At 47.4% G+C, this 576,716-nt stretch overlaps 2 protein-coding genes and 1 long non-coding RNA gene across 12 annotated transcripts in view; 1 reads left to right on the forward strand and 2 right to left on the reverse strand.

Annotated features, from left to right (window-relative positions):
• Nucleotides 1-67,676: 67,676 nt before the first annotated feature.
• Nucleotides 67,677-362,808, reverse strand: LOC119954164 (sodium channel protein type 2 subunit alpha-like). Of its 8 annotated transcripts, none has more exons than XM_038779138.1 (29): nucleotides 361,695-361,762; nucleotides 269,533-269,616; nucleotides 268,077-268,391; nucleotides 262,403-262,521; nucleotides 261,204-261,293; nucleotides 257,980-258,108; nucleotides 242,459-242,550; nucleotides 239,908-240,177; nucleotides 232,452-232,515; nucleotides 227,936-228,077; nucleotides 219,347-219,559; nucleotides 202,774-203,025; nucleotides 198,984-199,110; nucleotides 181,259-181,497; nucleotides 179,159-179,332; nucleotides 177,042-177,398; nucleotides 146,377-146,829; nucleotides 143,074-143,115; nucleotides 142,117-142,155; nucleotides 139,687-139,810; nucleotides 126,575-126,729; nucleotides 120,435-120,608; nucleotides 116,074-116,196; nucleotides 109,979-110,263; nucleotides 100,015-100,068; nucleotides 83,836-83,973; nucleotides 78,845-78,949; nucleotides 76,274-76,544; nucleotides 67,677-70,109 (listed from the first exon to the last, which is right to left on the reverse strand). In XM_038779138.1, the coding sequence occupies exons 3-29, from the start codon at nucleotides 268,335-268,337 to the stop codon at nucleotides 68,704-68,706; spliced, it is 5,898 nt and encodes a 1,965-aa protein (XP_038635066.1). In that variant the 5' UTR covers nucleotides 268,338-268,391; nucleotides 269,533-269,616; nucleotides 361,695-361,762; the 3' UTR covers nucleotides 67,677-68,703. The 8 variants fall into 8 exon arrangements, with proteins under 8 accessions (XP_038635066.1, XP_038635070.1, XP_038635061.1 ...); XM_038779142.1 differs by having other exon boundaries at nucleotides 146,389-146,829; nucleotides 202,774-203,031; XM_038779133.1 differs by having other exon boundaries at nucleotides 202,774-203,031.
• A 126,890-nt stretch (nucleotides 362,809-489,698) lies between these two features.
• The window catches only part of LOC119954550 (somatotropin), a 90,585-nt gene continuing 3,567 nt past the window's right edge, over nucleotides 489,699-576,716 (forward strand). The window contains exons 1-4 of one of the 3 annotated variants that reach the window (XM_038779879.1): nucleotides 489,699-489,939; nucleotides 504,459-504,610; nucleotides 533,216-533,255; nucleotides 576,583-576,716. The exon at nucleotides 576,583-576,716 is cut by the window's right edge and continues 30 nt beyond it. In XM_038779879.1, the coding sequence (XP_038635807.1) occupies nucleotides 489,870-489,939; nucleotides 504,459-504,610; nucleotides 533,216-533,255; nucleotides 576,583-576,716 (396 nt within the window). In that variant the 5' untranslated portion in view covers nucleotides 489,699-489,869. Of the gene's footprint in view, nucleotides 489,940-504,458; nucleotides 504,611-525,724; nucleotides 526,055-528,687; nucleotides 529,710-533,215; nucleotides 533,256-576,582 lie in introns of those variants that run through there. The other 2 variants (XM_038779880.1, XM_038779881.1) reach the window with 2 other exon arrangements.
• LOC119954552 lies at nucleotides 519,179-521,727 on the reverse strand. Its single transcript, XR_005458260.1, has 2 exons — nucleotides 521,667-521,727; nucleotides 519,179-519,319 (listed from the first exon to the last, which is right to left on the reverse strand). It is a non-coding gene; the product is annotated as an uncharacterized LOC119954552 (long non-coding RNA).

The raw sequence follows: 576,716 nt of genomic DNA on the forward strand, positions 1-576,716 counted from the left end.
GTGCCTTGTATAGTTTGAGCAAGATTTCCCTATTTTTATATTCCATTGCCTTTGAAATAAAGGCCAACATTGCATTTCCCTTCCCTAGTACCTTCCCTAGTAGCTTTTTGTGATTTCTGCACAAGGATACCCAAACTCCTCTGAGCTGCAGCTTTCTGCAGTCTTTCTCCATTTAACTAATATTCAATTCCTTTATTCTTCCTACCAAAGTGCATAGCTTCACATTTCCCTACATTATATTCCATCTGCCCACTCACATAGCCTGTTTATATTCCTCTGCTGACACTTTGTCTCATCCTCACCACTTGCCTTCCAAACTACTTTTGTGTCATCCACAAACCTGCCATTCACTCACCTTGTCCAAGTCATCAATATATATTCTGAATAATTGTGCTCCCAGCACAGATCCCTGTGACACTCCACGAGTTACATGTTGTCATCCTGAAAATGCCCCTCTTATCCCAACTCTTTGTCTTCTATCAGTTAGCCAATTCTCTATTCATGCTAATATAATACCTCCAACACCATGGGCTCTTAACTTACTAAGCAGTACTCTATAGAACGCTGTTTGGATATCCAAGTATATTACATTTATTGGTTCCCCTTTATCTATCCTGCTCATTCCCACGTCAACGAATTCTAATAAATTTCTCAGGCATGATTTTCCCCTCCCATGAAGCCATGCTGACTCTACGTGATAATATTATATATTTCTAGCTGCTCTGCTATTACATCCTTTATTATGTGCTCTAACTTATTCACAAACTCAGATGTTAATCTAGCTGGCCTGTAGTTGCTTACATTTTGTCTTCCTCCCTTTTTGAATAACATTGGTAGATTTCCAATCCTATTAGACTTTTCCAGAGTTGAAGGATTTTCGGAAGGTTACTACCAGTGCATCAACTATCTCTCTAGCTACTTCTTTTACAGCCCGAGGATGCAAAGAATCAGGTCCAAGGGACGTATTAGCTTTTAGCCCATTAGTTTCCCTAGTACCTTTTCTCTAGTGATAGTTATTGTATTTATTTCTCCCCCGACTTTTGCCCCTTAATTATTTCATATTTTTAGAAATTTATTAGTGTCGTCTACTGTGAAAACTGACTCAATGTATTTATTTAACTTCTCTGCCATTTTCTTTTTAAAAAAATGTATTTTATTACAAAAATGTATCAAAACAGGTTACAGCAAATAAACAGCCCAGGAAACATGCTTCCCAGCAATCAACGATACAGTCTGTACAGATATTTGTCCCTTTTTCACCCTTCCCCCTCGCCCGCTTCGCCCCCCCCCCCCCCTGCGAAGAACAGCTCCTCAAACATGGTCACAAACATCCCCCACCTTTTCTCAAACCCCCCCTGAAGAGCCCCTTAACTCGTACTTTACCTTCTCCAACCGCAGGAAGTCATACAGGTCACCCAACCAAGCCGCTACCCCCGGTGGCAATGCCAACCGCCACTCCAGTAAAATTCGCCACCATGCAATCAGAGGGGTGAAGACCAAGACATTGACCTTCCTCCTCTCCATGAGCTCCAGCTTCTCTGATACCCCAAATATCGCCACCAATGGGTCCAATGAACATCGGCCCCCGAGAGAATAAGACTGGGAAATGATAATGGGAACCAGGAAATGGCAGAGGAGCCGAGAGTGGGGAGGGCTCTGCTACAGAGGCAGAGGCAACAGGAGGGGTTGGCGTTGCCAAACTTGCTTCATTATTATTGGGCAGATGTGGACAAGAACATAGAAGAACATAGAACGATACAGCGCAGTACAGGCCCTTCGGCCCTCGATGTTGCACCGACATGGAAAAAATCTAAAGGCCATCTAACCTACACTATGCCCTTATCATCCATATGCTTATCCAATAAATTTTTAAATGCCCTCAATGTTGGCATGTTCACTACTGTTGCAGGTAGGGCATTCCACGGCCTCACCACTCTTTGCGTAAAAAACCCACCTCTGACCTCTGTCCTATATCTATTACCCCTCAATTTAAGGCTATGTCCCCTCGTGCTAGCCACCTCCATCCGCGGGAGAAGGCTCTCGCTGTCCACCCTATCTAACCCTCTGATCATTTTGTATGCCTCTATTAAGTCACCTCTTAACCTTCTTCTCTCTAACGAAAACAACCTCAAGTCCATCAGCCTTTCCTCATAAGATTTTCCCTCCATACCAGGCAACATCCTGGTAAATCTCCTCTGCACCCGTTCCAAAGCTTCCACGTCCTTCCTATAATGAGGCGCCGAGAACTGTACGCAATACTCCAAATGCGGCCGTACTAGAGTTTTGTACAACTGCAACATGACCTCATGGCTCTGGAACTCAATCCCTCTACCAATAAAGGCCAACACACCATAGGCCTTCTTCACAACCCTATCAACCTGGGTGGCAACTTTCAGGGATCTATGTACATGGACACCGAGATCCCTCTGCTCATCCACACTACCAAGAATTTTACCATTAGCCAAATATTCCGCATTTCTGTTATTCTTTCCAAAGTGAATCACCTCACACTTCTCCACATTAAACTCCATTTGCCACCTCTCAGCCCAGCTCTGCAGCCTATCTATGTCCCTCTGTAACCTGCAACATCCTTCCGCACTGTCTACAACTCCACCGACTTTAGTGTCGTCTGCAAATTTACTCACCCATCCTTCTGCGCCCTCCTCTAGGTCATTTATAAAAATGACAAACAGCAACGGCCCCAGAACAGATCCTTGTGGTACGCCACTCGTAACTGAACTCCATTCTGAACATTTCCCATCAACTACCACTCTCTGTCTTCTTTCAACTAGCCAATTTCTGATCCACATCTCTAAATCACCCTCAATCCCCAGCCTCCGTATTTTCTGCAATAGACGACCGTGGGGAACCTTATCAAACGCTTTACTGAAATCCATATACACCACATCAACTGCTCTACCCTCGTCTACCTGTTCAGTCACCTTCTCAAAGAACTCGATAAGGTTTGTGAGGCATGACCTACCCTTCACAAAACCATGCTGACTGTCCCTAATCATATTATTCCTATCTAGATGATTATAAATCGTATCTTTTATAATCCTCTCCAAGACTTTACCCACCACAGACGTTAGGCTCACCGGCCTATAGTTACCGGGGTTATCTCTACTCCCCTTCTTGAACAAAGGGACCACATTTGCTATCCTCCAGTCCTCTGGCACTATTCCTGTAGCCAATGATGACCTAAAAATCAAAGCCAAAGGCTCAGCAATCTCTTCCCTGGCTTCCCAGAGAATCCTAGGATAAATCCCATCCGGCCCCGGGGACTTATCTATTTTCACCTTGTCCAGAATTGCCAACACTTCTTCCCTACGCACCTCAATGCCATCTATTCTATTAGCCTGGGTCTCAGCATTCTCCTCCACAATATTATCTTTTTCTTGAGTGAATACTGACGAAAAGTATTCATTTAGTATCTCGCTTATCTCCTCAGCCTCCACACACAACTTCCCACCACTGTCCTTGACTGGCCCTACTCTTACCCTAGTCATTCTTTTATTCCTGACATACCTATAGAAAGCTTTTGGGTTTTCCTTGATCCTACCTGCCAAAGACTTCTCATGTCCCCTCCTTGCTCGTCTCAGCTCTCTCTTTAGATCCTTCCTCGCTTCCTTGTAAATATCAAGCGCCCCAACTGAAACTTCACGCCTCATCTTTACATAGGCCTCCTTCTTCCTCTTAACAAGAGATTCCACTTCTTTGGTAAACCACGGTTCCCTCGCTCGACCCCTTCCTCCCTGCCTGACTGGTACGTACTTATCAAGAACATGCAATAGCTGTTCCTTGAACAAACTCCACATATCCAGTGTGCCCAACCCTTGCAGCCTACTTCTCCAACCAACACATCCTAAGTCATGTCTAATGGCATCATAATTGCCCTTCCCCCAGCTATAACTCTTGCCCTGCGGGGTGCGGCAGTGGTGGGAAGGAGAAGGGGTACAATGGGTTAAGATGGAGGAGGAATCTTATAAGGGGGCTAGTTTGAGGGCTACGGTGACGGCAACATTGCCAATGCCTCCGAGTAGGTATTCAGGGAGCCCAGTGGAGCAGTCCATGGTGAAGGTATAGGATCAGTTGAGAAGGCATTTTAGGGTGGAAGGGATGTCGGTGTTAACACCGCTGTGCGAAAATCATGGGTTTGAGGTGGAGGAGATGGATAGTGTATACAGGAGGTGGAGGGAAGTGGGGCTGGTCAAGGTGAGGAATCTGTATTTGGAAGAAGGTTTCAGCAGTCCGGAGGAGCTAAGGGAGAGAGTAGAGCTGCCGAGGGGGAGTAAGTTCAGATATCGGCAGGTTAGGGACTTTGTGCAAAAGGTCTGGAGGGCGTTCCCTAGGTTACCAGGATACACCCTGCTGGAGCGACTGCTGCGGATGTGGAAGGAGAGGCACTGTGTAGGACAAACGGGACCTCATCTTGTGCAAGGTTGAGCCTGATACAGTGTAAGGTGCTGCACAGGATGCATATGACTAGGGTGAGAATGAGTAGGTTCTTTCAGGGGGTAGCAGATGACTGTGAATGGGCGGGGACCAGCGAATAACACGTGCATGTTTTCAAGATTCTGGGTGGGGGTGTTCGAGGTATTAGCCAGGATAATGGAGGAGGAGGTGGACCAGGACCCTTTTGTGGGTGATTCTGCAAGCCCTTGCAGTGTGTGAGATTCTGGCCCCATCATCCACTGGCTCAGAGTGATTTGGAAGGAGTGAGGCAGAAATGATCGTATTAGCCCCTCTCTATAGTTGCCCTTCAATACTTGTCTTGACAATGCACTCTGACCTTCTCTTCCAGACCCTCCCTTGCTCTGAATCTCATTGCTGGTTTCCCTTTAAACTCTTAGGTGGCAGCTTCTGTCCATGAACCCATCCACTGTCCCTGCCTTCCAGCCTATTCTGGGGCTCTCTGTCACCGACATTCCCAATGCCAATCGTTCATTGGCACTTTTGCTTCCGCCCTTGTCACCCACTCACCTCCTGTAATACTCTGTTAACTGTATGTGTGTGTGTATGTCCAAACTTGGTCAAACATAATGAAAGGGTTGTTGAAACTGTCTTCTGTGACACATGCCAGAATAGTTACTCTGAAGTAAGCAATCATTGTCATTTTTCACTATTTCACCATTTCATTGTTAGGCTTTTGCTCACAGGTCTTGTTCTGAGAGTGTACGTTCACTGCTTTGGAGGAGATTTCCACTACTTTGGAGTTTATTGGTGCTGGTTGACAGCTCCCAATTGTCAACTTTCAGTTCAGCAAAGTAGCTGTTACACAATGATACCTGAGACCTCAGATGAGGAACAGAACGAGCAGCAGCAAGGTCACCACCACCATCAGCAGGAACAGTAACATTGTCCTCAACCACGCACCACTGGACTGAAGAGGTTGCTTGAGCACAGATCTCCAGTTGGTAGGAGATGTTGTGCTCAATTTACAGACACAGGATCAACGTCTTGGACTTGCTCGAGGCCCAGTGTCTAAGGAACCTTAGAGTTTTCTGTCAGGTGGTTGCTGACATTTGCAGCCCCTTGCAGGAATCATAGAATACCTACATTGCAGAAGGAGGCTATTTGGCCCATCAAGTCTGCGCCAATCCTTCGAAAGAGTACCCCACCTTGGCCCAATCCCCACCCTACCCCTGTAACCCTGCAGCCCAATTAATCTTTGGACACTAAGGGACAATTTAGCATGGCCAATCCATCTAACATGCACATCTTTGGGAGGAAACTGGACCACTCAGAGGAATCCCACGCAGACATGGGGAGAATGCGCAAACTCAACACAGACGTCACCCGAGGTCGGAAGCGAACCAGGGTCCCTGACACTGTGAAGCAGCAGTGCTAACCACCGTGCCACCCTGCTCAGTCGGACCAGGTGGGCGCAGTTTGCCAGTGACTGTGAATGTTACCACAACCTTTAATTTATTTGTTTCCTGCTCCTTCCAAGGATCTGCAGGTAACATTTGTAGAATGTTGCAATCGGTTGCCCACAGTACATGCCGACAAGTGACTAGAGTCCTCTTTGCTCTTTTTACGTGCACGTCGCAACTGAAGAGGTCAATCAGGAAGAGCATGAGAACAAGGAGCATGAAGTGCTGAGGGCCCATGAGCTGCACACAAAGCAGTTTAAATAGTACAGCCATCAGGCACACTAATTCTGAAACCATTTGGTATCCCATGTATCCATTTCATGACGACCGTTCCTCATCTTTACCTCTTGTCCAGCCATTCTTCACACAAGGGAGAAGGTTACATCAGATGGCAGGCAAAAATGGGTAAGAGGGGAGAACTGAACAGTGAAGTAAATGTTACGGTGCAGAAACATGAAACATGAATCAGAAATGAAACCCTGTAAAATTGTATTCAACAACCTTGGAATCGTTCATCCCTGTTACCATATTAGTAAATTGCTTTTTCAACTTCGCCAAGGTCTTGAGATATGGTGCTCAGGATTGAATGTAGTTGGCAGCATTATAACATTTGGACCTGATCCCAGAAGGGGTGGCCAGCAGTGGGTCAGTCATCCGAACGTTCCTGGAGCAATTTGGCTGTGGCTCTTTAATGAGCCTGGGCATTTATACCCCTCTTCTGGTTTTCAAGGAGAGAGGGCATAATACTGATCCCCATCTGACTGTGCAAATCAATGTTTCACACACGGTGGCTCTGATAGGAACTCAAATGGATTATGTGTGGTGACAATAACACTTCAAAGAAGGATTTTTACAGCACTGTTGAAGAGAAGGAAGTGGGGGGGAATACAATTGAGGGGTCCTGGGATTGTTTGGATAGTTTGAAACCAATTTCCTTCAGTACTTTCCGTGCTGGTAAGTCACTCCGAGCAGCCCGGTGAGACATTCCAATCACTGGCTGAACCCTACAGGTTCATGAGCTTCCCTGCTCATTTTTAAGTCAGTGCTGCATTCAATGTTTTCTTTCCCTCTCCCACACTTATCTTTATCTTCTCTTTATTCTTCTTTTTCCAGCAGCAAACAATTTAATAACATGAGGCTGAGTTCAACTACTTCTCGTTCATCACAATGACGTATTTCAGTAAAAAAAGTAACTTTTCAGAATATTTTATGACATTAATGTATTGTGAACAAGGAAGAGGTTAAATAATTCCAACCTTGTCCACATTACAATAAATCTAAACATGCGAAAAATGTTTCACTGATTTTGCTTAACATCAGAATTTGTACAAACGTCACAGATCTGCTGAGATTGAATTGGCTGCTTTCCTCCCTTTAATGGAGTGATGTTATTGTAATATGAAAAGAAAGAACCCCCATTAATATAATTAATAGAACATACAGCGCAGAAGAAGGCCATTCGGCCCATCGAGTCTGCACCGACCCCCTTAAGCTTCACTTCCACCCTATCCCCGTAACCCAATAACCCCTCCGAACCCTTTTGGTCACTAAGGGCAATTTAGCACGGCCAATCCACCTAACCTGCACGTCTTTGGACTGTGGGAGGAAACCGGAGCACCCGGAGGAAACCCACGCACACACGGGGAGAACGTGCAGACTCCGCACAGACAGTGACCCAGCAGGGAATCGAACCTGGGACTCTGGCGCTGTGGAGCCACAATGCTAATCACTTGTGCTACCGTGCTGCCCTAAATTTATATTTATAATAATATTTATACATGTTTTAATCCATTCAACTTCAGTTAAAAAAGTCAAGATATTTTTAAGTGAAGATGATTAAATTGAAAGCAATTTCAAGTTTCTAACTCATTAGTTAAATTACAATGTGCACAGCTGAACTCTACCACAATTGGTTCATGCATGCTGCTAATTATTCTTTAAACAATCTTCTTCAGAAAGCTTGTTTTGTGTCTGTAATTTCTGTTTAAGCACTGTGGAGAATTGAATTGTAATGTTTGTGGCTCTCCTCACTGAGGAGTGGCAAATTGTGTTGTGAAGGCACAAATACTTTATGCAATATTTCCACTTTATGTTAACTGAGCAAAGTGAAGTTGATGCCCATTCGAGGGAACCATGGGCTGGATTCTCAGTTTTTGGGACTATGTCCCCACGCCGGCGCCAAAACGATGGGGTTTTACTCCTGAAAATCCTGGATTAAAGGGCAGAAATTCCCAGCGCTGCAGGGGGCTAGCAGGGACCTGGAGTAAATCTCGCAGCGCTTGTTGAAAATACGGCCCCCACTTCCGGTTCAGAGGCCGCGCATGTGCACGGCGGCGGCCTCCAGCGGCGCGCGCCATGCTCCATGGTGGAATCGGATCACGGAGGTAGGCCCACAAAGGAGATCCCCCGATCGGCCATGTGCCCGACCCTCAAACTTCACACAATCATTCCCCCCCCTGACCAGGGCAGCTGACATGCGAGTATCCCGACCGGCTAGACCAGGTTAGTTCCACGCCATCGGGGCTTCGGTCGGTCGGGGGCAGAGAATGTCGGAGCGGGCCTCTGGCAATGGCCCCCGGCGGCTCGGCGTACACCCTGGTGACGCCACTTTTTGGTGCCTGGAGAATCGGCGAAGCGGCGCCGGACCCGATTTCCTCATCAAACTGAATTCCCCGACCCAGCGCCAGCCGCGATTTCGGCGTCGGGGTGCGCAGAATCCAGCCACATGGGTTTGAGCCAGGGAGGATGGACATGAAGTTTCGGGGATGGGACGAGCGAGGGGTGATGGAAATGGAGGGCTTATATTTAGAAGGGTGGTTTGCAAGTATGGAGGAGCTTGGGGGAGAGGTTTGGGATCCTGCGAGGGAAGGTTTTCAGGTACACGCAGATGCTGGATTTTTCTAAAAAGGTTACCCCCACTTTTCTGGTGGCACCGCCTTCCTTGTTGCTGGAGGGGGTGTTGCCAGTGATGGAGTTGGGGTCATATTGGCGATCTATGGGAGGCTCTTGGAGGAGGATATGGCATCGCTAGAGGGGGTTAATGCCAAGTGGGCGCAGGAGCTGGGGATGGCGCAGGAGGAGGGGCTGTGGTGTGAGGTTCTGCGGAGGATGAATGCCTCAACCTCATGTACAAGTCTGGGATTGATACAGCTAAAGTTTGTGCACAGAGCGCACCTGACAAAGTCGAAGATGAGCCGGTTGTTTAAGAGGATGGAGGATATGTGTGAGCAGTGTAGGAGGGCCCCGCAAACCACGTACATATGTTCTGGTCCTGCCCGAAATTGGAGAAATTATGGAGGTTGTTTTTCGGTTCCATGTTGGTAAGCTTGCATGTGAATTTAGTGCCCTGTCCCTTTGGGGCCATATTCGGGGTGTCGGACTTTCCGGACTTGCAGACAGGAGTGGGGCCAGACGTTTTAGCCTTCACCTTGTTGAACGCTCACAGGCAGGTCCTGTTAGGATAGAGGTCAGTTTCTCAACCCTGTGCCTCCGTACGGCTGGGGGATGTAATGGAGTTCTTGAACTTGGAAATGGTGAAATTTGCTCTGAGGGGGGCGAGTGAGGGGTTCCATAAGAAATGGGGTTTGTTTATACTGCATTTCAAGGAGCTGATTACCGTCAGCTGGTGGGCGGGCGCCTGGATTCAGGAGATAGGTTTAAAGGTGTTTACTATCTGAATCCGCCAAATGCTTGCCTCAAGGAGATTGTTGGCTTTCCTGAAGCTCAGGAATTAGAACTGACCAGAGTTCAAGCTGAAAAACTGAATGACAAAGGTGCCCTTGGCCTTATTACCATGCTCAAAATTGTAGCCGACCTTCTTGGATAGGGTTGGCCACCTGTGCATCATCTAGCCTCAGTTAAAGTTGAAAATAGGCAGATCGGAGGTGAGTTTCAGTGAGGAAGCAGGTTTTTCACGTTTTACCCCAAACCTGTCCAATCTCTGTGCGTTGTATTCCCCCCAGCACTGAGGTCTAACCCATGTTTTAAAAAGGTTCTGCATTCTTATTTCTCTCTTTGTCTCCATATATGAATTGTTAACCACAATTTCCTCTTAAAATGTCAAGACTGTGAAATAGTGAAACTGGCAAAGTAAAAGTGGTTAAGATAGTGGAATACCAAGAAGGGCTGGTATCCACATGGTACAGGTTTTGCTGATTGAAATTTCAGAAGGAGAATAAGAACCAGAACATACCTATTTTTGGCAAATGTGCATGTTAGAGCGAGACAGCTAGTCTAACTCTATTGTGCAAGTTCCCGAGGTACATGAGGCTTTGGGATTCACCCCCTTTGCCTCGAAGAACTTGAGCAAGCACCGTTCAGCACTAGCCCCTGTCGTGTTATTCACCCTGGGGTAACATGGACTGCAACACGATGCAGATAAACGATAAAGCATTCACCAAACGTGGGCGTTGGTTCAATACGATTTATTGAACTTCTATAACAATGCACATAGCTGGCTATGGGTTGACTCTCTACTACTCAAAGTATACTAACTCTAACTATCTGGACCAGGCTAGCTCTGATCCACATGTAGAAGGTGCTGACTGATATGTACACCCTGACTGTCACTACAGTTGTCACCAGTGGAAAGAGGCGGAGTGCTGATGCCTCGTGTGTTTTATAGTTGGATGCCCCCCCCCGGTGTTCTGTCTGGTGATTGGTTGTATTCTGTACTGTATGTTGATTGGATCACCTGGGTGTCTGTCACTGCCTGCTTTTACCTCATGATGTGCATGGGTGCATATTATGACAGTCCCCACAACGGGGGCTAGACAGAATGGCACCCATGGGGGTCGCCCAGGGATTGGAGACCCACAATTACATGCTCTTTGGGCAGGGTGGTGCCTTGGCACTGCTGGTGCCACCTGGGTTCTCTGGCAGTGCCAGCCTGGCACCTTGGCAGTGCCAGATCACCCTTTCAAATTGACAGGTCTGATCTCGGAGTTCTGCATCCCAGTGCTGAACAAAATTCAAAGGGCACTATCCAGTGGCCACGTTGTGATCGAACGAGACCACAACGCAGCCGGAGGATTCTGGGAGAGGCCTCCCAGGGGCTTCCTGGCAGCCTTTGCAGCTCGCGGGATATACATTTATGCGACCACCAATTCACACGAAACCAAGAGTAGAAGTAAACTGTGGCTTTAAGTGACTAGAACAGTGCCTGCCTGAAACTGGTCTGCTAGTGAGAGCCGGCTATAGGGCTACTGCTCTTTATACCTCCCCTCAAGGGGTGGAGCCCACAAAGGCACCAACATGATACATTACAGGTAATACCTTACAATGGTCCACAGGTGGAGCCCACATGGGCAACAGCGTGATACAGTTATATACACGGTGAATTGTTCCTGCAATACGTTCACCAAACATAAGTCCCTCGGGGCGTTGGAATCGGAACTCCGCCCAAAAGGGGTGGGACCAGACGGTGCTAAAGTAGTGTGGTGCATGTAACTCCATAATTCACACTGTATTCTATATACATGAGACCATGCATTTGTAAGCGCAGTTGCGTTGCCCTACCACTAGGGGGAGTAGCGCTGGGAATGCTTAGGAGTTTGTACAGGGCTCCACCCTTGGCTCCGCCCATGACTCCTCCCCCTGGACTGCTGTATAAATACCAATGCTCAGAGCCAGTCGTTCAGTTCATCAAGAGTTCAATGCGGAACAGGCTGGCCCTGTTGGAAGTAGATTAAAACCACTGTTCATATCTTAAAGCACGTGTCTAGTGAATTGATGGTTCCATCAATTTAATCTACTTAAGAAACAGTCAGGATCAATCATGTAATCAGCCCTCAAGCCTGAGTGACTGGAACTCGACCCACAGGATGCATAGAACATAGAACATAGAACAGTACAGCACAGAACAGGCCCTTCGGCCCTCAATGTTGTGCCGAGCCATGATCACCCTACTCAAACCCACGTATCCACCCTATACCCATAACCCAACAACCCCCCCCCTTAACCTTACTTTTATTAGGACACTACGGGCAATTTAGCATGGCCAATCCACCTAACCCGCACATCTTTGGACTGTGGGAGGAAACCGGAGCACCCGGATGCAGAGGCAAAATAAATTTTTTCTCATTGGCTGCGGTGTTTTAAAGCCTATCTGGCGGAAGCAAGCACAGCCGAAACAACGGAGGAGCAGAAAATGAGCCTACTTCATGCGAGGGTGAGCCACAGAATCTCTACTCAACTAAACTGTGCCGGTTCGTATACTGAAGCCCTAGCACTACTCGACAAAATGTATGTGAGGCCTGTTAATGAAGTCTATGCACGACACGTGTTCACTACTCGCTGCAATCGGCCTATGGAATCGCTCGCAGAATTCCTGAGAGAGCTTAAAACTTTATCTAGTGCCTGTAATTACCAGGCGGTTACCACGGCAGAACATAGAGAACTTGCTGTACGCGATGCCTTTGTTGCGGGCCTTAGGTCAAATTACATGCACCAGCGACTGCTGGAAAAGGGGGCCCTAAATCTTGAAGCGACTGTTGAACTTGCTACCACTATGGAGGTGTCCTTCCGCTGCCTCACCTCGTTCCCCGCGGACCCCGTGACCCCGTCATGGGCCCCCGACCAGCAACTACCCCAGGCCTGCGCCGTGCGGCCACCCAGCCACAATGCTGCCCTAGCCTGCCACTTTTGCGGCCAGAATCAGCACTCGCGGCAGCACTGCCCGGCCCGCAACGCGACCTGCAGCAGCTGCGGGTGAAAAGGACACTATGCCAGAGTGTGTCTGGCGAAGAAAGCCCCAGCCTCTAACCCTCCCACGGCTCAAAGCACTCGTTCCCTGAATTCACAGGCCCGCAGGCCCCGAAATGCTGCAGCCTGTATGCCGACTCCGCCCCCACCCGACATGTGCGACTCATGGGGGCAGCCATCTTGGCAATCCTCCTCCATGCGGCCGGCCATGTGCGACTCATGGGGGCGGCCATCTTGGAATCAATCCCCTTCAAACTCTGAAACTCACCTCGACGAATACGAACTCAGAGGGCAGTCACCACGGGGCCACTCCAGCACAGCTGATCGAGCCGCCGACGACCCGCAACTCAGCGCCGTCGCTCTGGACCAATCGCGCCCGAAGCATCTGCGAAACTCGATGACAGAGGTCCAAATCAACGGGTACATCACGCCATGCCTTTTCGACTCTGGGAGTACTGAGAGCTTCATACACCCAGATCTGGTAAGACACTGTTCGCTCCCCGTTTTCCCCGTGTGGCAAACTATCTCTCTTGCTTCAGGCTTCCACTCTGTCCAGATCCAGGGATGCACCGCCGCGACACTCACAATCCGAGGCGCTAGCTATGCAAAATTTCAACTCTACGTCTTGCCCGAACTCTGCGCGCCACCCTTATTAGGCCTAGATTTTCAATGTAACCTTAAGAGCCTCACCCTCAGCTTCGGCGGGCCCCTGCCCCCACTCACTATCTGCAGCCTCGCCACGCTGCAAATCTCCCCCCCTCCCCTCTTTGCCAATCTCACACAGGACTGTAGACCCGTAGCCACTCGCAGCAGGCGGTACAGCCTGCAGGATAGGGTGTTCATCAGATCGGAGGTCCGAAGGCTTCTCAGTGAGGGGATCATAGAGGCCAGCAACAGTCCCTGGAGAGCTCAGGTGTGGTCGTGAAGACCGGGGAAAAATTCCGTATGGTTGTCGACTATAGTCAGACCATAAATAGATTTACGCTCCTTGACGCGTATCCCCTCCCCAGGATTGCAGACATGGTAAACCAGATCGCCCAGTATCGGCTCATTTCCACGGTGGATCTAAAGTCTGCATACCACCAGCTCCCAATCCGCCCGGAGGACCGCCACTACATGGCATTCGAGGCCGATGGCCGCCTGTTCCATTTCCTCCGGGTCTCCTTCGGCGTCACTAACGGGGTTTTGGTGTTCCAACGAGCAATGGACCGAATGGTGGACCAGTACGGGCTGCGGGCTACATTTCCGTACTTGGACAATGTCACCATCTGCGGCTATGACCAGCTGGACCACGACGCCAACCTCCACCGTTTTCTCCAGATGGCTCAGAAATTAAACCTCACTTATAATAAGGAGAAAAGCGTTTTCCGCACAACCAGACTAGCCATCCTCGGCTATGTCGTGGAAAACGGAGTCCTGGGCCCAGACCCGGACCGTATGCCCCCTCTTAGAACTCCCTCTCCCTCATTGTCCCAAGGCCCTCAAACGGTGCTTGGGTTTCTTTTCCTACTACGCCCAGTGGGTCCCTCAATATGCGGACAAAGCCCGCCCACTCTTTAAGGCCACACTATTTCCCCTGTCAGCTGAGGCGCGCCAGGCCTTCAACTGCATCAAGGAGGACATCGCCAAGGCGGCCATGCGGGCGGTGGATGAATCCACTCCATTTCAGGTTGAGAGCGACGCCTCAGAGGTAGCTCTAGCAGCCACCTAAAATCAGGCAGGAAGGCCAGTTCCATTTTTCTCCCGTACCCTCTCCGCTTCGGAACTCCGACACTCGGCAGCCGAAAAAGGAGCGCAAGCCATTGTGTAGGCTATTCGTCACTGGAGGCACTACCTCGCAGGTAGGAGGTTCACCCTCATCACCAACTAACGATCGGTTGCCTTTATGTTTGACAACTCGCAAAGGGGCAAAATGAAAAACGATAAAATCCTGCGGTGGAGGATCGAACTCTCCACCTATAGCTACGATATTAAGTATCGACTTGGGAAGCTCAACGAGCCCCCAGGTGCCCTATCCCGCGGGACATGCGCCAGCGCGCAGATCGACCGCCTGAAAGTCATCCACAACGACCTCTGCCACCTGGGGGTCACCCGGCTCGCCCACTACATCAAAGCCCGAAATCTGCCTTTCTCCACTGAGGAGGTAAAAGCCGTCACCAGAGACTGCCCGATCTGTCCGGAGTGCAAACCGCACTTCTATAGACCAGACAGGGCCCACCTGGTCAAGGCTTCTAGGCCCTTTGAACGCCTCGCGATCGATTTCAAAGGGCCACTCCCCTCAACTAACAGGAACGTTTACTTCTTAGACGTCATAGATGAGTTCTCCCGCTTCCCATTTGCTAATCCGTGCCCTGATATGACCTCCCACACAGTCATTGTGGCCCTGCATAGTATCTTCACCTTGTTTGGTTTCCCCAGCTACGTGCACAGCGACCGGGGTTCGTCCTTCATGAGCGACGAGCTGCGTCAGTATCTGCTCGACAAGGGCATCACCTCGAGCAGGACTACCAGCTACAACCCCAGGGGGAACGGGCAGGTGGAGAGGGAGAATGCGACGGTCTGGATGACCGTCCTACTGACCCTCCGGTCCAGGAATCTCCAAGTCTCCCATTGGCAGGAAGTCCTCCCAGACGCGCTCTCCAGGGCGTCCGCCCATGTCCCCATCTCAATCTGCTCCCCCAGCTCCACCTCCCACTTAGCCTTCAGCTCCTCTACTGACGCCTCCCCCATCTCCTGCATTACCTGGTAGATGTCAGACACCTTCCCATCCCCGACTCACACTCCCGAAAGCACCCTATCCCTTACCCCCCGCGGGGGCAGCAAAGGGAACCCCTCCACCTGTCGCCTAGCAAACGCCTTGACCTGAAGGTACCTGAACATATTCCCCGGGGGGAGCTCAAACTTCTCCTCCAGTTCACCAAGGCTCGTGAACCTCCCGTCAATAAACAGGTCTCCCAACTTCCTAATGCCCGCCCTGTGCCACCCCAGGAACCCGCCATCCATGTTCCCTGGGACAAACTGGTGGTTCCCCCGCAGCGGGGCCTCCACCGAGCCCCCCACTTCCCCCCTGTGTCGCCTCCACTGCCCCCAAATTGTGAGGGTAGCCGCCACCACCGGGCTCGTAGTGTACCTCGTTGGAGGGAGCGGCAGCGGCGCCGTTACCAGTGCCTTCAGGCTCGTGCCTCCACAGGACGCCATCTCCATCCGTTTCCATGCTGCCCCCTCCCCCTCCATTACCCACTTACGTACCATCGAGACGTTAGCCGCCCAATAGTACCCAGAGAGGTTGGGCAGCGCCAGCCCCCCTCTATCCCTGCCCCGCTCCAAAAAGACCCTCCTTACTCTCGGAGTCCCGTGCGCCCAAACAAATCCCAGAATGCTGCTGTTCACCCTCCTAAAAAAGGCCCTCGGAACGAAAATGGGGAGGCACTGAAACAAAAACAAAAACCTCGGGAGCACCGTCATTTTAACGGACTGTACTCTACCCGCCAACGACAACGGCAGCATGTCCCATGGTGGAGCCTGAAGTACTCGGACCTCCTCCCATTTGTCGCTACACTCGCCATCGGGGCCTCGGACAGCAACCTCACCCATTTAATAAACCCCACCCCAAACCTGAACTTCTCCAACACCTCCCACAAGTACCCCCACTCAACCCTATCAAAGGCCTTCTCCGCATCCAATGCCACCACAATCTCCGCCTCTCCTTCTGCTGCCGGCATCATTATCACATTTAGCAGCCTTCGCAAGTTAGTGTTCAGCTGCCTCCCCTTCACAAAACCCGTCTGATCTTCATGTACCACCCCCGGCACCCAGTCCTCTATTCTAGTGGCCAAGATCTTCGCCAGTAACTTGGCGTCTACATTCAGCAGTGAAATCGGCCTGTATGATCCGCACTGCAAGGGGTCCTTATCACGCTTCAGGATCAAGGAGATTAGCGCCCGAGACATCGTCGGGGGCAGAACACCCCCCTCCCATGCCCCGTTGAAGGTCCTAACCAACAGGGGGCCCAGCAGGTCCGCATATTTCTTATAAAATTCAACCGGGAATCCATCCGGTCCCGGCGCCTTCCCCGACTGCATGTGGCCAATCCCACTGACCAGCTCCTCCAACTCGATCGGCGCCCTCAGTCCCTCCACCTGCTCCTCCTGCACCCTTGGAAATCGGAGCCTGTCCAAAAAACTCTCCATTCCCCCTCCCACCGCCGGCGGCTCCGACCGGTACAGTTCCCTATAGAAGTCCCTAAAGACCTCATTGACCTCTGCCCCCGCTGCATCACATTCCCATCTCTATCCTTCACTCCACCAATCTCCCTAGCCGCGTCCCGCTTACGAGGCTGATGTGCCATGATCCTGCTCGCCTTCTCTCCATACTCATCGACCGCTCCCTGCGCCTTCCTCCACTGTGTCTCCGCCTGTCTGGTGGTCAATAAATCAAACTTGGCCTGCAAGCTACGCCGCTCCCCCAGCAATCCCTCCTCTGGGGCCTCCGCGTACCTCCATCCATACTCAGCAGCTCCTCCACCAGTCTCTCCCTCTCCCTATGGGCTCGGATGGAGATCAGCTCCCCCTAATCACTGCTTTCAGAGCCACCCGCACCATCCCCACCTGGACCTCCCCAGTATCATTGACCTCGAGGTACCTCTCGATACATCCCCGAACCCTCCTACACACCTCCTCATCAGCCAACAACCCCACGTCCAGACGCCAAAGCGGGCGCTGGTCCCGCACCTCCCCCATCTCCAGATCCACCCAATGCGGAGCATGGTCCGAAATCGCAATAGCCAAATACTCGGCCTCCTCCACCTTCGGGACCAGCCCCCTACTCAAAACAAAGAAATCAATGCGGGAATAAACCCTGTGCACATGGGAGAAAAAAGAGTACTCCCGAGCCCTCGGCCTCCCGAACCTCCAGGGATCCACTCCTCCCATCTGGTCTATAAATCCCCTCAACACCTTTGCCGCCGCCGGCCTCCTGCCTGTCCTTGAACTAGAACGATCCAGTAGGGGATCCAGCACCGTATTGAAGTCCCCCTCCATGATCAAACCACCCACCTCCAGGCCAGGAATGCGGCCCAACATACGCCTCATGAAACCAGCATCATCCCAATTTGGGGCATACACATTAACCAACACCACCCTCTCCCCCTGCAGCTTGCTGCTCACCATCACATATCTGCCGCCACTATCAACCACAACCTCAGACGCCTCAAACGCCACCCACTTCCCCACCAGGATCGCCACCCCCCGGTTCTTCGAGTCGAGCCCTGAGTGGAAAACCTGCCCCACCCACCCCTTCCTCAGCCGGACCTGGTCCGCCACCTTCAGGTGGGTCTCCTGGAGCATGGCCACATCCGCCTTCAGCCCCTTCAGATGCGAAAACATCCGGGCCCGCTTAACCGGCCCAGTCAACCCCCTCACGTTCCAAGTAATCAGGGGGCACCCCGCCCCCCTCCCCCATCGACTAGCCATAGCCCATCGACTGCTCGCCCCTGGCCAGCACCCATTCGGCCCGTTTCCCACGGCGATAGAACCTCACCCCAACCCGCACCAACTCCTCCCTGGCCAATCCAGCAGCAACCCGGTATCCCCACCCCCCAGGCTAGGACCCCTCCTAGCCGCGACTCTCCCTCTGCGGTATTGTGTGAAGCAAATAATGGCATGATGGGAAAAGTAGTCAAGTTTTCTTGGTACAAGTGAATTTAAACTGATGTCATATAACCTAAGGCACAGAATACACAGAGACAGCCTGTCCATGGGAACCGGGTGACTCTGAGAGTCTAGATAAGGCTTGGAGCTAGAAGTAGTCTTAATACATAACAAGCTGAACAACTATTTCTTCCTGTTCCTAAACAACTTCGTCCCTTTCTTAAAACAAAGACAAGATAATGATATGAAACTCAAGTCCCCTGGAGGTCATCAAGGTGCCGCCATTGTAACGATTATTACTTATGTTTTACTTTTGATCAAATTCCTAACCGAGTTGTATTCATGTTATCTTGATCCTATAATGTATAAGAATCGCCTTCTTTTCCTGTACTATCGCAGACTTGGGACGGACTCCGCAGTTTGTAATTGACTGCCCTCCGACTTTCCAAGTTTCTGCCATTTCTGCTAGCAGTTCTAATTAGTGAATAAAGTTCAGTTTTGCTTAACTAATGAATCATGTTTGAATTTCTCTATCACAGTCAAGACGCGGGGAAAATATACAATACAACATTTGGCGCTGCGAGAAAAAATCCAATATCCTGAAGTGAGCTTCCATGAGGGACTGAGAAAAAGTGATCAAAGCCATGACCGGAGTAAAGAGACGGACGCTGGCACAAGGTAAGATTGACCTTGGTCTCTCTCTCTCTCGGATCTGTGCTGCGACCCCTCATCCCTGACGGAAGTAACTAAACAGGTGACGGTTCTCGAATCTAAATTTGACTGTGAGTACATTTTTTTTGTGTAATTAGCAGCAGGTCAGGGACCTTGTTGATCTCGTTTTTCATCCGCATCAGATTTATACAGGCTGTCAATAAATTTGGGTCAGGGACCCTTTGATTAAGTTTTCGGGTCAGGGACCCTGTCAGTAATTTTTTGGGGTCAAGGATCCTCCAATTTGATTTGGTACCAGAAATTTTGTTTGAGCGTTTTTTTGCCTGGGGCACATTTTACTGACATTATGCGACAAACTTTAGACAAAACTAGCGGCAACTCCCCTCTATTTTTCATGTGTTTAGAAACCCTTTCTCAAGAACGTAATATTCGAAGATTGGCTGCAGCGCTGCTTTAAACAATAAATTAGGTAACGATATCTGGCCACTAGGTAACACAGGGATCTTGGAACTTTGACAATAGCATTGATGCAGAAAAAAAAACAGTCCACTTAACGCAACAAACAATCACTATTAATGAGTTGGAGAGATAAAGCCCGCAAAAGAGATATTAATGAGTGTGTGAACGGTAAATTGAAAAATTGGGAGACTTTAAAATTGTAATGTGAACTTTGGGATAGAAAACAGTCAAAATGATAAAAAGCAATTCGGCAATAAGAAACCTCCTCTCACCAGACAAATAGGGCTAGCTCGTAAGATTATAGGAAAGGAGGATCCTCCCAGTTGCTCTGGCATGCCGATGTTCCCATATGCAAGCGATACGGAAGACGAGGAGGATTTGAACCCTGGACCCCACCCTCATTTTGCGCTCCCCGATTTTACAATTCCACTGTCCTAAGTCCTGACTCTCACTTCTGATCCCATTACCAATGAAACTCCTGCTAACGTATCCCCCTTAGTGACACGCACTCGGTCACAGACGCAAGCCGTAAATATCGAACAACCCTTCTCTACGGAAAACATGATAATTGACTAAAAGGTATTGATTAAAAGATCCACAATAAGGAAATTTTAGAAGTGAAGTTAATAAGTTATCAATTTAGAAGCATGCTGGCAATAATGACTGGATTTTAACATTGTTTTTGAATGAAATTTAGATGATCAGATGATGTTAACTAACTACTGCTTGGAATGTTGTACTGGCCTTATTATGATAACAAGTGGTTCTTCTGAAGGACAACAAAATGCGTACTCGAATTGTTTTAAAACTAATGGCAAAACATTCATATTTCCTCTTGCAAATGTTCCCAAAGTTGTTCAGTTCACACTATATCAGTTTAAAAGAAAGTAACTTTACGAATAAGAGTGATTGAAATATGAATAAGTTTTTAGATTGCGTGAAAAGACGTAAATGGCATCACGCCAAGTTCTCCGCCCCTTAGATTCTGCAGGAAACATTAACCATTTCAGCAGACAGTTGGTCTTTTCTGAGTTGACAAAGAAAAAATACTTCTCAAAGAATAGCTAATACCTCTAAAATTAATCAGTGCAAATTGACTTAAATGGAATAACACAGATAAAGTTTTCGAAAGAGAATGAAAAATGTTTTGTTCAAAATTTGTCCGCAAGGACAAGGGCTGAATCGAAGAGAGAGAAAGAGAGACAGAGGAAGAAATTGAAGGAGAGAGAGAGAGCCAGCGACAAGAAACAGGAACTGTTAGAGAGAGCGAAAGAGAGCGAGCCAGAGAGGCAGAGATGGAGAGGTAGGCAGATAAAGAGAAAGAGCAACAAGAGTTCCAAAGACAGACAGAGTTACGTAGAGAGGGAGAGAGATAGATAAGAAAGAGAGGGAAAGAATTCATATTTCATTTTTCAGACTTTGACTTTAAAAATTATGTTTCAAGCTGTGATTATTTGAAAGAGGTAAAGAGATATCGATGCCAACATGGTCCTTGTTATTAACTGAAACCTTCGCGATAAAAGGTTCCCCTTAACTTTGTAAGGCGGGTGGCATAGAATCTTTACAGTGTCACCTTCGAGCTGTTAATTGGTTTGCATGGAGCGCGATTACTCCATGATTTAAATTATAATCTCCTGCAGATGCGGATAACTCTGCTTAATAACACATAAACAGGGCAAAAAGCGTGCGGACCCTGACATAAAACATCACACACGTAATTTCCTTAATCAATTGTTAAAATTGTAATCGGAAGGACCATCTGGCATCAGACAAAGTGTGCAATGGGTAAAACTTTAGATACAACTTTTTAAAATGGCAGCGTACTGCAAACGCTGTGTGAACAACTAAAGGCCTATCAACAGTAATAGAAGCTCAACAAGTGATTTAGGAAAATAATAGGGCGTCAACTGCTAAAAAGTTAGTTGCTCTATGGAGGGAATATTGTCCAAAATTGAAGGATGCTTCCTTGTTAGCCAGCTGGCAGGATAAAGAATAAAAATTGAGTATAGAATTGACAGGTCTTGAAAACGGAATGCGCATATGGAAAAGAACCAAGTTAGGCTATCCACCTTGATTAGAAAGTTGCTAAAACACTCCATTAGTTTTTGTTCAAGAATATCTGAGGATGACAAATCTCCCAAAATGAAAAAAAAGGGGAGCAAAGTCAAAACAAGATTACGGTTAGGAACTTAACAATGGATTCTTGTCTAAAATAACTTCAGATCGTTTCAGGCCGTCCAGATAGACTCGGCGGTGGTTCAGTTCATTTGAAATAAAAAGAAATAATAAACATCCAGTAATGTCTCTTTCCAAAAAACAAAACTGGGTAAATAGCAAACATTGAAAATTGACTTAAATAAGTGCTACTCATAGCCCTCTCGCAGTAAAGATGTACAACAATTAACGACACCTGACCATATTAGGCAGACAGACACTGCAAATTCGGAGCGGTAATACATGCATTGATAATGGTATGTTTATAGAACTGTCTCAAATATGAGGTCACCAGCTGCAGAATTTAATAACTTCTGTGCCTGCGCCTGATTGCTCTGTGTTCTATGCTGGCAGCTAACGTTAACCCTGAGTACCACTGTTTAAAACACCCGATAGAGTCCAGATGAGAGAATATAGTGACCCAAGCCTTGATAACCGCATTACTATATCACCTATCCCGCAGGCTCAGCTTCGAAACTTTCCCCTATTCACTACTCCACAATGGTGGTCGACTGATTTTGATCCCTCACACTTTTCACCTCCCTTAGATATTCCCAATCCACATGTCACTCTTTGCTACGATCATACAGTAACCTCGCCCGATTTGGAGAGCATTTACCAAGACAAAAGAAGGTTTGCCTTTCTTGTCGATTTACCCCACAGCCTATGGCATCAGTCGAGACTTGTGTCACCCCACGTGACCCTTTCTGTCAATGAAGGTAACAGTGCCAAGTCCTTGGGATTTCTGGCAGCTGCACTACGAGGACAAGCTGATCCTTTCCTTAATGATAGTCAAACCCTACCCGCAGGCACTTTAGAATATTTTAAACGCCCATTTGTCCTCATTGGCACACTGCACCATCATCATTCAACCCAATCTACAACTCCTGAACTACCCACAGATTTATGGGCAGCCTCCAAACACGAAGTTGGTCTCACTAATGTCCCTCCTGTTGTTATTAGAATCAAACCTGATATGCCCTTACCCTCTATTTCACAGTACCCTTTGCGTCCCGAGGCTGAAGAAGGAGTCTCGGTCATGATTCAATCGTTCCTTCAACAGGGAATTTTGATACCATGCCAATCGCCCTGTAACACCCCGATTCTTCCACTTCCTAAGATAGGAAGACCATCCGAATAGCGTTTAGTCCAAGACCTCCAGCTTATTAATCAGAAAGTTGAACCCCTACATCCTATTGTCCCAAATCCAGCGATAATCCTTAGCAATGTCCCACCGGAATCGACTATTTTTACCCTTGTTGATTTGCAACATGCCTTTTTTGCTATACCCCTCGCCCCTGAATCACAGTATTTGTTTGCCTTTACATTTAAGAAGACGCAATACACTTGGACTCAACTTCCACAGGGCTTCATTCATTCTCCAACCCTTTTCTCACAGGCATTGCACTCCCAGTTAGCGACATTAGCACCTCCTGGTGGCTCCACCATCATTCAATATGTTGATGACTTACTCCTTGCCAGCCCTGATTTCACCGCTAACCAACGTGACACTTTTTACCTGCTCATCCGTCTCCATTCATAGGGATATGTGATCCCGCCCGCTAAAGTTCATAAAGGCCAACGACAAGTCAAATTTTTGGATGTACTAATTAGTGCTACTGATCGCTCCCTTACTCAAGAACGCATTACTCCTATACTGTAGACCCCATTTCCTACATTGCCCAAGCAGATGCGAGCCTTTTTAGGATTAGTGAACTTTTGCAGACAATGGATTCCTAATGTTACTGTGCATTCTAAAGAATTAACTCCGTACTCCTCTCAAAATGCTCCTCTTAAGTTTGAACTACCTGATTCAGCAAAGCAATCTTTTATTACCCTGAAAAATGCCCTGGCTACCGCCCCAGCGCTAGGACGACCTATGTATGACAGACCTTTTCACCCAAATTCTTACTGCTGTCCATTTGTTAGTCCAGGCAGCCTCCAATCTAACCCTTCACCAACCAGTACAAGTGCATACTTCACATTCTATCGTGGCTCTCCTAACGTCTTAGCAAACCCAGCATCTGACTCAAGCGCGATTGAGCTTCTATGAGGTTTCACTATTGCAAAACCCCTACCTCTCTTTTCATTATTGTTCAACCTTAAATCCTGCTGTGTTTCTTGAACAGCCCCCCGATAACCTTGAGGACCCACCACACGATTGTTTATTTCGGAATCACTTCCTTACTGCACCTCGCCCGGATTTAACAGACAGGCCTAGTGATAATCCAGATCTAATTTTTTATGTTGATGGCAGTTCTTCCATTTCCCCATTTCCCGTCCCACAGTCGGGATATGCTGTGGTAACCGACACTGACGTGCAGGAAGCAGCAGCCTTCCAGACCCCTGTCTCTGCACAAAAAGCCGAGCTATTCACCCTTACTCAAGCATGTATTTTGGCCACAGACAACAGTACTAATGTTTACACTGATTCTAGATATGCCTTTGGCATGACCCCATGATTTCGGCCGCCTCTGGCAACAGCGAGGTTTTCTCACCTCTGTGGGAACTCCCATTCAAAATGCTCTTTGGGTTAAAAATCTCCTCGATGCTATTCAGCTTCCCCGTCAATTGGCAGTTATTAAATGCGTTGCGCACACGAAGGGTGACACTCCTGTTCAATTAGGAAATGCCCGTGCTGATTCAGCTGCTAAAACTGCAGCTTCATCAACCTCTTTAATTGTTCCCAGTGGGGCTAATCAGGCTCTAAACCAGGTACCTGCATTGCGGACGAAGGGCATGCCAGAGATAGCTGAAGTTCAAAATTTACAGAGGGACGCCTCTGATTCTGAGCGAACAATATGGAAGTCAATGAGGTGTTCGCACTCCTTGACACGAGACCTCTGGCTGACTCCAGTTGGTCAAGTTTGTATTCCGAATTCTTTATTGCCGTTACTTGTTGATTATTTGCATTCTTGTACCCATCTTGGCAAGGAGGGAGTGGTACATCTACTCCTAAACACTTGGTGGCACCCAGATTTGAATACAGCAGCGCAAACGCGGCTGGATCGATGCGTCATTTGCATGAAACATAATAAGATTAAAGGTCCTCCGGGAACCACCCCCTTGCCAGATGATCCTTTTGCTTGTATACAGCTTGATTTCAATGAATTGCCAAAAGCACAGTGCTATAAATATTGTTTAGTAATAATCGATGTGTTTAGTAAATGGATTGAAGCCTTCCCCACCACTAATTGTATGGCACATACAGTAGTGAAGTTGTTGTTAACGGAAGTCATTCCTTGTTTTGGGGTACCCAAAATGGTGAGCTCAGACAATGGATCACATTTTGTAGCTCGGATCAATACTGAATTGTGCAAAGCCCTTGTAATTAAACAGCAACTGCACTGCGTGTATCACCCGCAGGCAGCAGGAATTTTGGAAAGAGCTAACGGGACTTTAAGAGAAAAATTATCTAAATTAACTGAAGAAACTGGGTTAAATTGGCTAAAAGTATAACCCTTGGCACTGTTTCACATGCAAGTGACTCCCCATTCGCGGACCGGACTGTCAGCTGCAGAGATAGTCTATGGTCGGCTAATGAGGACTCCCTGGGATGCCCATGGAAAGCCCCTAGAGGGAGTAGACCTCCATGTGATGGGGGAACAAATGCAGAACTATTTGAATCAATTAACACTTTCTTTGAAGTTTCTTCACTCACAGGTAAAACAGGTACATCTACCAGTAATGACAGGGACAGCCGCCCCTCGATATCCAGTGGTCAAACCCGGAGACCACGTGTTGGTGAAAAACTGGGACAGAAAGAAACTAGGACAACGCTGGAGCGCACCATTCCTCGTACTACTGACGACGCCAACTTCGGTCAAACTTGAAGGACGTTCAAGTTGGATACATCTATCCGATTGCAAGAAGGTAGTCTCCAACCCAGATGAGAACACAGGATGAAGATCTTCAGTATAATTTTTGGACTTTCTGGACTACTTAGCCTTGATGGCCACTTGGTAGTAAAAAAAACGAACTAAACGAGACCTGCCTTCCAATACCTATTTACATGTCATATCTTTACGCCAAAAAATTGAATATTAGCAAGTGTTGGGTTTGCACCCACATCCCTGTCCAGTGAAGGGAAGGAATACCTCACCAATCTCTCCCCCTTCATACCGCAGAAACAGTTGAATGGATTTTACGACAAAACCAAACAGGAATCAGGGGAGATAGGGGGAATATGAAAATATGGAGATCTGCTGGCTATGACATGGCTAAATTTTCAGCTTCGTATCAACCTACCTATAATCATGCCTTAACTCCACCCTCCCTCACTGTCCACTCATATAATGTTCAAGGTCCCATATGTTTTAATAAATCAGGGAAAGGAAAGTTAATGGGGCAAAGTAGGTGCAACCTACCAATATAATCCCCTGGATGACATCAGCTGATGATTTTACAGCCTACAATGGAACCTATTTCATATGCGGCACTAAAGCATATCCGTGTCTCCCCATTAATTGGACAGGGTCCTGCTTTTTGGGATATGTCGTACCCCAAATGCGCCACCTACCCACCCTTAAGCACTCCCCCTCGCGAGCAAAAAGAACAATTTCTAAAACGGAACAGGCAAGGCTTCCAACGAACTGATCTACATGGCTTCAGCATTGGAACATCTGGCAAACGTAACGGCAACAGAAGCCAGGGACACTAGACAGGCACTGGCCGAGGTCTCAGCTGAGCTAGTGGCTGTCCGGACCGTGGCATTACAAAATCGACTGGCTTTGGATTATCTGTTAGCCTCGCAGGGAGGAACGTGCGCTATCATAGGCCAAGAGTGCTGTACTTACATTCCAGATGGCTCTGAAAATATCACTAACCTGGCCGACCATATTAAGAAACAGGCTGCTCAAATTCAAGAAATTGGCAGTGAATTTCACGACTATAACCCGCCGGGTTGGCTAGGATGGTTGGGTCATGGATTATTTGACTGGATCTTTAAGGCCTTTTTTCTACTGCTACTAATGCTACTAGGGATAGGATTGCTTGCCTGCTTGTGTAAATGCATTTTCAAACGAATCATGGATATACCTATTTAGCTAGTTGTCATGATATGACAAAAGGGGGGAGTGCGGTATTGTGTGAAGCAAATAATGGCATGATGGGAAAAGTAGTCAAGTTTTCTTGGTACAAGTGAATTTAAACTGATGTCATATAACCTAAGGCACAGAATACACAGAGACAGCCTGTCCATGGGAACCGGGTGACTCTGAGAGTCTAGATAAGGCTTGGAGCTAGAAGTAGTCTTAATACATAACAAGCTGAACAACTATTTCTTCCTGTTCCTAAACAACTTCGTCCCTTTCTTTTTTTTTTTTTTAAATTTGGAGTGCCCAATTATTTTTTCCAATTAAGGGGCAATTTAGTGTCGCCAATCCACCTATCCTGCACATCTTTGGGTTGTGGGGGTGAAACCCACGCAGACACGGGGAGAATGTGCAAACTCCTCACGGACAGTGACCCAGGGCCGGGATTCGAACCCGGGTCCTCAGCGCCGTAGGCAGCAATGCTAACCACTGTGCCACCATGCCGCCAGCTTCGTCCCTTTCTTAAAACAAAGACAAGATAATGATATGAAACTCAAGTCCCCTGGAGGTCAGCAAGGTGCCGCCATTGTAACGATTATTACTTATGTTTTACTTTTGATCAAATTCCTAACCGAGTTGTATTCATGTTATCTTGATCCTATAATGTATAAGAATCGCCTTCTTTTCCTGTACTATCGCAGACTTGGGACGGACTCCGCAGTTTGTAATTGACTGCCCTCCGACTTTCCAAGTTTCTGCCATTTCTGCTAGCAGTTCTAATTAGTGAATAAAGTTCAGTTTTGCTTACCTAATGAATCATGTTTGAATTTCTCTATCACAGTCAAGACGCGGGGAAAATATACAATACAACACCTCCACTGTACACCCGTGAGCCAGCTGACTTCTGCTGACCCCGGCAGCTCCCGCTCTAACTCCGACCCCTCCCGATATGAGGTCCCCCTTCTCCTCTGCATCAGCTCCTTGGCACCGCTTCAGTGCGGGAAACACGGTCTAATAACCACGCCCCTCGCCACCAGCTCCACCCCCTCGTCCCGCAGCGCGGGAAACCAGAGAAAAGCCCGCACTTTCACACTGCCCCACCCCACCAACGCAGCTCCCAAACAGCAGTCCCAACCCAACCACCAACTCCATACAAACAAAGACACAGATCAACCACAAACCCCAGTACCCCGCTTAAAACACAAAACCATAACCCACATCGTCCGAAAACGAGAGAAAAGACAGAAACAAACAGAATAATCCGCTACAGCATAAACAATGGTACAGAAATAGAAAAACTCCCACAGCCCCCAATCTCTATTCGAGTCCAACTTTTCAGCCTGCACAAAGGCCCACGCTTCCTCCGGGGACTCAAAGTAGTGATGCCGGTCCTTGTAGGTGACCTACAGGCGCGCAGGCGGCAACTTGCCGAACTTCACCTGCTTTCCATGGAGCACCGCCTTCGTCCGGTTAAACCCGCTCTCCGCTTGGCCACCTCCGCACTCCAGTCCTGGTAGACACGCACTACCGAATTCTCCCACTTACTACTCCTCACCTTCTTGGCCCATCGCAGAACACACTCCCGGTCACTGAACCGATGGAACCGCACCAGCACCGCCCGCGGGGGTTCATTCGCCTTAGGCTGCCTGGCCAGTACTCTGTGGGCCCCTCCAGCTCCAGGGGCAGATGGAAGGATCCTGCCCCCACCAGCGAATTCAACATCACGGCCACATAGGCCGGCAGGTCCGACCCCTCCAGCTCCTCCTCGAGGCCCAGGATCCGCAGGTTCTTCCTCCGTGACCGAAGCTCCATCTCCTCGAACCGACCTTGCCACTTTTTATGAAGCGCCTCGTGTATCTCCACCTTCCCCACGAGGGCCGAAACCTCCTCCTCGTGCTCAGAGGCCTGCTGCTGCAACTCGAGTATCGCTGCACCCTGGGTTGTCTGGGTCTCCAGCAGCTTACTCGTCGTCACCCTCAGGGATTCCAACAACTCCCCTTTCAGCTCCGTGAAATAGCGCAAAAGGGCCGCCTGCTGCTCCTCAGCCCACTGCCTCCACTCCTCAGGGGCTCCACCGGCTGCCATTTTGTCCACCTTCCCCCGTTTTCCAGGGGAGCTGCTGCCGTTTTTCTCCTCGCCCCACTTCGAGTCCGCACCATAAATCCCGGGGGGTTTTGCTCCAGACCCCTTTATCCACTGGGAATCGTCGAATCAGCACTGTTTGGGGCCCTTAAAAGAGCCCACAAGTCCTATTAAAGCGGGAGCTGCCGAACGTGCGGCTTAGCTCCGCATAGCCGCAACCGGAAGTTCGAGACCATGGATTTGTAAGTGCAGTTACGTTGCCCGACCACTAGGGGGAGTAGCGATGGGAATGCTTAGGAGTTTGTACAGGGCTCCACCTTTGGCTCCGCCCACGACTCCTCCCCCTGGACTGCTGTATAAATACCAATGCTCAGAGCCAGTCATTCAGTTCATCGAGAGTTCAACGCGGAACATACTGGCTCTGTTGTAAGTAGATTAAAACCACTGTTCATATCTTAAAGCACGTGTCTTGTGAATTGATGGTTCCATAAAGTAGGTCTAAAAGCCTTAAGGCCTACCTACCCAGAATCTACCAGTCTCCCTCGAACCACCAGACTCTACAGTGAGATTTCAGCCAGGCGCCAGTCAGTACTGCTCCACAAGAATGTGGACCATGCGGAACAGCACCCTGGGGAGTCTCCCAGGCCATCAGAGGCATCTGGGTGGTCAGGGATAGTGCACGGTTGCCCCCTGGTCCTCCATCTGGAACATGGGCACCTGGGCACTCCCCAGCTGGCACCTTGACACTGCCATCCCAGGGTGGGAGCGATTCTCTGACCTCATTTCGCTCGAGCGAGAGCTTGACAAGGCCAGTGAATAATGGGAAAGACCAAAATCCAGAACCGCACCGGGAGCCAAACAAGTTTGCGATGCAATCAGCCAGCCCCCCATAGGCGTAATTGAGATGCCGCCGTTGCTTGGTGAGAAACCAATTATCACCATTTAAGCCCTATTTCCAAGCAATTAATGGTAGCCACCACATATTCATGGCCTCCCATGATTCATTGGCCTCTCCAGTCACGCTGGCACTGATTAGTACTCCTGTTTAAAAATGTGAACCAGGTGGAAGGGCTTCTGCGGGGATCAGAGGAGGTGAGTAGCCATCTTCGATCACAGATGAAAAAGCCTGGGGCACTGGGCTTGCGCCTAGTGCTCAGTGGGGCTGGGCCACCATGGGAGAGAGGGGGGGGGGGATGTCAGCATTGGGAGGGGAGAGGGGGACGGTCCACTGGTGGAAATTTCCCACTGGCTCTGCCAGCGAATTCCCCAATGCTGTTCAATGACATTAAGGGCACGATTCTCCGGAAAGATTTCTAAGTGTGGTAGCGAGAGGGCATTGCTGTGAGCTTCCCAGTGCTTGGCCCGGTGAGGCCGCCAACACTATTCAATGATAATTAGTCCACTTAACGAGGCCTCATGTGCTTCTGGCCCCAAATGAAGGCTCGCGAGCCGATTCGCCGGAACCGCGCTCGCCAGCCCCCCCCCACTAACAAGGTCGAGCAGCACTTAAGCAGCACTTACTCTGCCAACCCAGCCAGCTCGCAATGGCTCCGAGGAGACCAGCCCCAAGATTCAGGTGCGCTGATCTAGGGAGGCTCCTAGATGCCATGGAGTCCAGGAGCAATGTCCTGTTCCCCCGAGGGTCCCAGAGAGTTAGCTGTAGGGCAGCCAGTGCTGCCTGGGATGAGGTGGCGGCAGCTGTGAGCGCCGGGAGTGTGACCAGGAGGACTGGCCTCGAGTGCAGCAAGAAAATCAATGGATTACACCAGGCAGCATGAGTGAGTAGACACTGCCCGCCCCCCCCTCCCCTCCGAGACCTGACCTTCCCCATGGGAGCATCCATCCCCAACTCTCCAACCATCCCTCCACCCTCTTCCCCTTCAAACCCCCCAACTCTCCCTTCACCTCCCACCCCGCCCAACACCACTACTGTGTGTGGCTAACAATGCCCTCTCTGTGACTTCCGGTGGCGGCTATGAGGGAGTAAGTCGCACATTTGGTGGCTCTCGCTCCGATCTGACTTTAAGACCTTTTCCCCGACTTTTTTGAACTTTTGAGTGCTGGAGTGAAAAGCTCTAGATCTAGATCTAGAAAAGCACTCTAGATCTGAATCCATACAGATTTGTATGGATTTAAGGAGCAGAAGGGAGCGAAAACAGGCGAAGAAGGGGCTGAACAAAGGTGGTGTGGAAGCTCAAGTGGGAGGAAAGATGGCCGATGAACGGACCACGGAAAGGACGGTCCAGGCAGCACTGGACAACATGCTGCAGGTCATGAAAGAGAGCTTTGCAGCACTGAAGTGGGATAATTTGGAACCGCTCCAGAAAGCGGTGGAGAGACTTGACCAGAGGCTGGATGCTCAGGATAAGAAGGTCCAGGCACTGGAGAAGACAGTGGAAGAGCAGGCGGATTTCCAAACGGTAGCGGACGTGAAAATTAGTAAGTTGAAGGTGCAGCAAGCAAGGCTGATGGACAAGCTGGAGGACCTGGAAAATAGGTCTCGCCGGCAGAACCTGAAAATCATTGGGCTCCCGGAGGGGGCCGAGGGAGTGGATACCACGGCATATGTGGCAGACATGCTTCAGAAGCTGGTGGGGGATGATTTCTTCCCGCGTCCGTTGGAGCTGGACAGGGCACACAGAGTGCAAGCGAGGCAGCCACGAGGGGAGGGGGGCCCGGGCGATGGTGGTCAGGTTCCATAGGTTCGTGGACAAGGACCGGGTTCTATAGTGGGCCAAGAGCACGAGGAGCTTCTCATGGAACAACAGTGTCCTGCGAACCTACCAGGATCTGAGCCAGGAGGTGCCATAAGGAGGGCAGCCTACAGACAAATTAAAGAGATTCTGTTTAAAAAGAGGGTCAAGTTTGGGCTACTTTTCCCGGCGCGGCTTTGGGTCACATACCGGGAACAGCGACATTATTTTGACGACCCGGAGGAAGCGATGGACTTCGCTGAGGGGCATGGACTTGTGCCTAACTGAGGACACATGGACTCAAGTTAGAGTGTACTAAGGGATGGCTGCAGTTGTTCACAGATTGCCCTTCCTGTTAGAGATGTTGATCGGCATGCTCTTTTATTTAAAATTGGGGGTTGTGTTGTTCCTTGTGTCTTAATAAAGCTCGCAGTCTCAATGTTGGAGTAGATGCTTTATTGTAAGTTTGTTCTCTCTTCAGTGCTCAACTTACAGCTACCTCAATGCTGCTTGCCTGCTACCAGTTCCCCCTTCCGTGGTGTGTTTCCTCACTTCCTGTTCCTCTGTATTTATAGCTCTCCCGTGCTCCCTCTAGTGCTTGCTCAGTTGTATTGCATCTACACTGATATACAATCACCACATCCTCCCTTTTTTCTTTACATATTTTCTGTACATTGTTAAAGAAAATTGTACAAAACAGTTAGATTACTTACGATATGTGTATCTATACAAGTGATGGTACTATTGCATATTTTACAAAGCCAATTTATATTTATGAGTCCAATCTTCATAAAAACATTTATGAGTCTAAACTTGATGAATTTGTTCATGAGATTTTTTCTTTTTCGTTGTTGACGTGGTGATATTGCTATTGCAACTCCGTTGTGAATGTTGTCGGCGTTCTTGTTATTTTAAGTAACCAATACGTCATCCTGAGGTGTTTGAATGGTCGAACCACTGATGTTGACTGACATGGACTTTTTTCTGTGCTTGTGGTATCGATTTAGTGTGTCATTTGCCTTGAAAGCTGGTGTGCTTGCTTGTTCTGGAGCAGATGTGAGTTTGTGAGATTCGTTGTCATCCCATGGCATGTTTGTAGTCTTGTCATTGTTTTGCAGTGTGCTGTGGCATTGTCCTTCATGTGCAGAGTTGTACCGTTTTGTACAAGTCGTAGTTTCATTGCTGTTGTTTCTGTCTTTGTTGTTTTCATTGTCGTTCTTGTTGCTGTTTTTGTCGTTTCTGTCTTGGTTCTTGGCGTGCTTGTTGTTGTCTTTGTTATGCTTCTTGTTGTCTTTGTTGTTCTTCTTGTAGTTTTTGTTGTTGTGCTTGTAGTTTTTGTTGTTGTTCTTGTTTCTGCAGTGTTTCTTCCGATTTTTGTTGTTCTTATCGCGCTTCATGTTGCTTTTGTTCTTGCTGTTGTTGTTCTTGTTTCTGCTGTGCTTCTTGTGGTTTTTGTTTTTCTTGTTGTGCTCAATAAGTGTTCCGTGTGGATAATTTGAGTCGTTGTCACAGTTATTGGTGCGAGTGTCCTTTGTGGTATATGTTACATTGAACGTTTCGTCTAGAGAATGATCTGATGTTGCATTGATGCTGGTGACATCAGTCATTTGTGGTGGATTTGATTCCTCTTCTTTGCTTTCTTGGTGCTCCTCTTGTGGAGTCAAATTCTTAACGATTTCATTTTCTTGTTGGTCTTGGTGATCCTCTTCTGGAGTCAAAATCTTCATGGTTTCTATTGACGTGGTCTCTCTGGACTCTTGGTGCTCCTCTTCTGGAGTCAAAATCTTCACGATTTCTATTGACGTGGTCTCTCTGGACTCTTGGGTGGCCCTACTCTTTGCTTCTGTACAGACGAGCTGAGAACTGTCAGTCTCGCTGTGATCCTGCACCTCCTGTATGTTGAGTGTGATCACCTTGTCACTGTTTTTGCATGCAGTGGGTAGATTTACATTGTCTTCTTCTTGATTATGTAAGCTTGGTAGACTTTCATAGTCTGCTTGCGGTTGCTCAGAGACGGTGGGTTGACCTTCATGGTCTTGTTCATGCATGGTGTTCGCCAGGGAGTGTTTGCTTGCTTCCATTTTGGAGTCTTTCAACAAGCTGTCTGTGGAGGCTCGCGTCACTCTCTTTGTGGAGTCTTTCATCACTCTCTTTGTGGAGTCTTTCTGTGCTCTCTGTGTGGCGTCGTCTTCGTCTTGGGTATTGCTGTCATCCAATGTATCGTTGATACATTGGATGACAGCAATACCCAAGACGAAGACGACGCCACACAGAGAGCGATGAAAGACTCCACAAAGAGAGTGACGCGAGCCTCCACAGACAGCTTGTTGAAAGACTCCAAAATGGAAGCAAGCAAACACTCCCTGGCGAACACCATGCATGAACAAGACCATGAAGATGCTGTCTTCATCTTTCGAGTATTTAAAGCCATTATCTACTTCTCTAGCTTCATGTCCTGCGATGAGCAGTGCTATTTTATTTCGTCTGAGGCTGCTGCTTAATCATTAGCTATGATATATATATATCGAACACTTTTTAAAATCTTTTCCAGACATTACTTACATTACCGGTTATGTTCAGCTGAGGTGGGGTTCCAACCCACATCATTGAATAAGCGAGGTCTTCTCAAGTCAAATGTCCGGTAGGAGTTTTCCTTGCCATTTTGGTCTTTCTGTGTCTGCAGCTTTTCCTTGAGTAATCTTGTAGTAAGTGTCTGAAGACACTGCTGGTACCATGTGTTGTTCCTTGTGTCTTAATAAAGCTCGTAGTCTCAAAGTTGGAGTAGATGCTTTATTGTAAGTTTGTTCTCTCTTCAGTGCTTAACTTACAGCTACCTCAATGCTGCTTGCCTGTGTCCTGCTACCAGTTCCCCCTTCCGTGAAGTGTGTCCTCACTTCCTGTTCCTCTGTATTTATAGCTCTCCCGTGCTCCCTCTAGTGCTTGCTCAGTTGTATTGCATCTACACTGATATCCAATCACCACAGGGGTGTTCTTGTGTTTGTGTTTGCCTGTTTGAATGTTTTAAAGTTAAAGCCAAAGTGATAGTTAAAGTTTAAGTTGTTGGGTGCTGGGGGGCTGTTCGTGTTCTCTTTGCTTTTTCTTCTTCTGGGAATGTTGCTTTGTTCTTTGTTTGTTTTCTCTCTGTCTCGGTCCCAGAGTGATTGCTGGAACAGGGCTGTTCTGGGGAGGTGGTGTTGATGGCTGGGGGGGGAAGGGGAGCCGGGGGTCAATAGGTGGAGCCGGGGGTCAATAGGTGTGAGACATGGTGGCGCTGGAGTTGAGAGCCACCAGGCTAGCTGCTTTGAGCTAGTCAACGGGAGTGAGGTGGGGGGTGTGTATACAGCCAGTATATGGCAGGGGTTAGGTTACAAGGGGTTGTTGCTGGGGGGGGGGGGGGGGGGGGGGGAGATGATCTGCTAACGAGGGAGGGAACTGAACCAGGTTACAGGGAAGGGGTCGGGGGTGGGAGTTGCCAAGAGGCGGACAAGGGGAGGCGCGGCACATGGGCAGGGGGTGGGCCCAAGAAGGGGGATGGCTGATCGGCATAGGGGGGGGGAGGGGGCAGGGTGCCTTCAACCAGGCTGATCATCTGGAATGTTAGAGGATTAAACGGGCCGGTCAAGAGGACACGTGTGTTCGCACACTTACGGGCTCTGAAGGCGGATGTAATGTTACTGCAGGAGACACATTTGAAAGTGGCGGACCAGATTAGATTATGGTCCGGGGCAAGCTTGAGGGGGTGAAGGTGGTCCCAGTGAATGTTTACGCTCCAAACTGGGATGATGTAGATTTCATCAAGAGGCTGCTGGGGAAAATCCCCGACTTGGATTTGCACAAGTTGATTATGGGTGGGGACTTTAATACAGTCCTCGACCCCGACCGGTCGTGCTCCAGAACGGGCAGGGTCCCGGCAATGGCAAGGGAGCTAAGAGGGTTCATGGAACAAATGGGGGACCCATGGTGAATCAGCCGGCCGACGGGGAAGGAGTTCTCGTTCTATTCACATATTCACAAGGTTTATTCTCGTATTGACTTCTTTATTATGAGTAGGGACTTTTTGGAGGGGGTAAAGGATACAGAATACTCGGCGATCACTATTTCGGACCATGCTCCACATTGGGTCGACCTGCTGGTCTGCAAAGAAAGTTACCAGCGCCCACAATGGAGGTTAGAGGTGGGATTGTTGGCAGAGGAGAGGGTGTGTGAGAGAGTGGGGAAATGCATGCAGGACTACCTGCAGGTCAACGATACAGGGGGATGTCTCAGCAGCGGCGCTCTGGGAGGCGCTGAAGGCGGTGGTGAGAGGGGAACTGATCTCAATCCGAGCCCATAGGGACAGAACGGTTAGGGCAGAGATGGACAGACTGGTGCAGGAGATGACACGGACGGATAGGGAATATGCAGAGTCCCCGAGTGCAGAGCTACTTAGGGAACGCCGTGTGGTGATAACGCCGGAGACTGCAGGCGGAGTTGGGAGCGCTATCCACTGGGAAGTCCGTAGAGCAACTCAGAAAGGCCAGGGGTGCGGTATATGAGTATGGGGAGAAAGCCAGCAGAATGCTTGCACAACAATTTAGGAAGAGGGAGGCGGCCAGGGAGATAGGGACGGTAGTGGACGGGGCAGGGAACCGGGTGGGAGACCTGGCAGGACTGAACAGGGTATTCAGGGACTTTTACAGTAAGCTGTATACCTCTGAACCCCCCACGGGGCCGGAGGGGATGAGGCTGACCTTCCCAAGAGTGGGCAGGGGGATGATAGAGGGGCCGGGGGCCCCGATTAGAGCTGAAGAAGTAATGGGGGTCCTGAAGGCCATGCAGTCGGGTAAAGCCCCATGGCCGGATGGGTATCCAGTGGAGTTCTACAAAACGTTTGCGGGTATACTGGGGCCGGTGCTGGTGAGGGTGTTTAACGAGGCGAGGGGCAATGGGGTGTTACCCCTGATGATGTCGCAAGCCACTATCTCGCTGATATTAAAACGTGATAAGGATCCGGAGGTCTGTGGGTCCTATAGGCCAATCTCCCTGATTAATGTAGACACTAAACTGCTGGCCAAGATCCTGGCGTCCAGAATCGAAGACTGCATAACGGACATGATTGTGGAGGACCAAACTGGGTTTGTTAAGGGCAGGCAGCTAGTAGCCAATCTAAGAAGGCTACTCAATGTGATTATGATGCCCCCGGAGGGCAGAGAGGTGGAGGTAGTGGTGGCAATGGATGCTGAAAAGGCTTTTGACCGGGTGGAGTGGGGCTATTTATGGGAGGTGCTGGGACGGTTTGGGCTTTGTGGACTGGGTTAAACTGCTATATCAGGCCCCGGAGGCTAGTGTAAGGCCAAACAGGACAACATCTGAGTATTTTAGACTACACCGCAGGACAAGAACGGGATGCCCCCTCTCTCCACTGCTGTTTGCGTTGGCCATAGAACCGCTGACAATTGCTCTGAGAGCAGCATGGGGATGGAAGGGAATGGTCGGGGTGGGGGGGGGGGGGGGGAGGGATAGAACACAAGGTCTCGCTCTACGCAGATGACCTGCTTTTGTGTGTGTCAGATCCAGCGGCAGGGATGGATGGGATTATGGAAATCCTAGGGGAGTTTGGCCGGTTTTCGGGCTACAAGTTGAATATGGCAAAAAGCGAGATGTTTGTGGTGCAGGCGAGGGATCAGGAGAATAGGCTGAGGGAGCTACCATTTAGGCTGGTTGGGGAAAGTTTTCGGTATCTAGGGATACAAGTGGCGCGCGACTGGGGTAAGATGCATAGGTTGATCTTGTCCAGGCTGGTGGAGAAAATGAGGAGCGAGTTTCGGAGGTGGGATGCACTCCCGCTGTCACTAGCGGGGAGAGTACAGACAGTGAAGATGATGATCCTGCCGAGATTCCTGTTTATTTTTCAGTGTCTCCCTATTTTCATTCCGCGGTCCTTCTTTAAAAGAATCAATAAAATCATCCTGGGATTTGTTTGGGCAGGAAAGTCCCCGTGGGTAAAGAGGGGGATGCTGGAACGGAACCGTAGCGAGGGGGGGCTGGCGTTGCCGAACCTCAGCAACTACTACTGGGCGGCTAACATAGCCATGATAAGGAAATGGATGGTGGGTACGGGGTCGGTTTGGGAGCGGGTGGAGGCTGCTTCGTGCAGGGGCACCAGCTTGGCAGCCCTGGTCACGGCTCCCCTGCCGTTCCCGCCGGCCAGGTACTCCACCAGCCCTGTAGTGGTGGCGGATTTGGGGCCAATGGAGGAAGCATGCGGGGGAAGTGGGAGCGTCGGTCTGGTCCCCAATATGTGACAACCACCGATTTGTCCCGGGGAAGATGGATGGCAGGATTCAAGCGTGGCGGAGGACGGGGGTGGGAAGGATGGGCGACTTGTTCCTGGAAGGGAGCTTCGTGAACATGATCGGGCTAGCGAGGGAGAATGACTTTCGCTACTTGCAGGTGTGGGATTTCGTACGTAGACAGGTCCCGTCCTTTCCACGCCTTCCACCAAGGGGCATCCAGGACAGGGTAATTTCCAGGGGAGAGGCAGGAGAGGGGAGAGTCTCAGATATTTATAAGGAGCTTTTGGGAGCGGAGGACACAGGGACCGAGGAACTGAAACTTAAGTGGGAGGAGGAGCTTGGTGGGGAGTTGGAGGGAGGCGTATGGGCAGACGCTCTGAGGAGGGTAAATGGAACTGCAACATGTGCCAGGCTCAATCTGATTCAGTTCAAGGTGGTTCACCGGGCCCACATGACGGTGGCCCGGATGAGCAAATTCTTTGGGCTGGAGGACAAGTGTGCTAGTTGTGGGGGAGAACCAGCGAACCATGTCAGCATGTTCTGGGCGTGTCCAAAACTCAGGGGATACTGGCAGGGATTTGCGAACGTCATATCCCGGGTACTGAAAGCAAGTGTGGTGATGAGTCCAGAGGTGGCGATTTTTGGGGTGACGGAAGACCCGAGAGCACAGGAGGGGATAGAGGCCGACGTTGTGGCCTTTGCTTCCCTGATAGCCCGGCGACGAATACTGTTGGCCTGGAGGGACTCAAAGCCCCCAAAGACCGAAGTATGGCTGTCGGACATGGCAAGCTTTCTCGGCTTGGAAAAAATCAAGTTCGCCCTAGGGGGATCACTATCGGGCTTCGCCCGGAGGTGGCAACCATTCATCGACTTCTTCGCGGGGAACTAATCGTCAGCAGGGTGGTGGTGGTGGGTGGGGGTGGGGGGTGGGGGGGGGGGGGTGGTAGAATAGTGTAGAGTAGGGGGGAAGAATAGGCGGGTCTGTCTGCGAGAGTGGTACTGTTATTTGCACTATGTTTTTTGTAATTGGTATCTGCACACTAATACATATTGGTACTGTTAACAATGCCAAAAATACCTCAATAAAATTGTCTGTTAAAAAAACAATGACCTCTCTGTGTATCCTCAGGAAAAGCTCTCTCAGAATTGCCGGGAGAGGGCCCAGGCTGGCGGTGGTGTGCCAGACCTAAAAATCCTCACCTCCCTCTGAATGCCCCATTTCAAGTCACTTCAGCAAATCCATAGCCACTTGGAGGAGTCACAGGGGCTATCGGTGCAGGACATGTCGCCGGCAAGGCGTGGCACCGAGGCCAACACTGCTAGGATGGCGACCGCAATGGGGAGCCTGGTGCACGATGTCGGCACCATTAGTGAAGGTGTCCAAGGCATCTTGCAGTCGACAATGGTCAGGGCTGAGGGTCTCGCTGGGGGATGTCTCTCAGTCCTAGGCTGATTTTGATGAGGTTCTGCAGGACATGTCCTGCTCTCAGATGGGAATGGCCAAGGTGCTATGGATCTTGTCCCAGTCACAGGTGGGCATTGCCGAGGTCACTGAGGACCATCGCCTAGGGTGTCAACACAATGGTGTAGACCATCGGGAACCGGCAGGGCTGGCAGAGTTAGATGATGCAGGGGCAGCCAGGGCTCGAACCAGCTGCCCCTCCATTCCAAGGTAAACCCATGGGCCCTATGGGCATCGAGCAAGAGGAGGGGCACTGAATGCCAATCCGGACCAATCCCATGGAGTGGGAATGGTGGCCATCAGCTCCCCCGACTTCCATCCTTCTGATGAGGCTGCGTCTCACAGAGAGCACACGGGACAGTGTGGAACAGCAGTACCTGTACTGCCGACAAATGCGCCGGGACCCTCCAGCCCCAGCGCCCCCAGCGGATGCCCTCCAGGGGCACAGAAGGCCATGGGATGAGTTAAGCAGCTGGCTGCCTCCACCTCTGATGTGCATCATAGACGCAGCGGTAGAGCTAGGAGCGCCAAGCTCATCAAGGATCACTGAACGCACCGGGGGAGAGGCAATGGGGTGGGTGGGTAGGTCGGAGGTGAGGTGGGTGGAGGGAGAGGTTGGGAGGATGGGGGACAGCACCATTGGGAGAGCGGAGAATTGTATTACACATTAAACACCCTTATGCACAACCATTGTGACACCTCTGTCACTTTCTTTCACAATGCGGACCAATCTGGGTGGGTTTCCTCCATGTGCTCCGGTTTCCTCCCACAGTCCGATGATGTGCAGGTTAGGTGGATTGGCCGTGCTAAATTGTCCAAAAATGGTAGGGTGGGGTTACTGGGTTACGGGGATAGGGTAGAGGCGTGAGCTTAAGTGGGGTGCTCTATCCAAGGGCCGGTGCAGACTCAGTGAACTGAATGGCTTCCTTCTGCACTGTAAATTCCTTCTGCACTGTAAATTCTATGGTTCTATGGTTCTGTGGTGACCTCCGAATTCTTGGCCCATCTCTCCAGGCATCTCCCCCCCCGTCCCTGGGGACACCGTGTGTAGATGATGGGTGTGTGTGAACACTCAGCAAACAGGTGGGGTTCAGACTATGGCATAGATTAAGGAACACTGGTGCTCATCTCTCTGCGGGTTATCATCACCCCACTGCCCTCGACAGTGACCAGCTGATGGTGCCGACACAATCCTAGCACCCTGGAGTGATGTGACACATACTCTGGGAGGGTGGGAAATGGGAGTGGGGGGTGAAGGACATGGCATCGTCCTAATATGAGGGCCTCCCTGGCACCTTTGATCTTTTGGATAGATCCCGCGAGGCGTGAAGACTTCTGGGAAGCTCGCGAGAGGCGTTTCCCAGTATTCACACGTCACACTTTGCTCAAGTGAGAGCGCAACGCAACTGGCGAATCGCACCAGAGAGGGCATCGTTAGCCACACGGGTGGTTTACAGAGGCAGGTGGGGGTGAAGGAAGGCTGAGAGGATTGATAGAAGATGGTGGGTTGAAGGGGAGACAGTGAAAGTAGAGGTCTGAAGGAAGGATTGGGGTCACTTGGAGGATTTGGGGTGGGCGGATGCTCACGTGGGAAAGGTCTCAGAGGCGGGGGGGGGGGGGGGAAGCGGTGGTGGTGTCAACTCACACGGTGTATGACTTGCAGCACTCGAGGCCAATCACGCTTCCTGTGCTGATGGCCAATGCCACTTCATCTCAGACGGCACTCACGTTGAATAAGGAGTCTGAATGGGAAATACACGGTTGAAGCCGCTGATAGCCCCGTTTTGTACAGTGAGGAGCTCCGTCGCCGGAAACCTCCATAGTAGCGAGAGACCGGGACGCCATTTATAAATGGCGTCTCAATCTCCGAGGTCCCCAAAACAATCCCTGACCCACCCCAAATGCATTATAGGAGGGTCATTGCCTCCCCCCTGCACCCCTCCCCCCCAAACACCCAAGCCAGGCAACCCTTGTCCGATCAAGCGCATGCAAAAAATGCTAGCTTGGCACCACCATCTGGCAACCTGAAAGTGCCTATGCCAGCTGACAGTGCCAGACTGGCACTCAGGTGGCACTGCCAAGGTGCCAAGCTGGCACTAACAGGGTACCTGGGTGACACCAGCACTGCCAGGGAACCACCCTGCCCAAAGGGTATACAGCTGGGGGCCTCCAATCCTCTTGAATCCCAAAGCCTCAGCTACCTCGGGAATCTGCACATTAGAGTGAGACTAACTGCCTCACTCTGATGTGCAGATTTGCCAAAAAGGTGATCCCGGCTACTTTGGGCAGGATTCACATTGCAACGTCTCGCGTGATCCCATTGAATCTTGCGAGGTGTTGCAAGCCAGGTAGATCCCGGGTGCGGGGTCTCCTGACTTTCAATGACCACGCTGCGCCGCAGAAAGTTGCTTTTTAGGCGCAGCATGGCTGTTGGATTGTGCCGTAAGTGTAATTGAATATCGGTGGGGAATTTACCGGCAGAGCCGACGAGAAACTCCCTGAGAAACCCACCACAAATGAACTCAGAAATGTTGCCATTAAATTCCACCCATAATGAAATGAAATGAAATGAAAATCGCTTATTGTCACGAGTAGGCTTCAATGAAGTTACTGTGAAAGGCCCCTAGTCGCCACATTCCGGCGCCTGTCCGGGGAGGCTGGTACGGGAATCGAACCGTGCTGCTGGCCTGCTTGGTCTGCTTTAAAAGCCAGCGATTTAGCTGAGTGAGCTAAACCAGCCCCTAAACTTCTCTAATAAGAGAAAGACAGGACGGGGCATTACTGATCCTCAAATTTCAACTGCTCTTTAAGTGAGAAACATTTTTTTGCCATTCGAAAATCACCTCAATGGTGTTCGGGTTTGGGCTCCTTACTTCAGGAGGGGTGTCAAATCCATGGCAAGGTTATGGAAATGATTGGCTAAGATGATACAATGGATGGGAAGTTTACATTCAAGAGAATCTGAAGCTCTATGCACTGGAACAAATAAAATTATAATAATGACAGATGGAGATATTTGAAATCATGAAGATTTTCAATAAGCTCAGAAATTAGTTTGCCTTCTAGCTCCAATCGAGCATGAGTAACAGACCTTGCCCACCTAATACAAAGCCCAGGGCCCTATTTACATGAGGCCAGAGCCCAGCAGGTGCATCCCAAGACAGCTCAACATGAAGAAGGATTTCAATATCATTTGGTCATGAGAAGAGGCAAAAACAATTGAGGGGAAGGAAAGTGATTAGGAGGGAGAGGCGGGTGAGAGAGGGAGTGTTCCTCTTCCCAGTTCCACAAAGAGGTAACGAAGGTTTGAATGAAGTGTAAGATTTTCCTCATTAGCCACTGTAATCAGAGTGGTGAATGCTGTTGAGAAGAAAGGCTGCAATTTTGACCCAACGACAATGAAGGCATGATGATGTATATTCACGTCAGGATGATGTGTGACATGGAGAGGAATCTGAAAGTGCCAGTAACCCCAAGCACTTGCCTAAATGGTGTCAGAGATTGTGAGTTTGGCAGGTGCTGCCAAAGAAGACCTTGGCAAGTTGCTACATTATACCCCATAGAAAGTACACATGGCAACCACTGTATGGCAGTAATAGAGGGAAGCACTAAGAGGATAAGGTTGATTATTTCCTTTCCAAAATATTATTGTGAGCAAAACGACAGGAGATGGTTACTTTTGTTTTAAAAATGAGCCTCCCAGTTCAGGTTTTGAATCTTCGTTTTTTTGTCTGCTCAAAAAGTATTATGGCGGAATTCTCCACTCCCCACGTGGCGTGGGAGAATCGTGGGAGGGCCTCCCGACATTTGTTAGGCCCCCCTTGCGCCCCCAGCGCTTCTCCCCCCACCCCGCTCGGAACAATCGCCGCTCGCCGTTTTTCATCGCAAACGGCGATTCTCCGAGCCCGATGGGCCGAGCGGCCGGCTCTTCACGCCCGTTTCACCACGGCAGCAACCACACCTGGTCGCTGCATTCTTGAAACGGGCGCCAGATGCCCGTTTGGCACGGGAGCACCACGACTGTGCTCGGGAGGGGACAGGCCCGCGATCGGTGCCCACCGATCGTCGGGCCAGCTTCCAAATAGGACGCACTCTTGCCGGGCGGCTGAGGAGAAAGACGGCCACCACGCATGCGCGGTGCTCGCCATCTGCGCGATGAAGTCATCTGCGCATGCGTGGGTTGGAACCAGCAACCCGCGCATGTGCGGTGACCTCACAAATGCGCCGTTTTGCGAGTCATTTCCGGCGCGACGAGGTCGAGGCCGGGAAAGACGGAGGCCCGCTCCTAGCCCCCCGGGTGGGGATGAATTAGGTGCGGGGAGCGGGCCCTGAGGCTTTCGTGAGCCTTGGCCGATTTCACGACGGCCATCCCGATTTTTATCGGGAGCGGAGAATACCGCCCATAGTTTTTGTCTGGGTGAAAAGGTGTGTTTTGGGGCGCGAATGCCCACACTTGGTCAGGGATTTTCCAGCCCTTCCTGGTGACAGGATATTTTGGTTCCGCCAAAGGCAAGCCCCACTGTGACAGGTTCCTTGATGATGTGGCTCGCAAACTACGCAAATGGCCAGTGACTTTGATGGAACTGGAAAATCCCAACAGCGGCCAATGGAATACCCCCGCCTCTGGTTTTTTGGAGGAAATCTGATTTTCCTCTGCACAACCAGCCCTGCTGAGGATGGATTCCTAACTTTAAACGGGGCACAGGAATTGGAAAATACAAGTCCATATGCAGCGAGACCTGTACAATGGTCAGGTGTGGGCTGATAATTGGCAAGTAGCATTGAACCACACAAATGTCAGGCAATGACTATCTCCAACAAGAGAGAATGCAAACATCTCCCCTTGACATTCAATGGCATTCCCATCACTGCACCCCCACTATCAACATCCTGGGGGTTACTAATGACCAGAAACTAAACTGGGTCAGCCAAATAAATGCTGTGACTAGAAGAGGAGGCCAGAGGTTGGGAAAGCTTCAGTAAGTCACTCCCTGACACCTCAAAGCCTGTCCAACACCCACAAGGTGCAAGTCAAACATGTGATAGAGTGCTCTTCGCTTGCCTGTCCCACAATCATTTAAAGTATTTTGTGAGGGCCACGAAGAATCCAGCACGAGTTTTCAGGATACAAAGAAATAATATTTATTTACAATAACATATATCTCCAACAGCAGCAGCAACATCCCTTGCTGCTCACTCCTCTCTCTCTGCTGGTTCCAAACTGGCCAGCTCTATTTATGCAGGGAGTCTGCTAATGATTTCTCCGCCCCCCCCTCATTGGGGAAGCTCATACTCCCACAGGATTGTGGGATAGTCATTAGTCCCCAGCCAATGGTAAGCAGGCAGGTTATAACATGCCTCCCCCCCAGAGTCCAAGGAATCCACCGAAGACCCTGGCGAAGGAGGGCGTTGGACGCGTTTTGCCGCAGGCCGGACACCATTTGCACGAGGCACTGGATTGGGCGGCGTGTAACGAGACGGAGACCGGCGCTTCCATGATGAATGGCGTAACGGTTGTACATCCATGGCCCGTGGGCCCGAGGATTCCCCCTCTGAGGTGTCTTGTGTCTCCATCTCGGAGTCAGAGTCTGCTGCCTCCGTCATCTCGGTGTCTTTATCTCCACGCGGTTCTGTCACGACCTGCGCAGGCTTTGAGTGAGGCACCAGAGGAAGATTGTGAGGAATACTTTCCATTGTGTCTGGTCTCTGTGGCTGTAGAAACGAGCTCCTGGAGCGGGGAATCTTTGGAAGGGATAGTCTTCTGGACCGAACATGGTCTACATGTTTGCGCTGGAGACGACCCTGGGCTTGTACCTGGTAAGAGATAGGGCCCGTTTGGCGAAAGAATACGCCAGGGACCCACTGGGCACCACCAGCAAAATTCCGAACAAACACTGGGTCACCGGGTGTAAACTGCCGAATCGGTCGATCCCGAGAAAACCCATGTCCCTGCCGTTCTTGTGTGCGGCGTACTTTTGCGCCAATGTCTGGGAAAACCATGCTAAGGCGGGTGCGAAGTCTCCGGCCCATTAGGAGTTCTGGGGGAGCTACCCCAGTCACCGCATGGTGGGGTGATCCTATATGAAAACAAAAAACGAGCCAGTCTCGTGTCCATCGATCCGGAAGACTGCTTCTTTAGGCCTCGTTTGAATGCCTGCACTGCGCGCTCCGCCAACCCATTTGAAGCCGGGTGGTAAAGGGCAGTGCGGATATGGCGTATGCCGTTCATCTTCATGAACCTCACAAACTCCTCACTTGTGAACGGAGTGCCGTTGCCCGTGACCAGCACCTCGGGGAGGCCATGCGTACTGAAAGACAAACGCATCTTATCGATTGTTGCGCAGGACGTTGTGCCTACCATCTTATGCACCTCTAGCCATTTAGACTGGGCGTCGATTAATAGAAGGAACATGGATCCTTGAAAAGGGCCGGCGAAATCCGCATGCAAGCGCGCCCAAGGCCGCCCTGGCCATTCCCAGTGATGTAGGGGCACGGCCGGCGGAAGCTTCTGATGCTCCTGGCAAATGGAGCAGTTTTGGGCCACCTTCTCAATGTCGGTATCGAGGCCTGGCCACCAGACATAACTCCGGGCCAACATTTTCATTTTGGGCACACCTGGATGCCCATTGTGCAAGTCTCTGAGTATCAGCTCCTGTCCTTTTTCCGGGACAATCCCACGCAAACCCCACAAAAGGATGCCGTCTTCCACGCTGAATTTGGACAGCTTGGAGGAAAATGCCCGCAATTCGCCTGGGAACTGTCTATGCTGCCCACCATACAGGACTATGTGCCGAACCTTTGACAGGACTGGCTCCGTCTGGGTCCACTCACGGATCTGTGATGCCGTGACAGGCAAGGTATCCATAAAAGTTAGGGTTGCAACCACCTCACCTGTCGTAGGGGTCGACATGGGGCCGGTCGATAAAGGCAATCGGCTCAGTGCGTCGGCATTCCCTATCTGGGTTCCTGGTTTGTGTTCCAGAGAATACTCGTATGCAGCGAGCAACAAAGCCCAGCGCTGGATCCGTGCGGAAGCAATGGGCGGTATTGGCTTATCCTCTCGGAAAAGTCCCAGCAGAGGCTTATGATCAGTCACGATAGTGAAGTGGCGGCCATACACTTACTGGTGGAAATGTTTCACCGCAAAGACCACTGCCAGGCCCTCCTTCTCGAACTGCGCATACTTTTTTTCTGCTGCAGTCGATGTGTGGGAGACGAAAGCTATCGGCCGCTCGGCCCCGTTCCCCATCTTGTGGGACAGGACGGCCCCAATAACATACGGGGTTGCATCACATGTGATGAGCAAAGGCTTTCCAGGATCATAGTGGGTTAGTAACCCAGACGACGATAATTGTTGTTTTACCGGCCGGAAAGTGGTTTCTTGCGGCTGACCCCAAACCCAGGTGTGATTCTTCTTTAACAGAAGGTGCAAAGGGGCCAGCGTAGTTGCCAGATTGGGGAGGAACTTTCCGTAATAGTTTACGAGGCCGAGAAACGAACGAAGATGCAAAGTGTCAGTCGGGCGGGGGCCTGTTGGATCGCGCGCACCTTCTCTGCGACGGGGTGCAAACCTTTGCGGTCCACCCGATAACCCAGGTAGACTACTTCCTTCACCTGAAAGACGCACTTTGTGCAACGTAAACGGACTCCAGCTTCCGAAAAGCGTCTAAGGACAGCCTCCAAATTTTCCAAATGTTCCTGCTCCGACGTCCCTGTGATCAAAACGTCATCTAAGTAGACAGCAACACGTGGTAAACCTCTCATAATGCCCTCCATAACGCGTTGAAAAATAACGCAGGGAGAGGATACTCCAAAGGGCAAACGTGTATATTCATACAGGCCCCGGTGTGTATTGATCGTTACATATGGCCGGGAGGCAGGGTCCAGCTCCAACTGTAGGTAGGCGTGACTCATATCTAATTTTGTGAACGAGAGTCCGCCTGCAAGCTTTGCGTAGAAATCCCCTATGCGAGGCATTGGGTATCGGTCGAGTCGGGAAGCCGTATTCACTGTAAGTTTATAGTCGCCACACAAGCGAACTGTGGCATCTGGCTTCATTACAGGTACAATTGGTGCTGCCCAGTCTGCGAAACGGACGGGCCTGATGTTACTCAAGTCTCCAAACGAGTGAGCTCCCCTTCTACCTTCTCGAGCTAGGCGTAAAGGCACCGGGCGCGCCCGGAAATAGCGCGGCGTGGCTCCTGGTTCAACTTGGATACGGGCTACGGTCCCTTTTATTTTCCCCAAACCAGGCTGGAATACATCTGGGTATCGTCCTAGCACCTCAGTCAACCCTCCAGAAACTGTTTGGAGGATGTGCTGCCACTGCAACTGCAAATGGCGCAGCCAGTCCCAACCCAACAGGCTGGGCCCATGGCCGCGCACCACGATAAGAGGGAAACACCCCTCCTGGCGTCCGTAAACAACAGGGGTCTGTGGTAAATGTAATATATATATGTATATATGATAATTCACACTGTCTTTGTAAGCGCAGTAGCGCTATCCTACCACTAGGGGGAGTACTCAGGAACTTGTACTGGGCTCCACCCTTGGCTCCGCCCACGACTCCTCCCCCTAGTGCAGCTGTATAAATACCCTTGTCCAGAGTCAGCCTGAGTTCACTAAGAGTTCATCAACGGTTAACAGGCTGGCTCTGAAGTAAGTCGATTAAAGCCTAGATTCATATCGGAAACACGTGTCTGGTGAATTGATGGTTCCATCAGGGTCATCGTCGTTCCTGCAATGTCCAATGGTTCCACCATATAGGTGGCCAACCTGGCCTGTGTGTCAGTTAATGTAAGGGTCTGTATACCCTGCTTGATGCGGTCGAATGTCCTCTGGGCGATGACGGAGACCGCTGCGCCAGTGTCCAACTCCATCTCAAGCGGGTGACCATTGACCCGTACTGTCACTTTAATGGGGGTCACACGGGGAGCTGCCACACAATGCAGCTGTAGGCAGTCATCCTCCGTCTCCACGTCCTCGGAGTAGTCGCCGCAGGTTCATCCAAATGAAAGGTACGGCCCCTGGGCTGGCCCCAGTTTCGGTCAGAACGACGGCGCCTCTGGCGCCCCCAGGACCGGCGTCCGCGACGGAGTCGGCGCCTACAAGTCTGACACGGACATGTCTCCTCATCGATTGGTTCTGGAGAAGGCTCCCTTCGGGGAGTAATGTCCGACGGCCACTGGCATCGATCCGGATGTCGCCTCGCCCAAGGTACCGCAGGAGTGCAGGGGGACGCTTTCGGACGGAAGGGGTTGTGCCCCACGGCATGCACCTCCATTCCCTGCAGCTCCTGCACTCCTCGTTCTGCGCTATCTCGGGACAATACTATTTGAATGGCCTGTTGAAAAGTCAATGTTGGCTCGGCTAACAACTTTCTCTGGGTGGCCGCATTGTTAATACCGCAAACCAAGCGGTCGCGTAACATTTCTGACAAGGTCTCACCATAGTCACAGTACTCCGCAATCCTGCGTAGCCTGGATAGAAAGTTGGCAAGGGATTCTCCTGGGGTCCTCTCAGTGGTATTAAACCGGTAACGTTGGACTATCATGGACGGGGTTGGGTTAAAATGTTGCCCTACTAAGTTCACAAGTTCATCAAACATTTTGGTGTCCGGCGCAGCTGGGTACGTAAGGTTCCTCATCATCCCATCCTCGTCGCCAGTTTTGTGAGGGCCACGAAGAATCTAGCACGAGTTTTCAGGATACAAAGAAATAACATTTGTTTACAATAACATATATATACAACAGCAGCAGCACCTTCCCTTACTGCTCACTCCTCTCTCTCTGCTGGTTCCAAACTGGCCAGCTCTATTTATGCAGGGAGTCTGCTAATGATTTCTCCGCCCCCCTCACTGGGGAAGCTCATACTCCCATAGGATTGTGGGATAGCCATTAGTCCCCAGCCAGTGGTAAGCAGGCAGGTTATAACAAAGGGTTAACTGGCCAGAGGCGGATGTGCCATCACTCAGTTGGGAGGAAGTGCCACCTCAGACAGCTGTCAGCCGATCAGTTGGCAGGTCTCTAGTCCCAGCAGTGCCAGAAAAGTACGGTGGACAAGACTGGGACTGCAATCAGTCCTCAGGAAAGTTCTGGGAGTGCAAGGCCAGGTAAGTATGGACTTCTCAGGGCAGGGAGGGGAGGCAAGGCACCTGAGAGTGGGAAGCAAGGAGTGGGGGGATGTTGGGGTGTTGTTGGAGAGACCGGGAGGTGAGAGCCCCCATGAGAGCAGACCTTGTTGGGGGGGGGGGGGGGGGGGGGGGAGGGTAGGTGTACTCGATGTTGATATGAGGCTGTTGATGGAGGTGCCATTCAACCATTCCTGCCAGAAGCTTGATCAGGCTCATATTTCAGGATTCCCCCCTGCCCCGAACTCCTCCTGCCAGCTTGGAAACTGAGGCCGGGTGCAAAACAACCCTTCAGGGCCTCAAATGGGGCAAGGATGGATGGGTTGGACCAGGCCTCGCCTGTCCCACTGTTAAATTGTGGAGTGATTGGGCTGTTGGAGTCCAGAAGGATGACCACCTGAGGAATTTTGTGCGTCCCCTGCCTGTAAACCTAGCAAAGGGAGAATGTAAAATTTTGCCCCGTCTTTTAATACACATCTTTTTAACTGTCAAGAACACCGTGCAATTGTACAAATCACCACTAGATAGCATCAACGTGCCACTGATGTTGAAGCTGGCTGTCGAGCTAATTGTCAAAATTGTCATGCTTCAACGGTTAGAATCCTTGCTCAAAAATAACAGTTTATTAATGATGTATCCTGTCAGTACAAATGTACAAAATGCCAAACAGCAAATTAAGAGATACGGGCGGGATTCTCCGTCGGATGATTTAGAAATTGGGACATGCGATTGGGAAGAGACTCAGTTCTGAAATCGCAGCAGGTGCCGATTTGACGCCAAATTACAATTCTCTGTTGCCTCGACAGAGGCCGAAATCACATTTGGCGATTGGGCAGAGAATCCCTTTTGACACCGATATTGGGTGCGGCACCTGTTTTCGGATGCTTCGCTCCCTACAAAACAACGTCATCGGCGAGTACACCGCACGCCGTTGGGAAGGCCTCAGGACATCACCTGAAGGCCCTCCCCTGTGCTCCGCCCCCGATGGGCCGACATCCCGATGGCGTGGATCACTTGTGGTCTGCGTTTTCGTCAATCTCGCATGGCGGCTGCGGACTGTGTCCTGCACCGCCACAGTCGGGGGTAGGGGGGGGAGGTTCCATTGGCCGGTGGGGCTTCGGCGGGGGCTGGGGGGGACTGATGGGGTGTGGTCTGGGGGTGACGAGAGTGGTTGCAAGGGGGCACTATCTGGCAGGGCAGGTCCGCCCACGGCCGGCGCCATGTTGTACGGTGCGACCGCTGCATATCGTCACCGTGCGCATGTGCGGCCACGGACCCGGCAATTCTCCGCCGTTTCTGTCGGGAACGCCAGGGGTTTACATGGCGCGGCTGCTAGCCCCCACTCATTGTGGGGGCGGCCGACTTTTTCATCGTAAGACTAGACACATGCTCCGGACATAGCCTCATAATCGGAGAATCCAGCCCATGATGTGCATTTCATTTTTCCAGAACTTGTTGATCAATTTATGAAACTCACTTTGTAGGAGACGTTCATCTCATCCTTAGCCTCCCCTTTATTTTTAAGAATTTACTGGATTTTCACAATTAATTGCCCAGAAAACCTGAAAGAGAAAGTGAAGCCCCGCAATTTCCTGGTGAGTTTCCTTTTATCAATGTGATCATTGATAATTCAATGTCAGTCAGCCTCTTTCACCCAGAAATTGAACAATTTAAACTGTGATGTTTCCCCCCTTCAGGTGGTAAACTGTAATTAGAGATGTCAAAATGTCACATTTTACATTGTACATTTTTTCTTACTTCTCCCTTCTGTCTCACTTTCAGTCTTAATACAATATTTCTTTCCCTCTTTTTATTTCTCTTTCTGTACTTGATTTGACTCTAATTCATCCTCCTTCTCCATCACTCTTGTTCTTTCTTAATCCCCAAATCTCAATAGTTTAAGGAATACTTTGTTGATCCTATCATTTTAACTTGTGTTCCGTAATCCTTTCCAATATACTAGATGAGAATATTCTGCCAATAAAGAAGCTATCTAGTCCTTTGATTAATTTATGTACCATCGTCAAGTATATCGGTGTAAAGGGCAGCACAGTGGCACAGTGCATTGCTGCCTATGGCGCTGAGGACCCGGGTTCGAATCCTGGCCCTGGGTCACTGTCCGTGTGGAGTTTGCACATTCTCCCCATGTCTGCATGGGTTTCGTCCCCACAACCCAAAAGATGTGGATTGGCCACACTAAATTTCCCCTTAGTTGGAAAAGGTAATTGGGTACTCTAAATTTATTTTTAAAAAAGTAAATAGATGCAAGTCCTTGAGCTTGTCTGAGTAACTGAGAAACTTTAAGCTGAAAATCAATTTTGTAGCTCTCCCCTGGATCTTGTCCAAAGTCACTGCTGGCGGTAGAGGAGTTCCCAATGCGGCGGAGAATCCAGCTTCAAGGGAAAAAAAATTCTGAGTCCCCGGCTGGTGTGCAGATTTTCTACACCTTCATGATTCTCTGGCCACCTCGGCCGGACTCTACGTGGGCGTGAATTGGTACAAGTATTTGTCTGCCACGGTGGACCTCGCAATGGGCCAAGGGGGTATGTATTTAAGGAAGGTGCCCCCAGAATCCATCAGAGGAACCCCATCCCCCACAATGCAAATGCTGCCACCTACGACCCCAGCCCCCCCACCCGTCCACCAGACATCCCCCCACCAGACCCCCCCACCAGTGACCCCCACCAAACCTACCACCACAGAGCTCCATGAGACCCGTCCACCAGAGACTCCCACCAGAGATCCCATCAGAGAACCCCAACAGAGACCCCCATAAAAGACCCCGACCATAGACCCCCACCAGATACTCCCATTAGAGACCCCTACAAGGAGCTCCCACAAAAGACCCCCATCAGAGACCAGCGGTGGGATTCTCCATCCGTTCACGTCAGCCAGATTCTCCGGTCCTGCTGCAGTGAATGGGAGGTTTGGCTGAGCCCCAAATTCTCCGTCCTCGCTGGCACAGGTAGTGGGGCGGACTCGCAACGGAAAATCCTGGCCCCCATCAGAGACCTCCATCAGAGAACCCCACCACAGACCTTCCAGAGGCCCCTACCAGAGAGGCCCACCAGAGACCCAATAGAGAACTGCATCAGAGAACCTCCATCAGAGATCCATCAGCACCAGAACAGTGAGGCCAATCCAGGGGCATGGATGTGACTTTGGTGACCACAGTGGTGGAGGTGGATAGGAGGAGAGATGCTGTGGTTTCAAGAAGGACAAGAGACCCTCTTGGACAGATTTGGGAGCTGGTGGCTAGGGATGTCTATTCCCAGGGTGAGGACCTGAGGATCTGGCAGCATTATCACAAGAAGGGCAGTGATTTCATGTAAGTTGTCAAGATCAGTGAATGCATCTTCACATTACATCTTTTATCCACTACACCGCCAGCCTCTCCCATCACTCCATGCACCACATTCCCATCACTCACGCATCTGCAAACTCAAGACTGAGGCCTCATATTAGAATTCTCCATCTCACACTTACACACTACCAATGCTGTCTGCCTCACACTCACCTCTTGCTGCTACCACCTATCTCCAACTATTCAGTAATGCCGGACATCTATTTACAGCACAATATAATGAGTGAGACTTGGTCCTCTCGATTGCAGGGTAAGATGGTGTATGATAGTGCCCAGCTGGCAAGGGGCAATGGCGCCTCCATTTCCTGAGCCCTACAGAGGAAGTAACTCTCAGCATCCTGGAGCTGGTTAGAATAGAGCCTGAGGCATCCAGCATCACTGAGAACATTGAGGATGAGCGGGCAGCATGGAGGCACAGTGGTTAGCACTGCTGCCTCACAGGGCCAGAGACCTGGGTTCAATTCTGGCCGTGGGTCACTATCTGTGTGGCGTTTGCACGCTCTCCCTTTGTCTGCGTGGGTTTCCTCCGGGTTCTCCAGTTTCCGCCCACAGTCTAAAGATATGCAGGTTAGGTGGATTGGCCATGCTAAAATTGCCCCTCAATGTCCAAAAATAAAGATGGATAGGTTAGGTCAAGCAGTTATTGGGATATTGAGTTATTGATGACCACCTTATAGGTGAGTTGGGACGTCGGGGGGAGGACTGGAGGCCATGGTGGGGGATCTAGAAATTGGGGAGCCATTTAAAAATGGTGCCCTGATCTCTTCCCGCACTGGCGAGTGGAGCTCGTCAGTGCAGGAAATAGGGCTAAGTGTGGCCTTGGCGGGGCGTTCCTCATCGTGGTCCCTAAATGAAGCAGAGTCCCATTTAAAAGCAGGGTCGTTCTAGGTGCTGTCAATGCTGGGAAAAACCTGTCTAAACGTACTCGACATGGGACTCTGTTTCATTTCCATTAAATCGCGCCCTCCATCTTGTGTTATATACAGGAGGGGGTTAATTTAAACAGCCCTGATTTATCCTCACATCACCTGCCTGTAAACAGAAAGGTGTTTTGATTTTGATTTCTCCCTTTATAAGCAATGGCATGTTTCCCAATTCCTCTGTTTAGGTGTGATCAAATTTCTATCATTAATCCACAACAAACTAGGGAGCAGCACAGTGGCGCAGTGGTTAGTGGTTAGCCCTACTGCCTCATGGCACCGAGGTCCCAGGTTTGATCCCGGCTCTGGGTGACTGTCCGTGTGGAGTTTGCACATTCTCCCCGTGTCTGTGTGGGTCTCGCCCCCACAACCCAAAATATGTGCAGGCTAGGTGGATTGGCCATGCTAAATTGCCCCGTAATTGGAAGAAAAAGAAATTAAGAACAAAAAATCCACAACAAACTCGAGATATTGTGAACTCAGGGGGTTAATTTATTCACACAGACTCAAAACATGGGGTGTCACTATGCCCCCCCCATTCACCTGATGAAGGAGCTGCGTTCCGAAAGCTAGTAATTAGAAACAAACCTGTTGGACTTTAACCTGGTGTTGTAAGACTTAATGTCCCCACCGCAGTCCAATGCTGGCATCTCCACATCATGACCCCTGTGCAGTCATACAATAAAGGAGGGATGGAAAAATAAGTATTTACTGTCAAAGACCAAGAGTAAATAATTATTGTTTCACATGCCCAGAGTCCAGAATCAAAGTTCACTGGTGTATTCCCTCACAGAGGTCAGCAGGTTGATAAATAATGTTGGATAATTAACATTTCCAGTAGAGTTGATTTTCATGATGAGATAGGCATGCAGAGATGAATCTGTCTTGTAGGCAATGGTTTAGAGGTTCAGAGGTTTCAGTCGAAACAGTGTAGATAGCGACCTAGCATTCAAACCTGGATAAAGTCCCTTTTCTGAGTTGGCGCTTGGAAGATGGAAGATGGCAAGCAGATTTGCAATACAGTCAGACAGTTTAACAATTTCTCCCAGACACCCACCTCAACACTGTGGCTTTGACAAAGGGTGTACATTCCTTTGTCTGGGTTCCTGAGATTATTAATGTTCTCCGCATTAAGAATTTGAAAGGAAGGGCTCTTTATTTGAGCAGACTAGTAGATACTGGTGGCCAAGCCTGGTTTATGAATTGTAGATGACATTTTTACAATTTCCTTTGAATTTGGTCTTTGTGGCCCACAGGATCATTTGTGATAACGAGGTGCAAATTCCTTCAATACTGCCAGATTAGCTAATGTTGTTTGAAGGCATGGCTTCAGTCATTTTTTAAAAAGGTCATTGTGCAGTTTTAAACATTTAGAAATTAGCCATGAAAATATACATATGTATTTTGTAGAAGTATCGTGTGAGGTCTTAGCTCCATTACACTTTTGAAATAACTTGGTTTGAATTAGCTTATCAAAGGTTTTCTAAAAATCCAGGTAGATAATGTCTATCAGATGTTCTTTCATCCACTACTTGAGCGACTTCCACAAATAATCCTTATCAAATTTATAAGGCCAAAAATATTTATTAAGAAAACTGGTTTAGCACAGTGGGCTAAACAGCTGGCAGAAAAATGCAGAACAATGCCAGCAGCGTGGGTTCAATTCCCGGACCGGGCTCCCTGAACAGGCACCAGAATGTGGCGACTAGGGGCTTTTCACAGTAACTTCATTGAAGCCTACTTGTGACAATAAGCAATTTATTTATTATTATTATTTTAAGAAACCATCAAATTAAACCTCTGTGAAGCAGCTTTAGATGTTTTGGTACTTTAAAGGTGGGGTTACTGGGTTAGGGTGAAGGTGTGGGCTTGGGTGGGGTGCTATTCCCAAGGCTGGTGCAGACTCGATGGGCCAATGGCCACTGTAAATTCTGTGATTCCGCGTGATTCTGTATTATTATTTTTATGAAGTGGTTTGCGACATCCTGAGGTGTTGATCAGATGTAATATAAAAGCAAGTTTCTTCATTGCTCTCTGACAGCTGAAGGACAGGTTATTTTAAGAGGGGGAAAACTAACCTCCAGACTGATAGTTCTATTAAAACCTCCAGCTTCACAGAAAGAGATTGGGAACAGTATTAAGTCTCAACTTTGGCAGCATCCAACAGTAAGATAATTATGTTGAATCTCAGAAACTTGGGAATAATGGAACAGTGACAGTACTCAGGGGCACAATTGAAAGGTAGGTTTGTTGCAACAGAAAAAAGAGCCATGGGTATAATCTCTCTAATTCTCTGGGAAGGCTGTACAGAAAATCCAGGTCAACTAAAGGAAAATCAAAGCCTCCAACATCTGATAGGCCTTGGGAATTGATTCAGCTAACATATGTTGGAAAGAAAAAGCATAGCCTAAACAATATGACAGCTAGAGTAATATGCCTTTCAATGTGGGCCATTTATGAAAATGGTTTTCTTTGAATTCCTACCCCATGAGGGAGCTTCTTCCTCCCTTTACTTTATTCAATCTTTCTTTCCAGTTTAGAAATAAAAGGGTTGTGTTATCAAATGTCCTGTTACAGATGGAATTTTCTACCACGTTGAGGTGATCCAATTCAGAGAAAGTTACATTAGTACATGAGCAAGCAACAGAAGGTTATGTTGTGAGGGGGAGGAGGGTTATTAACACCAACTTGGCCAGTTGGGCTAAGTGGCCTGTTCCTGTGCTCGAAGATCGATGTAATTTTGTGCAAAAGAGAAACTGTTGCACAATGCTCGCCAGATTTACCTCAAAAGATATCAAAGTTTGCTGTACGTGTTTTAAAAGGAAAATGATGCACAGCTCACTGGGAAAAGAAGGAAGGATCTGTGATTGCATTAACAGATGCCTCTGCGTATCATGTTTGGTCTCCATGTGAGGAGGAAGGCTAGTATATCAGTGACTTGGCAGAGAAATGGCCACAGACCAGTATCAGACTCTAAAAATAGAAATGATGTCTGCTGCCACACAAGATGACTGCATAGCACTTGGAGAAAGATATCCAGTGCAAGGCTTAGATATTTAGACTGTTGTGATATGCCACATTCTACAATTCTGAAACCATGCAAATGCTGCAGTTTGTGCTTTGCTCAACTACCTGTAAAATAATGACTGTACTGAACCATGTGTAAGACATAATAAAATCCATTCACATCCCTGCATAATGGAAGGGAGTGTTTGCAATATTAGCAGGCAATGCTTAATGGCCTAGAAACTGGTCTTGCTGTGCCTGCTTATCAGGTAGTCCTTGGCACACTAAGGCCCCAGTCTAGCAGGCATGAATCCTGGTACTTTTCTAGCTCGAAGTACAATTCAAAGCCATCACCCCCATCACCCCCTTCTCAATATTGGATAGGGGAAAAAATATATATCCCTTGATTGTATTTGAAGCAGGCATGTGGTAGAAAGTATATTCAAATAAAGGGCTTAATGCCTACTTGAGCTGCCCTTTCCAAGACTAATATTTCTTGAGCAACAAGTGTAGGCTGCACTGAAGGAAACCAGGCCGAACCTTCTACTGCTAGGAGTACACAAGAATCAAAGTTACCTCAGTCTGGAGCTGGCAGGCATGGAGCGGCCCTCCAGGTACCAAAATAAAGAATGTGATTGGGGTCATTCACAGGTCATCGCTACTGCGCATCCACCCCCTCCTGTCACCGCATCCCATTGCCATTCATTGCCCACATGTCTACCGCATATCTCCAATTGCCGTACATCATCATTGGCAAATACCCTTCCAGTGCCACACATTTCCCATTATTGTTGACCTCCCATTGCCACTCCTCTAACAGCACCACTGATTACCACTCTACCCCCCCCCCCCTCCCCCCACTACATTTACAGTGCTCCCGGCCCCAGGTCTGTGCTCCCTCCCCAGATTCCCCCACCAACGCTCACAATTCCCAGACCCATGATCCCAACCACTGCGATCCAGGTTCTGACACTGATCCAGACACTGGATCCAAACGCCAGTCCCGGCCATGATTGAAGACCCAACTTGTTACCTCTCAGCTCTATTATAATGAGGTTTAGGGTCCAATATCGAGGATGCCAGGAAGCTCACAATTCAGGCACAGTGAATGCCTCCAATCACTCTGTGCATTCAACCATTTGGATTTCTGAGCCAATGGGTCCACACAATATACTGCTGTGTGTTAAGGGTCAATACTTCTGCACAAATAGCCAACAGATTACCGTTATGTAACCAAGTCAAGGTATTTGTATGCTAATATCGCATGCAATAATTTTTCAGCTTAAATCCATTAGCAAAGCTGTCTCAGGACTTAAATATCAAAGACTGGGCGACAGTCACCGGAGATCCTTTTGTGGGTAGAATCTGTTTTTGTATTCGAGGGTATAAATCATTGCAATATATAAAATATGAAATGTTTACTTCCTTTTCCGATCTGGAATTTACACAGGAACTCTTGGATTACCGGCTTCTAAATTTGTGTTCAAAATTGTACAAACCGGAAGGCAATTTGTACCAAAATAATCCTGTAATGTATCCTGTATGTCAGCTTCATTTACTGAGCAGATCAGTGAACAGAATACATGAATAAGTCCATCTGACCACTTACAACATTCAAACAAAACATTTGATCCCTCTGTCATCCTGTGTCTGATAGAAGCAAGGGAGTATTCCACATACTCCACTTAATAGACAGCTGCAGCTCAAATTTCTATCTTATAAGGCTGAAATATCAAATGGGTCTTTCCAAGTCTTACAGGAACTGTACACCCATTGACAAAACCAAATATCCTGTTGGACAACAACCTTACTTTATGTGTGTCAATATAATGGAAAAGGTTTAGTTGTTCTTTGATGACTCAGATAGTTAAGATAAAGAGTGAAGTTTAAAATCCAGTGAAGAGTATCGACTCGTGGGCTAGGATTGTACTGTTCCTAGGTTGTGGGTTAGGAGGCAGGGCGCTGGTAAAATGGTCGGGTGCTGCATCAATATGCCAGCTATTTACTAGTTTACCAGCAGCAGGAAGGGCAATGTGTTGGACCCCTGCCACCCAACTGGAAACAGTCCACTAATTAAGCTAATTAAAGGGTCTAATTGAGGGCTATCTTGGCATGCCACTGGATTTTGTCACTGGCAGAGTGCCCCGTGCTGTGTGATAAGGTTGTCAGCTGTATGGAAGTTGCTTCTCAATGGTAATCCTCGGAGGAGGGGTGGTGGTGACCCAATCACATCAAAAGGCTCCATGCTCAAGGTGGGTACCCCTGGTTGTAAAGGCTGGCCCCACTGCCCTGGCACTGATCACCGAGGCTTACCTACCTGGCCCTGGCACAGGAATACATTTTTACCTTTCCCAGAGTGTCTCAATAGTGAGGAGTTCTAGTTCCTCTTGCAGCCTTAGCAGCAGCCACCTCTATTGATGGTTCTGTCAATACTATTGAGGTGCCAGCCCTCTGATTCAGCTATAAGTATGGAGAGCCAACTCACTGCTCTCAATTGGATGGCAGGTATGGCGACTGGATCTTAACTGACCTCTGTGCATGGAACTGCTGCCCGGCCCCATGGGCTTGGGAACCACATTTAGCCTTGGCGTCAGGATTTAGGTTATGCTAGGGTTTGGACTCTAAAACTTGCAGAAATGTTCAAGGGCAGCACGGTAGCATGGTGGTTAGCATAAATGCTTCACAGCTTCAGGGTCCCAGGTTCGATTCCCGGCTGGGTCACTGTCTGTGCGGAGTCTGCACGTCCTCCCCGTGTGTGCGTGGGTTTCCTCCGGGTGCTCCGGTTTCCTCCCACAGTCCAAAGATGTGCGGGATAGGTGGATTGGCCAGGCTAAAATTGCCCATAGTGTCCGAAAAAATAAGGTTAATGGGGGTTGTTGGGTTACTGGTATAGGGTGGATACGTGGGCTTGAGTAGGGTGATCATTGCTCGGCACAACATCGAGGGCCGAAGGGCCTGTTCTGTGCTGTACTGTTCTAAAATTCTAAATTAGTTGCATCAGTAACTCAGCTGGAACATTCACAGCTCACTGTGGAATGGAGTCATGCAAAGCTACTTACAGCTGAGGTGGTAATAGGGGTGTTAGAACTGGGCTAAAGAACATAAGGGAAGGACGTCAGCCAAGTTTCCCATCTCTGCTTTCTGTCCTGACTCCTGTGGGGAATTGCTGAGTGAAGAACTGGATTGGTCTCAGCTGTGATGCGCTTCCTGGTTAAGCAACAAATGTTAGGATGACGTATGAAAAGGTAGAAGTTCCATTTATATAAATTCTGTCCATTATCACAAGACTGCTCAAAATGCTTTTCAGCCAGTGAAGTGCTTTTGAAGTAGTGTTGTTTTCCATTGAGAATAAAGAGGAGACTTTTCCTGAGGCGCCCTTTGTAGGTGCCAGGAGACCAATGAAGAAAATGTCCCTTTTTGCAATTGGTTGCAATGTTTACCCTAATCCAGCCAATCTAGAACTTATCTTGATAAAATGAGGGTGGGAAGAGATCCAGAGGAATTGAGCAATTAGGTGCACATTGGTACGGTCCAGCATCAAACTTTGGATAAAGAAAATGAAAACCAATCCATATTCTAGAATCATAGAATCCACAGTGCAGAAGGAGGCCATTCGGTCCATCGAGTCTGCACCCGCTCTTGGAAAGAGCACCCTACTTAAGCCCACCCCTCCACTCTATCCCCATAACCCAGTAACCCCACCTAACCTTTTTGGGCACTAAGGGCAATTTACCATGCCCAATCCACCTAACCTGCACATCTATGGACTGTGGGAGGAAACCGGAGCACCCGAAAGAAACCCACACAGACACAGGGAGATCGTGCAAACTCCGCACAGACAGTGACTCAAGCCAGGAATCAAACCTGGGACCCTGAAGCTGCGAAGCAACTGTGCTAACGACTGTGCTACCGTGCAATAATAATTATAATAATTATAAGTCACACTAAATGCCAACATCAATGAATGGATGAGTAATGGTGTGTGAGTTACGAAAGTATCAAAGAGATAAAGGTTGGAATTCTCGGATCATGGCGATTCACTTTTCCCACCAGCAACACATCCCTGCCCATGCGTTTCCCGGTGGAGTGGGGTGGTTTCAATGGACAATCCCATTGACAAGTGGCGGGAAGACAGAATCCCGCTGCCAATGAATGGTGCTTAGCCAAGAAACACACGGCTGGCGGACTGGAGAATCCAGCCCAAAGTTATTGAAAGGCAAATGTACCCGTGTATACTAATATGCTGTTGACATGGCATATTTATTGTCAATGGGTGTGGCTTTGTGGCGTTCAGGATATGTTATTAACAGTAGCCTGGCAACAAACATGAAAAACCAGTTATATTTATTTAGTAATGTATAGTTTATTACAATTTTACAGGGAAAATTTTCATTTTTTCCCCTAAAACCTTTTCCTTCATTATTGATACATTTTACATCTCCAAATTTAGCAACGTATATTACAGATAAGCAGCCTTATTACAGACCTGTGTAGACTTTGAGGTTTAATCCTAAGAACCAATGCAGTGCAGGTGCCATGTACACAAAACGCAGCCCCTGCAATGAAATATTGCAAAGCAACCAGGTATCCTAAAGCACAGCAGAAAAAAATGGGCAAGAATAGAAGAACAAATGTAATATTTATTTATCAATCCAGCTTTTTTTGGGGGGGGTAATATAACCACAGCAGTGAAACAACTATATTGATCGAGAGTTTAAAGTTGATTGTACAAATAGGAGGCTTAATGCATTTGTGTATAATTCCATTGTTTCCTATTGGAACAGAGGTACTAATCACTGTAGTATTGAAAGTAAGAAAGAAATTCTTCCCTTTACATCAGTACCTTCTCATGTAGATAAAATGTTATAAAACACTTTGTACCGTAAATTATTCAATGGAGTGGGGTGTCATTGCTGGCAAACAAGGAATTGTATACAGTTTTTCTTTGTTGTTTCTTGTTCAAAAAATAACCCTGAGTTTAAAGGTTGTGTGGGCTCAGGCTCCACCCCAGAAATCCTGTGCCATGCGTAGTGAGTGTTTCACTGTTGGAGGTAACATGTTTGCATGAGCTACTAAACTGACAACTGGCCATCTACCTTCTCAGGAAAACATAGCAGACCACAAGGCCCTTTTCAAAGAATTACCAGAAAGGTCTCCTAGATAATGGCTTGAATTTTCCAGCTGTTCACTGGAGATGGGATTCTCTGGTCCCACTGGCTATGCATTCCCGCCCGCGGGTTGCCCGGCGGCATGGGGTAACTTCAATGGGAATTCCCATTGATAGTGGCGGGAGCAGAGAGTCCCACCTTTAGTGAAAGGCATGCCGCCTCCCGCCCCTGGGAAACACACGGCTGGGAGGCTAGAGAATCACGTCCAATATTTATCCCTCAGCTAATATCATTGTAGGTTATCTGGTCATTTATCTCATTGCTTCTCTTCAATTTATTCATTCACAGGATATGGGCAGCCATTCTTAATTGCATTGAGAAGGTGTTTGTGAGCTTCCTTTTTGAACTGTTGGAGTCCATGTGGTGCTTCTATTCCCCACCCTCCCCTCCCCCCATGCTCTTCAGTGGGGTTCATCTTTCTGGGTCCAGGGAATGACGATACATGTCCAAGTCAGAATGTTGTGTGACTTGTCGGGGAACAGGGAAGTTGTGGTGTCCCTGTCCCTTGTTTGCGAGATCTTGTGCCCAAATTGGCAGCTTTGTTGCCTAACATTACAACAGTAACTACACCAAAAGAATATTGAGCTTTACTTCACAGATAAAAGGGCACTTGAGCTTAACATGAGGCAGACGAAGTGGAGTTTCAAAAGTATGAGAGGGGGATGAAGGTGTGGACAAGTTGAGAGAGGAACTTGCATAACTTGGGGCATAGGAAACAAAAGGTAAAGCTGATCTTCAAAACTTTGATGAGAGCAGGAATGTTGTGGAGGGTAAGGAGTAAGTTTAAATTTATTCTGCTCAACAATTCCTACTGCCAGGAGCCACTGCTGTGGGGAAATCAGTGCAAAATGTAAGTAAACTGAGGCTTCAATGCCATTTTATGCCACCGTGGCATGAATTTTAACTTTTGCCAGACAACAGGAGAGAAGAGGGCAGAATGATAGTATGGTCTGACCACCTGCATAATGCACTTAGCAAAAGGTCTGAGCCAGATTAATGAATGGACTGCATTTCCATAGAGTTGGTGCGCTACGACCATTTAAACCAGCATTCAGAGCCCGCATGAAATTACCTATCTGGGTGGGCAGTGGAGGGGTGGTTGGCGGTCAGTAGTGGGGAAGGGAACCCAGTGACTTCAACATGTGTCCGAATGGTAAGTGAGGTGTTGGTGGGATCAGACCTCAATGGGGTGTAACCTGAAATAAGATACCAATTTCCAGGACCAGCTGGAAATGGCAGCCAGAGGAACAGCAGCAAGAATAGGATGGCTGAATTCAGCACTGCCATATCTGGAGCACTACCACCCACTTTCTGCATAGCTGGGACAGTGAAAATCTACTTCTATACAGTAAAACACAGCCTAGTCTACAATTTATCCTGAGATGTTTGGCACACATTTCTAAAGCTGATTGAACATTGAAGAAACCTGTCCCTCAACAATAAAAAATGCTTGCTGTTCTAAAAAGAAATTGGGCTCCACGTGTCCTACATTTGATTTACAATCAAGATTAAGAAGTAACTTTTCAATACCATTGAAGGGCATTAACAGATGGGTTGGCTTGAATTCACTGTCAAAGAATCATAGAATCTCACAGCACAGAAGGAGGCCATTTGACCTGTGCTGGCTATCCAATTTGTCCGCACTCTAGTATGCTCTCCTCATAACCCCACAAATGTTTCCTTTTCAATGATTAATCCAATTCCGTTTTTGAAGTTGCTGTTGAATCTGCTTTTACCATCCATTCAAGCAGTGCATTCCACACCGTACTAACCATCAGACCACCGTGCTTCAACCGTCCTTTTGCCAATTATCTTAACTCCGCTGTCTTGCTGCTAATCTGCCCATCAATGGATGGAGCCAGTTTCTCCTCAATCTTCTTCATCATTTTCTAAGCCCCTGCTGAATTTCTTTATTCGCAAGAACTAACTCCCCAGCAACCTCAATAAGTATAAAACACAAACTGGTGAAATATTTGCAATGGAAAGAATCCATTCATTCTTTAACTTTAAACTGAAGTTTAGGATGCTGGGTTATATGCGTCACTTGGCTGGGGTGGGATAGGTTGGGTGGGTGTTTCTGAGCATACCAATGCCTGGGTTTAGGAATAAAAATCATACTGAGCATAATGACACATTCTGTGAATGCCTCAGGTTAATGATTCTTATAAAAACATAGGCAAACATGGAATTAGAAAAGGCTATTGAGCCTATGACTTGCACAGAAAATACACATGTATGAACTCAACCCTATTTATTTAATCTCCTGTGAGGAAGTCAGTTGGAAAATATAGCATTGGCACTGCTTTGGGAAGTAAGGGAAAAGTTCACTGTTCCTTAAAACGTAGTGAATTGGAGGGGAATTGTGGATTGTGCGGGAGGTCCATGAAAGAATAATTTTATTGTCTACAAGAGCCTTTCTGAAATCTGAAGAGCCTGGATTTGGTGAACAGAAATGCCGATTATTCCAGACACATTTTGAGCAGGAGGCCTCACTTCATTCATTCCCATCCTCCCTGTTTCTGCCTGTCCAGCAGGCCCCACATTTTACTGCGATTGTAGACTTTATCTGAGCATTGATAAGTGGACTTCTGCTTTATTTTTTATTTTTCACCTAAATTTGGTTCGTGATGCATAACTTTCAGTAAGAGAAAAGGGATGATCAGAATACGGATCAATCCATATACTTGAGTGGTTTAATTAAATCCATCATATCCTAAACCCTGCTGTAGTTTTATTGATGTACTGCTGTGTATCATTATTAGTGACCTATTGCACTGCCTCGCAACAAACTTTCTTCACGTTTTTGGGCTCAGTTATGAATGAAAACAGAAACAGCTGTGCCACATGCTGTCAATAAACAAGAATTCAACAATATTTACAAACCAAAGTTTGCCTGATACAATTTTAGATTTGTTTAGCACGTTTGACAACGCTATTGTAAGCAATTGCTTTTTTTTAACCAGTAATTGGAATTATGATGATGCAGGCAAACGCCTGGAAATATAAGACTATGAGCTCCAGATACAATTCCAATCTTCAGAAATTTAATTAACAGTAGATCAATTAAGAAAATAAATAGGAATATGCTGAAAATCAAATGATTTGGCATTTGCCTATGTACCACATCACCTGAGAAATTACCCTACCTTTCAATCATTTGTTGCTTCTGCCTGCCAAGTTCAATTACTGGAATACGTTTTGCGTGTGTTCTTTTACGATACTTATTCATATATTCACAACATAATCAGGGAAAGTAACAGAAACAAGGCCTTAACAAACAGGATTGCTGCTATTTATCATATTATTCTGTCTCAATCTGAATGGGCATTATGCCAGTGGGGGACAAGGGGCAAAAGGTCCCACAATGTGTAAACAGGATTAGCCATATTCAAAACTAAATGGGAGAGGTCACGGTGCAGGATCATGATCAATGCTTCTGGCTGAAGAAATTTCATCACTAACTTTAATGATACAATAAAAATCATTTGACAATCCGCTGCTGTAAAAGGAGTGATAGTGAGTCCAATTCATGTTTCTGCCAATTTATATTTCATTGAAGTTAGGAAGAGATGTAAAATGGTCTGCTGACTCACTATCGCCTGATTAGCACTATTGCACAAAGTTAAAATTACCCCTAATGAATCCTGGCTCCACGATTTCAAAGCACTATTTTAAAAATTGCCCGATTTTGCCCTTCAGAAATTTCTCAGTAGTCTTTTGAAAGCAGATTTAAGATGGCAACCCCAGCCTTAATCTGAATTTATGCTTCTTACCGGTTGAGGCTATTTGTTTAAACTGATCTGAAAACTCTGCATTAAGTCCAACAAGTTCGTTTTTCCGTGGGGAAATTCACACGACACAGAACTCGATCGCAGGTCTGGTGCGAACGTTTGCAAAACTTGCTCCCTTGCATTTTGTTCAAATTCAAGTTTTAAAATGTGTTGCCCAAGTGCGATCTACAAGTGATGAAGTCTCAGTGTCACAAGCTTATGGCAATGCTGACAAAACTTATGTCCTCTTAAAAGAGCCCAAGCAAAACTCTAGTAGGAAGTCTGACGTTCTCAGGCATAATCTTTCTTCAACATTGCAAATTGTATCTGAACCTGTTGATCTTAAACCTATATATTTTCCAGATTTCATGATGATCATGATATTGTCATCTCATTGGATCCCCACTGTTACATTTCTATGAAGTAGAGTCTTAATCAGATTCTGCCTGAAAGTGTCCATGTTTTGGGCTTGGCACCTCAAGAAAGGTATGTTAACTGTGGAGGAAGAGATTTAGAAGAATTATATCAAAATTTAGAGGGCTACATTAAGAGTACAGGTTACACAAAATTAGCTTGTATTCCCTTGAGTATAGAAGGTTGACGAATGATGTGGTTGAGATATTTAAAATGTTGAAAGGATTGGGAGGGTGGACACAAACAATTTACTCTTTTGGGGAAATCAGGAACAGGGGAATAATGCCAAAATTTGAGCTAGGCTATTTATAGTTGAAATCAGGGACCACCTTTTCACCCGTACCAGCCTCCCCGAACAGGTGACGGAAGGTGGCGACTAGGGGCTTTTCACAGTAACTTCATTTGAAGCCTACTTGTGACCGTAAGCGATTTTCATTTCATTTCAATTGCATTTCATGAAGGTGGGGGAAATTTAGAATTCTCTCTCCAAAACGCTGGGAATACGAGGACAATCAAATCTTTCAAGATTGAGATTGATAGATTTTTGTTAGAAAAAGGAATCAAAGATAGGACAGTGGAGTTGAGGTGCAGATGGTCTACTCTAGCTCCTAACATTCCTATCTGAAAATCCAGGTATTTATGGTGATTAGGAGTATAGACTTCATGGAAGTTGACAGTGTGGCTTGAGGTGAGGTGGTGTACTAGTACGAGGTGCATTCCACCCCCCCCCTACAATTTGAGGAAGTTGGATGCTTTATCTTTTACAGAAGTGATTAAATTGGGTAATAAGAATCCAGTGGCAATAATGTAGACTAGATTCCTTTGTTCTTCAAGAAAGATGATTTCTGGAGAATAAGGTCACTATGGTATATGGAGAGCAGGAGTAAATTAATATGGGAAACAGTATGCTGACCTTGGATTGCCTGGGGCGTGCTTAATTTCCCATGGGAGGGCAGGGAGAAATTTTCAGCAGTGGCTTCTTGAATTAGCTACAGGTCTCTTGTTTATTACCTATCCTGGGTGGCGGGGAAGGAGATGATGGCTGCACAGGCCTGAAATCAGCCACAGTGTCAGAAGTGAGTAACAAAAAAAGAGTCTAAGGATTTGTTCTTATTCTTCGCATCGTGAAAATAGAAACATTTTCTCTCAGGCTGGATTGGGTGGTTGGGGAGGGGGGTCTTGCGTGCCTTTCAGCTGTCTTATTTTTATTGGGATATCTTTTTTTTGTTATTAAGTTAGAGTACCCAATTAATTTTTTTCCAATTAAGGGGCAGTTTAGCGTGGCCAATCCACCTACCCTGCACATCTCTGGGTTGTGGGGGTGAAACCCACGCAAACACGGGGAGAATGTGCAAACTCCACACAGACAGTGACCCAGAGCCGGAATCGAACCTGGGACCTTGGCGCCGTAAGGCACCAGTGCTAACCACTGTGCCACCGTGCTGCCCTATCTGGGATATCCTGACGTTTAAACAGCACATCTGAGAAAAGCAGCAAGAGTTCCAAATCTGCCCTATTTACTAAAGCTACATTTAAACATTCTCTAGCTTCAACCTTCAAGCCAAATTCTCAGTACACAGCTGGTTGAAAATGCAAAGATCGCCGATGCTGTCTAGGATACTCATCCAGCATGGTTCTCCAAGAGAATATTCAAGGTTGTTCTAAACAATCCAGTGATTGAAAATAAAGTATAAACATATAAACAACATATACGAATTCATGAATTACAATCAATGAAGTGATATAACGTTATTTTATGATGGAAGAGAAAGACGATGAAGCAGTGAAAGATAGTGAAGCAGCAACTTAATTTGTTATTTCATCTTGGGCAATCGATCCCACTTTGGGAGAGAAGGGAGGGCACAGGATTTTGTAAATATACACAGAGACACCAGAAATCACTACGGCAGTAACAATACCTACCCTGAAACAATAACCTATCCCACACATGCTGCAGACAGAAATCAAAAGTGTCACTGTCTAATGCATTTACACCAAAGAACAGGAACTGAGAGACTTGCTGAATGCCATTCTACACTGGTGCCTTACAACATATGAAAATGATGGTATTTAAAACAGTATCCGAACAGCTGGATTTCATGAAGACCACAACACAACAATTAATTAGTGGCCTTTCTTTTTAAATTGTATTGTACAAAAAAAAGATGAATTATAATGAAAGTGCATCTCCAACAAACCTGAATGCTGCATACAGTTTAGACAAGTGGAATTTGTTAGATTAGTAAAAGCACAGTATTGAAAGAGGTAAAAGCATTTTAAGTTGAACAGCTTTGAAGTGAAACTAAAGAAATGTGGACTAACCTACTGTCTGACAATGTTTTTTTTCCCGGTAACTATCAAAAGACAATTCAGTGTTAATTAAATGCAGCATATCTAATATAAATCCAATCACTGGACAAGGGACAACCATATTTTCCTGGTGGTTTAAAACTTCTCTCTTCAGACACCAACAGTGGTACTCTCTTGCAGACAATACAAGTCGTGACACTGGAGAGATGCATCAGTTGCAGCTACACACTTTGTCATAGTGTTGATTATAGTCAAGAATGTTGGAAGGATTCTTTTTAATAGATGACATTTTTGCTCTGGCTCAAGGGTTGTAACTGTACTGCGGGGTCCTCCCAGTTTATACTGCAAAGATCAGGCGCACAATACACTTCCCACTTGCAGACTGGAATCTCAGTGCTAGAAAACTAGGGACAAAGTGACATTCTTGAAGGCACTAGTGCTATACACCTTGGTATCTTGTGCTGTGTTTCATAAGCTTGGCTCATTACAAGCACTTTGAACTCCAATTATACAATTGACTCTTTAATATCCTTTGTCTCAGAAATCCAATCTACTGATTCGGCTGCAGTTACTGCTGCTTCTAGAGGGGTTACAGCCGCTTTCAGAGGGGTAATTGCAGCTTCCAGAGGGGTAACTGCCATTTCCAGATGGGTTTTTGCTGCGTCTAGAGGAGTTGCTTGTGCTTCTAAAGGGGTTACTACTTCTATTGGAATTGCTGATTCGTCGACTGGAGTTACTGCTTCTTCTGTAGTTGTTGCTTCTTCTGTGGGAGTTTCTGTTACTTCTAAAGGAGTTGTTGCTTCTTCTAAAGCTAAGGGCGGTACACCTTCTTCTTCAGGTTGGTATTTACCATAGTGTTGGCTCATTCGAATAGCGAGCAAACCTTCTTTCTCTGGAGGCTCTTCATCAGATAGAATTGCTTCTGTTCCACTATGGCGGTACAAATAAGAAGCGTGTTTGACAGACCGTTTTAGCAAGTGACGCCGAAAAGCCCGTTGAATTTTGATTGCACAAACCTCCTCCTGCTTTCGTCGAAGTGTCGTGGTTATGGGTTCGTATGAGACCTTGGAAGGATTGGCAGCCATGAACTTCTCCTCCATTGACTCCTTCAGGGCATCCATCTCACCAGATTCACCCAGCACCTCCTTCGTCAGTGCAAAGAGTATATCCAGACAGTGGATTTTGTCACCCGAGACCATTGGTAGATCCATGGTAACCAGTTTGACTTTATTTGGCTTAGAAATCCTCAATGGCTCTTGCAGCGTATCAACAAAGTCGGACATCCGGGAATATTCGACAAACTGAGTGGCTTCCGGATCGAACTTCTCCCAGACCTCGTAGAACATTTCAAAATCATCCTCGCAAAGCGGCTCAGCACTCTCCTCAGTGGCCACGTTGAAATTCTCCAATATGATGGCGATGTACATGTTCACCACAATCAGAAAGGAAATGATGATGTAGCTGACAAAAAAGAAGACCCCGACCGGCGGATTTCCACAATTCCCTTTTACATCGGTGCCTGGATTCGCTATTTGGGGGTCACAATCGGGGAGGCCGCTGTTCATAATGGGTAAGAGCAGGCCATCCCAGCCGGCTGAGGTGGTGATCTGGAACAGGCAAATCATGCTGTTTCCAAACGTTTCAAAGTTGAACATGTCATCAATGGCTCCTTCCTTCTTCACGTACGCAAAATTGGACATTCCAAAAATGGAATAGATGAACATAACTAAAAAGAGTAAAAGGCCAATGTTGAACAAGGCAGGAAGTGACATCATCAAGGCAAATAGAAGAGTTCGAATTCCTTTGGCTCCTCTAATAAGTCGAAGGACGCGGCCAATCCTGGCTAACCTAATAACTCGGAACAGGGTAGGCGACACAAAGTACTTCTCTATTATATCTGCCAGCATAATACCTGAAACAAATAAAAAGGGGTGATATGAATAAGTATTTAAACTACAAAGAATAATTGCAAATGTCACAGTATGGAACAAAAATGGAAAGTGCATTGGGTTGGGTCAACATAAATGAGAAAGATATGTTGATTCTTCAGCTCCCACTGAAACATTAGATCACTCTCTTTGAGCTAGTGACCAACTCTATGCATTTCTAATTATTTCATTTTCTATTTAACTTATACATTTAAATCCGTTCCCCGAAATAAATATATGTAGGTAGATTTTGACACTGTGCGATATCCATCTTAGAATCATAGAATCCATACAGTGCGGAAGGAGACCATTCGGCCCAAGGAGTCTGCACCGGCCCTTGCTCCAATAGAGCACTCAACCTAGGCCCAATCCCCCACTCCTAGCCCCATAACCCCACCTAACGTTTGGGAAATTTAGCATGGTCAATTCACCTAACCTGTACATCTTTGGTCTGTGGGAGGAAACCGGAGCACCCGGAGAAAACCCATGCAGACAAAGGGGGAAAGTGCAAACTCCACACAGTCACCCAAGGATGTAATTGAACCCAGGTCCCTGGAGCTGTGAGGCACCAATGCTAACCACTGTGCTGCTTTACATCATCCTGCTTTACATCCATGCTCACTTCAAGACAAGGCAAGATCTACCGCAGTGCTTCTCGATAAACCACAAAATCTAGATGCAAAAAAAGTGAACAGTTTTTTTGAAAATGGGTCCGCACCTGCAAGATGTTTTGGCCACACTCACCCGGTGACCAGAAATCCTTGCCCGAGGTCAAAAGACATTTACATGGTCCCCGTCCTTGTGTCGGGCGCGGCTGAAAAATCCAGTCCAAACTTGTCTTATTTTTTCCTCGTTGCTGGCAGGCCTACTGGGTGGGATTTTCCAGTCACGCCCACCCCAAGACCAGAAATTCCCACCTGAGGTCAACGGATCTTTAAATGGTCTATCAGATTTTCCAACCCGCCTGCGACAATTCCCGCAGCAGGCGAGACAAGAGAATTTACCTCGCTGTATTTTTCCAGCATTTTCTGTGTTCTTTGTGTTAAACTCCAAACCACTCTGCCCTGATTCGATGGCTGTTGAATTGGTACAGAATAAGGTGACAAGGAGGAATGCATCCCTCCTTTTCACTCCAGGGAATCTCTCCATGGAGTAATGCCGTAGCATACCTGGAAGGAGGCAGTGAAAGAGGACTTGCGGCAGCCTACTGCAGCCATTGGAGCTGACTGCCAAGTCCATATTGCATGTTAACTGCAGGAGCCCTCGCAACACATGGCCCATCTCTGCACTTGGCTGGTTGCGAACTGGAGCTTTGGGCAGTCAGCTTTGCAAAGTCTCTGCCAGGGAGGTACACCACTCAGGTGCATGGGAGAAGTTTGCCCATGATTGATATGACTAGCACAACAAATTTTAAAAGAACCGGTGTGGCTTCTTTCTAAAGGAGGTGCATTATCAAAGGCAGAGAGAAAATGCAAGGAGGGGAAATCTTGAACCAGTAACTCATCTAAAATTCATTCCTCCGACGGTATCTTGTCCAATTTGCAGAAAAATCATCCAGGCACAGTTCGGCCTTAACAATTGCCTATGTACCCAATAGAATCCTACCAACACTCCAGATGATAAACATGGTCACCTTTGCCTTGAACGACGAAAAATCAGGCAGGAAATAATGCCAGAACGTGGATCAAATCTATCAAATCAAAGCAAACTGACCATTTGATAGCCTTTACTTTATCTTCTGTATAAGAGGAGGGGATTCCTATTGGGCTTCTCTTTACCCCAATACCATGGATACATCAAAGAAAATGGCAGTGACAGAACATTTGGCACAAAACCTCCTGACTAACTAAATGGAAACAAAATTGCAGATAAAGGCTCATTGAAGGCTGAAAAGTGAATGGTGTACATCTTAGCCTAGCAGTGGAGACTTCCGGTGATGGCGGGCAGGAGGCAGCCACACACTGGAGGGCTCCCACTCAGTCCCAGTCCCAGGGGCAACGGAGGCTGAAAGGCTGTAATAAGGCACAGGGAAGAGAAATGTCCAGGTTTGGGAGAAAAACGGCCGTGAAAAAGGGGGTTAACGAAAGTCCGCCGATGAGTGAAAAAGTTAGCGCAGGAACTGTAAGGAAAGCGGAGGCTGGAGCACCAGGGGAGGCCGCGTTGCTCACAGCAGAAGAAATGACCAAGGTGATGGCTGTGGAACTTGAAAAACAGTTCACAAAGCACATGGAAGCGATGAAGAAGGAGATGGGAGCAAGGTGAGACACTGAATGACGTGGAAGAGGTATTATCGCAGCACAGTGATCAACTCACCTCGATGGGGAAGGAGTTGCAGAAGGTGATAAAGACCAACAAGGGTCTGTGAGCCAAAATGGAAGACCTAGAAAACAGATCCAGGTGACAGAATCTGAGGATTGTGGGTCTGCCCAAAGAGGTGGAAGGCCTGAGGCAGATAGAGTATTTTGCCACAATGTTGGCAAAGCTATTGGGGGAGGGGGACGATCCCCCCATATGAACTGGATAGGGCTCATCGGTCGCGGAGTCCTATACCAAAGGCGAGTGAGCCGCCAAGAGTAGTAACTCTGTGTTTCCGTAGGTATAGCGTGAAGGAGAAAGTCCAGTGCTGGTCAAAGCAGAAGCAGATGGTGCAGTGGGCTGGAGCTGGTATACGCATATACCAGGACTTCACAGTGGAGCTGGCGAGGAGGCGGGCTGCCTTCAGATGGGTGAAGAAGGCATTGTACATCAGTAAGGTGCAGTGCAGCATAGTATATCCAGCTAAGTTGTGGGTGACCTACAAATCCAAGGACTTTTATTTTGGGACAGCGGAAGGGGCGGAGGAGTTTGCGAAGGCAGAAGAACTGTGGTACAATTGATAAATGGTCGTGTACCGATGCAGCCTCATGTAACTTAATTTTTGTCACTGCATGTTGGTGTATGTACTAAATGAGTCGACACTGTATATATTTGGACAAGGGAAGAGATGGGACTTTCATTTGCAATGATAGTTCTTTGGGGCTTGGGTGTGTATGCAGGGGTTGTGTGCTAAAGGGGATTTTTGGTTTTTCTGGGACCGGGCAAGGGGGAAGGAGACCCAGATGGGGGCCTCTACACTGTCCGGTTTAAGCCGGCCAGTGAACAGGAGTGAGGTGGGGGAAGGGGCTGCAGCCATCGGAGTCTGATGAGTCTAGCCAGGGTGAAAAGTTAGGGGAAGGAACCGAGGTTGGGGGGATTAATTTACAAGAGGAAGTGGAGGGGAGGAGCCTGGGAGGGGGAGTGGAGGGGGTGTCTACAATTCATGGGTGTAATTCACGGTACTCTTTCGGGAATTGGATGACATTGAATATTACGGGGGGGGGGGGGGGGGGTTGGGGAGTGCACTGTATATGTCAATGGTGACCATAGGCAATTCCTGATTCCTTTTACTTTTTCCCACCTTTGAAGGGTTTGTTTTATTTGCTGCTTATTCATAGAATTTACAGTGCAGAAGGAGGCCATTCGGCCCATTGAGTCTGCACCGGCTCCTGGAAAGAGCACCCTACCCAAGGTCAACACCTCCACCCTATCCCCATAACCCAGTAACCCCACCCAACACTAAGGGCAATTTTGGACACTAAGGGCAATTTATCATGGCCAATCCACCTAACCTGCACATCTTTGGACTGTGGGAGGAAACCGGAGCACCCGGAGGAAACCCACGCACACACGGGGAGGATGTGCAGACTCCGCACAGACAGTGACCCAAGCCACAATCGAACCTGGGACCCTGGAGCTGTGAAGCAATTGTGCTATCCACAATGCTACCATGCCATATATTATCATGTGGGCTGTTGTTTGGGCGTTGGTGGGGGGATGGGATCGTTGTTGTTCATAAGAGGATTGACATTGTATTCGTTACCGTTTACTGTTTGTTTGTGAGGTGTAACTTCTGAAGAAAATGTGAAAATGGAGAATAAAAATATTTTTAAAAAATCTTAGCTTAGCAGCCTGGAAGCCTATTTTTTGTGGGTGAATAGATGAATGAGAGCCATAATGATATGCCAGAAAATTGCTTGAATATCTAATGTCATTGATTGGGTGAATTGGTTTTAATATAAGCTGTAAAGTAACAGGTTCTTCAAGAGTAATGACAAAACTGAAGAAAATTCAGGGACAGTAAGCAAATGCGAATCATGCAGAAGATGTCTCCAACCATCTTCCATGATTAGTTACAAAATTTGCACCCTTTAATGTATTAAGCTCTTACTCAGGAAGAATCAGTTGGAAAATCAATCCAAAAATGTTGGTTACAGGTAGAAAAATTTATTTTTGAAACCTAACTTCAAGCTGATCTTTGGCCAATACTTTTTGTGATAGCTCAGTGCTGTGGTGATTTTGGATGAACAGCCATATTCCACCAGTCCAAGAACCGCATCGAACTTCAATGTCGCACTAGACAACCATGACATGGCAAACACGATGACATGATCAACATTCACAAATAAAGACTGGTCTCAGAAGTGTGTACAGCCCTCATAATTATCTAGAAAGTTAAGTTATTAGAGATAGTGGAGAGAATTAGTCCAGTGAGTTGGACTTTGACATTTCATATCTAGATTCTAACTCAGGCTGAACTGAAAGTCTTCTGCGTGTTAACATGAGTTATATTTGGAAAGTTCCAAATTTGTCTCTGGTACCATGACTCCAAAACCAAAGCTTAAAATATTTGTAATTCAGCATTAACTTGGCAATTGTACTAAAAGTAGGCCCTGATAGCTGATGTGAGAAATGGGAAAATGTGACACCAAAGCAGTTGATGTTACTCTGCAGAGATGCAAGAAGGATGCTCCCAATGGTGGTGTGAGCAGAACCAGGAGTCACAGCCTGAGGACAGGGGTAGGCCAGTTAGGGCTGAGATGAGGAGAACCTTTTTCACCCACAGAGCGGTTGGCCTGAGGAATTCGCTACCACAGTCACATCACAGCGTGGCCAATAAAGGTTGGGAGACTCTGCACCCAAGACCGACCCAACGCAAGATCCAACCTGACCTCACGAGACGTTGCGACCTAAATCCCTCACTTTTTGGCAAATTTGCACATTAATGTGCATATTCCCGAGGTACCTGAGGCTTTGTGATTCATCCCCTTTGCCTCAGGTGAGTGCTATTCAGCAATTGTCCCCAGAAATAAAGACCAGACAAATTGACACTTGTGGGGGTCTCCCAGCGGATCGGAGGCCCCAGCTGCATGCCCTTTGGGCAGTGTGATGCCCTGGCGCTGCTGGTACCACCTAGTCACCCTGGCAGTGCCACCTGGGTGTTGGCCTGGCAATGGCAATGTGCTCAGCTGGCATGGGCACTGCCAGGTTGGCACTGAAAGCTGGCATTTTTTGTCTGATTGGGATGGGGGTGCCGTGTGTCCCATAGTGCTGGGATGGGATAGGTTGGGGATGGCTTTGGGAGCCTCGGAGATCGGAATGCCATTTTTAAATGGTGTCCCGAAATCTTGCTCCACTTTGGAGTTCCGGCGAGCGGAAACGGGTCTTGGTGAGCAGAAACGGGTCTATGTGCGGCCTCGGCCGCGCATTCCCTGTTCAGGCCCCTTATACAATGCAAGTCGCATTGAATAGCTATGTGTTTCTCGGCACTATGAGCATCGGGAAACATGCAGCTGAATGTGCTCGGGAAGGGACTTTATTCCCATTTGGGTGAATCGCGCCTTGTATTTTTTCAAGAAGGGTTAGATATAGCTCTTGAGGCTAAAGGGATCGAAAGATATCAGGGGAATGTTGGAGCAGGTTACTGAGTTGGAGTGTCAGCTTTGATCATAATAAATGACGAACCAAGCTTGAAGGATCAAATAGCCTCTTTCTGCTCCTATTTTTAATGTTTCTATGTGATTGAGGCGACTATTGCGGCCCAGTAGGAGAAAATCACCCCATCTTATATAGGAGTGCTTGATGCAGTTAGAGATGGACAATAAATGTGAATCTAGCCAGTGACACCCTGAACGAGTAAAATAAAACTGCCCCCATTAAAATGCTTAAACTTAAAATCATTTTATTTCTACAATGTTTGACAACACATAAACGGGGGGCGGGGGGGGGGGGGGGGGGGGGGGGTGTCTCAAAGTATGTTTCCAAAAAACCTGGATCTTAGCTTCTGACTTACCCACAATAGAAAGAATCACCACAACAAAGTCAAAAATGTTCCAGCCAATGGTGAAGTAGTAGTATCTTAAAGCGACGATCTTGAGCACACATTCACTGGTAAATACAATAATAAACACCAAGTTGATCCAGTAAAGAATTTCATTTTTTTCGGCACTTTGATCATCTGTTTCAACCATCATCGTCACCATGTTGAGGCAGATGAGAACCATGATGAAGATATCAAAGGCTTGCTTGTTGACAAAATCAAAGAACACTCCTTGGAATTTATTCTGGGGGAGGGCAAGAAAGGACAAAGAAATGAGTTGCCATTGTATAAATACTTAACCTTGATTATAATCACCCTATTACATCTGACCAATATTTGTGCATGAACGAAGAAGGTATAGATTGTAAGATAGCTTGTACAATTGTACTGAATTGTCATTTTCCATTGATCCACTAAACCGTTTTCCATCTCCTCCTAAGTTTTTCAATAGGTTAAAATCAATCTGTCTCTTCTGCAAATTCTTTGAGTGGAATTTTAACAAGGGTGAGCATGTGGGCTTGGTAGCAACTGAATGGTTAAACACTGCAAACATTCAGGCACATTTGGAAGTCAACTCCAATTTACCATTTAACTCTGGGCTTGCTGTGTGTGTGCAAACCCCTCAGGAGAGGAGGGCTGTCAATTTTAATTTGTTAACCGCTCAATTACAACAGTATCAACCTAGTTTTTCAATATAACCATGGTCCCACGAGCTTCCAGGACAGCTGGAAGGGCTGAGTGGTGTGATGTTTGCCGTGGTCCTTGTGGTCTTTTAAATACTGGAATTGAAATTGCCTCATGTGGACTATCGCCACGCCCATTCATGTTAATTGATTAGGAAATCTGGAAATTATGCGTAACGCCTGAGTTAAAAATTTACTGACAGAGTACACTTATTTTTTTTTTTGTTTTTTTTTATAAATTTAGATTAGCCAATTATTTTTTCTAATTAAGGGGCAATTTTAGCGTGGCCAATCCACCTACTTTGCACATTTTTGGGTTGTGGGGGCGAAACCCACGCAGACACGGGGAGAATGTGCAAACTCCACACGGACAGTGACCCAGAGCCGGGATCGAACCTGGGACCTTAGCGCCGTGAGGCGGTTGTGCTAACCACTAGGCCACCATGCTGCCCTACAGAGTACACTTATTTGGAGTTTCCAAGCTGCTACAGGACCCCATCCCAGTACCTCGCAAAGTTAAAATCCAGCCTATTCTTTGCCAAGACTTCGAACTTCTATTGCACTTTATTTTACAGTGACCACAATAACCCACATCTGGATAGCACCTCTGCTGTTGTAAAATATCCCAACTCCGATTTTAAGGAATTCAAAACCCAGACTTGACAACATCTAATCACTGCTGTTCTTGTGTCAAACTCGTTTCAACATCAGTACCAGGCTGTGTTGTACACCTCTGCCCTTAACTCAACTTTCTCAATTTACAAGATTGTAAGGGATTAGCATTTGTAATTAATCAATTATGTTTCCACAGGGATGTACATATAATGTGCTTGTAAACTGACTGGCAGATTTTGAGCAGTGCTTTATAGGACATTGATTAAAGTTTAGAACTTTCTGAAAAGAAATCAAAGGTCATTTAATTAATGGGAAAGTTGAATAAAATTGGCACAGGCAATTATGTTAAAGGATAATGATTTATTTTATTAACAAAGATTTATTGGCACTCTCAGATGGGCTGGCTGCTGGGCTCCACAAAAAATGGCCTGGTGACGATTGCCTCTTTCTCACTCCGTATTTTACTGGCAATGTAGCTCAAGGTGGGAGCTGGGTAGGGTGAGGCATGAAGCCATCATCCCAAGCCTATGCTGCTGAATCTCCCTGTGAAATTAAGTAGGCTGCATATGTAAATGTCAGCTTTCCTCAGAGATTACCCTTCATTTCTGACTCAGAAGGTTCATGCCTCACTTCAGGAGCGCATAAGAAACAGGCACTTCAGTGCAGCACCGAGGGATTGCTACACAATTATAGGATCCATCCATGAGTAAAACTAAGCTGAGGCCCTGTCTGTTCAGGTGCAACTCTCTGAAGAAGAGCAAATGTGTTTCCTAGTGTCCCGACCAATAGTTATCCTTAAATCAACACCACCAAAACAAATTATATGATTATTTGTCTCATTACTCCGGGTAGGATTTCACGTGCAAATTGGCTATCATGTTTGCTGGCATTACTGCAGCAATTACATGTCAAACGTAATTCATGGGCTGTGGCATGCTTTGGGGTGCCTTGACATCACAAAAGGGGTTGAGTACACAACAGTCACTGCTTCTCATTCCTTTCTGGCATTTTCTCGGTACTGGGCAGAACGTACACACATCACTCTTCCTATCACCATCACAAGAACAGTACTGGAGGGAGCACCAACCAAAATGCAGGCAGGAGATTGAAGATATGTTAAACTTGATGCCCACATTTCCCCTCCCTTTTTTTCGCTAGCCATATAGAAGTACTTTGAACAGAATGCACTCCTCATAGACTCTCCATTTCCCTTCAAAGGGTTTATTGATAGTAGCTTAACACTTACATTTGGTCTTGGGATGGGTTTTTGTGGTTTCTTTGAGCCAAGCTTCTTCATGGCATTGTAGTATTTCTTCTGTTCTTCTGTCATAAATATATCTTTGCCTCCAAAGTAAAGATGAGAACACTTACAATTATTTTATGTAACTTTGCTAATATTCAATAAATTCAGTGAAAGACAAAGGAGTTCTAAGATCATAAGAAATAGCAGCAGGGGTAGTCATTTGGCCCATGAGCCGACATTCACTAACATAGGCCGGGATTCACCGACCCCGCGCCGAGTCAGAGAATCCCTGGGGGGGGGGGGGGGGGGGGGGGGGGGCGGCGCGAGAATCGCTCCTCGCCATCCGTTGCTGGCTCGCCGAATCCCTGGTACCGATTTTCTGCCGCCCGTGGGATCGCCGCCGCGCCGGTCGGGAGCCGTTGAGAGCGCCCTCCCCCCAGCGATTCTCTGGGCCTCGACGGGCCGAGTGCCCGCCGAGTTCAGCTGAGTCCTGCCGCCGCGGGTTACGTATGGTCGCACCCAGCGGGTCCTCGGAGTTCTATCTACGGGGGCCGTCCTGGTTGGGGGGGGCCTCCGAGGTGGCCTGCCCCGCAATCGGGGCCTACTGATAGGCGGGCAGGCTGGTTCCGTGGGAGCCTATGTTCCTCCGCGCTGGGCCCCTGTTGGGCTCCGCCATATTGCCCGGGTCCGGCACGGAGATGGGAACCCACGCTCATGCATGAAATCGCGGCGCCCATGGCGCGCAAGCGCGAACACGCGCCGGCCGTGGCGCGCTGGCTTTTGGGTGCCGGAGCTGCGGAGACCACTCCTGCGCCATACTAGCCCTCTGGAAAGTGGTGAATAGCTGCCAGATGAGGCCCATTGATGCTGGAGCGGCTGATGCTACTTTTCACGCCGGCGTCAGAACTTGGCCGCAGGATTGGAGAATCCTGGCCATAATAGCTGGTCTGATTGTGGCCTTAACTCCACTTTATTGTCCCCCCCATAATTGACGCCCTAGTAGATCAAAATTCTATGAAACTCAGCCTTACGCAAATTCAATGACCCAACCTTCATTGCTATTCCAAGGTAAAGATTTCGAAATGATCACATCTCTCTGAGAGAAGAAATTCCTCTTCATCTCCATCTTAAATGGGAGATCCTTGTATTTGATTCCCCACCACTGATCCCAGTGACAGTTCACTGGTTAGAGTTTGTCAAGTGAAAATAACCCATTCATCCAAACTCTCTGGGAGGGATTCTCCAGTTTGCCAGCTACGTAATTCTGCATTCCCGCCGCTTGTCAATGGCATTTCCTATTGAAGCCACCCCCAAGCTGCCAGGAAAACCACAGGCATGTGATGTACTGGGAGCGGGAAAAGAGAATCCCAACAGCTGGTTAATTCTGACCTCTGTTTCCTGTTAGTTCACCATATCCTCTATCAGCTCTACCAGGGGTTTGATTCCAAAGATATTCTAAATTATTTATTCTGGATTGTTTATTAATCATTGACTACAAGTACTTTTCAAAATAAATATTTGTTCTCAGGATTTCGGCGCTGCTGGCAAGGCCACATTTATTGTCCATCGCTGAGGGCATTAAGAATCAACTGTGTGGGATTGGAGTTATATGTAAAGCAGATCTGTTTAAAATGGCATGCCCCTTCACTGAAGGACATTAGCGAACCAGTTGAGGTTTTATGGTATTACAGTAGCTTTGGAGGGAAATTGATGTTTAATGAATAGATCTGGTTTAGTTTACACACAATCAAAGTATATTAATCGATCAACCTAACAGTATATTCATTTTGGACAGGCCCAGGTTAGTGAGGGGACAAATAGTTGGGCGGGGTTTGGGGTCAGTGATGATGGTGGACTTCAGCAGAGGGGAGGTTAGAGACCCCCGGTAACGATGCGGTGGTTGTGGGGGTGAAGTATGCAGGATTAGTAATTTTGGATCATGCGCCGCATTATGTCGACGTGAGGTTTGAGACTGGGTGGGTGCAGAGACCAGGATGGAGGTTTGATTCTGCGCTTTTGGCTGATCAGAGGTTTTGTGATAAGGTGGCATTGGCGATAAAGAACAACGTGGAGCTTAATCAAAATGGGGAGGTGCCTGAGGCCACGTTCTGGGAGGTATTGAAGGTGGTGGTTTAGGAGGAGGTTGTCTTCTTTAAGGCCTATAGGGATAGAGTTGAGAGAGAGAAAAGGCAGAGGCTGTTTGAAGTTATTGTAGATGTGGATCGTAGATATTCGGTGGCCCCAACTTTGGAGATGTTGGCGGAAAGGAAGGAATTGCAGGGCAGTTTGATAAGCTGACAATGGGGAAGGTGGTGGGTCAGCTCCGCCGGTTAATACGGTTCAATATGAGTTGGGGGAGAAGGCTAGTCGCCTGCTAGCCCACCAATTGAGACGGCAGGCAGTGGGCCGGAAATTGTGCGGGTGAAGGCGGCAGGGGGCGAGGAGGGTTGGTGACAGCGCCAGAGAAAATCAAGGAAGCGTTTGAGGCCTTTTACCGGCGTTGTATAGAACAGACCCTCGGGGGAGAACACAGATATGGGATGGTTTTTGCATAGGTTGGCATTCCCAGAGATTGAAGAGGAGAAGTGATAGACACTGGAGGCACCATTGGGACTCCAGGGAAGTATACTCACAGCCCAGTTGTGGTGTCATCGATCAAAATTTGGAACCAGTTTAGTAGGCATTTTAAGCGAGGACATATGTCAATACTGGCCCCTACATGTGGGAACCATAGGTTTATACCTGGGGGGATGAATGTGATGTATAGAAGGTGTTGTGGGTAAGGGACAGAGGGGTTATATTACCTGTTTGTAGAGAGTAAGTTTGTAGGAATATTCACGTTTAGAAAAGTTATTGTTTCAGTTGAGTGGGGGGAAGGGAAGACCAATGATATTGGGCAAATTGATCGTGCACCACTGAAGCCAATTAACAATTAGCCTCATTTTGGCCAATTATAATGCAATAACATCATTGATCACACTGTGGAATGTGGCTTGGAATGAACAAATAAGCAGAAGCTTTCACTGAACAAGTTGCACAGCAAGTGACTGCTGTCCACATGGGGGTAGAAGTTACAGAGGGAGAACAGCGACTGGGGCTGAAATTTTCTGGCCGTTTACACCAGAGGGATTTCCTAGCACTACTGACGGCAAATTCCTGCCACCCGTTTCCTGGAGACAGGAGGTGCATAGAATGCAAAACCCTGGTTACAGCGGTGGGATAAGAAAGCCCACCATTAGTTAATAGTGGGCCACCTCAGCTGCTGCAATATATGCCGTGGCAGGCATGGAAAGTCACGCCCCTATGTCAACCTATGCCTAACCAGAAAACAAGAGTCATAGTACGCTAGTCAAGTCTCAGTAGAATCTATAGACTCCCTACAATGCCGAAGGAAGCCATTTGGCCCATTGAGTCTGCACCAGCCCTCTAACAGAGCACCCTAACTAGGCTCAATCCTTGCACTACCCCTGTAATGCCACCTAACCTGCACATCTTTGGACACTGACGACCATTTTGTTAGCATGGCCAATCCATCTAACCTGCACACCTTTGTACTGTGGGATGAAACTAGAACACCTGGAGGAAACCCACACAGGCACAGGGAGAATCTGCAAACTCCACACAGTCACCCAATGCCGGGATTGAACTTGAGTCCCTGGTGCTGTGAGACAGCACTGCTACCCACTGTGCCACCCACCTCGCCCTGTATTTGCTAATATCAATCACAACGTCTTGAAAATTTCCTGAGTTACTTCACTAAACTGTCTCTTGTTGTCTGAATGTTTGAAGTCTCAAATGAACATTATCAGAATTTAAGTTCACATTTAAATTCAAATTGTGGATGATATGAAAATTGGCAGGATGTAAATAGAGAGATTAAAAGAGGATACAGACAGACTGGTCAGATGGGCTGATCAGTACCAAATGGAATTCAATCTGGATAAGTGTGAAGTGATTCACTTGGGCAGGGCAAACAAGGCATGGGAATACAGGATAAATACAGGAGCCCGGGAAGTAACAAGGATCAGAGGGACCTTGGTGTGCATGTCCCTTAAGGTAGCAGAACAGGTAGATACAGTGGTTAAGAAGGCATATGTTATACTTGCCTTTGTGAGCTGAGGCATAGAGTTTAAGAGCAGGGAGGTTATGCTGGAACTATAGAAAACATTGGTTAGGCCATAGCGAGAGTACTGTGTGCAGTTCTGGAATCCACATTATAGGAGGGTTGTTATAGCACTAGAAAGGGTGCAGTGGAAATTTACCAGAATGTTGCCTGGTCTGAAGAGTTTAAGTTATGAAGGGAGATTGGATAGATTGAGGTTGTTTTCCTTGGAGCAGAGGACACCGAGGGGGAACATGATTGAGAAATTATGCTGCCTTGGACCGGTGCAGACGCGATGAGCTGAAGAGCCTTTTCGGTGCATATGGAACTAAGACTCTAATATATAGAACTTACACCTTGTCTGATGGCAAGGAATTTAAATTCCAAACTTCCCATTGAGGTATTTATGCCACAACGTTTAGAGTTTATTTCGCTGTAATGTTGGTGATTTACACTTGTTTCCTATTTCAAGTCAGCAAACAATCCCAGGGCTGGAACAGCACAGTTCACTGCAGAATTGCTCATTTATATCATATTCCTTTTTCCATGCCAACCATTTTATGGCTTTGTGAATTTGGTGCCAAATTATAGCGGTATAGTGATGCTGCAATCACGTGCCCATTAAAGGCTTGATTGAGCCACATTTCACTTAAGATTAGCAGAAGAGACTCTAACACCGTCACTCTAGCTCAGATTTGAACAGAGCAGTGATGGGTGAAAGGCTGGTGTCTCAATGACTGTATCCTTAAAATGAAACCACCCATCCCATTCATATGTGAACATAAAATGGTAATTGGCCAATTTATGAAATGTGTTTATAGATTATCCACATCTATGCATAGATTTAGTATTTCATTCTCATCACTGCATCATGCAAAGAAGGGATACTTATCTTTTTCTTCTGTTGGTTGAAATTGTCAATGATTACGCCAATAAAAAGATTTAGGGTGAAGAATGCCCCAAAGATGATGAAGATGACAAAGTACATGTACATGTAGAGATTAATTTCATACGATGGTTGTTGTTCCATCTACAAAGGAACATAATCATTTGTTAACATGTCACAGAAACAAGGTCGCTTCTGAACTTGTAAATTAAAAACTTATTATTGCAAAACGTCATTCAAAAAGACCATCTTTGACCTTGAGGGTTGGGGTGGGGAAATGGGGTGACAGGGAAAGGGTGGGAAATATATCTTAGAAACATAACCACTTCTGGTTCTTGCCATTCTATCCTGCCCAGGATACCGAGACATAATGACCTTCTCTCTCTTTCTGTGGTCAACGTTACTGCCTTCAAACACAGCCAAAGAGTTGATTGACCGAGCACTCAACTCATAACCATTACCAGGAATTTGCTGAATACAGAACAGTTGCTGGTTTTGTTTACATAGTACCAATGACCACTCTTAGGCAATTCATTGTATTTTGTATCACATGATTATTAGAACAATATGGCATAATTTTCCGTTCAATGATCAGTTTATCTGCAACTCCCTCATGTATGGCAGGCCGGATGATTGTTGCTGCGCAATTGATCAATCAACCCCTTTAGCTCATTGGTAATTGGCTCTAAGATTCGAGGTAGAAACAAAATCAATGGGTAGGATTTTCCAGCCCTTCCCTTCCGGTCCTGATGAAGGTCTCACTGGTATAAATTGTGTCGATTAATGAGGGAGCGAATGGAGATAAGGAAAGAATTTGCATTTAAATTGTGCCATTCACAAGCTCAGGATTTTCCAGAGCAGTTTGCAGCCAATTAAGGTCTTTTGAAGATGTCACTGTTCGTAATGCAGGAAACACAATTCTAGAAAAAGCACAAGCTTGGAATTCTAACACAAAGAGAATACTAATCCAACCATTTCCATTAATACCTTTCAGTGATTAGAACTATGCTAAATGCTGATTTCCAGTGGTCTATAATTCAACTCAGGAACAGGCTCCAGAAAGCAGACAGCGAGTGCTATTAGTTTCTTCCCTGTCTTATAATACAAATAGCCACAGCAGTGTTAACTTCTAAATTTGCACAAAGTGGCAGAAAGTCTGGGTGCCACTGGGGACTAGTGGGTCAATAAACTCATTTTGCCTATAAAGAAGGTCCTGCATCATTTGTAAACTGACTTACAGGGTGGTTATTTTCTTATTAAATCTTGATCGTGGCTCATGATACAGTTGGCATCTGAAGAAGCCATGTAATGGGTACTTTATGAGCTAAAACGCATTTATGTTTTACGAGTATTTAAATATTTTATATGCCACAAAAAATCTATTAGGCATGATGGCGGGATTAAGTGGCAGAATAAATCACCAGAGATTTTTATAGATATATTCATTGCATTTATGTTACTGTCTGACAGATTGAAATTACTGCCAGCAGCATCATTAATAGGGCACCATGTACTGGCGGCACTAGGCCGAGCTGAGATCCTAGCAGCCGTTATATATTGAGATATCGCTGGAAGCAGCCTAATGGTCAAACAATCACTTTCCATCCTGTGGGATGAAAGTAGCAGGAAGTTGAAACAAATCACTGGCACCTAGTTCATGTGAAATTAATGTTATCACGCTGCTTTTATCAGTAATGATTTAAAACATTATCTTCTTCCACCCTGCATTTGCAAAAGCATTGAGGGAGCCCCTTTCTGATTTTAACTAAGCAAATTGGCCTTTGGGGGGCTGCTAAGGAGATAACTCATTGCAGCTGAACCTTGCTCCTTTTGTTCAGTTTTTCAATGGGCCTTTTGGTCAATTTTGAGGCTTTGAATTCCACTTCACCGTTTGAATCAATTGTTCCACTGGGGCAGCCAAGTCAAAGAGCCTCGGCAATATCATCGAAGGCCAGAAGAAGGTCTTAGGAGCTGCGTTTAGAAGATTACCAATGGCAAGGCTGAATGTCGGTTCAAAGTGGAGACTGGAAGGAGCAGCAAAATCAGATGCTCCATTTAATTAGCCATGAAATAAGGAAAATAACAGATCCATTAATTAACACTGTAAAATCAAAGTTTCCAAAGAGAGGAGAGTATTCAGGAAGGCAGTTTGAGGTAAAAACATTTCACAAATAAATTTTGATTTCAAACTTTAGAAATAAATTCACCAGAAATTTGTACCATGTTGTTCTTGTTGTAACTTTAGCGGGAGTATGTCAAGGGAGTCTATAGATTACAACATGAACAGAAATACTGGACAATCTCCAGTATTGTCCAGTATTTTCTGTTTTTGCTTCAGATTCCAGCATCTGCAGCAATTTGCTTTAATCCATAAATCAGGTGGCCCAGGTTACACTAGATCCTAACCTTGTTGGGGATTGCAGTTAGAAAGGTGAAGCCTCTGCTTTCCATGAGGCCTGTGGCACAAAAGAGACTGGAATTGATGGTGGGGTGGGGTGGGGGTGGGGTGAGGGGGTGGGGGGTGGGGTGAGGGGGTGGGGGGGTGGGGTGGGGTGGGGGGGAGAGTTCTCCTATCCCCTTACAAGAGTACCCATTGGACAGTATGCCAGTGAAAGCAGATAGATTGAGCAATTCCCGTGTAGCAGTGGGTCCAAGTCGCTGGACTTAGATAACAACTCTCTCCAAAGAATTTTCCCATTCTTATTATCCATACTCTTAGGGATGAAGGAGGCCAGGAAACCATTTTTCTGGGTTTGAGGGGAGACCTGGCCACCCCATCTCCCCCAGACCCAGGAATAAGACCCACTGATTGCAGCTTCCTCAAATGGCTGCCCCCGACATGCCCCATATGTAATAAGAGCACCTTCCTCCAATCTGCTACTTTAAGGTCAGTGCTGGCAATACCAGAGGGGTTCTTATTTCAGGTACAGCTATTTCAGATTTTTGTGACTGCTAAATGTTAGTGGCATGGGATTATTACGAGAAACCAATCATTTCTGATTATAAAGTATCATTTATTAATGTAATATTAACAGTTTCAATCGGTAAATTGAAACCTTAAAAAATGGTCGGTTCAGGAAATATAAAATTTTGATGGATAGTGGAAAATATTGGTTTAATATGTTAGTATCAGCAGTATATATCTGATGCTAAGCAAGGATCCTCACTATCAATACGACCACTAAAGCTGAAACTTTTATCAGGAACTATTATTTGTCTGCTAAATGTTAATATTTGAGAGTGTTTTTTGTGATTACATCATCAGGGAGGAGTCACTGAGCACAAGTAAGTACTGGGTAAAGTTTCATTAAAACTGAATGGTATTAGTGTTTTAGCATACTGTATTAGCTGGCACAGTAAGAGCCAAAAGCAATTGCAACATGGTTGAACCAGTTATACTCTTCGTAGTCAGATAGTGAAGAAAGAAACTCCAGTCTTTATTAGGAATAGATTTATTCATAGACATTTACCTCCTGACTCAGTAAAGTGTTTCTTTAAATTATTTTATTTACCGATTAATCAATGAACTAATTAACATTCCCATAAAGGGACACTGAAACAAACCAAAAACTTTATTGGGCACATATCAAATTAAATTAAATTGTTAGTCTTTCTTTATATGGGCTCAAGTGATCATCCAATCAATATCCTCCATATGTTTGTACTTAACCTGAATTGAAATAATTAGTCACATCTCTCAGAACTTTAATCCCAATGATTAGAAAGAATTGGTGGCATTTGGCGGGTTTTACCAGCTGTACACATCGGCGGGAAATTCCGGTCCCATGCCGGCGCACACGTTTCCCGGCGACAAGGGGTGCTGCCACCGGGAAATCCCGTTGACAATGGAGGGGTCAGTAGATCCTGCTGGCGGGCCACCTCAGTGGCCGGAAAATCCTGCCCATTCTATTTTTAAAAATAAATTTAGAGTACCCAATTATCTTTTTCCAATTGAGGGGCAATTTAGTGTGGCCAATCCACCTAACCTGCACATCTTTGGGTTGTGGGGGTGAAACCCATGCAGACACGGGGCGAATGTGCAAACTCCACACAGCCAGTGACCCAGGGCCGGGATTCGAACCAGAGTACTCAGCGCCGTAGGCTGTAGTCATAGAACATAGAACATAGAACAGTACAGCACAGAACAGGCCCTTCGGCCCTCGATGTTGTGCCGAGCAATGATCACCCTACTTAAACCCACGTAACCCGTATACCCGTAACCCAACAATCCCCCCATTAACCTTAAACTACCGGCAATTTAGCATGGCCAATCCACCTAACCCGCACATCTTTGGACTGTGGGAGGAAACCGGAGCACCCGGAGGAAACCCACGCACACACAGGGAGGACGTGCAGACTCCACACAGACAGTGACCCAGCCGGGAATCGAACCTGGGACCCTGGAGCTGTGAAGCATTGATGCTAACCACCATGCTACCGTGAGGCCCCTTACCTAACCATTGTGCCACGTGCCGCCCTTAGATTTCTTGCTGTTTAATGAACTTCTGCATTTCTATCATTTAACACTGTCTACACTTCATTTGAGCTTCATCAGTTCTAAAGAATTTTGGCAAGTCCTGAGGATGTGCAAGGTGCTGTAGAAACTGCAATTTATCTGCCCATCCATAATGCTTCCATTCAGACTGCAGTCAGCATCAGGTCGGCTGCACTCAGGAAAATGAGATCTTTGTGTGGGTTAACCATTAAGGATTGTTAGGAGCCACAGCCAAGAGTTTTTAAAAAAATACTTACCCCGTATATACTCGCGTAACATGCGACCTTTGAAGACCTAAATTTTGACCTGAATTTGGGGGGTCGCATGATACGCGAGATACAAAATTTCGGGTGTGAAGTACTGGTCAAGATTAGGCTGTTAGGCTGTTAAGCAGACCGTATCCATTAACGGAAAGTCAAATGGACATTATTATGGACATAATGAAATATAAAACAGGAATACATATGTAGGTTAATTAACAAACTTTAATAAAACTTTAATAAAAAACTATTAAAACAAACTTTTGCAGGTTAACTAAAATCCGTCAAATTCGCTTTCATTGCTATCAGTGTCATCATCAAATAAAGCTTGGAATTCTTCTTCATCGAGGCAGTCGTCATACTGATCATCTTCCAGGTCTTCAATATTTTCATCCTCTTCTCCTGTATCTTCGAATATAGCATCATCTTCACTTCCATCCAAAGCATTTGCTATTCCACATTTTTAAAATGCTTTAACAATCAAATCTGCATCTATCTCAGCCCATGCTTCTTTTACCCACAAACACAGTAGAGGCAAATCCGGAGCCTTCATATTCCCTCCCTTCGTAAATGATTTCTCTCCTTCCATCATCCAGTCATTCCATTTCTTTCTTATATTGTCTTTAAATGGCTTATTAATGGATACGTCAAGTGGCTGAACGACGCTAGTCAAGCCAGCTGGAACGATTGCTATATTGGTGTTTGATTCGCGAACAGCTTTCACAACAGAATCCACGCGATGTGACCTAAACATATCCCACACAAGTAAACTTTTTGGGCGTCGTAAACCACCTGCTCTTGATTCCCAAACTCTCTTCAGCCAAATCTTGCAACCATTATCATTCATCCAACCTTTTTCATGGACATGGACAACGATACCATTTGGAAATTTTACTTTGGGCATTAATTTCCGTTTAAAGATAACCATTGGGGGAAGTTTCGTCCCATCTGCCATACACGTTAGTACAACCGTAAAATGTGTCTTTTCATGCCTTGTAGTTTTGATAAAAATACTTTTCTCACCGACTTTATTAACGGTTGAGTTTGATGGCATATCAAAATTCACGGGTGTTTCATCCATGTTTCCAATGCACGATAACTGATAGCTGTTAGCTTTGTGATGTTTGATTACAAATGTTTGAAAACTAGTCACTTTTTCTTCTAATTCTTTTGGGAGTCTCTGTGCAATTTTTGTTTTTCTTCTTAACACAAAGTCATGTCTTTTCATGAACCGCGTACACCATCCAGGACTTGCAGTAAACTCACGAATGCCCATGTTTCTTGCTTCTCGTAAAGCATAAAGTCTAATTTTAGATCGAGTTATAATATAACCATTTTCCCGATTTTCGGACAGCCACTTTGAGACTTTATCTTCTAATTGCGGCCAATGACATTTCGACCCGCGATTAGCGCATTTATAGGAAGGACTTTCCATCAATTTCTCTTTCTGTTTTCTCCAGTTGCGGACACAGCTTTCTCCGACACCAAACAGCTTTGCAGCTTTAACGTTGTTGCTGTGTTCCGCTTCGGCAATGACTTGCAGCTTCAATTTGGCAGTATATTTCTTGGCAGATCTTTTCTCCATAGTGGCTAATGGTAGAATGTATTCGACCATTATGTGTTACGCGTTAGTTAACTGCTTATTACCGTGATTAGAAACCGCAAAACAGCTGGTTGTTTACGGCGGTTGTTAACGGCGTAATTTGGTATCTCATTTGGTGTCTCAAAAAAGTGACTCGCATGATACATGAGGTATAGCATAAAATCATGTTTTGGGGTCTAAAATTTAGGGGTCGCATGATACGCGAGATCGCATGATACGCGAGTATATACGGTATCTGAATCAAGAGCAAACATGCGTCGAGATGCTCCACTCCAATGCTGAAGACCGCTGCTAGCCTGCCCTTGTCCTTTTTCCGGGTTGCTGGACTATTACATAAGAACCAACCTGGGGATATACTGACTGAAGGTTGGGATTCTATTCAGCATGAGAAACCCAAATGATAGAAAGCGCCAAACATTTGTAGAATGATATCAACAGCTGGGAACCCAATGTATATAAGGCACAACATGATCTTTGCCATTTGTATCCCGTGCTTAATTTCTGCAGGTAGTCTGGTGTGAACTTCCTTCTGGGCCTAACTTTCACTCCCACACATTAGAACAGCAAAGTTCCAGAAGGCTGACGTTTAGATTCAGCTGGAATGTTCTTTATGTTCTTCAACATCTTCAAATTTTGGTGACTTTTTTTAACTAGGAGCAGGATTCTCATCGTCCCTGCGGTGGTCCCCTGCCATTGGCTGGTGGCAGGATCTTCTGGTCCCGTCGCTGTCAATAGGATTTACACTTTAGGCACACACCCACCCTGGCCACTGAGAAATCCATGGTGCGACCGGAAGATCTCGCTGGCGGTAACAGCTGGAAATTTCCGGCCCAGGTTTTGATGTTTGCTGCAGCATATTCACTGCCATTTACCTCGGGAACATGGTGATTGTTGTCCATGTATAAGGTAATACAAAATGTCAGCGAGCCATTTGACTGTGGAGGCTGCAGCTCGTGGGTCCAATACAATTCTCACTTCATGCCCACAGACATGCATGTGCAAGTGTCACAGGAAAATGATCAAGAGTGGAAACATTGACGAAAGAAATAGAAAAATCAGCCAAAGGATTCTGAGCCCAAGTTCCAAAGGCCAGCTAACTTAATACATGGAATCCAACCCGGATCTTACGATCATTCCTACTTATCCGTTATTTAGGTAAGCCTTCCATACACTGTAGTCCAGTGAATCAGCTTCTCAAGCATTCACCTAACATTAGTTATAGATACGATGTTAGGAGGGATATTAGAGATACATTGCATGACCACTTTAACACCCAACAAGTTAGTGAAGACTCATAACGTGGCTTCTGGAAAATATGACCATACTTTACAGATTCATTTTAAAGGAAGGCATTGGGTTGATGGATGTAGTCCAGTTGACACTGTATGCCTGGATTATGAAAAAAGTGCCATGTATTGAACTAATTAATAAGATAGAGCCCTGTGAGATTCGTGAGCAGATTTTGGATTAAGAATTGTTTACACTTGCCTAGTTGTCATTAATGGCAAATGGTGAAAGAGCTAGTGTATGCATAGCCAACGTCTACCAGAGGTTTGCAGAACAGGTAGATTATGATATTAATCAATGCACAATGCTGATTTGATTTCCATTTAGGAGTTCAATGTTTAACCAACATTAGCTTGCAAGCTAACAAGCATCAGAAAGGACCTTCCCTAGTGCTCTTTAAAGGGATCATCAACTACATGATGGTTAGTAGCTGATTGATTTTTGCCAGCTGTTGATATCATTCTACAAATGTTTGCCGCTTTCTATCATTTGTTCAGGTTGCAAAAATGCATGGGTTGTTCACAGATGTAGGTGCCCTTCCTCTTGGAATAGAGCAAGACTGAGAGAATGAGTAGAGGTCACGCAGAACAGGACAAGTTAGATGAGGAAGGAGGAGGGTGGGGAGAATGATTTTCAGCAGGAGGCCAAATTTTCCCAGGGTGTTCAGGAAGCAATTCTTCTATCTGAACCTCAGCAATGAACTGTATGTGACTCGTCTGCACTTCACTGAAAATGGCTAACTGTTGCAGCCACAATTCCAGTTGACCGAAAAGTGCAACCTGGTGATGACCATTTGTGTCTGGCTCCTTCTAGGTTAACACCTCACAGTTTCCCACCCACTTTTACATAAGGGCGATCACTGAACCTCTCTGTTTAAAGAGAGTTAATTACACTCTCTTTAACTTCTTTCAAGTTAGAAGCAGGCAGAACAAGAATGAGGGTTTTTAAAGATTGTGAGCTTTCACATTGGGTAGGATGCTGTTGACTGAATGCACATTGCTTTGTGGGTATCACGTGTCAATTCTGATGTGATGTACTGGAACAAAACGGAATTCCACTCCCAGCTGCTGTGATCATCGACAGGCCTTCAGGCAGTCAAACTCCAGTTTCTTGGTAGTCATTAATGCTTCCATTCTGTGGCAGTCAAACTGCACCAGCTGCATTTAAGCTGCCATACTAAATGGAAGGATGGCTACTGGCTGACCAAGACTACCTGCAGACAGCTCGGCTCATGACTCACAACCTATACACAACCTGTACAGCCTGAAGGGCACTAGCTAACAGGCTGAGGAGGAGAGGCATGAGGAGAAGGAAGAGGAGGACACACCAATGAGAGTCTCCTTCTAGCAGTGTCGTCTATGAAGAATTCATTAAAGTGCGATTCCCGTAACTGCAAACTCAATTCACCATTCACCAATAGTCCCGCACTCCTTACCTTTCCTCTGTTACTGACCATCAGCGATTAATTATGAGAGGTATGGACAGGGTGGATAGCAACAAGCTTTTCCCAAGAGTGGGGGTGTCAGTTACAAGGGGTCACGATTTCAAGGTGAGAGGGGGAAAGTTTAAGGGAGATGTGCGTGGAAAGATTTTTACGCAGAGGGTGGTGGGTGCCTGGAACGCTTTACCAGCGGAGGTGGTAGAGGCGGGCACGATAGCATCATTTAAGAGGCATCTAGACAGGTATATGAACGGGCGGGAACAGAGGGAAGTAGACCTTGGAAAATAGGAGACAGGTTTAGATAAAGGATCTGGATCGGCACAGGCTTGACTGTCACACTTGACACACTTGACTGTCATGACTGCCTGGGCTAGTGTGCGGTTAATTCCAGTCTGACTTAACTCCGAGTCTCAACACCAGTGAAATTAGATTTATTAAAATACCCAAGGTATTTGGTGGAGTCCAATAAACTACAGTCACCCGGTTTGAAACCTCAAAACACAAGTGATCTTTTATTATGAACAGCATCTTTAATTAAACTGACAGAAAATTTAGCTAGCTATCTACTACACATTTCCCAACCGCCCATTTTTTAACTTGCCCCATTCTTTACACACACATACATACAGACAGACCACATAGAGAGAAAGGGTAGTGGAAAGGGAAATAAAATATGAATGAAATAACAGGATAGTGATCTTTGATTCACAGAGATGACTTCCAGTCCATGACTTTCTGAAGTTCAGGCTTCTGGTTTGGTACTTCCTTTCTTCTGGGGCAGCAGGGTAGCACACGTGGTTAACACAGTGGCTTCACAGTGCCAGGATCTCAGGTTCAATTCCCTGCTGGGTCACTGTCTGTGCGGAGTCTGCACGTTCTCCCCGTGTGTGTGTGGGTTTCCTCCGGGTGCTCCAGTTTCCTCCCTCAGTCCAAAGACGTGCAGGTTAGGTGGATTGGCCATGATAAATTGCACTTAATGTCCAAAAAGGTTAGGCGGGGTTTTGGGTTATGGGGATAGGGTGGAAGTGAGGGTTTAAGTTGGTTGGTGCAGACTCGATGGGCCGAATGTCCTCTTTCTGCACTGGATTTCTCTCAGAAACATCACCAGCAGGAACCAATCTTTTGTTCAGGCAGAACACTTCCTGGCTAATCCATTGGTTGCCAGTTAACCAATCAAACTGATTCCCTCCAAAGCCAGTTCCTCCCATCTACTTAGTTCTAGGCTTGATGTGATTGTCTCAGGTGAGGTCACCGTTCCTGCAGACTCAGCATCATTTCAGGTTCATTGCAAAGGACACTCACTTTCAGGACAATAGAACAGTTATTTTACTTCAGCCCCTGAAGAGCAACAAGCTGCTGGTTTTAATACACTTAAAAGATCTTCAGCGTCCATCTGCAGACAGCAGGCGACAGAGAGAGAAAACACAGCTCCCTTCACTTCTGAACTCTGATCACTTCTGGAAGGCTCTCTCAGAAACATCACCAGCAGGAACCAATCACTGACTTTTGTTCAGGCAGAACACTGGGCGAAATTCTCCCCCCCCCACGACGGGTGGGAGAATAGCGGGAGGGCCTTCCCGACTTTTTTGACGCCCTCCCGCTATTCTCCCCCCCCCCCGCCGAAATCCCGACACGAATCGCTGCCGCCGTTTTTTTACGGCCGGCAGCGATTCACAGCTGTTAGAAGGGCCGAAGTCCCAGCCCTTTACGACCTTTTTACGAACGGCAAACACACCTGGTCCTGCCGTTCGTAAAAACGTCGTGACCACCTGGAAAAAAATAACCATGGCACCGATTGGCACGGCAGTACCACGGCCGTGCCAAGGGTGCCATGGGCCCGCGATCGGTGCCCACCGATCGCGGGCAGCGGGCCCGATGCCCGCGCACTATTTGTCCTTCCGCCGCCCCGCAGTATCAATACGCGGGGCGGCTGAGGGGCAACCCGGACCGCGCATGCGCGGGTTTCGCGCAAAAACGCGATGACGTCACCCGCGCATGCGCGGGTGGAGTCTTCCCACCTGCGCATGCGCGGCTGACGTCATATGACGCGTCAGCCGGCGCTAAGTCCGACAAGCGGGCTTAACGATTTTCGTTAAGCCCGACTTGTCGGAGCCTCCGACGTCGGGCTGCTAGCCCCGACGGGGGACCAGAATCGGTCCCCCGTCGGGAAGGGGCGCGATGCCGTAAAACCCGCCCGGGTTTTACGGCAGTTTGACGATTTCTCCCGTTTTGGGAGAATTTCGCCCACTGTTGTTGGCCAATCCATTGGTTGCCAGTTAACTGATTCACTCCAAAGCAAGTTCCTCCCATCTACTTAGTGCCGAAGAATCTGGCTTCTCCTACCCACAAACACAAAGCCTGAAAATATGGTACCTTGGCAAGCAGGCTGTTTTAAGCTTTGAGTCTTCTGCTTTTCTCTCTCTACTTAAAGGCACATCCGAATTATTGATCCATGGACCAAAACAATTAAATTGTGTAAAAGAAATGGGAACAAAGGAAATAGATGGGAAGGACTCTTACATGACAACACAAAGATATAAGCCGACACAAAATACTGTAAACAGCATTTATAAATTTAATCATGCCATTTTTCATACACAATTTGCATTCACTTACTGCCTGTCTTCCATGTGACTTTTCCTGTCCTATTGCTCCTGTTGATTGCAGCATGAATAATGACTTTCAGCAAAGGAATCTGCAGACTGCCTTGCCAGATGGATGGCCCTGGATCTGCTCTGCACCTTCCGACCAACACTGTACATGTACCTGCACCAAATGGACTGAAGTGGTTCAAGAAGGCATCTCACCACCCTGTTCTCAAGGGCAATTCAGGATGGGCAACAAATGTTGGCCCTGCCAGCGATGTCCACATCCGGTGAAAGATTAAATAAAAAGACAAAACGGCTTGGCTTCAGACTGAATCATCCTGACTTGGGTGACAGTGTTCTGGGCAGGCTGGCTGTCAGGCAAGGACATTGGCAGAGAGGCAGTGTTGGCAGCACAAGTGCTGTCATTCTGTGATAATGTAGCGAGTCTGTGCTGCATGGAGCTGTTGTCACTCCTGTTGTGTTATGCTGCTTCGGATAACACAGGCTGCTACTTGATGCAGTCTTAACTAAAGGATGCTCCAGACTCTGAAGTGAGTTCAACATGTTTATTAAACTATTAACACAGTTCTCAAATGAGTTTGACTCTCTGCCAATCTAACTGTAGTAACTCAGTCTAGCTGTACCAGCTTGCTCTAAGCCTCATGCTGGGGTGTGATGCTGCTGATCAACCCTGTCTAACTCTCTAGATGTCTGTCTGTGGAAAGAGGCAGGGTGTGAGTGCCTCATCCCTTTTATAGTGTTTATGTCATGCCCCCTTGTGGTGATGCCACCTCTGAGTGTCCAGACTGCCTCATTGGTTGTGTCCCATTCTGAGTATTCATTGGTTGTATGTTTACATATCATGACAACCCCCTCGGGTCAGTGCCTCAACGATCCTGGTAATCTTCTGGAGGACAGATTGTTGGACCACAGCTCTACCCTGCCAACCCCTTTGAAAACTGGCATCCACCATTCACGGTGGCAGCACTTTGAGCTTGCATGAGGGCAATATGAGCTTCCACTGCAGCACTCGCACACTTGCTGGAAGCTACTTGTGCTGAAGTGAAAACTAAGGCATTAGTCATTGCATGCTGTATCACGGTCAGGTCCACAAATGTGCTCATGGAGGTGGTCACAATTTCTGTGCAGGAAGGAGTTGGCTCTGAGCTCGACACAAAGCCCTGTGCCAAGTTGGTTCCAGACTGCTCCATGGTCGTTGACATTGAAGGCTGACTTTCTGGTAGGTTTCCCACTGAATAAAGCATTTTGTTCTGCATCTCTCTGCCTTCTTCTTCCGCTTACTCCAAAGTCTTCGTCTGAGTTTCTGTCATAAATCTCATGTGCAACGTCATCCTCTGGTGAGCTGGCACTGCTGCTCTGTTGTAGTCCACTCATGCTCAGTATCTCACTCTGTGCAGATCCCAGCTTTAATCCATCTGCTATTATACATGCATTGTCAGTACCTGAGCTGGTGGCTGTGAGTCTGAAATTAAATGATGCCATGTCTTCATGATCACTCTCTTGGTATTCTTCTACTGCCTGACAATGTTGTACTTCTTGTCTACCAGTCTAGGAACCCTGCAGTGAGTAATTCCCCTCCCGACTCCCCAAACTCTGTCCACCAGCTACAAGGTACAAGTCAGGAATATGCTGGAATACTCTCCACTTACCTGGATGAGTGCAGCTCTAACAACACTCAAGAAGCTCAACACCATCTAAGACAAAGCAGCCCACTTGATCGGCATCCCATCCGCCACCTTAAACATTTACTTCCTCTACAACTGGCACACAATGGCAGCTGTGCATGCCATCTACAAGATGCACTGCAGCAATTCACCGAAGCTCTTTAGACAGCAACGTCCAAACCCATGACCATCTAGAAGAGAAAGGGCAGCAGACAAGGGAGAACACCAGCATCTGGAAGTTTCCCTCCAAGTCGCTCATTGACCTGAGTTGGATATATATCTCCATTGCTTCACTTGGTCAAAACCCTGGAAAACCCAGCCTAACAGCACGGTGGGTGTACCTACACCACATTTGGGGCAGCACGGTAGCATGGTGGTTAGCACAATTGCTTCACAGCTCCAGGGTCCCAGGTTCGGTTCCCGGCTGGGTCACTGTCTGTGCGGAGTCTGCACATCCTCCCCGTGTGTGCGTGGGTTTCCTCCGGGTGCTCCGGTTTCCTCCCACAGTCCAAAGATGTGCGGGTTAGGTGGATTGGCCATGATAAATTGCCCTTAGTGTCCTAAAAAGTAAGGTTAAAAGAGGGGGGGGGGGGGGGGTTTGGGTTACGGGTATAGGGTGGATACGTGGGTTTGAGTAGGGTGATCATTGCTCGGCACAACATCGAGGGCCGAAGGGCCTGTTCTGTGCTGTACTGTTCTAATCTAATCTAATCTAATCTAATCGACTGCAGCGGTTCAAAAATGCAGCTCACCACAACCCTCTCAAGGGCAATTAGAGGTGGGCAAAAAATGCTGGTCGATCTATGTTCTCATGTTTGTAATCTGTACCATTGCACAATGCTTATTTTCAAGAGGAACTCAAGTAGAACTTCAAGAGCATTACTAATTGGTCCATCTTAACCACATGACCATGGTCAGCATGGCCATTTCCAGCAATTATTCCTAAAGAGCACACAGGCATATTTTTCTTTTAAATTCTCTTTGCCCAGGCTTTCCATTTTTTATCCACTTTCAATGGATCACTTGAACAATCCTTTTTAAAAATGAGTTCAAGCACCTATTTAAAAAGAAAAATTGTACAATCAGCTCGCAATCAGCTCAGAATATTTGTGCTTCTGAACCTCATTCTCCCTCTACTTTATGTGGTCCCAGCCTTCTCGGACTCTGTGGGTTGAATTTTTGGGTCTGAAGGGGCTGGGCCAAAAGCAGTAGGGTGGTTGGCCAGCTTGCTGGTTCCCTCACCCTGTTTCCTTTGCTGGATATTGTTGCCTGGGCAGTTGGGGGAGGGGGAGTTCATGATCTTGCGTGCTCCCCAGTTAAGGCCAATCAAGATTTCGAGAAGCTCTTTGAGAATCTGTTAACGGGTAATGTGGGGGCAGGTGTGCATTCTGAGATTTTCACAGCAGCTCAGGTGCTCATGTACTGCCTGGGACAGTCTGGGTAAGAGCACATTGGCTCTTGTTCTATCCATCGCCAGCTAGCTTTCTGAACATTCACAGGCCAACAATTTGGCAGTGATAGAGTCAGGCAGCACAGAAGGAGGCCATTCAGCCCATCATTGCCTGTGATGGCTCCTTGAAAGAGCTACCCAATTAATTCCAATCTCTTGCTTTTTTCCCTTCACAGCTCTGTACATTTTTCCTTTCAAGTATATTGCTCTCCACAAGGAAAGATAGAGCAGAAAAAATACATATTAAAATTAGATAGATGCCATAACAAATATAGGCAGTGTCAGTAATACAGTAGAAAGAGAGGAGACAGAAGTTGCACAGAATTATAGAAAACAATCTAGATTCAAATGACTCATCTGAGGGGACAGTTCTCAGTTGCCTCGCACCGCCATCAACCATAAGCCTTAAAAAGATAATAATTTTGAGCAATAACAGGAATCTACTCATTCAACCCTCCTACTTGCTGTTTGGCTGATAAAGCAAGATAACCCAGCGCTGGCTTCTCACGATAAACTCTTCTTTACCACAGTCTTTGCTGTGCTATTGCTTGTCTGTCTCTTATCAAGGGGAAAGCACCGTGGCCTCCGAGTAATCACCTGAATGAAATAATGAAATGGGAACCACTGCCAATCCCACATTGAGCAAAAGCTCAGACCCCTCTCTCCATCCCCCCTAAAAATCTTATTGATTCTGCATTTGATTGAATCTACTCACCAATTAATTATTCTCTTTTGGTGTGAACGACATTGAAGGGGAAAGCTACAGACCCAGTGGGATTTTGGCCAAAAAAACAAATCATCTAAAATTCTATTCTGTGCAAGAATTGGACACATGATTTAACGACGGGTAGAAATTATACATGTTGGGCTGTTGATCACACAGAAACATGGAAGACAGGAGAAGAAGTGGGTCATTTGTCCCTTCGAACCTGCTCCGCCATTCAATATGATCATGGCTGATCCTCTATTTCAACGCCATACTCCCGGGCTAACCCCATGCCCCTTGAAGCCTTTAATAGAAACAATACTGAGCTGAGGATGGAATTGTGAAAATACAATAGAACGTCTACATTGGTGTGATAATATTCCACCATCTACAGGTGCAGAAATGAGATGTATAGAATGCTCTAAGCATACATATTTTTCAATAGGAAGCCAACTAAAGGCAGTGATGGTTAACAATAGAAAGAGAGAGAGAGAGGGGGCGAGAGAGAGAGAAAGCGGGAGAGCGAGAGAGAGAAAGCAATCAATTTTCCTCTGCTTTTAATGGCGTGGGGTTAAAATCATTGAACATATTCAATCACAATCAAAAATTAAATTTGTACAAGCTTATGAATGTTTTAAATGAAAGCTTTTAACAGAGAGCAACTACTCACATCACGGGAGTCAACGGCTGCATACATTATCTCCATCCAGCCTTTAAAGGTTGCCTATTTGGAACAAAATTAAGAAGGCAGTGTACTACATCCTTAGTCACAAGCTATTTTCTTTCACATTGTTAATCAATATTAATGCTACTTCCCAGCAGTCAGTTTAAAAAATAGTAGACCACATGATATCAGAATGCCTTGAATATTCAGTATCATGAAGTTCTGTGGCATAACGGATCTTATATATTGTTTAGCTCTATATAGTGCTTTAAATTATTTGCAACATTAAAATATTGTAATGAAAACTAATAAAATCAGTAGAAAAAATTCTCTCACACAACGGGTGGTTTGGGTCTGGAATACAGTCTGGTGGAGGCAGGTTCAATCGAGGCATTCAAGAGGGAACTAGATGATTATTTGAGTAGAAACCATGTGCAGGGGTATGGGGAAAAGACACAGGGGTGGCACTAAGTTATGATGCTTGTTTGGAGAATGGCCGGTGCAGAATGGGCTGGAATATCCTCCTTCTGCACCGTAACAATTCTGTGATTCCAAGAAGATGGAAGATGACAGACATTCATTGTTGCATTATCGAATCTCACAACTGACAGCTTCTGTGCCTGTGCTGGTCCGAGGTCTTTAGCTGGAGCTGCGTATCATTTCCTTGACATTCTGCAATCATTCTTACAAATACCAATCAAATTCCCTTTCACGTGTACTACTAGGACTGAATCTATGTCTTCTCGTTAAGAAGAGTTAGTTGGTGACTTTATAGCACTTTATTTTACTATCCCTAGCTCGTTTTGGATCAGATAAAATTTATTATGTTGCCAATAACTTTGTTATTGTTATTCTCAAGTGGGCAGAATAGTGAAACACTGAGTGTTATCAATAAATATATTTTTTTAATTCTATCTTTTTTTTTGTGTACAGGTGCTGTATAACTTGCTTTGATATTTGTCTTGAACAATATTTTTGAGAGCTTTATATTGGGTTATCAGAAGAGGGCAGTCCTGGAGAACGGGGCCCCCAAGGCAACAGACCTGTATTTCTCTTCTGACACAAATTATCCTGCATTGTGCTTTCAGCACTTTCTGAGCGGGATCTTGTCCCCTCTAAAAATAATCACGGGGCAGGATCATTTCTCAGTCCCGAACCTACATTTGGCAATCATGGACAGCAGTCACTCCCAATCAGAGAACCTGCAGTCTTGGAAGCAGAGCAACCCCACCAGCAGAGGTGGCGCTGTAGGGGGAGTTCCACACGGGTTCCTCTCTCTTAAAGACACCTTCTCGAGAAGTTTGAGCGTTTATAAAATCAATTGATGGTATATCCGTGCAGGAGTGGCCTGCTGATGCCTGAAGATCCATCAGGGTTGTGGGAGGGCCTCATGAACCCTCTGCTGCTGCCAACCACCTCCAGGTGCCTGCCAGTTTTTGGTGCTCTGGCTGCCTGTCCAATCTGTCCAGAAATGGACACTTAACTCAAATTGGCTACCCACCACTACTGGAAATGCATCAGCCTGACTTAATATAATAGGCTGAGAGGGGAGGTAAAAGGGAAACTGAGACTGGCAAGGAGAGAATATGAAAACAAAATAGTAGTCAACATAAAACAGAACCCAAAGGGCGGCACATGGCACAGTGGTTAGCACTGCTGCCTACGGCGCTGAGGACCCGAGTTCGAATCCATGTCCTGGATCACTGTCCGTGTGGAGTTTGCACATTCTCCTCGTGTCTGAGTGGGTTTCGCCCCCACAACCCAAAGATGTGCAGGTTAGGTGGGTGCTAAATTGCCCCTTAATTGGAAAAAAAATAATTGGGTACTCTAAATTTATTTTTAAAAAACATAAAGCTAACCCAAAAATCTTCTGTGGCGTAGAAGAATTGTAAGAGATGGAATGAGCCCTATTAGTGACAAAGAAGGTGATATATTCTGAGCGGGATGCATTTTGGCAGAAGGGATAGGGAGTAGTAATATTTAAACGATTTGCAACAGAGTCCGGTGCCGAGTACATTTAGCCAGGTGTTTCCTGGTGCTCGCAGCTATCAAACGGGACAGCTATGAAATGGGACTATGTTACAATGCAGGGCCTCAGCGACAACGCTCCGTCGAGGCCACACTTAGTCCCATTTCCTGCACTGAGGAGCTCCGCTGCCAGAACACCTTAGTGCAGGAGGAGATCGGGACGCCATTTAAAATGGCGTACCGATCTCTTGACCTTCCCAATGCGACTCCCAGACCGCCAACTCATCTATAAGGGATGCTCTGGGCAGGGTGGCACCCTGGCACTGTTGTGCCACCCAGACACCTTGGCATTGCCATCCTGGCACCCTGGCATCACCAGGTTGGCACTGCCCCACCAGTACCACATGGGCACATTGGCAATGCCAGTCTGGCACCCCAGGCTTCCAGACTGATAGTGCCAGAGTGCAAGTCCAGCAGTGCCAAGGTGCCAAGTGGCATTAGCAGTGCCAGCATGCCACCCTACCCAGAGAGCAACCACCTGGGGGCCTCCCAAGTGCCATTCTGTCTAGTCCCCGTTTGAGGCGACCAATACTGAACGGCGCTCACCTAAGGTCTCCGAGGTCAAGTGGTTAGTCCCAAAGCCTCGGAATATCAGCCGAGTTGCATATTAGAGTGAGACTAGCTGCCACACTCTAATATGCAGATTTGGCACATACTGATCCCATGCACAATGGATGGGATTCAGATTGTGACATCTTGCAAGATACCGTTAGATTTCACGAGGCATGTTGAACCAGGTAGATCCCGGAAGAGGCCACTCCCGGCATCTACTGGCCACGCCGTGCTTCCATCCACCCACATGGGGGCACGACACAGCCGGTAAGTCGTGTCATAGACTAAATAGCATAGTTTTAAAGAATGTGTAGGAACAGAGGGACCTGAGGTGCATGTGAATCAATCTTTGAAGAAAATATTGAGAGCGTGTTTAGCAAATCATATATAATCTTGGGCATCATAAATAGAGGCACTGAATATAAAAGTTGGGAAGCGGTACTGGGCCTATATAAAGCTTTGGTTAGGCCCCAACTGAAGTACTGTGTGCAGTTCTGGTCACTACACTTTAGAAATGTGTGAGAGTTCTTGTGCAAGTGCAGAAGAAATTTACCACAATGGTTCCTGGATGGGGGATTTTAGTTACGGGGTTGGAAAAGCTGGAGCTGTTCTCTTTCGAATAAAGGAGATTGAGGGAACACTTGATAAATTTTTAAAAGATTATGACATGTTTGGATAAGGTAGGCAAGGAAAACAGTGTTGGCACTAGCTGGCAGTACAAGGATTAGGAGAGTTACGGTTTGGGCAAATGATGCAGGGAGAGTGTTTTTACACAGCGAGCATTAATGACTCGGAACTCGCTACTCATGAGTTGGAAGTGGAGACAATCAAGGATTTGAAAAAGGATTTTAGTTGGACACTGGAAGGAAGTAAATTTGTGTGGTCACGGAGATCGAGCTGGCGAGTGGCACTGAATAAATTGTTTACTGGAGAGCCAGCATGGACTAGTAGCTACCATCATCAGCCAGGACACCTGATACTGGAAAAAAATGTCTCCTGCAAAATAACCAGTCAGAACTAACATTACTTGTATTAACGCACACATTCACACATGGGCATGGATACATACACACACACATAAACATACGCGCATGAACAAACGACTACACATGCATGCATGTTATATGAGTTGGTTTAACACTGACTGCAACTGGATGCAGTAAAACTTGAAAACAGGCTTCCAACACGGTATATGGTTCAACACTGTTTTATTGAACCTGCTGATTACTGTACACAATCTGCTGTGGGCAGACACTCTATCAATCTAAGCTGCTAACCTCTGTCTGGCTTGACCAGACTGGCTCTGCGTCATGTGGGGATGGTGCTCACTGTACTGTGCATCCTGACTATCTCTGTCGCTGTATCCAGTGAGAGGAGGCAGAGTCTTGATGCCTCATGTGTTTTATAGTGGTAATATACCCTGCAGTGTCCTGTATGGTGATTGGTTGTTCTGTGTCCTGTGTGTTTATTGGTTATTCTGTGTGTCAATCACTGCCTGTCTGTATCTCATTGTATACATGAGTGGATATTATGACATCTCCCCTTTTTTAAATACATTTTGGACTGTGTCTGTACATACATGTAAGACTATGTACAAATGGTGAGTGAATGAACATATATACATAAGAAGGTGTCTAGTGTGCAGATCCAGAGCGAACTGAACACAATTTACAGGATTCAAGTCTATAGATTCAGTCTTTGTGGTTGGTGACGGATTCTTGTCGACCTCCTCAGAGGTGGAGGGAGGGACGCCGGCGCCTTGACAGGCGGGACTGCTGCCAGATCGGTGGCCTCGTGGTGCGAGATGTCCGGAGGAGGCATAATGACATGCGGAAAGGTGCGGTCAGGTGGTGGGCAGGCAACTTTGCGCAGTGCCCTCCTGTTGCGCGGAGAATGGAGCCATCAGTCATTCGAACAACAAAAGACCTGGGGTAAGCCTGTCTTACAACAACAGCTGGGGCTGACCAGCCTCCCTCAGGCAACTCGATGCGAACTTCTGGAGCCAGCGCAGGCAAATCAGTGGCATGAGCATCATACGTGATCTTCTGCTGGTCCCTCGATTGCTTCACTTTTTGCAGCACCATGAGGTGGTCAAGGTCTTGAACATGGATGGCTGGAACAGTCATCCGCAGGTTGCAGTTCATGAGTAGCTGAGCCGGAGACAAACCAGTCGACAGAGGTGTTGCCCTGTATGCCAACAGCGCAAGGTGAAAATCAGATGCAGAGTCAGCAGCCTTGCAGAGCAGCCGCTTGACAATATGGACCCCTTTCTCGGCCTTCCCGTTTGATTGCGGGTAATGGGGACTGGATGTGACATGGTTGAAGTGGTAGGATTCTGCAAAGTTGGACCACTCTTGGCTGCAGAAACATGGACCGTTGTCACTCATTACTGTGAGTGGTATCCCGTGCCTGGCAAACGTCTCCTTACAGGCCTCGGTGACTGACTTTGACGTGAAGTACGACAGTTTCACCACTTCTGGGTAGTTGAAGAAGTAGTCGATTAAAAGCACGTAATCACGTCCATTTGCGTGAAAGAGGCCTATCCCCACCTTAGACCACGGAGAGGTCATGATCTCATGCTGTTCCAGCGTTTCTTTGGGCTGGGATGGTAGGAATTTCTGGCATGTTGTGCAATTGAGGACCACGTTGGCAATGTCCTGGCTGTTGCCAGGCCAGTAAATTGCCTGCCGAGCTCTGCGTTGACATTTCTCGACCCCAAGGATCCCCATAACAACCGTTAACTCGTCCTTAACGTTAAAGAACTGGGGGCATTGCCCCTTTTGCCAGCCATTTGCGAGGTGTTGCATCACGCGCTGCAGTAGAGGATCTTTGGCAGTTTCTTCGTGTATTTGGACAATTCGTTCATCAGTGGCTGGGAGGTTACTGGCACACAACTGTACCTGTGCCTCAATGTGGTGAATGAAGTCAACCTGTTCACATGGCGTGGTGATGGATCGGGATAGGGCATCCACGATTATCAGCTCCTTACCCGGTGTGAAGACGAGTTCAAAGTCATATCAGCGGAGCCGACGGAGAATTCGCTGAAGCCGAGGTGTCATATAATTTAAATCCTTCTGGGTTATGTGGACTAAGGGCCTGTGGTCTGTTTCCACCGTGAACTTTGGCAGACCATCTACATAGTCATGAAACTTGACTATTTCTGTTAGGAGACCCATGCACTCTTTTTCCATCTGGGCATACCGTTGTTCGGTCGGAGTAATGTCCCTGGATGCATATGCCACTGGAGGCCAGGATGAGGAGTCGTCTTTCTGGAGGATTACCGCACCAATACCGTCCTGGTCTGTGGATATTTTGGTATCCTTGGTCGGGTCAAAGAACGCCAGTACTGGGGCTGTGGTGAGCTTTCCCTTCAGCTCAAGCCACTCCGCTTGATGTGCGGGAAGCCACTGAAACACTGTGGACTTTTTAACGAGATACTGGAGGGCTGTGATGTGGAATGCCATGTTAGGAATGAATTTTCCCAGAAAATTTACAATCCCAAGGAAGCGTAGTACCGCCTTTTTTGTCCTCTGGGGTTTTCATGGCTTTGATTGCCAGTACCTTGTCAGCATCAGGTTGCACACCCTGCTGGGAAATGTGGTCACCCAGAAATTTGATCGCTGACCGACCAAATGAGCATTTGGCCCTGTTTAGCTTGAGGCCATTCTCGTGGACCCTTTGAAAGACCTGTCTGAGCCGAGCTATGTGATCTTGAGGCATCGTGGACCAGGTGATCACGTCATCCACATAGACTCGCACACCCTCAATGCGCTCCATCATTTGCTCCATTATTCGATGAAAGACTTCGGAAGCTGAAATGATACCGAAAGGCATGCGGTTGTAACAATACCTGCCCAGGTTTTCCACATTGTAGACATCGCCTTCCTTTGGCTGGGCATTGCCGCTTTAAATGGGCGGAGCCACAATTTTGACACATCATGACGCTGACATCAGCGTGCTCCGTGCGCCTTCGCGCATACGCAGTGCGGTCGGCCGACGTTCGCACATGCGCAGTAGAGTTTACGGCCGCATCGTCCTCCCGGTCGTGGTGCGCATGCGTAGGGACCCAGGAAAAGCACGCAAAACGGCCTGCACCCTTTCTGCTTCATGGGAGGCCAGTTTTGCATTTTCTGCCGCCTTGATGCGGGGGTAAAGATTGCTGGCATGTTCATGGACAACACACGTTTCGATGGCAATGGAGAGGGTCATACGTTTGATTTTGAGGAGCTGCTCCTGCAGGGAGTCGGAATGGTCCCCGAAAACTATATGATCCTGGATCATGGAATCAGCAGTCGAATCATAATTATATGACTGCGCTAAGATACGGAGATGGTTCAAAAAGGACTGAAAAGGTTCATCCTTACCCTGAAGCCTCTGTTGGAAGATGTACCATTCAAAGCTCTCATTCACCTCGACTTTGCAGTGGCTGTCGAATTTTTGCAGAACTGTGTTGAACTTCGTCTTGTCTTTGCCATCGGCAAACGTGAGCAAGTTAAAGATGTGGATGGCTTGATCCCCCGCAGTCGACAGGAGCAGCGCAATCTTCCTGGCATCTGATGCTGCCTCGAGGTCAGAGGCCTCAATATACAAGAGGAACTTCTCCTGGGGGGTGGGTTGCGGAAACTCCCGGCCATTGCTTTTGTCATGATTAAATTTATCTACGCTTTTTACTTTGGAATGAGTATTCCAAGCTAGACCTCCAAGGTGGGTAGTGTTTTTGCTTATCTATGACTGGGGCATGTGACTCCCAAATAAGTTTCCAAGGTAGATGGTATTGTGCTCTCCACAGTGTTATGCACTTTGAAGATACTAAATTAAGCCTGCAATCCAATTTTGCCTGACCCCTGCCTGCTATCACTCTGGTGGCTACCAGTTTTTTTCTTCACGTGACCTTCCATGGCTGAGAACACCAACCTAAGCTCTCACCATTGTTGCCTCCCAATCTAAGATAGGACTAATAGGACTACCCTCTGCTTTAACCTCAACCTGACTCCCAGCTCTTGTGTCATGAACTCCCCTTTGCAACTAGAATGGAAACTGCACTGTGAACCCAGGTGTGATCTTGCTCTTCAAGTCTCCCTCCCCAACAGTATGATGAGCCATATAAAAGCAAAATACTGTGGATGCTGGAAATCTGAAATAAATGCAGAAAATGCTGGATGAACTCAGCAGGTGGGGCAGCATCTGAGGAGAATAAAACACAGCTAATGGTTTGTGTCTATATGACTCTTCTCCAGAACAGTCTGTAGGAGGGTCACCTGGACTCGAAATGTTAACTGTGTTTTTCTCACCAAAGATGCTACCAGACCTGGTGAGTTTATCCTGCATTTTCTGTTTTTATCTTAGCATAAGCCATATTCGAACCTTATTTTAAGACAGACTGATCTTCAGAACAAAAGCAAAATACAACAGATGCCGGAAACCTGAAATAAAAATAGGAAGTGCTGGAAATACTCAGTCGGTCTGGCAGCATCTGTGGACAGAGCAGGGCTAACCACTGTGCCACCGTGTCCTCTGGTAAAGCTGAGTATAGGGCATGGGATAAATCATAAGCTATATATGTGGATTTAAGTTTTACACAGCTCTTCAATTGTATATGTTTATTGAAGTTAATGATCAAAACCTCACATTTCGGAAAACAGGGAAGTGAAGTTAGTAGCAACTGCGGATACCTCTGGAGTGAGTGCAGGAATGAGAGTGCAGGAAGGAGTGAGGAAATGAGACACAACATTGAGGTGAGAGTGTAATTACAGTGTAAACAGTTTGCAGAGGCCATTTCCAATATAATTGTGGACAGACAAACTTATAAAGGCACAGTTAACATGAAGTGCATACAGTTGCACATTTTTTAAATGTAAATCATTCTCAAATGTTTATTCTAGTTGACATCAGCATTGCAATTTTTGACTCACAATAATGATGCATATATTCATCGACAGAAACCACAATTCAAGATAATTTTCCATATAAGGATCCATTGCAGCTCTGGAGTCTTACTGATGGTTAATTTATCTCAAATACAATCCATATGCTGGACATTGTTAAATTAATAATGAGGGGCCTGGATAAAGTAGATGGGGAGAAATGGTTTCCGCTTGTAAGAGGATCAAAGAAGAGGGCACATGTTTAAAGTGATTTGCAAAAAAGCAAATGTCATGTGAGAAAAAACTTTTTCACAGAAGGACTGGTCTGGACCTGGAATGCACTGCCTGGTCGTGTGGTGGAGGCGGGTTCAATTGAGGTATTCAAGAGTGCCATGGCAGTGTCCCTTTAAGAAATGTTTTCATCTTATCACATGGCTACAGTGATGTCATTGTGTGGGTGGAGCTGGGCTGTGGCTCTGGCGATTTACTTTTGTTTTTGAGTTGGGAGCTGGGCTTTGGCTCTGAGTTTTACATTCGCTTTGAGTTTGAACTGGTTTGTACAGCACAGGTTGAAAAAAGAAGTGTCTTTCTATCTTTATTTTAAAAGCTGTTTCCAGACTGTTTGATAACTTGAAAATAAATAACTATTTTCTGGAAGAAATTCAAACCTGCTGTTTTGGAAAGGATACAAGAGCATCCAAACCAGGTCTTCAGTGCTGTGCACTGGGCCACACCTTTGAAAAGGGTTTTCTGGTTTATGGGATCTTGTTATTAAATTGGAACAGTTATCGGGGGATTTATTGAGGGTTATGCATAATGTACTGTAGCTATGTGGGGTATTTATGTTGGTAGTTGATAAAATGCTTACTGTGTGTGTTTAGAAAAATGTTAACTAAATTTGTAGAATAAACTTTGTTTTTGACTAAAAGTGCTTAAGGCCTATGTTGAATAACACCTGAAAGGCAGGCCATTGTGCTCATTGTAACCAAAATAAACATTTGGAGGTCAGATGAACTCCATGATATACTTCGGAGTTTTCTAAACCCTGACCCATAACAAGTGGGCATTCAATGATTATTTGAAGAGAAACAATGCGCAAGGGTATGGGGAAATGACATGAAACCATATCGCTCATTTGCAGAGCTAATGCAGGCATGATGGGCCGAATGGCCTCCTTCTGAGCCATAACAATTCTGTGATTCTGTGATAAGGCTATAGATGAGGCAGTATGTGCCTCTGAACTATGAGAGCTATGAATCTAAAGAATGAATGTTAATAGGTTATCTGTCAATGAAAGATTATCACAATTATAGTAAACCCTGTCCTCACTCAACTTTTGTGACAGCGCATTGTCCAGCGGGGTAGTGTTGAGAACTTGAAGCTCTGCCTGATTTTCCCACCCTATTAATGAAAGTCACCAAGGATCATTTAATTGCCCCAACTGCCACCTTGGTGGACCATTATTGTCAGTGCAAACATGAAATTAAGTAAATCAACTGTTGCAACAAAGGTATGGGGTTACTTACCACCTGAAGTAAGGATAGATATCCTTGACCAACATTGTCAAAGTTGACCTTCAAGTTGACCCATCGCACTTCATCGGGCGCCATTGAGATGAGTTCATTGCAATCAGAACGGTTATTTATTTGATCAATGGGATATATTTCGGAGTTTGTGGTGTTTACGCATTTGAAATACTTTCCAGCAAACAAGTTCACTCCCATTATACTGAAAATCAGCCAGAAGATGAGACAAACCAAAAGCACATTCATGATGGATGGGATTGCACCAACCAGTGCATTGATGACCACCTAAAAAGACACAATATAAACTCAGGATTTAAAATACATCCAGGTTCCTCCAAATATACAACAAAGAAAATGCTCATTCATTGTGTTGTTAGTACATAGCATTTACAGAACAAAAACAGACCATTCGACCCATCCGTCCTATGCCGATGATTATGTTTGACATGAGCTTCTTTCCGTCTCTCTTCAATTCACACAATCGACATAATCTTTTTTCTTTTACTCATGTATTTATTTAGCTTCCTGATGCGCGATCAATAACTACTGAAACGAAGTAGTCCAAATTGAAGGCTTTAATCTACAAGATGTTTACCCAGCAGCTCGAGTACAGAGGAAAGATGGCTGCTGGGAAACACGGGTTCTTATACCCCGCCTCATTGGGCGGAGCTACCTTACATCTTGACCAATGAAAAGGCAAACACTTGGGCCAATGAGCAGCAAGCCTTCTCCACCAATGGGGGCTCACATTCCCAGGTATCGTAGTACCTCTAGTCATACGACCACACTTCCCCATAAATATATTTATGTTTTTCCCTCCAACTGCTTCTTGTGGGAGTAAATTCCACATTGTAACCATCCTCTGAGTAAAGATAGCTTTATTGGATTTATTAGTGGCTGTGGTATCTTTATGGTCTCTAGCTTTGAACATATGAACATGAAAAACAAAGGCAGGAGTAATCCATCCTGTTATTCAGTAGGATCATGGCTGATCTCCTGCCTCAACTCCGCTTTCCAACCCACTCTCCATATTCCCTAAGGGAGCAAGTGTCCGCCTATCTCAACCTTGCATGTACTCTACGAAGAAACATCCACAATCCTCTGGGATAGAGAATTCCAAATATTCCATCTGAGTAAAGAAATTTATCCTCATCAACGAGCTAAATTATCGGCCCCTTATCCTGCGACTGTGCATGACCCCCTGTCCCCCACCCCCCACTCTGCCACCATGTTCTAGATTCCCCAACCAGTGGATACAACCTCTCAGTCTACCTTGTCAAACCACTTCAAAACTTATAGGGCGTGATTGTGCCGCCTCAGGATGTGACGAGGTTGTTAAATCTTGCAAGAGGCCTCTGGCAATATTGGTGACGCTCGGGACACCTCGCGAGATCCATCAAGATCTTGCAGACGTCCTCACTGGGCGCGATCTAGATTTGCATATTTAAGTGAGTAGCTAGCCTCACTTAAGTACCTCTGCACCAGAGTCTCTCAAGGCCTGGGATTGAATGCTTGCACCTGGGAGACCTCGTCATGGTGCCGTTTAGCACTGGTCCACACAAATGTGGACCAGGCGTAACAGCACCTTGGAGGGGGGGGTTCCCAAGGGTCTCTCAGGTCATTCGAGGCCCCCGGGTGGTCGGGTTCTGGGCAGTGTGGTACCCTGGTACTCACTCTGCCACCTGGGCACCTTGTCACTGCCAGCCTGGCATCTTGGCACTGCCTCCCGGGAACTCTGGCAGGCGCACTGCCATGGTACCAGGCTGGCAGCGCCAAGGTGCCCGCCGGGTAGGTTGCCCTTGCCCGGATCTGACCCGCAGATGCTCTGTCCTTATGAGGTAGGGTGAGGGAAGCTTGAGGACCCCTTAATTAGTAAGTTGGGAAATCAGAGTAGTATTTAAAAATGGCGCCTGGTCACTTTCTGTACTGAGCTCGTCAGTGCAGAAAATGAAGGTAAGGGCGGCCTTGGTGGGGCTTTTCTCACCAAGACCAGAAAAGTCCCGTTTTCTGGCAGGGTCATTCTCAGCAGGTGCCGAGAAACACCCTGCTAAACGCACCCAAAACGGGACTCTGATTCTCCCCATTAAATTGCACTCTATGGGCGGCATGGTCGCAACGTGGTTAGCACTGCTGCCTCACAACGCCGAGGACCCAAGTTCGATCCAGGCCCCGGGTCACTGTACATGTGGAGTTTGCACACTCTCCCCGTGTCTGCATGGGGCTTACCCCCACAACCCAAAGATGTGCAGCCTTGGTGGATTGGCCAGGCTAAATTTCCCCCATAATTGGAAAAAAGAAAATTGGGTACTCTAAATTTATAAAAATAAATTGCGCCCTATATGTTTCAATGAGAGCACCTCTCATTCTTCAACACTCTAAAAGGTAAAGGCCCAATTTACACCACCCCTCAACATAGAATGACTCTCACATCCCAGAAACCAATCTAATGAGTATTTGTGGTGCCACCACCAAACCAAGAATATAATTTCTTAAATAAGAAGTCCAAAGCCCATAGCTAGCGCTCACACCAATGTCCTATACAATTGTCGCCAAATCTCCTTACTCTTGTTCTGCAATCCCCTAGCAACAAGGATCAACATGCCATTTGCCTTCCTAATTGTTTGCTATACCTGCTTGCTAACTTCCTGCATTCCTTGTATGAGTACACCCAAGCCTCTCTGAACATAAAGACTTGAAAGATTCACACTCTATAAAAAATATTGTTTTTATAATCAACGTAAATAACTTCACACCTCCCCACATTATTGTCTCTCTGCCACCTTGTTGCACACTCACTTAAACTCTTTGCAGCCTCTCTAGCTCTTTGCAGCCTTGTTGAGACAATCTCACCGTTGACATTCCCCCTCCGCCAGGTTCTGTATCATCAGCAAACCTGGACACATTACTCTTGGTCTCTTTGCCTAAGTCATTAATGTTGATCGATTGTGGGCCCTCCACCAGTAAAATGAAAAAATGAAATGAAAATCGCTTATTGTCACAAGTAAGCTTCAATTAAGTTACTGTGAAAAGCCCCTAGTCGCCACATTCCGGCGCCTGTTCGGGGAGGCTGGTACGGGACTCGAACCGTGCTGCTGGCCCGCTTGGTCTGCTTTAAAAGCCAGCGATTTCTGAGTGAGCTAAACCAGCCCCTTCTCTAATCAACACCAGTGCTTTATTTTCATTTTTAAATGTCTGCCTGAGAAAGATTACACAACACTCCAATTTACTTTGTAATTCCGCTGTAACATACTGGGGTAGATTGTCCATTTATTTGGCACTTAGTACGTAAAAACACGCTTTGCTTTCACTTAAATGAATGAAAACGAGAAATGACAGTCTCCATGATGAGTGGCTCATTTGCAACGTTAGTTTTGTGCAAGGTGGCAAATTGACAGTCGGTCACCTTTTGCCCACATAAACTACACCTACCCAGACCCGAACTCCAGGAGTGGGATTTTCCCACCCGGTCCAGGACTGGAAATTCCTGCCTGGGGTCAAAGGGCTTTTTGCTTGTCCGCTGAATTCTCCGTCTCGCCCATAATAATTCCTGCTGTGGTCGCAACTGGAAGATTTAGGCCCAGGGCTTAGACTCTGGAGACTGCTTGTAGTTCCAGCAGTAGCCACTACAGCTTCTGGTGCTGCAAGGACTTCAGGGCCGGGTTGCTCCCTTCTGGTGACTAAGTCCCCACTCCGGCGGGAGAACCGGCGCCAACCACTCCGGCATCAACAGCCACCAAAACTGCGGAATTCACCGCGCGGGTTAGGTGGACGGCTGAGGGATTGGCGCCGCTCCAGCCGGTGCCGAAGGGATGGTGCATGCACAGACCGGCCGGCATATTTTGACGCAAGCATGGGGGGTTCTCTTCTCTGCACTGGCCATGGAGGAGCTCTACAGGGGCCGGCGCGGAAGGAAGAAGTGCTCCCATGGAAGAAGACCCCGGTCGCCGGGCTAGGACAACGTGGGGGCATCCCCCCGGGGTCGAATCCCCCCCCCCCCCCCCCCCCCCCCCCTCAAGGACCGCCCCAGTCAACTTACCTGCCAGGTCCCGCCGGTACATGAGCTGAGTGATTCACGCCGGTGGGACTGGCCAAAAACGGACGGTCGCTCAGCTCATCGGGGCCCGGAGAATTTCTGGGGGGGGTGTGGGGGGGGTGTGGGCGCTGGAAATGGCCCCAATCGGCGTGGCGGAAATCCCGCCCCCAGCCAAAAACCGGCGCCTGAGAATACGGCAGCCATGCCGAGGCGGGGTGGGATTCGCGCCGCCTTCCGGCGATTATCTGACCCGGCAGGGGGTCGGAGAATCCCGCCCCAGAGCTGCCTGTCAATCAGATTGGCTGGACCTGCTCCCGAGAGGGGTGGACATTCTGCCTCCAGGCAATTGCTGCAGCCAAAATTAGCGGGGGGGGGGGGGGGGGGGGGGTGGTTTGTTCCTCTTTGAAGCTGGGGCAGGAAAACCATCATCTGAAAACTCCTGGCCTATGTACATCTTCACTGCTTCATCTTTACTTTCTACTCTTGTATCATTGTCCTCCCCCTTTGGCCTTGCATCATCATCTCTTTTGTTAGTTAATTATTTCTGCCCTCCACCTTATCAAACGTTTGTCACTTTTGTTCTCTTCCTCCACTTTCCCCCTCACCCCGATTACATTTCACTGTTTGAAAGCCGATCATCGCTATATACCTTGCATTTCTCATGGCGGATCATCACCACCGACACTGACCGTCAGAGTGTCCAACACTTCATAGAATCCCGACAGTGCAGAAGGAGGCTATTCGGCCATAGAGTCTGCACCAAACCTTCAAACGAGCACCCTACCTAAGCCCATTCTCACAGCCCATCCCCATTCAACCTTTGAACACTAAGGGGCAATTTTAGCATAGCCAATCGACCTAACCTGCACATCTTTGGACTGTGGGAGGAAACCAGAGCACCCGGAGGAAACCCACGCAGACATGGGAAGAACGTGCAAACTCCACACAGACAGTGGTCCAAGGTCGGAATCGAACCCGGGTCCCTGGCACTGTAAGGCAGCAGTGTTAACCACTGTGTCACCATGTGATGTACACAGAACATATAGTTGTTTAACTAGAAAGATGAGAAGATGATTTATTAACAAACACATGGAAAGATAACTAACAGATTAATATGCAGACAATGGCTACTAAATGAATTCAGAGAACTCTTCTGGAACTACTCTAAGTGCGACCCTCCTTTCGTACGTCTTACTACCAACTGGCGGGTATATAAAGTCCTGTGTTGGATGTCTATCGCCACCAGCTGATTGGAGGTCACATTGCCAACTATCTACAGAACTGTGCATAGGCATATTGACACACCGTGCTGCCCATATTGTTCCTAAACTTTGATATAAATAGCCCAGCAGCTTTCACTAGCTTTCGGAGCACAGCTCCTTCCTCAGGTGAATGAAGAGGTGGGTTCCAGAAACATATAGATAGACAAGTCAATGATGCAAGACAATACTTTGAATGTGAGTCTTCTGCACTGTAAATTCTATGATTCTATGTCTGAATAACTATAATTAAGTCTTTACATGCATTCAGCCTCTGATCTTCAGGTAAGCATTCTCCAAGGCAGCCCTCAGGACGCGCGATAACACAGAATCACAGAGCAGAAACTTATAGCCAGGTTTCGCACACATGAGTACGGCCTCAACCGGGACCTTGGATTCATGTCGCATTACATTCACCCTCCACCATCTGGCCTGGGCTTGCAAAATCCTAACAACTGTCCTGGTTTGAGACAATTCACACCTCTTTAACCTATGATTATCCCTCTCTCCAGTTGCTCCATCTGGACCTGTAAAGACTTCATTACCTGCAAAGACTCGCATTCAAAGTATCGTCTTGCATCATTGACTTTGACATCATTGTGTATATATATGTTTCTGGAACCCACCTCTTCATTCACTTGAGGAAGGAGCTGTGCTCCGAAAGCTAGTGATTTGAAACAAACCTGTTGGACTTTAACCTGGTGTTGTAAGACTTCTTAACATGAAGTGCGACAAAAGAGAACATTTTGCAGCAACTCCGATTGAAAAAAAATGTCATTTGATTGCAATTGAGATTAATTTACCCTCATTCCCTCAAACCGTGACAAAGCTCGCAATGGTCTCAAGGCTCTCAGCGTCCGGAGGGATTTAATGGGTCCTAATTCATCATAGCCAAGGATCTTTGCAGTCAGGCTGATCAAAGACACCTTAAAAGAGAGGGAAAAAGAAAAATAGAAGTTTTTTTTATAGCTGGCTACAATTTCCAGGTAAATACAGCAGTACGTTTGAGCTTTTACACAATATAATAGTGAAGAAAATGTTATTCAGACATAGAATCATAGAATTTACAGTGCAGAAGGAGGCCATTTGGCCCAAATAGTCTACACCGGCCCTTTGAAAGAGCACCCTACTTAAGCCCAAGCCTCCACCCTATCTCCGTAACCCAGCCACCCCATCTAACCTAAGGTCAATTTAGCACGGCCAATCCACCTAACCTGCACATCTTTGGACTGTGGGAGGAAACCCACGTAGACACAGGGAGAACGCGCAGACTCCGCACAGACAGTGACCCAAGTGGGAATCAAACCTGGGACCCTGGTGCTGAGAAGCCATAGTGCTAACCACTATGCCACCGTACTGCCCCATGAACTGAACAGATTCGCCTGTACTTCTGATGTGTTGTTTAGCAGCATTACTGAACCTGCAAGGTATCAGTCTTTGAACTCGGGAACATTGCATAGGTATAAATGCACCATACAAAGATCGTCCTGATCAAACTTCAGTTATGTGGATAGATTGGAGAGGTTGGGACTGTTCTCCTTGGACAGAAGAAGGATAAGAGAAGATTCCATAGAGGTGTTCAAGATTCTGAAGGAGCTGAATAAAATAAATATGGAGAAACTGTTTCTGCTCGGAAAAGGATCGCGAATGAGAGGACACAAATTTAAAGTGAAAGAAGCAAATGTGATGCGAGAAAAAAAGTTTTTCACACAGCGAGTGACTCGGGTCTGGAATGCACTGCCTGGAAGTGTGGTGGAAGCAGGTTCAATTGAGGCATTCAAGAGGACATTATTTGAATAGATACAAAGTGCAAGAGTGTGGGAAAAGACAGGGGAATGGCGCTGTGATGTTGCTCGTTTGGAGAGTCGGTGCTGACATGATGGGCCAAATGGTCTCCTTCTGTGTCATAATAATTCTGTGATTCTGTGAAGAAATGCTGGCTTAGCCAGTGACATGAATTAATAAAAAAATGTGTTGGTTATGATGATGTCATGTGCTCAAGATTATGTCGGGGGAGGACTCCGTTGAAGTTTGCTCTCCCCACTCCTTCCTTGTCCATCACACCCTTTCAGAAAGTTTGCCGACTCTGATGTTGAAATCTCTGAGGAGCATCTCGGGCTAGTGGTTACTCAAGGTCAAGGTAGAAGACCTCCTTGGTCTCTCATCTGTTGCCTCAAGTGTAGACCATATACACTGATGGCAGTGGCATGCTGATTCCTCATTAGGGTGAGGCATTCATTTATCCCACAGGAGATGCCACTGAGGTGTCAGACAAACTCATGCTTGATGGTAAAGCCCACCCCTTGGAGGCATGGTTTCTCTTCTACAAGGCCTTTCCACTTTGTACCCGCGATCTTGCTACTTCAGTTCATCTTCTCCTGTGCATCCTGTCTCACTTAAGGCACCAATGTTGATGGCACGGTGCCTGGGTTCTCGAGCAATGATTTAAAAAAAAGTAGAATTTACAGTCCAGAAGGAGGGGATTCGGTTAATCGAATCTGCAATGGCCCTTGGAAAGAGCACCCTACTCAAGCCCACACCTCCACCCTACCCCCGTAACCCCACCTAAGCTTTTTGTTTTAGACACTGAGGGCAATTTAGCATGACCAATCCACCTAACCTGCACATCTTTGGATTGTGGGAGGAAACCGGAGCACCCAGAGGAAACTCATGCAGACATGTGGAGAACGGACAGACTCCACACAGACAGTGACCCAAGCTGGAAATCGAACCTGGGATCCTGGAGCTATGAAGCAACAGTACTAGCCACTATGACACCGTGATGGTGGTGTCGCGCTCAGGTCTGTCACTGTTGGGGTTAACCATGAGAGTCCTGATGCTCCTGGTCCCAAATTTCATTCTCATGAGTGGAAGATGCCTGCCTGTGGTTTTTAAAAAAACATGAGGTAGTTGTGCTTGCCAACTACCACACGGTCTCAGCACAGAGGGTTCTGAGACAATTGGAGGTCAGATTCTACTCTGAGACATTAATACGATCTGTGCATGATCATACGCAGATGTGTGTGTAACCTATGACCAGGAATAGACTGAAGCTGAAAAAAAACAGTCAAAGTAGCAGCCAGACGCAGGCTGACCAAGAGTCTAACGTCCAACTCTGGCGTCTATCCAACAATGTGAAAAATTGCCAAAGTATGTCCTGCCTATAAAAAGCAGGCCAAATCCAATCTGCCCAATTATTGCCCCATCAGTCACCAGCAAAGTGATAATAAGGTGTCATTGATAGTGCTATCAAACGGCACTTACTCAGTAATAACCTGCACATTAGTGCTCTATCTATGGTTATTCAGGGTCACCTAGCTCTAGACTTCATTACTGCCTTAGTAAAGACATGGACAAAAGAGCTGAATTCCAGAAGTGATATGAGAGTAACTGCCTTGAACATCAAAGCAGCATTTTGACCAAGTGTGGCATCAATAAGTCCTTGGAAAATTGAAATCAATGCGTATCAATGAGACAATTCTCCACTGGTTAGAGTCAAATAGCTTTAAAAAAAATGGTTATGGCTGTTAGAGGCCAAACATCTAAGCCCCAGGACACCACTTCAGAGTTCCTCAGGATAGTGCCTAGGCCCAACCATCTTCAGCTGCTTCGTCAATGACCCACCCTCCAAACTAAGATCTGAAGTGAGAATGTTCAGCGTTGGGTTCAATTCACAAACCTCAGGTACTCCCCACTTGCCTGGATGGGCGCAGTTCCAATATCGAGATATTGAAGTGCTATAGGAATGCAAATATTTGGTTTCCTTTTCAGAAAATGCTGTCAAATGGGCACATATTTAACCAATCACTTCACCTGAGGATATTGCCCACCAGAAAACTGCCCAATGAGGAATTGAATAATCATGAAAACAATGTGCGAATTTAATTGAGGGAATGATTTTGGTGAGTGGAACTGCTTTCTAAATCTCTAAAAACACTGTGATATCATCCAAAGGGAGTGAAGATCTGGTTAGGGTTACAATACCACAGACCCAATTCTGTAACCAGGGGGTGGATTACCCAGCCTTCCCGATGGCGGGATCTTTCTTCCTGCTGATAGCGATCCCCAACAATGGATTCTCTGTAAAGTTCCGCCTCAGTATGGGCCTATGATCTGTCTCATTTTTAAGAACATATATAACTCCATGGTGTAAAGCGGATGTGAATCCACAACATGCACAAACTGTGTACCCAGAATTCAGGCGCGCTTCCAAATCCTGGACCCATAATTAGAGATCTCTCAATCTGAGTGATCAGAAACGCCACTCCTAAATTCCTCTCATGTCGACAGCCCTCGCAGTCATAACTGAATAAGGCCAACTTGTTCAAATTTGTACTGGGCTAAACTGGTCTGATATCATTTTGCAATGCTTGTCCTCAGTGGTTTCCACCTGGGAGTTAAGGTCAGTGAATTTATCCTCCTATAATCGGATGGGCCAGGGCAGAACGGTGGTGCAGTGGGTTAGCACTGTTGCCTCACGGCGCTGAGGTCCCAGGTTCAATCCCGGCTCTGGGTCACTGTCCGTGTGGAGTTTGCACATTCTCCCCGTGTTTGCGTGAGTTTCGCCCCCACAACCCAAAGATGTGCAGGATAGGTGGATTGAACACGCTAAAATTGCCCCTTAATGGGAAAAAATGAATTGGGCACTCTAAATTTAAACAAAATAAAAATAATTGGATGGGCCTATGATCTGTCTCATTTTTAAGAACATATATAACTCCATGGTGTAAAGCGGATGTGAATCCACAACATGCACAAACTGTGTACCCAGAATTCAGGCGCGCTTCCAAATCCTGGACCCATAATTAGAGATCTCTCAATCTTAGTGATCAGAAACGCCACTCCTAAATTCCTCTCATGTCGACAGCCCTCGCAGTCATAACTGAATAAGGCCAACTTGTTCAAATTTGTACTGGGCTAAACTGGGCTGATATCATTTTGCAATGCTTGTTGACAGTTTTCTGAGAGGGCTGGCATATGGGAATGCTTGGGGGTCAACATGCATCAGTACCATCAGAGGGTACTTTACACATTGAGCCAAGTTAAAATAATGTTATTTTACAATGAGTTATCGAAGGCTGACTCACAGTGAATGTTTAATTCAAATTAAACCAGGGGTTTTTTGTACACTCCGAGTAGATGTCTTCTTTCTTGGAATACTTACATCAACAATTAAGAAGTCAAGCCAGCACCATGCATTGGTGAAGTATGTCTTGAACCCATAGGCAAGCCATTTGAGCAGCATTTCCACCACAAAGACATATGTAAACACTTGGTCAGCATACTCGAGCAGTATCTTAATCACCTTTCTGTTTTCAATATATATGTCTTCAAATGCCTGCAAGCAAATAAACAGTTTAGACCTCTGTTCGCAAGAAGTTAGATTAAAACATTCAAACACAATTATTTAATTTCTTGTTAAAACATAATGGACCATATCTTCCGGCCTCCGGATCATCGAGGCTGGATATACATCTGAAGATGTGCCTCCGGGGGAGGCGGTGCTGTCGTGGTATTGTTGTTGGACTAGCCATCCAGAGACCCAGAATATTGCTCTGGGGACTTGGGTTCAAGTTCCGCCATAATGGAATTTAAACTGAATAAAAATAAACCTGGATTTCACAGTCGAAGGATGACCCTGAAATCATTGTGGATTGTCGCAAAAACCAAACTGATTCGCTAATGTTCTTTAGGGAAGGAAACCTACCGTATCTGGTCTAGGCTACATGTGACTCCAGACCCACAGCAATATGGTTGATTCTTAAATGTTCTGAAATGGTCTATCAAGGGAAATAAATGCTGACCCAGCCAATAATAAAAAGGATCCTGTGGAATTCCTGACTTGCGCATCTACATGATAATTGCCCAGAGCCCTCTGTGAATGTCTCCAACTCTGAGCTAGAGTCAGAGACTTCAGACAGTTCTGTGGTACTTAGATGGGTAGTGACCCAGGAAATAGTAGTCAGATTAAAACCTAGTGTAACACCCAGACAGAATAGAATTCCTACAGTGCAGAAGGAGGCTATTCGGCCCATTGAGTCTGCACCGACCCCTGGAAACAGCACCCTTGCTAGGCCCACTCCCCGTTCTATCCCTATAACCCCCTAATGCCAACTAACCTGTATTTTAATTTTAATTTTAGAGTATCCAATTATTTTTTTCCAATTAAGGGGCAATTTAGCGTAGCCAATCCACCTCCACTGCACATCTTCGGGTTGTGGGTTGAAACCCACGCAGACATGGGGAGAATGTGCAAACTCCACACGGATAGTGACCCAGAGCCAGGATTGAACATGGGTCCTCAGCACCATAGGCAACAGTGCTAACCACTGTGACACCGTGCCACCCTATCTTACCTGCATGACTTTGGACACACGAAGGGACAATTTAGCATGGCCAATCCACCTAACCTGCATATCTTTAGACTGTGGGAGGAAACCGGAGAACCCGGAGGAAACCCACACAGACACGGGGAGAAATGGCACACTCCGCACGTACAGTCATCCAAGGCCAGAATTGAATTCAGGTCCCTGGCACTGTGAGGCAGCAGGGATAACCACTGTGCCATCGTGCTGCCCTCGGATAACTAGGCAACTGGCTACCCCATTTACCACCTCTCCCATCTACCCACCTCACATATCATTTACCCACATCACCCACCAACCCATTCATTCACTTGCTCACGATTCCCCCACTCACTAACTCACTTCATCAATTCGCTCAGCTTCAAAGAGTGGGTGGCCCGACACGGTATTCTCTGGGGCTCCCGCGGTGCTCCATCTCCGCCAGGAGGAATTACCGACTGTTTCCGTAAGCTAACTGCCTCGCTCTAATATGCAGATTTGCCAAACCTGATCCCGCCCATTGTTGGCAGGATTTACATCGTGTTGGACCTCGCAAGGTGTGACGAGCCAGGTTGATCCCGTGAGCTGGGGTCTCCTGGCTTTTAACGGCTCTGCTGTGCCACGGTGAGCTGCTTTTCTGGCTCACCGTCACCGTTGGATTGCGCCCGTTAACTCTGGGTCTCAGCACAGATGCTGCCCGACCTCCAGCGTTTCGTTCAGATTTCTAAAATTGGCATTATTCTGTTTTCCACAATCTCTGTGTTGACACGCAAAGCTTGAAGGTAGCACTGCATGCTTTCAGTCCGAGTGTCATTGATTGGATCAAATTATACATTCCCAGCAGAATGCTGTGTTCCTGGTGTCCAATGACATCTCATGCATTTCTACTTGTCTGTGGACGTGTTGTCCACAAATGAAACTTACGAGTAAATGCATCCCAATAATAACAAACATCAATCTGCAAGATTAAACTATACAGTTTGCTGCACTATTCAAACTGCAAATTGTTATTTCCTGTACACTGTTTTGTTGTCCCCCTACTGTGACAATTAAAGGTTATAGAAGCAGTCAAGCAGCATTCGTCGATATGCCAACAGACAGTGAAATAGCAAACACTGATTTTTGTTTTCAACTGCAGGCTGGATTTTGCATCCCCCTCCAAAGCAAACGTTTTGATTGGCTTGACAGCTTGATATTTCCGTAGAGCTTATTCACTTTTATTTATGTCCACTTTTAATGACCCCAAAGGGGTTGTTGACCTCTCCCAAAGGGAACCTCACCACTCCAAAATGGGCATGTGACCTTTCCAAAAGGAGTGTCAGAGCTCTCCAAAAGGGTACCTTACCTCTCCAAATAACTTTGGCATCTTTTCCTCAAATATCTGACCTCCACTAGTTTTAGAAATTGCAGTAATGAAAATTGGATCAGTTTTAAGGTAGCTGCACTTTTACATGTGCAGCTGCCTCCATGCACCAAGAATGACAAATTACAACTGCCCCTATTCGTCCCCACTCCAGTGGAAATGGTGGGGTCCATGTTCGGGGGACAGGCTTCTAGAATTGGGGCTCTGGTACCATTTTGGCTAATTTGTGGAGCCCTTCCATCTCTGTGAAGTTTCAAGTCTAAGTCTCATTACGCTGAAAGCACACAGATAAAGTTAAGATCGTAATTAAATTTAAATATTTTGATCCTGATCATGAGTAATCCAGATTAGCAATATACATAAAATCTTGAACAATATTGGGTGATCTGGAAATTACATTGGGTCTCATGACGTTTATCAATTAAGAGATCCATTGAAGGAAGTGACCAGGGCAATAAGAGTTTCCCAACAGATAATAGCAACACAAATGGAGTTAATGAGATGCATTTGGAGCTGTCCAGGGAACAGGTGGGCCAAGAGTTGGAATGGAAAATGAGAAAATTGTTGAGTTACAGGAAAGCCAATTAATATAATTTATTTCCAGTGTCTTTGAAGTATAAGATTGGCAAATGGCGCTTCAGGGTCTTATAGACTCTGCATCGCCCAGCCTTGCCTTTTATCCCTCTCTCACAGAATATAGAGCTTGGGTCATGGCTGTGGATGTCTATACACTGAGTTGACAAGCTCATCTTGTGAGACTCTGACTAATTTCTACAGAGGCAGACATAACAGAAACAGTTTCCCTGTTTTGTTAGCACAGGAGGACCCAGAAAAGGAGAAGAAGACCTTGAATATAAGTGTGGTGGTGTAGTGATGCACTTCAAGAGTCTTAATTCCTGAACAAAAATGGATTTATTTAGTGATCTTCAAGAGCAGCAGTGTGTTTGCAGTAAACTCTAAAATACCTCTGCTAGGAGAACTCCCGCCCCCACGCCCTTTGGAGTAACCCCCACTCTGTGTCCTGATTGGTCACCCAGGCCAGATGACCCTTATTCTGCTGTGTTTTCCTTAAAGGGACAATCGTCAAAGGTGGTTGGATGGAATTAGCCAGATAGTAAAAGATAGCATAGAGTAAGTGCTATAGAATAGTAAAATGCCCCTTGAGGGTGATTATCCAATGCCCTTCCTTATGCTTTGGCAGTAGTTCACTGCTATGCTTGATGTGAATATTGCCATCATCTGTAACTGAAACAATAATCATGTGTCATTGTGTTGACCATGAGGATCACCTACACATGCAGTGTGTAGTTAGTAATTGGAAGTCGTTTCACATTGCCCAATCTTGTCACTTAGGATTGTGGGCGGCATGGTGGCAGCAGGGTGGTACAGTGGTTAGCACTGCTGCCTCACAGCACCAGGGGCCCGGGATCAATTCCAACCTTGAATGACTGTGTGGTTTGCACATTCTCCCCGGTTCGATGGCTGTGTCTGCGTGGATTTCCTTCGGGTGCTCCTACAGTCCAAAGATGTGCAGATAAAATGGATTGGCCATGCTAAATTGCCTCCTGGGTCCAGGAATGTGCAGGTTAGGTTGTGGGATACGGGGAATAGAAGGGGGGAGTGGACCTGGGTCGGGTTTTCCTTTGGAGGGTCGGTGCAGACTCGATGGGCTGAATGGCCGCCTTCTGCATTGTAAGAATTCCATGGGATTCTATGAGTGTGTGTGCATATTTGCTGAAAGGTTTGAAGGGGAGTTCAGAAATCACATGTTCATCAGATAATCAGATTAGGAATGTGATTTGATTTCAAGAATATCAAAATTTAACAACTTTCCGAAGTCTCAATCAAAAAAACGCTTGCCCTCAACAGGACTTTTTTACATCCAATTTTATATAACATGCTAGCAGATCTGTCACAGTGTTACTAACAGGGAGAACAAGGATTTAGCAAAGTGTGAAAGCAGAGCATGACAATTAAAGTTGACAAGAAGTAAGTTTGGCTCTTACAGGAAATGCATTCCACACACAAAACCGCGAATATACTACAGGCAGCATCTTACCAAAAAATGCCAAAGCATCAGCCTCGGCGAGAAAAAACATGCGCGCCCGTCGGCGGGATTTCTCATGGAACCTTGAGCCTCTTAGTTAAAAAAAAGTAAGTGGGTGTAGTTAACCTCATCACTTTGCCGAAACGGGGACTCTTCGAGCCAGGAACCAACTTCAAACAGGTCGGGGTCCATCTTTAAAGGGCACGCTGACCAGCTCTACAGCCGAACAGCACCCATGCCATATCTCGTATGCCTCGAGGCTCCCTCCCCCTCCCTCGTCAGTCATCACTGGCAGATCCCACCACCACCCTTCAATTCTTGCAGGCAGATGACTCCATAGAACTCTACATATATGCCAGCCCCCCCCCCCCCCCCCCCCCCCCCGCCCACTTCATGCGGCTCCCACTAGCATCCTGTCCTGGTACTTCCCCTGGCACAGGTTGACGCTGCTCGGTTGGCACTGCCAGGCACCTGGCAGTGGCCAACCTGACAGTGTCAACCTGTGCCCGGGCAGTGCTAGAGCGTTGCCCAGGTACGGCCGTCTTCACCCCCCCCCACCCACCCCGGGAGCTATACTTACCTTTGCGTCCCCTGGAGCGATCCCCTCAACTGTCACATGCCTGGCCAGACTAGTATAAATAATGCCAGCATGACTGGGTCAAGATTCTGTGAGAGGGGAGAGTCTGGAAAGGGTGTTTTCTAATGACATACTAATGTATCAAAATTAGGTTCCTGGGATCATGCTACACGATTCAGACTATTCCACTGGCAAGAGTATTATAGAACAGTACAGCACAGAACAGGCCCTTCGGCCCTCGATGTTGTGCCGAGCAATGATCACCCCACTTAAACCCACGTAACCCGCATACCCGTAACCCAACAATCCCCCCATTAACCTTACACTACGGGCAATTTAGCATGGCCAATCCACCTAACCCGCACATCTTTGGACTGTGGGAGGAAACCGGAGCACCCGGAGGAAACCCACGCACACACGGGGAGGACGTGCAGACTCCACACAGACAGTGACCCAGCCGGGAATCGAACCTGGGACCCTGGAGCTGTGAAGCATTGATGCTAACCACCATGCTACCATGCTACCCCCCCAGTAGGGGGTAAGATTCCAAAAGCTAATCACAGCAAAGAGAATTGCATTTCCCGCTTCTCTCTGGATTTTGAGGCTGCACCGGTTTTCTCACGGACAGAGAAACAGGTCTCAAAATCACTCCCTATAGATAATGAGAACAACGTAGAACCAAAAACCAAAATGGGAAACAGAATGGCCATACATAATTAACACTTAAGTTAGAGACCATAAGATGTAGGAGCGGAAGTAGGCCATTCGGCCTATCTTAAACGTGACTAGCTTCGTATTTAACCTATTCATAACTGTTGTGCGCAGAATAGTACAATACAGGACATAAGCAAACTATCAGCTTTTACTCAATGTATGTTTCTAAATCTGGATGCTTACAAACGATCATATGCAGCTTACACATCCTGCTCTTAAACATGGTGTTGTAATTTGTAGGGAAGGAGTTGAGCCTTACCAGAGCACCGCTGCTAAGCAGAATCATAAAGATGATAAACGTTTCAAACCAGTTGTGTTCCACGATCTTGAAGCAAGTTTTCCTGAGATTCCACCACATCTTTCCCCGATCACTCTTTAGGTCAATGTCCAGATGGGGACAGACTCTCAAACAGCCTGTACAAGCAGCAACAGTTCAATGTGATTATTGTAAACTCATCTGCCATCACTATTGGAACATCTAATATTTACCTTTGCGATGAATATATAGAAATACGGGGGTAACACCCCCCCCCCCCCCCCGCCCCCCCAAGCTTGTTGACAAAGGGTCATCTGGACTCGAAACGTTAGCTCTTTCTCTCCATACAGATGCTACCACATCTGCTGAGATTTTCCAGCATTTTCTCTTTCCGTTTCAGATTTCAGCATCCGCAGTAATTTGCTTTTACTGAGGAATACTTTTTTAAAAATGGTGGATAGTCGCATTTTGCTGGGAGGTTAATTTGACAAGATGATGATTCAAAGAATTTGAAGAGAAGAGATGTTACCATCTATCTTTAAAGAAAATCTGGCAAGTATGGGCTGTCCAATCTGACACGTATCCTGGCTCAAAATGCTCGAGGATGCCCTGAAAGAAAAAACCTGTATTTCTTTAGCAGCTTACACATCCTCAGGATGTTGTGAGGAGCGGTGCAGTCAAGGAATCACTTTTGAACTGTAGTCACTGTTGTAATGTAGACAAGTGGAGCAGGCAATTTGCATAGAACAAGGTTCCACAAACAGCAAATGATCGTAGTGATCAGAATCTGTCTTATTGATGCCGGGCGAGTTTTAAATGTTGGCAAGAGCACTGGCTGAAGCCATACATTTCTTTGAAGAGTGTCATGGGAAATTCATGAGTACTTGATATGATTAGAATGGAGGCCTGCCTTCTCAACCTTGCACCTCGCCTGAGGTTGGTGATCCTCAGGTTAAATCATCACTAGTCAGCTCTCCTCCTCAAAGGGGAAAGCATGGGACTATGGTCATCTGGGACTATGGTGACTTTACTTAATGGGAGCATTGTTTAATGTCTCATTCAAAGGATGCCATCTCCATATGTCACAGAAGAGTTACCCTTGATCAAGTACTCAGGTGTTCAGTTGTGGGTTTGCACCTAAAACCTTCTGAGTCAGGAACAAGCCTGGCAAAGGGTACCATATAACACTTGACGAATGATGAAATCATTAGAGCCAATCTGCGTGGCTATATGTGTAGTGAAAGGGGGAGATAATGGTTGACAAACCTCATAGAATTAAGATGATATCAGCGTTTGGATAAAGGAAATTTGTCATAGAGATTGTTCATTTATACATCAATAAGGTTTTTTGTGGTCAAATGCGCAGCAGGATCGTCAACCAGGTTTTAAAAACAAAGTACAGGATAGTCAGCCACTAAAGCGGATTAGCCTCAAAGCCTTATCTGAGAGGGTGTCACTGGGATCAGCTATAGCTTTTACTCTCAATGCTTTACGTCGATCATTTGGAAGTAGGGCTACAGATAAATTCTTCAAAGGTACAACACTCAAGAGCAGGCTGAATGAATGCAGACAGACTCGTACAGTTTGGCAAGGTAGGCTGAGACGTTGCTTATGACTTTCAATGTCAAGAAGTACAAAATGGTGAAAATAGTGAGGAGAATAAACACAGAAATTATAAACAAAATGAAATTGGTCTACAAGATACAGAGCAAAGATCTGGGAATGGGAATAACTTGTGGGCAGCGAGTTACAGGAATAGGGAATGACAAAGAGGATATTGGGTTGTACAGTGCATGGAATTGAGTACAAGATATTTGTAATTCTCCACCCCAGATTATTGTGGATGCTTGATTAGTTATTGGTTTATTCAAGCTGGAGATCAATAGAGTTTTGCGCTCTCAGGAAATCTAGAAATATGGGAACCTGGTGTGAAATTGTAACTAAGGGCTGGAGATCAACCATGATCTCACTGGGTGGCATTTTCCACAGCCCCCCTCCTGCCCCCACCCTGAGGCCTGGCAGAGGCAGCTCACTATTGGCCACTTGTGGGATCTTCTGATCCCGCTGATGTCTATGGCGTTCAGTGTGACTCGCCCATCCTGCTGCCAGGGAAACCGCTATGGCGGGAATGGCTGGAAAATCCTGTCCATTGAATATGAAACTGGCTTGACGGGTCATGCAGTCTCATCCAGCGGAGGGCAGCAGAACAGAGCTACTGATCAGCTGTTCTGGGAGAATTTGCATACGTGCAGTGCGGTCAGCCTAAGTTGAAAGGGAACCGGCGAAGGAGACCCAAGGAGTTTGAGTGAAGACAAGCATCCAGCAGAGGGCAGCAGAGCAGAGCTACTGATCAGCTGTTCTGGGAGAATTTGCACACGTGCAGTGCGGTCAGCCTAAGTTGAAAGGGAACCGGCGAAGGAGACCCAAGGAGTTTGAGTGAAGACAAGCATCCAGCAGAGGGCAGCAGAGCAAAGCTACTGATCAGCTGTTCTGGGAGAATTTGCATACGTGCAGTGCGGTCAGCCTAAGTTGAAGGTGGTTTGTGGAGGGGCTGTTGGCAAGTGACAGTTAAACCCGAAACACTTTGTGAGTGTTTCTCACCCTACCTCCTCCTCTAACCAACCCCCCCACCCCACGGTGGTTGGGAAGCGGGAGCAGGGGCCTGTCGTGAAGGTGAGTGAGTGCCTTTAAATTTGCTTAACCTTCAGCGGGAGCAGGGTTTGAGGTAATATCAGGTAAGCTCTTCCTTTCTTTTTCTTGTTTTTTTTAAAATCTAGAGGTGATGTCAGGGAAGGCAGTACAATGCTCCTCCTACAGAATGTTTGAGGTGAGGGACGCCGTCAATGTCCCTGCTGATTTCATCTGTGGGAAGTGCACCCAACTCCAGCTCCTCAAAAACCGTGTTAGGGACCTGGAGCTTGAGCTGGATGAACTTCGGATCATTCGGGAGGCAGAGGGGGTCATAGATAGGAGCTTCAGGGAAGTAGTTACACCAAAGACTGGAGATAGATGGGTAACTGTAAGAGGGACTGGGAAGAAGCAGTCAGTGCAGGGACCCCCTGCGGTCGTTCCCCTGAGTAACAAGTATACCGTTTTGGATACTTGTGGGGGGGGGACTTACCAGGGGTAAGCCATGGGGTACGGGCCTCTGGCACGGAGTCTGTCCCTGTTGCTCAGAAGGGAAGGGGGTAAAGGAGTAGAACATTAGTAATTGGGGACTCAATAGTCAGAGGCACAGATAGGAGATTTTGTGGGAGCGAGAGAGACTCACGTTTGGTATGTTGCCTCCCAGGTGCAAGGGTAAGTGATGTCTCGGATCGTGTTTTCCGGGTCCTTAAGGGGGAGGGGGAGCAGCCCCAAGTCGTAGTCCACATTGGCACTAACGACATAGGTAGGAAAGGGGACAAGGATGTCAGGCAGGCCTTTAGGGAGCTAGGATGGAAGCTCAGAGCAAGAACAAACAGAGTTGTTATCTCTGGGTTGTTGCCCGTGCCACGTGATAGTGAGATGAGGAATAGGGAGAGAGAGCAATTAAACACGTGGCTACAGGGATGGTGCAGGCGGGAGGGATTCAGATTTCTGGATAACTGGGGCTCTTTCTGGGGAAGGTGGGACCTCTATAGACAGGATGGTCTACATCTGAACCTGAGGGGCACCAATATCCTGGGGGGGGAGATTTGTTAGTGCTCTTTGGGGGGGTTTAAACTAATTCAGCAGGGGCATGGGAACCTGGATTGTAGTTTTGGGGTACGAGAGATTGAGAGTATAGAGGTCAGGAGCACAGATTTGACTTCGCAGGAGGGTGCCAGTGTTCAGGTAGGTGGTTTGAAGTGTGTCTACTTCAATGCCAGGAGTATGCGAAATAAGGTAGGGGAACTGGCAGCATGGGTTGGTACCTGGGACTTCAACGTTGTGGCCATTTCAGAGACATGGATAGAGCAGGGACAGGAATGGTTGTTGCAGGTTCCGGGGTTTAGGTGTTTTAGTAAGCTCAGAGAAGGGGGCAAAAGAGGGGGAGGTGTGGCGCTGCTAGTCAAGGACAGTGTTACGGTGGCGGAAAGGATGCTGGATGGGGACTCTTCTTCTGAGGTAGTATGGGCTGAGGTTAGAAACAGGAAAGGAGAGGTCACCCTGTTAGGAGTTTTCTATAGGCCACCTAATAGTTCTAGGGATGTAGAGGAAAGGATGGCGAAGATGATTCTGGAAAAGAGCGAAAGTAACAGGGTAGTTGTTATGGGAGACTTTAACTTTCCAAATATTGACTGGAAAAGATATAGTTCGAGTACATTAGATGGGTCGTTCTTTGTACAATATGTGCAGGAGGGTTTCCTGACACAATATGTTGACAGGCCAACAAGAGGCGAGGCCACATTGGATTTGGTTTTGGGTAATGAACCAGGCCAGGTGTTAGATCTGGAGGTAGGTGAGCACTTTGGAAATAGTGACCACAATTCGGTGACCTTTACGTTAGTGATGGAAAGGGATAAGTATACCCCGCAGGGCAAGAGTTATAGCTGGGGGAAGGGCAATTATGATGCAATTAGACATGACTTAGGATGTGTTGGTTGGAGAAGTAGGCTGCAAGGGTTGGGCACACTGGATATGTGGAGCTTGTTCAAGGAACAGCTATTGCATGTTCTTGATAAGTACGTACCAGTCAGGCAGGGAGGAAGGGGTCGAGCGAGGGAACCGTGGTTTACCAAAGAAGTGGAATCTCTTGTTAAGAGGAAGAAGGAGGCCTATGTGAAGATGAGGCATGAAGTTTCAGTTGGGGCGCTTGATAGTTACAAGGAAGCGAGGAAGGATCTAAAGAGAGAGCTGAGACGAGCAAGGAGGGGACATGAGAAGTCTTTGGCAGGTAGGATCAAGGAAAACCCAAAAGCTTTCTATAGGTATGTCAGGAATAAAAGAATGACTAGGGTAAGAGTAGGGCCAGTCAAGGACAGTGGTGGGAAGTTGTGTGTGGAGGCTGAGGAGATAAGCGAGATACTAAATGAATACTTTTCGTCAGTATTCACTCAAGAAAAAGATAATATTGTGGAGGAGAATGCTGAGACCCAGGCTATTAGAATAGATGGCATTGAGGTGCGTAGGGAAGAAGTGTTGGCAATTCTGGACAAGGTGAAAATAGATAAGTCCCCGGGGCCGGATGGGATTTATCCTAGGATTCTCTGGGAAGCCAGGGAAGAGATTGCTGAGCCTTTGGCTTTGATTTTTAGGTCATCATTGGCTACAGGAATAGTGCCAGAGGACTGGAGGATAGCAAATGTGGTCCCTTTGTTCAAGAAGGGGAGTAGAGATAACCCCGGTAACTATAGGCCGGTGAGCCTAACGTCTGTGGTGGGTAAGGTCTTGGAGAGGATTATAAAAGATACAATTTATAATCATCTAGATAGGAATAATATGATTAGGGATAGTCAGCATGGTTTTGTGAAGGGTAGGTCATGCCTCACAAACCTTATCGAGTTCTTTGAGAAGGTGACTGAACAGGTAGACGAGGGTAGAGTAGTTGATGTGGTGTATATGGATTTCAGTAAAGCGTTTGATAAGGTTCCCCACGGTCGGCTATTGCAGAAAATACGGAGGCTGGGGATTGAGGGTGATTTAGAGATGTGGATCAGAAATTGGCTAGTTGAAAGAAGACAGAGAGTAGTAGTTGATGGGAAATGTTCAGAATGGAGTTCAGTTACGAGTGGCGTACCACAAGGATCTGTTCTGGGGCCGTTGCTGTTTGTCATTTTTATAAATGACCTAGAAGAGGGCGCAGAAGGATGGGTGAGTAAATTTGCAGACGACACTAAAGTCGGTGGAGTTGTAGACAGTGCGGAAGGATGTTGCAGGTTACAGAGGGACATAGATAAGCTGCAGACCTGGGTGAGAGGTGGCAAATGGAGTTTAATGTGGAGAAGTGTGAGATAATTCACTTTGGAAAGAATAACAGGAATGCGGAATATTTGGCTAATGGTAAAATTCTTGGTAGTGTGGATGAGCAGAGGGATCTCGGTGTCCATGTACATAGATCCCTGAAAGTTGCCACCCAGGTTGATAGGGTTGTGAAGAAGGCCTATGGTGTGTTGGCCTTTATTGGTAGAGGGATTGAGTTCCGGAGCCATGAGGTCATGTTGCAGTTGTACAAAACTCTAGTACGGCCGCATTTGGAGTATTGCGTACAGTTCTGGTCGCCTCATTATAGGAAGGACGTGGAAGCTTTGGAACGGGTGCAGAGGAGATTTACCAGGATGTTGCCTGGTATGGAGGGAAAATCTTATGAGGAAAGGCTGATGGACTTGAGGTTGTTTTCGTTAGAGAGAAGAAGGTTAAGAGGTGACTTAATAGAGGCATACAAAATGATCAGAGGGTTAGATAGGGTGGACAGCGAGAGCCTTCTCCCGCGGATGGAGGTGGCTAGCACGAGGGGACATAGCCTTAAATTGAGGGGTAATAGATATAGGACAGAGGTCAGAGGTGGGTTTTTTACGCAAAGAGTGGTGAGGCCGTGGAATGCCCTACCTGCAACAGTAGTGAACTCGCCAACATTGAGGGCATTTAAAAATTTATTGGATAAGCATATGGATGATAAGGGCATAGTGTAGGTTAGATGGCCTTTAGTTTTTTTTCCATGTCGGTGCAACATCGAGGGCCGAAGGGCCTGTACTGCGCTGTATCGTTCTATGTTCTATGTACCCCATTACTATTGGTTATGTACTGAATGTAAATCACAGGATTTATAATTGTGCCACAATAATTGCAATTGGTGGACTTCCGGTGGCGGCGATGTCCGAGTGAGCCGCACATTCGGCGGGCCCTCACTCCGGCGGGCGTTTAGGGGCTGATTCCCCGCGATAGCGGGGCAACAGAGCTGAAGGAAGGCGGCGGTGACAGCGCTGAGGAGCGGGCTGCAGCACATGGAACAGCGGGAGTCCAGGAGGCAGAAGAAGAGAGAGCAAAAGGGGCAGATACAAGGAGCTGAAGAAACTTACCTGGAACCTAAGATGGCGGACACACAGACCCCGGACTCAGCAATCCAGCAGGTGCTGGATAACATGCTCCAGGTAATGAAATCCAGTTTTGAAGCGCTGAAGCGGGACAGCTTGAACCCAATCCAGAAAGCGGTGGATCAGCTGAACCAGAGGCTGGATGCGCAAGATGTTAAAGTTAAGGAGCTGGGAGAGGCGGTAGAGGAGCAGGCGGATGCGCTGACGGTTGCGGCGCTAGAGGTTGACGGGCTGAAGGAGCGGCAGAGAAGACTGCTAGACAGAGTGGAGGAGCAGGAGAATAGAGCCCGCAGGAACAACCTGAGGATGGTCGGCCTCCCGGAGGGGGCTGAGGGAGCTAATGCCGCAGCATTTGTAGCAGACCTATTGATGCAGCTGATGGGGGCCAAAGCCTTTCCGCGACCGCCGGAGCTGGAGGGGGCATACAGAGTGCAGGCGAGGCAGGGGCGGCCGGGCGGACCCCCTCCCCCCCCCACCCCGCCCGATGGTGATTAGGTTCCACAGGTTCGTGGACAAGGAGCGGGTGCTGCAGTGGGCAAAGAGCGCCAGGAGCAGCATGTGGAACAACAGTGTTCTCCACATTTACCAGGACCTAAGCCAGGAGGTGGCTCGGCGGCGAGCAGCCTTTAAGAATGTCAAGGAGGTGCTGTTCAAGAAGCACGTGAAGTTTGGTCTGCTGTTCCTGGCTCGTCTATGGGGCACGCACCAGGGTCAACACCACTACATCTCTGAGCCTGAAGAAGCAATGGACTTTGTGAGGGATCAGGGGCTGGTCCCGAAAAGAGGCCCCACAGGTGCGAATTAGGGCCCGAGGACTACTGTAGGAAGGTACGCCGAATGGGCCTGGACTGCTGTTCAACGGTTTCCTGGCTCAAAGGTGCCAAGAGGAACATTTGGGACTCTTTCCTTTGTTCATGGACATTGGTTTGGTTTTTTTTGGTTTTCTTCCTCTTATATTTTTGTTTTTTCCTCTTTTTTCTGTTTTTTCCTTTTCGGGCGGATTTGTACTTTTTGTGCGGCTCGCGGGGGACACTTGAGCCGGCACGGTAACGGAGGGGGGCCGGTCAGCAAGGGGGGCCAAGGACGTGGATTGGGGGGTTTTTGTTTTGTTGATGGCTGGCTTTTAACGCAGACCAAGCAGGCCAGCAGCACGATTCGATTCCCGTACCAGTCTCCCCGGACAGGCATCGGAATGTGGCGACTAGGAGCTTTTCACAATAACTTCATTGAAGCCTACTCGTGACAATAAGCGATTTTCATTTTTCATTTCATGTCCATGCCTTCCTGTGCCAGTGAGTTTGCTCCAGTGGGTTGGAGAGGGCGATGGGGAGCCGGCGAGTGGGGAGGAGGACGGGAAAACAATGGGAATGAGACAGGAGGGCGCCGGAGTGATGACTCACCGGGCTAGCAGATTGGCTAGTCAAGGGAGTCAGGTGGGCGGGAGGGAGATCACAGCCAGTGGATGGCAGGGGTGGGGGTATCGGGGGATGTTGTTAGGGGGGACGGGGGAGTTGTTCTGCTGACGTGGGAGGGACTTGAAATAGGCACTGGAAAGGAGATCGAGGGTGGAGGCAGCCAACAGGCGGGCCAGGAAAGGCGTGACGCACGGGCCGGGGGCCGGCCCGAGAAAGGCTATGGCTGACTAGCATGGGGGGGTTGTGCCCCCCGACCAGGCTGATCACTTGGAATGTCAGGGGACTGAATGGGCCAGTTAAGAGGGCGCGGGTGTTCGCGCACTTGCGGGCTCTGAGGGCGGATGTAATTATGTTGCAGAAGACACATCTGAAAGTGTCTGACCAGACCAGGCTAAGGAAGGGCTGGATTAGCCAGTTCTTCCACTCGGACTTGGACTCGAAGTCCAGGGGGGTGGCAATCACGATCAACAAGTGGGTGCAATTTTAGGCGGAGGGCATAGCCGCAGACAGGGGGGGGGAAGATACCTAATGGTAAGGGGCAGACTGGAGGGGAGAAGAGTGGTGCTGGTGAATATATATGCCCTGAACTGGGATAACGTGGACTTCATTAAAAGAGTGCTGGGGAAGATACCGGACCTGGACTCTCGCAGGCTAATAATGGGGCGGGACTTTAACATGGTCCTTGACCTGGCTTTGGATCGGTCGTGTCCCAGAACGGGTAGACTCCCAGCAATGGCAAGGGAGCTGAAAGGGTTTATGGAGCAAATGGGGGAAGTGGACCCCTGGAGAGCCAGACAGCCGACAGGAAGGGGCTACTCGTTTTACTCGCACATCCATAAAGTATATTCTAGGATAGATTTCTTTGTACTAAGCAGGGATTGTATAGGGGAGGTAAAGAACACAGAATATTCGGCAATTACTTTCTCAGACCATGCCCCGCACTGGGTAAACCTACAGATCGGGGGGCGAACTACCAACGCCCGCAATGGAGGCTAGACGTAGGACTGCTGTCGGAGGAGGGGATCTGTGAGAGGCTTCGGAGGTGTATGCAAAATTACTTGCAGGTGAATGATACGGGGGAGATCTCAGCAGCGACCCTGTGGGAGGCGCTAAAGGCAGTAGTGCGGGGGGGAGCTTATTTCAGTTGGGGCCCACAAAGCCAAGGCAGACAGGGCAGAGATGGATAGATTGGTCAGGGAAATGGGTCGGATAGATGAAGAGCACGTGGAGTCCCCGGGGGAGGTTTTACTCAGGGAGAGGCAGAGACTACAGGCGGAACTGGGGGCACTATCCACGAGTAGGGCCGTGGAACAGCTTAGGAAGGCGAGGGGCGTGGTGTACGAGCATGGGGAAAAGGCTAGCAGACTGTTAGCGTAGCAACTCAGGAAGAGGGAGGCGGCCAGGGAAATAAGTAGAGTGATGGATGGGGAGGGGCGCAAAGTGGAGGACCCGGCAGGATTGAATAGGGTATTCCAGGAGTTCTATCGCAAGCTGTACACTTCGGAGCCGCCGGAAGAACCGGAGGAGACGAAAAGGTTTCTGGACGGGTTAACATTCCCAACAGTAGGTGGGGGGTGAGTGGATGAGCTGGGGCCCCCGATTAGAGTGGAGCAGGTATTGAGGGGCCTAAAGGCCATGCAGTCGGGGAAAGCCCCGGGGCCGGATGGATACCCAGTAGAGTTTTATAGGAAGTTCTCTGAGCTGGTGGGCCCGATCTTGGCAAGGGTTTTCAATGAGGCAAGGGACAGAGGGACCCTGCCGCCGACAATGTCGCAAGCCACTATATCACTGATATTGAAGCGGGGTAAAGACCCAGAGGCATACGGGTCCTACAGGCCAATCTCCCTGATTAATGTTGACGCCAAGCTCCTGGCAAAGGTACTGGCAGTTAGAATGGAGGACTGCGTACCGGAGGTGATTGGGGAGGACCAAACTGGGTTCGTGAAAGGTAGGCAGCTGGCGGCCAACCTGAGAAGATTATTTAATGTGATAACGATGCCCCGGCAGGCAGGGAGGTGGAGGTAGTGGTGGCGATGGACGCTGAGAAGGCCTTTGATCGGGTGGAGTAGGACTATCTATGGGAGGTGCTCGGACGGTTTGGGTTCGGGGAGGGACTGGTGAATTGGATCAAATTATTATATCAGGCCCCGAAGGCCAGCGTCAGGATGAACAGAGAAGTGTCAGAGTACTTTAGGCTGTACCGAGGGACCAGACAGGGCTGCCCGCTCTCCCCGCTGCTGTTTGCGCTGGCCATAGAGCCGCTGGCGATTGCGCTGAGAGCCGCAGAGGGATGGAAGGGGATGGTGAGGGGCAGGGTAGAACATAGGGTCTCTCTTTATGCAGACAACCTGCTCCTGTACGTGTCGGACCCAGTGGCCGGGATGAGAAGTATACTGGGAATGTTGAGGAAGTTCGGCCAGTTTTCAGGATACAAATTAAATACGGCCAAGAGTGAAATGTTTGTGGTACAGGCAAGGGGCCAGGAGAACAGATTGAGAGGGCTACCGTTTAGGCTGATTGAGGAAAATTTCCAGTATTTGGGAATCCAGGTGGTGCGAGACTGGGGCAGGCTGCACAAGTTAAATTTGGCCAGGGTGGTGGAGCAAATGAAGGGAGAGTTTCGGAGATGGGATGCACTCCCGCTGTCGCTGGCAGGGAGGGTGCAGACTGTAAAGATGACAATCCTCCCTCGATTTTTGTTTATTTTTCAGTGCCTCCCGATCTTTGTCCCACAGTCCTTCTTCAAAAGAGTTAACAGGATGATCATGAGTTTTGTCTGGGCGGGAAAATCCCCGCGGGTGAAGAAGGCGATGTTGGAGAGGAACCGCAGCGAGGGAGGGCTGGCTTTGCCGAGTCTGATTAATTATTACTGGGCGGCCAACACCGCTTTGATAAGGAAGTGGATGGTGGGTACGGGGTCTATCTGGGAGTGGGTGGAGGCGGCTTCGTGCAGGGGGTCCAGCCTGGCAGCCCTGGTCACGGCTCCTCTACCGCTGCCGCCGGCCAGATACTCCACCAGCCCGGTAGTGGTGGCGACCCTGCAAATATGGGGCCAGTGGAGGAGGCATGTAGGGGAGATGGGGGCGTCGGTTTGGGCGCCAATCTGCGACAACCATCGGTTTGCCCCCGGGAGTATGGATGGGAGGTTTCGAGCATGGCGGCAAGCAGGGGCGGGAAGGGTGGGCGATATGTTCCTGGAAGGGAGCTTTGCGAGTTTGAGGAGCTTGGAGGAGAAATTTGGTCTGGTAAGGGGAAATGCAGAATCAGCGAATCCCTACAATGCAGAAGGAGGACATTTGGCCCATCAAATCTGCAGAGGCCCTCTGAAAGAGCACTCTACCTAGGTTCACTCCCCTGCCCACCCCATCCTATCTATGGGCCTCACGGTAGCATGGTGGTTAGCATCAATGCTTCACAGCTCCAGGGTCCCAGGTTCGATTCCCGGCTGGGTCACTGTCTGTGTGGAGTCTGCACGTCCTCCCCGTGTGTGCGTGGGTTTCCTCCGGGTGCTCCGGTTTCCTCCCACCGTCCAAAGATGTGCGGGTTAGGTGGATTGGCCATGCTAAATTGCCCGTAGTGTAAGGTTAATGGGGGGATTGTTGGGTTACGGGTTACGTGGGTTTAAGTGGGATGATCATTGTTCGGCACAACATCGAGGGCCGAAGGGCCTGTTCTGTGCTGTACTGTTCTATGTTCTATGTTCTATCCCCGTAACTCCGTAACCTAACCTGCACACCCTTAGGCACTGAGGGGCAATTTAGCATGGCCAATCCACCTAACCTATACATCTTTGGACTGTGAGAGGACCAGACCAGCCGAAGGAAACCCACCCAGACATGGTCAGAATCGAACCGGGATCCCTGGCGCTGTGAGGCAGCAGCTAACCGCTATGCCACCATGCTGCCCAGTCATCTGTAACTTATACAGCTCTATAATAATAATAATAATCACTCATTGTCACAAGTAGGCTTCAATGAAGTTACTGTGGAAAGTCCCGAGTTGCCACATTCCGGCGCCTGCTCGGGGAGGCCAGTACGGGAATTGAGCCCGCGCTGCTGGTATTGTTCTGCATTACAAGCCAGCTGTTTAGCCCACTGTGTTAAACCAGCCCCTAAACCAGCTCTGGTTGCCATATTACACTAAGGATATTGAATTAGAGGTTGCAAGAGCTGAGATTGTAAAGTAGTGCCGATTCTGCACGGTAGTATGGTGGTTAGCATAAATGCTTCACAGCTTCAGGGTCCCAGGTTCGATTCCCGGTTGGGTCACTGTCTGTGTGGAGTCTGCACGTCCTCCCCGTGTGTGCGTGGGTTTCTTCCGGGTGCTCTGGTTTCCTCCCACAGTCCAAAGATGTGCGGGTTAGGTGGATTGGCCATGCTAAATTGCCCGTAGTGTCCTAATAGTAAGGTTAAGGGGGGGAGTTGTTGGGTTACGGGTATAGGGTGGATACGTGGGTTTGAGTAGAGTGATCATTGCTCGGCACAACATCGAGGGCCGAAGGGCCTGTTCTGTGCTGTACTGTTCTATCTATCTTTACTTCTTGATTCATCTCAATGGTACACTGAGAATGGGAGCTCACTGTGCTGCAGTGGAGAGTGAAAGCAGCAAGTCTGGTACAATCTGTTGGAACTCCAGCACAATGGTTCATGTGTCTCATACATCTTTCCCTTCCCTTCCTTCTCTGCCGCCCTTTCAGTGTTTTTACCTTCCGTCAAACATGCTTCTGGTTCGGGATTCTCAGGATTTTCTTCTTTAACCTCCTCATCTCCTTCCTCCTGAGCTTTCAGGTCCACAGTACTGCACTGGGAAGAATCTATATTCTTTTTATCCTACACAGGGATGAAACAGCAGTGGACACAATATAACATAAAAGTAGAAATATGCTGCAGTAAAATTCTTTAATCAACGTATTCATGTGGCAGGGCAAACAACAAGGCAACAAGGCAGCCTTTCTCGGAGCTTCACTTCAAGTTTTGTTGCCACTTATTTTCTGTGAGCATATTTGTTCTCAATGTAATTAAGCTACTGGCCAATTACTATTGCTCTTTGCATGTGGATTATGCTGGTTTGGTCTTTGGTGATTATAAAGAATGCTGAAGAGCACTGTTACAATAGTGTCTGTGTTTGAAATGAAAAGCCAAAAGGGATTTGGAAAGGAATCCCAGATGGCCCATGAGGTCATCAGACTAGTTTCCATACCAAAGAGAATCAATGCTAGATTTTTCCATATCTTCTGATTTATTAGCCCACGATTTTTATATAATGATAAATAGGGAGTAAACTTGACCTTGACATCAATGGAAAAGAAACTTAGCAGCAGTGGAAAATGTACTGTTGATTTGCTATCCCCCATTTTGTAATATTGCCCAAGATTAATTTGATTTGTGAGACAGAGCTAGGCCAGCTACGCGGTGGCGTAGTGGTATTCTCACTGGACTAGTTAACCAGAGACCTAGAGAAATGTTCTGGGGACCCAGGTTCAAATCCCGCCACTGCAGACGGTGAAATTTGAATTCAATAAAATCTGGAATTAAAAGTCAATGACCATGAAGCCACCATTGTCGAGTGTCGTAAAAAAACATCTGGTTCCCTATGTCCTTTAGGAAAGGAAATCTGCCACCCTTATCTGGGTCTGAACTACATGGGACTCCAGAGGTTGACTCTCAACTGCCTCCTCAAGGGCAATTAGGGATGGGTAATAAATGTTGGCACAGCCAGTGATGCCCACATCCAATGAAGAAAAAACAAGATGACAGGCAGTGTGCTAGAGGTCCCCAGGAAATGTGTTAATATCTGCAAAGAGTCTCTTTACCCAGAACATTTCAAAAGCATTTTAAGTAGCTGTGCACAGTGTCAGCATCGGACAACTCATGGATTGATTGTGGAAACCAAAAATTCATGAAGCAGATGTTAATTGTTGCCACCTCAGGGTCAGAAGGTTAGACCTGCAAGCTGCAGGCCAGCACCCGAGTATATAACCTGCACTATAGAACTGAAGGAGGCCGCATTATTGCAGCTGCCATCCTTTGGTTGAGGTGCCATACTCCCTTCAAGTGGTTGATAATTCCCCCATTATTAGAGAAAGATTCATGCCCTCAGGATGTCACAATGAAGTTCACAGCCAATGACATAAGGCTAGGATTTTCTCAACCCGATGCCGGGCCGGGGAATCGTCGGGACCGGCAAAGAATTACGCCACGCCGCCCTGACGCCGGTCTGCCAATTCTATGGAGAGTGGAGAATTGACGCCATTGGCTCCGGCTCTGTCAGCCTGTCTATGCTCTATGGGCTCCCCCGCCTCCAGCGATTCTCAGCTCGGGATGGGCCGAGCGGCCACGCCACGAAAGCTGAATACAGCCAGCGCCGTTCACACCTGCTCTTACCCGGCGGGGCCTCGGCGTGGATGCATCCGGGGGCGGCCTGGTGGGGTGGGGGGTCCAATCCCGGGAGGGGCCTCCGCTGTGGCCTGGCCTGCGATCGGGGCCTACCAATCGGCGGGTCGGCCTCTCGGGATGGGGGCCTCTTTTGTTCCGCGCCGGCCCCTGTAGCCCTACGCCATGTTGCGTCGGGACCGGCGCAGGGAAGGGAGTCACTGCGCATGCGCGACAATCGCGTCGGTCCCACTGCGCATGCACTCTTTCCCACTGGTGCCACTGCGCAAGCACAGACGCGTGGCGCTCGTTTGATGCCGGGGATTAGCAGCTGGAGCAGCGTGGGTCGCTCCAGTGCCGTGTCGGCCCCCCATAGGAATCAGAATTTCATTTCTGCTCCTGAGGGCATGTTGACGCCGTCGAGAAACGCGACAGCGTTTACGACGGCATCAACACTTAGCCTCAGGATCACAGAATCCCGCCCAGAGTTTTGAAATCAAAATTACTGTTGCTGCATAGGCAAATGAGTTGTCAATGATAATATTCATCCTTGAAGAAACTTCAGCGCATTGTATTGTAGAAAAAGTCTAACATATACCTACAATAACCACAGACACCGCACATCAAGGTAACTATGTGTGTAAGCCATGCTTTTCTAGGTGATAATACACAAATAAAAAAAAATTCACTTCCACTGTTGGAAAGAAATTCCACGTAGCCACCAATTTTAGTGAAAGTCGCACATATATTTTTTTTAAACTTACAGGTTTGAGAACTTCTTTCTTTGGCAGTAGATTCTGATCCTGAAGAAAAACATCAAAATATAATTTTAGTCAAGTTACCAAACTGAAAGTTGACATATTTAGATATAGTCCTTCACGCCCTGCCTCAAACAATAGAAATATCAATCCTCTGACAATGAGAGATGTCCCACCTCACGCCGCTGGTAGGGGAGTTACCGATGATGCGGAGAATGCAGCGTTTTGAAAGCAAGCAGGATCGATGCCGGGTGCCAATCCGTTTCCAATGCTCCCGCTCCATGCTGGCGGTGGGATAGAGGTTCGTGCCCCATGCTCGCGAGGCGGGCATGAAATTCTCTGGTCCTGCGTGATTCTCTGGTTTTCTGGGCCGTGAATCACATGGGTGAGAATCACTACTGTTCTTGACAAACGTGGCCCTGACACAGTGGACCTCACTGGTCACCCTTGTACTGCGCATGCACTCTTTGCCGCTGGTGCCACTGCGCAAGCACAGACGTGCGGCACTCGTTTGATGCCGGGGATCAGCAGCTGGAGCAGCGTGGGTCGCTCCAGTGCCGTGCCGGCCCCCTAGAGGGGTCAGAATTAAATTTTTGCTCCTGAGGGGATGTTGACGCAGTCGAGAAACCGACAGCGTTTACGACGGCATCAACACTTAGCCTCAGGATCACAGAATCCCACCCAGAGTTTTGAAATCAAAATTACTGTTGTTATATAGGCAAATGAGTTGTCAATGATAATATTCTTCCTTGAAGAAACTTCAGCACATTGTATTGTAGAAAAAGTCTAACATATACCTACAATAACCACAGACACCGCACATCAAAATAACTATGTGTGTAAGCCATGCTTTTCTAGGTGATAACACACAAATTTTAAAAAATTCACTTCCACTGTTGGAAAGAAATTCCAAGTAGCCACCAATTTTAGTGAAAGTCGCACATATATTTTTTTTAAACTTACAGGTTTGAGAACTTCTTCTTTCTTTGGCAGTAGATCCTGATCCTGAAGTAAAACATCAAAGTATAATTTTGGTCAAGTTACCAAATTGACATATTTAGACATAGTCCTTCCCGCCCTGCCTCAAACAATAGAAATATCAAACCTCTGACAATGAGAGATGTCCCACCTCACGCCGCTGGTAGGGGAGTTACCGATGATGCGGAGAATGCAGCGTTTTGAAGGCAAGCAGGATCGATGCCGGGTGCCAATCCGTTTCCAATGCTCCCGCTCCATGCTGGCGGTGGGATAGAGGTTCGTGCCCCATGCTAGCGAGGCGGGCATCAAATTCTCTGGGCCTGCGTGATTCTCTGGTTTTCTGAATCACATGGGTGAGAATCACTACTGTTCTTGACAAACATGGCCCTGACGCAGTGGACCTCACTGGTCACCCTTGTACTGGGGGTGGGATGGGGTGTGGAGTGGGGGGGGGGGGGGGGGGGTGTGTGTGTGGGGGGGGAGGGGCAGGAAGAGAGAGGGAAGACTCAGAATATCGGGGGAAGTGATCTACCGCGGGACCTGACTCACGGGCCTCCAACTCAAAATGTGCATGGCAAAGGGTTGGGAATCGCTCCCTATGCATAAATCAGGTGCAATTCAGCTCGAGCAGGATAGTCTCCAATTGGAGAATTTTGCCCTATGATTTTCATAAAGGAAATCAATCCTTCAGTTTGTGTCTGCCATTGCAGGCTCAATTCATTTCATGCTATTTCTTACTTCCTAGAAGGACAATTTAGAAACCTGACCCTACACCTCAACTGACATTGCCATATAAATGCCGTGGCTGCAAGAGTAGTCCAGAGGCTGCGATCCTGTAGTGAGTAACTCACCTCTTGACTCACCAAAGCCTGTTCACTAGGCACAAGACAGGAGGGTGAAGTAATACTCTCCACTTGCCTGAATGAGTGCAGCCCTAACAACACTCACTATCCAAGAGAAAGCAACCTGCTTCATTGACACCCCATCCACAAATATTCACTCCCTTCGCCACAGTGACAGCAGTGTGTACCATCTACTAGATGCACCACAGGATCTCACCAAGCTTACCTCAACAGCACCTTCCAAACCCATGACAACTATCATGTGGAATGACAATGGCTCAGACACATGGGAACACCTGCAAGTTCCCCTCCAAGCCACCCACCCGTGACTTGGAAATATATCGTCATTCCTTCACTGTCATGGGTCAAAATCCTTAAACTGCCTCCCTAACAGCACTGTGGGTGTACCTGCATCACTTAGATTGCAGTGGTTCAACACGGTGGCTCACCGCATCCAAAGATGTGCGGGTTAGGGATTGGCCAGAATAAATTGCCTCTTAGTGTCCAAAAGGTTAGGTGGGGTTACGGGGACAGAGTGAGGTGTGGGCTTAAGTAGGGCTCTCTTTCCAAGGGCCGGTGCAGACTCGATGGGCTGAATGGCCTCTTACTGCATTGTAAATTCTATAACCTCAGGGGCAATTAGGGATAGGCAATAAATGCTTGCCTCACCAGCGGTACCTGCCTACCAAGAGTGAACTTTTAAAAACTGAAATTGCAAGAATGCTCTATGTTCTGTTGGCAGGAACTTGGACTCTGTTCCTTGACCCTACTCGGTGTCAGAACTGAGATTGGTAACCCTCAACAGCATAATGTTGGTTGGTTTTGACTGAAGCAATAATCCAATAATATTGAACCAAAATGTCGCTGACTATCTAGGGTTAAAACTTATAAACCACATCACAGAATATTTTTATTTCCCAGGAAATTTATTTCTATATTTTAACAAATCAAAGGGAAAAGTTCAAGTTTCAACCAACTGTTACTGCCCAATCATTCAAATATTGCCAAAACTCTTAAGATAAAATATTGCATCATTTCACTGACCTGTCTGTCAGCAAATATTTTAGTCACTGAATTATAACGGACAATAATGTAAGGTGCCATATTAACCTTTCTTCAGGAATACAGACACAATTATTCAGTTTCTTGCAAGGTAAAAAAAATCCCCCTGTTTCACTGTCTCCCTGAAGCATGTACTATTTCTAAAAAGTTAAACTATATTTTAGAAGGAACCAAAATCACATTTTATAAGTTGAAGTATAATTTCAGGTTTAAGGAATCACTTATTAGCTTTGTGGAAGATAAATCATCAATCTATTCATTCTAAGCTACGAAGTTACTGATGACATTCAAGTGACCATTACTACGAAGGGTGATCCAGTTGCCTTGATTATAATCCTCTTGTCTTGTCCAGTGCGAATGGCATGTGAGGTGAACTCAGGAGAGACTTGAGTCCACCACTGGCCTGAGGTTCCTCCATTCCTGTCCAATGCCATTTCAGTTTTGTCAGTGCAGACAGTGACAATCCAATTTAGATTTAAATGGCATCGCCCAATGACTATATCAGTGTTGCAATGCAATATTAATGACAGGCGGGATTTCCTGCCCATTCTCCGACGGGAATCTCCATTCCCGCTGCATTAAATGGAGTTTTGACTGAGCGTCTAATTCTCCGTTCTCACTGGCAGCGTAAGCAGAGTAAACTCGCAATGGAGAATCCTGGACGAGTGTCTGGGAGGTGCCGTTTGGTTGGAAGAAGCTGAAGCAAGTTTAAGAAAAATATTACCTTTGCGTTTCTTTCTTTCATGGGATGTGGGTGTTCTGGTGGGCTAACATTTATTGCCCATTCTAATTGCCCTTGAACTGACTGGCTTGCGAGGCCTTTTTAGAGGGCAGTTAAGGGTCAACCGCAATTGCTGTGGGTCTGGATTCACATATAGTCCAGACCAGGTACGACGGCAGATTTCCTTCTGGAAAGATCATTGGTGAACCAGATGGGCTTTCACAATAATCGACAACAGCTGTCGCTGGCACCATTGCTGCAGCCAGCTTTATTAACTGAATTTAATTTTTATCAGCTGGCGTGGTGGTATTTGAACCCATGTCGCCAAAGTATTAACCTGGGCCTCTGAATTAATAATTCAGTGGCATTATCACTACACCAGTCTCCTCTATATGAACAGGCAAAACAGGAGTGTTCCCCACCCAACATATAAAGCGAACTTGGGCGTCCCATCCCCTCTTTGTCTCTTGGTAGCTCTTCGGAATGCACCTGCAGCTCCCCACACCCAGTTAAAATAGAGGCTTAGATCTCAGCACACTATAGACAGAAAGAAACTATTTATACCTTAAATCTTGCTGAAACTGTCAATTTAAGTCTATCTTGTGCTCACGATTTAAAGAATGATTTTATTACGCAAGTGTATGAGATACACAAAACTCTAACCTTGCTTCTCACCATGTTAATGTCCTCAATATCTGCTTCAGAGCTTTGATCTTCCTCTTCAGCATCAGATTCAGCCTCAGCGATAGGAACATGCACAGTTAAGTGCGCATTGGCCAAGAGTCCCACTTGGTCACCTGGAGCCGGCAGGTATTTCCCTTTCTTTGTGGTAACCCCATCGAGTTTATAACTCTCTTCTTTTCCAGTCTCTGAATCTGTGTGGTTAAAATCAAGAGCTTCAGTTTTGGATGGAGATAAGTCATCTAATTGTTTCTCTTCCTGGTCACTTTTCTTCCTTCGTACGATGCTGGAAACAAAGCCTTTCACAAAGTCTACCGCCCTGGTGATCCTGTTGAGCGCAATTTGTAGGTTGTTCATTTCGGTGTCATCGTCAGGTGCTGTGAGATTATCTGCGCTGAAGGAGCTTAATAGCAAGGCCAGGAAGAGGTTCAGCACCTGCAGACAAAAATGTAGCCATCAATGATCGTAGACTTATCATTTAATATATACAACACATAGGAAAGGGGAAAAGAATGGTTGCTTTATTGCAGCAAAAATCCTGGGGATTGACAACATAATCACAATGGAGCTTTTGCTCTATTATTTTTCAAATGTCTTCTCTAAACCAATCGATGGTTTCCCAGTGTCATGTGAGAGTACCTTTAAGAAATGGGTGTTTATCAGTGATTCAGAGGGTGGGTAGAGCTGGGCTGTCTGTCAGCTTTTTACTTTCATTTTAGGCTGTTTGCTGCAGGGTGTATTTGGAGGACTGCATTGGGAAAGTGGGATAATCAGCTTTTATTTCCAAATTGGATTTACTTAAAGGTTACTGGCAGGTACCTTTATCCGAAAGGGCGAAGGAGATTTCAGCTTTTGTGACTCCAGATGGTATATACCAATTCAAAGTTAAGCCATTTGGCATGAAAAATGTCCCAGCCTCATTTCAAAGGTTAACTAACAAAGTTGTTTCAGGATTACCCAATTGTGCGGTATACATCGACAATCTGGTAATTTTCAGCCAGACATGGAAAGAATATTTAAAACATCTGATGGAGTTATTCGATCGACTTCAGGAGGCGGGTTTGGTGGTAAACCTAGCCGAAAGTGAAATTGGAAAAGCCCAAGTCACTTTACTTGGCCATACAATCGGACAGGGCCAAATGGTCCCACGGGATGTGAAAACAAAAGTTATTGGGGAGTTTCCGATACCCTCGACACAAAGGGAAATAATGTGATTTCTTGGTATGAGTGAATTTTATCAACATTTGCACCAAATTTTAGAAGCCTGGTCGCTCCTCTGACAGACTTGCTCAAGAAGCCTAACAAATTCCAGTGGACAGCGGAGTGTCAACAGGCATTTGATGGCCTGAAGGCTGTGTTAACCACTGCTCCTGTATTAGCCATCTCAAATTATACAAAATCATTCAAAGTGGCAGTTGATGTGAGTTGATGTGGGTGTAGGTGTGGTGCTTCTACAAGATGATGACAAAGGGCTAGAGCGGCCTATTGGTTATTTTTCAAAGAAATTGAATTCTCACAAGAAAAAGTATTCAACGATTGAGAAGGAGACTTTGAGTTTGGTGCTAGCTTTGCAACATTTTTACATTTATGTGACCAGCAATCCATCTGACACCATTATATATACTGATCATAATCCGTTGATGTTTTTGGAGCGATTCCAGAATAACAGTGTAAGGCTGTTTCGCTGGAGTTTATTGTTGCAGACATTTCATTTAAAAATAGAACATGTGGTAGGATGAGAATACGTAATAGCCGATGCTTTGTTACGAATGTGATGAACAGAAGCAGGTTCAGTTGGAGGAACAAGAACAAAAATGGACTATATTGTTATACCTGTTCACATGTTGTGTTTTTTGAAACAAAAATGTATATTTACTGTGTGCATTTCTTAAAGGATAGTGAAAAGGTGAAAAATCAAACCATCTTGAAGTTGATGGTTTATTTTTCTTTCTTGGGGGAGGTGTTATGTGAGAGTACCTTTAAGAAATGTGTGTTTATCAGTGATGTCAGAGTGTGGGTGGAGCTGGGCTGTCTGTCAGCTTTTTACTTTCGTTTTAGGCTGTTTGCTGCAGGGTGTGTTTTAGTTTCATTTTCGGAGCTGGATAGCTGCAGTCACAGCCAGAAGGTGTATGAGTCTCTCTCTCTCTGTAATCTAAAGATTGTAAATTGATCCTTTGGTGATTTAAAACTAATAACTACTCATAGAATAAACATTGTTTTGCTTTAAAAAATACTTTTCCATTTCTGCTGTCCCACACCTGTAGAGTGGCCCTGTGCTCCCCATACCACAATCTATTAAAAGTTGTGGGTCAGGTGAACTCCATGATACACTTTGGGGTTGTCTAAACCCTGGCCCATAACACCAGTTCTCTGACAGTAAGGGTTAGTAAAGTATAATTAACAACCTTTACTCCTGAGGGAAATCTATTTATTTATTTTTTGCCAGGGAAGTCCAACTAGTGTCCTGACTTCAAAACCTAACTATTTTGGTCCTTAGAGCTGTCACAATTAAGTCTTCCTGCGCTCATATTGCTTTTTTTCAAGTTTGTCCTGTTTGAATTTGGTAGTGCTGGTGGTTTCGGAAGGACTGTTGTTGTCTCTTTGCTGAACAAATCTCAAAATAAGAAATTGAAGTCAGTCAGTACAGAAATCTCTGATATATTCAAATTAATGTGAATAAGGGTTTAAGCTTCATGTTCGAGTTCCTAGACCTCCATGGTCCTTTTGAAGCAGGCCCACAAAGGTAAGGCCTGGGCCAGATGACAAGTATTCTTCTAATTGCAGTGCATCCCAAAGGTGTGCAATACCATTATATCCATTATTCTGCAATAAGCTAATGAATCCATAGATATAAGATCCAATTTGGTCTTGGTTTTCCCTCAGGAACTATAGCAGTATCTGATTAAACAGCTGTGACAAACTTCCCGCCAAATTAGCTGCAGCCTTCTCTTTTCAAGCCACACTTTTTATTGAAAATGACTTTGTATATTTATTGGGCTGAAAACACTGGGGGAGTTTTAAAAGACTGAACAACAACATTTCAGTGACTTAAAACAGTAGCTTCTGAGATGACTGAACATTAACACAGCTGTAACCTGTAAAGGAGCCAGGTTGTCTAGACGAGCCCATCAGAGACAATCACCTTAGAGGATTGTGAATGGTGCATCTCCTGACCCATTCACAAAACATCCAGATAGCACCTGCGCATTCAACTAGATGTGGAACAAACCAGTGGATGCAACTCTCCCAGCCATAATCTAATCATCCATAAACCATGCAACCAAGAGTCAACTCGGTATGAACATGTTTAGGTTACTGGCTAGTTGGTGAGAGATGTGCATGTGATGTGGATCGATCATGTGATGAGCTAACTAACCCTATATTGTGTTTTAAAAACAGTCTATCTGCAGACCAGATACTGGAAGAAGAGGGGACACAGAGGAGGGTTGAATCACTCCATCAGGCTCTGACTGAGATCCTACATGGAGTACTCCAGCCGCACAGAGCAGTTTTCACGCGAGATCTTGAACCCCTCTGAGGACAACAAATCAGTGGGAGGAGTTTATGCTGTCACTCTGACGGGGCGGGGCCTAGGCTCTACCGAGATCGGGGCGCCATCTTTAAAGGGCATCCCAATCAGCACAGATACTGAACAGCCCCCAGCATCCCAACCCCGCTCCCCCCACGTACACGTTAGGAGCCCCCTCACAAGCATGGGGAGCTCCCCGCCCCTACTACAGCACAAGCCACAGAGTTCTTTCCCCACAATGCCAACATCGGGGCACCCAAGCATCAGGGTGATTCCCTCTCACCCCACCCCTTTGCAGTTATATGGGCAACTCCCCTTTCATCCCCAGCTCCCTTGCAGGCATTGTGGTGACCCATTCTCACTCTCATCTCCCTTGGAGCCATGGGGTGACCGCTCCCCCCCCCCCCCCCCCCACCTTCTCCACCACAGACTCAGGAGCACACTTCCCCTCACAGGCGTCAATCCTCTCAAACACACAAAAGGAGAACCCCTCCCATGGGGCTGCCCAGAGGGCCCACCCCTTGGAACTGGCTCTGCGAGGTCGGGACTGCCAAGGGTTCCAACCTTTCAGTGGCCAACCTGGCAGTGCCAACGTGTGCCAGGGATCAGTGCCAGGGTGCTGCCTGGACATGTCCCACCCCCCAGCCCCCACCCCCCCCCCCCCCCCCCACCCACAGGAGCTATACTTACAATCTCACCGGTGAGAATACTGTTTTCCGATTCTCGCCGCATTCTCCGCCTGCGCTGCCGTTCTCTATGCCGGCGAACGCGGGCTGAGAATCGTCATTGGACAAGGTTCCTAAGAGGGCTCTCTCCCTCAATCCATCCTGCAAGTTTGAGCCCTGCCTATTTTTTGAACAGTTATATGCTGTGGGCAGTTTCTAAATACCAAACCAGCAACTACAGGAGACCAAATAGAAATCATCTATCAACATCCGTAAATCATTCCAGTGCAGAAGTCTTCAGCCCAGTCTAAAATCATCCAAGGTGTCACTCTACTGAATACGATATTAATTGACATTTTTTTGGGCTGTTCAAAGACTAAACCTATTCTCCCCTTTGTATCTTGCTTCAGTGTGCATGTGCAAACTCATGAATGAATCTGTTGGAGCATTTTTATTCCAATCAGGTGTTCAGTGCAATAAATATAAAAATTAATAGTTCATTAGACAAGTTCAAGGAAAGCCAGTGTGGATTAATTAAGGGAAAGTCACATTTAACTAATTTTCTGGAGTATTTTGAGGTGGCAATAGAGAGGGTTGATAAGGGATATGCTGTTGATGTGGTGTATATGGATTTTCAAAAAGGCATTTGATATGGTGCCATAAATTTGTGACAAAAATTCTAACTCATGGATTGAAAGGGAAAGTAGACACTTGGATCAGAAATTGGTTGAGTGACAGGAAACAGATTAGTGAGTTCCCCAGGGGTCAATGTTGAGATTGTTACTTTTCCTGATATATAATAATGACCCAGGCTGTGGTGTGCAGTGCATGATTTCAAAATTTGCAAATTATATGAAGATTGGACGGACTGTCAACTGTGCTGAGGATAGTTTTGAATTTCATATGGATATAGACATATTGGTGGATAGATAAACAAGTAGCAGATGAAGTTCACTGCAGAGAAGTTTTGGCAGGATGAATATGGAGAGGGAGTATAATATAAAGACAGAAACTTGAAAGGAGACGCAGGAACAACGAGACTTTGGTCTTTGAGGGTAGCAGGGGATATTGAGAGAGCCCTATAGTATCCTAGATTTTATTAATAGTAACATTGAGCCCGATCTGATGGCCGCGCTGTGTCCGAAAAGCAACTTGCCACGGTGCAGCGTGGGCACCAAAAGCCAGGAGACCCCCGCTTAAGGGATCTATCCGCTTTGCAACGCCATGCGAGATCAAACGAGATCTCGCGAGATCTTGCAATGTAAATCCTACCCATTATGGGCGGGAACGACACTTTAGCAAATCTGTATATTAGAGCGAGATATTTAGTCTCACTTTAATGTGCAGATTCCCGAGGTAGCCAAGGATCTATCCCCTTTGCCTCGGAGACTTTGGGCGAGTGCTGTTCAACACTGATTCTCAGAAACAGGGAGCAGATGGAATAGTACTCGTGGGGGCCTCCCAGAGGATCAGAGGCTCCCAAGTGCATGCCCTTTGGGCAGGGTGAAACCCTGGCACTGCTGGTGCCACCTGGGCACCCTGGCACTGCCAGTTTGGTAGAGCAAGCCTGGCACACTAGCAGTGCCACTTGGGTGCCAGCCTGGCACTGCTGAGGTGTCTGGGTGGCACTGTCATGTTGCCAGGTTAGCACCACCAAGGTCGGGGGTTGCTTCGGGAACCTCGGAGATTGGGGCACCATTTAAAAATTCCCCATTGAGGACCGTTATTTAACTTGAGCGCCGTTGTATAGTCATGTGTTTCTAGTCACTGGGGGCACCGGGAAACACGTGGTTAAACAGGCTTGCTATGAGACTTTGGGTGGGGTTCTCCAGTCTCCGATTGCGTTTGGCGATCGGCCGGAGAATCCCCGTTTGCACCGTGATCGGGTTGGCGCTGCTTTTGCGATGCTCCCCCCCCCCTCCAAAACGTCTCAGGACATCACCTGTGGCCCTCCCCCGATGCTCGACCGCCGATGGGCCGAGTTCCCAATAGCGGGGGTCACTCATGCTATTTATTTTTGTGAATCCGGCGTGGTGGCTATGGACTGAGCCCAGCACGGCCACAGTCGAGTGGGAGCCGTTCCGCGGGCAGGAGGGCTTTGGCGGGGGCTGGGGGCACTGGTGGCGGGTGGCGGGCCCTGTCAAAGGGGGGCAATGTTTGGCAGGCCGGGTCCACGCGCAGCCATTGCAGGCTGCCGCCTTGTGCATGCATGGCCACGTTCCTGGCAATTCTCCAGCCATATCCGCAGCTAAAGCTGGGGGCTTTACACTGCGTGCCTGCTAGCCCCCCACCAAACAAAGGATCGGTGCAGCTTTTGCGCTATTTTTTCGGGCGTAGAATGTCACTGTTCCCACGCCGGCGTCAGCACGTAGACTTCAAATCGAAGAATCCAGCCCCTTGTAACCCTTTAGTTGAATCGCGCCCATTGTGTACAAAAGTACGGAGGTCTTGTTGAACTAATATAAATCACATTAGATCTCACCTAGAATACGACATCCAGTTCTAGGCGATTTACTTGAGGAAGGATGTGAAACTATTGGAGACAGTACAGAGGGGAATTGCAAGAATAATGCCAGGGATAAACAACTGCAGCTATGAGAATAGATTGGAGAGATTGGGTCTGTTTTTGAAGGCGGAGAGGAGACTTGATAGAGGTATTCAAGGTCCTGAGGGGTATGGCCGGAGTAAATAATGAGAAACTGTTTTGTCCCAAGAGTACATCAAGAGCTAGAGGGCACAGGTTCAAAATAATGGAGAAAAAGTGATGTGAGAAAAACTATTTAATCCCAGAGGGTGGCTGAAGTCTGGAACAAACTTCCTGACAGGTGGAGGCAGGTTCGCTCAGGGTATTCAAAAAGGATATGGAATGCTATCTGAAAAAGAAGAATGTGCAAAGTTACAAGGATACAGCAGGTGAGTAGGAGTAGGTAGAATGTTCATTCAGCGAGTCAGTGCAGAGTCAATGGGCTGAATGGCCTCCTACTGCACTGCAAAGATTCTGTTATTCTTTTCCTTTGAAAGTCTTTTAGAATCCCAACAGTGCAGAGGGAACCATTTGGCCCAAAGGGTCTGCACAGAGCCTTTGAAAGGGCACTCCACCTAAGCCCGCTCACCCGTCCTATCCCAATAACCCCTCAACCTAACTTACTCATTTTGGACACGAAGGGGAAATTTATTTATTTATTTTTATTTTCAGAAATTTAGAGTACCCAATTATTTTTTTTCCAATTAAGGGGCAATTTAGTGTGGCCAATTCACCTACACTGCACATCTTTGGGTTGTGGGGGTGAGATTCATGCAGACACGGGAGAATGTGCAAACGGCGCACAGATAGTGACGCGGGGCTAGGATTGAACTTGTGTCCTCAGCGCCGTGAGTCAGCAGTGCTAACCACTGCGCCACTGTGCCATCCTCACTAAGAGGTCATTTAGCATGGCCAATCCACCTAACCTGCACATCTTTGGACTGTGGGAGGAAACTGGACCTCCCAAAAGAAATCCACGCAGGCACAGGGAGAATGTGCAAACTCCACACAAACAGTCACCTAAGGTCGGAATCAAACACAGGTCCTTGGCAACGTGAGGCAATAGTGCTAACCACTGTCCCACTGGTTCTAGTAAACCTGTGTGCGTATGTCTTCTACAGCCACAGGACTTAAACGGCTTAACACTCACTGAATTGGCAAGCATATATTCTTTTGAAATAAAACCTGCTCAGGTCAATTGGGAAATGAAAAAGAGGAGAGCCATTCTATCACTTCCCACCTGACTAAGTCTCCTCCTGGGTGACCCAGGCTTTCACCTAATTGATGGTCTCTTCATTTCTCTGTGCAAATTGTTTTCTTATGGTGTACATGGGATGTTGTTGCAGTATTGAGGATAACCGGTGCATGTTCAGCTGCACTGGCTGGTGTAGAGACAGACACAAAAAGGTAAATAAACAATTATTTTTGTGCAACTGCAGGAAGTAGGATAAAAGCAAACTACTGCGATTCTGGATCTGAAACATAACAAACATACTGGAGAATCGCAGCAGGTCTGACAGCATCTGTGAAGAGAGAAGGGAAGTCATATTTTGAGTATGGATAACTCTTTGTCAAACCTGGAGAGAACTGGAAATAGGGTCAGATTTATACTGTGGTGGGGGGGGGGGGGGCAGGGTATGGAGCAGTGAGGTGGATAGAGGTTGGGCAGCACGGTAGCATTGTGGATAGCACAATCGCTTCACAGCTCCAGGGTCCCAGGTTCCATTCCGGCTTGGGTCACTGTCTGTGCGGAGTCTGCACATCCTCCCCGTGTGTGCGTGGGTTTCCTCCGGGTGCTCCGGTTTCCTCCCACAGTCCAAAGATGTGCAGGTTAGGTGGATTGGCCATGATAAATTGCCCTTAGTGTCCAAAATTGCCCTTAGTGTTGGGTGGGGTTACTGGGTTATGGGGATAGGGTGGAGTTGTTGACCTTGGGTAGGGTGCTCTTTCCAAGAGCCGGTGCAGACTCGATGGGCTGAATGGCCTCCTTCTGCACTGTAAATTCTATGATCTAGAGGGCCAGCAATAGGTGGACATTGACAAAGATGTGAAGGACAGAAAGACAAAAGGAATGTAAATGGGGTGATTAAGGCTAAGAAGGGTGCTGATAGTGGCACATTAAGAGATTAGAATGTGAGGCAGCACGGTGGCGCAGTGGTTAGCATTGCTGTGTCACGCCGCCGAGGTCCGGGGTTCGATCCCGGCTCTGGGTCACTGTCCGTGTGAAGTTTGCACATTCTCCCCGTGTTTGCGTGGGATTTGCCTCCACAACCCAAAGATGTGCTACTAGGTGGATTGGCCACGCAAAATTGCCCCTTAATTGGAAAAAATGAATTGGGTACCCTAAATTTATAAAAAGAAAAGAGATTAGAATGTGTGAATGGCAGAACAAATGTGAGCAATGTGTCAAATGGCAAACAAGGAACAGGGAAAAGATGGCCCAAATGGGGTGGGGGGGGGGGGGGGGGGGACAATGGTGAGAGAAGAACAGATCAATGGAAAAAATGAAAATAAATTGATAGAAATAAAAGCGGAGTGAAGGTGGAGGGGGGAGAGTTCATAGTCTGAAGTTATTGAACTTAGTGTTAAGTCTGGAAGGCTGTAATGTGCTTAATCGGAAGATGAGATGCTGTTCCTCCAGTTTGTGCTGGGCTTCACTGGAATATTGAACATTGCAGTGGCCAAGGACAAACATATGGGCGTGAGAGCGGGACGGTAAATTGAAATGGCAAGCGACAAGTCCTGGTTGCGGATGGATCCGAGGAATTATGCAAAGTGGTCACCCAGTCTGCGTTTATCTCTCCAATGTAGAGTAGACTGTATTGGGAACAGCAAATGCAATAGACCAGATTGAAGGAGATGCAGGTGAAGGGCCACTTACTTGAAGAGAGTGTTTAGGCCCTGGGATGATGAGGGAGGAGGAGGTACAGGGACAGCTATTACACCTTTTGTGATTGAATGGGAAGGGGCAATAGGAAGAGGGTGAGGTGTTCGGGAGGGGGGGGGGGGGAGGAGTGATGACCCATGCTGCCCTGGGACAACCCAACAAAAGTTCCACTGCACAGCCACCACAGTGGGATTGGCCTCTTCAGCTAACAGCGTAGTCTGTACCAGGCTTGGGATGACAAGCGATAAATAACATTTGTGCGACACGTGGCAGGCAATGACCAACCTTACTAAGAGAAAATCCAACCTGCTACTCTCAGGATTTAACAGCATCTCCCTGATTGAACCCTGCACGATCGATAGCCTAGGGGATTACTGTTGGCTGGAAACAACCAGACCTGCCACACAAATACTGTGGCTACAACAGGTCAGAGGCTGGGATTTCTGTGATGAGTATCAACTCTTCAGACCTCAATGTCTTCTCAGCACCCACAGAGCCCAAGTCAGCAGTGTAATGGAACACTCTCCACTTGCCTGGATGAGCCCTCGCCAACCAAATCAATACTCTCATCCAAGACAAGGTAACCCACTTTTTGACACCCCTTCCACCACCTTAAATTTTCAATCCTCCAGAACCAGTATGCAGTTTCAACAGTATGCGCCATCGACGAAATGCACTGTAGCAATTTGCCAATGCTCCTTTAACATAACATTCCAAATATTCAGCCTTTATCACCGAGACAAACAAGGGTATCAGGCACACAAAAACGCCACCCCTTCCACCTGCCCCTCCAAGTCACACTGATTGCAAAATATGCTGTTGTGCCTTCATTAAAATCATGGAACTCCTTCCCGAAGAGCAATTCACACAGCAATGACTCCAGTGGTGGAAGAAGGCAATTCACCATCACCTTTCCAAGGGCAATTACGGAAGGGCAAAAACTGCTGGCCTAACCAGCGATGTCTACACCTGATGAACAAATAGTAAGAGACAACATGCCAGTTTCGAATGGGATGCAGGTGAGGGTGTACAACTTAACTGCGGCATGGCAATGAGGCCTGGGACTTCTCAAGGTAGAGTAGCCAGCAGAACCATGCAACTGAGAAATAAAGGGCGGGATTCTCCAGTCCCCCAGCCACATGTTTCTTGGCAGTATGCCATTCGCTGGCACCGGGATTCTCTTTTCCTGCCACTTGTCAATGGGATTTTCCATTGAAGACATGCCACACCACCGGGAAACTTGTGGGCAGGAGTGCGCAGGAAAAGGGAATCCCAATGACCATAGAATTCCGGCCAAAATCTACCTGCACTTTCCAAAAATAAAGCACTTCAAGTATCGTAAAGCAGTAATTTGAAGTTACACTAGCCAATGAAAGAAAGTAATGTGTATTATTGTGTACAGTGTATCATAAGATTTTAAATGCAGTAAACATGCATATTGGTGTGCTAAAGGAAAACAGGTGTAGTATGAAGATAACCAAATAACAGCCAATATTTCTATTTATCCTCTACAGGCATGTTAAGTACCAATGTACTGATTGATAGAGAAGCCAATTCCCCAGAGAATACCCTCTCTTGAACCCTGCCGAGCATAAGACATTCCAAGGGCATGATTAAATTCCCGCTGACTCTTATGGAATCCAAATGGAACCAGAGACGTAGGCTTGTGTATTTCCTTCACCCTTGGCAAAACTTGCAATGCATTGATCACCTATTGCACAGACTCTAGACTAACGGCCCCATCTGACAAACTTCCTGCGCACAACCTATATCTGGGGTGCAATCGTAGCGTTTTCAATTTACTTTCCATTTATTTATTTTCTGAAGTTGAAAAAAATTGGAGACCATATCAACAGTGACACAAAAGTATGCAGCTCATATTATGTGAGTCAGGCACAAGCCTTAAATAAATCACTTGCATCATATCCGTAAACATTTATGTTTAGCCACAGCATCAAGCCAGTCACAAGTAGCTGTCATATTTAAGACACTAGATTTTCAGGAAGAATCACAATATTACACTTGATATCGGTCATGTCCCATGTTTCAGTGTGAAATGCATCATTAGAGTTAAATTGTAATGTGTAAGCTTGCCTAACACAAGAAGCTGCACATGAAGGCCAAATTACTAAACCGTGGCATATATGGCACCTTGTCATTATGACAGCTGAATTAACATGTCAAGCTCCGTGGCTCCCTTGCCTGGTTATGCCCAATACGTGTGAGAATGAAAACAAAACATCATGGTTCTCGGTACAAGGTCAGAAAAAAGAGTTCTTCCCAATGAGAATGTGGGTGCTCAAGAAAGTAACAGAACCTGATACTGAGACAGACTTTGATGCTGGCACTGAACTGGAAGGATAATTAGCACTTTTACTAGGCTAGGCAAGGTTTAAGTTTCATGGAGCTTAGCTGGATTTTGACTAAATTGAACTCTTGGACTGATATTATTTTCAGCTATCAGTTCATTTGTAAAAAATAAATTTCTCACGTCTACGATTCCCCTCCTGTTGCTTTGAAGACATCTTTTGTACTCATTAAGGTGAAGCCCCTGAAATGTTTCCTACAGATATTTTTCTAACTTCATAATGCTGCCAGGGATGGCATATCATTATTTCAAGTGCAAGTCGGAAAACGAACCCTCTTGGATTACCACAGAGCGTGCTTAAGTCGGGTTCAGCATGAGAAGATGTTACGCTCAATCTATCAGGCCTCACTAACATGATAAATATGTTTTGGCTTTTGAAAAAACAACCCTAACACCAATGCGATTATCTTTTGAGTTTTTAAACCGTCCTCTTCATGTCTCTCTGAATGAGATTTACCAATTTCGTGACCAAATTAAAGGTTGCATCTTGGGAGAAAGATGATGCTCTGGGCCAAGGCTGATCAGAACTCTTGGAGCTGGCAACAGAATGAGAATCTTCACTTTCCATCAGGAGTCTTGACTGACATGAATTTCAGGGTGAAATTCAACTACGATGGGGGCAGGAAATGGGCGGTAGCAAATCATCCACCCATGATACAACCCGCCTGATGGAAGTCAATTGAAAGAAAATATAAGGCAGAGGTCGAAGCTTTCCAGCTCTACCCCCCAGCAGGGTCTTCCGGTCCCGCCGATGGTGATTCCCCACCATGGGTTCCCAGGCGGCGAAGGGTGCAAACAATGGGAAACCCCGTCAGAAGCGGTGGGACAAGAAGATGCTGCCGCCAGCCACCCCCGCTGCCAGGGGTGGGTGGCACCCTGCCCAGTGTGTAGAAGAGGTGGCTGTGACAACCTGCTTTGCACATTCACACCCTGGGGGAGTCACACACCAGTTCCTATTGGAAATGAATTAATATTCACAAAAGTGTCCCTTTGATTTTGTTAAACCCAGGCCCGAGAATCATTAAGAACCATGTGTAGACACCATTTATTATCTATTTCCTCCATGCTACAACTTTGCATGTTGTGATATTTTCATAGCGCATTACAAAATAAATTCATAATTAGGCTAAAATTACATTATAGCGAACAAGAAACTGGTTGAGTATATTAATACAAGTAAATATTTTGATAATAGTCTTTGCCTCTTGTGTATGCAATCAGTAAGAAACCTCTAAATCTACACGAGGAAGTGTTCCAGTGTTTATTTTGTTCCTCCTTTTCATTGTCCAGCAATCCAAACTGGACAACAACAACCTATATTTATATTGCACCTTTAGCGTAACATTTCAAAACAAAGTATGGCACTGAGCTACATATGGAGATATTAGGTCAGTTGGCTAAAATTTGGTACAAGAGGTATAGGTTTAAAGGAATGTCTGAAAGCAGGAAAGTGAGGCGGAGAAGCAAAGTGGTAGAGGGGGAATAAGCCACAGCTTCAGGTCTTGAAAATTGAAGCAACGGCAAAGAATGATGGCGAGATTAATGTTGGGGGTGCACAACAGACCCTGAATAGCTTATTTGTGCGAGAAACTAAATGAGGCTGAGAAAATTCCGAAGAATTGGGCCCAGGCAGCTAAAGTGCATGTTTCCATGGCTAGGTTTTCCTGGAGCAAGTTGCATCAATGACTCCGAAGTGGAGATGGTCGATAGCTTTAAGTTCCTGGGGGTCACCATCACCAGCAGTCTGTCTTTGTCCACTCACATTGATGCAACAGTAAAGAAAGGCCAACAATGTCTCTATTTCCTACGGAAGCTAAAGAAATTAGGCATATCTGCATTGACTCTCACAAACTTCTACAGATGAGCCATAGACAGCGTCCTATCTGGATGCATCACAGCTTGGTATGGCAACTGCTCGGCCCAAGATCGCAAGAAGCTACAGAGTGTGGTGAACTCAGCCCAACGCATTGCACAAGCTTGCCACACCCACATTGATTCTGTATACACCTCCCGCTACCTCAGGAAGGCAGACAGCATTATCAGAGATCCCGCCCCACCCAGGCTTTGCCTTCTTCCAGACCCTTCCATTAGGCAGAAGATACAGAAGTTTGAAGACCCGCACATCCAGACATAGAAATAGCTTCTTCCCCACAGCTGCTACACTCCTCAACGACTCTCCCTTGTACTGATCTGTCCTCTGTAAGAACACTATTCACGATGCCCAATGCTGCTCTTGCTCATGTATTTGCTTTATTTGGCCCCGTGTTCTGCACTGTAACCAATCGCTGTTTGTCGATGTACCATTTGTCAATGTACTCTGTTGAACATTCTTTTTTTGTCCACTATGTACGCACTGTGTACGTTCTCTTGGCCGCAGAAAAATTATTTTCACTGTACTTCTGTACATGTGACAATAAATCAAATCAGTCTTTCACCAGGGGCTATAGCTTGAGGGTCACCACTTTGCATCAATCAGAGCTGACCAGGAGATTCCCCCACACTTACCGCCAGCCATAGGGGTATTGGAAGGATTTACATCAATCTGCTTGGCCATGTTATGAATGCACCTTCCTTGGCCATCAAGTCCTGGAGTGTGACTCGAACCTGGAGCTTCTGGCTCACAAGAGGAGACGATACCCACTGCGCCACAAGGCAATCTCCTGCATGTGGGCAGCTGGATTTTAATGCGACACGTGAATAGCAAATTTGATTTGTCTTTGAGAAGAGTTCCTGTATCTGCCTCTATTTTCCAAGGCTGCCCCTTAGCAGGAAATGGGCATGCACCAAAAGTGTTAATACTGCAACACCCAACCTGGATGCAGAGAAGACATAAAATGCAGTCTGCCTGTGCAGAACCTTGGTGTCAGGTAGGGGAGAAGTGGGAAGAGAGGAGGAGAGGCAAAATGTTCCTAAGATCAATGGATAGAATATTGTGCACATCATGTAATTATGAATTATGATACCACACCACAAGTTGAACGTCCTGTTTTCTTTGTTAAAAGTCAATAAATGATACATTAGCTCAGCTTGTAGAAGCTGAAAATTCAGAGTTATTTCTCTAATTTCTATTTAAAAGAATAATGTTTTTTGCACACACTACGAGTTGAGTTTTATGGTTCTGTTGTGGAGGGGTGAACGACTATGAAATAGGCGAGCCATTCAAAAGTCCATTGACTTCGGCGGAACCGGGCGATCCTGCTATGGGATGGACCGTGAAATTCTACCCTTCATGTTGTCCTGTTCTCAAATCACACTCTACCAGTCAAGCAGTTTCAGTGCAAAACATTCCCTCATTTATCTCTTGATCACACATTTTGTAAAATGCCACATTCTGCAAGAAGATATAATTATTAACAGCAATGGGCCTCACTCCAAAGGTCATCCAACACTTCAGGTCAGTGGAGGCCCTGATTCACACTCAGCTCATATCAATTATGACATCATTCAGTTAGTACTTCTCATTCACTCAAAGGCATTGGCATCCCTTTTGTTCCTAGTTGCCAAATATAAGCTTTCAAGCATTGAATGAATGTATTGGCTCAGCCTTGTTAATGATCGCTTTAAACCAATTGGATATTTCTATACTAGAAGGACCACTTAGCTCTGATCTAAGCATCAAATCAAAACATGGCAGCATGGTAGCACAGTGGTTAGCACAATTGCTTCACAGCTCCAGGATCCCAGGTTCAATTCCCAGCTTGGGTCACTGTCGGTGCGGAATCGGCACGTTCTCCCCATGTCCGTGTGGGTTTCCTCTGGGTGCTCCGGTTTCCTCCCACAGACCAAAGATGTGCAGGTTAGGTGGACTGGCAATGCCAAATTGCCCTTCGTGTCCAAAAAGTTGGGCTGGGGTTGCTGGGTTACAGGGATAGGGTGGAGGTGTGGGCTTAAGTAGGGTGCTCTTTTCAAGGGCCAGTGCAGACTCGATGGACCGAATGGCCTCCTTCTGCACTGTAAATTATATGACAGCTATGATGGCAAAAGGCATTGCCAGCTTATTTGAAACTGCAAAGACCTCGTAACCAACATCTAGGCACTGAAGGAGTGCCAAATTTAGGGACGCTGTCTCAGAGACTATTCAAGCAACAACCTCACTTAATTGGGCTCACGGAATCGTATCTACCAGCCGATGTCTTAGAGTTCTCTATTACCATCCAAGGGTATATTCTGGCTCACTGGCAGAACAGACCAATCAGGGTTGGAAGCACAGGGTGCAATTCTCCGAAAAGATTGCTAAGTGTGGTAGCGAGCGGCATTTGCCGCGTGCTTCCTGGTGCTCAGCCCAGCGAGGCCTGCAACACTATTCAACGTTAATTGGTCCACTTAACGAGGCATCACAGTCTCCTCTCTGCAAATGAAGGCTCACCAACTGATTCGCCTGGACCGTATTCGCCAGCCCTCCGCTAACAAGGTCGGGTAGCACTTAAGCTGCACTTGCTCAGCCAACCCCAGCCAGTTCGCAACAATGGTGCCCAGGTGACCAGACCCAAGATTTAGGGACGCTGACCTGGGGAGGCTGCTAGACGCTGTGGAGGCCAGGAGGATGTTCTGTTCCCCCGAGGTTCCAGGGGGGTTAGCCATAGGGCAGCCTGTACTACCTGGGATGAGGTGGCGGCAGCTGTGAGCGACAGGAATGTGGCCAGGAGAACTGGCCTCCAGTGCAGGAAGAAGGTCAATGACCTATACCGTGTAGTATGAGTTAGTAGATACCAACCCACCCCCTCCCCCCTGAGACCTCTTCCCTCCCCTACAGGAGCGTCTTCCTTCCTTCACACACCCCTCCCACCACTGTGAACCACGCGTGTGGCTAATAATGCGCTTTCTGTGCCTCCTCAGGAAAAGCTCTCCCACAACCATCGGGAGAGGGCACCAACTGGTGGTGGCATCCTGGACATAAGAACTTCCAGGAACGTGCCCTGGAGATGATCGGTATGGCCGAGGACAGAGCTGTCACCAACACGGAGGCTGGTGGACGCCGCAAAGGTGAGGAACCACTGGGCTCCACCTGGAGGACTTGTCAAACATGAGTTGTTATTGCTTTACTGACTGACCCATCCCTACCACTGACCACATGTCTGTTCTCCCGCAGGTCCTCTAGCCGACGGCGCCAACCCATCCCGGGTGGCATCCTGTTCAACCTCCCAGGAGACCACCTCGGAGGAGAGCTCCGTAAGAGCCGCAGCACAGCTGTCATCCTTAACTTTCACCAGCGCAGATACAGGTACCTTCTTGGTAAATGTTAGTGGTCAGGCTTCTGGGGCACAATCTGGTGAGCACCACATTGCTACTGATGTACATCAGGTGGAGGCAGGAACCCCCAGGTGAGACAGAATTTGGATCTGCTGGATCCCAGGACCCAGCTGGGTCCCAGCCTGATGCTGAGCCTCTGGAACAGGGTTACTCGGAGATGATGAAGACGCTCAAGTAGGTCCATAGCCGCTTGGAGGAGTCCCAGAGGCTACGGCTGCAGGAGATGTCGACGGCAATACATGGCACCAAGGCTAGTGACCGCAATGGAGAGCCTGGTGCACAACGTTGGCACCATTAATGAAGGTGTTCAAGGCGTCGCGCAGTCGGTGATGAGCATGGCTGAGGGTCTCAGCAAGGAAAATATGGGCGAAAGACGGGACGAACGGCCGAACCGGTGGCGGGCGCGCGATGACAACGTCAGCGAAAACCGTCTGGCAGAAGCAAGTAACAACACCAACACCAGATCCATTCTCGTATTGCCCTCTCTGTATTGGACGTAAGTACTGTAATTGTTTCTCCGACCCAAATGTATATACACCTCCCCCCCCCCACCCCCAAAACAGGTGCCCACTTATATGTTAAACATAATATTGCCAACTGTACAGAGTTGCTGTTTTTGAGCTAGTGTACAATATCCTACCAGTTTTCCTTTTTTTCCTCTTCTGTATATATATATATATATATATATTTTAATCTGTGTACATAACTGCAAATATACTATGTTCAAAAACCCAATAACCCAATAAATAATCCATTTATTAAAAAACTTGCTGAGGATCTCAACACAATGTCAGCCTCGCTGGTGGATGTCACCCAGTACCAGGCTGACCTGGATGAGGTTCTGCTGGACATGTCCTGCTCTCAGATGGGAATGCCCGAGGTGCTGCGGAGCTTGTCGCAGTCGCAGGTTTGGCATTGCCGAGGCACAGTATCGCATGTCCCAGTCACCGCGGAGCATGAGGGCATCAACATGATGGTGTAGCCCAGGGGGAACCGCCAGGGCTCGAACCGGCTACCCCTCCGTTCCAAGGTGAACCCAGGGCACCGAATAGGAGGAGGAGGCGCTGGGTGCCAACATGAACCTGTCCCACGGAGTGGTGACAGTGACCACCAGCTCCACTAGGTTCCACCCCTCTGATGAGGCCATGTATTGCAGCCAGCACATGGTACAGGGCAGCATGGCTGTGTGTGTGTTGCCGACAAGTGAGCCAGGGCCCTCTGGCCTGGCCTCAGAGTCCCAAGAGGATGCCCGACTGGGGCATCGAAGGCCAGAGGACGACGTAAGCAGCTGACTGCCTCCACCTTAGGTATGCATCCTGGGGACACACCTAGACATAGTGGTAGAGCGAGGAAGGCAAAGCACATTGAGGATCACTGAGGGCACTGTGGCAGGAGGGGTGGAGGGGATGGGGAGGTCGGTAGGGGGTGAGGGGGCTGGTGGTGGGGGAACGCGCAGCACCATGCGGAGGGTGGGAAATTGCCAAACACAATAAACACCTTTGTGCAGAACCAGTATAATGCCTCTGTCACTTTCTTCTGTAATGTGGGCTGACCTCCGAACCCTTGGCCCATCTCTCCAGGCAGCACCCCTTCCACATGGCACCCACCGACCTTTCGGCTGTGGAAATGTCCCCGGAGCTATGTCCCATCCCTTGCGTGTTCGGATGCTGGCTGCTGCGTGCATGGTGTGGCCTCCTGCAGTGTGCAGGTACAGTGTCCAGGCATCAAGGTGTGATTGGGATGCTAGGCAATAATTCCCACATGCGACATGACACGCCCACCCATGGGGATCCACTTGGATTTTGTGAAGTGCTCACTTAACCACGATTGCCAATTCCCTACTCGCCATAACCTTCACCCGTACGGCCAGAGGCTTTAGCAGTCGGTGAGGGTTATGGGTGGTTGGTGGGGCAGATAGGCAGGGACAAGTGTTGCACCCGGAATGGGTAAAAATGATCCAGGGGTTAGCTTGTTGAGCCGCAAGCGGTTGCCCCCCGGTTGACCCCCAGCGCCTCCACCCCCAACCTTCTATAGCGGCCCACCCCAGTCGAGTATCCCCCACCCCCATCGAGCACAAGGGCAGCAAGCCCAGTACCCCCGGACTCTTTGCCTGTAAGTAAAGATGGCTACTAACCTCCTCGGCTCCCCACAGAAGCCCTTCCGTCAGGTTCATATTTTTCAAAAGAAATGCTAATCGCGTCAGCGTGACCACTTGCTGGGGAGGCCGCTGAATAAGGGAGTCTGTTGCATGTGGGGTGGCTCTCGTTCATTGTATGGAATTGGGGCTTAAGTGGTGATAATTGGTTTCTCATGACCACGAGATCACGATATCGGCAAGGGTTGCATCGCAAACTGGCGCCTGGCATGGTTCTTGTTTTACCACCATTGATTGCACCAGCGGAGTTCTGAAGGATATAGTTATCAGACCAGGCTTACAGTCAGAATAACATACCTGACCTTTTATTTTCTAATTTACATATCACAAGTGCATCTGTCTATGAGGACAATAGTAGGAGTGGCAACTGCACGTTGATGCCAAGGGAAAATAAAATCAGATACTGATTGGCTATGAGCCCCCTTGCGGTATTGGTGTAGACCAATTTTACACCTGTAGCATCCTATCAGAAACATTGATGGAAGCAGAATGTGCAATCATTTTATAAGTAAAGTGGATAATGCTTTCGGAATATCAAGGAAGGTCTAAAGGCAGCAGCCAAGGGAATTGGGTTCTATCTCTTTCGAAGAGTCAGCATAGGTGTAACGTGCTGCTTTCTACACTGTACAATTCTTTGATTCTATGGAGCCCCATCCCAAAAGACAACACCTCGGGCGGAATTATCCATGCCCCCAGGCTGCTTTGCAGCGGCGAATGCAGCCCGCCATTGGGTGGCAGCAGATTCCTCTGATGCAATCTCTGTAGACAGGGTTTCCTGTTGTATGCAACTCCCCACTGCCAAGCGATTCCTGGCAGTGGTTCGCCATCGGCAGCATCAGAATATCCCCTGGCGAGGACAGCCCGAAAATTCTGGCCCTCATAATCTCCTACTCCCCCAATTATTGACCCAATTCTCCCTTAGGCAGATACAAGAAAGATGTTTCCCCTGGTTGATGGGTTGTTATAACCCACACAAGACCTACGGGGTTGGACCATTCAGTCTCCCACGAGTCTCGCTAAGGGGGCGGGGAGCCCTAAATAATCCTTGGTTCAGTTCTGCATAAGGTCGGCAGGTACCGACAGAGCAGGCCCAGCTAGGATCCGGCATATATTGTAAAGAAACCAAGTTTTTTTTGCTAACTCAGATCGGACTCATTTATGGCCTACACAATGGGTGGTCTAAGAACCAGAGGACACAGTGTCAGAATATACGGTAGGTTATTTAGGACTGAGATGTGGAGGAATTTCTTCAGTCAGAGGGTGATAAATCTTTGGCATTCTCTACCCAGAGGGCCTTGGAAGCTTAGTCACTGAGTATATTCAACGCAGTGGTGGATAGATTTCTAGACACTAATGGCAATCAAGAAATATGGGGATAGTTCAGGAGCTGGGATCGAACCTGGGTCCTCAGTGCCGTGAAGCAGAAGTGCTAACCACTGCGCCACCGTGCTGTCCATCTGTGGAAACAGAGTTAACGTTTCGAGTCCAATATGACTCTTTGTCGTATCTCTGACATTCCCATCTGCCACAAATCTTCCCTTTTGTTTGCCATGAAACATGGGGATTGGCAGTCTGGAAACTTCATCGCGATTTGGTTTGGCCCATCCTTAAGCAAAGGGTTGTGTGAATTCTACGGATGACTGTGAGGTACCCTCAACTACATCCATATTTAATTAAGTATTCATCATAGACCTGATACTGTCTGTAGCCCAAATGCCAACGTTACCTGATAAGTGGCAGCCATCTTAAGAGATTGCTTGTGTCCAATTTTAAAAAGTATTGTCTGAAATTTTACAAGTTGACATATCAGTACTGGGCATATCAGTACTGGGCATGACATAAGTACCTTTCATGACCAAAGGATGCCCCAAAATGCATCTTTTGCACATGCTCTTCTTTGGTTTACCCTTTATTGTACGTTCCACCCTCCAGAGTAATTGGCCGGGGTTCTCCCCCCCCCCCCCCCCCCCCAGCCAGGTCGGAGAATCCCCGGGGGAGGCGCAAATCCCGGCCAGACGCCACAATGCTGTCTGCCCTATACTCCGGCGCCGTTTTTTCCGGGCAGCAGCAGGATTCCCACCATGCCAGTCGGGAGCCGTTGACAGCGCCCCCCCCCCCCCCCCCCCCCCCCCCGGTGATTCTCCTGACCCCGATGGGCCGAGCGGCCGTTCAGTTTTGGCCAGTCCCACCGGCGTGAATTACTCACCTCATGCATGGCGGGACCTGGCAGGTGGGTATGCGGGGGCGGTCCTCAGGGGGGCGTCCACAGTGACCTGGCCCGCGATCGGGACCCACTGATCTGGGGGTGGGCTTGTTCCATGGGGGGACTTCTTTCCTCCGTGCCAAGCTCCTGTAGGGCTCTGCCATATTGCCCAAGGGCCGGCGCAGAGAAGAGAACCCCCGTGTATGCATGGAAATACGTTGATCGGTCCGTACATGTGCGAGATTACGCCGGCGTATTTCCGCACATACATGAACGCGCGCCGTCCCTTCGGCGCCGGCTGGAGCGGCGCCAACCCCTCTGGCGTCCACCTAGCCCCCGAAAGTTCGGAGAATTCTTTACTTTCGGGGGCTGTTGACGCCAGAGTGGTTGGTGCCGAAGTGATTAGTCCCCAGAAGGGAGAATCCCAGCCATGACACCTGTACTATTTTACACACATGTCCCTACACCATGTCTCTTCCTTAAAGGGAATATCTCTCTGGTGGTTTCACCTGTCTCCCTGAATGGTTGAATGGTTGTAGAGCTCGTTCTAGGGTAACTGTTGCTCTGCGGTAAATTCAAGACAACTGTCATTTCTTGTTTCTTTTGTTTGTGACGTAGTTGGTGAGACACTCTCTTCTGTTGAGGGAACTCTGTCCAGGTTGTTGATGGCATTCTGGCCATCGAGATTAGGGCAGATCTGTTTCACTGAGCCATGTCGATCTTGTGTAATGACCAGGTACGATCTTTGTTACAGTGGTTTTTCAGTTACCACATTTGCATGGTTCTGGTCTCTAGTCCATAGCTCTCTCCTCTTCCCAAAATTGGAAGGTCTTGAGCTCTACATCACTGGTTGATCGTATGAGCCTGACTTGCTCGGCAGGCTTCTTCCTTCCCCCAAACCCAGCTGGAATATTGTCTTTCCCTGTGACATTGGGTAGAAAGCTTTGGGGCGAGGGAAGTTGAGTTTTAAGTCCATGATGCAATAGTTCACATGGGGAAACACATTACATAATGGTGTTGAATGAGCGCTCAAAGTCTTCATTGTTCTTCAAGAGGTCTTTGATGATACATATTCCTTGCTTAGCTTGTTCAATGGCCTTGGGGTATTTTGTGGAACTCGTGGCTTGCACTAATCCATACAACTTTACAAAGTATTGAAAGCAGTCACCAGTGAACTGTGGCCCATTAATGGAGATGACTACATCTGGATTGCCATGTGTGCAGAATATTTTCTTCATGGAATTAACAGTGACCAGAGGTGAGGCCATGTGTCCTTTGCACCTCCATCCAGAGGCAGTAGTAGTTGACAACTCGAAGAAAGATATTCCCATCATATTGAAACAGGTCCAATGGCAAGGCCACTGATGGGAAGGCCTTGATGGAAAGGAGGAGGGCAGCAGTGGCTCCTGTCTGTGAATGGAGCTGGTGACACTGCTGCAGATCATCTGTTCAATACAGTGTGAAATTCCTGGTCACCATACAAACTGCTGTGCTCTGGTTTGACACTTGATTATGTTAAGAAGGAGAGCTGATGGTATAATCACTTATATATCGTAGAGCAGGAGGCTGTCTGTGACATTGAAGAGGTGCCGCTGTCCTGCCTCTGGAAAAGGGTTTCCTGGGGATGCTGTGGCCATCCGTCCAGGCAGCATGTGCATGTCTGGATGCACTCTTCATCTGTTTTTCACCGGGCAAAATTTGCACAACTTCTGGCCTACTGTTGGCAGGAATCTGATGGTCAAGGCTGTAAAGGCTATCACTTCTGCAATGAAGGTTTTGTCTTTATATAATGGTGTGGTGAATGTAACTCTGTAATTCACACTGTGGTATATATATGAGACCGTACGATTGTAAGCGCAGTTGCCTTGCCCGACCACTAGGGGGATTAGCTCTGGGAATGCTTAGGAGTTTGTACAGGGCTCCACCCTTGGCTCCGCCCACAGCTCCTCCCCCTGGACTGCTGTATAAATATCGATGCCCAGAGCCAGCAGACCAGTTCATCGAGAGTTCAACGTGTAACAGGCTGGCTCTGTAGTAAGTAGATTAAAACCACTGTTCATATCTCAAAGCACGTGTCTAGTGAATTGATGGTCTCATCAAATGGTAAGTGGTGGATATTCTGAACAGTGTATTGGTCGTTATCCAACATTTACTTGGTACTTACTCCGTAGTCATAATGAATGGGTCTAAGCTGGAATTGCTGAATCCTGGATGGCATCTTTGTGTTTTCCCTGGTGTTTAACAATGTTACTGACGGCTTGTAATCAATGTCCGTCTTAAAATGGAGACCCAGTATATAATCAGAGAATTTCTCACATGTCCAAGTGGCTGCGGGGGCTTCCTTCATGATAATGTCATAGCTCTGTTCAGACCCAGTTAATGATCTGGATGCCGAATAAACCTGCTTTCTTTTGCCATCACTTTGGACCTGGACTAGTACTTCTCCCAGTACTGTTACAGGTGTATCAGCTGCCACAATCATGGGAAATTCTGTGTCGTAGCAGGCTAGGACCACTGAGGATGTTGGCATCCTTTTAATTTGTTTGAGCGACTTCCGCTGACGCCCAGTCCAGCACCACGCTCAGTCCTGTCACAAACAATGTCTGAGGGGTTCATTTGTCAGGGCTAAGTGAGGCAGAAATTTGCCTCATTGGTTGACCATGCCCGGAAACCGTTGGAGCTCTGTTACATTTCCAGGTGCCGGGAATTACTTTATTGCTTTTGTGTTCTGTGTGGCAATCCAAGTTGCTTGGATAATGTGCCCTAAGAACTTTATGGATGGCCTAGAAAACCACATTTGTCATTGAGCATCAAGCCAGCCTCTTGCAATGCTCGTAAGTGTTCTGAATCATGTTTCTGCATCATTGACCCAGGGATCAAAGGGTAGATAAAGCCGACAATCACCTGCCGTGTATTGGGCATTAACCTTTGGAATATTTCATGGCTGATGTGATGCCGACTGACAAGACAGCTAAAACAGTGCCATCCAAAGGCATAATAAAAGTAGTTAAGAGTTTTGATTTTCTGTCCATTGTCAGATGTCAAAATCCACTGTCTGACATCAAGTTTTGAAGATAGTGCTCTTTGCAAGTTTGACCAAGTACTCATCCACCAATGCCATGGGTGTATTTCTTTTATCTGCCTTGCTGAGTTCTGTTAGATCAACGCAGTTTTGAATAGAACCATTAGACTTAGGGACTGGTAGTAGACCAGAGCTGGTTTAGTGATGGGTGAAATGACACCTTGATGCAGCATCACCTCAATCTCACTCCTGATCCTTTTCAAATGTGGATGTGGGATCTTTCTCGACGTGAAAAGACAAAAGGGCATTTAACTTGGTTCCCGCGGCTCTTGGAGTTGGCTGTAGTGTCGCTATATTCAGCCATGAAACTCAGTCGGGTAACACTAAGACGCTAGCTCCTGTCTGAATTCAGTCAGATGCCTATTTACTTCAATATCAGTGTTCCAAAACTGTTTTTGATCTTCCTTTATTTCTCTGAGGAAGATGCATTCCTGGTTTTCAAAGTCTGGAGTTTCTTGAATGGAGGTTCTTTTAATAGGGTTTATGCTGGATAAACTCCTGTGTAGTTTATCCAGCATTTTCTGTTCTTTGAACAGATTTCTCCTGTCTTCTAAAACATGTTTAAATGCCTAACGTGCCCCGCCCATAGTACTGAGCAATTCAGAACGAGACACATTCCCGCCTGTGGACCTTCTTTCCGCTACAACGGAGACATTGTAATATGGCGGCTGCTGTCCTTTCAGGGTGTTTCCATGGTCTCTACCTTGCTGTACTTTCAGTCTTACAGTCCACAAATTGAACAACTTCATTGGGCTGTCCTTGGGCAATTTCCCTCACATCTTGAAAAAAAGATGTATTTGAGGATAGCAAATGTGGTCCCTTTGTTCAAGAAGGGGAGTAGAGATAACCCCGGTAACTATAGGCCGGTGAGCCTAACGTCTGTGGTGGGTAAAGTCTTGGAGAGGATTATAAAAGATACGATTTATAATCATCTAGATAGGAATAATATGATTAGGGATAGTCAGCATGGTTTTGTGAAGGGTAGGTCATGCCTCACAAACCTTATCGAGTTCTTTGAGAAGGTGACTGAACAGGTAGACGAGGGTAGAGCAGTTGATGTGGTGTATATGGATTTCAGTAAAGCGTTTGATAAGGTTCCCCACGGTCGGCTATTGCAGAAAATACGGAGGCTGGGGATTGAGGGTGATTTAGAGATGTGGATCAGAAATTGGCTAGTTGAAAGAAGACAGAGAGTGGTAGTTGATGGGAAATGTTCAGAATGGAGTTCAGTTACGAGTGGCGTACCACAAGGATCTGTTCTGGGGCCGTTGCTGTTTGTCATTTTTATAAATGACCTAGAGGAGGGCGCAGAAGGATGGGTGAGTAAATTTGCAGACGACACTAAAGTCGGTGGAGTTGTAGACAGTGCGGAAGGATGTTGCAGGTTACAGAGGGACATAGATAAGCTGCAGAGCTGGGCTGAGAGGTGGCAAATGGAGTTTAATGTGGAGAAGTGTGAGGTGATTCACTTTGGAAAGAATAACAGGAATGCGGAATATTTGGCTAATGGTAAAATTCTTGGTAGTGTGGATGAGCAGAGGGATCTCGGTGTCCATGTACATAGATCCCTGAAAGTTGCCACCCAAGTTGATAGGGTTGTGAAGAAGGCCTATGGTGTGTTGGCCTTTATTGGTAGAGGGATTGAGTTCCGGAGCCATGAGGTCATGATGCAGCTGTACCAAACTCTGGTACGGCCGCATTTGGAGTATTGCGTACAGTTCTGGTCGCCTCATTATAGGAAGGACGTGGAAGCTTTGGAACGGGTGCAGAGGAGATTTACCAGGATGTTGCCTGGTATGGAGGGGAAATCTTATGAGGAAAGGCTGATGGACTTGAGGTTGTTTTCGTTAGAGAGAAGAAGGTTAAGAGGTGACTTAATAGAGGCATACAAAATGATCAGAGGGTTAGATAGGGTGGACAGCGAGAGCCTTCTCCCGCGGATGGAGGTGGCTAGCACGAGGGGACATAGCCTTAAATTGAGGGGTAATAGATATAGGACAGAGGTCAGAGGTGGGTTTTTTACGCAAAGAGTGGTGAGGCCGTGGAATGCCCTACCTGCAACAGTAGTGAACTCGCCAACATTGAGGGCATTTAAAAAATTATTGGATAAGCATATGGATGATAAGGGCATAGTGTAGTTAGATGGCCTTTAGTTTTTTTTTTTTCCATGTCGGTGCAACATCGAGGGCCGAAGGGCCTGTACTGCGCTGTATCGTTCTATGTTCTATGTTCTATGTTCTATGTATTCTGCCTCTGTTCTTCCGTCTGTCTGGCAAGCTGTATATCTTTGCTTAAGTTTAACATTTCCTAAAATTGGAAGGAGTCAGGAAGATTATTCGAACTCTGATAAGATCATCTTTTCATGTTCCATGTTCACAATTTGTGGCTTGGCCAGCACAGACACAATGGGCCGAAGGGCTTCTTTCTGTTCTGTAAAACTCTATGACTCTAATTCATTGATGAATGGGTCAATACGGTAGCATTGGGGAGCACGGTAGCATTGTGGATAGCACATTTGCTTCACAGCTCCAGGGTCCCAGGTTCGATTCCGGCTTGGGTCACTGGCTGTGCGGAGTCTGCACATCCTCCCCGTGTGTGTGTGGGTTTCCACTGGGTGCTCCGGTTTCCTCCCACAGTCCAAAGATGTGCAGGTTAGGTGGATTGGCCATGATAAATTGCCCTTAGTGTCCAAAATTGCCCTTAGTGTTGGGTGGGGTTACTGGTTATGGGGATAGGGTGGAGGTATTGACCTTGGGTAGGGTGCTCTTTTCAAGAGCCGGTGTAGACTCGATGGGCCGAATGGCCTCCTTCTGCACTGTAAATTCTATGATAATCTATGATAAATAGCTTCACTGTATTGATTGCACTTTTCCTCCCAATAACAATATTTTTATGGCTCTGATGTCATCCTCATAGGAGGCTGTCTATTTGTTCACCCCCTGTCTGGTGAGCACATCGTCTGCTATGCTCACGACAGCATATAACAGTGTGCTAACTTTATTTTTGTTCTCTTTAGTTGCGAGGCCCTAGCTGTTGCGCTATTGGGTAAAATGTTTTTGCCAATTTTGCCATTGAAATGCCTGTTTGGGGCTCTCAGTATTTTGAAAAGATTCTGGCAGGGGCAAAGTAGTAGCCATTGCTCACCCTGAATCCGAGGTTGCATTTTCCCATGCTGCTTGTCTTACCACTTATTGGGCTGCAGTCGTTATTTTGTGGTCTCTTGTGTGGCCGTTGGGTTGGCCTTGAAGTTCTTCACTCACTGAGGTTAACTGTTGCTGGGCCACACGAGAGGCTTTCCCCCAGTTTTTTACCATTCTGCTGTGGATATAGTCACAGCTGCCACTATCGGTTAACATGGGTTTGTCTCGGGATTTGCTGGCCTCTTATTCTGGAAGAACCCTCGCTGGAGGCAATGGCAATGCTAAAAGACATATACTTACAGACCAACTATTTACAAAGTTTAAATATGACTAACATGGGCGGCACAATGGCGCAGTGGTTAGCACTGCTGCCTACAGCACTGAGGACCCAGGTTCGATCCCAGCCCCAGATCAATGTCTGTGTGTAGTTTGAACATTCTCCCCATGTCTGCATGGGTTTAACCCCCACAACCAAAAGATGTGCAGGTTAGGTGGACTGGCCACGCTAAATTGCCCTTTAATTGGAATAAATAATAATTGGGTACTCTAAATTTAAATAAATAAATAAAAAATAAAAGTGACTAACATATAATGAGAACTGCCCTTTGATGTACTATTCAGATGTCCTCTCTCAGTGGGTGAGGACATGCCCAGTATGCTCCAATTAGGGTTACCCCTTTACTCTACACACACCATTTACTCTACACACCATTTACTGTATCACCATCCCTTCGCTGTCACTGGGTCAAGACCCTGGAACTCCCTCCCTAACAGCACTCTAGGTGCAGTTACACCATATGGACTGCAGCGGTTCCAGAAGGCAGCTCACTTTCTCAAGGGCAATTAGAGATGGACAACACATGCTGGCCTTGGCAGCTATGTCCACATCCCAGGAATGAGAAAACATACTCAGGGATAGTAATAGAGGAATTAGAGATGTTCACTGTAGGGTATGCTTTGACGAGTATGGATATGTCAGGATGTTACTTGGATGGTCTGTGGGACAGCTCTCCCAATTTTGGCACAATTCCCCAGATGTTGGTGGTTGATGCTAGATTGTCCATTTGGTTTTATTCTTATTCAGCTTTTCTGTAGTGCATTGATACAACTTACTCGGCTATTTCAGAGGGCAGTAAGAAATCAACTACATAACAGTGGATCTAGAGTCACACGTAGGTCAGACGGGGTAAGGACATTTGTGAACCAGATGGGTTTTATGACCTTCTGGTAGTTTCATGATCATCATTGTTGTGACTAACTTTTTAGTCGAGATTTATTAATTAAATTTAAATTCCCCATTCGCCATGGTGGTCTTTGAACTCACGTTTCCAAAATCATTAGTCCAAACCTCTGAAACAAAATCAGAAAATAAAGGACAATCTCAACAGGTCTGACCGTATCCTTGGAGAGTGAAGGGAGCTAACGTTCGAGTCTGGATGATTCTTTGTCAAAGCAAACAAAATGGACAACCCAGTCCAAATCTCTGGATTATTTGCTCAGTTACATGAACATTATGCTACCCTCGCCATTAGGGAAAGGATCAGTCATAGTCTCAGTTAAGTGGTGGAACAGGCTCAACGGGTTGAATGGCCTCCTTCTGTTCCTATGTTAAATCTCTGGAGAAAAGATTTGAAAGAGGGATATAAGTGCTATCATGGGATATAATAGTCCCTTGACACTTGGGCTGACCAGATGGACTACACAGGAATTCCCGGTCCAGTACGTTCCGGCGGAACCCCTTTGATCTCTATTTTCATCAGTGATTGACACAACAGTCTGCTTGATTTTATCTTGCAATACACATCCTGCCGAGGGAAAATCATAATTCCACTTAGCTTCTCGGAAGCTGGCTTGTTGGTGAGTCACACACAGCATTATTGGTGTTAGCACTTTATATCTTCAATTTCATTCCGTCAGACCAAAAAATAGTGCAAGGAAAATTAACTAGGCAAAGATAGGAAGATAATCGTATCTTTGGAATACAGAAAAAACATTTGATACGTCAAGGGATATTTATTTTTAGAGGTTGTTATATGGCTGCTCTACGGTGCCCAAAGTCAACTGCAAAGAATTCTTAATAACTGAATAGAGGAATGGAGTGATCTTGGGGTGCCTGGCCATAGATCCTGAAGGCAGCAGGACAGGTTAATAAGGGTAGTTAAGGCACACACTTGCCTTTATCAGTCGTAGCATTGATTATAAGAGCAGGGAGGTTATTTTGGAATTGTACAGAACTTTGGTTAAGCCTCAGCTGGAGTACTGTGTTCAGTTCTGGTCGCCACACTATAGGAAGAATGCGATTGCACGAGAGAGGGTGCAGAGGAGATTCACCAGGATGTTGCCTTGGATGGAGCATTTGAGCTATGAAGAGAGACTGGCTAAGCTGGGGTTGTTTTCTTTGGAGCTGAGATGGCCGAGAGGGAACCTGATTGAGGTGTATAAGATTATGAGGGATATAGACAGGGTGCATAGAAAGCAGTTGTTCCCCTTAGTTGAAGGGTCAATAACAAGGGGGCATAATTTTAAGGTGAAAGGGAATAGGATTTGAGGAAAATTTGTATCACAGAGAGGGTGGTGGGAATCTGGAATGGATTGCCTGGGAGGGTATTTGAGGCACAAAACCTCATAATCTTTAAAAAGTACTTGGATGAGTCCTTGAAATGTCATAATATTAAAGGCACTGAGCCAAGTGCTGAGAAGTGGGATTGGTGGACATTAGGGTAGGTTTTTTCTGTTGGTGCAGGTTTGATAGGCCGAAGGGCCATTTCATAGATAGTCCAAAACTAGTTTGAATGATCCAACCGTCCAAAGCAAATTAAAGATCAGGAAGAGTTAAAGACTTACCACCAGGTTACCAATCACCATGACCATCATGAAAACTATGAGGCACATGGGCTGTCCTGCTACCTCCATGCAATCCCACATTGTCTCAATCCATTCTCCACACAGGATGCGGAACACAATCAGAAACGAGTGGAAGAAGTCATTCATGTGCCAGCGTGGGAGACTGCAGTCTTCGGAAATCTTACAAACACACTGCTTGTACATCTTGCCAAAGAGCTGCATTCCAACCACAGCGAAGATGAAGACGATAATGGCTAGGACCAGCGTCAGATTCCCGAGTGCACCCACCGAGTTACCAATGATCTTAATCAGCATGCTCAGAGTTGGCCAAGATTTTGCAAGTTTGAAAACTCGCAGCTGGAAATGGGAGAGAAAAGCAGATATAGTGCGATTTTGTACTCTTTTTATTGCAATAACAGATTTACCAAGAGCGATTTATAGTGCCTTTAAAAAGAACCGTAAGAACCAAGCTAAAAAAACCTTTGTTGATTTGTCAGTGTAATTGTTTGTGCAATTCCTGCAATTCAACATGAAACAAATTAATTCTTAATTTAGGCTTTTTTTACTTGCTCTAAATTCATTGAAAATTGTTTTCAGACTGGCTAACTAATATACATTGAGGCCCAAATAGTAGGCAAAGAAGAGAGACATCTCCTACCTGGACTCACATTCGAATCTCTGGCCAGCCATTGCATCTGTGTTTGATGTGTCCGGCAATGATACAGAAGCCTTGGGCCTACCATGCTCCCCCATACCGGCTGAGGTTATTCATGAAGACCCCTGCCTTCTCAACCTTGCCTCTCGCCTGAGGTGTGGTGATCCTCAGGTTAAATCACCACCAGTCAGCTCTCCCCTCAAAGGGGAAGGCAGCCTATGGTCATCTGGGGCTATGGCGACTTTATTAGTTTAGTTTACTATATTGCCAGAACACATCGCTAGTCTGTCACCAGGGGTTTATAGCGTGGGGCATTACACCAGATCAAGCACAGCCACACTCAAACTCACAGAAACTAAGGGGCAATTTAAAATGGCCAATTCACCTAACCAGCATGTCTTTAGACTGTGGGAGGAAACTGGATCACCCAGAGAAATCCCACGCAGACACAGGGAGGGCCTAAAAACTCGTTGCATACAGACCTCAGGCCGTATTCCAACCCGGGTCCCTGACGTTGTGAGGCAGTAGTGCTACCCACTGTGCCATCAGGCCTGGCATTGGATTCCATGTCAGGCATCACCTTGGAGAACATGGCCTATATACCACCTTCACCATGTAGGTGTCTCACACTTAACAAATGGCTAATATATTTTCTAGCTGCCAGCACCTGACAGCATAAACCGAGTGCTCTCAATGCATGGTCCATGCAACACCAGCAAATGATGAAAACAGGCTGACCAGTGGCACTGTTCAGCACATCTAGTTGACGTCCTCAGGTTGATTCGGCACTTTAGAGCTTTGCATCTCAGGAATACTAATCCGAGTATCAGGCCCAGAAATAGACACGCTCACTCCATCATCCACCAGTACGATTCAGGTTTAAGTTTAATTTTCAAATGTATTGCCCTAATTATTGAGCTGTGCTCTTGCGATCTGAAACTCTGCACCAGGAGGGGGCAGCAGGGTGGCACAGTGGTTAGCACTGCTGCCTCACAGTGACAGGGACCTGGGTTCAGTAACGGCCTTGGGTGACTGTGTGGAGTTTGCACGCTCTCCCCGTGTCTGTGTGGGTTTCCTCTGGGTGCTCCGGTTTCCTCCCAGAGTCCAAAGATGTGCAGGTTAGGTGGATTGGCCATGCTAAATTGCCCCTTAGTGTCCAAAGATGTATAGGTTAGGTGGGGTTACGGGGATAGGGCAGAGGCTTAGGCAGGGTGCTCTTTCAGAGGGTCAGTGTAGACGTGATGGGCCAAATGACCTCCTTCTGCACTGTAGGGATTCTATGGGAGCATTTATGCTCGTGGGGTAAGTTAGACATATTGCAAACTGCAGAAGGAGTAACAGTCAGACTGCATTTTCATAAACGATAACAAGTGGAGTTATCTGGTGATTTTTCAGAAAATTGCACACTATCTATTGTTTGAGGCAGTTACATTTCACACACGGCAGAACATCTGATACAAACCAATCTGAATGAACGGAGCACTGACAATCCTTGCACGTTGGCTAGGCCTAGCTCCACCAAGCTGAGGGTCACTATGATGCTGTCAAATATGTTCCAACCCACTTGAAAGTAGTAATAGGGATCCAGAGCAATCAATTTGAACACCATTTCAGCAGTGAAAATCCCTGTGAATACCTGTCAGGAAGAAAAGAGTACGTCAGTCTATTACATACATACGGGCATACGAATTAGGAGCAGGATTAGACTGTTTGGCCCATAGATCCCGCTCTACCACTCAATATGGCCATGGCTAATCTGATTGTGACCTCAACTCCACTTTCCTTCCTACCCTCGATACCTTTTGACTCTCTCGTCAACCAAGAACTTATCTTATTCGCCCTTGAAAATATTCAATGACGGGCAGCACGGTGGCGCAATGGTTAGCATTGCTGCCTCATGACGCTGCAGCCCCAGGTTCGATCCCGGCTCGGGGTCACTGTCCGATGGAGTTTCACATTCTCCCCGTTTTTGCATGGGTTTCGCCCCCACAATCCAAAGATGTGCAGGGCAGGTGGATTGGCCACGACAAATTGCCCCTTAATTGGAAAATAAAATGAATTGGGTACTCTAAATTTATAAAAAATAAAAAATATATTCAATGACTCAATCTCCGCCACTCTCTGTGGAAGAGAATTGCGAGGCTAGCGGCTCTCTGAGAGAAAAAAAATTCTCCTCACCTCCGTCTTAAATGGGAGATCCATTATTTAAACTGTGGCACCTGGTTCTAGTCTTTCCCACAACGGGAAACATCCTTTCAGCATCCACCCTGTCAGGTCTCCTCAGGGTCTTACATGTTCCAATAAGATCGCCTTCATTCTTCTAAACTCCAATGGATACAGGGCCAACCTGCCCGACTTTTCCTCATTGATAACCCCAAGATTGCAGGAATCAGTCAAGTGAATTACCCGCTTTAAGATAAACTACAGAATCTAACATACTGGAGGATCAAACACCCCACAGTATTTGGTAGAAATTTATATTCATTGCATCCATTTGTCAATTTGAACAATGCTGCAAAGCACATAAATTTAGCAGTGAGCATCAGCCAATGTCCAATTTGCAAAGGTTTTACTGCTACGTTCATTGAGAGCACATTTAGCATCCCGGGTGGTACCTATAAAAGACTTTTGGCACCTGACAAATTTAAGTGAGGCAATTGCATCTTTGAGGACCCCATCGTTAAATTATTCAATTGGCACTTTTCCACGAAGAAGTCTTCAGCAGCTCCTCTGACAGTGGAATTATTCTTTTGGAGCACTACACCTCCCGGCTTTACATTATACCAAGCACTACCACCAGGAGCCACTTGTTCCTCCTTCCCGATTGCTACCCTTCTTCCACGCCCAACTCCCCCCTCCAACCCCCCCAACTCCTCGCTGAGAACCTTGACATTCAAGCAGCCCCTTTTTCACCCCTCCTCTATCCAGTCTCAGGGCCTGTGAATGATGCCCACATCTTGCTACTACTATCCTAATGAATCAAGCAGAACAATCTTCCCTAGTAGCTGTCCCTCGCCTCATAAGACACGGTCCCTGGGCGGCACGGTAGCACAGTGGTTAGCACTGTTGCTTCACAGCACCTGGGACCCGGGTTTGATTCCCGGCTTGGGTTACTGTCTGTGAGGAGTTTGCATGTTTTCCCCGTGTCTGCTTGGGTTCCTCCGGGCGCTCCGGTTTCCTCCCACAAGTCCCGAAAGACATGCTTGTTAGGTGAATTGGACAGTCTGAATTCTCCCTCAGTGTACCCGAACAGGTGCCGGGGTGTGGCGATTAGAGGATTTTCACAGTAACTTCATTGCAGTAATAATGTAAGCTCACTTGTGACAATAATAAAGATTAGATTATTTGTGTAGAAAAATGCAAAGTTGTACAAATGATGAATCGAAAAAGGCCTCAGAATACATTAAAAAGTTAAACATTTCAGCACTTACATTCTTTCAGTTTAACAATCAGAAAAATGGAACCAACAGCCAGCACGCAACTCATGGGCCAAATGGCCTCCTTCTGCACTGTAATCTCTCTACGATGAAATGTTGAGGAAAACAGAGTTGGAAATACCTACCAGATTCCCAACATAGAGCATATTTTCAAAACCTTCGGTCATGGGGTAGTGCTCCATCGCCATAAAGAGAGTGTTCAGCACAATGCAAATCGTGATTCCCAGATCCACAAAAGGGTCCATCACAATAATCTTCAGGAATCCTTTTAACTTAATCCACAGCTCACAGCAATCCCAGATTAGAAATCTGTTGGCAAATTTGTACCACCAAGGGGGGCAGCTTTGCTGTGCCTCTTCCAGCTCTGCAGAATGTCAAGAACAAGAAATCATTTCAGTTATTTGCACAATGCTCCCCAATCACCCAACGTCTTCTGGGAGCGTCTACACAATAGTTACATTTTCATGCAGATAGATTGCTATAAATCATTATTGCCCCAATAATCTCCATTTAATACAGGGCTGTAGGTGCCAGAAAGGATATGGAGCAATTCTAGACACAAAACTTAATGCACTGGGGCAACAGGGTGATCTCTCTCCACCAGTGTGCAGCAGCCAAATTGAATGTAAGAATAATGACATTCTGGCCTATTATTTCAGCTAGTTAAATTATATATGGTTTACACCTTAACATCACAGCTAATTCTTTTGAAAACTGGTCAATGTAGTTCTAGGTCACGCAGTCTTATTGACAGCCAGTAACTTGAACCCTGCTCAGAAATTATGACTTGCTTCACAACTGTACAGCATGCTGCGTGCATCCATCCAAATCCACCTTACAGAAGCTTTTTGTACAGTCACTGAACACATCAGCTACACTACAGCAACCAAAGGACAAAAAGTCAGAATTTTCATGCACAAAAAATACAAGACCAATGTATACGGAGAGAGTCTCTGCTGTACACATAAACATTAAAATATGGGGCGGGATTCTCAGACCCCCCCGCCGGGTCGGAGAATCGGCGGGGGCCGGCGTGAATCCCACCCCCGCCGCCTTTGGCACCAGAGATTCGGCGGGGGCGGGAATCGCGCCGCGCCTGTCGGCATCCCCCCCCCCCCCCCCGGCGATTGTCCGGACCGCGATGGGCCAAAGTCCCGCCGCTGTCATGCCGGTCCCGCTGGCGGGAATCAAATCGCCTACCTTACCGGCGGGACCAGGCGGCGCGAGCGGGCTCCGGGGTCCTGGGGGGGGGGGGGTCGCAGGGCGATCTGGCCCCTGCAATCGGGGCCCACCGATCGGCGGGCGGGCCTGTGCCGTGGGGGCACTCTTTTTCTTCCGCCTTCGCCATAGCCTTCACGATGGAGGAGGCGGAAGTGACCCCCTTCACTGCGCATGAGCGGGGATGTCGTCCGCCAGCCGGCGAAGCCCCTTCGGCCCCGGCTGGCGTGGCGCCAACGGCCGTCCCCGCCAGCCGGCTGGGCGCCAACTACTCCGGCGCGGGCCTAGCCCCTCAATGTTAGTGCTTTGCCCCTAAAGGTGTGGAGACTTCCGCACCTTTAGGGCGGCCCGACGCCGGAATGGTTCACGTCACTCCATCCCGCCTGGACCCCCCACTCAGCCGGGTAGGGGAGAATCCCGCCCCTAGTTTCAATACACATGGGCGATTCCTAAATGTAAAAATTCAACACCTCTCTCGTTAAAGCCAACTCTCTGGAGGACAGGTTTGGGCAAAACGAATGGTCCTAGACTAAATTCAGACCGAACATAAGACTTTTTAGAAGACTTCATGTCTCAGGTGTTCAAAGCGCTGTAGCAATCTCTAAGAGGTTAAGGAGCAGAAGCACATGGAGGAGGAGGTGAAGGAAGGGGAAGAATAGGTGGAGGAGGAGGAAGAGTCATAGAATCATAGAATGTACAGTGCAGAAGGAGGCCATTTAGCCCATTGAATCTGCACTGGCCCTTGGAAAGAACACCCTATCCAAGCCCTCATCTCCACCCTATACCCGTAACCCCACCCCACCTTTTCTTTGGACACTAAGGGCAATTTAGCATGGCCAATCCACCTAACCTGCACATCTTTGGACTGGAGGAGTAAACTGGAGCAGCCAGAGGAAACCCACGCAGACACGGGGAGAATGTGCATACTCTGCACTGACAGTGACCCAAGGCGGGAATCGAACTCGGGACCCTGGAGCTGTGAAGCAACTGTGCTAGCCAATGTGCTACCGTGCTGCCCTTACCACTGTGCTACCGCGCTGCCCTTAAAAGAGTAAAAGAGACAGCAATTTAGATAGCCATTTTTTGCCAGAAAGTATGTTGATATGATCATGTGTGAAAGGTGAACTGGCTCCCCTCTATTCAATCTCTCGGGGTGGTGACAGCAAAGATTTAAATTTCTTCTCCACCAGGATGTGCCTTTCCAAATCAGGATGTATTTAACGATTTAACCATGCGCACAATAAGGAGCCAATCAAACAAGGCTATTGTCAGTCAACGAAAGAGCAAGTTTGTTACTCGCTAAACGCAAGAAAAGTAATAAAAATACGATGCTACGCATCCATTTCTCATGCAGCCATTAGGGCCCAGACATGTGCACGTACATACACACATACTCACATAAACGCACAAACACACTAAGGGGAGTTAGAGTCCAATAAAAAAAATGTATGTGGTTAAGTAGAGCGCGAGAGGGAGAGCCAGCCGGTCCCGATCCTGTTTTTTTCTAAATATAAGGTGGGAACCGGAAGTACGACCCGCGGACTTCTGGGAAGGTTTTTTTTTCACCTAGCCAATAAATTCTGGTGGAGAGGAAACCCGAGACACTACACGTATAGTGTCTCCCACCCGCCCTCCTCCTCTAACCTAATAATAAGACCCATTGGTGTGAGAAGGTAAGTGCTATATTATATTATTATTTTTTATTTATTTTATATTTGTTAACCAGAACTTGGTTGGAACTTAGAGGGATGGCAGGGAAGGCAGTGCAATGTTCCTCCTGCAGGATGTTTGAGGTGAGGGATGCCGTTAGTGTCCCTGCTGATTTTACCTGCAGGAAGTGCAGCCATCTCCAGCTCCTCCAAGACCGAGTTAGGGAACTGGAGCTGGGGTTGGATGAACTTCGGATCATTCGGGACACAGAGGGGGTCATAGATAGAAGCTTCAGGGAAGTAGTTACACCAAAGACTGGAGATAGATGGGTAACTGTAAGAGGGACTGGGAAGAAGCAGTCAGTGCAGGGACCCCCTGCGGTCGTTCCCCTGAGTAACAAGTATACCGTTTTGGATACTCGTGGGGGGACGACTTACCAGGGGTAAGCCATGGGGTACGGGCCTCTGGCACGGAGTCTGTCCCTGTTGCTCAGGAGGGAAGGGGGGAGAGGAGCAGAGCATTAGTAATTGGGGACTCAATAGTCAGGGGCACAGATAGGAGATTTTGTGGGAGCGAGAGAGACTCACGTTTGGTATGTTGCCTCCCAGGTGCAAGGGTACGTGATGTCTCGGATCGTGTTTTCCGGGTCCTTAAGGGGGAGGGGGAGCAGCCCCAAGTCGTAGTCCACATTGGCACTAACGACATAGGTAGGAAAGGGGACAAGGATGTCAGGCAGGCCTTTAGGGAGCTAGGATGGAGCTCAGAGCGAGAACAAGCAGAGTTGTTATCTCTGGGTTGTTGCCCGTGCCACGTGATAGTGAGACGAGGAATAGGGAGAGAGAGTAATTAAACACGTGGCTACAGGGATGGTGCAGGCGGGAGGGATTCAGATTTCTGGATAACTGGGGCTCTTTCTGGGGAAGGTGAGACCTCTATAGACAGGTTGGTCTACATCTGAACCTGAGGGGCACCAATATCCTGGGGGGGAGATTTGTTAGTGCTCTTTGGGGGGGTTTAAACTAATTCAGCAGGGGCATGGGAACCTGGATTGTAGTTTTGGGGTACGGGAGATTGAGAGTATAGAGGTCAGGAGCACAGATTTGACTTCGCAGGAGGGTGCCAGTGTTCAGGTAGGTGGTTTGAAGTGTGTCTACTTCAATGCCAGGAGTATACGAAATAAGGTAGGGGAACTGGCAGCATGGGTTGGTACCTGGGACTTCGATGTCATGGCCATTTCAGAGACATGGATAGAGCAGGGACAGGAATGGTTGTTGCAGGTTCCGGAGTTTAGGTGTTTTAGTAAGCTCAGAGAAGGGGGCAAAAGAGGGGGAGGTGTGGCGCTGCTAGTCAAGGACAGTATTACGGTGGCGGAAAGGATGCTAGATGGGGACTCTTCTTCCGAGGTAGTATGGGCTGAGGTTAGAAACAGGAAAGGAGAGGTCACCCTGTTGGGAGTTTTCTATAGGTCACCTAATAGTTCTAGGGATGTAGAGGAAAGGATGGCGAAGATGATTCTGGAAAAGAGCGAAAGTAACAGGGTAGTTGTTATGGGAGACTTTAACTTTCCAAATATTGACTGGAAAAGATATAGTTTGAGTACATTAGACGGGTTGTTCTTTGTACAATGCGTGCAGGAGGGTTTCCTGACACAATATGTTGACAGGCCAACAAGAGGCGAGGCCACATTGGATTTGGTTTTGGGTAATGAACCAGGCCAGGTGTTAGATCTGGAGGTAGGTGAGCACTTTGGAGACAGTGACCACAATTCGGTGACCTTTACGTTAGTGATGGAAAGGGATAAGTATACTCCGCAGGTCAAGAGTTATAGATGGGGGAAGGGCAATTATGATGCCATTAGACATGACTTAGGATGCGTAGGTTGGAGAAGTAGGCTGCAAGGGTTGGGCACACTGGATATGTGGAGCTTGTTCAAGGAACAGCTATTGCGTGTTCTTGATAAGTACGTACCAGTCAGGCAGGGAGGAAGGGGTCGAGCGAGGGAACCGTGGTTTACCAAAGAAGTGGAATCTCTAGTTAAGAGGAAGAAGGAGGCCTATGTGAAGATGAGGTGTGAAGTTTCAGTTGGGGCGCTTGATAGTTACAAGGAAGCGGGGAAGGATCTAAAGAGAGCTAAGACGAGCAAGGAGGGGACATGAGAAGTCTTTGGCAGGTAGGATCAAGGAAAACCCAAAAGCTTTCTATAGGTATGTCAGGAATAAAAGAATGACTAGGGTAAGAGTAGGGCCAGTCAAGGACAGTGGTGGGAAGTTGTGTGTGGAGGCTGAGGAGATAAGCGAGATACTAAATGAATACTTTTCGTCAGTATTCACTCAGGAAAAAGATAATGTTGTGGAGGAGAATGCTGAGACCCAGGCTATTAGAATAGATGTCATTGAGGTGCGTAGGGAAAAAGTGTTGGCAATTCTGGACAAGGTGAAAATAGATAAGTCCCCGGGGCCTGATGGGATTTATCCTCGGATTCTCTGGGAAGCCAGGGAAGAGATTGCTGAGCTTTTGGCTTTGATTTTTATGTCATCATTGGCTACAGGAATAGTGCCAGAGGACTGGAGGATAGCAAATGTGGTCCCTTTGTTCAAGAAGGGGAGTAGAGATAACCCCGGTAACTATAGGCTGGTGAGCCTCATATCAGTTGTGGGTAAAGTCTTGGAGAGGATTATAAGAGATACGATTTATAATCATCTAGATAGGAATAATATGATTAGGGATAGTCAGCATGGTTTTGTGAAGGGTAGGTCATGCCTCACAAACCTTATAGAGTTCTTTGAGAAGGTGACTGAACAGGTAGACGAGGGTACAGCAGTTGATGTGGTGTATATGGATTTCAGTAAAGTGTTTGATAAGGTTCCCCACGGTCGGCTATTGCAGATAGCGGAGGCTGGGGATTGAGGGTGATTTAGAGATGTGGATCAGAAATTGGCTAGTTGAAAGAAGACAGAGGGTGGTGGTTGATGGGAAATGTTCAGAATGGAGTTCAGTTACGAGTGGCGTACCACAAGGATCTGTTCTGGGGCCGTTGCTGTTTGTCATTTTTATAAATGACCTAGAGGAGGGCGCAGAAGGTTGGGTGAGTAAATTTGCAGACGACACTAAAGTCGGTGGAGTTGTAGACAGTGCGGAAGGATGTTGCAGGTTACAGAGGGACATAGATAAACTGCAGAGCTGGGCTGAGAGGTGGCAAATGGAGTTTAATGTGGAGAAGTGTGAGATGATTCACTTTGGAAAGAATAATAGGAATGCGGAATATTTGGCTAATGGTAAAATTCTTGGTAGTGTGGATGAGCAGAGGGATCTCGGTGTCCATGTACATAGATCCCTGAAAGTTGCCACCCAGGTTGATAGGGTTGTGAAGAAGGCCTATGGTGTGTTGGCCTTTATTGGTAGAGGGATTGCGTTCCGGAGCCATGAGGTCATGTTGCAGCTGTACAAAACTCTGGTACGGCCGCATTTGGAGTATTTCGTACAGTTCTGGTCGCCTCATTATAGGAAGGACGTGGAAGCTTTGGAACGGGTGCAGAGGAGATTTACCAGGATGTTGCCTGGTATGGAGGGAAAATCTTATGAGGAAAGGCTGATGGACTTGAGGTTGTTTTCGTTAGAGAGAAGAAGGTTAAGAGGTGACTTAATAGAGGCATACAAAATGATCAGAGGGTTAGATAGGGTGGACAGTGAGAGCCTTCTCCCGCGGATGGAGGTGGCTAGCATGAGGGGACATAGCCTTAAATTGAGGGGTAATAGATATAGGACAGAGGTAGGTTTTTTACGCAAAGAGTGGAGAGGCCGTGGAATGCCCTACCTGCAACAGTAGTGAACGCGCCAATATTGAGGGCATTTAAAAGTTTATTGGATAAGCATATGGATGATAATGGCATAGTGTAGGTTAGATGGCCTTTAGTTTTTGACTTCCCATGTCGGTGCAACATCGAGGGCCGAAGGGCCTGTACTGCGCTGTATCGTTCTATGTTCTATGTTCTAAGTGTCTTTTGATTGTCCTTGAGATGTTGATTTTAAACATTGTGGCCGATTTGGGTTAGCTGGTTTCTTGGATGTGGTTAGATGCGAAAGACGTTGCAATTATCACATGATCTCAATTTGCTGATAAGTTCCTGGCTTCCCGAAGCAGGCGACACATTTATTCCAAAAGAAAGAGCCTGTTTCTTCTGCTGAAGACATTCTTGACACCACCTATGTAATTTGCAATCTCTCTCTAGTGGTTGGGCAACTTTGCCTTGAAATAGTTCACCCATTGTGTATTTCCAAAAGGTTTTGGGTGTCTGTCTGTGACAGCCACTGTTTCAATATCCAGTACTGTTTTAGTAAATTGAGGGGAGCACGTCAGGTTTCTTAAAAGTATTTCATTCAACAAACAACATTACCTACACGAGGCCGGGTAAACCTCACCAGGTCTGCTCCCCTTTCTAATCAGCTCTACAGTGGCTGAGTTTTTATACTAGTTCTGCATAACGTACTCTGTCCACAACAGGGGAGCACACAGTTCCAATGAGCAAGGGGCAATAATCATCCCTAGCATCATGCAAGTTATTAAAACTTTGTATTTTTAATGTCTCTTCTTTACACAGTTACGAGTTTAAATGGGTGTCTGGATTGTTGGAAATGTCCTTTCCTTCACACTCCCCTGAGGGTGATCTGTTTGTTTCTAACCTTTACCTTGGAACATGGCCTTGTATTGTTTTACAGAACGTTTCAATTTCCAGTCAATTGAAAGTTTGAACATCATATTTGCAAAAATAAAAAGGGACAGCCTCGCGACAATGTGACTAACCCATTTGCATGCAATTCCTGTAACCTCAGTGCCAGATTCTCCATTCACCAATAGTCCAACAGCCTTCCTTGCCATCACTGCCCACGATGCAGAACAAAAGTCAACACAAAATATACATTCCAAACCAAATTTATAAATGAAATCATGCCATGTGCTGTACAAAGGTAAACTAAGTACCCTTGTGCATTCCCTTTGTGATATCTTCCCTGTGCCTTTGCCTGCCCTGGTGCTCTGATGCAATGTTGCAGTATGGCTGGTGGAAGACTCCTGCCATTCAGAGGGGAGTTGCAGATGGCTTTCCAGGACCACCTCAAGCAGTTCAGGCACGAGAATAACCCAAGCGACAGACTGCATGCCCTTGTCAAGGTGGGGTGGGAAGGCGGGGCGGGGGAGGTATGGAGAGAGGGGGACGACGACAATCCAGACATATGGTTGACGGGAAACAGCACTAATGCAGAGGACGAATGTGGTCTTCCTGAAAGAAGACTGCATGTTCCTGCTTCTTGGCGCCACTGCCACTCCCCCAGGATGGCACCTCAACAATCCAAGTAACCTGTTGGAGGACATATTGTTGAGATTCTGCTCATCACATTGAGCACTGGTTATTTGCAGCCTTCGTGGCAGCAAACATGACCGTGCCTGACCACAGTCCAAGCAACTACTGCAGCACACAAACTGTTGGTGGAAACTATATTTCTGTAATGGAAACTGAGACATTGGTCATCAGAAGCAGCATCATGGTGTAGCCATCTAAGATGGCCACCTGCAAAGGACCATGGGAATTATGGCCAACCCAGGACTCAGACAGATACAGAGCTTATGTGTATCTGAAATGCAGGTAGCCAAGCCTGATCGAAACCCCCGCTCATTTGCATTTTAATGGCCCATTTTCCCAGGACAATAGAACTCCAATCAAGAAACCGGGACAGCCACAGACTGATCGGCGCCACTCCCCTTCCTCAGACAGCCCAACTGCCAAGGTCAATGACCGCTAAGGCCCTGCCCAGCCACCAAGGCACCCGCCCCTTTATTGTCCGAAATCGAAGACAGTGATCCTGTCAAACTATTGGGTCCAAAGTTAAGAACCGCCCCAAAGAGCGCAAAATCCCTGGGGGATAAAAGAGAGCACAGCCATGTGTTCTATCTCTTTTGGATCCGGCCTGTGCCAGCCAACTGTAGCAGGAACAGCCAGCCAATTTCAAGACCAACAATCGGTGCCTGACGGATGAGCCCAGCAGAGACAGAGCCACTTTCTTTGAACTAGCTGAATGAAATCCAGATAAAGGCCTTATCCATTTGCACAGTGCCGATCGCCCTGAAGTTAAGTATAGTTTATTGTAGCTGATAGATGTAGTTTAACTCGTAGTAGATATTGTATTTACATGTCGAAGTAACTCTTGTGTATGTAAATAAACCATCTTTTGAACTAACTAACTGGTTGTGTGGTCATTTGATCGATGTAAGGGAAATCTTGTGGTTCACCAACATTATTATTAATATTAGCAATAGTATTGGCGACGATGTTGGATCGAAAACAGAGCAACAATAATCAAGACCACGTGTGTGTTGATAGAGTTGGCCACCACTTCCATGTTAGATGGGAAGTGCATCTTGTTCTACATAAATCCCTGAGCCACGTTGATGCTGGACGTCTCCATGCTCCTTGATATTGAACACAGATTGACTGGCAGGCTTCCCAATGCAGCAAGCATTTCAGTTGTAGACTCTTCAGCCTTCTTCTGTATCCTGGCACAGCGAAGTTCTCATCCGAGTTCTCTGCAGCGGAATGCATGTGTGACCTCTCCAACCAGCAACCTGGCACCTGTGTTATCCTTGCACCCATCCCCCTTTCCTCCCTCCAACACTACCACCATCCCCCAGTGAGGGGAGAGGGGAAAGTAAGAGGTACATGCTTACATCTGAAACTTGTAGGTTAGAAGAGATTGTTGAATGAAGAAGGAGTGGATGTGAGAAGGGCAAGTAAGTATGAAGATAAAGACATTTTGAATGCTTTCTGGCCATGGCCTCAGTCGTGGCTGATCAGTATAAAATAATAGCCAATATCATCTCCTCCCTGGAGGTTAGAGCAGGCAGGCACACCTCTCCCCCCTGGAGGTAGAGCAGGCAGGCAAACCTTGATGCACTATCAATTGTACAAAGACTCAGATTGGGTACAACCGTGGCTTTATTGCAGTATGATGCGTGGCGTCCTTCAGAAGCTGGCGAAATGGTAGTTGAATAGAGGACACGCATATTTATACTCCTCTTCCTGGGCGGAGCCAGCAGGCAGGGGCTACTGGCAAACCTGTAATACAGGTCCTACCTCACATCACCTAATACAGGTGTAACAGTGGTTAACCACATTTACCCCCTGTTAAAAATGAGTCAGGCGGGGGTGGTGTAGAACTATATACAGTAGTGAAAATTATGTACAGTGTTTTATTCGAAAAAAAGAGGGGAAAAGAAATGTCTTTTGAAAGTCCAGTGCCAGTCAGAGGTTCAACCGGTCTGGTGCCTTGACGTTCAGCTGGGAGCTACGTAATGGTGGCGGCGATGTCGATGCTGGCGACGTCGGTGCCAACCTGATGTCGGGTGACGCCGGGAGCGTGCCAAAATCCTCTTCATCCTCTTGCGTGGGCAGGGGAAGGAGGGATGGTCCTGATGGGGTTAATGTTGGAAGCGCCGGTGGAGGGGAGGATTGTGCCTGGCTGGGGAAGTGTGGATGGGTGGAACCTGCTGGTGCCAGGTCCCTGAGGGAGACAGTATCTTGGCGGCCGTCGGGGTATGACATGGGGTTGGCATGGAGCAACTGTATCCTGTCCACCAACGGGTCTGCCTTGTGGAGTCAGACGTGCCTACGGAGCAGGATCGGTCCTGGAGCTGTGAGCCAAGTCGGGAGCGACACCTTCGGATGTGGACTTCCTAGGGAAGGCAAAAAGACTTTCATGGGATGTGTTATTCGTAGCGGTGCACAGAAGTGATCGGATGGAGTGGAGTGCATCAGGGTGGATCTGATGCCAGCGAGAGGCTGGGAGGTTCCTGGACCGTAGGGCCAGCTGGACGGCCCTCCAAACCGTCCCATTCTCCCTCTCTACCTGCCCGTTTCCCCGGGGGTTGTAGCTGGTCGTCCTGCTGGAGGCGATACCCCTGCTGAGCAGGAACTGACAGCGCTAATCACTCATGAATGCGGATCCCCTGTCACTGTGGATGTAGGCGGGCAAACTGAACAGAGCGAAGATTGTGTTGAGGGCCTTGATGACGGTGGCAGACTGGTGGGAACCTCATTACGTCTCGGGCGAATGGCATAGAAAATCGCAAACAACTTGTGCGGGATTCTCTGTTTCTGTTGTGTTGGTGTCAATGCAGAATCTGTGAACTTTTATGACAGAAAAAACGGCGCCGCACCTGGAGCGATCCCACTATCATTGAGGGGCTAGCACCGGTGCTGCATGGAACACAATCGATTCCAATGTAAAACTGTGCGGGATTTGCCGAGTCCGCGATTGACAATTTGGAGGCTGACAATCTGCAGCTACACATACACATTACACTCCCCACACAGATTTGTACTAAGGTATCAGATACAGATACAGACTCATCAGCGCCACACCCTTCACCCAGGAAGCCCAAACAGCCAAGGTCAATGACCACTCAGGACACGCCCCGCCATCAAGGCACCCGCCCCTTTATTGGCTAAAATCGAAGGCAGTAATCGAAGCCTGCCGAATTATTGGGTCCAAAGCTAAGGACCGCCCAAAAGAGCGCGAAACCCCCGAAGGATAAAAGAGACACTGCCATGTGTTCAGTCTCTCTTGGCCCCGGCTTACGCCTAAAACCAATTGCAGCATCACGACCAGAAGCAAGTTCAAGACCAACGATCGCTACCAGACGGATGAGCCCAGCAGAAACAAAGTCACTTCTCCAGACCCAGCCACACAAGATCTCCGGGGGGTGGGGGGTTTCCAGGTGAACCAGGAAACCAGGGCCATGGGTTTGCCCCACACAACTCATCATGGGGCCTCACGGTAGCATGGTGGTTAGCATCAATGCTTCACAGCTCCAGGGTCCCAGGTTCGATTCCCGGCTGGGTCACTGTCTGTGTGGAGTCTGCACGTCCTCCCCGTGTGCGCGTGGGTTTCCTCCGGGTGCTCCGGTTTCCTCCCACAGTCCAAAGATGTGCGGGTTAGGTGGATTGGCCATGCTAAATTGCCCATAGTGTAAGGTTAATGGGGGGATTGTTGGGTTACGGGTATACGGGTTACGTGGGTTTAAGTGGGGTGATCATTGTTCGGCACAACATCGAGGGCCGAAGGGCCTGTTCTGTGCTGTACTGTTCTATGTTCTATGTTCTAACTGACATGCCCCAGGTGTCATCGGCTGCAACCACGTGGCTCTATGTTCCCCATGGCAGATGGGGTGCCATTTATGAATCATAAATAACACCACTTCCTCAATGTTCAAATCGACTGTGACCACACGATGCATATCTTGCAGGTATGTGCCTATTTGCTGGGGTGCATCCACAATATTTACATGCTGGGGTGCTCGCACATCCCTTTTGTTTTTGAGGGAGAGCAGCGGCTGGAGAGGTGGCACCTTGGGACAAAGGGTACCCACTCAAGAGGTAGCTGATGATTCCAGTCCAGAGACCACAAACATCCATAGAGACTCACTACAACGAGGCTCATGCATCAAAACGAGCGCTGGATGAGCAGGCGTTTGGACTGCTCAAGATGTGTTTCAGGTGCAGGATCGGTTGAAGAGAGCCCTTCAATACAGGCCCCAGAGGATATCCCACATCACCGTGGTCTGTTGCGCTAACTGGCACTGCAGTGAGGCGAGCAGCTGGACCAGGAGGATATGGAGGAATGGCCACATTTCCTCAGATGAGGACAATATCGAGGACAGTGAGGGGTATTCCGCAGAGGAGGGGTGGAAGGATCTGAATGAATGAAATAAAAATTGTTTATTGTCACAAGTAGGCTTCAAATGAAGTTACTGTGAAAAGCCCCTAGTTGCCACATTCCGGCGCCTGTTCGGGGATGCTGGTACGGGAATTGAACCGTGCTGCTGGCCTGCCTTGGTCTGCTTTCAAAGCCAGCAATTTAGCCCAGTGCTAAACCAGCCCAGACGATTAGCCAGGGTCCACATGGGGTGCATGGCAAGGAGGCCATCATTGATTGTTCGTTTGGAGATGGCAAGGACTAGGAGGTGAAGACCTGGCCCACGATGAGGTCTGATATTCACTCACTACTGGGGTGCCTGTGAGATGTCAATGTGGTGGTGGCTACATCATGGGCAGGGAGCTAAAGCGATCGGCTGGACGCTGCAGGAGAAGGATGATAGCTTCAGTGAGGACAAGGTGATATCAGGCTCCTCGCATCCTCACCAATTGGTCTGACTCCTTTCTAACAGAGCTGGACACAACCGGCCAATGTACGGCTTATCTTGTGGGCCAGAGAGGCTGAATGACAAATCTCAGCTGCTCCTGCCTCCTCTGAGGTCAGGGGTGCCAGTGTTTTTCTCATATTACTGGCGAGGGTGCACGGACTCTCAACACGTTTTCAGCCCTTGGCACCCTCATCACTAGAGAATACTGGCAGACATAAGAGGCCTCAGTGTTGATGCTGGTGGGGGAGGTGTGAGGGGGGGTGTGGAGTTGAACCTTCCATGAATGGGGGCTAGGAGGGTTACTGGGGGGCCCTTGCCCGTAATGATGCAGCATTACTACGCCGCAGGTCAGTGTGGGAGGTGGGAGAGACATACTATTGCCATTCTCACATTCCACAGGGATGAAGTGCCGAGTTTGCTTGGGTGTTTACGGAGTGTGGCGCCATGACAGGACATCATGGAGGACCGTATGAGTGAACAAAGTGATTTGTAATACACGCGTGTTACTACAATGGTGACTCATCTCTACTGGAGTCTAGGTTCACCCTGTCCACTGGGTGCCTTTCATTTCTTATTGTTCCTCACACTTCCGTTATGTTCATGTGTATCCACAGTTATGTTTGAGGCAACCTGTGGTCTTCAAAGCTATGTTGCCTGAAATGACCTTGGTGCATGTCCCCTGAGGACCTGGACCTTGAGGGTTCGGGCCTACTTTCATGCCGCAAAGTGCAGAGTGCAAGGTGGGGGCACCTTGGCGTGTGGGATCGGAGGCATGTCACTTAAAGGGAGTGGGTTGTCAAATGGACTGGACACCCCAGGGTCTCCTGGGTGGAAGGCCCTGGCTGCACTCCTGCTGATTCTCTTCACTTCTGCTGCCTGGGCTCCTCGATATGATAAAGGGAAAGCTGCAGTGAGATCCAGAAGCCCCGCCTTCCTCTGGTGCTGATTCCCACTTGTGCCTGCACCATACAGTTGAAACCCTGCACCATGGAGATCATGCCCTCAGCCATGCAGGTCATGAGCTGAACCATGGAGCAGGCATCCCTCATCATGGAGTGCACAACCTGTATCAAGGTCTCAACTGCTGAAACCTGCTCGCAATGTTGGCTTTGGTGCATAGGAGTGAGGGCAGTATCTCCTCCAATAGAAGGTGACCAGATTCCTTCAGTCGGCCATGCTGTCCGAGGACGGATGCAGTCATCCCTTCCTGACACTCGCGACTCTGCCTTTGTGGCTCCAGCAGCTCTGGGACCACCTAGCCCAGGGGCATGTCATCTGCCAGCCGCTCAGCAGAGTCCTGGGTTCCAGCATCCCTCTGAGTTCTGTTTCCCTGGGTCGTTCCAGATGGTATGAGGGGCCTTTGGGTTGGAGGGGGGCATGAGATGGCACGAGTTGATATAGACAGGGAGCACATGGGGGAGAGATGGGTGAAGGCTGGAGAGATGTTTTGGAATTAATTGCTTTTTTAAAGATCTTGGCCGGGGGATGGAGCTCAGAGGAAGGCCTTCCAGCCAACCCACATCCACACCTGGCAGCCTCCACAATCACACCAGGGACAGCGGGTCTGATTTTCAATCGCCATCCCGTGTGAAAATCTAACCTTCTGGGCCATTTTATCCCGGGTTGGTCTGGGCCATTTTCTTTCGGGTTGGGCTTGCTCAGATGGGAAATGTCCGACTCTGCGCTTCCAACCTGGGAGCAAAACGTCAGACTTTATTCTTCAGCAGGAAAACGAACCAAACACAGGTAATTGTGCATGATCAACTTATTGCACTTCCAGCTAGCTTTGCATTAGTCCCGAGCCATCCTGACTGACTTTTTTCCCTGATCTAAGAAGAAAGTCTATCCGTTCACCCTCCTCCCCTCCTGCACAGGAAATGCTTAAATTAAACTATCAGACAGAGCTTTAAAGAGACTTCGCCTTCATGAAAAATGCTGCAGAAATTTACATATTTATTTTCTTTGCTCCTTACTTGAAGGCAATATTTGAAAAGCAGCAGTTATTGATCAGTAGTTATCCTGTGGGCATTAAGAAACCGCCACTTGTATTTAATTCGAGTTACAAATAGGCAGACTGGGCAGAGGTGTCAGGTCACTTCCCTGAAGAACATGAGTGTGATGCGACCATCAATTCACGTGAAACAGAGAGTGGATGTAAACTGTGGCTTTAATCGACTAGAACAGTGCCTGCCTGTGACTGCTCTGCTGTGGGTCGATGAAGGGGGAAGGAAGGGCGGGAGGGGGTGCGGATGCCATGTAGGGTTGGGGGGGCGCTGATCAGCGTAGGTTGGGTGGGGTAAGTTGGGGTGACGGTGGTAGTGGAACCTGCGGGTGCCAGGTCCCAGAGGGAAACCGTATCCTGTCGGCTGTCCGGGTGCTCTATGTATGTGTACTGGGGGTTGGTGTGAAGGAGCTGGAGCCTCTCGACCCGGGGGTCAGACTTATGGCTCCTGACATGTTTACGGAGTAGGACAGGCCTGAAGACGTGTCTTCAGCCAAGATGGAAGTGAGACCCCGGAGGTGGATTTCCTGGGGATAATAAACAGGCGGTCATGAGGGGTCTCGTTTGTGGCCGTGCAAAGGAGGGACCTAATAGAGTGGAGTGCGTCGGGGAGGACCTCCTGCCAGTGGGAAACTGGGAGATTCCTAGACCATAGGGCCAGGAAGACGATCTTCCAGACCGTCGCGTTCTCCCAGACCGTCGCGTTCTCCTCCTCCACCTGCCCGTTTCCCCAGGGGTTGTAACTGGTAGTCCTGCTCGAGGCAATGCCCTTACCGAGCAGGTAGTGACGCAGTTCGTTGCTCATGAGCGCCGAGCCCCGGTCACTGTGAACGTACGTGGGGAAACCGAACAGGGTGAAGACACTATGTAGGGCTTTAATGACGGTGGCCGCAATCATGTCAGGGCAGAGGATTGCAAAGGGGAAGTGGGAGAACTCGTCAACGACGTTGAGGAAATACGTGTTGCATTTGGTAGAGGGGAGGGGCCCTTTGAAGTCGATACTGAGGCACTCAAAGGGCCGGGATGCCTTTACCAGATGGACTTTATCCGGTCGGGAGAAGTGCGGCTTGCACTCCGCGCAGATTGGGCAGTCCCTGGTCATGGCCCTGACCTCCTCGGTGGAGTAGAGCAGGTTGCGGGCCTTGATGTAGTGGAGAAGCCGGGTGACCCCCGTGTGGCAGAGGTCATCATGGATAGTCCGGAGTCATCTTGCGCGCTGGCGCATGTGCCGCAGGACAGGGCATCTAGGGCCTCGTTTAGCTTCCCAGGACGATACACTATATGTAATTATAGGTGGAGAGTTCGATCCTCCACCTCACGATCTTATCATTCTTGATCTTGCCCCGCTGCGTATTATCAAACACAAAGGTTGCCGATCATTGGTCGGTGACGAGGATAAACCTCCTACCTGCGGGCCTGTGAGTCCGAGAGTCGGGCCTGCGTTTTTGAGGATTTGGACCTGGCCAGGAAAACCTTAGTGAAATGTCCCTTTATACCACAGTCGCTGCAGTTCGCATTCCGAGCTGGGCAGTGCTGCCTGGGGTGCTGATGCTGGTCACGGAAATAGCAGGGTAGCCCCCCGTGTTGGGCGGGCAGCCATGCGGCACGGGCCTGGGGTACTCTTTGGTCGGGGGTCCACGAGGGGGGTCGCATGATCAGGCAGGAACACTTGAGGCTTTGGAACGCTACTTCGAGGGACGAGGCTAGCTTTACCATCTCTTCCAGGTCTAGGGCACCTTTCTCGAGTAGGCGCAGTCTCACGTAGTTGGACCTGACTCCAGGCACATAGACGTCCTGGATGGCGAGGTCCATATGTTTAGTGGCTATAACGGCCTGGTAGTTGCAACTTGGCGCAAAGACTTTGAGGTCACGTAGGTACTCCTCCGGCGATTCCCCAAGGCGTTGGCGGCGAGTAGTGAGGAGATGCTGCGTGTACACCTCGTTCACTGGCCTTACATATAGACGCTTCAGCATCGCGAGGGCGTCTGCATAGGTGGAGGCTTCTTCGAGTTGTACAGAGATTCGATGGCTCACCCGGGCATGGAGGAGGCTCAGCTTCTGATCGTTGGAGACGGAAGGCGAGGAGGAGGCGGCGAGGTAGGCCTCGAAACAGCGGAGCCAGTGCGAAAAAATCCCTTTCACCTCTGCGGCTTGAGGGTCAAGTTCCAGTCGGTCAGGTTTGAGGACCGATTCCATTGTGGTGTTGTAGTCGATTGAATTGATGCGACCATCAATTCACGCAAAACAGAGAGTGGATGTAAACTGTGGCTTTAATCGACTAGAACAGTGCCTGCCTGCGACTGCTCAGCTGGTGAGAGCCGCCTACAGGACTGCTGCTCTTTATACCTCCCCTCAAAGGGCGGAGCCAGGGGCGGAGCCCACAAGGGCACCAACATGATACATTCCAGGTAATATCCTATAATGGTCCATAGGTGGCGCCCACATGGGCGTGATACAGTGACATACATGGTGAATGGTTAATGCAATACGTTCACCACAAACGGTTGGTATTTTAACAGCAACCTGGCAGCTTTCATAGTCATTTACTTTTAAATTCAATTCAATTGCCAACTCAATAAGGGCATGACTCGTATTATTGAAAGCAATGTTATTTTGCTGGTAAGTGCCCTTAAATTTTGAATCTCGTTAAAAAATAGGCCGTATTTGTCAAACACTGGAAGGATTTGTTAAACATTGAAGGAAACCCCACAGGTCGGGTCCATTCAGAAGGATCTACCTATTCCATTACAGTATCAATCTTTGTGGCAAGAGCTCAAGTGAAGCTTACCATCCATCCTGGCTGAGCTGTACATACTGGCTACACTTCCGGCTCTCACTTGTAATGCTGGTTCTTCCAGAAACATCGAAGTACGTTTAGATCCAGTCATTTCATCTTCAATATCCATACCAGTTACCTACAAGACGCCAGGTAAAATCAGGAAGAGATATTGGATATCGATCAGAAAACAAAAATAATCTTCCCTAGACATTTTAACTTGTGCTGTGCAAAAAAAAAATATTTGAAAATAATGCATTTTTAACTTTGAATCAATCGTAACTTTATTTATTCTGTGTCTTTTTAAAAATAAATTTAGAGTGCCTAATTCATTTTTTCCTATTAAGGGGCAATTTAGCATGGCCAATCCACCTACCCTGCACATCTTTGGTTTGTGGGGGCGATACCCACGCAGACACGGGGAGAATGTGCAAATTCCACACAGACAATGGCCCAGAATCGAACCTGGGACTTCGGCGCAGTGAGGCAACAGGGCTAACCCACTGCTTCACCAGGCTGCCCTTTTTATTCTGTGTCTTGACCCAGCACCAGCATCATTGGAAAATTACAGGACCCCCAATTCGCCATCCAATTAAATCAGGAATGATTTAAATCAGGAATGGCATGGATTCCGGACAGCTACCCTTACATCAGAATAGAAAGAACTTAACTACTTTAGAGTGCCCAATTCTTTCTTTTCCAATTAAGCGGCAATTCAGTGCGGCCAATCCGCCTAGCCTGCGCATTTTTGGGTTGTGGGGGTGAGGCCCACACAGACACGGGGAGAATATGTAAACTCCACATGGTCAGTGAATTGGGGGGGATCTAACCCTGACAATGCAGAAGGAGGCTATTCAGCCCATTTGGTCTGCACTAACCCTCTGAAAGAGCATTTTACCCAGGTCCACTTCCCCTCCCTAACCCCGTAACCCGACCTAATCTTTGGACACAAAGGGGCAATTCACCATCGCAAATCCACCTAACCTGCACATCGCACCTCTTTGGACTGTGAGGGGAAACCAGAGCACCCGGAGGAGACCCACGTGGACATGGGGGAATGTGCAAACTCCACACAGGCAGTCACCCGAGGTTGGAATTGAACCTGGGCCCCTGGCACTGTGAGGCAGCAGTGCTAACCACTGTGCCACCGTGCCACCTATTGATACACTTAACAAGCTGTGTAATTTTATAATAACTCTGGCACACAAAGTATGATCAATGTGTATGATGCGCGAATTAATTAAAAGCATATGCTAGGGCGGCACGGTAGCACAATGGTTAGCACTGCTGCCTCACAGTGCTGAGGACCCGGGTTAGATCCCCGCCAATTCACTGACCATGTAGAGTTTACACATTCTCCCCGTGTCTGTGTGGGCCTCACCCCCACAACTCAAAAATTTGCAGGCTAGGCGGATTGGCCACACTGAATTGCCGCTTAATTGGAAAAGAAAGAATTGGGCACTCTAAATTTATTTTTTTCAAAAAAGCATATGTTATGGCTAAGTCCAAAAATACAGAAAAGCAATATTGATGTTTTTTATTATGTTGCACTACTTTGTGATGTTTCTGTCAACAGTAACATCTCTAAACATTTCTCTGCAATAAACAGTGCTGACAAGTATCATTTGTGTCAAAATGATAACAGTGGTTCATGAATCGACTGTAGTATACACTGGCTACTGTAACATAAGATGCATGAAGAAACACAATTTAGTAGAATATATGCTTTCACTATGGCCAAACAACTACAAAGTAACATGTAAATAAAAGTACTTAATATTTTGGGCAGCAGGGGAGCATGGTGGTTAGCATAAATGCTTCACAGCTCCAGGGTCCCAGGTTCGATTCCCGGCTGGGTCACTGTCTGTGTGGAGTCTGCACGTCCTCCCCCTGTGTGCGTGGGTTTCCTCCGGGTGCTCCGGTTTCCTCCCACAGTCCAAAGATGTGCGGGTTAGGTGGATTGGCCATGCTAAATTGCCCGTAGTGTCCTAATAAAAGTAAGGTTAAGGGGGGGTTGTTGGGTTACGGGTATGGGGTGGATGCGTGGGTTTGAGTAGGGTGATCATGGCTCGGCACGGCATTGAGGGCTGAAGGGCCTGTTCTGTGCTGTACTGTTCTATGTTCTATAGTTTAATGCAATACAGTAACACGGGTAATAAACCAATAACACAGTGTTGTATAACTAAATTGAAGTTGAGGGAATAACTCCAGTGTGGTATATGTATTTATATGGCAAGAAATGTGGTACAGGTGCCCTGAGCACAGCCAAGGTTAAAGGATAGGGGAGGGTGAATATCCACATTTGGCTAACTTGGCACAGCACGGCCCCAAGCCGCTGGCTGCACGTGCTGCAGTAAGGAGATGAGGCAACTCAGAATGCACTTCTGCTGTTTATACTCATGCAACAATATACTCCCTAGATTCTTGCACACATAGTGTACACATGAAGAATTAGTGCTATTTCACACAGGAATAAGATTTACGAATACTGGATTGAAAGTAGTGGACTGTCACCTGAAATGTATCCAAACACATTGATAGGATTGTGAGCCAAGTGTATATGCCGTGCTTTCCAGGTGAGAGAACAGTCTGTGAAGTTCAAAAACTGAACTCACTCTATTAGGACCACCACAATACTAACACGTAATCTCACATAATTTATTTTGGAAGAAGCTTTGTATTGAATAAACACCAAGTAGTTTACTTGACTTTGATTTAATATTTTGGAACTTTTTCCTCAAGTTTCTTTTGACTCAGAATATAAAATAGTTCAAAGCATAATTATTTAACTTATGATTGCATTATTATAAATACTATTGTACGTCATCTCAACGTATTACAACCACCAAAACTGAATGCAATGAAATGCTCCCAATGCAGCAAAATAAGCTTTAACCTTTCATAACTGATTGTTACGGCATGCCTTCTCTCTTCGATGGTCAGGATGATACAATTTTTCTACAATCTGACAGTCAGCAGGCAAAATTTTAGTGCCAATTGCGTGATACAGAACTGCAAATCTGAGGTGAGATGGAATACACTAATACTAAAAATAAGAAAGATTAAAAGCTTTTAAACTTGGCCGGGTCCTGTACTGAAGATACGCTCCACTTGATATGAAACACAAGCAATCATTGAATCATATAGCACCGAAGGAAGCCATTTGACCCATTCTACCTGTGTGAATTCTTTCAGGGAACTATCCATTAGTCCAAATCTCCTGCATGTAGACGCTGCTTATGCAACCATTTTTTGTTGTTGCTTTTTTAAGGATATATTAAATTCCTTTTTTTTTGGAAAATTACCATGAAATCCACTTTCAGCACCCTTTCATCTAAATCATTCCAGATTGTAACTATTTGCTATTGAAAGAATCCTACCTCATCTCCCCCCCCCCCCCCCCCCCCCCCCCAGTTGTTTTACAAATTACATTGAATGCACAATCTCTGGTTATTGATCCTCCTATCAGTAGAAACACTTACCCCTTACATTGTTGATCAAAATAACCCATCCAAAAGACAGCATGAAATTGTATTTTGCATGAGTTCTTTCTTAAAAAAATTTGTCTGATAAAGCAAAGTTTTTGCAGAACTAGACTTGAGCATTGATTGTTTCTCTAAAGCGGTACCATCTTAGTGCAAACCAGCTGAAACATTATCTGACATCTCTCCACTTTTCCAGACGCCATTTTAACCACTGTGCGATTCTGCAATTGTGTTATTCCTGAAATATATATACATCCTGAACCAGACCATGAAACCACAAACTGTGCGAAAATCAAATTTATAAAAGATATACATACATCCTTGTCCACTCTGCTTATAACAGAAGATGGCACAACTCTGCCATTGGGCGCTGAGCCACTTTCCCCATCTTGTGAAACAACTCCGTTAATTGTAATGATGACTGATGGTTTGGTCAGAGATCCTCGCTGACTCTCGCCTTCCTCCCCTGTGCCGTGCTCATCTTCAACGGGATATTTGTCGGAACCGTTTTTCTTTTCCATTCTGTCGCTGGACAATGAGTAGTGGCTGCCGAGGTGGTCTTTGGAACACTGTAACTGGGGAGAGGGATGGGGTTCGGGAAATATACATGTCAACTTATCAACAATATAGACGTTCAAATTATTTTTTGTCTTTTTTTGTGTGCTCCATAAAGCCAGGGATCTCAGTATAGAGAAGGGAATATATTTCCAATTGTACTCCCTTGTTGGGTTCTGCAAATTGCCCCCAACGCAAACTTTGAAGAACCCTATTGCACCAGTGTTAATTTTAACATTTCTGCCATTAGGCATCCTGTACCATTCTCTTGAGAATGAGAGTTTAGCCTAAATTGTGCTCTGGTCCTGTGCCTACAGGGAACTGGCTTCAGAGCATCTAGTCATGTTTCATGTGGGACCCTTAAACAAGAGAAAGAAAACTTCAATCCTTTCAAACTGGGGCTGGTTTAGCTCACTCGGCTAAATCGCTGGCTTTTAAAGCAGACCAAGCAGGCCGGCAGCACGGTTCTATTCCCGTACCAGCCTCCCCGGACAGGTGCCGGAATGTGGCGACTAGGGGCTTTTCACAGTAACTTCGTTGAAGTCTACTCGTGACAATAAGCAATTTTCATTTAATTGAAAATACCATCCATTCCTCTGATATCATTCTAACTACTGGTGCTAATTTGTGGTGCAGTATGCAAGGGGTGACCCACGAGTATGATGTAACAAACTTCCAAATATTAATTTCAGAATTAAATGATTCACATTTGGTTTTAATCAACATTTCAGTTAAGAAAAACTCAAATCCTTGAAAAATCAAAATCAAATAAAGAGGAAAATTTAATCTGTTTACTTTTTGTTGTAAAATGGTATAATCACAAAGGACAAGTTTAGAATTGCCTTGTAAATAAGTAAGTGGGAAATTCATCCTTCCTGGATCATCCTATTATTGGTCCTGGTCTTCATGGAGGGTTCCAATAGAGCAGAGAATTACACAAGACATTGACCTATTATTTACAGGAATTACTTATAATTTAAATGTCTTTTCAAATTTACTGGCAGCCAACAGCAAATTGTTTTCTTGATAACCTTACAAAAGCTGAATTACGGTAACTAGCCCTTCTGTGCAATCGCTATCAACATAGTTACATTGTCAGCACAAAAAAAACATAATTCACTGAATGAAGCTTTGAAAAAGTGATTCAGCTGGTCAAGGCAGTGAATGGCAGGGTCTCCACTTCCTTCACAAGCACCTGAGGGTTGTCTCACATTTGACCTTCGGCTTGTGCCAGGTTACCTGATACAGAAGCAACATATTGCTGATGCTGGAAATCTTAAGCCAAAGGGGAAAAGGCGGCAAGTGCTCAGCCGGTCAGAGATCTGGGTTAATAATCTGGGTTAACCTGGCAGCCAATGGCAAGCCGCTTCTGCGGCATGAAAACTTGTTGCATGGGGACCAAAAATTCCTGGCCTAGAAATAAAAAAGCTGGAATCAGTAAAAGTGACCGCGGATTTGCTAGATTGTTACAAAATCCCAACCAGTTCACTAATGTCCTTTAGGGAGGGAAACCTGCCAATCCTATTAAGACTGGCCTATATGTCACCCCAGTGTCATCATATCATAATTCCAGGAGGTGTGGGCAAAAAGGAAAAGCTGGACCATTCAAACATAAAATGAAATCGCAGCCGTGGCGTATAAAACAAATGTCCGAGCCCAAGACTATTGGGAACAGCCAGTCGGGGTCTGGGGGTCTATATCTAAGGTCCCGCTATCAAGTCCCAATTGGGCAGGCCTCCACCCACTTCCCATGGGAACTCATACTCCACAAAACCCACGGTGAGATCAATCAGTGATCCCCATGGTCTTTGTGAGGGTGATAACATCCCTCCCCCCCCCTCCCCTTTAAATCCAATCATCGCCTTCACTCCTGCGGCAATGAGGTCTCTTCGGCCTTTTGGCGCTAGGCCTCAAGTGTGTGACAGGTGGATCTGGATCGGGGATGTGAAGCGGACTGGGGGCCTCCAATTCCTTGAAGGGCACGGCAGGGGGCTCGTCCTCGGTGTTGGCCTCAGGAGGCATGTCAGCCTCATCAGCCTCCATTTCAGATCCTGAGTCTTCATCGCCTGGGGGGTGGGGGGGGGGGGGGGGGGAACGTATGACTCTCAGGTCCCCCATGGGCTGAAGCCCTGTGCCAGAGGTAGCGGCAAATGGCATTGGGGACACAGTGTCTGTTGGAGTGGGCTCCCAACCCCCCAGCTGATCCAGGTGCTTTTTTTTACAGAATATCCTTGGATCTTGCAGGAAACTGGATCTGCCTTCTCCAGCACAATTCCAGGGATCCAACAGGAGCCACCCCCAAGGTTTTGAATGGTTGTCAACCATAGTGAGGAATATCGACCAGAAGAAGAGACAGGTGAAGTCCACGTACCCGTACCAGCCTCCCCGGACAGGCGCCGGAATGTGGCGACTAGGGGCTTTTCACAGTAACTTCATTGAAGTCTACTCGTGACAATAAGCGATTTTCATTTCATTTTCATTTCATTTCACGTGTACTCGCACCATGGTCCTCCTGGCCTTTTCCATGGGTGCAAAGAGGCATAAGGTGCATTGTTTCACCAAATCCTCGATGTCTCCATCGAGTCCAGACCATCAGCTATAGCTCCCCGCAAGCATTCTGAGGTGACCATTCTGTAATTCCATCAGAATTGAGAGCCAACCTGGGCAGGGAATGACTATCCGGGAGCCCCGCAGGATAATGCCACCTTCGACACTTAACTCTTGTATTTTTGTGAGGAAGGGTTTCATGTTATCCGTAGGGTTTCTTTTGGATTCCGCCAATGAGGATCATCTGGTGCAATTTGATCAATGTGGAGTCTTCTGGGTCCTGGCTCAGATCTGTTTCGCAGATACTGGCAAAGTATCCAGAAGGTTCAGTCATGATGACTTCTTCCAACTCTGCAAAGGGGCCAGGCTTCCAGGCAGCGTTAGGTGACACAGAGCATCTGGGTTGGCAATACATGTTCCAGGGTGGTGCTTGAGGGAGTATTCAGTGATCGCCAATAATAAGATCCAATGTTGGATCTGAGCTGACGAGATTGGGGGCAATTGCTTTATCTTTTTTTAAGAGGCCCAGAAAAATTTTGTAGTCTGTTATGATTACAAAACATCGATCGTAGACATGCTGGTGGAACTTTTTCACACCAGAAGTAACCCAGCCCTGCTTTTTTGATCTGGGAATGTCCACCAGGGTCCTGGATGTGTATGCAATGGGCTTCTCCATGCCATTGTCCCATTAATTGATTGATTTGACATTTTGTCAAGTGTACCGTGGTACAGTGAAAAGTATTGTTCTGTATATAGTTCATACAGATCATTCCAAACAGGAAAGAAAAGCCATAGGCCATATATAAATACACAATGTGAACACATAGACACAGGCAGTGGGTGAAACATATGGTGTAGTACTACTCTGTAGAGAAGATATGTGAAGAGATCAGTTCAGTCCATTGGAGGAATATTCAGGAGTCTGGTAGCAGCGAGGAAGACACTGTTTTTGAATCTGTTGGTGCGTGTTCCCAGACTTTTGCATCTCCTGCCCGATAGAAGAGGTTGGAAGGGAGGGGTCTTTGATTATGCTGCCCGCTTTCCCAAGGCAGCGGGAGGTGTAGACAGAGACAATGGATTGGAGGCGGTTTCACGTGATGGACTGGGCTGTCTTCACGACTCTGTAGTTTCTTATGGTCTTGAACTGAGCAGTTGCTATACCAAGCAGTGATGCAGCCAGATAGGATGCTTTCTATGGTGCTTCTGTAAAAATTGGTAAGCGTCAATGTGGACATGCCGAATTTCCTTAGTTTCCTGAGGAAGAATAGGCACTGTTGTGCTTTCTTGGTCATAGCATCAGAGTGGCCACGTTTGGGATGAACCTCCCATAATAATTTATTAGGCCTAAAAAAGATTTCAACTCTGTTGTATTTTGTGGGGTCACTGCCTCTTAGATGGCCTTGACTTTGTCCTTCATGGAGTGTAGGCCTTTTTCATCAACTGGTACCCTAAGCAGATAATTTCACCTGCTTGGAATACACAATTTTCTCGCATGAGACTTCTGCTTGCATCGGGAAATCACCTCAAGACCTCCTCCAGGTTCACGAGGTGCTCTTGCTCGGTGGCCCCTGTGATTAACACTTTGTGAAGATATACTGTCACACCAGGCAGCCCTTGAAGAATGTTTACTATCAGACGCTGAAAGATGGCATCGAGACACCGAAGGGCAAGTGTGCATATTCATACAGGCCCTTCTGGGTGTTGATTGTGATGTGCTTTATGGATGTTTCAACTAGTTTGAGCTGGAGGTAGGCATGGCTCACATCCAGTTTCGTGAAGATTTGACCACCTGCCAACTTGGCATAATAATCTTTATTAGTGTCACAAGTAGGCTTACATTAACACTGAAATTAAGTTACTGTGAAAATCCCCTAGTCACCACACTCCGGCGCCTGTTCGGTTACACGGAAGGTGAATTCAGAATGTCCAATTTACCTAACAAGCACAAATTTTGGGACTTGTGTGCGGAAACTGGAGCACCCGGAGGAAACCCACGCAGACACGGGGAGAATATGCAGATTCCGCAGAGACAGTGACCCAAAACAGGAATTGAACCCGGGTCCCTGGCGTTGTGAAGCAACAGTGCTAACCACTGTGCTACCATGCCGCGGCATGCTGGGACTGATCCAGTCGGGATGCTTTGTTGACTGCGAGTTTAGAATTGTTACAAAGGCAAGACTTGTCAGACCTGAGGACAGGGAGAAGTCTGCGAACGGCACTGGCCTAATTATCCCAAGGCTTTCCAATCGCTCGATTTAAGACTCTACCTTCTCAAGTAATGCATATGGGATGGATGGTGCCTTGAAATAATTTGGTAAGGACACATAAATCTTGGTCCTCACTCCTTTTATCTTATACAGGCCCTCTTAAAATACTTTTTGGTATTTACTAGTGACCAAGTACAATTCATAATCTCCTAATTAAAAAATTTGCGTTCAATCCAGTCAGATCCTCCAGAGCCAATCCCTGCCCAAGAGGCGAGGTCCTGATCCTCACCCGACTATGAGCGGGTGTCGGGCAGACTGCTGTCCATAACCTACTGTAGCCATGCTGGCCACGCAAAATGGACACTGAGCCAAAGTAAAATGGAAGACAGAAGGAAAAGCCTGTTTAGTGAGAACAGACAGTCTGCTCTCAACTAATTAGCATTTTGCATTCTGCAGCAGCAGAAACCCAGTTTGGGCTCAGGTGAAAAGACCTTAGCTAGGTGCAAATGGCAAAACGCTTTGCATGCTAATGAGGCCATCAGACTTGAACACCCACACAATAGATACATTTGGTTCTGAATGGACACATTCTAATCAAGACCCAGACATCGAGGCACCAGAAACCTCCAAACAAAAGGACATAAGAAACGCCCCCTCCATCACGGAGACCCCCTCGCATTGGGGAATTAATCCAGTATCGATAAGAAATTGATCCAATAGGTAGAGCCCGCCCAAGAAGAGGGAAGGACAATGGAACCCCTATAAAAGATAGAGACCTCGTGTTGTCCGGTCTGTTTTTCCGTGCTCCGGCTCTGACCACTACTTTGAAGATCCACTGACTCCAGCCGTTGAGCACCAGCCGCCGAACCGTAAGTGCCAGTACGACGCTCGCTACGCGAACTAAGCCCGCTAGAACCCCCAGTGACCAGAACGCTTGCTGAAGGTTGCAGCCCCAAGACCAGGACGAAGGCCTCGCTCCCTGACCTTGCCTGTTCCTGTTAGATAAGTATTCTGATTACTTTAGTTTAGTCATAGCTTAGTCTCTTAGTGTGTGCATGAATATTTATTATTACTGTATAATAAATATTATCGTTTGGACCTTACTAATCGGTGTATCGTCTTTATTACTTTGAACTTGACCTTGGAATACTAGTGACGTTGTCTATACGGCAACTGGCGACTCCTAGAGCTGAATAATTACATACAACAGAGCCTAGTAGTGTTAAGCACACGTCGAATTCGGAGGCGTGTTAATACACTCCAATAAACGCGTTTTACAACCACAGTAAAACGTGCAACATTTAGTGGCGACTTCCTGGCGGGACACGGTTGTAAGTGGAAACCCCACACCGTCCAGGACCCTGAAATTTGAATTAGAACTCCAAATTACAGAGAAAGAAAGAGATCACAAGTATTCAAGGTGTTCAAAATAATAAGCGTAATTCGGAAGTGTGTTTAGTGCTTGCGTACTAACAGGGCTGTAAGGTAAAACTGAAAGCTTTTTGTTGCGACAAACTTTCGGTAGTTTTGTGAACGGAACATAGCATAAGCCGTACCCGTTTCGTGAGACACAACCCCAGCACCCCCTGTTCCAAATTATACAAAGAGAGTCAGAGAAAATGGCCATGCAGGCAATGGAACGTCTGATGGACCCAGAAAGGTTTGTGGTCGCAGCGACCAGCAGCAGTAGCAGAGTAGGCCAGTGTCCCACGTGGGAGCTGGAACTCCGCAAATATTTACAAGGAAAGGGATGGCCCCTTTGGAAAGAGTTTTGTGCAAATGAGGAGACAGGTCCCGGGAGTATAGGTCATACTTGGTGGGAGAACCTCTCTCAAATACACAAAAAGAACCTAGGTAAAGCACGCAAGCCGATGGCGATTGTGTCCTGTTTGGCACAGTTGCGAGGCGCAGAGGAGGTCATCAGGACGCTCCGGACAGATTTAGAAGAGAGGAATAGGATGAGTAAGGTCGATGTCAGGGACATCGAGAAAGAAAACCTGGAATTAAAAGGGAAGTTGGCAGAGAAGGATAGAGAGGTGGATGATGCCAAGAGGGCTCACCAGTCTTGTCTAGCTCATCTGAGCAGTTCCCAGACCCAGTATGAGAAAGCCTATCAGGACGTGCAACGTGCCGTTCTGATAAGACAGGAATCGGAGAAGCAGGTGGAGGCATTGCAGAGGCAATGCTCTGATCTCAAAGCAGCTTTGAGAGCACTCCATGCTGCAACGACCGAACAAAGACAAAGCACAGTTGACCACGCGAAATGCAGGAAACAGATTGCGGAACTGCAATCGCTGCTTTCGGTGCAAAATGGGTTCCAAAGCCTTTGGAACCCAGTTAGATGGAGAAAATGCCCCAGATTGGCAAGAATTAAGCGAAACAGCACAGCAATATGTTCAGGGAACATGTGCGCCAGCCGCGCAACAGAAAAGGCAGGCACCCCAACCCCCCACAGCTCAGACCATAACTGCACCCATGAATCCCGTAACCACGCAGAGAAAAGCCGAATCAGAAGGCGCCCCAGACATAACCTACACCACCCCTTTAACAGTAACCCAGCTAAGGGACGCGTGTGAAAAGATCACTCCGTTCCTCCCCACCGCAGACCCCCACCAGTTTTTCGCAAAAGTAAAACAGCAGGCTACCATGTACGGCCTGGATGAGAGAGAGCAGGTTAAGCTCACCGTGCTGAGTTTAGACCAGAGTGTAGTAGCAGCCCTCCCCGACCCACAGAACGTGGCAGGAGGCAGCCTAGAGGAGATGCACACCGCCATTTTAGATGCCATAGGGTACAATAGAGGTGACCCAGTAGAAGGATTAAACAAATGCAGGCAGAAAAGATCCGAACACCCCACAGCATTCGCAGGAAGGCTGTGGATTCATTTCAGCGCAGTTTTCGGACAATTAGATAGAGCGCATTTAACCCGCGAAAACATGGTTAAGTGGACGCGCACAATAATCTCCCACGCAACAGAAGCAGGACAGAGCGCTTGCAACAGCTATGACCCCTCAGAAGAGGCCCATAACGAGAAATGGGTCCTGAAAAGGTTGTCCCGCGCTTGGGAGCAATCGCTTCAGGGAAAAGGCAAAATTAGATCCCCAGAAGAGGCTCAGGCTGCTGCAGATATCCAAGCAGTCAGAGAGCACCAGAAGCCCGCATGGGTAAACGAAGGGAAGAGCAACCCACAACAGAAAGGACAGGAATGCTATAACTGTGGACAGTTAGGGCATTGGGCAAAAGAGTGTAATGCACCCCAGCGATCTCAGAGAGGCCAGCAGACAGGCACTCTGAACCGCAGTAAGGCAAAATCCATCCACAATGTAGCAGTACAGTCAGGACCCACCAATGTGGACGAGACGAACTGACGGTGTTCGGGCTCCCCCACTTGGGTCTGTGACACACTATGGGACTCATCAGGGAGGCCCGTAGTCACAGCGAAAGTCAAAGGGAAGCCCATAGAATTACTGTGGGACACAGGAGGCTCCCGCACCACCATTAACTCCACAACCACGGCACACTCAGACATGTGGCCGACCACATCCACCATTACACTTAGCGGGTTCACCGGACACTCGCAGCAGGGACACATTACAGCACCCATAGCAATTCAGCTAGGGAACATTTCCACAAGGCACCCCGTAGTTCTAGTAAACCTTCCCAGGACAGCAGAACACATCCTGGGGATAGATTTTATGAACACACACAGCTTATCGTTCGACCCAGTAAACCAGTGTGTCTGGCGAATGGCGAGAGCAGACAGAGCACCAGCCACCCTCACAGTAGGAGACTACGCTAATCGGATTAGCGCAGTGGGAGAATACTCATTTGACCTGACTACACTCCACACAGACAGACAAATTAAAGCATTACTGAACACACACAGGACAGCATTTGCAAGTCACCGTCATGACTGTGGCAGAATGACTGGACAAGTTCATGTTACCGGACAGGACCCCCGACCGCAAAAGCAATATAGATTTCCCCTCGAGGCAGAGGTGGAAATAGAAAAGGTTATAGGTAGCTTGTTGGACCAAGGTGTACTTAGAACGGTAGCCTCCACCAAAAATGCCACTATTTGGCCAGTGAGGAAGCCCGATGGATCATGGCGTCTGACCATCGATTATCGGGAACTCAATAAAGTAACCCCCGCAGTAGCCCCAACGGTAGCTACTAGTCCCGAGACCATGCTCAAGCAGGGTCTCAACGCCAAGTACTTCACGGTGTTGGATATCAGTAACGGATTCTGGTCCATACCATTGGCAAAAGCGTGCCAATACAAATTTGCATTCACTTTTAAAACTCAGCAGTATACGTGGACATGCCTCCCACAGGGATTCCACAATTCACCCTCCATTTTCCACCGACAGCTGGCAAGTGGACTAGAAAAATTTTCCCGACCCGAATGTCTGGTACAGTATGTAGACGACCTACTACTGCAGACAGACACAAAGGCAGAGCACATTACGCTTCTGGCCGAACTCCTGGAATTGTTGACTTCAATTGGATGTAAAGTTAACCCCAGAAAGGCCCAGATATTGGAAAGTAAAGTGATGTATTTGGGAACAGTCATCACGCACGGCAAACGCGAGATCGAATTCAAAAGAATTGATTCGATTGTCAAATTGCCCCTTCCCCAGAATGTTTCAGCCCTCCGGTCGTTTTTAGGACTGGTCGGCTATTGTCGGAACCACAATTCACGGATTCGCGACAAAAGCCGCCCCACTCTCAGACCTCCTTAAGAAAGGAGCCCCCTGGGAATGGCTTCCGCAGCATACAGAGGCTGTGGAAGAGTTAAAACGAGCCCTTAGTGCAGCACCCGCGCTGCTAGTCCCCGACCAACTTTCCCCGTACGCAATCGAGGTAGCTAGCACAGATCTGACCCTCTCGGCCGTGTTGCTTCAGGAACGGCACGAGCAGTTAAGACCAGTGGCTTATGCCTCCCGACTGTTAGACCCGGTAGAACAAGGATTTTCAGCCTGTGAGAGGCACCTCCTTGCTGTCTTCTGGGCAGTACAGTACTTTTCATACATAACCGGACTAAACCCCATCACCATTCTAACCGAACACACACCCACACAGCTACTACTAGACGGTCGACTGAAGGACGGTTCAGTTAGCCAGATTAGGGCAGCTAGGTGGACCCTACTTTTACAAGGACGGGACATTACTGTAAAACGGACACGCACACACACATATTTAGCAGACAACCTCCAATACCCCGGACAGCCCCATGACTGTGAAATTGTAGCTCCCCTGCATAACACAGGCCCCTTCATAGCAAAAACACCCCCCAGGAAGCTAGGAAACCCAGCACAGGGCACCCCACACACAGACACGTGTGGACCCCTCAAGATATACGTGGACGGTTCATCCACAGTTTTAAATGGTGAGCGTATCACTGGATGCGGCATCTACGTCGAGGACGCGCAGGGGCGCGCTCTCGAGGAAATAGCACTGAAGTCACCCGGTCACTTAGGCGCGCAGGCAGCAGAGCTAGCAGCCATAGCGTACATAGTGGACCACCCCGCTTCTTTCCCCAGCCCAGCAGACATATATTCAGACAGCTTATATGTCTGTAACAGTTTGACCGATTTTCTGCCCCTGTGGAGGACACGAGGTTTTGTCTCCGCAGATGGAAAACCCCTTCCATCAGCCCCTCTACTCCAGCATATTCTAGACAAAGCGAAGGACAGGACCTTCGGCATAATAAAAGTAAGAAGTCACCATAGGTCATCCCCCCCTGGGAATGTAAAAGCCGACGCACTGGCTAAGGCAGGTTCCAGGCGAGGACACTTATGGACCCCCCCAGCTAGCGCACCAGCTAGCGCCCCTGTGAGCGCAGTCCATATCTCACAGACGGACATTAAAGATCTCGTGGCAGCACAGAAACAGGACAGAGACCTCAGGGAGGTTTTCAAGGGAAACTTTGTGCCTGCGTACGAGCACTTTAAACACGCACTGACCACACATGAGGGTGTGATCATTAAGGACCAACTTTATGTGGTCCCACAGCAGGACAGGAATCAGATGATTGCCTTGTTCCATGACGGACACGGGCATCAGGGAATTGATGCAACAACGAGGCACCTCAGGCAGCTCTGTTGGTGGCCTAATCTCAGGACTGATGTCACACATTATATAGAGAATTGCCTGATTTGTGCTCAGAATAACCCGGAGCGGTATTCTAAGAAAGCACAACTTCGGCATACTCGCCCAGTTAACGGCCCTTGGACAAACCTCCAGATCGATTTTATAGGTCCATTGCCCCCTTGTCGGAATGGCTATAAGTATGTTCTGGTGGTGATAGATACCTTTACAAAATGGGTAGAGGCATTTCCATCACGTACAAACACAGCTAAGACAGCTGCAAAGATCCTGACCCACCACATCTTCACGAGATGGGGTTTACCCCGAAGTATCGATTCGGACCAGGGATCTCACTTTACAGGACGGGTCATGAGGAACGTCCTGACAATATTCGGTATCAAACAAAACTTCCATATTGCGTATCATCCACAGTCCAGCGGGATTGTGGAGCGCATGAATCGGACCCTAAAAACGACCCTCAGGAAAATGGTTCAAGAGAACAATTCCACATGGGATTCAGTGCTCCCCTTTGCACTTATGTTCATAAGGAACACTGTCTCCACATCTACAGGATACACACCACATACACTCATGACCGGACGCCCTATGAAAGGTACAGAATTCCTTTTAGGACTGGACATGACAAGCCCCGAAGTGACGGCCCTCACACATGAAAAGGCAGTTAAAGATCTAGTTGAGACTGTGAGGTCTGCACAGATCGCAGCCGCAGTCCAGCTAGGGAAACGCCAACAGCAACGTACTGCCTGTTTCAATAAGACCGTACACACCACAGAATTCCAGGTTGGGCAACAGGTAATGTTATCTGTTTACAACCCCAGCAGTTTTTTGGCTCCAAAATATTCTGGCCCATACTCAATTTCGGACAAAATTAGCCCCTCCGTTTACAGGATAAAATATCCTAATGGGAAGACCGCGTGGTTCCATATAAACCAGTTAAAGGCATATGGAACACAGTCTAACCATGCTCACCATGTACTGCTGGATGCAGCAGAACACTTCACCCCGCCCACCAGAGACACTTCTCCACCATCCCCCTCACAGACCAGTTCATCAACGGACTCGCCCACGACTCCGCCCACAGACCACTACAGACCACGCCCCGACACGCCCACAAGCTGCCACAGCAGAGACAGCAGGACTGACACTGACTCTGAAGACAGCGACAGCACACAGCCATACAGCCCACACTGCACCAACTACGACCCCGACTCCAGTGACCCCATGGAAGTCACCTACCTCAAACATCCAGAACCACCACCCGACCCCGACTACCCCGACAACACACTCGACACTACACAATGGCACAGGGACAATTCATACAGACTTGTCCGTAACGATGAGAGTGACCCCCGGTCACACAATTCCAAAGTTTCATGCCTGATCCACACAAGGGTGTGGGATCCGGGAGAGCAGGACGACGCAATGTCTGAATCCCGACACGGCAACCCCTTTGTGACCCTGTTCACAGAGGCAGAATCAAAGTGAGGTGTCCAGATGATGTAAAATAGGAATCGTTTGAGGGAAACGATGTCCTTTCTGATGGAACCTGCACGTATGTTTGTCTTCGTTTTATGTTTGTTTGTTTTAAGGATTGTAAATTGTTCAGCTGGAGGATGGACATCTTCTTTTCAGCTGAAAAGATTGTGACCACCTCACATACACGTTAGTTTGTCTGCCGAAACTTTTGAGAACTTCGGTTTGATTGGAGATCTTTTCCAAAGTTGTAAGGCCACACGCCAAATAGCTTGTCCGCAGATATCTCTGAGAACTTCAGTGATGTCCTCAGTTGGAGCATCTTGGCTCCCTTGGTTTTTTAGGTGCCCCTCTATTCGGCGAAATAGAGGCTGCAAGTCATGGTAAACACATTCGTACCCGTTTCTTTCCAGGTTACTCAGGCAGTGGACAAACGGCACTGAGGACCCGCCCTGTCTGAGCACCAACCCTTGGTCAGCCAAGCTCGGGTATGGCACAGCACGCCCTACCCGGGGATCCCATCCAACTCGTACCCGTCGCGGCCCATACGCAACTCATTCGGATGTTTGTTTCAAAGTTTGTTTTCATTTTACGTTAGGTAGCCCTTCGGCCGCCATCCCACATGCTATTTACATCCGGAAACATTCGGATGGTAAATCAGCAAAGCCTGCGAGACGGCTCGCAGAAGGAAGGATTGTTAGGTGTATGCTGGTCTTTAAATTCGCTTTTTGAAAAAAAAAATGAGGGGAGTCACAGGGTGTGACTTAGCCAGTCATTTTAAAGGGTCAATTGGGTTTTGAAAGACAGATGCACTAACAAGTAAAGGTCTTAAACTGTGTATTGACAGATACTGTGCTTGATCCCAAAGGTTTCAAAGGACGAGACAGAGGTCGAAGCCAGGATTGTCAATACCGGAGGAAGAAGGAAGAGAAAGAAGAAGAACAGCAAAATGATGGAAGCCCACTTATTACTGTTTAATGTTATATGTGTATGTGTGGAAACAAGGCACGTTTCCCCCACGACCCCCACCGTAAATGTTTCAATTACAGCAAACCCCCAGTGCTCAGCCCTGATCAGCAAGGCTCAGACCTGGTGCACTAAATTCATGACGTGGTACTCCATGTCCTATATAATCGAATCACTGTTGGTGATCGCGATCCTCATCATACTAGTACAGACCCTCAGGTTGAGGAAATGGAAGAGGAGAGCCTCTCGTTCCAGCACCTCACCCATCTATAGAGTTCAATCCCCCATCTTCGGATTCCACCAAACCCCTCAACCCCTCACTGATTACAACACTCTGTAAATAAAAGTTCAGCCATGTATTATATTGTTCCATACTCGACTGCCGAGTTGGGAAGTGTGATGTTGTGGTGTGAATGGTTAAGGTTTTAGAGTGATAAAGTGTTAAGTTAAGGTTAAGGTTAATAGTGATAGGTAGAGGTTCCCAGTTGTAGTAATGCATGTCCCTTTGACATAGGGCCAAGTAGAAATGTTAGTTAAAAATTTTTTCCCTTCTTCCCATAGTTTAAGATAGAGTAGAACAGGAACTGGCAAGAGGTCAGAACACAAGGAAGGCAACGTACATAGGTGATCCTTCACAATATTATGATTGTGAGGATCACAAGGAGGGAATGTAGCCATGCTGGCCACGCAAAATGGACACTGAGCCAAAGTAAAATGGAAGACAGAAGGAAAAGCCTGTTTAGTGAGAACAGACAGTCTGCTCTCAACTAATTAGCATTTTGCATTCTGCAGCAGCAGAAACCCAGTTTGGGCTCAGGTGAAAAGACCTTAGCTAGGTGCAAATGGCAAAACGCTTTGCATGCTAATGAGGCCATCAGACTTGAACACCCACACAATAGATACATTTGGTTCTGAATGGACACATTCTAATCAAGACCCAGACATCGAGGCACCAGAAACCTCCAAACAAAAGGACATAAGAAACGCCCCCTCCATCACGGAGACCCCCTCGCATTGGGGAATTAATCCAGTATCGATAAGAAATTGATCCAATAGGTAGAGCCCGCCCAAGAAGAGGGAAGGACAATGGAACCCCTATAAAAGATAGGGACCTCGTGTTGTCCGGTCTGTTTTTCCGTGCTCCGGCTCTGACCACTACTTTGAAGATCCACTGACTCCAGCCGTTGAGCACCAGCCGCCGAACCGTAAGTGCCAGTACGACGCTCGCTACGCGAACTAAGCCCGCTAGAACCCCCAGTGACCAGAACGCTTGCTGAAGGTTGCAGCCCCAAGACCAGGACGAAGGCCTCGCTCCCTGACCTTGCCTGTTCCTGTTAGATAAGTATTCTGATTACTTTAGTTTAGTCATAGCTTAGTCTCTTAGTGTGTGCATGAATATTTATTATTACTGTATAATAAATATTATCGTTTGGACCTTACTAATCGGTGTATCGTCTTTATTACTTTGAACTTGACCTTGGAATACTAGTGACGTTGTCTATACGGCAACTGGCGACTCCTAGAGCTGAATAATTACATACAACAGAGCCTAGTAGTGTTAAGCACACGTCGAATTCGGAGGCGTGTTAATACACTCCAATAAACGCGTTTTACAACCACAGTAAAACGTGCAACACTACCAGGGCTGTTGTGGTCCCCATCATGTTCAAAGATTCTCCCGTATATGTGGATAATCAAGGCCCCGGCATCCCTTTGTCATATGCCCATCTGGCGATGCCAGAATGTTTGTTCTCTGGTGACAGAGACAGCAGCTCCCATATCCACCCTCATCTCTAGGGGTGACCAACAGACTTATCTTTATAGGGGCCACCTTGGGTGTGACGACGTAGTTGAACTGCATTGTTTGATCCTCTAAAAGCTAGTATACATGCAAGGCCGGGGGCCTGAAGTGTCTTTGGTTTCCGGCCTGGGTAGCATGCTGACTGCTGATTCTGGCAGTCTTGCCTATGTCGTGCCCTTCGACAGCACCGACAGCAGCTCTGTAGCTGACATTTGTAATCCTCCGGGCTGTTTCTCTGGTACTTCTGGGGCTATCCGACTTTTGCCCTTTTGAAGTCCAGGTTGGGTTCCACCAGCAATATTTCCTGGGTTGTGACGTTGTTAACCCCACAGCACCTTGATCAGAGACCGGCCAAACTCAGAGTATTCTGCCAACTTTCGCAATCTAACCAGGAATTCCGTAATGGGTTCCCCTGGGGTCCTCCCAGCTGTGTTGAATCAGTAGCGTTGGAGGATTATGGACGACTTTGGATCGTAATGGTTTTTTACTAAATCCACGAGCTCATCGAATCTTTTAGTGCGGGGGGCTGTAGTATAGATTAAGTTCTTGATAATGCCAAAAGTCGGGGCCCGGCATGCTGTTCGGGGTTCACTTTATGTCTGTCATCCTCTTTGATGCCACTGACATGTAAAATAAAACGCATGTGTTTGACATACTGGCCCGCATCCTCTACATTCGCACCATATGGTTCTAGTCTCCCAAAGAAAGGTATTTACCGGTTTCTTTTTTTTTCTCTTACCAGAGCTGTCTTCAGGAAAGGCTGCTCAGAATCTAGCTCATGATCCTCGTCGCCAGGATAATTCCAGGAGGCGCAGGCAAAAGGCAAAGCCGGCTTATTCAAACACAAAATAGCGCATAGTCGTGACATACACAACAAATGTCCCAGCCCAGGACTATTGGGAACTGCCAGTCCGGGTCTGGGGGTCAATACTTAAGGCCCTGCTCGCAAGCCCCAATTGGCCGGGCCTCCACCAGCTTACCATGGGAACTTGCACCCCATAAAGCCCATAGGGAGATTAATCAGCGATCCCCTGTGGTCTTTGAGAGGGTTATAACACATCCGTACCTGGTTGACCCTAAGTCACCTAGTAAGGATCTCGGTTGTATCAAATAGTTACAATATAAGCAGCCCATCGTCACCTTTCGGGCCAATATAAATGAGCAATAAAAATCAGCAACACTCACATCCCACACAGAAAAATAAAACAAAGAAATGCAAATTGCTCACATACCTGAGCTTCTTGTTCCTTTTGGTGTTTCCTTATGCTTTCCATAATCTCTTGAAACTCCTTTTCCTTTGCCTCAGCCTCCAGACGAGTGGCTTCATTTTGTTCCGCATACGCCATCGCCACCACAGCCAAAATTAAGTTGATCAGGTAAAACGAACCAATGAAAATGATCACCACAAAGAAAATCATGTAGGTTTTCCCAGCGGCCCGGAGCGTCTGTCATAGAAACACAAGATGGTTATTTCTTCCTTCGTTTGGATCTTTCACATTCCTTCCCTATGTTTTGTCGATATTACACTGAAGATACATTTAGAACTTCACTGGGAAACTCTAATAAATTGCACAGCGCAATACTTGCAAATGAGGAACATTAGAACGCTTAACACAGGGAAAGCCATGGAAATGTGGAATTATTGTTGACTTTTGCCGTTGTACTTTCTAATCACTGTTTTGATTTAGAGAGCTTCCATAAAGGGGGCTTTTAAATGATGCTTTGGTGCTGATGATGAGGGTGCCGGAACTGAGCACTTTGTGAGGATACACTATGTTGATCAGAGAAGGGAATGATCTCTATTATGGATGAAAAGAGAAACATCTCTCTACATGACGCACAACAGTGTTTTTCTTGCACAGTGCCACCTTTTAAACATTTTGCTGCACAAATGTTTTGTGTGTTTACAAAACACTAATATATATTGGGCATGAATTTACTGTAATTTGTGAATGAACAACACTCGGCATTAGTTACACTCGCCTGCCTGTTTAAGTTCCATGAACGTTCGCAGGGCACATTGCAGCAAGGAAGAGATCAAAATTTGGGGACAGCCTCCATATGGCTTCTGAGACTTGTGTGAGTAACCAAATGTGTATCTCCACAGCTGATCACATTGAAGATTTGTTATGAGCAGTGCAGAGTCTGAACTAGGGAGTGTAAGTTAAAGTTGTGAAGTCAATGTCAAATCAGGTACAGTGGGGGAAATAAAGAGAGGGAAAGATAGATTGGATAGATTTAGAGAGAAAGTACATAGAAAGAAAAAGTAATTTGCAATTTAAAAAAAACTACAATTAAATTCCGAAGGAATGAGACGCCATACTTGGAATAGTTAATTTTCACTGCAAGAAATGTTCTTTGGCAGTAATTAAGAGTTATCATGTCATTATAGTGGGTATTTAGAATGAAATGTAACTTTCTGTTGTGAGTTTCTGTCTACTGTGCAAACACAGGGAGTTCATATTGTTCACAGCAATAAAATGCTGAGCGGAATGGCAAAGTGCCGTTTTGATGACGTTAATAGTAGAGTGGTACATCTCAGACACCAACTTCTCAATATTGAAATTTAACTGCAGATCTGTGCTCCCTGAAGTTATTCTGCGATTTGCAGACAAATAATGGTGAGCGTCTTCTGCCTTGCCATTATTTTGACAGTACATTCTAGCTCATATTATCAGTAATGATGCCTTGTCAATATTTTCAAGACAATTGCCTAATATTTCGAACAGCAAGTGGTCTAACACCAGTAGAGCAATTTTATAAAAGAATAATTAGAATACTATAATGCAAAGCTGTGAGAATTACAAGGACCTCAACTTCTGAGATAATGGAAGGTGATGAAGCAAAGGAAGGCACATTGGTGTAATATAGGCAGTCAATGGATAAAGCAGAAATTTTAATGAAAATTGACCTTTTCACCAACTTCCCGTTGGAATTTATAAGACTGCGGTGTAGAAATATTATGACAAACAACAAGTCCAAAGCCAGTTCAAAAGACACAGGAATTAGCATTTTTCTATAACTTGCCATCGGCTTGAGAAGTCATTGTTGTAATCTTGGGTTGGATTCTCCGTTGGTGGGATCCTCTGTTTCACCGGCAGCGCACTCACGGCCATGGATTTCCCGATAGCGCAAAGGTGCCCACAGTGGGAAGCCCCACTGGCCGGCTGCCGAGGCGGAGAATCCCACTGCCAGCGGAGACATGCCGCACCAGAAAACGGGTGCAGCGGGACAGAGAATCTCGCTCCTTATATTCCTAACACAATCAAACATTCATGACATATCTTGTCTCATCAAAAATATCCGTAAGCAACTCTTTCATAAATAGAAAGAAAGTCATGTGGAGGGAAGATTGAAAAAGACCCATGTTCCTGATTGACAATAATTCAAGGCTATTGCAACAGTGCTTGCTGGCAGTGAGTGAAGTAAATCAAATGTTGAGCTGCACTGAAAGGTCAAAACTCAGCCAAAAATGTGAGGCAATCCTGTCACGGAATAAATCTCTGCGGTGATCTGCACTTTGTGGTTTTGTATTCAGTTCTGCTCAGCGCAATACACAATGGGGATAATTATCTCAGTTTTTGACTAAGTATCAAGCAGGAAAAGTGGGGTGTAACCTGGCAGCCCCATTGCTGGCCATATATTGTCACATAGGCAAAAGAAATCCAGGAGGCGAGTCCCATGACATTATTCTGGCAGAGCTGGCTCTGAATGAGAGCACCTCACCAGCAACCTGGTCGTTCAAAAGATTGGGCGTCCTTTAAAAAATAAATACAGAAAAAAGCACAGAGTGCATGGAAACAGAACAAGTACCCCAGAATCCACCATCCCCCCCCCCCCCCCCCCGAATCCGACCACCACAGAATTCCCCTCATCCCCACCACCAATAAATCCAGCTCCTCCTCCAGCACCATGGAATCTATGCCCCCTCCATCCCCCCACAAACCATCACAGAACATCCTCCCCCACACAAACAGAATCTCCTCTTTGCAGGACACCCAGCACCTCACTGCTAGGATTCTGCCCAGGCAAGAGCCTCTCTCCCCAGGGGCTGTACTTAGCTGTGCGCCCTGTTCTCCAGTTCCCCATTTACAAAAAGCTGTTGTAAACCCCATTGATGTGACATCATGCCACCAGCGGGGGACATTCCGACGTCAAGGGTTGTTACAGCGGGGAGGTCCGCTAAACAGATTTAAATGTATTCTAATGGCTTTCCTGTTGTTGAATGACAGGATCCCTATAATGCCACAGGTGGGGGATGGAGACAATCGAGCAGAGATTTCTTTCTGGAATGGATATTTTGCATTACAGACAAGAATAGTTTGAGACATGACTGGGAATTGACAAATGCTTCAGAAAAATATGTAATTTAGGCCCTACGGTTCCCACAGGTTACTACTGGAGGTTTCCCTTTGATGCTCAAATAAACTCTTAACTTATCTAAAAATGTAAATGTTAGATCCAACCCATTTACTCGTAACTCAAACCCACCATAATATCTCATTACAAATGCACAAAGCTAACACTTCTTTCCTTTCAAGTCTTAAACCTCTCAGACAACCTCAGGCTCTAGTAACGTTTCTCTGACTCAAGAGCTTCCTTCACAGAATGATACAATTTTCTTCAAAAATGTTTTCAAAAATAACATTCATGCTCACAGAATTCACATACTGGAACATGAAAATGCTGATGACTCTTAAATACTAAACAACAAAGATGAGTTGGCTGAAGGGAATGCTGCCAATATGAAACCGAGGAAGCCAAGGAAGTCCTGGATATGAAATACCAAAAGTGATTGGTCATAGAAGATGATACAGATGACTGAAGAAGTCCAGCTAGTCCATAAATTAATTTGGCCTCATTGTCAAAGCTGACACAAAAGATAAGAATTTAGTGTTGGATTATATGCGTCACTGGATTCCCTGCTGCACCATAGCTAAAACATAGGTACATAGGCACAGGTGTAGGCCATTCAGCCCCTCAAGCCTGCTCCGTGATTCAATGATATCATGGCTGATCTGTGGTCTAACTCCATGGGCGCGATTCTCCGCAAATGCGGAGAGTCGTGAAGGCTGCCGTGAAACTGGCCGTGTTTCACGGCAGCCTCCGCGTATCCCTCCCGGGACCCGATTCTGCTCCCCGGTTGGGGCTAGCAGCGGGGCCCCGTGAACCTCGGCATCGCAGGCTTAGCGAACTTCGCTAAGCCCGCGCGCCAAGGTTAACGGCGGCTGACGCAAACGATGACGTCAGCCGCGCATGCGCGGATTGGACGGCTCCAATCCGCGCATGCGCGGATGACGTCATCACGCATATGCGTGAAACCCGTGCATGCGCGGGCCGTTATGCCCCTCAGCCGCCCCGCGGACTGATCCAGCGGGGCGGCGGAGGAACAAAGAGTGCGCGGGGTTCGGACCCGCTGCCCGCAATCGGTGGCCACTGATCGCGGGCCCATGCCACCCTTGGCACAGCCGTGGTGCGGCTGTGCCAATCGGTGGCATGGTTCTCCAGAACGGCACTTTGCGGCCGTTTTCATGAACTGTGATAGCAGGTGTGTTGGAGTTCGTGAAAATGGCCATAAAGGCCTGGGAAATCACGCAGCGATTCGTGTCGTGGGGCGGCCGTGGGGGGGGGGGGGGGGAGAATAGCGGGAGGTCAGGAAAAATGTCAGGAAGGCCCTCCCGCTATTCTCCTACCCATCGTGGGGGGCGGAGAATCGCGCCCCATATACCTGCCTTTGGCCCACGTCCCTTAATATCTTTCCTTAACAAACATTTATCCATCTCAGGTTTAAAATTAAAACCTGGGGCGCGATTCTCCGACCCCCACGCCGGGTGGGAGAACCGCAGGAGTGCCAGGCGATTCACGCCACGCCACCCTGGCACCCGCACGCGATTCTCCCACCCCCCCAAAATGGCGTGTCGCGTTTTACGACAGGCCGCTCGGAGAATCGCCGCTCGCTGTTTCTAACAGTCGAGCGGCGATTCTCCAGCCTAGATGGGCCGAGCGGCCTGCCTAATCCGAACGGTTCACGCCGGCGCCAACCACACCTGGTCGCTGCCGGCGTGAACAGCGCGCGACCACTGCGTGTGGGGCCTGTGGGGGGGGGGGGGGGAGGGAGGATCGAGCACCAGGGGGTGCTCAGGAAGGGTCTGGCCCGCGATCGGTGCCCACTGATCGTCGGGCCGGCATCGCGAAAAGACGCACTCTTTTCCTTCCGCCGCCCCGCAAGATCAATGCCCCATTCTTGCGGGGCGCCCGCGGGGAGGACGGCAACCGCGCATGCGCGGGTGACGTCCTTTAGGCGCCATCGGCCGCGTCAATCAGGCGCCGTCGCTTTGACGTGGGCGCCAAGGACGGGGCGCAAAATTGATGCACCACCGCTCCTAGCCCCCTGGGGGTGGGAGAATAGGGGGCGAGGAGCGGCCTCCGACACTGGAGTGAAACGCTCAGGATTTCACTCCGGCGTCGGCACTTTGTCTCACTTTGGAAGAATTGCGCCCCTGATCTAGCATCAAGTGCCATTTGTGGAAGAGAGTTCTAAACCTCTACCACTTTTTGTGTGAGCAAGTGCTTTCTAACATCTCTCCTGAAAGGTCTGGGGCGGAATTCTACGCACCCGTGAAAAATCGGGAAGGCCGTCGTGAACTCGGTCATGTTTCACAACGGCCTCTGAGGCCGCTCCTCGCACCTAATTTACCCCCACCCGGGGGGCTAGGAGTGGCGCTCCGTAAATCTCGGCCGTCGGGCCTTGACACTTGCGCCAAGGCGGCGCGCCGAGAATGACATGATGGCGGCGCCTATGTGATGTCAGCCGTGCATGCGCAGGTTGGCCGGCTCCAACCCGCGCACTCGCAGCTAACGTCACAACGGCTGACGGCTCCAACTCGGCATGTGCGGTTGCCCTCTTCCCCTCCACTGCCCCGCAAGACGTGGCGGCTTGATCTTGCGGGGTGGCGGAGGGGAAAGAGTGCGTCTATTTGAGACGCCGGCCCGACGATCAGCGGGCACCGATCGCGGGCCAGTCCCCTCCCGAGCACGGCCGTGGTGCTCACTCCCCTCTCCGCCCCCCAGAAGCCACAAAACAGCTTTTGCCGCCATGTTCACGACGGCAGTGACCAGGTGTGGTTGCCGCCGTTGTGAACCGGTCGGGAACGGCAGGCCGCTCGGCCCATCCGGGCCGAAGAATCGGCAGTCGCCGTGAAAAACGATGACCAGCGATTTTTCTGAGCGGGGGGGGGGGGGGGGGGGGGGAGAATCGCGGGGGGCGCCAGGGGGGGGCGTGCCACGATTCCCCCACCTGGCGTGGGAGTGGAGAATTCCGCCCCTGGACTATGCTTCCCGGTCTAGAATTTCCAACCAGTGGAAATAGTTTATCATTGTCTACCCAGTCCTTTCCTGCTAATATCTTGAAGTCTTCGATCTTTAGCCTTCTAAATGCTTGAGTAAACTGACCTAATTTGCATAATCTCTCCTTATAACTTGAGCCCTGAAGTCCAGGTACCATTTTTGTTATCCTCCATTGCACTCGCTCCAAGGCCAAAATATTGTTCCAAAGGTGTGGTGCCCATATATGTTCACAGTACTCCCAAGTGGGGTCTAACCAGGGTTTTGGAAAGCTGCATCGTTATACTCCGGTCCTCTAGATATAAAGGCTAACATGCCATTAGCCTTCTTGATTACTTTCTGCACTTGTTCATGGCACTTTGAAGATCTATGCACCTGAGCCCCCAGGTATCTTTGGACATCCCCTGAATTTAGCTTCATACCATTTTCAAAGTACCCTGATTTCTTCTTTTTTGTCCAAAATGGATAACCTCACACTTACTTATACTGAAATCCATCTGGCACAGTTTTTCTCCAGTCCACTGGGCCGGGGGTACCATGTGCAAGAATAGGTGCTGGTCCTGACAAACGTGTAGTTGACACGGTGAACCTTGTGGTGGGTCACGTGGGGAAGTATTGAAGGAAGTGGCCCCAAACGTCCGTCAGAGGGCCACCTTCCTCCCCACAATGCAAGACCTGCCCACGGGCAGCACGGTAGCACAAGTGGATAGCATTGTGGCTTCACAGTGCCAGATCCCAGGTTCGATTCCCCGCTGGGTCACTGCCTGTGCGGAATCTGCACGATCTCCCCGTGTGTGCGTGGGTTTCCTCCGGGTGCTCCGGTTTCCTCCCACAGTCCAAAGATGTGCAGGTTAGGTGGATTGGCCATGATAAATTGCCTTTAGTGATCAAAAAAGGTTAGGAGAGGTTATTGGGTTACGGGGATAGGGTGGAAGCGAGGCCTTAAGTGGGTCGGTGCAGACTCAATGGGCCGAATGGCCTCCTTCTGCACAGTATGTTGTATGTTCACCTCACCCCTACTAGCCCCCCTCCACCGAACCCCACTAGAGACTCCCTAAATAACAAGACCCCCGAAATAAAGAGACCCCAGAGACCTCATCAATGAAGAAGCCCCCTCCCCTCCCAGAGACACCCTAAAGACAGCTCCTGGACCACTAAGAACAGAGTTAATTGTGGTTAGTTTCTCAGCTGACACCTCAAAGTCATTCAACCGTGAAGGGAGATGAATGGAATAATGTTTACGCCTGGAGTGTGTCAATCACAGCCGAGTAAAATCAATTAAAAAAAGAGTAATGAATGCAAGGTTTGCAGATCAAAGATCTGAGGGGGTTCAAATCCAGCTGACTGGTTTTCTCTTTCCAGGAATTGACAGGTGCTACTTCCTCCTCCTGAGCCAGCAGGGTACCACCTTGCCAAGGTTCCAACCATCCGGGGGGGGGTCTCTGATCACCTGGGAGACCCCCCAAATTACATTTCACCTGGTTCCTGTTTGTAGGGACCAGAGATAAACAGCGCCCGACTGGGGTCTCCTCAGCGATACTGGTAGATGTCGGGTGGTTGTTCGATCCGATGTAGACATAGTTAAGTGGACTTTTAAGCTCACTTGACTATGCGAGTCCAGATTACAGCGTCTCGTGAGATCTGGATATGGTCTCGCGGACGGAACTCGATCGGTAAATCACGCCCATTCTTTTCTCTTGTGAGTGAGTCCAGACTTAGTGGGCACGGTTTTAAATTTAGGCGTTACCCTTAAAGGACAGAGGTTAGGTGAATCTTGTCTCTCAGAGGGTTATGCAACTTTGGGACTCTCTTGCTCCGAAGACGGTGGGAGCGGGGTCACTGAATATTTTATGGCGGGGGGTAGATAGATTCTTGTTGGCCAAAGGATTCAAAGGTTAGCAGGGGTTGATGGGTAGCATGGAACTCGGCACAAACAGATCAGCCGTGATCTTATTGAATGGCAGAGCAGGTTCAAGGGGCTGAATGGCCTACTTCTGTTTCTATTTCATATGTTTGTAAATCAGATAAAACAACTGAAATCAAATAGCAAGTTAATGCAAACAAATCATCTACTTTCTTTTGAGGCTTCTTGAGAAGGAGCAATGCATTCCTTGGAAAGAGCCATCCAACTAAATCTGATAATAGTGCTGAATATTCTACTGCAGTGAAGTGGAATGGTGAAAGAGAGGGAATTAAATAAGAGAGTTACAGAGGAAAATGAAAGAAATAGAGTGATGGATAGAATGAAGGAGATAAAAAGAAGGAATTAAAAAGTGCTAAAACAAGAAGGTTGAGATTCTTAAGAACTATCAGAGAGTGGGGACAGAGAGAGAAAGAAAGATCGCACATGAAATTATACCTCGGGCTGTGCAAAATGGTTGGTCTATGTCGACAAGCGTAGCTCATATACCTCGGTCGTAGCCCATTTCCGCAAAAAAACAAAATCTTTTAAAAACATAATAGTTGTCATCACTTACCAACTGGAAGAGGTTTTCCCAGAAGTCTTGTGTCATGAGTCGAAAAAGTGATAGAAATGCCCAACTAAAGGTATCGTAACTTGTGTAGCCATAATTGGGATTTCTCCCTGCCTTCAAACAAAGATGACCTTCTGGACATCTCCTGGAAAAGCCAGCAAATAATCAACTGTAGAAGAATCAATACCATTGAGCTGACATGTTAGCTAACATACAGCATGAGCAACAAAGACAAAATCCCAATCACTGACGAGATGTTGGCAAACGCAGCATAGAACAAAGTCTTGCAAACAACTATAAAAAATGAAATGAAAATTGTTTATTGTCACAAGTGGGCTTCAAATGAAGACACTGTGAAAAGCCCCTAGTTGCCACATTCCGGCGCCTGTTCGGGGAGGCTGGTACAGGAATGCGATATATAAGCAAATGACCTGTTCCAGTGGCGAAGGTTAAGGAATCAATACTGGCCAAGGGATTGGGAAAACTCTTCTGCCATTCCTCAGATAGTACCACTGAATCTTTTCCATCGGCTTGAACAGGGTAACAACTCTTTCATTTAACAGCATCTTTGACAGTGCTGCACTCTCTCAGTACCACATTGAAATGCAATCTCAGATTATGGGGGGGATTTTATTCTCCTCTCATGACATGTTTTCTAGCAGCAGAGATAGCTCGCCATTGGCTGTCAACAGGATCTTCTGGTACGGCCAATGTCTACAGCATTTTGTGTGGCTCACCCATCCTGTCACTGTGGGGATCACCTTCAGTGGCACCTGCTCACTCTGCCGGGGGGAAGGGCCAGAAGATCCTGCCCTCTGTATTTAATAATGAATACATTCTACAGGTTTTTTTTTAACATTCACTGCAGATGGAATTGAAGTTTGTTGCAAATCTAAAAACGGAACTTATGATCTCACCCTAGATCCTTGTAGCCAGACCCACAGGATCACCAGTCATTTTATTTTTGCTGCCTGATTTCTCGATTGAACGTGGGAGTACTTCAAATTCAGCAGTTAACCACAACGTTAACAATATTAACAAGGAGAAGGCAGATAACCTTTGAAGAGTTGTAAACCTGGTCCTCAACTGAATTTTTCTTCTTCTGTTCCCTTTCCGCACCTAATGGTGCACTAAGGCAGGCTTTCATCTGTTTCCACAGCTAGTAACTCCTGAAACGGGTCGCAAGTCTGTCGCCAGAGACTTATAGCTTGAAGGCCACCACTCCACAACAAGCATGGCTGACCAAGGGTCCCTCCTGCTCTTATCGCCAGTCTTTGGCATGTTGGAAGACCTGAAGGCTGACACATTCAACTTCTTTGATGACATTATGAACGCCCCTTCCCTCGCCATCATGTCCTGGGGTGGCACTTGAACTTGGAGCTTCAGACTCAGAGACGGAGATGCTACGCACTGTGCCTCAAGACCTTCCCAAAACTAACTGGAGGTTGTAAAATGAAATAAAAGTAATGCTGATATTTTATTTAGTGTCTTAAATCCTCAGATTGAAGTAAGTCTGCCTCACCACTAGATATCCCACCCCCACTGCCTAACTGAAAAAGCCTGGGTCAAACACCTGACAAGCGGAAATATAACAAAGATAAAATGCACCTACTAAAATAGTCCGAGACGTAGCCTGAAAACATTGGTCACAAATTCCAGGGATGTGGGAGGGTGCACAGTGGGCAGATTGCCCATGCAGTTGGGATCAGGAATTTCTGCGGGAATCCAACACCAAAATTCCAACCGGGCCTACAACTGCTGAGGGAAACAATAAATCCTGTACTGCACATTTGGAAGGCCACAAGACTGCCAGAGGTAAACTTAGGACAATTAATTTGAGGAACATCTATTACCTTTAAAACGCTGCTTCATTCTTTTCTCATTTTTGAACATTCAACAACAAAAATGTCTTCTTATTTCCTCAGCCACTCTGTTTTTCTGGACGGTTGCATCGGCAGGTGTGGCCACGCAACCTTGATTAATGAAAATGATCCTGTCCCACGTGCACTTTGGGACCAGGTCAATGTCTGGGGACTTTGGCAGCTGGATGTCCCACCCCATCACACTTCCTCATCAGAGGTGTTATGTCTCTGCGCAGCAGTTAAACTGAAGCTCCATCCTCCGCTTCAGCACACGTGAAGGATCCATGACATTATTTGACAAAGTGCAGGATATTATCCTGACCAATGTTCATTCCTCAATCAAAAACAGCATAAGCAAAATACTGCAGATGCTGAAATCTGAAACAAGACCCTATTGCTTTTTGAGAATCATTGACGCATGCAAATTGTATGCTGGTCAGTATGGCTCAATTGCTTGTTGGTACACTTGGAAGAATTCTCAATATCAACCACCATTTTGAAGCTACACCTTTTCTAAAATAATAATTTATATCAGTTCAAGTTCAATCTTTCAAATGGGATGAAGATATATTAAAAATCTTGCCCTCTCTGATAAATTAATGGTGAAAGAGTTAATTTGGCACATCCTTAGTTCCTATTAGTCCAGTTTGAAAATATCAGAAATCAGGCCTTACTCAGTATTCCAGGGTGATTGCTGTCAGATTAAGTGCAATATATGGTCAAGCATCTATTGTATTCAATACTGGGACATTTGCTGTTCCCAGATGCACCCAACACCAGCAATGCTGAGGGAGGCAGTGGCACAGTGGTAATGTCATGGGACTAATAATCCAGGCTCATACTCTGGGGACGTGCATTCAACTGAATTCAAATTCAGTTAATAAATCTGGAATTACAAAAGCCAGTCTTGGTAATATTGGTTATGAAACCATTGTTGATTGTCATAAAACCGTCTGGTTCATCAATGCTTTTAGGAAGGAAATCTGCTGTTTGGCCAACATGTGCTTGACTGAAATGGCCGAGCAAGGCACTCAGTTGTATCAGAACTGCTATAGATTGCGCGATTCTCCCAAAAGGGAATAAAGTCCCCTAGGCAGCATGTTTAACCGCGTGTATCCTGGCGCTCGCAGTGCTGAGAAACATACGGCTATTCAACACTACTGAACATTGTGTAAGAGGCCTGAATGGGGAACATGCGGCCCAGGCCACACGTAGCTCCTCTCGCCAGAAATCCCCAGTATAGCAAGAGATCGGAACGCCCCCAAAACAGTCCCCAACCTCGGAGGGTCCCCGGCATCCATAACACCCAAGACAGGCACCCCCAGCCTGATCGCGGTACACAATAAATGTCAGCTTGGTACCACCAATCTGGCAACCAGGTGGAACTGCCAAGGTGCCAGGCTAGCACTGTTAGGGTGCCCATTTGGCACCAGCAGTACCACGGCACCACCCTACCCACAGGGCATGCAACTGGAGCCCTCTGTTTCCCGAGGAGACCATACAAGTGCCATTCCATCTCGTCCCCATTTGTGCTGAACAGCGCTAGCCCAAGATCTCTAAGGCGGAGGGGATGAATCCCAAAGGACATAAGTCACCAACCACATTTCAAGGCAATTACTAGCCTGCTAACACCAGGCAAAAGCAGTGAGAATCACCACGCTGAAGAAAAATGTTCAGGAATAAACTGAATAAATAACAAGTCAAGACTTATTTCCTTATTATAGTGCCTTGAACTAATGGGCAACTGGGTTTGGTGGTTTGATTCAAAACGAGCTATATATGAAGTATGAGCATGGACCTCTTTTGTTAATTATTTAAATGTTTTAAATTTCTCTTCATGTTATACTATGACAATCAAGAAGCAAAGATTGGCATTTGTGTAGCTCCTTTTGAGACCTCAGGATGTCCCCCCTAGCACTTTACAGCCAAATACCTTTGAAATGCAGTCACTGTAGTAATATGGGAAATGCTACATCCAATTTTGCACAGCCAAGCTGTCACAAACAACAGGAGGCACTGATTAGATAATCTGCTTTTAATGATATTGGTTAAGGGGTAAATATCGGCCAGAGCACGAGGGAGAACTCCCCGACTCTTCTTTGAAATAGTGCGGGGTCATTCCCATTCAGACAAGACAGGAGATGGGGACTTCTGACAGTGTGGCGCCCCCTCAGTACTGCACTGGAGTGTCAGCCCAGAATATGTGCTGAAGTCTCTGGAGTCAGAGGCAAGAGTGTCACTGTGTCGCAGTGAACAGTGGGCATTTAAAACAACTTGAGAGTTATGTTAAAATAGCACAGTCAGGAATTTACCTCAAATGTGTGAAACAGCCTGCTAAAAACAGCCCACAGAGGAAATTAAACCCAATTAATCCCCTTTATGTTAAAAGGGCATTCTCTGTGAACCTGTGTACAGGATAGAGATTTATGGATTAAAGCAGGTGGTCGTGTCATATGTCGGTCATATCATCCCCTGGCCTTTCTCTTTACAAAGATGCCGGGTCAAGCAGCACTTTAAACAGTGCATTCCTGACATCAGCTGTTGTTTCACTCGTCCGGTGCTTAATATTTAAACAATGACCCAGTGATAGACATGGCTTGAAGTTTTCTACAGCCTAACAATGCAATTGTTATGGCTGGAATTGAAAAATAACTTACCCAGCATCTGACCCATTCCCACACAGCAGAGCGTCAGCAGCACCTTCTACAAAGTAATGGTTTGCTTGACATTGGAAAGAAACACACAAAGCTTTTAGCATCCTTGGCACACACAGACTTGAAAATACAAACAAAAGTCATTGCTACTGTGACAATAAGATCAGGAGAGAATTATCTCCCTGTTATTAGTGTTTCTCCCTTTTACACAGCATATCCACTGCTCCAGACATTAGTTAACTGGAATCTATCATTAATCAACTAATTTAATGTCACATTTAACTGGATATTGTACTTCATGGTGTAGATTTGGGAACTGTGGGACCAATGGGCTATTCTTTAAAGCTTAGGACCAGGTTTTACTCCTCTCTGTCAAAAGGGATTGGATGACAGCAATCGGTGGCAGAGTGATTAGCACGGCGACCTCACAGCACCAGGGGCCCGGGTTCAATTCCGGATTCTCAGAACCCCCGCCAGGCCGGAGAATTGCCAGAGGGCGGCGTGAACCCTGCCCCACCGCCCCGACGCCGACTGCCGGATTCTCCGGCGCTGATTTTTCGACGGATGCGGGAATCGCGTCACGCCGGTCGGGGGCCGTTGGCAGCCCCCCCCCCCCCCCCCCCCTCCCCCCCCCCCCCCCCCCGGTGGTTCTCTGCTCCGCGATGGGCTGAGCGGCTGTCCGTTTTCAGCCAGTCCCTCTGGCGTAAATCAAACAAGGTCCTTACCAGCGGTCCTGGGCTCCGCGGGCGGCCTGCGGAGTCCTCGGGGGGGCACGTGGGGGGGGGGTCCTCCACGGTGGTCTGGCACGCAATCGCAGCCCACCGACCTGCGAGCGGGCCTGTGCAGTGGGGACACTCTTTCCCTCCACGGCGGCGCTCCCGCACATGCGCCAACTCACACCGGCCGGCGGAGGCCCTTCGGCGCCAACTCTGCCGGCGCCGGCCTTGCCCCTGAAGGTGCGGAGGAGTCCGCACCTTCCAGGCAGCCCGACGCTGGAGTGTTTCACGCCACTCCTCGGCGCCAGTACGACCCGCCCCGCCGGATAGCGGTGAATCCCGGCCATGGAGTCTGCATATTTACACGTGTCTGCATGGATTTCCTCAGGGTGTTCTGATTTCCTCCCACAGTCCAGTGATGTCCAGGTTAGGTGGATTGGCCTTGCTAAAAATTGCCCATCACTGTCCAAAAATGTGCAGGTTAGGTAGGATTATGGGTTTACGGGGAAAGAACAGGGGAGTGGGCCTAGGTCAGGTGCACTTTCAAAGTGTAGGTGCAGAGGTGATAGATTAAATAGTCTCTTCCTGCATAGTAGGGATTCAGTGAAACCTCGGGCATAATTTTACAGACACCAGCCTGCAGGCTTGCAGGTAGGGTACCCATACAGTTTACCAGGTGACCTAATAATAATATAATAATAATAATCACTTATTCATAAGTAGGCTTCAATTAAGTTACTGTGAAAAGTCACTAGTCACTGGAGGCGAGGTGAGAAGAGGGCTGAGGACATTGGAGCCTGGTTAGCATGTTTCGATGGGCCTACGAGGCGAGTGAGGGGAGGAAGGGATTGATTCTGGGAGATGGTTTTCGAGAGGAAATGTAGTGGGGTTTTTGGGAGGGGGGAAGGGGTTTGGTGTTAATAATGGATAGGGGCGGGTCAGGCTCATGGGGCAGGGCCTGCTGGTATGATGATGGTGGATAGGAAGGGTGGGGGGGGGGTGAGAGACCCCAGTTAGGATAGTCACGTGGAACGTGAGGGAGTTAGGAGGTCCGGTCAAGAGGTCAAGGGTGCTTGCGCATCTTAAATGTTTGAAAGCCGATGTAGCAATGCTGCAGGAGACTCACTTGAGGGTGAAGGACCAGGTGAGAATTAAAAAGGGCTGGGTTAGTCAGGTGTTTCACTCTGGATTTGACGGAAGGGCTCGAGGGGTAGCGGTAATGGTCAGCAAAAGTGTACGCTTCCAGATGGAAAATGTGGTGGCAGATCAGGAGGGTAGATATGTGATTGTGAGAGGGGTGCTGGAGGGGGGATTAGTGGCGCTGTTAAGTGTATACGGCCCCAATTGGGCGATGTGGGATTCGCAGAGAAGGTGTGTGGGGCCATCCCCGACTTGGAAACACACAAACTGATTGTGGGGGGGGGACTGAAACTTGGTGCAGGAGCCAAGGTTGGACAGATCACGGCCGTGCTCACTGGTCCCATCAGGGGGGGCAAAGGTGTTGGCTGGGCTAATGGCGGAAATGGGAGGGGTGGACCCTTGGAGGTTTCTGCACCTGAGGGAACGGGAGTACTCATTTTTCTCAGCAGTCCATAAGGTATACTCGCGGATCTACTTTCTCGTGGTGGGGGAGGCTTTGCTGGCTGGGGGTAAGGGGTCGGAATACTCGGCAATTGTAGTGTCAGATCATGCTCCGTATTGGGTGGATATGGTACTGGAGAAGGGAGTAGCTCAGAGGCCGGGGTGGAAATTAGACGTGGGACTTTTGGGTGACCAGGGGTTCTGTGACAAAATTGAAAAGGTAATTGAGGAATATGTTGGTTTCAACTGTACGGGTGAGGTGTCGAAGGCAGTTGTCTGGGAGGCTCTAAAGGCGGTGGTGAGGGGTGAGGTGATTTAATTTAAGGCCAGGGTGGACAAAGAAAGGTTGGAGCGGCAGAGGGTAATAGATGAGATGTTGGAGGTGGATAGGGGTTATGCAGAAGATGGGGACTCAGCGAAGCTGGAAAAGAGGAAGGAACTACAGGCGAGCTTTGACCGACTATCTGCCAGGAAGGCGGTGCGCCAACTGAGGCAAGCAAGGGGTGCAGTTTACAAACATGGTGATAAGGCGAGATAATGTTAGCAGGTCATCACCGGAGGGAGGCAGCAGTAAGGGAAATTGTACAGGTGAGAGAAAGGACAGGGAAGTTGGTGGTGGCTCCGGAGCTGATTAACAAGGTTTTTGAGGAATTTTATGAGAGGTTGTACAGGTCAGAGCCACCTGGGGGAGACCATGAGATGCAGGAATTTCTAGATGGGTTGTAGTACCCAAGGTTCGGGGAGGGGGACAGGGCTACATTAGAAGGAGCGATAGTGGAGCAGGAGATAAAGGATGCGATTGGGAGGATGCAGTCTGGGAAGGTGGCAGGGCCGGATGGGTGTCCGGTGGAATATTATAAAAAATTCAGGGATAAGTTGGACCCCCTGATGGTGGGGATGTTTGAAGAGGCGATAGGGAAGGGGTTGTTGCCACAAACTTTGGGGCAGGTATCGATTTCCCTGTTGCTAACAAAAGATAAGGATCCGACGGAGTGTGGGTCGTATAGGCCCATATCACTTCTGAATGTGGACGCAAAAGTATTGGCGAAGGTACTGGCAGGTAGGCTGGAGGAGTGCCTCCCGAAGGTGATAGGTGAGGATCAGACGGGGTTCTTGAGAGGGAGGCAGCTCTTTTCAAACGTTAGAAGGGTATTGAACGTTGTTATGGCACCGGCAGAAGGGAAGGAAACAGAGGTGGTTGTGGCATTGGACGCTGAGAAGGCATTTGACCGGGTAGAATGGGGTACTTGATGGCAGTTCTGGAGCGGTTGGGATTGGACCAAGATTTGTGAACTGGGTAAGGAGAACTGGGTAACTACTATATAAGGAGCTGAGGGCAAGTGTCCGCACAAACAACATCAGCTCGAGATACTTTTCTCTCCACCATTGGACTAGGCAGGGATGTCCACCATGTTATTTGCACTCGCGATTGAGCCGTTGGCCATTGCATTGAGAAGTTCGGGGGTGTGGAAAGGAATAGTGCGGGGGTGGGGGGGGGGGGGGGGGGGGGGGGGGATAGAGCATAGGGTGTCGTTACATGCCGATGACTTACTGTTATACGTGACGGAACCAAGTGTGTTGATTGGGAGAATATTGAAGCTGCTTCGAGTGTTTGGGTCTTTCTCGGGGTACAAACTAAATCTAGACCAGAGTAAGTATTTTGTGGTGTCTTGGCTGGGGTGGGGGCAGGTTTGGAGGGGCTGCCATTCCATAGGGCATGGACTCACTTTAGGTACCTGGTGCAGGTTGCCCAGGAGTGAGGGGGCTCCACAGGTACAACATTTCTAGTTTGATGGGGAGAGTGAAAGCTGATCTGGCAAGGTGGAATGGTCTCCCTCTGTCACTGGCGGGTCGGGTACAGGCGGTTAAAATGCACGTGTTGCCACGATTTCTGTTTATTTTTCAATGCCTGCCGACTTTCCTGCCTAAGGCTTTTTTCAGAGCGATTGAGGGAAGGATTACTTTGTTCATATGGGGAGGGAAGGTGGCCAAAGTTGGAAAAGTGCTGCTACAGAGGGGAAGGCAAGCAGGGGGTTTGGGTCTTCCGAACCTGATGTATTATTACTGGGCGGCGAATGTGGAGAAGGTGTGAAACTGGGTCAGAGGGGTTCATTCCCAGTGGGTCAGAATGGAGGAGAGTTTGTGCAGGAGGTCGGGATTGAAAGCACTAGCAACAGCGCCACTCCCGATAGCCCCGGGGAAATACTCAGGGAGTCTGGTAAAAACTTCATTGAGAATTTGGAGGCAGTTTCGCCAACACTTCAGGTTGGGGCAGGGTCAAAGGAAATGCCGATTCAGGGCAACCACAGATTTGAGCCAGGGAGGTGGGAGGGAAATTTTCGGAAATGAAAATGAAAAAAAATGAAAATTGCTTATTGTCACGAGTAGGCTTCAAATGAAGTTACTGTGAAAAGCCCCTAGTCGCCACATTCCAGCGCCTGTTCGGGGAGGCTGTTACGGGAATCGAACCGTGCTGCTGGCTTGCCTTGGTCTGCTTTCAAAGCCAGCGATTAGCCCTGTGAATGGGAGGAGAAGGGGTTTAAGACGCTAAAAGATTTGGGGCACGATTCTCCGCTGCCCACGACGGGTCGGAGAATAGCGGGAGGGCCTTCCCGACAATTTTCACGGCCTCCCGCTATTCTCCCCCCCCTCTGGCCGCCCCCGACATGAATCGCTGCTCGCCGTTTTTTACGGCGAAGAGCGATTCTCCGCAGGCCGATGGGTCGAATATCGCGGAGTTTACGGCCGTTTTCACGGCCGCGATCACACCTGCTTTCAGCGAATTCATGAAGACCGTCGTGAACTCGGCCTCGGAGCCCGCTCCCCGCACCTAATTCACCCCCACTCGGGGGGCTAGGAGCGGGCCTCCGTCTTTCTCGGCAGCAATCTCGTCGCGCTGAGAATGACGCGCGTCCGGCGCATTTGTGAAGTCATCTGCACATGCGCGGATGACTTCATCGCGCGGATGGCACGAACCCGCGCATGCGCGGTGGCCGTCTTTCTCCTCAGCCACCCAGCAAGACGGGGCGGCGTGATCTTGCTGGGCAATGGAGGGGAAAGAGTGCGTCCATTTTGGACGCTGGCCCGACGATCGGTGGGCACCGATCGCGGGACTGTCCCCTCCCGAGCGCAGTCGTGGCGGTCCCGTCCCAATCGGGCCCCTAGATGCCCCAAACGGGCATATGGCACCCGTTTCACGAATGCAGCGACCAGGTGTGGTTGCTGCCATGTTGAAACGGGCATGAAGGGCCGGCCGCTTGGCCCATCGGGCTCGGAGAATCGCTGTTCGCCGTGAAAAACGGCGAGTGCTGATTTTTCCGAACGGAGGGGGGGAAGAATCGCGGGGGGCGCCAAGGGGACGTAAAAAATGTCGGGGGGCCCTCCTGCGATTCTCCCAGGCCGCGTGGGGAGTGGAGAATTCCGCCCAGAGCGTCCCGGTGGAGCCAGCCTCCACATTGCTGGAGGAGGTGCTGACGACAGGGGGACTGGAGAAGGGGCTACTGTCAGCGGTTTACGGAGCTATTCTGGAAGAGGAGAAGGCACCACTGGAAGGGATCAAAGCAAAGTGGGAGGAAGAGTTGGGAGCGGATATGGAGGAGGGGTTCTGGTGTGAGGTGCTCCGGAGAGTGAATGCCTCCACCTCGTGCGCGAGGTTGGGGCTGATAAAGCTGATGGTGGTATACAGAGCACACCTTACGAGGGCGAGGATGAGCCGATTCTTTGAAGGAGTAGAAGATGTGTGTAAACGTTGCGGGTCGGGGGGGCCCACTAATCACGTTCATGCGTTTTGGTCCTGTCCAAAGCTAGAGGATTACTGGAAGGAGGTTTTTAGGGTAATTTCTAAAGTGATGCACGTGAAACTGGACCCGGGCCCCCGGGTGGCCATATTCGAGGTGTTGGACCAGCCAGGGTTGGAAACGGGTGCGGAGGCAGATGTTGCAGCCTTTGCCTCGTTGATTGCCTTAAGGCGGATCCTGAGAGGTTGGAGAGCAACCTCTCCACCCTGTGCCCTGGTGTGGCAGGGGGGCCTGTTGGAATTCTTGACTCTTGAGAAGGTTAAGTTTGAACTGAGGGGAAGGATGGAGGGGTTCTACAATTCATGGGCATTATTCATTAAGCACTTTCAAGAACCCGCGCTGCTGCCTTGTTCTGCATTATAAGACAGCTATTTAGCCCAGTGTGCTAAACCAGCCCCTCCAACCAGTGACCTCCAACCTATTCACAATTTTACAGGGGTTATGTGGGCGGTTGCAGGTGAGGTCCCCCCCCCCCCCCCCCCCCCCCCCCCCCCCCACCCTCACTCCAGTTGAGTTTCTTAATTGGACGATTATTTAATTTTGAAGCTGGTAGGTGAAGTTCAGGGGTGGTAGAAGCCCAGCAGTTCATCCTGCTTGGGCCATGGGTGGGGACATGATGGGACCAATCCCTCAAGGGTCCCTTTCCAAATCATGTGTTTCCTTGCACACCCAAATCTTCCCCTGCGGGTGCTTCCCCATGCTTTGTCCCTCCATTAAGACTCCCCCACCCACCTCCCCACTGCACACTCCACAGAGCCTCATCTCCCCTCCCTGCCATGAGATCCCTGTGCTTACCTAACCATGGACTCCCAAATGTAGACTGGGATTTCCCACTATTTGAAAACTCCTGTGCCCTTTTTGTCATAATTTAAAGCATCTCATTAACCTACAATAATTGGTGAAAAATACATACGGATAGTCAATGTGGACAAGGCAGATGTTACCCAGTCACTGGGGTGAAATTAAGGTTAATGCACACTGTGGGGACAATTTGGCAGCACAATACTCTTGCCAAGAATGATTTGTTGATAGTGATGGCACAACGGTTAAGGTTAGGATTGGGTAGGTTGGAGTTTGGAGTTTGCACAAAAGTTCACTTTAAAAATGATTATGGAAGAATGTTACAAAAAAAAATATTTTATGGATTCTGTTTCATTGTAGTTGAGGATAACAGTGCCCAGTGAAAGAAAATAATTGGGTTTAGACTTCACAATGGCAAGGGCACAGCTTGTCATTGTGGCAATGTAGCACTAAGTTCCCTGAGGTTTATACATTTGGCAAACAAAATTTATGCAATCAAGTAAAGAACATGTTTTGCACGAACATACATTGAATTTGAATCCAAGTAAATGGCATAAACTGTACCTTCATCATTAATATAGGCAATACGGTCGAACACTCTGGTGTAATTACTGACCAGGGTGTCATTGTCCATCCCTGAGCCGTTTTCTATGAAGGTGCTATTGTACAGCAGTTCTGGTGGTGGTGGCCATATCACACATTTGTGTTTCAAATTTCCCATAAACAGCTGAAGACCAACAAGTGCAAATACACTTAAGCAGAAAACCGTCAGAATCATCACATCTGATAATTTCTTTACTGACTGAATCAGAGCTCCGACAATGGTTTTTAGCCCTAGTGAATAGAAAAATAGGTTGCATGTTAAAATGAATCTTGGGCCCATATGAGATTTAAAGGATGCTTAATGCCCCACTGATGTATTTGTTTCAATAGTTGCAACAGTAACCAGCAACTTGCTCACTTAAAATTCAATACAAATTGCTTTTACTTGTAACAAGTTATACTGGGAGGAAGCAGTTCTAATGTATTTTCATCACAATTTTGAAGAGGTCCCTCTGCCTTTTGATTCTAATCTTTTCTATCCTCCTCTTTCTCATGTCCTCGAGGCACTAATTTAGCTGGGGACTCTCACAGCCCAATACTGTGTGCAGGAACACCTACTGCTGCCTCAGTAAATAGTTTATCATTACATTTAATAATAAAACCCAGGTAATGAAGGAAATTGGATAGTGCAGCTGTTAGATCCTGACCTTTCACCCCTGCATTTTAAATCTGTCTGTTTGCTTTAAGTAGCCTGTGTAAAACGGGTTAGGTCTCAATCTACTTCTTGGTGGGCTTAAAAAAAAGACAATTGTATAGAATCCTGCAGTACCTCACAATGTCCCAAAGGACTTCACAACCATTAACGTGTAGTTACCGTTGTAATGTAAGAAACACACAATTTAAAATTGTTCCTGTCTGGTACATTAATTGGCACTCTCACAAACAGAGATCACAGGATGGTTTACTGGAACATAGTTTTAATGTCACAAATGGCTTTTCTGAGGCTAGACCGGAGGCATGTTTTTGGAGCCGAATGGGCAAAGTTTTACTCTGCAGCTATCAATGTGTTATTTTTAAGGGGCATGATTGATGTCGACGCCGTTGTCATCATCAGTCCGTCAAAAAGAGGATGACACCTGCCAGCGATTTGTGTGTTCTCAGGTGGCTCAGTAGGCCAACCCTGGAGCCCAAATCTTTGGGAAGAGAGGACAAGAGTTTCCCTGTGGACGATGGGGTTCTCGAGACTGAGGCTCTGCTCTCTCTCTTTCTGTTTTTGTCACTTCTCTGAAGGAGAATTTGTGCAGTCACTTTCTAATTGTGTTGCGACTTCTTGGATGAGGCACCACTACATGGTGTGGTTTGAGGTAAATCCTCCCACAGACCAATGTCATTTTGTCCTCGTTTCAATGAGGTCTTCAGAGTGTCCTTAAGGTATTTTCTCTGGCCTCCTTGAGATTGCGTGCCATCCTTAAGTTGTGAAAAGTGGGTCTGCTTCTGAAGCTGATTTTTTTGGAATGCGAATTCAGTGCCCAGACGAGCGGAGCTGATTTCACATGATCATGGTTGCGATGCTGGAAGAATTGGCTCTGGTGAGGATTCTGGTGTACATTAACTTGACTTTGCATATCCTGTAGAGACACCACTGCTGGTGTAAATTCCCCAGCACCCACAAGTGTCTTTAATCAATGACCTAAGTCTCACTGCCACAAAGCAGGCTGGTGACAACAACAGCATTGTAGGCTTAAGCCTTTGTCCTCTTCTGGACATCTCTCTTGTCAAATAGCTAGTATTTCTCTTGTCAAATAGTCAATTGCTGTTGTCAAAGAGTCAGGTACACATTTCTAGGAAGCTGCGCTGGCTGAGTTTGCGCTGGATCTCAACTCTGATGACTACCTATTGTGAAAAGTAGCTGTCAAGCTAACGGAAGAGTTCAGTGACTTCTAAAGCCTCCCCATCAATAACAATATCTGGAGGTGTAGGTTCTTGTCCAGCACAGCCTAGTGGAGGACTTTGGGCCAACTGATGTTGAGTGAGAAACCAACCCTTTGGTATGTGGAGTTGAAGAGGTTGAGGGTGGTCAATTGTAGGGTGAGCCACAGTCGTGCAGGGGTCGGCATATTCTAAGTCACGGAATATGGCAGAGGGTCATCTTCGTCTTGGCCCCAGCTTATTGAGGCTGAGACAGGAAGAATTCCATTTCCCAGCAAAAAAAAATGCAAGCAATTGCTTTTCATAGAATTATCATGCAAAATACTGAAGACAAACCTGTAAGTGTTCTCAATTATTGAAAATCTTCAAAGAAAATGTTATGAACTTTAATTTACTGCACTGTCCCATTTTTCAGAGGATGATTGGGATGTAGATCTCTCTGTGAGATATCAAAGTAGCTATATTCTTCCCATTAAGCAGATTTAGAATCTTAGTGAGCTCCAGTGAGTGACTTATTTTCAGACATGATCCGCACCAACCCCCTGACAAATTGAACTATTAATTAACAGTCAAAGTGCTTTCATGCTTATTTCACAATTTAAAATGGATAATCTGAAGACATAGATCATTGTACAGCACCTACCTGGAATAACTGTGATGGTTTTCAGTGCCCGGAGAACTCGAAATGTTCTTAAAGCAGAGACATTACCCAAATCCACAAATTCAGTAACGTATCTATTCGATGACAACAACACAGAGAGCAGCAAGGTTTAGTCATGCAGTGCTGATATCATGAACTTGATACAGATATTATTAAACAATATTTATGTTACCAGAATTTGATAACTGTTGCAGGACCAAACCTGTCATTCCTACTAACTGGTACAACAATAGCAAGCCAAATTTAATTTGGAAAGGAGAAAACCATAGAAGATGCAGAAGGAGGCCATTCAGCCCATCGAGTCTGCACCGGCCCTGAGAAGGAGCACCCTACTAAAGCCCATGCCTCCTCCCTATCCCCATAACCCAGTAATTCCATCTCACCTTTTGGACACTAAGCGGCAATTTTGCATAGCCAATCCACCTAACCTGGAAATCTTTGGACTGTGGCAGAAAACCGGATCACCCGGAAGAAACCCACGTAGACACGGGGAGAAAGTGCAAACTCCACACAGGCAGTCACCTGGGGCTGGAATCGAACCTGGGGTCCCTGGAGCTGTGAGTCAGCAATGCTTACCACTGTGCCACCATGCCATCCCACGTTGTGTGATATTCCACTGTGGCAACTGATGGAATTTAAATTCAAGTAATAATCTGGAATTGAAAAGCTAGTCGCTGTAATGGTGACCATAAAGCCATGTCGATTGCCGTAAAACCCCATCACTAATATCCTTTAGGGAAGGAAATCTGGCATAATTACCTGGTCTGGCCTACATGTGTCTCCAGACTTTCAGAAATGTGGTTAACTCTTAGCCACTCAGCTCAAGGGCAATTACAGATGGGCAACAAATGCTGACTTAGACAGCGATGACCACATCCCATGAAAGAATAAAATAAAATAGGAGTAGTTGCTTCAAAACACTGAGAAATAATTTGTATGCCCACTATTTTGTAACCCACATATTTTAATAGATGACTGCATTGTTTAAAAAAGTGGACAGAGGAATTTCTTATGAATGATGCAAGACAGCTAGATCTTGCAGTTAGAATGCTCATTTCATATCCTTCGGACATACCAAATTGCTGTACAATCAATAGATTACTTTTGCAGGAATGAAATAACGTCCCACAAATGGCAAATAAGCAATTAGATTTTCTGGTTTTGGTGGCAGTGCTTGAAGGATAAATGTTGGCTGGGACTCTGGGAATACTCTTTTCTCCCGTTTAAATTTGTTGAGAGGCGGTTAATGTATGCATGACTGGAAAAACTCAGCCATCAGTTTAACTTGTCATCGGAAGGATGGCACCCCTGACAATGCAGCTCCCCCACAGCACTGTAGTGCCAGTACAACTGATTGTGTGACAGGTAGTTTTATAAACAACTATTGCAATGCACCATTTCACCCCAAGGGTGGTATAAAAACATACACGCTTATGGGTTCAAATACTGACAAGGAGGGATAAAAGAGTTATGGTCTTCATTTGCAGCCCATCCTGAATTATGCTTGAAAAGATAGCGATGAACTGCCTCTGGAACTGCTGTCATCCATATGTGGTACAGGTGCATCCGTAGTGCTAATCGGGAGTGAGTTCCAGGATTTGTATCCAGTGACGGTGAAGGAGCTATTAATTTGCCCTGGATGGTGTTGAGCTCCTTCAGTGTAGTTTGAGCTGCACCCATCCAAACAAATAGAGCCTGACCAATCATGCTTGTAGATGCGAGACAATGTTAGCGGGCAGGAGATAAGCAGTGGAATTCCCCATCGGCGGATCCTTTGGACCGCCGGCAACGCACCCACAACCGTGGATTTCCCGAAGGCATGAGGTGGCCACAATGGGAAACCCCATTAGCTGGCTCCGGAAACGGAGAATCCCGCTGTCGGCGGGCATGCACCGCCCAGGAAAACGTGACTGGCAGACTGGAGAATCCCACCCAAGATATTTGCCACAGAATTCCCAGCCTCTATCCTGCACTTGTAGCCATAGTATTTGTGTAGCTGGTCCAGTTAAGTTGGTGACCCCAAGGCAGTTGATAGTAGAAGACTCAGTGACATTGAATGTCAAGGAGAGAAGGTTAGACTCTGTCTTATTGGCGACAGTCATCACCTCGCACTTCTGTGGTCCAAATGTTGCTGGCCACTTATCAAGCCAACCCTGAATGTTGTCCAGATATTGCAGAAAAGCATTCATGTGTTGCTCATTATCTGAGGAGTTGTGAATGGTACTGTGCAATTTTCAGTGAACATCCCTCCCTCTGATCTGGTGGAGGGAATGTCATTAATGGAGCAGCTGAAATAGCTGGACCTATGACATTTCCCCAAAAAATAGCTGGACCTATGACATTTCCCCAGGGAACTCATGTAGAAATGTCCTGGGATTGAGATGACTGACTTCAAACAACCACAAGACGTACTCCTTTGTGCTAGCTATGGTTCCAGCCAGTAGAGAGCTTTCTGCTGATTCTCATTAACTTCATTTTCACTGAGGCTCCTTGTACCACACTTCATCAAATGCTGCTTTACTGAAAAGAGCAGTCACTCTCATCAGACCGCAGTTCTTTTGCTCATTTTTGGATGGAGGCCATTATAAGTTCAGAAGCCAAGTCAGAACTCAAACTGAAAAACAGTGGGCTAGTTATTGCTGTGATGTGGAGATGCCGGCGTTGGACTGGGGTGAGCACAGTAAGAAGTCTTACACCAGGTTAAAGTCCAACAGGTTTGATTCAAACACGAGCTTTCGGAGCGCAGCTCCTTCCTCAGGTGAATGTTTGAATCAAACCTGTTGGACTTTAACCTGGTGTTGTAAGACTTCTTACTAGTTATTGCTGAGTAAGGGTGCTTGATGTCACTGTTCATGACACCCTCCATTACTTTATTGGTGATGGAGAGTAGACTGATGGGGTGGTAATTGGCTGGATTGGATTTTCCCTGCTTTTTGCTGACTGTGACCGTGGGTGGGATTCTCCGGCTTTCCGGCCACATGTTTATTGATGGCCAGATTCTCTGCTCCTGTCAATGAGATTTCCCATTGAAGACACCCCAAGCTGCTGGGAAACCCACGGGTGGGGGTGCACTGACGGCAGGACCAGAGAAAACTGCCACCAGTGAATGGCCAGAGAATACCGGCCCACACCTTGTTAATTTTCCACATTTTTGGATCGATGCCAGCATGATAGCTGCAGTGAAAGAGCTGGCTTGGGGAGCAGCTAGTGCTGAAGTGCAGATCTTACACACTAGAACAAGGATATTATCACGTTCCATAGCCTTTACTGTTTTCAGCGCACTCAATCAATTCTTGATATCACTTGGAGTGAATATAATTATCAATGATGGGAACCTCAGAAGGAGGCTGAAATGGATAATCAGCTGGCCACTTATGGCTGAAGATGGGCAAAAATGTGTCCGTCTTGTCTTTTGCACTGATGTGCTTGGTTCCTCTATAATTGACGAGGCGGATATTTTTGGAGCCTTCTCCTCCCGTGAGTTGCTTAATTATCCACAACTATTCACAACTGGATGTGGTAGGATTCAGAACTATGGTACAGGCACGTGGTTCTGTGGAACCGATAGAGGCTCACAGTTGGTGTGTTGCCTCCCGGATGCCAAGGTCCATGACGTCTCTGATCGTGTTTTCAGGATCTTTAAGAGGTATGGGGAGCAGCCACAAGTTGTGGTACACATCGGTACCAAAGACATAGGTAGGAAAAGGGACGGGGATGTAAAACAGGAATTCAAGGAGCTAGGTGGAAGCTGAGAGCCAGGACAGACCGTGTTGTCATTTCTGGTTTGCTGCCAGTGCCACGTGGTAGCGAGGTGAGGAACAGGGGGAGAGTGCAGTTAAACACGTGGCTACAGGGATGGTGTAGGGAGAGAGGGTTTCAGTTACTTGGATAATTGGAGCACATTCTGGGGACGGTGGGACCTGTACAAACAGGATGGGTTACACCTGAACCAGAGGGCCACACATATCCTGGGAGGGAAATTTGCTACAGCACTTCGGGGGGGGGGTTAAACTAATTTGGCAGGGGGATGGGAAACTGATTTATAGTCCAGGAGATAGCATTGCTGGAGTTCCGGAAGTTGAGGGTAGTGCAGTACTGCAGGCATGAAGGTGGTTTGAAGTGTGTCTACTTCAATGCGAGGAGCATCAAGAATAAGGTTGGTGAGCTTGAAGCATGGATTGGTACCTGGGACTACGATGTTGTGGCCATTACGTAGAAGTGGACAGAACAGGGGCAGGAATGGTTGTTGGAGGTTCCGGGGTTTGGATGTTTCAGTAAGATTAGGGAAGGTGGTAAAAGAGGTGGAGGAGTAGCATTGTTAATCAAGGATAATATGATGGCTGCAGAAAGGCAGTTTGAGGAGGATCTGTCTACTGAGGTAGTGTGGGCTGAAGGTAGAAATAGGAAAGGAGCGATCACTTTGTTAGGAGTTTTCTACAGGCCCCCAAACAGTAACAGAGATGTGGAGGAAAAGATTGCAATGCAGATTTTGGATAGGTGCGGTAATCACAGGGTAGTTGTCATGGGTGACTTCAACTTTCCAAATATTGATTGGAATCACTATAATTCGAATAGTTTGGATGGGGCTGTATTTATCCAGTGTGTGTAGGAGGGTTTCCTCACACAATATGTGGATAGACCGACAAGAGGCAGGGCCACATTGGATTTGGTACTGGGTAATGAACTGGGCCACGTGTTAGATTTGGTTGTGGGAGAGCACTTTGGAGATAGTGACCACAATTCGGTGACTTTCACTATAGCAATGGAGAGGGATAGGAACATACAGCAGGGCAAGGTTTATAACTGGGGGAAGGGTAATTATGATGCGATTAGGCAAGAATTGGGGAGCATAAGATGGAAACTGGAACTGTCAGGGGTAGGCACAATTGAGATGTGGAGCTTGTTCAAGGAGCAAATATTGTGTGTCCTTGATATGTATGTCCCTGTCAGGCAGGGAGGAAATGGTCGAGTGAGGGAACCATGGTTTACAAAAGAGGTTGAATGTCTTGTCAAGAGGAATAAGGGGGCTTATGTAAGGATGAGAAAGCAAGGTTCAGTTAGGGCACTTGAGGGATACAAGATAGCTAGGAAGGAGCTCAAGAAAGGGCTTATGAGAGCTAGGAGGGGGCATGAGAAGTCCTTGGTGGGTAGGATCAAAGAAAACCCCAAGGCTTTTTACACTTATGTGAGGAATAAAAGAATGACCAAGGTGAAGTTAAGGCCGGTCAAGGATAGTAGTGGGAACGTGTGCATGCCGTTTGAAGATACAGGAAGGCCCTAACTGAATATTTTTCTTCAGTGTTCACAAAGGAGAGGGGCTATTTTGTTAAGGAGGATAGTGCGATACAGGTTGGTATGTTGGAGGAGGTAGATATTCGGAAGGAAGATGTGTTAGAAATTTTGAGAAGCCTGAGGATAGATTAGTCCCCTGGGCCTGATGGGATATATCCTAGGATTCTTTGGGAGGCGAGAGATGAGATTGCAGAGCCTTTGGCTTTGATCTTTATGTCCTCACTGTCTACAGGAATAGTGCCAGAAGACAGGAGAGAGGCGAATGTTGTCCCCTTGTTCAAGAAAGGGAATAGGTATAACCTTGGGAATTACAGGCCGGTGAGTCTCACTTTGGTCATCGGTAAATTATTGGAAAGGGTCCTGAGGGATAGGATTTATGATCATTTGGAAAGATACAGCCTAATCCAGGATAGTCAGCACGGATTTGTGAGGGGTAAGTCTTGCCTCACAAGTTTGATTGTATTCTTTGAGGAGGTAACTAAGTACATTGATGAAGGTAGAGCAGTTGATGTCGTATACATGGATTTTAGTAAGGCGTTTGATAAGGTGCCCATGGTCGGCTCATGCTGAAAGTAAGGAGGCATGGCATAGAGGGAAATTTGGCCGATTGGTTCAGTAACTGGCTATCACATAGAAGACAGAGGGTGGTGGTAGATGGTAAATTTTCATCCTGGAGCCCAGTCACCAGTGGTGTACCACAGGGATTAGTGCTAGGTCCTCTGCTATTTGTGATTTTTATCAATGACTAGGGGCCTCACGGTAGCATGGTGGTTAGCATCAATGCTTCACAGCTCCAGGGTCCCAGGTTCGATTCCCGTGCTGGGTCACTGTCTGTGTGGAGTCTGCACGTCCTCCCCGTGTGCGCGTGGGTTTCCTCCGGGTGCTCCGGTTTCCTCCCACAGTCCAAAGATGTGCGGGTTAGGTGGATTGGCCGTGCTAAATTTCCCGTAGTGTAAGGTTAATGGGGGGATTGTTGGGTTACGGGTATACCGGTTACGTGGGTTAAGTAGGGTGATCGTTGCTCGGCACAACATCGAGGGCCGAAGGGCCTGTTCTGTGCTGTACAGTTCTATGACTTGGATGATGGATTTGAAGGTTGGGTTAGTAAATTTGCTGATGGCACCAAGATTGGTGGAGTAGTGAATAATGTGGAGGGCTGTTGTAGGCTGCAAAGAGACATTGATAGGATGCAGAGATGGGCTGAAAAGTGGCAGATGGAGTTTAACCCTGATAAGTGTGAGGTGATTCATTTTGGTAGGAAAATTTTTATGTGGATTACATGGTTACCGGTAGAGTTCTGAAGAATGTGGAGGAGCAGAGAGATCTCGGAGTTCATGTCCATAGATCTCTGAAAGTTGCCACCCAAGTGGAGAGAGCCGTGAAGAAAGCCCATAGCGTGTTAGCATTTATTAACAGGGGGATTGAGTTTAAGAGCTGTGAGGTTATGCTGCAACTGTACAAGACCTTGATTAGACCACATTTGGAGTATTGTGTGCAGTTCTGGTCACCTCGTTATAGGAAGGATGTGGAAGCATTGGAAAGGGTGCAAAGGAGATTTACCAGGATGCTGCCTGGATTGTTGGGTGGGTCTTATGAGGAAAGGTTGAGGGAGCTAGGGCTTTTCTCATTGGAGCGAAGGTGGATGAGAGGTGACTTAATTGAGCTGTATAAGATGATGAGAGGGATAGATAGAGTGGACGTTCAGCGACTTTTTCTTCGGGTGGATATAGCTGTTACAAGGAGGCATAACTCTAAGGTTCATGGTGGAAGATATAGGAGGGATGTCAGAGGTAGGTTCTTTACTCAGAGAGTGGTTGGGGCGTGGAGCGCACTCCCAGCCATGGTAGTAGAGTCGGACACTTCAGGAACTTTCAAGCGGTTATTGGATAGGCATATGGAGTGCGCTAGAATGATTGGGAGTAGGTTGATTTGATCTTAGTTTCAGACTAGTTCGGCACAACATCGTGGGCAGAAGGGCCTGTACTGTGCTGTACAGTTCTATGTTCTATGATCTGAACTATTGGGTTTGGGATTGCTGAACTCTGCCTATTACATGCTCTGTCTGCCATTTAGCATGTAATTAATCTTGGGTGCAATTCTCCCAAAAGGGAACTAAGGGCAGAATTCCCCACAAGGCCCAACGCTGTTGTGAAACCCGGAGAGGTTCACGACGGCGACGGTGGCCGCTCCTGGCCCCTCATTCTGCCCCCCCCCCACCCTCCCTCCGGGGGGGGGGGGGGGGCTAGGAGGGCCGTGCCTTAAATCTCGGCCACCGGGCCTTGTCGCTGACGTCAAGGCCCGGCGCGCGGAGAATGACGCGGCCGACGCGCCTAATGATGTCAGCCGCGCATGTGTGGGTTGGCCGGCTCCAACCCGCGCATGCGCGGCTGACGTCACGACAGATGACGGCTCAAACCTGCGCATGCGCGGTTGCCGTTTTCCCCTCACGTGGCGGCTGATCTTGCGGGGCGGCGGAGGGGAAAGAGTGCGTCCCATTGAGACGCCGGCCCGATGATCAGTGGGCACCGATCGCGGGCCAGTCCCCTCCCGAGCATGGCCATGGTGCTCATTCCCCTCTCCGCCCCCCACAAGCCAGAAAACAGCTGTCGGCGCCATGTTCACGCCGGCAGCGACCAGGTGTGGTTGCCGCCTGCGTGAACCGGTCGGGAATGGCAGGCCGCTTGGCCCATCCATGGCGGCCCGCGATTCTCCGAGCGGCGTGTCGCAAAATGCGACACGCCATTTTGGGGGGGGGTGGGAGAATCACAGGGGGGTCCCAGAGCGGCCCTCCCGCGATTCCCCACCCGGCGTGGGAGCGGAGAATCGCCCCTACGTCTCCCAGCGAGCGCGTTTAGCCGCGTGCTTCACGATGCTCGGAGTGCTGAGAAACACATGGCTATTCAACGCGACTCGCGTTGTATAAGGGGCCTGAATGAGGAAAATGCAGCTGAGGCTGTATATAGCCCCGTTTTTTACAATGGGAAACTCGCTAGCTGAAACACCCCACTGTAGCGGGAGATCAGGACAGCATTTTTAAATGGAGTCCCAATCTCTGTGGTCCCCAAAATGATCCCTGACCTCCACCCCCCCCCCCCCCCCATGCCCCCCCCCTCCCCCACAAAGCTGGAACGCACTATGGGAAGGTCTCCCCCTCCCACCCCCGCATTCACCCAACACCAATGATGGGCACCCCAACTGATCGCATGGAGGCATAAAATGACAGCTTGGCAGTGCCAAACTGGGACACTGGCAGTACCCAAGCCAGCTGGACATGCCACTTGGGCAACTCAGCAGTGCCAAGCTGCCGCAGGTGGCACTGCCAAGGTGCCAGGCTGGCACCGCCAACGTGCCCAGGTGCACTGCCAAGGTGCCCATATGGCACCAGCAGTCCCAGGGAACCACCCTGCCCAAAGGGCATGCAGATCTCCTGGGAGACCCCCATGGGTGCCGTTCTGTCTGGTCCCCGTTTATGGGGACCAGTGCTGAAGAACGCCCACCCGAGATCTCTGAGGCGAAGGGGATGAATGAAAGGAAACTTGGGAGTCCTAGTTCAGAATTCCCTTGAGGATGTGTTGGCCTTGGAGGGGATCCAGAGGATGTTCACAAGAATGATCCTGGGAATGAAGGACTTGACATATGAGGAGCGGTTGAGGACTCTGGGTCTGTACTCAATGGAGTCTAGAAGTATGAGGGGGGAATCGCATTGAAACTTACAGAACACTGAGAGTGGATGTGGAAAAGATGTTTCCACTCGTAGGAGAGACTAGAACCTGAGGGCACAGCCTCAGACTGAAGAGACAATTTATTAAAAGTGACATGAAGAGGAACTTCTTCAGTGAGATAGTGGTGAATCTGTGGAACTCATTTCTGCAGAAGGCTATGGAGGCCAAGTCACTGAGTGTCTTTAATACAGAGTTAGATAGGTTCTTGATTAATAAGGCGATCACGGGTTATGGGGAGAAGATTGGAGAATGGGGATCAGCCATGATCAAATGGCGGAGCAGACAAGATGGGCCAAATGGCCTAATTCTACTGCTATATCTTATGGTCTTATGGTCATGACTGCATTGCTGTGGATCTAAGATGTGAACAGATTAAGTAGGTTTGTAGATATAATTATATTTGTGCGTGTTCTGATATTGGGAGGTTCAGATTTTAACCATTCTCTGAGTAAGGAAGTTCCTCCAAAATGTCTTTTTGGATTAATCAATGACAATCTTATATTTATGGCCCCTAAATTTGGATTCCCCAACACATGGGGCAGGATTCTCTATTTGGGATCGAACCTAGGACCTCTCTTTTTTTAAATTTAGAGTATCCAATTCATTTTTTTCCAATTAAGGGGCAATTTAGCATGGCCAATCCACCGACCTTGCACATCTTTGGGTTGTGGAGCGAAACCCATGCAAACACGGACAGAGACCCAGAGCCGGGATCGAACCTGGGACCTCGGCGTTGTGAGGCAGCAATGCTAACCACTGCGCCACCGTGCTGCCCTGGATTCTCCATTTGGAGATACTCTCCCATGGGAGCTGAATTGCACTTGATTTGCGGGCTCCTTCTGGGAGCAAATTGATGCATGGCGAGGTGGGCTTCCTAACATGGATCTCTCTTCTGGGGGAATCTGTGTTGGGGTCTCCATATTTGGGGAGCCTTTAGCCGGGGGGGGGGGGGGGGGGGGGGGGGGGGGGTCTCTTTATTCACAGTAACTTAATTGCAATATTAATGTAAGCCTACTTGTGACAATAATAAAGATTATTATTATTATTTAGGGGATGTGGAGGTGTCTTTATTTGGGGGTCTGTGGGAGGGTCTCTTTATTTAGAGGATTCTGGGAGGCTCTTTATTCAGGGGTCTGTGGTGGAGCCTCTTTATTTAGGGGAGGGGGGTTCTGGTGGGTGTGGGTGTGGGGCCTGGTGAGAGCTCCTGCACTTTCTGTTTTAATTTTAGATCTCCAGTGTCTGCAGTATTTTGCTTTTATATTAGCAATAACTTTTCCCCTTCCTCTTCAACTCTTCCTTGTTGGCTGGTGTGAAGAAGGTTTGGAAGAAAAGGTTGGAAACCCTATTTGGACACAATGAGCGATCAACACTCAGAAAGCTCTCTCTCTCAGTCTCTTTGTCACGCACTATTCAAGCTGCTGAATGTCAAAACAGTCTTTTAATGAGATCTTTGTTGGCTTCAGACGAGCATGAGTTGCATGGCTTCAGTATCATGTAGGTTAATCCATCCTGCTATTTCATGGTTGCAACTGAATCATGGTTGGATCAGAATCATTTGCCAGCTCTCCAAGACAGATAGGCTGACATCCAGAACTCGTCATGTGGGGAATTGGCCAGATGGATGCACGCTGTGGCACTGAGACTGTACTACGTGCGATGCACTGGGCTGTTTATTTTCAAATATAGCTGCTTAACCCAGAGGTATGTGCGTGTTTGACGGGGACGCAAATGTCAGCTTAGAAGGAAGCTGCAAAATTCTTGGTGAGATCTCAAAAATCACCTCATCAGGAATGGAAGGCCATTCTGTCAATGACGTGGATGGTAAGGAATGCTATAGCGAAACTTTGGCTCAATGCTTTCATGAAAGATCTTTGAACGCATACTGATGTTAACAAATCTTGCATCATTTCTGTGTTTTTCCTTCAACGTTGCTGTGAGGGACAATTTAGGAGCAGATATTTTGTGTTGAATTCCAGGTATGATGACATGACAAAGTAATTGCTCCCAGCCCCCTATTTCCCAACCATCACTTCACTTGAGTGACATTTCAAATTGGGACTTGCGCCAAATGCCTGTTCTCAGGAAGTTTGGTGGGTGTTGGGTAGAGTTTGTGGGGGAGGAGAGGGCAAATTTGTAAACATAAAGACGGAGGTCTATCCCCAGCTGGTGGAGAGGACCTGCCCCGCCGTGCTTACTGGAATGTAAAACACCAGCAAGCATATGCAATTATGTGACAATTTAGATCAGTCCATGTTCTCCTTAATCCTGTCAGAGGATTGCCCTTTTAATTTCAATTCTTAAAAAGCTCCCAAACTAGCTTTCATTCTTCAAAAGTGGAATTACTTAATCAAAAAGTAGTTTTCACTGAATTCTTTTTGATTCACTCGAAAAGATTAGAAGTGCTGAGTTAATATTTCTCAGCACATGTTGCAGATTGGAGTTTGAAAAAAAATGTACCATCCATAAAATCCAATGTTCCAGATGCTGGCTGCCAGTAGGAAAATTTTGCCTGTCGGCTCCACGCATCAGAGATGGCAAATCAATTAATTTTAGTGGACAGAATATCATGGGCAGCCTGCCCAAAATAGGCCCCATCGTATCCAGACACACAGCTGAGTGCAAATCCTGTCATTCCCAAACACACACTAGGATGTGTCAGTCATTTCTCTCCTTACCCGCCCCCCAAGCTGAGGCACTGAAACTAACTGTGGTAATCCTGTCATCACCACAGCTCACAGCTGAAATTATTTGACTCAGCACAGACCACGGAATAAAAGACTTTGGGACCTTTCTGATCCATTTGGTGTAGCGACTCAGTTGAGTAAATTTCAGTGAAGCAGAGTGTGGAACAGTATCATATAAGTACACATATGTAGAAAGTATTTCCTCAGTTATGCCATACAAAAGGAATGATAGAATAGTGCCATTTTTACAAATTCATTTACGGGATGTGGGCTAGGCCACTAGCTTATTGCCCATCGCTAGCTGCCCTTGAGAAGGTAGTATTGAGCTGCCTTCTTCAGCCACTGCAGTACCTGAGGTGTATCTACACCCACAGTGTGTTAGGGAGGGAGTTCTAGATTTTTGACCCAACGACAGTGAAGCAACGGCAATATAGTTCTAAGTCAGGATGGTCAATGACTTGGAGAACTTCCAGGTGGTGGGTTCCCAAGTATCTGTTGCACTTTTCCTTCTAGATGGTAGCAGTCATAGGTTTGGAATGTGTTGTCGAAGAAGTCTTGATGAGTTGCTTCCGTGCATCTTGTAGATGGTATACACTGCTGCCAATGCTTATCGGGTGGAGGGAGTGAACGTTTGTGGAAGAGGTATCAATCAAGCCGATTGCTTTGTGCTGGATGGTGCCAAGTTTCTTGAGTGTTGTTGGAGCTGCACTTATCCAGGAAAGTGGAGAGCATTCAATCATGCATGATGTCATCCAGCCCATTCCTTTCAGCAAGCTGCGGTGAATCAGTATTTGCAGAACTCTTGAGGCAGATCTCAAGAAGGAACTTGCATTTATATATCACTTTTGAGATCTCAGGTGATCCCAAAGTACTTCACAGCCAATGACGTACTTCTGAATTATAGTCACTGTTATAATGAATGGAAATACTGCAGGCAAGATTCCGACAAATAGGCTGGATTTTCCATGAGTTGGGAGCCCTTCAAAATTGCAGGCTTGTCCCGGTTCAAGAATCCCTGACCTCATTCCCGGGTTGTCTGATTTTCTGACAGTCATTAAAGGGTACGGGCTGGTTAAAGTCAAATGCCCATGCCCAGAACCTCTGACCTGACTGGCTCCATTACATAGATGGGCATGTTCTATTGTTCTGCAAAGAATTGTGGTTTATGGCACCTCAGCTGAGTTGTGAATCCTAGTCTTCATGAGGGGACCTTTTGAAAGATGAGTTCAAAAGGTCATCCTCATGCCCTCTGTTCCAAACTATGCCCCTCCATCCACTCCCTATGGCATGGTCATACTTCCGATGCTAAGCAATGGCACTGCCCTGCTCATTGACCCATTGTATAGACTAATTAACCCTACAGTGATAATAGGGGATTAAAAAATTGAAAAGTAATTTATTCGTTACGTTCCTCTATGTTAAAAATATACTTTTACAGGCCCTTTAAAGTACCAATAACAGAAACTGTAAGCCTTTGAAACCTCTTAAACTTGTGTTTATAGACATGTGAAATTGACCACAGGCATCAGGGAGCCAGAGCTGTCAGTCAAGCAATGTTTTCTCTGGGGCTTGGGTGTTTCAATAAAGGGACAGACTTCTGGGCACTCAGTCAAGTCTCATTATTTATGTTTTTACACATCCTATTGTCACTATAGGATTCAGTAGTTCTATATACAGCATATAGTGGGTCAACGGGCATGGAGGCGCCATAGAATAGCATAGGTGGCATGAGAGACCATGGGGTATGGGTGAATGGGCAGAACTTGGCATAGGTAGCATGAGAGGCCTAGGGGATGTGAGATGGGCATGAGGTGGAATGGATGTTGAATGGGATGTTGAATGGGGTGTGTGGGAAATGTGAGGAGTGAGGGCCTTTGTGTTTTTTTTAACTGGGTAGAGGTCCCATTTTTCCCCAGGTTAACTGGCACCCACCCAGCACCCTCCAAATCCGACAATAAACATTCTACCTTTGTGGCCGCCTTATCCCAAGCCATGAGGTGCCAAGATGGACATTTTCACAAATTCTGCTGCCTACCTCGGTGATGAACATCCAGGCTCAGGATCCCACAAACTGCACTGAGATTATGGTCAGATAATGTGTTGTAATGTTAGTTGAGGGATAAATATTCAGCAGGACACCAGGAGAGCTCGGCTGCTTTTCTTTGAATAGTGATCTGGAACCTGTGCCCATCTGAGATAGTAAATGGTACAGCACTCGACAGTGCATCACTCCCTCAAGCACCGCCCTGAAGAGTTTGTGAATACATCTCTGTAGAATCCCCACCATGTACAGCAAAGACTGATTCTGCACACTCACTATCCCTATTAATACCATCCAATATGGTAGAAAGTTTCCCAATAGCTTAAGTAATGTAAATTTCTTGGCTTGGCTTCCAAGATTTTATGTGTTGGGAGGATCCCCAATAATTTAAATAACATAACATTGTTCGCTTGGCTTCCCAGGTTTTGGTAACGTGAGGCAAACATTTTAAATGAAAGGTGCCACCCTCTTTGTTTGTGGCACGTCCACATAAAACAGTTACAGTTTTGGGAAAGCAATCCATTGAGAGAACCATTTTGAGCGGTTTTGATGTCGTAAGATGGCAGTCAGAAACTTCACAATGGATATCGGGGGTTGAATTTTATGGGGAAGGAGAGGCTACTGCTTGAACCCCCCCCCCACACACACATCATAAAAAATCTTAGTCCCTAACAGGCCAATGTTAAATAAGGCCACACGCCCCACAGCCATAACACACATCTGACGGCCTTAAGGAGGCGAACGTGGGACTTCTGCCCATCAGTAGGCAGAAATACCGCCGTCGAGAGCTGTTTGACAATATGATTGGCCGGCAGCTCCAGCACTAGCCCCACCTGTGCCAGAATTCGCTGTTGGGACTACAGGATGAAGGAAACATGGATCCAGTAGTGAGGTACACGTACTGCATGGAGATAGCTCACGGAGCTTATGGCATGGGAGCGAAGGTCCTGGACTCTGGTGCCCTAGTTTGGTGTGCTGCGCTGTTTGTGAATATGTGGACGGAACCAAGATCATGGGAAATTTTCTGAGGTAAAACAATATGATCTACTTTTCATGGACTCAATTTTATTTGCAGGATTTTGTAGAGGAATGGGTGAGCCCACCTCACCAGCATGGTGTTATGGGACCTGTCCCTTCCATTCTTTTTCACAAAGTGTTTCCAAATATGGTGCGCAAAACTGGCAAGGCGGCTGGTGGGCTGCCCCCTGCTTTTCCCGCGCGAGATAAAACTTGAAAAAAATAATTTGGAAAATTCCAGCCACTGTGTATTGGCCGAATTTTGGGATTTCTGCTTTGCCATGTAAGGGACAGATTTTTTGACACCTCCCTTATATAGCCACTGTCACGCTGGCATATGCGGTCTTCTTGGAGGGCAAGAATTATATGGCATGGGTGCCAACTAATGATGAACATCCACCAGGGCAGAATCCCCACATGTGTACACCTGGGAATGCAATCTTGAAATTAATTCACACCACTCTACCCCATGAACGTTCAAACCTAGGGCTTAACCAATATGGGAGAAGATAACTGATAGAAAGTTTGAGGTTTGCACCCTTGTGATGGTTTCACTAGACACAAGGAAGAATTAGCAAGGTTCCATTAGCAAGAGGGAGCCGCCATATGTGAGGGTCGACAGGAGGTGGGGTTACCAGCTCCAATGCTGTGCCTCAAATTTGCATTGATCATAGATCCATATTGGCAATGAAGCTTTGTGATTTTTCCTGAAGGAATTATATCCCAATGGAGATTATTGTTACTTACGCCATTGTGATGACACTAAAATCCAGCCAGTTCCATGGATCACGAAGGAACGTAAATGAATCAATAACAAATCCTCGGGCAAATATCTTGATCATCGCTTCAAAGGTATAAATCCCAGTGAATGCATACCTACAGACAAACGGTTCACAAACGTAAAAACTAAATGGAAACAATTATCGTCCCACTTTGATGATTTAGTATCTAATTAGCAATATTTTAAACAATACACAAAAGCTTTAAAACACCTAATTGTTTTTTGGGAAATATGTATTAGTTGTCATCAAGATTGCATAATCTTACAAAGTATGAATGGACTATTGGTTCAATAACAGGGTATTTAATGTAGAGATCATCTCAACCAAAGGACTAAGGTGCAGTCAATGCAAGAGAAAATCACAGGCCAATGGATCTACGGACGTCAGCACCCATTTACCTGAGAGGCTTACACGCCGATCTCTTCCCTATTAGTCTTATCCCATTGCCATAAGTTATATCCAGGTGCAAAGCTTTACTTTTCAAGAATGCTATTGGGAATTTGGATACAGAATGCAGCCATCACAAGCAGACCCAGAAACATAGTCACTGCAAATAAAAACAGCAGGAGGATATTCAAAGGGTGGTGCTGCCCAGTAAAAAGAATGCTTGGCTAAGAAGGTTTATATTCCTACGCAATCAACTGTGGGAGTCAATCGCAAACTAACTGGGCTGGATTTTCAAACCTCCGTCAGTGTCGAAACAAAGCTGGCCCAGCAAAAAAGGTGGCAGGTGGGATTAATTCCAGGATTCCTGCCCTCATTCCCATCACCAGCAAGTTTTAGCGGTGCGGGATGAGGGTGGGCCTTCACGCAGCACTGCCAACATTGCCAGCTGAATTGCGGAAATTGCCTGACTCACGATTCCCTCCTCAAAGATAATCATCCGACCCCAAATCATTTATCCTGGATTGGGTGAAAAGGGGTACTTTAATCCTGGGTTGCTGTAGCACAGTCGTTTCTTGATTTAAACAGCTTCATAAATTGTGTATAAAGTGGAACCTGAGAGGGATATAAAGATCTAATAATTTTATGTTGTCTACAATACAGAGAAGGTTTACTCTCAATGAGGCTCCAGGTTCCAATGTGTTTACTATTTATGTGACAGCAATAGTAAGCAAATTTCAAAAATTCAAATTAATTTTTAGACTTTTTCTGTGTCAAATTTAGCCAGGCTGTGTTGATTAAATTTACTGAGTCTGCAGAATGGTATACAAGATTACAAAAACAATTTATAAAGATAACTTGTCTTCCTGCTTTTGTTTAAATGCAACAAGCACAGATTTGAAACCCCGTCCATACTGAGTTAACTACATTAACCTTCCCATTGTCTCCCTTCTCTGCACCTTTGTAGCACTGACCTTGCTAATCTACCTATCTAATCACTTGCAATGGCTTCTCCTCATGGACCTGTTCCCCAAGTACCAGTTCCTGCCCTCTTTTCCTTATCTACACATTGCTCATTGGCAATGTTATCTATAGCATTGAGTCAACTCCAACATGTATATTAATGACATGCAGTTCGAACCGTCCACCTCCAACATTGACTCTAACACCATCACTGGTTGATTACTCATCCAACATCGAGTCATGGATGAGGCAGAACTTTCCTTCACTAAATATTGACCATGCCGTTTGGTTTGCACCATAAACTCTGCATTCTGCTGTCCCAATCCCACCCTCCTTTCTGCTTGCCTGTTCAGGCTGAATCTAAGTGCCACCATAATGTTTTGGCCCTAAGGGGAGTTTCCAATTTCATATGCTATGCATCACCTGACTGCATATTTGCACTTCTTGCCCTATTCTCACCTCAATGCTGCTGATGTCCTTATCACAGCTTAATTAAATCTAGGCTCAACATCGACAATGCGCACCTCGAAGCTTTATCTTAAGACAATTCCAAATTGTCCAAAATCATCTACATCCTTTTCTGCACTAACAACTACTTGGCTGTTCTCACTGAACTTGCTACGCTCCGCAAAGCACTGACTTCAAAATGTTAATTCTCATTTGTATTTATCTCTGAAACATCATCCAAGAAAACTTTGTAACTTCCTCAACTGGTGAAAGATTCTCTTCTGAATCTGACTGGTTTTGCAATATCTCCTCCTTCCATTTCAGCATAGACAGCCGAGTCTTTGACTATTTCCAACCTACTCTATAAAACACCCTGAACTCCTCTACTCTGCACTTTCTCTCCCCACTCCTTTTCAAAAACCTATCTCATCAACTTTGCTTTCAATTACTACATTTTAATCCCTACTCCTGCCCAGTGCTTGTTTCCCCCCCGCCCTTATTTTCCTCCCTTGTGATCTTTGCTATGTTAAATGCATTGGATGAATGTGTGTCGGGTCGGTATCATTGAGAAGTTCATCTCAATTGAGCCGGCCGTAGGAACATGATCGGTTGCCAAGGGACCCACGGACTAGTTAGGGAAAAGAAACCAAACAGAATTTCTGCAACTGTTTCTTATCCAGTGACTGCGACGGAGAAGTAGGAACAAATCTGACTCAGCTGTGGTGTCCCTCTTTATCCATGCTCACACAAAAAGACTGGCACTTGAGTGAGGTACTGGAGAGTAGACCATGGAAAGAGAACCAAACCTCAGCAATAAATTTCAAAAAGGTGAGAAAATTGGAAAGGGATGGTGTGAGGAAGCCGCATGTTTAAATCACGAGTATATGATTTCAAAATTGATTCCTGTCATAAAATGAAAAAATAAGGAATATAGCCCTGCTAATAGGTAGACAGAGACTTTAAGGATTAATGTGCCATGAGCAGTATATTTTACTGGTGACTATTCAATTCTCAGATCTATCTTTAAGATGGGAGGAGCTCTTTATTAAAATTATTTATCCATGGGATATCGACATTGGTGACAAGGCCAGCATTTATTTCCAATCCCTGGTTGTCCTTGAGACATTGGTAGTGTTCCACCTTCGAGAATGACTGCAATCAATGTACCGGTAAAGGTACAATATTGAAGTCAAACACCATCGCAGATGCTCGCATTTAGGACAAATAGTGGACTATGACAGTAAATAACTATGGCAAATTCTCTCTTGTGCCCTGACAGGGCATCAGTGCATTGTGATTCAACTGCACTTTAGTCGACAATGATCAAACTGTTTTCACCAACAACACAAGTAATTGCTATAGAGATTTATGAAGGAAATTAATTCACAAACTTACTCTACGTTTTTAGTCCAGGGTTCTGGGTCACTCATTGTCATGAACACGCAGTTTGCTAAAATGGTAAACATGATGAACAGGCTAAATAATTTACAAAACAGCGTTAAGGAAAAGATCCTACATTATACAACAATTTCTATAACTCAAAGCTTTGCTGCACTCTGAATTGTATCTGTTTATTTTTTATTCTTTTTCGGGATGTGGGTGCCACTGGCCAGGCAAGCATTTAATGCGCATGTCTAGTTGCCCAGCAGAAGGTGGTGGTGAATTTCATTCTTGAACCACTGTAATCCCTGAGGTATATATGCACCTCCAGTGCTGTTAGGGAGGCAGTCCCAGGACTTCGACCCAGCGACAGTGAAGGAACAGTGATATATTCAACAGTCAGGATAGTAAGTAACTTGGTGGGGAACGCCCAGGTGGTGGTGTTCCCAGGTATCTGCTGCTCTTGTCTTTCTAGATAGTAGTGGGGGGTTGTGGGTTTGGAAGGTGCTGCCTAAGGAACTTTGGTGAGTTCCTGCAGTGCATCTTGTCGATGTTGCATAGGCTGCTATCATTTGTCGGTGGTAGAGGAATTCCTGGATGGTGTTCAGTGTCTGAGTGTCGTTGGATCTACATTCATCCCAGCAAGCTGAGGGTATTCCATCACACTCTTGACTTGTACCTTGTTTATGGCGGACAGGCTTTGAGGAGTCAGGAGGTGAGTTACTCATCACAGGATTTTTCACCTTTGACCTGCTCTGGTAACCACAGTATTTATGTGGCTCGTCCAGTTCAGTTTCTGGTCAATGGTAACCCCCATGATGTTAATAGTGGGGATTCAGCGATGGTAATGCCATTGAATGTCAAAAGGCGGTTAGATCCTCACTTATTGGAAATGGTCATTGCCTGGCACTTGTGTGGCATGAATGCTAACATACCATCTACGTTCAGATATCTTTCCTTTTGTCCCAAGAGCTATTCTAGGGCTGAAGTTACCTACTTCTTTTGTTTGATGTATGGGCCGATTATTATATTATACAATTCTCTCCAAACTCTCATTCAAACTATTCAATGACAAATTATTTCCTAACTTCAGCCCTTCAGCCCCGACTCTACTGTCAAAATCACCTAAAAATATATTGATGCCTGTGATTTTTCCAGGTTTTCAATAACTGCCATTTTTTACTCATTTTAGCAAAATTGAACAAGAAGGATATGAATGAATTAGGACTTTGATGGCTGCTCTCCGGAGGGGATGAAAGGGAGTCAGCAGGTACATTGCAGGCGTTGTAGAGAACCTAAAGATGGCATTCCCCTTGTTTATGACTATGAATGTCTGAAATAGAAGATAAAAACACAGGTTAATGTGAAAATGGAGCTTGAGAGACTTGTAAAGCAGTTTCGAGTCAACATGCCTTCTACATTTCTGCTGACAGAGCTGTAAGTTGACTGTGTTTAAATATTACCTCTGTTGGGTAAAAAATACCTGGCCGGAGAAAGAAGCATTGAGGCAGACATTTGGTTCAGGGGACACTACACTGGCGATGTGTTGTCTAGTGACCACCCGAGGTTTCTGGTGAAAGGCACGAGCCATTTTCAGGTTTCACAATTTAAATCTTATGGAAAAGCTGCATGTACCAAATGCAGGGTCCCATGTTCCACTGCAACTCGCTGCTTTGGGACCACAGAAATAGGTAGCATGGGGAAGTGTGATGGGTAAGATTCTTTTTGAGGGATAGCAAATTCCAGGAGGGAAGATGGATGATAAGGTAAGATGAGAAGATTTGTTTGATGCCTGAAGGAAAATGACTGCAGCCCCAATGATGGTTTCTGATTGAGGCTCTCAACACCTGGTAAAAGTAGGACATCAGTCGCCCCTGCCTGGATGTTAAAGAGCAGTCCAGTCAGAAAATCACTCCTTTTTCACTTCCCAATCCCTTACACCTACTGTCTCAGACAGAAGCTATTGCTTCACAGAAAGAAAAAACACATCACAAGGCTTAAACTGCCTCAGATCCTTTGATCTGTGAGGTGTCTATCCACTTTCAAAGAAAAATAGCTTTTAGCAGGCTGTAATTGACAGGGTAATATCTTCCAGGTAGCCAGGTGTCTGGATTGTTTATTATCTTCATGCTTGAATGCATCTCCAGTACCCTGCTGTGAAGTTAACCATACTGTTTATAAACACCTCGCAGGCAGCCGGCAGAGAATCAACCACTCTATCAAGTCCTCTGCCAGATTTTTGTTTGGTAGTTGCTTGTAGTTCAACTGAGAATCTGTAAAAATATATCTCTGCTTTCCCCACTCCCACGCCTCACCCTCTCCGCCACCAGTTGCTTCGGAAATACAGCGTAAGACCGTGAGTTGTCCATTTCCCCAATTTCACCTTTAGATCAATGAAATTGTCAGGGCTTTAGAACTAGAACTGTGACTATTGGCGTACAAATGCTCAGCTCATTGTGTGAAGCAGTTCTGTCTGCTCTTTTAATACAACTGTTAACCTGTCTAAAATAAATGTCTTAGCACTTCTATAAAGAAATTTGATTATGAACTCAGCAATGTGTTGGCCTTCTAATATTCGCACAGCGCCATTTCAGAACTAATAAGAGTACAAGGGCACAAAGCATAACAGCTTAAATTTAATACAAGCAAGACTCCAATCAGATTGAAAGTCACCCCCAACCGTACATTGTTAAAGTTTTACAGTTAACAAAGTTTTAATGGCAACATTAATAATCACTCCCAATGACACGGCTGCATTTGATTGTCCAATTCAGGTCCAAGTGGATTTTAATCCTTATTGCTGCAGATAAAGTGGGTGGAATTCTTCCCTGAGTCAAGTGTGGTGGCAGGCAGCGGTGACTGGTGGTCAGCACTACTGCCTCACAGCGCCAGGGACCCGGGTTCAATTTCCACCTTGGGTGACTGTCTGTGTGGAGTTTGAACATGCTCCCCGTGTCTGTGCCGGTTTCCTCCCACAGTCCAAAGATGAGCAGGTTAGGTGGATTGACCATGCTAAATTGCCCTTTAGTTCCCAAAGGTTAGATGGGGTTACAGGGATAGGGTGAGGGATTGGACCTAGATATGGGGCTGGATTCTCCATAGCCTCGCGCTGTAATTGCTGCCGTCGCAGGGGTGCAGAATCCACTTCCATGTCATAATTGGGCCCTGTGACGGTTCGGCGATTCTCCGGGCCCCGAAAATCGGCGTGACCGCAGAGTACACCTCGCCGCCGGGGGCCATTGCAAGAGGCCCATCCAGTGATCCTCCGCTCCCGACTGGCCGAGTTCCCGAAGGTGTGGAACTAACCACCAATTGCCAGTCGGGATGCTGGCGTGGTGGCCGCGGACCTGTTCGGGGGCGGGCGAATTGGAGACTGGGGGGCCTTGAAGGCCGGAGAGTAACTGTGCGGGGGTTGAGGCTCAGGTGCGCAGCCGATCGGGGGGTGGGGGGGTCTCTTTCTTAGGTGTGGCTCCGCGGTCTGAGTCCACCATTGATCATGGCGCGGCCGCTGGAGGTCGCAGCCGTGCGCGCACGTGGACTCCGAACCGGAAGTGCAGGAGCCCATATCCACAGTTATAGCTGCAAGAGTCACTCCGGGTCCCTGCTCGCCCCCTAGAGGGCTATGAATTAGTTCAACAATTTTCTAGGAATTTCGGGAGTAAAACTCCACCGTTTCTACCCCGGCGTGGGGACAAAGTCTCATTTTGGAAGAATCCAGCCCATGGTGTTCTTTCGGAGGGTTAGTACAGATCTGACGGGCCAAATGTCCACCTTCTGCACTTGCAGGCTTTCTATGATGATATGGTGATTCCACATTTAAAAGCAATTCACTGTCATTAACTCTCCAAGGAGAAGAGAATCAGGGTATCCCTTGGCCACATCATCTCAAGAAGCAAATGGTCTGTTGCTGATGGATGTGCCAATCAGTAGATGAAATGCGCATAACTTAGCAGCACAGGCTCTGCCAGAAAGTTAAGGCCTGAGGTGCCCCTGCTATTCGACTTTGGACCTCATTTCTGTCAAGGGTGGTGAGCTTGTGGAGAAAGAAAAAGTGTGGTGGAGGTTCAGTCCACCGTAATGCTCTGTTTGAACACTTAGCCTGCTATTTAGAAGCGGGGGAAATGGGTAAATGAATGCTGCAGGGCCGAGTTTCTACATGTTTCAGCAGAGACCTAACATCCGCAACCAGAAATTATTGGCTCAGGAGAGCAGTAATGTCTCTATTTGGTTGTACCCACAATTTGCCTGAAAGCAGCCAAACCTGCTTTAAACGCAAATTACATCCAGTGTCAAGGAATTTTTGCAAACTTTTGCCAGGTTTTTAAAAAAACACCGCACTAGAAGTAGCACAAACCAGCCCCACCTCCAAGATCGTACTAATCACCATGATGTGTTTCTGCTCGTTGCTTCTGTTTGCTGCCTTTCATAGAATCAGAGAATCCTACAATGCAGAAGGAACCCATTTGACCGACCCTCTGAAAAAGCACCCTACCTACTCACATGCCCCACCCTATCCCATTATCCCAGTAACCCCACCTAACCATTTTTGGACAAAGGGCAATTTATCATGGCCATTCTGCCTAACCTGCACGTCTCTGGACTGTGGAAGGAAATTGGAGCACCTGGAGGAAACTCATACGGGGAGAACATACAAACTCCACACAGTCACCCAAGGCTGGAATGGAACCCAGGTCCCTGGCGCTGTGAGGCAGCTGTGCTAATGACTGTGCCACCATGCCACCCCCTAAGGAAGGTTTTCAAAGAAGATTTTAAATTTATACCTTTTTTTGGTGCAACTGCACCATTAGGCATGTGTTGAAAGCTTTCAAATATTAAAAAACATCTTATTGACAAAGAAACTGACTAGAGTAGAGCAACTAAACTCGTGACTGAATCTGTACTGTTCGTTTTCATTGTTTAAAACCAGGTTATACACTAGCAGTGAACTAAACACTGATAAAAAATGCTTGTATTTTGTGACAAATCTATTTTCAGCTGTACTAATACACTCTCAAATGCATATGGCATGTTTTTAATGAAATGAAAACTAAATAAGCAATTACATTTAACTAAAAAACATGGCCACACTCTATTTCATGAAAGGTTTTACATTTGCGATCACGTAAAGGAATTTCACTGAAAACTTAAACCATAACGTCACTTCAGAAAACCTGGACAATTTTGAGCATAATTTGCACCCAGATTGCCAAGTGCACTTAAAGCAAAAACTCCATCTCACATCTAAAGTGAGATGGAAGCATTCATAATTACTTTAGATACAAAGTTTCTGCTGCCTCGAATATACTTCAGTGTGTGGTAACACGATTTTATTGAACCTGACAGAAGGCTGAACCCACCAGCATTTTTATTCACATAAGAACATAAGAAATAGGAGCAGGTATGGCCCATACATTCAATAAGACCCTGGGTGGTCTTTGACCTCTCCTGCCAAATTCCCTCAGGTCCAAAGATTTATCCATCTCACAGTCTTGAAAATGCTCGCTGTCTGAGCATTCACAATTCTTCTCTGCTTTCTGTCTATTAACCAATCCATATTCATCCATATTACTTTTACATCCATGAGTCTAGATCTTGTGAAATAATCTTTTGTGTGGCACTTTATTGAATGCTTTTTGGAACCCAGATATACTCAGTGCACTTGTTCCCCTTTATCTACCCTAGTTACTTCGCCAAAGATCTTCACTAAGTCTGTCACATATTTCCCTTTCAGAACATTTGACACTTGTTGACTCTGCCTAGTTACATTATGATTTTTCCAAGTGCCCCATTACCTCTTTAATAATAGATTCCAGTACTTCCTGTTATTAGCTAACCAGCCTTATTTTACTGTCCTCTTTCCTTGAAGTGACATTACGTTCGTTGGGGGCGATTCTCCGAGCCCCGCGCCGGGCCGGACAATCGCAGCAACCGCGCCACGATGCACCGACGCTGGTACGCGATTCTCCAAGGTGCGGAGAATCGGCGTCACTTGCGTTGGCGCGTTCGACGCAGCGCAGGCCACGGGCTGCTGGAATTGGCGGGGCCGCCGATTCTCCGGCCTGGATAGGCCGAGCGGCTGCGCGGATATGACAGAGCCCAGCCGGCGCCGTTCACCCCTGGTCGCTGCCAGCGGGAACTCTGCGCGAAAGGTCAGTGGCGGCCTGTGGGGCGGGGAAAAGCGATCGTTCACCGGGGGGGGGAGGGGGCTCCGATGGGAGCTGGCTCACGATCGGGGCCCACCAGTCGGCGGGCCGGCCTCCCCCCCCCGGGCCTACTATCTTGCGCGGCTGGCAAGTTGAACACTGACACCCCTGTGGGGGCCAGAATCGGTCGTCCCCCTGCCCGTTTCGCGCCATCGTGAACGCCGTTGCGTTTCACAATGGCGCGAACACTTGGCTCCATTTTGGAGAATCGCGTTATCTTTCAATTTACTGGGACCACTTTAGATCCCAGGGAATTTTAGAACACCATAACCAATGTGTCCACTATCTCTGCAGCCAGCTCTTTTAGAACCCTAAGACGTTGGCCCATACGTCCAAGGGATTTATTGGCTTTTAGTCCCTTAGCATCTCTGGTACATTTTGTTTACTGATATTAATTACTTTATGTTCCTCACTTGCGTTAGCTGTTTGGTTCCCCACTATTTTTGGTGTGTTTTTTATGTCATCTAATTCTGTTAACACAACAAAAAGAGCAAGATTTTCACATCTCCTAAAAGTAGAAAATACTGCCTCTTTTTATCTCTTAACTCCTGAAATGGCAGGTATTTACACACCATGGGATATAAATTATAACTGATTGCTCATTTGTAATAGACGATCTCCATATCTTGTTTACTTTTAAAAGTTGAGGTTACTGTAGAAAAAAATGAATCTTTCCGGAACTTACTCTCTTTGCACTGTAGAAGCGGTCTAATTCCTCCAGAGGCTCGCCGATTAATTCTCGAGGGAGATCTCCGTAAATAAATGGCAGGGGTTTGCCAATCTCAAGGTCACTTTTGGGTTTGGGTTTTTCATCTTCCTCTTCTGTTGGAAGTTTTGATACCTTTTCAGCTTTTTCCTTAGCAAATCTTGCATCAATATCAGCCAAAGATTCTCTGGTGAATCGGCGTAAACTGTCAGGCCCCGGATGTTTGAGGAAACACGCCATCTTCTCATTCTGTAGCCCTTCGATTTGTGTCTATCAATCTCCTCAGCAAAACAGCTGTGTTTCATAACGAACAACACAATAAGTGAAAAGAAAAGCAGAAAATGAATTTTACACATGGAAATTTTCCATTAATCAATAATATATGATAACTGTAAGAATTCTGACAACTAACTCAATAAAAATAGAACAGTTCCTTCAAAGTTATTAATCCATCATCAAGCTCAACGATACAAAGAATACTAATCATTTGTTTATGGTATAAGATCCATAAGAGCACCAGAGAAATCAAACTCAAATGGATTAAACTGCAAAAAGTAATAAACAATATTAATGTACAAAGTAAATGTGAGTTTTCTATGACAAACTACATATTCATTATTATTCATCTGTTTTATTAAATAGTTGAGTTCAGAATGCATGAGATATTCAGGCATAGAAATTTGCCGTCTCGTTCTTCTAGGAAAAAATTGGCACACAAAAAAATGCAATTGGAGTATTGTGCCCAGTTTTGGTCCACTTATTTGAGGAAAGATAAATAAATAAATCTTTCATTGTCACAAGTCAGCTGACATTAACACTACACTGGAGGCAGTTCAGAGGAGGTTTATCAGGTTGATTCCAGAGATAGGTTTGTCGTCTGAAGGGGGATTGCACAGTTTAGGCCTTTACTCTGTGAAGTTTAGAAGAATGAGGGGAGATCAAATTGAGGTATTCAAGATGATAAAAGGCATGTGCAGTGTAGATTTTGAGCAGATGCTTCCTCTTGTGGGGCATTCTAGAACAAGAGGTCATAGTCTTCGGATAAGAGGTAGCAAATTTAAAACAGAGTTGAGGAGAAACTACTTCTCCCAAAGGGTTGTGAATCTGTGGAATTTGCTACCGCAGAGTGCGGTGGATGCTGGGACAGTGAATACATTTAAGGAGCAGTTAGACAGATTTTTAATTGGTAATGAGTTGAAGGATTATGGAGAACGGGTAGGACGGTGGAGTTAAGGCCAGGATAAGACCATGATCAAATGGCAGAGCAGACTCAATGGACCAAATGATGTAATTTTGCTCCTATATCTTATTAAGTTATGAATTGTGGTTGGTTATTCCTGATGCCACTTTGACCTTGTGCTGGTTTCAGGCACTCAATGTGACCATGTAAAGTACATGCTAGACCCCCTTGAATGTGGTAATAGGGGCCCAATACCTGTTTCAGATCCCTTTCAAGAATCGGGTTGTCCAAAGGGATCACCTCTCCTTAGGGTGGTAAAACCTTCCAAAGGCAATTTGCCTGTCAATAGAAGTAATGGATGAAACATGCATTTATAGAACAGTCTCAGTACATCACAAAAGACTTCACAACCAATACATTTTATTTTTGAAATGAAGTGACGAATGCTAAATAGATAAACAAAAATATAAAAATATGTGCATAATAGAATAATAATGAGTGACCATTGTATTGTTTGTTAGAATGAGGGATGACCTTGAAGGCGTTCAATGTTGATTAACATCTTCTGATCAGTCAATAACAATCTTCTGAATTGCTAGAGAATCTGCCTTGGATACATTAGATATGGATTCTTCCGAAATGGGGCTATGTCCCCATGCCGGCATAGAAATGCTGGTGTTTCACGCCAAAGATTCCTGAAGAAAGTTTGAGCTGATCCAATGACTGCAGGGGGACCCAGAGACCCAGATTAGTTCACACAGCTGTAGCTGTGGATACAGGCACCAGCACTTCCGGTTTCGAGTCCGTGCATGCGCACGGCAGCGGCCTCCAGCGGCCGCGCGGAGCACCATGGCGGACTCGTACCGCAGAGGCAGCTGCAAGATGTAGGCCCCCCCCCCAATCGGCCACATGCCCTTGTATCCAACCCGCCCGATCTGTCCCTCGGCCACCCATAAGGACCCCCCGGTGCCTGATCCCCCTGCCCCCCACCAGCACGGCTGTGGACTGAGTACGCAGCCGCCACGCGAGTGTCTCGACCAACCATAGCATGTTAGTTCCACGCCGTCAGGAACTCGGCCGGTCGGGAGTGGAGAATCGCTGGGCGGGCCTCCGCCAATGGCCCCCCAGCCGCATGGCGTAATTCGCGAAAACGCCGATTCTAGGGTCCCAGAGAATCACCAGACCGGCGCTGGGCCTGATCTCGGCACAAAAGTTGATTCTCCGCCCCCGTGCCAAATGCAATTTCGGCACGGGGCTGCAGAGAATCCAGCCCATGATATTTGTCTGACAGGAAAATTGACAAAGTCTTGTATTTAGCAACATACTAGAATAATGGTTTATTTCTAAAATCAGTATTATATATGAGGAGCATCTGGCCAATTTACGAGACTAAAATTGGGACATTTACAATTAAAATGGTTAAAAATTTTAAGACATTGAGAAACTATTGACAGAGAAATGTCAACTTTAATACATCATGCATACACAGCGCTATATCAATATTCGAAAGAACTATGGGGCAGGATTCCCCGATCCTGGGGCTAAGTGTTGACGCTGTTGTAAACGCTGGAGCGTTTTACGACAGCATCATCTGGCCCCTTGGATCAGCGATCCTGCGCCACACAGGGGCCTGCACGGCACTGGAGCGCCTCACGCAGCTCCAGCTGCCGATACGGGCGGCAGCACGGTCGGCGCGAGTTCGTACATGCGCATGGATTGCCTTCTCTGCGCCGGCCCCCGGACAACATGGCGGAGCCCTACAGGGACACGGCGCCGAGGAACATAGGCCCCCCCGGGATAAGCCTGCCCACCGATTGGTAGGCCCCGATCGCGTGCCAGGCCACAGTGGAGGCCACCCCCCCACCCCCCGGAGTCGGATTCCCCCTTCCCCACACCAGGACGGCACCCGCAGCATGAATGCCGGGGTCCTGCCGGATAGGACCACACATGAACGGCACTAGCGGGACTTGGCCGAACTCGGCGGGCATTCGGCCCATCGAGCACGGAGAATCACCGGGGCCGGCCATGTTGAGCGGCCCCCTGACCAGTGCCGCGCTGACCGCACCGACCACACCGGCGCTATTGGTCCACAGATTCTCCAGTGATAGGAGAATCTGCACCAATGGCGCCGGCGTGGTCGGTGCGGTCGGCACGGCACTGGTGAGGGGTCGGAGAATCGCAGTCCTTATATCCGATTTACAGTTATCTTTCAACAAGTATTCACTGGAGGTCTTGTGGCACAATGTGTAGTGTTCCTGCCTCTGAGCTAGAAGCTCCAGGGTCAATAGCAAATCCAGGTCTTGATCGTTAAAGAATGTGCATCCATACTGCATCCAAACAGGTTGAGTAGCAACTTGGCAAATCTTTCCAACTTGTGCTAATAGCAAATGATAAGAACGGAGACAATTCCTGGTCAGCCATATGGTGAAAAGACATTGGAGCCTCTACCATCACTATCCATAGCTCCAGGCTACAACATGCATGTATTACGGGCCAGGGTTTAGAGAACACCAAAGTGTATCATGGAGTTCAACTGTTTATAGATTTTGGTTATGAGGAGCATAAGGGCCTACCTTTCAGGTGTTATTCAACAAGGCTTCAAGCACTTTTAAATAAAACAAAGTTTATTCTACAAATTCAGTTAACATTTTGTAAACACACCCAATAAGCATTTTTATCCACTACAAACATAAATCCCCCACACAGCTACAGTTCTCTGCATATATATAACCCTCAATAACTTCCCTTTCAGCTGTCTCAATTTGATAACATCATCCAAGACCAGAAAAACCCTTTTAAAAACACAGAAGGTTTGAATTCTTTACAGAAAACAGGTATCGCTTTTATATTATCAAGTGATTTGGATACCTTTTAACATACCGAGAGAGAGACGAGAAGCCTTTTTTTGTCTGAATCCAGCTTCCAACAGTGTAAAACTGAAACTAAAACGCAGAGCCACAGCCACCCCAGCTCAAAGCGAAAGTAAAAGCCAGAGGTCCACCCACACAATGACATCACTGAAGCCATTTGATAAGGTACACATTTCTTAAAGGGACATTTCCATGACACATGTAAAAGTGCACATTGCCACAGCAACACTGGCTCCTTGGGGGGTTGTCTGGATGGCTGTTGTGGATCAGGTTGGTGCCAACAGCAAGAAGTTCAATCCCTGTTCCAGCAGGGGTGGATTCAGGACCTCTCTTCTTGCCCTAACCAAGGTGGAAATCATGGGGTTGTGGGTTGGACCTGCCTTCAGGCAAAGAACTGAAGAAGAGGAAGATAACCTTCATTCTGAAAAGTGGGCAGCACAGTGACACAGTGGTTAGCACTGCTGCCTCACAGCTCCGGGGACCCGAGTTTGATTCCAGACTTGAATGACTGTCTGTGTGGAGATGGCACGTTCTTCCCGTGTCCACGTGGGTTTCCTCTTGGTGCTCTGGATTCCTCGCACATTCCAAAGATGTGCAGGTTAGGTGGATTGGCTATGATCAATGTGTGGATTCATGGGATTCGGGTGGATCAGTGGGCATAGGTAGAGCGCTCCTGCAGAGGGTCGATGCAGACTCAATGGGCTGAATGGACTCCTTCTGCACTGTCGGGATTCTATGGATTTTAAAGTAGTTACTAAGACGTAGCATTTGTTATTTCCTTATTACTGTCATATTACACCGACCACACTAGTGACCGCAAATGTGCTCCTCTTGTTGTAAAGGTTTGAGATATCCTGATGTTGTGAAGAGCATTTTGTATAATACAACTTCTTTCTGTCTTCCTATGGTAGTGCTTTAGTTTGTCCTCTCAATGCTGGCTGAATTGACTCATGTTTCTAGTTAAATATGCATTTAAAATCATAGTTATGACATAAATTTATCTAATCATCCTTTATACCGAGATTGCAGAAAATGACTATTTTGTGAATGTTTGACAGGCTGGGAGTGCAGCTAGAATACTGCTCTTTATAAGTCACATAATGGTGGGGTTTCACTGTGCTTCAAGTGGTCTTTCCAACCTGACAAGAAGACAGTAGGGTTGGAAATACAGATTAAGTGCACCAGAAGTATCTTCTTCATGTTAAATAAGTAGATGATCTGAAGAAATCTGACACTTCAACCTGGAAAAGACGGTGTGTCAGAAAGTGACCTCATCCATAAAAGTCTGAAACACCATGTCAAACCGATATGCAACAGCAAGGGCAACAGAGCGGTTTCTTTTCCAATTAAGGGGCAATTTAGCATGGCTAATCCACCTACCCTGCACATCTTTTGGGTTGTGGGGGTGAGACCCATGCAGACATGGGGAGAATGTACAAATTCCATATGGAGAATGACCCGGGGCCGTGATCAAATCTGGGACCTCGGCGCCGAGAGGCAGCAGTGCTAACCACTGCGCCACCGTGCCGCCCTAAGAGAGCTGTTTCAAATAAGTTATTCTGTAGTATTGCGGAAAAAAGGGCATGCTTTTCATCTTGCACTCATCTGGACAGATCACAAGAATACCAATAGTGAAGGGAACATACTGCATGAGAAGAGAGCGTTGATTGGAAGAGGCAATGCCATGGAGAATGCAGCAGGCAGCAGTTAACTTTCAAGCATTTGTTCAAACGCAAGCCAGGCAGGTCAACTCTGGTTAATGAAGACATTGACTTGGGAATGAAACAAAGAATGGTAATCACCCAAATTTTTGTTGAGTTGAAAAAGGCGCAATGTGTGTTCCATGCTCCTTCTGTCTGCAAAGGATAGGGCCCTGTGTGTGAATATATGTGGCTTCTAGCACACACAAGTTAACCACACTGTGATTCTGACTAATAATCTTAAATTGGCTGTTAGTGGAATTCTTAGCACAATCAGCGTTGATTATTATAATAATAATAATAATAATCTTTATTATTGTCACAAGTAGGCTTATATTTACACTGCAATGAGGTTACATGAAAATTCCCTAGTTGCCACATGCCAGTTGCTGTTTGGATACACAGAGGGAGAATTCAGAATGTTCAATTCACCTAACAGCACATCTTTCGGGACTTGTGGGAGGAAACACGAGCACCCGGAGGAAACCAGCCCAGACACGGGGGGGAAAGTGCAGACCCTGCACAGACAGTGACCCAAGCTGGGAATCGAACCTGGGACGCTGGCGCTGTGAAGCCATAGTGCTAACCTGTTGTCCATCACAAAGTCACATCTAATGTGATTTTCCAGCTTTTCGAACTGATGGGATCTTCTAGTCTGACCAAAGGCTACACCCCCCCCCCCCCTACCTCCCCCCCCCCCCCCCCCCCCCCCCAGCTGGACGGACAAGCTATTAAAATACCGGAGACTTCGGCAGGACTGGAAGACCCCACTAGCGACCAATGGCAAGTCGCCTCCGGCGCCAGAAAATATGCCAAGGGTGGGGGGGGGGGGGAGGTGTTGGTAATCAGGCCTATATTTTGAGTTTTGCAAGCACAGAATGATCGGGTATTATAGCATATTGAGAACAGCCAAACTTATGTGCTGTTTGATATAATCTGCCAGACATTGGGACATACAGGACATCATGACATTTTTCTTTACTAAGAGATATCAGTGCATGGAATAGATTTGCAGCTAGGGTTATCGAGAGTAAAATTAGATATCACAATGGGGAAGCAGGAACCTGAAGGAATCTGTAGTGCCTTGCTACATGAATGAATTGAGACATAGTGGACCTTCCATATTTGTTGCGATCTTGTGATTTTGTGACTGCACTTACGCTTCCTCTTCAATAAATTGTTATCACATTGTGGCCAGAAAAGGTCTATTGGTCATTACTCTAGTTTTTCCAGCAGATGTTGACGGCAGTACATTTGGGTCTGTGTGTGTGAAAACAGTAACCATTTCTACACAACAATTAATGTTGAATTTAGCAGCTGGCCAAAGATCTAAATATTCAAACTAATCCGAAGACTCACTCATGAAGCATGAAGTTTGGAAATCACTTGAAAAGCACAGAGAATTGGAAGAATTATACATCGCACTGGTAATGTCATACGCAAATGAGGTAATGATCAATATGTTCCAAAAAATGTAAGTTATATGTAACATATTTACAAGCCAGTGAGACGTTTGTCACATACTTTTTACAGAAGCACTCTGTCTGTCCATCCGTCTGTCTGTCTATATATCAATCATCTCTCTACCTGTCTATGTCTATTTCTCTCTCTCTCTCTGTCCCTCTCTCGATCCCTCTCTCTATCTCTTCCTATCATTCTTTTGTAAATTGTCAGAATGGCAGCCAATCACTTTGGTAAGATGTCCAATGCATTTTTTTTCAAAAAGCAGTTACTGTTGTAAAGTAACAAAATGTAATAGCCCCAATTTGCACACAGCAAAGTCCCACAGGCAGCGATAAGATAAAATGACAGATAATTCAGCGGCACAGTAGCGCAGTGGTTAGCACTGTTGCTTCACAGAGCCAGGGCCCCAGGTTTGACTCCCGGCTTGGGTCACTGTCTGTGCGGAGTCTGCAAGTTCTCCCCGTGCCTGCGTGGGGGTGCTCTGCTTTCCTCCCACAAGTCTAAAATACTGTGGATGGGCTGTTTGGTAACTTGGACATTCTGAATTCTCCCTCTGTGTACCCGAACAGGCGCCGGGACGTGGCGACTGGGCTTTTCACAGTAACTTCATTGCAGTGTTAATGTAAGCCTACTTGTGACAATAGAGATTATTATTACATTATTATTTAGTGATGATGGTTGAAGATAAAATGTTGGCCAAGACACCTTTCCTGCACTTTATTGAGTGGTACTATGAGATCTTTTCCAGCTACATGAGCGGGCAGGATCTTTGGCTTAACACTCATCTGAAAAGTACCACGATATTTCTTCAGTACCATATTGCAGTATCTGCACAGATTACATACTCAAGTCTCACAAGAGCATCTTGAACACCAAACCTTCCAGCTCAGAACCAAGGTTGACACTACTCAATTTTTACTGGGGTCTATTAAAATGGTTTATTTATTCTGGAAAAAAGTGTTCACAAAACAATTCTATGCTATTGTTCAATGACACTGGCGGACAGATTCTGCCATCCTGATATGGGACAAACCTGCATTGGGCAGAGGGGGTGGGGGGCTGCAATTCCAAAGTTACCACCTGATTCACACCATTTTGATGGAAATGGGAAACATGGTGGATTGGGATCCAACACATCAAAAATGAACAGGACTCTCATTTTTCTGGCTATCTAAATTATGTATTTCATGGTGTTCAAAATTTTTAACAATGAAGGTGTGTTTCTGAAGCCTGCATAAGGCAGCACAGTAGCACAAGCGGATAGCACTGTGGCTTCACAGCGCCAGGGTCCCAGGTTCAATTCCCCGCTGGGTCACTGTCTGTGTGGAGTCTGCACGTTCTCCCCGTGTCTGCGTGGGTTTCCTCCGGGTGCTCCGGTTTCCTCCCACAGTCTAAAGACGTGCAGGTTAGGTGGATTTGCCATGATAAATTGCCCTTAGTGACGAAAAAGGATAGGAGGGGTTATTGGGTTACGGGGAGAGGGTGGAAATGAGGGCTTATGTGGGTCAGTGCAGACTCGATGGGCTGAATGGCCTCCTTCAGCACTGTATGTTCTATAAACCATGCCAGGTCAGAGTATTCATGAACCAAGGTGGAAATTTGTTCTGGTGTCAGGAACCTTTTCATAGGAAAGGTTACAAGTTGTTGACAACTTCACATCATAATTTTATGCTGTAGGCTGATTTAAGTACGCTTTTAATGCAATGATTGATGATAGAACTTTGCTCTTAAGTAACAATTAAGTTGACCAGCATTGTAAAAGCATTCAGCTGCATTAGAATACATTATTTCTGAATAAAGCACTCTTCTGCATTCATCAGTAGTAGGATTCAGATCTTAATATGTCATTTGGATCCTGTGTTTTAATCTTTACATTATTTCACAGTCCAGCCATCTGTTCAGACTTTGAAGCAATGCGACAGATGAGCACATGTTCAACTACTTCAAAGGTTTTAATGTATTGAACTCTGCTGACTTTATGAATTCAGCCATGTAATGGAATCCCATTTTGAATGCCTCGCTAAACTTGAAACCCACCAATGGATTCGGCTCAGCAGGGATTGGTGACACAGTTGCAAGGGGGATGTTGGCGAGCGGGTGGGGTTGAGAGGTGAAAGATGAGGTTTAAGGTGCCAAAGATATGTTCAGAACTGGGTTGATGTCCCAGTGAATGGAAGTAGGCCCAGTAACCTGCCCACCTCAAAATCTGCCTGTCTTCTTCCCTGCCTTGGACCTGCTTCAGGAGGTAGCAGCCCTGCCACCACACCTCAATGATAGTATGGGTGGGCACAGCTACTTGTGAGGTGGGATCACGATGTTAGGAAATGGGCAACTCCTAATTTACACCTCGAAGGGGAAAGTTCCTCCACAGGACTATGGAACCTGCTCCATTTACCCAGCAACAAAACATGAAGTCTGTATCCAAACCTGTGAGTTCATGGTTTGGTTTGTCAGTTTTAGTCTGCATGTTAAAAGAAAATACTCAGTGGGGGGAGGGGGGGATTTTCTACTCCCACTGCTGAGGGGCGGGAAAGGCAGAGGAGGCAGGGAATCGAGCGGGAGTCCCAAAACGGCATTTCCACAACAGAATTTCCCCACTTGATTGTCTCTGCCCCTTGCCAATGACAGAATGGAATCCCCATTTGTATCTACTTAACGATGCATATCAGGACTTTACGCCTGATGGTCCTTCCACATTAAATTGTCCATTCACACCGATATGCCGTCACAGCAGATCCCCCACATCGTGAACCTGACAATCAGAACCCTCCGAGGCACATAGGTGAGTACAGCCCCACGGGGGGAAAGGGTCATGCTTGGGCAGTACTTTGGCACTGCCCCCTGTCTGTTCATGGGGCAGAGCTGGGCGTAGTAACGGGGGGGCTGGGGCTCTGTGGGAGAGGTGCAGGTGGGGGTGGGGGCAGTTCTGTGGGGGATGTGTGGGGGTGGGGGGATTCTGTGGAGGAGGTGCCAGGGGTACCGTGGTAGGTGGGAAGTGTGGAGGCATTCTGTGGTTGCAGAGGGGGTGGGTGGGTGGGTTCCTTTTGTTTTACAGTTTTAAAAGAGTGGTCCAATCTTTTAAAAGCTGACGTTTCTGGCAGGGTGGGCTCATTCACAGCCCCTTGAATTTTTGGGGGTAAAGTGTCTGAAAATATGAATGGAAACACCGACAATGCTACCTCCACTTTTCCCTCCTAAAATGACACTTTATAGCCAATTAAGTACTTTTTAAAGTCGAGTCACTGGTTTAATGTAGGAAACTCAGCAGCCAAATTGCGCACGGCAAACACCCATATACAGTCATGTGGTAATGATGAGCTAATCGATTTGTTATGTTGAAACGACCAATACTGGTCTGCACACTTTTCAAGCTCCCCTACTATTTTCAAATGGCTCAGGACGGTCCATGGGTAGTAAATGCAAAACTACACTGCGGCTCATGTTGCCTAGCCCACTGGAAATCAGAACTGAGAGCAAACACTGTCACCAGGAGCAACGTTCATATTGAAACCTGATGGCTATTCAGCATCGCTTCACGCCATCATAGCCATTGAGGGTTCTGCTATCTCCATGGCAGCAGCAAAGCCCATCTTTTCATTTGAGTCAACAGACATGTTGGTCCATTTCCAGGAAATGTCTTTATCAATCATTTTAGTGAAGACATTAACACATTTAAAGTGAGCTCAAATTAATTAATTGAAATAGCAAACAGGAAACGTATACAATTGCATTACTGTGCTTATAGCTAACAGCCATGATGCGGAGATGCCGGCGTTGGACTGGGGTGAGCACAGTAAGAAGTCTTACAACACCAGGTTAAAGTCCAACAGGTTTGTTTCAAACACGAGCTTTCGGAGCACGGCTCCTTCTTCAGGTCATTCCTGAAGAAGGAGCCGTGCTCCGAAAGCTCGTGTTTGAAACAAACCTGTTGGACTTTAACCTGGTGTTGTAAGACTTCTTACTATAGCTAACAGCACATGGCACAATTTCAACATTGTGTGTATAATTAGAAACACAACCATTGGTCAGTTCATTGCCAAAGAACTTGCACTTATATGGGGCGGAATTCTCCGACCCCCCCGCAGGGTCAGGGAATTGCCCTCACGCCTTCGTAAATCTCGCCCCTGCCGTGGCCGGAATTCTCGGGTTAGGTACGTTTTGGCGCAGCCATTTGAGCGCGGCCGTTGTGGCGTGGCCATTTTGGCGCCGGCTGTTTTGGCGCCGGACGTTTTGGCGCCGGACGTTTTGGCGTCGGACGTTTTGGCCATAATAACATTTCTTTATTTGTAAATTAGCCTCAGTTGAGTTGGTTGCTGGTGCGGGTCCGCTGTCACAGGTGTTTTCTATCACCATCTTTTTATATATTTTTTAACTAAACCAATTTGCATACCCATATGATGGCTGAGGAAGTATCAACGAAACGTGGTAAAGAAAAATTTGTTCATAACGGATTCCTTTACGTCTTTGACAAAACAAGCAAAGGTGACAGCAAAGTGAAATTTTGGCGTTGTGAGCAAAAAAACCGGTGCAAAGCACGGCTCCATACTAAAGCTGCAAACGTGGTGAGGCAGCTGAACAGCCATTCGCATGATGCTTCTGCTGCACAAGTAGAGGTTGCACTCGTGAAAACTAAAATAAAAAAGAGAGCACAGGAAACCCTTGAGGCACCGACTGTAGTTGTTAATGAATGTTTGACAGACAAATCCCAATCTAGTCTACCAGCCATTCCTAATATATCTGCTTTGAGGAGAATGATAAGCAGAAAGCGTAATTATGTATTGAACAATTGATTGTGCCAGAATGCTACAGGATATATGTCCCTCAACCAGGAGTGGAAGAAAATTTTTTACTTTGTGATAGCGGACCAGGTCACGACCGGATATTAATCTTCGGAAGACAGAGCTGCCTACAGTACTTATTGACATCTGATATGTGGTTTGCAGATGGCACATTCAGTATTGCTCCCAGCCTCTTTTCTCAGATTTATGTAATTATGGTAAAAAAACACGGAGGAGTTACTCCTACGGTTTATGCTCTTTTGCCCAACAAGCAACGCACCACATGTGCGAGAATGTTCGCATTATTGAAAGAAATCGAACCCAACTTGAAACCCAGTTCAATCGTCTGTGATTATGAACAAGCTGCGCACAGTGCTATGAAAGACATATTCCCTGATGTTCAAATAAAAGGATGTTTTTTTCATTTAGCTCAAAATATGCAAAAACATCTAGCTAGTATGGGGTTCCGTAGTTTGTATAACACTGATCCAGATTTCGCGTTAAAAGCTAAAATGATTATTGCCATTGCCTTTGTACCTTTGAACAAAATCGATGAATATCTGGATGCTTTAGCGACCCAACTGCCGCAAGAACTTCAAGATTTACTCAACTGGTTTGAAGATACATATGTTGGTCGTCTGAACAGACGAGGAAATGGTAGACGAACACCTTTATTTCGCCCTGAGATTTGGAACCTTTATCAGAGAACATTAAACGGGGAAGACCGCACAAACAATAATGCGGAGGCAGCCCACCGTCGATTGAAATACGAACTTGGCATGCATCATCCCACCATATGGAAACTAATTGATGGCCTACGAAAAGTACAGAAAGGTAGAGATGCATATTATGAAAGGTTACTAGCCGGCCATGAACCGCCACAAAAACTAAAAAAGTATAGAGATGCAGATAAAAGAATACATGAAACTGTTCTTAAATTTGAAAACATGGATGCTATCGAGTACTTGAGGAGCCTTGCTCATACTTACCAAATGAACTAAACTAAATGAACTAATTTAAGGTTTTTAACTAAATGAACTAATTTAAGGTTTTTAATTTACAATAAAGATAAAAGAATACATGAAACTGTTCTTAAATTTGAAAACATGGATGCTATCGAGTACTTGAAGAGCCTTGCTCATAATTACCAAATGAACTAAACTAAATGAACTAATTTAAGGTTTTTAACTAAATAAACTAATTTAAGGTTTTTAATTTATAATAAAGTTAGTTTAAAAACTTTTTAAAGCTCATCTTTTAATTTACAGTTTTAAGCTTGCTTTTAAGTCCTTACTTCGAATGATACTGAATCTTGCAACAATTTACTTGCAACAATTTACTAGCCACAAAAAGTAAAATAATTTCTGTCGTCTGCGCCCAAACGGCCGCGCCGAATTGGCTGCGCCCAATTGTCCCATGGCGCCCAAACAGCTGCGTCCAAACGGCCGCGCCACAACGGCCGCGCCCAATTGTCCCATACCGGGAATTCTCCGCCACCCAGGAATTGGCGGGGTCGGGAATCATAGCGCGCCGGTCGGCGGGCCCCCCGTGCCGGTCGGCGGGCCCCCCACGGCGATTCGCCGACCTGCGATGGGCCGAAGTCCCACCGCTGTCAGGCCTCTCCTGCCGACGTGGTTTAAACCACCTCGGGTGGCAGCGGGAGCAGGCGGTGCGAACGGGCCCTGGGTCCTGGGGGGTGCGCGGGGCGATCAGACCCTGGGGGGTGCCCCCACGGTGGCCTGGCCCACGATCGGGGCCCACCGATCGGCGGGCTGGCCAGTGCCGCGGGGCACTCTTTTTCTTCCGCCGCCACCACGGCCTCCACCATGGCGGAGGCGGAAGAGACCGGCCTACCGCGCATGCGCAGTGATGACGTTAGCGGCCGCTGACGCTCCGGCCCATGCGCGGCTTCACGCCAGCCGGCGAAGGCCTTTCGGCCAGCCAATCGCGCTGGCTGGCGGGGCGGAAAGGCCATTCGCGGCGGCCGCGGGGAGCCAAAGGCCGCTCGCGCCGGTCGGCGGGGTGCCAACTCCTCCAGCGCGGGCCTAGCCCTTAAAGGTGCAGAGAATTCCTCACCTTTGGAGAGGCCCAACACCAGAGTGGTTGGCACCACTCCGGTACGCCGGGACCCCCCGTCCCGCCGGGTAGGGGAGAATACCGCCCATGGTGTCTAATTGTATCATAAGGTCATTGTATCTAAAGTACTATGGCCGGAATTCTCCAGCCACTGCGATTCACTTTTCTCGCCAGCAACATATCCCCGCTCGCAGGTTTTCCGGCGACGTGGGATGGCTTCAATGGGAAATACCATTGACAAGTGGCGGGAGTAGAGACTCCCAGCAAACAGCGTGCTGCCGAAAAACACGCAGCTGTCGGCCGGAGAATCCAGCCCTGCACTGTATATTATATATTGGCTACTATCCCTTCGCTAACGAGGAAGATTGTCTTCTATGAGTTCAATGTGGTTGATGGGGCTGATTCAGGATCTGCAGAATTTAATGCACCTAGGACATTTCTTGTCATGTGGGATGTCTGCGCATGGACTATCAGTTCAGGGCATGAAGTGTTTTTGTCGCTTTCATTTTTCCTCTTTGTTTTGTCGTTGCCTGGTCTCAAACAACTCGGATGTTTCCCACAGACTCTGCCGCCATCTGGTTTGAATCAAGGCCTCCCAGGAAGTGATGCCAATGTTACATTACTTCATGTTGATTTTCAGCACATCCTTAAAGCGTTTGTTCTGTCCTCTAGTGTGTCTTCCCTGACAGAGCTGGAAAAAGAAGACTGACTTTAGGAGCCTGAGTAAACAAGTCAATGATTCTCTGAGATTAGCTTCCAACGTAGTGCCCACTGCAGCACCATCAGCATATAGGAGCTCAATGACTGAGTTTGGGGTGGTCTTAGTTTGTGATTGGAGTAATCTGAGATTAAATAGTTGACTGTCCATGTAATAAATAAACTGCACTCCAGCAGGGAGCTTGTTTTCAGTCAGATGGAGAGTGGTTGCAAGGAAGATCGAAAAAAAAAAAAGTTGGAGCGATGACACAATCTTGTTTGATTCCTGTCTTAACCTCAAAAGGGTCTGTAATGAATTCATTGTTGAAGATTTCTGCTCAAATATCATCATGAAGTAGGTGAGTACCTCACAGTTTACAGAGATGAAAGCCTTTGTCAAAATGTAATTTGTCGTTTTTCTTGTAGTTGGCAAATTATAGAAATTATGTCGGCCTTATGTTTCGATGACCGAAACCCATATTGAGATTCGGAGTTCATCACCAAGTGTATTAAGTCGATTCAGAAGGGTTCTTGTAATGATAGTTCTTGTAATGGAAAGCAGCCTCTGTAATTCACACAATCATTGCATCCTTGCGGTCGTTCGAGGCTTTGTCTTCATTCCAGATCTGTAGGATAAAGGCATGGATCTGTAATGTTAGTTCCTTTCCTCCATGGCTAAATATTTTAACATGGATTCCATCACTTCCTGCTGCTTTGTTGTTCTTCATTTGTGTGAAGCCTTCATGAGGAGTTTCAAGCTCTTTTCTAACTGGGTGTGGTGGGATGGAATTGAAAACACTTTGCCTGCAATTAATTATTGATTGAAATTGTCTTCAAAACACTCTCTTGAATGGGTGTTGAAAGCCTCACTTTCTGTTGCTCATATCTCCCCTATCCTTAGGCCAATTAGAGGCTTTTGATAAAGCTCTGAAAGTTTCGTCAGGGAATCAATGCTGGATGCTGTAAGTATGGGTATGATCGGGGTCGTAGAGGGCCCTGTGAGAAGAAGTGGAGAGGGCGGGGCTGGAGGAGGAGGAAAGGGAATGGGGGGTCAAAAGCAAGAGCAAGGGGTGGCTTTCTGCAGTACCCCCCCCCCTCCTTCACTGATAGCCTGTACACAATGGACACAACCACCATCCCCCCTCTGCTTCCCCCACCTTGTAGGTAACAATGATGTGGAGATGCCGGCGTTGGACTGGGGTGAGCACAGTAAGAAGTCTTACAACACCAGGTTAAAGTCCAACAGGTTTGTTTCAAACACGAGCTTTCGGAGCACGGCTCCTTCTTCAGGTGAATCATTCACCTGAAGAAGGAGCCGTGCTCCGAAAGCTCGTGTTTGAAACAAACCTGTTGGACTTTAACCTGGTGTTGTAAGACTTCTTATTGTAGGTAACAGGATAGGGTTTGCTGGACATCTTTTGGGAGGCTTGAGAAACCTGTGCAATTCCCACTAAAACCCTGAGTCACCATTAAATCCCAGTGGGCTCAGAGCTAATTGCTCTTGTGCGACTCATTAATCACCCTAATTGACAGCCTGCCGCCAGAAGCGGGATTCCCGCATTGGGACCTTGCCGCCCTCCCCCCACCAACTAAATGCGAGACAGCTTTCCCACAGCCGGGAATCATACCTGGGGACTACCGCTCGATTCTCCTGGCTGATACCCCCACCCTATCCCACCCCTGCCATCTTGCCCACTCCAGCAGGAAGTTCACAGTCTGTTCTATTCTCCTAAATATGTTGTTGCTCTTGTTTTCTCGTGCGAAAGAGCAGAAGCACTTATTGGGAAAAGCCTTGTTGAGCATAAATGTTTTATATTCTCTTGATATTGAATGCTATTTGATTGTGCTGGTGTGATGATTGTAGGACCTACAAACATTCAGATAGAAGAGGCAAAGAAAGAGAGTTCCTGTTGTGTGGAGGTTTCAAATCGGTCAGGTCTTCCATGTTTTTTGGGGGGGGGGGGGGGGGGGGTGGAGGGTGGAAATGAGTCCAGGAGGATTATGCTCCACTTGACCTCCATCTGAAATTTTGATTGAACAGAATGGCAGTAGTTTGAGGTCACGTCTAAGGGAATTCCCAGAGCATTGAGGGCCAGTATGCAATTCGTACAACACCTTACGAACATAAGAACACAAAAGAATGAATCAGGAATAGGCTATTTGGCCCATTGGCCCTGCTGCAACATACATTACAATCTGGCTGATCATATTGATACAAAGGCCCTTAAGAACTTGCAGAGCTCAGTTCAGGCTCCAGGCAAACCTAGAAGAGTTTGATCACCATCCATGGCACACTTGTTTCATTAAAAATTTCTCGGTAATGTCTTCAGCCTAAACAAGGCCCTTGGCTTCCCCCAGGCCAGAGTGACCCTCTGATTTTCTGTCAGTGACTTAGAGCGGGTAGCTCAACATGCACGAGCCTCCTGCTCCCAACGTGCACTGGCCCCACCCTTGGTTTGGGGATTGGTCAATTTACCTTCACAGTCAGCAGTCGCTGTTCCCATCTAATCGCAATTCAGCAGCAGAGTGGAAACTCAGCAAGTTTAGTTCCCAAGCCGCTTTCATGAAGTAATTCTTCACCTGAAAACAGTTGGCAACGATGTTCAATATTGACATATTTCTTAAAATCAGGGGCAGGATTGTCTGGTCCCCCAGCCGCGTGTTTTTCGGCGACACACCGTTTGCTTGGTGGATTCTCTACTCCCACTGCCTTTGAATGGGGTTTCCCATTGAAGCTACCCCATTCCGCTGGGAAACCCAAGGGGCGGGAGTGTGCTGCTGGCGGGAAAAGCAAATCCCAACAGCCAGAGAATTTCGGCCCAGATAACAAAATTCTCACCCTCCTTTTTTTCCTTTTGTGTTTTCCTTGATTCTTTTCCTTTTTGTGTCTAAGATAAAGGACTGAAGGAAGCAGTGGGTGAACTGGTTTCAGGTCTTTGTCCTGTTTCTCCTGAGCTGCACACTCAGGTGAACATGAAAGAGGCTCAGTGATGGCCCTATCTCCAATTGTGCCTCACTGTCAATCAGTATCCTCCCATGGTGACTTTGATGAAGGGAGCAGTCTACATTCTGCTGTTTCAAATTATAACAAATTCTAACATGCTGGATGCATCAACCCATTGCATTAATTGCATGTCAATAAACCAGATTACATTTTGAACCTCACAACCAGAACTCTTGCCTATTGAAATATACATTGCAAGCAGCAAGAAAAGAACCACCATCATTGATAGAATCACAGAAGTTACAGAGCAGAAGGAGGCCATTCAGCCCATCGAGTCTCTTGGAAAGAGCACCCCAATCAAGCCCACTCCTTCACCCTTTCACCGTAACCCAGTAACCTCACCTAACCTTTTTTTGGACACTAAGGGCAATTTATCATGGCCAATCCACCTAACCTGCACATGTTTGGACTGTGAGAGGAAACCAGAGCACCTGGAGGAAACCCACACAGACACGGGGAGAACGTGCAGAATCCGCACAGACAGTGATCCAAGCTGGGAATCAAACCTGGGACCCTGGAGCTGTGAAGCAACCGTGCTAACCACTGTGTGCTAACCACTGTGAATGACTATACAGTGTCATTCTCATCCCAGAGCACTTCATAATCGCTCAATCATTTTTGAAGTTTAATGACTTATTTTGCAGCAAATGTTGCAGTCAATTTGTCCAGAGATCCCAAAACATTGAATGAGATGGATGACCAGTTACTCTGTTTTCAGCGATTTTGGTTGGGGGAGGAATTTTAGGCAGGACACATTGGGAAAGCAACAAGCTCATTTTCATGCAGGGCGTGATTCTCCCAAAAGGAAAACAAAATCCCATTGCTAGCGCATTTAGCCGCGTGTTTCCCGGTGCTTGCAGTGCTGAGAACCACATGACTATTCAATGCAACTCGCGTTGCATAATGGGCCTGAACAGGGAAAGCGCAGCCAAAGCTGCAAATAGCCCCGTTTTGTACAGTGGGGAGCTCCGCTCACCGCAGATCCAGTGTAGCGAGAGATTGGGACACCGTTTTTAAATGGAGTCCCAATCTCCACGGCCCCCAAAGCAATCTTTGACTTCCCCCACCCTGTACTACTATGGGAGGTCCCCGGCCCTTGCACGTGTGCAAAACAAATGCCAGCTTGGCAGTGCCAAACTGGCACCTTGCTGGTGTCCATGTCAGCTGTTAGTGCCACCTGAGTACCTTGGCAGTGCCAGGCCGCCACCCAGGTGGCTCTGCCAAGGTGCTAGGCTGGCACTGCCAGGGTGCCCAGGTGGCACCAGCAGTGCCAGGGCACCACCCTGCCCACAGGGGATTTAGCTGCGGGCCTCTGATCCCCTGGGAAACCCCCACAGGTGCCATGCCATCTGGTCCCCGTTTCTGTTGGCCAGTGCTAAACAGTGCTCACCTGAGGTTTCTGAGGCAAAGCAGGTGAATCCCAAAGCCACAGATACCTCGTGAATCTGCACACCAGAGTGAGATTAGCTACCTCTCTCTAATATGCAGATATTGCCGGAAGAGCACCCGACCTAGACCCACTCCCCATCTATATCTGTAACCCTCCCTAACCTTTGGACACTAAGGGGCAATTTAGTATGGCCAATCCACCTAACCTGCACATCTTTGGATGAGGCAGTTACAAATCACCTTCCAATTGGAATAAGCCACATGTTCCACTGTTTCACAGCATGAAGCCTTAAGCCGTACAATTTGTGATGCACGATTTTAAGATTTTTAAAAGACTTGCATAGCATTTTATTTTTGCTGAACTGTAAGAGATTTCTGGCCCAGTTAATTAACATTGGGAAGCAACCAAGTTTGATCCTTTATCCGATGTCTCCATCACGAGAAGGCTGTGCTTTATTTTGCCCCCAAAAGATCTGGGGCGGGACTCTCCGACCCCCCCGTCGGGGTGGAGAATCCCCGGGGTGGTGGCGTGAATCCCGCCCTGCCGCTCCGAAGTCGGCTGCCGTATTCTCCGGTAGCGGTTTACGGGAGGGGGCAGGGATCACGCCACGGCGGTCAGGGGCCGTTGGCAGCGGCACCCCCGGCAATTCTCCGGGCCTCGATGGGCCAAGCGGCCACCCAAGTTTGGCCAGTCCCGCCGGCATGGATTGGACATGGTCCCACACGGCGGGACCTGGCAGGTAAGTTGTCTGTTGGCTGGTGCAGTCCTCAGGGGGGCACGGGGGGGATCCGACTCAGGTGGGGGGGAGGGGCCCACGCTGGCCTGGCCCACAATCTGGGCCCACTGATCTGCGGGTGGGCCTGTGCCGTGGGTGCACTTTTCCATCCTCGCCAGCTCCTGTAGGACTCCGCCATGGCCGGCGCGGAGAAGACACCCCCCTACGCTTGCGGCAGATTAGGCTGGCTGATCTGTGTATACGCCAGAACACGATGGCCGTTCTGCGCATGCGTTAACTTGCGCAATCCATTCGCTGCCTGCTGGCGCGCGCCAACCCCTACAATGCCAGCCTCGCCCCCGGAAGTGCGGAGAATTCCGCTACTTCCGGCCGGCCCGACACCAGAGTGGTTCGCACCGTTTTTTACGCCAGCGTCGGGCCATTGCGCCGGTTTGGGAGAATCCCGCCTCTAATGTTTGATTTTTTTTTTTCTGGCTGGAATTATAAAAAGATACCTCAAATCCTCCAAAGTCAATGGAGACTGCCCAGTTGGCTGCAATATACAACTTGCATTCCACCAAGTGGGATGGAATAAACAGACACTCAACCCCTGAGGGAGTGTGGAAAACTCAGGGTGGCATTCGCCCATGGCTCCACTGGAGGGTCCATGGTGGGCGGGGGAGGGGGGGGGGGGGTGGAATTCAAAGGGTGTCCAAAAATCAGTTTTAAGCTGGCATGAATTTCCCGTGGTATTTTCCCGCTGATCGGGAATCCCACTGGAGGCTGCTGTGAAACTGATTTCCATTCTGCTATTGGGATGCAGATAAAGGCCTAAGTGAATCTTCAGCCCACTCCTGAATCTCCACAATGCCAGTGGGAAAACGCACTGGCCCAGAACACGTCTGGAGCAATGTGATGTGCGGAAGTCAGGATTTACCCAAAGAATGCCTGGGGCTGCCTCCAAAGTTCGGGATGGATGTTGCCAGCAACCATGGACCCTAGGACAGCTCAGCAATGGGTGAGAGGGAGAATTATGAGATGGACCTTCCAGATTCCAGTGTCATTGAGGAGGTCCATCTTTCAGCCTCAGAATGTTCCTGGATATCCATCTTCTTCCTTCACTGGTGGGTCAGTGATGTTGGACACCTTCTCAATATGGCACTAAGATATAATGGCAGGGCACACAACATCATGCTTGCCCCACCAAGGACTATGATGCTAAACCCCCGGGTGCATAATTGATGAGGTCGGAGCCAGAAGATATGGCATAGTTTCCATTGGCCTCTGCATTGGGAAACACTCCCTATTCCTTCCACTGCCACAGAACGTAGTCCCAGATGGGAGAATTCCACCCTCCAATCTCCAGTTATCTTCACGCTGTCCTCAAACCGTGCAAATGTTCCTGGGTTGAGCCATCAAAATGTAATTGCCAGTTCTAAAATAATGACTGCAGCATTCATGGATTAATAGAAATTCCCTGAAACATACAACCAGCAGGATACTTTAAAAGACTGTATAAAAAGCAGGAAAGAGATCAAGATAATGCTGGACTGAAGCAGGCAGCTGAATATGTTTGCCTTCTCTTTCCCTCACTCTCTCTCATAAGTATTATGGCCGTATTTGCAAAGTAACCATCCTGAGAAGAGTAATCTATTGCAAAGTAAGATCTTTTGGAAATAAAACGTGGAAATCTGTAACAGCTACACACAAAAACAATTGAACAAAACAGCCGCAACGCGGAATCACTAACAACTAACTATATACTCCTTTGTCTTATCTTCATGAACGATAAAAAGAGCTTTAAGCTCTCCTTTTATTCTGTGACCGAGACTGGGGTGCTTATTTGTCCGTGCACATGTGTGTGACATATAAAAAGTGGTTGCAATTTACTTCATTTTTAAATTCAGGAAACGTTTCAATAAACTTATCTCGTTCTTTGTTTAACCTAAGAAAATCTGTCCGGCTAATTCTTTATAATCTGAAATTGTAAACAGTGGAACCCCTGCAGCATCAGCAAAGCTTGTCCTGTCTAAATTCACAAAAGAAGACCCAGCCCTGGATTTCCCGACCTCACCTCCATGGCGTGTTTCACAGCAGCAGAGCTACCGGTGGGATCACCTGATCGTGCAGGTGTCTACGCCATTTTGGAAACCCGCTGAGGGGAGTCACCTTTCGGTGGAAAAGGAAGATCCCACCAACAGGAAGGGTCAGAAAATCCATTTCCCCCACCCCCACCCCCATGGAACACTTGCAGTATTCTCACAGGGCCTCAAGACCACATGTTGGGAGCACACTGCCCTGAGGCATCGCCGAATTTGGCCACCCTTACTGTAATCTAGACTGGGGTCAGCCAAGACAGGAGGGAGATCAAAGCTGGGACCTGTGTCATCCGAATGGCTCAGTTGCTTTTTAGATATTAACCCAAGATTTTGTGTTCAAGCCAATCTCCTTGATTAGAACATGTCAAGAGTAAACTCACCAAATTTGTGCTTACTGTGGGAATTCATGCTCAAAGGGATGGCCTTGATTTGCTGACATTACCGGGATTGGATTAGCGACGTATTTACATAATTTTAGTCGGCGTCACTGAAGTTGAATCACCAGCCCATTCAAGTGAAAGTAAAGGCCCCCGTGGGATGATGATCAGATGGTTCTCCCAGGATTCTGGCCAACATTCCTCCATTAACTGACATCACCCAAAAAAAAAATTGGTTAACTATTCATTCCATTTGCAGACTTTGGGATCTTGCTGTGCATAATATCACTATACAGACTGTTCAAAGTTCAATTATGTACGTGTATACATATATATCTGGGCTTTTACTAACTTGCCTATCAGAACTTTCCAAGTATTTATCTTTTAAAAAAATATTTTATTGAGGTATTTGAAAATCTTTATAAAAATAACATAGACTTCAACATGGTAAAATAAACATCCCCCCCCCCCCCCCCCCCCGCCATCTCAATCTTCACATACCTCAACAATACAACAACAATCCGGCTCTCACCACCCACATTCCCCTTGGAATACTGCATCTGCTGACATTTTAATTTTCCCCGAGAAAGTCGACGAACGGCTGCCACCTCCGGGTAAACCCTAACATTGACCCTCTTAAGGCAAACTTTATTTTCTCAAGACTGAGAAACCCAGCCATGTCACTAACCCAGGTCTCTACACTCGGAGGCTTCGAGTCCCTCCACATTAACAAGAACCGTCTCTGGGCTACCAGGGAGGCAAAGCCCAAGACGTCTGCCTCTTTCGCCCCATGAACTCCCGGATCTTCCGACGCTCCGAAGATCGCTACCTCTGGATTCGGCACCACCCGCGTTTTTAGCACGGTGGACATTGCCTCAGCCAAAATACTGCCAAAACCCTCTAAGCTTCGGGCATGCCCAAAACATGTGGACATGAGTTGCTGGGCTTCCCACGCACCTCGCATACCTATCCTCTAGCCCGAAAAACGTACTCATCCTAGCCACTGGCATGTGCGCCCGGTGGACTACCTTAAATTGTATCAGGCTAAGCCTGGCAAATGATGAGGAGGTATTAACCCTGCTTGGGGCATCCACCCATAGACCCGCCTCTATCGCTCCTCCTAGCTCGTCCTCCCACTTGCCCTTAAGCTCCTCCATCGGGGTTTCCTCCGCTCCCGAAAGCTCATGCTGAATATCCGATACCTTCCCCTCTCCCACCCAGGTACTGGAAACTACTCTATCCTGTATCCCCCATGACGGCAGCAGCGAAAAGGCCGGCACCTGTTTTCTCAGAAAGTCGCGCACTTACAAATACCTAAAACCATTCCCTGCTGGCAATTCAAATTCATCCTCCAATGCTTTCAAGCTGGGAAAGCTCCCATCTATAAATAGATCCCCCATTCTTCTAATTCCTGCCCTTTGCCAACTCCAGAACCCACCATCTAGCCATCCGGTACAAACCTATGATTATTATAAATCGGGGTCCAAATCGATGCTCCCTCCACTCTCTTATGTCTCTTCCATTGCCCCCAGATTCTCAGAGCCGCCACCACCACTAGACTTGTAGAGTATCGGGCCAGCGAGAATGGAAGAGGTGCCGTTATCAGTCCTCCCAAATTGGTGTCTTTGCATGACGTCGCCTCCATCCGCTCCCGTGCCGACCCCTCCCCCACTACCCATTTCCTAATCATGGCTATATTAGCCGCCCAGTAGTAATTGCAGACGTTCGGCAGTGCCAACCCACCCTCCCCGCTGACTGCGCTCCAGCAACACTTTCTTCACTCGTGGGGTTTACCCGCCCATGCAAAGCCCGAAACAATCTTATTCACCCATTTTAAAAAGGCCTTAGGGATGAAGATGGGGAGGCACTGAAAGACAAACAGAAATCTGGGGAGGACCATCAATTTAACGGTCTGTACCCTCCCCGCCAGTGATAGCGGGAGCGTGTCCCATCTCTTGAAGTCCTCTTTCATTTGTTCTACGAGCCGGGATAGGTTTAACTTTTACAGTGCCTCCCATTCCCAGGCCACCTGGATTCCCAGATATCAAAAGCTCTTCCCTACCATTCTAAGCGGCAGCTCTCCCAGTCTCTTCTCCTGTTCTCTTGCCTGGATCGCGAACATCTCGCTTTTCCCCATGTTCAATTTATACCCCGAAAAATTGCCAAATTCCCCCAAGATTCGCATTACTTTCCCCATCCCCTCCAACGGGTCATCTGCGTAGACCGAGACCCGGTGCTCTCCCCCCCGCCCCCCTCCCCCCCACCGAACCAGCCCTTTCCAGTTCCTGGAGGTTCTTAACGCCATGGCCAATGGCCAATTGCTCTATGGCCAGAGCAAACAGAAATGGAGAGAGGGGGCACCCTTGCCTCGTCCCTCGGTGTAGATTAAAGTACCCCGACCTCAGCTAGTTTGTACGAATACTCGCTACTGGTGCCAGATAGAGTAACTGCACCCAGTCAATAAAGCCCTCACCAAACCAAAACCTTCCCAGCGCCTCCCACAGGTAACTCCATTCCACCCAATCAAAAGCCTTCTCCGCATCCATCGCTACCACCACCTCCGCCTCCTCTCCTTCTGAGGGCATCATAATAACATTTAAAAGACTTCGAACATTGGCCTTGAGTTGCCTGCCCTTTACAAATACCGTCTGGTCTTCCCCTATCACCCCCGCGGACACAGTCCTCTATCCTTGTGGCCAGTATCTTAGCCAGCAGTTTGGCATCCATATTCAGAAGAGAAATTGGCCTGTATGACCCGCATTGCTCCGGATCCTTCTCCCATTTCAGGATCAATGAAATCAAGGCCTGCGACATTGTTGGGGGGAGGACTCCCTTCTCTCTTGCTTTGTTGTCTTCAACAGCAGTGGGCTCAATATCTCTGAAAACTTCTTCTGGAATTCTACCGGGTAGCCTTCAGGCCCCAGGGCCTTGCCCGACTGCATGTCCTCCAGCCCCTTGATTATTTCCTCAATCTCAATTGGGGCACCCAGCCCCTCCACAAGATCCTCCTCTATCCTCGGAAACCTCAACTGATCCACAAACTGCCTCATCCCTTCCACCCTAGCCGGGGTTCCGACTCATATAATTTACTGCAGAAGTCCTTAAGCACCTCGTTCACCCCCGCTGGGTCCAGGACAGTATTCCCGCCTTTACTCTTTACTTTACCTATCTCCCTGGCCGCCTCCCTTTTCCTGAGCTGGTGCGCCAACATTCTGCTTGCCTTTTCCCCATACTCATAGATCACCCCCCCATGCTTTCCTCAGCTGATCCACCACTTTCCCTGTAGTCAACAACCCAAACTCTACCGGTAACCTCTGCCGCTCCCTCAGTCTCCCCGCGTCTGGGGCCTCCGAGTATCTCCTGTCCACCTGGAGTATCTCCTCCACAAATCTATCCCTCTCAGCCTGTTCCACCTTTTATCTGTGGGCCCGTATCGAGATTAATTCCCCTCTGACCACTTTCTTCAGAGCTTCCCAAACCTTCGCTGCAGAGACCTCCCCCGTACCATTTGTTTCCAGGTAGTTCTGGATGGACTTGTTAACCCGCCCACAGACCGTCTCGTCCACTAGCAATCCCACATCCAGTCTCCACAGCGGGCATTGCCCTCTCTCCACACTAACCCGTAGATCCACCTAGTGCCGGGCATGATCCGACACTGCGATTGCCGAGTACTCAGTATCCACCATCTTCAGTATTAGAGCCCTGCTCAGAACAAAAAAGTCGATGCGAGAGTATACCTTGTAGACATGTGAGAAAAAGGAAAACTCCTTCACCCTTGGCTGTGCAAACCTCCATGGGTCTACTCCCCCCATCTGTTCCATGAACCCCTTCAATTCCTTTGTCACAGCCGGCTTCCTTCCTGTCCTGGATTTTGACCAGTCCAAATCCAGCTCGATGACTGTGATAAAGTCTCCTCCCATGATCAGGTTATGTGACTCTAAGTCTGGGACCTTACCTAAAACCCGGCTCATAAATTCCATGTCGTCCCAATTCGGAGCATATATGTTCACAAGTACCACCTGCACCCTCTCCAGCTTCCCACTCACCATTTTGTACCTACCCCCCTTGTCTGACACGATTGTCCCTGCCTTGAATGCCACTCGTTTGCTGATCAAAATCGCTACCCCACTGGTCTTTGAGTCCAGCCCTGAATGGAATACTTGGCCAACCCACCCTTTTCTCAATCCCGTCTGGTCTGTAACCTTTAGGTGTGTCTCTTGTAGCATTGCCACTTCCGCCTTCACAGCCCCCTCAAATGCGCAAACATGCAAGCTCTCTTGACTGGCCCATTCAGCCCTCTGATGTTCCATGTGATCAGCCTGGTCGTCTCCCCCCCCCCCCCCCCCCCCCCCCCCCCCGGTGCCACCACTGCCGACTAGCCATCACCTTTTTTAGGCCAGCCTCTAGATCGCGCCCCCCGCCTCCTCGGGTCCCCACTCGGGCAGTCGCCGTTCCCGACCTCCCGTTTGTCCCCTAGTAATAATTCCTCCCCTGTCAGCAAAGCAGCTCCCCCCTCCCCCCCCCCCCCCCCCCAGCAACAACACTAAAAACCCAACCCCTCAAGTCAAGCTCCCGCTTAACACCTGCTCACCCCCCACTGCACTTCCGAGAGTCAGCTAACCCATGCTGACTTGATAGCGCCCGCCCTTGGCACCAAGCAGTCTGTCTCTCCATTGTTCTCTCATCTCTCCTCCCATATGGATAAACATTTTAAAAGCATCACATTCCCCAGTAAACAAATATCAGAAAACCAAACAGGAAGAAACAGCCACTTAAAAAAAAATCACCCAAAAAGCAGAACCAACCCCAAAGCCCATCCCCCCTCTCACCAGCTCCCTGCAAGACAAAGCAACCTTTAACCATCCAAACAGCCCCTTATTACACATAGCACTACTTATATTTATACAATCCAGCACCACAAATCACTGTCGCAGTACTTCTCCAAGGCTTAAGTGTCTTTTAATTCGTCTCCAGCTTATTTTCTTTAATAAAGGTCCATACTTCGTGTGGTATTTCAAAGTAGAAGTCACGTTCCTCCTGTGTGACCCACAGACGGGCTGGGTACAGCATCACAAACTTCACCCCCTTCTTAAAGAGGGCTGTTTTTGCCCGATTGAACCTAACTCGCTTCTTGGCCAAATCCACTCCCAGGTCCTGATAAATGTGCAGCTCACAGTTCTCCCACTTGCTGCTCCGTTCTTTCTTGGCCCACCGCAAAACCTTGTCCAGGAAACAGTGAAAGTGTACCACCATGGCCCTCGGCGTCTCGTTTGCCCGGGGCTTCTTCTCGAGGGCTCTGTGCGCTCTGTCCACATCCAGGCGCCGAGGGAAAGCCACAGCCCCCATCAACTTCTCCAGCATGTCTGTAACATATGTCCTTGCATCCGATCCCTTACTGCCTTCAGGGAGGCTGACAATTCTTAGATTGTGCCTCCTGGACCTGTTCTCCAGGTCCTCCAGCTTCTCCTGCATTCTTTTCTGGTGGTCCTTCTTCATAACCAGAACGGTTATGTATTCCTCGTGCTCAGACAACTTTTTCTCCACCTCCTGGATCGCTCTCCCGTGGGTTTCTTGATTCTGCACCACTTGATCAATCGAAGTCTTGATCGGGTTCAGCATGTCCTTCTTAAGCTTGGCGAAGCAGGGCAGCACGGTGGCACAGTGGGTTAGGCCTATTGCCTCACAGCGCTGAGGTCCCAGGTTCGAATCCCAGCTCTGGGTCACTGTCTGTGTGGAGTTTGCCCATTCTTCCCGTGTTTGCGTGGGTTTTGCCCCCAAAACCCAAAGATGTGCAAGCTAGGTAGATTGGCCACGCTAAATTGCCCCTTAATTGGAAAGAATGAATTGGGTACTCTAAATTTATTTTAAAAAAGCTTGGCGAAGCAATCCTCGAAAAACTTCACCAGCTGCTTTGTCGACCACTGTGCCATCTCCCCGCGGCCCTGCTGCTCCGCCATGCTGTCCCGCTTTACCAGCTATGCTTGTGTCTTCCTTATAGGACTTTGTCTTCTCACACGGCCACTTCTGGTTCAATTCTCCATACCCCGGAGGGGGATTTCTCCTTACTCTTCACCGATTTATCCAATAAAATCCAGAAAAAAACGGGAGGAAAAGGTCCAAAAGTCCGTCACAGGCGGGAGCTATCAAATGTGCGACCTACTCCTCCATGGCCGCCACCGGAAGTCGCTCCAAGTATTTATCTGAATGAAATATTCTTCTTTTGTTTCAATATTAATTTTATTTTGTACAATGTTGTTTTATTTGGCTACCGTCTGCAGCAATTCTCATTCTGTCCATCATATACTTGTAAGTTGCATTGAGTCACATAAATTCAGCATAGTGTTTTAAATTTAGAATAATCAATACCAAGGGATAAGTAGCAAAATTGTAACCTGAGCAAAGGATTCAGATAAGATTAACTATATGCACAGGTTTCAAAGAACTTAGAGCAGCCAACTGAACCCCAAGGTTATGTTACATCCTGGAACTCCTTTCCTAGTATCTGTGAGATTTGATAACACAAACTGTTTTAATGGAAGGACTCTAATTTCATTTTTAGTCAATTTTCAGCTGGCAACAAATTTCAGTGCACATGCCGGCTACAGTTTGCAATAGACCCACAATGTAGACTGATGTTCACAACAGGGTATTAATGTGTTGTGGAATCAAAACTACAGATTAATTGGTAAATAATGGCATCTAATTAAAATTCCAAAATTAAATTTGTTCTTTGCTTGACGTGAAAATACTCAGCTCCCAGGTGGTTAGGATGGGAAAGTAGGCCGAGATAGTGTGCTCTTTTGGAGGGTCGGTGCAGACCCTATGGGCCGAATGGCCTCCTCCTGCATCAGGCCAGGGATCATAGAATCCCTACAGTGCAGAAGAAGGCCATTCAACCTAGAGAGCCTGCATTGACCCTCTGAAAGGGCACTCTATCTAGGCCCACTTCCCCTCTCTATCCCCATAACACCACCTAACCTGTGCATCTTTGGACACTAAGGGGCAATCCACCGAACCTGCATATCTCTGGACTGTGGGAGGAAACCGTAGAACCTGGAGGAAAGCTCACAGACAGAGGGAGAAAGTGCAAACTCCACACAGACAATCACCCAAGGCCGTAATTGAACCCGGATCACTGGTGCTGTGAGGCAACAGTGCTAACCACTGTGCCACACAATGCCTGCAGCTACACTGCTATTCAGCCAACTTGTCCTCTGTACGGTCCTGACATGGAAGGGGCCATGTTAGGGGGAGGACATTTTAGTAATCCATGCCTTTCAGTGGCACCGTACAATTCAGGTTCACCCTGTAAGTGTGGCACCTGGATCGAGGTGTGGGGAGGGGGCTGGTGTGGGGCGAGGAGCAGAAAGTGGGAAATCAACCATTCAATGTCCAGCAAGAGACTTGAGTCTCTGCATCATTTCTCACAGCCCCAGAACATTCCAAAGCACCTTAAAGCCAATGACGTACTTTTGAAAGTGTGATGTAGGAAATACCGCTCCGGATTGAGCACAGCACGATCCCACAAATGGCAATCTTATAATGACCACATAATCTGTTCTTGATTATCATAGTAAGCATTATTCTGAGATAATTCTGTGACATCTTCTGCAGCTGAATGTGTTATTGGTCAAATATCAGTCATCATCTCAGAGGCAGAGCTAATCATCGGATCTTTCTCACACCTTTTAAAGTAAACTACCGTTAGTTTGGTTGATTTAGTTGATATAAATGGTTATAACTAAAAATCAAGGACATATTGTGTTCTTCAGGTAAATAATTTCTCATATGTTATTCCAAGTTGTGATTTTCCTGATAGATGGAACATGCAATGATGCGGATTAAGTATCCAGTTCATTCTACTGCAGTCGGGACAGTTGTGGAGTGATCAATCATGCTGTTCCCAATCATGGGAAGAAGGGCCCAATGGTCATGATCGGCTTTCAAGAATGGCGTCCGTTTCACGCATGCATGTCCCCAACCTGGATCTAGCAGTGCGCAGGCCCAATGCCCAGAGGGGTAGAGTGCCTCCCCCTGATGTCAGCATGCTGTCCCAGGACCAGGGGCGGGATTCTCCACGAACCAGCGGGGCGGGCCACTCTGGCGCCGAGGAGTGGTGTGAACCGCTCCAGCGTCGGGCCGCCCGAAGGTGCGGTATCGGCGCCGGAGTGTTTGACGCCGCGCCAACCAGCGCCAAAGGGAGTTAGCGCATGCGCGGGAGCGCCAGCGTGTGCTGGCATCATCCCAGCACATGCGCAGGGGGTGCTTCTCCGCACCGGCCGAGGTAGAGGTTGACAGCGACCGGTGTGGAGGGAAAGAGTGCCCCCACGGCACAGGCCCGTCCGCAGATCAGTGGGTCCCGATCGCGGGCCAGGCCACCGTGGGGGCAACCCCCACCCCGGGCCAGATTCCCCCCGCACCCCCCCCCCCCCCCCCCCCCCCCCCGAGGACTCTGGAGGCCACCCATGGAGCCAGGTCCCGCCGGTAAGGACCTGTTATGATTTACGCCAGCGGGACCCGCCGAACATGGGCCGGCCACGCGGACCGGAGAATCGCCGGGAGGACCACTGCCAGCGGCCGCCGACCGGCACGGAGCGATTCCCGCCCCAGCCAAAACCCCGGCGCCTGAGAATTTGGCAGCCGGCGGGGACGGGATTCACGCTGTCCCCCCCGGCGGGCGGGGTCGGAGAATCCCGCCCATAATTTAAAAAAAGAATCGATGGAATCTTCCTGCCAGCAAGGGCGGCAGAGAGCAGGTCACGTGCTCCGTACACTGACGTCACGTGCTCTAGGCGGGAAATCACTGAGGAGAGGTTTGTCCATTTTGTAGCTGCCAACAAGCAAGCAACAGGACTGTGTGAAGAACTGACGATGGATCATTTTGTAATAAAGGAAGAGAGGGCCAGAGACACAAACAGGCCAGGATCTCACAATTCAATCTATTGGCGAGAGCTTTACAGGAGAGTCCATGGCAGGACAAAGCAGTGCTAATGTGAGGTGTGCCTCGAGCTCCAGGGTCTCTGGTGATCAAACCATTAAAAGAAACTGAAATCAGGAACAAAGCAGGGAAAAATAATTTTTTGAGGTGTGTCATTGTTAATTTTGCCAATGCAAATCAGGATGCAAGCCCCATGTGTGTTATATGCAGGGAAGTACTGGCAAGTGATTTTGAAACCCTCAAAACTTTAAAGGCAATTGAAGATTAAGCATGGCAAGTTCACAGACAAACCTTTTAACTTTTTCAAAGGATGCAGCGAGAAATTAAATCGTCAGCTGAAGTCTTTAGCAGAAATGTAACATTGAATGCTAAAGCAACTGAGATCATGAGGACCAAGCAGGCTCACCTGTCGCATTAAAGATAAGTAATAATGGTGTGTCAAGAAGGTCAGCCAGTATGGATAGTGAAGGTCGGCCAGAGTGGGTCGCAAACATTGTCCGGAGTGGGCCCTGAAGGTGGCTGGTTGGTAAAATTCCCGGGAAAAACAGTTTGGAAAACACTGCTCTACTGGACTGCTGTGAATTACCTTTTTGAGAAGGTAACCAGGAGTGTTGATGAGGTGATGTATTTGATGTGGTCTATATGGACTTCATCAAGGCTTTTGATAAGGACCCTCAATGCAGACTGGTCAAGCCGAGGACCCGGGTTTGATCCCAGCCTCAGGTCGCTGCCTGTGTGGGGTTTGCACATTCTCCCCGTGTCTGGGTGGGTCTCACCCCTACAATGAAAAGATATGCAGGGTAGATGAATTGCCCATGCTAAATTGCCCCTTACTTGGAAAAAAGAATTGGGTACCATAGAATTTACAGTGCGGAAGGAGGCCATTGGGCCCATCGAGTCTGGACCGGCCCTTGGAAAGAGCCCCCTACCTAAGCCCACACCTCCACCCTATACCCGTAACCCATCTAACCTTTTTTGAACACTAAGAGCAATTTAGCACGGCCAATCCACGTTACCGGCGCATCTTTAGACTGTGGGAGGAAACCGGAGCACCCGGAGGAAACCCACACAGACACGGGGAGAACATGCAGACTCTGCACAGACAGTGACCAAGCTGGGAATCGAACCTAGGACCCTGGAGTTGTGAAACAACTATGCTAACTACCGTGCTACCGTGGCGCCCACTGTGCTACCATAATGTGCCAATAACTTAAATGAAAAAGCAAGAAAGTAAGACCAAATGGCCTCCAGACTCCTCTCACCAGCCCCCCCTCCAGACTCCTCTCACCATCGCTCCCTCCAGACTCCTCTCACCATCGCCCCCTCCAGACTCCTCTCACCATCGCCCCTTTCCAGACTCCTCTCACCATGCTCTCTCCAGGCACCTCTCACTACTTCGCTCAAGACTCCTCTTACCATCCCCCTCATCTCCAGACTCCTCTCACTAGCACCCCACCTCCCTCTACCACTTTTGTCTTTCCAGGCTCTTTTCATACTCTCCAAGGCCATCACCCCCACCTATTTCCAGGTTCCTCTCACACGTTCCGTAGATTTCTCACCCCTGTTCCTTGGACTGTTGTTAGACAGCTCCCAGATTATGGTTATACTGTGATATTGGTACTGTGCACCACATGATTTATGAACAACAGAACAACAGCCATTAAGCCCTCAAGTACCTGCTTCGGTAGATAGGGGTGGCAGAGTGGCACAGTGGCTAGCACTGTTGCCTCACAGTTCCTGGAACCGGGGTTCAATTTCAGCCTCGGGTGACTGTCTGTGCGGAGTTTGCATTTTCTCCCCATGTCTGCGTGGGTTTCCTCCGGGTTTCCGCCCACAGTCCAAGATGTGCAAGTTAGGTGGATTGGCCATGCTAAATTGCCTCTTAGTGTCCAAAAGGTTAGGTGGGGTTATTGGGTTACGGGGACAGGGTGGTGGCATGAGCTTAAGTAGGGGGCTCTTTCCAAAGGCCAACGCAGGCTTGATGGGCCGAATAGCCTCCTTCTGCATTGTAAATTCTGTGATCTATAATACATAATCATGATGGACTCTGTTCACCATGTGGAGTGTTGATCACTACTTTCCCTGTTAACAATGAAATACCGAACACTTCATGGAATTCTATAGCATGCAGAAATGGACCAACTTAGAAACAAGGTAAAAACCCTCAAGATTTCAAATCATGGAACTATTTTGCTCTTTCTCATAATGCCACGGCTTTCCTTCAATACGAGTTCAGAAGGCGTTGTATAACAACCATTAAATGTTCTAGATTAAAAATAATAGTTCAGTTTGAATGAAAAAGATAAGCAAGGGTGATTCACGATATTGAAGGGCGTTATGATTTGTGGCGTACTACTGACATTGTGAAGAGACTTCAGACTTCGACAAGAAAGTATTTATTAATAAATAGTAACTTGATGCAGAAAGTTTTGCAGCGCTAAGCTGCCTTGGAGCACAGCTCCAAGTCCTTACATGCTTACGAAATGGCTGCTAGATGTATTCTGCCCAAGAGATGACTCCACCCTCTGGCATGATCATTCACTCTCGGTTCGTATTGGTCGTTCAAATCAAGTGACCCTTTTCATCTGAACTATGTCCAGAATCACAACATTCCTTCCCCTTTACTTTCTTTGTAGAATCTTCTGAATTGATTTATTCAAACCCATCATCTAAATAAACATTACACACACAAGTTAGACATTTGTAAATCAATGTAGCAATTGCTCAATGATGAGGTCTGCCATACTCTTTGTCGTAGCCGTAAAGAGAAAGAATCGGAGGTGGCACGCATCGATTCGTGTAACACAGTGCAAGAGGTTTATTTACAAAATGCTGCTCAAACAGGATACAATGGTGAATTCCACAAAAGCCTGTGGAACGCACCAATGACATCACTGTATAACACATGACATTACACCAGCCAATGGTGTTACTCTGATACATAACACCACTCCCTCTTTTCTCCTTTTGTGTCACTGGCATTTTTACTTCAAACAGATCCAATACATTATGTCATAACTAACATTGTTATGTTACGAATACATGTGTACATTCATAAGGCAGTCTTTTGGGTGGACATCTGTCTCATTTTGGCAGAACACGACATTCAGGAACTTGGCTCTTAGGGGTATCAGGATTGTCTTCCTGGTCAGTGAATAAATCTGGCAACACCAACTCAGGACCTGTCTCTTCTTGCGTGGATGATTCTGTGTAGCAGATTCCAACATTTTGGCAGTTGTAGTCCTCAACCCGAGCATGTCACTGTCCACAGTCTCTGTGGTGTAAACATCTAGTACAGATTCTGTACTCTCACTGCATGCAGACAATAATTGTTCAGCTTGCACATGTCAGATTCGTTCATTGTCAGATTGCACAGTATGTGAAATCAGACCTGTTTCGGCTAATACAACTGCTGGGTCCATTTTTTTCCTGAGGTATAATTTCTCGAAAGAGCACATTCCCTAAGGTCAAAGACTCTGCTTTTGGATTGTTGTTCCCTTCCAGCCACTTGTATCTAACGTTGTTCCCTGACTATTTCTGATGTTGAAAGGGGAGTCAAAAAGTCGAACCGTGTGCATAGTTTCCTTTTAACATCAGTATAGTCGCTGAGCATTGTGTTGTTGAATGCGCAGTGTTTCTGTATGTCATTAGAAAGCTATTGACACATTTTGGTAGCGAGCCTTTATCCCTCAAAACCTTCACTGCATGTTTGAATGATTGTACAAAACGTCCATCTAAGCCGTGGGTAGCTGGATGATGTGGCGGATGCCACAGCGCTTCAGGTAGTCCTTGAATTCAGCTGATGTGAACTGCTCACGAGTAGTTCTGGTCACCTGAATCTTACAAATACCTCGTCCAGACTTTCTATAGTCTGTTCCATAGTTGACAATTTGATGCCAAACTCCGGCCACTTTGAATGTACATCAACCATGACCAAAAACATGTGTCCTTCAACTGGTGTTGCATAATCAACATGGATTCTTTGCCATGCCCTGGTAGGACACTGCCATGGATGCAAAGGTTGTAGTGGAGGTCCACTTCTCAACAAAGCACATTGGCATCGCCCCATCATCTCCTCTATTTGGCATCCAACCCAAGCCGCCAGAAGTAGCTTCCCTCCAATTCTTTCATTCTAACTACTCAGGGCTGGCCCACGTGCAGCTGTTCCAGAATTCTATTCCTTAGACATGGCAGAATGATTACTGTAATACCCCACAACAATACTCCATTTTGTACTGTCAACTCAAGATGCCTGGTAAGATAGGGTTCAAGATCTGGATTCTTTCTATGTTCTTGTGTTCGAGTGCCTTTTATGAATCATGTCCAATGTCTTCCCCATCACCAGATCTGTTCAGGTACTTTTTCACACCTGAGAAGGCGTCACCGGAACATTTTCCACTGAGACAGATAAAATCTGATGTTGAAATGTTCATCAGATTCATGCTCATCTTTTTGGTCTTGTTGATCCTCCAGCAGCAGTCTGGACAAAGTGTCTGTGTTCACATGTTGTTCAGACCTACGATATTTGATGATGTAGAACATACAGTGCTCACTGTATACTTAAACCTTCACTTCCACCCTATCCCCGTAACCCAATAATCCGTCCTAACCTTTTTGGACACTAAGGGCAATTTAGCATGGCCAACCCACCTAACCTGCACATCATTAGGGAGGAAACCGGAGCACCCGGAGAAAACCCATGCAGACACGGAAAGAACGTGCAGACTCCGCGCAGACAGTGACCCAGCGGGGAATCAAACCTACATACTTAATTGTATGCTGACAAGATTAACACCCAATGTTGTAATTAACTAGCAGCGAGAGAAGGGATTCCCTTATGCGACCCAAAAATTGTTGCTGAGGGATTTTAGTCGGTCACAAGTGTAAATTGAAGGCCAAATAAATAATGATGGAACCTCCAAATATCAAAAATAATACTGAGAGCTTCTGAGTATGGTGGACTCAGTGTGAGTCAACGTCCTGGAAGCAAATGCTATTGGTTGCTCTTCCCCTGAAGGCATTATATGCAACTGCCCCAACTCTACAGGATGATGCATCACAAGGAAGCTGCAGCTTCAGTTTTGGGTTATAATGGACCAATAACTCGGATTCCTGTAAAACCTGTCTGACATTTTTGTAAACATCCTCACAATCTTTCGTCCAGAGCCAAGCATTACAAAGACACATATATAAAGGCTTCAATCTTGTTGCTATGTACGGTACGAACTTTCCATAGTAATTCAATAATCCTAGAAATGACCTGAACTGAGTTATGTTCTGCGTTCATGGAGCATCCAGGATGTCCGACATCTTCTTAGGTTCTTTGTCTTAGTCAAGGATGTGTCCAAGAGAGTGAATAGAGGATTTAAAAAATTCACACTTCTCTTTCTTGACCATGAGATTATGTAATTGCAGCTTCTTGGCTCTTTACATGCTCTTCCTCATTCAAACCTGTAATCAAAATGTTGTTCAGGTAGCATTGCCCACTAAAGATATGATCCATAGATCGTTGGAAGAGAGTTGGTGCTGACATTACACTGAACAGAAGCCTCCGATACCAAAGTAGACCCTTGTCTGTTATTATCAGAATCATAGAATCCTTATGGTGCAGAAGGAGGCCATTCGGCCCATCAAGTCTGCACGTACCCTTGGAAAGAACTCCCAGCCTAAACCCACGCGCCCACTCGAACCCGTAACCCTACCAAACCTTTTGAAGACAGAGGGGCAATGTGGCATGGCAAATCCACCTAACCTGCACATCTTTGGACTGTGGGAGGAAACCGGAGCACACCATGTAGATACGGCGAAAAAGTGCAAACTCCACACAGTCACCTGAGGCCGGAATTGAACCCGGGTCCCTGGCACTGTGAGGCACAGTGCTAACCACTGTTCCACCATGCTGCCCTCATCAGAAGCTGTTGAGACTCAATAGTTATGTTCATTTGTAGATAGGCTTGGGTGGAATCAATTTTGCTAACTTTTTGGCCAGTTGAGAGTCCTGCAAAAGGATCTTTGATAAGTGATAAAAAGTATTGATCAGCACATAATACAGGGTTGATATTCATTTTGAAATCACATATTTATTCTGAACCATCTTTCTTTAAGTCAGGGATGATTGGGATTGCCCAATCGCTTGTGGTAACAGGCTCAATGACTCCTGTCATCAGTAACCTCTCGAGTTCTTCTTCCACTTTAGGTTGAATTGCGTAGGGTACAGTACGACAATACGCACTTTCAAACACTTAGGCACGCTGTCTGCCTTTATCTCAAGTTTCACTTTGATACCAGTCATGGATCCAAGTGGCTCCTCGAATACCTTCACATACTTTCTCAAAAGCGGTTGATGATTGTTCATAGAATCAACAAGTTGGTTCACAACAGCCCAGTTTAGCTTAATTTCCTAATCAAGGTCTCCCTAACAATGCTGGAAAGCTTTCTTGAACAATGTGAAGAGGCAAATCCACTTCCTGTTCGTTAACTTCCACAGTCACCTTGATGAAGCCCTTCGGCGGCACCTCATATGTCCTCAAGACCATATCAGATACTTGTCATGGCAGATATTTCAATTCCTGGTGGTATATGGATTTAGGTGTAAGTGAGAGGACTCCACTTTCTGGAATGATCACTCACACTTGGTTCCTCAAGTCAGGTGACCCTTTACGACTGTCCTGTCTTCAAGAGACAGTCACCACAATTACGACAAAGTGGATCCCCAAGTAACCTAATCCTGACATTATAACATTCAGCTAAATTCTGAACCTCGCTAACGTTTGTGCCTCTGCTGTCATGCTTAACAAACTGGTCCAAACCTTTATCACGATTTCAGTAATGAAGCTATCTTATTTAATATTTTATGTGAGGGTCCCAATTTGCATTGTTATATTGGTTTGGTTGATAGATTATGCTGTAAAGATAGGGGTGCTATACCATATTATGTGGAATGAATTATTCGGAGTCCTATTAAGGGGACAAAGTCTAACTGTTCGTGATAGGCACACCAGTCAGAAAGTAATTCTTGTCTGGTGAAGAATAGTTGCACTTTGGCACGTGTTGTCAGTTTTGCCGAAGAAGCACACAGATACAAAATCTGGAGGAAACTGTAACTCTGGAATGTGACATCTGCATGTTCTAGACATACTTTTTTAAAAATACGGATTTCTTATACTCCTGCTTATGGTAAATAAGACGACGATGCGGTTTGGTAATGACAGGGGTGCTAGGCTACGTTATGCAGTTCTGCGAGGATGGGGTTTATATTTGTACAAACCTGTTGTAATACGGTCCGAAAGTCTGGTTGTTATAAAACAACAGAGCACGATGACAGGATTTGAATTGCTTGGCCAAGGAATTCAGACAATGCATTTGTCATTTCCAGGTTGCGACTCCGAGGCTTTGTTGTATCTACAGCAAAATAGGATTCCCGGAGCAGATCTCTGTACCATTACCATGTCAATTTACCATGTCATAGGACATTGTTTTGTACCTGTAAGGATTTGACATGGAATATAGCACCTCCCACACTCCAAAGATGCACAGGTTAAGTGGGTTGGCCAAGCAAAATTGTCCCTTAGTGCCCAAAGGTTAGGTGGGGTTATGGGGATCGGACGGGGGAGTGGGCCGAGTTAGGGTGCACTTTCGAAGGGTCGATGCAGACATGATGGGCCAAATGCCTCCTTCTGCACTTTAGGGATTCTATGATTCTACCTGGAAGTAGCAGGATTAACAGGTGGGTGTACCGGAGATATCAGCAACAGAGCTGAAACTATCAAAGGTGAAGATATCCTCATACCGACTCTTCCTTCTCATATCCCACTTCTCCTCACCCCTACAGTCTCTTCTGATACAAGTTACAAATGGCCTAAGCCTTCCTCCTTCCCCTCACTGCAACCCTACTCTAGGGCCTTTCAGGTGCCCAAGAAATGCAACCTGAACAAACAGTGGTGGAAATAAAAGGGGTGGAGGAGTGGGAAGAATGGATGATGAAAAATAAAACATCACCCAAACCCACACACACACACGCAGCTAACAGCTCAGATACTGACACTGCACATACTTTAGAGGATAGACACGAGGCGGAATCTGCACGTGGTGAGACACCAGATACGATGGCCTGCAGCCAGCGAGGAGACAAGGATAGTACAGCTGCCCACTTATGGTGGACAAGGTCACACATGAGTAAAGCTGGAGAGGACTCAGATGAGAACTTAGATGGGTGACACACAGAGGAAGGCTGATAGGTGGATGCAAACTGAAATCATTGGTGCACCGACAGCGCTGCCAGAAAGCCTGTGGTCAATGTCAAGCATCATGCAGGAGTCCGACTCTGACATGGAACTGAGATTTGCACAGAGGTTGGAGCCCATATCGCCAGTGTGGAAATGATGGCCACCTCCATGAAAAAACTTGCAGACCCATCCATGATTCAGTGGGTAATGCCTTAGAATCCATCGCAGCACAGACAGAAGCCATGTACTGTATGAGTGCTGCACTGGAAGTTCAACTTGCTGCTATTATAGCTGTGAATTCTGGTGTTCAAAGGAACTTGCGGGGTCTCCAAGAAGTCCAGAAATATGTCCTCCAAAGCCACACTCAGCTTGCTGAAATGTTAACCATAGAACCAGAGAGTCCCTACAGTGCAGAAGGTGGCCATTCGTCCCATCAGGTCCGCATTGACCCTCTGAAAGAGCACTCCACCCAGGCCCACTCCCCGCCCTATCCCCGTAACCCCATCTAATCTGAACACCTGTGGACACTAAGGGGCAATTTTGGCATGGCCAATCCACCTAACCTTCACATCTTTGGAGTGTAGGAGGAAACCGGAGCACCCGGAGGAAACACCCACAGACACGCACCAATGTGTCACTGTGCTGCCCTGAGGGAATGGCTGTGACTTCACGTAGCACACACCCACTGTCCTCACACAGGCTGGCAGCTCTTGGTGCTTTTACCACCAGCACTCTGCTGGTATTCTTGGCATTGCCCACCAACCAGCCAGCTCAGGCTTCAGTCATCCACGCTGAGGTGGTGTAGTGCAAAGGCATGCCCTCTAGTGCTAAAGCTGTTGGAGGTCACTCTGTATTCGCAGTCTGCAATCTCCCCCACTGAAAATCTGCATCTTCCCACCAGTCATGTTACTGCCAATTGGATAGCACTGCGTAGGAGCACTAGGACAGGCAAAGATGTGCGGAAAATCAGCATTGAGAGAAAACACAATATTGCCGATTCATAAATTTAGTTTGCAACATTTGTTCCATAATGACTTTTATTTTAACATTCTGGCCAACAAGAGTTCCTGTAGCAGAGGGACCGTAAGTGGGGAACTATTGGTGTACCGGAATTAGGGCTGCAATTGGTGGCACGAGAGTCGTTGAAGCATTCAAAGACAGCCCTCCAGAATGTAGCCATGTTGGTTGCCTCCTTGCTTCTCCCATCCTTATCCTCCTCCTTCTGCACCTTTTCCTCGTCCTCCTCTCCCTCAGCTAATCACCAGAGAGCCAGTGGCAAGGACTGTCCCCGCATGATGCTGAGGGTCTGCAACAGGCAGCAGACCAGGAAGAATCCTAAAACTTCGCTCTGCGAAGGTCAGCGGTCTTCCCTACAGGGGGCCATGCAGTACAAGCATGTTTTAAGCACCAAACAGGCAGCTCAATCCTATTTTGTCTGGCAGCATGGCTTTCGTCATAAACGGTCCATGGGCAGGAATTTCTGGCCCCATCTGCTGGTGGGATCTTCTGGTCTCCATCGAAGTCAACAGGGATTAAAATGAATCTGCCACAGGAAAACCCGCAATGGTGGGGCCTGAACGCCTCAGTTGCACACTGGAACCACAAGCCTGTGGTTCGAAGTTTGTCTTACACCCAGTGTTTTGTGGTGGTTGCTCTAATACCAATGGGACAGCGGGCTGCGGCAGAACAAAGGCATCACGATTTCTGCCAGGAAACTAGGCATTGACCTGCATGACGCATTATGTATGGTTACACACCAGCTGGATGATGAGGAACAAACTGCTGTACATCACATAGTTGGCATATGGCTCACAAAAAGCGATGTGCATGAAGTCAATGCACCATGGGGAAGCCTACAATCCTGGCAAAGTCATGTGCTTTGCTAGGAGAGGATGAAATATATTGGCCTAAAGAGCTAAATTACCTATCCTTATTCAACTTTTGATTGTGTACTTTTGCCTTCAAGTGTTGTATTCCAGGGTCAGTTCCCAACTCCTAGCATTGCCCAAAGCCACTACTTGGGCACTGAATTCACCTCTGGCCCAATAGGGAGATCTGCATTTTAAAGAAGCACCACGTCAGCATGTTGCAGACATGGCACGGGATTAGGGCCCAGAAATGATCCAGACATTGGATTCCTGCCTCTGGATTGAAAATCAGTTACCCACTGACAATAAGTCCCCCCCTGAGAACTCTGAGCAGATATGGCTTACTCCCGACAACCCCTGCACCCTGGACACAGTTTGTCCTGCTCATCTCCCAGTCAGTACAGGACAATGCAAAATACAGTCCCATGGTCCCGGGTCAAATGGATTGTACAGAAATCTTGAAGTTAACACCAAGTCCTTTAGCACATGGCAACCACCAAATACTCATCAAATACTGTTTACAAATTGGAGATGAGGGGATAAAAAGTCTCTCAGAGGATGGTTAGTCTGGGGAATTTTCTTCCCCAGAGACCAGTGGGGGCTGGCTCACTGAATTGATTCAAGACCAAGTTAGACAGATTCTTGATTGACAAGTGAGTCAAGGGTAATGGGGGGCAGACAGGAAAGCGGAGTTGAGACCACAGCCAGATCAGCTCCAATTTTACTGAATGGTGGAGCAGGTTCGGAGGGCCGAATGGTCTACTCCTGCTCCTATGTCCTCTGTTCCTATAATTACAGCAACAGTTAGTATATATCAATCAGCAACTAACATGAAAGTAGTTTATGATCCCTTTATATAAGCGCTGATGGGGGGGATTCTTCCTGCTGCTGAACACATGCTCAGCTTTCTAAAGCTCATGACAGTGCACTAACTGAAGTGTTGAGCTCCAAGCACCACTCGCATCAAATCAGCGCCCTCTCTGAAATAGCATCTGGCGCAACTTCTGGCAGAGGTGTGCACGCAAACCACAACCCCCATTTGTAGGCAAAGCAGTGTTCATAAGCACAAAACAAATTTTGCAGCCTTACATTTTCTGTGCAGTACAGGTTGAGGAGTTGGCAGATGCTCAACTGAGGTGCGATAGCACCACCACTGGCCATAGTCTATAATGACAGCATGACCAGATTTCATTTTCATTTTCCACTATAGATTTGCACTTCTAGAGAATGTTTAGGTCCATTTCTTTGTGAACAGAAAGGTGCATGTTGCAGTCAAGAACGTGCACAGGCACAATATTTTTTGAAAATATATTATGAATTTACAGTTAAAGAACAAAACCTATTGCAACTTTGAAGTTGATTTTTTTCCGAATGCAGATTCTCTGAAGGTTTGAGCTAAGACACGTAACTTGGAAATTGCATTGTAAGTAGGGTGTAATTACAGCATAATCTGTTTTGATAAGAAGAGTCCATTATAAGTATGAATATAATGGCAATATTCTTACAACAGAAAGTTAAGTGCCTGACAATTAACCAAACTCTGATTAGGGGCTGGTTTAGCACACTGGGCTAAATCGCTGGCTTTGAAAGCAAACCAGGGATGGCCAGCAGCACGGTTCAATTCCCGTACCAGCCTCCCCGAACAGATTTTTAATGAAAACATTAAGCGCTGTGAAAACTCAAAAGATCCAGCAACGTCTGTAGAGAGAGAACATTTTAGAGATGAAAGGTCCCTGTTACAAAGACTATTCCCTCAACACTGACTGCAATGCTCTCCCTGGCAACTGCCAAAGACTGAGCCACACTGCGCGAGTGTATTACACTTGAGTTATACAGTCATAGAGCTTTACAGGACAGAAAGTGGCCTTTGGCCCATTGAGTCTGTACCTATCTATTCTAAATCCATTTTCCAGTACTTGGTCCATAGATTTGTACGCTATGGTGTTTCAAGTGCTCATCTAAATGCTTTTTAAATGTTGTGAGGGTTTCCGCCTCTAACACCCATTCAAACGGTGAGTTCCAGATTCCCAGATGAAAAGGTTTTTCCTCAAACCCTCCTAAATCTCCTGTTGCTTGCCTTAAATATATTCCCTCTGGCTATTGACCCCTCCACAAAGGAGAAAACTTCCTTTCTATCTACCCTATCTATGTCCTTTATAATTGTTTACACCTCAATCAGGCTTCGGAGATGGGTTCCCGACCACGCATCCACACGACCAGGAAGATCGCCCATTTCTGTCTCCATTAAATAACATTACTGTGACGTTGCCTCAACCTATCAGCTGTGGCGCCCTCTTACCAATCCTTATTACATCTAATGTGATTGTCACATCTAAATTTGATTATTCCAATTAATGGTTCCCGCATGTTCTTTGCAAACCTTTTTATTAATTTGTTCCTGGGATATGGGCATCGCTGGATCGGCCAGCATTTATTCACCAGATACTGTGGCTGACGGTTGAATAATGAAACATGTTCAGTGGAATTGCTTTGCATTGGCCTTGAGTTCAAAAAGTTGTGAGGTGATCTAATCTAGCTGTTTAGACGATGAAAGGGATTTAATAGGATTGATACATGATACTATTTCCGCAGGGGTGGAATCCAGAAGAAAATGTTACCATTAGAGTAAAGAGTGAACTCATGCAGCATTTTCTTCACATGAAATCAAGTGCAAGTCTAGAGCTCTCTCCCCAAAAGGTAGATGCCGTGTTAACGTAGAAATTAAAAGCTGAGATTAATCGATCTTTGTTGGGCAATAAGGATAGAGAGCAAGGATGGGTAAATAGAGTTGAGATGCAGATCAGCTCTGGTCTAAATGAAGGGTGGAACAGGTTAAGAGGATTTGATGCATATATCTGGTCTTATGTTCCGTAAAATATGTTGAAATCATAGGTAACTATTTACTGGTTCGCAAAAGGACAAGGGCCAAAATTTTGCAGTCTGGCCCTCCACAGGAATCATTGCGGGCGGGATGGATAATTTGATGGGCCGGCAAAACCTCGGGTGGGAATTTCAGGGCCCAGGGGTGGTGGGGGAGGCTGGACAAAAAAATCCCACCCATGAGCCATTGCACTTCTGTTGGATTTCCATCTTAATTACTTACATAGAATTTATAGAACTGGTAAAGGCATTCAGTTTTACGGGTCTGTTTGTGTTGCACATGTGCCTCCTACTACCTGACTACCAAAAATCCTTCCACCCATTTCTCCCTCATGCAGTTATCTAGCTTCCCTTTAAATGCATCGGGATTGGAATCTAGAATCGCTACAGTGCAGAAGGAGGTCATTCGGCCCTTCGGGTCTGCAATAGCCCTCTGAGAGCGAAAGCTACCTAGCCCCACTCCCAAACCGTATAGCTGTATTCCCACGAGGAGCAATTTAGCATTTGAGCAATATGACACTTTTTCAGAACTTCTTGAGTTCTGAAGAAGAATCATATTGATCCAAAAAGTTAATTCTGTTTCCCACATACTGCCAGACCTGCTGGATTTTTCCAGCATTTTCTGTCTCTATTTCAGGTTTCCAGCATCTGCAGTATTTTGCTTATACTTAAGCTGACTTCCTTGTTTTCTGTTTTGTGATCAGCTTTCTATCTGTCCTCCACTTTTCCCTGACTTCACACGATCAAAGGCATAAGTCTACATTACCAAAGGCCTTTCCAATCGATTATGTATATTACATTTACTTTATTACCCTTGTCCACTTTTACTGCTAGACTGGTAAATTAATTACAAATGTTAAAGTTGTAATTAAATAAAAGTTCACTTTTATACTTTATAAGCCAAAGCTTAATGATATTCACTCTGAGAATGGAAACTTGCTGATAAAAATTCATCGATAAAATAACCGTCGCAGATTATTTCTTTATAAATTTGTGAAAATGGATGTTGCAAGGACATGACATCCAACATCCCTGCTCAAACATTTTGCTTGGGAACCTCTTCTTCAGAAATATTCCTTCAAATATTTGTGCTGGCACATACTATAATTTAAAATTAAATTTTCTTTTTCCAATTCAGGGGCAATTTAGCGTGGTCAATCCACCTACCCTGCACGTCTTAGGGTTGTGGGAGTGAGACTCAGGCAGTAAGGGGAGAATGAGAAAACCCCACACGGACAATGACCCAGGGCCGGGATCAAACCTAGGTCCTCGATGCCATGAGGCAGCAGAGCTTACCACTGCACCACCGTGCCGTCTTAGCCACATACTATAATTGTACAGAAGTGGCATTTATAACATCAGGGAATGGTTTGGAAAATGTTCTAAGATATGGGGCAGCATTCTCCCAAACCTGACGGGGCTGGGGGTGCCGGCGGGATGGAGTGGCATGAACCACTCTGGCGTCAGCCCACCCCAAAGGTGCGGAGGGGGCTAGGCTGGCACCAGAGTGGTTTGTGCCTCGCCAGCCGGCGTGGAAGGCCTTTGGCGCCACGCCAGCCAGGGCCAAAGGGACTCTGCCGGCCGACGCGGGTCCGCGCATGCACGGGAGCGTCAGCGGCTGCTGATGTCATCCCCGCGCATGCGCTGGGGGGGGGGTTTACCTACATGTAAGCCATCGCGGAGGCTGACACGGCCGACGCGTAGGAAAAAAGTGCCCCCACGGCACAGGCCCGCCCGCGGATCGGTGGGCCCCGATTGCGGGCCAGGCCACCGTGGGGGCACCTTTGGGGTGGTGATGGCAGAGTGGTATTGTTATTGGACTAGTAAACCAGAGACCCAGAGTAATGTTCTGGGGACCCAGGTTCAATTCCCACCACTGCAGATGGTAAAAATTATATTCACTACGAATCTAGAATTTAAAGTCAAATGGCAACCATGAAACCATTGTCCATTTTTGTAAAAACCCATCTGATGCACTAATGTCCTTGAGGGAAGGAAATCTGCCATCCTTACCTGGTCTGGCCTACATGTGACTCCATATCCACAGTAATGTGGTTGACTCTTAACTGTCCCCTCAAGGACAATTAGGGATGGGAATAAATGCTGGTCCAACCAACGATGCACCCATCCCGTGAACGAGTAAAAAAAAGAAACTGTTTATCAGAAAGATAAAAATGATTTGTATGTGGAATCACTATGATAATTGGGATTGGCCTGTCTAGAGGGCCTGTGCGGAAAGAAATAATGCAAAGACTTGAAGCCCTGTTTCAGTGTTGTGACATTCTAAAAATATATCTAATAACCCATTGAAATAAATGTATTAGATAACAACAGATCAGTGGTATGAAAAGAACACAAGAGCTAAAGTTTAGGATCTAAGATGGGCTGAACAGCCCTTTTCAATTGTAATCATCTTCTGATACTAGACTGATTCCTCCAACAGATTCCATTGCCATAAACTTTTTTCAATATTCGTTCATGGGACATGGCATCACTGGCTGGACCAACATTTATTGCCCCTCCATATTGCCCTTGAAGGGGAAGTTCAGAATCATCCATATTGCCATGGGCCAGAACAGGTAAAGACGGCAGATTTCCTTCCCGAAAAGGCATTAATGAAGCAGATGGGTTTTTATAACAATCGACAACTCCACATTTTTATTGAATTCAAGTTTCACCATCTGCAGTGGTGAGGTTTGAACCCAGGTCCCCAGGCATTACTCTGGGTCACTGGATTACTAGTCCAGTGACAATACCACTATGCCACCACCTCCATGTTTTCAGCATGCTGTTACACTGACAGTTCCACCACAGTGCAAAATGGTTTCTTGTGTAGATGAATGTGAAAGGCAGCAGTAAATCCATCCGAAATGGACACTTACACATGAATGAAGAGCATGTGAACCTCCTGCAAGAGCCTGTTCTCAGCTGTTCAAGTTTGCACGAGTTGCAGTTTTGTTTAATTATGCATTTTCATCCAGCCAACAATGTTGAGGTGGAGGGCAAACCATTGCAACGCAGAGCGGGTAGACCTTGCTCAAAATCATTGACCTCAGGGGGAGAGTGTGAGGTTGCATTTTTTTTTTAAAAGACCAAAGTAATCCAATCATCTCTCAGGAGCCTTGAAAACCACATGAGGGATGTTTAGAAGAAAGCGGAAGAAAATAGGGGCCTTTGAAATGTGGATGCCAAGGCGAATGCTAAAAATTCCGTACACAGGCCATAGGGCAAATGAAACAATGCATGGAATTGCCAGAATGAAAAGATGTCAAAAAAGTGACATCCAGGAAAACAATTGTCAGTATTTTAGCCATTTGGGTGGCACAGTAGTTAGCACTACTCCCTCACAGTGCCAGGGACCCGGATTCAATTCCCATCTTGGGTGACTGTGTGGAGTTTGCACACTCTTTCTGTATATATATATATGGGTTTCCTCCGGGTGCTCTGGTTTCCTCCCACCGTCCAAATATGGGCAGGTTAGGTGGATTGGCCATGCTAATTTGTTCTTTAGTGTCCAATAGGGTTAGGTGGGGTTACGGGGATCGGACAAGGGAGTGGACCCAGGTAGGGTGCTCTTTCAGAGGGCTGCTATAGACTCAATGGGCTGAATGGCCTCCTTCTGTACTGTAGGGATTCTATGCTTTGTTCAGAACTGAAGAGGTAAAGAGAACTTTTCTAGAGGGAAAAGTGGAAGGCAGCAGAAGGAGGGGTCGCTACCGAGGTTAAGTTGGATGACTGACGCCACAAAGCAGTTACAGATGAGCTACAGCGGCTATGCAAGGATGGAGCAAGACAGACGATCGTGCCATGCCATGACAGCAGATCTCCTGGTAAGAGGAGCTGCAAGCAAGACAGGACAGGAAAATGTGGGTACTGACACCACTGCCTTGAAATGAAATGAATTGAAAATCGCTTATTGTCACAAGTAGGCTTCAAATGAAGTTACTGTGAAAAGCCCCTAGTCGCCACATTCCGGCGCCTGTCGCCTTGAGGTCCGAAATGAGCAACTTGAGTAACTCGGTCCTTTTTTGTATTGAAGCACATGGGCAAACAGCTTAATAATTGCTGCTCCTAGACCCCAGAGTAGTCCAGAGTACGAGAAGGTCTAACACCTAATTATTGCAGAAGCATTTCTGCAACTTTCGCCACATTAACGAGCTGAAAAACACCATTAAGATCTCCAATTAAATTACTCACTCTATTTCTCTCTGGTTATCAAAGTGAATCAAACCTAAGCTCCTTGATACCAATTCTTCTCAGGACTATTTAAGAAAGATTACAAACAGTATAAAGATGGCAATCCCAGGGGTCCCATGGTGTCATAGAGTTCCACTTTGTATCTGACAATCCATACTTCTATTCTACAGTAATTCATTCATTTCCGAATAAGATATTCATGCAGCCTCTTTAATCATATTGCATCTACGCACTTATTCCACACCTACCACTCTTTGGAATCATAATTGTTCTGATTAAATGTCAGTCTTTGCTCGAGTTGTTCTATTCTCTAGGTTTCAGAACATAAAAATATATTCTACGTCTATATTCTATTTATACTAAGATTGTGGCCCCTTTCGGCCTATGAAATAAAAGAGGTGATTTTTTCTCTCCTTACCAAGATAATAGCATCAGTATTGCGAAATCAAACACTTTTCACTTTTTGTCACCTATCATCACCATCGCACAATCACTAGACTTCTATCCTATGGCAAGAAGGAGATAAAACTTGTTATCAAAGCTCACTTTACTTGAAATAGAAGTATAAAATGTTGGCGGCACCTGTGCAGAGACCAGACAAGTGAGCATCTCAGTTAATCATCAGAATTGGAAAAAGCTGCTCTTTTGGTATTAACCCAGTGGTGGGGAGGGATAAAGATGCAGGGAGGGGAGGGGAGGGGTGGATGCGGAAGGGGGGGGGGGGGGGGGTGAGGACCTCCTGGGGGTCAGGAAGGGACTAGGGTTGTTTGCCGGCTCCCAAAGGTGAACCCATATTGAAAGGAACTCAGTGCCTGATCAAGGGAAGGGGAAGGCTCTCTGATAGCCAGCCCTTGATGCTGACCAATATACTGGGACAACCTTCACCCTGCGGTTTCCGTCCCACCATTACTAGCCCATGGCGTGGGATCTAGCGACAATGCTGGACCTTGGCTGGGTGTGATCCCAACAGCAGCCACCGGCTGTCGGTGGTGCTGTCATTCAATGGACCAGTCAGTTTGTGATTGGCCGATATCTCACAGTGGGCGGGACTTCTGACCTGGGCTCCTCAGGGAAGCCTGCCACTGGCCTGTCAAGTGCTTGAGTAGAAGAAGCAGTGGGCCGTTCCACAAAGAGGAGACACGGGACTCTTGTCAGCTCTCCAGCCAGTGGCTGAGTTCCCCATCGACTTCACGAGATTCCGCTCATAGTTTCAGAAGAGAGTGAGCAAAGATGCAAATGGAAGGCAGAAAATTGTAAACAAATATGGGAAGCAGAGGGAACAGAGGGTAGAAAATAGACAAAGGAATTTGGCAGTGCTTAATGGTATACACTTCAATGCAAGGCATCTAGTGAATAAAGCAGAGGAGTTGAAGGCACATACAGAAAAGTGGAAGTATGATATCATGGCTATTACTGAAACATGACTTAAAAAAGAACAGGAATGCCAGCTCAACATTTCTGGTTATAGGATTTTCAGACGAGTTTGAGAGGCAGATTAGAAAGGAAGGGAGATTGCATTATTAGTTAAAGAAACTGTTACAGCTGTGAGGAGGAATGATTTACTGGAAAGATCATCAAATGAGACCTTATATATTACACTAAAGAGCAAAAATAGGACTATCGGAGTATAGTAAGGGGAAGATAGAAGAGCAAAGATATCGACAAATTTCTAAGACGTGCAAAGACAATAGGATATTAATAAAAGGGGATTTTGAGGGTGCGAATATTAACTGGGATTGAATCAGATCAAAATGAATTAATAAATAGAATCCAGGTGAACTTTTTTATCCGTACATAGCAAGCCCAACAAGTGAAGGGGCAGTTCTGAACTTAGTTCAAGGGAATTGTTAAAACCCCCACAAAACCCATGGGATGACCCAATAAATCTCCCCATGAGCCTCGTGGAGTACGAGGTTCCCCACTCAGGGATGGAGTCTCATCAGTGGCATAGTTAACTCAGGACCTTAAATGTCGGCCCAGGAGTTCAGAATAGAAGATGGCATCCTTCCGTGGAGGGGCTCGCTTCGTGGTCACATACCAGGGCAGAGACAGCGGACGGGATTCTCCGCCCTTCCAGCCATGTTTCCAGCATAGCGCGCCTCCGCCGGCAGCATGATTCTCCGTTCCCGCAGCCGGCCAATGGGGTTTCCCATTGTGGCCACCCACGCGCCGTTGGGAAACCCACGGATGTGAGTGCACTGCTGGCTGAGCGGATGTGCGGTGGCCAGGCCTGGATAGCGCGATCGAACAACTGGCCTAACAATGCACCACATGACAAGAACAGCAGAAGCTCTCGCCAGCCACCCTGCTGCATCCATGGCAATGGCCAGGCTGGCCTTGGGTGCGTCTACATGCCGATTTCGCCAGATCTTTCCAAGGGTCAATGTTTCTACTCATGGTTGACGCCTGTTCGAAGTGACTGGAAATCCTCCAGATGTCATTCACCACATCGAAGTCTATGGTTGAGAAGCTACAGCTCTCCTTTAGCACCCACAGTATGCCAGAGGTGTTGTTCACTGACAATGGCACCCATTTCACCAGCATTTAGAGGGGTTTATGAAGACAAATAGAATGCAGCATGTCCGCACAGCGTGGTATCACCCTTCTTTGAACAAGCTGGACGAGCGGGTGCAGCAGACATTCATGAGAGATAGGGTCCGTGGAGACGTGACTGGCAAGGTTATTATTCAGCTATCGGAGCACACTGTATGCCATGCCCAGCATAGCGCCGCAGGACTGTTGATGGGCCAGAGGCTCAGGATCTGTTTCAGCGTCTCTTACTCAGATATTGTAAGGAAAGTACGACCCGCAAAGGCGAAGCCAAAGTAGGCGAACGTGAACCAGGAGATTCAAACCAGGGGATGGAGCAGACATCCGAAACTTCAGGGATGATGCCCGATGAGTCCCAGGGACAGTGGTACAGAAGACTGGACGGTTTCATACCATATAAAGACGTGGAAACGGACAATGTGGATACAACTGACCAACTCAGGAATTGGGGACCAGTGTTAAGCCACGGCCCAGTGGTGGAAACATCTTCCAGCCACGTCGCCCTGACACTTAGGAGCCCAGGGGCATCATCCCCTGGGGGCCCTGACACCGAGATGCAAGAGGTGATGAACTCCAACTCAGCAATGGAGACCCAGGCATCCAAGGCTTCAGATGGCAACCTGGCCAGGGATCAGTCGCCAGTAGTGGTGCCCTCCAGACAGTCATTGAGGAATCAACATTCCCCCACATGCTATATGCTGTACACCCCCAGACCAGCACCGTAGCCAGTGGAAGTACAGCCGCAGGTGAAGAGGAGCAAACGTTCTCCATTTGGACCTTCTTTGGAGGGACTAGTGGAATTTGGGGGAGAAGGATGTTATAAACCCCCCACGAGACCAACGGAAATGATCCAATTAATCTCCCCTGAGCCTCAGGGAGTACAAGCTTTCCCACTGAGGGGCTGAGACCCATCAGCAGGAGAGGTAACTCATGACCTTAAAAGTCAGCCCACGTAGGAGCCGAGCTGCAGAGTAGTGGCGACTGGGATTGTAATTGTAAATACTTTACTTTTGGTAATAAACCTTTCATTTGACTCTCCTTTCCAGATTCCTCTGTTACGACTAAAGGAATGAAGCTGGGCAAGTAGAAGGGGCATCAGTGGGTCCTGATCACGAGGCAGAGCTTTGAAGCACCACTTCAGGCTACTGCAGCACTGTGGCTGGCCGAGTTGAAGAGCTGTCGGCCAATCAAATCTCACGGGAAGGGCTTCCTTCTAAATGTGGCCAGACATCCCACCCACTGAAAATTAGTGTTAAATGGCACTGGGAGTTTGGGATTCTACAGCTGCGTGTTAGGAGCCAACTCTTAGGATGGCGAGGCCCGAACGCGCGCCATCCTTAAAATTCTACCCCCTGAATTCAGAGCAAATATGTTCACGAATCTAAAACGTTGAGACCACAAAATCTACAGCCTCCTAGATGCCAAGGAGCATAAAAGGTAGGATAAGTCACAGAAGGGAAGAATAATGTCAGGGCTCAGCACTGCAGAAAAACTACAAGTGTATAGAAAAAGAATCCGTGAGATTCAAAGGAAAATTAGGAAACCAAAGAGATGGCATGAAAAACATGTTGGCAAGAATGATCAAGAAAAACTGAAATATGTTTTATAAATGTCGAAGTAACAAGAGGATAAATAAGGAAACAATAAGGCGAATTGGAAACCAAAAGAGTAACTTGTATGTGGAGGCCGGAGACATGGTCATGGTTCTTCATGAATATTTTGTGTCTGCCTTAGCAAGAGAAATTAAAATCGCTTATTGTCATGAGCAGGCTTCAATGAAGTTACTGTGAAAAGCCCCTAGTCGCCGTATTCCGGCGCCTGTTCGGGGAGGCTGGTACGTGAATTGAACCGTGCTGCTGGTCTGCTTTAAAAGCCAGCGATTTAGCCCAGTGTACTAAACCAGCCCAGAGGGAGACAGGAACGCTGACAAGGCTAAATATGAAATAATGGATGGGATATGCAGTAAAAAATGTATTTGTGAGGGCAGCATGGTGGCGCAGTGGTTAGCATTGCTGCCTCACGGCGCCGAGGTCCCAGGTTCCATCCCGGCTCTGGGTCACTGTGTGTGTGGAGTTTGTACATTCTCCCCGTGTCTCCGTGGGTTTTGCCCCCTCAACCCAGAAGATGTGCAGAGTAGGTGGACTGGCCAAGCTAAATTGCCCCTTAATTGGACAAAATTAATTGGGCACTCTAAATTTATTTTTTTTAATGTATTTGTGGACTTAGCATCTTTGAAACAAGAACTACTTAAATTTATGTAGCACCTTTGATATAATGAAACATCCAAAGCCCTTCACAGAAGCATTAGAAAACCGAGCATGGCACTGAGTCATATAAAGAGATATTAAGTCAAATGACTAAAAGCTTGAGCAAAGAGGTAGGTTTAAGAAGTGGTGTTGTTATAACTCTCATGAGAATACGGAATTGGAGCAATTAGTCTCCCCATGAGCCCCGTTGAGTACGAGTTCCCCCACTGAGGCGCTGGGTGTCCATAGACTGGGTAATACACTTTGATATGAAAGTCGGCCAGACTTGGAACCGATACCTCAGACCCGGCTGGGATCTGAAGAGTATTGTACTTATTATTACTTTGTGGTCCAAATAGTTTCTCTTTGTCCACTCGCCTCAGACTCATCTATCATTGCCAAAGAGGTAAAGGAGGAAAGCAAGGCAGAGAGATGGAGAGATGTAGGGAGGGAATTTCAGCGCTTGGGACTAAAGTAGCTGAAGTACAACCACCAATGGTGAAGTAATTTTAATTGGGAATGCCGACAATGCCAGAATTAGATGAGTGTCGAAAACCTGGAAGGTTGTGGGATTGGAGGAGATTATCGGGATATGGAGGTAATTGAAAACACAGATAAGGGGCTGAATTCTCCGCCTCGCCACATTTCTGCTTCACCACGCCGGCGGGATTCTCCGTTACGCCGGCCGGTCTATGGGATTTTCCATTGTGGGGCAGCCCCACATCATCGGGAAACCCCCAGGCACCGGCAAAACGTAGAATCCTGCCGGCGGAGAATCCAGCCAAAGAATTTTAAAACATTGAGATGCTGCTTGACCGAGAGCCAATGTAGTCAGCTAACACAGAGGTGAAAGGTTAACGAGACTTGCTACGAGTTAAGTCCCTTCACTGTCGCTGGGTCAAAATCCTGGAACTCCCTCCCGAAGAGCACTGTAGGTGTACCTACACAACATGGACTGCAGAGGTTCAAGAAGGTAGCTCACCTCAACCTTCTCAAGGGCAATTGGGGATGGGCAATATATTATGGCCGAGCCAATGACACCCACATCCCATAAATAAATTTAGAAAATGTCATGGCAGCAGGGTTTTGACGACTTCACGTTTACGGAGAGTAGAACATGGGATCCAGCCAGGAGTGTGTTGAAATAGTTGAGTCTAGAAGTAGATGAGGGTTTAAGCAGAACATGAGCTGAGACAGGAGGCAGGTGGAAACAGGAGGTCTTAGTGATGGCATAAGTATGAGGTCGGAAGCTAATCTCAGGATCAAATGTGATACCAAGGTTGCAAACAGACTGACTTTACCTAAAGCTGTTGCAAGGTCGGATTGGGTAGTTAAGGAGTGGAGTTTGGAGTAGGAACTGAAAACAACTGCTTCAGTCTTCGCAATACTTGACTGAAGAAAATTGCTACTCATGCAGTGCAGGATGTCAAATAGCTCGACAGATGTATTTGTTCAGGTCATTGCATTACAGGAAGTCTATGATCATACTACAGGAGGTACTAGGGAGATTCACATAAATATTGCCAGGAATAAAGCAATTTAGCTGTGAAGAAATGTATGAAAAGCTTCAGTTAGCAAGGCTGGTGGTGGGGTGGGGTGGGGGGGGGGGGGGGGGGGGGCGGTGGAGGTGGAGATTTGGAGCAGAGGAGATAAAGAGGTTAGTTAATTGACATGTATAAAATTATGAAGGGCCCAGATAAAGTGAATAGGAATAACTTACTTATCCCAGCAGAGATTTTGTTACAATTATGATGTTCATAAGATTGTTGTTTTGGGCCCGTATTTTTAAATTAGGATAAGTTAAAGGGGGCCTGTTCTGAATTATGCCTGATAGCAAGACTGGCTGGTTTGATTGTGAGAGATTAAAGGTGTTCCAGATGAATTTACTGGGAAGAAAGTGCAAGATGTTTACACTTGGAGGCAACGGCGGCAGCCTAGGTGCCTTTAATTTGAAGACTGTGAGTTTTCAATGTCCCAGAAAAGTTTTGAGAATGTTGCGTTGCAAACAATTGTAATTTAAACGGTCCATGTTGTTCCATGATAAAAGAGAGTTGGGGTCTCAAGGATAGCTAATCAACATTTATATCTGCGTTCGATGCCCATGTGATTTACATAGCTATGGAGGTGGGCTTTGAGAAGTCAAAAACCCTAAAAACTGATAGACAAGGGCAGTCTGTCAGGATTCAGAAGCGAGTGAGCAATAACAGGTTGAAAATCTCTATGATAAATGATGCAGGAATGCGGTTGGGTTCTTGTTCTCAGATTGAAAAGACTTAAAACAAGACTGGAAGATTCACCTAGCTTGTGCTAGACAGAGAATCACCTCACTGTGAAAAACAGTTCTGAAGTTATCAACCTGCGAAACAAAAAGAACAGAATTAAATCCTTGGGAACTAAGAATTACTTTGGACTATTGCTGGGGAGAACGAATGTCTACTTAAGGGACAATGTAAAGTGTACCTGCAAAATTACCTTTTCGGTTGTGTGAAAAGTAAATGGGAAAAATTCTCTGGTTTAAAGAAAAAGTTGCTGACCAAAGTAGCGGGCATGAGTTAGCAGCCTATCGTGCCAGGCTTGGTGCTGCCAGGCTGACATAGACACTGTCAGGATGGTAGTGTCAGGGTGCCCAGATACCAGGTTGACACTGCCAGGGATCGGGTCGGAGGGAATTATTAGCTGGTGAGTGGCTGAGGGGGTATTCCCGGGAGCCTCCCTGAGGTTGCGGAGGTCAAAAACGGGGTGATGACTGGGGGGAGGGGGCGGCAATAGAGATCGGGACAGCCAGGCAAAATGGTGCCACAATCTGCAAAGAGCCTTTCTTGCTTGCCATCATGAAATGACTCAGAGAGAATCAGAATGATGCAGAGAGAAACTCCCCAAGACCAATAAAAATGGCAAAGCGCCATTGAATCGCGGGGTGCTTCTCAGTGCTGCACCACCAAGAAACACCCCGGTAAATGCGCCAAAATGCGACAAAACCACACGGATGGTGAGATCCGCCGGCGTCATCACACCCGACAGTGTTGGGCCAAGCCGCTAAATCTCGCAAGTGGCCTCTTGCGAGATTTGTGACGCTCAAATCTTGCCCTCACTGGACGAGATCTAGATTTGCATATTTAAATGAGCATTCGCCTGATTCTCCCAAGGCCTGGGATTCACCACTCCACCTGGGAGGCCTTGCCAGGGCACTATTTTTACATAGAATTTACAGTGCAGAAGGAGGCCATTCGGCCCATCGAGTCTGCACCGGCTCTTGGAAGGAGCCCAAGGTCAACACCTCCACCCTATCCCCATAACCCAGTAACCCCACCCAACACTAAGGGCAATTTTGGACACTAAGGGCAATTTATCATGGCCAATCCACCTAACCTGCACATCTTTGGACTGTGGGAGGAAACCGGAGCACCCGGAGGAAACCCATGTACACACGGGGAGGATGTGCAGACTCCGCACAGACAGTGACCCAAGCCGGAATCGAACCTGGGACCCTGGAGCTGTGAAGCGATTGTGCTATCCACAATGCTACCGTGCTGGTCCTCACAAATGTGGACCAGCATAAAGACACCCCTGCGGGTCTCCCAGGCAAATGGAGACCCCTGGATGGTCGGTCATTGAGGATGGCACCGTCGCACTCCCTCTGCACCCAGGCACATTGGCACTGCCAACCTGGCATCTTGGCACTGCCATCCAGTCACCCTGGCAGTGATATCCTGACAGTGGCAGTACAAAGATGCCCAGTGGATAGGTTGGCACTGCTAAGGGTCAGGGCCTGAGGGAGCCATACCCATGAAAAGCAGCTGAGGGGATGTTAAGAGTTGAGGGGTGAAGGGGGGTATAAAGGGGCCTCATAAATATTTGGATGGGAAAAGGGGGTCCTGAAGGGGTGGAAAGAAAGGGGAGGGTGGGGGCTTGAAAAGGGGGGTCTCCAGCAACCCATAGCGGGCTGTCCTCACATGGAAGGGGAGGGTTAATGCCCATGTCTGCAGGGGTTGGCATTGCCTGTGGGTGCGGGGTGTGGGGGATCCTCAAGCGCCCTTAAGAGAGCAGCAAATCTTCCCAGCGGGTTCAGCTCCCCACTGCTCGACCGGGGAGAAACTCTCCAATGCCCGGAAAAATGACTAAGGGCACGTCCCACCGGAATCGGAGCATTTTGCCCATGCCAGGATCAAGCTCTGGGGTGCCCTGCAAGTGTGAGGTGGGGTGCGGAGGGTGGGGGGGGGGGGGGGGGGGAGCTCAAGAACCTCCCAAGTGAGTTGGGGTGTTGGGGCGGGTGGTCAAACGATTGGGGCGGCATTTAAAAATGGCATCCCAATCTCTTCCTGCACGGAGGAGCTCCGCTCGCTAGAGCTCCTCGGCATAGGGTATGCGGCAAAGTGTGGCCTTTGGCGTGGCGATCCCCGCCGTGCCATAATAAATAAAGTGCCGTTAGATAGCGGTGTCGTTCCTGCCGCTTGTCCGCTAATCCCGCCCAGAACGGATTCTAATTTTTAGCTAGATCACGTCCTAAGTGTGGGTGAGTGCCAGTGTGGCTCTCACCCAAAAAACACCCCGCCAAACCCGCCCAAAATGACATTTCAACATTTTTTGGTTGAAATGCACCCAGCGTTTCATTAAAAGTGCTTTGAATCTGTTATGGTACAAGTCTGAAATTGTGAAAAATTGTCAGGTGATTCTTTCGCCTATCAACTTCAGGGTTTAATGTCTTTTTGTTTTTAGTTATCTGTACCTTTGGAGATCATAAAAACGTCATCAACCAGGAATTATTTAGGTAATTAGGAGAAATATTAAACGCTTGGTGATGGGCATTGAGGAGCCCTACCCAGAGTACATTCTGTGTCCTTGTCTCCCTCAGTGCTTTCTCCAAGAGCTGATAGTGGATGGTACGTAGCAGTCAGCAGGAGGTTTCCTTGCCCAAGTTTGACCTGAAGCTAGAGTCAATGTTGAGGACTCTTAGGGCAACTCCCTCCCTACCATATACCACTGTGTTTCCACCCTGCTGAATGGTAATAGTGGTGTCTGGGACGTATCTGTAAGGTATGATTCCGTGAGTATGACTATGTCAGGCTGTGAGCCAGCTCTTCCAATTTTAGCCCCCAGATGTTAGTGAGAAGGACTTTGCAAGGTCAACAGGGCTGGGTTTGCGGTTGTCGTTGCCCGTGCCTAGGTTGATGCTCGGTGGTCTGTCCAGTTTCTTACCTTCTTAATTGACTTTGTAGCAGTTTTATACTATGCTAGGCCATTTCAGAGGGCATTTAAGAGTCAACCATATTGCTGTGGATCTGGAGTCACATCCATATAATCCATAGAATTCCTACAGTGCAGAAGGAGACTATTTGGCCCATCGAGTCTGCACCAATCCTCTGAAGGAGCACCCTACATAGATCCTCTCCCCCTCCCTATCCCCATATCCCCTCTAAACCTGCACACCTTTGTACACCTGTAGTCCATATGGTAAGGATGGCAGATTTCCTTCCCTAAAGTGCATTAGTTAACCAGTTTTTTTTACAACAATCGACAATGGTTTTATGGTCATCATTACACTTTTGATATCATTAGATATTTATTGGGTTCAATTTCCACCACATGCCATGGTGGGATTCGAATGTGGGTCACCAGAGTATTACCCTGCCAGTCCAGTGACAATACCAGTAGGCCACTGCCTCCCCTACCTACTCTTTGTTTTCTACCTCCCCCGTAATGCATGTTTCATTCAATTGGTTTTGAAGTAAAATCCCATTTGGTCTGCATCATCTAATATTATAATTTACGCATGGCCATTAAAGCTGAAGCCACTCATTTTCTGTATCCAAATTTCTAATTATACTTAACTTATCAAAACATTCTTCTTTGTATCATCTCAGGGCTGTGTCAGGAGTTTTGTAAGGTGTTGGAACTGATTTTATGGTAATGTCAGAGACTGGTATTATCCTGGATGAAATGAGACAAGTGGGACCACACAAAAATGAATCGACTAACGTATCACATGAAGTCAAATACATCATGTTCAGGAAATGGACACCGGACAATATGAACCAGGATTTGAGATTTAACTTCATCTCTAGCAGGTGCTGGTGGGGCCTGGAGGGAATGCATGCAGCCACTAGTTTTGTCTGCAGTCTATGATTCACACTGCCATTGAGTACCCTTGTAATATATGTAATAAATGGACAAATGCTTTGTTTTTTTTACCCTCAGTACAAAACGATCACAGGCTCTAGAATGCAATAAAATAAAGCATTAAACCACCAGCAAAGTTTCTGTGTTTTGGCCATATATGTATTTTCATAGAATCATAGAATCCCTGCAGTGCAGAAGGGGGTCATTCGGCTCATTGAGTCTGCACCGACCCTCTGAAAGAGCACGCCCTACCCTATTCCCGTAACCAAGTAACCCCACCTATCTTTTTGCTCAAAGGGGCAATTTAGAATGGCCAATCCACCTAACCTGCACATCTTTGGATTAAAATTCCCTTCCATTTATATCATCAAGTTAACCTGTTCCTATTCATTTCCGTTCAGTTGAGATGGTTAAATTGGGTCTAACATTATCAGAATTGTACAGTTCAGAAGCCTGATCAAAATTCATCTCATTCCTGCTGACTGGATTCCTGCACATGAAGGATAGAGACAGCTATGCAACAGCAGCAATTATTGTGTTACTTTTCTCAGCCCCCCACGCTGCAGTCAACAATTCTTTTCCCCAGAGTGGCATCGTGTTGAAGAAAAAGATGATGGGGTTTCACAAGACTTTTGTTCATAAACATGTGTGTTCCACTGTGTCTGGGACAGCAAGGGAGAAAATCTCTGCCCTTATTAGTGCATGGTGATTGTAACTGTGAGCATGCTTATGACTGTGACAGTATTTATAGTGTGTGTATATGTGTGTGAAAATGTTCTTTTGTATTTGAATGTCAGAGTTTGTCTGTAAATATTACTCTGTGTTTATTCACCTACATTGGCTACCAGCACATAATATCTCAATTTTAAAATTCTCATCTTTTTCTCAAAACCCTCCATGGCCTCATCCTCCCCATCTCTGTAACATCCTAGAACCCACAACCCTCCAATATCTCTGCGCTCTTCCAACTCTGGTCTCCAGCGCATTGACAATATTCATTGCTGAACCAACAATGTGTGCTCTCAGCTGCTTGGGCCCAAAGCTCTGGCATTCCCTCCTCAAAACTCTCTGTCACAGTCTCCTCCTCTAAAACTGGGTAGAGCAATATGAACAATAGGGAAAAAGAGGTGGACATTTACTAGTTAAAACCTTGAGTGGGCGGGTAAGTGGAGATAAATCCACAAACAGATCAGCCATGATCTTATTGAATGGTGGAGCAGGCTCGAGGGGTCAGATGGCCTATTCCTGCTCTTAGTTCTTGTGTTGAAATCACAGCTTGGTAACAGCAAACTCATATATATTTTTCCAAACTTAGATATATGAGAGAAAATCAGTAGCTAGTGATGTCCCTCAGGGATCAGTGTTGGGCCCACAATTGTTCACAATTTACATAAATGATTTGGAGTTGGGGACCAAGTGTAATGTGTCCAAGTTTGCAGACAACACTAAGATGAGTGGGAAAGGAAAATGTGCAGATGATACTAGAAGTCTGCAGAGGGATTTGGATAGTTTAATGTTGACAAATGTGAGGTTATCCATTTTAGTAGGAATAACAGCAAAAGAGATTATTATTTAAATGATAAAATATTAAAACATGCTGTTGTGCAGAGAGACCTGGGTGTCCTAGTGCATGAGTCGCACAAAGTTTGTTTAAGGTGCAACAGGTGATTAAGAAGGCGAATTGAGTTGCTAAAGGGATGGAGTTTATGACTCGGGAGGTTATGCTGCAACTGTATAAGGTGTTAGTGAGGCCACACCTGGAGTATTGTGTTCAGTTTTGGTCTCCTTACCTGAGAAAGGATGTACTGGCGCTGGAGGGTGTGCAGAGGAGATTTACTAGGTTAATCCCAGAGTTGAGGGGGTTGGATTACAAGGAGAGGTTGAGTAGACTGGGACTGTACTCATTGGAATTTAGAAGGATGCAGGGGGGATTTATAGAAACATATAAAATTATGAAGGGAATAGATAGGATAGATGCGGGCAGGTTATTTCCACTGGCGGGTGAAAGCAAAACTAGGGGCATAGCCTCAAAATAAGGGGTTGTGAATCTATGGAATTCTCTGCCCAGTGAAGCAGTTGAGCCTGCTTCATTAAATGTTTTCAAGATAAAGATAGATAGTTTTTCGAAGAATAAAGGAATAAAGGGTTATGGTGTTCGGACGGGCAAGTGGAGCTGAGCCCACAAAAAATCAGCCATGATCTCATTGAATGGCGGAGCAGGCTCGAAGGACCGGATGGCCTACTCCTGCTCCTAGTTCTTATGTTCTTAAAATGAGAAAAGAGAATGCATAAGAGAAAGAGTGCATGAGAACTGAAAAGTGTGCTTATTTAAACACACAAGAAAGATAAAGATGGTAATTTCTGAATTTTTAAACCTTGGTGCACATTGGACAAGTTTACTCCTCTCGGCAGTCTTGTTCACTCCTAAGAGTTCTAATCGCACCAAACGCACATGTAGAAATGCATTTGACTACAATTTCTCCTGCAGCTACTGATAATAAACAGATTACTTTCCCAGGGAGCTTTTGGTTCCCTAATTATTTACCGAAATTTACCGGACAGAAAAAGTCAATGTTAAAAAAATAGTAAAAACTTTCATACATATTCCCTTTGGCTCCTTTAACAGCCAGATAACAGTTTTTAATGTGTTCCCCTCACCTAAAATTTTATTTAGAATCCTAATTGTTAAGGTTTGCAAGAGAGGAAACAAACACAAAACAAAGCATCACTTCATATTTCCTACAATCCCAATGGTGCAGAAGAAGGTCATTTGGCCCATCGAGTCCTCACTGACCCTCTGAAAAAGCATCCTACCTAAATCCACGCCCCCGCCCTTTCACTGTAACCCGACCCAACCTTTTGGACACTAAGAGGCAATTTTGCATGGCCAATCCATCTTTGGTCTGTGGAAAGAAACCAGAGCACCCAGAGGAAACCCATGCAGACACTGGAAGAAGGTACAAACTCCACACAGACAATCATCTGTGTTGGAATCGAACCCAAGTCTCTGGCATTGTGAGGCAGCAATGCTAACCTCTGTGCCACCGTGCTGCTGAATTTGGTTTGTAGAAACAGAAACCTGCAGCCTAACAAAATCCCTGAGATTTATTTCTGGCAAGTTAATAACTTGGTCAATTCTCAGACAAACATCAGTAAGATATGCTCAGGAGGGGACCTCGAGAGTTTAACCTAGTCTAATCTATTTTGCCCTTGATGCACTATCAATTACGCAAAGACGAGAGTAGGATGTAATCGAGGCTTTATTACACTGAGATGTGTGGTCTCCTATAGCAGCTGACGAAATGGCTGCTGTACGGGGAGCACACATATTCATGCCCTGCCTAATGGGCGGAGCCAGCAGGCAGGGATCTACCCCCATACCTGTAGTACAGGGGCCTTACCGTAAAGCACCCCCGGTTTAAAATGAGCCCCGCGGGGGTGGTGGAGAACGATGTACAGGTTGTGTTTTAAAAGTACAGTTAAAATTATAAATTCAGGCAGTTTGGTGCCTTAATCTGTTGCAGAGAGCGCCGTAGTGCTGGTGGCGACTCCGGCGGCGGCTTGGTCTTCGGAGACTCTGGGAGCATGTCGAAATCCTCTTCATCCCCGGGTGTGAGCAAGGGGAGAGCGGAGTGTCCCGGAGTGGTGGCTGTGGTGGGGTGCGCAGGGGGAAGGGAGAGTGGCGCCGGGTCGGAGGGGGGGGGGGGGGAACCAGCTGGTGCCAGGTCCCTGAGGGAGACTGTGTCTTGGCGGCTGTCGGGGTACGCTACGTAAGCGTACTGCGGGTTGGCGTGAAGTAGCTGTACCCTCTCAACCAACGGCTCTGCCTTGTGGAGTTGAACGTGTCTACGGAGGAGAACGGGTCCTGGAGCTGCCAGCCACGTTGGAAGCAATACCCCGGAGATGGACTTCCTCGGGAATGACAAAGAGACGTTCATGGGGAATTTCATTAGTCGCGGAGCACAGGAGCGACCGAATGGAGTGAAGTGCATTGGGGAGGACCTTCTGCCAGCGGGAGGCCGGGAGATTTCTGGACCGTAGGGCCAGTTGGACGGCCCTTCAAACTGTCCCGTTCTCCCTCTCTACCTGCCCGTTTCCCCTGGGGTTGTAACTGGTCGTCCTGCTCAAGGCAATGCCCTGTTGAGCAGGTACTGGCGCAGCTCATCACTCTTGAATGAGGATCCCCAGTCGCTGTGGAGGTAGGCGGGGAAACCGAACAGAGCGAAGATGGTGTTGAGGGCTTTGATGACGGTGCAGATATCATGTTGGGGCATGGGACGGCAAAGGGGAATAGGGAGTATTCATAGACCACACTGAAAAAGTACGTGTTGCGGTCGGTGGAGGGGAGGGGCCCTTTGAAGTCCACGCTGAGGCGTTCAAAGGGGTGAGAGGCCTTCACCAGGTGCGCACGGTCTGGCCGGTAAAAGTGCGGTTTACACTCATGCAGACCTGGCAGTCTCTGGTGATTGCCCTGACTTCCTCGATGGAGTAGGGCAGGTTGCGGGCCTTGATGAAATGGTAAATATGGGTGACTCCTGGGTGACAGAGATTGTCGTGCAGGGTGCTGAGTCGGTCCACTTGTGCGCTGGCACATGTACCTCGGGATAGGGCATCAGGGGGCTCATTGAGCTTACCAGGGCGACACAAAATCTCATATTTGTAGGTGGAGAACTCGATCCTCCACCTCAAGATTTTATCATTTTTGATCTTGCCCCGCTGTGTGTTGTTAAACGTGAAGGCAACCGACCGTTGGTCAGTGAGGAGAATGAATCTCCTGTCGGCCAGGTAATGCCTCCAATGCCGCACAGCTTCAACGATGGCTTGGGTCTCCTTTTCGATGGAGGAGTGCAGAATTTTGGAGGCATGGAGGGTGTGGGAAAAGAATGCCACGGTTGAAGGTGGCGGCCAGAGCGACGTCTGATGCATCGCTCTCCACTTGGAATGGGAACATCTCGTCGACCGCATGTATCACGGCCTTGGCAATGTCGACCTTGATACGGTTGAAGGCCTGGTGAGCCTCGGCCGTCAGTGGGAAACCGGAGGATTGGATGAGTGGGCGGGCCTTGTCCGCATAGTTTTGGACCCACTGGGAGTAATACAAAAAGAACCGCAGGCACCGTTTGAGGGCCTTGGGCAGGGGGGGAGGGGGAGTTCCATGAGGGCGCATGCGATCGGGGTCGGGCCCCAGAACTCCATTCTGGACCACATAGCCAAGGATGGCCAAGCGGTTTGTGCTTAACACGCACTTCTCCTTGTTATACGTGAGGTTGGGGAGAGTGGCGGTGTAGGGAAATTTGGCACGGTTGGAGTCATGGTCCTGCTGATCGTGGCCGCAGATGGTGACATTGTCCAGGTACAGGAAGGTGGCCCGTAGTCCGTACCGGTCAACCATTCGGTTCATCTCCCGTTGGAAGACCGAGACCCCATTGGTGACGCCGAAGGGGACCCTAAGAAAGTGGTAAAGACGGCCGTCTGCTTCAAATGCAGTGTATGGGCGGTCCGTCTTACAGATGGGGAGCTTGTGGTAGGCAGATTTCAGGTCCACTGTCGAGAAGACACGGTACTGTGCAATCTGATTGACCATATCGGATATGCGTGGGAGGGGGTACGCATCGAGCTGCGTGTACCGAATGATAGTCTGACTGTAGTCAACGGCCATCCTATTTTTCTCCCCAGTTTTGACTACTACCACTTGAGCTCTCCAGGGGCTGTTGCTGGCTTTGTTGATGCCTTCCCAGAGCAGCCGCTGGACTTCAGACCTGATGAAGGTCCTGTCCTGGGCTCTGCACCGCCTGCTCCTGGTGGCGATGGGTTTGCAATCTGGGGTTAGGTTTGCAAAAAGGGAAGGTGGGTCGACCTTGAGGGTCACGAGGCCGCACACAGTAAGGGGTGGTAGGGGCCTGCCGAATTTCAGGGTCACGCTCTGGAGGTTGCACTGGAGGTCCAGGCTGAGTAGCAAGTCCTGGGGCTGCACGTGTCGTGTGAAAGGCAAGATGGCGGCACCCGTTGGTCTTGGGAGGAACAAGATGGCGGCGCCTGTGGGCCGCACGTGTTGCGAGTCGAGCAAGATGGCGGCATCCACTGGCCGCATGTGGTCTGAGGAGTGGAAGATGGCGGCGCCCACTGGCTGCACGTAGGGGGTGCCGGGACAATAGCGGCGATTCAGCAGGCCTGGCACACTGCAGCAAAATGTTCCTTCTTGCCACAGGCCTTGCAGAGGGCACTCCGCGCCGGGCAGCGCTGTCGGGGGTGTTTGACTGCCCACAGAAATAGCATTTGGGCCCCCCGGGATTGTTTGGCTGCCGCACAGCACAGGCGTGGGGCTGGCAAAGGGCGGTCGCTGATGGGGTCCACGATGTGGCAGCCGTCTGCGGGAGTCCACGATGCACAGGAGGGGTGGGCCGTGCGGTCGGGGGCATAGGCCTGAATGTTGCGTGATGCGACCATAAGTGAGAGCGCTGCGTGGTCACTGCGAGGTCGAGCGTGGCCCCTTCTAGGAGGCGCTGGCGGATGTAGTCAGACCCTATGCCCGTACCAAATGCGTCTCTCATCAGCAAATTCGAGTGTTCCGTGGCTGAAACAGCTGATGGTCACAGTCTCTAACTAGGGCGGGCAGGGCACGCCAGAAATCTTCCACTGACTCACCGGGAAGCTGGCGCCGGGTGCAGAGGAGGTGTCTGGCATAAATTTTGTTAGTCCGCCCGCTGAGCATAGTTTTCCTTCAGTAACGCCATGGCATCTGCGTAGGTTGGCGCATCCTGGACGAGTGGAAAGACGTTGGAGCTCAGCCGCGTGTAAAGGATCTGGAGCTTCTGTGCTTCTGGAATTGTGTCTGGCGCAGACCCGATATATGCTTCGAAACAGGCTAGCCAATGTTCAAAGTCCTTTTTGGCGTTGTCTGCCTGTGGATGCAGCTGCACACGATCCGGCTTGATGCGGAGGTCCATCTCTGGAAAACTCAGTGTAATAAATTGATGCACTATCAATTACGCAAAGACGAGAGTAGTATGTAATCAAGGTTTTATTACACTGAGATGTATGGCCTCCTACAGCTCCTACTGGGCAGAACCAGCAGGCAGGGATCAACCCCCGTAACTGTAGCCTCACCGTAAAGCACCTATAACAACATCCTCTATATACAATATATACATCAGTGGTGACGACCACAGCCCTCTGGTTCCAGAAGCATTCAATATATCTTGGTCCAGACTAGCCGTCCTGGGTATTCTTTCCTATATTTTTAAGTTAATTCATAGAAAATGAAAATGACTTATTGTCACAAGTAGGCTTCAAATGAAGTTGCTGTGAAAAGCGGTAGTCACCACATTCCGGTGCCTGTTCAGGGAGGCTGGTACAGGAATTGAATCATGCTGCTGGCCTGCCTTGGTCTGCTTTCAAAGCCAGTGATTTAGCGCTGTGCTAAACAGCCCAAGTGACAGAAGGAAAAGCTTCTTTATGCAGCAAGTAGTTGGAGTCTGGAGTGCACTGCTTGGGAGATGGATACAATCATTCCTTCAAAGAGAATTGGATAAATGCCTGAAGAGAAAAAAATTACAGGTCTCCAGGGAAAAGATAGCTGAGTGGGACTAGGTGAGTGGCTCTTGCAGGGATCCTGCATGGGCATAATGGGTCGAATGGCTGTCTTTAGTGTCGTGACCATTCTATGATTCTAAAGTAAAGTTTCTGGATGAGCTCGTGAAATGTCACAATATTCAAGGCTATGGCCAAGTGCTGGAAAGCTGGATTAGGGTAGATTTAGTGCAGTTTTGTTAGTGCAGACTTGATGGGCCGAAGGCACTGTATTACTCTAAGGGAGTATGGGGGGGAAGGGGTAGTGGGTGGAAAGAATGCAGACTTGAGGTCACAATCAGATCAGCCATGAATGGACGGAACAGGTTCAAGGGACCAGATGGCCTACACCTGCTCCCACTTCGTGTTGGTAAATGGTGACATTAAAGCATTAAAGGACAAGGTGGACTGTGCATGATAGCTTTGGAAGGGAATCCATATATGCTGTCATAACCCCCATGAGAACCATGGGGAAGCCATCATTGATCTTCCTGTTAGACCCGTGCAGTATGAGCTTCCCAGTTAGGGGTCAGAGGCCACCCAGCTGGGGCTCATTATGAACTAAGATAAAAGCCGGCCCAAAGCAGGGCATTGGGTGGTTCATTTTCCCAGAAAGAACTGTAATGGAGTGATATGTTGCCGTGAACAGAAATTTGTAAATAGTAAAATTAAACTATGCTCATTTATCGCCAGCTTCCTCTGAGTTACTAAATGCTGAAAGAAGGTTGTCCAGTGGCCACGATAGTGGAACCACACAGGACCTCAATTAACAGGGTGAAAAAGTTCCTAATCTGTGTACATCCAAAGTTGCACAAGGACTTTTAAACACCCTTCTCATATTTATGTGGGTGTGTGTATCTGCACACACGAGTATCTGTTGGTGAATATGCGAGTGTGGCTCTGCACTGTGGGCTGGTATTTCGGAGGAGGGTTAAAATGTCCATATGGAGGAGCTTTGCGGGGGTCGTGCCTGAGTCAGCTGCTCGAGTGAAGGTGGCTTCGGGTTTCAGGAGCGCGATGACTCCGCTCATTCCTGGTGCAGTTGAGAACCTTTACATCGCACATTGGAGCTGGCAGGTCAAGCACACAGCTTCACAGGGGAGAGAGAGAGGGAGAAGCGGGCGAGCAAGGCAGCGACACTGGGAGGAGGCTTCCCGCCAAGATTTCAGCTCCGGAGTTTCCAGCTCCGAATTTGCAGCCAGTCCACGGTTGATGTATTTCAGTCTTCACCCCGGGGACGGGGTAATCTGAGCAGGCTCCAGGCCAGGGACAGGCTCTTTAGGTCGTGTTTAGATGTGTGCATCAGTCCCCTGGAGTCCCGGGGCAGCACACACACACACACACCCTTTCTGATTCGATTCATGGCTGGTCTGAATCGCCTCAGAAAGTGACAGAATCTTCTCCAGGGAAGAATTGGAACAATTATCTCTCCATACATACAAGTTTTCTTGGAGAAGTGGGAGTTGGTGTTGTCTCTCTCGCTCTGTGGGAGGAAGGGTGGCTGGGAGGAGTTGGGCCGTCAGAGAGCTGTCCGAAGTGAGAGTGAAAGCGGCCGCGGCTAAATATAGAAGCGGCCCCGGAGAGCTTGGCTCGGATCAGGTGAGATTCCGCAGCGACAGGTGCAGAACTACAGCCCGAGCGCAGACAGCTCCTTACACCCCCCCCCCCCCCCCCCCCCCCCCCCCCCCCCCCCCCCCCCCCGTGCATGTGGGCAGCACAGAGAGACACAACCTCTGACTCTATCTCTCAGTCAGGCAGCGACTATCCCCTGTCATTCTCAAAGGACGAGGTTTTTGCATCCCCCTACCTACAAAAAAGCCCCACCTCTCTATGTCCCTCCTGGCACCCCTTGTGGCCATGCAGTGACTGATTCCCCAACTTTTCCATGTCTCGCAGACTTCTTCATTAAGGGCCTCAAGTCCTTGGCTGGATTTCCCAATCAAAAGATCACAGTAGATACACCCATCTCCCTGTACACGTGTCACTCAGGCTTTCACTCTCAGGAGAAACACTCAAAATGTCCCCATCTTTATTCCTCCAGCTCAACACCTACATTTTGCTCTCCTCAGATAGCCTTCATTCAGTTTCTGGATAGCTATTCTCTAGGTCTCACGATAGACAGTTCACTCCACCCATGACTGTCGCACGGCTGGAACATGAGGGCACAGCTTCAAGATAAGGGATTCCAGAATTGTAGAATGCCTATAGCACAGAAGAAGGCCACACAGCCCATCGAGGCAGCACCGGCCCTCTGAAAGAGTACTCCACCCAAGCCCACTTCCCCTCCCTATTTCAATAACTCATTAACCTAACCTACATATCCCTGGACACCGAGGGGCACTTTAGCATGGTCAATCCATCTCACCTGCACATCTTTTGACAAAAATAAGGGGAAACATTGCTCAAAACGTCATGAATCTTTGGAATTGTCGATCCCAAAACCGGTGGATGCTCTTTCGGGCTGAGATCGACAAAATTTTGCACTCAAACGGAATCAGGAGATATCGGCTGGAATTCGGCTGTTTGCCGACGGCGGGATTCTGTTCTTGCCGGCAGTACATCCACCCCCGCTAGTTTGTGGCCAGCGTGGGGTGATTTCAATGGGAATTCCCACTGAGAGCAGCAGGAATAGAGAATCTCGCGAACAGCGCGCCACCTCCTGTTGCAAAGAAACACTGGGCTGTGAGGCCAGAGAATTGAGCCCATAGGAAAAGGACAAGAAAGTGACATTGAGGCAGAAGATCAGCCATAATCAAACTGAATGGCAGAGCAAGCTTCAGGGGCAGATACTCTACTCCTATTTCATAACAAAGTGCATTTATACAGTACTTATAATGTCATAAAACGGTCCAAGGTACTTCACAGGGCCATAAGCAAATAAAGACAGCCACTGAGCCAAAGGAAGAGACATTAGGCAAAGGAGTTGGTCAACGTGCAGTCATAGAGGTCTACGGCACAGAAAAGACCCTTCGGCCCATTGCATCTGTGCCAGTCAAATACACTCACCTAACTATTCTAATCCCATTATCCAACACTTGGCCCATAGCTTTGTATGCTTCGGCATCGCAGTGCACATCTAAATTCTTCTTAAATGTCATGATGGTCTCTGCCTCCACCACTCTTTCAGGCAGCGAGTTCCAGACTCCCACCACCCACTGGGTGAAAAAGCTTTTCCTCAGATCCCCTCTAAACCTCCTGCCCCTTACCTTTAATTTATGTCCCCTGGTCATTGATCCCTCCACCAAGGGGAAATGTTTCTGTTTCTCTACTCTATCTATGCCCCGCAATTATATACATCTCAATCATGTCCTCCCTCAGTCTCCTCTGCTCCAAGGAAAACAACCTCAGTCTATCTAATCTCTCTTCATAACTAGAGCTCTCCAGCCCAGGCAACATTCTGGTAGATTTCCATTGCACCCTTTCGAGTGCTATCACATCCCTCCTGTGATGTGGATTCCAGAGCATAATGCTCTAGTTATGGCCTAACCAATGTTTTATATGTTCCAGAATAACCTGCCCGCTCTTAAACCGATGCCTTGGCTAATAAAGGCCTTCTTAACCACTTTATCCACCTTCCCTGCTACCTTAAGGGACTGGTGTACATGCATACCAAGGTCCCTCTAATCCTCGGTGCTTCCCAGGGTCCTGCCATTTATCACGTATTCCCTTGCCTTGTTTGTCCTACCCAAGTGCATCACTTCATTCTCATCCGATTGAATTTCATTTGCCACTGATCAGCCCATCTGACCCCACCAATTTTCACATAACCCATGACTGATCAAGGAAGAGAGAATGGGAGCACATGAGGTTTAGGGCAAGAAATCCAGAGCTTAGATGCTAAGCTGAATGAAAACACTGATGCCAATATGATGAAGGGGGTGGGGGATGGATGAGGCATAAATCAATACATGTACATTCACTCTAATCCTCTTGATTTCTGCATCTGCCTCTCCATCTCCCCCACATGCAAGTGAAGAGAGGGACATGCTGATTGCTCACAACACTGACTGTGAGTTATGCACTCCCTCGTGTTCAAAGTGTAAATATTTATTTTGCTTTTACCATTTGAAGTTGATGTCAGTTCTATTAACATAAATGATTAAGCATTTTCTATTACTCATTATAAAATATTCAATGGGTGTTAAATGTATTTAAGTTTATTCATGGGATCCTTGTTAGTGAACAAGCTTGATATTAATCGTGTGGCCCACTGAGATGAAGGAGGGCCACTCATGCGGCCCATTCACTAGCCTAGGTAGGCCATCACTGCTCTGTCATTTCACAAGCCCTCAAAGAGATGTCCCACCTTCCTCTCTGGAAAAGTTACCTTTGTGTGGTGAATGTAACTCCGTAATTCACACTGTATTGTACATACATGAGACCATGCATTTGTAAGCGCAGTTGCGTTGCCCGACCACTAGGGGGAGTAGCGCTGGGAATGCTTAAGAGTTTGTACAGGGCTCCACCCTTGGCTCCGCCCACGACTCCTCCCCCTGGACTGCTGTATAAATACCAATGCTCAGAGCCAGTCGTTCAGTTCATCGAGAGTTCAATGCGGAACAGGCTGGCTCTGTTGTAAGTAGATTAAAACCACTGTTGATATCTTAAAGCACGTGTCTAGTGAATTGATGGTTCCATCAATTTAATCTACTTAAGAAACACTCAGGATCAATCATGGAATCAGCCTTCAAGCCTGAGCGACTGGAACTCGACCCGCAGGATGCAGAGGCACAATAAATTTTTTCTCATTGGCTGCGGTGTTTTAAAGCCTACCTGGTGGAAGCAAGCACAGCCGAAACAACGGAGGAGCAGAAAATGAGCCTACTGCACGCGAGGGTGAGCCACAGAATCTCTACTCAACTAAACTGCCGGTTCGTATACTGAAGCCCTAGCGCTACTTGACAAAATGTATGTGAGGCCTGTAAATGAGGTCTACGCGCGACACGTGTTTACTACTCGCCGCCAGCGGCCTACGGAATCGCTCGCAGAATTGATGAGAGAGCTTAAAGCTTTATCTAGTGACTATAATTACCAGGCGGTTACCGCGGCAGAACATAGAGAACTTGCTGTACACGATGCCTTTGTTGCGGGCCTTAGATCAAATTACGTGCGCCAGCGACTGCTGGAAAAGGGGGCCCTAAATCGTGAAGCGACTGTTGAACTTGCTACCACTATGGAGGTCTCCTTCCGCAGCCTCACCTCGTTCCCCGCGACCCTGTCATGGGCCCCCGACCAGCGACTCCCCCTGGCCTGCGCCATGCGGCCGCCCAGCCACAATGCTGCCCCAGCCTGCCTCTTTTGCGGCCAGAATCAGCACTCGCGGCAGCACTGCCCAGCCCGCAACGCGATCTGCAGCAGCTGCGGGCGAAAAGGACACTATGCCAGAGTGTGCCTGGCGAAGAATGCCCCAACCTCAAAGCACTCGTTCCCTGAATTCACAGGCCCGCAGGCCCCAAAATGCTGCAGCCTGTATGCCGACTCCGCCCCCACCCGACATGTGCGACTCATGGGGCGGCCATCTTGGCAATCCTCCTCCATGCGGCCGGCCATGTGCGACTCATGGGGGCAGCTATCTTGGCAATCCTCCTCCATGCGGCCGGCCATGTGCGACTCATGGGGGCGGCCATCTTGGGATCCATCCCCTTCAAACTCTGAAACTCACCTCGACGACTACGAACTCAGAGGGCAATCATCACGGGGCCACTCCAGCACACCTGATCGAGCCGCCGACTACCCGCAACTCAGCGCAGTCACTCTGGACCAATCGCGCCCGAAGCATCTGCGAAACTCGATGACAAAGGTCCAAATCAATGGGTACAGCACGCCATGCCTTTTCGACTCCGGGAGTACTGAGAGCTTCATACACCCAGATCTGGTAAGACACTGTTCGCTCCCCGTTTTCCCCATGTGGCAAACTATCTCTCTCGCTTCAGGCTCCCACTCTGTCCAGATCCAGGGGCGCACCGCCGCGACACTCACAATCCGAGGCGCTAGCTATGCAAAATTTCAACTCTACTTCTTGCCTGAACTCTGCGCGCCACTCTTATTAGGCCTAGGTTTTCAATGCAACCTTAAGAGCCTCACCCTCAGCTTCGGCGGGCCCCTGCCCCCACTCACTATCTGCAGCCTGGCCACGCTGCGAATCTCCCCCCTCCGCTCTTTGCCAATCTCACACAGGACTGTAGACCCGTAGCCACTCTCAGCAGGCGGTACAGCCTGCAGGATAGGGTGTTCATCAGATCGGAGGTCCGAAGGCTTCTCAGTGAGGGATCATAGAGGCCAGCAACAGTCCCTGGAGAGCTCAGGTGTGGTCGTGAAGACCGGGGAAAAATTCCGTATGGTTGTCGACTATAGTCAGACCATAAATAGATTTACGCTCCTTGACGAGTATCCCCTCCCCAGGATTGCAGACATGGTCAACCAGATCGCCCAGTATCGGCTCTTTTCCACGGTGGATCTGAAGTCTGCATACCACCAGCTCCCAATCCGCCCGGAGGACCGCCACTACACGCCATTCGAGGCCGATGGCCGCCTCTTCCATTTCCTCCGGGTCCCCTTCGGCGTCACTATCGGGGTTTCGGTGTTCCAACGAGCAATGGACCGAATGGTGGACCAGTACGGGCTGCGGGCCATGTTTCCGTACTTGGACAATGTCATTATCTGCGGCTATGACCAGCAGGACCACAACGCCAACCTCTACCGTTTTCTCCAGACGGCTCAGAAATTAAACCTCAGTTATAACAAGGAGAAATGCTTTTTCCGCACAACCAGACTAGCCATCCTCGGCTATGTCATGGAAAACGGAGTCCTGGGCCCAGGACTCCCCCTCCCTCATTGTCCCAAGGCCCTCAAACGGTGCTTGAGTTTCTTTTCCTACTACGCCCAGTGGGTCCCTCAATATGCGGACAAAGCCCGCCCACTCTTTAAGGCCACACTATTTCCCCTGTCAGCTGAGGCGCGCCAGGCCTTCAACTGCATCAAGGAGGACATCGCCAAGGCGGCCATGCGGGCGGTGGATGAATCCACTCCCTTTCAGGTTGAGAGCGACGCCTCAGAAGTAGCTTTAGCAGCCACCTTAAATCAGGCAGGAAGGCCTGCTGCATTTTTCTCCCATACCCTCTCCGCTTCGGAACTCCGACACTCGGCAGTCGAAAAAGAAGCACAAGCCATTGTGGAGGCTATTCATCACTGGAGGCACTACCTCACAGGTAGGAGGTTCACCCTCATCACCGACCAACGATCGGTTGCCTTTATGTTTGACAACTCGCAAAGGGGCAAAATTAAAAACGATAAAATCCTGCGGTGGAGGATCGAACTCTCCACCTATAGCTATGATATTAAGTATCGACCGGGGAAGCTCAACGAGCCACCAGATGCCCTATCCCGCGGGACATGCGCCAGCGTGCAGATCGACCGCCTGAAAGTCATCCACAACGACCTCTGCCACCCGGGGGTCACCCGGCTCGCCCACTACATCAAAGCCCGAAATCTGCCTTTCTCCACTGAGGTAAAAGCCGTCACCAGAGACTGCCCGATCTGTCCAGAGTGCAAACCGCACTTCTATAGACCAGACAGGGCCCACCTGGTCAAGGCTTCTAGGCCCTTTGAACGCCTCACGATCGATTTCAAAGGGCCACTCCCGTCAACTAACAGGAACGTTTACTTCTTAAACGTCATAGATGAGTTCTCCCGCTTCCCATTTGCTATCCTGTGCCTCTATATGACCTCCCACACAGTCATTGGGGCCCTGCATAGTATCTTCACCCTGTTTGGTTTCCCCAGCTACGCGAACAGCGACCGGGGTTCGTCCTTCATGAGCGATGAGCTGCGTCAGTACCTGCTCAACAAGGGCATCGCCTCGAGCAGGACTACCAGCTACAACCCGAGGGGGAACGGGCAGGTGGAGAGGGAGAATGCAACGGTCTGGAAGACCGTCCTACTGACCCTCCGGTCCAGGAATCTCCAAGTCTCCCATTGGCAGGAAGTCCTCCCAGACGCACTCCACGCTATTAGGTCCCTCTTATGCACAGCGACCAATCAGACCCCTCACGAGAGGCTCTTCGGTTTTTCCAGGGGCACTACCATGGGGGTCTCACTCCCGGCATGGCTGAAGACACCGGGCCCTGTACTCCTGAGGAAGCACGTCAGGGAGCACAAAACCGACCCCCTTGTTGAGAAGGTGCACCTGCTTCACTCCAACCCCCAGTACGCCTTCGTCGAGTTCCCCGACGGCCGTCAGGACACCGTATCCCTCCGGGACCTTGCACCCGCCGGGTCCAGCATCCCCTCTATCACTACAGATGCACCCCTCAACCTACACCCCATCCTGCCGCCCCCTCGGGCACCCGAGCCCACTAGCTCGCTGCATCGGTTCCGCGCAACCCAGCCGCCCCCCTCGCGCTCCCGAGCCCACTGAGCCCACTAGCTCGCTCCACCTGTTCCGCACGCCCGCACCGGCTAACCCCCAGCGCCCTCAGTCCCCAGTCGAACCAGATGGGTATGGAGCTCGGACGAGATCTTCCCTGGAGTCCACCATCGTACCCCAACCCACAACACCCGTCCAGCCACCGCAAGAGGCTGCAACCCCGGTGCTCCGCAGATCGCAGTGGACAGTCCGACCACCGGACAGACTCAATTTATGAACCACCACCCCCGCCGGACTTGATTTTTTTGTAGGGGGTGAATGTGGTGAATGTAACTCCGTAATTCACACTGTATTGTATATACATGAGACCATGCATTTGTAAGCGCAGTTGCATTGCCCGACCACTAGGGGGGGTAGCACTGGGAATGCTTAGGAGTTTGTACAGGGCTCCACCCTTGGCTCCGCCCACGACTCCTCCCCCTGGACTGCTGTATAAATACCAATGTTCAGAGCCAGTCGTTCAGTTCATCGAGAGTTCAACGCGGAACAGGCTGGCTCTGTTGTAAGTAGATTAAAACCACTGTTCATATCTTAAAGCACGTGTCTAGTGAATTGATGGTTCCATCACTTTGTAATATTGATGAAACCATTTAACCGTCTGAATTTAATTAATGAAGCGCAATATAATAATGGGGGCACAATAGCACGATCATTACAGATAGAAGGACAAGTTATAAATGTAAACTCTGCTTTTATGTACAAGTAAACATGAAATCTAAATGCATTGCTCGTCTTATTAATGATTTAATGTTTGCTGCACTACAGTAACTACTATGCATCTGTAAGTTACTGAAAATTCTCAGGACAACAGGCAATTAGTACTAGTGTGTGGTATGGTGGCACAGTGGTTAGCACTGCTGCCTCACAGCTCCAGGGTCCCGGGTTCAATTCCGGCCTTGGGTGACTGTCTGTGTGGAGTTGGCACATTCTCCCCTTGTCTCTGTGGGTTTCTCTCTGGGTGCTCTGGTTTCCTCCCACAGTCCACAGATGTGCAGGTTAGGTGGATTGGCCATGCTAAACTGACCCCTAGTGCCCAAAAGGTTAGGTGGGGTTACTGCGTTATGGGGATAGGTTCGAGGCGTGGGTTTAAGTCGGGTGCTCTTTCCAAGGGTCGATGAAGACATGATGGGCCAAATGGCTTCCTTCTGCACTATTAATTCTATGATTCTATATACAGTAATATCTAGACAACTTCCAAGCATGCTGGTTACCAGGAGAGGAGTCAGGAATGGCACACCTAGAGGACGAGATCGCTTTCAAGTCTCGGGTGATCTGGGCACTGCCTGTTGTGTCTTTCAACATTGATAACAACATCAAGAGTTAAAGGAGTAAATATGACAAATCTGGAGTGGAATCCCATGAGGTTGGGGTTTCCTTCTGGCAACTCCTGTAATCAACTAGGCCCCAGACACAAAGGCTTTTATCTTTCCTCAAGACACCAGTCTATGAGGTTGAGAGGGAGGTGCATATGCGAGGCAAATCTTCACCTCCTAAAACTATGCTCAGGCTGCGAACCAAACAAAGAAACATAAACTCTTCAGCTTGGAAATTGCAATATGAGGTCTTATGTGCCCTGTCCTGAACAAAGATCCACATCTGACAGCAAGTGATTGACTGTGAGCTACACAAGCTTGGTGTTGATATTGCCATTCTACAGGAAATCAGATTAACCAACCCAAACTTTGTTTGTGGCGCTAATTACACCTTCTGCTGGCTTGGAAAGAATGTTGAAGACCACTCTGAGCATTGGATGTAGGCCCTGCAGTGAGCAATCAGCTGACCCAGTTAATTGAGTCACCAGTAGCAACCATGTAGCGCCTCACTTCCCTCTGGCTTTCATCTGATAGAGGCACAGTCAACATCATTTTCACCTGAACACCAATTCTATACATCAGAGTCTCAGACAAAGAGCTTTTTAACATTTCCCTTGGTGACATTCTGAGGAATAATAATAATAATCACTTATTGTCACAAGTATATCCCGAATGGGTGCGAACAATTCATCCTTGGTGAGTTCAGTGCACCTCTTCGGGCACATAATGGTTCATGGCCAATATGTCTCGGTCATCATGGGATGGGGAAGATCAACAATAGCAGACAACACCTTCTTGAGCATTGTACCCCGAGTGAACTGTGCACCTTCTCACACCTTCTTTCAGGGCAGACACCACCACAATGTTTCATGGCACCACCCAAGGTCTGGACATTGGCACCAACTATACCTGGTCATCACAAGTGGGTGTGTTCTGCCCAGTGTTCACCACACCTGCACCCACCAGCTCAGATTGTGCAGACTGCGAGACCAACCACTCTCGTCAACAGCAGAGTGAAATGAAAATCACTTATTGTCACGAGTAGGCTTCAATGAAGTTACTGTGAAAAGCCCCTAGTCACCACATTCCGGCGCCTATCCGGGGAGGCTGGTACGGGAATCGAACCGTGCTGCTGTCCTGCTTGGTCTGCTGTAAAAGCCAGCGATTTAGCCTTGTGAGCTAAACCAGCCCCTATGAAGGTGAAGGTGCACCTCCGAATGTTTCACAGTTCGAAACGTGACAGGCTACTGCGCATCAACATCCCTCACACAAGTAATTATGCCAAATACCAGCACTTCTCACTGTCATTAGAACAATTTCTGCTGACCGAAGGTCTACCAGATTAAGCTTGGAAGTCACTAAACTCAATTGTCTGTGAAGCAGCAGAGCGTCATTTAGTAGCAGTGGAACCCACAATGACAACTGCAGGTTGAGACCAACTCAGCCGTGATGATAGCTGGCATTGATGCAAAAAGAAAACCCACATGATGCACAATGTAAACTCAGCAGCTAAAACACTGCACAACCTGAAAGTAGCCATTGCAGTCATACAAATGACAGGTAGACATTGTACAAATAAACATTGGAGTAACTTATTTCAAGAAATCCAAACTGCCTGTGACAATGAAAATTTATCAGCCATGAGTGAGGGGATTAGGAAGGTGTTTGGTCCCAACATTAGCAACGTTTGGCCCCAAAAATCAGCAGATGGTGAAATAGTCACCAACAGAGGCAAACAGAAGTCCCCATAGGCTGAACGTTACTGTAAGCTGTACTCTTGTGTGATGGATATCTCCCAAGTCACACTTGCTGCCCTCTCTGTCATGGACGAGTTAGATGAAGAACTCTCATAACTTAAGCTCGAGAAGGCCAAAGACTGCTTAGCAAACAAAACGACACCTGGCAAGGAAGGAATCCCACCCGATCTGTTTAAATAAGGAAAGTCCCAATCTATTTTCACACCAACATGACCTGCTCCTCTATTCCCCACGAGCTGGGTGATGCAAAAGTCACCACACTATACAAACACAAAGGAGACAACAATGGCTACATGAGAATCTCACTCTTCACCATCACAGGGAAGGCCATTGTTATGTTCATACTTAAAAGACTCCATCCACTTGCACAGTGAACGTACTCAGAAGCATAATGCAGTCTCTGTGCCGATAGATTACTGTGGACAAGATTCTTTCCTGACACCAGCTACAAGAGAAGTGTGGGGAACAGGGTATACTTCTTTGCCTTCCTTTCGTAGATCTCGCTATGCTATTCAATATAGTCAGCAGAGCATGACTTGGATTTTGAGAAAAGCTCCACAGTCTCAACAGCTCCTTCCATGGCAACTTGCATTGCTCTGCACAGTTTGATAGCTCCAATTCTGACAGATTCAGACTGAAGAATTAAGTGAAACAGGGCGGTGTCCTGTTTGACATCTTCCTCTTCATGCTCCTCCCCTTTGTCTTCCCAGCAGACAGGGAAAGAGTCTCCTTGCACACCAGCTCTGAAGGCAAGCTCGAAAATCTATCAAGACTGAAAGGACAGACAAAAAACACATTGTGTACCAATCAGAGAACTCATGTACACTGATGATACTCTGCTGTCATCCACATGGAAACTCAGCTATAAAGACTCATGGCCTGTCTCTCCCATGACTATAACTTGCTATCCTTGAATATAAGTGTCAAGTAAACCATGTCCATGGGAAAACTTGCTGCATCCCTGCTCCTGGACTCACTTTTATTACCCATTCCTAATTGCCCTTGAGAAGATGGTGGTGAGCCATCTTCTTGAACTGCTGCCATCCATGTGGTCAAATAATAAATAACTATATAACACTAAATAACATACCGCTGAAAGTAAAAAGCAAATTGTCATCTCGGGTGACAAATAATCTCTACCTTGATGCAGAACTTGACACACACACAGGGAAGCAGCTACCACCTGGGACCGTCTCACAAACCACACATGGAATAACATGAAACTGACCCATAGGGCTAGGTTGATGACTTATAAGGGCTGTGTTCTCAGCACCTTGTTTCTTGACTTACATTTAGCAAGAAAAGAAGCTCAACAATTTCCATCTTCACTGTCTGCAGTGCATTATGAATGCATCCTGGTCGGATAAAACCACAAATGCAGTAGTTCCCTCAAAGGTAGAGCCTCAAAGCTTGATACATTCTTCATGAGATGGCTTCATTGCCTCAGAATGGAAGATGGTTGCATACAGAAGGATTTACTGTATTTTCAGGTAGCCAGAGCCAGACCATCAGTCGGATGTTGCGCTTCAAGGATGTTTGCAAGCAGTACATGACTTGAAGACCCCTAGACATTAATTACCGCACCTCAGAGTCACTAGCCAATGATAAAGGAAAATGGCAACCCCGCACCCCCTCCCTTCGAGAGGAGGTGTGCAGCACGGTGGTGAACAGTGGCTACGCGGCTTGGCAACACGCCAACGCCGAAAACAGCAACTCATGACATTTGGTTGCTTCATGTGTGGCATTTGTGGCAAAACCTGCCTCTTATAGATTGGTCACGTCAACCATCGACAAAAATGAGCCATACCAGAACTATAACTGAACTAGCTATATAAATACTGTGGCTACAAGAGCCATTCAGAGGCTGGGAATTCTGCAGCAAGTGACTTGCCTCATGACACCTCAAAGCTGACAACGAAGGGCCCACATCCTGCAGTGCAGGTATGTATCACGGTGGGGATTGCAGTCAAGGAGGGGGGATGCGGGATCCGTGTCCCAGGCCAGTCCCCCCTCCCAGTTCCAGTTGGTGAACCTGGAGGCGGTCAGAGCATCACACTGCATTGGCCCTGGAGCACAGGTTGTGCGGCCTCCTGTGCTTGCCCACCCTTGGCCGCCCCCGCATCCTCCTTGCTGGAGAAGGCCTGGCCCTCATGCCCCTCCTCCAGCACATCGTCCCTCTGCTGTGTGATGTTGTGGAGGACAATGCGCGCGACCCCTCAGCGTCATACTGGAGGGCCCGTCCAGAGCAGTCCAGGCACGTGAAACGTCTCTTCAGGGTGCCGAAGCACCGATCGATCACGGACCTGGTCACTGCAAGGGTGTCGGTATCATTTAAGATGAATAGGAGATAGAATTTGAGGACAGGCATGATTCTTTTGCCAGTACATATGGTGAATCAAAAAACTGATATAACTGATTCTTAAAGCTTGTGTGGAGCACAGAACATTCAGTGCAGAAGGAGGCCATTCGGCCCATCGAGTCTGCACTGACCCACCTAAACCCTCACATCCACCCTATCCCAATAACCCCTCCTAACCTTTTTGGACACTAAGGGCAATTTAGCATGGCCAATCCACCTAACCTGCACGTCTTTGGACTGTGGGAGGAAACCAGAGCACCCGGAGCAAACCCACGCAGACAAGGGAAGAACGTGCAGACTCCGCACAGACAGTGACCCAACAGGGAAGCGAACTTGGGTTCCTGGCCCTGTGAAGCCACAATGCTAGCCACCTGTGCTACCGTGCTGCCCTATTTTTCGCTTGGAAGGATCCCATGCCGTAAAAGGCGACTGTCACCTTTGAGGGTACTGGGAGTGGGTGTCCTCCCCCATTCCCCAGCAGTAGCAGTTGCGCCATGATCTGATAGATGTGTCACACTGTCCCTCTGCTCAGCCAGAGTCTTCAACGGAATGCCCAGTCTAGCAAGTCCCCTAAGGACAGGTGCTTCCGGTACTCATGAGGCCTCATGCGGCGTCTCCTTGTCACCTCCTCCTCCTCCTCAGCCTGTTGGGCAGGCTCTCCTTTATGGGCGGTTGCCTCCTGTTCCGCTGCTGCACGCTTCGCTGCTGCAGCCTCCTCCGTCTTGAGCATCCCCAGCTCGTATAGCTGCAGGGCATCCCCAGGGCTGTGGCGACTAGGAGGAAGGCCACCATTGCTCATTGAATTCAAAGACCCATAGACTGCAGGGGGTGAAAGGCTGACGTGTTAGCATGGTGCCCAACCAGGTCTAACGAGCTACACGGTGCCCCCGGTTGGCCCTGGAGGTCACTGCCCCCTCATGCCCCCATTATCCCGCACCCCTGGCCCCATCGCTGCTTGGCATTGTGGCGGACTCTGGCCCTGGCACCCATCTCTGCTGCCAGGGGTACCATCAGCTGGCACTGCCCTTACCACTGGTACACTCCGCAGTCCTCATCTGGTGCCCATAGGGGCTACAGTGGGCATTGCCCTGGGTGGGTCGCCTGATACCCTGCTGGCGGGTGGTGGCCAATTGGGTGGTGGCTGGTATACCGGGAGTCAGCCTGCCACACAGCCCATTCCCCATAAACTCCCCCCCCCACCGATCCTGTCAGGATTCCCCCACCCCAGCCAGCGTCTGGCCCAGCAGCCCACAGTCGGGCCTCTCTATATCCTACCTCCTCTCTCGCCCTCATCAGCTACGACGCTGGTTTCACGATTTTTAAAAGCACAAGAGAACCGCGCCATCGGGAATTTGGACCATCAGAGGCGAAGAATCAAGGAGGCCCTGGAGAATACCGGATCAGGCCTGCTAATGATATGCAAACGGTGTTTACTGTACGAACGCTCCGGAATGCATTGACGCTGCTTTCAAGACGATGGAGAATTGCGATTTGGCGTGAAATTGGCACCTGCTGTGAATCGGAACCGATTCTCCGCCCAATTGCGTTTTCCGATTTTGCCGTCGGCCGACAGAGAATCTCGCCCCCTATCTAACAACACTGTTGCAGGGAGTACCTTATCATAAAATTTCTGCAATGTAGAAGGAAGCCTTTCAGCCCATTGAGTCTGCACCAACCCTCTGAAAGAGCAACCGACCTAGGCCCACTCCCTGCTCAACCGCAGTAAACTCACTTAACCTGTACATCCCTGGACACTAAGGGGCAATTTTATCATGGCCCGTCCATGTAACCTGCACATCCCTGGACGGTGGGAGGAAACCAGAGTAAACCCATGCATACACAGTGAGAAAGTACAAGCTCCATACAGATGCTCACCGAAGGCTGGAATTGAACCTGGGTCCCTGGCGCTGTGAAGCAGCAGTGCAAACCACTGCGTACCGTGCCCCCTTCAATGCAAGAAGTACAGCTTTTTAGTGGCAGCTCACCATCACCTTTTACAGGGCAATTAGGAAGGGGCAATAAATGCTGGCTTGTCAGCAACACCACAATAATACAAACTCTTCATATACTGACAGATAAATGTATTTTAACTGCCCCACCCATTATTCTCTCACTTAGTGTATTGTGACAGATCCCCTCCCCAGTGGTCTCATACTTTTCCATCTAAAGTAAGGCTGCTGTTCCTTGCTACTCCCTAGAGCATCCACTATTTTGTTGTCTGTATATAATTACAGACAGGCTTGTAAAATGCTCAGATGAAGAATGCAAGGAAAACTAATGGTTTGAGACACAAAAAAAAACTATTCAGTCCATCCTACCTCACCCTTCTGACATCAAACTTCATTTTGAATGTCCCTAATGTTTGTGCGTCTACTATCCTGACTGGTAAACTTGATACGGATCACTCTTGTGGTAAAATAACATGTTAAAATCACTTCAATTCACTTTTCACCAATTTAAATATTCTGGTCTGCAGGTTTAACTAACTTTATGGTAATACTCTGGGTTATTTTATCTTTTCCATTAAATATTTTATATTTCTCCCTCTTCTACTTTAATCATCTTAACTGCGGAGATTAGACTCTCCCGAGACATCCATCACAGCCTTGCACGGAAGCACAGTAGTTAGCACTGTTGTTTCTCAGTGCCAGGGACCCGGGTTTGATTCCCGCTTGGGTCGCTGCCCGTTTGGAGTCTGCACATTCTCCCTATGTCTGCATCGGTTTCCTCTGGGTGCTCCGGTTTCCCCCCACAAGTCCCAAAGGATGTACTGTTAGATGATTTGGACATTCTGAATTCTCCCTCAGTGTACCCGAACAGACGCCGGAATGTGGCGACTAGGGGATTTTCACAGTAGCTTCATTGCAGTGTTAATGTGAGCCTACTTGTGACAATAAAAATCATTTTAAATATATATATTTATTTTTAGAGAAGATCAACAAGGCTAACTTTCCAGTCAATGCTGATATTTATTGGCATTGGTGATCAGATTTGGGCAGAGCACCCAAAAGTGGAGTCGGGCAAAGCTGCATAAAAGCGCAGGAGGCTGTTTTGGCCAGCTGTACATTAAGTTGTAATTGTATTACTATATTGTCTAAACTTTTTATCTAATGTTCCAACTATCACTCCTTGTTCCCTTCCTCTCTGTCAATTCAATCTGATTTGTTTTATATTGACTGATTGACCAATGTGTCCACTTTTAAATGTTACATTTAATTCACCACTTTGGCTGACCAAATGCATAGCTTACCTAAATTTGTCTGCAAGTGTTTTGCTCTATTCACAGTTTCTCTCTACTGTCCTAACTATTTTAGTGGCGCAGTTTTAAAATCCTCATTCTGGTGTTTATGTCTCTGTGGCTTTGCACTTCCCTATGTCTGTAACCTCCTTCAATACTATCACCACCTGAGAAAACTACATTTCCCCCAATTCTGACATTCAGTATATTGCACTCGCTTTGACTCGCCAACTTGTTGGCTATGCCACCTGGGCTCCAAGCTCTAGAATTCCCTCTGCAGAGTTCTCAGCCTCTCTGTCCTCCCTCAAGAACTTCCTTGGACCATTCATTTTTAACCAAGCTTTTTGACATCTCTCCTAAAATTTCTTTCCTTGCCTTGGTGCCTATTTTTGCCTAATTAGGTTCCCATGAGGCACTTTGAGATGCATTTACTATGTTAAAGGCATAAAGCATTGCCGTTCTCATTGTTCTCATCAGCAAGTCTGATAAACTTACACTTGGTTACATTATTCAGGTCTTTAATATCCATTAAAAACAAATTCCACAAATCAAGGTTACATTTTTGTAAAATATGTTCACGTTTACTACATTTGATTTGGACAAGATTTAGCTAAAGCATATAAGTGTTTTACTGTTTTGTTGGAGAAAGGATCAAGCAGAACCATTGATCTAAGTGTGTAAAAGCAATTCACAGCGAATGATAATTAGCATATAGCAGGTACAGACCACTGATATTTAGCATCCTCCTTATTTCCTCCCTCCCCATCTATTATCATTGATGGAAAATTCTGGAAAATCTCAGCAGGTCTGACAGCATCTGTGGAGAGAGAACATAGCTAATGTTCCGAGTCTGGATGACTTTTCATCAAACTTAAAAGGCTGGCGCGGTGACTATCACCAGAGACCTAGGTTCAATTCTGGCCTGGGTAGTTATCACTGCTGCGTCATAGCACCAGAGACCCAGGTTCAATTCTGGCCTGGGTAGTTATCACTGCTGCGTCATAGCACCAGAGACCTAGGTTCAATTCTGGCTGGGGTAGTTATCACTGCTGCGTCACAGCACCAGAGACCCAGGTTCAATTCTGGCCTGGGTAGTTATCACTGCTGCGTCACAGCACCAGAGACCCAGGTTCAATTCTGGCCGGGGTAGTTATCACTGCTGCGTCACAGCACCAGAGACCCAGGTTCAATTCTGGCCTGGGTAGTTATCACTGCTGCGTCACAGCACCAGAGACCTAGGTTCAATTCTGGCCGGGGTAGTTATCACTGCTGCGTCACAGCACCAGAGACCCAGGTTCAATTCTGGCCGGGGTAGTTATCACTGCTGCGTCACAGCACCAGAGACCTAGGTTCAATTCTGGCCTGGGTAGTTATCACTGCTGCGTCACAGCACCAGAGACCTAGGTTCAATTCTGGCCTGGGTAGTTATCACTGCTGCGTCACAGCACCAGAGACCCAGGTTCAATTCTGGCCGGGGTAGTTATCACTGCTGCGTCACAGCACCAGAGACCTAGGTTCAATTCTGGCCGGGGTAGTTATCACTGCTGCGTCACAGCACCAGAGACCCAGGTTCAATTCTGGCCGGGGTAGTTATCACTGCTACATCACAGCACCAGAGACCCAGGTTCAATTCTGGCCTGGGTAGTTATGACTGCTGCATCACAGCACCAGGCACCCAGGCTCAATTTTGGTCTGTGTGGTTCGATTCCAATCTTGGGTTACAGTCTGTGTGGATTTCTCCTCATGTTTGCGTGGGGTTGTCTCCCGAGAGCTCTGGTTTCGTCCCACAGTCCAAAGAAATGTTGGCTAGGTGGATTGGCCATGCTACATTGTCCCTTAGTGTCCAAAGATGTGCAGCGTAGTGGGGTTATGTGGATAAGGCTGGGGAGTGGGCCTTCCTAGGCTGCTCTTTCAGAGGGTCGGTACAGACGCAATGGGACAAATGGCCTCCTTTTGCATTGTAGGGATTCTATGAGCTGCTGTGATTTTCCAGTATTTTCTGCTTTTGTTTCAGATTCTAGCATCCACAGTAATTTGCTTTTATTTTCGTATCATTGATGACCTGTTATTGATGATTGCTGAGATGAATGCTGGCTGGAAAAACAGGACTTTCTGTTCTTTTATTTGTGCCATGGAATTTTTTATGTTCATTTGAGCAAGTAGGCATTTCAGTGGAATGACTTCTTACGGGAAATGTGCAGGTGTAAATTTATAATCTACCGTTCAGTGGAATGGCACATCAGCACTTCAACTCATTGCATTATCATGTCATCAAGCAATAATTTGTTTTATTCAATGAAGGCATGTGGGCCTAACTGTTAATAATCCCTAATTTTCCTTGAGGAGGTGGCAACAAGCCATCTTCTTCAACTGATGCAGCCTATCTGATATAGTCAGTTCTCTCAGAGTGGTGTTTTAACCCTGAAATGATAAAGAATGATCATCCACCTGGCATTCTGCCTGAAAGTAGTTGTTTTTTTTACACTCACTTGCTGGATTCAATCATCCTTGAGGATGGGGGACGCTTAGGAAACCACCTCCTCCCTATAATTGCTGAACTGTTCACCACTGTTCACACCTGGATGTGGCAGGACAGCACACCTTTGTTCTAATGCAATGATTAAGTGATTGATTAACTCGGTCTGTGGCATGCTGCTTCCAATGTTAAGTACATATGTAGTCCTGTCATGTAGCCTCACCAGTTTGACATCTCATTTTAGGTATGATCAGTGCTGCTACCCTCTTCATTGAACCACAGTTTTTGGGGGGTTTTTTCCATAAATTTAGAGTACCCAATTAATTTTGTCCAATTAAGGGGCAATTTAGCGTGGCCTGTACATCATTGGGATGTGGGGGCGAAACCCACTCAAACACGGGCACAATGTGCAAACTCCACACGGACAGTGACCCAGCGCCAGGATCTAAACTGGGGCCCCGGTGCCGTGAGGCAGCAGTGCTAGTCATTAAACCACAGTTGATCTCCTGGCTTAATGATCGAGCAAGAGGTATACCAGACTTTGAATTTACATGTTGCCATGGACTACAATTTTGGTGTTGCTAATGACCCACAGCCAATCAAAAATGCTCATGTTTGCACGAGCAGATCTGTTGTGAATCTATTCTATTTAGCGCAGTGATAGTGTCACACAGAACAATGATGTGAAGATAGGACGATGCCTCCACAAGAACTGTGCAGGTGGTCACTGCTACCAATACTATCGTGGATTGATGTATTTTTCCCCAATCATGCGATGTGGGAGATGTTGGCAAGGCCAGTATTTGTTGCCCATCTGCAAAATGCAGATTGGTAACAGTGAAGTCAAGTGTCTTTTTCCATAGATTTGGTTCTTATACACAAGTCTGGCAGGTATTTTCTTCAGCACTTGTCCAGCTCAGTGATAAGCGGTGCTATGAAGCCACTATTGGTGATGGACATTGCAAATTCTACGCAGAGTGCACTCTGTGCCCTTGCTACCGTCAAATGCTTGTTCCAACTGGTGATCAACATGGAAGGCTGATTCATCAACTGAGGGAGGGCAGTAGGTGGTAATCAGCAGGAGTATTCGTTACCCATGTTTGCATGATGCCATGAGATTTCAGGGGTTTATGAGTTGACATTGAGGATGCCCAAAGTCACTCCCTCCCTACTGCATCACCACCTCTGCTAGCTTTGCCCTGCCAGTGGTCAGGCCATACCGAGAGATAGTGAATATAGAATCTAGTCCCGTCAGTGCAGAAGTAAGCCGTTCAGCCCATCGAGTTTGCACCGATCCTCTGAAAGAGCATCCCACCTATCCCCGCAACCCCGTAACCCCACCTAAACTTTAGACACTAAATGGTAAATTAACATGGCCAGTCCACCTAACTTGCACATCTTTGGACTGTGGGAGGAAATTGGAGCACCCAGAGGAAATCCATGCAAACATGGGGGAAACATGGAAACTCCACACAGGCCAAATTGAACCCAGGTTTCTGGCGCTGTGAGGCAGCAGTGCTAAGCACCGTGCCAACGTACTGTCACATTGCTGCAGGAAACCCACGCAGACATGGGGAAAACATGCAAACTCCATACAGACAGCCACCCAAGGCCAGAGTTAAACGCCGGTCCTTGGCAGTGTGAGGCAACAGTGCTAACCACTATGCTACCATGTCGGGTACCAAAAAATTGGCTGAATAGCATGATTCTGTGAATCAGGCTGTTGGTTGCCTAGTCTGTGAGGCAACGCACCCAATTTTGGTACAATAGCCCAAATGTTAGTGAGGAGGACTTTGCAAGTCTGTGCAGGATGTGTATTTGTCATATTTGACATATAGATTGATGCCAGATGACCCGGCAGATTTTATTACTGTGTAAATGGTTAATACAACTCAGTGGCTTTCTTGATCGAAGGCATTTAAGATTATACCACATTGATGTAGGTCTGGAATCACCTGTAGGCTGAACTGGGTAAGGATGGCAGATTTCCATCCCTATAAGACATTAGTGAACCAGGTAGATTTTTACGATAATCCAATAATTTAAATGTTCACTATTATCGAGACGAGCTTTTTATTCTGGATTTGCAATCTATATTAATGACTTTGCTGAAGGAACAGACCGCATTTTAGCCACATTTTCTGATGATACAAAGTTAGGAAAGCAAGATGATAATAATATGTATTATTGTCACAAGTAGGCTTACATTAACATTGCAATGAAGTCACTGTGAAAATCCCCTAGTAGCCACGCTCCGGCGCCTGTTTGGGTACACAGTGGGAGAATTCAGAATGTCCGAATTACCTGACAGCACATCTTTTGGGATTTGTGGGAAGAAACCGCAAGCACCTGGAGGAAACCCACGCAAACACGGGGAGAACGTGCAGACTCCGCACAGACAGTGACCCAAGCCGGGAATCGAACCTGGGACCCTGATGCTGTGAAGCAACAGTGCTAACCACTGTGCTACCGGTAAGGAGAATATAAATAATCTGCAAAGGGACATGGATAGGTTAAGTGAGCAAGCAAAAAATAGTCAGAAGCGGTATACTGTAAAATGCAAGGCTGTCCACATTAGAAGAAAGAATAGAAGAGCAGAATAGTATATAAATGGAGAAAGACTGCAAAATGCTGCTGGTGAACTCAGTTGGCTAACTGGCTAATGCGTGGTTCAGAATTATATCAACAGTGCAGGTTTGATCCCTGATCCGACTGAGGTAGATTTAGGATTTGCGTCTTTGCACCTCCTCTCCCCCCCACCATGAATGGAAGGCAATGGCAAAACCATCAACTGAAAAAATATCTAAGACTGAAGCACCATCAGACAATGAGTCTAGGATCTACCTTTAGGTACAGCACCCAATAATGAATACTAGTTCACTATGCCACCCCAAGTGTTCGGCATTATATACTTTATATATATACAAAATGGCAGGTATGAATATCCTGCTGATGCTAAAACTAATCACAACACCTGTAAGACAACGTAACAATCAATTCCATAACTTTAAATCAACATCATACCACCTAAATACACCATGCATTGGAAAAGCAGGTTTGAAAAGAAAATTCAGATAAACAGCACGGGTATCACATAATACTAACAGCTAATCGGCAGTGAGATCAGTGCTGTAACTTAATCTCTGTATACTGTGCCTGTTGACCAGCCTCTTGAACTTCACTCTTACTTTTTATGAGATCAGAGTTTGTCAATTAAAATCTGTTTTATAGCGACAATTCCACATACTGTAGTATCTTGTATTTATTTTTCAATGTATACATTGGATTATTGAGTCATCTCTTTCAATGGATGTGTAAGCAGATCAACCCCCACCCCCCCGAAGCAGATCAAATCCCCCAAGCAGATCAATCCCCAGTACTTCTATTTGGTGAGTACAGAAATTGAAGTAGACTGATGTTATGTTTACAATAGTTTTACTTTGCTCTGATATTACAAAGTGTGGTGTAACTTCAGAGTCACGTCCCTACCCAACCCTAGAACAAAAGTGTTAGACCCCCCCATCACCCACCCTGTGCTTGGCTCTGGAGACAGGTTGAATACTGAACTTCTTTACCACACATAGAAAATATAACTTTGTATCAGTGCTGGTGATGCAGCCCAAAGAACATCTGAATAAAACTGTTTTGTGGTTTTATAATCCTATAACATTACATAAGATCATGATGAGAGTCCTGATATTAATACATGATTAGAAAGTTCAGTGCCCTTACCTTCTATCTCATAAATTCTGGTAGCAGTACGTTTGGCGACAGAATAACCGGCCTCAAGATTTGTATGGCTAATTGCTCTGAAAGCCCTAAGTTGAAATTGTAGACGGAAGCCTTCTCTATATTTTAAATTGCTCAAAGAGTCTGCAGCTTTGCACATTGAAAATACATGAAGAGCATTTACAAACAAAAAGCTCCACACATATTTAGGAATACATTTCTTGTTGAATAATACAGTGCTGAAGACACTACATCCAACTAAATAACCTGGTTTTCTGCCCGCTAAGTCAGTCCTCAATTTTCTGTACAGTTGTAGATGCAAGACCAGTTGGCACTGACCAACTCAAGTTATTTATACAGGACAGATATTCACATGAGACGACCAGATACAAATCTGGCTAGGCCTCAAAGGGGAGGAGGGATTACGACAGCCAAAAGGTTAATTTACAGCTGGGCCCTTGATGATATCTTTATACATTACAAAGACAGAAAGAAAGAAAGAAAATACTAAGCCTTTCACAACATAAATTAAGATGGAAAGATTATTGCACAATTTACTGGAAGAGAAGAAAATTCCCAGGAGAGATATGTATGACTAACCATGAATGACTACAAATGATGGTTGTTTACTCTGATGCCTTGTAAATTGTTTGAGATTTGCACTGTTCTTAGCAAACCCGAAAAGAAAATCCTGAAATTCTACATCTGTTGGAGACATTCTGCGAGCATATTTCTTTGACATTAGACACAAAAATTTATAGATATGCAATCTAGTGGGATTGAAATCTCAAAGGGGTTTTTGTCTTGTTGATTTGAGAATCCCATTGTAGATACAATTATACTGCTATGTTTGCTTTAATGGCTCAGGGTCCCAACATTGTGAAATTAGAAAAGTTAACCTAGCAATCTGAGGACCAGGTAAGCAGTGTTGGGTTGCATCAGGTAGGAAGTCCCACAACACTTGAAGTTAACACCGCATGTGATGTATGTCTAAACCCTATGTTAAACTGTACTTGAAAAATTTCCCAGTATTCCAAAGACCAGCCGTAAACTTCATAACCATACTTCTCAAGTGTTTTTAATGTTGCTGAAGAACTCATGGTTCCAACATACTCTCTAATATTAACAATTAGTAGCCAACAAGCAGAGCGCATACAAGAGGATCCCGCCATTGTCACTGAGCTCAGTGTGAGTTACAGTTGACAGTGCCAACCAAATGGCAGATTGCACAGATAGATGCCAGCCTGAAATCAGTATCTGCAGTGTGATTGCAGCATGAATTAAAGACTAAAGTGATTGCATTGGGAATGGTAAATACCCAGCCAATTATGTGTATTTGGAGAAAAAGAAAACCCTTCATATCCAATCAAGGTAGCGGATTGGACTAAAGGTTGCATTAAGTGAACAAGAGTTACAGTCAATGTCCACCTTGCCCTCTTGACAGATGGTATCATTATTCTAACAAAAAGTGCAAGACATTGTCCAATAATAATCTATATTGTCACAAGTAAGCTTACATTAACACTGCAATGAAGTTACTGTGAAAATCCCCTAGTAGCCACACTCCGGCACCTGTTCGGGTACACTGAGGAAGAATTCAGAATGTCCAATTCACCTAACAGCATATTTTTTAGGACTTGTGGAAGGAAACCGGAGCACCCGGAGGAAACCCACGCAGACACAGGGAGAACGTACAGACTCCACACAGTCAGTGACCCAAGTCGGGAATCGAACTTGGACCCTGGCGCTGTGAAGCAACAGTGCTAACCACTGCGCTACTGTGCCGCCAAAGCTGAGCAATGACATAAAGGTATTTTGCATTTTGGTGATCCCCAGAAACCAGGTCCCTTATTACACGAGAAGGGGTCTGAAGTCTAAATATCTTGGAAACATGTCAAATGTCATTCCAGTCCGACCACACGTGTACACACATGCACTTACCATTGTTTTGTGGCACCCAACCTTCCAAATTCTTTAAGAGCTTATGTACATTTGGGATGAAACCGATTTGCTATCCCAATCTTAATAACTGTCTCTTTGCAATCAACAGTTCTATCCAGTATTTAAGACTATTTGGGTGGTGCAAGGGTTTTAATATCAGGCATCACCAATCAGCGCCGTTGGTTAGGCGTCCATGTCAGCTCCCTTGGATCCAACACAAACTGGATAAACACATTGGCGGCCAGTCCTCCCAGCCCTCAGCTTCCCAATGGCAGAAGGCGGCAGTGGACCCGACTGCAATGATCCTCACCCACCTCGAGACAACAAAACTCTGAACTTCAAATGAAACAATTCGACTTCAGATCCGCACTTTGCATCGCACCAGCCAATGCGGCCAAATGATGGCAAGTTCCCGCTGGAAGCACCGCCAGAACTTGCAGCAACATGCAGCGCTTGTCTCCCCACTCCCTCATTGAGCTCACTATCTTGGTAACCTGTGGCCTGGGCCCGAAAACTGGAGGGGAAAAAAGTTCAACGCCAGCACGAATGATCTAAATAAACCGCCTGTTTAACGTGTCTCTCTCTCTCTCTCCTGCAACAGAGCAGCTAATCTATATTAAAAAAAATAATTCCACTTTCAGCTATTTAACACAGAACCTGTAATGTGAGAGCACTCAGATTACAAGCAGGCAGCTAAGTGTCAGGAAGTACATTCGCTGACAGAGGCACGATTGAGACCCCTCAATGTTCCCCACCACAAAACGTACCTTCCAGACACAAAGCAGTGTGGTCAGAAATACGGAAAGTCAACAATTCACGTCAAAATCCAGAGGGGCAGGTCAGTCAGCAGGCTAGAATCCAACAAGTCCCTTCCAACCGACCCAAAAGACTGCAGCAGAATTCGTAAAAATCCAAAACAGGAGCAAACACCGAGGTGGTTATTTGTTTTTTTGGGCGGGGAAGGTGGAACTTAAACAGAATTGGAAAGCACCGCTCGAGGCACAAGTCTTTTTGCCCCTGACAAAAACAATCAGCCCCAGCCGATACTCTACAGATTGGAGTCGGGCTGCTCTCTCTTAACTGCCAGAGAATATTCCAGCCACTTCGAAAGCACACAGCACCGTCTCCCAGCTAGAAAGTTGCACACACATTTAACTTGCCCCTGATAAACACTCTCACGAAAGCTCTCGGTCACCTTTCCTGACATTTCTCATTACTTTAGTTTAACCTCAGTGTACCTTTTGGGGAAGGGGGTTGGAGGGGGAAGAGGGGGTGCAGGTCGAACGAAAGTGACTTCCAATTAGATCCCAGCAGCAATCCAACAGTTTGAAGCTTGAGCGAAATCCCCAGTATCTCCTTTGGGTTGTGGAAGGAACGATCACACTGGCGAATCTCGCATCTCGGACCAGCTGTTACTGACCTTGCAGCTCCCGGACTGAAACACGATCAGTTGATTGCAGGTAAGATCATTTCATACCCGACTTGTCGGCATGCCCAAAGGATTACTGGGCGGGGGTGGGAGAGAGGGCAAATCCGACCCCCCTCTAGACCCAGATCCAACCCAGCCTCACCGCTCCACTACAGACAAAACACACACTTGCTCCAGGAGTTTACAACATTAAAAAAAAACCCGCCCCAGCTGACAGCAGACTGTGCAGGGCACAAACCTCAAGAGCATTTTCCAGTAATTTCCTTCCAGCTGCCATTGCAAGGGGCGGAGGGAGGATGGAGATGGGACTCCGCCTGCATATTGGAAAGTAGATGCTGCGAATAATTGTGCAAAGAGGGAAGTGTTTTTTTCTGGGGGGGGGGGGGGGGTTTGCATTTTATTGTCAGCAGCACATCTGAAGCATTACATGTATCCCGCAACCACTCATTGTGACTTTTAACACTCATTTATGGATGAACTGTGCACTGGCGGGTGTGTCGATTAACTCATTAATGTTGCATTCTCGATAATTGCAACCTATAGTCCTTGTTTTGTTATGGTCCCCTGGTTGAACAATGATTCTCGACTTTTTAATAATCCGCCCAATACACTCGAATGCCCCACACATTTTTCCGATGGCATTTCAACCTCCGGTACCAACTAGTACTGCGCAAGTTACTACATTCGTACCAGCCCTGGTCAGCTTGTCTCTGGGTATCCTTTACATGTCAGCAGTCAGATGGTGCTTTTTTCTGCCACGAGACCCCAAAATAATGTTTCCTGTTAGATTCAGACAGATCCAGTAACGTTTTACATAACTTCCGATTCAATGCAGGGACGAAGTGACTTTTGGACTATTCATGGACTATTCATGCTGCTTTTATCTAGGCTTTCAGCACTGGGGGTGGGGAGTCGCCTTGGTCATAGCTAAAATAATGCTACCCTGTCTTCAAAAATCTCCAGCAATACTTCGTGAAGAGGTTATATCTTAAATCTGGTTTCGTCTAGATGTTGAAGTCGGTGTGAATCGTTCAGTTTTCAAACTTTCTGCTACTCACCCTTGTTAATCTGCCTTGTCTTGTTCATCGATCCAGTCCGAATACATCACTCTGAAACACGTTCCTACAAATGTTGCTTTGTTGGTGAAATGTGACGTTACAATGTGATTCAGTATTGTAATGTGCGGGGTCATTCAAGATTGCACAACAGCGGATATGCTTGAATTCTTAAAGCAGACCAAGCAGGCCAGCAGCACGGTTCGATTCCCGTATCAGCCTCCCCGACAGGCGCTGGAATGTGGCGACTAGGTGCTTTTCACAGTAACTTCATTGAAGCCTACTCGTGATAATAAGCGATTTTCATTTCATTTCATTTTCATTTCATTTCCATTCTGAGTTGAAATTCCATTCACTGGGAGTGCTTCAGGACGTGATTGGCACATTTAGTCCATACACAGGTGGTATGTGGTGTATCACAAATATTACATTCTATCCCTCAGCCAAAATTCAATCAGAACTGTCAACAATTCCATATTTTATTGGCTCCTGATCATTCTTGCGCTCATCATTGAAGATAACCTCATGAGACGTAAAGGGCGGGATTCTCCGACGCCCTGCTGGGTGGGAGAGTCGCCAGGGGTGAATCCTGCCCCCACCATCCTCCTAATTCTCCTGCCCTCCAAAAATTGCCCTGGCGTGAGTCACGCCGCCCGCCTCGGAGAGTGGCGGGTCTTGAACGACTCAATGGGCCCTGGGGCTGACTGAATTCTCCGGCCTGTGATGGGCCGAAGTCCCGCCCGTTCTTTGCCAGTACCGCCAGCGTAAATTAGAGTAGGTCCCTTATCGACGGGACCTGGTGGTGTGGGCAGGCTCTGAGGTTCCTGGGGGGTCGCGGGGGGATCTGGTCCCGGGAGGTGCCCCCACGGTGGCCTGGCCCGCGGTCGGAGCCCACCGATCCGTGGCCTGTGCCATGGGGGCACTCTATTATTCCGCACCGGAGGCCGTGGTCCTCCGTCATTCCTGGTGCAGAACCGAATCCCTCTGTGCATGCGTTGGGATGACACCAGCATGCGCCAACTCACGCCGGCCGGCAGAGGCCCTTCGGCACAAGCTCGTGTGGCGCCAAGCCCCTATCCCGCCGGCCGGCGGGGCGCCAACCACTCCGGGGCGGGCCGAGCCCCTGAAGGTGCGGAGGATTCCGCACATTTGGGGCGGCCCAACGCCGGAGTGGTTCACGCCACTCCATCCCGCCCGGACCCCCTCCCTGCCGGGTACGGGAGAATCCCGCCCAAAATGTCTATTGTGAAGAGTGATGAGTTTCAGAAATTTTTGACATCATGAGCTAAAGGTGGTATATGGTTCTGATGCTGAATGAGGTTTCTGTCAGTTGTTGGAAATTTTACCAACTATCATCTTGACAGTGGGGTGGTTTAGCAAGATTTCCAAGGTTATTTGTTCCAGTTAGCCATGATGGTCAAAGTCACCTGCATTGATGATGCTGGGTGGTTTAGAACATAGAACATAGAACAGTACAGCACAGAACAGGCCCTTCGGCCCTCGATGTTGTGCCGAGCAATGATCACCCTACTCAAACCCATGTATCCACCCTATACCCGTAACCCAACAACTCCCCCTCTTAACCTTACTATTAGGACACTAAGGGCAATTTAGCATGGCCAATCCACCTAACCCGCACATCTTTGGACTGTGGGAGGAAACCGGAGCACCCGGAGGAAACCCACGCACACACGGGGAGGACGTGCAGACTCCACACAGACAGTGACCCAGCCGGGAATTGAACCTGGGACCCTGGAGCTGTGAAGCATTTATGCTAACCACCATGCTACCGTGCTGCCCTAAACTCTGTCTCAGTGGTCCTTTTTCCTTCCAATGAATCCACCGAGCGGTCGACACATTAACATGGCATGGGGTTGGCTGTTTACGTGGAATTGTTAATTTAAATAGAATGGCGGAATGCTTTGTAATACTTGTAATACTTTGGGATGGGTGAATGGATATGGAGAGAGTCGGCTCAAGATCTTGCATTTCACATTTCGGTGACCAGTAACATTTGACTATTATGGCTTTTTCTGTGTGCTGGGGGAGACTTTGTGTGAAAATGTCTAACTTTCCAAAACATTGAGGATGGTCACCCGTTAGATCTTGCATTGGGGTTTCAGACTTGAAGTTATGGTTTGTTTTGGATCTCCCGGTACAGTTCCCACTAGATCCTGGGATGGGCCAATTAAGTAATTGCATTATGCCACTTAATGATTACACTGTATATTCTGACATATTGGCGCCAACAGAACTCCCTTTGCAATTTAGCTGGATTTGTATGCAATGGGGTATAAGGAAATCTGCTCATTATCTGAAGCAGCTAATGGTCCACCAAACTTTGCTAACCTTCCTTGGAAAATGAAACATGTATTCTACTGGCTGGTCCCTGATGCCTCATACTGCACTGGTGTGAAAATTGGAAGAATGCCCTCTTGGTTGTACAGGTTGCAAAACAATGCCAGGCTTCCTCCTACGATTGCCAGCAATGACAGAATGAATTGGCAACACCTAAATTAACCTGCTGAAAATATTTTGATCTGATGTGAAATTTCTGTGCTATTTCATTTAATCGAGTCAAAAAACAGTGTGAATGTGGGAGTTTCAATTCCATATCTGAGTCAAAGCTTTTCCATCTATGGTCTTTTACATCTTTGCAGACCTGGTCCTTCATGATGTGAGATGCGGTACTCTGAAACATCTTTGGTTCCTTTCTACTTAGCTCGTTCTTCTCTATTGGATCGTCGCTGTTGTAACAAAGAAATTTACCGCAGAGAAGAAGACCATTAAGCCCAACAAATTAGTTCTGCCTCTGAGCCAAATATTTTATTGATGTTTTGTTAAGTGCTTTTACATTGAGGAAGTATTGCGGAATGAAAGCAACATAATAAATTTAGCAAAATCTCTCCTGTTTGTAATGATATTAGCAGCTATTAACTAATAAATGCGGAAAGGGAGAATTACTGACAGTTCTGGATGAGATTTATTAATATGAGTGGATATGTTAAACTACAGTCCTCATGCAAAGTGAAGGTAATAGGACTGCTCCAATAAAATAGATCACAGTTGTGGTATGAATCCAGTCCTTACATTAATATGAAACATACATATTTAATTTTCCAATTAAGGGGCAATTTAGCATGGCCAATCCACCTACCCTGCACATCTTTGGGTTGTGGGGGTGAGACCCACGCAGACAAACTCCACACGGACAGTGACCCAGGCCGGGACCGAGCCTGGGTCCTTGGTGCCATGTGACAGCAGTGCTAACCACTGCGCCACCATGCTGCGTGTTCTGACTTATATTAACTTAATAAATGTTTAGTTATCTCCAAACACAGCTTGGCAAAATGGAATATTCGTTTGCCATTTTTGATGGATTTTGTTTAGATTTATAATGCAGATTTGAAGTGACGTTACCTTTTTAGGCATTTCCTGCCCAATCACTGCTTTACATTTATATCCCAGCTGCATGATAAGCCCTTGTGACAGGGATACAGTTACAGCCAAAATGGACATCATTTGTTTACCAAATTGTCACAACCACTGATGTGAGCATGCTCAATACCAACAACACAGTAGAATAAATTTGTTGAAAGGACAGTAAAAAAACAAAACAAATAATCAATAGACCTTAGGCACCTGTCACGATTATGGGAAATAACAATCCTATTTACACAATTATGAGGTAATGTCTGGCATTATTTTCCCATGAGACCCTTTAATTGCCTCAGCTACCATCTGTTATAACCTTTGTTTTAAACAATGTCAACAAATGAGACTTAAATGCCACGCTACTTTCCATAGGCAAGCATATGACCTCAGTCCTCAAAACAATTTCACCTGTGCACGACACCAGCTCTACCCAATGTATTCGATTAACATCCCTGGCACGTTCAAGTCACAAAGGCCATAACCATCTCAAATGATCACAAATCACACTAAACCCAAGCAACAATCAGTTAATCCTTTCCCCCTCATCAAACCTATATTATGTTGCCATGAACAACCTCAGTCTAGTGCTCCCAGAATATGATCTGGAATTTTGTGTTTAATGTGTGATTAGTTTCTCTGTGACTTTGTAAAAAAATCTTCTATTGAGGCAGAAATAAAAACAAGCCAAGAAAAGTTGGTTAACACAATTTTATTTAAATAATTTTCGGTAATGTTATCGATAAAACGTAATTTTCTTTGTTTCAATATGAGTGGCAAATTATCAACCTATTTTGCAATTAAAGGGTGCACATCACCAATTTGGGAACTGAATAGGAATGAAGGCTCAAAACTCAATTTAATTTGACAATTTTGCCATTTGCTTATTTTTATTAACTCAAGCAGAGCAACCTTTAGAAGTACAAAAATCAAAATAGTTATGGGCATGATTTTCTGCCAAAACGATTTGAATTTATTTAGTATCATAATCAATGCACTGATAAAACAGCTTAATCTCATTCAAAAATCACAATGAATAAACTTGTAGTGGAAATACAATTACATATAATAAGCGATATTGCGACTAGCGTTAATAAATTAACTCCACACTGTAATTATGCAGTTAACACCGTGAAAGCATAGATGTAGTTGTATAAAAGTTGCTTGTGACAGCTTTCATTCCAAATCCTAAACCATTACTGAGTGGGGAAGATTGTACTAGCTAGTAAGAGGAAAACAGCACCATTAGTCCATACACGTGGGTGGGTAGGAATCAATGGTGCCCTCTGTCACTAAAGGCAGCTGTTTATATTGCTGCAGTAGCTCTGCTGCCACTGGAGATATTTGGGAATACCAAATCCTAACAAAGAGTGCAGTTCCTTGAGATGCAATAAGCCACTGCCTTACAGGACAAGCAGAAAACTCCAGGCAACAGCAGTAAGCATTATTAAGAAAATCTTGTAAAGTACCCTTGAGGTGTATTTTTATATATATGAGTGCTATATATGCTATATAAATGTAAATTGTATATTAAACATGTTAATTATAAATGTCATTAAACCAACCTTTATAAACAAAAATTGTGTTCCATCTTCAGGTCTGTTGACCCAAAAGGATTGTCTAGTTTGAAAATTGTACCAACCCAGATGGACTACTACTTTTCCAGCCAAGCAGATATTGCTGCAATTGTACAAATAAGGATGGACGCAACCAACTAATTAGGTCCAGGAATAGTCATATCTGCTGTGACTGGCTAAGTCATCTTCAAACAACACCTCTGAAACATACAACCTCTACCACCTGGAAGGACAAGGGGAGCAGGTGCATGGGAGCATCCCAGTTTCCAAATTTGACTCCAAGCCACACACCGTCCTGACGTGAAGATACATTGACATTCAGTTCTTGTCGCTGCAACTCCCTACCGCACAGCACCTTGGGTGTACCTACACCATATAGACTGTAGGGGTTCAAGAAGGCGGTTCACCACCACCTTCTCAAGGCAATTAGAGATGGGTAATAAATGTCGGCATAGCCCATAACACTCATCACAGGAATTAATAAACAAATGTCACATGATATCACTCTTTTCAGTTAGCAACCATTCAGAATCCAGAGTAAGCCTCTAACTACAAAATGAAACAAAGCTCATTTTACAATCTAATTAAAGAAACGCAGTCTCCAACACTAAACACTACAGGTGCTATTGTCATTGGTTTGCAGTCAACAGCAGAAGTCCTCTTTGATCTTACACTCTCCCTAATGTAGGGATCAATTATAGCATCCCACCAAATGCCACCTGAATCATTTATTGCACATTGGGCCATGTCATTATCATTCCATCAATTGGGAAAGGGGGCAAAGTATCATTTCGTTAAGACTATTTATCAACCAACTAACTTTCAATCTCAGCCTACAACATTTAGTGCTGTATTGGGAGTACCATTCACCTGAGGAAGGAGCAGTGCTTCGAAAGCTAGTGTTTGAAACAAATATGTTGGACTTTAACCTGGTGTTGTAAGACTTCATATTGGGAGCAGCACAGGCGTGACCATAAACAGTTGTATTTATCTAATTGCAGGTGTTAAGATAGGTTTTGTAGTTCTCTACAGTCCTGAGTTCAGACTGGCTATCCAGCAGTCTTTAATTCCTGATTTTAAAAATTATGTTGAAGAATTAATGTTATTTCATTAAAGTGTTGACATAAATTAGGCAAAGAAACCACACACGCTCATGACTATCAGTAATCAAAGAATGAGAAGTTTTCTTTCCCATAAGGGATGTGGGCATTATTTGCAAGATCAGTATTTGTTTCCCATCCCAAATAGCCCTTGAAATGAGTGGCTAGCTCAGGGCATTTTAAGAGTTGACCCTATTGCTGTGGATATGGAGTCCCATTGTAGGCCAGGCCAAGTGAGGATGCCACATTTCTCTCCCAAAAAAACATTGGTTAACCTGACAGGTGTTTACAATAATTGATGATGGGTTCATGGCTGTTAATTCCAGATTTTTGAATCGAGTATGGATTCTACCAGTGGCCAATGTGGTAGAATCCATACTCGATTCAAAAATCCTTTGCACCTAGCCTGGGCCTCAGGATTACTAGTCTAGCAACAGCTCCATTAAGCCATCATCTTCCTTATCCTGCAATATTAGTTATTTAGAATTGTCTTGTAAACACATCTACTTTACCGTTCCATTGTCTTGCCCTCCCAGCTGATGTTCAAAAAATGAATGCACTTTTACACACAGGTTATTTTCTGGTCAGCTATATCAGCTTGTGTAGAGGTATTCACTTGATCTGTGCTTCTTACTTTCCAGATTGCAATATACAAACCAGAATTTAACAATTGTTCAGTTTATTTGATGTATTCCTCAAAAGGGACTTTGGGAGGGATCATAGGCCAAGATTCGTTCGTTATCAACATAATCCCATTGAAGGTTGCAGGGGTGGGGGACCAAAAATTTATTTCAAATCAGAAGCAATAACTAAAACCTGGTTTTATTGATAGGTAAAGGAGAAGTTGTCTATGATCCCTGGGATTGCAACAAACCTAGAACGTGTTAAGAGTGTCAGATTCCTTCAGCATGACTTTACTCTGGCTGATTTGGCGAGAGTTCTTGCACATATTTGGGTGTGCATGGCTCAGATGTTAATTTATGGTGTTTTCACAGTGTTTGATTGTTGTCACCTATCGGTTTAGAGGTTCTTTTATTATTTTCTTAATCTACTGTCTTCTTCACTGTCAGCTGTTTTATAAATTTATTACAAAAAGATCTTGCAGGGTTCAAGTTTGGGTTTTTCTGAAAAACTGGGCTGTACCGAGACTTGGTGTCAGATTAAGTGTCCAGTACCGAAACAGGCCATTCAGTCCAACTGTTCCTGCTGGTGTTTGTGCCTCCACACAAACCTCCTCCCACCCCTCTTTATTTAACTCTTTCAGAACATCTTTCTAATGAGCCTTACTCGCTCATGTACTTATCTAGTTTCACCTTAAATGTATTTATGCTTTACACCTCTTGGTAGCATCTTTCACATTCTTACTAGTCTTAGAATCATAAAATAGCTACAGTGCAGAAGGAGGCCATTCAGCCCATTGAGTGTGCACAGACCCCCTCAAAGAGCAACCTACCTAGGCCCACTCCCCCCCCCCCCCCCCCCCGCCTTACCCCGTAACTCCACCTAACCTGCACATTTTTTTAAAATATAAATTTAGAGTATCCAATTCATTTTTTACAATTAAGGGACAATTTAGCTTGGCCAATCCACCTACCCTGCACATCTTTGGGTTGTGGGGGCGAAACCCATGTAAATACGGGACGAATGTGCAAACGCCACATGGACAGTGACCCAGAGCCGGGATCAAACCTCAGACCTCGGCGCTGTGAGGCAGCAATGCTAACCACTGTGCCACCATGCTGCCCATCGCACATCTTTAAACTGTGGAACCGGAGCACCTGGGGGAACCCACGCAAACATGGGTAGAAAATGAAAACGCCACACAGATCAGTCACCCAATGTTGGAATCGAACCTGGGTCCCTGGCGCCGTGAAGCAGCAGTGCTAACCACTGTGCCACCCATGCCACTCTTGTATGAAATGTTTCAGCTGAATTCACTTCCGGTTTTTTGGAGACTTCTAGTTTGAGACTCCAAACAACTGAAAGCATGTGCCGTACGTCTACCCTATTAAATTGTTTCATAATTGTAAATACCTCCATCAGGTCATCACTCAGCATCATCCTTCTCTCTTCCACTCTCTCTCTCTCTCTGGTGGGAGTGAGTCAGATCCCATTGGATATGTTGCTTAGGATATAGATTTTAAGAATAATATGAATATTTGTCAGTGTGACAGAGAATGTAGTAGAGATGAATTAATTAGCCCACTTTACAAACAAGAAAGCATTCAAACTGTTCAAGGACTGGACAGGCTGAGTGGCTCATTGTACACTTATTTCTTGGAAATGAAAATCTGGCTCCACTCCAGAATTTTTGGTTCCTGTCCAATACTTTATAGAAAAATCCATTAGCATTGCTAAATTAAATAAAACTCCAATTTGCCTTGTCCAAGCGATCACATCTTTATCTGCTTCCTGAACTCCATACTCCTAGATATAACTAATAAGGTCCTAGGATTTTAAAGGACTCTTTTCTCACAGGTGGTCATCTGCGGAAGGTTATCCATAATAAATAATGCGTCCAGGCTCGTGACTTGCTGAAGGCTTTAACCGTATGGAACCCAAAAACAGATTGTTGCCGAGCTGTTGAAATGAGTCTGTGAAAGGTACATGAAATGATCCAACCAAGAAGTATTATGCTCAGAAAACTAAACTGGGCGTTGAAACGAGAGGCTCCTTTGTCCATATTGTCTGATAGTGTTCTGGAAGCAAGGATTGCCTGTGCTTCAGGCTGTACGTTGCGTCAATAACTCCTCCATCTTATTTTACCTCTGCTGGGTGGCTCTTTATTGCCTGATTCGGAAAAGGAAATCTAAATGTTCACTGCTGAGTCATTGAAATGATATTTGTGTAGAGCAGAATTATGATCCTATTTCCTCAATCAAATCAAACAGATCAAATGACACCGATGATACTAATGGGAAAAATACTTCTCATCTGAAATAAATTTCCAATTTTCCTTGTCAAACATTAAGACAGCATTTGACAAGGTACCACAGAGAAAGCCATTTAATAAAATTGAGAATCATGGCATAGGAGGGTCAATGTCCAACAGGATTTTAAAAAATTGACTTAAGGACAGAAAGCAGCGAGCCGGGATAAGTAGTTATTTTCCAGACCAGGGGATGGTAGATAGTAGTTTTCCCCAAGGCTCGGTGCTGGGACCACTGATCCTTTTGCTATATATAGACAACTTGGAACTTGGAATACGGAGTAAAATTTCAAAATTTGCCCACGATACCAAACTTGGAGGAATGCCAAATAGTGAGGATGATACGAATCGCCTGCAATAGGACATAGATAGACTAACAGAATGGGCAGACAAGTGGCAGATGGAATTTGATACAGAGACGTGTGAGGTGAAGCATTTTGACAGAATGGATAGAGAGGCAATGCAGACTCAGTGGCACAGTTCTCCAGAGTGTGCAGGAAAAGAGAGTCCATGGCATGTATGCTCATTTACCTTTGAAGGTGGCAGGACATATTGAGGGAGTGGTTATCAAAGCATGTGCCATCTTGGGCTTCATAAATAGAGACATCGAGTACGAAAGGTGTGCTGAACTTTGATAAAGCTCTGGTTAGGCCTCCAACTGGAGTTTTGAGTTCAGTTCTGGTCACCACGTTTTAGGATGAATGGGAGGGCCCTTCAGAGGGTGCAGTGGAGATTTACAGAATGGTTCCAGGGATGGAGGATTTTAGTTACAAGGTTAGGTTTGAAGGACTGGGGTTGTTCTCCTTGGAGCAAAGGTGATTGAGGGGAGAGTTGATAGAGATGGACAAGATCATGACCGGCTGAGATAAGGCAGATAAGGAAAACTGTTATATTAACTGTTTGTACAAGGCCACACGGACACAGATTTAAGATCTTGGGTAAGAGCTGCAGGGGGAATGACAGGAAGAACTTTTGCAAAACAAGTGGTAATGACCTGGAACTCACTGCCCATTAGGGTGGTACGGTACGGTGGTACATCATGGTAGCACGGTGGTTAGCACTGTTGCTTCATAGCACCAGGGTCCCAGGTTCGATTCCCGGCTTGGGACATTGTCTGTGCGGAGTCTGCACATTCTCCCCATGTCTGCATGTATTTTCTCCGGGTGCTCCGGTTTCCTCCCCCAAGTCCCAAAAATGTGCTGTTAGGTGAGTTGGACATTCTGAATTCTCCCTCTTGTGTACCCGAACAGACGCTGGAATGTGATGACTGGTGGCTTTTCACAGAAACTTCATTGTAGTGTTAATGTAAGCCTACTTGTGACAATAAAGATTTTTTTTTAAATAAGCAGCAAGAATCAATGGTTTCAAAGGCAAATTTTCTGGGCACTTTAAGAAAATGAGCTTGTGGGGTTACAGGGATTGATTGAGGGAATGGGATTGACTGGATTGCCCTGCAAAAAAAGCATAGATCTGAAGGGCTGAATGGCCTCCTTCTGTGCTGCAAAAGACACTTAGGATGGAATCTTCCAGTCTCACTAGCAGCCAGGAATTTGACTGGAAGAAAAAGATTTGTTCCCCGATGATGGGATAATCTGTTGGAATTTTGTTCTCCCAACCATCAAGGTGGGTTAAAGGTGGATCAAAACTTCCTGATGAACGATGTGGGAAAATCCATTTGCATTCGGTAGCATCTCACACACGCTCATTAAAAAGCCACCTCGCTGGAAGTAAGTTCCCCACCAGCGAAAAATTAGAATGTTCAGTTTTATTACCGGATATTTGTGGCATGGACCTCGCGATCTTCACTTCTTGTACATCTCTGAGGACAGTAGATGCTGTTTTTGACTTCTTAGGCTGCACACATAACTTGGCTCATATTGAGAGTCGGTAGCAAAAGCTGCACCCAGGATAGATAGGGGAGACAGGTGAAAGCTGGAATGGGGGATTAGATGGATCAAAGGCTTGACAGGGGAGGTAGTGTAAATGGGGAAGGTGGGAGAGAGGGTGGGTGGAAGGTGGAGGGGGATAGAGAGTGTCTTAGAGGGTGGGGTTGGTGGTGTTGACAGTGCGTTCTTGGGGATTGAAGTCAGGGTACTGGTAATGGGAGGGAACAGTCACAGTCAGAGGGTAAATGGGATGCAGTGCGGATGCAAGCGAAGGTTCAATTTTTGGTAGGTGAAAGTTTTTTGTGATGGGAGGGGGTTGCCATGGAGGCAGACTAGACAGGCTGCTCGGATAATGGAAGGGGGCAGGGTAAGGATGAGCACGGCAGTGGTAACAGGTATTGTTCTGAATGAAGGAAGGGGTGTGGAGATGAGTCGTATTAGGGTGACAGAGGGAGAGGAATGGTGATATTGGATGGGTCAAGGGTGATATAGAGAATTTGGTGGGTGACAGAGAGAGAGGGAGAAGGTGGTTGAGCGAGTCTGGATGGTGAGAGAGTCCCATTTTCCAAATCTGACTGATTGTGCAGTTAATCAGTAAACGAGATCCCTAAAAGTGGGAGGACGATCTTTTTGAATGGCTGGAGAGCAGCTACAGGAGACACAACATCTTTGCTCAATAAATTGATGCACTATCAATTAGCACAAAGATGAGAGTAGTGGAATAATCGCGGCTTTATTGAGCAAAGGTGTTGTGCCTCCTCTAGTTGGAACCAGAATGGCTGCTGCACCGGCGAGCACACACATTTGTACACCGCCTACTGGGCGGAGCCAGCAGGCCAGGATTTACCCATGTACCTCTAGTCTATGTGTCTTACCGTAATACATATAATACTGCTAATGGTGACTATCACATTCACCCCCTGTTAAAAAAAAGAGTCCGGCGGGGGTGGTGGAAAAAAAATTACAAGTTCAGTCTGTCGGGGGCCTTGACCCTCCTCTGCGATCGCCTGAGTCCTGGTGGTGATGTGGGTGTCGACTTGGTCGCCTGTGACTCCGGGAGCGTATTATCCTCGTCTTTGTCACCCCTGAGTGGAACCAGTGGGAGGACGGATCCAGCAGGTGCCACGTCCTGGAGGGAGACTGTGTCCTGGCGCCCATCGGGGTGCGCCACATAGGCGTACTGCGGGTTTGGATGTAGGAGGATTGTTTTGAATGAAGGAAGAGGTGTGGAGATGAGTCGTATTAGGGTGACAGAGGGAGAGGAATGGTGATATTGGATGGGTCAAGGGTGATATAGGGAATTTGGTGGGTGACAGAGAGAGTGGAGAAGGTAGTTGAGTGAGTCTGGATGGTGAGAGCGTCCCATTTTCCAAATCTGACTGATTGTGCAGTTAATCAGTAAATGAGATCCCTAAAAGTGGGAGGACGGTCTTTTTGGATGGCTGGAGTTCAAGATCAACACATTTGCCAACTAAAGGGACAACCTGGATGTGGTAGTAACCACTAGCAGTATTATATGCATTATGGTAAGACACATATACTAGAGGTACGTGGGTAAATTCCTGCCTGCATAAGGGTCCGACTTCTGGGTCCGCACATGCTTGCGAAGGAGGACGGGTCCAGGAACTGACAGCCATATTGGGAGCGAGACCCCGGAGGTGGACTTCCTGGGGAAGGTAAAGAGACGTTCATGGGGGATTTCGTTAGTCGCTGTGCAGAGGAGCGATTGGGTGGAGTGGAGCGCGTCGGGGAGAAACTCCTGCCAGCGGAAGACCGGGAGATTTTTAGACCACAGGGCCAGCAGGGTGGCCTTCCAGACCATCTTGTTCTCCCTCTCCACCTGTCCGTTTCCCTGGGGGTTGTAGCTGGTCGTCCTGCTCGAGGCAATGCCCTTACTGAGCAGGAACTGACACAGCTCATCACTCATAAAGGAGGATCCCCGGTCGCTGTGGATGTAGGTGGGGAAACCGAACAGTGTGAAGATGCTGTGGAGGGCTTTAATGACCGTGGCAGAAGTCATATGGGATGGCGAAAAGGGACCGGGAGTACTCATCAAACACGTTGAGAAACTACGTGTTGCGGTCGGTGGAGGGGAGGGGCCCTTTGATTTCCATGCTGAGACGCTCAAAGACGGGAGGCCTTCACCAGGTGCGCTCGATCTGGCCGGTAGAAGTGCGGCTTGCACTCCACGCTTGCACTCCGCGTAGACCTGGCAGTCTTTGGTGACAGTCCTGACCTCCTCAATGGAGTAGGGCAGGTTGCGGGCCTTGATGAAATGGAAGAACCAGGTGACCCCCGGGTGGCAGAGGTCATAGTGGAGAGCCCGGAGTCGGTCCACTTGTGCGCTGGCACATGTACTGCGGGATAGGGCGTCAGGGGGCTCGTTGAGCTTTCCGGGGCGATACAAAATGTCGTAATTATAGGTGGAGAGCTCAATCCTCCACTTCAAGATCTTATCGTTTTTGATCTTGCCCCGCTGTGTATTATTGAACATTGATGCGCGATCAATAACAGAAACGAAGGAGTAGTCCGAATTGAAGGCTTTAATCAACAAGATGTTTCCCCAGCAGCTTGAGTACAGAAAGAATGATGGCTGCTGGGAACGACGAGTTCTTATACTCCGCCTGATTGGGCGGAGCAACATTCGTCTTGACCAATGAGAGAGCAACACTTGGGCCAATGAGCAGCAAGCCTTCTCCACCAATAGCAGCTCACATTCCCAGGTACCGTAGTACTTCTGGTCATACTACCACATTCACCCCTTGTTGAGAAAGGAACCGGGGGGGGGGTGTGTGTGCTCATTAAGAAGCCGGGGGGGGGGGGGGGCATCCAGCCAGGACTGGTGGTCCGGGGCAGGTGGGACAAGTTACTGGTAGTATGACTAATGATATGGGATTATACCTCTCCAACGGCGGCTGCCCACTGGCCCGTAACTATATACAGAGATGTGTTATCACACGGCAAATTACGTATAGAGTCAGAGTCCATTAAAAGTTCATATCGACTCGATCAGACGATCGGGGGCCTTGGACGTCCTCTGCGACCTGCGGAGCTTCGTCGGAGATGTTGGAGATGCGGGGGTCCATAACTCCGGGACCGATGATCCGGTCCTCGTGGCGGTTTCCACACCCCTAGAGGGCCGGGCTGTGGGGGGGGGCGTCTAGTCCTCTAGGCGGCGCGGGTGAGGGGGTTGGCGGGCCAGGGAGGGGAGCGCCTGTGGGGAGCAGTTGTGGTTGGAGGGGGGGTGGGTGGGGCTGGTGCCGGGGCGATGGCGGGGATCCGGCAGGCGGCTGGTCCCATAGAGAGACCGTGTCCTGTCGGCCGTCGGGGTACTCCACATACGCATATTGCAGGTTAGCGTGGAGCAGCTGGACCCTCTTGACCAACGGGTCCGATTTGTGCGTCCCCACATGTTTCCGGAGCAGGATAGGCCCAGGGCCAGCAAGCCAGGTCGGGAGCGGGGTCCCTCAGGAAGACTTCCTGGGGAAGACAAGAAGACGTTCATGAGGCGTTTGATTTGTAGATGTGCAAAGTAGCGACCAGATGGAGTGGAGGGCGTCTGGGAGGACCTCCTGCCAGCGGGAGACTGGGAGATTTCTGGACCGTAGGGCCAGTAGGACGGTCTTCCAGACCGTACCGCTCTCCCTCTCGACCTGTCCGTTACCCCGGGGGTTATAACTGGTCGTCCTACTTGAGGCAATGCCCTTGCTGAGCAGGAATTGATGAAGTTCATCGCTCATAAAGGAGGACGACCTATCGCTGTGTATGTAAGCGGGGAATCCGAACAGGGAGAAAATGCTGTGGAGGGCTTTTATGATAGATGTGGTCAGGTCGGGGCAGGAGATGGCGAACGGGAAGCGGGAGTACTCGTCAATCATGTTGAGGAAGTACGTGTTGCAGTTGGTAGTGGGGAGGGGACCTTTGAGGTCCATGCTGAGGCATTCAAAGGGACAGGAAGCCTTTATCAGATGCGCTTTTTCGGGGCGGTAGACGTGCGGCTTGCACTCTGCGCAGATGTGGCAGTTCCTCGTGACTGTCCTGACCTCCTCGATGGAGTAGGGCAGGTTGCGGGTCTTTACAAAATGAAAGAAGCGGGTGACCCTGGATGGCAGAGGTCCATGTGGAGGGCTCGGAGGCGGTCCACTTGTGCATTGGCACAGGTGCTGCCTGACAGGGCATCGGGAGGCTCGTTTAGCTTCCCAGGACGATACAAGATGTCATAGTTGTAGGTGGATAACTCGATCCTCCACCGCAAGATCTTGTCGTTTTTTATCTTGCCACTCTGTGCATTGTCAAACATGAAAGCCACCGACCATTGGTCTGCGAGGAGGGTGAACCTCCTGCTGGCCAGATAGTGCCTCCAGTGTCGCACAGCTTCGACTATGGCCTGTGCTTCCTTCTCGACCGAGGAGTGGCGGATTTCGGAAGTGTGGAGGGTCCGGGAGAAGAACGCCACGGGTCTGCCCGCTTGGTTGAGGGTGGCTGCCAGAGCTACGTCGCACGCGTCGCTCTCGACCTGGAAGGGGAGGGACTCGTCGATAGCGCACATCGTGGCCTTTGCGATATCTGTTTTGATGCGGCTGAAGGCCTGGCGGGCCCGTCGACAGGGGGAACGTGGTTGTTTGGATGAGGGGACGGGCTTTGTCGGCGTAGTTGGGGACCCACTGGGCGTAATACGAGAAGAAACCGAGGCAGCGCTTCAGGGCCTTGAAGCAGTGGGGGAGGGGGGCTCCATCAGGGGGCGCATGCGTTCCGGGTCAGGGCCTATCACTCCATTTCGCACTACGTAGCCGAGAATGGCTAGACGGTCGGTGCCAAACACGCATTTGTTCTTGTTATAAGTCAAATTCAGGAGTTTTGCATTTTGGAGGAATTTGCGGAGATTGGTGTCGTGGTCCTGCTGATCGTGGCCGCAGATGGTGACATTATCGAGATACGGGAAAGTTGCCCGTAAACCGTATCAGCCGACCATTCGGTCCATCTCTCTTTGGAAGACCGAGACCCGGGGCAAAATTCTCCGACCCCACGCAGGGGGGGGGGGGGGAAATTCCGCCCCGCCAATTCCCGGGTGGCGGAGAATTTCTGCCACGGCGGGGGCGGGAGGCGTGGGAATCGCGCCACGTCGAGCGGCGAGCCCCCTGCAGCGATTCTCCGGCCCGCGATGGGTCGAAGTCCTGCCGCTGGGAGGCCTCTCCTGCCGCCAAGGTTTGAACCACCTCTGGTGGCAGCGGGATCGGCGGCGTCAGCGGGCCCACGGGGTCCTGGGGGGTGGCGTGGGAGATCGGACCCCGGGGGGTGCCCCCACGTGGCCAGACCCGCGATCAGGGCCCATCGATTGGCGGGTGGGCCAGTGCCGTGGGGGCACTCTTTCTCTTCCACCGCCGCCACTACCTCCACCATGGCGGAGGCGGAAGAGAATCCCCCAGCGCGCATGCGCCGGTGGTGACGTCAGCGGCAGCGGCGTTCGCATGTGCGAACCGGCGAAGGCCTTTCGGCCAGCCCCGGCGCCGGGCGCCAGGCGTCCAAGGCCGCTGGTGCTGGTTTTGGGGCCAGTCGGCATGGTGCCAACCGCTCCGGCGCGGGCCTAGCCCCCAAAGGTGCGGAGAATTCCGCACCTTTGGGGAGGCCCGACGCCGGAGTGGTTGGCGCCACTCCCCTACGCCGGGGCCCCCCGTCCCACCGGGTAGGGGAAAATCCCGCCCCCCATTTGTGACACTGAAGAGAACCCTTAAAAAGTGGTAGAGCAGCCCGTCCGCTTCGAACGCAGTGTACTTGCGATTGCTCGCGCGGATGGGGAGCTGGTGATAGGCGGACTTGAGGTCCACCGTGGAGAAGACCTTGTACTGTGCGATCCTGTTGAACAGGTCGGATATACGGGGGAGAGGGTACGCATCCAGCTGCGTAAACCTGTTGATGGTCTGACTGTAGTCTATGACCATCCTATTCTTCTCCCCGGTCTTTACCACCAGAACTTGTGCTTGCCAGGGGCTGTTACTAGCCTCGATGACACCTTCTTTCATAAGCCGTTGGACCTCGGACCCAATTTCGTACCCGTTGAGCTGGACCTTCGTTGTTGCCGTAGAGAGGGTGTGGGGTCGAGACTGGTCCATAGTGACTGAAGCGAGTCGTGGCAGATAGTCAGAGTCATCATTGGGCGGTTCGTAGTCACCCGCGGGGTCCTCGGAGCCGATCCAAGATGACGGCGCCCATCGGTCGCACATGGTGGGGGGTGAACAAAATAGCGGCTCCTGGCCCCCGCATGTGGCGTCGGAAGCACAAGATGGCACCGCCCGGAGGCTGCACGTGGCGCTGGGGGATGGGGGCAGAGAGGTTTGGGGGCCACACAGGGCCCTTGGAGAGAGAGGAGGGGGAGTCCCGCGGTCACTGCCTGGGACCGCAGCGACTGCCTTGACCTGGCAGACGGACAAAAAGTGGCCTTTCTTCCCGCAGCGATTGCAATTTGCCGATCGGGCTGGGCAACGCTGTCGGGGGTGTTTTGCCTGGCCACAAAAATAACAGCGGGGCCTCGCGGGTTTGTCGGGGCGTCCTGCGGCGCAGGCCTGGGGTGAGTCCAAGTCTGTGGGGGAGAGGGAGGCTGAATTCCACGCTGCCCAAGGGGCCGCCACGCAGTCGGGGGCGTATGAGCGGGCGTTTCAGTTCGCGACATCTAGGGAGGTAGCGAGGCACCGTGCGTCCGTGAGGCTCAAGGTTTCCCTTTCTAATAGTCTCTGGCGGATCTGTGGGGACTGCATGCCTGCAACAAAAGCATCTTGGATGAGGAGTTCAGTGTGCTCACTAGCCGACACTTGTGGGCAGCCGCAGTTCCTCCCCAGTACGAGGAGGGCACGGTAAAAATCGTCCAACGACTCACCAGGGATCTGCAGCATCGTGGCCAGTAAGTGCCGAGCGTAGACTTGATTTACCGGCCGGATGAAGTGTCCTTTGAGCAGTTCCATGGCCGCGTCGTAGTCGGTCGTGTCCTCGATGAGCATGTAGATTGCGGTACCGGCGCACGAGTGGAGGATGTGTAGCTTCTGCTCCCTCGTCAGTACATTTTCCGCTGTATTAAGGTAGCTGTTGAAACAAGCCAGCCAGTGCTTGAATGTGGCTGCTGCATTCGCTGTGTGGGGGCTGAGTTGTCGACACTCCGGCTGGATGCGGAGCTCCATCCTTTAAAATCTTGCTGATTAAATTGATGCACGATCAATAACCACCGAAACGAAGGAGTAGTCCGAATTGAAGGCTTTAATCTACAAGATGTTTCCCCAGCAGCTTGAGTACAGAAAGAACGATGGCTGCTGGGAAACACGGGTTCTTATGCTCCGCCTCATTGGGCGGAGCTACCTTCGTCTTGACCAATGAGAAAGCAACACTTGGCCCAATGAGCAGTGAGCCTTCTCCACCAATAGCAGTTCACACTCCCAGGTACCGTAGTACCTCTAGTCATACTGCCACAAACATGAAGGCAACCGACCGCTGGTCAGCGAGGAGAGTGAATCTCCTGCCGGCCAGGTAATGCCTTCAATGCCGCACAGCTTCCACAATGGCTTGGGCCTCCTTTTTGACAGACGAGTGCCGAATTTCAGAGGCATGGAGGGTGCGGGCAAAGAAGGCCACGGGCCTGCCCGCCTGGTTGAGGGTGGCAGCTAGATGCATCGCTCTCAACCTGGAAGGGGAGGGACTCGTCAACCGCGTGCATCATGGCCTTGGCGATGTCTACCTTGATGCGGTTGAAGGCCTGGTGGGCCTCAGCCATCAGGGGAAAAACTGTGGACTGAATGAGTGGGCGGGCCTTGTCCGCATAGTTAGGGACCCACTGGGCATAGTAGGAGAAAAACCCCAGGCATCGTTTCAGGGCCTTGGGGTAGTGGGGGAGGGGGAGTTCCATGAGGGGGCGCATGCGGTCGGGGTCGGGCCCTAGAACTCAATTTTCCACGACATAGCCAAGTATGGCTAAGCGGTTGGTGCGGACCACGCATTTCTTCTTATTGTATGTGAGATTAAGGAGTTTGCGGTCTGGAGGAAGTTTAGGAGGTTAGCGTTGTGGTCCTGCTGATCGTGGCCGCAAATGGTGACGTTGTCTAGGTACGGGAAGGTGGCCCTTGGTCTGTACCGGTCAATCATTTGGTCCATCTCACGTTGGAAGACTGAGACCCCATTGGTGACGCCGAAGGGAACCCTAAGGAAGTGATAGAGGTGGCCATCTGCTTCGAAAGCAGTGTATTGGCGGTCCTCCGGGTGGATGGGGAGCTGGTGATAGGCGACTTCAGGTCCACTGTGGAAAAGACCCGATACTGCGCAATCTGATTGACTATGTCAGATATGCGTGGGAGGGGGTACGCGTCGAGCTGCGTGTACCGATTGGTGGTCTGACTGTAGTCAATGACCATCCTGTGCTTCTCCCCAGTCTTTACTACCACCACTTGGGCTCTCCAGGGGCTGTTGCTGGCCTCAATGATCCCTTCCTGCAGAAGCCGTTGGACCTCCGACCTGATGAAGGTCCTGTCCTGGGCACTGTGCCGTCTGCTCCTGGTGGCGACGGGTTTGCAATCTGTGGTGAGGTTTGCAAACAAGGAAGGTGGATCGACCTTCAGGGTCGTGAGGCCGCATACGGTGAAGGGGGGGGGGGGGGGGGGGGGGGGGGGATACGCCGAATTTTAAGGTTAAGCTTTGGAGGTGGCACTGGAAGTCCAGGTCAAGTAACAGGGCAGCGCAGAGGTGGGGGAGGATGTAGAGCCAGAAGTTGCTAAACTCTACGCCTTGGATGGTGAGGGTCGCGATGCAGTACCCCTGGATTTCCACAGAATGGGATCCAGAGGCCAGGGAGATCTTCTGGGTGACAGGGTGTACCGCAGGGGAGCAGCTCCTTACCATCGTGGTGTGGATGAAGCTCTCTGTGCTCCCGGAGTCAAAAAGGCAGGACATCTCGTGCCCATCGATTTTTACCATTGTCGTTGCGGTCGCGAGGTTGCGGGGTCGGGACTGGTCCAGGGTGATTGAGGCGAGCTGCGGCAGATGATGGGAGGTCCCGGCTGGTCAGCGGTGGTGGAGGTAGCGGCAGGCAATGAACGGCCAGACGAGCTTCCAGGCGAGCAGGGGTCCTGAGGCGCCATCCAAAATGGCACCGAAGATGGCAGCGCCCACGGGGCACACATGGAGGGCGGCATCAAGATGAGAGGAAAAATGTCAGGGCTCACCCGTGAATAAAGGACTTGGAGCTTCTGCTCATCTGAGAGTTCCTCAGCGGATGTTCAGAGGTAGCTTTCGAAGCAGGCTAGCCAGTGGTCAAAGGCGAACGTAGCGTTGGCTGCTTGAGGGCTCAGCTGCAGGCGATCAGGCTTGATGCGAAGATCCATTGTTTTAAAAATCTTTGCTCAATAAAGACTCGATTATTCCACTACTCTCGTCTTTGTGGTAATTGATAGTGCATCACTGGACATGATTCAGAAACCAACTTTCACCCAGTGTGGATCCGGGCACACCAGGTGAATAGCAGGGGAGGGCAAATTCGAGATAAGCGCTCGGCACAAACTATTTCACAATTTGCAGGGTAACAGTGCTTTGGTAATGTCTCTTACTTGCATTAGGAGAAGGAGGGCCCATCGCAGGCTGGCACAAGGCCGAGAGAAGGAAGGGCCTGAGCAGCAAGAAGCTGCAGTGCCTTATAAAAGTCAAGATCTTCTGTTGGCAGAACGTAGGTGGAGGTTGCATGTTGGGCAGCTCCTGCTAGAGTCTCTGCTTTTTGGACTTCTATGCCTGGTTTCAGGGTTAGTTTGTGGATGAGTTGGTGTGGGAAGTCATAAAGAAGCCAAGGGATGTCGAAGCCCATGAAAAAAGGTGCTGGAAAGAAGGGGGTGAGCAACAGTCCACCAGCGAGTGAGGCTGTGAGTCATGCAAGAAGAAAGATGGCGGGGGCCTGGTCGTCAGGTGGGGCTGCTCCCTTCACTGAGGTAATGTCGGTGGTGTTTGAGAGGTTGTTTGCCAAGCATATGGAGATGCTTCGGAGGGAGATGATGGCTTCATTAAAAGAATGGGTGGAGGAGGTGATTGCCCTCATAGAGGGCAGTGATGAAGACGTTGGCAAAGTGTGGTAGCAAGGGGAGATGTTGAAAGGGATGGAGGAGACATTGTTGCAACACAGTGACCAGTTCACCTCGATGGGTGTGGAGCTGTGGAGGGTGACGGAGGTCAACAAAGGGCTCAGGGGGCAGCATGGTTGCACAGTGGTTAGTGCTGCTGCCCCCTGGCGTCGAAGACCCAGGTTCAATCTCTGCCCTGGGTCATGTATTAGCTGAGCTGTACCAATTAGTTTCACTCAAGTTAGTTGATTTCAGTTGAACACTGTCGGGAAATATAATTGGCTTCAGCAACTCATGGTTCGGGAGTGGAAAGGTGGCGAAAGTTGGGTGGCGTGGTATCACAGTGGTTAGCACTGTTGCTTCATAACGCCAGGTTCCCAGGTTCGATTCCCGGCTTTGGTCACTGTCTGTGTGGAGTCTGCACGTTCTCCCTGTCTCTGCGTGGGCTTCCTCCAGGTACTCCGGTTTCCTCACACAAGTCCCGAAAGCCGTGCTGTTAGGTGAATTGGTCATTCTGAATTCTCCCTCTGTGTACCCGAACAGGCGCCGGAGTGTGGCAACTAGGGGCTTTTCATAGTAACTTCATTGCAGTGTTAATGTAAGCCTACTTGTGACAATAAAGATTGTTAAAGATTAATTAAAGTGGAAACATTTTCTCCCCATTGAACCTTCTCGTAATCTTGGAGAACTCTATCAGATATCCTCACAGCAACTTTATATGTGCAATATTACTCCAAAAAAAAGTCCTCAAGTGAAGTAGCTATGATTAGTAAACCACGATTCCCATTTCATTGAATTAATTTGATTCCCTGGCTTGAATCATGGCCTTATAATGTCTTATTTTCTACTCTAAATTCACTTCGCCTGCAGCCAGTATCCTATATTTTCCAATCTTTCTTAGTCCAGCTCTATTTAATCTGGTCGTACAAAATTTGAGTACTTCTGAAAAAAAAGAGACATGCGATCAAATCTTTTCATCTGGCACTCAGCAAGACAGCTGTGCAAGATATACCAACAGTAAAAAGGACGACAATTTGTACTGCATGAGAGGAGAGTGCTGATTGTTCGGCAGATGGACCCTGATTAATAAAGGCATTGTCATGGTGAATACAGCAGAGAACAGTTAACTGCCAAGTTTCCATTTCAAATTCAAACCAGGCAGTTCAACTCTGATCGATCAAGGCACTGCCGTGGAAAATGCACCAGGAAATAGTTGTTCCCCAAACAGTCGTGATGAGTGCAAGATGAAAAGCTTCAATGGTATATCTGTTTTTTAGCCGTACAACCGTAATTCCACATTAGCTCAGGATCTGTGATTACTACCTTGTTTTTTTAATGCTCTTTGTTTCCTTTACAAGTTCTCGTTTAATATTCAATTCCTTTCTGTTGTAAGAATATGAAAAAGAACATTTATTTTATTAGACATGTATACGTCTTTTTATAATTCCCTCCTCAACATGTTTATTTGAATTGCTATTTCTTTAAATTGAAATGATTGGATATAGCCATAAGTATATGCCACACAAATTCATTTAATTTTAAAAGGATCAGGGGATAGCTTGTATATAAGTTGTTGTTGCATGCACAGCCAATGCACAATGTTTAGATTGTGTTTAAGCAATTGTCCAAGCGACTGTTATTCTTATTGAACTGATTCTCAAGAAAGGCTATTTCATGCTCATGATGAATGTTCTGTCTCACTTAATCCATGTTGACGTAGTGATCATACAAAGATTGACATTTTTAACATACCAACATACAAACATAGAGCAGGAGTAGGCCATTCAGCCTCTTGGTCCTGCTCCGCCATTTAATAAGATTATCGCTGACCTGATGGTAACGTCAAATCTGCATCCCGTTTTGCCGAAATGACCTATCACTTCTCGTTTACCAAAATTAGATCCACCTTTGCCTTAAAAATATTCAAAGTCCCTGCTTCCACTGCCTTTTCAGGAAGAGTTTCAAAGACTGACGAGCCTCTGAGAGAAAACATTTTGCCACATCTCCATTTAAAATGGCCGACCCCTTATTTTTAAACAGTGGCCCCTAGATTCTCTCACAAGAGGAAACATTCTCTCCATATCCACCCTGTTAAGACCCCTTAGAATAAAGTTTCTGTCAATAGCCACTAACATTTGCTGTTTGTTTGTGGCCTGCTCACGCTTTCCTCTGGCAATTTTCTTCATTCCTGGCTGGGGTATGGTATCAGGGACAGCAGTCACCCAACTGGCAATTGTTCACAGCCGAGTCTTGACAGTGAGTCTACTTCCATCAGGTTGAGCAAGTTTCTGTCTTTACCTGTTATCTATACATGCATGCCCCCAGCAGGGGACACTGAGTATAATCATAAGCAAGAACTATCACACATTTACTCCCTGTAACCAGGGTAGCTCCCTCAGCACCACACTGCCAACATGAACTAACTCAGTAGTGACAAGCATATCAAACCAGGTACCTGCCTTGTCTATGTGGCTCACCCGTTCAACAGATAAACTCCCTGAGCCATGAGGGAAACTGAATTTATTGCCACAAGAAATTTATACAGAGAAAGAGTAATACACTTTTCCCATTGATGTTTGTCTTCATTAATTCATCTGTTCATCAATTTAAATACAAGTATCAGTCACTACAGAATGAAATCTGAGAAGATTTACTTGATCAGAATTACAAATTGAAGTTCTATTGCACACTCACGTGTATTACATTAGTGAATTAACAAAAAGATTCCTTCAGCCAATGCATATGCATGTACATTATTTTTTCAAAATATTTTATTGAGGCATTTATATATTCAACAACAAACATAATCACAAAACAAGCCAAGAGGGCTGCAAATAGCAAACCCAACAAAATACTGAACACACCCCCCATCCCACCCCCTCCCGACTTCCCAGCTCCCCTACCCCCATTTTAACCTCTCCCCCTCCCACCATTGCTGACATCTTAGCTTTTCTCGAAGGATTTGATAAACGGCTGCCATCTCCGGACAAACCCCTCCACAGACCCTCTCAAGGCAAACTTTATTTTTTTGTAGCCTGAGAAACTCTGCCAGATCACTCACCCACAACCCGGTTTCAGTGGCCCTGAGTCCCTCCATTCTAACAATATCCGTCTCCAGGCTAACAAGGAGGCAAAGGCCATAACATCGGCCTCTCTCGCCGCCTGGACCCCCGGGTCTTTTATCACACTTCGAAGATCGCCACTTCTGGACCCGGGACCACCTTCACCTTCAGGACCTCCGACATAATCCCTGCCAGTATCTCCCAAGCTTCGGACATACCCAAAACATGTGGACATGATTTGTGGGCCCATCCGCACATGGGTCTTCCACCCCTTCAAAAAAACCTGCACATACTGCCCACTGTCATATGTCCTCTGTGACCACCTTAAACTGGATAAGGCTATGCCTACCGCACGATGAGGATGCTTTCACCCTCCTCAGGGCCTCCTCCCACAGCCCAGTCTCCAACTCTCTCCCAACTCCTCCTCCCACTTGCACTTCACTACCCCTATCGGGGCTCCCTCCCAATCCATCAACTCCTTGTAATTTTTGACACCTTCCGCTCGCCTACCCCTGTTGTTTACTTGCACTTACATTCTAATGATATTTAATTCCTCTTCAAAGGTATTGAAGACTATAATCGTTATGCTGAAGAAAATCAGTCATTACTTATAAAGTGCATTCGCAGTCGGCAAATGCAGCACAAATGCAAAACCCACTACAGTTAATGAGATGAGCGGACAACCATTCAATTTTTGGTGACACTAGTTGAGGGAAGAATGTTGTCCACGATGTCTTTTACATTCAGGTGTTCAGGTACACAAGGCCCCAATATAACATTTATTTAAAAGGCAGAGGGCTGGATTCTCCGTTCCTGCAGCTAAGTGCCGGCTCGAACAGAGAATCCACGGGAGGTACACGTAAAAATAACCCACGCAAACCCCTCACTGATTCCGGTACTGGTGAGGGCTAGCACCGCCGCTGACTGGAACTCCCGCCTTCCGTGCCGAAAAAGGCCGGGTCCCGGGCCACGCATGCGCGTGTATGACCTGCAACGGTCACGCCGTACAACATAGCGCCGGCCATGTGCAGACAAAAATGCCATCCACGACCCTGCAGCCCACCACCTGGCCACCCCCTACCACTCCCCACCAGCCCCCCTAGCACTTGCAGAAGCCCCCCCTCCCCCCCCCCCCCCCCCCCCCGCCCCCCAGCCAGTGGCATGCACCCCGGCCAAATGTGATGGCACTGGATACAGCCTGCATTCGACACGCTGGGTTCACAATTTGTTTGACCATACGTGTCTGTGCATTGGGAACTCGGCCCATCGGGGGCGGAGCATTGCATGTAGGCTGGATGATGAGGTGCCAATGGCATTGCGACTGTGAGCGCACCGCGTCACAATGGTACCATTTCGGAGGGCGCAGAGCATGGCTGACCTGCATCAAACCGGTTTCGGAGTTGGAGCCCACTCTCCTCCCAATCGCCGAACACGGTTTCGGCGTTGGGGAACAGAGAATTCCACCCAGAAGCTTTAGCCAATGTGGCACTCCTCCAGTACGACACCGAAACATCAGCATTGGCTATGCACTCAAGTCCTCAAATGTAGTTTATGCCAACAAACCTTTGGCTCAATGTTGAGAGCGAACTGAGGTGAGAAAAATGTTTTGAAGCAAACATTCCACAGTTTTGTCATTTTCAATTATTAACATTCGTTTTGACTTTCACAATTGTTTTTATTGAACTGAAGAACAGGAGGATCATCTCACATATATCAGCTTCCTGCCTCAAAAATTAAGTGCACCATCAATTCGAACACACAAAATAGGAAAGAACTCACAAAAAAACCAACAGAAAGATGTTTGGATAACTAAAGCAGCATTAATTATTTACTTACATCCTCTTAGAGTTTGACAGGCCAGTTATGTGTGTTAACAAAACACTTTCATAAATATTAAATGAAGGGTTCGGCAGCAGTTTCCTTGAGGATACTTATTCTGAAAAATGTATCGATTTTGTTTTCCTTTTTGCAAATATTTTGCCTGTTAACTCAGCCATGTGTCTGCTCAAGGATTGTTTTAACCTGGTGCTCAGAATGCCTGGGCGCCAAAGTGTGTTTGTGAAGTCAATCCTGGTTTCAGGAATTCTGCAGCTGGGGCAGGCTGGCTACCGCCCGGCTGCAAGCATAGCTTGGCGGACGATTGAGCTTGTAACATTGCCTTCAACCCAAATTCAGGAGCTGGTTGGTAGCCAGCCAGTCAGATGGCTAATCTGGGATCCTATCATGTTCGAAGTGGACACCCTAAAACCCTTCTTTTGTTGTAGCAACTGAGAATGCAAATCAGGAGTCGTGGAAAGCCCAATTTCAAGGCCTTGATAGTGAGGGTTAAAGGGGTATAATTTATATATTGTGAGTATTACATAATTTACGGAAAATGTTTTCTGTGCATGGTTGGAACATATAAGGCATATAGAATCTAAATGCTGCATTCATGTTTGTTGATAGAAGTCAAACTGTGCTTGTTACAAACGACGGTCTCAATTCTGCCTCATTCATGAATTAGTCGCGCCTTACCAGTTAGTTTCACTTAAGTTAGTTGATTTCAGTTGAACACTATTTTGAAATATAATTGGCTTCAGCAACTCATGGTTTGGGAGTGGAAAGTTTGCCAAAGTTCCTGTTCCTGGTCACTAACTAATGCTGGAATTTTGCATCTGTGAACATTGTTGAGTCAAGATGGGTTCAGCTTTGTCTCATTTGTGAATCAAATCACCACTTGAGTCCAGTACTGGTGGAAGCATTTATCCTGTAGGACTGTACTCTAACCAGGTTTCAACATATTCAGGAAAGGAGGATGCGGAAAGAGAGGATTAGCAGTGGGAATGGTGAGTAGTGAAAGTCAAATTGAAGTTAACTGAGCATCTTTTCATTAAAGACAAATGCAGGCAAATTGCATTTTATAAAGCAGCTTTTTGTCTTGAAATCAGTGTAATTGAATTCAATATGTATAGTTTAACACCAGTTAACTAATACCGCCGATGTTCTGTAGAATTAACTTACCTTTTAATGCTATTCAGGAAGTGTTAAAGGCTACAAATGGGTCTGTGTTGTATTCCTTCAGTTCTAACTTTCTGTTGATGAATTTATAACGTTTTACTTTTACTCATTAAACAAGTATTTATAGAACAGTACAGCACAGAACAGGCCCTTCGGCCCTCAATGTTGTGCCGAGCCATGATCACCCTACTCAAACCCACGTATCCACCCTATACCCGTAACCCAACAACACCCCCCTTAACCTTACTTTCATTAGGACACTACGGGCAATTTAGCATGGCCAATCCACCTAACCCGCACATCTTTGGACTGTGGGAGGAAACCGGAGCACCCGGAGGAAACCCACGCACACAGTGGGAGGACATGCAGACTCCACACAGACAGTGACCCAGCCGGGAATCGAACCTGGGACCCTGGAGCTGTGAAGCATTTATGCTAACCACCATGCTACCCTGTTTGGTTATCCTCCATGCTTGGCTTTTGTTTTCCTTTCCATGGCCAGCATTTCCAGCAATGAATCACTTTCACAGGTTGGCATCCCAAAAGGGATTAAGTCTCCGAGCGACTGCGTTTAGCCGCGTGTTTCCCGGCACTCAATGCCAAGAAACACATGGCTATTCAACACGACTCGCTTTGAATAAGGGGCTTGAATGGGGAACGCATGACTGAGGCCAGACATAGCCCAATGTTTTACAAAGGGGAGCTCCACTCACCGGAACTTCCCATTGTAGCAAAAGATTGGGACGTCAGAATGCCTGACCTTCTCCCCCAGCCCAAACGCAACATAGGAGAGTCTCCCATCCCCCCAACACCCGCATCGGGCAACCCCGGCCCAAACACGTGCAAGAAATGCCAACCTGGCACCTTGGCAGTGCCCCTGCCAGTGCTATCTGGGCATCTTGGCAGTGCCAAACTGGCACCCAGGTGACACTGCTAGGATGCCAGACTGGCACTGTACTCAGGTGGCACCAGCAGTACCAAGGCACCACCCTTGCCAAAGGATATGCAGCTAGGGGCCTCTGATCCCCTTGGAGATCCCTACCAGTGCCATTCCATCCAATCCTTTTTTTTCTCAAAAAAATATACTTTATTCATAAAATTTATCATAAAATTTACAGAACATTTCAAATGGTCTTGACTGTACATTTCCATCTGAGTTACATTCATTTGTCTTTCTTCAATTCAATTGGGATAACGTTACACACGTATCCTACTATAAGTTACAGTTCTTTCTTAAATATTTACATTGCTTTGTTTCTTTCATACATTGTGGTATTGAAGACCCGGACCGAGGGGTTTTACACTGTTACCCACCCCTCGGTGTACATTTGTTGGAAGACCTTACACAGTGGCCTTTCCCCATTGCGCCTTGGCGGCAGCTGCCCCAAGCTTGAGTGCGTCCCTCAGCACGTAGTCCTGGACCTTGGAATGTGCCAGTCTGCAACACTCGGTCGAGGACAGTTCTTTGCACTGGATGATCAGCAAGTTTAGGGCAGACCAAAGAGCGTCTTTCACCGAGTTGATTAAACTGAAAAGAACAGAATTTTTTTTTTACAAAAAATATACTTTATTCATAAAATTTATCATAAACTTTACAGAACATTTCAAATTGTCTTGTCTGTACATTTCCATCTGAGTTACATTCATTTGTCTTTCTTCAATTCAATTGGGATAACGTTACACACGTATCCCATTCCATCTGATCCTTGTTTGTGGGGACCAGTACAAACAATGCTCGCCTGAGGTCCCTGAGGCAAAGGGATTGAATCCCAAAGCCTCAGGTACTCGGGAATCTGCACATCAGAGTAAGGCTAACTGCCTCACTCTAATATGCAGATTTGCAAAAAAGTGATCCGCCCATTGTGGGCGTGATTCCCCTTGCAACATCTCGTGATTGCATTGAATCTCGCCAGGCGTTGCGAGCCGACTAGATCCCGGGAGTGGGGTCTCCCGGCTTTCACCGGCCACACTGCGCTGAGGCAAGCTGCTTTTCTGGTATAGCGTCCGAGGATCGCGCCCCAAGTGACACAATTTACTCAGAATGTTTGTTAGTTACTCCTTTCCTTTACTCATGATGGCACTAGGAATTCTAAACAGCTAATTCTACCCAAGTACCTCGCATTGTCTGTTTTGTTCAGCTCTCCCTGCTTCTTGCTAATCCCCTTCTGCCTAAATAGGTGGACTTTGTGACAGAACATTCAAAAAGTTGTGAGCATTCAAAAAGCTGTCATAGAAAAAAGCAGAGTATTTAATTTACACTTTGAGTTAAGAACTGCTAGGCTCTGGTCTGTCAAACCTTACTTGAGACGATAAACCATTTCTTAATTGCATGCCAGCTTGTCCAGCTTGGCAACATGCATGTCAGAGAGGCATTAAACCCAATTCTTAGCATGAGCACAAAACCAAGCTGATGGGATTTTCCGTTTTGGAGACTAAATCCGGGGGCGGAAGTGAAAGTTGGTGTGACTTCTGCTGGAGAGCGGGCGGCTGAACGTGCAATATCTTATGAAGTCACCAGGAACACATCTAAACTTATGGCGGGTCAAGCAGGAGATGGACTTACCTGCCATCACCTCATTGGCTTAAACGTCTGGGTTCCATATTTTACATTACCAGGATAGCCATTCACTATTCTACTCTGCTCCTTGGCCTGGTCTCACGCCTTTCCTATGCGAAATCTTGGCACAGAGCGTGTGTGACAGCCAACTGATATCTCTCAGTGATGGTGTGAAAGGAAGGCGAAAGCAACGTCTACTGGCCTGAAGTCCTGGAAGAGGTCTGCTCTGCTGCAGTGGGGGAGTGTGGGGGGTGTGTCATATATGTACAGTCGTGAAACGACCATGTGTGCCCGATTGGCAGCAATTCTCCGGTCCCTGGAGAATTGCGGGAGCCGGCATCGGACCCGATTGCGGGTCTGACGTCCATTCTCTGCCCTTGCGCTGAGCGTGATTGCGGCACAGAGGCATGGGTGCCGATATTGGTGGTGGGGGTTTGTACCTTTACTGCCACTTTAAGATAGAGGTGCCCTTTAAAAATGGCATCCTGACCTTTATGCTTGCGTGTTTAGACTACGCCCATCTCAGTACCAGTGCAAATCTCTCTCTGCGTCCCAAATGTTACAATCTCCAGCCAAGAAATGGCCGTCGCCAGGTTCTAACTTTCAACAACATACAAAAATATCGATTCCGGAACACTACCCTTGGACCTTTTTCCGAATGGTGCTCAATGCACAAGAGTACTGATTCATCAGTTGAGGGTTGGTGTGTAGGTGTTAATCAGCAGGAGGTTTCCTTGTCCATGTTTGACTTGCTGCTATGAGACTTCATGGAATCCACTCCTTCCTGCCTGTATGACACTGCTGCCCACTCTGGTCAGTCTGCCCTGCTGGTGGGACAGGAGGCATCCCTGAATGGTGATAGAGGAGTTTAGGATGTTAGTTGAAAGATGTAATTGTGTAAGTGTATGTCAGTCTGTTCCTTGGCTAGACTGTGGACCAGCTCTCCCAGTTTTGGCGTACAAGTCCCTAGGAGCTCATGAGAAGAACTTAGAAGGGTCAATTGGACTGTGGGTGCCTTTGTCATCGGCAGTGCCAGGTGATCCGTCCGATTTTATACTTATTAGACTATTTCATTGTGCGTAAGAGCCAACAAACTGGCTTGTGTACTTCAATTCAAAGGGCATTTAAGAGTCAACTGCATTGTTGCAGATCTGGAGTCACACGTCGGCAAGACCAGGTAAGGATAGATGATTTCCTTCCCACATTGGTGCCCCGGATGGATTTTTGTGATATTCTGGTTGTGTCCTGGTCACTATTCCTGATACAGACATCTTCGGCCATATTTATTTTTAATTAACTGAGATTAAATTCTGAGTTCCCTGTGATGGGGTTTGAATTAATATCCGCGGATCATTAGCCCAGGTTTCTGGATTATGAGTCCAGTGATCTGTAACAATATTCTTGTCATGAACAGGGTGACTGCTACTAATTCAGGTTGACAGCAAATACCATCTCTGGTATCAAACGTTCCGACAAGCGATGTAAGCATCTTACTTTTCTGGGAACGAACTCCCACTGCCCTCTATACTTGAACAAATAGAGTATCTAAGGGAAAGACAATCAACCACCCTGAACACACCCCTTACTTCCCTCCCCCACCCCCATCAAAATCCACATCATCAGGAGTACATCTTTTGGTCTTTCATATGTTTTCCTTCAATGTCTCCCTTGAGCAGACTAAGTGAACACTATAGATGAGATTGTATTAAACTTGAATCTTTATTTTGCAGTTAGATGTGTAACAGCTGTGATGAGATTCATTTAGTTCAATCGGTAAAGCTTATTTTCCATCATGACAATAAAATAAAGAATTTGTGATGTGACCTTGCTTCAAAGCGTTAGCTTCATTAACAAAAAGAACAAATTCTCCACACCTTGTCCCATACCCCAGGGTGGATCTTCCTCTCTCTGCAGTCTCTTGTGAATTACAGGCTGTTGCTGCTTGACAGCCTCTCACAACATCCTGTCCCCAACACGCAGGCTGCTTTTTTAAATGTGTCTCATATTAGACCCCACTTCACAGGCAGTCATGATCACAATTGTTTTCCAACGCAGTGGCTAAGAGGTATTTTCCAAATTATACAAACTAGCAAACAAATAATTTATCGTGTGGTCTACTGGGGCAGTGGTGGCGGCGGGGGGGAGGGGGGGGGGGGCAACAATCTTTTGTTTGGCAGACCTTTATCTGGTCACCTTTCTGAAATAAACTTGTGAGCATTCGCATTGTAAAAGTTATATTTTCCAAATCTTTCCTGTGTTAAAGTGGTCAGAAAGTTCTGACAGTGTTCAGCTCAGACCATTCTTGCAATGCCGACAATGCGGCGAAAGTTGGAAAAGTTGTTGTTGCGTGCTGTCCGTCGCACCAATGTGCCAACAACATGGGCCTGAATATTTTGGATGGTGGGCGTTCCTTTCCACCTCTCTGAAGAGTCGGCGGGAAACACGTCCCCGTCAACCTCCAGAGCTGCCATTTCACACTCGAATGAGCAGAAATTGGTTGCAGGCAAGACTTCATCCCCTTACTCAGGGGTGAGGGGATGAGGGTGAGTGGGAAGAGTCCTGCCTTAGGGAGCTGACGGACAATCTGATTGAATGACAGCTCCCAAGTCTCTGCAGTGACAGGAGTTGCAATGGTTCAACATGCCAGAGCTTAAGCCCCGGGACTGGACGGCGAGGTCCATTTTGGTGGTCCCAGGGCAGGGTCAGCCGCATGGGATCGGGGCCCATTCATTTTCGGGCTTGGATGGGAAATAGTCCTTTTATGGCCAATAGTTGGCCACTCAAGGGCTTTAATTAGGTCAATTAGGGCTGGGCCTTACTAAGTCCATACCCAACCCAGCGTAAAATCTTTGTGAGGTTGGGGTGGGCAGGAACCCAGAGGGAATCCTGTTCCTTCAATTTCACACTGTCACCCCTGCCCAAAAAATCCGATGGTAGGAAATTAAAAACATGGAAACACAGAAGATTGAAGCAGGAGTAGGCCATTTGGCCCATCAAGCCTGCTCTGCCATTCAATGTGATATCATGGCTGATTCTCCATCTCAACATCATACTTCTGCTCTCTCCTTATGTCCCTTAATGCCTTTAGTGTCTGGAAATCTATTTCTTTCGAAAATAAATTCAGTGACTTGGCCTCCACAGCCTTCTGTGGTAGAGAATTCCAAAGGCCACCACCCTCTGAGTGAAGGAATTTCTCCTCATCTCAGTCCTAAATGAACTACCCTGTATCCTGAGACTTTGAACGCTTGCTCCTGCACCCATGCTGTCTACCCCTGTCAGAATTTTACACATTTCAGTGAGATTCCCTCTCACTCTTCTGAGCATCAGTGAATACAGGCGCCCAACCTTGCCAACCCAGGAACCAGTCTGGTGAATTTTCACTGCACTTCCTCTATGGCCTTTCTTCGATGACGAGACCAAAACTGCGCACAATACTCCAGGTGTGGTCTCATCAAGGCCCTACACAGCTGCAGTAAGACATCCTTGCTCCTTTACTCAAGTCCTCGTGCAATGAAGGCCAACATACCATTTACCTTCCTAACTGCATTTTGTACCTGTGCGCTTACTTTCAATGACAGGTGTACTAGGACACTAGGTCCCTTTGTACAGCAGCATTTCCCAATCTATCACTATTTTAATAATATTCTGCCATTCTGTTTTTCCTATGGAAAGTGCATGACTCCACACCCATCCACCTTGTATTGCATCTGTCATTTATTTGCCCACTCACCCAACTTGTCTTAATCACCTTGAAGCCTCTTTACTTCCCCCACACCAGTCTAATTTCCACCTGGTTTTGTGCCATCAGCAGACTTGGAAATATTACTTTTGGTTCCCTCATCTAAATCGTTCATATATATTGTGAATAGCTGGGGCCCTAACACAGATCCCTGTGATACCTCAGTCATCACCGCTTTGCACTTTGGAAAAGAGCTTATTTATTCCTACTCATTTTTTTGTCTGCTTGGCCATTTTCAATTAATGCCAATAAATTATTCCCAATTATTAAAAATTCATTTATGGGGTGTGGTGTCAATGGATAGGCCAGCATTTATTGCTCACCCCAATAGGCCCCCACGGCGATTCTCCGCGGTTTACCCGCCGAGTTCCCGCCGAGTTCCGCCGGCGGGGTTCCCCTATGGTTTCACCCAGCGGGAGCTCGGACTTGCTGCTGCGGTGGGCATCCTGGTGGGGGGGGGGGACAATCTCCTAGGGGGGGCCCCATGACGGCCAGGCCCGCAATTGAGGGCTACCGATCGGTGGGCACACACAATCCGGGGGGGGCCTATCTTCTTCCTTGCCAACCCGCTATGTGGCTCCGATGGTGCTGAAACGGCTGCTACGCGCATGCGTGGACCCACGGCCGGAATTGCAGGCCCCATATCGCCAGCAGGAGCTGCGCGGTGCACACCCTGCTAGCCCTCTTGAAGTCGGAGAATCACTCCGGACTTTTTGAAAGAAGTCTGGAGTGATTCACGCCCGTTTTCAAGTGGGCGTTGGGACATAGCCCCATTTTCGGTGAATACCGGCCATGATTTCCCTTTCATAAATCCATGCTGACTTTGTCTGATCCCAATGATATTTTCCAAGTATTCGTTTATCGCATCTTTTATAATAGACTCTAAAATTTTCCCCTACTACTGATGTTAGGCTAACCGCCGTGTAAGTCCCTGTTTTTCTCCCTTCCTCCTTTTTAAGTAGGAGGGATTAAATTTACCACCTTCCAATCTTCCAATACTGTTCCAAAATCCACCAAATTTTGAAAGATGGAATTCACTATTTCCATGGCTGCTTTCAATGAGGTTTAGATGTGCTGCTCCTCCAGCTTGCATTGAGCTTCACTGTAATATTGCAGTAGGCCGAATACGGACACGTGGCATGAGAGCATGTTGAGTTGAAATGGCAAACGGCAGGAAGGTTGGAATCATGTTAGAGGCCTGAGCGAAGGTGTTCCACAAAGCGGTCACACAGTCTGCATTGAGGGCAGCAAATTCGATCAACAAATTTCCAATTTGATCAATTTTGCCCCAACAAAAAGCAAATGAGGCAAGTGACCAATTAATCGACCACTTTCCCATGAAAATCTTCTCTTTTTCGAATACTTCACTTTCAAGGTCTTGATTTAACCACAATATATGTCAGTCTAGATTATGTGCTCAATTCCTAGAGTGAACCTTGAGCTTCTGACTCACAGGTGAGAGGACTGACTGGATGAAGACACCAAAGAAGCAGAAGTAGGAGACCAATTACTGAAGGCCTGCAGCAGGTTTTCGGAGGAAGTTGCTTCAACGGGGGTCCTGCCTGTTCAAAACAAGTTTTATTTCCTCACTCTGTAACTCTTCATGCTGTTCAAAAGCAGCACTCTTTTTCTTCTCTGGAAAAACTCATCACATAAATTTCTTCATAATAGAACTGCAGAATGCATCCCTTAATGGATCGGTGTAGTTTTAAAAAAATGTATTCTCTTGGCAGCACGGTGCCACAGTGGGTTAGCCCTGTTGCCTCACGGCGCCGAGGTCCCAGGTTCGATCCCGGCTCTGGGTCACTGTCCGTGTGGAGTTTGCACATTCTCCCTGTGTTTGTGTGAGTTTTGCCCCCCACAACCCAAAGATGTGCAGGGTAGGAGGATTGAACACGCTAAATTGCCCCTTAAATTGGAAAAAAATGAATTGGGTACACTAAATTTATTTTTTTAAATGTATTCTCTGTGTGGGAGTGCATTTACAAGTAACCCATAGGGGCCTAAACGTATCTCCTCATATCCTCTTATTATCCGTATGAGGACCATTGTTCACCATGGGGCGGCATGGTGGCACAGTGGTTAGCACTGCTGCCTTACAGGTCGCAGGTTCAATTCCGGCCTCTGGTGACTGTCTGTGTGGAGTTTGCACTTTCTCCCCGTGTCTGTGTGGGTTTCCTCCGGGTGCTCCGGTTTCCTCCCACAGTCCAAAGATTTGCAGGTTAGGTAGATTGGCCATGATAAATTGCCCCTTCGCATCCTAAAGGTTAGGTGGGATAACTGGGTTATGGGGATTGGGTGGAGGCAAAGGGTGCTCTTTCCAAGGGCCGGTGGAGACCCGATGGGCTGAATGACCTCCTCTACACTGTAAATTCTATTATTCTATTTGGCAGGGATCTGATTGCTAAGTTTTTGCCTAGGTGGCAGTCAGAAGCTTCAGATCATGCTTATTCCTCAGTGTCTATTTCCACTTTGGGGTAGTGGCTATCCCTGAAATTCCTTCCTTAGTGCCAGGAGAAATTTCTCATTAAATCACTGAAGCACTCTTACTGCAAAACATGTTCTAGAAGCAATTTGTACGCGGTCGAGAGCGGAACTCACACTGTCATCTGGGCCAATTGACTGTTACTGAGGGATTCAGAAGTCTTCAAAATATATTCAAAGTGTCTTCAAAAAGGTATGTTAACAATTGGCCGTATCTTCTGATGTGCTGGGCCAATTGACTGGGCCCGTATCTGTGTTCAAAGGCTGCGACTGAAAAACCTTGCATCAGAAGATACGGCCAATTGTTAACACACCTTTTTGAAGACACTTTGAATACACATTGAAGGTACCTGAATCCCTCAGTAACAGGCAAAGACACTCCTGACTGGAAGAGCTGCTGAAATTTTGCCCATGGTAGTTTTCCTCCATCACGTGAAACGGCTATCAGTTTAATGGAGGCAGTCTCTCTCTGGGGAGAGTAGATGCCATCAGAGCCATGGACCCCATTGCCTAAAGAGGAGGCTACGGGGAGGGAAGGTAACCCTTACGGCCCCAACAATTTCACCAGTGGCATCCCCCCCCCCCCCCCCCCCCCCCCGCCCGATGCCGAGAACCATGAAATTTTCATTTTTGTTTTTTAACTCAAAGGCTCACGCTATCCCAATGGCGCTGCTGAGGTTTCAGAGTTTCTGGGCCTCTGGTTGGGCTGGCGGAATGAGAAGCCTGCTCTCTGTTCTTAATTGGCCGTGGACCAGAAAGTGAGGTGAGTTGATTGCCCTTGATGTTCAGGCAGCATTTGACTGAGTATGGCATCAAAGAGCCCTTCAAAGGGCTTACTGAAGGAACTATGGGCTGGATTTCCCGATCCTGATCGGCGCAGGGGCGGAGAATGGGCATTTCCACCCCCCGCGGTTCCCTGAGAAAAACTGGCCCGAGTTCCCAGTTATAAGTTCCGAGTTCCCAGAACTGGCGTGGTTCTAACCACCTATTGGCCGTCGGGTACGGCCAGTGGCGGCTGCAGATTCAGTCCACGGCCCCCCTGGTGGGTGGGTGGGGGATCAATCACCGGGGTTGGGGGGGGCCCTCATGGACGGCCAGGGGGGTGATCGGGCGTCACAGACCTGCAGGCGCATGGGATCTCAGGGTGGGGGGGGGGGGGGGGGCTACATTTCTGGTGCCGCTCCGCAGGCTGAGCCCATGTTCCACGGGGTGGCCGCTGCAGGCCGCCGCCATGTGCATGCGCGGACTCCCGAACGGAAGTGCGGGCCCCCGTATCCGTAGCCAGAGCTACGAGAAGCACTCTGGGGACCTGCTAGCCCCGTGCAGGTAGGAGAATCACTCAGGACTTTCTTCAGGAAAGTCCAGAGTGATTTGCCAGCGTTTCTCACTGGCATGGGGACATAACCCTATTGTTGGAGGATCCCGCCCTTTGTGCTTTCCATCTTCGTTCTGATGTGAGCTATGGAGAGTCATTCACTTTTTCATTCTTACAGTGCACTAAAACAGCATCAGCTTCTTATATTTAATCAGTCTCACTGGCACGGGCAACATTTCTGCACCTCCTTCAGCGGGAACTGGAATTCTATCACACCAGCGTACTCTTCGGATAGTCGGTAATGTTCAAGCTCAAATGCCATTAGCTCATCTTGCTGTTTACTGTTTTCAGCTTCTGAGACTCACTTCCACAGAGTAAAGTAGAGCATGCCAGTGTGTTAAGTGCTTGATGTTTCAGCTGCTTTGTGATACTGCTATCTTTCCAGATAATGCGAGCATTCATTATAACTCGGGGTGGGTTGGCAGCAGCTCCCAACCTCAGCATTGAAATCAAGAGTCGCCACATGAATCACTGCATGAAGAGGGAGATGCGTTCATGTACTCAGGCAGTGCAATGATAAACTGAAGTAGGCGGCAAGAGGTTGCCAACTTCAAAAGCTAGCAGTGTGTCTGAGGAGTGCGATGAGATCTGGAGAAGTCAAAACATCATTAGTAAAACTAAGGTAAAGCTCCCGCAATTATCACATCTTCACATGAATCTGAGTTTTTCCATAGAACATGGAACATACAGTGCAGAAGGAGGCCATTTGGCCCATCAAGTCTGCACCTACCCACTTAAGCCCTCACCTTCCACCCTATCCCCGTAACCTAATAACCCCTCCTAACCTTTTTGGTCACTAAGGGCAATTTATCATGGCCAATCCACCGAACCTGCACGTCTTTGGACTGTGGGAGGAAACCGGAGCACCCGGTGGAAACCCACGCACACACGGGGAGAACGTGCAGACTCCACAAGAACAGTGACCCAGCGGGGAATCGAACCTGGGATCCTGGCGCTGTGAAGCCACAGTGATATCCACTTGTGCTACCGTGCTGCCCCATGGAATAAAAGCTATAACAGCTTTTATAACATTGGGAAATTTCAAGAAACGTTACAGGGAGAGTTGGTGGAATAAAAACTAGATAAATAAATGGACACAGAGCCACGAAGGGAGATTTAGGAAAGGTGACTGAAAGCTTTGGTAACAGTTGTACAGGGGACCAGGAGGAAGAATGGGAAAGCAATAGTGATAGGAGACCCTATAGTTGGTGGATGAAGGAGATGTTTTAGTGGCTGCAGAAATAAATCTTGAATGGTATATTGCTTGAGAAAGCAGAGTTTATGTTTTGAGTCCTTTACTCTTCGTCAGAACTGACAAAGAGTCAAAGGCCTCGAAATGTCAACTCTACTTTCCCATATATGTTGCCAGACCTGCTGAATTTTTACAACATCCTCCGTTCTTGTTTCAGATTTCAGCATTGGTAGTATTTTGCTTATTGTTGTGGTATATTCCTTCCCTGGTGCCAGGATCAAGGCTGTCAGTGAGTACCTTCAGAGCACTCAAAGGGTCAAAGATAAACAACTAGTTGTTGATGTCGATAACAGCACTAACAATAAAGGTAGAATGAAGGCTGAGGTCCCGCAGGCAGATTTGATCTAGCTAGGAGGGAGGCTAGCAAGAAGGAACTCAAAGGTAGTAATCTCTGAATATCAGCTGTCAACATCCTGGAGGTTACCATTGTCCAGAAACTGAACTGGACTAGCCATATAAATACCATGGCGACAAGAGCAGGTCAGAGGTTAGGATTGCTGCGACAAGTAACTCACCTCCTGACTTCCCAATGTCTGTACCCCATCTACAAGGTACAAGTCAGAAATGTGATGGAATACCCTCCACAATTCCAACAACATTCAAGAAGCTCAACACCATTCAAGACAAAGCAACCTGCTTGATTGGCACACCTTACACAAATATTCACTCCCTCCACCACTGATGCACTGGAGCAACCGTGTGTACCATCTACAAGATGCACTGGAGGAACTCACCAAGGCTCCTTAGACAGCACCTTCCAAACCCACGACCGCTACCATTTGAAGGACAATGGCTGAAAATACTGCTGGGAACACTGCCACATGGAAGTTCCCCTCCAAGCCACACGCCATCGTGGAAATATATCATCCTTCCTTCACTGTCGCTGGGTCAAAATCCTTCTCAAGGGCAATTAGGGATGGGAAATAAATGCTGGCCTAGTCAGAGATACCCACCCACATCCCTTAAATCTATAAAACAATAAAAAGAGCAATGAGCTCCAGATGATTCAAACTGAGTATTCAGAGACTACCATAATCAGTCTGATTTGAGTTATTGCAGACTCACAGTTTGGTTTAAAGTCATCCAAGCCAAACATTGAACCAGAAAATGGTCAGGAACCTAAAATTGTCTCCAGGCTGAAAAACAAGTGATGTAGAGATGGTATGAATGACTTCTGTTATTTCCCATTTACTGCCGTTCTGCTTTATACGAAGGCTAACTTCAATCAAGGGAAACAATATTACTGTAAAAAATCTAATGTGTAATGCTTATGATATGGAATCTGAGAAATGGGAAGGTTATGATTAGATTATCATGGACTTTTGAGTCAATAATTCTCTGCAACTCTTCCAGAACAGAAGAACTCTTGGATGTAGGGATTATAGGCAGAGCATTAATTGAATGTTGATGAAAATGATCCAATTAAGGAAGCTCTCACAATAGAGCGACAAAAACCTAAAATCTTTTTAAAAGGCAGAAAATACATCTCAACACATTAGCAGTCAATCTCAAAGCTGAAGGGAAATGACGAGTATAAATGAAGGGAAAAGAAACTCAAGGTGTCTAATTCCGCAGGTAAATCTTATTGACTCATACTGAAGTGGAGATGTTGCCACATGACATGGTTGCCGGGAAAGTCATCGGGTGGAATTTTCCATTTGAGAGAGGGGTGTCAGGACTGAATGGAGATGTTGTAATGCGGGCGCCTGTCCTGGAGCCATTCAGGACATGCAAATGGGCTAGCACTCATGTCACATGGAGCACTCACCACCCCCACACACACACACACACTCATTCCAGCCAAGAAGATGGCACCACGAAGAGCGCCCCTGAGGTTCGCCAGCGTTGGATACCCTGCATATGTCTGGGAACAACGACTTCTCGTTACTGCTGTCACCAGCACCGTCCACCATCCCAGAAACACTCACCTTGGTTGGGTATTTTACTGACGAGGCGCCTGGGGCACTATCTGGTGCGCACAACACACATGCAGCAGTACATCAGGTGGAGGTAGGAACTCCTGAGGGGGCGGATGGTCGGGAGGTGGCCTGACCCCAGTGACTAGCTGCCATCAAGAGGGATCTAGTGCTTCTGGAAAGGGTCGGTCTCATCAATGTTGGAGATGCAGGTGCAGAACCGGGGACTACAGCTGGGGGTGCCAACAACTCTCCAGCGCCTGCAGGTGCAGTTGGAGGAGTCCAACCTCTGTTGTTCTTTGTCTCTGTATAAAGCTCCTAGTCTTAAAGTTGAAGTAGATGCTTTATTGTGAGTTTGTTCTCTCTGTAGCGCTTAACTGTGAAGTGCCTCTAACTTCCTGGGTGGAATTCTCTCCCCCCCCCACGCCGGGTCGGAGAATCGCCGGGGCGCTGCGCGAGTCCTGCCACGCCGCCCAGCACCCGCACGCGATTCTCCTATCCTCCTCCTCCCCCCCCCCCCCCAAACCAGCGTTGCGAGAATCATGGCTGGCCGCTCGGAGAATCGCTGGTCGCCGTTTGCAAAAGACGAGCGGCGATTCTCCAGCCCGGATGGGCCTAGCGGCCGCCCCAACACGACAGGTTCCCGCCGGCGCCATCCACACCTGTTCGCTGCCGACGGGAACTGCCCGGGAACGCTGGGGGGGGGGGGGGGGGGCCTGTGGGGGGGGGGGGGGGCTGTGGGGGGGGGGGGGGGTTCCTGCACTGGGGGGGGGCTTCCGATGTGGTCTGGCCCGCGATCGGCGCCCACCGATCGGCGGGCCAACCTCTCTAAAGGAGGACCTCCTTTCCCCTGCCACTCCGCAAGATCCATCCGTCATCTTCTTGTGGGGCGGCCTCAAGGAGGACGGCAACCAGGCATGCGCGGGTGACTTCATTTACGCGACGCCGGCCGCGTCATTTATGCGGCGTCGCTATTTAGCGGCACCAGGCCCAGTGCGGGTAAAATACGCGACGCCACTCCTAGCCCCCTAGGGGCGGGAGAATAGGGGGCTGGGAGCGGGCTCCGGCGCCGGAGTGAAACACTCTGGTTTTCACTCCGGCGCCGGGACTTTGTCCCAATTTCAGAGAATCGCGCCCCCTATTTATACCTCTCCTGTGCTCCTTCTGGTGCTTGCTCAGTTGTATTGCATCGACATTGACCACTTGTATATATCATAGAGCATCATAGAATATATACAGATCACTACATCCCCAGTGGTAAATAAAATTGTACAAAACAGTTAGATTACTTATATCTGTACAAGTGGTGATGACATTGGTTATTATACAAAGTCAATTTATATTCATGAGTCCAATCTAAATAAAAGCATTTATCAGTCCAAACTTTATGAATTTGTTTGGTGAGTTTTTTTTTCTTTCGTTGACATGGTGATATTGATATTGCAACTCCTTTGTGAATGTCGTCAGTGTCTTTGTGTGTTAAGTAACCAACAAGTCATCCAGAGGTGTTTGAATGGTCGAACCACTGATGTTGACTGACGTGGACTTATTTTTTCTGTGCTTGTGGTATCCATTTTGTGTGTCATCTGCCTTGAAAGCTGGTGTGCTTGCTTGTTCTGAAGCATATCTGAATCCATGAGATTCTTTATCATGCCCTGGCATGTTTGTAGTCTTGTCATTGTTTTGCAGTGTGCTGTGGCATTGTCCTTCATGTGCAAAGTTGTACCATTTTGTACAGGTCGTTGTTTCATTGTTGTTGTTTCTGTCGTTTCTGTCTTTGTTGTTTCCGTTGTCGTTTTTGTTGGTTTTTTTGTTTTTTCGTTTCTGTCTTTGTTGTTTTTGTTGTCGTTCTTGTTGTTGTTTTTGTCGTGCTTGTTGTTTCTGTTTTTGTTGTTTTCGTCATTGTTCTTGTCGTTTTTCGTGTTGTGCTTGTTATTTATATTTATGTTGTTTTCGTTGTTGTTCTTGTCATGCTTATTGTTGTCTTTGTTATGCTTCTTGTTGTTTTTGTTGTTGTTCTTGTAGTTTTTGTTGTTGTGCTTGTAGCTTTTGTTGTTGCTGTTGTTGTTCTTGTTGTTGTGCTTGTAGCTTTTGTTGTTGCTGTTGTTCTTGTTTCTGCTTGTGCTTCTTCGTTTTTCTTGTTGCGCTCAATGAGTGTTCCCTATGGATAATCTGAGTCAATGTCACAGTTATTGGTGTGAGTGTCCTTTGTGGTATGTGTTACATTGAGCGTTTTGTCTAGAGAATGGTGAGAATGATCAGATGTTGCATTGATGTTGTTGACATCAGTCATTTGTGGTCGATTTGATTCCTCTTCTTTGCTTTCTTGGTGCTCCTCTTCTGGAGTCAAAATCTTCACGATTTCATTTTCTTGTTGGTCTTGGTGCTCCTCTTTTGGAGTCTAAATCTTCATGATTTCATTCTCTTGTGGGTCTTGGTGCTCCTCTTCTGGAGTCAAAATCTTCACGATTTCTATTGATGTGGTCTCTCTGGACTCTTGGTGCTCCTCTTCTGGAGTCAAAATCTTCAAGATTTAAATTACACCTGAGAAAGCACCAGAGGGAGCACGGGAGAGGAATAAATAGAGAGAGACAGGAAGTTAGAGGCACTTCACAGGAACGGCAGCTGGAAGCATAACATACAGGCAGCTCAGATGTAACATTAAGTTAAGCACTGGAGAGAGAACAAACTCACAATAAAGCATCTGCTTCAACTTTAAGACTACGAGCTTTATTCAGAGACAAGGAACAACACATGGTACCAGGTGTGAGGTTCCAATAGACTTAGCAAAGTCTTCCCACGTCGAATGTCCGGTCGGAGTTTTCCTTGCCATTTTGGTCTTTCTGTCATTGCAGCTTGTGTAATCTTCTAGTAGCATTCTGAAGTCACCTGGTATGATGTGTTGTTCCTTGTCTCTCTCTATTTATACCTCTCCTGTGCTCCCTCTGGTGCTTGCTCAGTTGTATTACATCTACACTGACCCCTTGTATATATACAGATCACTACACAACCATCTGCAGGGGCAGGAGGCAGTGTCAACACTGCAAGCCACCCAGGCCAACACTCCATGGGTGGCATACACGGTGGAGGCCTTGGGTGCAAATCGTATCGGCCATGGGTCAGGATGTCCAAGGCCTGGGGCACATTGTGCGGGTGGTGGATGAGGGAGAGGACAGAGCGGCATGTCACAGGCAGCCATGTACCAGGGCCACATGGGCATTGCTGGGGTGCTCCAGAGCGTGGCCCAGTCAGAATGGCCTATAGCTGTCAAGAGCATTGGCCTGGCATTCGCTGACCTGAGCCAGTCCTAGAGGGGCCTGGCACGATCCCAGTTGGAACTGGCATGGTCACTGGGCGAAGTGGCACCGTCGCTGAGGGATGTGGCCCAGTCTCTGAAGTTCATGACCGCGAGCATGGAGATGAGACAAGAATAGGCCAGCAGGACTCAAAGTGCCAGGTGACAGCGGAGCCCTGGAGCTTGCTTCAGCCTCAATCCCCATCCCAAGGAGTAACCCAGGGGCCATCCCGAGGGAGGAGGAAATGATGGGGCCCTTTTTGGTGACACCCGCAAGGTCAGTACCAGCACACCACAGTGCCTCTGAATCCCCCCCATCTGTCCCTGGCACATCCGAGGGGCAGCAGTAAGAACAGGGTGGCACCATGCCACCTGTGACGTACGGAAGACTGTCGGGCTCATTCAGGCCTGGTCGCTCCAGAGGATGACCGCAAAAAGGTCCCAGGTCACAGTGCGGAATATGCAGCAGACTGCCTTCACAGCTGATGTACTGCCTGGGGGACCACCTAGAAGGAGAGTCAGGACACATAAGATTAGAAAGGGCGGCACCAATTAAGTTGGCACGGGTGGAGCATGTGGGATAGCATTAGGGGCTAGGGCACAGTTATTGTACATAGCACTGTCACAAATAAACACTTGTTCACCGATGCTCCGAACTGCCTTGGTCCCCAACTGAAGGGTGTGAGGGATGGACTGGGAGCAGAGGGTGTGCCGGGTGGGGATTGGTGGGAGGGGAAGCCAGGGCACCCAGAGCAGCCAGGGGTACACCCAGTGACCACCTCTGGAGGTGCAGGGGCCTGGGCCAGAGATGTGGGGGCACCGTATGGTATGGTGTACCCAGTAAGTGACCCATCACCCTCACCACACCCCTGCCCCAAACACCAACACCCTCTTGCCTCCCCATCAGCTGCTCCTCTAGAAAGTCTATGGGTCCATGTGATGGAATGGCTCGCATGCAGGCAGGGGTCACCCGGGCAGACAGTGATATGTGACACGGGGGGTGTGGGGGGGGGGGGGGGGGGGGGGGTTAGACGCTGTCAGTTAATACGGAGCAACAGAGCTCATCACAGAGCAGGTGGCCATTATTCTCTGCATCATGGATCAAATCTGCTGATACTGTTGACCCAGGGCCATCACTCTATATCGTAGTTGGTGGGGGGGGGGGGGGGGGGGGGGGGTTCTCAGGAGGGGTTGAGAATGCTGGTGTGGGGCGGGATGGAGTACAGGAAGGGGAGGTGTCCATGGGGTATGTGTTGGTTGTGGGGGTGAGGTAGGATGGTTGAGCTGCCGTTGGCCCGAGCCCCTGGTCAATAAACCTGGAGGGTATCACGTTGTCCTGTGTGCGGTGGGCCTGGCACACACATCATGCGGTCTCCAGTGCCTGCCCGGGCCCCATGTCCTGCCCATCCTGGCCCTCCATATCCCCCTCATCAGATGATGCATGAGGTTCCTCCACCTCCTCCTCCAGCATGCACCCCCCCCCCCACCCCACTGCGCAATGTTGTGGAGGACGCAGCAGGCTACCACAATGCGTATTGGAGTGTCCCTCCAGTGCGATCTGAAACGCACCTTCGCTGAATCGCTGCATCGGCATCCACCAGGGCCACGGCAGCCAGGCAGATGACAACCATTCCTGACTGGACTCCATAATCCATTTTCTGCAGGGGGTAAAGGGCAGACATGTTAGCATGGTGAGTACTCTCCTACCCATCCAGGTCCAACAGGCTCCGTGGTGGCCCTGGCCTGCAGTCCCTGCATCCGCAGGTCCCCCTCCCCTCTCCAAATCCTAGCCCCCACCTTGAGCCATTCCCATTGACACCCTGCCTTTCACACGGCGCACCTGGCCCCATCAGTCTCTGTCACTGGGGGGACCTTCAGCCCCGTCACCCATCCAAGACACCAACACCAATACCCGCTCACCCCCCTATCCATCGCCCCCTCCAGCAGGGTAGCACAAGTGGCTATTATTTTGGCTTCACAGCGCCAGGGTCCCAGGTTCGATTCCCCTGTGGGTCACTGTCTGTGAGGAGTCTGCACGTTCTCCCTGTGTCTGCGTGGGTTTCCTCCGGGTGCTGCGGTTTCCTCCCACCATCCAAAGATGTGCAGATTAGGTGGATTGGCCATGATAAATTGTCCTTAGTGCCCAAAACGGTTAGGAGGGGTTATTGGGTTACGGGGATAGGGTGGAAGTGAGGGCTTAAGTGGGCCGGTGCAGACTCGATGGGCCGAATAGCCTCCTTCTGCACTGTATGTTCTATGTTCTATATCCCTGCCAGCGAAACGCTCTGCGGGCCTGTCCTGCATCCTCCTGTGGGGTCTACCATGGGTGCCCTTGTTGTGTGGGCCAAGTGATACCCCACCAGTACGGTGGCACCTATTATGGGGGGGCACTGTGTGCCACCGACCAGTGCCAGGCCTGGTGGTGTGGCCATCTAAAATGGCCACTCGCAAAGGATGATGGGAATTGTGGTCAGGTTGTGACACAGACAGGACACAACTTGTGTATATTGCAAACAACAACTCAGACTTATACAGAAACTCACACCTGCTGGGGGCCACTCACAGGTCTTCCCGGGACAATGGGCTCCAGATTGAACTTACCATAAGTGGCAGACACGAGGGCGCCTGTTTGCTTTATTTGGGACTGCCAAGGTGCCTTGGAGAATAATGGCCATGACCGACTAGGTCCCGCCCAGCCATCAAGGTACCCGTCCCTAATTGGCCAGGATCAATTAAGGCGATCAAATTCCTATCAATCCATTGGATCCCAAACTGGGACCAACCAAAATAGCCTGAAAGATCAGAGGATAAGAAGAACTGCACAACCAACATTCTGCCTCTTTGGACTGGCTCTGTCCACAAACTGCAGCACACCGACCAGCCAAGTTCAATGACCCGCGACCTCCGCCTGAAGACGACACTCAGCCGAGACGATCCAGCTAACCTCCAGCCACCACACGTGAGGAATCAGATAAAGGCCTCATCTAACCTGCACAGAGCCGGTCACTTGGAAGTTAAGTAAAGGTCGTTTAAACTGATAGATATAGTCTGATATGTAGTAGCATGTGATTTATTAAGCATACAACTAATCCTATGTTCAATGGTAAACTGTGATTATATTAAATACTTGTTGTGTGGTCATTTGTCCAATACATGGAGCACATTCGCACACTCTGGTTATTAACAGTAATAAAGATAGAAGTCAACAGTGGCATGCATGTGGACAGGACGCACGGATTCAGCTGAGTGAGGGGTTGGACATCCATTGGGACCACAGCTATAGTGTGCTGTGTGCTATGCACAGGATGCCTACCTGTTCAGGGGCAGAGCACATTGGATAGGCAGGACTTGGTGACGGCCGGTATCCCTAGTCACGCCGGCGCGTGGGAACCTGGCAAGTTAATAATCTACATCCCAAAGTATTGAAGGAAGTGGCCTGAGAAATAGTGGATGCATTGGTGGTCATCTTCCAAGATTCTGTAGACTCTGGAACAGTTCCTGCAGAATCGGGTGTAGCTAATGTAATCCCACTATTTAAAAAGGGAAGTAGAGAGAAAACAGGGAATTAGAGACCAGTAATCTGACGTGGGAAAATTTTTAGAATCCATTATCAAAGATTCTATAGCAGAGCACTTAGAAAACAGTGGCAGGATCGGACAGAGTCAGCATGGATTTATGAAAGGGAAATCACGCTTGACAAATGCAATGGAATTCTTCGAGGATGTAACTAGGATGAGGGGGAGCGAGTGGATGTGGTTTATTTGGACTTTCAGAAGGGTTTTGACAAAATCCTACACAAGAGATTTGAATGTAAAATTAAAGCGCATGGGATTAGGGGTAATGTATTGTAATGTAAACTGATTGGCTCACTGAAAAAAAAGAGTAGGAATAAATAGGTGTTTTTCCAAATGGCAGGCAGTGAATAGTGGAGTACCACAGGGATCAATGCTGGGACCCTAGCTATCCACTATATATATTAATGATTTAGATAAGGGAACTAAATGTAAAATCTCCAAATTTGCAGGTGACACAAAACTGGGTGGGAGAGTGAGCTGTGAGGAAGATGCAGAGGTGCTTCAGTGTGACTTGGACAAGTTGAGTGAGTGGGGAAATGAATGGCAGGTGCATTATAATTCAGATAAATGTGAGGTTATACACTTTATAGCAGATATGGGAAGGCAGATATCTGAATGCCCATAAATTAGGAGAGGGAACTGTGCAATTAGACCTGGGTGTCCTCATGCACCAATCACTGAAGGTAAGCATGCAGGTGCAGCAGGCAGTGAAGAAGGCAAATGATATGTTGGTCTTCAAAGTGGGAGGCTTTGAGAGCTGGAGCAGAGATGCCTTGCCTATACAGGGCCTTGGTGAGGCTACACCTGGAATATTGTGGGCAGTTTTGGACTCCTTATCTGAGGAAGGCTGTTCTTGCTATGGAGGGAGTGAAATAAAGGTTTGCCAGACTGATTCCTGGGATGGCAGGACTGATGTATGAGGATAATTGAGTCTGTTAGGATTGTATTCACTGGAGTTCAGAAGAATGAGGGGAATGTCATAAAAACCTTTAAAATTCCAACAGGACTAGACAGGGTAGATGCAAAAAGGATATTCCCAATGGTGTTGGTGTCCAGAAACACGAGTCACAGCCTGAGGATATGGGGAGGCCATTTAGGAAAGAGATAAGATGAAATTTATTCACCCAGAGAGTGGTTAGCCTTTGGAATTTGCTACCACAGTTGAGGTCAACACATTGTGGGCTGGGTTCTCCGCTGGCGGGATGCTCCAATGTGCCGGCAGCACATCCACGCCCGGGAATTTCCCAACAGCGTGGGGCTGCCCACAATGGGAAACCCCATTGGCTGGCTGGTGAGACAAAGAATCCCGATGCCGGCAGGGACACACCGGAAAACTGATGCAGCGAGACAAAGAATGCTGCCCTGTATGTTTTCAAGAAGCAGTTAGATATAGCACGTGGTGAAGGGGATCAAAGGATATAGGGAGAAGGTGGGATCAGGCGATTAAATTGAATGATTAGACATGATCATAATGAATAACGGAGCAGGCTTGAAGGGCCGAATGGCCTCATCCTGATCCTATTTTCTTTTTAGAAAAATGTTTTAATTCTGTTTTTAACATTTTACCATTTTATATAAAAAACAAAACAATACAAAACATCAAGGTCAACAGAAACCCGTTCCCAGCCCACCACGGATACTTCAATAGCTCAAATAAACACCCCCCATTCCTACCCCACCCAACCAGCCCCCTCCCTTAGCAGCTGACAGTAACAAACTCTTTAAAGTGTGGAATAAACAGAGCCCCGTCCCTTGTGGAACCACTTCATCACCCCCGCAAAGCAAACTTAACCTCCAAATACAGGAACTCCATCAACTCCCCCAGCCATACCGAGGCACTGGGCGAAGAGGCTGACCGCCACCCCAACAGGACCCACCTGCGAGCAACCAGCGAGGCGAAGGCTGAAAAATCTGCCCCCACTCCCACCTGTAGCTCCGGCAAGTCCGACACCCCAAATATGGCCCCCAGGGGGCTGGGCTCCAAATCCACGTGCAAGGTCGTCGACATGGTGCTGAAAAACGACCTCCAAAATTTCTCCAACTTTGGGCAGGACCAGAACATATGTACATGATTGGCCGGGCCCCTCCCACACCGCTTCCAATTGTCCTCCACCCCCTCAGTCAGCTCATCCGCGACCTTGTCAGGTGTGCCCTGTGCACCACCTTTAACTGTATTAACCCCAGCTTCACACATGAGGCATTCACCCTCTGCAACACCTCACATCACAACCCCTCCTCCCAGCGCCACCCCTAGCTCCTCCTCCCACTTGGCCTATCTCCCTCCAGCAACTCCATATCCTCCTCTAAAATCTTCCCATAAATCGCCGCATCCCCCAACCCCAACCCCATCAATGACAACACCCCCTACAACAACGAGGAGGGGGGTGTCACCGGAAATGTTGGGAAACCTTTTTTTGCAAATGCCCGCACCTGCATATACCTAAAGGCTTTCCTCAGTTGAATCTCAAACTTCTCCTTCATCTCCTCCAAACTCACAATCCGCCTTTCCAAAAATAATCCCTTCATTTACATCACCCCCGCTCCTCCCACCCCCGAAACCTAGCATCCAGCCTCACTGGATCAAACACATGATTCTCTCCGACCGGGATCAACTTCAATCTGGCCCCCAACTTAAAGTGCTGCCAAAACTGCCTTCATAGCTTCAGCATGGCCACCACCACCTGGTCACTACCTGACTTTTCCCTGGGCCAAACGGGAGCGGCACCATTGCCAGTGCCCACAACCCCAATCCCTACAAGAGCCTGTCTCCATCCTCATGCACATTGCCTCCGGCTCCCTACCCCAGCCCACACCTGCTCGGCATTCGCCACCCAATAATAATAATACAACAGTAATGGAAAAGCTAAACCCCCTGACTGTCACCATCTCTGAAGCACCATCTTCCGAATCCCCACTACCTTACCTGTCCAGACAAACGACAAAATCATCTGTTCCATCCCCATATAAAACACCTTCGGCAAAAGTAACGGTAAGCCCTGGAATGAAAATAAAATCCGCGGCAAGGTATTCATCTTTACCTCCTGCACCCGGTCTGCCAATGATAGGTGGAGGCTGTACCATCTCAACAAATCTGCCTTGACCCTACCCACCAGACTTGTAAAATTCAATTTACGGAGCCGGGCCCAATCTCAAACCAACTGCAGCCCCAGGTACCTGAAGTGAGCGGCCGCCACACAAAATGGCAATCCCCCAAACCAGCTCCCACCCCGGGGGAAGAAATCAAAAAGCACTCACTCTTTTCCAAATTCAGTTTATATCCTGAAAAAGCCCCAAACCTCTTGAGCAGTTTCATTATATCCCCCACCGTGGGACCCGGGTTAGGAATATACAACAAAAGATCGTCGGCATAAGGGACAGTTTATGTTCCATCCCCACCCCCGCCTCACTATCACTCTCCACTTATCCTAGCACCTCAGTGCAATGGCCAAGCTGCTCCTATTTTCCATGTTTCTATGTTCCCGGAAGATTTGGTTTCAAGCCGACTTTGCATATTAAAATCTATTTAAATGCATTCTAATCAGGTTCACGCCCTCGCTGGACACGAACTTGATTATATCTGCAGGGAGGGCCCCGGGAGATCGTGATAGGCGCCCAGCGCAAATCCCGTTTCAGGGCTCACCTGATATTTTCCTGACATGGCTGGATTTACGCTGGGCCCCCATGGTGATTGCAGAGAGATTAGAGAAGCTTACCTCAAACACAAGGAAAGTGGCAGTCTGTTAAAACAATATTTTCTGCCATGGACATAATGGGTGGCATTATGGGTAGTCGGATGCTTCAATCAAATGTGCCCATGCGTGGCCTTATCACAACCATGCAGGCTCTGCAACACAGCTGCCATCTTAAGCAGTCTGACAGTTGCCTTAGCCTTGGCCTTACAGGGCCCCATTAACCTCCATAACAGTGCTAGCAGTTAAGTGCAATAAGAATAGGCAATGGATGGTGATCAAAAGAGATAATGGACGTGGGGGCTACACTCAAACTTTTTCACTCTCAGCCCACCTCTCAATCAGTAATCCACATGCTACCCTATTGTTTCCGAATGGTCAAAGCTGCCTCTGCATAGCTGCTACTGAAGCAGACTTTGGGAGTGCGAGGGGGGATGTTGCAAGGGGGTGGTGGCTCTCACAATGTCCAAACCCAGAGTGCAGGGGTCAAGGACAAGAGCAGTCAGAGTGAGATCTGAGCAGACTGGCTCTACCTCTGCTGAAGGTACTAGGACCGCACGCTGTCAGAGTAACAGTAAAAACAGTATACTTCATAGTATCACATGAGCGCCTGAAAAATGTTTTGACAGGATATTGTTTTTTATTAAATAATGTAAATTTGCACAGCTTTCTCCATGTTCTTGGCTGTTCAGCACTAAGGGGCCTTCTAACATGTTTGATGATGAACTTTTAAAAATTCATTATTATGGGATGTGGGTGTCACTGGCTAGGCCAGCATTTGTTGCCCATCCCTAATTGCCCTTGAGAAGGTGGTAATGAGATGCCTTCTTGAACCGCTGCAGTGCATATGGTGTAGTTACACGCACTGTGCCATTAGGGAGTGAGTTCCAGGATTTTGACCCATTGACGGTGAAGGAGTGGCAATATATTTCCAAGTCAGGATGGTGTACGGCTTGGAGGGGAACTTCCAAGTGGTGGTGTTCCCATGTATCTGGTGCCCTCGTCCTTCTGGGTGGTAGTGGTCGTGGGTTAGGATGGCACTGGCTTAGGAGTCTTGGTGAGTTGCTTCAGTGCACCTTGTAGATGATACGCATTGCTGCTACTATGCATACGGTGGAGGGAGTGAATGTTTGTGGAAGGTGTGCCAATCAAGTCGGCTGCTTTGTCCTGGATGGTGTCGAGCTTCTTGAGTGTTGTTGGAGCTGCACTCATTCAGGCAAGTGGGGTGTATTCTATTACACTCCTGACTTGTGCCTTGTAGATAGTTGACAGGCGTTGGGGTGTGAAGAGATAAGTTACTCACCGCAGGGTTCCCAGCCTCGGGCTTGCTATTGTAACCACAGTGTTTATAGGCTAGTCCAGTTCAGTTTCTGGTCAATGTTAACCCTCAGGATGTTGATAGTGGGGGATTAAGTGATGGTAATGCCATTGAATGTCATAGGGCAATGGTTTGATTCTCTCTTATTGGAGATGGTCATTGCCAGACACTTGTGTGGCATGAATGTTACTTGCCATTTGTCAGCTCAAGGTGGATATTGTCCAGGTCTTGCTGCATTTTCACGTGGACTACCTCAGTCTCTGAGGAGTCATGAATGGTGCTGAACATTTACAATCATCAGCGGACATCCCCACATCTGACTTTATGATGGAAGGAAGATCATTGATGAAGCAACTGAAGATGGTTGTGCCTAGGACACTACCCTGAGGAAGTCCTATGGTGATGTCCCGGGACTGAAATGACTGACCTGCAACAACCCCAACCATCTTCCTTTGTGCCAGCTATGACTCCAACCAGCTGTTAGTTTTCCCCCTGATTCTCATTGACTCCAATCTTGCGAGAGCTCCTTGATGCCATACTTGATCAAATGCCGCCTTGTTGTCAAGGGTAGTCACTCTCACATCACCCCTGGAGTTCAGCTCTTTTGTTCATGGTTGGAACAAGGTTGTAACTGGTCAGACCCCATTTGGAGTATTGTGAACACTCATCCATTGGGCCTCATATCTAAGGAAGGATGTACTGGCCTTGGAAAGGGTCCAGAGGAGGTTCACAAGAATGATCTCTGGCATGAAGAGCTTGTCATATGAGGAACGGTTGAGGACTGTGGGTCTACTCGTTGGAGTTTAGAAGGATAAGGGGGATCTTATTGAAACTTACAGGATACTGAGAGGCCTGGATAGAGTGGACATGGAGAGGATGTTTCCACTTGTAGGAAAAACTAGAACCAGAGGGCACAATCTCAGACTAAAGGGACGATCCTTTAAAACAGAGCTGAGGAGGAATTTCTTCAGCCAGAGGGTGGTGAAGCTGTGGACCTCTTTGCCACAGAAGGCTGTGGAGCCAAATCACTGAGTGGCTTTAAGGCAGAGATAGATAGGTTCTTGATTAGTAGGGGGATCAGGGGTTATGGGGAGAAGGCAGAAGAATGGGGATGAGAAAAATATCAGCCATGATTGAATGGCGGAGCAGACTCAATGGGCCGAGTGGCCTGATTCTACTCCTATGTCTTATGGTCTTATGGCAATGAAGTCAGGAGCTGAGTGACCCAGACGGAACCTAAACGGAGTTTCAGTGATCAGGTTATTGCTGAGTAAGTGCCGTTTGGTAGCACTGTTGACAAACCCTTCCATTACTTTACTGATGATTGAGAGTACACTGATAGGGCGGTAAGTGGCTTGGTTGGATTTGCCCTGTTTTTTGTGTACAGGACATACATTGACAATTTTCCACATTGCCAGCTAATTGCTAGTATTGTAGCTGTACTGGACAACTTGGCTAGGTGCCTGGCAAGTTCTGGAGCACAAGTCTTCAGTTCTATTGCAGCAATATTGTCAGGGCTCATAACCTTTGCAGTATCCAGTGTTTCTTGATATCACGTGAGCTGAATTGAATTGACTGAAGACTGGTATCTGTGATGCTAGGCACCTCTGGAGAAGACCAAGATGGATCATCCACTTGTCACTTCCAGCTGAAGATTATTGAGAATACTTTAGCGTTGCCTTTTGCACAGATATGCCGAGCTCCTCCATCTTTAAGGATAGGGATATTTGTGGAGCCTCCCCCTCCAGAGAGTTGTTTAATTGTCCACCACCATTTGCATATGGATGTGGGCAGCACGGTAGCATGGTGGTTAGCATAAATGCTTCACAGCTCCAGGGTCCCAGGTTCGGTTCCCGGCTGGGTCACTGTCTGTGCGGAGTCTGCACGTCCTCCCCGTGTGTGCGTGGGTTTCCTCCGGGTGCTCCGGTTTCCTCCCACAGTCCAAAGATGTGCGGGTTAGGTGGATTGGCCATGCTAAATTGCCCGTAGTGTCCTTAAAAGTAAGGTTAAGGGGGGGGGGGGGGTTGTTGGGTTACAGGTATAGGGTGGATACGTGGGGTTGAGTAGGGAGATCATTGCTCGGCACAACATCGAGGGCCGAAGGGCCTGTTCTGTGCTGCACTGTTCTATGTTCTATGTTCTATGTTCTATGTTCTATGTTCTATGACTGTGAGCTTAGATCTAATCCGTTGGTTGTGGGATTGCTTAACTCTATCTATCACTTGCTGCTTATGTTGTTTAGCATGCAAGTAATCCTGTGTTCTAGCTTCACCAGGTTGACAGCTCATTTTTCGGTATGCCTGATGCTGCTCCTGGCATTTCCTCCAGCACTCTTTGTTGAATGCAAGGCTTGAATTGATGGGGACCAAATCAAAGGGTGGTGAGTTGATCACATGACTGCTTTGTGTGAGTTACACTGCTGGGCAGCATGGAGAAGAGTGTTTGTTGCATTTTCTGGTGATATGGTGCACTACAGCCTCGTTAGAGATAGAGAAATACAGCACAGAACAGGACCTTCGGCCCACGATGTTGCGCCAAACTTTTGTCCCAGGTTAATCATAGAATTTTGGACACTAAGGGCAATTTTTCATGGCCAATCCGCCCAACCTGCACATCTTTGGATTGTGGGAGGAAACCGGAGCACCCGGAGGAAACCCACGCACACACGGGGAGGATGTGCAGACTCCACACAGACAGTGACCCAAGTCGAAATCGAACTTGGGACCCTGGAGCTGTGAAGCAATTGTGCTATCCACAATGCTACCGTGCTGCCCTCAAGAAGAAGTTAATCTACACTCCATTATTCTACCCTAATTCATGTACCTATCCAATAGCCGCTTGAAGGTCCCTAACGTTTCCGACTCAACTACTTCCACAGGCAGTGCATTCCATGCCCCCACTACTCTCTGGGTAAAGAACCTACCTCTGACATCTCCTCTATATCTTCCACCATTTATCTTACATTTATGTCCCCTTGTAATGGTGTGTTCCACCCGGGGAAAAAGTCTCTGACTGTCTACTCTATCTATTCCCCTGATCATCTTATAAACCTCTATCAAGTCGCACCTCATCCTTCTCCGTTCTAATGAGAAAAGGCCTAGCACCCTCAACCTTTCCTCGTATGACCTACTCTCCATTCCAGGCAACATCCTGGTAAATCTCCTTTGCACCTTTTCCAAAGCTTCCACATCCTTCCTAAAATGAGGCGACCAGAACTGCACACAGTACTCCAAATGTGGCCTGACCAAGGTTTTGTACAGATGCATCATCACCTCATGGCTCTTAAATTCAATCCCTCTGCTAATGAACGCTAGCACACAATAGACCTTCTTCACAGCTCTATCCACTTGAGTGGCAACTTTCAAAGATCTATGAACATAGACCCCAAGATCTCTCTGCTCCTCCACATTGCCAAGAACCCTACCGTTAACCCTGTATTCCGCATTCATATTTGTCCTTCCAAAATGGACAACCTCACACTTGTCAGGGTTAAACTCCATATGCCACTTCTCAGCCCAGGTCTGCATTCTATCTATGCCTCTTTGAAGCCGACAATAGCCCTCCTCATTATCCACAACTCCACCAATCTTCGTATCATCTGCAAATTTACTGACCCACCCTTCAACTCCGTCATCCAAGTCGTTAATGAAAATCACAAACAGCAGAGGACCCAGAACTGATCCCTGCGGTACACCACTGATAACTGGGCTCCAGGCTGAATATTTGCCATCCACCACCACTCTCTGTCTTCTATCGGTTAGCCAGTTTGTTATCCAACTGGCCAAATTTCCCACTATCCCATGCCTCCTTACTTTCTGCACAAGCCTACCATGGGGAATCTTATCAAATGCCTTACTAAAATCCATGTACACTACATCCACTGCTTTACCTTCATCCACATGCTTGGTCACCTCCTCAAAGAAGTCAATAAGACTTGTAAGGCAAGACCTACCCCTCACAAATCCGTGCTGACTATCCCTAATCAAGCAGTGTCTTTCCAGATGCTCAGAAATCCTATCCCTCAGTACCCTTTCCATTACTTTGCCTACCACCGAAGTAAGACTAACTGGCCTGTAATTCTCAGGGTTATCCCTATTCCCTTTTTTGAACAGGGGCACGACATTCGCCACTCTCCAATCCTCAGGTACCACCCCTGTTGACAGCGAGGACGAAAAGATCATTGCCAACGGCTCTGCAATTTCATTTCTTGCTTCCCATAGAATCCTTGGATATATCCCGTCAGGCCCGGGGGACTTGTCCATCTTCAAGTTTTTCAAAACGCGCAACACATCTTCCTTCCTGACAAGTATCTCCTCGAGCTCATCAGTCTGTTTCACACTGTCCTCTCCAACAATATGGCCCCTCTCGTTTGTAAATACTGAAGAAAAATACTTATTCAAGACCTCTCCTATCTCTTCAGACTCAATACACAATCTCCCGCTACTGTCCTTGATCGGACCTACCCTCGCTCTAGTCATTCTCATATATCTCACATATGTGTAAAAGGCCTTGGTGTTTTCCTTGATCCTACCTGCCAAAGATTTTTCATGCCCTCTCTTAGCTCTCCTAATCCCTTTCTTCAGTTCCCTCCTGGCTATCTTGTATCCCTCCAGCGCCCTGTCTGAACCTTGTTTCTTCAGCCTTACATAAGTCTCCTTCTTCCTCTTAACAAGACATTCAACTTCTCTTGTCAACCATGGTTCCCTCACTCGACCATCTCTTCCCTGCCTGACAGGGACATACATATCAAAGACACGCAGTACCTGTTCCTTGTACAAGTTCCACATTTCACTTGTATCCTTCCCTGACAGCCTATGTTCCCAATTTCTGCACTTCAATTCTTGTCTGACAGCATTGTATTTACCCTTCCCCCAATTATAAACCTTGCCCTGTTGCACGCACCTATCCCTCTCCATAACTAAAGTGAAAGTCACAGAATTGTGGTCACTACCTCCAAAATGCTCCCCCACTAACAAATCTATCACCTGCCCTGGTTCATTACCAAGTACTAAATCCAAAATGGCCTCCCCTCTGGTCGGACAATCTACATACTGTGTTAGAAAAGCTTCCTGGACACACTGCACAAACACTACCCCCATCCAAACTATTTGATCTAAAGAGTTTCCACTCAATGTTTGGGGAGTTGAAGTCACCCATGACTACTACCCTGTGATTTCTGCACCTTTCCAAAATCTGTTTCCCAATCTGTTCCTCCACATCTCTGCTGCTATTGGGGGGCCTATAGAAAACTCCCAACAAGCTGACTGCTCCTTTCCTATTTCTGACTTCAACCCATATTACCTCAGTAGGCAGATCCCCCTCAAACTGCCTTTCTGCAGCTGTTATACTATCTCTAATTAACAATGCCACCCCCCCACCTCTTTTACCATCCTCTCTAATCTTGTTGAAACATCTATAACCAGGGACCTCCAACAACCATTTCTGCCCCTCTTCTATCCAAGTTTCCGTGATGGCTACCACATCGTAGTCCCAAGTACCGATCAATGCCTAAAGTTCACCCACCTTATTCCTGATGCTTCTTGCATTAAAGTATACACACTTCAACCCATCTCCTTGCCTGCAAGTACTCTCCTTTGTCAGTGTTACCTTCCCCACTGCATCACTACGTGCTTTGGCGTCCTGAATATCAGCTTCCTTAGTTGCTGGACTACAGATCCGGTTCCCATTCCCCTGCCAAATTAGTTTAAACCCTCCTGAAGAGTACTAGAAAACCTCCCCCCCAGGATATTGGTGTCCCTCTGGTTCAGATGCAACCCGTCCTGCTTGTACAGGTCCCACCTTCCCCAGAATGCGCTCCAATTATCCAAATACCTGAAGCCCTCCCTCCTACACCATTCCTGCAGCCATGTGTTCAACTGAACTCTCTCCCTATTCCTAGCCTCGCTATCACGTGGCACCGGCAACAAACCAGAGATGACAACTCTGTCTGTCCTGGCCTTTAACTTCCAGCCTAACTCCCTAAACTTGTTTATTACCTCCACACCCCTTTTCCTACCTACGTCGTTGGTACCAATGTGCACCACGACTTCTGGCTGCTCACCCTCCTCCTTCAGGATCCTGAAGACACGATCCGAGACATCCCTGGCCCTGGCACCTGGGAGGCAACATACCTTTCGGGAGTCTCGCTCGCGACCACAGAATCTCCTATCTATTCCCCTAACCATTGAATCTCCTATTACTATTGCTTTTCTATGCTCCCCCTTCCCTTCTGAGCCCCAGAGCCAGACTCAGTGCCAGAGACCTGGCCGTTGGGGCCTTGCCCTGGTAGGTCATCCCCCCCAACAGCATCCAAAACGGTATACTTGTTTTGAAGGGGAACGGCCATGAGGGATCCCTGCACTGTCTGCCTGTTAGTTTTCTTTCCCCTGACTGTAATCCAGCTACTCTTGTCCAGTACCTTGGGTGTGGCTACCTCCCTGTAACCCTTCTCGATAACCCCCTCTGCCTCCCGGATGATCCGAAGTTCATCCAGCTCCAGCTCCAGTTCCTTAACACGGTCTCTGAGGAGCTGGAGTTGGGTGCACTTCCCACAGGTATAGTCAGCGGGGACACCAGTGGTATCCCTCACCACCCACATCCTACAGGAGGAGCATGCAACTGCCCTAGCCTCCATCCCCTCTTACTTTACAGAATTAGCTGCCCCGTGGACCAACTGGACCTCCGCCCTCCGACTCTGCTTCCAGTCAGCTGTACTCTAAACTCCTGGCTCCCTTCACGCTCTTTGATAAATATAGGAAATGAAACGTAAGGAGCACCTTACTCCCTCCTCACCTAACTCCCTCAGTCACCAAACTCTCACTGTAGCACTCAAATGCCACAAGCTCAGCACTCCAGTGCAAAAAAAAACAAGATCCTCCGCCGGGCTACTAGGGACGCAAAGGCCAAGACATCGGCCTCTTTCGCCTCCTGCACTCCCGGCTCCACCCCAACCCCAAATATCATGAGTCCCCAACCTGGCTTGACCCTGGTTCCCACCACCCTCGACACCGTCCCCGCCACCCCCTTCCAGTACTCTTCCAGTGCCGGGCATGCCCAGAACATATGGGCATGGTTCGCTGGACTCCCCGAACACCTGACACACCTGTCTTCGCCCCCAACGAACCTACTCATCCTTGTCCCAGTCATGTGGGCCCGGTGCAGCACCTTGAACTGGATGAGGCTAAGCCTCGCACATGAAGAGGAGGAGTTCACCCTCTCCAGGGCGTCCGCCCATGTCCCCTCCTCAATCTGCTCCCCCAGCTCCACCTCCCACTTAGCCTTCAGCTCCTCTACCGACGCCTCCCCCACCTCCTGCATTACCTGGTAGATGTCAGACACCTTCCCATCCCCGACCCACACTCCCGAAAGCACCCTATCCCTTACCCCCCACGGGGGCAACAAAGGGAACCCCTCCACCTGTCGCCTAGCAAACGCCTTGACCTGAAGGTACCTGAACATATTCCCCGGGGGGAGCTCAAACTTCTCCTCCAGTTCACCAAGGCTCGCGAACCTCCCGTCGATAAACAGGTCTCCCAACTTCCTAATGCCCGCCCTGTGCCACCCCACGAACCCGCCATCCATGTTCCCTGGGACAAACCGGTGGTTCCCCCGCAGCGGGGCCTCCACCGAGCCCCCCGCTTCCCCCCTGTGTCACCTCCACTGCCCCCAAATTTTGAGGGTAGCCGCCACCACCGGGCTCGTAGTGTACCTCGTTGGAGGGAGAGGCAGCGGCGCCGTTACCAGTGCCTTCAGGCTCGTGCCTCCACAGGACGCCATCTCCATCCGTTTCCATGCTGCCCCCTCCCCCTCCATTACCCACTTACGTACCATCGAGACATTAGCCGCCCAATAGTACCCAGAGAGGTTGGGCAGAGCCAGCCCCCCTCTATCCCTGCCCCGCTCCAAAAAGACCCTCCTTACCCTCGGAGTCCCGTGCGTCCAAACAAATCCCAGAATGCTGCTGTTCACCCTCCTAAAAAAGGCCCTCGGAACAAAAATGGTGAAGCACTGAAACAAAAACAAAAACCTCGGGAGCACCGTCATTTTAACGGACTGTACTCTACCCGCCAACGACAACGGCAGCATGTCCCACCTTTTAAATTTCTCCTCCATCTGCTCCACTAACCTAGTAAAATTGAGCTTGTGCAGAGTCCCCCAGCTCCTAGCCACCTGAACCCCCAGGTACCTAAAACTCCTCACTGCCTTCTTTAGCGGGAGCCTACCAATCCCCTCCTCCTGATCTCCCGGGTGTACGACAAACAGCTCACTCTTGCCCAGGTTCAATTTATATCCCGAGAAACTCCCGAACTCAGCAAGAATCTCCATCACCTCCGGCATTCCCCCCACCGGGTCTGCTACATACAACAGCAAGTTGTCCGCATACAGCGACACTCGGTGCTTATCCCCACCTCGCACCAAACCCCTCCACCTCCTCGACTCCCTAAGAGCCATGGCAAGAGGCTCAATTGCCAGCGCAAAAAGCAAGGGGGACAGGGGGCACCCCTGCCTCGTCCCACGGTGGAGCCTGAAGTACTCGGACCTCCTCCCATTTGTCACTACACTCGCCATCGGGTCCTCGTCCAGCAACCTCACCCATTTAATAAACCCCACCCCAAACCCGAACCTCTCCGACACCTCCCACAAGTACCCCCAGTCAACCCTGTCAAAGGCCTTCTCCGCATCCAATGCCACCACAATTTCTGCCTCTCCTTCTGCTGCCGGCATCATTATCACATTTAGCAGCCTTCGCACGTTAGTGTTCAGCTGCCTCCCCTTCACAAAACCCGTCTGATCTTCATGTATCACCCCCGGCACCCAGTCCTCTATTCTAGTGGCCAAGATCTTCGCCAGTAACTTGGAGTCCACATTCAGCAGTGAAATCGGCCTGTATGAACCGCACTGCAAGGGGTCCTTATCACGCTTCAGGATCAGGGAGATTAGTGCCCAAGACATCATCGTGGGCAGAACACCCCCCTCGCATGCCTCGTTAAAGGTCCTGACCAACAGGGGGCCCAGCAGGTCCGCATATTTCTTATAAAATTCAACCGGGAACCCATCCGGTCCCGGCGCCTTCCCCGACTGCATGTGGCCAATCCCATTGACCAGCTCATCCAACTCGATCGGCGCCCCCAGTCCCTCCACCTGCTCCTCCTGCACCCTTGGAAATCGGAGCCTGTCCAAAAAACTCTCCATTCCCCCTCCCACCGCCGGCGGCTCCGACCGGTGCAGTTCCCTATAGAAGTCCCTAAAGACCTCATTGACCTCTGCCCCCTGCCGCACCACAGTCCCATCTCTATCCTTCACTCCATCAATCTCTGAAGCCGCGTCCCGCTTACGCAGCTGGTGCGCCAGCATCCTGCTCGCCTTCTCTCCATACTCATAGACCGCTCCCTGCGCCTCCCTCCACTGTGTCTCCGCCTTTCTGGTGGTCAATAAATCAAACTTGGCCTGCAAGCTACGCCGTTCCCCCAGCAATCCCTCTTGCGGGGCCTCCGCGTACCTCCTATCCACACTCAAGAGCTCCTCCACCAGTCTCTCCCTCTCCCTCCTCTCCCCCCTCTCCCTATGGGCTCGAATGGAGATCAGCTTCCCCCTAATCACTGCCTTCAGAGCCTCCCACACCATCCCCACCTGGACCTCCCCAGTATCATTGACCTCGAGGTACCTCTCAATACATCCCCGAACCCTCTTACACACCTCCTCATCAGCCAACAACCCCACGTCCAGACGCCAAAGCGGGCGCTGGTCCCGCGCCTCCCCCATCTCCAGATCCACCCAATGTGGAGCATGGTCCGAAATCGCGATAGCCGGATATTCGGCCTCCTCCACCCTCGGGACCAGTGCCCTGCTCAGAACAAAGTAACCAATGCGGGAATAAACCCTGTGCACATGGGAGAAAAAGGAGTACTCCCGAGCCCTCGGCCTCCCGAACCTCCAGGGATCCACTCCTCCCATCTGGTCCATAAACCCTCTCAATACCTTGGCCGCCGCTGGCCTCCTGCCTGTCCTTGAACTAGAATGATCCAGTAGGGGATCCAGCACCGTATTGAAGTCCCCCCCTATGATCAAGCCCCCCATCTCCAGGCCAGGAATGCGGCCCAACATACGCCTCATGAAACCAGCATCATCCCAATTTGGCGCGTACACATTAACCAGCACCACCCTCTCCCCCTGCAGCTTACCGCTCACCATCACATATCTGCTGCCACTATCAGCCACAACCACAGATGCCTCAAATGCCACCGTCTCCCCCACCAGGATTGCCACCTCCCGGTTCTTCGAGTCGAGACCTGAGTGGAAAACCTGCCCCAGCCACCCCTTCCTCAGACGGACCTGGTCCGCCACCTTCAGGTGGGTCTCCTGGAGCATGGCCACGTCCGCCTTCAGCCCCTTCAGATGCGAAAACACCCGGGCCCGCTTAACCGGCCCATTCAACCCCCCCTCATGTTCCACGTAATCAACCGGATCAGGGGGCACCCGCCCCCCTCCCCCATCGACTAGCCATAACCCACCGACTGCTCGCCCCTGGCCATCACCCATTCGGCCCGTTTCCCACGGCGATAGAACCTCACCCTGACCCCCCCCGAACTCCTCCCTGGCCAATCCAGCAGCAACCCGGTATACCCCCACCCCAGGCTAGGACCCCTCCTAGCCGCGACTCTCCCTCCACTGTACTCCCGTGAGCCAGCTGACTTCTGCTGACCCCGGCAGCTCCCGCTCTAACTCCGACCCCTCCCGATATGAGGTCCCCCCTCCTCCCCTGCATCAGCTCCTGGGCACCGCTTCAGCACGGGAAACCCGGTCTAATAGCCAAGCCCCTTGCCACCAGCTCCACCCCCTCGTCCCGCAGTGCAGGAAACCAGAGAAAAGCCCGCGCTTTCACACTGCCCCACCCCACCAACGCAGCTCCCAAACCGCAGTCCCAACCCAACCACCAACTCCATACAAACAAAGACACAGATCAACCACAAACCCCAGTACCCCTCTTAGAACACGAAACCATAACCCACATCATCCGAAAGCGAGAGAAAAAGCAAAAACAAACAGAATAACCCGCTACAGCATAAACAATGATACATGAATAGAATAGAAAAACTCCCACAGCCCCCAATCTCTAGTTCAAGTCCAGCTTTTCAGCCTGCACAAAGGCCCACGCTTCCTCCGGGGACTCAAAGTAGTGATGCCGGTCCTTGTAGGTGACCCACAGGCGCGCAGGCGGCAACATGCCGAACTTCACCTGCTTTCCATGGAGCACCGCCTTCATCCGGTTAAACCAGGCTCTCCGCTTGGCCACCTCCGCACTCCAGTCCTGGTAGATACGCACTACCGAATTCTCCCACTTACTACTCCTCACCTTCTTGGCCCATCGGAGAACACACTCCCGGTCACTGAACCGATGGAACCGCACCAGCACCGCCCGCGGGGGTTCATTCGCCTTAGGCTGCCTGGCCAGTACTCTGTGGGCCCCCTCCAGCTCCAGGGGCAGATGGAAGGATCCTGCCCCCACCAGCGTGTTCAATATCATGGCCACATAGGCCGGCAGGTCCGACCCCTCCAGCCCCTCCTCGAGGCCCAGGATCCGCAGGTTCTTCCTCTGTGACCGAAAGCTCCATCTCCTCAAACCGATCTTGCCACTTTTTATGAAGTGCCTCGTGTATCTCCACCTTCCCCACGAGGGCCGAAACCTCCTCCTCGCGTTCAGAGGCCTGCTGCTGCAACTCGAGTATCGCTGCACCCTGGGTTGTCTGGGTCTCCAGCAGCTTACTCGTCGTCACCTTCAGGGATTCCAACAACTCCCCTTTCAGCTCTGTGAAATAGCGCAAAATGGCCGCCTGCTGCTCCTCAGCCCACTGCCTCCACTCCTCAGGGGCTCCATCGGCCGCCATTTTGTCCACCTCCCCCCGCTTTTCCAGGGGAGCTGCTGGCGTTTTTCTCCTCGCCCCACTTCGAGTCCGCACCATAAATCCCGGGGGGTTTTTCTCCAGACCCCTTTATCCACCGGGAATCGTCGAATCAGCGCCGTTTGGGGCCCTTAAAAGAGCCCACAAGACCTTTTAAAGCGGGAGCTGCCGAACGTGCGGCTTAGCTCCGCATAGCCGCAACCGGAAGTCCATTGTAAGACTTCTTACTGTACCCCAGTCCAATCCCAGCATATCCACATCTTAGGAACAGTGGCATAGGATAAAAGAATAGAGATTAGTTATAAAAATCTTTTTAGGTAACCTTTCTTGAGTGACAAAAGAAACTGATGACATGTCAATTACATTTTAGTCATAAAATGTATTAATGCTCTCATTTTATTGTTTTAACCACACAAATTAAAGTAAATTTTATATAAAATATTGATTTAAGAGTTAATTGCCCCAGCCCACCATATAAAATATTGGAATAGAAGTATTATTTTAGCTTAGCAATCTGACCGTGAATGGTGGACTGGGCTGGGGAAATTAAGTCTTGAATAATCCTTTGGTTCTAAAACATTCATATTCTTTGCTACTTTTTCTCCCCGTGGCTGCGTGGGTCTCACCCCCACAACCCAAAGGTGTGCAGGTTATTGGAAATTTATTTTAAAAATATATTCTTTGCTACCTTAAAAAAGATGCTTTGGGGCAGCACAGTGGTGCAGGGTTGGTGGATTGGCCACGCTAAATTGCCCATTAATTGTAATTATGTTGTAGAAAATTATGCCATTCATCCCACTGCAGCCTACAGAATGAAACCTGATTTTTTTTTTAACACTGCCCAGCTCAAGAGCATTGAGTTTATTTATAATATCTTAACAGCTGTCCGGACTGAAGTCAGCTACTTCAGCAGAGACTAGCTGGAATCTTTTGGCCTACAAGGCCTAATACTACACTACCCCTCCCCCATTGGACAACTCCAATGAATATATGACATAATTTGACTAATGTACTTAATAAGTGTACCGCTCTTAACGCAAAATACATTTTTTATTCTGCAATGTATCTTTGGATCTTTACCACTGTGAAATAACTCGATAGACCATTTGTGGAACCTTGATGTCCCTTTGGGAACTGATATCATGTTCCAGAAATATACTCAACAATGCCCACACTGCAACTTAGACCCGGGCAGGATTTTTGCAAAGGTTCATTGTATTATGTCATTATGTAATTCCTGTTTTCTTCTGGCACTTATACTATGGATTGTTGCTTATAGAAGTTAAGTCTGGTAGAATGGAAAGGTTTCTTCATTCATTAAGAAATGTCAGGATTAAAGAGTGAGTTGTTTGTGATCCAGGCCAAAGGGCAGGAGAAGAGTCTGAAAGAGCTGCCGCTCAGGATGGTAGAGAAACGTTTTTGTTACCTGGGTATACAGGTGGCCAGGAAATGGGATGTCTTGCACAAGCTCAACCTGACCGGTTGGTGGAGCAAATGGAAGGGGACTTTAAAAGGTGGGAATAAGACCCCGCGAGTAAGGAGATCGCTGTTGGAGTACTACTCTGGGAGCTTTTATAATGGCTCCGTTGCGTTCTCGCCGACCTGTTACTCCACAAGTCCGGTGTTGGTGGCAACACTGCGGATCTGGGGACAGTGGAGGAGGTACAAGAAGGTGGAGGGAGCGTCGGTCTGGACCCCGATATGCAACAACCACAGGTTTGTCCCGGGTAGATGGATGGTGGGTTCCAGAGCTGGCAGAGGGCAGGCATCAGAAGGATAGGAGATCTGTTCATAGATGGAAGATTTCCCAGTTTGAAGGCGCTAGAGGACAAATGTAATCTGCCGCCAGGAAACAACTTTAAATATCTGCAAGTACGAGCCTTCCTGAAAAAACAGGTAGTGGCCTTTCCGACGCTGCCGCCACTGAGGATACAGGACAGGGTGGTCTCCGGCACCTGGGTGGGGGAGGGGAAGGTGTCGGATATCTACCAGGAACTACAGGAGGTGGAGGAAACCCTGGTGGAGGAGCTCAAGGGCAAGTGGGAGGAGGAGCTAGGTGAGGAGTTGGAAGCGGGTGTGTGGACAGAGGTCCTGACCAGGGGTAATTCCTCTTCATCATGTGCCAGGCTCAGTCTAATTCAATTTAAGGTAGCCACCGGACACACATGATGGCAGCAAGAATGAGCAAGTTTTTGGGGGCAGAAGACAGTTGTATGAGGTGCAAGGGCAGCTCTGCAAACCATGTCCACATGTTTTGGGCATGCCCGGAGCTTGGAGAGTTCTGGCAAGGGTTCGTGAGGGCAAGGTCCAAGGCGCTTAACACACAGGTGGTGCCAAGTCCAGAGATAGAGATCTTTGGAGTGTCAGAAGACCCGGGAGATCAGGGAGTGAAAGAGGCCGACGTCTTGGCCTTTGCCTCTCTAGTAACCCGGAGACGGATTTTATTAACGTGGAGAGACTCGAAGACCCCGAGTGTAGAGACTTGGGTTAACGACATGGCTGGGTTTCTCCGCCTCGAGAAAATAAAGTTTGCCTTAAGAGGGTCTACGCTCGGGTTCTCTTGGAGGTGGCAACCGTTCGTCGACTTTCTCCGGGAAAATTAAAATGTCAGTAGCAGCAGCAATCTGTAGGGGGTGAGGGTGGTGGGAGTGCTTCATTGGGATGGTGTGGGAAGACTGGGTCGTGTGGGGTAATGTCTATTTAATTGTTATTGTATATTCTCTTTTTGCACTATGTTAATGTTCACTCTAGTTTGTTTTGTTATTATTGTTACTACTGTTTTATTATGAAAAATTCTGCAAAACCTTAATAAAAATACTTTTTCAAAAGAAAAGAAATGTCAGGATTAACAATGATGACAAACTTTACATAACTCTGACTGTAAAGAGATAATAGAGGAACTAATGGGGATGATTCCCCCCTCCATCCCCCCCACCACGTTGTGCCTGGAGAAAAGCGGGAGAGCCCCTAGCACAAGAAGCCGACCGAGCGTGACCTTCCAGGCTCGTGGCACTGGATTCAATCTGGTTCACGCCTTTGCTGAGCATGAGCCAGGCTCACATATTTAAGTTAGTATTTAAACTTATTTAAATATGCATATCCATGATTTAACTGGAGTCTCCCAGCTCCTGGGACTCACCGACCCCGCCAGCACAGCGTGAGGTCAACAGGAATCCGTACAAGGTTCCCTCCATGAAGACTAGAGGTGATGACCATGCTGGAGCGCTCAGAGGAATCAGTACAAGGTTCCCTCCACGGAGACCAGAGGTGATGACCATGTTGGAGCGCTCAGAGGCCATTGGAGCCCATGGGTGGTTGGGGACAAGACAGGACAGTGCCCTGGAACTGCCAGGGTGCCAAGAGTGCCAGGGGGAAGTGCCATGGGGCACTGCCATGGGACAGGGCCTGAGAGGAGACATGACCATGAAAGGCGGGGGATTGAGGGGAGGCGCAGGAAGGGGGCCTGAAGGAGGACTTAAGGGGGGGACATGGAGGGGGGAGCCTGAAAAGGGGGAACCTTAAAACAGGGGGGGGCTTTGATAAGCCCATATCAGGGTGTCTGTCACTTGTAGGGGGTGCCACTTGTACCAGCAATAGGGGGCTCTGATGCCTGCAAGTAGGGGAGGTGGGTCTGTACAGGTGATTAGGAGAGGGTTCAAAGCTGAAAGGTTGTCTGGAGATTGTGTCGCCCTTCAAAAAAGGCACCCAGATCTCCGAGGAGCCAGTCTGGCCGGCATCTTTAGGTCCTACATATCTAATTCTCAGCCGGAATATACCCAAGCTCCCAAAAGAATGATTACGTGTGCGTAGATAGGGCAGTATGGTGGTGCAGTGGTTAGCACTGCTGCTTCACGGCACTGAGGTCCCAGGTTCGGCCCCGGCCCTGGATCTCTGTCCGTGTACAGTTTGCACGTTCTCTCCATGTTTGCGTGGGTTTCATCCCCACAACTCAAACGATGTGCATGGTAAGTGGATTGGCCACGCTAAATTGCCCCTTAATTGGAAAAAATGAAATTGGGTACTCTAAATTTATTTTTTAAAAAGTGTGTGGATTCAGTTTTCTTTATTCATTTACGGGATGTGGGCGTCGCAGGTTAGGCCAGCATTTATTGCCCATCCGTGGTTGCCCTTCAGAAGGTGGTGGTGAGTTGGCTTCTTGAACTTCTGCAGCCCTTCAGGTGTAGGTTACACACTGTGCTGTTAGGGATGGGGTTCCAGGATTTTGCCCCATGGTCATGGGTTTGGAAGGTGCCGTCTAAGGAACCTTAGTGAGTTACTGCAGTGCATCTTGTAGCTGGTTCACATGGCTGCCACTGTTTGTCGGTGGTGGAGAGTTTGAATGTTTGTTGAAGGAGGAACAATCAAGCGGACTGCTTTGTCCTGGATAGTGTCGAGCTTCTTGAGTGTTGTTGGAGCTGCAACTCCAGGCAAGTGGAGAGTATTCCATTACATTCCTGACCTGAGTCTTGTAGATGGTGGACAAACGTTGGGGGGTCAGGAGCTGAGTTACTCGCCGTAGGATTCCTAGCCTTTGACATGCCCTGGTACCCACTGTATTAATAAGGCTAGTTAAATTCAGTTTCTGGTCAATGGTAACCCCCAGGATGTTGATTGTGGGGGATTGAAGGTAACCCCCAGGATATTGATGGTAATGCCATTGAATGTCAAGGGGCGATGGTTAGGTCTTATTGTCCAGGTCTTGCTGCATTTGGACAGGGACTGCTTCACTATCTGAGGAGTCACGAGTGGTCCTGAATATTATGCAGTTATCTGCAAACTTCTTATGATGAAGGTAGGTCATTGATGAAGCAGCTGAAGATGGTTAGACCTAAAACACTTCCCTAAGGAACTCCTGCCGTGATGTCCTGGAGCTGAGATGATTGACCTCCAACCACCACAACCATCTTCCTTTGTGCCAGGTATGACTCCAACCAGCTGTTATTTTTACTCATGATTCCCATTGCCTCCAGTTTAGCTAGGGCTCCTTGATGCCATACGCTATCAAATGCTGCCTTGATGTCAAGGGCAATCATTCTCTCCTCGCCCCTGGCATTCAGCTCTTTTTCTATGTTTGAACTAAGGATGTAATGAGGTCAGGAGCTGAGCGACCCTGGCGGAACCCAAACTGAGCGTCCGTGAGCAGGTTATTGCCGAGTAAGTGCTGCTTGATAGCACAGTTAATGACTCCTTCCATTACGTTGCTGATGATGGAGTCTAGACTGATAGGTCGGCAATTGACTGGGTTGTATTTGTCCTGTTTCCTGTGTACCAGACACACCTGGGCAATTTTCCACATTGCCGGGTAGATGCCAGTATTGAAGCTGTACTGGAATAGCTTGGCTAGGGGTGCAGCAAGTTCAGGAGCACAAGTCTTCAATACTATTGTCGGAATATCATCAGGACCCATAGCCGGTGCAGTATCCAGTGCCTTCAGCTGTTTCTTGATATCACATGGAGTGAATTGTATTGGCTGAAGATTGACATCTGTGATGCTGGGGACCTCTGAAGGAGACCGAGGTGGATCATCCACTCGGCACTTCTGGCTGCAGATTATTGCAAATGCCTCGGTCTAGTCCTTTTCACATATGTGCTGGGCTCCTCCATCATTGAGGATGGGGATATTTGGTGAGCCTTCTCCTCCAGTAAGTTATTTAATTGTCCACCACCATTCATGGCTTGATGTGGCAGAACTGCAGAGCTTAGATCTGATGCATTCGTTGTGGAATTGCTTAACTCTGTCTATTATTTGCTGGTTATGCTGTTTGGCACACATGTAGTCCTGTGTTGTTGCTTCACCAGGTTGACACTTCATTTTTAGATATGCCTGATGTTACCCCTGGACTGATGTTCTCCTGCACTCTTCATTGAACCAGGGTTGATCCCCTATTTCGGTGGTAATCGTAGAGTGGGGGATATGCCGGATATGAGGTTGCAGATTGTGGTTGAATACAATATTGCTGCTTCTGATGGCCCACAGCGCCTCATAAATGCCCAGTCTTGAGTTGCTAGATCTGTTCAAAGTCTATCCCATTTAGCACAGTGGTAATGCCGCACAACATGGTGGGGGATATCAAATGTGAAGACTGGACTTTGTCTCTATAAGGACTGTGCGGTGGTCACTTCCAGCGATACTGTCATGGACAGATACATCTGCAGGAGGCAGATTGGTGATAATGAGGTCAAATATGTTTTTCCCTCTTGTTGGTTTCCTCACCACCTGCTGCAGTCCTGTGTTGGGTAAGCTGGGTCTGCGAGGACTGTGTTTACTGCAGCAGTGAGAGAGACAGGCTTCCAACACTTGAAGAAATGCAACTCGATTTTATTGAACTCTTAACTATCATAGATACTTTAACTGTGGGTTGACATTATGCTGACTTGACTGGAGACCTGAGGCTAACCTGACCAGACTATCTTACTATCACATGGTGTGTGTTCTAGTTGTTGCTCATGGGCTCTGACTGTCTCAGAGGTTGGATCCCAAGAGAGCGGGAAAACTAGTGCCCTCTGGCTTTATAGTGGTTGTGCCCTGTCTGGTGATTGGCTGCTGTGATTTGTGTGTTCACTGGTCATCCTGTGTGTCAATTACTGCCTGTCTGTGCACCATCATATACCTGTGTGTATATTATGACAATGTCCTTTAGTACCTGGCCAGCTCGGTCTGAGTAGTACTAACGAGCCACTCTTGGTGATCGACATTGAAATCCCCCATCCAGAGCATATTCTGCACCCTTGCCACTCTCAGTGCTTCCTCCAAGTGGTGTTCAACATAGAGGAGTATTGATTCATCAGCTGATGGCGTCTGGTACGTGGTAATCAGCAGGAGGTTTCCTTATCCATGTTTAACCTGAAGCCATGAGACTTCATGGAGTCCAGAGTCGATGTTGAGGACTCTCAGAGCAACTCCCAACTGTATAGCACTGTGCCGCCATCTCTGCTGGGTCCGTCCTGCCGGTGAGGCAGGAGATACACAGGAATGGTGATAGTGGTGTCTGGGACTGTGGCCGCGATTCTCCGCAACCATGATGGGTGGGAGAATAGCGGGAGGTCTGCTCCCGCACCTCCCGCTATTCTCCCACCCCCACCCCCCCCCCCAAAATGGCGTGTTGGGTTTTACGACACGCCGCTCGGAGAAACGCGGCCGCCGTTTTTCACGGCAGCCCGCGATTCTCCGACCCGGATGGGCCGAGCGGCCTGCCGTTCCCGACCTGTTCACGCCGGCGGCAACCACACCTGGTCGCTGCCGTCGTGAACATGGCGCGCCAGATAAGTGTGGGGCCTGGGGGGGGCGGATCGGGGATCGAGCACCACGACCGTGCTCGGGAGGGGACTGGCCCTCGATCGGTGCCCACCGATCGTCGGGCCAACGTCTCAAGGGGATGCACTCTTTCCCCTCCGCCGCCCCGCAACATCAAGCCGCCACGTCTTGCGGGGTGGCTGAGGGGAAAGATGGCAACCACGCATGCGCGGGTTTGAGCTGTCCAACCCGCGCATGCGCGGCTGACGTCATTAGGCGCCGCCGCGGTGTCATTCTTGGCGCGCCGGGCATTGAAGCCAGGGACAAGGCCCGGCCGTCGAGTTTCCCAGTACGGTCCGCCTATCCCCCCAGGTAGGGGAGAATAGGGGGCCGGGAGAGGCTTCCGATACCGTCTTGAACCTCTCCAGGCTTCACGACGGCGTCGGGTCTTTCGGAGAATTCCGTCCATTGTATGTAAGGTATGATTCTGTGAGTATGACTATGTCAGGCTGTTGGTTAACTGGTCTGTGAGAAAGCTCTCCCATTTGGCACAAGCCTCCAGATGTTAGGAGGACTTTGCAGGGTCGACAGGGCTGGTTTTGCCGTTGTCGTTTCTGGTGCCTGGTTCGATGGTGGTCAGTCTGGTTTCATTCCTTTTTTGTGTTTTCTTAGCGGTTAAGTACAACTGAGTGGCTTGCTGGGCCATTTCAGAGGGTATTTAAGAATCAACCACATTGCTGCGCGTCTGGAGTCACATGTAGGCCAGACCAGATAAGGTGGCAGCTTTCCTTCCCTAAAGGACATGATTGATCCAGATGAGTTTTTCCAACAATCGACAATGGTTTCATGGTCACCCTTAGAATTTAATTCCAGATAGTTTTATTATTGAGTTTAAATTCCACCACCTGCCATGGTGGGATTCGATCAGGGTCTCCATTATCCTGGGTCTCTGGATTACTAGTCCAACGACAAAACCACTACGCCACCATCTCCCCAAATATTGCAAAGGGAATCACGGTGAAACAGCCAGTGGGATTCACACCAGTTTTCCAGCTCATATATGACACTTATTCATTTTTTGGGAGTATTTCACCCAACCTCTTTAACAATTTGAGTAAGGATTAATAACTAAAACTGCAATAATGATTAAATTTAAGTTCAAGGTAAGGGCGGCACGGTGCGCCGTGTTTAGCAATGCTGCCACACGGCACCAAGGACCCAGGTTCAATCCCGGCACTGGGTCACTGTCCGTGTGGAGTTTGCACATTCTCCCCGTCTTTGCATGGGTCTCACCACCACAACTCAAAGATGTTGGGGCAGCACGGTCGCATGGTGGTTAGCATAAATGCTTCACAGCTCCAGGGTCCCAGGTTCGGTTCCCGGCTGGGTCACTGTCTGTGCGGAGTCTGCACGTCCTCCCCGTGTCTGCGTGGGTTTCCTCCCACAGTGCTCCGGTTTCCTCCCACAGTCCAAAGATGTGCGGGTTAGGTGGATTGGCCATGCTAAATTGCCCGTAGTGCCCTTAAAAGTAAGGTTAAGGGGGGGGGGGGTTGTTGGGTTACAGGTATAGGGTGGATACGTGGGTTTGAGTAGGGTGATCATTGCTCGGCACAACATCGAGGGCCGAAGGGCCTGTTCTGTGCTGTACTGTTCTATGTTCTATGTTCTATGTGCAGGGTAGGTGAATTGGCCACACTAAATTTCCCCTTAATTGGAAAAAAAATTGAGCTCAAGGCATAAAGGCAAAAAGTGAAGTGTTCAAGAAAGTAGTGGGAGGCATCAGAAAATCAGCATTAATGGCAGAAGATTACAGAGAGTTTTAATGTGATAATCAGGAAATTTCAGCATCGTGAAATTCAAGTGAGCAATTGAAAGGAAGAATCAAGATTTCCAACAACTTAATAGACATGAGTGGCTGCCTCATAATAAAAAGTATGAAGCAATTCTCTCTGGCTCTACATACCATGCTCTAAGAGGATATCTGGCAACCATGGACTTCCATACGTTAATCCATAATTATGCTTGAAAAGTATTGCAGCGCTTTTTAAACGCCTTCTGACTGGTTGCGTTTCCTGAGCCGTGGAAAACAACAAAATGGAAGAGACTGCAGTGTAGGAGGGGTAAGTGGTTTTCCAGCATGCTTGTGGGTCAAGAGGAGGAAGAGTAACCTGTTCCACCCTGACAATTAACCTACCTCCAGCCCCACAATCAGAACACTGCCTCTAAGAACACTGCTCCCCTCCCATGTGATTATAATCGGACCCCTAGCAGTTACTGAACACTGACCTTTCCCAACAGCCCACCTCTGCCCCTATATGTCTACAACCACCCCCATGATGTACCATCAATTGAACTCGAGACGAGTTGCTGAACAAAAGTATGACTTTAATATACTAGATGTTAAGCACTGCAGTCGATTACAGTGGAAGGACAACCGCCGGGAGTACTGGGTATTTATACCCCGCCCTGGAGGCGGGGTTAACTCAGCCTCTCGACCAATCGGGGAGCCGTCACATGACTGGTCTCAACCAACCGGTCGAGAGGCACATGACCGACCAGGGCCAATGGTAAGCCGGTGTTCTGCACCAATGGAAGGCAGCTATGCTAATCATACCACCACATTCACCCATTGCAGAGAAATAAGCCGGGAGGGGGGGTGTCAACGACAGCTGGGGGGTGGGGGGGACAACTGGTGGTATGAGTAGTAAGGAGAAAAAAAATGTATCCTTGGCTTCCCACTGGCCCAGATATTTAGCAACAGTACATAGTGTCCATACAAGATCCATGGTGGTGTTGAAGTTAAATGGACTCGATCAGCCTTTTCGTTGCCCGTGAGGTCCTGGCAGACCGCCGCAGGGGAGTTGGTGACATTGGTTCAGCCGATGGTGGTAGTTCAGCTGATGTCCTGGACTCCGGAGGTGATGGTCCTTGAACTGTCTCCGTACCCCGGGCTGGTGGTGGAGACGCCATGGATGGGGAAGGGGTGGCCTGGGTGGGGCGCTGGGGGAAAAGGGGCAGGGGGGGTCTGTGGGGAAGGGGGGGAAGGCCGCACGCCGGTGGGTGCCAGGTCCCGGAGGGAGACCGTGTCCTGCCGACCGTCAGGGTTCTCCACGTATGCATACTGCGGGTTAGCGTGGAGTAACTGGACTTGTTCCACCAACGGGTCGGACTTGTGCACCCGCACATGCTTCCGGAGCAAGATGGGTCCGGGGGCGGCCAGCCACGTAGGGAGAGGGGATCCGGAGGATGACTTCCTGGGGAAAACCAGAAGACGTTCATGAGGTGTTTGATTAGTTGTTGTACAGAGGAGGGTGCGGTTGGAATGTAGGGCAACGGGGATAACCTCTTGCCATTGGGAAATAGGGAGATCTCTGGACCCGAGGGCCAGTAGGATGGTGTTCCAGATGGTACCATTCTCCCGCTCGACCTGTCCGTTACCCCGGGGGTTATAGCTGGTCGTCCTGCTAGAGGCAATGCCCCTGCTGAGCAGGAATTGACGCAGCTTGTCACTCATAAAGGAGGACCCCTGATCGCTCTGGATGTACGCGGGGTAGCCGAACAGGGAGAAGATGGAGAGGAGGGCCTTAATGACGGTCGATGTGGTCATGTCGTGGCAGGGAATGGCGAAGGGGAAGCGGGAGTATTCATCGATCACCGTCAGGAAGTAAATGTTGCGGTTGCTAGAGGGAAGGGGCCCCTTGAAGTCAATGCTGAGACGTTCAAAGGGGCGGGATGCTTTGATCAGATGCGCGCGCTCGGGGCCGTAGAAGTGCGGTTTGCACTCTGCGCAGATGTGGCAGTCACAGTTTACTGTCCTGACTTCCTCGATAGAGTAGGGCAGGTTGCGGGTCTTTATGAAATGATAGAAACGGGTCACCCCTTGATGGCAGAGGTCCGCGTGGAGGGAGCGGAGGCGGTCTATCTGCGCGCTGGCGCAGGTACCGTGGGACAGGGCATCAGGAGGCTCATTGAGCTTCCCAGGACGATACAAGATATCGTAGTTGTACGTGGACAACTCGATCCGCCACCGCAAGATCTTGTCGTTCTTAATCTTGCCCCTTTGTGCATTATCAAACATGAAGGCTACTGACCGTTGGTCTGTGAGGAGGGTAAACTTCCTGCCGGCCAAATAGTGCCTCCAATGTCGCACAGCTTCGACTATGGCCTGGGCTTCCTTTTCCACTGAGGACTGGCGGAGTTCGGTAGCCCGCTTGGTTCAGGGTGGCCGCCAGAGCTACTTCTGATGCGTCGCTCTTGACCTGGAAGGGGAGGGACTCGTCGATGGCGCGCATCGTGGCCTTTGCGATGTCCGCTTTGATGTGGCTAAAGGCCTGGCAGGCCTCTGTCGACGGCGGGAAGGCGTGGTTTGAATGAGGGGACGGGCCTTGTCGGCGTAATTGGGAACCCATTGGGCGTAGTAAGCGAAGAAACCCAGGCAGCGTTTGAGGGATTTGAGAGTATTGGGGAGAGGGAGTTCCATCAGGGGGCGCATGCGTTCGGGGCCGGGGCCTATCACTCCGTTACGCACTACGTAGCCGAGGATGGCTAGACGGTCGGTGCTAAACACGCACTTATCCTTATTGTAAGTTAGGTTAAAGAGTTTTGCGGTTTGGAGGAATTTTTGGAAGGTTGGTGTCATGGTCCTGCTGGTCGTGGCCGCAGATGGTGACATTATCAAGATACGGGAAGGTAGCCTGTAATCCGTACTTGTCGACCATTCGGTCCATCTCCCGTTGGAAGACCGAGACCTCATTTGTGACACCGAATGGAACCCTGAGGAAGTGGTAGAGGCGCCCATCTGCCTTGAACGCAGTGTACTTGTGGTCACTTGCGCGGATGGGGAGCTGGTGATAAGCGGACTTGAGGTCCACCGTGGAGAAGACTTTGTATTTCGCAATCTCGTTTACCATGGCGGAAATACGGGGGAGAGGATACGCGTCCAGTTGCGTAAACCGGTTGATGGTCTGGCTGTAGTCGATGACCATCCGGTTTTTCTCCCCAGTCCGGACCACCAGCACTTGGGCTCGCCAGGGGCTGTTGCTGGCCTCGGTGACCCCTTCCTTCAGCAACCTATGGACATCGGACCTGATGAAGGTCCGGTCCTGGGCGCTGTACCATCTGCTCCGGGCCATGACGGGTTTGCAATCGGGGTGAGATTAGCAAACAAGGAGGGGGGGGTCTACTTTGAGGGACGCGAGGCTGCAGACAGTGAGGGGGGGTATAGGGCCGCCGAATTGAAAGGTCAAGCTCTGCAGGTTGCACTGGAAGTCCAGTCCGAGGAGTGCCGGTGCGCAAAGGTTGGGGTGGATAAGGAGTTTATAATTTTTAGAAACCTTCCCCTGGACCGTGAGGTCCGCGATGCAGTACCCGGTGATGCGGACGGAGTGCGAACCTGAGGCTAACCCGATTTTGTGTTTTACAGGGTGGACAGGGAGCGCGCAGCGTCTTACCGTGTCAGGGTGTACGAAGCTTTCCCTGCTCCCGGAGTCCAGCAGGCAGTCCATCTCGTGCCCATTGAGGTGGATTTGCGTCGTCGTCTTGGCGAGCGTGCGTGGACGTGACTGGTCGAGCTGAATGGCCGCGAGCCGTGGAGAAGATCCATAGTCGTCGTCGTCGGCCGAGTAGGTGCTGGCAGGACCTTGTGTGCCAGTCCAGGATGGCGGCGCCCAGGACCCGCACGTGGAGTCGGGGCCCCAAAATGGCAGCGCCCAGGACCCGCACGTGGGGTTGGGCCCCAAGATGGCGGTGCCCAGGACCCGTACGTGGAGTCGGGGCCCCAAGATGGCTGCGCCCAGGATCCACACGTGGCGTCCGGGGCCCAAGATGGCGGCGCCCGCAGGACCCTCCTGGTTGCTGGGGGCGGGGTTAGCGGTGCCGGCGGGCCGATCGGAGCGGCTGAGAGTGGGGGCAGAGAGGCGCACAGGCTGGACGCAGGGGCCCAGGGGCGGGGGAGGGGAGATTGACGCGGTGCACTGGAAGGGCCCGGAAGGGCCCGGAGGAGGAGATCCCCGGTCGCTGCGCGGCTCAGCAGCGACCGATTTGACCTGGCAGACCGTCGAAAAATGGTCCTTCTTCCCGCAGCTCTTACAAAGGGCGGAGCAGGCCGGGCAGCGTGGGCGGGGGTGTTTGGCAAGCCCACAGAAATAGCAGCGGGGCCCCGCGGACTTGTCGGGGCGTCCCACGGCGCAGGCCTGAGTGGGGTCAGGAGCGGCGGATGGCGGTGGGGAAGCGTGCCAGGAGGCCCAGGGCGCTGCAGCGCAGCTGGGGACATATGCGCGGGCGTTTAAGTCGGCGACCTCCAGGGAGGTGGAGAGAGTCCGAGCCTCAGTTAGGCTGAGGTCGTCTTTTTCCAGCAGCCGCTGGCGGATTGCGGCGGACTGCATCCCAGCCACGTAAGCATCTCTGAAAGTTCCATGTGCTCAGTGGCTGAAACTTGGAGGCAGGCACATTTCCTCCCCAAGACAGCGAGGGCCCGGTAAAAATCATCTAAGGACTCACTGGGGAACTGTTGTCTGGTAGCCAGCAGATGTCGGGCGTACACACGGTTTACCAGCTTAAGAAATTGTCCTTTTACCGTATCCATGGCCACGTCATATTCCTTTTCTTCCTCTATCATCGCGTAGGCCGCCATGTCCACGCTGGAATGGAGAATATGAAGTTTCTGTGCCATGGTGGGGGAGCTGCTTGCGGTCGCCAGATAGCTATCGAAACACGCCAGCCAATGCTTGAAGATTGCCGATGAGTTCGGAGTTTGTGGGCTGATGCGGAGGCAGTCAGGCTTGATCCGGAGCTCCATCTTCAAATTTCTAGTATATTAAATTGATGTACCATCAATTGAACGCGAGACAAGTTGCTGAACAAAAGAATGGCTTTAATATACTCGGTGTTAAGCCCTGCGGTCGATTACAGCAGAAGGACAACCGCCGGGAGTACTGGGTATTTATACCCCACCCTGGAGGCGGGGTTAACTCAGCCTCTCGACCAATCGGGGAGCCGTGACATGACTGGTCTCAACCAACCGGTCGAGAGGCACATGACCGACCAGGGCCAATGGTAAGCCGGTGTTCTGCACCAATGGCAGGCAGCTATGCTAATCATACCACCACACCCCAATCACCCCTTAACCATACAAGTCTCTTTATCTACCCTCCCGATCCAGCATGAACTTCAACAACATAAACTACCTGCTCCTTAACTGTAGCTGCAGAGACTAGCTTCCAGGCAGGGATCCTGTTTGAAAATCAATGTAAGAAAGAATGTAAAGTTAAAGCACAGAGCTACTCCGTCTGAACTGCAGTTCATGTCCCAACTCTATCCCTAACCCCAGGTTTGGAATTCCCAAATCTCAAGATCGGGTCATGAGTCTCTCTTATTTCTTGGCGATTCTATTGGCTGTATACATTGTGAATTTCTGCTCTCAATTGATTGGACAGGTTTTGCTCTTTCAACAATTTTCATGGGATGTTTTGCATTACCTATTTTCCTTCTCACCTGGAGCACTTTACAATTTTCCACCTTAAATGTTGTCGCCCATTGTTCTGCTCATTGGCATGTTTTATCCAAGCTGTTCTGTGATTTCTCAATTGCCTCATCCAATTCCTCGTTTGTTACAATTTAGAAATTGGATCATTTATTGTTGAAATCCAGATCATTAATGTAAATTAGAAGTCAGGGCAGTCATCAGAAAAAAAACCTCTTTGTGCAAAGAGGTAGAATGATTTTTCAAATGAGGTAGTAGAAGAAAACAATCTTGGTTTATCCAGTACACAGTTAGAAGAGGTTATGGAAAGTGGGAATGTATGTTTTCCTTTATTCTGGTTGGTTGAGTCAAGATGGACTGAATGGCCCTCCTCGCAAAGGACCAAACTCAGAAAAATGCATCAAGCTTAAAATATAACCAGTGCTGGTAGCTCAGTTTTCAAATAGAGCTTCCCATAGAATAGTTAATTCAAGGTTTCCAGACTATCCCTGGAATCATGCATTTGCATACCTGTGCATTATAAGTCTTTATTTTAAGATGACATGAGCCTATCAACACATTAAGAAACATTTAGCAGCTCCAGAACTATATGCAGTTCAAGTTCTCAAATTGCTTTTACAATAACACGTACAGGTTGCTGATTTATTTATAATGGAGTTGATACCATGTTTCAAAGAATACGCAACAGAGTGCTGCTTTCGGTTCCTGATATGAATTTTTATTTTCAGTCAGAGATCTGCGGCTTTGTTACTTTGATGTCCTCAGGTTGCTGTGAAAGCTTTCACATCCAGTAGGGCTATTCATTGCAAGGGTAAGATTAGCTAATGGTCCAATTTTCGGCTATTTAGACCATTCCTGTTACTAAAAGAGGACAAGACCTTGACAGGAACTTTGACTTCTGGAAAATACGGGTTGGGAAATTCTGCATTTTTCGAATTGTATTGAGAAAAATTATCCCACTCGAAATTAATAACAGTAAAAATTGAGAAGAGCAGTTTTAGGGAAAAGATAATATAAAGGGGAGTCTCCCTGGGTCACTGGCAGTGTGGCACATTCTCCCCATGTCACCCCCACAACCTACAGATGTGCTGGTTAGGTGGATTGGCCTCGCTAAATTGCCCCTTAATTGGAAAAAAAAAATTGGCTACTCCAAATTTATTTTGAAAAATAAAGGAGAGTCTATCTTTCTGCCCTGGTCAATGTATCCCTCTGAAGAAGAGATATATGGGGTGGGATTCTCCCATATCCGGCAGGGCGGAGGTTCCCGGCGGGACGGAATGGCATGAACCACTCCAGCGTCGGCCCGCTCCAAAGGTGCCTTCGCACCTTCAGGGGCAAGGCCAGCGCCGGAGTGGTTTGCGCCCCGCCGGCTGGCGTGGAAGGCCTTTGGTGCCATGCCAGCCGGGGCCGAAGGGACTCTGCTGGCCGGCGCAAGTCCGCGCATGCGCGGGAGCGTCAGCGCCTGCTAACGCATCCCCGCGCATGCGCAGGCGGGGTGGGTTCGCCTTCGCTTCGGCCATCGTGGAGGCTGACACGGCCAACGCATAGGAATAGAGTGCCCACACGGCACAGGCCCGCCCGCGGATCGGTGGGCCCCGATTGTGGGCCAGGCCACCGTGGGGGCACCCCAGGGGCCAGATCACCCCATGCCCCCCCCACCCAGGGACCCCGGAGCACGCCCGCGCCACCAGATCCCGCCGGTAAGGGACCTAGTCCAATTTACACCAGCGGGACTGGCAAAGAACCAGCTGGACTTCGGCCCATCGTGGGTCGGAGAATTGCTGGGGTGGGCGTTGCGAGCGGCCGCCAACCGGCGCAGCGCGATTCCTGCCCCCGCCGAATCTGCGGTGCCGGAGAATTCAGCGGGGACGGGATTCACGCCGCCTCCGGCAATTCTCCAACGCGGCTGGGGGTCAGAGAATCCCGCCCATGGACTTCAAACGCTAACTCTTCTCTCTCCACAGATGCTGCCAGACCTGCTGAGTTAGTCTGGCATTTTCTGTTTAATATTTTGGATTTCCAGCATTCGCAGTATTTTTCCCTCATTTTTATCCCTCAATCAATATCATTAATTAGATGATCTCGTCATTGTCACATTTGCTGTGTGGGAACCCGTTGTATACAAATTGGCTGCTATTTTTGGGGGCATTCTAACAGCGACTACACTTCAAGCTTATTCAACTATAAAGTGCTTTGGGATGTTCGGAACTTTAAAAAAATATATTTAATGGGATGTGGGCATCACTGGCTAAGCCAACATTTATTGTCCATCCCTAGTTGCCTTTGAGAAGGTGGTGGTGGCCTTTCTGAATCGCTGCAGTCTATGTGGTGTAGGTACACCCACTGTGATGTTAGGGAAAGAGTTCCAGGATTTTGACCCAGCGATAATGAAGGAATGGTGATCTATTTCCAAGTCAGGATGGTGTGTGGCTTGGCCGGGAACTTGCAGGTGATTCTGTTTGCATGCATCTGCTGCCCTTGTCCTCCTAGATGGTAGAGGTTGTGGGTTTGGAAGATGCTGTCAAGGCAACCTTGGTGAGTTGCTGCTTTACATCTCGTAGCTGGTACACACTGCTGCCACTGTGTGTCAGTGGTGGAGGGGATGGATGTTGAATGTGGTCGAGGAAGTGTGAATCAATCTTTGTTCTCAATGGTGTTGAGCTTCTTGAGTGCTGTTGGAGCTGCACTCATCCAGGCAAGTGAAGAGTATTCCATCACACTCCTCACTTTTGCTTTGTGAATGGTGGACAGGCTTTGGGGACACAGAAGGTGAATTACTCTCCGCAGAATTCCCAGCCTCTTACCTGCTCTTGTAGCCACAATATTTATATGACTGGTCTGATTCAGTTTCTGGTCAATGGTAATCCTCAGGATGTTGATAGTGGGATCTCAATGATAGTAATGTCAACGGACGATGGTTAGATTCTCTTTTGTTGGGGATAGTCATTGTCTGGCACTTGTGTGGTCCAAATATTGTGTTGGATGCAATGTAAGTTGTGAAAAATGCTATATTACTTCATACAAATCTTTGGAAATCAAATTATTTCAAAAGAATCATTATTTTACTAGGATATCTGTTTGATTTTCCATTTCATTTCATTCAAAACCTGATAATTTATTGCATCACATTAACAATTTTATAAAAATTCACAATGTAACATTTGGATCGTTAAATGTTTGGTCGAGTACCATAATTTGATGCATCATAATTTTGGCTGATGTCAACACAGGCATAAAGAACCAACTAACTGAGACCCCCTACTGGCCACACAGAGAAAAATAAAATTGCTTGTTTTTCTCTCCAGTCTCAGCAACAGGTGTTCCATTTGTTGAGGTTGCCAACATTATCAGGCGCCAGTGCACAATATTCTGAGCAGCTAACAAGCCTGCGGACATAGCAGCAGCAAAGCTGACCACAAAGTAGCTTGAAATCAGAATAGAGCTGGCATTGCTGACAACAACTTGACAATTCATCCTGTGAGCGCGAACTGAAAACATTCTTCAAATTAATGCGCCTCAGATCCCCTCTGGGCTGTAGCCTGCCATCTCTCAGCTCAGGAATAGAAACAGATCTGCTTCCTCAATTAATTTTCCCCCTGTTTTAAAACATCATCAATGTCTGCTTTCTAATCATCATTTAGCTCTTCTCTGAGTGCTTGGGAACATATGAATTAGGAGCATGAATAGGCCACGCAAACCTTTGAGCCTGCTCAGCGATCCAATAACATCATGGCTGATCTGATTGTAACTTCAACTCCACATTACCACATGCACTCGATAACCTTTAGTCCCAATGCTTTTTAAGAATCTATGTATATCTACCTTGAAAATATTCACAGATTCTTCTTCTGCCACCTTTTGAGGAAATACAAACACAAATTAAGAGCAAGAACTCCAAAGTGGGGAGTGTCCCATCGTGATCCTGACTTCGAGATAGTAGACAGACGTTGATGAGTCATGAGGTAAGTTACTCACCACGGAATTCCCAGCCTATGACCTGCTCTTGCATCCACAGTATTTATACAGCTCTTCCAGTTAAGTTTCTGGTCAATGCAATGAGGGTGGAGGATTCAGCAATACTAATGCCTATGAATGTCAAGACAGGTGGTTAGATTCTTTCTTGTTGGAAATATGTCGCCAGGAACTTGTGTGGCTCAAATGTTACTTGCCACTCAAGCCGGAGTGTTACTTACTGGATGTGGGCACAGATTGCTTCATTATCTGATGAGTTGTGAGTGGAACTGAACATTGCAATTATTAATGAACATCCCCACTTCGCACTTTATGATGGTCATTGATGAAGCAGCTCTACCTAATTGGGCTTGGGACACTGTAGGATCATAATATTACTGGTTTTGTTAAACCTCTGATTATTGAATTGGAAGACCACTTTGAAGTAATGAGATGTTGAATACCAATTTTTGCTCTGTTGAAGCAATTCCCCTTTAAGGGGCAATCTCTGGTTGGACCATATGACCTATTCATCCAATAGGATGGGAAGGTATGCAGTCTAAAAGAGAGAGTGGACTTTTGTCCTCTGTTCTTGGATTTGTAAGTGGAAGAAATATGGCCTGTATCGTATCTCTGTGTATAGGTCTTGTTTGTAAATAAATAATAAAGTATGATTATTGACTGGTGGTCACCTGTGTCGACAAAGGAAGAGATGTGGCTGCAGAAAATTGGAGCAAAATCCACGGGCTGGATTCTCCGATGCCCGACGCCGATATCGTAATCAGCAATTGGGCGGAGAATCGACTCCGACACCCAAATCGGGGCTGGTGCCGGCTTGACGCAGGTCAATCATGTTCCGCCCCCTCAGAAATGGCGTAATCCCATTGCGCACCAGGCGCCGTTGCAACGTCATCGGTGTGTCATCGGCAGACCCTCCCGTGATGCGTCGACCCCAATGGGCCGATTCCCCGACGGCGTGGGACAAGTGTGGTCTCAGCAGTCAGGTACCTAGCATGGGGGGGATCCATGCCACTGACCGGGGGAGGGCTCCCATGAGGGCTGGGTGACTGGTGGGGGGTGGCCAGGGGGTTGTCTATGGGGTCACGGATGGCGGGTTGTCAGCCATGCGCATGCGCGACCAGGGCCTCAGACATTCTCCGGCCGTTTTCGACACGGGAGCCAGACGTTTCACCCGGTGCCGTTGCTAGCCGTCACCAGTCCTGGAATTCTTTGGTCGTAAACCTCCTGCGAATTCTCCATTTGAGCCGGCACTTAGCTGCTGAAATGGAGAATCAAGCTCCATATCAAGATCAGATGAGGGATTTTAACGAGTGTTTTAGATTTGGGGGTAATGACACCCTGGAGAAGTGTAGATATTAAGATACAGAGTGTTTCAGGTGTGGTAGAAGAGGTCACTTAAGGCATCGCTGTATGAACAAACAAAGCCTGCCCAGTTCAGGAAGGGGCCAGGAAGGGCAGCACGGTAGCATTGTGGATAGCAAAATCGCTTCACAGCTCCAGGGTCCCAGGTTCGATTGCGGGTTGGGTCACTGTCTGTGTGGAGTCTGCACATCCTCCCCGTGTGTGCGTAGGTTTCCTCCAGGTGCTCCGGTTTCCTCCCACAGTCCAAAGATGTGCAGGTTAGGTGGATTGGACATGATAAATTGCCCTTAGTGTCCAAAATTGCCCTTAGTGTTGGGTGGGGTTACTGGGTTATGGGGATAGGGTGGAGGTGTTAACCTTGGGTAGGGTGCTCTTTCCAAGAGCTGGTGCAGACTCGATGGGCCGAATGGCCTCCTTCTGCACTGTAAATTCTATTTTTTTTAAAGTCAGCATCGGTTCATAGTATGGGAGAGTGCTGTCACCAGAGTGGAATGTGCTAACATTAAACTACACTGAAGTGGGCAAAGTGGGCCCAATAGCCATGGTATTGCTCGTGAATAGACATCCACTAAAAATGGAGGTGGACAGAGGGGCTTCGGCAAAATCATAGGGGAACAATTTTATGGCTACTTTCAGGATAGGGTCCAACAGAACACCACAACCAAGCTAGCCATTTATATCAAGAGGCCCTTAAAATCAAGTGAACCGTGATGACCCGGTAGCTTATAAAAAGCAATCGGCTCAGCTCCAACTTATTATCGTCTTGGGAAAATTACCAAGTCTCATGGGGCTTGACTGGCTACAACACATTAAAGTAAATTGGATAGGGATATTTAACCTGAGTGAGGGGGGCTTATGCGAGTTCATCCAAAGGTATCTGGAAGTATTTCAAGAGGAGTTGGAAAAATAAAAGAGCTCCAAGCCAAATTATACATGGATCCGAAAGCCATATCAAGTTATTACAAGGCACGACCAGTGCCCTATTCCATGTTGGAGGAAGTGGAAGTAGAGCTTAAATGTCTTGAAGATCTGGGCATTGTAAGACCTGTGCAGTTTTCAGAGTGAGAAGCACCAATTGTTCCTGTTATCAAGCCTGACAAGACTGTCCACATTGGCAGGAATTACAAGCTAACTATCAAATTGGACAGATACCCCATACCGAAGATCGAGGACCTATATGTTAAATCAACTGGTGTTTAACATATACAAAACTTGATTTGAACCATGCTTACCAGCAGCTAGAGTTAGCTCAGTCATTCCAGGGGTATGTGACCATCTATGCACACAAAAGCTTGTGTGAGAATATCCGGTTACCATTTGGGGTATCTTCAGCCTGCACAATTTTCCAGCACTCTATGGCACAGTGGACTAAACAGCTGACTTGTAATGCAGAACTAAGCCAGCAGTGCGGGTTCAATTCCCGTACCGGCCTCTCCGAACAGGTGCCGGAATTTGGTGACTAGGGGCATTTCACAGAAACTTCATTGAAGCTTACTGTGACAAAAAGCGATTTTATTATTATTAAAATTTCTTACAAGGATTACCCAGAGTTGTGGTGTATTTAGATGATGCATTAATTCCTGGCTTGACAGAAGAGAAGCATTTAGCTAGTTTGGAAGAAATACTGAAAAGTTTTAAGAATGCTGTAGTGCGTTTGAGAAGAGAAAAATGTACATTTCAGGCTAGTGCCATAACGTATTTGGGGTACAGAGTAGATGCGAAGGAGCTGCATCCCATGGAAGAAAAAGTGAAGGTCATAGAGGATCCGCCATCTCCCAGGAATACCACAGAATTAAAATCTTTTTTGGGAACGTTAAACTACTATGGTAGATTCATTCCAAACTTGGCTACCTTGTTAACACCTCTGCACTCACCACTGAGAAAACACCAAAGGTGGTTTTGGAAGGCACCTCAGAAAGAGGCTTTCAATCAGGTGAAGCAACAGCTTCAGCCATCAGGTCTACTGGTTCATTTAGACTTGAAGAAGAACTTGCTCTTACCTGTGACACATCTCCGTATGTTTTTAGAGCCGTACTTTCCCACAGATAGAATGAAGGTGTTGAGAGACCAGTAGCTTATGCATTGAGAACCCTCTCTGAGGCGCAGAAAGTATATTCCCAAATCAAAAAATAAGGATTAGCAATGACTTTCAGCACCAGAAAATTCCATCAATATGTTTATGGGAGGCATTTCACCATAGTAACAATCATAAATGATTACGTAAATTATTTAAAGAAGATAAGGTAATCACCCCCCAGGATACAGTGATGGGCATTAATACTCTCTTTGGAACACTGATCCGGAGACCAAATAGCAAATGTTGATGCTTTGAACCATCTCCCATTGTCTGTAAGTTTATAATAATCTTCATTAGTGTCACAAGTAGGCTTACATTAACACTACAATGCAGTTACTGTGAAATTCCCCCAATCACCAAACTATGGCGCCTGTTCAGGTACACTAAGGGATAATTCAGAATGTCCAATTCACCTATCAAGCATGTCTTTCGGGACTTGTGGGAGGAAACCGGAGCACCTGGAGGAAACCCACGCAGACACGGGGAGAACGTGCAGACTCTGCACAGACTGACCCAAGCCGGGAATCGAACCAGGGTCCCTAGCACTGGGAAGCAACAATGCTAACCACTGTGCTACTGTGCCACCCTTAACCCCCCCCCACTGGTGCCAGAAGAAATTGTGATGGCTATGAATGTTTTAGTGATGCTTCCTGTGTTCGAGCAACAGATCAGAACTTGGATGCAAAGGGACTCTGTACTATCAAAAATCAGGAGCATGATATTAAATGGGGGTTCAATGGTCGATCTTCAGATGCTGTGGCTGAAATTCTCCGCCGTTGGGATTCTCATTTTCCATTGGCAGTGCACCCTCGTCCATGGATTTCCCAGCGATGTGGGGTGGCTTCAATGAGAAATACCATTGATAAGCGGCAGGTAGAGAGACTCCGGTCACCAGAGAACAATGCACTGCCAAGAAGCACGTGGCTGCGGTATCGGAGAATCCCCTATGAAACCTTACCTTGTTCTTGAGTTGCTAGATCAAAGTCTATCCCATTTACCACAGTGGTAGTTCCACACAATAAGATGAAGGGTATTCTCAATGTGATGATGGCACTTTTTCTCCACAGGATGTGCAGTGGTCACTTCTACCAATACTGTCATGGACAGATGTATGTGCAGCAGACAGATTGCTGAGGATAAGGTCCAGTATGATTTTCCCTCTTGTTGGTTCCTTCACCCAGTCCCAGTCTATTCCCAGTCTAGCAGCTATATCCTTTAGGACCCAGCCAGCTCGCTCTGTGGTGGTAGTACCAAGCCATTCTTTGTGATGGACATTGAAGTCCCCATCCAGAGCATATTCTGTGCCTTTCCACCTTTAGTGCTTCCTCCAAGTGGTGTTCAACATGGAGGAGTACTGATTCATCATCTGATGGTGGATGGAATGTGGTAATCAGCTGGAGGTTTCCTTGCCCATATTTAACCTGAAGCCATGAGACTTCATGGGGTCCAGAGTCGATGTTGGGGGCTCCCAGGGCAACTCTCTCTCGACTGTATACCACTGTGCCTCCACCTCTGCTGGGTCTGTCCAACCGGTGAGTCAGGACATACTCAGGAATGGTGATAGTGGCATCTGACACATTGTCTGTAAGGTATGATTCTGTAAGTATGACTGTGTTAGGCTGTTGCTTGACCAGTCTGTGAGATAGCTCTCCCAACTTTGGCACAAGACCCCATGATGTTAGTAAGGGTCGAGAGAGCTTCTTTTGCCGTGGCCGTTCCCGGTGCCTGGGTTGATGCCGGGTGGCCATCCGGTTTCATTCCTTTTCAATATTTTGAATACAACTGAGTGGATTACTCGGCCATTTCAGAATGCCTTTCAGAGTCATTCATATTGTTGTGGGTCTGAAGTCACATGTCGGCCAGATCAGGTAAGGACGGCAGATTTCCTTCCCAAAAATACATTAGTGAACCAAATGGATTTTTACGATAATCAACAATGGTTTCATGAATATCATTAGACTTTTAATTCCAGATACTTTATTGAGTTAAATTTCACAACCTGCCATGGTGGGATTCGAACCCCGATTCCCATAACATTACCCTGGGTGTCTGGATTACTAGCCCAGCGACAATACCACGATGCCACTGCCTCCCCATAAACCTGTTCAGCCAAATAGTGTCAATTGCATAATGTTACACACAAAGTGGCCATGTAAGTGTTCCTCTTGTGTTATTGGATAATGCGGTAGCATGTGTATTGTCAGTGGATAAATTAATCGTGCGATTACCCTCGTAAAGTGGGTTCTGGGTCAGGATTGCATCCATTGAATTTAGCATCTGCCACTTGAGTGAATATGTCTCTTGGTCTCTTGTTGGTCTGTGTAATGTATTCCAGAGACAGCCATTCAAAGAACATAGGTGGGATTCTCCAGTTCCCCAGCCGCGTGTTACTTGGCAGCATGCTGTCACTGGTGGCATGTTCTATACTCCCGCCGCTCAACAATGGGATTTCCCACTGAAGCCACCCCACCTGGCAGGGAAGCCCACGGGTGGGGGTGCACTGCCGGCGGGAAAAATCGCAACGACCAGAGAATTCCGCCCCATGCAGCTTTCTATAGCTTGACAACAAACTGTATTCTGCAAAGTTTATGATGTTTATTATACAACAGCATATGATGTTGTATCATTAGCGATCAATTTAATACATTCAGTCAACAATTACCGGCAGATAAGGCGGTAAAGTAAAAATATGCATCTTATATATCAGAAGGCGAAGAACTTAAGGTAGGAGAATGATATGGATTTTTGGGTGGATTGCTATTGAATCCTTTGGTTTGCCATTCATACCCAATTAAGAAACAAATAAAATGTGCTGTAAGATTTTATGATTCGATGTTATAATGCATTGGAGTAATATTCATGAGTACACATCTTATGCATTCTTATAAACATATTCCACTTAATCTCTGTGAGCTGCATTTCATTCAATAATGTTGATTTGAGTAATTTTCAATGTTTGTCAAGTTAGTGCACCATAAGTTACTGGGGGAAAATCTGGTTGCTATATAACTGAGTTTTTAGTAACTGAAGGTGCTTGATGTCACATAACTTTATGAAGTGGAATGCCGCTGTGGAATGTTAAATATCAAGAAGAAAAAGAAGTTATAGCTGGAGAAATAGACATGGAGGATTTGTTTTTCTGGTGAATGATGTTCTAAAATAACTTTTCCTGGCTAATGATGTTTCAGATCCGATATATGCCCCTTCCTATTTACCAGTCCAAAAGCAGAGTCAGTGCAGTGTTCTGTCTAACAACAGCATAATGTTGCTGCAATTCCTTGGGGCGGTACTTTAAATGACTTGTGGTGGAAGGAATTACTCCATGGAAGAGATCATGTTGCAGAACTGCAATATTTTGGGTCAAACTAGTCTCCACAGAATACTTAAAGTTCACATTGGTTTTGTAAGCAGAACTGACTTGAACTGTCACTTACCTATGTTTAACAACACTAACAATGTGAATTGGATTTAATAATCAACACAAAACCTTTTATTTAATTAACACCTCTAAAGTGGTAACATGTCACAAAGTCCCAGAGTTCAAAGATGTGCTGGTTAGGTGGATTGGCCATGCTAAACTGCCCCTTAGTGTCGAAAGAAGTGCAGGTTAGGTGGAGTCATGGGGATAGGGCAGGGAAATGGGTTTAGATTGTGTGCTATTTCAGAGGGTCAGTGCAGACCCGATGGGCCAATTGGCCTTCTTCTGCACTGTAGGGATTCTATGGATTTGGGGTCAAATCCAAGCAAGAATTAAAGGGAAACTATAGGGAACAGTGCCATATATGCTGACTTGAGGAAACCTTCACAGGTGTTAGAAATGTAGTATGGTAGAGATGGTTCAGAAATAAAGTTCTGGGGTGTGATTATGAAATGGCTGAAGTCCAGTCCAGTCTGGTGCAAGAATAGAAATTCCCGCCCATAATCAAAGGATCTTTTACTGGTCCATCGATTTTTGCAGCCAGCCCACTATGTTTCTCAAAGTGGTTGGGACCAGAGAATTCTCCTGTCAATGATAAATTTGCAGTCCGCTTTCATATGTAAATACAACCCATAATTTGCTGACTCGAAGTTCATGGCGTGAGTTGGATTTTTGTTTCCTTAGCCGTCAGCTTGGTAATATTGTGGTGAGGCCAGTGTGGCATCAGGAACCTCAGCAAACAAGGGGAGCAACAATAAAGGGTAGAATGTAATGCACAAAAAACAGAGTCCCGTTTTGGGTGCGTTCAGAGGGGCGGCAAGAATGATTCCACTATCTAATGGGAATCTGCCTATTTTTTTGGCCTCGATCGGTAACACGCCACCAAGGTCTCATTTCAGAGCTGAGCTCGTCAGTGCAAGAAGATGTCTCGCAGATCGGGACCTCATTTTTAAATGCAGCCCTGATCTTTCGACTGTCCACCACTCACGCTGCTTCTACACCATGGCCTCCGGAATCCCACACTGCTACAACTTACCTCTTAGGGAGTCCTTGAGACACCCCCGAGTGCTAAACAGCGCCATGGCGTGGTCTCCCAAGCGAGGCCAGAGATGGCGAGATCCAAATCGCAATGTGTCGCAAGATCTCATTAGATCTTCCGAAGTGTTCCGAGCATCACAAATCTCACAAGAGGCCTCTCGCAAGATTTATCGGCTTTATCGCATCACCGAGTCAGGTGCAAGGAGGCCGTTCGATCACACCCACAATCTTTAGCCAAAGACATTTATGGATTGAGAAAAAAACAATATAAAAGATGAATTAGAATGAAATTGGTTACAGCATAGAAAGGGAAAGGAAGATTGGATTAAGAGAGCGATTTTAAAAAATAGATGAAGGAAAATAATTTTTTTAAAATCAAATTTTCAATGTAAAGTCCTCTAGGAACAATCTACTATCTACAAGACTGACTCCACAGTTTCAATTATTCCCTTCCTGGGCATTTAAGTTTAAAATTTGTGCCAGAACCATACATTGTTTCATCGACTGCCATGCAATATGTGAATTTAATTGATATTTACTGTGTAGATTTCTGACACTTGTGGAGCAGTTAATGGTGAACTCCTTTCTAATGACAAATTGACTACCAATTTGTACTGATTTGCAACTCATGCCACATCACATTCCTGGGGTCTCTTGATGCCCAATTAATGGTGTATTCTGTGAACTCGCCGTTACTTTTTCAGCAAATCTGCACTTGTATATTTACAATTTTATCTGGTGATGGAGGGCCATGTTGCCACCATTTTGTTTCTTTGTACTGTTGAAAGATGTTTGCTGATAATTCTGGTTAACCTAGAGTCGTATTTCCTTACCTGTTCTGACATCATTTATGATTAACTTGCATCAGAACGTTTGTGCTCTTGTTCAACAAAACATATTGACATGTTGAGTGTAATTAGAACAGGAATAGCGCACAAATTTGTTGTGGGTGAGAAGGTGATCCATGGACACCAGAAAATCTGGAGAAGAAAGGAAGGAAAATCAATTGGAAAATGCGCCAAAGTCACTTACAAACTGCATAGGTATTTTACTGTGCTGCCATGTAGAACAAAAAATAACTACTGGATAATTAAAAATAAGCTTTCCGACCCTGATAGAAAACAGTGTTCTTCCATGTGTTTTGCTTAATAGTGAAAAATATCACTGTATTCTATCATCCATTTTTATCTTTGGTGTGATGAAAGTAGAAGTTTGATACTATAGAACTTGAGCGATGCTGGGAAAGGAAATGTGTTGCAGCTGCAGCATGTGGGAGCTGATGGGCTTCATGGTGGTTCACAGTGACTATATCATTAGGTTAATGAGCTGGAGTCCGAACTTTACACAAGGGGTCATTTGCATGGAAATGAAAGAAAAATAAAAGTATAAGGAGGCTAATTAAAACAGATAATAAGGAAAAATACATTTCAACATCATATTACTCCAGGGAATTGTACAAGGCTTAAAGTATTGCACCATAAGGGCCACAAGTTATTTGAACGATTGCATATCTAGCGCCGCCGGGTACATGAGACGCTGGGTCACTCCGAATATGTGCGCTCCACTGGCCATCAACAATTGGGTGTCTGGGGCTCATTATCCGTGATGTTGTTGGCCCGGAAGAAGTACAGTAAGAAGTCTTACAACACAAGGTTAAAGTTCAACAGGTTTGTTTCAAATCACTAGCTTTCAGAGCATAGCTCCTTCCTCAGGTGAATGAACAAAGAACAAAGAAAAGTACAGCACAGGAACAGGCCTTTTGGCCCTCCAAGCCTGCACCGACTATGCTTCCCGTCTAAACTAACATCGTCTGCACTTCCAGGGTCCGTATCCCTCTATTCCCATCCTATTCATGTATTTGTCAAGATGCCCCTTAAACGTTACTATTGTCCCTGCTTCTACCACCTCCTCCGGCAGCGAGTTCCAGGCACCCACTACCCTCTGTGTAAAAAGCTTACCTCGCACATCTCCTCTAAACCTTGCCCCTCGCACCTTAAACCTATGCCCCCTAGCAATTGACCCTTCTACCCTCGGAAAAATTCTCTGACTATCCAATCTGTCTATGCTCCTCATAATTTTGTAGACCTTGATCAGGTCGCCCCTCAACCTCCTTTGACCCAGTGAGAACAACCAAGTTTATTCAATCTCTCCTCATAGCTAATGCCCTCCATACCAGGCAACATCCTGGTAAATTTCTTCTGCGCCCTCTCTAAAGCCTCCACATCCTTCTGGTAGTGTGTCGACCAGAATTGAACACTATACTCCAAGTGTGGCCTAACTAAGGTTCTATACATGATGTGGAGATGCCAGCGTTGGACTGGGGTGAGCACAGTAAGAAGTCTTGCAACACAAGGTTAAAGGCCAACATGTTTGTTTCAAACACTAGCTTTTGGAGCACTGCTCCTTCCTCAGGTGAATGAGGAATGAGGATTTACCTGAGGAAGGAGCAGTGCTCCGAAAGCTAGTGTCTGAAACAAACATGTTGGACTTTAACCTTGTGTTGTAAGACTTCTTACTAAGGTTCTGTACAGCTGCAACATGACTTGCCAATTTTTATACTCAATGCCCCGGCCACTGAAGGCAAGCATGCCGTATGCCTTCTTGACTACCTTCTCCACCTGTGTTGCCCCTTTCAGTGACCTGTGGACCTGTACACCTAGATCTCTCTGACCGTCAGTACTCTTGAGGGTTATACTCACTGTATATTCCCTACCTGTATTAGACCTGCCAAAATGCATTACATCACATTTGTCTGGATGAAACTCCATCTGCCATCTCGCCCCCCAAGTCTCCAAACAATCTAAATCTTGCTATATTCTCTGACAGTCCTCATCGCTATCCACAATTCCACCAACCTTTGAGTCGTCCGCAAACTTAATATTCAGACCAGTTAAATTTTCCTCCAAATCATTTATATATACTACGGACACCAAAGGTCCCAGTACTGATCCCTGCGGAACACCACTAGTCACAGCCCTCCAATTAGAAAAGCACCCTTCCATTGCTACTCTCTGCCTTCTATGACCTAACCAGTTCTGTATCCATCTTGCCAGCTCACCTCTAATCCCGTGTGACTTCACCTTTTGTACCAGTCTGCCATGAGGGAACTCCAGATATTTTATTGTATTAAATTTCACAACCTGCCATGGTGGGATTCGAACCCCGATTCCCATAACATTACCCTGGGTGTCTGGTTTACTAGCCCAGCGACAATACCACGATGCCACTGCCTCCCCATAAACCTGTTCAGCCAAATAGTGTCAATTTCATAATGTTACACACAAAGTGGCCATGTAAGTGTTCCTCTTGTGTTATTGGATAATGCAGTAGCATGTGTATTGTCAGTGGATAAATTAATCGTGCGATTACCCTCGTAAAGTGGGTTCTGGGTCAGGATTGCATCCATTGAATTTAGCATCTGCCACTTGAGTGAATATGTCTCTTGGTCTCTTGTTGGTCTGTGTAATGTATTCCAGAGACAGCCATTCAAAGAACATAGGTGGGATTCTCCAGTTCCCCAGCCGCGTGTTACTTGGCAGCATGCTGTCACTGGTGGCATGTTCTATACTCCCGCCGCTCAACAATGGGAACTTGTCAAAGTCCTTACTGAAGTCCATATAGACAACATTCAATGCCCTACCTGCATCAATCATCTTCGTGACCTCCTCGAAAAACTCTTATCAAGTTAGTGAGACACGACCAAAAGAGAAAATGCTGGAAAATCTCAGCAGGTCTACAGCATTTGTAGGGAGAGAAAAGAGCTAACGTTTTGAGTCCGATGATTCTTTGTCAAAGCTGTGAGACACGACCTCCCCTTCACAAAACCCTGTTGCCTCTCACTAATACGACCATTTGCTTCCAAATGGGAATAGATCCTGTCTCAAAGAATTCTCTCCAGTAATTTCCCAACACTGACATAAGGCTCACTGGCCTGTAGTTCCCTGGATTATCCTTGCTACACTTCTTAAACAAATGGACAACATTGGCTATTCTCCAGTCCTATGGCACATCACCTGAAGACAGTGAGGATCCAAAGATTTCTGTCAAGGCCTCAGCAATCTCATCTCTAGCCTCCTTCAGTATTCTGGGGTAGATCCCATCAGGCCCTGGAGACTTGTCCACCTTAATATTTTTCAAGATGCCCAACACCTCGTCTTTTTGGATCTCAATCTGACCCAGGCTATCTACACACCCTTCTCAAGACTCAACATCCACCAATTCCTTCTCTTTGGTGAACGAAGAGATGGGTTCCAGAAACACATATGTAGACAAAGTCAACGATGCAAGATGATATTTTGAATGTGAGTCTTTGCAGGTAATTAAGTCTTCACAGGTCCAGACGGTACGACTGGAGAGAGGGATATTCACAGGTTAAAGAGATGTGAATTGTCTCAAGCCAGGACAATTGGTAGGATTTTGCGAGCCCAAGCCAGATGGTGGAGGATGAATGTAATGCGATAGATGAATCCAAGGTTGAGGCTATACTCATTTCTGCGGAAGTTGGCTATCAGTTTCTGCTCGGCGATTCTGCATTGTTGCGCGTCCTGAAGAGAAGGAATTGGTGGATGTTGAGTCTTGAGAAGAGTGTGTAGATAGCCTGGGTCAGATTGAGATCCAAAAAGACGAGGTGTTGCGCCGCCTTGGAGAACGCTTACCAAAGATCAGAGGCTGAATGCCCTTGACTGCTGAAGTGTTCCGCAACTGGAAGGGAACATTCCTGCCTGACAATTGTCGCGCAATGTCTGTTCATCTGTTGTCGCAGCGTCTGCATGGTCTCGCCAATGTACCACACCTCGGGACACTCTTTCTTGCAGCGTTTGAGATAGGCAGCTTTGGATCAAATCGCACGAGTATGTACCGCGTACCTGGTGGGTGGTGTTTTCATGTGTAATGGTGGTACCCTTTCAATGATCTGGCACGTCTTGCAGAGGTTGCCATGGTTGTGTGGTGTCGTGGTCGGTTTTCCTGAAGGCTGGTTAGTTTGCTGCAAACAATCGTCTGTTTGAGGTTGAGCGGTTTGAAGGCAAGTAATGGGGGTGTGCGGATAACCTTGGCAAGATGCTCGTCTTGATCGATGACATGTTGAAGGCTGCGAAGAAGATGTTGTAGTTTCTCCGCTCCAGTGAAGTACTGGACGATGAAGGGTACTCTGTCAGTTGTGTCATGTGTTTGTCTTCTGAGGAAGTCGGTGCGCTTTTTTGCTGTGGCATGTTGGAACTGTCGATCAATGAGCCGAGTGCCATATCCCGTTCGTACGATGCCTACCTCAGGTTCTGTTCTTTGTCCTGGTACATGTGGAGCCTCACGATTATTGCCCACAGTGACTCCCCAGCTATGGGCCACTGCCGAAGCGACCTGTGGGTGTTTTCTACCTCCAAGGTTCTTGGCAAAGCCCTCCTCGCTAACCAATTTCCAGGGTATTGTCAAAATATTCCTCCACTCCATTACTTCCAGTAGCCCCATGATTCTTAGGTTTTGCTGCTACGGCCTGTTCTCCTGCTCGTCAACATTTTCTTTTAGTCCCTTCTGGGTCTTAATCACCACCTCCGCTTCGAGTGCCCTGATCTGGTATCCTTGGTGCGAGGCGGCCTTTTCGAAGTCTGTTGCTGTCATCCTACCGCCAAGTAGTAGGAGCCCCAGTAAGAACCCATCAAAACACTTTAAAAATTAATACTACTGTAAAAATGTAAATTAGTTTTGGAGCCTCAGTCACAGTTATGGTGACAGCGAGGGTTTCATATCTTGTTGTTTCTACTTTTGTTACATACCATTATCATTGTTGTTGTATTGTCATTTATATGCAAAACTCCAAATGCCAATAAAAATATTTTTTAAAAATAAAATTACAGAAAAGTAACAAAATTAGCAGGAGTCCAGAGACATTGAGGTGTGAATGGCCATTTCTGAAAGATTGCTTACCAGAAATGGGGCTAGACAAATGATAATTTCAAAAAGCAAGGAATTTGAGAGAGGTAGACAGCAGAATCCACAGAGGGGAATATCAGAGAGAAATGCGAACACATTCATTGGGGAAGCAGGCTACTTCTCCATCCAACAGTCAGTTAGATCCTTTCCATAGAGGATCCAAGGCATGGGGGCATGACCAGCTCCCATTTAGAAACACGGCAAATTTCAGATATTCTCCTCTAAAAGACGCAGTTTTGTCCCTTCGCTAATTCAGGAAGAGACGGTTTCCCAGACTTGGTCACCATAGCGGTATTGTGTGGTAACCATTAACTGGATTTGACCTATAGAATTACAAAAATTGGATATTGCTCAAGAAAAAGGGTGTCTCGGTGAGTCCAGGGAACGTGGGTATATTTTGGGGACGAGTGGTAACTTCAAATAAAACAGTGTGTTTAGATATTCAAAGACTTAAGTGTCATAGTGTATATTAGTCTTTTGTCATGTGCCTTTTTCTTTTCCTTTACTTTAATAAATATTCTTTGTTAATTGTTTACACAATGATTAGACTGGTTTCTCACTGGGTTGTACATTATTCCCTCACCTTATTCCAAACAAAAATACAACAATAACAACCAGTGTTTCACGTTGTACTTCGGGGTTTTGAGACACTCGTGCAGGTAACATCAGCGGGGTTCAAAACAGCAGAGTGGGGGACTCTGGCAAGGGTTGGTGGAAATCCTCATGGGGGCTGATAATTCTCACACAGGGGGGAGGATAAATGCAATCAGAATGAACCCCCACACTCAGGCTGCACTTTGAAGCCAGAGGGCATGGGACTTCTGGAAATTCAAGGCCACTCAAGGACAGCAGAGGCGGACTGGTAGCTGAACCAAAAAAGGTCAACAAAGCATTTGAGGCCTTCTATCAGAGATTGTGCACCTCCAAGCCCCCCCGTGGGATGAAACGGTTCTTCGATGGACTGGATATGCCAGTCATGGGGTCTGCAGGCAGGGGGAGTTGGAAGCACCGCTAGAACTGCGAGAGGTCATGGACAGTATCAACTCTATGCAGACGGGAAAGGTACCGGGACCTGACAGGTCAAAAAAGTTGCACCGGCTCTCGCCCCGCAGACTCACTAGCAAGGAGCACCTTGCCTCCAACGCTAACACAGGCCACCATATTGCTCACACCGATATGCAGCACGGTAGCACAAGTGATTAGCACTGTGGCTTCACAGCGCCAAGGTCCCAGGTTCAATTCCCTGCTGGGTCACTGGGCGGAGTCTGCATGTTCTCCCCGTGTGTTTCCTCCGGGTGCACCGGTTTCCTCCCACAGTCCAAAGATGTGCAGATTAGGTGAATAGGCCATGCTAAATTGCCCTTAGTGACCAAAAAAGGAGGGTTAGTGGGTTGCTAGGATAGGGGGGTGAGGGCTTAAGTGGGTCGGTGCAGACTCGATTGGGCCGAATGGCCTCCTTCTGCACTGTATGTTCTATCATCTATAATACCCAAAAATACAAAGGCTCGACAAAATGGGGATCATACGAGCTCATTTCGCTGCTCAATATGGACGTTAAAATACTCACAAAAGTCCTGGCCAAGAGACTGGAGAACTGCGTACCAGAGGTGATCACAGAGGACCAGGCAGGCTTTGTCAAGGGTAGACAGCTAACTGTGAACATAGACGGCTGTTAATGTGATACTGACCCCACTCGGGAAGAGAACACCAGAAATGATCGTCTTCCTGGATGCAGAAAAGGCCTTTGACAGAGTTGAATGGAAGTACCTCATTGAGGTGCTGGGGCGATTTGGGCGAGGGACAGGGTTCACCTCATGGGTGAAATTCCTGTATAACGTCAGAAGCCAAGCATTTGGACCAACACCACCAACTCTGAATACTTCCAGTTGCACAGAGGCATGGGCAGGGATGCCCGCTGCCCCCCATCATTTTAGAGAGGACCGTTCACCACTGGACGGAACAAGGGAGAAATAGGATGGAGAATTAGGAACTGGAAGTAGGTTGGGGACTCTGGAGTGAAGCACTGAACAGGGCCAACTTCACCTCCTCCTGCGCAAGGCTAAGCCTCATGCAGCTTAAAGTAGTGCACAGAGCACACCTGATGAGAATCCAAATGAGCAGGTTCTTCCCAGAGGTGGAGGACAAATGTGAACGGTGTCAGGGAGGCCCAGCCAGAGATGCCCTCATGTTCTGGACAGCCTTCTTTGAGGAGATGTCCAAGGTTGTGGGAGTGATTGTGGAGCCATGCCCGAGAGTGGCAGTTTTCAGGGTATCGGACCAACTAAAACTTCATATGGGGAAGAGGGCAGGCTTTCCTTGAAATGAAAATGAAAAATGATAATCGCTTATTGTAACTAGCAGGCTTCAATGAAATTACTGTGAAAAGCCCCTAGTCGCCACATTCCGGCGCCTGTTCGGGGAGGCTGGTACGGGAATTGAACCGTGCTGCTGGCCTGCTTTTTAAAAGCCAGCGATTTAGCCCAGTGTGCTAAACTAGCCCCTAATTGCCTAATCGCCCTTCCCTAATCACCCTCCGGAGAAGTCTGCTCGGCTGCACACAGCAGATCAAATACACCATCCGAGGGTCGGTCGATGTGTTCCACAAAGCATGGAGGCCATTCATTAGCCTGTTCCAAGACCTGTTTGAGACCAACAACAGATAGAAAGGGAGGAGGAGGCGTGGGAACTCATGGGACCACCAAGATCACAGGAAACAGACAGGAACAAGGCGGGGGCAACAGGAGGGAGAGACCCAAGGAGGCACTAAAAGGGAACCCGGGAAGAGACCAACACAGAGGCCAGAGGACCTCTCACAAAGCTATAAGAGCAAAACAAACAACAAACCAAACTATCTACGGTGAAGGGAAGGGCCTAGAACAGAACCCAGAGATGGTAGAAGAGGGGAGAGTGGAGCGGGGTGAGGGGGGGGAGGGGGGGGGGGATAGGATGTGGCAAAGGGGGGGGGGGGGGATTGGAGATGGGGTGCCAAAAAGGAACAACATGTAAATTATAAATGATAACCATCTCATCCATCTCTTGTAAAAATGCAAACTTTAATAAAAATATTTATTTAAAAAAACCTTCCCCCTCCCTGATGCATCGTAGAGTTTTCAGTTCAGCCTCCAGCTCATAAGCTGCTCACACTTAAAACACTTACTGCAGAAGTGTTTACCTTTCATCAAACTAGGTTCCAGGACCTTCCACATGCTGCAGCTGTGACATCTCACATTCTAATTAACTACTTCATTATTTTATTCAATTATATATTTTACTTCTGGTTTTATATATTTTATTAACTTTACCACCAGTTGATAGACCATTATAAACATTAGGAACAGAATAAACCTTAGTCAAATTATGGTTTGTGGCACATGTCATGGCACCCTGGGCTAGTGCCAATTCTAACGATTTTGAATAAACCAAATAAACTAAATTAAATAAACTAAGAGACAAATTAAAATGGGAAGCCCCTTAAAGGGATACTGCCTTCAACAAAAACAAAGAGCAAATGAAACTTAAAACATCAAACCAAAATGTGACTTAAAGGTTTGATAAAGCACCCCAGACCCTGTGGGGCCCACCAGGCAGAGAAGACCTTGATGGTACCCATGGACACCACATGTTCTCTTTCCAGGGATACACAGCCACAAATGTAGCCATGATGGAGGTGTAGACAGTTGCGTGGATGACCCCCTCGGTTGCATGGACCTTTTGTGGCAAGTTTGGCCAGGCTCAGGAGCAGGTTCAGGAGGAGATCCTCCTCCCTGCTTGCCCCTCTCCACAGCTGCAGCCCATAGATTAGGAGCGTGGGGCTGAATTGCAAAGAAAACTGCAATAAAAGAGTTTTTTTTAACTGAAAAGGGGATGCAATCTGTGACAATTTACATATGCATGGTCCATGATTCCAGCCATCACTTTACCAGGAGTCTCAACACAGGTGAAATTTAAATACCCGAGGTCCTTGGTTGAGCCCAATAAACTACAGTCACCTGGGCGGCATTCTCCCCTACCCGGCTAGGCCCGCTCTGGAGCGGTTGGCAACACGCCGACTGCCAAAACCGGCACCAGCGGCCTTTCAGGCCCGCCGCCCGGCGCCGGGGCTGGCCGATAGGCCTTTGTCGGTTCGCGCATGCGCCAGTGGTGACGGCAGTCGCGCGCGCGCTGGGGAATTCTCTTCCGCTTCCGCCATGGCAGAGGCCGTGGCGGCGGCGGAGGAGAAAGAGTGCCCCCAAGGCATTGGCCTGCCCGCTAATCGGGGGGCCCCGATCGCGGGCCTGGCCACCGTGGGGGCATCCCCGGGGTCTGATCGCCCCGTGCCCCCCCAGGACCCCGGGGGCCCGGTCGCGCTGCCGATCCCGCCGCCCCCAGAGGTGGTTCAAACCTCATCGGCGGGAGAGGCCTCCCAGCGGCGGGACTTCGGCCCATAGCGGGCCGGAGAATCGCCGCAGGGGCCTCGCCAATTGGTCCGGACATCACGCCGATCGGCGGGGCGTGATTCCCGCCCCTGCCAATTCCCGGGTGGCGGAGAATCTCTGCCACGGCGGGGGCGGGATTTTCGGCGGCCCCAGGCGATTCTCCGACCCTGCTGGGGGTCGGAGAATTTCGGCCCAGGTTTGTAACTTAAAAACACAAGTAAACTTTTCTTATGTGCAGTATTATGGGCTGGTTTAGCTCACTCAGCTAAATCGCTGGCTTTTAAAGCAGACCAAGCAGGCCAGCAGCATGGTTCGATTCCTGTACCAGCCTCCCTGGACAGGCGCCGGAATGTGGCGACGAGGGGCTTTTCGCAGTAACTTAATTTGAAGCCTACTCGTGACGATAAGCCATTTTCATTTTCATTTATAATTAAACAGACAGAAAATGTAACTATCTACTTCCCCTTTCCAACTCGCCCCACTCTCCACACACGCACACAGACATACAACACAGAGAGGAAAGGGTGGTGGAAAGGGAAAGACAATATTAATAAAAATAAAAGGATAAGAATATTTTTTTTTGCATTGTGATAATTTCTAACCAATGTCTTTCCAAAGCTCATGCTTTCCTTTTGGTACTTCTTCCTTCCAGTCTTGAGATGGTTTTCTCTAGTAGGGCTGTCTACCTTCTCTGTAGACTCAGCACCATTTCATGTTCACAACAAAGGATGTGCCAGGCACTCACTGTTTTCAGAACGTGATGTGGAGATGTTGGCATTGGACTGGGGTGGGCACAGTAAGAAGTCTTACAACACCAGGTTAAAGTCCAACAGGTTTGTTTGGAGTCACCATATTTCAGAGCGCAGCTCCTTCCTCAGGTGAATCACCTGAGGAAGGAGCTGCGCTCCGAAAGTTAGTGACTCCAAACAAACCTGTTGGACTTAACCTGGTGTTGACAGACTTCTTACTATTTTCAGAACAATAGAGCAGTTCTTTCACTTCAGCAAACAGGAGAGAGAGAGAGAGTTTATTTCACTTCCAGGGTCTAAACATTTCTGCCAAGTTCTCTCAGAAAGCATCATGCAGGATATAAGAACTGACTGTTGTCAAGCAGAACAGTATCCTTGGCCAACCCACTAGTTCCCAGTTAACCAATTGAATGGACTCCTTCCACATCCAGCTTCTAAGATCCACCTGGTGTCTTCTCCTCTCCCGAAAACAAAGCTGAGGAACACAGTGTCCTAGCAAGCAAGCCATTTCATCTTTGAGTCTTCTGCTTAAAGGCACACCCCGATTATGGTTCCTAGGAACAAAGTCATAAAAATATTAGGAATGGAAACAAAGGAAATAAACAGGAAGGACTCCTACATATAACACCAGCTGATTGGGCTGTGTGACATCAGTATTGCATCCATTCAAGGTCTTCTACCCCAAGCAGGGCATATATTTTCACATTGACCCCTCTTGTCCAGCAAGGCACATGGGAGTAATCGGTGGTGCAGTGTAAACAGGTTGAATGGCATTCGGCCTCCAGTGTACCAGTGTAGGAGGCAATTTTCTACATTTTCCCGAATAAGGATATTTAGCAAACCATTTTTAAAAACTATGTGCAATGAATGTTGTTTTACATCATTTCCCTATTGATAATTAAGGCAAAAATAACTTAGAATATGGAACATAGTAGCACATAGAGTAGATGAGGTGAATAGCATTAGCACATTTCAGTGAATGCAAGATAATTACAAGCAAGAAAGGAATAAATGGGTGGCACGGATGCACAGTGGTTAGCACTGTTGCCTCACAGCACCAGGGTCCCAGGTTTGATTCTGACTTCAGGTGACTGTCTCCACAAGTTCTCCCTGTGTCTGAGTGGGTTTCTTCCGGGTACTCTGGTTTCCTCCCACAGACCAAAGATGTACAGGTGAGGTGAAGTGGCCATGCTAAATTGTCAAAACGTTAGGTGGGATTATGGGGCTAGGAGTGGGGGATTGGGCCTAAGTAGGGTGCTGTATCGGAGCAAGGGCCTGTGCATACTGCTTGGGCCAAATGGCCTCCTTCTGCACTGTCGGGATTCTATAATTCTATGATTCTAAGATGGATATAATAATAGTAATCTTTTATTATCACAAGTATGAAGTTATTGTGAAAAGCCCTTAGTCGCCACGTTCCAGTGCCTGTTCGGGTACCCCTGTCAGCATCAACAGGGCTGAGGTGGAGATGGTTAGCAGTTTCAAATTCCTAGGGGTGCACATCTCCAAAAGTCTGTCCTGGTCCACCCATGTTGACACGACCACCAAGAAAGCACAACAGCGCCTATACTTCCTCAGGAAACTAAGGAAATTTGGCATGTCCACATTAACCCTTACCAACTTTTACAGATGCACCATAGAAAGCATCCTATCTGGCTGCATCACAGCCTGGTATGGCAACTGTTCGGTCCAGGACCGCAAGAACACCGCCCAGTCCATCACACAAACCTGCCTCCCATCCATTGACTCTATTTATACCTCCCGCTGTCTGGGGAAAGCGGGCAGCATAATCAAAGACCCCTCCCACCCGGCTTACTCACTCTTCCAACTTCTTCCATTGGGCAGGAGATACAGAAGTCTGAGAACACGCACAGACTCAAAAACAGCTTCTTCCCCGCTGTTACCAGACTCCTAAATGACCCCCTTATGGACTGACCTCATTAACACTACACCCTGTATGCTTCATCCGATGCCGGTGCTTATGTAGTTACATTGTATACTTTGTGTTGCCCTATTATGTATTTTCTTTTATTCCCTTTTTTTCCCATGTACGCAGAAAAATACTTTTCACTGTATCTCGGTACACGTGACAATAAACAAATCCAATCCAAGCTGGCACGGGAATTGAACCCGCGCTGCTGGCCTTGTTCTGCATTACAAACCAGCTGTCTAGCCCACTGAGCTAAACTAGCCCTATTGATAGGGTGTGACAGAGTAAGGTGGGAGGTGATTTGTGTGAAGCATAAACATCAGGATAGACCTGTTAGACCAAATACCCTGGGCCGGACTCTCCGCAGCTCCATGCCGAAACTGCGTTTGGCACAGGGGCGGAGAATCGATGTTTACCTGGGAATCGTGTCCAGTGCCACTCCCGCAATTCTCCAGTCCCCAGAGAATCACTTTTGCGTCGATTATGCAGCATGCAAGGGGCCATTGACAGAGCCCCCCCCCCCCCAGCGATTCTCCGGGCAAAACTGGCCGAGTTTCCGATGCCGTGGTTCTAACCATGTATCGCCGTCTGGAACCTCGGGTAGCGCCTCCGGACTCAGTCCGCGGCGCCCTGGTAGGGGGGCGGGGAGACTGAGCAATGGACGGGGGTGGGGGGAAGGCCTCATCGGCAGCCAGGCAAGCGATCGGGCAGCTCGGATCCGTGGGTGCGCGCCATCTCGGGGGACATTTTTGATGTTGGTCCGTGGTCTGAGTCCGCCATAGCGCACGGGGTGGCTGCTGCAGGCTCACCACCGTCTACATCCGCAGACTCCCGACCGGAAGTGTGGGGCCCCATATCCGCAGCCAGAGATGCGAGAAGCACGCCGGGGCTCTGCCAGCCCCTGCAGGTAGGAGAATCGCTGGCGTTTCTATGCCAGCATGGGGACATAGCCACATGTTTGGAGAATCCAGCCCGCTGTTTTTGTGCTATAAATGCTGTATAATGCAATGAAATTCATATAGTGGGCTGGATTCTCTAGTTCCCCGGTCGTGTGTTTCGCGCCGTTCACTGGTGGCGGGATTCTATATTCCCGCCGTTTATCAATGGGATTTCACTATGCAACAAATGCATCTATTAACACTGGGATATGCAAGGTGCACCCGTGTATCACTAAGGTATTTTGCCCCAGTATTTTGATAAAGGTGGCTTCCTGTATTCTCCTTATTAGGATGGTCCTATCATCAACCGGTAGAATCACTCAACCCCTTGCAATTTAATATCTGTGTTTGAACATTTGTTCTGTAAATGTTCAGGCCATCCGTCTGTTAATACAGAATAATTACGCAAGTTGTCTTGAATGAAACCCCAAGCCTGATCCAAAGGAAGTTCCAGGGACCTTTGTGTTCCAAAAGATCAAAGGTGCACACTTGCTGGTTCATTTTCTCCATGACTGTTTCTGTTCAAGAGCTTATAATGGAGTTGATTATTCTGGCCTGTTCTGAGAGATACTTAAAATTCTGTTTCAGATATGGACTTTTGAAAAGCATTAGGTTTAGTTGTTGAAAGTCAGTAAATTGAGAAAGATTTTCTTTTAGTGAAGGTCATTTTGAACGTTACCAGTACTGAATGTATATTGGGCTCTGCAGCTTACCATTAACCACAGACAACTCACCGGCCCTGAGGATTCATTTCTGTATTTTTGTTTTATGATTTCCCCCAATTGTATTGAATATATATCAAGAGATTAATGGAAAACTGCAAAGATGCAAGTGTGAAATAAAAATAAGCAAGTAATAATAATCGCTTATTGTCACGAGTAGGCTTCAATAAAGTTACTGTGAAAAGCCCCTAGTTGCCACATTGTGACGCCTGTTCGGGGAGGCTGGTACGGGAATTGAACCCGTGCTGCTGGCCTTGTTCTGTTTTACAAGCCAGCAATTTAGCCCACTGTGCTAAACCAGCTCCCTAAGTATTGGAGAAACATAAAAACTCAATCAAAACCTGAAAGAGAAAAGTCTTACAGTCTAGTATCATTCCAATTTAAATAATTTGAGGTTTTTGTATTATTCTTGTAAATTTAATGTTCAAATCTGGATGATTTTAAAGTTCTATATTGGCTGAATAAATCAGAACTGGTTCATGTTTTTCAAGACAGGTACCAATCCCAGGGTTCTGATAACATCAATCAGCCATCTGAGTTTGGCTTTTGCTTTTTGTAATTGGAAACCTTTGATGTGTTTCTGTTACGTATCATAATCCTAAATATTGATTTCATTAAAACCGACTCATGAGACCATCAAATAACTTCCATTGAATAGTTTCCGGACTGGACTCCATTCCCTTTCTTGGCTCAGCTATTTAGTGGTTATATTTGATATTTCCTAACTGTTAGCTTGAATAAACAGTGAGCTTGTTATAGGCCCAGAGTGGAATACTTAGAAAGTTGGACACTGAGGTAATTAAAACTTTAGTTCGAGAGCTCAATGAATATATTGAAAGTCAAAAGGTGCATTCCGACGTATAAGGAGCTTCCCCTTGCTGTAAGGATTTTAAAAAAGGGTGGGACTCCCATATTAATTTTGAGTCTGGCACCCTAAATTTTCCTGTGCAAGATGCCTTGATGTCCGAGGACACATTTGCTGCTATCAAAGTCCCAGTGTTTTTGCAGAAGCTTTATGAACAGTTGAGGCAATATGCCAAATGATTAGCCTGCATCTTAAAACTTCCAGTTGATGGGAATCTTGGCTCTCGCAAATATCCTCGTTTCCGATGCCTTCTTCCCGCTCCAGGCCACTTGCTGCTGTCAGTGAGATGCCTTTATTTAGACAGTCACCAGAGAGTAGAACTCCCAAATATGGAAATTTATACAGTTGCTTCCTTTGTGCTTTGAGACAAACAGAAATAAAACAGTTTTTTGCAAGGTAAAGTCAAGTAAATTTACTATCCCTGCACAGCCCTTTGGTACTCCAAATAAACTTGACTGTTCCATTACTTTCCTGACCAGCTTTCTACATTTCATACACCATAAAGTTAAGAATATCCAAAAATCTGATCCCTGCATTTTAATAGGGCTGCATAGTCCCATTGACCCATCATCCCTGTACTCACTCAGCTGCATTGGTCCCTGTTCAGCAATGCCTCACTTTGAATATTCTCATTCTCATGTTGAAATTGCTCAGTGGATTGGCTCTCCCTGTCTCTGTAGCCTTCTCCAGTCCTATAGCTCCAAGATTTTCTCCACCTCTACACTCTTGTGTATCACCTACTTCCTTTGCCTCACCCCATGCAGCCCATGTCTGCTGCATCCAGATCTTAATCCCTGAAATTCCCTTCCTACGTCTCTCCATGTTTCTTGCTTTCATGCGTTCTTTAAAATCCACTTCTACGAATCATCCTAACGTGTACTTCTTTGGCCTGCTGTCAACTCTTGTCTGATTATGCTCCTGTGCACCTTGGGATGTTTTACCATGTTAAAGATGCTATATAAATGGGGGCCTCACGGTAGCGTGGTGGTTAGCATCAATGCTTCACAGCTCCAGGGTCCCAGGTTCGATTCCCGGCTGGGTCACTGTCTGTGTGGAGTCTGCACGTCCTCCCTGTGTGTGCGTGGGTTTCCTCCGGGTGCTCCGGTTTCCTCCCACAGTCCAAAGATGTGCGGGTTAGGTGGATTGGCCATGCTAAATTGCCCGTAGTGTAAGGTTAATGGGGGGATTGTTGGGTTACGGGTATATGGGTTACGTGGGTTTAAATGGGGTGATCATTGCTCGGCACAACATCGAGGGCCGAAGGGCCTGTTCTGTGCTGTACTGTTCTATTCTATTCTTCTAAATGCAAGTTATTGCCGTTAATTTTCCAAGTTATCAGTGTATGCCTGAAAGTTTTTGTTTTAATTTTCAGACACTTTATTTCCCGCTATCTTGTCTTCCGTGAATGGACCAAGGACGCCAAATTCCGAAGGCCTGGAGTTTCACCAATTGTAGGTCCTGGCTTTCATTCATTCCAAATCTCTGAACTGTGTCAATTTGCTTAAAAGGGCCGAATGTTACACCATTTCTAGAACAAGTTGGATCACTAGGAGGCTACAGGAGACCTGGAAGTTTCTGAGAGGTAGTTTGTCACTTCATTGGGGAAGGGGCAAAGGGACCATTTGGGATGAAGATTAACCATTTCTAATGGTTGACAGATAACATTTTCCTAACAGCAATTGATCGTCATACAATTACGCCTGCATCCTGCGCATATAATTAGCACGGGGGCAAAGAGAAGGGGAACTCGTGGGAATTTTTATGAGGAACATCACCTTGCGAGTCCCACCTCTTCTGATGTCAGGGCGAGGGCTACGTTGACTGCAAGAATTGGCTGTCTCCATTTCCAGTAGAAAGCTTGATGTTCAAACAATAATGTTTCCATGTATCTGTTGCCCTTGACAACCAGCCACTCCAGTCACAGCAGTGCACTGACCGGAATAGCTACTGTAAGTAGCTTCCTGGCAGCAAGTCCCAGGAACCAGAGGACAATGTAAATGGCAGGAGTGCGTTGGGCAGTCAGGAGGAGAGTGATCAGGGTCTCAGGATAGACCAAGGGTGGGAGAGGGATGTCTGGTGGTCAATGAGCCTTAAGGAGAGAGTGCGCCTTGAGTTAGAAGAGGGTTTCTAATGGGGGAGCCCATTCCCTTCCCAACCAAGATCCAATTATCTTTAATTACATTTCCCCCATATGCCTGCCAGCCTTAAACCTGTGGTCAGGGAGAAGCAGTTGTTAAGTGGCCATTGAGTGTCCACATAAGGACTTTAGCTGGGACAAGGACAGGCTCCCCGCCTGCGGCCCTGCCTGCCCCAACGTAAAATTGCTACTAGGTCAGGTTGGGCGGGATCCCAGAGGGAACACCCTTCATGCAATTTCACACTAAACCCATCAGAGCTCTGCTGGGGGTTGGTAAGATGCTGGTCTATGTTCTGTTCATTGTTATATTTCATGTAAATTAAAGAGAATTTTTGATTCCCAATTCACCACTTCTTAAGCAACTGCTTGTTAGACTGTGCTCGGAAAGGTATGAACACACGCTGGTAGTCATATCACAGTATCCACTGCGCAATAGGTCTAATTAATACAGTCTTTGAATCATGCTATCATTTAAGTCGTTATTAAATAAAATGGATGCAATTCAGATCACAGATAATGATTCGAGAGCAACAAATGATATTGAACCCAAAAAAATATCTGTTGCAGTTCCAAATTTGACCCAAGACTTCTCTGCTATCTTGCCAAACTTTCCACTGTTCATCTGTTAGAATTAAGGGCGAGTGTTGGCAGAGTATTTGTCAATGGTAGCGCATTGCATCGGAGCCCAATTCTGTCTTTATTAAATATCTAATGCACTTCCTCCAGTAGGTACTAGATAGCATCCAGTGGGAAATTTAACATTTTCCCACCCCTAATTAGGAGTCCTGCTTGCATTACCAGCCTGGCTCAAATTAACATATTTTGTGCTTACCTTTCCTGTTAGAATGGGTCAGCGTTACTTTGGATCATCCCACTTGAGAGACCAGTGTGGAGGTTTAGCATGGTTAAGACTTCCCTTCGAAAATGAACCTGAACCCGAACTGTGGCCAATCATTGACATGAGGTTTCCTTTTCCAACCTCAATCATTCTTGTCTGACTGAAGCTGTGCACTCTGGGAACTAAGTTGCAAGCCAAACTCTTTCCCAGGGCCAATCAGAGATCAGTACCCCAGATAAAGCTTTCATAGCTTCTGGAGGTGAAATTATCCCCCTCATATGGACACAGAGGTTCCTATGGTACCATTTATAGTAGAACAGGGAAGTCTTACATGGTGTCCTGGCCAACATTTACGCCTCGACTAACACCTAAAAAACAATTAGCTGGTGATTACATTCTTCCTCTTTGTAGGACCCTGCTATGTGCAAATTCTCTGCTGAATGTTCTACATTATAAAAATGGCATCATTTCAAAATGATGCCATCTTTGTTGGCTGTCATGGGGTTGTAAAGAGGTGCTGTATAAATGCAAGTTCTCTCTTGTGTCTTTTGCACATCTATCTTGGCTACGCACGAATGTAACTCCCAGGGGGGTCTTTCCTTTCATCTGCTCTTCATCTCAGGGTTGAAAGGTGATTCATAATTACAATGCATAACTTTTAAAACTGTTGTTAGCTGATTTGAAATACTGTGAATAATATCACATTAGTAACCTAAGGGTTGAATGTAATGTGGTCAGCCTTGGAGGAATGAAATGATAGCAATCCTAATAGACTATTGCCTTTATTGCCACACTCCCATTCTTTTCCTGTTTCCTGCTAATTTGCTCGCAAGCCTCAGTAAGGAAGGCAAATTGGGGATTTTCAATTTACATAACGCAACATTTGTACTTTGGGTGTATGAATGGGTGAGGCAGGCAGCAGCCAGGGAGTTTTCTAGCCATTGGTATCCCAGAGCGATCACTGGATAGTGCTCACAATAAAGCCCAGTAAATACCCCCCAAAAAATCATTTTGTTTGGCCAGGGATGTGAGAAAAATCCCCCAGTCATCGTTGAGCAATCTTAGATCCCTGCCCCATGTTTGACTTCTTAAAAGAATGCTCGAAGTCGTCTCTAGGTTAACTGATGCTTTATTGTGCCCCACAATAAACTACAGTGGTACTTGAAAATATACTGCTTTACTTGTCTGCAACTAGGCCCAAAAGACTTGCATCTCCACAGTTGAGTTCCACCTCTTGTCTCTTCCACCCTCTAGCTCCAACTGGCTGAAGGCGGAGCTCCGGCGTTCCTCCTATTTGTCCCCGCGCTGCCCCCTGGTGGTACATGTACACACACACAGGCGAGGATCACCACATCCCCCTTTTTCACTCTTTTTTTTTTTTTTTCTTAGCTGCAGAGCTGTAACAAAACACAAATGTAACAGTTAGGTTTATATACATATATATATATATCAGGGCAGGGCCATGCATGTGTCAGTCCATGTTTACAGGTTCAGACGGTCAGGTGCACGTCTGATCCGAGTGGACCTCCTGAGTGGGCATGGAGATCCAGGGTCGTCTGTGTCCATGTGGACATCTGCTGCTGGAGTGTCAGGATGATGCATGACAGCGTCCTGTAGGTCCAGCGTGTCCTGCCGATCCAGAGTCGGAAAGACCCGTGGTCGAGGTGTGACTTTAAGAAGGTCTCTCCGATTTCGTCGAACCATTGTCCCAGCGTCCAACCGAACGATGTAGGACCGCGGCGATGTTTGGCGAAGGACCACGGCCATTTTGGACCATCCTCCAGCCGGGTTTCGCAACCTCACCGTGTCGTTGCTGGCCAACGGCTGCAGTACCTTGGCCTGCTGGTCATAGTGCTGCTTTTGCACTTGACGTTGGTGACGCATTTTATCCAGGACAGGTGAGTGATCAGGATTGGTGAATTGTAGCGCTGGTAATGTTGTCCGTACTTCCCTGTTGAAAAGCATCTGAGCTGGTGATAGTCCCGAGTTCAAAGGTGACGATCGGTACGACAAGAGGGCCAAGTGTACGTCGGATTTCGAGTCCTCAGCCTTGCTGATGAGTTGTTTAACTATGTGGACACCTTTCTCCACCCTGCCATTTGATTGCGGAAAGTGTGGACTCGACGTTATGTGCTGGAAATTGTAGTGCTTGGCGAAGTCCGTCCACTCCCAGCTGGCAAAGCAAGGCCCATTGTCGGACATGACCGTCCGTGGGATGCCATGCCTGGAGAAAGTTTCTCTGCAGGCCTTGATGACGGCTGCTGCTGTGAGATCCGGGAGTTGCAGGACTTCCGGAAAGTTGGAGTAATAGTCAATGATCAGAACATAGTTGCGGCCCATGGAGTGGAACAAGTCAATGCCCACTTTGTCCCATGGTAACGTGGCCATCTCATGCTGCTGCAGTGGCTCCTTGCATTGCGCCGGTCGATGTCTTTGGCACGTGTCACAAGTGAGCACCATGTTTGTAATGTCCTCGTTAATCCCTGGCCAGTAAACAGATTGTCGCGCTCTCCTTTTGCACTTTTCGGCACCAAGGTGCCCCTCATGAATCCTGTGAAGGATGTCCGCCCGGAGAGCCGTAGGAATGACGATCCTGTCGTTTCGTAGTATGATGCCATCGACCACGGATAGTTCAGTCCTAACATTTTGGAACTGTGTGCACCGCCCCTTTGGCCAGCCATGTTGCAGGTTGTGTAAGACTTGGAGGAGGGTAGCATCCTCCTGTGTTGCCTGACGAATTTGCTGTAGCCTTTCGTCCGTTGCCGGGAGCGTCTCCTTGCACCACTGTGCATGAGCTTCCACATCATTGATGGAAGCCGGTGGCGGGTTGTCAGCGTCCATGGCTCGTGATAGTGTGTCAGCTATCACAAGGTCCTTGCCAGGGGTGTAGACCAGCGTGAAGTCGTACCTGCGCAACTTCATCATCATGCGTTGTAGGCGCGGTGTCATATCATTTAGGTCCTTGTCGATGATATTGACCAGCGGCCTATGATCCGTTTCCACGAGAAAAGTGGGTAGACCGTACACATAGTGGTGGAACTTGGTCACCCCTGTGATTAGCCCTAGGCACTCCTTTTCTATCTGTGCATACCTGCACTCTGTGACAGTCATTGCCCGTGAGGCGTAAGCCACTGGGACCCAGTCCGACTGGTCATTCTGTTGCAGTAGCACAGCACCAATTCCATATTGACTGGCGTCAGTGGAGATCTTGGTAGGTTTTGCCGGGTCAAAAAATGCGAGCGTTGGAGCTGCCATCAACTGGTGTCTCAGATCATCCCATTCATCTTGGTGAGCTTGGGTCCAGGCAAACTCCGTGTCCTTCCTTGTCACGTTCCTCAACGCCGTTGTCCGTGCTGCCAAGTTCGATATGAATTTACCAAGGAAGTTGACGAATCCGAGGAACCTTAAAACCGCTTTCTTGTCCTGTGGTCGCTGCATGCCCTGAATCGCAGCGATCTTCTCAGCGTCCGTAGTCACCCCATGCTCGGATATAGTGTCGCCCAGGAAGGTCAGAGAGGACTGTGCGAAAGTGCACTTGGCTTGGTTGAGCTTCAGTCCATACTGGTGGATCCTCTGGAAGACTTGCTTCACCCTCGCAATATGGTCTTCCTCTGTCGTGGACCAGATTATGATGTCATCCACATAGACACGGACGCCTTCGATGCCTTCTACCATCTGCTCCATAACCCTGTGAAATATTTCGGATGCCGATATGATGCCGAAGGGCATCCGATTATAGCAGTACCTTCCAAACGGCGTGTTGAAGGTGCACAGCAGGCGGCTGGACTCATCGAGCTGCATTTGCCAGAACCCCTGTGATGCATCCAGTTTGGTGAAGATTCGAGCTTGTGCCATTTCGCTCGTGATCTCCTCGCGCTTGGGAATAGGGTAGTGTTCCCTGCGAATGTTCTTATTGAGGTCCTTGGGATCTAGACAGATCCGGAGTGCACCCGACGGCTTCTTGACGCACACCAGCGAGCTGACCCAGTCCGTCGGCTGTGTGACGCTTGAGATGATACCTCGAGTTTGGAGACGCTGAAGTTCGGCTTTTAACTTGTCCCGCAATGGAGCCGGCACCCTCCGTGGGGCATGAATGACCGGTATGGCATTCTGTTTGAGCAGGATCTTGTACGTATAGGGCAGTGTGCCGATGCCCGAGAAGACGTCAGGGTAGTCGCTGAGTAGCAGTTGTATGTCCTCGGCAATTCGTGATGCTGCAGCCGTGTTCATGAAAATCCGCTGAATCAGCCGCAAATCCTTGCAGGCTTGAGCACCGAGCAGTGAGGACTTTTTGTCCTCTACAATTTCAAAGCGGAGTTCTGTCATGACTGTTTGGTTGGCAACTCGTAGGTGGCATGATCCCTTTGAGACGATCTGGTTGCCGTTGTAGTCAGTGAGCTTGCATGCTGCAGGTAACACCTCGTGCGTCCCTGGGACGGATGCGAGATCTTTGCTCGTCAGCAAGTTTGCTGAGGCTCCCGTGTCCAGTTTGAAGGTGATGGGGAAGTTATTTACGTGCACCATGGCAGTCCATTCGCTTGCCGAATTGATGGCATGCACGTGACGAGGTTTTGTCGTCAGGTCCTGTGGTTCCGCTGTGGCATTAATAATTCCAATGCTGTACTCGTGCTCCCAGGAGTTGAATTCCTCATGGTCGGAATAATTGTCATCGGGTGCCTGAGTGTTCATGACATCAACTGTGCGGACCTTCATGTTCCCGTGCCGTGGCATTGAGGAGTGAAATTTTGCTGTAGACTGACATTGGGAGGCGAAGTGATTCATTTTAAACACTTTCTGCACTTTTTTCCTTGAGCTGGACATTGCCCTTTTAAGTGGGAGGAGCCGCAACAATAACACGTCATGACGTCATGCGCATGTTGCGTTCGCGCATGCGCAGTGCGGTTTTCATTCCAGGGCCGGTATTGCGAGTAGTGCGCATGCGCATGCCGATCACTTCCGGGATCGCGTCTTTCAGGACGGTGCGCATGCGCAGACGGGCCGGAGAACGGAAGAGACGGCCTGGAGAACGGAAGAGACGACCTGTGAGGGGAAGCCACCATCTTTATATCTGCCTCGTGGTGAGTGTCTTTCAATGAATGCTTTTCAAACAACTCGTGTACCTGCTGCTTTTTCTGCTCATGTAACAAACATTTATCTATGGTAGTTTTGAGTGTTAAATCGCTTTGTAGTAACAGAGAATCTCTCAGATTTGTATCAGCAAGACCAAAGATTAGCTGATCTCTAATGAGTGAGTTTGCCAAATCACCAAAGTTGCAGCCTTGTGCCAGCAAGCGTAGGTCTGTCACAAAGTGGGAGATAGTCTCCCCGTGGTTTTGGAGTCTGCTACGCAGGGTGTACCTTTCAAGGATCTCACTGGATTGAGACTTCCAGTGTTCATCAAATTTCGCAATTACCACGTCATACTTAGTTTTGTCTGCAGCATCAGCATATGTGAAAGAGTTATATGTATTTAACACCTGCTCGCCACCCATTGTGACCAAATGTGCAATTTTTCTGTCATCAGCGGCTGTATGTAAGTCCAGAGCTAACAAATGCATCTCAAACTGTTGTTTAAACATTTTCCAGTTGGAATGTAGATTACCTGTAGTGCGCATTGGCCCTGTAAGTAGCTTGTGTTCCATCATTGCAGAAGGTCGTCTGTAGTTGAGAGGCTGCAGAGTCTGGTGGCCTGCCTGTTGTTGTTGCTTTTTGTTTTTTTTTTTTGTTTGCTGGTTCCTTTTGTTCAGAGAAGCCACTCCTGTACCATGTTTGACTTCTTAAAAGAATGCTCGAAGTCGTCTCTAGGTTAACTGATGCTTTATTGTGCCCCACAATAAACTACAGTGGTACTTGAAAATATACTGCTTTACTTGTCTGCAACTAGGCCCAAAAGACTTGCATCTCCACAGTTGAGTTCCACCTCTTGTCTCTTCCACCCTCTAGCTCCAACTGGCTGAAGGCGGAGCTCCGGCGTTCCTCCTATTTGTCCCCGCGCTGCCCCCTGGTGGTACATGTACACACACACAGGCGAGGATCACCACACCCCAAACTGAGACTGTCGGGATTAACCACCCTCCCAAAACCAGGAAACTGTAGAAGGGCAGGCAGCCTTTATCACCCTTAGTTTTTAAAAAATATATAGAATTACCAAGAAACTAAAGGATGTGATTATTTGCAAAATCAATTACCTGCTGGAAATTGTAACATTTTGCTTTGCCAACCCCTTTCTGCAATAAAAGCTGAAAAAATCTCCTTGGAACGACAATAAATCCACAAAAGCTGCAAAATGACCCCTGCAAGCTGATTACAGCACCATCATGTGGAGAGTTATGGTATAACCATGCAACTTGTTATGTTTCATTTGGTGACACCTGGGTGATGAATTGGATAAGGCACGAAAAGGGACAGAGTTCATGGTTCGCAGTTAATCCTCAGCCTGGACATTGCAATGCAAGCAACGTGTTGAGAACCAGGGGGCACAGTTTAAAAATAATGAGGTCTCCCTTTTAAGACAGAGATTGGAGGGAATCTTATCTCAGAGGGCAGTGAGCCTTTGGAACTCTCTTCCCTGGAGAATGGCGAAGGTGGGCTCAATGAATATTTTTAAGGCAGAGGTAGATGTGTGACGAACAAGGGAGTCCAAATTACCGGAGCTAGGTGGAATGTGGAGTTGAGGCAACAATCAAATTAGCCGTGATCTTATTGAATGGTGGAGCAGACCCGAGGGGCTGAATGGTCTACTCTTGCTCCTAATTTGTATGTATGTCAAAAACATGTTGCCTGCTGATTTCCATTATGTTTTTTAAATATTCTTATTTAAGGCATTTTCATACATACAAACAAAATGAGAAGAACAACCAAGCAGCTCAATAAACAATCAACACCCACTCTGGCCGCTACTCACCTGATAACCCCCCCCCCCCCCCCCCCCCCGGGTCTCATAACCCGCCTTATCCTTTTTAATCACCTTACCCACTTAACTTCTCAACTTTGGTAGGAGAGCTACCAGCTTGGCAATCCTGATGCTGATTTTGGCGTGAAGCAGGCAATTGTTGATCCGAGGTATATGAATGTGTCAGTGTTGATGGAAGGGGGAGTCTCCTTGGACATCCTGGTGCTAATTGTCAGTCCAAACAGTGACAGGCCCAAGAGTACTGTACTAGAGTATGGTATGCCAGTAACAGTAACTCACAGATTCAGACTTTGTGCACTGTGGTCTTGACATGCAGTCTTGCCAAGTTGAACGGTTTGTCATCATCTCTGGCATGCAGATGGACAACCTCATTTGAGTTGACAAAAGCATGCAATAGCAACCTTGCAAAGAATATGTCAAAGAGAGTTGGCACCAAGTGGCAGCTTTACCCCTCTGATGGTGCTGCAATGTAACTGACAGAACTGTGCATGTTCCCCTGGAGGGAAGAAATGGAAAGAAGCAAAGTCCAGAAGAGCAGCCTATTTTCCCCCATAATTTGAAGAGTCTGTCAATGCCTATGAGATCAAAGGCCTTAGTGATGTCTTGGTCTTCCATTTAGTGGCCTTACATAGAAAGCAGAGAAGAATCATGAGGGCCTTTGCCTCTCAGCTGTCAGACTGTGGCCGAGGGATGGTGAATGGAGAGAAAGAGAGGTAAATTTGGACCAAAGTGGACCATCCTTCAAAACAAGTCATAGAGTTTGATAACTATACATTGTCACAGAGCCTCCCCTGTTTCGGTCACACGATTCGGAACTGTGGTGTTTTCCCCTTGATGGGGTGATCTGTTGAGAGGGTCACGTGGCCCGGGTAACCAATCATGGACCAAGGTAGGGGTCACTGTCTCAGCAGATTGCCCATAAAGGGGACAAACACCACAGGAACATAGGACCAGGAGTCAGTCAATCAGCCCCTTGAGTCTGTTTCACCACAGTTCTGGGGTTGGTCTATCCCACTATTTCCCCACCATTGCTCCATTTGCCTTGCCTGACAATGAATCAATTGTCTTCAGTCCTGGAAGCTTCAATTGCCCTTGCTCCTGTAGTCTTTTGGGGCAGTGAGTGCCAGTTGGCTACCTTGTATGAAGAAGCGCTTTCTGATTTCACTCCTGAGTGACCCTGCTCTATTTGTAATTATTTTTCCCTCTGGTACTAGATTCCCCCATCAGATAAAATGGATTCATTCAGCAGAACAGCAACTGCCTGTTTAATATGTTCTGAAATCTTACAGAATGCACCACAATGCTCCAACATTTGTTTGCATAATTGTTGAAGCAGATTTCTTTTTCTCTGTCCAAAGGACTAAACTCTACAGAGACGAGCATAACCACAATTATGAAGCACATGTCAACAGCTACACAGAACAAAACAGGTGCCCGGAAGCAGCCATCTGATATGGCCCTTTAGTTGATGATGCAGGGCAGTGTGTGATCGGTGTCTGTGTTTGCCTTTAACAATGATGAACCAACAGTGCAATAAGGGAGCTGCATTGCAGTTTTCTTAGCATTAATTTGCAGTCATTTTTAAAGCAACTATAATGAACTCTTTTACATTTAAATTCTTACAGGCCAGTTCCTCTGCGATATTTGTGTCTGTGTGGCACAATTTCCATCTTGCATTGGCAGAGAATGAAGCACAACCGGGGTTTGAGGTTACCATTCTCAATGCCCTCTCAGATTTGGGAAGCAGAATGAGCCCAGATCCAGCAGATGGTTATGCGATTGCCTGGCCTTCACACCAGGAGCAGTAGATGAGCAACCAATATAAAATCACTCTTGAAATTTTCTTCTAAACTATAAAACAATCCCGTGGAGCCAGAAAGAGTAAATTTGAAAATGTCACTGGTTTTCAGGCGTCAGTGATTGGAGCGCTATCAGTTTTATGTACTCAGGGACTTGCTTTCTTAATACTAAGGAGCACCGTATAATATTCTGCCAGTTTGCAACACATCAGAACAGATTTTAGCATCAAAATCTGTGAGCGAATAGGTGCACGTGGATATTGTATTCCATGAATAAGCAGCCCATGGGTAGAGGTGCATGGAATCACCATCCCTAGAACTGCTCCAATTTTGCACAAGAACAATCCCTTTGGAATTGTGCCATGAGATGTCAGCCTGCGAGCTCTTAACTTACCCATCCAAAATAACTCCCCCTTGGTTAATGTCTTTGTGAGAAAGCAGAGAGAGGAATTCCAGGCACACTATTGTCCCACTGCATCCATCGCAGTTTAAGGTGTGAGTTCAGAGCAGAAGAAAAGCCTTCATCCAAAGGCTGGTGATGGACCAAATAAATGTGCCCGTCGACGATTATCAGTCTCTGAGCACTTCGCAATAAAATCTCTTTTTAATATCAGTAATTGGCTCGGAAAAAGAATTCTAGTGATCAGTTTTAATCTAATCCACCAGTTAAGAAAACTGACGAGATCAGATGTAATGTGGGTCTTCCGCCAATCTGAAGTCAATGGAGAGTAATGCTGGATAAGATGTAAAAACCAGTGGGTTTTCTGTCTGGTGAGTTAGATTCAAATTACCCCTTCATTTCTGGTAAAGTAATTTCACTCAACACTTTTTGATAGTAAAAATGGCAAAACCTCATTTCACAACTCTGTTAGTTTAAACCCCCTGGGTGAGTAATTCCACAGCTGTTCGAAGTATTTTTCTCAGTTGCTGATGCTACGTATGATTAAAATAAGAATCACCGCTACTAGATCACACAGTGGATAAAAATATCAATTTTATTCAGTGGCGTTAATTTAGTACCTTAATATCAATAATAAACTGTAATTTCAAAAAGCTCCTTGCTGTGGCTGCTGATATTGTGCTTAATTTGGAGCACTACAGGAAGGGCTACATAGAACCATCATGTTAGAGGGCCTCCCCCTTCTTGTACCTTCTTGCACACTGAGGAAATATTTTTAAAGACTTCATCAATAGCTGAAAGACCTGCTCCATCAGCTTTTAATCACCACACTTTAATACAGGAGAGGGTTAGATTCAACTGGATGAAGTTTCAAACAGTATACACCCTCGAGAGTTCAAATCTACAATGCAGTATTGGCATCTCAGAGTCATTTCTTTCGGCACAATCCCGACGTTCGTGATAATGCCATCTTGGCCTTAAGAGTAAGTCTTGTCATGATACGCAGACATGCAGATAATGATATACAGACAGGCACAGACAGGCAGCTAATGAACACAGAGAACAGGACGTGACCAATGAGCAGGCAGGACACTCAGGGGTGGTACCTCACTATAAAAGGCACGAGGCACTCACACTCCGCCTCTTTCCACTGATGAACATCTACAGAGTGAGTCAGTATGTATGTACAGTATCACACCTCCAGCACGTGGCTAAGAGCTAGTCTGATTCAGTCAGACAGAGTAACAACACCTAGGTTAGCAGAGAGTCGAACTCATAGAGAACTGTGCTAACTGTGCCATTGGTTCAATAAATCAGATTGAACTAACTTCAAGTTCTGGAGTATCTTTTGGTTAAAGCTGCATCCAGTTGCAGCCTGTGTTATCCCAGAGTACATGACACAGCAAGTCTAAGGCTGGGATTCTCCGGGACCACCCGTCAGCGGAGGTAATCCCGATGGCTCGGTGAATTAGGCATCGGACCAAAAACGGGATTAACAGTGGTCGTGAAAGCCATTGTGAATCTTCCAACCCACCCCAATGATCTTCTTGACGTCTCCGACAAAAGTCCCACCCAGATCTGGCAGGAACATGCAAATAGCTTCATTAGAGCTGTTTTGAATCAAATTTATGGGCAGAATGCCTGATTCACCTCCCTCCCCGGATGCTCCAGGAGACCCACTGGTGTGGATTGATGCAAGTTCTGAAGAAGCGGGGATCTGGCGGCTTGCTCTGCAAGGGGGTGCGTACCCTCACTACAGTTGACTGCAGGGTGCCGATAGGTCCTTTATGGGAGGTGGGGATAAGGGCGGCTTATGATGGGCTGCAGGAGCTTAGGTCAGGGGTCTTTCCTGGGATGGGGGTCAGTTGGCTGCTCTTCACATCTGCAGCATTTAAACCCTTTAAACAGTCCTTTGCAAACTCAGCCTGTGTTGTGAAAGATTGAAGATGGCTGAACATGTGAGAAAGATTGAGTCTTCTGCAGCAGAAACTGTATGCAACCTGACACTGCAGTGAGCTCACACCTATGTTATCCTTATCCCATACCCTGGCTGTAGGCCAAAAGTAGCCAATGTCTTGCTACTGCATCGACGTTATTCTCTAAATTGTACATAATATGACCTAAAGTGTTAAACTGGGTGGCAGTGGGCACGATTCAGCAGGAGAAAAGGGAAAGTCCGCTTTTGGGCACATTTGGCGGGTGTTTCCCGGTGGCTGCAGCATTGACATTCACCCTGCCATTCATCGGCACTTTGCCGGTTTTTTGAGCCTTGGGAGTTTCTCCCCACCAAGGCCGTATTTAGTCAATTTCCTCGCAGATCGGGCCACCAATTAGACCGGCAGCCCCAATATGAGGCGCTCCACTGTTTTATTAACCCCCACCCCCCCCCCCCCCCCCATCATCCTCCCCTCAACTTTGTCAAGGCCCCTGGAACCTCCCTCCCCTCCCCCTCGCCCCCGTGCCTGACCCCAGCAGTGCCACCCAGGCACTCTGGCAATGCTAGGGTGGTACTGCCAGTTGGCAATGCTAAAGTGCCCAGGTGCCAGGGGAGTACCACGCTAACACACCCTGTCCTGTCCCCGACCACCCGGGGTCTCTAATGGCTTGCAAGACCCTGAGGTACCATTACACCTGGTCCACATTTGTAGAAACTAGTACTAAACGGCGCCATGACGAGGTCCCGAAGCCACAGCCATTGACTCCCAGGCGCCGGGTGAAAGTGGCGTCCGGATATTAAAATGAGTCTATTGGCTCATTTAAATGTGTTGATCTGGATTACGTCAACGATGGTAAGATCCAGATTCCTCCAGGCAGAGCGAGTCAGGTGGCTCACGTGAGGTTTCGTACCCGGTGCGGAGCCCGATCCAGGGCTCTGGCACAATACACCCATTGCGGCCAGGTCTGTGATGGGCACAACGCGGTCGCTGAATCGTGGCCAGTGTCCCTTGATCGTCACCACATTCTTGCAGTTCCTCTATTGTCTGATCAAGTTGCATTTTTTGGGTATTTGAAAGGAGATAGGCCACAAGTATAAGGTTGTGGTGCAGGGAGGGGGAAAAGTAAAAGCATATGAATGAGAAGGTTATTGTAGTGTGGCGGTGCAGGGGGTGCAGGGGGGGGGGGGGGTTGCATGGGGGAGGGGAGGTGGGGGGGTGGGTGGGGGGTGGGGGGGAGGTTGCATGGGGGAGGGGAGGTGGGGTATATCCAAAATGAGAGGAATGTAATAGGACATCAGCATCTTCGGTGGATTCAGCTCCAGCGATCGCTATGGACTCAGTAATCGGTGTCCCAATTCTTGCCAGAGCCATTTCTCTAAGAAAACTAGAACATGTAGATAGATGTAGAAGTAGAAGTAGAACAGTACAGCACAGAACAGGCCCTTCGGCCCTCGATGTTGTGCCGAGCAATGACCACCCTACTCAAACCCACGTATTCACCCTATACCCGTAACCCAACACCCCCCCCCCCCTTACCTTTTAGGACACTACGGGCAATTTAGCATGGCCAATCCACCTAATCCGCACATCTTTGGACTGTGGGAGGAAACCGGAGCACCCGGAGGAAACCCACGCACACACGGGGAGGACGTGCAGACTCCACACAGACAGTGACCCAGCCGGGAATCAAACCTGGGACCCTGGAGCTGTGAAGCATTTATGCTAACCACCATGCTACCCTGCTGCCCCAGGCATGTAGACATGCCTGTTTCCCCCTCTGACTGGCCGCCCTTTCTGGAAAGAGAGAAGGAGGTATGTGAGCGAGTGGTGTGCAATCTGGGTGATGTGCCTATCATAGCTGAATAGCTGGCAGTGTGCGAGTCGTGGGATGTGGGTGTGAGGCTTGCACAAGTGTATCGTGTGTGACTGTGCATTAGAATTAACTGTGTGCCTCATCAAAGTTAATCATATTTAGATGAGATGATCTTGTGTTAAGATGGAGGTTAATTGGAACAGTTGCAGTTTCCTTACAACCAATCCAGCCAGCACATCAGGGATGCTCAGGGTTTCTGCTGTACCTTTCTATGTTCAGATAGAAAAAACTGATTAATAATCAAACTGTTAAGATGGCCCTTATGTCAGTGCCTGGAATTGTAGTAAGAAAGAGCCTTGCTCCTATAAACATTCTGAGCATTAAGTGAAATGATTCACATTGTGAGGAAGATATAAGGACAAGTATTTAGGATTAAGTTGTCAGGACAGTTAGCCGTCCAACCTACAGAAGCCAACACTGATCACCTTAGATCTGGAACAAACCAGGTTTATGTTTTTTTTTCATAACTATAATAGGTATTGGGCGGGTTTCTCTGACCCGCCATGCCAGATTTCTCGTTCAGCACGCCGTCAGGATGCTCCGTTTCGCAGGCTGGTCAATGGGGTTTCCCATTGTGGGGCAGCCCCACGCCACCAGGAAACCCCAGGGCTGCCGGCAAAACGGAACATCCCAATGGTACAAAGAACAAAGACAAGTACAGCACAGGAACAGGCCCTTCGGCCCTCCAAGCCTGTGCCGACCATGCTGCCCGTCTAAACTAAAATCTTCTACACTTCCTGGGTCCGTATCCCTCTATTCCCAGCCTATTGATGTATTTGTCCAGATGCCCCTTAAATGTCACTATCGTCCCTGCTTCCACCATCTACTCTGGCAGCGAGTTCCAGGCACCCACTATCCTCTGTGTAAAAAAACTTGCCTCGTACATCTCCTCTAAACCTTGCCCCTCGCACCTTAAACCTATGCCCCCTAGTAATTGACCCCTCTACCCTGGGGAAAAGCCTCTGACTATCCATTCTGTCTATGCCCCTCATAATTTTGGAGACCTCTATCAGGTCGCCCCTCAACATCCGTCGTTCCAGTGAGAACAAACCGAGTTTATTCAACCGCTCCTCATAGCTAATGCCCTCCATACCAGGCAACATCCTGGTAAATCTCTTCTGCACCCTCTCTAAAGCCTCCACATCCTTCTGGTAGTGTGGCGACCAGAATTGAACACAATACTCCAAATGTGGCCTAACTAAGGTTCTATACAGCTGCAACATGACTTGCCAATTCTTATACTCAATGCTCCGGCCAATGAAGACAAGCATGCCGTATGCCTTCTTGACTACCTTCTCTACCTGTGTTGCTCCCTTCAGCAACCTGTGGACCTGTACACCTAGATCTCTCTGACTGGCAATACTCTTGAGGGTTCTACCATTCACTGTATATTCCCTATCTGCATTAGACCTTCCAAAATGCATTACCTCACATTTGTCCGGATTAAACTCCATCTGCCATCTCTCCGCCCAAGTCTCCAAACGATCTAAATCCTGTTATATCCTCTGACAGTCCTCATCGCTATCCGCAATTCCACCAACCTTTGTGTCTTCTGCAAACTTACTAATCAGATCAGTTACATTTTCCTCCAAATCATTTATATATACTACGAACAGCAAAGGTCCCAGCACTGATCCCTGCGGAATACCACTAGTCACAGCCCTCCAATTAGAAAAGCACCCTTCCATTGCTACTCTCTGCCTTCTATGACCTAGCCAGTTCTGTATCCACCTTGCCAGCTCACTCCTGATCCCGTGTGACTTCACCTTTTGTACCAGTCTGCCATGAGGGACCTTGTCAAAGGCCTTACTGAAGTCCATATAGACAACATCCACTGCCCTACCGGCATCAATCTTTGTGACCTCTTCGAAAAACTCTATCAAGTTAGTGAGACACGACCTCCCCTTCACAAAACCATGCTGCCTCTCACTAATACGTCCATTTGCTTCCAAATGGGAGTAGATCATTTCTCAAAGAATTCTCTCTAGTAATTTCTCTACCACTGACGTATGGAGATAGAACATCATAGAATCCCTGCAGAAGGAGGCCATTCGACCCGTTGCGTCTGCACCGACTCTCCAAAAGAGCACTCTGCCCAGATCCACACCCCCGTCCACCCTTAACCTGCATATCCATGGACACTAAGGGGAAATTTAGCATGGCCATTCCACCTCACCGGCACATCTTTCGACTGTGGGAGGAAACTGGAGAGCCCAGAGGAAACCCATGCAGACAAGGGAAAGATGTGCATGCTTCAGACAGACAGTCACCCAAGGCGGGAATCGAACCCAGATCCCTGGCGCTGTGAGGCAGCAACGCTAACCACTGTGCCACCATGCCAATACTATTGGAGTGTAAGTAAAAAAATCATTTTTGGATAGTATTTTTGAGCTTGAGCCATGAGGAATTATTTAACTGAATTTAACGGTTTTCTTACAGGGTGGGGTAAAGCATGTTCGGTATGAGTCATGAGTGATAGAGATTGTTAGTCGCTGAGTGATGGATTGTGGTAAATTGAACAGTGCCTGAAGTTAGTATTGAAATTGGTAGTATATTTTTAAAGGTACATTCACTGACCTAGACCACTTGCGTGAGATTGGATTTCTTGTGACACTGCAACCAGACCTTCAGGGTTTGCCTCTCACTGCCTTCTGAGTGTGTGTTTGATGGTTTCCTTGGCTCTGTGGGTTCAGAACATCTCCCCTTTCAACCTCATCCACCAAACTCTCCAGTGTAGAATCCAAAAAAAACTTTGGATCTTGTTTTCTCTTCTGTTGTGCCATTCTTCAGTGTTTCCCAGGTCAGATGTACTTCCTGCACCACTGCGGGAACCTGCTCCGTCCACAATATACTTCCCCTTTAAGAGGTGTCAGATAGTCTTAAGCAGAGCTAGCTAGCTTTAAGTGGCTTTATCCATTCATGATATCAGGAGACATATCTCGCCAGTCAACATCACTGCCTGGATGCTGAAGCCATTCAAGTCAGCAGGCAACATGATGTTTGGCAGCATGGGATAATTTTGCATCACGATCCCTCCTCCAAATTTCCAGGGCTATCCAATTTAGCTGCCACAGTTTTGATGTGCGTTTCTGATGTGATTGAATAAGTAAGACAAAGGTGAAAATGGACATGAAGAAGACAGAAAAGTTCCGTAAATGGTTGGATGGGATGAGTTTTCTCTTTATCCATCTCATGCTCTTTCATACTGATTTGTTTTTCAGCCACTCCACGAGGGATGAAAGTCTGGGCTTTGGGGATATTTTGTTCTAAGGACCAACATCTTCCAAATCTACCAGTTTGTTACATTCATTGTTTGTCCTGGTTAGCATTTGATTGGAAGTTACATGACAACATACTGTGGTATTTCTTTCTGTGATGTCCTACCAAACCTGTAGTCAAATGATATTTAATTTTTCTTTTGGCATTTACTCATTCACTCGTGCACTTCTTGATTCAATATTGTGTGTCTTGTACTGTGTCCAAGGGCCAGGCAAAGTCAGCTCAAAGCACTGCAGGTGCAAACGACATTTGAAGCAATCATGATTCGCTCAACCAATAAGTGCTTTGGAATGTCTTGAGGTTAGGAAAAGCATCATATAAACCTCATCCATCTTTCTAACCTCAGTGTTTCTGGTCTCTGAGTTTCACTTGGGATAAATTGCAACCTGTATACCTTCACTGCCCTCATCATATCTTATATCAAGCCCTTCTTCCCCCACATTTTTGTTCTTGCGAATCATCACTGGCCCTTCATCCCCTCAGAAATTGAAATCAAAACCTAGACCTCATCTACAAGTTTTTCCATGGCTTCATTGCTTTCTAACTTTGCAGCGTCCTCATGGCAGGGCATATCGTCCATTCTCTGACTCTTCCCCTCTTGCACTCTTGTATCTCAATCCACCTTTGGTCACAGTCTTCATTACTTGAAGAGGAGCCAAGGATTTATTCCATTGTCCAACATCTATTGCTCAACTAATACCATTAAGTAAATCTATGGTAATTTATTTTATTGCTGAGTGTCATATCTTGCTGTGTGCAAATTGGATGCCATATTACTATTGTCATTCCACGTGAAAAGTACTCATTTGGCTGTGAAGCATTTTGAACCATTGAGATCCTGAAAAGTGCTACATTAATGAAATTTAATGTGAACTTTGACAAACCTACCCAGAAGGAACCCAATTTTATGAATTGGCCATTCTTTTGAATGTGAAACTCCCTCACAACAGTTTAAAAGTTGCATTTTACTATTTTAGAATTGTGTCCTTTAATCATACTGTTATATTTAGTTTGAGGAGTATTCCAATTTGACTTTTTCTATACTGTTTAATATGTTATGCACCTCGATATGGTTTTCTCAGGTGCTTTTGCTAGTGCCTTTATTATGGCACTTTCAATCTCAGAAAAAAAAAGTCATGTGTCTCCTTGCTTTTGATTGTAACAATGTTTAAGCATACATCCTCCAGAAATCACATTTTCATTTAAACATAGAAATAAAAACCTAAGTAAAAGGAATACAACTTGTGACAATCTATTCCCCAGGGCATGAAATGGAACATTTTTAAACTTTTGAAATTGAACTTTATAAAGTTTGAATCTTGCTTCCAAAAATGTTGAAAAAACACTTTTAAAGCTTCATTGAGAGAAAACACAAAATATGTTTTTTTTAAAAATCTGTATCTGAACCATCCTGTTGTGTAACCAATGTCACTGGGGACTGAGTTCTTCCTGTTTCAGCTAAAATTAATTACAAAGGAAATCGTGCATTAGCATTCAACTGTATTCATTGCGCCTCTTCAATAGGAGCTGAAGCTACAATGGTTGACGTTTCTTGAGTAAGATAACTTAGTTAAAATAACCGGTGCCAAAAGTGTGAACATCTGCAACCAGAAAAAACTCTCATTGCAAATATTGCTCTGATTAAAAGATGGCTCGCTTTGCTGGCAAAACATACCCAGGACCAGGCATTTTGCTTTTTATGCTCAGTATTACAACTGGTAAGTGTTCTTTTTTATGTATTCATACTTGTCGCTTCATGACTTAGTAATTCATTGTTCTGGAAGCACTTCGGGATCTGAGATGTGAGAAGGCAATAGTAGTTCAAGTCTTAATGCAAGCCTTTTTCCAGTCTAACCTGCCTAACCCTTTTATAGAATTACATCAAATGATTCATTTGCACAAACTTTAGTAAAAATCTACAGCTGTCTGAGGAACACTGCCATGGCTGAAGCAATGGTCTTTCAAATTCATGACAGATGATGGTGCTCAATGTCGAGTATTTGGCTCGAGATCGAATCATTCAATTCGGAGCTGTGTGTTTGGTGACTCCCTTGGCCATATACTGCCCCCAAGTAAAAACAGGAAATACACGTTCCTTTATTCTTTATTATTTGGGTATATCCTAACTCTGTTTATGGAGAACAACCTGAGGTCGATTCATTTCTGAATTAATAAATTATTTTCGTTATTTTGTGCAACTCAGCTGCGGTTGTTTGCAAGCAACCCGGGGATGTAAGTTGACACTCAAATGTGTCAGAAATTATTAACACATAGTTAAGCAAACCACATTCCTGCTGTACTCATTTCTGTTGTGTGAGATTATTGATTCATTGCTCATCTTTAATCGGTTGTGTCTTTGAAAAATAATTTAATTTAATGCTTGTTTAATAACAGTCAAGTGAAGTGTTTCAGAATTTTATACTGGGATTTCTTGTGGAGTGTGGAATTCACTTTCGATTGTTTGCTGATTAGAGGAATGTTTCACCCAAGAAAATCCCTGCTCTGTTTGCTGGTTTCCTGATGAGGACAAAAGACTTTTACTTTAATTCTTCTTTCTGTTTCTCCACTCTCACTCTCAGTCTCACCTCTTCCAAATTTCCTTCGATTGGACGGTGGGTAGATCTGGGTTTCAAGTTCTGGGCTCATTCAAGATTCGTGACGGGCAAGAAAGTGATCTTTTTCTAAAACAACAGACATGTTCTTGTCAATTTCCCCTTCACTCCGCAGGACATCAACACAATTCTCCCATTTTGAGACGAGGTGCTGTGCTGTGGGTGGGGACATGGAGTATATGGCATCCAGCGGGCAACGCCAAATCTTCTGGCCCAATCTCACTGGTTGTGCACCTGGGTGTTTTCGGCCATATTTAGCGGCGGGGCAGAGCCAAATGGCACATAGCCCACCGGCGTGTCCGGGTACCATATTGAAAAGTTGCCCAATAAAACAGACGTACGATTGAAGAAAAAAGGTGGACCTCCTAAAAATGAAGATGGATCTCCGGCAGTGCGCTGAGATCAGAAGATGGACCTCCTAAGAAAGAAAAAGGATCTCCAGGAACATTCGGAAGCTGAAAGATGGTCCCCTCCATGGCACCTGATCTGCAGATACACTCCCAACTCAATACCCTGGTATTCCAAGGTCCAGAGTTGTGGGCAGCCTCCATCCTGAATTCCCGACCCCCAGGTCTTGTTCAAGTGAGCCGTGACATCTGCACGCCACATTGTACAAATGTGTTTCAAGTCTGTATGTTTGTCGCCGGCATCATGGAGAATCTAGTGTGGGTGGGGGGAGGGGGGGATTGGACGACCTTCATCAGCATCCTAGTAATGTGATGCACATGAGGTTCACGTCATCTGCCGGTGGGTTTTCACGCCGAGCAGACCCCAGCCGGGCACCGTTCAGTACTGGACCCCACAAGTGGGGAACAGGTGGAACGATATCTGATGGGGAGAGGTATCTGAGGTCCAAGGTGGTCGGCCTGCATGCAAAGAGGCGCCCTGGCACTTCTGGTGCTACCCAGCCACCTTGGCACCGACAGCCTGCTAACTTGGCACCATGGCAGTACCACTTGGGTGCCCAGGTAGCACTACCAGACTGGAAGGGGTATTACCAGGGTGCCAGGCTAGCAGTGCCAAGGTACCATGTTGGCATTGTGCCTATGTCAGGGTCGGGCCCATGGATACCCTATCCTCTGCTCATTGGAGCTCTTCAGTGCAGGAAGTGTGGTCTCTGCGGGGCATTCCCTGCAGGGGCACAAAAACAAGACAGAGTGCCATTAGATAGCGGGGTCGTGCCGGCGCTACATCAAGCCCAGAATGGCACTCTTTTTTTTGGTTAGATCGCACCTGACATTTTTGTCTCCTGCAACAACCAGATTTTCAACTTTACAATATTAGCATGCAGGGAAACAAGTAAAGGGTGGACCATCATTTTTTCACAAATAGGAATTAGGATCAGAATTATAGATAGGGAGAATTCTTTCCCCTTAATAGAGGGTTCAATAACCAGGGGACATAGATTTAAGGTCAGGGGCAGGAGATTTAGAGGGGATTTCAGGAGAAACCTTTTCAACCGGAGGGTGGTGAGAATTTTCCTATTGCATTCCATCAACTTATAAATCAGTTCTCCTCCATGTTGAACACTATTTGGGAGAACCAGTGAGGGTAGCAAGGGCATAGGATCTACTCTGGGTGGAAGAGTTCAATAATCATCATCAAGGGTGGTTTGGTAGCACCACCATTGACTGAACTTCTCAAATCCTGAAGGACACATCTGTCAGACTGTGCCTGTTGCAGGTGGTAAGAGAACCAATATTAGGAGGAAGGAACTTGACCTTGTCATCACTGATGTACCTGCTGTAGATGCATTTGTCCATGACAGTATTGGTAAATGTGCCACACAATCCTTGTGGAGAAGAAGTTCAGTCCTCACACTGGGGGGCACTCTCCATAACACTGCATGGCACTATCACAGTGATAAATTGAATAAATGCAGAACGGTGCATCAATGAGGTGCTGTTGATCATCGGTCATAGCAGAATTGAATGCTATGACAATCTGTAATCTCATTCTGGCATATCCCTCACTCAACCATATCCTATCTAGTCGGGGAACTGACTCTGCTTTAATGCAGGAGAGCATGCCAGGAGTATAGGCATATCTAAAAATTAGATGACACCCCTTTGAAGCTACGACACAGGAAAATGTGCACGCTAAATAGTGAAAACAGCATGTAATACTCAGAGCAAAGCGATCTCACAACCAATGGCCCAGATCAATGCTCAGCAGTCATGGTGCATCCAGTTATGAATGGTGATCCGCCACTAAACAATTCAAGGAAGGAGGTGAATCCATGTACATTCTCATCTATAATGACGCCAATGTCCAGCAATTCAACAGTCTTCAGCCGTGAATGTTAAGTGGATGTTTCTTCTGCAGCACCCAGCATCACACAGACCGGTCTTCAGCCAATTTGATACACTGCGCATGATACCAAGAAGCTGCAGCAAAGGCTGCAGGCCCCAGCTGTGGTGTTCCAGTATGAACCAGCCACATCCTTAGCCATGTTGTCCCAGTGGCTACAACAACAATGGCATCTATACAAAAAATGGAAAATTGTCCAGGTACGTCCTGTCTACAAAAGGAGAAGTCCAAATTCCTGACAATTACCAGCTGATTAGTCTATTCTCGATCACCAGCAAAATGATGGAAGGTGTCGGTAGACTGCGTTACCTACTCAACAATAACCTGCTCAACGAAGCTCAATTTGCGTTCCGCTAGGAACACTCAACCCCAGATCTTATTACAACCATGGTCCAAACATGAACAAAAGAGCTGAATTCCAGAGCTAAGGTGAGAGTGACTGCCCTTGACACTGAGGCAATATGGGGCCAAGTGTGGCATCCAGAAATCCTGGCAAAAGTGAGGATATGGGGAAAACCTTTTGATGGCTGGGGCCATACCTAAAAGAAGGAAAATAGTTGTGGCTGTTTGGGGGAAATCATCTCTGCCCCAGGCCATTGTTGTAGGAGTTTCTCAGGGCATTTTCACAGACCATCTTCCGATGCTTCATCGATGACCTTTCCTTGGTCATAAAATCATAAGTGAGGATGTTTGCTGATGATTGCACTGTGTTCAGTGCCACTCTTCAGAAAGACCTGAACAACAGTCAGGCTTGACGTGAAAAGTGGCCCGTGACATTTGCACCACTCAAGTTCTAGGCAATCATAGAATCCCTACAGCACAGAGGAAGGACATTTGGCCTATCAGATCTGTACCAACCCTCTGAAAGGGTACTCCACCCAGGCCTCCTCTGCTGCCCGATCCCTGTAACCCTGTGCTTTGATCATGGCCAATCCACCTAACCTACACATCTTTGGATTGTGGGAGGAAACCGGAGCACGCGGAGAAAACCCATGCAGAAATGTAGAGAGCGTACAAACTCCACACAGATAGTCACCCGCGTCCCTGGCGCTCTGAGGCAGCAGCGCATGCCAATGTGTCACCCTAAATTAGAATTTTACTTCTCCTTGACCTTCAATGGCATTACCATTGCTGAATCAGCCACCATCTGCATCTGGCGGGGGATACAATTGACCAGAAATGTAACTGAATCAGACACATAAATACCGTGGTTACAAGCTCGAACACATTGGAGTGGAGGCTGGGAATCCTGTGGTGAGTAACTCACCTCCTGGCTCTCCAGAGTCTATCCACCATTAACAAGGCACAAGTCTAGAGTGTAATGGAATACTCTCCATTTGCCTGGATGAGTGCAGCTCCAACAACACTCAAGAAGCTCGACACCAACCAGGACAAAGCAGCTGCTTTACTGGGACCCTTTCACCACTGGCGTGCACTGCAGCAACTTGCCAAGGCTTTTTGACAGCACCTTCCAAACCACCTAGAAGAACAACTTGGTCTAATTTCTTCTTGTTGCAGAAACCTATATCTATCTGTTAACATTCAGCATTATTATTCTGTCAGAATACTGTCATGCACAACCTTTCAAAGAGAGGAAGTTACAATTATAGCAATCAGGATGAGGCTGCACGACAAAAAGGTTGATGCAAATGCTGATTTGCATAGTTGATGTTGCTGGAGACGATAAATTCTTCCCTGCAGCTTTTTGAGCTGTGTTAAAAGAGATACGATTTGTTGCTTTAATTTTACCACAGCTCAGTAAACAGTGATTCTTGTCCATTTGCACAGAAAGAGGAAGCAAATGTTGCAGATATCTGAGTACACCACATGTTTGAAAGGTCTCCTGCAATCAAACTTAGAGTACAAGGTTTTTTTGTCTCTGGGATGTTGTTTGCTCTGCCAACACGATCAGCTGACTGGAAAGGGCCAAAGTGAAGCAGGCAGAGACAAGCTATTTCCTATTGTCATGGAGACACGGTACAGAGAAGAGTGGGACGTAGCATTTATGATTTCTCTTTAAACTCCAAATGAAATCCCGTTCCAGACTTCAATGGGCTTAAAGGATAGCCGGGGTGAGGGAGGATGAGAGCATCGGGCATACTGCAGAAGGGATGTTTTCCTGAGGTTGAAATTAAGGTACCAAACTGAGGCTAATTTGGAGATGGACTTCCTTTCTGACCAGCTGTTTCCTTTCCAATAGAGCGGCTCAGAAAACTATGTTGAAAAAATTGGCACTCAGTTCCTATAAGAGTTACACACTTACGGCCGAACAAGCTTGGGAACAAAAGTAATTCATAGCTTGCATTCTTAACATCTATTTCCTATAATGTAACATCAGCTGTAGTTTCTCCTTTGATCTCCTTGCTCTTGCTCCCAGGTGACGACGCTGTGGCACAATGGTTAGCACTGCTGCCTGACAGTGCCAGGGACCTGTGTTTGATTTTGGCTGCGGGTGACTGCGGAAATCCTACCTCCATTTGCACCCAGCACCATTTTGTGCAAACTAGGCCTGCAGCAATTAACATAATTGCTGGCTTATTAAGAGCATGGTCCAGGAACGTTTCTGATTCTCAGGGTGGTGGCCGAAATTTTGCAGCTGTTGTAATTTATGCACACTGCATGGAGGTGGTAAACCATGGATTGGAGGCCAGAAGAGTTTGAAAGGTAAGTAAAATTATTTTGCTCGATTACGGTTCATTACAAAGTCCTGTAGCATGAGTTGTATCTGTGGTTGTTAGGTAAGTCATGACAGTAATGCGCATAAAAGTTAGTGGGCACAGATGAGCCCAAAATGAGTGGATAACGACAAACTAGTTTTATTGCAAAGTAATACCATTCACTTCAGATCCCAGCTGGGTGTGAGCTGTCCAGTTCCAAGCCTGGCTGATTTTTATATCCATGTCCTTTCCCCTGCCCATGGGCACCCCGCCCCTTAGCGGGGAACTTCTACCTCAATGAGGCTTGTGCGGGTTAAAACCCTAATCCCTCTCCCCCCCACCCCCAAAGTCTGAAAACTCTTCTGACAATGAGGATGTTGACACTCTTCGCTTGTGACTGCGCCTCTTGTACTTGCTGTGCTGAACCAGGCGGTATATACCTGGATGACGAACGGCGCTTTCGTTCTGATCGTTGCGGTGGAGGTACTGACAGAGGCTGCTGAATTGTTTGTCCCCCCGTCGAAACAATCTCTTCTGGCTCTGTATCCTGTCCCCCTTGGGGTAATGGTCTCAAAGTTGGCTGGGCAGTAATTTGCTTTTCCCGAGGAGCCTTATGCACCACCGCCTCCTGGTCTTGATATGATCGACATGTTTTTTCATGACACGATGCTGCTTTGATATCAGCCGTGTTTGGTGAATAACCATTCCTGAGATTCATAGGGCGCCGCCTGCAAAGTTCCGCATACAGATTGCATCACTTGGTACAACTAGTCTGGTTCACTTTCATCTGTCTGGGCAAATGCCCTTGCTGCTCCTGGCTGCGACGTGCTTTCCCACAAGTATCTGGAAAAGCAAGGCGAAGATGGGTCTGGAGCAGCGCTGTTACTTCACAGCTCCAGGGTCCCAGGTTCGATTCCCGGCTTGGGTCACTGTCTGTGTGGAGTCTACACATTCTCCCCGTGTCTGCGTGGGTTTCCTCCAGGTGCTCCGGGAGTTTCCTTCCACAATCCAAAGACATGCAGGTTAGATGGATTGGCCATTCAAGAATGCCCTTGGTGTCCAAAAAGGTTAGGTGGGGTTACTGGTTTATGGGGATGAAGGGGATAAGGTGTCGGTGTGGGGCTTAGGTAGGGGTGCTCTTTCCGGGAGCAGGTGTGGACTCGATGGGCTTAAGGGCCTCCTGCTGCACTGTAACTTCTACGATTCTATGGAGTCGCCAGCCCATTAACAATTCCACCGGTAATACCCCAGTCATGGCATATGGTGTGGTCCTGCAGCAAAATAGGAATCTGATGAGCCACGGATCCCGAAGTTTGCTTTTGCAGCCCCTTCTTTAATGTCTTCACTGCCCTTTCTACCAGTCTGGGGGAGAAAGAGCCATACAGACATGCCGTAGCCCATTTGCCTTAATAAACCCCGCAAATTCCTCGCTGGTGAAGGGTGTCCCATTGACGGTGACCAGCACCTCTGAGATATCGCACCTGCTGAATGAGTCGCAACTTCTCAATGGTCGCTTTCGAGATAGTCAACGACATTCTGTGGACTTGTAGCCATTTTGAGTGGGCGTGTATTATAATCAAGAACATGGAGCCAAGCAAAGGACCGGCAAAGTCAGCATGCAGCTGCACCCAAGGCCGCCAGTCAACTTCCATGGGTGAAGTTGCATGGTGGGCAGAAGTTTCTGTTGCTCCTGACAAACACCGCACTACTGGGCCTTTCTATTTCTGCGTCCAGGCCCTGCCACCAGATATAGCCAAGGGCAAATATCTTCATTTTTGACACCACTGGCTGCTCTTTCTTCAGGTCTCTCAAGATGTCGTCCTAGCCCTTGCTTCAGATCCCCATGGTTACAGCTTCATCAGTCCTGGGAAGAGACGAAGGGTGCATCAGTTTGCTTAATGCAGCCGCGTTGCCAGGTCGATGCTCAAATGAATACTCACATGCCGCAAGCAGAAGGACCATCTCTGTATCCTGGTGGAGGCAGGATTGCTTTGTTTTATGGCAAATACGACAGTCAACCTCTCTTACTCTATCTGCGCATAGCTGCGCTCTGCCACAGCCTATCTCCTGGCGACAAATGCGATCAGCCTCCCTCTGCCATCATTCATGCGATGTGACCAAACGGTGCCAGTGCCACACAATGAGGCATCATATGTGACTCAAAGCGGTTTGGCAGGATCATAATGCATCAACAGGCCTGAAGAGGTCAACTGCATTTTGACTTGACCAAACACTTCTTTCTGTTGTGCTCTCCACACCCACTCATGCTATTTTTTAGTAAGAGGTGTGGGAGGGCTCATATACTCGTGAGGCCTGTGATGAACTTTCCATGGTACTTTACGAAACATGGGAAGGTACATAGTTCAGTTGTGATCCCTGGTGTAGGAGCTTGTTGGATAGCTCGACCTCAGTGACTGGGTGTAGCCATCCTGGTCTACACGGTAACCTCGATAAACTATCTCCTTCACGTGGAACTGACACTTTTCTCTTTTTAGGCGAACACCCATCTCCAAGAAGTGGTGGAAAGCCTCGAATAAATTACTGAAGTGTTCTTGTTCTGACATCCCAGTGACCAAAAAGTAATCTAGACAAACTGCCACACATGGTAACCCACTCAATATATTCTCCATGACTCTCTGGAACACTGCACAAGCCACCGATACTCCAAATGGCAGCCTGGAATATTCATAAAGGTCCCTGTGGGTGTTTATAGTGACATATTGCCTTGATTCAAGGTCCAGTCAAGGTGTAGGTATGTGTGGTTCGTGTCGAGCTTCGTGAACGAATGACCTCCAGCCAACTTTGCATATAATCTCTGATTATATCTAGGTCCAATCTGGAAAGCCTACTTACTGTCAGCCACAGACTGTTTTGTCTGCTTTGAGCACAGGGACTACCAGTGCCGCCCAGTCAGCTAACCGGACCATTTTGATCATTCAGTTTAGCCAGCTTAATTCAACCTCGGCTTTTGGCAATAGCACATTAGGAACCAGGCGGGCCCCAAAATATTTTGGCTGTGCATCTGAATCCACCTTTATCTTTGCCATGGTTTTTCCAAATCCTGGCTGGAAAACCTCAGGGTACCTTCGCAACACCTCATAGTGACCGCCAGTCCCCATCTGAAAAGTTTGCTGCCAGCTCAGGTGGAGGCGTTGCAACTAGTCGCGGGCTAGTAGGCTGGAGCCGAGTCCCTTTATTCCAATCAGTGGAGTCTTACCAACTGCTGCCCGTAAATCACCGGGGTTATTGTGATCCCTGCGATGGCGAGTGGTTCACTCATATATGTTGCTAACCTCACCTCTTTGACCTGCAGATTCAGTTGTGTATCCCTGTCTTTATTTTTCCAAATGTCTGCCTTCCAATGACTGATACTGTGGCTCCGTCAACTCCATCTCCAACGGATCACTGTTAACTTGTACGAAGGTCCTAATGGGGGCTACGCTGGGTGCTGCAATGAAATTTAACTGCATGCATTGCTCATCTTGTTGGTCTACGTGAAAGGTGCAGGCTCTCTGTTGGTGCCTGCCTCTGTAGGGGCACCGGGGTTGTTAGCTATTTTGGGATTTGCCTTCCCTATGTCCACAAGTCTCACATTGCCTGGGCTCCCGCTCTTTCTGACTCAGGGAGGGGGGGGGATGCGGCAAGGGTGGGGGAGGTGTCCCATCTGCTTGTCCTGGTTCTAGACCGACTGAACTGACCTCTACAGTATTCGGTCCAGGGTGGGTTTCACATTCCGGGACGGTACTGCTCGCCGGGAGGAGGCACTTTCTTGCCTTGGAGCTCCTGCACTCCCCTTTCTGCACTTTCTCTGGAAAGTGAAATCCGCACAACCTGTTGAAAGTCTAAAGATGGCGCAGCCAGTTATTTTCTTTGGGTTGCCATCTTATTTACACGACAGACCAGTCAGTCCTGTAGCACATCAGAGATCAAATTGCAATACTCACAAAACCCGGCTAGTTTTCTCAACCATGTTCGGAATTCATTTACAGACTCTCTTGAGGTACTCTCTACCGTGTTAAAATGGTATCTCTGCACTCTGGCCTTGGTGCTCAGGGCTGCAGGATACGTCAGGCTCTTTATCAGTCCATAGGTGCAGGTTCTGCAGGCAGTTGAAAGTATCACTGTCTGTCAGTCTTCACCAGTGATAGTATTTGCCCGGAAAAAGTAACACATATGTTCAGCATATTGCATCCAATCCTTCACGCTCGCATCGAATAGTCTTCCAAATAGTGGCATTGTGAAAAAGAATAATTTCAATCTTTGCCTAGTGGTATAGAGGAGATGGTTGTTAGTCCGAAGGTTAGCAGCACGACTATAGCTCCACTTTTCTCCTCATCTCCAGTTTAATGGTCACAGATGAGTCCAAAACGAGTGGATAAAGAGAAACTAGTTTTATTTCAAATGAATAGTACATTCCATATACTTCAGATCCCAGCCGGGTCTGAGCTGTCAGTTCCAAGCCTGGCTGACTTCTATATTCAAGTCCATTATCCTGGATTCCCCACCCCTCGACGAGGCTCAATGAGGCTCATGGGGAGAATAATTTCTCCAGCCCCCATAGGTCTTGTGTGGGTTATATCAACTACATTAACAATGTGTTTGCCAGATTGTTACTTCTGTCAACTGGCAAGCTGTCAAGTAAAAGATCAACATTGTATCTGTGAAAAAGTTTATCTAATGGGAAAAAAAGGTAGATGTTTCAGACTATTGAAATGGTAGCTTATTATAACAATGTGTATTGACGGCTATGGTGACAGCAGCATTGCCAATGGCTCCGAGTAGGTATTCCAGGAGCCCGGTGGTGCAGTCCACAGTGAAGATGTAGGGCTGCATTCTCCGCACTCCGACGCCAAAATAACGGCCAGCACTGGGGCAGAGAATCCATTTTGGCGCATGAAATCGGGACTGGCGCCGGTTCCCAGATTCTCCGGGCCCCGAAAACATACATTTTCCCATCTGCTAAGATAACAATTCTGACGTGTGCTTGTTTACTTGGGTTGTTCTATTGGCTACACTCCAACCAAATAATTGACTCTGTTTACACAGCTGGTTTGAACAGTCAATTTGTTTACTTGGTGAGTTCATGGGCTATGCAATGGCTTCCATCTGTTACAGTTGGCTTGTGAATTCTGTCCATAAAGTGGACAATGGGTGAGAGTGGTGAGGGGACGAGGGGGTGAGAGTAGTGAGATGAGCGGGGATGAGGCAGGTGAGGGTGAGGGGTTGAGGTTCAGATGAGAGGAGAAGTTGGGGGGGGTCAAATTGATCAGAATATTTTACCTATAGACTATGAGGCCTTGCAAATGAAGGTCAGTCTTCACCACCCATTCCATTGGAGGAAGTATTTTTGGGAATGGAGGGGAGACTTATAACCTACCCACTCTGGCATCAGCCTGTTTCCATCACCATCTCTGGCAGGCACGTCTGGAGGCCAATTAAGCCTATGGCTGCTGGAAAATCCCTTTCTCGGCACCCTGGACCAGAGGCAAGATCATGATGGTTGGGTTATTCCCGCCTCCAAATCCCATCTCCAAAATCTGGTCCCAGGAGTATGTATTCAAATTTGGAGGAAAAGTAAGGTGGTTGCTCACTTCCTGAGGGACAATGTCGGAGTAACCTTTGTGAGGAGATTTTAGATGTGTAAAAATCCTCAAAGTTGGGGAAAGTTTTGAAATCCTCGACACATTTTATCCAAATAATCTGCCTTTTAAAAAGTACAATTTGATGCTTATTGTTTAGAGAGTGGTTATGAGTGCACAGTAATCACTCATCGACAGGGTTTGACATCCCGTCCGCAACATGTTCTGCAGTGGTGAAGACAGACTGCCATGGGGGGAGGGCGGGGGGGGGGGGGGGGGGGGGGGGTGAGAGGAGGGGGGAGTGATCTTCCCATCCCACCACCGTCAACAGGTTTTCCCATTGTTCGCACCCTCCATTACCGGGGAGCCCATGGTAGCGGGTCCCTGTCGGTGGGATCGGGGGTTCTTGTGGTGGGAATGGCAGGAAGATTTCAGCCATTCTTTTTGAAATTGTGAATTTTCATTGGAAAAAGTCACTCCAGCTTTTTTTTTTACAAATCTCAATCCATGAACACATATATTGTGAAGAGACAAGCGTCTTGGAAGGTCAAAGCTTATTTAAGTTTGAGTCCCCACACCAAATTTATTGTCCCAGTATTGAATGATTCACCAACAACACATGCCTGTTCGTTTGTTACTCATGTTCTGTTGTTTATCACATTTCCCTTCTCAAATTCAGGTTCACTTCTCTGAGCAAAGACAGGACTGACATACAGCACTGCAATTGCCACCATAGATAGGGCATGGAGGCAGGTCCTCCCAAGCCACCCCAGCCAGAACAGGGATCAGATTCCATGCAGTTGGCGTTAATCTGACCCACACCAGCTGCCCAGCTAATTACCCACTACCCTCCTTTTTGAAAGGAGTCCATAGAATCCCAACAGTGCAGAAGGAGTCCGTTCGGACCATCAAGTCTGCATCGACCCTCCGAAAGAGCACTCAACCTAGGCCCACTCCTCCCCATATCCCCAAAGATCCACGCATTAATCAGGCCAATATACCTAACCCGCACATCTGTGGGAGGAAACTGGAGCACCTGGAGGAAACCCACACAGACACAGGGAGAAAGTGCAAACTCCACACAGTCACCCAAGGCCAAAGTGAACTCCGGTCCCTGGCCCTGTCAGACAGCAGTGCCACAATGCCGCCCAAGTGGCTGTGACAACCTACACCTTTACATGCTTGTTGCAGCTTGGAGCTATGGATAGTGACTCCAATTTCTTTCTATATCCTGGCTGACCAGAAATCTCTCCCACTCTAACTGCCTGCCCTTGCCTTGGTTGCTAAGGTTTATAAGTTGCTACTCAATGTGTTTGGTCGCAGCTTCTGACTCAGAGACAGGATCACTACCCAGTGCGCCACAAGACCTCCTTTTCAACTTACTGCAGACCAAATTTACCTTACGATGGTACCAGCTTAAAAAGTAAACTTTTGTGCCTTGAGTAAATATAGGGACACTTGACAACCTTGGATAGAAGAAAGGATATGCTGAATTAAATGGAGACTTTGGTAGAAATGTCCCATGGCCTGTTGAACCCCAATGCCAAGATCGAATGAATGTCCGAAGCTCTTAGGAGCAGCACTACAATCCTCCAGAAGATGCATTCATAATTGCCGCCTCCAGATTTGTTGTCCTATTAAGGATAGCAGATGGGTTCTCAATGCTACCAGCCCAATCAGAAGGCATTGCTGAGGCAGGTGTGAGACAGTATGGGTGCCTTAACGCCCTGACCTGCAGATCAATATTTAAATAACGTGCATAGGTAACGCACCACTAGGTGAATCAGGGTGGAGGAAAAATCCCTCCACTGGGTCAATCTCAGTGTGATTGCAACCTTTTAGAAACACTGCCCCCTCTGTGTGGCTTGCAGCTTCTGGCTCCACCCAGATTGATCACCCCACCATACCCCCCTCCCACGTTGCAGGTAACTTCCCACCCCTGACCCCCATGTGATCCACCACCGGCTCATGACTCCCCCCACCCTCCCATGCCCTGCACCCATCCTACAAGCCCTAATCCAACCCCCATCTCCTGATCTGACCCCAACTCCACAAACCAGATCTGAACACCCCAATACAACCTCACAACAACTACCATGATCACCCCACCTCTCTATGATCGACACCCATGCACTCCAATATCTGACTGTCCTTCCTCTGGTGTACAACCCCATTCACTCCCCTCCCTTGTCGTATCCAGTCACCACTTCTCCATGCCTGACCCCTCCACTACTCTTCCATGTCCAACTCTTCCACCACTCCCTATCTGACCCCCACATCTCTCTGATGTATGACACCCCAACACCTGTCCTCACTGCACCAGGTTCGATTCCAGCATTGGGTGACTGTGCAGAGTTTGTACCTTCTCCCCGTGTCTATGTGGGTTTCCTCCGGGTGCTCCAGTTTCCTCCCATGGTTTAAAGATGTGCAGGTTAGGTGGCTTGACCATGTGAAATTAAATTACCCTTAGTGTCCAAAGATGTGCAGGTTAGGTGGGGTTATGGGGATAGGGTGGGGATGTGGGCCAAGGTAGCGTGCTCATTCAGAGGGTCGGTGCAGACTCACTGGGTTGAACGGCCTCTTTCTGCATTATAGGGATTCTATGCATTTTTTGAATTCCATGGACTTCCGACCCCCAACTCCACCAACCCCCTGATATCCGACTGTACCCACCCCCTTCCAATGTCTGACACCCTCACAACCCCCTGATGTCCGACAGCTCCATAAAGTCTGACCCCAATCCCCCGCACCGCCCCAATGTCTGTGCCCCACTTCAGTCCGACTGCTGGACTGTGACGCTGGGCTTTAGGGACAACTGCTCTGCCTGGATCTCACCTGGTCTGAGTCAGAAGGCCTGGTGAGACAAGCATGGAAGAAGTTTGGCATAGATAAATCTGACGCTGATTGCCACACCAATCAGTTATGGCCCCGTGAGTTCGACAAGGATCGGCAAGGTGCTTGGGACCTGTTGATGTCTTTGCAGTTGTCTCCCTGCTTACCATTTCTTTTGGAATAAAATGGAAGAAAATGGGGTGTTGAAAAGTAAGTAATTATTATAGTTTGTCTGTTCTAATTACAGGTGCACTATGTCAGTCCATAATTTCCTACTCTACACCTTATCTAGCTGTGAGGCAAGGGAAGAAAGTAGAACTGAGATGTTTCTTTGAAAAGAAGCTTCGCCTCAATGTCACGTGGTATAAAGATGAAGAACAACCCATTAAAGCAAAAGAGGTAAAAGGAATAACAACCGGGAACGGGGACAACCATTCCTGGATTTCAATTGAAAAGGCAACAAAATTTCATTCTGGGGGTTACTACTGCAGCTTTCCTAGCTTGGATACAGCAAGTCCCCAGTGTGGGACAGAAGTCAACGTGATACACAGTAAGTAAAGCAACAATTGTCGCGCTCTGTAGAAATGTCTAAATGCAATTTACTATACTGTACATTCTGTGTTCAACTTCATGTGATAATTACCTGATTGCATTTTAAAGAGTTCTGCATTTTTGAATTCACTAGCCTTTATTTTGTTTTCACAAATTGGATTACAGGTACAAAATCCCTTATCCAGTGTCCCAATATCAAAATGGTCCAAAATCCATCTACATTCAAGGCTGATATCCTGAGTGGCAATTTGAATAAAATCCTTTCATTCTTTATTTTTCAGTCTTTATTTTGTGTAGTATAAGATCATGCGAGTCCTCGGACTCAGAAATCCATAAAATTCCCAAATCCGGTACACATGAGATCCCTAGCTTCCTGAATGCAGGATCCGGTACCTGCACTTTGGCAGCATACTTCCTGTATAACTTGCTACGGAATGTGGATGCTGATTCCCGATTACCCCTCAGTCAAACTAATACAGATGGGAGGTTTTCTGGCGCAGTGGGTAGCATCCCTGCATCTCAGCCAGAAGCTCCAGGTTCAAGTCCCAACCCAGGACCTGACGGCCAATGAAGGTACATTCATAACGCGGCCAAACAGGTTGAGTGTCAACCTGCAAACTACTTTCAAACACGTCAATGGCTGGCAGTAAGAGTGGGAGAGACTCCTGGTCAGTCATGCTTGATGTGGAGTGACGCACCACAAATTATATACACTTGGTGACAGACTGGCTAACTGTTCCGGGAATAAGTGGCTATGGAAGCTGACATAAGTCTGCCTGTGTGCACCATTAGGTGTGGGAAGGAAAAGAAGACGGTGAAGCTAATATAGATACTGGAGCTTCTGCCTCACCTGTTTAACCACTCCACATTTACATTTACCACATCCTATACGAGAGTCACACATAAAGTAGGCAAGTTAAATTAAAAAATAACAGGGGTTACTGTTAACAAAAGTAATCCAGGAAGTGTTCATTATGGTGAAAGGTCCAATTACAAATTTGAAAGAAAATTGCAAATGAGAAACTCAGGAGAAACCAGACATCAAGTAGAAATATTTCATCCAGATTAAAGGGGTTAAAGGACAAGTCAGCATGTGGGCTATTGAAGCAGCCAATATAACTAAGTTGATGGGCTAATGAAATGTATATTAGGGGAAAGAAAAGGAGCTGCCGAACATCATGAGAAGATTGGTAAATTGGGTCAACCTCTAATAAAAGTGTTGGGTTTGTTATGATGATCTCTTTCAATTTCTAAAGGCTAGAATTTTGCACTCACGCTGGAGGGTTCAGAGGCCAAGTGTGTGTGTGTGTGTGTGTGTATGTGTGTGTGGGGGGGAAGCATAAAGTAGCAGAGATGGGATTCCCTCCGGGATCCCATTGCCCTGACCTAGACATGATCTTACGGTGGTATGGGCAAGCCATTGAGGGAATGTCCCTATTAAGGCTCTTTGTGGCCACTTCAGGGTCTTTTCCTGTCCAGCTGAAATTGTTTGTCTGGCATCGCCTGATGTCTGAGTGTGGGAGGCTGAAAATGCTTTCACCTTCAGCCTCAGGCAGGAAGAGGTGCTGAATGCACCTTCAGATTGGGGGAGCCCTCCCACAGGGAACCTGGAGCATCAGCCCTCACTCCCACCCATGCCCCCCCCCCCCGACCCCTACACATCCCCACCCCATCCCACCCAATCCACCCCCACCCCCTTGCAGGACCTCTGGATTTGGTTGAAATGTGGTCCCAGGACTTAGGGGGCAGTAACCTGCTCACAGACATTGAGTTTGGGTTTCGCCAGGATCACTCAGCTCCTGACCTCACTACAGCATTGGTTCAAACATGAACAAAAGAGCTGAATGCCAGAGACGAGGTGAGAGTGACTGCCCTTGACATCAAGGCACCATTTGAGCGAGTATGGCATCAAGGAGCCAATGGGAATCAGGGGGGAAACCCTCCACTGGGTGGAGTCATACCTGGCACAAAGGAAGATGGTGGTGGTGGTTGGAGGTCAATCATCTCAGCTTCAGGACATCACTGCAGGAGTTCCTCAGGGTAGTGTCCTCGGCCCAACCACCTTCAACTGCTTCATCAATGATGTCCATTCCACAATAAGCTCAGAAGTGGGGATGTTTGCGGATGACTGCACAATGTTCAGCACATTCGCGACTCCTCAGATAATGAAATAATCCATGTCCAAATGCAGCAAAACCTGGAAAATATCCAGGTTACATTCACGCCTCACAAGTGCTAAGTGTGGGCTGAACCGGTGAGAAACTCCCTAGGGCCCAAAAATGTTACTAAATGTCATTAAATAGCAGTGTGGAACTTGCCGGTAAAGTTGGCAGGAAACACCCTGAAAAAGCCACCGCAAATTAACTTTTACATTTTTGGGGAGAATCTGGCCCTTTCAATTTTTTTTTAGCACTGTGGAGCTGAACTCAGAGACCAGGACACCATTTTGAAAGGGTGCTCCAATCTCTAAGGGAGCTTGTGGGTCCCCACACACCCCATCTATGAGCAATGTCACCCCCATACACAAGGACACTACCCCACACCACCCAAGTGAGGACAACCCGCTATGGGATCCCCTTCGTCAGGCCCCCCAAGCTCCCTTACAGCACCTCCAGTGCAGGGGCTGGTTTAGCACACTGGGCTAAATCACTGGTTTTTAAAGCAGGCCAGCAGCACGGTTCGATTCCCGTACCAGCCTCCCGGACAGGCGCCGGAATGTGGCGACTAGGGGCTTTTCACAGTAACTTCATTGAAGCCTACTTGTGACAATAAGCGATTTTCATTTCATTTTCATTTCATTTCATTTCCTTCTAGGACCTCCACCCATCAACCACCCAACCTCCCAGAGGCCCCAATTACTTGCCCTGCACTCCCCCACCCTTCAAAATCCCTTGACCCCCATTTCATGGGAAACTCCCTCCTTGCCCCTGCCCTTTGGCAGTGCCACCCTGGCACTTGGGCACTCTTGCACTGTCACCCTGGCACCAGGCAGTGCTCCTGCTGGCTTGGCAATGCAATCCGGGCACCTTGGCAGTGCCAGGGTGGCAGTGTCAATGTGCCAGCTGAGCAATGCCAAGGTGCCCATGTTCCAGGGGAAGGGCCAGTGAGCCACCTGGCACTTACCCTGATCATCTTGGAGTCTCCGGTGGCTGGGGTGAGCTCCCTGGATGCCGTTCTGCCTGGTCCACGTTTGTGTGAACCAGCACTGATCAGCACCTGGCTGTAGCCTCTCTGGGGAGGCTGGAGAATCGAGGGAGGTCTGTGAATTCCGCCCAGGTAGGTCGTAAGTAGGTTGACGACCTACGTCCATGACCATCATTCAGTCCCCCCCATTTGGGGCGGGGTTCCGACTCTGATGTCTCGTGGGACTCCGGTGAATCTCGTCAGGCGCGGAGCCCGTCGAGAGGCTCGCTTGAGGTCTCTCCCGGCAGGTGTGTTGCACTCAATGAAGAGCCCAACACGGCCGGAGATTCGCGCCCTACATTCCCAACAGTGGAGACCCGTTCATGGTCTCCGCTGGTGCTCGGAGTAGCCCCGAGGTGTGATTCGCTCTCCTTTTGTATACAAATTTATGCATGGAGGAGAACTCGCGGGAATCTGTTGGATTCACGATATAGGGCTGCCATTCTGAGCCGGCAGCCTGATACTGGTTGGCTCCCCTCCCCCCACAACCTAAATCCTGCCTCCTCCTCCACTAATAAGTAGGAGCATGCTCCCACCCCTCACCATCATGGGAATAATGGAGCACACCCTCCCCCCCTCCCCCCCCCCCCCACAGCACGCATGCATGAGGGTAACCTGAACCTCCACCAGTGACCACCCCCATCAGACCACACCATCAGACCCCTCTTCAGAGACCCCACCAGAACTCCCCCTTAAATTCCCCATCAGCCCACCCACGGCCCCCCACATCAGATCCTCACATAAGTTTCCCCCATCAGACCTCCCAATCAAACCCCCCCCAACAGAGATCCCCATCAGAGACCCCTGCCTGAAAGCTGAAGAGCAATCCAGTGTGGAAAATCATTTCATTTTCACTTACCCTTTCCTAGCATCTGCTGCCTCAGATAAAAATATTTGAAGCAGAGAGCCGGGTGCATGACAACGGCACCATTAGCTAAGGTATCCAAGGCATCGCGCAGTCAGTAAGGCCCTTGGCTGAAGGTCTCGGCAGAATGTCCGACTTACTGGGAGATGTAACCCAGTGCCAGGCCGACCTTGATGACATTCTGCGGGACATGTCCTGCTCTCAAATGGGCATGGTCGAGGCACTGTGGAGCTTGTCCCAATCGCAGGTGGGCATTGCTGAGGACCTGCAGAGTATGGCTCAGACACTGAGGAGCATCGGCGAGGGCGTCGACAAAATAGTGCGGACTATGGGGAACCGCCAGGGCTGGCAATGCCAGATGATACAGGAGCAGCCGGGGGTTGAAGCAGCTGCCTCTCCATTCCAAGGTGAACACCAGAGCCTTATGGGCATCGACCAGGAGGAGGGGGTGCTGAGTGCCAACACAGACCCGTCCCATGAGTGGCGACGTTGGACAACAGCTCCTCTGAGCTCCACCCCTCTGATGAGGCCGCGTCTCGGAGCCAGCACACGGGACGGGGCGGCATGGCAGTGCATGTGTCACCGACAAGTGAGCCGGGGCCCTCCGGCCCCAGAGCCCCCAGAGAATGCCCATGAGGGGCATCAAAGGCCACGGGATGAGGTAGGCAGTTGGCTGCCTCTACCTCATATGTGCATCATAGAACATAGAACGATACAGCGCAGTACAGGCCCTTCGGCCCTCGATGTTGCACCGACATGGAAAAAAATCTAAAGGCCATCTAACCTACACTATGCCCTTATCATCCATATGCTTATCCAATAAATTTTTAAATGCCCTCAATGTTGGCATGTTCACTACTGTTGCAGGTAGGACATTCCACGGCCTCACCACTCTTTGCGTAAAAAACCCACCTCTGACCTCTGTCCTATATCTATTACCCCTCAATTTAAGGCTATGTCCCCTCGTGCTAGCCACCTCCATCCGCGGGAGAAGGCTCTCGCTGTCCACCCTATCTAACCCTCTGATCATTTTGTATGCCTCTATTAAGTCACCTCTTAACCTTCTTCTCTCTAACGAAAACAACCTCAAGTCCATCAGCCTTTCCTCATAAGATTTTCCCTCCATACCAGGCAACATCCTGGTAAATCTCCTCTGCACCCGTTCCAAAGCTTCCACGTCCTTCCTATAATGAGGCGACCAGAACTGTACGCAATACTCCAAATGCGGCCGTACTAGAGTTTTGTACAACTGCAACATGACCTCATGGCTCCGGAACTCAATCCCTCTACCAATAAAGGCCAACACACCATAGGCCTTCTTCACAACCCTATCAACCTGGGTGGCAACTTTCAGGGATCTATGTACATGGACACCGAGATCCCTCTGCTCATCCACACTACCAAGAATTTTACCATTAGCCAAATATTCCGCATTTCTGTTATTCTTTCCAAAGTGAATCACCTCACACTTCTCCACATTAAACTCCATTTGCCACCTCTCAGCCCAGCTCTGCAGCTTATCTATGTCCCTCTGTAACCTGCAACATCCTTCCGCACTGTCTACAACTCCACCGACTTTAGTGTCGTCTGCAAATTTACTCACCCATCCTTCTGCGCCCTCCTCTAGGTCATTTATAAAAATGACAAACAGCAACGGCCCCAGAACAGATCCTTGTGGTACACCACTCGTAACTGAACTCCATTCTGAACATTTCCCATCAACTACCACTCTCTGTCTTCTTTCAACTAGCCAATTTCTGATCCACATCTCTAAATCACCCTCAATCCCCAGCCTCCGTATTTTCTGCAATAGACGACCGTGGGGAACCTTATCAAACGCTTTACTGAAATCCATATACACCACATCAACTGCTCTACCCTCGTCTACCTGTTCAGTCACCTTCTCAAAGAACTCGATAAGGTTTGTGAGGCATGACCTACCCTTCACAAAACCATGCTGACTGTCCCTAATCATATTATTCCTATCTAGATGATTATAAATCGTATCTTTTATAATCCTCTCCAAGACTTTACCCACCACAGACGTTAGGCTCACCGGCCTATAGTTACCGGCTATAGTTAGCATCCTTGGGAAACACCTAGACCTGGGTTGTGTGAAGTGCTCATTTAAACACGATTGCCAATTCTCTATTAGCAATAGCCTTCAGCCGCGCAGCCAGAGGCCTCCGCAGTCAGTGGGGTTTATGGATGGTCATTGGGGCAGGGACAAGGGTAGCCCCCAGAACGGGATCCAGGGGTTGGCATGGTGGTGCCACGAGCAGTTGCTCCCCAATTGCACCAGTGCCTTCCCCCCCCCCCCCCCCCACCCTACCATGACAGTGCACCCCTGTGGAGGTCCCCAGCCGACGGTCCCTCACTCCCCCACCGAGCACTGGGGTGGCAAGCCTTTGAGCAAAGACGGCTATTCACCTCCTTGGCTCCCCACAGAAGGCCTTCTGCCAGGTTCACGTTTTTCAAAAGGAGCACTGATCAGCACCAGCGTGAGCACTTGCTGGGGAGGCCGCTGAATGACAGGAGGCCATTGAATATGGGGTGACTCCTGTTAATTGTATGGAAATTGGAATTAAGTTGTGATAATTGGCACCAATGAATGGCACCAAGCGCCCCCAGGTGCTGCCTGACAGGCACCCAGTGCCGAAGGCAGCATCCATGTTGAAGGCTGCCTCTGCTTTGCTGAGAAAGCAGACAAGAGGGCTGGCGGCATCTACAGCTATGCAAGAACTCATACAGGTTAGATTACATAGCAGCACTGGAACTAGCACTCGGAAATCCAGGAGAAGTCAGTTATAAATCAATAAAAAGAAAGTATCTGGTGACCCCGATGCACACACTGTAGCTGTACATCAAGATGTTTCAGACAGTTCACGCTTGCCGAATTGATCTTTCAAAATTCCAATGGCGACTTGACAGGCCCCTTAATGAGTTTCTTATGAGCACATGGGTTGTTAATTGGTAGCAGCTGTGTTTCTTGCTCCATCTGCAGTGCTGCTCCTATGAAAATGCAGATCTGTCCCGGAGATATCAGGATTCCACAACAACCTACAAGAATGCAGTTTTTAAGTCGCGCATGCACCAGACCCTGACCCTCTCACCCTGTGAAAATCTGGCCCCTGCTTTCCATATTGTACAAGTATTTATAAAGGTCCTGCAGAAGGTGCAAAAACACATATGTAAGGGTGACACCGGAACTGGGAGGTTACACGTACAAGGAAATGTTGATCAGGATGTGGCTATTTTTTCCAGAAGTGGGAAAACTGAAGGGTGACCTGATAGAGGTGTGCAAAGTTATGGGAGCGTTTGACAGGTTTATATTTGGAAGGAGACCAAAAATAGGATCCATAAATATAAGATAACAATCCAAACGGGAAATCAGCGAAAACGTCTTTATCCAGAGAGTGATAATATGAAATTCATTACCATAAATGGTTGTTGAAGTGCATTTCATAGATGCACTTAAGGGAAAGGTTAAATTGGCCTCCAGGGTAGAAAGGAACAAAAAGATATGTTGACAGGTTGAGATGAAGAGGGAGCAGGGGCAGCTTTTTGGAGCATAAATACTAGCATGGACCAGTTGATCCTTGTGGCAATTGTCCCTTTAAAGGCAACACTGCAGAGTAAGGGTCACCTGGCCTGGGTGACCAGTCAGGACTCAGAGTGGGGAATCGCCCCAGAGTGAGAACGGCTCCTAAGCAGAGACATTGGGTGGAATTTTCCCAAAATTTGTCAAGAGTGGAAGGCTCTGACTGAAAACTGGTGTGTACCTCTACAGAAACGCAACATGTAGAAAATCTCTGGGCGTGGTTTACACCATCAATTTGGTGCGACCGGACCTGATAGAGCTGGTCAAATGTTAAGGCGCCATCTTTATGGAACACCCCGATCTGTGTTTAAAATAAGTTCACCCAACCCACCCATGGACAAGGAGGACCACCCCACAAGCTTTGGGATGATCCCCCCCCCCCCCCACCATGGAAGTATTGGGAGGCAATTTCCACTCCCCCCTGCACTATCATTGGGGCTCTCCCCCCTCCCCCATCTCACAGAAAGGAACACTCACCCCCTCCCTCCCCTCCCCAATGGTGGTGGGCTACCATCCTGGCAGTGCTCACTTGGCACTCCCCACTTCAGTGTCCACTTGGTACTGCCAATGAGCTAGGAGGAAATGCTCAGTCTTTGGCCTCAACCCCCTCTTCCACCCCCTGGGCCTTCAGGCATCTCCGCATTACCGGATAGGTCATTGCGGCTGGTTTTTGCTTGTGAAATCAAGTTGTGATTCACCCAGCGTGATGTCACGATGTAAAAACTTTTAAGTAGATTTAAATTTATTCAAATTAATAGAAATCAGATCCACAACCTTTTTGGGCGTGAACCTAATCAATCACTGGCAGGGGGTGAGGAAGGTGTCAAACCAAGGTATCGACAGCACAAATCCCGTTTTGGCCCTCTCATGCGATTTAGCAGTCATAATGGGATTTACGCCCGCTGCAAATGGGGCCGTTAGATCTCGCCAATTTTCTGAAATAGCTACAGTCATGAGGCTGCTGTACAATCCTTATTAATAAATACCTTTTGCATTCACTATTGAAGTCTGTGAAAGTGCATCTTTACAAGCCTATTATTGTGTTTTAAATCTCTGGGCGGGATTCTCCGGTTGCATGTTTACCGGCCGTTTGTAAGTGGCGGGATTCTGTACTCCATCTGCTTGTCAATGGTATTTGTCCTTGAAGCCACCCCCCCGCCTCTGGCAACCCTGTGGGCGGGGTGCACAGATGGCAGGAAAAGCCAAAGTATTCCACGATATGTCATTTTGTCTTCCTTCTCCTTTGCCAGCATCACCTCCACTGTCAATTCAAATACGTGCGGGCAGAGCGCAGGTTCCTGGCCCCTTTATTTCCCGAGTTGCCACATAAGACTAAAAGTAGTCCATGGGGTAGTAGCAAGAAGTCCACTAGGATTTGACTGCATCATCCATTAACAGACTTCAGGAAAAAGTAAACTTGCTGGGAAGACATTTCTAGTGGCACAGAAATCTAGAATAGTTTTGACTCCAGACTTCTTCAAAGGACAATACAGCATAAGAACAGGCCCTTCGGCCCTCCAAGAAATCCAATAACTGAAGGCCTGGCAAGATTAGAATAAAGTGAACTGGTGGGGGCAACAAGGCAATGATCGCATCTGAACTGCAGAGACCATTATAAAGAAAAGCACCTAGTAATGATGAATATGGAACATTTGGTGAGTGAGATAATGGTGGAAAGACAACTAACAACAACAAGCACAGCAGGTAGTGAAGCTTCATGTTACAGTGTAGGATTTTCCACATGTAGGTAGAAATTCAAGAATCAGACTGAGAAAATATAAGCATGACCCGTGGGAAAATTATCAAGCTTAAAAATGAAAAGGTACCTCATATATTACAGATAACTTTATTATAATCAAGTAAGTCCATTACATCTGTTAACATGAGGAAAGAAATAACTTGCATTTATATAATGCCAATCACAATAATGTCTCAAAGCACCTCACAACCATATAAATACTTCTGGTAGAAAATATGTGCACAGCAAAACCATCAAACACACAGGATGCCACACAGCCCTGGTGCAGAGGCAATCCAATGAGCAGAGGCAATGCTTTGGACTGACCAATTTGTGGAACAGAGGGCATTGTGGATTTTATAGCCACTGTCATCAGGTGACCAACAGAAGTAGTATCATAGAATTTACAGTGCAGAAGGAGGCCATTCGGCCCATCGAGTCTGCACCGGCTCCTGGAAAGAGCACCCTACCCAAAGTCAACACCTACACCCTATCCCCATAACCCAGTAACCCCACCCAACACTAAGGGCAATTTTGGGCACTAAGGGCAATTTATCATGGCCAATCCATGTGGGAGGAAACCGGAGCACCCGGAGGAAACCCGTGCACACACGGGGAGGATGTAGAGACTCAGCACAGACAAGCCAGAATTGAACCTGGGACTCTGTAGCTGTGAAGCAATTGTGCTGCCCAAAGTATGGGAGTGGGGCAGGTAAGGGCACTGCAATTGAAATTGGTCGGTCATGTTATGAATATGGTCCAGAGTTAGTAACCTTGCTTGCAATTTGTTACACTGTAATCTTGTTCTCACTTGTAAAAAGCTGCTTTGATATTTTCCCCTTCAGACTCGGTCAAAAAAGAGACAAATAATATTTACACAATGAAGGACATGTTGATTTTAATTCAGGGTATCCTGCTGATCCTGTGTCTCACTTTACCAGGAATGTTGTTCTTTAACAAAGTAAGTAAGCCTCAAATTTATCCTCGCAACTGTTGAATGTTCCTCCATCTGTAAATATTGTACACTGTTTAGGGTCACTGAGACAGACTTCTGTCTTTTTTGCTTGGGTGTTAAAGATAGTACCTATATAGGAACATCCTTTATCAAGGATCGCGTGCCCTTAAAGAACCAATTTGATTTTTATAGCAATAGAAGTAAGCCATTCGGCCCCTTGAGCCCATCCTTCAGTTCAGTTCATGGCTGATCTACATCCTAATTCCATGTACCCACTCTGGTTTATAACTATTAATATCCCCTACTCACACATATTTAGCAATCTCAAGTTTGAATCCTTCAAATTACCCCAACATCAGTAACCATTTAGGGAGATAATTCCAGATTTTTGTTGCATCAAGAAGTTGCTGACATTAGCTTTGAAATGCCGACTCCAATTTTAAGGTTATGACCCTTTGTTCTAGGGTCCCTCATTGGAGGAAACAGACTCTCTATCCAGCAAGGGAAAGCATGTACTATTACCAGGCGATTCTTAACATTCAGGCATTGACGATGATAATTGACACACAGCGCTAAAGTAACAGACAATATAGTTTTGGGCTGAAGATAACTCTCTGAGGTACTATTTGTGTGGCGTATAGCACAGTGATAGCAATTCAGCAATCTAATCTACAACCCTTTTGGTGTGAAGTAACCATTGAGAAAGATGTAAAACAGGCTGCCAACTTGCTATAACTGGCTTTACACGATTGTAATATGTCACGGTCTCCCCTTAGTCTGTGAGATCAGACATTAAGCATTTTCCTGGCTGAAATTTACTCAAAAATCTAAAAAAAAATATTGATTATCACTTTTTAATTTTCTTTAGCCATCTGTTTTCCTATTTTCCCCTTTCCTCATCTCCTGAAAGTATTAGTTCCTTGCTGAGGTATGGATGTGGGCGCGATTCTCCGCAAATGCGGAGAGTCGTAAAGGCTTCCGTGAAACTGGCCGTGTTTCACGGCAGCCTCCGCGCCCCCTCCCGGGACCCGATTCTCCCCATCGCTAATCCCGCGCACCAAGCGTCACGGCGGCTGACGCGCACGATGACGTCAGCCGCGCATGCGCGGATTGGACAGCTCCAACCCGCGCATGCGCGGATGACGTCATCACGCATATGCGTCAAACCCACGCATGCGCGGGCCATCATGCCCCTCAGCCGCCCCGCGGACAGATCCTGCGGGGCGGCGGAAGAACAAATAGTGCGCGTGTATCGGACTCGCTGCCCGCAATCGGTGCCCACCGATCACGGGCCCATGCCACCCTTGGCACGGCCGTGGTGCGGCCGTGCCAATCGGTGCCATGGTTGTCCGGAACGGCACTTTGCGGCCGTTTTCACGAACGGTGAGAGCAGGTGTGTTTGCGTTCGTGAAAACGGCCGTAAAGGCCTGGGAACTCGGCCCATCGGCCAGGGGAGAATCGCTGTTCACCGTAAAAAACGGCGAGCAGCGACTCGTGTCGTGGGGTGGCTGTTGGGGGGGGGGGGGCGGAGAATAGCGGGAGGTTGGGAAAAATGTCGGGAAGGCCCTCCCGCTATTCTCCGACCCGTCGTGGGCAGCGGAGAATCGCGCCCCAGCCTCTGTTGTCCCCATGTACATTTCTTAAATAGCAATTCTTTATGGACCTATTCAGTGCATGCCAACTTCTTGTTAGACCATTGCTTTATCCAATCTGATGCATGTGAGAGCATTTCTAGCAAAACATTTCTGAAAAGAAATCAGGAATAACTGACTGGTTTTCCTCTCCCTACCTGTGAACACAAAGGGGATAAGTCGTGTCTGCACTGCGAGCCTGAATGTGATCAGCTATTTTCTTTCCTAACCTCAGCAGTCTGATTCAGAAAGGCTATATTTCCAGTCTCCAATGACCTGTATTCAGTAAATATGTAGTGCCAAACATACAGGTCAGAAAACTGTGCTACGTTGGCTAATTTAAGTAGCAGTGGTGTTGCAATTGGACTCAGTACCTTGAGATTAGTGAGGAGAAAAGATAGCAAAGACCATTTCTCATTTAGTAATTGACTAACACCATCCAAATTTAAACATGGAGTTCATGCAGCCAGCAGAAAGAGAAGACTTTCATCCCATTATTCTGGAGTGGTTAACCCCAGAGATTCTTTGAAAGCAGCACCTGTCAATCCACAATGCCCAAATGATGTGATATACCTTCTTTTAACATGTGGGTATTATAGAGATGATCTATTTTAAGTCTTTATAGGGATTGATCTCTTGAAACCTGGCGCAATTGCCCCACAGGTGCACCTATATTTTAGTTATATTGAAGGACAGTCATCTTTTGATGTTCACCAACATCATTATTAGAGTTGTAGGATAGGATTTTAAGTCACAATTTCACAGGTATCTTTGACGTACAGCAGCTTGCTTGAAGCGATACCAGCCTTGTTGTGAAATGAAGTATTCAGGTAATGAATAACTTTTAGCATTTAAATGACAATCTATTTTAAACGCTCCATGCAGTTAATACAAGTAGTGAATGCTGCTCGAAGGAGGTTTTTAGAAAATCAGCAAATGATAAAGAAAGAAGAGTTGTCAACATAATCAATTTTATTCTTCACAGAACAATCAGGCAAAGAAGACTGAAGAAACAGAAACGTACCATATGTATGAGGTATGAAATAAACAAGGGGTCCAGTTTACAAAATATAGTTTAAAAAACGACCTGCAGAAATGCATACTTAAACCAAATGATGCGAGAGGTATTTGTGCTGTAGCAGGTATTTTTTATCTCTTTTGGCACTGGTGTTCCAGCTATGGGGGTACGATGACACAGTGGTTAGCACTGCTGTCTCACAGCACACAGGCACCTGGGTTCGATTCCGGCCTTTTGTGACTGTCTGTGTGGAGCTTGCACGTTCTCCCCGTGTCTGCATGAGTTTCCTCCTAGTGCTCCAGTTTCCTCCCAAAATGCAAAGATGTGTAGATCGGCGGATTGGCCATGCTAAAATTGTCCCTTAGCATACAAAGATATGCAGGTTGGATGGGATTACGAGGAAAGGGCAGAGGCTGGGCCCACGTAGGGTGCTCTTTCAGAGAGCTGGTGCAGACCCGATGGGCCAAATGGTCTCCTTCTGCACTGTTGGGCTTCTATGGATTTTACTAAATATTCGTGATGTGGACATAGTTCAGATAGATCAGTGTCATCTAAAGAAATTACTGACTAGCCACAGAATATACCTATTGCAACACTATGGTGGCCACAAGCACGGTGGGGGCGATTCTCCGAGCCCCGCACTGGCCGGAAAATTGCCGCAACCACGCCACGATGCCCTGACACTGGCGCGCGATTCTCTGAGGTGCGGAGAATCGGTGCCATTTGCAGCGGTGTGGCTGGTGCAGTGACGGTCACGGGCCACTGGAATTGGCTGGGCCGCCGATTCTGCAGCCCGGATGGGCCAAGCAGCCGCGCGGATACGACAGAGACCCGCCAGCACCGTTCACCCCCATTCGCTGCCGGCAGGAACTCTGCACGGACGGTTGGGGGGGCCGGGGGGGGGGAGCGGCCTCTGGGGGGGGAGAGGGGCTCCGTCCCCGGGGGGGGGACACCTCCAATGGGGTCTAGCTCGCAATCAGGGCCCACCGATTGGTGGGACGGTCTCTCCCCTCTCCCCCCCCCCCCCCCTCCCGGGCCTACTTTCCTGCGTGGCTGGCTCCTGAACACTGATGCCATGTTGAGTCGGGGCCGACGTGCTAAAGAAGTCCCCCATGCATGGGCAGGTTGGCACGGCCCAACTGTGCATGCATGGGTTGGCCCGGTGCCCATTTAGTGCCGGGAAGGGAGGCTGGAGCGGCATGAACCGCTCCAGCACCGTGCTGGCCCCCTGTGGGGGCCAGAGTTGGTCGTCCCTGTGCCCATTTCGTGCCGTCGTGAAACATGCCACAAACACTTGGGCTCCATTTGGGAGGATCGCCCCCAAATCTTAACAGAAGGTGTCTCAGACATACCAGGTAAACGTAGTTCACAGGCATGTATCTACTGAATAATCATCCACAATCATTCAGTAACAAAATAAAGCATTCAGGTTCTGCTTCTCATCTTATAATTTTAGCAAATTATGCACGTCAAGGCACATAAACATAAAATCAAAATACTGCAGATGGTGGAAAACCGGCATACGCGTAGACAATTCTCCAAATATTGAATGGGGCTGGCTGCTTCTGTGGAGAAAGAAACAGAGTTAGCATTTCAGTGCCTGACCTTCCATCAGTTGAAATATACATGCATATGCCATGTGAATCTGAGTATTGAGATCAAATGCTTTTAATATTAGCATCAATGACTTCTTTAAAACACATAATGATCAGAAATAGAATTGACACAACTGGATTCCCAACGAGAGGATATGTAATGCGGTAATTTAACCATTCAAATGTATAAATCCATTACTGCAATGTTAGAGCATTGAATCTCTAATTATATTTCTATTTCTCGGGCACAAGAGAATAAATACAAATTCAGAATTATAAAAATCCACCAGCGCTACAGTAAAACTCCCAAACCGGTATTGAAAGTGAGATTGGTGTCTCACCAAATTGCTCAGTGAACAAAACAAATGCAACTTGAACCATCTACTAGCTCTATACAACACTAATCTTATAGAACTGCCACCATCTTCTAGCTTCTGTTCCAGCTCTGGGTGAGAAACCCAACAATTTGTAAAACACTGAGGGAGGGATACTACACACCTCAGGAGTGGTAAGACTGACCAATTGGTATTTTTTATGTTAAAACAAACTTTAGGTTTAAACACAGGATCAATTGCATTGGTAACAATGTAACAGTTTTACAGTTAACAGTTCAAACAGTTCTTAAATAAAAGGAACAAAAATAACTTACTCGCTACATCTGCAACTGTATATATATTTCAATTGAGCAAAACAATATAGTTCAACAATTACTTATAAATAACGTTAACAATCAGGTTTACTTGTTTTTCTCTGTGTCAAGACCTTGGAGAGAACCTTCCTGGAGCCAGCCAAATCCTTGTCTTGTTGGACTAAATTCCTATGACAAACTGCAAAACTACAGACAGACCTGGCTCCACCCCTCAATTACATCATAAGGCATTCTTCAGTCTCCACCCACTGAGATGTCTCATGACTTGTTTATCTGGGACTAGACACCATCCCTCACAAATTAACTATACCCCAGGGATCCTCCAAAATCAAAACAATGTTCCATTAGCCATCCATCTGTAAACAAGTAAATGGTTAGAACCAATGATTTCCTCACTTTTATGACCCTTAATCACACATTTAGAAGACAAAGTACTGCCTGTGTGTAACGTAAACTAGGGTTTTTAATAACATTACTGCAGCAAACATAAAATATTATATAAAACAATTTCTTACATCCATCACACTCCATACCTTAATCTTATCCTACTGCCACAATCTACTAGCTGTATAAAAACATTAATTTTTACAACATACACCATTCACTAGTTCTATACAACATTAATCTTATATAGTTTTCACTATTTACTAGCTCTATACAATACTAATCTTATGCAACTTGCACCATTCTACTAGCTCATACATACAACAGAACATTGCGTTTAACCCTAGATGCAATCATGCTGAGCCAAAGAAGCAAGGACCAAGCTAGATCTACAAAGTTAAAATACTCAGACATAAGCTTTTACCAATTCTGGAACCTAGAGCTGGAACTCCAACTGCAAGAGGCAGGGCTGCCAATATAATCCCTTCGATTGATATTTTTCATCAGGACTTTCAACCACCCTGGATTTGCTTCTTTGACCACAACAATATATATGGCCCAGAGTCATGCAGGAACAGGAGACTGCACCGCCCTTGCTTGCATTTATGGTATATGTCTGTTGATTGTGAGTGGGGATAGGTGGAGCCACAAGTAGAATGTTTCCAATACCAAATATTTGTCAAGCAAAAATCATTGCTTCCTGGCTAATCATGGCTAGCTCAGAATACCACACGCTGAGTTATTTTAGCATCTAGTCTAATCAGCAATATTAAACAGAACAATTCTGAAATTTACATTTTCCGAAAATTAAAGTACATTTATTTATTTATTTTTAAAAATCCTGAATTTAGCACATTTGTCGCATTTTGCCAAAAATATTATAAAACAATAAAAAAATACACTAGTTCAAAGAAAAAATATCAATAAAAATAGTACTTTTTTAAAAAGCATTTCTTAAAAGAGAGGGAACAAACACAGCCATTTCTAGCATGTTTCTTTTGATCTTGCTAATCTGACCCTTCCATATTGGAAGAGCTGGTATGTATGTATGAGCAAGTGCCAATCAACTGGCAGATTTTTCTGAGCAAAAACAATTAGCATCCAATTGACCTCAGGTAGAGGAATGAGATGATGCTATGAAATGAAATGAAAATTGCTTATTGTCACAAGTAGGCTTCAAATGAAGTTACTGTGAAAATAGTCACATTATATATAAGTTCATTTCTACAGCAGAATAATCCATTGGGAGTTAAGTGATATAATATACATTATCCTTCAACTTACTACGATAATCAGCGAGCATCTTGTGATAATTTGTATGGTCCTTTGAATGATCTGTATATCAACTGTTTAATTTTTTTTAAATACACTTGCAGATATGTCATAATTGTTAAACCCATACTATGAATTACATCACAAAAGATTATGGCCAGCACTGGCAGTGGCCGTGAGCTTTGTAAATATATTGATTTCCTAGTGAGGATCAGCTGTTATAGTTGCACTAACCAAAGGAAGTGGTAGGGCAGAAGTTGGTTTTCTATCCATTCAAATGAATGAATGGAAACTTTAACAGTCAAGCAATATTATTTGTTGACTCCACTCCTCCAATGACAGCCTCACCGAATAGGTGCCGGAATGTGGTGACTAGGGGCTTTTCACAGTAACTTCATTTGAAGCCTACTCGTGACAATAAGTGATTTTCATTTCATTTTTTTTCATTTCAACTGGAGAATCCCCAGTGATTCACTAAAATTATGGGTAAAAAAACATTCAAGCCTGACTATCACAACATGCGGCATCAGGGTATGATTTATGTTTGATGCAATTCTTAACTGCTTCTACCAAATTTCTTTTCTGCTATTTTCACAACTGTGCTTCTACCAAATTTCTTTGCTGCTATTTTCACACCTGCGTCAAAGTGGTAGGACAAACTCTCTCCTCTCAAAAATGGAACTGATCACAGTTTCTAATCATCCAAGCCCATCTGATATTAAAGGATTGTAAGTACTTCATAAACAGTGCTGTAAATGATTTATGAACCACTTAATTTAATTCAGCACTTTGGTGTATAATACTTCGCTCCTTCAAACAAAATTGGCAATAAAGCCTTTAGTGTTCATAGAATCATAGAATTTACAGTGCAGAAGGAGGCCAATCAGCCCACCGAGTCTGCACCAGTCCTTGGAAAGAGCACCCACGCCTCCACTCTATCCCCGTAACCCAGTAACCCCACCTAACCATTGAATTATGGGCAGTGCAGTGGTGCCTATTTAGGCTAAGCATTGAGACGTGGCAAACTTGTTATAACCTTCAGCAGAACTAAAACACTTTTGACATTATCTCTGTGAACTTTGATTGGATATAAATTAACTTTAATGTAAAAGAACAGGAATCTATCATTGGAATCTAATTAAGTTGCATGAATGAATGCAGCAGTGTTGGGATTTTAATCAAAACAAGTTATGTGAGAGTATGAGAAGTTTCTTAGCAGAATATAACTGTTTCTTAAAAATGTATTTTTGTTACATTTCAGGGTTTGGAAGTTATGCAGACAGCAATGTATGAAGACATCGGCAATGTGAAATTAACTGATGATAAATGGGAATTCGGCGAGCAGCCTCATGAGTAAATTTCACAGTCACAGTCACCTGTGTCATGAACCCATAATGATTTTCCCCTGAACAATACTATAACAGAAATGGCAACATATTGAAAATAATATTATTGGCACAGGAAACAAACAACATGTAGAAAATGATGAAGATGGATTACAGAACTGTTTGCGGTTCCCAGATGACTCTGAGTCAACTGTAAATGTACGATGGAACAACAAATTTGCTTACAAGCCCCAAAACAGGGAAAAAGATTGGGTACTTGTGTAGATCATCCCTTGCCCATTCATGAAGTATATATCAATTAATTGTTTGCCTTTATTCAGCTTTATAAGCTGCTCATATAAATGAGCCATACTTCAAGGAGAATAGAAACAAAATGACATAAATCGCTGATTTGTAGGAATATTGTGTGTGTACTAATTATGGGTGAATTGATACATTTTGTCAATACAGAGCTGTTAACTAATTGTATGTTATATACTGCATACTGGATAGGCAGGATAATTATAGGCATATGCAGAGTGTGTTTGTAATTGATGCATAGACAGCCCAAAATACTGAAGGATATAATATCAGCTGAAAATACACACTTTGGTTACTCTCAATTCTTTGGGCTAAGTGCAATCTCTTCCATTACATGAAGGTGAGTTTGTGTGCACTGTAGAGGAGGCTATTGGTAAGAAAGAGCAATGGTCATTTTATGCCAGAGATCAAAGTGCTGTCCTGATATGGTGCATACAAAATCACATATGGATCGCATGTTATCAGGATGTCAAGTGTTGAGGCAACGCCATAAACTGTAAGTGACACTTGAGCGATTTAGCAATGCCTTCTCAACCCCAAGCTTAGACGCACTCCAAACACACTGTAACCTATTATTTTCTATACTGTCGACACAGATGAAATTACTGGATGTAGAGAGCTGTTTCTTTTCTGGTAATTGGTTGGGCCTTTTATTATTTTTCTTTCATATGTCAGTTTTACCAACAAAATCAAATAATTTAACCAAAAGCGGTTGCTTGCTGATTTTAACCAGCAGTGATATTGAGACATAAGTCAAGTAGCTTTGACCAGGTATATATTGTACAAATAACTGAGTGAGAACATTGCTATTATTTACTAATAATGTGCTTATTTCCAAATATAATGTTAACAGTTGAATTAAATTCTATTTTTAGCCATCTCCTTGCTGTAGAGCTCTTGGGAAAAGTGTAAATTTAAGGGGCAGTATTCTCCGACCCTCCTCCGGGTCGGAGAATCGCTGGGCGGGGGACGTGAATCCCACCCCCGCCAGCTGCCGAATTCTCCGGCGCCGGAGATTTGGTGGGGGCGGGAATTGTGCCGCACTGATTGGCGGCTGCTGGCAGTGCCCCCCCCCCCCCCCCCCCAGTGATTCTCCGGCCTGCGATGGGCCGAGTGGCCGCCCGTTTCAGCCGGTCCCGCCGGCGTAAATTACTCCAGGTACTTACCGGTGGGAGCTGGCTCCGCAGGCGGCCTCCGGGGTCCTCAGGGGGTTTGGGGGGATCTGGCCCCAGGAGCTGCCCCCACAGTGGCCTGGCCCGCGATTGGAGCCCACCGATCCGCGGGTGGGCACTCTGTTCCTCCGCGTCAGCCACTGTAGCAGTTCGCGATGGCCGACGCGGAGATGAACTGCCCTGCGCATGCGCTGGGATGACGCCAGCACACGCTGGCGCTCCCACACATGCGCCAACTTGCGCCGGCCGGCGGAGACTCTTCGGCGCTGGTTGGTGTGGCGCCAAGCCCTTCCACACCGGCCGGCATGACGCAAACCACTCCAGCAGCAGCCTAGCCCCTGAAGCGGCGGAGGATTCTGCACCATCAGAGCGGCCCGACGCCGGAGTGGTTCACACCACTCCTTCATGCCGGAGTTGCCCGCCCTGCCGGTTTTCGCAGAATCCCGCCCAAGGAGTTTCTTGTATTGTTACATTCTTGGTATTCCTGATAAATTAACTGTTCTTGCGACATCTTCATCAAAGGCTTTATGTAGCCCAATTATAAAATGATTAAGGATTATTTCTTGTTATAGGTTTCTTTCTGACAGAATGTAAACAACTCTCACTAGCATTCAAAAAGTTCCAATGATAACATCAGACTCATTCAACCCACTTCTCCCAGTTGATGATACAACTTCGCACACCATTTTCCCATCTGCCGCAATGCTTTAGAAATGAGGCCTGAGTATTATTCTTTTAATTGGAGTTTACAAAGTAATGATAATTCTTTAGACCAGGAATAAAACGTGACCCTTTCTCAGAGGTCAATATGTCTTTTGACCAGAAATTCCCTACGTCCTTTACTCTCCAGAAATATATATAATTGCCTTCTTAAAGCTGCCTGCCGCACCATTGGCCTGAATGGTTCGTTCTGATAACTTAACACTGACCTCTGCCTTGAATTAACATAATGTTCCACCCGACTTCACTTCTTATCCTAAGTTCTTATTTTTTATATTTTGTTCTCTGAAATTTGAACCCTTTAACCACATCAGGCAACAACTTGCTTTAATTGATTCTGTCATAGATTTTCAAACTTGCTGTTTGAAGGATGTTGTCCACATCTTGTCCACACAGTACTTGATGGAAAGGACTTCCACAACCACACAAATCAACAGCTTCTATTTAACACATGAAACTCTTCTTGAATATTGATACCCAAGTCCAGGTTGATCTTTGTAATTTCACCAATCAGGAAAAGGCAAGTTAAAGCAATGTTTTTCACTTCCTATGAGGTAATTGGTGTACTTTTGTCACCATGTGATGATGTCACACTGCTGGCTGCTGCTTGCTAAAATGTGCAGGGGTGAAATAAATACCAATGCAGGACTTTTTAACTCGTAAATTTTATAAAAACAGGTTTTCACAAGCAACTAAAGAGAATCAGAGGCGGTTTCTCTGTGTTAATGGCTGTCCTCTGAACTTTTGAAAGAGAAAATAGTACAAAAATGTACCTAACGTCATTGCCTTCAATGTAATTTCAGCCAGTAGGAGGTAGTGTTGCATCATGATCTGGTAGCAAATGCTCCAATGGCTTTTCATAGTAAGTGTAAAACATGTGGCTTTCTTCATACCATGATATAACTGTGTGTAAAAATGAAGTGAGCGTAAAATGTATTAGAAATGTATTATTGGGCACATTCTGCCCATTAGCTGGAAATCTGGTAGTATCTGAGTAGTCCTTGAAAGTGAAAAGTGCCCTTATTAGGAACTTCTTTTTTGCTGGGAAACCAGAGCAGATCTAATAATTATTTACAATTTACATAGATGATTTGGAGTTGGGGACCAATTGTAACGTGTCAAAGTTCACAGATGACGCAAAGATGAGTGGTAGAGCAAAGTGTGCAGAGGACATTGAGAGTCTGCAGAGGGTTATAGATGGTTCAAGTGATTGACAAGGGCCTGACAGATGGAGTACAATGTTGGTAAATGTGAGATCATCCATTTTAGTAGGATTAACAACAAAATGGACTATTATTTAAATGGTAAAAAAATTGCAGCATGCTGCTGTGCAGAGGGACCTGGGTGTCCTTGTGCATGAATCGCAAAAAGTTGGTTTGTATGTGCAGCAGGTAATTAAGTAGGTAAATCAGTTTTGCCTTTATTGCTGGAGGGATGGAGTTTAAAAACAGGGAGGTTATGTTGCAGCTGTATAAGGTGCTCATGAGGCCATGCCTGGAGTACTGTGTACAGTTGTGGTTACCTTACTTGAGAAAGGATGCACTGGCACTGGAGGGTTTGCAGAGGAGATCACTAGGTTGATTCTGGAGTTGAGAGGATTGGCTTATGAGGAGAGACTGAGTAGACTGGAACTATACTCATTGGAATTTAGAAGAATGAGGGGGCATCTTATAGAAACATAAAATTATGATGGGAGTAGAAAAAATAGAAGCAGGGAGGTTGTTTCTACTGGTGGGTGAAACTAGAACTAGGGGGCATAGTCTCAAAGTTAGGGGGAGCAGATTTAGGACTGAGTTGAGGAGGAACTTCTTCACCCAAAGGGTTGTGAATCTGTGGAATTCCCTGCCCAGTGAAGCAGTTGAGGCTACATCGTTCAATGTTTTTAATGCAAAGATAGATAGATTTTTGAACAGTAAAGGAATTAAGGGTTATGGTGAGTGGGTAAGTGGAGCTGAGTCCACAAAAAGATCAGCCATGATCTTATTGAATGGAGGAGCACGCCTATTTCTGCTCCTCGTTCTTATGCTCTTATGATGTAACTTTACTGTGTATCCATACATGTACTCATAGCAGAATATTCATGAGCTTGCTTTCTGTGCAAATGTTTGATCAACATATTACAATTGACTAAAATACTTGAGAGAGTTCTTAAACAGGAATTCTGGAGCTTAACAGAAAGAGTATTTACTGTTCCCTGCATTCCACTGTTTTCCAGCCTTAAATGATATTAGGAAGATTGTGTGATCAGTACCTCTTCAACCTGAAATCACATTCAGTCTAGAATGGTGGGATGAAAGTATCAATTTTTCATTAATGGAAAGTTTTTAATGGAAATAAGTTAAGAAGCTCTCAATTTATTTCTATTGGTGCTGCGGCAGAGAACTGCATGTAGGTTGAGAATATCATTTTGAAAATGGAATATTTACACTGTTTTCGGCAGAGTTTAGGTGAGGGTGGAGTTCAGGAACATTGCTGAAGAAAAATAGAAAGACCTTCACTCTACATCTGAGACTGATACTGGATGCTGAAAATGAAAATCTATTTCATTGCTCGGCATTAGGATCTTTCATTCCTATTAGCAAATATCAGACAAAAATGAACAATAGATAAAACTTTGAAGTGCCAAACCCCTTATAAATTTGTATGAAATTAATATATTGTTCCTTTGAATAACTAAGTCATGGCTAGATTGCCATAGAGTCGGGAGACAGAATGGAGTTGTGAAAATGGCTTCTGGGACTTGTTTCTGGGATTCCTGACCCCATTCCCATGGATTATGATTTTCAGGAGAATGTTTTCAAGATGCTCGCTCCATTGTGGGGTTAGACCTCTTCTAACCCTCTGCAAGTTTTATGGAGTCAGGCCATCTTTCCAAAGAGTTAAGGTTCACTGCAGCTTAGAGGTGTCATGAAACATAGTCTACATAAGGGAATCATTTAAAAGCTAAGTTAAAAAGGTTCTCCCCATGTCAAGGTATTCTCCCTCTACCCCCTTCGCATGTCTCTCATGCCAAGCTATGGCACTTTCATGCCCATTTATCCACTGTACATTGTATAGACCAATGAACCCTACTGTGATAATAGGATGTATAAAAATAACTTTTAAAAACCAGTCATTCATTGACAAATTTATGTTAAACAAAACTCATTTTTATTACATCCCAACAAAAGTGTCAATTATCCAGATATTGAAATGATCAATAGCTGAAACTGCAAGCATTCAAAACCTCTTTATCTTGTATACATAAATATTGAGAAATTGACAGAAGAGATCCTCCGGGTGCTCCGGTTTCCTCCCACAGTCCAAAGATGTGCGGGTTAGGTGGATTGGCCATGCTAAATTGCTCGTAGTGTCTAAAAAGTAAGGTTAAGGGGGGGTTGTTGGGTTACGGGTATAGGGTGGATATGTGGGTTTGAGTAGGGTGATCATGGCTCGGCACAACATCGAGGGCCGAAGGGCCTGTTCTGTGCTGTACTGTTCTATGTTCTATGTTCTATCAGAGCCGGAACTGTCAATCAAGAAATGTTCTTCTCTTGTGTCAGTTGTTTCGACATAATGTTCCAATGTCTGCATACGTAATAATCTTGACTCGGATCCCAGGAATCAATTAACTGTTGAAATTGTGAGGGCTGGAGAGCCTTCCTTTTCTCATAACTGGGGGAAAGTCCCACAGCACCAAATGTAACCTCTTAAACTTCCCACTGAAGTACCTGGCAGCTGGTCCAAACTTTTTCCCAGTCCACTGGTTCAAATGCAGTGAATGAAAATCCAATTTTTCTCGCACTGTCTCAAGGCAGGAAGGCCAAGTCAGAAATTTCCCTCACTCCTGCTCCCCACCTCAAGGTTGTAAATCCAGGACCATGTCTCTGTCCCACCCACAAGTTTGCCTTACCAAGTTTAATATAGTCTCCATTCATATCCATTATCATGCGATGTTAGTTAGTGCCTAACAGTTAAATAAAAAACATGCAGAATAGACCACTGGGTTTACGAAATATGCCTGAATGTATCAATAATGTAACTTGCACTTTGCCCACCCAATCCTTCTGACAATGCTGTTTCCTGGGAGATGAAAAAAAAATCAGACTTTGATTTTTAAAATGTTTCCCATTAGTTAAGATCCTAAAATACAAAATTTGATGAATTTAACAATAACAAAAATGATTAGACAATATTGAAATAGGAAATTATATTAATCGAGTAGTAGAATTACATTTTGTGAGGAAGGACATTATCCCCCTCCGAAAAATCCACAATGTGCCAACTGTCTTGTATTTAGTGACCCTTATATGTCAATCAGGAGAAGTGACCGATCAGGAAATTGTGCCCAAATGCATTCTGATTGGCTAACTTTACAATTACTGCAATAATCCTGCAGTATATATTCATCACAGCATCAAACATGGAGGCAGAAGCCAGCAGAAAGATTTTCCAATTTACAGATGAAGAAAAAAATAATAATTGAGAAACAAGAGAAAGCAACAAGTAGACCAAGCAGCCAGTCAAGCTATTCAAAGGTAAAAGAAGTTACATTTATTAAGCTTTTTAACATAATAGGGCACATAGATTTCTAACGCTGACATCTGTTAATGTTTAAATCATTTAATCTTAACAATTAAATTGCTAAAAGTGGAATATTACCTCATCATCTCTATTCTTTACAACTGTTGAACTTTATTGGTTTACATGCACTTTGCTGCACAAGAATAACGTTATCACTCTATTACTGATAAGACCTAACTTAAAAATAAGAGGTCGCCCATTTAAGACAGAGATTAGGATCTTTTCTTCTCTCAAAGTGTCATGAGCCTTTGCAACTTCCTTCCTCAAAAGGCAGTGGAAGCAGGGTCTTTGAATATTTTTAAGGCAGAGGTAGATAGATTCTTCATAAACAAGGGGGTGAAATGTTATTTGGCGTAGGCATGAGGTTACAGTCATATCAGCCGTAATCCTATTGAATGGTGGTGCAGGCTTTAGGGGCCGATTGGCCTACTCCATTTCCTAATTTGTATGTTTGTGTACTTACTGGGTAGTGAGGATGAAACTTTTAACAAAACCCAAGGGTACCAATAACACGCAGCAGAATCTGTGTGGAGGAGACAAGTTAATGCTTTACAGACTTGAGCTTTCTATTGATGCAAAATCATTGTTACTTGCCGCCAGTCTTCTCAATTGTGCTGATTTAATTGAAAGGCCTTAAAATTAATAAATAGTGCAGTTGGGGAAAACTTAAATGCAAGACTTCCAAGCATGTCATATAGCTTTGTTTAGGTTATTTAGGCAAAAAGCTCCGAATCCCAGGCCACCTACACATAATAGGACAGTAGGTAAAGCAGCAACTAAGTGTCTTTGAAGGAGCGCACAACGCCTGGTGTTACTGTTAAATTGTCAAATTTGGTTCCATTTTCTAACAGACATTTCACCTTAACCCAGTAAGTAAATTTGTAAGTATTCCCTGTCTCTATGATGCACATTTTATTTGACGGCCAAGATGTGTGTTATCGTGATGATCTGGTCATGCTTACAGTTTGTATGAAAATTTGGATAAAGTTGCCGCTTGACAGATTCCCCTCCCATTGGATTGTAAAAAAGGATCAGTTGAACCAGTATTTTCATAGTGTAGTGTAGTCTTTTTCGTGTCTCCCAAGCTATGTAAGTTTTATGAGATGTATCTTAGTCTATAATGCAGAAAATCTTAAAAGTACAGTATTCGAACAGCGGTAGGTATTTTAATTTGCATTTATAAAGTAACTAATGCGATATTTGCTTGGTAGGACATAGATTGAGTATGCGGATGGGCCTTGTTAGTGAGGACACAGCAGGTAATTTCCAAGTTCATACTATCAGGTTCTAAGCATCTAGAATGAACATAATGTACACTCTCAATTCTGGAAACCTGCAATGAGTTGTTATAAATGATTCTTAACCATACTAATAGCAGGCCTAAGCCTTTATTGGAACACATTGTTCCAACATTTACTTAGGTCTTGCAAAAATCATGTGACTCTTCGATCTTTACCACACCACTGATTTTGGGGTCACGCTAGTTGCTAAAACAATTACTGGCATGTGTAAAGACCAGATGTCATTCCACTTTCAAGTTCCTTTTTTTGCGCACAATTGTTTTTGAAAGTTTCCATTATACCAGTTTATTTACTTGCCAATAAAAGCTGCGTCCAAAATACTAAAATCTGAAACATAAACAGAAAAGCAGGAAACATTCAGCAGGCCAGGCAGTCAAGTCAATGTTTAGAGCATTGCCCCTTCATCAGACTGGAATTGGATATAATTTCTGCTTGCGGCAACTGCTCACCAATATCAAAGAGCTGATGTCAAATGATTTTCTCTAAGATCTGTCAATGGCGTGAATAATCCTCGAGGCACAGAATAACAGATCTTCCATTCCACCCTATTTTTGTCTATCCAACCTCTTTCCTATTAGACTGCAGCTTCTAGAGTGTCCTCCCTGTCAATGCTTTTCAAAATTGTTCTTGGATGTCCACGGTTTTTTTTCATCTCTATGTTTGATGTGATATTTTCAAGCCTTATAGGTTGAACGCACTAGCCCACCAAAGTAATTTTACTTTTCAGGTTGGATGCTGGCAGTTAGCTGCTTTGTTCATTATTATGTTCAGACACAGCAAAAGTGTTTGAACTATTTTCCACCTTCCGATAGCAGCATTACCGTTTTATCTATATTTGCCATTTGTTACTGGGCTCCATTGAGTTATCGGAAGCCAACAGTTAAAACAAAGCAGAAGATGAGATAGCAGTGATCAAGACAAATCGCTACCTGCTAGTCTGGCTCAGTAGTAGTGTTCCTGCTTCTGACTTAGAATGGTTAGGGTGACAAGCCCATTTCCAGAGTTGGCCACATGAATCTAGGCTGACACTTCAGTTCAAACTGAACATAGAAGATATAGAATATAAAACATACAGTGCAGAAAGAGGACATTCGGCCCATTGAGTCTGCACTGACCCACTTAAGCCCTCACTCCCACCCTATCCCTGTAACCCAATAACCCCTCCTAACCTTTTTGATCACTAAGGGCAATTTATCATGGCCAATCCACCTACCTTGAACGTCTTTGGACAGTGGAAGGAAATCAGAGCACCCGGAGGAAACCCATGTAGACACAGGGAGAACATGCAGACTCCGCACAGACAGTGACCCAGCGGGGAATCAAACCTGGGACCCTGGCATTGTAAAGCCACTTGTGCTACCGTGCTGCTGTGTTTTGTTTTACTTCTTTCATGGGATATAAGCATTGCTGTAAAGGCCAGCATTTGTTGTCCATCCGTAATTGCCCCTTAAAAGGTAGCGATCAGTTACCTTCCTTAATTGTTGCAGTCCATGTGGCGTAGATATACAATAGTGCTGTTAAGAAGGGAGTTCCACAATTTTGACAAGTGACCGTGAAGGGTTGGCAATATAGTTTCAAAGGTATGGGTGGTGTGGCACCTGCAGTGGAACCTACAGGTGGTACTGTTCCCATGTGCCTGCTACCCTTGCCTTTCTATTGATATGTTAGGGTCCTCTTTGCCAACTATGGTGAACATAATATCCTAAGGCACTGCCAAAAGAGAAGAGTGCTATTAATCTCATTTTTTGCGGGAAATGGCTATGTACAATTGGGTTCTTCCATGTGCATACAAAAGTACAAAATACTTGACTTGAAAAATAATTCATTCCCTTTAAAGTGCTTTGGAATGACTTGAAGACATGAAAGATGCTACACTATTGCAAGTTCTTTCTTCCTTTAAAATCGGAAAAGAACACCAGGACAAAATGACAAGTCATGCAACATTCTGAATGCAATTTACCAGCAGCCTTGCACACCCCACTGCATACCTCTCCTAACTTCCCATCCCATGATACAATGTATACTTGGTATTGCCTGGAATGAAATATACACAAAAGGCTCACATAGACTAATCGTGGTGTGTAAAAAGCCAAAAGTCCATTCTCCTAGTCAAAGATTTAATTGTATTAACGTGATTTGATTTCTATTGTCTTGTGTAGGAAATAGTTCGGGATCATCTGATGAAGCCCTTTATATCAGGTAGTTCTCATCACTAAAGTTTTCACTCACCAGGTTCATCTGTATTCTGCAATGTTCAATGTTGCATTTTGTTATCAAGATATAATGCAAAATTGTGTACAAGCCAACAATTTACATTTTCATTTTCTTCTGAATATCTTTTGTGTTAAAAGCATCACAGTTGTTTGCTGTTAATATGCACATATCCGAATTGTTCTGTTTGCTTTTGAGATATTTGTAAATCTTGCTGTGTTTGGTGTGTTGAAAATTAAATGCAATGGTCAAAGTTTCCATGTAAATAATCATAAGTACTGTTTTTGAATTCTGTTTGTGGTTAAACAAGAAATTACAAATAAAAATGGAAAATTAATTTGAGTTTCTGATATGTAAACCAATGAAGAGAATGTATTTGAATTCTTACTTCCCATAATTAGTATGTTTTGTATGGAGGTATGTCCTTTCTTACCTATAGCGTTTATTCTTATAATTCAGCACCAAGCGTTCGTGAGTTTAAAATTAAGAAGATTATTTATTCTCACACACTTGCCCCAAATTAACGTAATGCTCCACACAGTATAATGCACATATAAGTATTAAATACAGATGAAGAAAGTGTACTCTTACTGATCACAGTTAATTCAGTCTCTGATTTATGATTTGACTTTGAATGGTTGGGGCTACAAGCCCATTTCCAAAGTTGACCACATGAATCTAGGCTGACATTCAGTGCAAACTGAACATAGAACATATAGAACATAAAACATACAGTGCAGAAGGAGGCCAGAGAAACCTGCCGGGGGCTGGTTTAGCACAGGGCTAAATCGCTGGCTTTGAAAGCAGACCAAGGCAGGCCAGCAGCAAGGTTCAATTCCCATACCAGCCTCCCCGAACAGGCGCAGGAAAGTGGTGACTAGGGGCTTTTCACAGTAACTTCATTTGAAGCCTACTTGTGACAATAAGTGATTTTCATTTCATTCCATTGCGTTTCCAGTCGTCTGCATGGCAGGCCTATGGTTTCTTGAATGGTTTCGGCAATTTAAAGTAGAAGTGGGGGCTCTTGTAAAGCAAAAGATTCACAGCAGTTTGTGACATTTCTTGCAGGCGAACATCTAGGAGGCTGGTTCTCAGTTGATCTTTGAAACTAGAGCAGGTTAGGTTCCTTGCTGCTTTATGACTTGCAGTTATTTTCAGAGCCTGGTTCTCAGATGGGTTGACAACTGATGGCTCTTAAAATGCAAAGGTGATGGAGAGTTATCTTTTTGATGTTCTTCTGCAGTCTCCATATCAGAATCCAGTTTTGGTCACATAGTCAGCGGCCATTGTCCACCTGAAGGGTTTAAAGCTAAAAGGCCATTGAGATACAATAGTACAGTCATTTTCAAACCCAGGGTCACGGCCCGTGGGTGGGTTGAAGGCAGGTGACAGCAGGGTTGTGGGGCCATGCGTCGCAGCATTCCCAATCAGGGAGCCATGAATCACAGGGTTCCCGATCGTGAGAAGTAGTGCCCAATGGTGCAATCGGCCTTTAAAAATGCCAGCCACGACCAGCTTTCAGAATGATGGCTGTTCCATGCTTCCCCTCAGCAGTATGCAGGCTCAGAGCCCAGCGGGGCAGACCACCTCTTCCTGACATTAGCGCACTGACCCAGGAGAGATTTGTTTTTTAAATCGCTGGAGTCTTCCTGCTTGTAGCGGCGGCAGACAGCAGGTGATGTGTTCTGGGCGCGAGAGAGGTTCCTCCATTTTGCAGCTGCCAGCAGTGCTGGTGTGAACTCCCAGGCCTCTGGTGAACAATCTATGAAGAAGAAGCTAAAACAGAAACAAAGCAGCACAAAGATGATTACTTGAGGTTTATTAATTATGCCACTGCAAATCAGGATGCAAAGTTCATGTGTGTTACATGTGGGGATGCACTGGCAAATGAAAGTTTACAACGCTCAGAACTTCAAAAACATTTGAAGACATGGCAAGTCGAGGACAAACCTCTTGATTTTTTCAACGGATGCAGTGAGATCTTAAATCATCAGCTTAAGTTAATATCAGAAATGCAACATTAAATGACGAAGCAAGTGAGATCGCGAGGCACAAGCAGACTCACCTGTCACATTAAAGGTAAGTGAAAATGGTGGGTCGCAAAGTTCTGGCGTGGGTCACAAAGGTCAGCCGGCATGGGTTGCGAAGGTCAGGTGGCATGGGTCCCGAAGGATGGCCAATTGGTAAAAATGGGTCCCAGGAAAAAAGGTTTGAAAAACACTGCAATATTAGATAGATAGTTGTCTTTCAAAGAACAAAGAACACTACAGCACAGGAACAGGCCCTTTGGCCCACCAAGCCTGCGCCGATCCAGATTCCTTATTTAGACTTACTACTTATTGCCCAAACAATCTGTATCCCTCCATTCCCTGGGCGTTCATGTATTTATCAAGATACATCTTAAATGTTGCTATCATGCCTGCCTCCACCACCTCCACTCGCAACAGGTTTCAGGCACCCATCACCCTCTACGTGAAAACCGTTCCCCGCACATCTCCCCGAAACTTTTCCCCTCTCACCTTGAACTTTGTAATTGAGTCTTCCACCCTGGGAAATAGCTTCTGACTATTTGTTCTGTCTATACCTATTGTAATTTTGTAGGCCTCAATCGGATCTCCCTTCAGCCTCTATCTTTCCAATGAAAACAATTTGAGTTTATTCAACCTCTCCTCAAGCTAATATCCTACAAACCAGGCAACATCATGGTAAACCTTCTTTATACTCCCTCCAAAGCGTCGATATCCTTCTGGCAGTGTGACGACCAGAACGGCACGCGATATTCTAAATGTGGCCTAACTAAAGACCGATAAATGCAAGCATGTCATATGCCGTCTTGAAATCCATATCCACTTGTATTGCCACTTTCATGGAACTATAGACCTGAACGCCCAGATCCCTCTCGTGTCAATACTCCTAAGGGTTCTGCCATTTACTGTATAATTCACACCTGAATTTGATCTTCCAAAATGCATCACCTTGCATTTGTCCATCATTATCCATCTAGCTAGCTGTGATGATCGGTATTTACCTTTAATACCCTGCCCCTTTAAGAGGCTTGGAACCCTGGGGGACTCCGCCTCTGGCTACGCCCCCAGGAAACAGTATATAAGATAAGACCCCATGTTGCGAGCACACTTCTCTAGAATGCAGTCCTGTTCTCTGTTTATTAAAGCCTTTGATTACTGACCTCGCTCTCACGTCGTAATTGAGAGTGCCTCACTAGCACACCCCAATTCTCATGCAATTTTACCTTTTGTATCAGTCTGCCATGAGGGACCTTGTCAAATACCTTACTAAAGTCCATATAGACAACATCCACAGCCTTTCCCTCATCAATTAATGATGTCATCTCCTCAAAAGACTATCAAATTGGTAAGACATGACCTTCCCTGCACAAAACCATGTTGCCTATCACTAACAAATCCATTTACTTCCAAATGCAAATAAATCCTGTCCCTCAGTATCTTCTTCAACTTTCAACTTCTTCCCCACCACTGATGTCAGGCTCACCAGCCTATAATTACCTGGACTATCCCTGCTTCCCTTCTTTAATAAAGCGACAATATTGATTATTCTCCAGTCCTCTGGAACCTTACCTGTGGTCAAAAATGATGCAAAGAAAGCTGTTAAGGCCCTAGCTATTTCCCCTCTCACCTCCCACAGTAAGCTTGGATATATCCCATCTGGCCAAGGAGACTTGTCTACCTTATTGAGTTTTAAGATATCCAACATTTCCTCCTTCATTATGCTGACAGGTCCTAGAGTATTCACACACCCATCCCTAACCTCAACATCCATCATGTCCCCCTCCTTGGTGAACACCGAAGCAAAGTACTCATTAAGGATCTCACCCACTTCCTCTGACTCCACGCATAACTTCCCTCCTTAACAGCTGGTGAACTGATAGTATCAGCTTTTATTTTGAACTTCAAACTTGGAGATGTGTGTTTTGGAGTAAGTGTTGAACAATGGCAGGTATGAATTCCAAAAACAATATTTGTCTTGGTGTGTCCATTTCTTAAAATAATTAGTGCTCATTACTGTATAATACATGACACCCATTTATCCTGCCATTCCATGTTTACATGTCTCCAATTAGGTTTTGGCACACAACAATCCTGGAATGGCCTCAATAAAAGTCACAAATAACATTCTAGGTGATTGTGATCACGGTTATTAATTCTCCTCATCCATCTCAAACTCTCTGCAGGGTTTAACAGGGGGAAACAGTAACATCCTCTTGCATCATCTTTCCTCTGTTGGACTGATTTGCTTAGTTCCACACTGCCCCATCCAATTGTAGTCAAGGCTTCTCTAGCGATGACTTTACTTCTCATCCCACACTATTGCCTCCAGAGTCCCATTGTAATCTGTTCTGTTATTACCCCCACCCCCCACCCCCCTCCTCTTCCTCATCTGTAACTGCCTAATGAATAACATTAGGCCCTGTCACACGCAGCTCTACCACTCTACTGCTTCTCTCAACCTGTCTACTGCATCTGAATAAACAGATTGTTGGCAGATATGCAGTTCCGGAAGATCCTGCCAGTGGGAAGGGCCAGAAAATCTTGCCCTGTATTTCCAGTTAACCTGATCAGGGTGATCAACAACTCCTGTGATTCCTCCGTTGAGTTAGCCAGCAGAATAACATCATCAGTATACTGAAGATTTGATGCTCACCACCTGCTAATCACCTGCTCGTAGCCATTTCTGCTGGATGCTGAAGAAATATGGTGAGGGGGACACATCCCTGTCCAACACCATTTTTGACTGGAACTGGGGATGTAAACTCTGCCCTTTTTCCTCCTCTCCTCACTGTCCAAGTCTACAAATGTTCCTTCCAGGTGAAGCAGCAATTTTGGAGCACTTCTTTCAATCTAGTCTACCGCGCCTCCTGTTCACAATGTGACCTTCTCGAGATTGGGAAGATCAAATGTAGATTGGGTGACCACTTTGCAAAACACCTCAGTTCACATGGGTGGCCAAAGGGAATGTTGATGGGGCCAGAAAAGAATAAAAGGTGCCGACAGAGCAGATGTGCTGAAAGTGAAAATAAAAGTAAAACAGGAACATGTGAAGAAAAGGAAACAAAATAGATGGACAGAGTTCGTGGTCTGAAATTGTTGAACTTAATGTTGAGTCCAGGAGACTGTGAAGTGCCTAATTGAAAAATGGGTACTGTTACGTTGAGCTTCACTAGAACAGCGCAGTCAAGGACAGAGATGCCAGTGTGACAGCGAGGGGGAGATTCAATTGACAGACCACCGGAAGTTCAGGGTCATTAATGCTTGTGGACTGAACCAAGGTGTTCTTCAAAGCGGTCACCCAATCTGCGTTTGATCTCTCCAGTATAGAGATACCAGCAACTCTGACCCTAGCTCAATGTCAAACGGTTTCTCATATGAGATCAAATCGAATGCCTTCTCAAACTCAATGACGTACACGTATATTGGTTGCCGATGTTCCTGGAATTTGTGCATCATGATCCGAAGATTAGCGACTTGAACCCTGGTTCTTTTTCCACGTCAATATCCAGCTTGCTCATCAGCAATCTCGTTACTGATGATCCTGAACAAGGTTTTACTCATGTGAGAGGTCAGAGTTCTATAATTTAGTCACCATTCTTTGGAAGAAGAATAAAGGTCGAATCTGTCCATGTTTCCAAACATTCAAAGAATTTAAAAGCAGAATACTGCGCAATCTGAAAATTTGAAATAAAAACAGAAAGGGCTAGATTTTGCCAAAAATCGTCAAAGTCTGATGGCAAGTGGAAAAAGCGGCATTGAGTCTGCCAACAGAAATGGTGGCATTTGCCAAAGTATACCACGGCACTTAGTGCAAAAACACAGGTTCCAAGCCATATCCAAGCCGTACCAGCCTCCCCGGACAGGCGCCGGAATGTGGCGACTAGGGGCTTTTCACAGTAACTTCATTGAAGCCTACTCGTGACAACAAACGATTTTCATTTCATTTCATTTCATATCTCTGTCAGGGCGGCCTCTGATTTGTAGACCCGTCTGCACCCCAGTGCTAAAATCATTGGTGCAGCACCATATTTAAAGACCACCCCAGCATACAGCAGCCACAATTCACAGGTCGCCGGGAAGGGATACCTGCCAAGAAACCGGAGGATCCAGCGCTGCATCATCCATCAGACAACAATGCAGTGAGTCATGTCTCCTGTTTCTAATGGACTAATGACCACTCCTTCCTGTCACAGGAACATCTGGGAAGCGGCTCAGCACCAGGTCCTTCACTCCAGCCCCGAGAGCCATGCAGAAGAGGAATTCAAAGGCCCCGACATTGAAGATCTGTCCTGGCGCTCACCCACATTCTCGACCAGCGCAGAGACACACACATTGGCGGGACCTGGTTTTAGAGCAGCCTTGGGGGTCATAATCTGATGAGTACATCACATTTCCAGATCCACAGCAGACGGAGGCAGTGACATCCCAAGGTTCCAACACTCAGAGGATTTCTGGAGGCCAGGAATCTGGCAAGTCCCAGTCAGATGACAAGCCTCTGGACTCAGTCATGCCTCAGTTGCTGGAGCTCCAAAGGCAAACTCGAGAAAATCAGGAAAAGATGTCTGGTACACTCCTCAGATTGAAAGGCTGCATTGAGGAGTCCATCTGCCTTCTGTTGAGGTGACTGTGCCAACGTCTACTCAACAATGTCAACACAGCTAGGGTGGCAGCCACTGTGGAGACTTGGTGCATTGCTACAGAACATGCACTTCATGTGCAGGCACTTGTTGGGATCCATCAGCACCAATGCCACAGGATGGTGGGCTTCTCAAGTTCACTCCATCTGCCTCTCTATCCCAAGGAAGAAGCCAGGGCCCTCAGGCACCCTTAGGGAGGAGGATCAGCTGGTAAATACCTTGGGGCCATCCACCCAGGTGACTTTGAGAGTGTCCAGTCCATCTGAATCACCTCTTCCTGTGGCTACTTCAGCTCCAATTCCACAGGTATGGAGTGTGGCACTGCCACACAGCAGGAACCCGAAAGCAGGCCAGGGCACTCCATATCTCTAACCTCTAGAGGACGCCCGCCAAGGTCATCACAGACAACAGGATGCGGCAGACAGCAGGCTTCCTCCACCATCATTGTGGATGTTGGGGATGCACCAAGATGTAGTGGCAGGGTTAGAAAGGTTAAGAAAATCTAGCTGCCCAGAGTGGGCTCAGGCATTAAGCATTTGTACATAACGTTCACCAGTGGAAATTAACTCTCACTAATTATACTCTTTCTATGACTCCTTGTTCTGATGAGCTGTGTTGCTGTAGTCCTGACCAGAAAACTGGACTCCTGCACCAGAAAAAGTGAGGGTGCTCAGTCCAGGTCTTCCTCCATATGCTTTCTGCAAGGTTCCCAGCACAGTGATGGTGTCTCCTCACATCAGTCATGCCTGTTTCTCAAAGGGAATGAGGATATTCCCACAATGTACAGGAAGAGCGTTACTCATTCCAGGCATTGTCAATGTGTGCTCTCTGCAACTTTGAGCTGCGGCTGGCCCCCTACCCTATAGGCTTCAGCCTCCCATGACACTGAATCTCATGAAGGAGGCCGTAAGATCAAGAGCGATGCCACCATGACACTCTCTATGGATTGTATTTCAGGACTCCACACAGACTGGCCCAGGAACCAGAACCTCATCTTCAACATCCCAATGGTCTGCTCCAGCAAAGTGCAAGTTTCAGTAAGAGCCTCATTGTCCTTGTCTCAGCTGTACTCTTGCGCACTGGCATCATCAGTCACCTCCTCAGTGGAAAGCCCTAGTCCCCAAGGAGGCAATCCCGCAGTCGCTGTGAATCCTGAAACATGTCAGGGATCTGAGAGTGGCTCAGAATGCAGGAGTCATGCACACTCCCTGGGAGCTGAGCACACACCTGGAGGATGCTTTTGTTGTGGTTGCAAACCAGTTGAACATTCAGCGAGTGGAAGCCTTTGCAGTGTGTTGCTTAGTGCCAGTGGCGTGCAGAGGTCTGGTGATGCCCGGGGCCACGCACCGTCGCCCCCCCCCTCTGCACGCCACTGCTTAGTGCCCTGAAGATCTGAGAGCCACATCAGTCCAGTGGATGGCACATGCACCTGTGGAATGCCAGGGATTTGAACAAAGTTCATTGCTCTTGCATCCTGGCTTGCCTGCACCCTGTCAAAATTGTTTGCTCTTGCGAAGATTGCAATAATATCCTGGATGTACTTGTACGTGGAGAGTTACAAAATCCCATAGAGATCACCTATGGACCCCAAGAAGGAGCCACTGACATAGAAATTGAGCATTGCTGTACCTTTAAGTAACAATCGTAATGGATGCCCTCCGAGTCCCTGTGGCGCCAAATCCTTCAGAAGGTAACAGACATGACTAACCAGCTCCCTGGATGTACATAGTCTTAAGTGTCACTTGTTCTCAGACATCTGCAGGTATGTTAGGTGCCATCTGTACACGAAGTATCTAGCGAGGCACCTCCAAGCGATGGTTCTTTGTGGTTCAGCCTCTGCGTGTGGGACAGGCCCTGCCACTCATTCCTCTTCACAGTTCTGCTCTGGCCTTTGGCGAGCCAAGTGCCTCCATTGGTGTATTCTTCTCTTCTGCCTTTGAGGGAGAAGAGTAACGGCAAGTTTACCAGACTCCATGTTTTGTTCTTTCTCCTCACTGAAATATCAAAGAGAGAGACTTGACGCTTAGCTTCTGCCTCCTCAAGACCACTCATTGCCCATTCAATTATCTGAAAGTGCCTCTCAAAGCCCACTGACTCATGTTCTGGTCACCACATTGATGCCCAGTCCTTCATTCGCATGATCATTGAGCAAAACCCACACCACCTTTGCCCCACACCACATGACTGAGTGGCCACAGCTTTGGCCACTCTATTGCATTCTAAGCTCACATCTCAGGTGCAAGCATTGTCCCAAGCTTCACTTCCAAGCTTTGCACTCAACTTGGTCTATGGGGGACACTTATCAATACGCAACTCAACACAGAGCCAAGGGGTAGAAGAACTCTCCTTGTGCATTACCAACTCACTCAGGGAATATAGTTGCTTGATAATCGGCCAAAGGGCAGTCAGCGATTTTGGAAGTCAGTGAGCCAAGGGTGAACTGCTGAGTAGCACTCAGTGGCACTCCGACACATAGGTGGTCTCCCTCATGTGAAAGGATGATCACTCTAGGTATGAGGCTGATAATGAGATGAAAATATATACAAGTCAGATTCCTGACATTGAACAACAGGAAATGCCATTCGCAGGAGAGGAACAATCATGGCAAGCTTTCACACTGATGTAAAACGCAACTTTGGCCTTCTCGCGATATTTTCTGCTCCCATTGCCGAACATGCCTAACGCTAACTGGAGCACAAAATCCTGCCCATAAGGCTAGAAATACCTGCCCAAAATGCTCGAAATACACCTGTGGGAAGAGAAACATGAGTTAACATTTCAGGTTAATGACCTTCCAATGGAACTGGGGAAAGTTAGAGATGTAGTAGGTTTTTGAGTGAGGAGTTGGTGGGGCAAGAACAAAAGGAAATCTGTGATAGGGTGCAAGACAAGAGAGAATGAATGACAGAGGAGTTGGTAGTAGTCGATGGAAGAGACTACATGGAACGCCTGGTAGGCTGGATAAGAACAAAGTTTATTTACACTACACACAATACCACAAGCACTACAACTCCTCACCCCGAAGGGACACCCTCCCTGACCTGCACCCAGGCCAGGGTTTATACACTGTGAAGCTCCTCCCAGTCAGGGGGAGGCTCCACCCCCTCAATTACAGGGTGAGTTCATATTCCATGGTGTAGGAGGGGAATCGGATATATTGGAAGAGGACATTCAAAAACAGCACAGGAAATGTCCAGTGTTTGTTCTGCCTGGGAACCTTTTAGACTCGCCAAAAAATACAGTCTGACGCCTATTCTTCCAAAGGCTGCCTTGCATCACTAATGCTTCTCAATTATACAACTGCAATCAGGCTTGTGTTCCCACAATCAACAAGCTGCAGTGAGACATTCACAGCAGAGGTAACAAGGCAATTAGAAATCTTAATACTACCTGGCTGACAACATTGGTTTCTGAAAAGGAAATCGTGTTTGACAAATTTATTTGTGTTTTTAAGGATACAACAAGCAAGGAGTAGATGTAGTGTATTTGGATTTCTAAAGGCCATTCAATAAGGTGCCACAATGCGGGACTTCCTTACTAAACAGGTGTCAACCTTCCCGCTCCTACCGCTTAGAGGGATTCAGGACAGGGTAGTTTCTAGAGGGTGGGTAGGAGAAAGGAACATCTCGGACATTTATAAGGAGCTTATGGGGTCAGAGGAGACGCAGAACAAGGAGCTGAAGGGCAAGTGGGAGGAGGAGCTGGGAGGTGAGTAGAGGATGGTGTATGGGCAGACGACTTGAGTAGAGTCAACGAGTCTGAAACATGTGCCAGGCTCAGCCTGATACAATTTAAGGTTGTTCACCGGGCTCACATGACAGTGGCCTGGATGAGCAGATTCTTTGGGGTGGAGGACAGGTGCGCAAAATGTGTGGGAGGACCGGAGACCATGTCCACATGTTTTGGACATGCCCGAAGCTTAGGGGATTTTGGAAGGGGCCTCCGGATGTCAAGTCCGCGGTGTTAAAAACAAGGGTGGCGCTGAGTCCAGAGATGGCAATTTTCAGGGTGTCAGAAGACCCGGGAATCCAGGAGGAGAAAGAGGCAGACGTTCTGGCCTTTGCTTCCCTGGTAGCCCGGAGACAGATACTATTAACATGGAGGGACTCAAGGCCCCCGAAGTCGCCGATCTGGCTATCGGCCATGCCTAGCTTTCTCTGCTTGGAGAAAATCAGGTTCGCCTTGAGAGGGTCACTGTTAGGGTTTGCCCGGAGGTGGCAACCGTTTGTCAACTTCTTTGCGGGAAATTAATCATCAGCAGACTGAGGGGTGTTGGGTGGGGGGGAGGGGGGGGTGGGGTTGTAGTTTACATTAGAGTAGGTGGTCAATAAGGGTGGGACCTATACGAAAGGTAAATGGCTTTTGCACTGTGATTGTGGGGTTTCATGTATATTTGTTTATTTTGTTGTCACTATACCAAAAATACCTCAATAAAACGTTTATTTTTTTTAAAAAAAGCTTCGACACAAGAAAATAGTTTATCGTGTTGAAGATGATATATTAGCATGGACAGAGGACTGGCTATCTAACTGAAAACCAAGAGAACATACAACATACAGTGCAGAAGGCGGCCATTCGGCCCATCGACTCTGCACCGACCCACAAGCCCTCACTTCCACCCTATCCCCGTAACCCAATTACCCCTACTAACCTTTGTTTTGGTCACTAAGGGCAATTTATCATGGCCAATCCACCCAACCTACACGTCTTTGGACTGTGGGAGCACCCGGAGGAAACCCATGCAGACATGGGGAGAACATGCAGACTCCACACAGACAGTGACCCTGGTGCTATGAAGCCACAGTGCTATCCACTTGTGCTACCGTGCTGCCGAATGAAGAGACACATAAGTTAGGCACGGTCAGAGATAAGGGAAGATGCAGGTCAAAGAACACCCTATATTGTAAGATTGGCCCGTGAAATCAACAGGAATGGAAGAGGTTTGTATCTGAGCATCAGGAGGAAAGGCAAGGATTCCGTTGACTCCGAACTTCAGAGGAGTTTGAAGTTGCTCTATTTTGGCACCGGGCGAGTTGCTGAATTAAAATGCAACACCAGCCTCGCAAACCTAAAGCAGTGGTGAGTTTGGGAATAATTTCTAGCAATGTCCCAGATCTTAAGGGACCGCACGTCTATTGTCGAATGATGTTCATTGTTAATTTTAAATCAGTGGATCATTTTCAATCTGGCAAACTTAACTAGTGGAGTACAGGAGGAGGGAGCTCAACTATCTATGGTTTATATTAATGACTTGGATGAAGGAACACACTGTATTGTAGCCAGATTTGCTGATGATACAAAGATAGGTAAGAAAACAAGTTGTGAGTAGGATACCAGGAGTCCTCAAAGGGTAGGTTAAGTGAGTGAGAAAACAAATTAGCTAATGAAGTATAATGTGAGAAAATGTGGTTGTCCACTTTGGCAGGAGGAATAGAAAAGCAGCATTAAAAATGCAAAGAGCCTACAGAATTCTGCGCGAGGTCTTGGTATCCTAAAATATGAATCACAAGAATTCAGCATGTAGATACAGCAAGTAATTAGGAAGCCAAATGCAATTTCAAAATATGCAGTTTACCATTGAAAGGTGGAGATGAAAATGAAAATCGCTTATTGTCACGAGTAGGCTTCAATGAAGTTACTGTGAAAAGCCCCTAGTCGCCACATTCCGGCGCCTGTTCGGGGATGAGGAGGAATTTCTTCTCTCAGGTGATTGTTAGTGTTTGGAACTCCCGTCCTTGGCGAACAATGGAGTCTGGGTTATTGAACGTATTCAAGACTGAGTTAGATATGTTTTTGACTGAAAAGAAAGTCGAGGGTTGTGGGGAGCAGGCAGGATAGTGGAGTTAAAGTCACAATTAGATCAGCTATGATCTTACTGAATGGTGGAGCAAGCTCGAGGGGCCTAATGGCTTACTCCTACTGCTATTTTTTATGTTCATATGTAGTTTATCTTTGGACAGATCATAAAACAAGAAATTATTGGAGCTTGTAACAAAGGCAATGTGATAATTGTGGGGGACTCTAATTTTCATATCACCTCGGCAAATCAAATTGGCATAAGGAGCCTGGAAAGTTTGGAGAATGTTTTCATGAGAGTTTGCAGGAGCAATCTGTTGGAATACCAATTAGGGATAAAGCTATTTTTGATCCAGTATTGTACAATGAGGCAAGGTTAACTAGTCAACTTATTATAAAAGATCTATTGGAAAAAAGTGATCATAATGAAATTGAATTACTTACTAAGTTCAAAAGTGACATGCTGTAGTCCCATATGAGAGTGGGCAGCACGGTAGCACAAGTGGATAGCACTGTGGCTTCACAGCACCTGGGTCCCAGGTTCGATTCCCCGCTGGGTCACTCTCTGTGCGGTGTCTGCACGTTCTCCCTGTGTCTGTGTGGGTTTCCTCCGGGGGCTCTGGTTTCCTCCCACAGTCCAAAGACGTGCAGGTTAGGTGGATTGGCCATGATACATTGCCTTTAGTGTTCCAAAAAATGTTAGGAGTTATTGGGTTACTGGGATAGGGTGGAAGTGAGGGCTTCAGTGGGTCGGTGCAGACTCGATGGACCGAATGGCCTCCTTCTGCACTGTATGTTCTATGTTCTATGAGAGTCTTAAAATTAAATAAAATCAGTTACAACAGTGTGAGGTGAGAGCTGTCTGAGGTTGACTGGTAAATAGACTGAAAGATATGGTAATAAATAAACAGTAGTAAATATTTAATGATACAATTCAAGATAGTCAACAAAAAGACATTCCGTGTAAAAACAGAAACACAGCAAGAAAGATCCATCCACAGCTTCCTAAGAAAATTAAGGCTGGTATTTGATTAAACTAAGAATCATGTAATGTCGCAAAGGATAGTCGTAAGTTTGAGAAGCTGGAATGTTTTAAAACAGCAAAAGGCCACCTAAAAGTTGATAAAAGCTCTCACAATAAAATATTCTGTAAAGGAAGGAAAGAACAAAGGAAACAATGTTACTACATAAAATTGCTCCCTTGGTAATTCTTCACTGTGCAATGAGTGAAATTTTTTCATTCCAGAATGTTAAGTAGAGTTTATTTTAAATTTTTCCAATTAAGGGGCAATTTAACATGCACATTTTCGGGTTGTGGAGGTGAGACTCACGCAGACACAGGAAGAAAGTTAAGTAGAGTTACCGTTTCTTCTGTTTGCCTTGCCCACAATACACTGCAGTGTATATGGGTGAACACTGAGGAAGCGTATTTTGGGATATAACGGGATGACTGTGAGGGAGTTCGTAAGATGTGCACACAAGAAACACTTGCCTGTGAATTGATTATAGTGGTGATGGATTGTGCTTGGTCAGTCCCACTCTCAGTCATGCACATCTGTTATCGTGACTGGAGATGTGGATTGCGATTTAACGCTAAAAATCAGAGTCCCGTTTTGGGCGCGCAGAGTGGGGTGCTTCTCGACGCCTGCAGCGCCAAGAACGACCGCGCTATGAAACGGAACTCTACTTTTTGGGGGTCACGGTTGGGAATGCCCCACCGAGGCCACACTTACCTCATATTCTGCACTGACGAGTTCAGCTTGTCAGTGCAGCAAGAGATTGGGGTGACAATTTTAAATTAGTAGTTAATAAACTTCGGGAGGGCCATACCCCCCCAATCCCCATGCCCCCGCTGCAGCAGCACCTTCTTCACCCACGGGATTTTACCCGCCCAAACAAATCCCGAGATCTCTGTATTCACCTTTTGAAGAACTACTGGGGGATAAAAATTGGGAGGCTCTGAAAAACAAACAAAAACCTTGGGAGGACCATCATTTTAACTGTCTGTACCCTCCCCGCAAATGACAACAGGAGCACATCGCACCTCCGAAAGTCCCCCCTCATCTGATCTACCAACCGACCCAAATTTAGCTTATGCAGCTTCTCCCAACCCCGCGCCACCTGGATACCCAAATATCAAAAGCTCCCTCTCGCCACCTTGAATGGCATCTCACCAAATCTCTTCACCTGCCCCCTTGCCTGGATCGCAAAGACCTCACTCTTCTCCATATTCAATTTGTATCCCGAAAACCAGCCAAATTCTTCTAATATCCCCATAATCCCTCCAATTCCCCTCAGCGGGTTCGATGTGTACAACAGCAGATCGTCCACGTAGAGCGAGACCCTGTGTTCCACGCACCCCCCAGCCCCGTACTATCTCCTGCCAGACGCTCGACACCCTCAACATCAATGCCAACGGCTCTATTGCCAAGGCAGAAAACAGTGGGGAAAGTGGACATCCCTGCCTCGTCCCTCGGTACATCCTGAACTAGTCCAATCTCACCCGATTCGTCCGCAAGCTTGCCACCGGTGCCTGGTACAGCAATCGAACCCAATCCACAAATCCCTGTCCAAAACCAAACCGCCCTGGGACCTCCCATAAGTATTCCCACTCCACCCAATCAAAGGCCTTCTCTGCGTCCATGCCACCACCACCTAAACCTCACGCCCCTCTGGAGGCATCATAATTGCATTAAGGGCAGCACGGTAGCATAGTGGTTAGCACCGTTGCCTCATAGCTCCAGGGTCCCAGGTTCGATTCCCAGCTGGGTCACTGTCTGTGCAGAGACTTCACGTTCTCCCATATCTGCGTGGGTTTCCTTCGGGTGCTCCGGTTTCCTCCCACAGTCCAAAGATGTGCGGGTTAGGTGGATTGGCCATGCTAAATTACTCTTAGTGTCCAAAAAGGTTAAGTGGGTGTTACTGGGTTACGGGGATAGGGTAGATATGTGGGCTTGAGTAGGGTGTTCTTTGTAAGGGTTGGTGCGGACTCGATGGGCCGAATGGCCTCCTTCTGCACTGTAAATTCTATGATCTATGACATTAAGCAACCTCCTGATGTTGGTCGTCAAGTTCCGCCGCTTAACAAACCCCGTCTGGTCCTCCCCTATTACCCCTGGGATGCAGTCCTCGTTCCTTGTGGCCAGGATCTTCGCCAAGCGTTTGGCATCCACATTTAACAGGGAGATCGGCCTATACGACACACAATTTTCCGGATCCTTATCCCGTTTTAAGATGAGGGAGATCGACGCCTGTGACAATGTCGCGGGGAGCACTCCCAACTCTTTTACCTTATTGAAGGCCCCGAGAACTTCCAACAGAATTTCACCGGGTACCCGTCCGGTCCCAGGGCTTTACCCGCTTGCATCGCCTCCAACCCCTCTACCACTTCTATGAGCCCAATTGGGGCCCCCAACCCCTTCACCAGTTCCTCATCAAGCTTCGGGAACTCAAGCCCACCCAGAAACCTCCTCATCGTCTCTTCCCCGCCTGGGGGGTTTCGACTTATACAACTTACTATAAAACTCCCCAAAACACCGCATTCACCCCCACAGGGTCCAAGACCATGTTCCCTCCTGTGTCCTTCACTTTCCAAATTTCTCTCATTGCCTCCTGCTTCCTCAACTGGTGTGCTAACATCCCGCTCGCTTTCTCCCCATACTCATATACCTCCCCTCTCACCCTTCGCAACTGCCCAACCGCCTTACCCGTGGTTAACAACCCAAACTCCATTTGCAGCCTCTGGCGTTCCTTTAACAGCCCTTCCTCCGGGGCCTCTGCATATCTTCTGTCCACCTGCAGGATTTCCTCCACTAGCCTTTCCATCTCCACCTTCTGCGCTTTCTCCCTGTGTGCCCGAATCGAAATAAACTTCACCCCGACAACTGCTTTCAGTGCCTCCCAGACCACTCCTGCCAAAACATCTCTGTGTCATTAAACTCAACATACCACCGGATGGCCTTCCTCACCCGCTCGCAAACCTCTTCCTCCACTAACAGCCCCACATCCAACCTCCATTGCGGACGTGGCCCTCTCTCTTGCTCACTCATAAACCCATCCAGTGCAGGGCATGGTCCGACACCACGATTGCCGAATATTCAAAATCCACCACCACTGCCAACAACGTCTTATCCACCGCAGAAACTCTATTCAGAAGTACAGCTTGTGCACATGGGAGTAAAACAAAAAAAATTTCATCCCCACCTCCCCCCCCCTCCATGTGCTCCATGAACCCCCAAAGCTTCTTAGCTGTAGCCGACACCCTCCCTGACCTTGAACGCGACTGGTTCAATCTTGGATCCAGGATCATATTAAAGTCCCCCCGATAAGCAGCCAATGAGAGTCCTTGTCCGGACTCTTCCCCAGCACCCGCCTTATAAATTCCACATCGAACCAGTTTGGGGCATAGATGTTGACTAACACCACCGACATACCATCCAATTTCCCGTTTACCATAACGTACTTCCCCCCAGAGTCCGTCACTATATTACTCAACTCGAACTCCACCCGTTTATTGAGCAAAATCACCACTCCTTTCATTTTAAAATCCAACCCTGAATGAAACACTTGCCCTCCCTATCCCTTTCTCACCCTAATCTGGTCCCCCACTTTCAGGTGCGTCTCTTGTAGCATGGCCACATCCGCCTTCAATCGCTTTAAGTGTGCAAACTCACGGGCCCTCTTGACTGGCCCATTCAATCCTTGCATGTTCCACGTGACCAGCCTGGCTTGGGGCACCCTGCCCCCCCCCCCCCCCCCCCCCCCCCGCCTCCACCCCTGTCGATCAACCATAGTCCCTCTTGGGGCAGCCTCCGGCCTGTTTCCCGCACCGCCCCAGGCCTGCTCCCGTCGCCCACCGTCATCAATCCTCCTCCTCTTATACTCTAAATGCCCTTCCCCTGTCAGCAGTACCTCCATACCCCCCCCCACCCCAGATCTACGAGCAACAGCCCCTGCCCCCATGTACCCACTGGTCTTCCACTCACCCCCCATTGCGCTTCCATGAACTAGCCCGCCCAACTAGCCTGGCGGCCGCTGCCCATGGCACCTAGCATCCTACCCTCCGCTGATTCCAAAGCCTACCCTCCACTGATTTGATTGAATTCAAAGTCAACCTTCCCCTGCCAGTCCATTGTCTCTGACAAATTCTACCGCCTCCTCCGCCGAGTACAGTTCCCAGCCTTCATAGGCCACCCACAGATGTGCCGGGTACAGTAGCCCAAACTTCACCCCCTTCTTCTGGAGGGCTGCCTTGACCCTGTTGAAGTCTGCCTGGCCCACCTCATAATTCGCACCTTGACCAGGAACCGGTGCAACCACACCACCATCGCACTCGGCAGCTCATTCCTCTGGGGCTTCCTCATTAGTGCTCTGTGCGCTCGATCCACCTCCAACGGCCATGCAAACGCACCCTCTCCAAGCAGCTTCTCCAGCATCATCTCCATGTACACACCAGTTTCACTCCCTTCCGGCAGGCCCATGATCCTTATATTCTGCCTGCATGACCAGTTCTCTAGGTCCTCGGCCTTCTCCTGAAGCCACTTCTGCTGATCGCGCATCAGCCCTATCTCCGCTGCCATCAAGGCAATCTGCTCCGCATGCTCTCCTGCCATCTCCTCCATCTTCTGGATTGCCTGACCCTGGGCCGCCAGCTTCGTTTCCACGCTGTCGACCACCGCCTTGATCGATCCACCGCCCAGGCCGGGTCCTCCAGACACTCCTTCTGTTGCTGGGTGAACATCTCATTTAAGAAGCTCACCAGTTGGTCCATTGACCACTGAGCTGGCAGGGCCGCTCCCTGCCCCTCCAGCACCTCCACGTACGTTTCAGGCACGGTACCAGTTCCAACGGACTGATTCCCTCTTTTTTGACCGGTTCTGCCTCTCAGCTCCATACACCAAAGGGTCAACCTCTTCCCCTCACTCTCCAGCACCTATATTCCACCTCGCATACACCTGTTAACAGGGGAAAAGGTCCGAAAAAAACGCCATGAGCGGGAGCCAACAAATGTGCGAGCAGTCACTCCATGGTCGCAACGGAAGTTGTCAGGAGAATTTATAATAGAACAAAGAACAAAGAAAATTACAGCACAGGAACAGGCCCTTCGGCCCTCCCAGCCTGCGCCGATCCAGATCCTTTATCTAAACCTGTCTCCTATTTTCCAAGGCCTACTTCCGTTCATATACCTCTCCAGATGCATCTTAAATGATGCTATCGTGCCCGCCTCTACCACCTCCGCTGGTAAAGCGTTCCAGGCACCCACCACCCTCGACGTAAAAAACTTTCCACGCATATCTCCCTTAAACTTTCCCCCTCTCACCTTGAAATCGTGACCCCTTGTAACTGACACCCCCACTCTTGGGAAAAGCTTGTTGCTATCCACCCTGTCCATACCTCTCATAATTTTGTAGACCTCAATCAGGTCCCCCCTCAACCTCCGTCTTTCCAACAAAAACAATCCTAATCTACTCAAACTTTCTTCATAGCTAGCACCTCCATACCAGGCAACATCCTGGTGAACCTCCTCTGCACCCTCTCCAAAGCATCCACATCCTTCTGGTAATGTGGCGACCAGAACTGCACGCAGTATTCCAAATATGGCCGAACCAAAGTCTTATACAACTGTAACATGACCTGCCAATTCTTGTACTCAATACCCCTGCCGATGAAGGCAAGCATGCTGTATGCCTTCTTGACCACTCTATCCACCTGCGTTGCCACCTTCAGGGTACAATGGACCTGAACTCCCAGATCTCTCTGTACATCAATTTTCCCCAAGACCCTTCCATTGACCATACAGTCCGCTCTTGAATTTGATCTTCTAAAATGCATCACCTCGCATTTGTCTGGATTGAACTCCATCTGCCATTTCTCTGCCCAACTCTCCAATCTATCTATATTTTGTTATATTCTCTGACAGTCCTCCTCGCTATCTGCAACTCCACCAATCTTAGTATCATCTGCAAACTTGGTAATCAGACCGCCTATACCTTCCTCCAGGTCATTTATGTAGATCAAACAACAGTGGTCCGAGCACGGATCCCTGTGGAACACCACTAGTCACCCTTCTCCATTTTGAGACACTCCCTTCCACCACTACTCTCTGTCTCCTGTTGCCCAGCCAGTTCTTTATCCATCTAGCTAGTACACCCTGAACCCCATACGACTTCACTTTTTCCATCAACCTGCCATGGGAAACCTTATCAAACGCCTTACTAAAGTCCATGTATATAGCATCTACAGCCCCTCCCTTTGTCACTTCCTCAAAAAATTCTATTAGGTTTGTAAGACGACATTCCCTGCACACAGCCATGCTGCCTATCACTGATAAGTCTATTTTTTTCCAGATGTGAATAGATCCTATCCCTCAGTATCTTCTCCAACAGTTTGCCTGCCACTGACGTCAAGCTCACAGGTCTATAATTCCCTGGATTATCCCTGCTACCCTTCTTAAATAAAGGGACAACATTAGCAATTCTCCAGTCCTCCGGGACCTCACCCGTGCTCAAGGATGCTGCAAAGATATCTGTTAAGGCCCCAGCTATTTCGACCCTCGCTTCCCTCAGTAACCTGGGATAGATCCCATCCAGTCCAGGGGACTTGTCCACCTTAATGTCTTTTAGAATACCCAAAACTTCCCCCTTCCGTATGACAACTTGACCTAGAGTATTTAAACATCCATCCCTAGCCTCAACATCCATCTTGTCCCTCTCCTTTGTGAATACCGATGCAAAGTACTCATTAAGAATCTCACCCAATTCCTCTGAGTCCGCGCATAAATTTCCTCTTTTGTCTTTGATTGGGCCAATCCTTTCTCTAGTTACCCTCTTGCTCCTTACATACGAATAAAAGGCTTTGGGATTTTCCTTAACCCTGTTAGCCAAAGATATTTCATGACCCCTTTTAGCCCTCTTTATTGCGCGTTTGAGATTCGTCCTACTTTCCCGATATTCCTCTAAAGCTTCATCAGTTTTGAGTTGCCTCGATAGGTAACAGAGAAATGCATAAAAGCCAAATGATTACTCATGTCTGTCTTTACTGAGGAAGATACAAGGGATCTCCCAGAATTAAACATCCAAGGGTCTAGGAGAATGAGGAATTGAAGGAAATTACTATTCATAGGAAGGTTGTGTCGGAGAACTTAGTAGAGCTGGAGTTTGATAAGTCCCTGAGACCTGATATTTGACATTGCAGAGTGTTGGAAGAGGCAGCTATGGAGATAGTGGTACATTGGTGATCATTTTCCAAAACGATATAGATTCTGGAACAGTTCCTGCGGATTGTAAGGTAACAAATGTCACACCACTATTTAAGAACAGTAAGAAGTCTTACAACACCAGGTTAAAGTCCAACAGGTTTGTTTCAAACACGAGCTTTCGGAGCACGGCTCCTTCTTCAGGTGAATGGAAAGGCTTGTTCCAGAAATGTTTATATAGACACAGTCAGAGATGCCCCGGAATGCGAGCACCTGCAGGCAATCAAATCATCAAAGATGCAGAGAGAGAGGTAACTCCAGGTTAAAGAGGTGTGAATTGTCCCAAGCCAGTTCAGTCGGTAGGCCTCTGCAAGTCCAGGCTTGTTGGTGGGGGCCGAATGTAATGCGACATGAATCCCAGATCCCGGTTGAGTCCGCATTCATGCGTGCGGAACTTAGCTATAAGTTTTTGCTCAGCAATTTTGCGTTGTCGCGTCTCCTGAAGGCCTCCTTGTAGAATGCTGACCCGGAGATCAGAGGCTGAATGTTCTTGACTGCTGAAGTGTTCCCCAACTGGAAGGGAACAGTCCTGCCTGTTGATAGTCGCACGATGCCCGTTTATTCGTTGTCGCAGTGTCTGCATGGTCTCGCCAATGTACCACGCTTCGGGACATCCTTTTCTGCAGCGTATGAGGTAGACTACATTGGTCGAGTCGCACGAGTATGCGCCGCGTACCTGGTGGGTGGTGTTTCCACGTGTAATGGTGGTGTCCATGTCGATGATCTGGCATGTCTTGCAGCGATTACCCTGGCAGGGTTTTGTGGTGTTGTGGTTGCTGTTCTGAAGGCTGGGTAATTTGCTGCAAACAATGGTTTGTTTGAGGTTGCGCGGTTGTTTGAAGGCCAGTAGTGGGGGTGTGGGGATGACCTTGGCAAGATGTCCATCCTCGCTGATGATGTGTTGGAGGCTGCGAAGAAGATGTCGTAGTTTCTCCGCCCCAGGAAAGTACTGGACGACGAAGGGTACTCTGTCAGTGGTGTCCCGTGTTTGTCTTCTGAGGAGGTCGGTGCGGTTTTTTGCTGTGGCGCGGTGGAACTGTCGATCAATGAGTCGAGCGCCATATCCCGTTCGTACGAGGGCATCTTTCAGCATCTGTAGGTGTCTGTTGCGCTCCTCCTTGTCTGAGCAGATCCTGTGTATACGGAGGGCTTGTCCATAGGGGATGGCTTCTTTAATGTGTTTCGGGTGAAAGCTGGAGAAGTGGAGCATCGTGAGATTATCTGTGGGCTTGCGGTAAAGCGAGGTGCTGAGGTGACCGTCCTTGATGGAGACGAGTGTGTCCAAGAATGGAACTGAATTTGGAGAATAGTCCATGGTGAGTTTGATGGTGGGATGGAACTTATTGATGTCATCGTGTAGTCGTTTCAGTGATGTCTCGCCGTGGGTCCAGAGGAAAAAAATGTCATCGATGTATCTGGTGTATAGCATCGGTTGAAAGTCCTGTGTGGTGAGGAAGTCCTGTTCAAACTTGTGCATGAAGATGTTGGCATATTGAGGTGCAAATTTGGTCCCCATGGCTGTTCCGTGCGTCTGGATGAAGAATTTGTTGTCGAAGGTGAAGACGTTGTGGTCTAGAATGAAACGGATGAGTTGCAGAATTGCGTCTGGAGATTGGCAGTTGTCGGTGTTGAGGACTGAGGCTGTTGCAGCAATGCCGTCGTCATGGGGGATGCTGGTGTAGAGTGCCGAGACATCCATTGTGACGAGGAATGTTCCTGGTTCAACTGGTCCATGGGTGCTGAGTTTCTGTAGGAAGTCCGTCGTGTCGCGACAGAAGCTGGGTGTACCTTGTACGATGGGTTTCAAGATGCCCTCGATGTGGCCAGAGAGGTTCTCACACAGGGTCCCATTGCCTGAAACGATAGGACGGCCTGGTGTGTTGGCCTTGTGTATTTTCGGGAGGCAGTAGAGATCTCCAATGCGGGGATTACGTGGGATGAGAGCACGTAGGGTGTTCTGAAGGTCTGGATCTAAGGTCTTGATCAGTCTGCTGAGTTGGCGGATGTGTTCCTTGGTTGGATCTGCGGGTAACTGCCTGTAGTGTTCCTGGTTGTCGAGTTGTCGGTATACTTCTTTGCAGTAGTCTGTTCTGTTCAGTATGACGGTGGCCCCTCCTTTGTCTGCTGGTTTGATGACGATGTTGCGGTTGGTCTTGAGAGTGCGGATGGCGTTGCGTTGTGCTTGGGTGACGTTTGAGGCTGCCTTGTGATTGCGAGTGATGAATCTGGCATTGACACGACTTCTGACGGCTTGAGCATACATGTCGAGTCTAGGGCAGCGTGGAAACACCACCCACCAGGTACGCGGCGCATACTCGTGCGACTCGACCAATGTAGTCTACCTCATACGCTGCAGAAAAGGATGTCCCGAAGCGTGGTACATTGGCGAGACCATGCAGACACTGCGACAACGAATAAACGGGCATCATGCGACTATCAACAGGCAGGACTGTTCCCTTCCAGTTGGGGAACACTTCAGCAGTCAAGGACATTCAGCCTCTGATCTCCGGGTCAGCATTCTACAAGGAGGCCTTCAGGAGACGCGACAACGCAAAATTGCTGAGCAAAAACTTATAGCTAAGTTCCGCACGCCTGAATGCGGACTCAACCGGGATCTGGGATTCATGTCGCATTACATTCGGCCCCCACCAACAAGCCTGGACTTGCAGAGGCCTACCGACTGAACTGGCTTGGGACAATTCACACCTCTTTAACCTGGAGTTACCTCTCTCTCTGCATCTTTGATGATTTGATTGCCTGCAGGTGCTCGCATTCCGGGGCATCTCTGACTGTGTCTATATAAACATTTCTGGAACAAGCCTTTCCATTCACCTGAAGAAGGAGCCGTGCTCCGAAAGCTCGTGTTTGAAACAAACCTGTTGGACTTTAACCTGGTGTTGTAAGACTTCTTACTGTGCTCACCCCAGTCCAACGCCGGCATCTCCACATCATGGCTACTATTTAAGAAGTGAGGGCGAGAGAAAATGGGGAATTACAGACCTGTTAGCCTCAGATCAGTAGTTGGGAAATGCTGGAATCTGTTATAACTGATATGATAAATGGATCCTTAGAAAATAATGATGCAATTGGGCAGAGTCACCATAAATTTATGATTGGGAAATCATGTCTGACCAATGTGTTGGTTTTTTTTTGAGGACTTTACTAACAGAATTGATAAAGGGGAGTCGGTGGACGTCGTGCACATGGATTTTCAGAAGACTTTTGATATGTTCCCCAGGAGGTCGATTAGCAAAATTAGAACACATGGCATAGGAGGCAATATACTGGCATGGATTAAGGACTGCTTAACAGGCAGAAAAGATAAAGTGAGAAAAAATAGGTTATTCTTGCGTTGACAGGCTGTGACTAATGGCGTACCATAAGGATGAGTATGGGAGCCCCAGCTATCCACAATATATGTCAATGGTTTGGTTGTGGGGACCAAATGTAATACTGTAATTCCAAGTTTGAAAATAACATAGGCGAAAATGTGTGTTGTGAAGAAGATGCAAAGCGGCTTCAAGGGGATTTGGACAGACTTAGTGAGTGGACAAGAACATGGCAGATAGAATATAATGTGGAGTGATGTGAGGTTATCAACTCTGATAGGAGGAACAGATGAGCAGAGTATTTCTTAAATAGTGAGCGATTATAAAGTGTAGATGTGCAAAGGAAACTAGGTACCCTCATCAATAAGTCATTGAAAGCTAACATGCAGATGCAGCAAGGATTAGGAAGGATAATGATATGTCAGCCTTGATCCCAACAGGATTTGAGTACAGGAATAGAAAAGTCTTGCCTCAATTGCATCAATACTTGGTTAGGCTGCATCTGGCGTAATGTGGTGCAGTTTTCATTCCCTTACTTTAGGAAGGATATTATTGCCATGGAGGGAGTGCAGCGAAGGTTCACCAGACTTGTCCCAGGATTACCAGACTGTCCTATGAAGAGAGACTGGGGAAACTGGCCTGTATTCAAAATAAGGGGAAGTAGATTTAGGACTGAGTTTAGGAGGAACTTCTTCACCCAAAGGGTGAATCTATGGAATTCCTTGCCCAGTGAAGCAGTTGAGGCTCCTTCATTAAATGTTTTTAAGGTAAAGATAGATAGTTTTTGAAGAATAAAGGGATTAAGGGTTATGGTGCTTGGGCCGGAAAGTGGAGCTGAGTCCACAAAAGATCAGTCATGATCTCATTGAATGGCGGAGCAGGCTCGAGGGGCCAGATGGCCTACTCCTGCTCCTAGTTCTTATGTTCTTATGTTTCCCTTGGTTGGGGAGCCTCGAACCAGTGAACACAATTTCAAAATAAAGAGAAACCACATAGGACCAAAATGGGGAGAATTATTTTTACTCAGAGTGTTGTGAACCTTTGTAATTCTTTACCCAACAGAGCTGTGGAAGACCAGTCATTGAGTATGTTTAAAACAGAGATTGACAAATTTCTAAATACCAATGACAAACGATATAGGGATAGAGTGTGTAAAAGGCATTGAAGTGGATGATCAGCCTATATCATAGTGAATGGCAGAGCACGCTCGATGGGCTGAATGGCCTACCCCTGCTTCTATATACTGATGAAGAGATATACTATATACATCTATATACTGATGAAGAGATATTCCTTCTCTCAAAGGGTTGTAAATCTTTGGAATTCTCTACCCTGGAGGGCTGTGGATGATCCATCATTGAATACACTTAAGGCTGAGATGGACACGATAAGCAATGTGTTCATCCCTATTCAGATTTCCTATGTTCAGCTCTGATGCTCACCTGCCATTCTTCCAAACTAATAAATTGATTTGTGTAAATATTATTAATCACCTATCCATGGATAAAGTCTGCACAATTCAAAGGTCATGCTAACCTATGACATTTGAGCTGGTGGTGGAAAGCAGCCAGAAACTTGACTTTATTAGGAAATTATTAATTTTAATTTCTCTCTGCATGCTGTCTCCTAAATAATGTGACTGTAACAATCACTTCATTCATTATTTGTATATTTTGTATTATTAAAGTTTTGCCATTTTTCTTTTACTGACCAGCGACACCAGTTTTCAACTGCAGCTGCAAAACGTGATCAGACATTTATACCAACATGATTAAATGAAAAATTCAAAAAATCGGTCTAACATCTTTAAGCAGACAAGTGCGCCTGCCCACATATAATTGCGCACTTAAAAATTAGACAAACATAATTTACTGCGACTGACCGAAATTAATGGTTTATCAGAAGGACTACTTAAGTGAAAACAAGCCACCAAAAACAGCCAGTGCCAGTGTGAACCAATTGAAGCAATCTGTTAATTTGTAGATTAAAGACACATTTACACGATAACTTTGGTGTTTCTAAACTCAATTTGGTCTCTGATGCCAAAAATACCAAATTTTAGTCTTGGTTAGAAGCAGAGATCCTTTGGCATGGAATTATTGACTAGAGTTAAATCATTAAAACGGCACAAAAGTATTACAATCCCAGACCAGATCCCAACAATGGCGAAGATACTGGACAGAAACTCCAATATTTTATTTTAATTTTGTAAGACTGAAGAATGTATACCTTGCTCCAGTGGTAATTTCACAAATAAATAGGGATGCGATATTTAAAAACAAACGTTAACATGGTATTAAAATATATTTAACATCATGAGAAAATAGCTTACAATTACCCTTTAAACAATGCTACTCAATACAGTGAATACAGTACCCTTAACTGTTAGCTTTATTCCCACTCAAACAACAAGAAATACCACCTCAGCTCTCAATCCACTTTAACATCCATTAGGTATACCTGCTGTACAGAGATGTTCTTTGAGGAAGGGAGGTCTTGCTTTAAAGGAAGGCTCTGACCCCCATCACAACCATGCAGAAACTGTGGTTATATTTCTTCAGAAGCTGCTTCTGCTCAACTTCCAATCAGGCAAGTCTGAACTGTTTTGAAAAACTGCAAATATGTTGACAGACATATCTTTAACTGAACAAAAAGAGCAAACTGCTTGACTTCTGTTCGCAGCTTCATCTAGAATTCCACTGTCCTGCTTTCTGTAAAATACCTGATAACTTAGTTCCACCCTGTAATGACATCATCTTACCAAGCTGAAATCTAATCAACTCCAAAGAGAATCCCCTTCACCCAAACAAAACTGCATTAGCCCAAGCTTTTTATTAAAAAAAAATTTTATTAGGGTATTTGCAAGTTTTTATAATAACAATAACACGACATAAACATGGTACAATAAACATTTCTAGCCCCATCACAATCTTCACACTCCCCAACCATAAAGCAACAGTCCGGCCCTCTCCTCCCCCCACTTTGGAATTCTGCTTATGCTGACATTTTAATTTTCCCCAAGAAAGTCGACGAACGGCTGCCACCTCCGGATGAACCAAACCATTGACCACATAAGGCGAACTTTATTTTCTTGATACTGAGAAACCCAGCCATGTCACTAACCCAGGTCTCTACACTCGGGGGCTTTGAGTCCCTCCACATTAATAAGATCCGGCTCCGGGCTACCAGGGAGGCAAAGGCATTGGCCTATTTCGCCCCCTGAACTCCCGGCTCTTCTGACACTCCAAAGATCGCCACCTCTGGACTCGGCGCCACCTGTGTTTTGAGTACCATTGACATTGCCTTAGCGAAATCCTGCCAAAACCATCTAAACTTCAGGCATGATCAAAACATGTGGACATGATTTGCTGGGCTTCCCACGCATCTCACACACCTGTCCTCTACCCCAGAAAAACTTGCTCATCCGTGCCACCATCATGTGTGCCCGGTGGACTACCTTGAATTGTATCAGGCAATGCCTGGCACATGATGAGGAGGTATTAACCCTGCCTAGGGCATCCGTCCATAGACCTGCCTCTATCTCTCCTCCTAGCTCGTCCTCCCACTTGCCGTTAAGCTCCTCCGCATCCAAAAGTTCCTGGTAAATATCTGATACCTACCCCTCTCCCACCCAGGTACTGGAGACTACTCTGTCCTGTATCCCCCGTGTCTTGCACCTGCAAATACCTAAACCCATTCCCTGCTGGCAATTTAAATTTATCCTCCAAGGTTTTCAAGCTGGGGAAGCTCCCATCTATAAATAGATCCCCCATCCTCCTAATTCCCGCCCTTTGCCACCTCTGGAACCAACCATCCAGCCTGCCCGGTACAAACCGATGATTGTTATAGATCGGGGTCCAAACCGATGCTCCCTCCACTCTCTTATATCTCCTCCACTGCCCCAGATTCTCAGAGCCGCCACCAGCACCGGACTTGTGGAGTATCGAGGCGGCGAGAACGGAAGAGGTGCCGATATCAGTGCTCCCAAATATTGTGTCTTTACATGATGCTGCATCCATCCGCTCCCATATCGACCCCTCCCCCCACTACCCACTTCCTAATCATGGCTATATTAGCCGCCCAGTAGTAATTGCAAATGTTCGGCAGCGCCAACCCACCCTCCCCCTGACTGCGCTCCAGCAACACTTTCTTCAATGGCGGGGTTTTACCTGCCCACACAAAGCCTGAAATAATCTTATTCATCTGCTTGTAAAAGGCCCTTGTGATGAAGATGGGGAGGCATTGAAAGACAAACAGAGATCTGGGGAGGATCGTCATTTCCACAGTCTGTACCCTGCCTGCCAGTGATAGTGGGAGCATGTCCCATCTCTTAAAGTCCTCTTTCATTTGTTCTATGAGTCAGGACTGGTTTAACTTGTGCAGTTCCTCCCATTCCCGGGCCACCTGGATTCCCAGATACCGAAAGCTCCTTCCTCCCATTCTAAACGGCAGCTCTCCCAGTCTCTTCTCCTGTCCTCTTGCCTGGATTGCGAACATCACGCTTTTCCCCATGTTCAATTTATACCCTGAAAAATTACCAAATTCCCCGAGGATCCGCATAACTTCTCCCATCCCCTCCAACGGGTCTGAAATATACAAGAGCTGGTCATCTGCGTAAAATGAGACCCAGTGCTTCACCCCGCCCCCCGAACCAGCCCTTTCCAGTTCCTAGAGGCTCTTAATGCCATGGCCAATGTCTCTATGGCCAGAGCAAACAATAACGGGTGAGGGGGCACCCTTGTATGTCCCTCGGTGTAGTTTAAAATACCCCGACTTCAGCCGGTTCGTATGTTACTGGTGCCTGATGGAGCAACCGGACCCAGTCAATGAAGCCCTCACCAAACCCAAACCTTCCCAGCGCCTCTCACAGTTAATCTCACTCCACCCGATCAAAAGCCTTCTCCACATCCATCGCTACCACCACCTCCATCTCCCCTCCTTCTGAGGGCATCATAATAACATTTAAAAGCCTTCGAACATTGGCCTTGAGTTGCCTGTGTTATGGGGAGGTGTTTTCAGAACCCCAAAAAGGATCACGGAGTTCAACCAACCCCCACCTTTAATGGATTGTTGCTTTTGAAGCACACGGCCTGTTCCCCAGGTTTAGTATTACAATTATGGACACAAGGTTTCTAAAACAACACAATATTTATTCCATGAACTCAAATTCACCTTTTAAATAAACATTGGATCTCTTAACACCCCTTACTTCAAAGATAACCCCGAAAATAATACAACACTACCCAATCCTGCAACTGTTCCTTTACACATCCAAAAGGCTTAACAAATCCTTCAAACAGAAGCACATTAGATTTATATTCAATACCCAGACCTTTTTACAATTCCGATTTCACCAAATGAAGAGATAGTCCTTCATGGCAGAGATCACCAGCAATGCAGCTCATAGCCACACCCAAGCTTTCTTCAAAACTGAAACTAAAACTCCCAAAAGCAGAAGTGAGCTCAGCTCCCCCCCCCCCCCCCACCCCCCGTGACATCGCTTCAGTTAAATGACAGCTTCATCTCTTAAAGGTACATTTCTTAAACATCCAATTCTTAAAGGCACTCTCACATGACACCTGCCCTTTACAAATCCCGTCTGGTTTTCCCCTATCACCCCCGGGACACAATCCTCTATCCTTGTGGCCAGTACCTTAGCCAGCAGTTTGGCGTCCACATTCAGTAGAGAAATTGGCCTGTATGACCTGCATTGCTCCGGATCCTTCTCCCATATCAGGATCAATGAAATTGAGGCCTGCAACATTGTTGGGGGGAGGACTCCTTTCTCTCTTGCTTCATTAAATGTCCTCACCAGCAGTGGGCTCAATATCTCTGAAAACGTCTTATAGAATTCCACTGGGTAGCTGTCCGGCCCCGGGGCCTTGCCCGACTGCATGTCCTCCAGTCCCTCAATTATTTCCTAAATTTCAGTTCCACCAGATCCTCATCCACCCTTGAGAACCTCAACTGGCCCAAAACCTGCCTCATCCCCTCCACCCCAGCCGGGGGTTCCGCCTCATATAATTTGCTGTAAAAGTCCTTAAACACATCATTCACCCCTACTGGGTCCGGGACAGTGATCTCTTCTCTTTACTTTCCCTATCTCCCTGGCCACCCCCCTTTTCCTGAGTTGGTGCGGTAGCATTGTGCCAGCCTTTTCCCCATACACATAGATCGCCCACCTTGCCTCCCTCAACTGTTCCACCGCTTTCCCTGTCGTCAATAGCCAAACTCCGCCTGTAACCTCTGCCGCTCCCTCAGTAGCCCCGCATCCGGGTCTCCGAGTATCTCCTCAACTAATCTATCCCTCTCAGCCCGTTCCGCCTTTTCTCTGTGGGCCCGTATCAAGATTAATTCCCCTCTTACCACTGCCTTCAAAGCTTCCCAAACCATTGCTGTAGAGACCTCCCCTGTATCATTTATTTCCAGGTAGTTTTGGATGGACATGTTCACCTGCCCACAGATTGCTTTGTCCGCGAACAAGCCCACATCCAACCTCCATAGCGGGCGTTGAACTCTCTCCAAAATAACCCATAGATCCACCCAGTGTGGGGCATGATCCGACACTGCGATTGCCAAATACTCAGTATCCACCACCCCCCGGTATAAGAGCCCTGCTCAGAACAAAAAAGTTGATGCGAGAGTATACCTTGTGGACATGGGAGAAAAAAGAAAACTCCTTCGACCTTGGCCGTGCAGACCTCCAGGAAATCTACTCCCCCCATCTGTTCCATGAACCCCTTCAATTCCTTTACCGCAGCTGGCACCCTCCCTGTCCTGGATTTTGACTGGTCCAGTTCCGGATCAATGACTCCCCCCATGATCCAGTTATGTGACTCTAAGTCTGTGATCTTACCTAACACCCACCTCATAAATTCCACATTGTCCCAATTCCAAGCATATACATTCACATGTACCAGCTGCATCCCCTCCAGCTTCCCACTCACCATTATTTACCTACCCCCCCATGTCTGACACGATTCTCCCTGCCTCGAATGCCCCTCGATTATTGATCAAGATTGCTACCCCCCTGGTCTTTGAGTCCAGACCTGAGTGGAATACTTGGCCAACCCACCCCTTTCTCAATCTAGTCTGGTGTGTCTCTTGTAACATTGCCATGTCCGCCTTCAGCCCCCTGAAATGCGCAAACACGCGAGCCCTCTTGACCGGCCCAATCAACCCGCTAACATTCCATGTAATCAGCCTGGTCGGGGGGCTTCCCCCCCCCCCCCCCCCCCCCCGCCCTCCCCTGCCGACTAGCCGTCACCCTTTTTAGGCCAGCCTTGAGCTCGCGCCCCCAGCCTCCTCGAGCCCCCCCTCAGGCATTCGCTGCCCCCAACCTCCCATTTGTCCCCTAGTAATAGTTTCTCCCCTGTCAACAAAGCAGCTCCCCCCTCCCTAGTAACAGCACTAGAAACCCGACCCACCCATCAAGCTCCAACTTAACACCTGCTCACCCCCCACTGTGCTTCCGTGAGTCAGCTGCCGAAGTTGACTTGATAGCTCCCACCCATGGCACCAAACAGTCTGTCTCCCCATTGTTCTCTCCCTTCTCCCACCACTCGGACAAACATATTCAAGCATCACATTCCCGAGTAAACAAACATCAGAAAATAAAGTGGAAAAACAGCCACTGAAAAAACCACAGAAACCCCCCCCCCCCCTCCAACCAGCTCCTAGTAAGACAAAGTTAACTTTAGCCATCAAAAGAGCCCTTATTGCACATAATACTACTTATTCAAACCAGCACAAAAGTGATTTTCAACAAATCGCCACTACAATACTATCCAAGAATTCAGTGTCTTTCGTTCACCTCTAGTCTTTTTTCCTTGATGAAAGTCCAAACATTGTCTGGTGTTTCGAAGTAAAAATCCCGTTCCTCATATGTGACCCACAGACGGGCTGGGTACAACATCCCAAACTTCACCCCCTTGTTAAAGTGGGCCGTTTTTGCCAGATTAAACCCAGCTCGCCTCTTGGCCAAATCCGCACCCAGGTCTTGATAAAAGCGCAGCTCACAACTCTCCCACTTGCTGCTCCGTTCTTTCTTGGCCCACTGCAGAACATGTTCCTTGTCCAGGAATTGGTGCAAACGTACCACCATCGCCCTCGGTTTCTCATTCGCTTGGGGATTCTTCGCGAGGGCTCTGTGCGCTCTATCCACTTCCAGGGGTCGAGGGAATGTCTCAGCCCTTATCAACTTCTCCAGCACGTTCGTCACATAGGCCCTCGCATCCGAACCCTCACTGCCTTCAGGGAAGCCGACGATTCTCAGATTTTACCTCCTGGACCTGTTCTGCAGGTCCTCCAGCTTCTCCTGCATTCTTTTCTGGCCATCGTTCATCATCTCCACCTTGGTCTCCAGCACGGTTAGGTATTCCTCGTGCTCAGACACCTTTTTCTCCACCTCCTGGATCGCTAGTTGGTGGGTTTCTTGATTCTGCACCACCTGATCAATCGAAGCCTTGATCGGGTCCAGCGTGTCCTTCTTAAGCTTGGTGAAGCAATCTTCAAAAAACTTCACCAGCTGCTCCATCGACCACTGCGCCGTCTCCCCGCATCCCTGCTTCTCCGCCAAGCTTTCCCACGTTGCCAGCTCTGCGCGCGTCTTCCTTGGAGAACTTTGTTTTCTCACACGGCCACTTCTGGTCCAATTCTCCATACACTGGAGGGAGTTTTCTCCTCACTGTCTCACTCTTCACCAATTTATCCAATAAAATTCAGAAAAAAACGGGAGTAAAAGGTCCAAAAGTCTGTCATAGGTGGGAGCTATCAAACGTGCGATCTACTCCTCCACGACCGGCACCGGAAGTAGCCCAAGCTTTTTATGATGACTTAATTGCACCCCTGGCACCCAAAAGTTTGTTGTCTTTTAAAATAGGATTCATTTTAAACATATCTGCAGCTGTCAAATACTATCTCAGGCTTTTAACCTTTACTGCATCAAATAAACGATAACACAATACATCTGAAATTCCTACATTCATCACAAAAGCTGGATATCCATGTAAGGTCAGGATCTGCTGCTGGCTGTTTCCAGCAGTCAGGAGATCTTTTCTATATATTAGATATTGGGCCCAGTCAGATTTGCATGTAGATGCGGTGACAAGGGAACTCTGTTTTCAGACTTTGATACATACACAGATCCCATTCTTTCCAATAATAATCTTTTTTAAGTGAGTGAGTTATTTCTTTCTTAACATATTAATATTATATGATGCAAACAAGGAGCAGGAGTAGGCCATTCAGCCCCTCAATAATGCTCCCCAATTCAGTAAGATCATCTTTTAGAAAATTATTTATAGGACATGGGCATCGCTGGTTAGTTCAGCATTTATTGTACATCCCTAGTTGCCCTTCAGAAGGTGGAAGTGAGTTGCATTCTTGAACCACTGCAGTTCCACAGTGCTGTTAGGGAGTTGCAGAATTTGACCCAGCGACAGTGATAGAACAGCGATATATTTCCAAGTCGGGGTGGTGAGTGATTGGACGGGAACTTCCAAGTGGTGGAGTTCCCAGGTATCTGCTGCCCTTGTCCATCTAGATGGTAGTGGTTGTAGGTTTGGAAGGTGTTGCTTGAGAAACCTTGGTGAATTCCTGCAGTGCATCTTTTAGATGGTACACATGGCTGCCACTGTTCATCGGTGGTGGAGGGATTGAATGTTTGTGGAAGGGGGAGCAATCAAGCATGCTGCTTTGTCCTAGATGGTGTTGAGCTTCTTGAGTGTTGTTGGAACTGCACTCATTCAGGCAAGTCGAGAGTATTCCATTACACTCCTGACTTGTGCCTTGTAGTTGGTGGACAGGCTTTCGGAGGTCAGGAAGTGAGTTCTGCCTGATGTAGCTGATCAAATAGTAACTTCTGATCTGTACCCGACCTACTCTCGACAATATCACACCCTTCCTTATCATGAATCTGTCCTTCTCTGCCTTAAAAATATTCATAAGCTCTGCTTCCACCACCTTTTCAGAAAGAGAATTCTAAAGGCAAACAACAATCTGAGAAAAAAGATTTCACCTCATCACTGTTTTAAATGGGCAACCTCTTCTTTTTAAACTGTGACCCCTAGTTCTAGATTCTCCCACAAGAGGAAACCTCCTCTCCACATCCACTCTGTCAAGACCACTCAGGATCTTGTGTTTCAATCAAGTTGCTTTTTACTCTTCTAAACTCCAGTGGATAGAAGCCAAGCCTGCCTAACCGTTGCTCACTAGACAACCCATCATTTCCAGGTATTAGTCTAGTAAACCCTCTCTAAATGACTTCCAACATATTTACTTCCCCCTTAAATAAGGCAACCAATACTGTACACAGTACTCCAGATGTGGTCTCACTCATGCCCTGTATGACTGAAGCATAACCTCCCTACTTATGTATTCAATTTCCCTCTCAATAAACAATAACATTCTATTAGCTTTCTTAATTACTTGCTGTACCTGCACACTAGCCTTTCGTGACTAATTCACTTGGACAACCCGATCCCTCTGCACCTTGGAAGCACTGCAGTCTCCCACCATTTAGATAATATACTTAATTTTATTTCCCCTGACAAAATGGACAATTTCACATTTTCTCACATTATACTCCATTTGCCAATCTTTGTCCACTCACTTAACCCATCTGCATCTTTTGGAGCTTCTTTAAATAATTTTTTTTTATTGAAAGAGTTTTTCCATACAAACATTTACCCCTACTAATTTTTAAATTATTTACAACACAATCCCTCTAGGCAAATGTCCCTCCCTCGCCCGCCCTCTCGCGCGCACCAGTCCTCCCCCCCCCCCCCCCCCCCCCCCCAGGCAACCTTAACAAACAAGGCAGCCTACAGTTTCAGACATGAGCAGCGAGCAGACTTGCCCGCGTTACAGTCGTGCATGTCCCTCCACGACCCTTGCTGCCCCCCCCTCCCCTCCCCCCCCCTCCCCTCCCCTCCCCCCCCTCCCCTCCCCTCCCTCCCCCCCCCTCCCTCCCCCCCCCCCCCCGGGTTGCTGCTGCCACGACCCCGAACGTCTATCTCTGATCTAAAAAGTCAAGGAAAGGTTGCCACCGCCTGGCGAATCCCTGTACCGACCCTCTCAGGGCAAATTTGATCCTTTCTAGCTGAATATAGCTAGCCATATCGTTAATCCAAGTTTCAACGCTTGGAGGCCTCGCGTCCTTCCATTGAATTAATATCCTTCGTCGAGCCACTAGGGACGCAAAGGCCAGTATTCCGGCCTCCCTAGCCTCCTGTACCCCCGGTTCTACCCCGACCCCAAAGATCGCAAGCCCCCATCCTGGTTTGACCCTGGACCCCACCACCTTCGACACCGTCCTTGCCACCCCCTTCCAGAACCCTTCCAGCACCGGACATGCCCAGAACATATGCACATGGTTCGCTGGGCTTCCCAGACATCTGACACACCTGTCCTCACCCCCAAAGAACCGGCTCATCCTTGTCCCCGTCATGTGAGCTCTATGCAGCACCTTAAATTGAATGAGGCTCAGTCTCGCACACGAGGAGGAAGAGTTGACCTTCTCCAGTGCATCCGCCCACGTCCCGTCTTCTATCTGCTCTCCCAGCTCCCCTTCCCACTTGGCTTTCAGCTCCTCCCCTGATGCTGCTTCCGCCTCCTGCATTATCTTGTAGATGTCTGATATCTTCCCCCCTCCGACCCAGACCCCCGAGAGCACCCTATCACTCGCCCCCTTACTGGGGAGCAGGGGAAACCCCTCCACCTGCCGCCTAGCAAATGCCTTCACTTGTAAATATCTGAACATGTTTCCCGGGGGGAGCTCAAACTTCTCCTCCAGCCCTCCCAGGCTCGCAAACCTCCCCTCTATAAACAGGTCCTTCAGCTGCCGTATGCCCACCCTGTACCAGCTCTGAAATCCCCCGTCGATGTTCCCCGGGATGAATCTATGGTTCCATCTTATTGGCGCCGCCAACAGACCTCCCATTTCCCCCCTATGTCGCCTCCACTGCCCCCATATCTTGAGGGTGGCCGCCACCACCGGGCTCGTGGTGTACCTCGTGGGGGGGAGCGGCCATGGTGCCGTTACTAGGGCCCCCAGGCTTGTGTTGCCACAGGACGCCCTCTCCATTCGTTTCCAAGCTGCCCTCTCCCCTTCCATCATCCACTTGCGCACCATTGACACATTTGCCGCCCAGTAGTACCCCGAGAGATTGGGCAGTGCCAGCCCTCCACTGTCCCTACTCCGCTCCAAAAAGACCCTCCTCACCCTTGGGGTGCCATGCGCCCACACGTAGCTCATGATGCTGCTCGTCACCTTTTTGAAGAAGGCCCTAGGGAGGAAGATGGGCAAGCACTGAAATAAAAACAAGAACCTTGGGAGGACCGTCATTTTGATTGACTGCACCCTCCCCGCCAGCGACAACGGTACCATGTCCCACCTCTTAAATTCCTCCTCCATCTGTTCCACCAGCCTGGAAAAGTTCAACTTGTGGAGGGTCCCCCAGTTCCTTGCCACCTGCACCCCTAAGTACCTAAAGCTCTTTCCTGCTCGCTTGAAGGGGAGTCTCCCAATACCCTCTCCCTGGTCCCCCGGGTGTATCACAAAAACCTCGCTTTTGCCCAAATTTAGTTTGTACCCCGAAAAGTCCCCAAACTCTGCTAATAGTTCCATTATCTCCGGCATTCCCCCTTCTGGGTCTGCCACGTACAGCAGTAGATCATCCGCATACAGCGATACTCGATGTTCCTCCCCTCCCCTAGTCAGTCCTCTCCACCCCCCTGAACCCCTCAGTGCCATCGCCAACGGTTCAATCGCCAGTGCGAAAAGTAGGGGGGATAGGGGACATCCCTGCCTGGTCCCTCGGTGGAGCCCGAAATACTCCGACCTCCTCCCGTTTGTCACTACACTCGCCGTCGGGGCCGAGTAGAGCAACTTCACCCACTTAATAAACCCTTCCCCAAACCCAAACCGTTCCAACGTCTCCCACAGGTACTCCCACTCCACCCTATCGAATGCCTTCTCCGCGTCCAGCGCTACCACTATCTCAGCCTCCCCCTCCACTGCCGGCATCATAATTACATTCAGCAGTCTCCGCACGTTCGTGTTGAGCTGCCGCCCCTTCACGAACCCCGTCTGGTCCTCATGGATTACCCCTGGCACACAATCCTCTATTCTAGCTGCCAGGATCTTTGCCAGCAACTTGGCATCCACGTTCAGAAGCGAGATAGGCCTGTAGGACCCGCACTGCACGGGGTCTTTATCCCGCTTCAATATCAGGGAGATCAGAGCCTGCGACATTGTCGGGGGCAGAACCCCCCCCTCTCGCGCCTCATTAAAGGCTCGTACCAGTACCGGTCCCACCAAGTCCACATTTTTCTTATAGAATTCCACCGGGAACCCATCTGGCCCCGGCGCCTTCCCCGCTTGCATCTGACCTATTCCCTTGACTAGCTCCTCTAGCCCTATTGGCGCCCCCAGCCCTTCTACCAGCCCCTCCTGGACCCTTGGGAACCTCAATTTGTTTAGGAAGTCCTCCATTCCCCCTCTCCTCGTCGGCGGCTCAGACTGATACAACTCCTTGTAAAAATCCCTGAAGACCCCGTTCACTTCTTGCCCCTTCTGCACTACCTTCCCGCCCCTCTCCTTCACTCCCCCAATCTCCCTAGCCGCATCTCGTTTGCGAAGCTGGTGTGCCAGCATCCTGCTCGCCTTTTCCCCATACTCATAGACCGCGCCCTGTGCCCTTCTCCACTGCGTCTCTGCCTTCCTGGTGGTCAGCAGGTCGAACTTGACCTGCAGGCTGCGCCGTTCTCCCAGCAGCCCCTCCTCTGGTGCCTCCGCATATCTCCTATCCACTTCCAATAGCTCCCCCACCAGCCTCTCCCTCTCCTGCCTCTCCTTTCTTTCTCTGTGCGCCCTTATGGAGATCAGCTCTCCCCTGATCACTGCCTTCAGGGCCTCCCAGACCATCCCCACCTGCACCTCACCCGTGTCATTCAAGTCCAGATAGCTCTCAATGCTCTTCCGGACCCTTTTACACACCTCGTCGTCCGCTAACAGCCCCACATCCAGCCGCCACAGCGGGCGCTGGTCCCGCGCCTCCCCCATTTCCACATCCACCCAATGCGGTGCATGATCAGAGATCGCAATGGCCGAGTACTCAGCTTCCCGTACCCTCGGGATCAGCCCCCTGCTCAACACGAAGAAATCGATTCTGGAGTACACTCTATGGACGTGGGAGAAAAAGGAATACTCCCTCGCCCTCGGCCTACCAAACCTCCATGGGTCTACTCCTCCCATCTGCTCCATGTACCCCCTCAGCACTTCTGCCGCTGCCGGCCTCCTATTGGTCCTTGAGCTCGATCTGTCTAGCCCGGGGTCCAGCACTGTGTTAAAGTCCCCCCCCATGATCAAGCCCCCTGCCTCCAGTCCCGGAATGAGGCCCAATAGGCGCCTCATAAAACCCGCGTCATCCCAGTTCGGGGCATATACGTTGACCATCACCACTTTCTCCCCCTGCAGCTTACCCTTCACCATCACATACCTACCCTCCTTATCCGCCACCACCTCCTCCGCCACGAACGACACCCTCTTTCCCACCAGAATCGCCACCCCCCGGTTCTTTGCGTCCAATCCAGAGTGGAACACCTGTCCCACCCACCCCCTTCTCAGGCGAACCTGGTCCACTACCTTCAAATGGGTCTCCTGTAACATTGCTACATCAGCCTTCAGTCCCTTCAGGTGTGAGAATACCCTTGATCTCTTGACCGGCCCATTCAACCCCCTCACGTTCCAAGTGATCAGCCGGGTCGCGGGACGACCCGCCCCCTTCCCCTGCCGATTAGCCATGTCCTGTTCCCTGCTCGCCCCGGGTCGACCCTCCCCTTCTGACCCGCTCCCCATGACGATGTCCCCCTCCCCCCACCTCTCCAGTCCTCCACTTCCCGTTTCTGGTCTTTTCAGCCGCGATGTACCCTCCATCGTACTCCCGTAAGTCAGCTGGTTCACGCTGACCCGGCTGCTCCTGCCACACTCCGACTCCCCCCGGCTCGGGGGGGGGGGGGCCTCCCCCCCCTTGCCACTCCTCCCTGGCCCCGCTCCAGCGCGGGAAAGGTCGCCATTGCTAGCCACGCCCCGCACTCCTCCCCTCCCCCCTCCTCTGCCCCGCGCGCGGGAAAACAGAGGAAAGCCCGCGCTTTCGCCCTGCCACACCCCACCCCACCATCTTCAGTTCCACCCCCGTCCCCGTCCATGCCTGTAAAGAACCCCCCCTAGGAGCCCATATCCCCGATCTGCTCTCCCCCCCGTCCCACCTCCCCAACTTAACATTATAAATAACAGATAAATAACAAATAACAATGTACTTAACAGTCGCCCTCTACCAAACAGCATAAATAACCATAAATAACCATGAATAACCACAATAACAATAACTAAGGGAAGTTGGCAAAGGGGGAAAAAACATCAGAAGAAAAACCACAGCAAGAGTTCAAAATCCAAACAAAGAATTCAGCTGAAAGTACCCGAGCGGCTACGGCCGCCAAGTATCCCCTGGGTCTAATTCGAGTCCAGCTTCTCTTCCTGTACAAAGGCCCACGCCTCCTCTGGGGACTCAAAATAGTGGTGTTGGTTCCTGTAGGTGACCCACAAGCGCGCTGGCTGCAGCATTCCGAACCTGATCCGTTTTGCATGTAGCACCGCCTTCGTCCGGTTGTACCGGGCCCGCCGCTTTGCCACCTCCGCACTCCAGTCCTGGTAGACCCTCACCGTCGAATTCTCCCACTTGCTGCTCCTTTCCCTCTTGGCCCACTCCAGCACTCTCTCACGATCGCTGAGTCGCTGGAACCGCACCAGCACCGCCCTCGGGGGCTCATTTGCTCTTGGCCTCCTAGCCATGACCCTGTAGGCCTCTTCCAGCTCCAGGGGCGAAGGGACGGCCCCTGCCCCCATCAGGGAGCTCAGCATTTCTGCTACATATCCCGGGAGGTCTGACCCCTCCAGGCCTTCTGCCAGGCCCAAGATCCTCAGGTTCTTCCGCCTCATTCGGGTATCCAGCTCCTCAAAACGGCTCTGCCATTTCAGGTGGAGTGCCTCGTGCACCTCTACCTTTCCCACGAGGACCGTGGCCTCCTCCTCCCTCACAGTCATCTCCTGTTGCAGCTCCCGAATCGACGCCTCTTGGGTCGCCTGGGCTCCCATCAGCCTGGTGGTCGTCGCATTCATTGACTCCAAGAGCTCCATTTTCAGCTCCGTAAAGAAGCGCAGGAGAGCGGCCTGCTGCTCCTCCGCCCATTTCCTCCATTCCTCGGGTGCGCCACCGGCCGCCATTTTGGTCTTCTTCCCCCGCTTTTTTTTGGGAGCTGCTGTTGCTTTCTTTACCACCCCACTCCGGGTACCGACCATAAAGTTGGTCTGGTTCTCTTCAGGGAGCCTTCCCCCACCGGGGTTTGTCCTTACAGCGCCGTTGGGGCCCTCCAATCGGCCCGAAAACACCTTTGCAGCAGGAGCAGCCAAACGTGCGACTTAGCTGGTCATAGCCGCAACCGGAAGTCCCTTTTGGAGCTTCTTTATGTCATCTTCCAATTTACTTTCCTAACTATCTTTGTGTCATGAACATACATGTTTTAGAAGTTCCAGCAGTGGAGGTAGAGAGTTGTTACAAAATAAGCACTCTTAAAATGTGCTTTTGGACTAGGTTATAAGAAACATACATCAAGATGAAATAGTTCCTTTGTCTGTAAGGTGCTCATGGTTCATATTTACCTAATGCTCAATTGTACTGTAAGTTCTGGGCGGCACAGCAGCACAGTGGTTGGCACTGTTGCTTCACAGCTCCAGGGTCCCAGGTTTGATTCCTGGCTTGGGTCACTGTCTGTGCTGAGTCTGCACTTTCTCCCCTTGTCTGCATGGCTTTCCTCCAGGTGCTCCAGTTTCTTCCCACAGTCCAAAGATGTGCAGGTTAGGTGGATTGGCCATGCTAAATTGCCCTTAGTGTCCAAAAAGGTTGGGTGGGGTTACAGGGATAGGGTGGAGGTGTGGGCTTTGGTAGGGTGCTCTTTCCAAGGGCTGGAGCAGATTGGCTGGCCTCCTTCAGCACTGTAAATTCTATGATTCTATTATTCTGGTGTTGACATAAGTGTCAGTACATATATGCATTGAGATTATTTTCATTCTAGTATTATTTCAGAAAATACATGATAAATTTCAAAATAATTTTGATGACAATTGTGTATTTTTCAACCATTTCCAGGCTCAAATATAGTATTTATCCAGTGTCACAAGTCTGGAGAGTAAATCAGCTCTGTGCACTGAACAGGAGCATAACACACTGAGCGGATTCCAGTTATGGTGCAGCATTCCCAATACCCGCATGCTTCACTCTTTCCTATTTTAATGTAGGTGTTAACATTGGCTAATGCTTGGGTTGCAAGAGGGGCAGGGAGGAAAATGGCGCCAGAAGTTTTCTTTCCTTTGAAGCAGTTGATGCAGACAGTGGTAAAGAAAAAAAACAGGCTGATAGATTTGACACAAAATAGCTGAGAGATGTAGAAACATTACTTGTCCAAAGTCCCATTGAATATTTGCTTCTTAGAAGCCTTATGGAGAGAGGGCACTGAGAGGTAATGATGGTACCGCTTGTACATCTATTTCTGACTGTTGTGTACCTTCTGTGGGCGATTAGAAATGTCAAAGTGGCAAGATGTTGATAAACACAACGGCAGCTCAGCTCTCTGGTGATGTCTTATTCATTCTTCACTCTGAAATGTATACCACTGACATGTTTACCGATCAATGCATGCGTTCTTTTTTTACTGGGGTCAAGAATGAAACACAGTTGAAACAGTGGTCACGTCAAAACACTTCATAAAAACATGCCACGTTGTGTTTTTTTGTTCCTGTCGCCAGTTCAGGTTACCAGAAGTAAAGTGCAATGGCATCACTTATTTAGTGAATGGTCGATGATACTGTCCCAAACACACAAACAAATCAAAGGTTGTATTTCTAATAACATGTTAGGGACGTAAAGAATCGTAATTTCCATAATAAGAAAAAAATGCAGCATGGATTAAAATCAAAACATGTTTTTCCCCTTGAAACATCAATTTATGCATGGATTTCAAACTGATATATATATAATAGTTGAGTTGATGGTAACATTACAATCCTTGAACTGACTGCCTTGTCTATAGTTTCTTGCATACTGTTCTTTATTTACAGTGACAGGATGCCTTCAGGTAATATTTCCTGGTTTGCCTTGATGTGGTGTCTGCTTAATTTGTATTTAAAAGTTTTTTTGTCTGGAAGCTTGTTATTTTTCTCTCTCATCTTCCATACGTTTTTCTTTTATTGGCCTTGCCAAGCTTCAGTTTTGTGTGGTGTTTCGACAGTGTTGCCCTGCCAGTCATTCCAGACTCTCTGGGTATTTAGTATCCAATTAACTTTGAACTGACAGATGTCACATAGGCCATTCAACCCCTCCAGCCAGCCTGTCCAGCCATGGCTGATCTGTGGCCAAACTCCATATACCTGCCTTTGGCCCATATCCCTAATATATTTGCTTAACAAAGATTTATCTTTCGCAGATTTAAAATTAACAATGAATATAATTCGACAATAGACGTGTGGTCCCTTAAGGTCTGGGACATTGCTAGAAATTATTCCTAAACTCACCACTGCTTTAGGTTTGCGAGGCTGGTGTTGCATTTTAATTCAACAACTCGCCCAGTGCCAAAATAGAGCAACTTCAAACTCCTCTGAAGTTTCGGAGTCAATATAATCCTTGTCCTTTCCTCCTGATGCTCAGATACAAACCTCTTCCATTCTTGTTGATTTCTTGGGCCAATCTTACAGTATAGGGTGTTCTTTGACCTGCATCTTCCCTTATCTCTGACCATGCCTAACTTATGTGTCTCTTCATTGGGCAGCACAAGTGGATAGCACTGTGGCTTCACAGCATCAGGGTCCCAGGTTCGATTCCCCACTGGGTCACTGTCTGTGCGGTGTCTGCACGTTCTCCCCGTGTCTGCGTGGGTTTCCTCCGGGTGCTCCAGTTTCCTCCCACAGTCCAAAGACGTGCAGGTTGGGTGGATTGGCCATGATAAATTGCCCTTAATGACCAAAAAAGGTTAGGAGGGGTTATTGTGTTAGGGGGATAGGGTTGAAGTGAGGGCTTAAGTTGGTCCGTACAGACTCGATGGGCTGAATGGCCTTCTTCTGCACTGTATGTTCTATGTTCTCCCCTACCCTCTTTTTGTTAAAAACAAGATACATTTTCAGTTTACTTAGGGCTGTTCTTTGCTCCGTCCCCACGCTAGGTTTGTCACTGTGTTCCGTTGCCTTGGCCCTGGTGTGGGGTTCTATCCTGTGTCCCAGAGATCTGGAAGCGTACCCTCTGCTGCCTCTGTCTGATCTTTTCGCCAAGGCTGTGCACAGGGCTCAGCACCTGCAC

This window comes from Scyliorhinus canicula, chromosome 19 (assembly GCF_902713615.1).
Source record: "Scyliorhinus canicula chromosome 19, sScyCan1.1, whole genome shotgun sequence".
Classification (NCBI taxonomy): Eukaryota; Metazoa; Chordata; class Chondrichthyes; order Carcharhiniformes; family Scyliorhinidae; genus Scyliorhinus; species Scyliorhinus canicula.

Coding starts and splice junctions, on each gene's coding strand:
- LOC119954164 (XM_038779136.1), bottom strand. CDS start 268,337: ATGGCGTGTTTCCTCAAACATCCGGGGCCTGACAGTTTACGCCGATTC. Junction 258,109..261,203: donor CCCTGGACTAAAAACGTAGA/GTAAGTTTGTGA, acceptor GTTTGTCTGTAG/GTATGCATTCACTGGGATTT. Junction 179,333..181,258: donor TGCTCTATGTTGGGAATCTG/GTAGGTATTTCC, acceptor TCTTCCTGACAG/GTATTCACAGGGATTTTCAC.